The sequence below is a fragment of the Sus scrofa genome, chromosome 14 (genome assembly GCF_000003025.6).
Source record: "Sus scrofa isolate TJ Tabasco breed Duroc chromosome 14, Sscrofa11.1, whole genome shotgun sequence".
NCBI classification, from domain to species: domain Eukaryota; kingdom Metazoa; phylum Chordata; class Mammalia; order Artiodactyla; family Suidae; genus Sus; species Sus scrofa.
Window position 1 is genome coordinate 122,829,059 of NC_010456.5, and position 576,716 is coordinate 123,405,774.

Below are 576,716 nucleotides of genomic sequence, written 5' to 3' on the forward strand. Positions count from 1 at the left end.
TCCCTCCCCCTTGCTGGAATGGCACGGGGATAGGTGTCATTCACCACCAAATCCCCAGGTGACCTTCCCTTCTTAACTGTTACAAAACTCAAGTTTCCTGCCTTAGAAAGAATTACTATTAGAATAGGGGACTCAAAACATCCAAGTCCACCAGCCTAGAACCTGTCACTCACATAAGCCTCAGGTTTGGAAAGACTCAAACACGAGCAGTTTGATATCACTCCATTGAAAGGCTCCTAGGGAGTGGCCAAGGTGGTGGAGAAGAAAGACCCTGAACTCACCTCCTCTCACAGGCACACTAAAAAAATCGCAACCATCCACAGAACAACCATCAATGAAAAAAACTGGAACCTAGCAGAAAAAGATTTTCTACAACTTAAGCCATGAAGAAGGAACCATAACAAGACAGGCTGAAGAAGTGGACTTGTGTTATTATCAAACCCCATACCCCTCGAGCGACCCGTAAACTGGAGAGTAATTTTTTTTTTTGGTCTTTTCTAGGGCCGCACCCATGGCATACAGAGGTTCCCAGGCTAGGGGTCTAATCGCAGCTATAGCCACCAGCCTACGCCAGAGCCATAGCAACACAGGATCCGAGCCGCATCTGTGACTTACACCATAGCTCACAGCAACGCCGGATCCCCAACCCACTGAGCAAGGCCAGGGATGAAACCCGCAACCTCATGGTTCCTAGTCGGATTCGTTAACCACTAAACCACGATGGGAACTTCTGGAGGGTAATTACATTACAGAAGTTCTCCCACAGGAGTGAGATTTCTGAGCCCCATGTCAGGCCCCCCCAGCCCAGAGGTCCAGCACTGAGAAGACATGCCCCCAGAGCATTTGGCCTTGTAGGATAGCGGAACTTAACTGGATGAGCCCCACAGGACTGGGAGAAATAGCGACTTCAACTCTTAAAGAGTCTCACACGTACTGGGACCCAAGGAAACAGCAGTAATTTGATAGGAGCCTGGGCCAGACCTACCGGTTGGATTTGGAAAGTCTCCTGAAGAGGTGGGGGATGGCTGCGGCTCACCCTGGGGACACAGACACTAGTCACAGACATATTTGGACCAGTGTGTCAACACTCCTGACACCTGCCATGTTGGCTTAACAGTGCCAAGCCCTGGCCCCATCCAACAGCCTGTAGGTTTCAGTGCTGGATGCCTCAAGTTATACAACTTATTGGGCAAGACATAGCCCCACTTAGCAGCAGACTGGCTGCCTAAAGACTAAAGAGCCGGAAGCCACTTCCAGACATGCCCCTAGATGGAGCCTGACCCACCAGAGGGCCAAGATCCAACTCCATCCACCAGTGGGCAGGCACCAGCCCCTCCCACCAAGAAGCTAGCACAAGCCTCTAGACCAGCCTCACTCACAGGGTGCAGACACCTGAAGCAAGAAAACTACAATCCCACAACACAGGCCAGACCCTACCTTGGGACCAGCTGGGCCCTAGCCCTGCCCACTACAAGGCCAATGCAATCTTCAGGACACCCAGGACCCCATACCCAAGGGTATCAGGAACAAGCTCCCCCTATCAATAATCTGGAACCAGCGTGGGATCCCTGGGACCTGCAGCCAGACTCCAGGAACCAGCAATGTGAATCTAAAATATGACACAAATGAACTTATTTACAAAACAGTAATAGACTCATAGACATAGAAAACAAACTTACAGTTACCAAAGGAGAAAGGAGGTGAGGATAAATTAGGAATTTGAGATTAACAGATACTACTGTATATAAAATAGATAAGCAATAAGGACCTAATGTATACCTCAAGGAACTATATTCAACGTCTTGTAATAACCTTTAACAGAAAAGAATCTGAAAAATAATGTGTGTATATATATATATATGTATGTATAACTGAATCACTTTGCTATATACCTGTAACACTATAAATCAACTATACTTCAATTAAAAAAAAGACAGTCTCCTAGAATCCTGTGATCTCAACATGCCACTAATTGAGTATTTATTTGTGGCCAATATATATGTTTTAAGATTCATGATTAAAGATGGTGAATATTAAAGATGCTGATTTTTTTTTTACAAAGTAGTAGAACAATTTTTCCTAAGGAACTAAGACAATATTTTTTAGTTAGCAAAAAGAGAGATGCTTTGAGTAAAAACTATGATTTATACAGACATTGATCTTTATTTGATTTGACAAAATCTTTGTTATTAAAAGACAAGTAATAAAATCTGAGCTTATACTGAATCTGACAAATTAAGATCTACAGTATCTAGAGTATTACATAAGAAATTTCGGCTGAGAGGAAAAGAGGATAAAAGCATCACATGCAGATGCTCCTGGCAAAGGGAGAACTCTATCTGCAGGTGAGGTCCATCCTGTGCAGTGCATTACAAAATCCTGGAGAAAATGCAATCGACTTACTTGGGTGAAGTGTTTTTCCTTCTGAGGAGAGGGTGAGGTGGCAGAGAGGCGCAGGAATTCAAAGGCATGTGCAGAATGGCTTTTCCATTTCAAATGGTAATAAAAATATTTAGCTCATGGCACTAGGGCACCTTTGAGGAAAAGAACACCTTAACCAGAGTAGGCTCATTGCATAATTCTTTAGTAATATGTACAATTTTCAAGTAATGGAGCGGAATTAGAGTAATTTTGCTTTAACAGTGGCTATCTATTTTTCTTCTCGCCCTCTGGGGCTGATTCTGTTTCAGTATCGCACGGACATTTTTCCACACAGTTTCTAGGGAACCATCCTCTTACTCTTGAAACACCTGAGGTAGAAAATGAAATTGACATGAAATAGTCAGATATATACCACTGTGACATTACTGAGCCTCCTTAGTCCTATTATTCTCAATTAACAAGCTTTTAGACTTTACTGCTCACCACCCTTTACCATCTTTTATAAGCACAATTTGAGGAACTGAGATTAAAAATATGTAAGTATACACATACACACACGCCTAACAAGCTAGAATACAGGTATTTCCCAAATTCCATCATCTGGGAAAGGAGCTGATGGGTTCAGGAGAGCTCCAGCAGAGTTGGGGGGACTTCCCAGTGGGGGTGCACACACGTAATGGGTGTGGACTGTGAAGGAGTTTGTCACCTGCCACACTTCATCTGTTCCTGGGGACGATCTCCCTGTAGCCTTTGTGGATTTTCTTTTTGCTTTCTCCAAGATGTGCATTTCTTTATCAAGCTTGCCTAACCTATTACATGAGTGAATTTATAATTAACCCACTGTTTTCAAAAGGGCATCCTGGGTTCATCTTTACTTTAAAAAGGAACAATTCTTAAACTAAATAAAAAAATCAAAGACACAAAAGTTCCAATTCATTAATTTTTATAATAACTTAATAGGATGATTCTTTCAATGGGGGAGTGTACAGAAGAGCAGTTTGGCCTACAGCTCTGGAGCCAGACTGTGTGGGCTAGAGGCTGGGCTCTACCTGCCTTTAATGTGGTCTGAGGCGCACTGTTGAGCCTCTCCATGTTTCAATTCCCTCACCAATAAAATGTCAATGACAACACTGACCTCAGAGGACTGCTGGGGACTTTAATACCACAAATGAGGCATTTCTACTAGTGCCTGTCACATGGTTAAGTATGGGATCCGATATTATCTATCATTAGGATGACCCAATAAATATAAGCACTATGGAGTTCCTGTCGGGGTTCAGCGGAAACGAATCTGGCTAGTATCCATGAGGGCACAGGTTCGATCCCTGGCCTTGCTCAGTGGGTTAAGGATCTGGCATTGCTGTGGCCTATGGGGTAGGTCACAGATGCAGCTTGGTTCTGGCGTTGCTGTGGCTGTGGTGTAGGCTGGCAGCTGCAGCTCCGATTCAACTCCTAGCCTGGGAACCTCCATATGCTGCAAGTGTGGCCCTAAAAAGACAAAAAAAAAAAAAATAGTGTGTGTTATGGAGAAATAACACAAGGAGCTTCTTTCTGCTGCTTAATGCTGTGCCTTCCTATTTAGTTCCCCTAATGTATATGACGTGATTGTTTATAAAACTTATTCTCGTAAAACATACAGTTAGTGCTGGCAGTCTTGTCCTTTCAACACCCTCTTCCACTTCCATACCTTCTATAATGGAGTCATCAAGAATTTTATCTCCATACAACCAGTATCTGAAATATTGAAAAGATTAAAATTAAATAAATATATATATATTTTTAGCTAGATGCCAGTTTTGTCATTAAAGAGAAATTCAGTACTTCCTGTCACTTACCGTAACCCCCTTGTGGCTAAAACGAACTCCCCTTTCTGGAGCCTTATCCGAGGCTCTTCCGTGCAGGGGCTGGTGAAGAAGGTTTTGATCCCTTTATTCAAAGGACAGCAGGAGCCACTGTAATCTTCTATTACTTTATACCGAACCTGTCACCAGTGAGAAGAACAATTTAACCTTAACCCATACCTGAGGTTTTTCAACTCGAACGTCAACTGTTGACAGGTGATTCAAAATATCAGGCAACAAGTCTTTCTCTCCTGGTACCCCATCTGCCCAGGTCCTGTATAGAAGGTAATTAATTGAAGCTTCTAGCTCTCAGGCTTTTCTTACCCTTCATTTCAAGCACATGGCTGAGAAGGAAATTCTAGAAGCAGTGCTGTCCAATAGAACTTTCTGGAGTAATGAAAATGTTCTATATTTGTGGGATCAGTGTGGTGGCCCCTAGGCACATGTAGCTACTGAGCACTTGTAATGTGGCTGGTGCAACCAAAGAACTGAAATTTTAATTTTAGGTAATTTAAATTAAATTTAAATTGCCACCTGTGGCTAGTGGCCATTATATTCTACAGCGTCATTGTAAGGGCAGGTTTTATCTGAGGAACCACATTGAGGATAATTATCTACTGACAATATAAATTGACTAAGTTCCTTCCAAATTTCCAGCCCAAACTATTTAAATGAAAACAAAAGTAATGTACATCAAATTTCAACAAATATATTAAGAAATATTATTTAATAAAAGTCTTCTACTCAAAGACAATTTTAAAAGCTACACAGAATTCTAGCGCCTGACAAAAGAAACAAGAAATTAGTAGCATTGCAAAAGAATTACTTACACTTCTGACCCTTTTATCTGCTTTTTGTTTCAACTGCTCTATCTGTTTGGAAGATATAAAGAGAAAAAAATGAAGTCTTATCTCAATGTTGAAAAACAGCTTTCCTGATTTATTATATCATCATGACATGACAAACTCCCAATTTTTCACATTTCTAACTGCTGTTAATTTAAAGACTGCATTTTTAAAAAAAATTAGCATGGAAAGAAGGCCATGACTGTGATTAAGACCCAGAGCTGAAGTGGGGTATTCTCAGCCTTCCCTCTCTAGTGCCCTCATCTGTGTACACTGGCAGAGCATGCCCAGTGGCCCAGGGGTCAGGGAGCTGTGCTCCCCACCTTCAGGGGCCTTTGGGCTAGTCCCTAAGGTAAAGAGGATGCAGAGACTCCCCAATTCTCAGCCACGGCAAACAGACCGCAAATTCATCAACAATGAGTCTCGATTAAAAGTCATGCCCAGTGGCCCAGGGGTCAGGGAGCTGGGCTCCCCACCTTCAGGGGCCTTTGGGCTAGTCCCTAAGGTAAAGAGGATGCAGAGACTCCCCAATTCTCAGCCACGGCAAACAGACCGCAAAATTCATCAACAATGAGTCTCGATTAAAAGTCATCATTTCAACCACTTTTCTCCACTCATTCAGCAACAATTTATTAAATGGTACTACACTAGATATAATAGGGGAAATAATCTGTCTAGAATCTTGTCAAGTTAAAAATTAAAGATACTTGATATAAGATACAGTAGTAAATGATTAAGCACCAAATCCAGATGAGTCTAGAGTGGGGAGATTAGACTTTTATGGAGGAGGTAGGATTAGAGCTGGTCTGAAGTATTTTCCAAAGAGAAAAGATCATGAGACAGAAAAAATAGGGTGGGCAGAGGTAGGTGTCAGGAATGTACCAGGAATGTGCTGAATAGACGGGGCTGATTAGAAGGATGACTTCTGCTAGGATGTAGGTGAAAGATAGCTTCCAGCCAGACTTTATAAAATTAAGTTGAGGAATCAGAGCTTTGTCCCACAGGTAGGGAGAGATAGAGATTTAAATAAGAAAAAGGATATGATACAAGGAGTGATTTAGAATTATTAACTGAGATTCATTTCGCCATACCGAAAAAATTCTTACTACTTGTTTTACTAGAAAACGCCATCGGAGTTCAGAAGTTAAGGGGAAGAAGGTGAGGCAAAAAGATAAGAGTATTTGAACAAACATACTCACTGTTAAGCTGTACTGATGACAGCCTTCTCTTATTGGCCACTCCAGTCCATCTCCTTCAGGGACCCCTGACCATGTAAATACCTGTTTAAAGTTCTTCCATCTACTTCCCATATCATAAGGAAAAACAAAGACTTCATCTAGTTGATAATATTGAATTCGATCTTTAGCCTGTGGGTAACAGAGATGTAAGATGGCAGACACATCTGCCTTAAGTGGGCTTTAGTAACATACTATTGAGACATTTATTCCTCAAATCTGTATCATTCCTAAAACCCCCTCCTCCTTATTGTAACATTAAAGTACACAAAAGAAATAAACACACTTATTTACAATATAGGAACAACTTGACACATAATACCAACCTTATCTGAGATTATCCAGCAAATGTCTGATAGGGCCTATTTAGGAATAAGCCTAAGTATGACTGAATTCAAGCATTCAGAAATGTGTATTAAAAAAAGTTTTTTCCATATATTAAAAAAAATCACTAAATCCTCAATGTTCCTGCTTGTTTAGCAGAACAAAAGAATCCAGGTGTAAAGAAGGGCTACTAATAAAGAGATTTAAGAGAAAGCAAGGGTTTATCCAGGATGCAGGGATCTGCCAGGTGGGATGCACTAGAACGCCATGGTTGTATCCTGGGTAGCAATGATACTGTGAGAATGGCCAGAAAATGTGTAACAGGGGAGTCATCATTTTAAGAAAATTATTTTTTAAAAACTAGCAGGTATGCACAGGAAGTTTTCTTTCAGTTTTATATACCATTACATGTGTCTATATGCTTATTTATATAGACATTTATATGTGCATTTTATGGGTGTGTGTATATATATATATATATATAAATATTCAGGTTTCATAAATTATATTCTGGGCATTTAAATGGTTGTCTTTTATGTACGGGGATAAACTGGCTTAGAATTTATGATAGATATTTATTTTTTTGGTCTTTTTTGCTTTTTAGGGCTGTACCTGCAGCATATGGAGGTTCCCAGTCTAAGGGTCCAATCAGAGCTATAGCCGTCAGCCTACGCCACAGCCACAGCAATGCCAGATCTGAGCTGCATTTTCGACCTTCACCACAGCTCACGGCAACACTGGATCCTTAACCCACTGAGCGAGATCAAGGATCGAACCCTCATGGTTTCTAGTCGGATTCGTTTCTGCTGCACCATGACGGTAACTCCTGATAGAAATTCCTAAGAAATTTCTGAATTTCCACTCACAGCTAGGGGTATAAAGATACATTACTTATTCCTACAGTAAGTGTACAAATCCAACTGATACTTATTGTGTAAGAAAATCTAATAATTTTGATACATTTTCTATAACTTAAGACAACCATTTATGTGATTTTTTTATTCAGCAACAGAGTGCCAGTTTTAAAATAACTTCTAGTTTTACCATGGCAGTTTATAAAGAACCTTGGTCATGAACAAAAAAACACTGTTAATCCAATGTCAGTATATTATGCTAGCTAGAAATGATATCTTGAAATATTTTATTATCAGGGGACAGTATTGTAGGGAGAAGCTCCTTGCAGTTACTTATAAAGTGATACTACTGTTAATACAATTAAAAGAGTTGTCTGGCGTTGTGGCTTAGCAGTAACAAACCCGATTAGTATACATGAGGACAAGGGCTTGATCTCTAGCCTCGCTCAGTGGGTTAAGGATCTGGTGTTGCCATGAGCTGCAGTGTAGTCGTAGATGTGACTCCGATCTGGTGTTGCTGTGGCTGTGGTGTAGGCCCAGCATGTGCAGCTCCAATTCGACCCCTAGCCTGGGAACTTCCATATGACATATGCCTAGGGTGTGGCCCTAAAAAGAAAAAAAAATGCAGCAATTAAAAGACCTGTCAGGACACCATCAAACTCCCAGAAGAAACCATAGGCAAAACACTCTCTGACATCAACATCATGAATATTTTCTTAGGTCAGTCTCCCAGAGCAATAGAAATTAGAGCAAAAATAAACCCATGGGACCTTATCAAACTGAAAAGCTTTTGCACAGCAAAGGAAACCAAAAAGAAAACAAAAAGACAACTTACAGAATGGGAGAAAATAGTCTCAAATGATGCAACCGACAAGGGCTTAATCTCTAGAATATATAAGCAACTTATACAACCCAACAGCAAAAAAGCCAATCAATCAATGGAAAAATGGGCAAAAGACCTGAATAGACATTTCTCCAAAGAAGATATACAGATGGCCAGCAAACACATGAAAAAATGCTCAACATCGCTGATTATAAGAGAAATGCAAATCAAAACTACCATGAGATACCACCTCACACCAGTCAGAATGGCCATCATTAATAAGTCCACAAATAACAAGTGCTGGAGGGGCTGTGGAGAAAAGGGAACCCTCCTGCACTGTTGGTGGGAATGTCAACTGGTATAGCCACTATGGAGAACAGTTTGGAGATACCTTAGAAATCTATACATAAAACTTCCGTATGACCCAGCAATCCCACTCTTGGGCATCTATCCGGACAAAACTCTACTTAAAAGAGACACATGCACCCACATGTTCATTGCAGCACTATTCACAATAGCCAGGACATGGAAACAACCCAAATGTCCATCAACAGATGATTGGATTCGGAAGATGTGGTATATATACACAATGGAATACTACTCAGCCATAAAAAAGAATGACATAATGCCATTTGCAGCAACATGGATGGAACTAGAGAATCTCATCCTGAGTGAAGTAAGCCAGAAAGACAAAGACAAATGCCATATGATATCACTTATAACTGGAATCTAATATCCAGCACAAATGAACATCTCAGAAAAGAAAATCATGGACTTGGAGAAAAGACTTGCAGCTGCCTGATAGGAGGGGAAGGGAGTGGGAGGGATCCAGAGCTTGGGCTTATCAGACACAACTTAGAATAGATTTACAAGGAGATCCTGCTGAATAGCATTGAGAACTTTGTCTAGATACTCATGTTGCAACAGAAGAAAGGGTGGGGGAAAAAATGTAATTGTAATGTATACATGTAAAGATAACTTGATCCCCTTGCCGTACAGTGGGGGAAAAAAAAAAAAAAAAAGAACTGTCAAGCTGTAACAAGACCACATGTTAAGTCCATCCCCACCCAGACAGCAGAGGGTAATTTCTTTTCCCTTTTTGTATACAAAAGCTTCAGTCTCTGAAATGAATTAAGAGTCTCAGAGAACAGAGATCTAGAATATTAATATTAAATATTAGAATAATATTTAACAGAGAAAGTGTTAAAAATGAAAGCAGGTTACAAAGATGACCAAGGCATGGCCTCTGCCCTGAGAAGCACTCAATGAAGTTGGAGGATTCAGTCAATACCGTGTGTGAAAAGGTGACAGATATGAGCAGTAAGTGCTATGGGAAAAGGGAACAAAATGTTTAACCTAGTCTGGGGAGAGTCAAGGAAGGGTTCTTGTCCCTTAGACCTAAACTAAGTCTTAAGGGACAAGAAATAAGGCAAAAAAGAGGGGAAAAGAATGTTCTAGGCAGCGAAAACAACATTTGGAAAGATACAGAAGCACAAGATGCAAACTATTTGGTATTAGCTGATATCGAGGGTAAATAGCATGGGTGGGAAACGAAGGGAAAGGGAAGACCTGAAGGGTTTTATGACGCAAAAACTAAGGAGCTTGGACTTAACCTGTACAGCAATGGTTCTCAAAGCATGCCTTGCACACCTCTTTGAGTCCCCAAGACCTTTTCTTGGGGTTCAACAAAGTCAAACAACTTTCATAATAATAACACTAAGATGTTATGTGCCTTGTTCACTGTGTTGACATTTGCAATGGTCAGTGAAATTGCTGACACCTTAAGCAGAAATCAAGACAGGGGCACCAAACTGTATTAGTAGTTGCTATACTCTTCACTGCTACACACTTATAATTCAAAACAAAGCCCAATGAAAAGCCCGGTTTTAGGTAAACATGTCCTGGATAAAACAATATGAATTATTATCTTTAGTACATCTCAATCCTCAAGATTAGATGTCCTTATAAAATTCTGTGTGACAAAATGGGAAGTACACATAAAATGTGCTGAAGTGCTGAATCTCAAGGAAAACACTTGAGTTGTGAGCTAACAAAAGCTGTGTCACCAGCTTTTTTCATGTAACACAATTTTTACTTGAAAGAATGAGTAACGTGTCAGACAAACTAAGGTTATTCAGACTTCAGTATCCAGCGAATGTTTTCTCAAAAATGAACAAAGTAGGCTGTTACTTCGTAAAAACAACTATTTGTTGCCAGTGGAAAATTTAAGGCTTTCAAGTGAAAGTCAGAATTTTGGAAAATTTGTATCCACCACTAACAGCTTGATGACTTTCCAATAGCTAAAGATTTTCCCCATAAAATTGGTAGTAATGAATGTGGCTTTTAGATATTGTATAAGGAAATGTATCAACATTTGACAAATCCATGTTAACGCTATAAACCAGTATTTTCCAAATGACCAAGGCCTGATACCCTATACGGGTAAAAGAGCCATTCAAAGAGCAGGATAGATTGATGAATTTAAATACAAAAGAGTGCAATGTACTGGTGTAGCTTCAGATCTCACATGCTACTAACCTCTCAAGAACGAGCACTTGTCAAGTTTTATGTGGTATCAGAGAATAACCGCTCTTAACTAAAAGGCATGATAAATTATTCCACCCCTTTCTACCTACTTATCTGTTTGAGGCTGAACTTTCTTCATATACTTCAATCAAAGCAAAATATCTCAACAGACTGAATGCAAAAGTAGATGTGAGAATTCAACTGTCTTCTGTTAAGTCAGATATTAAAGAGATTTGTAAAAACATAAAACAATGCCACTCTTCCTATTTTGGAAATTTTAATTGTTTTTTTCCAAAAAATATGCTCTTTTTTATTAACAAGTAAGGAGTTTATTACTGTTATTTTTAAATGAAATAATAAATATTCAAAGAGTTTCTCAGTTAGAAAATATGGCAATTATCAATAGATATAATACACACTAACAAAAGCTCTTTAGTGTCCTAAACAACTTTTGAGAATGCAAAAGGTCCTGGGACCAAAAAAATGAGAACTCTACTGCTATTAATTAAAGCTCACAAGCTGGCTGCCAGGGAGCTGTGTTTTATTCGGCCCACGAGTCTGTCTTTAATTTGAATTGCTTGCCAATGCTTCAAAACAAAAAGGAGGTAATACAGAAATCCAGATCTCTGCTGTCAGAGTGAGGACATGGACAGAGCCCGGGGATGGGCAGGCCAAGCCAGCACTGCAGGGGGCTGGGGTAGATGAACAGTAGACTGGCAGGGGAAGGAGAGACAGCCGGGAGGGCCGATGAGGCTGCAGTGGGAAGCAGGAGCCGGATCGAGTAGGGTCCTGGAGGCTTGGAAGCGTGTGACCTTTCTCCTGTGGGCAATGGGACCCTTTTGAGTTAGAAGCAGAGGAGGAACATGGGGAGCCTTGTGTCTCAGAATTACCCTTTTGTACTATGATACTTTTTTAAACCAAAAGTATCTATTACTGTTTTCAGTTATTAAAATAAGTAATTTCAAAAAAAAAAAAAAAAAAAAAAAGAAATCCAGATCTCTGACTTGTCTTGAAAAAAAAATGAGATGATCTCACAATACTGGGTGTGGCAACAAGCAGCTTTGCCTGCCGAGCAGCTCTGGCACAGAGGCTGGCTCCACTTCCCTGGGTTATTTGCCCGGCCCCTGGCGCATCCCTGCCTCAGTGATGATGAGGACCTGAGAAGCTTCGAGGAGGGAGCGGGGTTGCCAAAGGTACTTTTCACATCAAAATCACAATGGACAGGGAGTTCCCGTCGTGGCGCAGTGGTTAACGAATCCGACTAGGAACCATGAGGTTGCGGGTTCGGTCCCTGCCCTTGCTCAGTGGGTTAACCATCCGGCGTTGCCATGAGCTGTGGTGTAGGTTGCAGACATGGCTCAGATCCTGCGTTGCTGTGCCTCTGGCGTAGGCCGGTGGCTACAGCTCCGATTCAGCCCCTAGCCTGGGAACCTCCATATGCCGCGGCAGCGGCCCAAGAAATAGCAACAACAACAACAACAACAACAAAAAGACAAAAAGACAAAAAAAAAAAAAAAAAATCACAATGGACAGTGTGAAGTATGTACTGGAGGCTGTGAGGTTTATGATAAGCTAAATTGTTATAACAATTATCTATCCGATGTCTAAAACCCATGTGATGGCAACTTGCTAGGAGAGAAGTTCCTTTCCAAAAGGCCTGCCTTCTCCTTTAGTCTAAGAGAGTATGATCAAATGGTTTAAGGTGTGGCTGAGGCCTCTTCAGCAACTCAGTGTGTGAGAGTTATATTAAACCAGGAATAAATCAAATGGTTCCTACACTCACCTTTTACATGGCAGGTGAAAGACTTAAGGAAGCCATCTTGTAGTCAAGTTTTCATTTGGGGGCATTTATTAGTTAATCTGGTCCATTAGTTAATCAGCACTTTTATCGATAGTGAGGAAACAATTATAAAATTTACCTTCTCTTCAATCCATGATTCAATAGAAGTTTTGTTTCTGAGAATTATTTTCATCTGGAAATTAAACGATACATAGTAAAATTTCATAATGTGACTGGTTCATTTAAGATAATCCTCTCTCTGCTAACCCTGTAAGATAGTTTTTATTGCTCCATTACATAAATTGAGGTATCAGGAAAACAGAGGAAGTTAACACAGCATCCATCTGCACTACTTCTTCATATAAATGATGACGTCAATCCACAAGCACATCTGAACCTACTGTTTAAATAAAAACATCTTGGTTTTTTTGTTTTGTTTTGTTTGTTTTCTAATTTTATGGCTGCACCCGTGGCATATGCAAAGTTCCTAGGCCAGGGATTGAAGCCGGGCTGTAGCTGTGACTGCCACTTGATCCACTGTGCGGGGCTGGGGATTGAACCAGTACTTCCACAGAGACCCAAGCCACTGCAGTCAGATTCTTAACCTGCTGTGCTACAGCGGGAACTCCAATTATCATGTTTACGTACTGTCTTCTGAATAAGTTTTTCAGAATATTCATAAAATATTGATACAATCCATTCAATCAGCATTAAATATACTTTGCTATTAAAATCTTGTACCACTATTCTTAATGAACCTTAAGTGTATGATTAACCTCTTTATTACAAGTAACAGTGACTCATTTGGACAACCTAGAAAATCTGCTTACCTTAAAAATCGAATATATTTAGGGAGTTCCCGTCATGGAGCAATAGAAACGAATTTGACTATGAACCATGATATCGCAGGTTCAATCCCTGGCCTTGCTCAGTGCGTTAAGGATCTGGTGTTGCTGTGAGCTGTGGTGAAGGTTGCAGACTGGCTCGGATCCCACATTGCTATGGCTGTGGCACAGGCCAGCAGCTGTAGCTCCAATTCAACCCCTAGCCTGGGAACCTCCATATGCTGTGGGTGTGGCCCTAAAAAGACAAAAAATGAAAAAAAAAGCTGAGTATATGCAGCCTTGATTCTATTTTTTATTTTCTTAGATATGAAATTTCCAATTATGCAGGTTTTTACACCAATGGATGTGAAAACTGAGACAGACTGTGAGAAGAGCTTTCCCAAGTATAAAGTGCTGTACAATTCTAAGTTAACATGTTAAAATTTAAATCAACTACCTAGAAATTCTGGCAAAGTTACTTCAAAATTACCTGACTAGTAGAAGATTAAATTAATCACATAGATGGACTAGGTAATGATAATTTCCATTTCATACTGCATACGTAAACACAGCCTTTATCTCTTTTCATTATAAGTAGTCCCAATAACTGGACAACTTCTAGCAAGAGGTAACTGAGCAACTTACCTGGATAAAAAATAACATCCCAACAGCTATGGTTGTTCCTAAAGCTAATCCCAAGGCAAACAAGGTGGCAGCAAATGCAGCTAATCCAAACGGAATAATTGGAAGAGGATCTCTCCGGGCTGCACTCATATCAATCTTGACCGTGTTCCACCCAAAGGAGAGCTATAAACAAAACACACACTTGAAGCGCTTGGTTGTTATAAACACTCAGACTCTACTGTATCATAAAAAAAAAAACTTGATCAAAAAGATCAAGGAATGACAAACCTGATACCGTGGCCAAAGCAAACAGAGCTGTTTCTGCCTAATACTGTGGTCTATTCTTCTCAGGTATTCTAAAATGCTTTTCTGTTTGTTACTGTTTCCTTGGAAAGTGTCAGAGTCAGACAGACCCACAAACATTACCAGGCATAACAGAGGATGCCAATCTAAGCTGTAACTGTGTATCCCATTTTCTCTTGCTTTTTTATATTTAATTATTCATAGCAACAAACACAGTCTAGGATTCAGTGGTTTTTTTCCCTCATGTGCTACAACCAGAGGTTTAAAAACTAACAAAACAGAGGTGGCCAAATATGACCTGTGAAATGTTTAAAAATATTTGGTCAGGTGCCAACATTTAGAAATCAGAGTTCACATAAAAAAAAAAAAATACAGATTTTCAGATTTTTTTCTTGAAAACTCAGAAGATCTGGCATCAACGGGTGGGGTTTCCAAACATCAAAAACTGGCTGTAGTCACATATGGGTTGTCCCCGGGTAAAGGATGTGTGTTCTCCACTTTGCCATGTTCCCCTAGGGCCTGTGCCCCTCATTTACTCTTCAGGCCTCTTTAGGGACCACTGAACTTTATCTCCTATTTGCCCATAAATCAACTCAAAGTGTTGCAGGATGTTTTGCCATATGTACCTGCTCCAGGAGCCATGCCCCAGGGCACTGGAATCAGAAATGAATAAAAGAATTGCAACCTGCCACAGGACTGGACTGAAACAGAAAGCACCAGCATTGTCTTTTTCTCCTCTTTCCCTTTTTCCTCTCTTCTTACCACAGCTACCAAGTTTGAAGTGCAATAAGTTATATATGTGGTACTAAAATAATTATCAACTTCAACTAGAGCATACAAGGTGAGCTTCCAGGACAAAATAATCTTTCCTCATCTTAAAAACCATTTTAATGCTTTTTAAAAAGAAATCCATAGAGGAGTAAAGCAAAGTTCTGTTCCTTACCTAAACTGGAGAAAGCCTAATTTCAAAAGGGACTTCTTAAAAAATCCTGATAACTGCTACATAATCTGGCATGAATGAGTTTATCACAAACATTTTCACTTACCCGATTATAAAGCTGTGTATACATTGTCATAACAAAAATAAAGGCAGCATGAATACAACCCAGTGGTGCTAGAAGGAGAAATAGTGTGAACGAAGCATGATTTTGGTAACCACAGCAGTTGTTGATCCAAGGACAGTGATGGTCCATCTTCATCACACATCTAACAAGAAAAATTTACATAAAACATGAGGCAGAAAATCTTGTCTACTTTTAATAACTCTGGTCTTCAAAAGATCAAGGACAGAGAAATCTAGCACGTCTGTGCATGAGACACAGAGGAATATGACACTTCACGGAACAGAATGAAAAAGCTTTATGAGTTTTTAAACAACTCTGAACAGTGTCTTCTTTTAAATTTTAAACAGCACAAGAAAGGGCAGGCTTTGTAACAGCTTCTGAGGAAAAGATGTCTGCTACAAGTGAGTTTGTTTAAAGAAGTCAGGAGGCCCACTGAGACGTTCATTATAAAGAAATGAGCGTGGTTCCTGGTTTTCCTCTGAAATGCAGTGACTGAAGTGAAATACAACAGAGACGAACAAAATCACTTATAAATCTCCACGGGGTTGGTGGGGCCCAGCAGACACTTGAAACTTCCTTCCTTCCTGTTCTTATCCTTTAGATGTGGAATCTCTGAGCTAAGTAAGCTAACTCTGGGAATATAAGATGTGGTATAAAAAGCAAAGTCTTACTGTGCTTCCTTTCCTTGAGGTAGCTAAAAGAACATTTTCTTGCCTCAAATTCAACTTTATTTGCCTCCAGTGGTCCCCATAAGCCTCAACATTCTCATCATAAATTTCTTATTTATCAGTGGATATAGATGTACCTTTAAAAAAGGTTCTACCTTAGGGAGTTCCCGTCGTGGTGCAGTGGTTAACAAATCCGACTAGGAACGATGAGGTTGCGGGTTCAATCCCTGGCCTTGCTCAGTAGGTTAGGGATCCGGTGTTGCCATGAGCTGTGGTGTAGGTCCCAGATGAGGCTTGGATCCCGAGTTGCTGTGGCTCTGGTGTACACCGGTGGCTACACCTCCGATTACACCCCAGCCTGGGAATCTCCATATGCCGCAGGAGCGGCCCTAGAAAAGGCAAAAAGACCAAAAAAAAAAAAGGTTCTACCTTAATTCACATTTTTTATAGTGATTCCATTTTCTTCCAATTAAGTGTTTTATATTAAACACTTGTGATAACAGGCACTTGGATTCATTTTTTAAATTTGTACAAGGTATAAATGTTAGTCTCCTATATAACAACAGAAAAAGCAGGTCTCCTTCACAATTTAGACTTGGAACAAACAATTCTAAGGCTAGTCAAGACGACAGATGACGAACACAGATAATCCTGATTAAAATCAGGATTATTAAAATCAGGATTATGAAGAAAAAGAAAACAACTTTTTACCCTGCTTTAGGCAGGGCAAGAGGCAAAGTAAATCTGTATTTTTTTAGAAAAACCTTTTCACTTAAAATGAATAAGAGGGAGATTTCTTTATTATCAGAATTGACACTTTAGAAGTAAAGTGAAGATTATGGACACGAGTATTTTGACAACATTGTTTATAAAGCAGCCACCTTGTGGAAAATAAACTAGGATTGATGTGATTGAGAGAGTAACAACAAAAGGCCAGTAATCAAGCTGATCAGATCCCAATAAACAGCAAAGACAGACAGTACCTGTTACACTTTCTGCAGTGATGTGACCGTGGTGCCTTGTATGCTTGGCAGACTTTACAATACTGGAGGTACATGCTATCCTGAGAATTTTCCTTGACAGCAAAATATAAACAAAATATAAACTTCTGGGTAATTAGAAAAGTGTCGCTCCTGATATCAGAAATTCATCATTTAAAAGTATTTTGGCTCAAATAAAAGGGCTGGAAATGTGAGTTAAGATCCTACCCTTTCCCTATCCCCTCCAAGAGAAAATCAAACCATAGTATTTATTCTTAAGACTTGACTTGTTATTACTGGCTGTCCATTGTTCGTGAATACTTTGTGGTGTAAACCAGCAGTTTCCAAAGATTTTTTTCTCAGTTATGAAGGACGGTAATATATTGTGTGAAAAGGGATCCTAGAGCCAAACCACACTGTTAATGAGGTTTATGATCCAAAGTGTTTCCTAGAAACTTATAACCACGTACTCATCACCACCTCTCCTTTTTTTTTTTTTTTTTTAAATGCAGAAGTATTCAATGAACCTGCTTTGGGAAACACTAATTTAGATCAATACTTTCAAATCGGTATGAAATAAATTTTTTGAGCTCTAAAGGATCAGCGAATAACACATTTAGTCTCTGCCAAGGGAAAGAGCAGGCTGTGTTTGATATTATTGGTTAGCAGGTAAGGCAAAACTAAACCAAATATATGATTATTATTAGAGTTCACTATCTTAAAGAATCTTTTTCTTACCGGTTTCCACCCCAGAGGGACGAAGCCAGGACCAACAAACATGGCATTGAAATAATTATAAAGAATCATGACAGTCCAATTTATCAACATGATGAAATTCACGCTTCCTCCAGTGGTATGTAAGGGCCAATACCACAAAACAGAGTCAATCATGGCCATGGTAGAACATATTGCTATAACACCAAGGGCTATAATGGGACCCCAGTGACAAAGTCTCTTTAATTCTTGGAGATTTTCAAACCTGATGACTGAGCAGAATGTACCCATTTTGGTGAGGAAGAACACCTTCCTGTTTTTAAAGAATTACAGATTTCTTTTTTCTGTGCACACATTTCCATGTGCCACAAGTCCACATGTGTTCCTTAATTGTCATGCCTTCATGGTGTGGGATGTTAATGCAGATTACACCATGTTCAGCGTTACAAACTCTTTGTCTTTTCTAGGAGAATGCAGTGTCTTGATTTGAAGCCCAATCTAAAGAAAACAAAATGAGAAAGTTTGGTAGGACATACTACTGGATACTGCATTTGTTAATTCCAATAATCACCTAAACAAAAGCAGCTCACAAATACATTACTATGGAATGAGGATCTCATCAAATGTCAAAAAGAACTATTTTCCTCTATCAAACTAGGCCTCAAGTTGGAATGGCATGTAAACTGGATACAAGATTCTAAAATGGTTGTTTTTATTCCTTGTTCCCAACTTGTCAGAGGACTGTGACTATGCAACGGTCAGTGACTGGTTTGAGGAGAAAAAGAATTTTAGAGCTGGGAAGGGAGAGCCTTAGAGTGGGCCTGATCCAGTTTCCTTCCTCATAGAAAAGAAAGTGGCTTGGAGAGGCTAAGTGATTATACTACGGTGACAACCAACAGGTGAACTCAATAGAAACTTAAGTTTTCAAACTCCCTTCACGGAGTTCTAAACTGCCTCTTATCCAGTCTCGAATTAATCAAGTATGATGTAGACACAGTCTACACCATTTGCCTGCGGTTGCCTCCACCCCAACACTAACCTAAGAGTCTATTTGTGACAAAGGTAAAGAAGCAGGAGAGCGAAAGCAAAGAGGAGAAGGAAGAGGCGGGGAAAGGGAAGTGTGTGTGTGAAATCCTGACCAGAGGCGTGTGTGAGAATGAACCTGAATGAAAATATTTGAGGAAAAACAGAAAGGAAGAGCCTCCGGGAGCGAGGGACTGGAAGGCAGGACGGCGAGTCCAGAAAGATCTGTAGAAGGGTATTTCGGACTGGACTGGAGTGAGTCAAGGAAAAAAGCTCTGACGGTAACAAGACTTTGAATCAACGGATGCCGCTGCCTTGTGCCTCAGTTTCCCACTCCTGTCACGGAGCAGAGCGCTTGGAAATCCTCACTCAGGGCATGAACATCCTGGTAAGCGAGGTTGGTCTCTACATTCTGGAGATTCTGGCCTCACTTGGGTGGGGCGAACACCGCCAAAATCATGGTCACGTCCCCTGTGTGACTCCCACCTCGGTCTGGTCCTCAGTGCCTGCTCCTCGGCCATCGCATTTCCGGGGCGGCCCGAGCTCACCCCAAGCAGGTTTTCTCCTGCTCGGATAACTCCGTCCTGGGCCCCCCAGCCCAGCGTAAGAAGAAAGCAAATCCTGCGTGCAGTGCGAGATCAGCCACGACGCTGCTGCTTCTCCGCCAGCGCCCTCGCCGCGGCTCTCCCGCTCAGGCCCACTGCGCAGTCTCCAGGACAGCTACTTCCGGCAGGTTCGCTGCATCAAACTTCCCTCGGGAAGCAAGTTCCTCTGACTCTAGATTGGAAAGCTGGATCCGCTTTCCAGAACGTAGATGGGCAAAAGATGCTTTCAGTGATCCCTGAGAACTGGAACATTTTCTTAGGCTTTTGAGGGCACTAATTTAAGTGCTCTTCGTTAGGAAATTTCTTAATCTTGTAGCCGGAGCGGAAAATAAAAAGCGCATCCAGCCCAACTTCCGGAGGACTAAAATAGTGACGAACAACCAGGAAGCGGCCGGGCTAGGAGCTGTCCCCGGTTCTCCGCTCCTCTCTGAAGTGGACCCTTCCTGTGTTCCCTGGACTCTGTTTTTCTGTCCCCTGTGGCCCCAGCCCCGACCTAGGCTCCGGCCCAGGCGGGCCACTCCAGAGCCGCCATGTCGTCTGACTTCGAAGGCTACGAGCAAGACTTCGCGGTACTCACTGCTGAGATCACAACAAGATTGCAAGGGTACCCCGACTCCCGCCTGGTGAGAGCCCTGTCCTGGCCGGGCGGAGGTGGACAGGAGAGCCGGGAGGCTTGGGCGTGGACAATGAAACGCCACCTGAATAAGTGTGTCTTTGAAGCGCGAGTCTGGAGTCGGGTGGTGTTAGGGCCTCCTGGAGGGACGGATTTGAGGTTGGTTGAGGGTAAGGGGAGAGATTACACTGCACCCCACAGTCTTTGTGGGGTGCAGTGTAATCTGACCCCTCTGGGCTCTAATCTGGACCCCACTGCCTTGTTACCCGGATAACCTTGGGGACTTTTCTCTGAGTTTTAATTTTGTTTGGGTTGGCTTGATTGTTAAATATGTAGATGAGAGAGTATTCAGAGAATAAATGAAAGTACAGGAACCACGGGTCTACAATGTACAGCAACGTTGCTTTGTTACAAGTAATATTATTATAGGCAGCAAAACAGGTTTAAGAGCCCTAGTGCCTGGATTCAAATCTCAGCTCTGCCACTTATAAATTGTGGTATGTAGGCAAGTTTCTTAACTTCTCTCAGCTTTCCTTCTTGGTAAAATGGGGGGAATTGTATGTCTCTCATAGGGTTGTTGTGTAGGTTAAATGACTTTACATATGTAAAGTCCTTTCTTGATGTGAGCTGCTATAATCATTAGCGTTTTTCGTACCTCCAACCCCATTTATTATTTCTCATCCTTCTTGAGGATCTGTAACCCATTGTAAAACTTGATACAGAATGATTTTTTTTTCACTTTTAAAATTCCACAACTCTCATGCAGAAGAGTTTTGGTTTGGTTTGGTTTTGTGTTTTAACACATCTTATTCGCAATGCTGACTGTCAGCTATGTGGAGGTGGGAGCTATGTTTGATTTCCTTGGCATTTACTTAGAAGGGCTCAGGAAAATGTTTAAGTGAATGAGCAGATACTTAAGTATGATATTGTGTGATTTTTGTCTGAAGGGCATTGTTTTAGGATTTACTCTTCTCTAAATACAGATTTAATTTGAGCATTTAGTTGCAGTTAACATTGTTACTTTGGGGCTCAGTTTTGTTAGGGAAATTGGACCATCTAGACTTGGCCCTGCCTTAGTTCTCTGGTGTGTAATATGTTGGAAAAGGAGTGCTCATTCATCTGTGAACTGGTGGGAAACTTCATTGTCCCACCTTGTTAGTCAATCCTTGATGCCTGCAATAATTTCTCGTGGACCTAAGTTGTCATTCCTCTTCCCTTTCCCTATTCCCCGCCCCCAAATTTATGTGTTTATAAATAATTTTCTTCCTTTATTTCTTTGTTTTTCTTCCCCCCACCTATTTTCTGTTAATAGGGATATTTGCTTGAAACCAGGATCCCTGAACTTACACCCCTCTCATCTCCTGAAGTCTCAGTTAGTTCTGGAGGAGATGGAGGATGATGTCTTAAGGAGGTTTATGAGTTCGAGTGAGGGAACAAGAGAAGAGACTCAAGGTAGCCTATACCACCGAGCTCTGCGCCTCGGAGATTTTTGTGGCGAAAGTGGCTGATGGCCTCCTCACTTGATGATACACCACCTGGCCTCTTCTCTTCAGTTCTGCTTGTCTCCACTGCCCAAGATCATCTTGATTTTTGTTGTCATTGTTCTTGGAGACTGCTTCCTTTGACTTGGATCCCAGAGCCTCAGAATATCAGGACTTGTGGTTTCCATGGGATTTTTGCTTGTTTTTAATTATAATAGTTTTAGCAGTAGACATATTTTTGTTGGTTTGTTTGGGCTAATAGTTTTTGTATTGGGATGCTGTTTTATAAAGTAACAAAGTCATTCCTGGGTGCAAAGTTGTAACAGCCTTTATATTTTAATGTAACCATTCTTAGCACAGAGAAGGAAACCTTTGGATTAAGAACCTTAAAAATAAAGGCCTTGACTCTCTTTAGCTACAGTATAATGTAAAGCTCAAAGACAGCAGCTACATGAGAGTTGAAAGAAGACTGTATAGCTGGCACTGGAAAAATGCTTACTGACTTGAATAATTAAATGCTAATACTTAAAAATGTTGTGGTTTCCCCCTTAATAATTACTTGCATTTGCTTACTTTATAATGTTTCTAATTGATAAATAGAAAAAGATTTAAAATACATCTATGTAGTTATGAACCTCAGATATATGTATTAATTGTATATATATATAATACACACACATATACTAACAGAAAATAATATAGACATCCATGGCAAAAACAGTATTATTAAAAGTAATTATAATCTCTTCTTCAGAGCATCATTGGTGGTTGACCCAGAATTTACTTGAGTTAAGAAGATAAAAATTGGGAGTTCCCATAGTGGCTCAGTGGTCAACATACCCGACCATGAGATTGCGGGTTCGATCCCTGGCCTCAATCAGCGGGTGGAGGGTCTGGCATTGCCATGAGCTGTGGTATAGGTCACAGGCATGGCTCGGATCCTGAGTGGCTGTGGCTGTGGCTGTGGCCAGCAGCTGTAGCTCTAATTGGACCCCTAGCCTGGGAACCTCCATATGCTGCAGGTGCAGCCCTAAAAAGACAAAAAGACAAAAAAAAAAAAAAAAAAAAAAAAAGAAGGTAAAAATTGAAGCAAATTTTTCAGCCAAAGCAGTTTATTCCCCAAATATTAACTTATTGAAATTGAAGTAGAGTGAGTAGGATTAAATACAATTAACTTCACTCTCTGTTTTTCATTCACAATTTATTGAAGTGTTACTTTCAAAGAAAATATAAAAGAACTGACTATTTTAAAAGCTTTAACAAAGTAATTTCATTACTCTGACATGTTTTTTTGTCTGTTTGTTTGTTTTTGCTTTTTAGGCCCACACCGAGGCATATGGAAGTTCCCAGGCTAGGAGTTGAATTGGAGCTGCAGCTACCAGCCTACAACACAGCCACAGCATGTGGGATCCAAGCCATGTCTTTGACCTATATAGTAGCTCACTGCAATGCCAGATCCCCAACCCACTGAGCAAGGCCAGGGATCGAACCGGCATCCTCATGGATTCTAGTTGAATTCATTTTCCACTGCACCACAAAGGGAATTCCCTGTGACATGTTTTAAACAATAAAAATGCTTTGCTCTTGGACTAAAATGTTTGCGTTTTAACTAATTTTAGTAACTGGATTAATGAGGTTGATCACTCCCTCTTAAGTAATATTCTTATGGCACTGTATTTGAAATTTGATTGTGATGATTATATTCAGTGGTAAAGTCAGGAAGATGGATGAGTGGAAACCATCACTATTACTAATTATGAAGTTCCTTTTCCTCTGATGATGACTCCTAAGTGGGGTGATACTTATAGGTGCAGAGATTCCACACAGGCTTCCTGAAGGATCTTGAACAAAATGTTCTTTTGCACGTAGTTGCTTACCTCACCATCTACAGAGAGATAAACAGTCTGTTGTGAAGTGTATCATTTGGTAGTTACAGTCAAAAATACCAACAGATGCATTATGGCAGATTGGTTACAATTCACACATGACATCAAATGTGTTTAGAATTCCAGATCTGCTACTTACTAGATATGCAGTTTCAGGCAAATTGCCTGGCCTCTCTAAGTCTGCCTCTCCACCTAGAAAATCTGTGCTAGGGGATACTTTACAGGTGCGGAAGTTGTACAAGTTTACAGTGTTGTAAAAAGTCAAGTGAAATAAACCACGTAAAGTGCACAGCAGCACAAAATCTTTCCCCCAAGGAAAGTGCATGAGAAATTAACTACTAGTGATGTTATTGTTACTGGTGAAGACAACAGCTTGTAGGGCTATTCAGGACTCAGCTCCTCAGACTTTGTGTTATTAGTAGAACCCTTTTTTTTTTTTCTTCATCAGACTGGAGTTACAGGTTTTTGAGAGGAAGATCGCAGAAGTAGAGCACATTTTCATCCATCATATCAAAAGTAGACACTCTAAGATAACTTATCATTCCTGATGTTAAGTTTGATCACCTGCTTAAGATAGTATTTGTCAGGTTTCTTCACTGTAAAGTTATGCTTTCCCCCTTTTCCATACTATTTGGAGGGAAAGCATATGCATAGCCCACACTTAAGGAGTAGGAAGTCTTGCTCTACCTCATTGAAGGCTTAGTGTCTGTGTAAATTATTTGGAATTCTTCTATACAGGATAGATTTGTCTGTGCTCCTCCAGTGACTTAGTCATTTATATCCATGGGCTCATGATATTATTTTGTGTTATATTCCAATACTACTCTGTTATGTTGCTCAGATTATTCTAGCTTTAACCACTGGACGTCCTTTCAGTTGGCTTTTGTATCCTTTTGGTATGTCCCCATCATTGTGGGTTGTTTTTTCCCCCCTTTTAGCACTTTCTTTCTTTCTGATAAGATACTCCAGGATCTTCTTGTATTTTTTTTTATGCCAGTCCTAGAATCATCAGCCATTTCTCCAGGGTGCCCAGTTTCCTTTTTTTGAAAAATGGTTTTAGAAACCAAAATCTGGATATTAAGTGTGGTAATTGCTACTGGGGTAATTATTGGTCCTGGACTCTACCAGCTGACAGAGTGAGGAAAATGTGTGTATGTTAACTCATGTATATACACATATTGATAAAAATTTGTATACGAAACCATCTGTAATTATAGTAAGTTAAAGTTGAGTTCATATTGATATTTCTAACTCTAGTCCTTTATCATAGGGATCATTCTAGAATGGCTTTATTTTGTTTTTTGTTTGTTGTCTTTTTAGGGCCACACCCAGAGCATATGGATGTTCCCAGGCAGGGGTCAAATTGGAGCCATAGCTGCCAGCCTACACCACAGCCACAGCAATACCAGATCCGAGCCACATCCATGACCTGTGCCACAGCTTGCGGCAATGCCATATCCTTAACCCACTGAGTGAGGCCAGGGGTCGAACCCACATCCTCGTGGATGCTAATCGGGTTCTCAACCCTATGAGCCACAATGGGAACTCCAAGAATGGTCTTGTTTTAACATTATTTCCTTCATAAAGGGAGACTTGCCATTCTAAGTGGGAAGATTTACCCTGGTACTCACTGATGCAACTTTTCTTTTTCTCAGTTTCTCTAACAAATATGTTGCTGAGCTAAGAACAATTGATTCACTTAGTAAGCACCTACCATGTACAGCTTTTAGTGCTAAATACAGAATTAGGGCAAAGATGTGTCAAGAACGGTCCTTTCCTTCAAGGATCTGGAAATGAGACTTAAGGAAAAACTACAAAAACCAATTTCTAATGACCATTGGGGATGCTAGAGCAGGACACAGAGGTCTAGGAATTCAGAGGAGATAACATCATGTCCCAGAAGATCACCTGGAAGATATTGGGCTTTAGGAGACAAAAATGGGAAAAGAGTATATTAAAAGAGTTGCCATAAGGGGTGCAGTGGTCATCTCTTGTTTTGGACAGCCCAGAATCTTCCATACTATCTTCTGATAGCAGCACCTCAACTTTCCATTGAGAAACTACCAAAACCTAGTCTTGGTGGACCTGACAGACTGCCATGCCCTGTCCAGGTCAAGAGGTGAACACCTTACCCAAGTGAGGACATTCAGTGAATTTTTGTAAGGAATTTGAATTTTGATTCCCCTTTTACAGAGAATGTCAGTGAGTTCCTGCTCCCTTGAGACCCTGAGCCACCCTGCATACTGTCCTTCCTGAGGTTGGAAACTCATTTTTTTCATTGATGCTATGAGCCACCCATATTATTCTAAAAAAAAAAAAAAAAATTCCCCTTTTTGGCTTAAGTTAGCCAGAATCAGTCCTGTAATTCTGTTATATTCTACCAACCCTAAATGGTAGCTCAAACAAAGGCTTAGAGCAGGAAAAAGAAAGAAGGGAGGGAGGGAGAAATACTTCTGGGCTCAATTGATTCAATCAGAGCCACATTTTAGGAAGATTAAATCAGGCATGGAGAAAGGGAAACCTGGGTGGTTGGTAGCGTAGACTCTTTTGTAAATTACTGCACTTATCTGTATTATTTATTCAATTTACCATCATTTTCAAGAACTCATATACCAGGCTCACTGCTAAATTTTAGGCGTAAGACATGGTTCCTGAAGTTCCCTGGTGGCTCAATGGGTTAAGGATCGGGTGTTGTCATTGCTTTGGTTCTAGTTACTGTTGTGATACAGGTTCAGTTCCTGGCCTGGGAACTTCCACATGCCGTGAGTGCAGCCAGTAAAAGAAAAGAAAGAAAGAAAGGAAAAAAAAAAAAAAAAAAAAAAAGGAAAGAAAAGGAAAAAAGCCATGAGCCTCCAAGCTGGAGGATAAATCAGACCAGTAAGAGTGAAAGATAAATCATGAGGATTAGGTAAGGACTCTAGGCAGTTTCTGTAAGAGAGAGTAGTTAACTCTTCTGTTGGGGTAGAAAAAGAGTCAAAGAGGCAGTGACTTCTAAAGAGAATTTTGACTAGCAGCTTGCCAATTAGTCACAGTGGAGATGGGCAAAAGTATTGAGATTAAAGGTCTGAAGTCCTGGAAATATATCAAGATTAGCAGTAAAGGTTTGGGACAATAAATATGTTAAAAAAATGGGATTGGATGAAATTGTGTGGGGACGTAGACATTAGTCCTAAGAGAAGAAAAGCAAGGACTGAACTTTGAAAAACACTGACAGTTAAGGATAGGCTGGGAAAGAGGATGCCCAGTAGAGGACACTGAGGCAGAAGTGAGTGTTAAGGAGAATCACAGAGTCAGGGTGTCCTGGAAGCCAGGAAAGGAGAAACTGAAAAGATGGGAGGAGTCGAGTGTCAGATGCCACAAGATTAAGTAAAAATTCGGCCAAAGAGTGTCCATGAGTTTGGGCAAAGGGAAGGCCATTAGTCTTTGTAAGTGAGAGTCATTTCAGTGGAATAGTGGGAATGGGAGTGAGATTAGAGGGAGGAAATGGGGAGATGAGGAAGGAAACGGTGACTGTGGTTAGAAGGAGAGAGATTAATAGCAAAGGGGAGGACCGGTCAAGGGAGGCTTCTTTCCTTGTTTTATTTGGTAATGAGAAAAACTGGTACATGTTTGTCTTAGAGGTCCATGGCATGGATTTTCTTAACAGCTGAGTGTCTTAAAAACAACAACAACAACAAAAACCAAGATATTCCTTCTAATTTGTAAATGCTCTTGGTCCAAGATGGGCTTGTCTTATTTCATATTTTCCTCTATTGCAAAAATACAGTGTGGTTCTATTATAAATTGTGGAAAAGTTAGATGGGTTGACATGTGCCAGAAGCAAATAAATTTGGGATCGTATACTCAATTTTTAATCTGGCTATATGTAGGCTTAAATTTTCAAAGAGAGAAAATAAAACTGAATTTTCATTCTAAATGTGCATTTTTCTTAGGAAGAACTACTTAGAGTACACACAGAACACCTTATGTGACAGCTAACCCCCCTAGTTTTTGGCAGGAGAAATCAGAGGGAAGGGGTGCAGGACCTAATTTTTGTTCTAGTAAAATAATATCTTATGATACAAGAGTCCCCACATGGTGTTAACTATCCTTCTGAAAAGTTAGTCAGCTGCCAGGTGTTGTACCCATTTAAGCTTCGTGACTTCTAGTCTTTTAGTCAGTTGGTATTCATTGGGTTCTATGTCATAGAAAGTCACCTTTAGATAGAGAAAAGTAAATGTGTTGGTTCAAGAAACCAAAGCCATGGTAAAGTCAAGTAAAACCTTGAGTTACCTGGATCAAGAAACTAATTAACTAACAAAATCTATGTAATTATCTATCTATCTATCTACTTGGGCTTTTTAAATTTTTTATTAATATTTATAATGATTTTTTATTTTTACTTAGCTTCTTTCTAAATGTAGGCTTCATTCTTAACTACTGCAAACTGGCTTGCTCCTTGTAACTAGAACAATGGATGCCAACAGCTTATAGACTCATGTTCTTATAATGCTATCAAAAAAAGGAAAAGGCTTTCCTATTACTTGAGGACTTTGATTAGCCTGCTTGGATCTTTTTTTAAATTTAATTTATTGGAGTATAATTGACTTACAACAATGTCATGTTAGTTTCAGGTGTACAGCAAAGTGAATCAGTTATATATATACACATATATCCATTCTTTTTCAGATTCTTTCCCATGTAGGTTATTACAGAATATTGAGGAGAGGTCCCTGTGCTATGCAATAGGTCCTTGTTAGTTATCTATTTTATATATAGTAGTATGTGTATGTTAATCCCAAACTCCTACTAATTTATCCCTCTCCCCATGTTTCCCCTTTGGTAACCATAAGTTTGATTTTGAAATTTGCAAGTGTATTTCTGTTTTGTAAGTAAGTTTTTATGTATCACTTTAAAATCAGATTCTACATTTAAGAGATGTCATATGATATTTGTCTAACTTCACTCAGTATGATAATCTCTAGGTCTATCCCTGTTGCTGCAAATTGCATTATTTTATCCTTGTTTATGGCTTACTAATATTCCATTGTATATATTCTTTACCTATTCCTCTGTTGATGGGCATTTAGGTTGCTTCCATGTCTTGGCTATTGTAAATAGTGCTACAGTGACCATTGGAGTGCATGTATTTTTTTGAATTATGATTTTCTGAAGATACATGCCCAGGAGTGCGATTGCTGGATCATATAGTAGTCCTATATTTAGTTTTTTAAGGAACCTCCATACTGTTCTTCATAGTAGTTGTACCAGTTTACATTCCCATTCTGCTCCCATCCTGTAGACCAATGCAGCCAGAGGGATTGAGCTGTTAGTATTAGTCCAGCTAGGAAGAGAAGCCCATCCCTTGGCAAGTCACAGTGATCAGAGAGGTGGGGTCATAGAAGGAAATAGCATCTCCTGTTGACCTCCTTGGTGCAAAGGAGAGCCTCAAAAGAGTGAGGGTTATTGCCTGAGAAGAGGAGGGTGTTAGGCAGACAAAATTATAAATGTTCAATAAATTTAGATAGCACAGAACTTGGTGTTATCTCTAAATAAATGGGCTGATTGATTTAGAATAGGGGTAGGGAAATTTTTTATGAAATTGTTGCTAAAACATATCTCTCCCAGAAAAGGGAATGCGGTTGGGTTATAACTTAATTGTGGTAGTTTGAAAAAAAAAACAAAAGCAAAAACATATAGACACTTAGCACTTCCCAAATTAAAAGCAGTTTCTCTTGCATCAGCTTATTTGAGCTAAAAAATAATCATAGGTATTTTAGGGCTGCTGTTTAACATCATAAGCATTCCCCACATCCCTATATTATTCTGTATTCAGTTTTTAATAGCCTTTTATTTATTTATTTTTTGGCCGTGCCAGCAGCATGCAGAAGTTCCCAGGCCAGGGGTCGAACCTGCACCACGTCAATGACAATGTAGGATCCTTAATTGCTAGGTCACCAGGGAACTCTCCAATAAATATTTTAGATTACCACTTTAGAGAGTATAGACTGAGTCTCACAAAAAAAAAAAAAAAAAAAAAGCTCTTTCTTATCCAGCATCCCATAAGCAGTGAGTAGATAGTGGCTTTGGGTTTAGAATCAGTAGTTCTGACATCAAATATTTCTTCCATTACACCCAACTCTTAATGAAAGCACAATTTTTTAGTGGGTTATAAAATCTTGCCCAGTTTTAGGAATTTGTTTTTGTATGCGACTTTTCAATTGTATTCATAAATCAACTATTCCCAATTTGTTAAAGTCATGACTTTGCAGATTCATCATGCCACCACCAAGTCTGCTATTGTTGATACAGACTCTTCTAAAAACAATTTTTGATTTCTCTTAAAAAATGTTATGGCAGTCTTAATAATTCAGTGCTCCATAGGATTCTGTACTTCCAAATAGCCTAGAATCAGTTCCTAACTCACCAAAGAATGATGTGGCCGTTTGCCTGATATGGCAGTTCTCTACTCTGATTAACCAGAAAGAAAAAAAAAGCTATATAATTAATATTACATTTATTTATATCCTTAGCAATTCCTCGGTATGATTGTTTGTTTCAGATGAGAAGAAGCAGATGGTTGCGAATGTGGAGAAACAGCTTGAAGAAGCAAAAGAACTGGTACGTGCAAACTTGGTCATATATCTTAAAACACAACCAGAGCTATTAAATCTGATGCCTTCCTCTAAGCCTCTTTTATACACTGTAGAAATGGGAAACATTATTGATTAGCAGTTCATGATTCAGAATTCATCACTATTTATTTTAAATGATTTTTATTTACAACCTATGGAATGGGAGAAAATAGTTTCAAATGATGCAACTGACAAGGGCTTAATCTCTAAAATACACAAACAACTTATACAACTCAAGAGCAGAAAGACCCAATAACCCAAGTGTAAAATGGGCAACAGACCTGAGTAAACATTTCTCCAAAGAAGATACACAGATGGCCAACAAGCATATGAAAAAATGCTCATCACTTTTTAAATTGAAGATAATTAGTAGCTTCTTGGAATTTTCTTCTTCTCTCTCTTTATTTTTTTTCCCTTTTGTCTTTTTAGGGCCGCACCTGTGGCATATGGAGGTTCCTAGACTAGGGGTCTAATCGGAGCTTCAGCTGCCAGCCTACATCACAGTCACAGCAACACAGGATCTGAGCCGTGTCTGTGACCTAAGCCACAGCTCATGGCAACGCTGGATCCTTAACCCACTAAGCAAGGCCAGGGATTAAACCCAAAACCTCATGGTTCCTAGTTGGATTCATTTCTGCTGCACCACGACGGGAGCTCAGGATTTTATTTTTCTTAATAAAAGTGATTCATTAAATGTCCACCTTCAATTTTACTCCTTCATAATACTTTTTGTGATAGCGATAAGTAGCTAACACTTGTTAAAGGCATACTGGTATCAGACAGTGGGTTAAGCATATTACTTGCTTTATAGTATCTGATTTTCACAAAATTAAAAACCAAGTGAGACAGGTACTATTGTCAAAAACTGTTGAAAATGGAGATTTGCCTTATTTGCTCACTCACAGGTGAGCTTGCCACAGTTTCATGGATGCTGATGGAAGATGAGAGATTCCTAGGTCAGAGACAAAAGGCTTTTATTACAGCAAAAGCAGCTGCCCAAGTTTCTGCAGGCTTGTGCCAGTTCTCAGAGCCCCAGTTCCCATGGGGCTGACACAGGTTTGCCTAGGAGAATGCCAACACTTACAGCCCATTATCTCAGAGGACAGTAATGTGGAGCCAGGCAAATATACTGCTTTCTAGCAGCCTGTAGCAAGCCTTTTCTTTGTCCCCAAGAGGCATTTATTTCCTACCCACAATGGCTCCCTGCCTGGGAAAAGAGTGGTCAGGGCTCTGCATTCTTGACATGCCCAGCAGGACAAGTAGAGGCCTGAGAGGCGCACAGAGGAGTGATACTCAATACCATCATTACCTGCATTTTGTGGATGGCGAAACTGAGGCTTAGAAAGGTTAAGTAACTTGTCAGTAAGTGGTGAAATAAGGATTTGTACTTAGGTATGCTAAGCCTAGAGCTCTAGCTCATCCAGTAATTTTTGCTACAAATAAATTTACAAGTCAAGGAGCAAAAAATATCAAAAAGTATTGTGTCCTCGTTTTTTGGTTTTATTTTTTGGCTTTTTTTTTTTTTTTTGAGCTGCACCTGCGGCACATGGAGGTTTCCAGGCTAGGGGTCTCATCACAGCAATGCCAGATCTGAGCCATGTCTGCGACCTACACCACAGCTCACAGCAATGGGAACTCCCTAGGTTTTGGCTTTAAAGCCAGGTATTGCAAGTATGATTCACTTTGTTACTGCCTTGTGGTCCTAAATGAGTGTGCTGCTTTTCTAAATACTGACAGGTACTACTACTTGGTGTTCCCTTCGAACTAACTGATATACTTAGAGCAGTTTCCCAAAGTGGTTTCTCTTGACTGGTACTGCCTATTCAGATTAGTTTGGGAAACTATAGCTTAAGCAGAATTGGAGGCCAGGTCTTTTCTGTTACTGTTTTTCTATAAATCTTTCTTAGACCCTTAAGTAGGATAAGAGGTGCACTATGAGGGGCAGCATGTCCCCAGCTTGTTTGCCTGAGTAACATTTGTTAACAGGACCTTACCCGGGGGGCTGCTGCTCCCAGGGTGGGTCTGAAGAAATAGCTGGGTGTTGCTCTTCTTATACTGCACACATTTCCTTTGTGTCTTCGCGTGCTCAGGCAGCAAGGTGCTGAGCTGCTACTCTTCCTGTCTCTGGTTCTTCTCTAGCTGTCAGAACGCTGATGCTCCCCTCACCCTGTAAGGTCTCCTTCCCACGGCACTGTCTACACAGAGGCAGCTTCGCTCCTAACTCCCCAACTTCTCGTGTTTACCTCCCTTTTGAAAGTTCTCCCCCCTGCTTCCAATAGTTTTCTCTTTCCTTTCTTTCCTTTTGATAATCAACTGTTTCTCTCATGCTTCCTGGCCTTCAAGTGAAAAGACTGGTCTTTTATACACCATAGCTGCCACTCAGGGCATCTCTTCCTTCTGGTTGGCAGGCTTACCATAAATATACCCCATCAATTTTTTGGACCTTGAATATCTTCTTATACTGCTGAGTTTTCAATTGCAGGGTTTTTGGGGTTTGTTGTTGTTGTTGTTGTTGTTGTTGTTGTTGTTTTCCCAGCAAAATCTGTGTTTTGGCTCATTGGTTGCCTTCTTTTGGGGACATTGATTTACTTTATGATGTTAGGAAGCTGGTTTCTGGATAACCAAGGTGTTACTGTACCAAGAAGTATAAAACCTAGTTATATCCTCATGGCGCTTGTAGTCACCTCCAGTTGTTACTAACGTGAGGAGTTTTGTCTTAGATGTGTGTTTCGTTTTGTTTAAAATGACGAGGCAGCTGATTTACTTAATTTTGATGACATCCTCGTTAAGGACACTGATCATTACATTAGGTACTGTCCTTTTGATGTGGACCCTGGGAGAAAAAACTTCATTATGATTTTACTTACTAGGATTAGTTATATTTCTGCTGAACAATTTGTATTAATCCCTTAGACACTGCCCGTCTTCCACTTGACGTTGGCCATGTGAATGTTGTGACAATATGGAACCAAAACATCCTAGCCTTATTTCTGGTTTCATTTAAAGTGTTTGTTGTCTGTTTCTTCTTTTTCTTCTTACCTGCTTTTGATTAGTTTTAAGTGTCCTTGTAAAATGCCTGAAACAGAAATGTAGTTAACACTCAGATTTTCACTTACATGTACTTTGCAGTTATTTGTCTGCATGATTCTACTCAACCTTATTAGAACTAAGTACTAAATGATAATTTTGGAGAAGTGCTTTAAACAATTGCCTTGCTGAATCACAAATTTATTGGGGTATCATGTTTATGTTGAGACATGTTAGTTTGGGGATCTAATCGGAGCTGTAGCCGCCAGCCTACACCAGAGCCACAGCAATGTGGGATCCGAGCCACGTCTGCAACCTACACCACAGCTCACAGCAACACCGGATCGTTAACCCACTGAGCAAGGCCAGGGATCGAACCCGCAACCTCATGGCTCCTAGTCGGATTCATTAACCACTGAGCCACAACGGGAACTCCAGAGACACATCAGTAATTTAAATGGTTACTGCTTTACATCAAGGCTAGTTAAAACTGTCACTTTTTTTCATTATAAAAATTAAAGTTTGTGAATTGAACCATAGTTTTCTGGTTTATCTGAGTTCTACTATTGTTACTCAGACCCTAACATTAGATAAATAAGTTTTATTAGTGCTAAGCATAGTGTTCATGGCAATAATTTGAGAATGCTTGAAAAAGCAAAATATAGGGCAACAGTTTTGGATGTGGGTTTATTAGACATGGCCTGAGCCAATCTGTAGTTGTTGGTTTTTATTTCTTAAACAACCTGTGATATCTTGGGTCGTACTTGCTGTATTTCTTCTTGATCATCAGTAATCATGACTACTGTTGTTAGCATTAATCTAGTGATTACCAAGTAAGAGGCACTGTTCTAAGCCCATTATGGGAATTACCCTGTTTACTCTTTACAGCTGCCCTACAAAAGACATACTATTTTTAGAAATGGGAAAAGTTAAGAAACCTGTTCATAATTGTCTGGAAACAATAAAAATCATTATAAAGTAAAATAAAATAAATTGAGTTACTAGTAAGCAGAGGAGCCTACGCTCTGAACCCAGGCATCTGACTTGAAAGCCTCGTTCTTCACCATCATACTCCTTCTGTATGGCCTCCGGGTTTTGCTCATGTGTTGCTCGTGTGTTGTTTCCAAAGTGTTATGTCATGACAGTGTTAGAAAGTGCCTCGCTGGGATTTCAGTGAGCTTGTGTAATTTAACATGCTACTGTATCCATTTAATGCCCTAGCAACATGTTTATAAAGTATAAGCCTAAGGCCAAGATCACAGATTGATTGGCATGGGATTTTACCAATCAGAAGAGACTTTCCAGGAGAACTTTCACCAGACGACTTAGGCTGGGCTGGGAGACTAATAGTAGAAATAACGATGTGGTTTATCTTCTCATAGTTCTGATGGTTCGGGGGTCAGAAGACCAGACCAGGTTGGGTTGAATGATAGGATACTCCATGGATTGTAAAATCATTATTATTGAGGACATTTGGACTGATGCCTTTGTCTTTAAAAAAAATTCTTGACCAAGTAAGCACTTTGGCACTCTATGTGTCACTTGGCAAGCCCTCAGTACCTGTTCGTTGACCTTAAAAATTGAGCACAGAAGTAGCCCTAGCGCTCATCTGACCACAGGCAGCTGGCTCCCTGGGCCTGATTCCTCAAGTTGTGAAATGCGAAAATGGAATTGGAATTCAGTCCTCTCGGTGCTGAATGTCTGGTCACATGGAGAGTAAGCATACGGTTTAAAACAAATCATGTTTTTCTCTCATCCTTCCAGTTGGAACAGATGGACCTGGAAGTCCGAGAGATTCCACCCCAAAGTCGAGGAATGTACAGCAACAGAATGAGAAGCTACAAGCAAGAAATGGGAAAACTTGAGACAGATTTTGTGAGTCAGATTCCATCCTTTGTTCTACCTACCAGTCTTTACACCAAGTTTCACCTATTTTTTTAAAATTTGCCCCCCACCCCCACCCCAAGCCTCAGTCAGTCAGCAGTAAGTGCACTGTGTTTAGGGGCTTGTGCCCAAGACAAACAACAGCTAACAATGACTTGGGATCTAAAAATGCTTATAGAGCTGCTAATAGTGGACTTGAGGGTATGTTGAATTCATGACTTACAAAAAAGATTCAAATCTCGTGGATTTTTTTTAGTCTGGACAGTCTTTATTGGTATTCAGCATTTATTAGAATTTTAAAATCCAATTTTGGGCCTTTCAGAGTTTGCAGCCTTTAAGATACAGTGTTTATGGATGGACTTCAAAGGCTTGTGAATATCCTGAAATTATATATATATATATATATATATATATATATATTTTTTTTTTTTTTTTTTTTTTTTTTTTTTTTGCCTTTTTAGGGCCACACCTGTGGCATATGGAGGTTCCCAGGCTAGGGGTTGAATCAGAGCTGTAGCCGCCAGTCTATGCCAGAGCCACAGCAACTTGGGGTCGGAGCTGTGCCTGCGGCCTACACCACAGCTCACGGCAATGCTGGATCCTTAACCCGCTGAGCGAGGCCAGGGATTGAACCTGCATCCTCATGGATGCTAGTTGGGTTCGTTAACTACTGAGCGACGATGGGAACTCCCCTATATCAGTATTTTTGGGTGTATGTTTCTATTGGTATTTTTTTTCTGGGATAAGCTCCACAGCCTTTATTTTTAGAGTCTTAAAAAGATAAAATTACACTCCTCCCTGCCAAAAGACAAAAGGAACTCAATAACTCATATAAGGGATCCCTTTGTATCAGTTGTCTCCTGAAGCCACTTAGCTTTCTCTTCCTCTATATCTGACTCTCAACTCCACCCACTTCATACAAATTTCAGAATATAAATGTAAAACTATGATGTTAACATCGTTAATAATTAGAAAGTAATAGGAGTAGGAAAGATACAGGTCATAATACTCAGCCATTAAAAGGAATGAAATAATGGCACTGTAGCAACATGGATGGACTTAGAAATTATCATGCTAAGTGACGTTAATCAGACAGTGAGACACAAACATTATATGCTATCACTTATATGTGGAATATAAAAAAATTTACAGAACAGAAACTGACTCACGGACTTTGAAAAACTTATGGTTACCCAAGGAGACAGGTTGGGGGGGTGGGATTTTAGGGTGGGATGGTTGTACCTATAAACATATTAAAATTCACTGAATTAAAAAAAAAAGGAAGAAAAGATACAGGTGAGCAATTCCGCTTCTGGATATATACCCAAGAGAATTGAAAGCCTCGATCTTGAAGAGAGATTTATATACCCATGATTGTGGCAGCATTATTTGCTCTACTAAAAGATGGAAACAACCCAAGTGTCCATCAACAGATGATCAGATAAAATGCGGTGTGTGTGTATGGTGGAATATTATATAGCCTTAAAAACGAGGGAATTCTGACACATGCTATGACATGGATGAACTTTGAGAACACTATGCTAAATGAAATAAGCCAATCACAAAAGACACATGCCATGTTTCTGTTTGTATAATGTACCTAAAGTAGTTACATTTATAGAAAGTGGGTTGGTGGTTGTCAAGGGCTGGAGGGAGCTACTGCTAAATGGGTACAGAATTTCAGTTTTTTTTTTTTTTTTGTCTTGTTTGTTGTCGTTGTTGTTGTTGTTGCTATTTCTTGGGCCGCTCCCGCGGCATATGGAGGTTCCCAGGCTACAATCGGAGCTGTAGCCACCGGCCTACGCCAGAGCCACAGCAACGCGGGATCCGAGCCGCGTCAGCAACCTACACCACAGCTCACAGCAACGCCGGATCGTTAACCCACTGAGCAAGGGCAGGGATCGAACCCGCAACCTCATGGTTCCTAGTCGGATTCGTTAACCACTGCGCTACCACGGGAACTCCAGCAATGTGAATATTTTTAACTCTATTGAACTCTACACTTAAAATTGGTTAAGATGGTCAATTATATATTATGTGTATTTTACTGCAATTAAAACCTTAAAAAAGTTTTACCTGTGAGTGACAGGAGTCAAGTGTGTTGGCATGTAAACAACTGTATTTCTGACCCGGGGGTCCAAATTCATAAAGAAATTCAAGAATTTATACAGGTCTTTTTGCCTCTGTTCCTTCCTTAGGTGTTTTACCTTTGGAAGCTACATCTCCTAAACTTCCCACCACAAGGTCAATGTACTGAATCTCCTAGAAATTCTACCCAGAGTCTGGAAATAGGGTGATTTGTTATTTTGTGTATTATTTTATTTTATTATTTTATTTTTTAGGGCCACAACTGTGGCATATGAAGTTCTCAGGCTAGGGGTCGAATAGGAGCTGCAGCGCTAGTCTTCTCCACAGCCATGCCACATCTGTGACCTATGCTGTATCTTGTATGCAACACTGGATCCTTAACCCACTGAGCAAGGCCAGGGATCGAACCCACATCCTCATGGATACTAGTCGGGTTCTTTACCTGCTAAGCCACAACAGGAACTCCTGCGTATTTATTTTATATTATAATTTTTTTTTTCCTGAGAAGCTGAGATGGGCTATCCAGTGACTCATGCATTTATCTTTTAAGTTGTGTCCTATTAATTAAAAAGGAAAATTGGAATCCATGACAGGCCTACATTCAGAAAAGAAATGTAACCATCTTGCTTCTATGCTCTATACTAGATAAAACTTTCTTTAACTGCTTTGTGAAAGGCAGTTTCTTGCAGCAAGAATATGAGACAACATGAGAAAATCTGGATTGATATAAGAATTGGACAACTCAAATGTATACTTAGACAGTTCTAATTAAAGTTAATGGATTAATTAAGCCTTCATGTTTCTCTGTCTAGATGATGGTAGGAGCCTCCTTCCGTTCTTCTCCCACCGTAAACCCCTCTCCACACCGCTCTAGAAGTATCTAACACACTGATCTGAATATGTCACCCTCTTCTGCAAAATCCTACAGAGCTCTGTGGGAACCGAATAAAATTCAGGTCAACTTCTAGGCTTTCTATTCTGTTCCATTGCTTCTTTACATGTCTAGAAATTTTATTAGTATATATTTGATGTTGTGGATCCTATATCGTTAAAAACCGAGATTTTGTCAGTTTCCTTTGGAGCAGTGCATCTCAGTCTTTTTGCCATTGGTACCCCACTAAGGAACTTTTTTAGACCTTTTTTCTTTTTCCTAATTGCTCCTCTCTCCCCCAGGAAATGCTAATACCCAAATATACCTTTCTTGTTTTTTTTTTTTTTTTTTTTTTTTTTTTTTGCTTTGTAGGACCACATCTGAGGCATATGGAAGTCCCCCAGCTAGGGGTCGAATCAGAGCTGCATCTGCTGGCCTATGCAACAGCCACAGCAACTCAGTATCCGAGCCACGTCTGCGACTTACGCCACAGCTCACGGCAAGACCGGAGCCCCAACCCACTGAGCGGGGCCAGGGATCGTACCAACATCCTCCTGGATACTACTCGGATTCATTTCCACTGTGCCACAACAGGAACTCCCCTGCAAATATGTTTTGTATCTGTACAAATTGTACTGCAGCCCTTTGGAAGGCCATGCATCTTTGCAACATATAAGATTCTTCATCCTCCCAATAACAAATTTTTGCCTCTCTGGGCTTGATTATCACCCCTGTTGACAATACATGTCTAAGAGAATGTTGAGCTTTATTGGGGCAGGCAGAAAATTTGCCAGCAGATCCTTTTAAGGTTCGTTGTTAACTTGGTTAGGACATGTCTAGAGTAGCCTGACTTTGGCGGTATGGCCTTTCCTGGATTCCATTTGAATGACTGGAATATTCAGTGAATGTTCTGCCCTCTGTTTGGTGGGAATTCTATCTGTGTGCTTCAGGTTGAATTTTAGAATCTCCATTCCATCCCTGGCTCCCCAGTATGCGTCTTCCAAGTGGCCTCTTCCCTCTGCATCTGCAAGTCACTTTCAGCCAGAGACTTAACGGGACCTCTTAATAGATTTCTGGAGCTCCTTCTCTGTGTGGCTTCCTTCTCCCCATTACCCTGCTCCATTTCATCCATCTCAGCAGCCCCCACCTCCAGTGTCTGCCTCCTAAGTTCAGGGACATGCTGTGCTCCCTTGGGGCTCCACCCCCTGTGTGGTAATCTGGACAATGCCTACAGGCTGAGAGCCACGGCTGGTATACGGCTCATTCCAAGGATTTCTATTGTCACAGGATTTCAGCCCTGCACTGCCTGTTGTCCAGTTTTTAGGAAGGATTGCTTCACACATTTTGTCCATTGTTTAAAGTTTTTTTTTTTTTTGGCGGGGGAGTTGGTTCTGTATTAATTACTGACATTACTGACATGAGAGTTCAATATAGTTTCATGTTTATTAATCCTTATTGGATCATTACATACATTTGAGAATGAAAAAATAGTAGTCTACTCTTTATAGTACTTGTCATGAAATTTAATTTGTGGCTAAATACCTATGTAAAAGATTTGAAAATTTAGGCTGTAGTTTGTAGTCATAGTTGTGGAAAGGGAAGAGATTATGTTCCTTTTATACTGTTGCTACCTCTGATGATTCTGTTCACTTTGCCTAATTCCATTCTTCTTGATTTTGGGCCTCTTGTAGTCTCATATTGTTCATTTTGGATTCTTATAGTCTCACAGTAATAGAAATATCAGGTCCAGAGAAGTTCAGATCAACTACCTTATTTTTCAGATGAGGAAATGGCGAACCGGGGAACCAAAGGTCTTACCTTAAAATCACACTGCTGCTTAGAGTCAAATAACCTAAACACATAGTCAAAGGCTTTCTCCACAATCCTTTGCTGTTCCCTGCCCCCAACTTCATGTTTCTGTAATAGCTTCTTTATATATTTGAAAACAACCTTTAAAAAATTTAGAATTCAGGGAGCTCCCTGGTGACCTAGTGAGTTAAAGAGCCAGTGTTGCCACTGGTATGGCTCAGGGGAAGCACGGTTTCAATCCCTGCCCCAGGAACACATGCTGCAGGCACCCCCCCCAAAAAAAAACCAATTAGATTTCATGTATTTAAGCCATTGTTGTAATTTCTTCCTTCAATACTGGTATGAGGTTAGCTAGGGCATGGTCATGTCTAAGAAAATAAACCACTAAAAGGAGGAAAAATGTAAGTTGAGGATTTTTTTAAGTTTAAGATTATTCTTTGCTTCTTAATAAAATAAAGTCAAGAAAACAAAAAAACTCTAAACTTTTACAAAAAAAAAATCAAAAACTAATGTTGTGTAAAATGTTTGACTAAGTCTCAGTAAGTAGAAAAAGAAAGGAACTAGTTAGTAATGTACCAGGATAAGTTTCCAAAAGTTACTTTGTGGAAGGTGGTTGGTTGAATGTCTTTTGCATCTCATGTTGTACTGTGGTGCTTGCGCCATCTTGTGGTTGGTTTGTATAATTGCCTTTTTTTTTTTTTTCCCTTAAAACAAAGCTGAACTTCCTTTAAGACTTCTACAGAGACTGTAGGATTTGGGGTGAAGATTAGATCGTAAAGAATGTTAGAAGTAGATCTGTTTAGCTACAGTATCAAATTCACTTCTATCTTAGGTCAGTGGTGCCCGAATGCTGTGCTTTTCCTGTTTGGCAGGCTATGTGATGTGATTGTTAGACCAGCTCCTAGTGCAGTGCTGTCTACATCAGAGAATGGCACTTCTATTGACAGTCTCAGCAGTGAGACTGAATGGTCCTGGAAGCCCAACTATCTGCAGACTATCAGGGTTGGTCCCTTAGGTCAGGGTTCAAAGGATATTGTGGAACAGCTTGAAGCTTTTACTGCGACTACCTACACTCTCTTTTAACAGGTGAATGGACAACTTGAGCATCTGAGTTTATGAGTGAAGCCAGTCACTGTATTCTCTCTCTCTCTCTTTTTTTTAAGTCCATGATAGACTAAATAAGTACGAATGAGAGAGACGAACCCTTCTAAATTACGACTTTTGTTGAGAGGTCAAAAACTTTTGTTTACATTTTATCTTTTCTATTCTTATGGCTTCCTGAGATATTTTACTTCTGTTCTGTGGAAGCTGTAGAAAACCACGAAAGCATGTTTGGAGATTTGGATAGTGTCAGTGGTCATGTCTTGGAATTATGGCATCAGCTTATCCTTCTTGCAGGAGCATAAGTGCATTCTAGAAAGAAAGAAGGAAGCCAGACTGGACAGAATCATCCCAGAAAATTTTTCATTTAATAAATGAACTATGAATTATATTTGGTGTTTGATTCTCTGTAAAAGTAATACCTGCTTGTTAGAGAATATTCTGGAAATAAGAGTAGAAAGAAGGAAAAAAAAATCACCATAGTCTCTTACCTCAAAAGATCCATATTTTGATTTGTTTCCTTGTAATCTTCCCTTCCCCTTTGCTTTGTGTAATTTATTGTTTTATTTTAAATACTAATGATGCTACTCAATACACATTTTCCCATACTTAAAAAAAAACCACTCACAAGATTCTAACATTGGTAGTTTCCATTTCTGTAAATTCTTAGTCATTTTAATGGGCATATAATATTTCAATCAGTGAATTAGTTCATCTTAAATTGAATCCTAATAAATTTACCTTTATTCCCTCTATAATTTATTGTGCTGAAATGAGCATATTAGAACAGGCTTATTTCATGAGGGTCATTTCTCAGAAGGCAGATTACCCCATCAAAGTGTATCAGTAATATTTTAACTCTGATTGAAATATTCTTTGGAGGAGTTCCCGTTGTGGCACAGTGGTTAACGAATCCAACTAGGAACCATGAAGTTGCAGGTTCGATCCCTGGCCTTGCTCAGTGGGTTAAGGATCTGGTGTTGCCGTGAGCTATGGTGTAGGTTGCAGACGCAGCTTGGATCTGGTGTTGCTGTGGCTCTGGTGTAGGCCGGAGGCTACAGCTCCAATTAGACCCCTAGCCTGGGAACCTCCATATGCTGCGGGAGCGGCCCTAGAAAAGGCAAAAAGACTATATATATATATATATATATATATATATATATATATTCCTTGGAGTTGCATTTTTATTGTGACTTATAAGATCATTTTTGTTGTTCTTTTGCTAATCTTCTCTGAGTTAGGATAATAAATAAGAACTAAAAATCGTAGGCAGATCAGAGGCAAATACCTTATGTACATCACTCATTTAATCCACAATTATATGTAAAAGATACTGTCACGATCTGTCATTATGGGGATTTTATAACTCTAGAATTAAATACAACTGAGATTTCTTTTTCTAAGATACACTTCCATGGAAGTTATATTAATGTTGGAAAGTCTAGTAGCTACTCATGGCTGTCCATGTCTGGTCTAAAACTGATCTCATTTTAACCTTTCAAAATTTCATAATCAGAAACTGAAGAATATTTTAGTTATCTGGATGTGACTACGACCCCTTTAAGGGAGAAAGTCATATAGTACACAGTATCCACGTGTACAGACGTAAATTTCCGTGTCTGCAGTTATCATGAATTACCTTGTCTGCAGTTACTTCCTTAAGATGGTGGTTCCTAAGGCCTCACCAGGTGAAATTGTTAGAAATCATCTTGCATTTGGCCTTCCTTGTTTGTAGGATTCTCATTCCAGGCTTTGACCTTGGTAAATCTTCTACTCACAGAGCCTCCAATAATTTCAAAGGCTGACACAGGAAATAGACCCCAAAGTCTGTTTTCAGCTGTAGGGATGCCTTCTGGGGGCTGATCTGTGCTTGCGTGTGTCACCTTGGTCTCCTAATTCCAGATGCTGTAAAAGGTTCATATTCTTGACCCTTCTCCCCACCATGTATACTTGACTGGAACAGTAGTATATATTAAATATTTTATCATTGGTCTTATGTATTGAATTTGAGGTTAGCCTTAATAGAGTTTCTTCCCTTTGGAAGCTCTGACACTTTCTTCCGAAGTGATTGTTTTTAGGATGACTACTTGGAGCTTTAGACCATTGTCTTTAGCTCCTATAGAGATTTATGACCCGCAAAAATAGCTTCCACATCCACTGTAGACACTGGCAAAGTTGAAATGTGTACTGACAGAGATATATCCCTATCCCTGTGTGTTCACACACAGTCCTGTGTGTGTACGTTTTTTTAAAAACCAGTATCAGATTCCTGATTAGATCTTGCAGTTTTATTGGAATATTTTTTCCTATCTACTTAGTAATTTGTTTGTTTGTTTGTTTGCCTTTTTACTAGGGCCGCTCCCACAGCACATGGAGGTTCCCAGGCTAGGGGTCTAATCAGAGCTGTAGCCACCAGCCTACACCAGAGCCACAGCAACGTGGGATCTAAGCTGCATCTGCAACCTACACCACAGCTCACGGCAACGCCAGATCCTTAACCCACTGAGCAAGGCCAGGGACTGAACCCACAACCTCATGGCTCCTAGTTGGATTCCTTAACCACTGCGCCACGACGGGAACTCCTCTACTTAGTAATTTTTTAAAATCCTTGTAATTAAAGTTTTAGTGCCATCTTATGGTATGACCAAATTTTTGTTGTGACTTTATGTTATTTCTAGTGGTTTGAGTTTCCTAAGCAGATGAAGTGTATATTTTCTGGGGACTGTGCTGAATCGCATTAAAACAGAAAAGAATTATAAAGCTTATTGGTTTTAACGTGGTTGTCTCTGCTTATAATCCTTCTTAAATTGCTTAACAAATTATTATCGACTTTTCTGTTGTTTGTTTTGCCTTACCACTTTGATCTTACCTAGGAAAAAAAGAGGAAAGATAAAAACAGGTAAGATTTTGAAATTTTAATTGTAAACTGGTGATAAATTTGACTTCACCATTAGTCACTAGATGGCACTGTTTATTTGCAGAGTGCCTTTTTTTTTTTTTTTTTTTTTTTTTTTTTTAAGAACTGGTAGTAACTGAAATTACTGCCTCATGAATAAAATATTTCTGATGGGATTTGCATTTCTATATTGGCTGAAGACACTGTTGAATGTTTTATTAACCAGCCCAGTGCAACTGTCAGCCTATTAAAGAGATCCAATGGTCCCTGTTTAGATAAATAAACTAAATAAATCCAATTCGTCAAATTGTGTTCCTGGCTGTTTATTTTCCATTCTTTTGATGTACAGTTTATTTTAAGTTAAAGTCACATTGGTTTAAAAATTAATGGGAAAATGTTATTTGGTGTTTGGAACATGAAGAAGCTAATTGCCATCGTCAAAAAGCCAGGCTCTGTTGTAATGTTAAATTGTTTGCTCATAAATAGTAAACTTTTTATTGGTTGCGTATAAACTGCCCCGTGCTCAGAAATAGCCTGATATTCTGCAAATACATGGTCAGAGAGACTGTTATCATGATTTGTGGGACCTCTGTTAAATTTCCCTGGGAAAAGTACTATGTAGTTTAAAAGATAAGCCTTTTACTTGGTTTGGCCCATGGGTCATGCTCCTTTTTCACATAGGGTGTACTATTCCTTGGAAAGAAAAGTAGCTAATTGATTTTTAAATAAAACGTCTTTTATCAAAGCGCTTGCCAGTCACTCTCCTAGTAAAGTTTGACAGTGATGCTGGGATGTTGCTAGGGCAACCCAAGGTCTCGAGGTCGTAGCCCCATGCAGATGCCCACACATTCACTACCCTTTTAAAACGTATGTTCTAGAGATCTTGAAACTCAAAATTGCACTATTCAATACCACTGACTAAACTAGAGATCTCATACTTAGGCCCTAGGGTTAAAGCACATTCGAATAAAGCATGTCAATTTTGTGCTTCACTACGCTGAAGTAAGTTAGCAACTGGAAATGACATGTCGTGGTTCTCACTTTGCTTCTCATTTCTTTTTTCATGAATCCTCCCTTGCTTTTTATCCCCTTCTTATTGTCTTTTATCCAGTTCCACATTTGTGAGGTTCAGAACAAAACTCAAAACAGATTAGGCACTTCTGACTTAGCTCATAGCTTTTAGGAGCATGGAACTGCTTGCGATGAAGACGGAGCCAGATCTGGTCTCTAGAGTGAGGGTTTCTAAATCGTGTAATAGTAGTTGAAGAGTTTTGCCATGTCACCTAGTTTAAGCTTTCCTGTACAAGAAGTTATAATGCCGCTAGCAAAGATTTTGCCAGATTTTTCTCTTGATTCCAAGTCCTTGGAAGTCTACCAGGACATAGACCATGCATCCAGATACTCTCTTTTGCGCTTAAGTTGTTTTGTTTGCTTTCCATCCTTTGGTTCTCCCAAATGGAAAAATCATTTTTAAGAATAAAAACCAACGTGGAGTCAAATTGCTCTTCAGGCTTTCCTTTTAAGAAGTTTATCAGATCGTGGATTAAAAGCCTTTGCTGGAAATGTCCCTGCAGTGCTTCACCGTGGTCACATTGGGGAACATCAAGAAATGCGACTTCATCCTCAGTGCATTTTATTAGTTCTTGAGGCTCCTCATGCCTTTGCAAGTTCACAAAAGCTACTGTAGGTCGAGCTCCATCACAGAAAATTCTGAGGAAATGTACACATTTTCTCCATTCAGTTCTGTTAAATATTGTTAAAACAAGTTATTATTGTCTTGGACTTGGAAATCTACTGTAAAAATAGAGATTTCTGTTATTAGTTATAAAGAACTTGACCTGTAATTGCATTCTTAAAATGGGGAGAGAGTGTCATTTTATGGTATGGAAAGTCACGCTGAATGGCATTGGTCTTGGTGTGAAATTCTCGGTTGTAGAAATGAAATGAGTTCCTTAAAAATGTATTCTGAACTTTAAAACAAGGGCATCTTTTCTTAATCTGATCTGCATTTTTTGCCTGACACCCTTTGATTTTCATAATGAAGCATTGCATCTTTGTATATTGAATGACTGACATTTTTTGTTTCATTGTTTTCTTATTTTGATTTTTTATATAAACCTACAAATAAATTTCAGCCGAAGTAAGACTAGGGTTGTCTTATTTATGGCCATAAGTAATTTTTATAGTGAAACTTAGAAAGGAAAAAACAATCTCCATGGTTAGGATTTTGCAGATTTCTTTTCAGCTTCAGTGAAATTTAAATTTTTCTTTTTCTACTTTTTTTAAAGAACACAGTTCAGTGCTAGCCATTTCAAATGCTGTCTAATCCAGGTCCTTATTTTATGGCTTTATTTACCCTTCAAAAATATACTTGTATTGTTAGACATTGGCTAGAAATGGTCCATCTCATATTTTTCTAATATTATGTGAAGTTAAATTTGGTCATGGGCCACTTTGCCAAGAGAAGAAGTGTGAAATATTGAAAAAGGCCCAAGGAATGTAGGCCCAAGACCTCAGACATGGAATATTCGTTCTGTGCTTCAATTTCTGGATCTGAAAATTTGGATCCTCATATCAAAATACGAGGGAAATATGAGGGTGTATTTATTGCACAAATAAGTATAAAGTGTATTTATACTTATTTGTGCATTTATTGTATTTATTGCACAAATAAGTATAAAGTGCAAATACTTTGAGAACTGCACCGATTTCTAGCCAGTGGCTCTACTTACTGTACACAAGTAGTAATCTTAGAATTAAAGAGTTTAGAGGTATCTCCAAGTCAGAATATTCCTTCAGTATCCTAAATCCTCTTTCTCAGTGCTTCAAGACAAACTGCAGGAGCCTACAAAAGGATTGAAATATGAAATTTTCCATCTTATTCTCAGATACGACCTTCTACTTAGGATTGCTTTTATATCTGGCACATTTTGTTTCATAAAAGACATCTTAGAAATCAATCTGTGCAAGCAAGTTTTCTCCTTGACCTTGTGGCAGCAGAGTCAGAATTAAAGGCGGAACAATTATGATACTATATTATTGTGTATCATTTTATATGTATCTTATTACTAATCAGTTATTTGTACCAAGTTTTTCATCCAGAGTTCAAAATACATGGTGAATTATTTACTTTCAATTTCCTTCCTTTCCTTCCCTAATTTCTAATAACTGAGATTTCCCAGGAACTATTAGAAGTCACTGTCTTTGCATCATTATGTTACTGGCCTAACATACCAGGATTGAGAAAGAGAGGGGGAAGATTCTGTAGTATCTGTTATAATTGTCATTAATATCAACAAAGAATTGACTTTAGCATACCTAAAGACAACAAATAGCTCTATAATTTAAAATTTCAAATATTATCATACACTGATAATCTGGTTTATAATATGCCCCAAATATACAAGGCAGTGAAATACACAGCTAGAAATAATATAGTGGAAGCTAAAATGATTTAAAATAAATTCTGATTTAAATATTAATTCTTTAATATTTAAATAATATTAAAATTAATTTCAAACTAAAGACTAAACAAGGAAGCTGAGGAAAAAAGCTTTCAAGCTGCTGTTCTTTCTATTTATTAGTTTCAGTTTTGGTGGGGTTTTTTTTTTAAGCTTTTTTTAAAAAAATTAAAGTATGGTTGATTTACACTGCTGTGCCAACTTCTCCTGTGCAGCAAAGCAACCCAGTAATTTGGTGGTTTTCAACAGTTTGTTGTCATTTTGGTATAGATTCCTATAAACACTTTACATGGATTTAGTACTCAGCATGCATCAAGTATTGAGCAAGCAAACAAAAGATGAATAAGACATAGTCTTCAAGGAGCTGGTAGTTAATAGCTGTAATACTAAGGAAAGTGAAATGATAGAGGTTTTGTTGGGACAGTATGTGAAAGGGCACAGTTTCAAGGAGGGGTAGGTACCCAGCCCAGGTATTTGTGTGGGAGTAAAGTGAGGTTGTGAGGGAAGAGTTACCCCAACTGAGACTTGAAGTGTGAGAGGCATTTGTGAGAAGCAGGGTCAACTCAGATTGAAAAAATAACAAAGTGGGTAGGGGGAGGGTAATAGCATAAAAGGGAGGAAGAGGAGGCCTAGAGTGTTTGATACCCTTCAGGTGTGAAATGTGGGACTAGAGCCTTAGCTCCCAAAGCTTGCTACAGGATAGAATCACCTGGGGGGTCTTAGCAAACTCCTGCCGCCCAGCACCCACTCCCAGACCTTGCAGTTTAGTTGGTGTGGGAAGCGACTTGGGCATCAACTTTTGAGAAGCTCAAGGAAGGGCTCAGCAAAGTCTTGCTGGTTGAGAAGCTTGGCCTTTGTTTGGTTTGTGATGAGAAGCGATTGAAAGATTACACGTGCCGGCTAATGGGCTTGCTTTATATTTCATAAAGCATTTAAAACAGTGAAGCTCTTTCGTATGAGTTGCAGTGCCATTTAACTTGCTCTCATTGTTTGTCTCTCAAATCTTCAATGTTACTTTTAAATACTTTTTTTTTTTTTTTTTTTTTTTTGGGCTGTGCCCAAAGTAGATAGAAGTTTGGGGCCAGGGATCAAGGGATCGAGCCCGAGCCACAGCAGCAACCCCGAGCTGCTGCAGTGACAATGCCCAATCCTTAACCTACTGTGCCACAAGAGAACTCCAAAATAAATTTTTTTTTTAAACTTGGCAAAATCCAGTATCTTACAGTGACAGTTACCCTCATTTCTTTTGCATCAAATGATTTGAAAAATTAATTTCCCTTTGGTTTAAAGTTAGGTATTATGATAACCATTATTTGGTGGAAACAGACACCATGACATAAATAATTTTTCTCCTTACATAGCAAAATGAATATTTTAAATTTTCTCTTGAGCCTAGAACAAAACAGAAACCTCAGCCTTTAATTTCATACTACTAAATAGACTGTGTCTTTGACCTCTCACCTTAAGCCAATGCCATAGAACATCATGTGAATTTTGTTTATAAATATGCACTTTTAACTGCTTTGGAAACATGTATTAATTCCCTTGTATGAGTGGAAATATGGTTATAAAAGATATACATGTTGTTTCTGGATTTAGTAGGAGATATATACGCATTTTTTTCTTCTCCCTGTGAAGTCTTGCAAGACTGATTGTAACTTAATTTTGTACAAGAATTGTCAAGAAATTGCTAGTAATCTCTAATCAGAGAAAAAGAAGTATGGATGTGATGGATAAATAGGATTCTGTTATGGCCAACATCTTCATTGATCTTAGCAGAATTGCTCTTTGCCTCCCCTGTGTCTGTATTTTCTCTTGGCAGTAAGCCGAGTGAATTTGGAACAGAAAGAAAGAGAGAAAATCTACTTGGTTCCAAATTATGATAGCTGTGCATTGGTGTGGGGAAAATAACTTACAACTTGATAGTAGAATTACTAGAGGATTTCTTTTGTTTAGGGGAAAATTAAAGTTCCTTTTCTGGCCAGGTTGGAGAATTTCTAATTTAATATAACCCATAGCTTATGATATCAATTTAAATCTTATGATCATCACATCAAATGGCATTTAGAGTTTTGAATTATGAAATAACTTTTAAACTATTTCTGAACTGCAGTCAAAAAGGACTCAGGAAAAAAATACTATTCTGTGTCTTGATAGCTATTTTAAAAATCTCTTTTATTTCTTAAAGGAAAATAGTTATTTTCTCAGGTTTTTTTTTTTTTTTTTTAAACAGTGAACTGGTTGAAGGGTGTTGGTTTAGGATTCTATTATATTGCTATAGACTCTGCAGTCAGATTATTTTCAGGAAAGTATATAATTTTAAGATGTTTTCATTATAGGATTCACAAATTTATGTCTTTTTAGCTAATTATTACTCCCTCGGTATTTTCTCAAGCATAACATTTCCCTGTGTCTGGAAGTATAGATCTGGGCTGAGATTTTTGTCAGTGCATTTTATAGCTGAGAGGGCTTTCTGTTTTCCTAGTCTATTCAGAGACTGTCAAAGTAGCAAAATTATGTTTTCTAATTCAGATGGAATGTGGCCATAGATGGCACTGTGGCTCATGCTGTTATTTAAATATACCATATTGTGGCATTTTCTGAGAGAAATTTCCAAGACCAAATTCATTTACAACAGTCCCTTTGTTTTAAGAGTTTTTCACTCTGAAGAGAAATGATTTTAAGCCCAGCAGAATTAGAAATACTGAGTATAAATTTTTAACATTAGTAAATAGATTATGAGCAGCTATATTTCTTGAGCCCTCAAGAATGTTTTCCAAAACGGGCTCTCTCTTAATACCATCTCTGCAAAATGTTTTCCCGAAGGTATAGCACCTAGAAGAGTGCCAGTTAAAGTACTCCCGTGATTCTCATCGTCATCTCTCAGAAGCCTTGCCACTAAATCAAGGCATTCTCTCTTCTGAGTGTCATGGCTGGGGCTAAACCACTGGCACTGGCAAGTGACAGAGAGGCAGAGACAGCAGGGGAAAGGAAAAGAGAGACAAGAATGTAGGAGTGGGGGGAAAATAAAAGTAGAAGAGGGAAGGAGAAAACGTAGGGGTGTGTACCAGAGGGGTGAGGGTGCTGCCAGCTGCTGCCTCCAGTGCCAGTTCTTAGAGACTCATGCAGCGACCTGCCTCCTCTTGCTGTATCCTGATACGTTTCACATCTCTTTGGAGTCTGGGTAGTACTGAGAAGTCTCTCAGAGTACGAACCTATGTCATTAAGTTTAAATTTGCGTAAAGAATTTTGCAGTCCTCCAATTTAAGTATTTACTGATTTATGTCTTCTTAGCTAATTATTACTCCCTCAGGTAGGTTCTAGGGACATAATCTTTCCATGAGTCTAGAAATACAGATTTGCAGGCAAAGCCATCTCAGGCAAACAGAAGACTCTATCCAGCAAGAAATATTAATTCAATTATATTTTTGTACTCTGGGTCATAAACTTAGGGATCTGATGCATTTCTGCCTTGGTCTTGATGTTTTGGTAAAGTCAGGATGCTTGCTGTTGGGGGCAGAAGGATACGATCTTTCCTTTTTTGACTTAAAAAAAATTTAAGTGTTTATTAATATAATACAGTTAATAAATGAGCAGGTTGGCTTGGGTCAGTTTGCAGCAGAAGATGATTTGCCTATGGTCACACAGCAAATTGATTCTGGCCACCATTAAATGCCAAACAAATAATTTGGACTCACAGTACCAAAGAGAAGCCAACCAGTGTTGAGTCACATATGTTCTTTCTTTTAACTGAATGCTAGTGGTAATGGGTATTTTTTCTCTGGTCTAGAATAGAGTTTCTCAGCCTCAGTATATTGAAATTTCGGACTGGGTAATTCTTTGTTGGGGGTAGAAGGAAGGTGCCCTATGCCTGGCAGGACGGGGAGCAACATCCCTAGGCTTTACCCACTAATAATATGGCCTACCTCCATGCGACCCTAGTCATAACAATAAAAAGATGTCTTCAAATATTCCAAATATCCCCACTGAGGCAAAATTATCATTGGTTGAGAACCTCTCAATCTAGAATGATCACTAATCTGGATTTTAAAATGAGAGGGAGAGAGCATGAACTATTGAGGGCCTCTCAGAGGCGAGGAATCATGTTGTCTATCATTTATTCTTTACAGCCGGTTTATAATTCAGACCTGTGTGGTTATGAAAAGCTAAGAAACTTTCCCCAGGTCTTAAAATTTGGATCCAGGACTTGAAATCAAAATCTGTCTCTGAAGCTTCCAAATCACACTGCTTTGTAACATTTATCTTTTAAGAATCACTGAAATTTCTGTTAGTTCCAGTGTGTGGAGTTTAAAGAAGCCTTGGTTCAGTAACTAACTTACATTTATTTCAAATAGGCTGTAAACCAAGAGAGGCAGTGTAGTGTGGTGGGAAGTGCACTGGGTTAAGGATCGAGAGATTCGGCTGACTTCGGGCGTCAGGTCTGATACTAACTAGCTGAGTGCCATTGAGCAAGTCATGGTGCCCCAGCTTCTTCACCTCTAAAACTCAGGGGGTAAACCCCCATATTCCCTAAGTCCATGATCTGTGTTATTTAATGATGTTGAAAGTGGAATGCTTGGCATTTTAAGATCAGCAAAAGTTTTCACATTGCCTTAAAACTATTCTGTATGCAGTTTAGGACAATTGGGATGCTTTGGAATTTGGGGCTCAATTAGTCTCGTATTGGTATGTCTTCCATTTCTATAGTCCCTAGCCCATTTTTCACCTGCTTTGTGAAGTCTTTTCTAATTATCTTTCCTGTCATGATGGATTTACTTTACTTCCCATTTGCCTTGGCACTTATGTTATTAACCTGTACCAACGTACACAGTTTCCATGTCAAGTTCCCATCGTGGCGCAGTGGTTAACGAATCCGACTAGGAACCAGGAGGTTGCGGGTTTGGTCCCTGCCCTTGCTCAGTGGGTTAACGATCCGGCGTTGCCGTGAGCTGTGGTGTAGGTTGCAGACACAGCTCAGATCCCGCGTTGCTGTGGCTCTGGCGTAGGCCGGAGACTACAGCTCCGATTGGACCCCTAGCCTGGGAACCTCCATATGCCGCAGGAGCGGCCCAAGAAATAGCAAAAAGACAAAAAAAACAAAAAAACAAAAAAACAGTTTCCATGTCAGAGCGGAAATGACTGATTTTCACTTATTTATGTTTTATTACTCCAACCAAATGATACGCTCTTCAAGAGAAAAGATTGGGTCTTCTGCTTTTAAGTCTTCTGAAGTAGTTAATAAATGCTGTACATAGTAGGTATCCCATAAGTGCTTACTGAATTAAATTTAGGAACTTGTAACTTTAATGCAAACTTCTTTCAGGTGAAACATTTATGATAATGTGATAGGCTCATAAAACATTGAAGTATTCCAACCAAATATCCAGTGTGAATTGTTCTATTTTCCTTTTTTGGCCATATCTATGGCGTTTGGAAGTTCCTGGGTCAGGGATTGAATCTGGGAAACAGCTGCAACCTATCCCTCAGCTGCAGCAATGCTAGATCCTTATTGTGCCAGGCTGGGAATCGAACCCATGCCTCAGCAGTGACCCGAGCTGCCACAGAGGAATCGTTCTTTAAGCACAATTTCTGTTTAGCTTTAGTGGAGCAAAATAATAATGTCATATATTCCAATATGCTTTTTTTCTCTGTTTTGACTCCTTTTAAATTTCTCAGACCTGGGAATTAAGATGTTTTAAGAATGAAGTTTCTGAAACGCTCCATTGGGTCCATCTTTTCAGAAATAGCCATCTGTAGGGAAATATGACATATTCATTGGCAGAGAAGAGCTGATAAATACAATTTGATGTAGTGTTTCAGCAAACATTTCAATAACTTTTTGACATTTTCCTGTAGCCCTTATTCGCCTTATCAATACTTATGGTGACATATGATTGTCAACTTTTTATATTAAGACCAAACTAATAAATTAAACATGTTATACTTATATCTGATGAAAGCTGACGTTTTGGAAGGACGTTAAAATATACTGACAGGTCCTGTTCATAAGCTTCTTTGGTATAAATATGCAGATGACATCTTTAGATAGTGTTTGTACATAGGCCAATAGGCAGAAAGTGTTGACAACGTAACAAATGCAAATGTCAACCTCACAGTTTAACCTTTCTGTGTAAAAAAAGATGTTCGTTTTAAGTTACATGTATCTTTTAACTTTATTTCAAAGTTTTTATTATTTTTTAGCCTGTTATCACCACTGTTTCATGTACACCTGAAAGCAGCCATTGCAGTAAGATTTACGCTTGAGAGGTTTTCTCTGTAGCGCTCCTACTAAACATTTGCAACTGCATAGGTGTATTTTTCTGATTCTTCATGTTATTTTCTGTGTTTGTTTCCTATTTCTTGAATCTTTTTGTAGCTTCCTTCTATTTCCCTATACAAAATATTGGGGGTTAATAAGAAAGCCTAAAGAAAACATTTCAAATTCCCCTCCCTGCCCCATAATACTTTATGTTAAATATTTCTTGTAACACCTTGCCACATTTATGTCTGTGCTAAGATCTAGCAGCTACGAGCACCGTGCAGCACTTTCTAAATTTTTTGGCTTATGGAGGCTCATGTGGGACAGCAGTAGATGGGCTGGAAAGAGCACTGAACCTATACACAGACCTTTTTTCTCCTTGACGCCATGGCCAATCCCTAGGTCACATCATTTCTCAATTTCCACATCCACATTCCTCTTTTTATAGTATATCCTTGATTTTACCACCATTTCTTACTTCAGTGCATTGTGTGTGGATCTGTTAAAACATTAATGTATCAGTTAGGGATATTAATACTTTTTTAGGGAGAACAAGGGAGATTGTGTAGGCATGTGTATCTTATAAATTCTCTTCACTGAGTTGAGAAACGCTATGATAGAGTTAAGAGATTTTTTTTTTTTTTTTTTTTTTTTGCCATACATGTGGCCTGTGGAAGTTCGTGGGCCACAGATCAAACCCATGCCACAGCAGTTACTCAAGCCATTGCAGTGACAACTCTGGATCCTTAACCCCCTGTGCCCCAAGAGAACTCCAGAGCTAAGAAATTTTTAAAAGGTGGGGAGGGGTCTACATTATTGCTCCCTTGAGGAGTATGGTAATATATTGTTTTTCTGGCTAGTGAGTCTTTAGATGGGGGCATTGGCTGGCTATGAGTATTAGCAGTAAGAGTCCTGTTGTTAGAGTTAGTAAAGGTGCTGATAGAAGATTAATGAAAAGTTAAGGCTGTTGTCATTAAAGTGGTTAAGAAGGGACAGACTAATAAACCTAATTAGTAAGCAATAGGTTGTGGTATTAATTCAAATTATATTTTTTGATAATTGTGTTAGTGGTTTGATGTAATAGTTGGAATAATAACTTTTAGCATTGGAGAAGGTTGAGATTTTGTATGTAATCAATGCCATAGATGTCTGATACTGTTAGTAACAGAGATAAGCCAAGTGCAAGGTTTATTCTTGCCAATGGATCAAATCCAAATGTCACATTCTAGCATTCATTTCTTTTTCTTTTTTCGTCTCCTTTAGGGATGTACCTGTGGCATATGGAAGTTCCCAGGCCAGGGGTTGAATTGGAGCGGCAGCTGCCAGCCTACACCACAGCCACAGCAACACCGGATCTTAGCTGCAACTGCGAGCCACACCACAGCTTACAGCAAAGCCGGATCCACTGAGCGAGGCCAGGGATCAAACCCTTGTCCTCATGGATACTAGTTGGGTTCGTTACCACTGAGCCATGACAGGAACTCCATCTAGCATTAATTTCATTTCTAATTCTTCGCAGTCCCCACACCTTATCATTTTACAAGGTTAAACTGCCTTTGTTTGCATCCGATAAGCAAGTTAATCTGCTGTTATTACCTGCAGTTGATTCGTTTATTCCCACCTAGTTGCTTTTACACACGCTCTTCTGTCTGGAATTCTTTTTTCCTGCTTATAACCTTATGACCTTGAGTATCTCATTCGGTAATCATTATGTCCAGCTGGTCTTTCTGACTTGATGCCGTCTCCTCCACTTCACATCTCTTTTGTATTTAATTTACCTAAAAAGAAGAAAATGCTTTTGTCCAAGTTGTTTAACTTAAAAGTTGGCCTTCATCTCAAAATTTAACTGAAGCCTGTACAAATATTTTGGTAGTGATTAATAGAGTTCTTTTATTTTCTGTGTATATAGACTGCTTAGAAAGACAAGATGGTAATTTACACAAAGGAATGTTCAAAGAACTGTGGGATGGTGATTTGGTTCACATTTCATCATGCTATGATAAATACACTGAAAGAATACTGTGACGCTGTCAAAACACATATTTCCAATGTCATTCTAACAAGTTTCTAATTGCTTTGTCCTCCATCTCCATACCATCATCCCAGTATCTGTACTATTAGGTCCTAAACCTTATGCTGCCTCATAGTTTTCTTTTCCATGTACAACTAGTCTTGTTGCTCCAACTATGTTATATACTATTTTAGAATAGCTGTGCCTTCTCATGCTGTGTGAGAGCATATAAATTCTAAATAAATATTTGTGAATGAATAGATGAATAGGCATATCATGTCACTATTCTAAGAAAAAACAAAAATAGTCATCCAGTTAGTGTTTAGTGAAGGGAGTCAAGTTGGACTGTTTTGAAACATACATTACAGTGCATAGCTTTCCTGAGTTTGGATAAAATGCCCGTATTCTTTGTTAAAATATAGGACTTAGCTATTCCAAATCAGCCGGAACCCGACCCAAAGACATTAGTTAACAGGAGTGTAAGCATGTCCATTGGTTCCTAAAAAAGATTAAATTTTTACTTTAAAGTAGTACACTGTTATCCTTAAATTTATCACACCTCGGAGTTCCCGTCGTGGCGCAGTGGTTAACAAATCCGACTAGGAACCATGAGGTTGCGGGTTCGGTCCCTGCCCTTGCTCAGTGGGTTAATGATCCGACGTTGCGGTGAGCTGTGGTGTAGGTTGCAGACGCAGCTCAGATCCCGCGTTGCTGTGGCTCTGGCGTAGGCCGGAGCTACAGCTCCGATTGGACCCCTAGCCTGGGAACCTCCATATGCTGAGGGAGCGGCCCAAGAAATAGCAAAAAGACCAAAAAAAAAAAAAGTTTATCACACCTCAAGCAAACTGTGTTCTACATTTAAAACAAAAAACAAAATATCACAATACACACTTTAGTTTTATTACCTAAGGAACTATATTTGTTTAAAATACCCTGCAGAGTTTTGTTTTTTTCCATCTTTCTTAAGTTGTTAGAAATTTTCTGAGTTCTTCCTTTGTTTCTGAAAATATATCACTTTCTCACTAGTAAGTGCAAAAGGACCTTTCTGTTCACAAATGGCACCGTGATTTTAAATTCATAGCACGCATTATCCAACCCCAGTTGCAGTTGCATTTATCCTTATTCATAGTCAGAAGTCAGATGGTGGTTCCTCCTCTTCCAGTGTTGAAGATACTAACTACAGATTAGCAGTAGCTAAAAATCAGAAGTGCACAATCAAATTCTTTGTGGTATTTGAAACAAAAAACAAAAAAAACCCCACAAGTCAAGAACTTCTCCTGGGAGGCTGTGGTATTGTGGACCTGAACTGGGTTCCCAGTGATTCCAGTGTGCATCTTTAAAAAAGAACCATTAGGGCCAGTGTTTCCCAGTCTTTTCACCATGAGGGAAACCCAATCAAAAACATTTATTAAGGAAGCATTGATTTCCATGTGTTTTTATTAACACAGGTAGGGAAATGATAGCATTTTAAATATACGAGCGGAAGTCAAGGTTTTTAAATCACTGTGAGAGACCTGGGTTCATATAATTTTAGCCTAAATATAAAAAAAAAAACCTGATATTTTCATTAGGCTGTGTAGTCTTGTACTGATCACCATTAATCTTTACGAAATGCTGAAAACAACTCATGAGCCCTTCAATATGGATACCTGGTAATAGAGAAAGAGGAGAAAAGGCAGAGAAGTAATGGAGAGTATGTTGATGTCTAGACAGAGAGAACCGCACATTTCAAGAATGAAGATAGCTAGCACCTCTCAGAACACAAAGAAAACGGAGAATGTTAACTTTCCATCCACAACCTCTCCAAATTGAAAAGGAAGAAGGGGCTAATGTTTACTGAGTGCTCCTTATGTACCTAAAACTGTATTAAGGACAGTTTGCCTTTTATCTGTTCAGAAGCCCTGCAAAGTGAGGTATTGAGACTATCTTAGAGATGAGGAGATACATCCTTAGTCAGATATAGATAGGGTGGCTCACCCAAGGTCATTGAGGTAGCCTATGGCTGAGCAAGAATGAGAAACTAAGATTCTTTGGTTCCATATCTTTCTTTCCAAGATACCACCCTGTCTTCTAAATGCACTTCCTGCTATGGTTCAATATTTTAAAAGCCATGTAGAACTTTGGCTCATCTCTCCAGTCTTCATTTATTGTTGGTTCAATGTTTGTGGACTATTAGATTGTCAGACACCTTATAACCAATACTCTAGGAATGTCAATGTATCTTAGTTCTCAGGAGCCCAAGAGCTAAGTATACTATGAAATAAAAGAGCTATTGACAATGCTAAGAATCATTTAAGTCTCAGAAGAGATGATATATCCTTTATTAACAAAGACTTTTTAAATAAAAGAAAAAAGATGATAATAAATTCTCAAGGTCATTGTTTAATTTTATTCTTGTATAAGGAACCTTTGTTTCTCAGCTCTGAGTTTCCTCATTTCTACAATGAAGACTAGACTAACAGTTCTTACAAATAGACCAATAAATCAGTACATGAGAATCACCTGGAGGGCTGATTGCTGGGCCTGCCCCAGAGTTTCTGATTCAGAAGACCCAGCAAGGGACCTGGGGATTTGCATGTCTGGAGTTCCATGTTGTTGCTTAAGAATCATGAGCCACTGGAGGAGGCGATCCATAAAGACCTCCAGCTCTAAAATTCGTCTAACTCAGCTCATCAATTTCCTGGACTTACTGGAGGTGGCTGTATTCTTCACTTTGAAGACGTAATGCCTTGAACCTCTGCTTTATTTCATTGTGTTTGGTGCCCTTTCTAGTCATACTGCGAGTCCCCTTCCCTTAGAAATTATTTTCTCCCCCGCCCCATTCGTTGTGCTTTGCCAAACAGAATGTTTGTTTAACTAGCGTTAGTGCAGTGCATTTCCAGAGCTGCCCTTTGGGGGAATTTAAATGAAATTTTAAAGTATCATTAAAAATGCAAACAATAAATTCTTTGATTAGCTGTAGGCATCTTTACATTGGGATGACTAAAAAAGGTTCTGGTTAATTAGAAGTAATTTGTTAGAAACCTGAATCCTCTTTTTTTTCCTCTCTCAGATTAAAACTCTTTTCCCAGCTGGATGCTTATAAGTGCAGGAAATGTGATTGTCAGATGATTAATTGCAAAAGGTAGATAATTAGAGTTCATATGATGTGTCAAAAGATGGGCAACCAAGAGGTTGACTACACTTTGAAAGAGAACAGCTGAAATCTAGATTGTGCGTTCTGGCTATCAATGGGTGATTGCCCTTTTCCTCCAGAGCTTGAAGAAAGGGTTCAGTAGAGAGAGCAGTTGCCTAAAACTTGCCTTTTTTTTTTTTTTTTAAATCCCATTTTGGGTAAATTCTTCATAATAAAACTTACTAGAAAAGAGTTCCCATTATCTGAAATCAGGCTTAAAACATTGAACTGTTCCTAATTTACTTTTTCTAATGGCAAATAAAGGGTTTGGAATTTGTAGCTGTATTTTAGTACCATATATGTTTTTAAACTCCATTAAACTATCTTAAATATTTCTTTCCTTAGTTGTATTGACTGGTTTTTATTTCCTAATTTTCAATAACCAAATCTTATCTCCTTTGAAATTAGTGTCCCTTGTTCCTGGAGGTTGAATGTTTTCACCCTAAATCACTGGATTCCAAGATGGAATGGATTTGCTTTCAAAAAAATGTACTTATGATATTTCTTTAAAAATTATCCATCAAAAAAATTTGTCTTACAACTTGTCAGTAATTAAATTAGCCATCTTGTGGAGTTCCCGTCTTGGAGCAGTGGAAACAAATCCGACTAGGAACCATGAAGTTGCTGGTTTGATCCTTGGCCTCACTGAGTGGGTTAAGGATCCAGCATTGCCGTGAGCTGTGGTGTAGGTCGCACACATGGCTTGGATCTGGCATGGCTGTGGCTCTGGAGTAGGCTGGCAGCAATAGCTCTGATTAGACCCCTATGCTGGGAACCTCCATGTACCATGGGTGTGGCCCTAAAAAGACGAAAGACAAAAAAAAAAAAAATTAGCCATCTCCATTCTGTCTCACCTGTTGGTTTATTTAAAATCACAGTGAAATTAATAGAATCTAGATTTTTCCTCCTATGTTTGTAAATGTTGACTTTCTTCATCTTCTAAAGTTTGCATTTTTATGGAAGAGTTTCTCAGCTCTCGGAAATACTGCTTTACAAATTCAGCTAATGACCCAAATCCAGCTTGTTTGTTGTGTAGGAGTTGTATTAAAATAACTCACTGTATGAGTATTGTCATTAATGATATGCTCATTTTGATAATGGGGCTGCAGATTCTTAGTCTATAGTCCTTGGGGAGATGCTGCAATTTTTTTTTTAACTAAGTATTGTTCTGGCTCCTTTCCTTGATTGGCCCAGAAATAGCAATCAGCTGGGGAGCAGGATGACATGCCTCTTAGCGATCCCTTTGATCTTTGAGATGAGTATCAACATTGTATGCTTCCTAATGGAAGTGTAATTTAATGAAATCTATTGGGTAAACATACTTCAGATGTTCAAAGGAGGTGACAAAATTTTTGCTGGCAGCCAGGACCTGGCGGCTTTCCAGCTTGCCTCTAGCTGCTATGCATATAGCATTGAGAAAGGCACTTAAAATAGGAACACAAAGTATTATTTTCATTGTGTTTCAACCCCCCTGCCTGCCCTCCCCTACCAGTTTCTTTCCCTTAGGTTTATTTTTGTGGTATTTCTGAGAGTACCCTTTGACATATAACCTTTCTAGTGTAAAGTGGGATGTGAGATTTGATCTTTTTTGGTTTTTCTTGGTTTGTTTTATGATACCAAGAGTAGTACATTGGGTGTATGGCACCAAAGTCAGTAGAAGTGGTAGGCATGAGACTAGCATAGAACATCCTAGAGGGTGAAAAGACACTCTATAAAAAGTGCATATTTCAGTAGTGGTTGATAAACATCTATTTTTTTAATTTTTTATTTTTTTGGAGGAGATGATAGCATACTTTTGTTTTAACAATCCTTGAGGAAGTGTGATGGAAATAGCCATAGGCAGCAGGAGTCAGGGGACCTGACTAATCCTCAGCTATGTCCTTTCTAGCTGTGTTGTGTAGGGCCGGTCACTTTCTCTGGGCCTCAGTTTCCTTAGCTGTAAAATGAATAGGTTGAATTAGATTGTTTCCACAGGTCATTTTCAGCTCCAAGACTTTGATTCTTTAAAAAAGCTGAATGTTAATACTGTCCAATAAAAATATATGGCAACGACACATGTAATTTTAAATTTCTGGATAACCACATTTTTTAAAAAAGCAAAAAGAGGCAAAATTAATTTTAGTAATATAGTCTATTTAACCCAGTAGATCCAAACAAAATATTATCATTTCAATATGTAATGTTTTGAAAATTATTAATGAAATAGTTCATATTCCTTTCTTCTTCATAAGTCTTCAAAAGGCACAGCTTATGTGTGTAGTAAAATGCACAGTCTGTTTCAGGTCTGACTGTTCATATTTCGAGTGTTCAGTAATCACATATGGCTGCTGGCTTCTGTATTGGACAGCAGCTCTAGATGCTACCATCCAATTCCAGACTACATTCCCAGGAGACAGTTGGGCATGCAAACAAAGGTTCTTAGGCCTCCTCTTCTTCCACCAAACCAGTGGTTCTCAACTTTGGCTGCACCACCCAAGGAGCTTCAGAAACTGCTGCCAGGATTCCCATGGTCTGAGTGTATCCAGGGACAGGGATTTTTTTTTTTTTTTTAACTTTTCAGGTGATTCCAGTGTTCAGTCAAGATTGAGAACTACCGCATAGACAGAAGCTCTTGAATGTAGCTGTGTCATATTCCACGGTTTCACCACCAGCAAGGAAGTGTCTATAACCTCCAATCTCCCCTTCTCCACCATTTTCTTGATAATATACGACCTTTAGTTCAGATCCAGAATGTCAGCACTCAGTATACCATAAATTAAGGGACTGATAGATTTTTATTCCTTTCATTAAAAATAGTTAAGCAATTCATAAGAGGAGGATGGACACTGAAGGGTTTTCAGGACAGTAACATCAAAAAAACATCTTATAAGGCCTAAGAGGAGCCTTTGACATATAAAGACTCTTAAGAGTCTTTTATAATCTTGGAGTTCCTGTCGTGGCTCAGTGGTTAACAAACCTGACTAGCATCCATGAGGACTTGGGTTCGATCCCTGGCCTCGCTCATTGGGTTAAGGCTCCAGTGTTGCCATGAGCTGTGGTGCAGGTCACAGATGTGGCTCAGATGCTGCGTTGCTGTGGTGTAAGCCAGTGGCTACAGCTCCGATTTGACCCCTAGTCTGGGAACCTCCATGTGCCACGGGTGTGGCCCTAAAAAGACAAAGAAAAAAAAAAACTCTTTATAATCTTGAAATTCTGTGCAGTATATGAGGCCACTTCCAATCAATTGATACTTTTTATATAATTTTAGATTTTTTTCTTAGAGAAAAATTTATTTCCTTATAGTCCATCTTCTTTTTTAAAAAAAAGCTTTACTGAGGTATAATTTATATACTGTAAAAATTTCCACTGTAAGTATATAATTTGGTGATTTTTAGAATATTTATGCAGTTGTGCAATCAGCACCACAATCCAATTTTTAACACTTCTGAGAGGTTCCCTCATGCCTGTCTGCAGTCAGTCCTATTCCCATGTAACCACTGATCTGATTTCTCTCTATATTGTGGTGCCTTCTCTAGAAGTTTTGTATAAATTGAATCATTTCATACGTCTAGCTTCTTTTACTTACCATAAGAATTTTGAGGTTCTTGTGCCCATTTTTTATGAGGTTGTTTTTCTTCTTATGATTGAGTTCTTTGTGTATTCTGGATGCAAGTCCTTTATCAGATATATGGTTTGCAAATATTTCCTCCCAATGTATGGCTTGTCTTTTCATTTTCTTAATGATGTCATTTGATGTACAAAGTTTCACATTCTGATAAAGTTTAATTTATTGATTTTTTAAATGGTTGTGCTTTCTGTACTGTATCTCACAAATTTCTGCCCAGCCCAAGAATACAAAGATTTTCTTCTAGAAGTTTTAGAGTTCTAACTTTTATATTTAGGTTTATGATTATTTCAAATTAATTTTTCTTTGGTATGGTATAAGGTAAAGTATTTGTTATTTGTTTTTTTTCATTTTTTTATTACTCAAATGAATTTATCACATCTGTAGTTGTATAATGATCATAACAATCTGATTTCACAGGATTTCCATCCCACAGCCCAAGCACATCCCCCCACCCTCCAAACTGTCTCCTCCGGAGACCATAAGTTTTTCAAAGTCTGTGAGTCAGCATCTGTTCTGCAAAGAAGTTCCGTCTGTCCTTTTTTCAGATGCCACATGTCAGTGAAAGCATTTGATGTTGGTGTCTCATTGTATGGCTGACTTCACTTAGCATGATAGTTTCTAGGTCCATCCATGTTGCTAAAACTGCCAATATTTTGTTCCTTTTAATGGCTCAGTAATATTCCATTGTGTATATGTACCACATCTTCTGGATCCACTCCTCTATCGATGGACATTTAGGTTGTTTCCATTTCTTGGCTATTGTAAATAGTGCTGCAATGAACATTGGAGTATGTGTGTCTTTGCGAGTCGTGGTTTTCTCTGGATAGATGCCCAGGATGGGATTGCTGGATCAAATGGTAGTTTTAGTTTTTAGTTTTCTGAGGAATCTCCATACTGCTTTCCACAGTGGTTGCACCAATTTACAATCCCACCAACAGTGTACTAGGGTTCCTTTCTCTCCACACCTCTCCAACACTTATTGTTTGTAGACTTTTAGATGATGGCCATTCTGGCTGGTATAAGGTGGTACCTCATTGTAGTTTTGATTTGCATTTCTCTAATAATGAGTGATGCTGAACATCTTTTCATGTGTTTCTCAGCCATCTGTATGTCTTCTTTGGAGAATTGTCTGTTTAGATCTTCTGCCCATTTTTGGATGGGGTTGTTTGTTTTTTTGGTATGGAGCTGCAGAAGTTATTTCAAATTAATTTTTCTTTGGTATGGTATAAGGTAAAGTATTTCAGTTATTTGTTTTTGTACATGGGTATCCAATTGTTCCAGTACCACTAGTTGAAAAGCCTTATCTTTTCCTCCATTGAATTCCCTTGGCACCTTTGTAGAAAGTCATATGACCAAAATATAACGGTTTATTTTTTGGACCATCAATTCTGTTTCAGTGATCTATATATCTCTGCTTACGCCAGTACATCAGGGTTCTCATTACTGTAGCTTTATATTAAGTTTTGAAATCACATAGTGTTAAGTTCTCCAGCTTTTTTCTTGGAAAAAAAAAATGATACTAGGTTCTTGGCATTTCCATTTAACTTTAAGAATCAATTTGTCAATTTCTATGAAGAGGTCTGCTGAGATTTTGATAGGGATTCATTGAATAGAATCAGTATAGTTCTATATGGGAGAAATTGCCATCTTAACAATGTTAAGTCTCCCAGTCCACTTGTTTGTATGTTCTTTAATTTTTCTCAACAATGTTTTAAAGTTTCAACACGTTTTCTTATACCTCTTTTGCGAAATTTATTTTAAAATATTTTATTCTTTATTTTGCTGTCATGAGTGATTTTTTTTTTCTTAGTTTCATTTTTGGTTTGTTCACTGTTAGTTAGAAATACAATTGATTTTTGTGTGTTGGTCATATATCCTGCAACTTTGCTAAACTCAATAGCTCAGATGGTTTTCTTTCTATATTCTTTTGAATTTTCTATATAAAAGATTATGTCAACTGTGAATAAAGACTGTTTTGCTTCTTTGCAATATGTGTACCTTTACTTTGTTTGTTCATATTCTTGCATTTTTGTGCTGGCTTAAACCTCCTCTATTGTGTTGACCAGAAGTAGTGAGAATGGATTTCCTTGCCTTGTTCCAGTTTTAGAGGAAACACATAAGAATTTTACCATTAAATTGATGATGGCCGAGATGTTTTGTAAATGACCTTTATCAGGTAGAGGAATTTTCCTTTTTTTTTTTTTTTTTTTTTTGTCTTTTTAGCTATTTCTTGGTCCGCTCCCGCGGCATATGGAGGTTCCCAGGCTAGGGGTCGAATTGGAGCTGTAGCCACCGGCCTACACCAGAGCCACAGCAACGTGGGATCCGAGCCTTGTCTGCAACCTACACCACAGCTCACGGCAACGCCGGATCCTTAACCCACTGAGCAAGGGCAGGGACCGAACCCGCAACCTCCTGGTTCCTAGTCGGATTCGTTAACCACTGCGCCACGACGGGAACTCCAGGAATTTTCCTTTTAATCCTAGTTTGTTTTTAGTCCGTATTATAAATGAGTGATGGATTTTGTCAAATACTATTTATTTGTCTATTGAGATGATCATGTGTTTTTTGTCTTTTATATATTACACTAAAAGATTTTTTTTTTTTTTTTTTTTTTTTTTTTTTTTTTTTGCTTTTTAGGGCCACACCTGTGGCACATGGAGGTTCCCAAGCTAGGGGTCTAATCAGAGCTACAGCTGCCGGCCTACACCACAGCCACAGCAACATCAGATCTGAGCCACGTCTTTGACCTACACCACAGCTCACGGCAACACCGGATCCTTAACCCACTGAGCAAGGCTAGGAATTGAACCCGCAACCTCATGGTTCCTAGTCAGATTCGTTTCTGTGGAGCCACGACAGGAACTCCTAAAAGATTTTTAGATGTCAGACCAGCCTTGTATTCCTAGCATAGATCCCCTTTGTGATATTTTGTAGTCTTTTATATATGTTGCCAGATTTGGTATCCTAATGTTGCGTTAAGTATCTTTTCATCTATGTTTATGAGGGATATTCGTCCATGGTTTTCTTGTTCTGTCTTTGTCTGGATTTGGCATCATGGTAGTACTGGTTTCATAGAGTAAGGTGCGAACTGTTTCCTCCTGTATTTTCTAAGTGTTTTTGTAGGTTTTTTATTTCTGCTTTAAATGTTTGATACAATTCATTAGGCAATGTAGGACTTGACTTTTCTTTGTAGGGAGATTTTTTTACTAATTTAATTTCTTGCCATAGGTTTATTCTAGTTCCATTCCTTTTTGAGTCAGCTTTATAATTTGTGTCTTTCTAACACTTTGCCCACTTCATCTAAGTTCTCTAATTTGATAGTATAAATTCGTCATAATATTTTCTTATAATCCTTTCCATTTCTGTAGAGTCTGTGACAATGTCTCTTCTTTCATTTTGGATTTTGGTAATTTTGTGTCTTCTTTTTTCTTTGTCATTCTAGCTAAAAGTTTATCAATTTTGGGGGTATTTTTAAAAAAACAACCTTTGGCTTCTTTGATTTTCTTTATTATTTTATCTGTTTTCCTTTCCATTTTTTTCTGCTCTGATGTTTATTATTTTCTTTCTCCTATTTTTCTCTTTCTACCCTCTTTAAGTAGCAGGTTAGATTGTTGATCTTAGACCTTTCTTCCTTTCTAAGGTAAATATTTAACATTCTAAATTTCCTTCCACCAGCTTCTTTTAAAAATTTGAACCCATAGTCATTTTCTGTGTTATTTTCCAGATTAATATTGCTAGGTTAAAATGCAATTTGAAAATAGACTTGGGAAGCTAATAATCAGAGCTTTTTTTCTTCCTAATACTAAGTCAAATGTTCTTAAAGCCCCAGTAACTTTTCAAGGTGTATGAAATACACAAGCTGATGGAAATATTTCTTTGTAGGTACAGTGAAGAGGCCTGAGTATTCTGCCACAGTGTTTTTACCTTACAAACATTACCTGAATATTAGTGGCCACTTGCTAATAGTCCATTTCACTGAAGGGAATAATTTAGCAAAGGCTTTTTTTTTCCCCTTTGACTTAAAATATTTTCTCCTCAACTCTTAATTTTGAAAGTTTTCAAGCATACAGAAAAGTTGAAATGAGTACAATAGCTGCCTATATATACATATATATATATCCTCTACTTAAATTCAGTAGTAACTGTTAATGCTTTCCTTGCTTTCTCTGTCTCTTTCAGAGAGGCATTCCTTAATTTGTTTAACCTGTGCACATTTCTGAAGAAGGAATTATGGATAAAATCCCAAGGAGTTCCCTTGTGACTCAGTGGGTTAAGGATCTGGCATTGTCACTGTTATGGCTCTGGTTACAGCTGCATTGTGGGTTCTGTCCCTGGCTCATGAACTTCTGCTTGCCATGGGTACAGACAAAAAAAAAAAAAAAAAAATCAAAAAACAAGGGATAAACCCCCAAGTTTCTAGCTTGACTAAAGTGTTCAGTGGATGACACTATTGATTGAGTTGGGAGAGACTAGTGTGGGACATGTCATTTTTCTGTTTCTTTGTTTAGTGGGGGAATAGTGGTCATGGAATCAATAATTTTCTCTCAGATGTTTCAAATGTAAGATACTACAAAACATCCCAGTGGGGAAATTAAATAGCCAGTTGGATATATGTAGTTTGAGTTCAGAGGAGATATTGAGTTAGATTTATTTTTAAATTAACATAGAGAGTGTACTTAAACCTTTAGAAATAAATGAAAATACTTAGGGAGAGAAGAGAGTGTGAGAAAAGGGTTCTTGACCAAGCTCACAGGAATTATAGCATTTCGAGTTCAAGTAGAGAACAGTTTGAATTGAATTAGGAAACCCAAAATCAAAAAACTTGGGCCGTAGAAGCAAAACTAGCTCATTTCTACAGAAGAGAGTATTTAAAGAAGATACTTCAACCACGTTGATTGAATACTGTTAAGAAGTTAAGTAAAATGAAGACATAAAAACGTGTTCACAAGATTGCATGACACTGATGACCATAACTATAACCTGTAATTTGAGTGGCAGGAACTAAGATTCAGCACATCCTTTTAAAACTTGGCTTGGTTGCTCCCAATCATAGTCATTGAAATATTTTTATATGAAAATCATTAAAGTAAAATTATTGCTCTGCTAAATTTAGTGTTAAATTCATTTCACCCAAGCAGATACTTATTAGCTACCAATTTTAAATCATTCATATGGTCATGATAGTACAAATTGTGTTCAATAAAATGGACAGTACAGTTTTTGGTTGTTGTGATCCTGGCTGTGCTGCTGACAAAGAACTGTTTCAGCTAAGAACCTAAATTTATGCTGAATGTTTGGACAGAACATTTAAGTGTAATTATGGCAACAAATTTTTTTCAGTAGTTATTTGTATCTCTTTTATTTTCAACCAATACAGCTGCGATTTGGACCAGTGTTTAAAACAAGTTGCTTTAAATAACAACAACAACAACAACAAACTTGTTTGTTATTCTTTCTTCAGCAGTGGAAGGAAGGGGGTAGTAAAAGAAAGGAAACGTTTGAGTAATGCAGTTGGGTTGACTATATAAAGTGATTTACTCTAGAAGTTCTGCCTAGTTTTAAGTTCTTACTATGACATTTATTATTTGTTTAAACTTGGGTGAGTTATTTACTCTCTCTGCTTCAGTTTTCATATCTGTTATGTGGGAGTAATGATATCTGCCTCATAGGATTATTTTGAAGAGTAAATTAACATATGTATACACAGAGCTCTTAGAATAATGTCTGATACCTAGTTAACTCAAAAATTATAGTAGGCTATTATTTTTTTAACATAAATTAGCTTGATTTTTAAATAACTTGTGCTCAGTTAAATTAAATTATAATTTAAATTAGGCCGAATTCCCCAAGAGAGATAATTTCTTTGACATGAGACTTTTCTCAGTTGTAAACCCACACGCCACATTTGATTACTCAGTCTACTAAATGACAGCACTTAATTATTGATTCACAGGAATATGACAGAATTGTATTTTCCAGCTTTGGAAAGTAGGTCTAGATTAGTATGTAAATAGGTTAAAGTTTATCTCTAGTGTGGAATCTCACATAAACCAGTGCCAGTTTTGTATATGGGAAAAGGTAAAAGATAATTGATTACTCTCCCCTAAAATGTATGGTTCTTAAAACAAGAAATCATACCATCATTTTCCATCTCTCATTGTTTATACTGAATGGCATGAAATAATATGAGATCACCTCCAACTAATTTCCGTTGTGATTCAGAAGAGTTGGTATTCTTTGTTATGTCCTTCCCTCACTGAGTTACACACTACCTGTAAATGCTTTCTGTCCAAGCATTCAGAGTAAACTTGAGTTCTTAGCTGAGGCAGGTCTTTGTCGGCAGCACAACCGGGTTTATACTGACCAGAGAATTGCTCTTCCTATGTTATTAGGCTATAATTTGCATTTTCCTCAGGAGGTTGGGTTAAGTTATTCTTAAAGAGCGTTCTAATTCTGAAGTGATAATATTGTGTGATTTATAAAGTGTTAAACATGTTGATATTTTATCCTACAAGGCCCTTGAATGTGGTTTATTTTGCTTGAAAGTGGATACTTTCCCTCTTACTTGATTTACCTACACATTCCAAGCACACAGTGAACTAACCTTTACTGCCAACAACAAATGAAAGCATACTTTTGTAAAATATTTTTTTATAAAAACATTATGAAATACACTGTGAGTCTTTAGGGGAGCAAAATGATAGTAATTTACAAATATATTTAAACTAGACAGAAAAGAACAAATAAAGCTTGTGGAATATATATTCATTCTGGCTGGCTATTTTTGAGTTTATTCATTTGCTGTTCAAGTTAAATAAAGATTAAGTAGACCTCAGTTTGCTTGGAGGGTTTTTTTGTTTGTTTTTTTCATATGTTTGTTTGTTCATTATTTCAATTGGCGTTTTGACCACCATTTTTTTTTCTCATGTGACTTCCATGGGTGATCTTATATATTTAGATGAACAATTTTCTTAGAAATGCTTTTGCTTCAAGTGGTAGGTGTTGCATTCCGGTAACCTGTCACTTAAATAAATGTCTTTCCTATAAGTGTCTCTACCTGAATTACTCTATTTTCACCACAGGGACTAAAATGTTATCCAATAGAATTTTGTCCAAAGAGAATGGGGCGAAAGTGGTGATACAATCAATCATTCATCTACTATATGTCAGCAAAGGTTTAAAGTAAATGAAGAAATAACCAGGCTTTATCTTGTCTCTGTAACATACAAATATTCCAACATTTAGAGAAAGGGGGTATTGCATTTTAAAAGTATACATAAGGAAGTAGTCAGGTGTTTAACTTCTTTATGTTGCATTTCTCCAATCTATATTAGATATCATACCTCTGAAACTCTTTGTAAAGTCACACATGACTCTTATTTATGAGGTCCCTGTACAGTTTTATCTTACTTGTCTTCTTTGTAGTACTCAATTCACTCCCATCTTGAACCTGGCTTCCTTGACACCGTACTCAGTCTCTTCCTGGCTCTTTGATCTGTGTCTCTTTCAATAAATTCCCTTTTTCTAGCCTCTTAATTCTTGTGTTTTCAGGTCATTGTTGTTTTAACTCGTCATCTCTATATTTTTCTCTGGTCAATTTTATGTGTGCCCACGGCTTCCACTAATGCCTATATATTGACGACGTCAAAATCCTGTCTCTAGCCCAGACTTTCACATTGCACGCTGTACCCATTTTTCAGTTGTCCCTTGCACATATCCCAGCCTATAGATATTCAAATACAGTGTCCCAAGCTGAATTCATTAAACTTATTGTCTTTTATGCAAAACCTGTTCCTCTTCTGCATTCATTTGGTTGATGCATATGTTGGTTTTGCTCATTAATATTACCAGTTAATCCACATGAGAAACCTAAAGACATTTCATGTTGTTTCTTTGCTTAACTCTACATCTAATTGTATTAAGTCTCACGAATGTCTCTAGATATCTCCAGAATATTTTCAGAATCTGTCTCTTCCATCCTTATGGGCTACATTAGTTGAGAACCATGAGCTCTCTCTCTTGGCTTTTAAGAACAAGCCTGGAATTTCTGCCTTGAGGCTAGTCCTCTTCCCATTAATTTTATACTTGGAGTCTAGAAGACAGTTCCTAAACATGTAAATCTGATTATATCAAACTTATATTATTTTGTGACTTACCAGTACCTATAGGAAGTCAAATGTCTGCCAATCAATCCAGCTAAAACCTTTTCCTGTTCAGGGTTTTGATGTATTGATACTGGTTGCCAACATTGAAACACTGAAAAATAACGTACAGACAGCCCCATTTCAAGGCTCTCCCGAAGTTCCAGGGGATCTAGGATAGTTAAATAAATAACTAAATAAATAAAAAGCTGTAGGTTCACATTCAGGATAACATATTTTGTCTGGATACCTACCATCGCTTGCCATTTCACTCTCTTATTGTTGGCCAGTCTCATGTGGGCATCTGAGTTTGCCCCTGTTGGCTTAGCTTTGAGCTCTTTTTCCACCCCTACTCCTTAAAGCCTTTGATTGACTGATTGATTCATTGATTTCCAACATTTTCCCTCTGTTTTATTGAGATATGATTGACAGATGGCCCTGTATACATTTAAGGTATACATCATAATGATTTGGCCTATATACATCATGACGTGATTATCACAAGATTGATGAACATCTGTCATCTCATATAGATACAAAGTTAAAGAAAAAAATTTTTGTTGTGACAACATTCTTAGTATTTACTCTTTCTTAACTTTCATGTATAACATGCAGCAGTGCTAATTATTCTTATGTTGTATCTTACATCCCTAGTACTTATATATCTTATAATTGGAAGTTTGTACCCTTTGACTGCCTTTATCCAGTTCCCATTCCCCTGACCTCTCACCTCTGGTAACCACAAATCTTATCTGTTTCTCTATGAGTTTGTTTTTTTGTCTGTTTTTCTGAGTATAATTGACCTACAATACTATGTTAGCTCCTGTTACACAATATAGTGATTGGTATTTCTATACATATCAAAGTGATGGCTATAATTTACAAATGTATTTAAACTGGAGGAAAGAGAATAAGTAAAGCTTGTGGAATATATTCATCCCAACAATTGGCTATATTTTAGTCTATTCATATGAGGTTCAAGTCAAATAATGATTGAGTAGACTTCTGTTTGCAATTAGCATTTTGACCACTGTTTTTTCAGGTATTTTCCAAGAGTTAGGATATATTCAAATGAACAATTTTTTTTAGAAATGATGTTGCATCGAGTGGTATATGTTCTGTTCAGGTAGGCTGAATAGACGCATTTGTATGCCCTTCTCCCTAAAACTTCTTTTTTAAAATTATTTTATTTTATTTTAGTATGAACATTTAACAGGAGATTTTATCCTCTTAAATTTTCAAGTGTACAATACAGTATTGTTACCTATAGGTGCAGTGTTTTATAGCAGACCTCTAGAGCTTATTCATCTTGATTGAATGGAACTAGATGTTAGTTGATTAGTAATGTCCCATTTCCCCCTCTCCCAGGCCCTGGCAACCACCATTCCACTGTTTGGTTCTATGAATTTGACTGTTTTAGAGAACTCATATAAGTGGGCTCATGCGTTATTTATTTTTCTGTGGCTCATTTATTTCATGTAGTATAATATCTTTGAGGTTCATCCATGTCGTCACATCTTGCAGAATTTCCTTCTTTATTAGAGCTGATTAGTATTCCATTGTATGTACCACATTTTCTTTACCCATTCATTCGTTGGTGGACATTAGGTTGTTTCTATATCTTGGCTATAGAAAATAATGCTGCAATGAACATGAGAGTGATCTCTTCAAGGTCCTGATTTCAATTTTTGTGGATAAACACCTAGAAGTGGGAATGCTGGATCATATGGTAGTTTCATTTTTAGTTTTTGAGGAACCTTCATACTGTTTTCCATAGCAGCTGCACCACTTTGCATTCCCACCAAGAGTATGCAAGGGTCCATTTTCTCCATATCCTCTTCAGCGCTTGCTGTCTTTTGCTTTTTTGATAATAGCATTCAATTGAGATGTGAAGTAATATCTCATTGTGGTCTTGACTTGCATTTCTCTGATGACTAGTGACACTGAGCATTTTTTTCATATAGCTGTTAGCCATTTGTATGTCTCCTATGGAGTAATGTTTATTGAGGTTCTTAGTACATTTTAAAATCAGGTTATAGGATTTTTTTTTTTTTTTTTGCTCTTGAGTTGTTGGAGTTCCTTATATACTTTGAAGATTACTCTCATTTCAAATGTATGGTTCGCAAATATTTTCTCCAATCTCATATGTTGCCTTTTCACTCTGTTGATTATTTTCTTTGTCATGTCCATGAAACTGTTAAGATCAATATCAGGAAGTTTTTCCACTATTTTTTTCTAGTTTTATGATTTCAAATTTTACATTTAAGTCTTTAACTCATCTCAAATTGATTTTGGTGTATAGTGTATAAGGGTCCCTTTTTTTTTTTTTTTTTTTTTTGGCTGCACCTGTGGCATGTAGAAGGTCCCAGGCCAGGGATAGATCTCATGCCACAGCAGCCACCCAAGCCATTACAGTGACAACGCTGGATCCTTAACCCCCTGTGCCACAAGAGAGCTCCCTAATTTTATTCTTTAGAATGTGGATATTTGGATTTTCTTCATCATTTGTTGAAGAGACTATCCTTTCCTCACTGTGTATATTTGATATCATTGTCAAAGATCAATTGATCAATTGGGGGCTTTCTAGTTTGTTCCATTTGTTGATATGTCTGTTTTAATGTCACTACCATACTGTTTTGATTACTATAGCTTTATATGTATTTACAAATCAAGAAGTGTGATATCTCCAATTTTGCTCTTTCTAAGGATTGATTTTGCTATTTATGGTCTTTTGTGATTCTACATGAACTATAGAATTGTCTTATTCTATGAAAAATGCCATTAGGATCTTAATGGGAATTGCATTAAATCTGTAGATCACTTTGGGTAGTATGAAGATTTCAGCAGTATTAATTCTTCCAGCCCATGTACATGGGATGTCTATCCATTTGTGTGTGTGTTTAGTTTCTTTTTTTAGTGTTTTGTAGTTTTCAGTATATAAGTATTTTATTATTTTTGGTGCTACTGTAAATGGGATTATTTTTCTAATTAACTTTTCATGTAGTTTGTCGTTAGTAGATAGAAATGCAACTGATTTCTATGTTGATTTTGTGTCCTGCAACTTTATTGAATTAATGTATTAGTCCTAGCAGGGTTTTTTTTTTTTTTTTTTTGTTTTTTTAATGGAATCTTTAGGGTTTCCATGTTATAGAACTGTTGTTATATACCATCACGTTGTCTGTAATCAGGGATAATTTTACTTCTTCTTTCCAATTTGGATGCCTCTTAGTTCTTTTTCTTGCCTAACTTCTATGGCTACGATGCCCAGTACTATGTTGAAAAGAAGTGATGAGAGTGTGCCTCCTTGCCTTATTCCTGATTCTAGAGGAAGAGCTTTCAGTTTTTCAGCTTTGAACTCTTAATCATGCCTTAAAGCCCTCTTTGTTTAGATGTGTCAAAGTACTCCAGTTTATAGTGTCATGCATCAAGTTTCAGGCCTTAGTTATTTTACATACACTATTTCCTTGTTCTAGAATGCATCTCCTCTCCTTTTTTCCCACTTGATTAACTACTCATTATTTAAGCACCAAGTCACACACCTTTTGCTTTGCAAAGCCAGTCTTGACCTGATCAAACCAGGTGAGTCTCTTCCTTTCTCCCACTGTACTAATATAAACCACCATTTTGCAGTACAGATTTACACTTAGTGTAATATTTTGTCTTCATGTCCGCTGTGAGGAGCTCACAATCCAGGAATCTGTTTTATTAATAATACAATACCTGGCATGTAGTTCTGCTCAAAATTTATTTTGTTAAATAAATGTAGAAATGAATGAATTAATCAGTGACTAACACAGAACTCCATGTCTGGAGTCATATTTAGATTTGTTTTCTTGTTTGATCTGAGCATAAGATGGTCAATGAAATTTTGTGACTTAATAAAATTTCTTCTGAAAACTAGTAGTAATACTTATTTTATGTCATAAAATATTCAGTTTTTTAACTAATTCAGATAACTCTAATCTTTCATGGTAGACTATTTAAATAACTTTAGGTCTCTGTATTCTCTTTTAAGGCAAATTCTAGGGGAGGGGAGGGCATTGGTCAAAAAACAAACAAATGAACAAAAAAACCCAAAGAAAACATGAAAGAAGTAGTAAAGGAAATGTCTCTTCTAAAATTCCTTTTTTTTTTTTTGGTCACGCCTGAGGCATATGGAAATTTCTACACCAGGGAATGAACTTGTGCCACAGAAGTGGCAAATCCAGATCTATAACCCAATGAGCCAAAATTCTTTTCTCTCCCCAATCAATATTTTGACATCCTTTGTTTTTTAAGATTACTTTGTTAATAGTCACATTTTTCAAGAACTGTGTGATTTAATTACTGATTGGAAATAAAACCTTTTTTTTCAGCTACTTCTCTTTTATTTCCAGAAATCTAAAACTTTTGTACCAAAGTTATGTGTTTTTGTGTTTTTGTTTTTTGTTTTTGTCTCTTTAGGGCCATGCCTGTGGCATATGGAAATTCCCAGGCTAAGGGTCCAATTGGAGCTGTAGCTGCCAGCCTAGCCAGAGCCACAGCAGCTCAGGATTCAAGCCACACCTGCAACCTACACCACAGTTCACAGCAACACTGGATCCTTAACCCACTGAGTGAGGCCAAGGATCGAACCCTCATCCTCATGGATGCTAGTCAGGTTCGTTAACCTCTGAGCCACGGCAGGAATTCCTGAAGTTTACTTTTAAATTGAATAGTAAGCTATTTCCTAGAATTATTTTTTTTAAATCTAGTATAATTTTTTTACTTGTTGTAGATAAATCTGAGTATTTGCAGTTATACCTGTGACCTCCTACTCAACAGTCCCTACCAAAAAAAAAAAAAAAAAAAAAAAGACAACATTAAATCAAATGGAATTGATTGGTTTTACATGTGGTATATTAGACGGATGCCTGCACATGATTTTTACATGTGATGAATTTCCTATGAACATGACTGCTGGCCCACTGTCATCAAGTCATGCATTTTAAATTATTTTTCTAAAAGTGAACCTAGATTTGTACACATCTCCCTTCATTCTCTCCTCCAACTCCTCCTTGTGAACAACAGCATGATCTTGTCTTTATTAGCGTTGCCTCTAGTTGCTGGAATCAACTGTCTGCAGCTTGCTCAGGAATGGCGGGGACCTTGACTTTTTCAAGAAAGTGTAAACTTTGTATGTAACTGTACATGCTTTTTTCTTTTAATGGTGATTTAGAATTAAACCTACTTTTTATGTTTCTTTTAACACAACTAACTTGACTTTTTTTTTCAGTGTTCTATTTCTTGGTATTTTGCAAGCAACTGATTTCCATGCTTTTCCATTTTGGTTCCTTAGGAGCAAACAAAACAAAGAGTTTCTCTAGAAGTTTGGAGTAGCCCTTTAATTTAAATTGCTTGCCTTTCTCTCATTCCTGAAAGAAAACAAACACATTTTGCCTATTGTTTTTCCTGAAAAGGTAGAGGATTCCCATTTGATAAGGTGCTTATTTTGTTATTAATGAAATTGGAAAATTAACAGTTTTGATATTAAATAAATGTTTTCTTTAAATTTCCCAAGTTTTCTTCCACTTAACAGATAGTGGCTCTGGGAGAGATTTTTAAGAGGACAACACTTGTACTAATGTTAGGCTCTTATGGGGTGTGTGATAGAAATCATCTTTTATCACTTTATTGCTTGGTTTTGAAAGTTTTATTGCTTGTCGTTATCCATGTAAAGTAATGTGTTTTTATTGTTATCCTTGGGTATTCAGTCAGCATTTCATATTTTACCCATGCATATAAGTCTAATGTAACGATCTGCAGAAATGGTGAATGGAAAAGGTTCATTGGATTCCTCATTCCTTCTTACAGAGGCCAAAGCATGAGTGTTCCCTTTGGCACACTGTTGAGCATTTTGCCTAAGACACTTGACTCAGTGAGTCAAACATGGAGATTCCTGGAGTTTCTGTTGTTGGCACAGGGGCTTAGGGATCTGGCGTTGTAAAGTGCAGGTTTGATCCCCAGTCCTGCACAGTGGATTAAGGATCCAGAGTTGCTGCATCTGTGGTATGGGTCGCAGCTGTGGCTCATGTTAGATTCCTGGGCCAGGAACTTCCATATCTCACAGGTGTGGCTGAAAAAGGAGAGAAAAAAAAAAAAATGGGGATTCCTTTTTTTCCCTTGGGAAACTGTTCCATGGTCCATAAGATCTCCCTGTTTTGAAATTTTTCTTAATCTCATGCCTAAAATTTCCCTATGATTTAAATTATCCTACAAGGTATTCATAGGCAAGTGCTAGAAAGTCCTAAAAATGTAACCCAAAGTTCCTTCTTGAATCGTTGGAACCCTATTACTCGACAGATGCTGGAGATTGTGATGCTGGTGATGGTGAACATAATTATCGTTATGTTGATTACAAAATATGCAGGGAAAGTTCTCCCTTCCACTTCTGCCGTCCATCTTAGTTCTCCATTCTACCCGCTCCCAAATCACCAACCAAAATTTGTTAATTTCTGGTGTATCTTTCCAATTTTTATTTATGTATATATAACCAAATACTTCTCCCTCCCCCCTTCAAATAACATATTGTTTGTAATTTCAGTTTATTCTCTTGAATTTTTGAGATATAATTAAATAATCTGTGAGTAGGGATGGAAAATGTTAAATAATAGTGTTAGTGGTCATTTTGTTTTTTGTTTTTTGGGTTTTTTTTTTGAAAAACGGTTACTGAGGTATACTTGACATATATATGACTATTTGGCATGTATGTGACCATACGTATGACTACACATATGATATATATATATATATATGTATATATATTCCTTTGGTCCTTATTTCTTGCCTTCTTTTGAGTAAATTGTAAAGTTTTTAATACTATGTTCTATCTCCCTTATTAAATTTTTAATTATACCTCTTTTTATTATTTCAGGGATTCTTATAAGAGAGTACAATGTGTATCTTTTAAGTTATGACAATTTGCTTTCAAACAGTATCATATTTTTTCTTGGACAGAGTAAGACCTTACATAGTAGAATTCTGTTTATCTGTCTCTCATCTTTTGTACTCTTGTCTTATGTTTTACTTCTACATATGCTATCCTCATGACATATATTTAGAAAAAGTCTTTTATAGTTATCCAGATATTTCTTATATTGGAATTTTTTTCTTCATGCAAATCACAATTTCCATTTGGTGTCATTTCTCTTCAGTCTAAAGAACTCATTTTAGCATGTCTAATTGGACAGTTCTGTTAAAGATGAATTCTTTCAAGTTTTATCTGAGTAAAATTTTTCTTTATTTCACTATTCATTTTTGAATGATAATATTCATGAGATATTGACTTTTAGTTTCACAAGTTCCCTGTCCTCTCCCCATCTTTTTGTATTTTAAATCTGTAATTTCATCAACTTCTGCAAAGTTTTCGGCTATTATTTATTCAAATATTTCTTCTGCCCCATTTCTCTCCTTTCCTTCTTTGACTCCAATTACAGTATGTTATATTGGAGTTCCCATCATGGAAACGAATCCAACTAGGAATCATGAGGTTGCGGGTTCGATCCCTGGCCTCGCTCAGTGGGTTAAGGATCTGGTGTTGCTGTGAGCTGTGGTGTAGGTCACAGACGCGGCTCGGATCCCACGTTGCTGTGGCTGTAGCTCCGATTAGACCCCTACCTGGGAACCTCCATATGCCGTGTGTGAGGGCAGCCCTAAAAACAAACAAACAAAAAGAAATGTTATGTCATTTAATATCATTTCACAGTTCTTGGATACTTTTTCTTTTTATTACTTTTTTGTATCTTTGTGTTTCAGTTTGGGTACTTTACATTGATCTTCTATGTTTACAGATCCTTTCTTTTTTTTTTTTTTTTTTTTTTTTTGTCTTTTGTCTTTTTGTCTTTTGTTGTTGTTGTTGTTGCTATTTTTTGGGCCGCTCCCACGGCATATGGAGGTTCCCAGGCTAGGGGTCGAATCGGAGCTGTAGCCACCGGCCTACGCCAGAGCCACAGCAACGCTGGATCCGAGCTGCGTCTGCAACCTACACCACAGCTCACGGCAACGCAGGATCGTTAACCCACTGAGCAAGGGCAGGGACCGAACCCGCAACCTCATGGTTCCTAGTCGGATTCATTAACCACTGCGCCACGACGGGAACTCCTACAGATCCTTTCTTTTGCTGCTTCCAGTCTACTCTTAAATTCATTTAAGATCATATTTTTAATTTTTAATTAAGTTTTGATACCATTTTTTGTGCTGTCATTTCTATTGGTTTATTTTTACAGTCTCTCTTTCTCTACTGAAATTCCCCATCTCTTCATGTGTATTGTCCATTTTTCCACTTAACATATTTATGACAGTATGCTTCAATGATGATGGGTCACTTTTTTTTAAGAAATATATACACTTTTTATTTAATTATAATTGATGTGTAGTATATGTCACAAGTGTACAATATAGTGATTCACAATTTTTAAAGGTTATAGGCCATTTATCATTATTATAAGATATTTGCTGTATTCCTGCATTGTACAAATACCCTTGTAAACTAATTTTGTACATAATAGTTTGTACCGCTTAACCCCTTACCCCTATCTTGCCCATCTTCCTTCCCTCTTTCCACTGGTAACCACCAGTTTGTTCTCCTATGAGTCTGCTTCTTTTTTGTTATATTCACTAGTTTGTTGTATTTTTTAGATTGCACATATAAGTGATATCATATAGTATTTCTTCATGTCTTATAATTTTTTATTATATGCTAGATATTTCATATAAGAGAGTAGTAGAGAGTAAAGTAATTAGAATTTTATCCTCTCCCCTCCCCCCAGAAAAACCTCCAGAAACTAAAACAGTAATAAAAACACCTCCTTTTTATTTTAGGCTTCTGTGATGGAGTGACTAGGTCAACATGACCTCTTTTAGCTGGGCTCTGTAGAGGGGTTTTTTGTTTGTTTTTTGTGGGTTTTTTGCAGCTTCAATTTTATTCACATGTTTTGAGGCTGGACTTAGGATTTTCCTTTGAGCAGGGCTTGAACTCTGAGCACTGGTGAGTTTCCAGAAATTTCTTCTCTTTTCAGCTGGGTCACTATCTTTTTGATTTTGATCCCTCTCTGTGTCTTATAGCCCCACTGCTCCCTCTTTGAGTCTCTGGGGAATGCACTTTGCTTTCCAGTCTTGCTCCTAGTTTTCTTTATTTTGGTAGGTTCTTCTCTGCTCAGCTGCATAAACTGAGCCATGGAAGAGTAGTTGCCTTACAGTGTTTGAAGATCCAACCCTCAGAGGGTTTTCTCTCAGCTCTTCTGTTTTCTCCCACTCTAACTTTTGGTGCCTGGAATTTTGGAATGCCTCAGATAGGTTTCTGTCAGCTCTCTTGCCTATTCCCCAGCCTACAATAGCCAAAATCTTGGAGTTCTTAGTATGGACTTCTCTTTGCTCTGCTGTCTTGCACCCCACCTTCAGGGAACCAGCTGTCTTAGAACTGGGGGAGGTCTAGTAAAACCCAGGGGAGTACCTCTCTCAGAATACTACCATGCCCTGAGCACTCAGTGATGACCCATAGGAAAGCTTTGGTTGGTAGACCCTATACCTCACTCTGTGTCTCAAAATCCTAACCTGTTATGCCAGCCCTGATACTGTTCTTAATATTTTGTTTCAACTATGGCCTTCTTCTTACCTGTTTGTGGAGGCTTCTACTCCACCAGAAATGAGAACAGCCATGAGTCTCTTCTCTGTTAAGAAAAGGCTCATGGTTTTCTGGAATGTACTTTACTTATGTGTCTTTGTATCATCAGCTCTCTGATAAATTTTTAAAAATTTTGATTTTTGTAGCTTCTCCAGCTTTTTTTTGTTTGTTAAGGTGAAAGCAATGGTCTCTTGTGACTTCCTACATTCCTTGGGAAAAAGAAGTCTTGTTTTGTTCTTTATGTAGCCTTGCCTCCCAGCTTCTCTAAACAAACTGTCTAGGAGTGCTTCTGCAAGCAGTCTGCTTACCTCTGTTTCCACAGCCATTGTTTCAAACAGAGCATATAGATTTTGTGCTTCAGAATGTGTCCCTCATCTTTAGGAAGTGTTTTTTAGTTGGTGCTTTTTGAACTCAGCTATGTTTGAGTCCTCTTACCATCTTTCATGTATTTTATCACCTTGTACCAAGTGACTCTACATGATCTCATCTGCTTTGGGACACCTCTCCACATATTTTGGGATCTATGAATAATAGCCGTTTTTTAGTTTTGCCAAGAATGGAGAATTCAAAGTATATTTGTTCTAGTTATTCTCCCACCCACCCCACCCCAGAGGAAAAGGAGAAGAAAAAGTAGTGACATGGAACTTGCAGGTCCCGTTTAATCACTTCAACAAAGTGGTCTTCATTTACTTTATGCAGAATGCAGACTAAGACTCTTGAAAAGCAAGACTGGCATTTGAATCATAGTTAGGTTAACTCATACTCTTAAATAATATGCTGATCATTAAGCACATTATCTTTGAAACTTCTCTTGTATTACTGTCTGAATTCTTTTCAGAATTTGGGATAACATGTATAAGTGACTTCTCTGAATAACATATATATTAAGTACTTTCTAGAGGAGGGGGGAGCAAAAGGGTAAGTGAGAACCTAAATCTTTAGAAAACATTGAGAGTTAAATCAGAGAAAATCAAGTTAAAATATAAGTAAAAATAGTCAAAAGAAAAAGAGACCAAAAATGGGAAGCAAAATTTAGTCCCAAGGGCCAGTAGAAATTGGAATGGAAGGACAGTCTAGTCTTTATCATCAGATTGGGTGATAACTGGGTGCAGAACTATAGTGGCCATAGTGGTTGTAGGTGTGTTAGGCCATCTTAAAATACAGAGATGAGCAGTGGGGGGCCCATCCAGAGTTTTATCTGCTAGAAGAATAGACTTGCTGGCATTCTAAATGATAATGATGATTATGATCAGAGCAGTTATTTTTGTTTAATTTCTAGTATGTGGTAAGCACTATACTAGTTATTTTATAAACTTTACCTTGGGTAGACCTGAGTTATATAAGGGCTCAAAATTAATCACAATTATAAGAGGATAAAGCTGAGATTTGAACCCAGGCTCATCAGCTGCTCAAATTGGAGGCCCTTCAAGTTTATCAAATTTCTTTCTTTAAAGGACAATAAAATAAATTTGAAACAGTAATAGTAACAAGCCCTAAAACTCAAATTAAAATTAGTGTATGTATAATAATGTTACATATATTCAGAGCAGAAATAAGAAAGAGCAGAAAAAACAAAAAACAAAAAAAACGTGGCCTCCTCAGCTTTACGGATCATAAGATTGGGTACTTTTTGGTTCGTGGTAGACTCTGGAAGGATCTGCTAATGTCTATCTCTGAATATTGTTGGAGTTGCCATGCCTAAAGGTAAATCAGAGAAAATTCTTGGCTAAAGGGTCAAAAAACTAAACAAATGAAGAAAGATCCTGGGATTATTTTCCCTGAGTGGAAAGTTGTGGAGTTGATAGGTGTCTTCAAGTCTGTGAAGAGCTGTTTGGCCAAGTGTGGTCAGCAGCTGTTGTAGGGCCCTACTGTGTGTAACTGTAGTACCATAGATTTCAGTTTAACTTAGGGAAATGCTTCCTGACAGTAATCAGTGATTGTTGATTAACCTTTTGCTAAGGGGAAAAAAATTAAGGGACCTCCTTCCCAAGGTCTTTTATTAGGTACATTCAGTGTGTGATGACATCAGGGAACAATGCACTCTAGAGGACCTCTCAAGGTCCCTTCTAGCCCTAAGGTTCTATCGTTATTGCATATTTATAGAGTGCCAGAATTGGCTGTGTTCTTTTCAGAGGATGGAATTACATTCAGTCCCTGTCTAGAGCTATCACAGTCAAAATTAGATGTATCAGCAATACCTTGGTGGCCAAATCAAGTCAAAGTTTAGTGGGCACATGTCTAACTATGTGTGTTCTCTTTAAGAACATTGGAGAATGACCTAAGAGCATGGTAAAGGAGCTTTAGTTAGTGTGGAACACTCCAGAGAGATTCGTATTAGGTTCCTCTGGACATTTTTGTAAAATAATAACAACAATATAAAAATCATTTATTGTTATCTGTTAAACAATCTAAATTAGAATTATTGTCCTCCAAACTTTTATTCAGAATGAAATGAAGGGGAAAAAGAACTGTACATTATTGATAAACTATTTTAAATGGTAGGTGATATTCTGTTACGAGCTGATAACTTTGGGTTTCTCTGACCAAGGATGATTCATAGTCCATTCTATAGCAAATCTACAAAAGAAAACTATGTTGCTAATTTAAAACTAGATTATACAAATCTGTATTTTTACTGGAAAAAAGTAAAGGAAAACACCATTGTGTATAATAAAAATTAGTAGTTCAGATTATCTGAATTTGAAAGGGGTAATGATTTCCTATTTTTATGTAAGATGAACTATTATCTATCTAATCATCTACTTATTAATTTCAGACATTGACTTGTAGAAAATTAGCTTATCAAGCTTATCAAGAGCACCTACCTCTTTCTCCCACTAATCTTTTTTTTTTTTTTTTTTTTTTTTTTTGTCTTTTTGCCATTTCTTGGGCCACTCCTGCAGCATATGGAGGTTCCCAGGCTAGGGGTCTAATCAGAGCTGTAGCCGCCGGCCTACACCACAGCCACAGCAACGCGGAATCCGAGCCGTGTCTGCAACCTACACCACATCTCACGGCATGCGGGATCCTTAACCCACTGAGCAAGGCGGGACGAACCCGCAACCTCATGGTTCCTAGTCGGATTCATTAACCACTGAGCCACGACAGGAACTCCCAATCTTTTCATAATTTTTAAACACTTTAAATTTTTCATTTGAAAATAATTTCAAACCTTCAGAGAAGTTTAAAGAATAGCATAAAGAACACACCCTTTGCCTGGATTTACCTATCAACATTTTGTACCATTTGCTTTCTCATTTTTGTATGCTTTCTCTATTGATTTTCTTCTCTCTACATATGTCTATTTTTTCTGAACTGATTGAAAGCTTCATATATCATGTATCTGTTCAATGTAATTTTATAACTTTCTTAAAAAGTAAAAATAATTTTTCTCAATAGTTCTGTGATTTACCAAGGCAACTTGGAGCATTATATTTTACTTTGCTTTTTTCCTGTTAGCTATTTTAACTACGATTCATGAGGTCCTTTTAATGTCTTGTTATCTGGACTACATTATTATTTTCAGATTGTCTTTTAATAAAAATCTCAAGTCTTGACACAAGTACCTGCTGCTACAATATAAAATGTTACAGCTTTGTCATGTGACATGTTACAGAATTTTTCAAATTCTCAGTACATTAGTTTAATGGAAGAAAACTCACTTTTAAAATGTAAATATTTGCATTTGAGTAATTGAACTAATTAGATTTCTGTTTAGTAAAATTACATGGGTTCAGTTGAAGTTTTTGACCTTTAAGTTTGTTTATTTTCTATGTCAGCTTGATGTGGATTCACGAGGTTCATTTGCCTGTTGGCTTGTTTCCTTCCCGGTGGTTTATGATTCCACAAGTCTGAGACTGAATTTCACTGAAGGGGTAACTCCATACGTCCAGAATGAAGATGCAACTTATAGGAAAGGGATCAGGATTCAAATCAGACAAAAATAATAGAGGAGGGAAATTAAGCTATTTTATGTACTGATGGGCAAATGGATATTATTTTTTAAGTTGTGAAAATTTTATTACTGTATTTTTATTGATATAATTTATCAACATCTTTAATGTCTGAGATCAACACCCACTTAGAATAGATCAACTCTGAATGTTTTACCAAATAGTCTGAGATATGGAAGAAATTTGGGTGTAACTGTGATGAGGTCAGTCCTTTAAAGTTTTCAGCTGTTCTTTGTGAACACTGAAGACACAAAACCAAGATCAATTTGGGCTCAGGGAAAATGATGCTTTTACTAGTCAGATTGACAGTTTTGTGGGCAAAGGCCTCACCTGCATCCCCAGAAGGACTATAGATCCAAAAATAAAGTCAAAATGCAACCAATGTCAACTTCTTCATGTAGCCATTGAATTTTGACATGGAATTTTATTAGAAGCCTCTTTCTCCCCTGATAACATGTAGTTCCTGTTAGTATTTTTCTTATATATTTATTAGTATTAAGTATATTTCATGCTTACATTATGTTAGACCACTGCCAAAAACACTAGACAGGATTAGTTCCAAGAATATGTTTCTTTCTGTAGCACCCACCCACTCAATGTGTGATCTGTGGTAATTCTTATTCATTTGAAATACAGCAATTTGTTCCTGTCAGTAGAGGATAGATTTGTTGTTTTAAATTGCGGGGTTTTGTTTTTGTTGGCATGTTCCCCAATACAAATTGAATGGCTGACAAAAATCTATTTGTATGACGGTTCAATCTAGATAAGTGCCCTCTGTTGCCTAACGGTACAATTTGGGGTCTCAGAGATAAAAGTGAACTGAATGCCAGGCTTGTAGCAGAGCCTCTTCATGCAGATAACAGAAATAATCCATATTCCTCAGGTCCTCAAATCAGACAGACAAAGGAGAAATATGCATGCACATCATGCATTTGAAAGGGTGGTCTTTTAGCTTCTACATAATGAAAAATGGGAATATCTAACTTAGGAGAACAATACAATAGCTGATATGAGATATGCCCATATTTGAAATTAAAGAGAAATGTGGTCTTGACTTATAAAGTTGGAAAGAGGTCTGATGCTTAGTATTTTCCCATAGTATATTGGCTTTTGTTGAATGGATTTACTTTGTATTTTAACATGCCTATTCTGAAATAAGTTACACCTTTAGACAATGACTCTTTTATAGCTTTGATATTCTGCTACTGATAGGGTTGAAAGGGTCTCTTTTACTCCCCAAGATGAGGAGCAGATATTTGTACCTATTGGCTTACCTCTGCTTAAAAACATGTCAGTCTTTTCATATAAGTATCTGTCAAATATAATTCATGTATTAAAAAGAATAATGAAATATGTGGTAACAACAGTTACAGGGAAAGAATTTGGACCAGTGCATATGGTAATAGACATCCTGGGAATATGACCAAGGGACCAGTTGAAAATATTCTAAAAAACAAGAGTTTAATCCATAGGGCATGGAGATTGGATTTGGAGAGTCATGGAGAGAGTAGGATAATTTTCAAGATTCTTTTCTGGGTTGACTGTGTGCATGGCAACACTATACATCAAATTAGGGAAAACAGAGGAGGAAGAGATAAGAGAGAAAGAAAATGTCCCACTTTGTCTCTGTTAAGTCTGAGATACCTTTAGATTATCTAAGGCACCAAGTAGGAATTAGATTTATACAGAAAACATGTCTTTGCCAGCCTCTAGATGGAGGTTGGAACAATGGGTGTCAATGAGATCATTCAGATGAATGAATGAGAAGAGGACTAAGAATAGAGACCAAGGGCAGACTGAGAGGGAAGTTATGATGAAGGAGACCAGGTGGACAGGAGGAGTTTCAAGGGAGGGTAGTAATATGACTGCTGAAGAGAAAGCAGGCAACAATGTCAGATGGTATTGAAAGGTCTAATGAAAAAGGACTGAAAAGTGGCCATCGGAGCCAAAGTTGGTACAATTTGTGCAACGAAATAAATGAAGTAATATTGACTTATAAGCCAGCATATAAAATGAATATCCATGAGTGCATATTGATATCAGTTTATGATTGTATAGACAGATCTCCCATGCAGAAGAATGGCAAATAATTTATGTAAATACTCCTCCCTCAAGGAGGTGGAACATAACTCCCTACTCCTTAAATGTGGGCTGTGCATAGGGCATACAGTACAGAAAGAAGGAAAAGAATAGCTTTACAGTGGAACTACCTGATAAACGCTTCCTCAGCCAGGTCATCAAGGTCAACATCAACAGTGGTAGTCACAGTGATAGTTGGTACATGCGATGTAATGATGATAATAACACTTTGCCTCTTCTACCCCAAAACATATAACCCCAGTCTAATCATAAGAAAAAAAAATCATACAAATCTCAGTTGAGGGGCATTCTATAAAACACCTGACCAGTACTCTTCAAAATTGTCAAGGTCTTCAAAGACAAGGGAAGCTTGAGAAATTGTCACAACCAAGAGGAGCCTAAGGAGACACGACACCTAAATGTAATGTGAGGTATTGTCTGCTGTCCTGGAATAGAAAAAGAATATTAGGTACCAGGGAAATCTAAAAAAGTGTGGACATCAGTTTATAATAATGTGTAATAATGAACAGTTGATTCGTTCATTGTGACAAACATACCACACTAGTGTAAGATGTTGATAATGGAGAAACTAGATGTAGGTTATATGGGAATTCTCTGTACCATCTTTACACCTTTTCTATAAATTTATAACTATTCTAAAAAAGTTTATTTTATTTATTTTATTTTTTTGGCTGCACCCATGGGATGTGGAAGCTTCTGGGCCAGGGATCAGACCTGTACCACAGTTGAGACCTGTGCTGTAGCTGTGGCCATGCTGGATCCTTAACCTGCTGCATCACAGGGGACTTCTTAAAAAAGGTTATTTAAAAATGATTGTGTCCACTAGAAAGTCATTGGTGTTCCTGAGGAGTCCTGTGGTGTGGTAGGAAAACATCCAGTTTGTTGAAAGTTGATAAATGGCTGGGACATGAATAAGTGGAACTAGTGCTTCTTTCAAGAAGCTTGGCTTGGAAAGGAAGGATAAAGCGAGGTTGGACATTTGCCAGGGAGAGTAGTAAAGGGTGAAATAACCTTTTAAAATGTATAAAGTTGGGGTGCACTGTTTGTATTCTTGAAGAGAAGAATAGGTGAAGAGTGCTACATTGAAGATACAAGAGAAAGAACATGTACTGAGTGGGCAGGATGTTATTCTAGTCAGTTGAAAATGGAGAATCTTTTAGAATCATAAACATGTTTATGAATCAGGTGTGAATATTTATATTTACTTTGCTATATTTTATAGTTTTGGGTTACCCTGGTATTGAAGTATTGAAGTAATTTTCAGAATATTTCCACGGAAAATTTAGGCTAGAAGAGTTTTGTTTTATTGCCCAAGCATCACAGTTTTATTGGCTGTATGCATAAAGCATTAAAAGGTATATTGTACACCTCTGAATTATGAGCACCGTAACCTCACTATAACACAAGCATCCTTCTTTACTAAAGAATCCGTCACAATCTGTCACAACATGGGTCCAAAAGTAAGTACTAAGAAAAAAAAACACTGTAAAAACTGTTTGCTGGAGTTCCCGTCGTGGCGCAGTGGTTAACGAACCCGACTAGGAACCATGAGGTTGCGGGTTCGATCCCTGGCCTTGCTCAGTGGGTTAACGATCGGGCGTTGCTGTGAGCTGTGGTGCAGGTTGCAGACGCGGCTCGAATCCAGCGTTGCTGTGGCTCTGGCGTAGGCTGGTAGCTATAGCTCCGATTCGACCCCTAGCCTGGGAACCTCCATATGCCGCGAGAGCAGCCCAAGAAAATGGCAAAAAAAGACAAAAAAAAAAAAAAGTTTGTTTATGAGGTGGTTGGTTCCAAGCTAGAATTGTAGAGTAACTGTAGAGGGAGTCACCAGATCCCATGAGTAAGTGGGCAGTTCTTAACACATCTTAATACCTGGTGTGGCTCCTCTCCTGCCACATGGGTAGATTATCACTGCTTTATGGTGCAGCTTTCGAAGATTAATCTTGAAATGTATCTAAGTTATACCCATAGGTGTGGTTGTGACTCACTGTCTATCAAATAAAACATTTTACCTTAAGTATTTGTCACCCTGGGACTTTCACATTTATTGTTTTCAATATTACAAATGTTGACAACAATGTATAAGTAAAGATTTATTTGTTTATTTTGGAAGAGGGTGTCAAGAAACCCATCTACAGACTAATCAAGTTTATGGCTGATGATTAGTGCATAGAACTCAGTGAGTGGCACAGACACCCTCGCTCTGGGAGTGAGTGATAGGATACCCCCAGCCTGTCTTGGTGGTGTGGTAAAGTGAAAAGAGTACTGGCATTGGGAAATGGATTCTGTTTTGTTCTGCTTGGTCTTTCCCTGGTGTTGGCCTTGGGTAGATCACCTATCTGGCTTAGAACCCCTCATCTCTAGTTTGTAGGCTGGTCTGGATGATGCCACATGTCACTGTCATTTGTATGATTACTTCAGTATAGTTGCACAGAAGAACAAATCAAGATCATTTGTTTTTGGATATCTTGACATCATGACTATGGCCAGATTTTCAATGAATGGATCGCTTTCCCTTCCTAGTGCTAGGCAGATTACATAGAGAAACCTAGATACAAATTAATTATATAAATCTACACACTTTATTTCAGTAGTTCTTTTAAAAATACAAATAAAGCAGCTATCATATAGGATTTATTTATCAGACTGTCATTTTCCAGTGGGAATGTATAGAGTATTTATATGTCATTATCAAACAAAATAATGGACATTTTGATTATTTCAAGCACAGTCTGTGGAGTTTTTTTATATTCAGAAAGACTTTAAAGAATTAGACTCTACTATATACTTACACTATTCCAGATGTTGACAGCAACATCTGGGCATTCTATCATGAGTTGATTTTCTGAATGAAGTAACTTAATTATTGATTGACAAGCTAACATGATTTAAGACACAGACACTGTGTTCAATAGCAGTGTCAAAGTTGTAAACTATAAGCATATCCAAGCAAGTGCAGCCGTGATTCTAACTCAAGTTGCGTTTAGAAACACTGATGCTTAGTTTAAATTTCAGGCATAAGTTTAGAAATGCTGGAGGAGGAAATGAAGAAGTGCAGTTACATGATTTCTGGGCTCTCTCTTTTGCAAATCATTAAATGATGTAGCAGCCATGTGGTCAGAGTTTCTAGTATAAATAAAAATCTATTCCAGCATTGTGAAATACAAAAAGTCATACCATATGGATTGCATATGGGTTTGTATGAGTCTATATGTGTATATATACAGATATAACCTCATCATATGCAAAGTCACATGTGATATTAAAGCTAAATTAAAAAAAAAAAACTAAGAGAAAATGTGCTGTGATTTCTCTTGTTATTTGCAGCCAAAACACAAATATCTGTTTCCAACATGTAAAATGTTTTGAAACTACAAGCAAAAATAATAAATGAGAATGATTATAATAGAAAGATGTTTGTATTTTATTTTATGTTTTATTATTTATTATTACTCAATGAGTTTGTATTTTAAATTAAAATATTTTTTCTGGTATTACATACTCAGGAACAATGGGTTATTTCAGTGTTCTCACAGTAACCTGCTTTTCCAACTGCTGGTAGCCTAGCAGCAGGGCATGTTGGTATTTTCTTTCTGGTAGCTTGCATATGGTCCACTGGCCATGAGTTCATGATAGATAGGAAGTGTATTTTCCCTTTATTAATGCTGCAGTATTGGTAACATGTGGTATGTGCACTTTCCAGTGAATGAGCTTGACCTTTAACTCTAAACAGTCCCTTGAGCAGGAGCAAGCCATGTTTAGTGGAATGATTACTTAGAAGAAACAGATTGGAAGTTACTTTCTCTGATAACATTAAAGAAATGAAGTAAAGTTTTTGTTTTTGTTTTTTAACCATTGAAAGTCATCCAAAAATTGTGGTGCTATAAACTAGGGAATTAGGCAAAACAATGTAGTAGTAGAATTACTGGATTAAATAGTATGGATTTTTTAAAAGCTACTTGAGGTATATATTGGCAAATCATTTTCTAGGAAGGATGCACTAATTCATACTCTCAGTCATGGTTTTACTGCATCCTTTCCAATATGATCAACTAATATTTAAGTTGCACATCCTTTGCAGGGTTATCACATCTAAGGTATTACGATAGGCTTCCATTTGTTTATAATATTTAAATCCTCACAAAAGCCCTGGGAAATAAATATTGTCTACACTTTTTTAGAGATTGAGCACACTGATATTTAGAAAAGTTAATTTGACTGGGATCCCATACTGAAATGCTATTTCATTTCTTTTCACTCAGTGTCCTGTACTTTGTCATCCCAACAACTTTCTAGGGATCAGTTACCTAACAGTTTTCTTTCCCTTTACCTGTATCATGTGGTATGGTATGTTTTAATCTTAAATCTCTTTTGGCCAAATTAATACAGCACAAGAACATAATAAACAAAATGCTATAAATTCCTTTTTATTTTTTTCTCCAAAATATGTTTCCTGTCCTGGATTGATGAGCCTTTTTAAATCCTGGGTCAGGGGTAAAGTAAGGATGAAAAGCTAAAATTGCCAGTGGTGAAGTAGAAGTGAGGTTAAAAATGGAATGCTTTGTGCCAAAGATAGATGCATTTTAGAAAATGCCATCTGGGCATTATGGAAGTATGATATTATTTAATTAGAACCAGATAAAATTAAGTAAGAAATGAATACCAGCAATTATATGACTAGCTAATAAATATAATTTCACGGTATTCTGTAGCTATCCCAAAGTGTTAATTATAACAGGAGTAGTTAAATTCTTTGGCTGTGAAAGCATAACAGTTTTTAATAGATGTATCACCTGGTAACCTTGGGCATTATTAAATATATAAAGACTGAAAGACATGGTAGAAGCAATGGAAAAGTCTGGCCAGACTGGGTAATTTGTTTTAGACCTATGGAGAAATCTATTAACCATTTCTTCTATAGACCAATTTGATTAGGAAGTAGGACAAGCTGTTCTTTCATTACTTACCAAAACCATACTGCATTTTGTATCAATTATTTGGCTGTCTGCAGCCCATAGATTAGAATAAAGGGCTTTCTTAGTGTTTGTGAATGTTGCAAATTGCTGATTAGTAATTAAAGTACTGAATGAAGAAAATCAGGCCAAAATTGAATGGAAATGAGAAAGTCTTAATTCTGTAATACAGATGTTGGAAACAGATTGTCTTGAGCAGCCCCTTCAACCCAGTTACATTCTACATAGCCATGGAGTGTTTGCTTCCCATGTAAAACTCAAGTCAAATGCCTTAGAGGTTGTTTCCTCTCCCATGCCTTGTGATGTAGCTGTATGGGTATTAATTTAGTGAAATATCCTGTCTGCCAGGTGTGGGAACTAGCTGATTTTATTGTAATACCAGATCATTACTTAATTCATATGCAACAGAGTGCAGCACATGGAAAGCATTATAAATCTATTTACAATGTGGCTGGTCTGATGATAACATTGTATTAAATTCCCAGGTGAGGCAATTTAAGCAATTGCTTTGCCATGTGCACGCCATGGAAATTAAATTCTCATATATGCTTTAGTAATAAACCAACTTCATTGTTATGCTTATGCTAGCTGTGGGTGCTAGAATCCTCATTCTGGTTACGTATATCCTGTTTCACATGTCGAATCATACAGGAGGCGGTACCACAGATCACAGGTCTTAATTAGTTTAAGCTAAGTTAATTCATTTTGTTTCTAGTTTAGCAGTGCCTGTCTAGGAAAGCATTCAGTTCAGTTGGGAGATGTTAAGGTCAAGTAGGTAAGATTGTTTCAAGCCAAATTTCCAGACAGAACTGAGCAAGTGTATCTGTTTGAATTTGGCTTTAAGAAATCAGCCAATCAGTATTGCAAACCTTCTGTTCATCAAGAAAAAACTGCTTGGAATCTGAAATTCTTGATTTCAAAACCAAGACTCACTTTAGTTATCAGTTTAAAATAACTACTGAAACTGTATGCTCCTAATGTTTTAGGGGTAATAATCAGTTGTTAAATTGTCATTTTTTTAATAGTTCTTATATGGACTGTAGATTTTCCTGTCCAACTGTGTCTAGTTCACTTAAGTATATGTGAGGAGGAATAAACTTTACACAAACACACAACTTAAAGTGAGGAATGCCTTTGTATTTAAGTGTGTGTGTGTGTGTGTGTGTGTGTGTGTGTGTGTGTGAAATATTGTCAGCTGAAGCTTTTCCACCCTTATGGTACAGACCTGAAATTGCAATAGATTACAAACTGCAGAGAGCTTCTGTCTTCTCCAGAAGCCACATATAAAGCACCAGTAGACAGTAGTAACTGACAACTAAGACTAAAAATGTTGACAATTTCTTGATTTGCCTGGTTAGCTTATGTATAGAAGTCATTAACTATTTATAAAATGCATTATGAATTGGGTTCCTTCAAACTGTAGCTGAGTGTGTGACATTTCCAGCTCAAATTCTCTTGCTTGCATTTGGCTAAAGTACAGATTTTATACAGTTGATAATAAAGTAAAAAATATTTTAGTTAATCAAGATACAGTAGATGTTTCCATTTCATTAACTTTGAATATTCCAAATTAAAGTATAACATAGTACTTAGTAAAGTAGAGTGAGGTTTTTAAACATTCCACAAAAGGTAAAATAATTTATTGGTATTTTGGAGAAAAATTCCGTAAAATAAGCAGTTTGCCATTCAAAGGAATTGGTCTTTTTTGGTATTCACTTAGTTTAGTGATGATCCTGCAGGCTAAATTAGAACTGATTAAAATTAGGTTACTTAAAATTTCAAACCATAAAAATTTAGGATAAAATACCAATGTCAGGCATTTAAATATAATTCTTAACAAAGCAAAATCTTAATTTTAAAAAATTTTCTTAAAGTGACCCCTGAGCATAAAGAGTTCAGTTTTCAAGCATAAGTTGTATCATTTCCATGAGGAATTATTCCTGATATTTGAAATTAGTTGTTTTTTCATTCTTAAGAGAAGTCAGTCCTAGCAGAGAACATTTTATAAATTCAGCCTACCATTCACTTAATTATATCCAGAAAGCCATCCAAATGACCAGTTTGTATCATCCCCAATGGTAAGGAATGACATTTATAGGAACCACCCTTCAACTGTGGATAAATCTTTCATTCTCCTCTGTTGCTGAGCATGTACACCCTTAATTGCTGGTTTTCACATGCAATGGATTCTAACCAAAACAAGATTAGATATTTAGGGATACATGCTTGTAATTTTCTTCTTCTTTTGAAGTATAGTAAATCAAAATAAGAATATAATGTAATTGAACAATCTATGCCCATTTGTTGGTATTTTGGTGAAAAAAGGGAAAAACAAAAACAATCTCCATATGATATTCTTGCATACTGTGGAATGTTTTAGTCCCCCATAGTGATGAAATGAATAATTAAAAAGGCAGCTCTGATACCACAGCCTGTTTAAAGGTTCTCGTTTCCTTTAATGCTGCAAAATACTTTTGCTTAGCTAGTTTGAAACTACAGTATGGGGATCTCCAAATGGGTGAAAGAAAGGCTTGACTTGATTGAAATATTGTGGTAAGGCCATGAAGTACTGTCCTTGTAATTTAGCATTTTTCAATACAATTCTATATGAAGTCAATAGAAATAGCTAATTAATAGTAGCTTCAGGAAATACAATAAGAGAAGCAGCCTTAACATCTGCTGTTTGTGACAGTAAGAAGTCTGGCATGTTCACAAATGAATGAGCTGGGTCACTCCTGAATAGTTAAGACATCTGATATACATGTCATTACTGACCTTGGGCTAATGCCCTACCTATTCTATTTTGTCCTTTCTGCAACATTGTTGCTTTCATTTATCTACCACAGACTTACTGCATTTGCCAAGGTATGAGATATACATGTGCAGCAGGGAAAGGGAGCTTGAGGTAGAGACTGGGGGCGGGAGGGGACGGCACCATCTCCTTTACAACATTTTGCAATTTTTATGTATTTTTTCTGAGTGTATTCAGAGGGCATTAAAGTGAGGAGGAAATTTTGTCCAGTAGAATGAGTACTAAGCTATAACTCAGGACCATAGGGTTCTAGTCTCAGTTTAACCAGATACCTTTAGAATTCCATGAGACTGATTTTTTTTTTTACATAAAATAAAGGGATGTCTAGGTTTATCTATTTTTATTTATACCTCATTCAGCCATTTTCAGCTGGATTCTGCCAGAGAATTAAACCCTAAATGCCCTTAGGCTTCTATTCTAAGTAATGAACTAAACTCTCTCTTATGTCCCATCTTTGGGAGAACTGAGAAAATAGTCACTGAAGTAGTTTTCTGTGTTTTGTGGATCAGATAAGGAACCCCAGTTGAGAAAGGCGACTTTAAAAACGATTTAACATCAGTTAGTTTTTCTTGTCAAAAGTGCTTTTAAATTCTAATATAGTATGATTTTATATTTAAGATATTATGATCTCTATGTAGCAAAGCAGTGTTACTCATTCACTGGTTTAAAAATCTAATTAAAAATCTTGTTGACTTCTGCTCAAGGATTATAGATAGTTCTTTTTAAACTATAATAATTTTTTCCTATCACATTTGAGCAGGTAAGAAATTTTAAGTCCTAAACTATAGACCCCAAGTGAGAAAAGATTACTGCTTCCCAACTGCCAGTTTTTAATTGACTGTTTTTGCTTAGTTAGTTCAGAGGTAGAAAAGGCAGCAAAGTAACCTGTAAATCTGCATTTGGTTCTGAAATAGCGATGCTGAAGTAGGATCTGAGGATGGCACTCTAGCTTCACAGCTAATTTTTAGAGTCTGTTAGCTTTTCCAAATGTGTGCACATTTAGATAATTCATGAATTGCTTGCAGACATGTTCCTCTGGCTTTACAGGTAAAGGTAGATTTCTTGTAAAACAAAATTTTGGTGTGTGAAACATCAATTCATAGCCCGCTTATCTGTATTTACTGGTGTTGTGAAAAGTTGACTCATAGCCCACTTGCCTTTATTTACTGGGGTTGGGAAATTTAATTTGTTTTACCAGACACACACACATACACACACTCCCACTATTTTTCCTTAGGCCATTATTTGTAGAGGACTTGAAGCATTTAAATTACTGTTTGGAAACAGGGTGGGCTTTTACATTCCATTTCTTTCTGGTTAGTAACATCACAATAATGAAGGGATGTGGATGTGCTCTTTTCCAGGCATTCCAGTGTATAGCTGGAGATACAATATTATCCTAGAATTAGAGATTTTAAAAGGCCTATATTGTATAGTCCATTTCCTGCCACAATATTAAAGACTCCCATATACTCTTGCTTTCATTACAGTCTGGTGAGTGTTGCAGATATACAGCTAGCTAGCTGTGTTTCCTTCAGCTTTGTGGTCTTATTTGAATGACTTTGTATGGAATAACGTCAGTTCTGATCTGTTTGTGAATAGTAAGAGAGCACTTACACAATGCTGAGTTTTCTTTCGTTACTGGCATTTGAAAAACTTCTAATTTACATTAAACTTCTCAAGTTCAAGAACTTTGCACAACTTTGGTTTGCAGATTTGAGCAAATAGGTTTCCATTAGGGGGCTCTCGAGGTTTGAGATGATCAGCCTTGATACCAATAATGCTTCGAAGCCTTTACTTTCTAAGGTTCATCTTGCTCTCTCCCTTTTTGTTTTGTTTTATAGAAAAGGTCACGGATCGCCTACAGTGACGAAGTACGGAATGAGCTCCTAGGGGATGATGGGAATTCCTCAGAGAACCAGGTAGAATGCTAATCAGGAAGGCCCGGTGGGTGGCTGGAGGGTGAAGGAGGTCACTGGCACACTGGGCTCTCAAGCTGCTCTGTAACAGTATTAGCAGCAACTCATGTGGAAGCGATACTGTTTAATGCAAAGCTGGAGTCTTAATCAACTTCAAAATGTTTCTTGGAGATCTTACATTTAACCCTTTACCTTGTGATCACTGTCTGCTATCTTTTAAAAAAATCTTTTCTTCTCTTTTCGTTATTATTTAGTACTTAAGGAATAACTTGAAACACACTGTTTGCAGACAAAGCCAAGGTCTTCACCTCAAACACATGTAAAAGGAATAAAAAAGTACATAATGCAGCTTTGATAATAATGCAGTATAATTAAATCAACACTTGCAGCAAAACAAATGAAAGTAAGCTTTCAAAATTCGACAGGGCAGCTCAGTCTCCTATTGTGTAGCTTCTTAAAAATACAATCACCAAAACACAAATTGTAGGCACCAGCGTGGAACTTGCATGCTCACATAGAGGTCCTGCCCTGTCACAAAATAATGATGATGATGATGATAATGATAGTGGTAGTAGCAGTAATAGGAAAAGTCTTTTTGCAGTTTAAGATCTGCATGGGCAAAAAATAAGATACAATTTCTTCTTAAGGGGGCCCTACACTTTGGCTGTCAGTTCTCATTGGATCACACGGTAGTGTCGTGGGTTTAATTAATGTCCTTCTTCTTTTTTTGAATGAGTACTTCAGATTGCATTAATTCATGTAGATAATATATATGACTTTAAAAAATGTTTCAAGAACCTCCGTGTAGAGATGGTTTTTAAAATGTCTCAAACAGCCCTAGTGACTGATTCTCTTTGACACTTTTAAAGAAAATAAATGATAGGGAACTTCAGAAGCGAGACCTGAACGTGTTTATTAATGTTACTTTGGCAAGTCTAGTAAAGGTCTCTACTCTGTCTAAATAAAAATGTGCATAAATCATTCATCGAGCAAACCAAAATTTTAATAAGGTAGTAAAACATAATATATTGATAGACATTATAAAAATTGCATAATAGTATTTACCATTCCAAATAGAGTATAAGTCTATATATGCTGAAAATATATTACTATCTACTAGAATATTAACATTGTAAATATGTTGTTACGTTAGGTGATTAAGGCCCCCATCTACCCATCCCTCAAAAGAGAGAAAAGTCACTGAGCTGATTACGTTTGTTTTTGGAAAAAATCTCACCTCCTCCACTATGGATGTTTATCAGCTTGAGTTCAGACATGCAAACATGTTAAGATTTGACTTGGGATTTCAGCTTTCCTGATTGAAATGTGAGACTAGCTAAGGGAAAAAAAAAAAAATAAGGAGCACATCAAACATAAAAGGGTGATGTGATAAAGGAGTTTTACTCATAATAGATTAAATAATGTGAGGATGAGAGGAAAAAAATTTTCTCCCTATTTTAAGTGAGATTTAGATTGCTCATACCTCTTGAGTGGATCAATCATGGTTTTATTTTCTATCTTTACTGCAAAAAAAGCACTATCTTTTTTTTTTTTGCAAAAAAAAAAAAAAAAAAAAGAGTGCATAGTCCCCATGTCGGTTCTTTAAAAAGCTATAGATCTTTCCCTCATTTGAAACCACTGCCTAATCTAGAGGAAATAGAAAGGAAGGAGGTGTTTCTGTCTAACTCAGACTCCTTTATTGTAATGGATGTTGTAGTACTGTGACAGGGATCTTTTTTTTTTTTTTTTTTTTTTTAAAGCATGTTCACTTCTCTTAATGGACATTTTTTGTGCCTAAAACATTTGCCTTACATACATATAAGTATGACTTTTTTTATGCCTAGAGAAAAATATTCCACAAAAATAGAGTTCATAGTTTCTGAATTTTTCAAATTATATTCCTGTCACTTTAAAGTGATTACTCAGAGATTTCCCCTGGACTTGTATAAATCAAACTTACAAATTCTGAAAGTGCTGGGAGAACCTGAAGTTTAGTTGTAAGGAGCTGTCATTTCAATAAATAGAGTATGATAAATTATAGTCATGAGACTGTGGAACTGTTAGATTATTACTTATGTGAACTTTTCAGTCTAAAATTTGAATCAGGTTTGAAAGTTCAGAGAGACTGCACTTAACTTTTTGGATATTTTGTTACCAAATGTAGCAACATTTCCATATCACAGTGAAGCCTTTAAATTTTGTTTTCAGGATCTTTATTATAATATAGAAATTAAAAATCCCTAAAACTACACACATCCTTAAATGGGAATGGTCACTTGAGAATAACTCTTTATTCTGTATCAGTATTCATTCAGACTATGGCATGAAAACAGACACCCTTTCTTTAAGGGAAGAAAAGATTTCAAGTTGGCTCTTCATTTTAATTCTTGTAGCTCAGTGGCTGAGAAGATAGCTTTTTCTGTGTAGGATCACCTGTAAGTTATGGAAGAAAATGTTTTCTTCACAGAGATGTTTATTTTCAAATTAATTGTTGAGAAATTGATTTTCAGAACTTCTTGACCATGTAATATTTATGATAAACTTTTAACATAGAGGGAAAACTTGCAGGTAAACAAAGAGACAAAACTAGCAATATTTGTTTAACTAAAATTAGGATATATCTCAATTTTTTAAAATTACAGATCACAAAAGAAAAAGGAATAAGGAATTCATAGCAAAGGTTGCAAATAGATAAAATAAACTAAGTACTACTAGCTCTTTATTTTCGATGCAGCCAATATACACACCCTCCCTTTAGTGAATTCTTTGTGGATTTAGACAAATGTGAATGCCATAGCTATTATTTCTCATTCTGCCAATTTATAATGCATTTTTTAAGGTATCTAAAAACCTGGCTGCTAATACACATAATTATAATCTGCCAATTACTGATAAAGTATATTAATTTACTCTTATATATGTAAACACTTTTGCCATGTTATAAATGTTAAAATTTCAAAAATTTTTCACATGCATTTTTAATGTCTTCATACAGTACACAATTTTATTTAATTCTAAATTAATTTCTTTATATAAATTCATTTTTATTAGATCCATTTCATACAAGCAAATATAGCTCATCCTTGACTTACAGAGAAGGAACAAAATTACCTACTTTTCACATTAGAGTATTATTGGGGCTTTCCAAGGTCTATTGTCTTAGGCACTGTCCTTCCATTCTTTTAACATATTATATTTTCCATTGCATATGACAACATTTTATTTTTTTGAGAGTTTGTTCTTGAAATGTGGCGATGCTGTATTTAGAGTGGAGACTTTAATAATTAACTTGATTTAGTTTCATGAAAACCATTGTCAGAGAAGGAAAAAGAAAAAGCCCAAACATTGAACAGAATTAAATCCCCTTCATAGTGGAGTATGACAATGGGGCAAAGGCTCCAAGCTCTACTCATGAAACCTAATAGGATCTCAGTTTCCATATGCAAAATTATATTGATCAGCGAATAAATCTGAGTAAATGCAATTTGAGAAAAATCCTACATAGAAGGTTCAAACTATGTATAAAGAGTAGGATGTTTCTAAATGTGGGGAAATTTTTGTGGTAGAGCAATATTCAGCAGATATGATTGCTTAATTTTTTAATGCGAGGTTCTCTTAAGTTCTGATTTGGGCTTGCTGTGCATAAAGTGTGTCAAACTTCAGCTACAGACCAGGGGGTGAAGTCGGTCAATTTAATTCCCCAAGATCTAAAGAAGGTCGGTATCATTTCATATAGCCCTGGCAGAGCAGATCATTACCAGGCACAAATCTGTTCGTTACGTGCTGAGGGTTTATAGCAAAATAAATAGACTGTCATCATAAGTTCAGAAAATTGTGTGTTCGACCCACGATAATGTGTAAAGGGCGTTTAATAGAGTTCAGCATTTATTCGTTATCTGTATGCGGACAGAGACGGCAGTCGCGTTATCAGCTTTAAAAAAAAATTCGGTAGTTCTGGGGGTCACGTGATGCCCCTCACACACAGAGGCGCGCGCGCATGAACCCTCACATGCTCTGCAGTGCAGTTTTGATTTTAGTCACAGCAGAAGGCTTAACCACAAGAGATTCCACTGGTTCAAACCAGCGTAAACCAGATTTTTTCAGCCCACAAAGGAACAGATTACCTCTTGTATCAAATTCTGCATTGGGGAAAAAAAAAATCTTTGTTTCAAAAAAGATGTTGATTATCATAACTCAACATGGTGGCATGGCACACTTTCATGTCGCCTGTGACGGGGCTAGTAACTCGATAAAATACGAAATCACTACTTTCAGTCTAGTCTAAGCATTGTTAATTTTCAAAAATAGACCATCTTTTGTTTATTTGAATGAAAACTCTCGGACGAACTTAAAAAAAAAAAATGAAGATTAAAAATCCTCCCATTACCTAGCTTAGCTACAAATCCGGTGTAGAGCTTGGATGCAGCCATGCAGCACAAACAAGATAGAACGTTTTTTGTTTGGAACCTATTGAAAAAACAAATGGGTAGCATTTTTAAACACTCATTGATTATGGCAGGGTGGCATGGCCCAAATGGTCTCTATTGCTGAAGAGTAGTTTTAAACTTTGGCCCTTTAAGTATCATAGTCAACTGAAGAATGGTGCCCCCAGAAAGAAAAAATAGCTATGCGATCAATTCCCAGATCAGCTCTTTCTGAGAATTAATGTTCGCCTTTTTCTCCCATGATGTTCGGATAGCAAAGAGAAAGATTCCGATATGTGATAGGCTAGGTATTTTAGATTAGAATTTTTACTTCTTCTGAGGAAGAATCATAACTTTTCACATGAAATGATGAGCTGCTTGACTCATGCACACTCAGCGGTTGCTGAATGAGTGTATTAATTAAAAGTAATGACAACTCCGTGAATATTTTTGAAAGGATGATATTAAATGTTTCTTTTTCACTAAATGTACTCTGAGACATTATGTAATAGATTCTGTGCCCACCTCTTTTTTTTTTTTATAAAAGATTCGTAGCATTTGAAATCTCATTCTTTTGTGCTTGAAATACTTTTCAAATGACAAATGAAATAACAGAATAAGCTGGAATGTGTATTGCCTTCCTTAAATTGGAGACCAAAAACAGCATGAAGCACTGAGAAATCTGGGCTATAGTAAACTTGATACTTTTAGAAAGACTTATAGTGAGCAATTCATGGCACGTTTTTCCCAGAGCAATAGTTTAATTTATTGGCCTGCATAAGTCAAGTGTTATAACAGATGTTACAGATATTTGGATGCTTAAAAATTATCAGTTGTAGACCTGAATTGCTGAGGATGCAAATTTCAGAACTAAAATGTGGTTTATAGTCTCTTACAACATAGGTTTCTGTTTCTATTCATCATAGAAACTATGGCAGATATCTCAACTATACAGTGATATTCATGGTTTAGAATACAGTACTGTCACGTGCACACACACACACACAGTGAACCAAACCTTTGGTTATATCCATTTTTAGTTTCTAAAGAGTTAAGCAACTTTTTTTACCTGCTGTATATAAGGCAAATAGAAAAATACTCTGCAGAGGAGAATCACAATTTTATCATAGAAGTTTACTAATGGGTAAAGCATGGTTTAGAGTTTGATTTTGGTGAAAACAGATTGCAGTACAAATGATGTGAGAGAGCTTATTGCTTTGAGACAGCCCAGTTTACAAGAGGAAGAAATTGAGAAGTGAAGAAACTTCAAAAATTAAAATAAAAACACCATGTGATTCCAGTATCCTCTCAAGCAAAGCAAAAACCTGGAAGTCAGCTCTGATATACACAATATTTCTAAGGATACTGAAATATTTTCTGATATCATGTCCTAAATATTATCTATACTGGCATGCTTTATTCCCAATTAAAATATTGTTAGTTCCTAAGGCAATCCTAGTACTAGAGTTGGTACAAGTATGACATTAACATAACAGTTTGTTGTTTTAAATGCTTCTTGAGACAAAAGCATGAACTATTAATCATTTTCATTTGGAGGTAAAATCTGAAATCACTTGTCAAGATTCAAAATAGAGAAACATTCTGAAAACTTGTATATACAAAACCTCTTCAGTGGTACATTCTTAGAAGAGAGGAACAGTAAACTTGTTTTCTTTCTTTATAATATAGACTTCTATGAAGTCGTTCCCCTTTATTTCATGATGGTGTCTTAGATGTACTTTAAAAGAGAATTTCACACTATTCTCTTTGTTTAATGTGACAGTGTGAGAAAGTGATCTTTATTCGTTCAAAAAACTCTGCATGTAGTCTATGTTTAGGTTCTTTTAATGTGTTTGTCTGTGATTTTTAAATGCTAAACATGTAAACAGATAAATTGTCAATGTTAATTCTGTATCCTGTCATACAACTGATCTTTCTTTCCTGCCATTTCTTTCCTTTTTATCTTTTTTTTTGTGCATTCATGTTGCAGTTGATAAAATTACGTGAAGAGGTGAGTACTTCCTGGCTTGCTTTTTTTTTTTTTTTTTCCCTCTTAATTCTGCTTTTCCCTGTAAAACTGAGTTTCTAAATCTGAAGTAAACTCTTTGGGTTCATTTTTTCAGCAAAATATAAATATAGCAAACATATTGATTATATTACTAGAAATGTTCTCTGCTATCTTTAAAAAAACAAGTATATCCTAATCATGCTTATCATGGTGATCATTGTTTGCTAGCTTTGGAAGAAAACTCACATTTTAAAGACCAAAAAAGGAAAGAAAAAAAACAAATATCATAAAATGCATAGTTTAGTTTTAATGCAGATTAAATTAAGGTTTATTTTATTTGTATTGGTTTCTCAAAGTCGATACATTGAAAAAAAAATCTGACATTCCAATTTACTTTACTGAAGACAGTTTTTAAATAAACTCTTTCCTCTCAACCAAAATTCTTAGGTTCAACATTGGATACCATGCATCTATTATCCTTTTGGAGAAACACATACATGTTATAAATGCCCTACTAGTCTGTATACACAGATACCTAGGAATAGCCAAAGCTCTCCTCATTGTTAAACACTTTCCTTTTTGTAGGAAATAGCACCCAAGTGAGTGCTCTTTTTTCTGAGTTTGCTAGACTGTTTCATAATGCAGCTCTAGACTTTTTTTATGGCCCAGCAGATATTTATGACAGTGTTTATAATTTTATCCCTGTATCAATGAGACGCCAAATGATTCTGTATATTTTTTTAACTAGACCAAACTTATCAAATATGCTTTGCTACTCTTTTCAGAGATAGTTATATTTTTTTATTTAGTGAGGTTGAGTTTTGCTACTTTTATATTAAGGCATAAAATAATGGCCCATATTGCAATTTGGAGCTTCTCTAATTGCTTATAATAAAGAGTACTGTGAATTATTTTCAAGTTTAATTTGACTTCATTGATTGAGGTTTTCCTAGATATTTTTTTGTATTGGTAATGTCATCATTCTCAAGGTGATGTGAATCCTAATTTATAGGTTTGTGGAGAGTGGTTTTCAACAACTCTTCTGATTTGAGATGCATTAGTAATGTCTTCTCAGTAAAAGTAATAATGATATATATAAAAATGAAGGGTGAGAATACACAAAATCCTCGCCCTCCAATCTTTTTGTGTTTCTCATCTTCCCTGCATGGAAGCAGATGTATATACTGAGTGAATATTATCAATCGCAGTTTCGATGTATAAGATTATTCTTGAGGGGAGTGATACATCAACATTATTTTTTCTGCAAGACAGACTATCTGCTTGTATAATTTGCATACGCTCAGGCTTAGGTGAAGAATCTGAATTTTTAAATGCTACTGCAGCTAACAATAGACTAGAAAACCACTGTGTGAAGAAACTACACGAAGCTCTTGCCCCTGAATTTAGCGATGAATATTATTAATGATCTCTTATGCCTCAGTACCATCAGTATCACTGACAGAATATTTATTTTTGTTAAACTGAATTGTGTGGCCTTAGAGATCCTAATTCTAAAAACTGAAAACATTATGTCTGCATTTCTTCTCAAATATGTTTTATCATCATTTTATGGCTTAATTCTTTTGTTGTGCCTATAGCAACAGTTTTATCAATTATGCTTCTAGAATGCATGTTTCCAAAACTGTAACCTGATTGTGCTTGGAAGAATTAGATCACTGCACTAACAGAATAATGTACTCTGAAATATATTCTTTTAACAGACTTTGATATGGATGTAGCCTTGATATTTATACAATAGGTTATGGGGGTGGCACCGCCTTAGTATATGGTTTGCTCCAAAGTGATTGTTTCTCAGCCAGGATTCTCATAGTCATCAGGGAGTGAATATACCCCAGGTTTCTTCCTTGTTTGAAGCTGATAGGCACTCATCTGCTTCAAAATAAGATGTTTTGTTGTGTTTGGAAACAAAGTATGCCCCGTCCCTTACTCGCCATGCTCTTTTGGGGGGCTCAGTTCTGGAAACAGGGCACGCTTGGAGGCAGGCTGGTGGTGCACAGGGAGCTGAACTGGTGTTGGCTACGCCGAGCTCTCCGTTTGAATCCTGCGTCTCTAGCCCTCTACGTTGCGCAGCTCCTCACACAAGTTGAGCTGTGTCTGAAGCGCTTGTACAGCTCCACTTACCTGCTTTGAAAAGGGCTGAGAAGAGGGTGAGAGAATGAGTTTGGGATGGAGTGTGGGGGCAAGTTGAAAGCATCAGCTGCTACTGTAGTGTATTTCCTTTCATTTTCAGAGACCAGGGCAATGCACAACTAAGGGAACAATGTAAATAGCACAGCTGTTACAAGAACTTGATTTTAGCTTGACTTAAGTGAAGAGGTTCCAAAATACAAAGTGAGGTCCTGCTGGAAAGCTGCTGGTAAACCGATAGTCCTCTTGTGTGCAGATTTGCTCTGATAAAATTCAACTGTCCTGAAGAAGGGTTACTTCCATTATTTAGGAATATGCATTTTTAAGATAAAAAGTTCTCTGAGAAATTTTGCCCCTCATTATAGCCATACACTGGATAAGTGGATTTGGCTCCCTTTCATGGAATCCCCCATATCATTCTACATTTAAATACTTTGTTTCCTACATTATATATTATCATATAATTAGACTGTCCATTTTCAGTGTTGGAGCTTTAATTTTTTTTAATCCACAGGAGCTAAATATTTTCTTTTCATTTATAGATTTCATCCAATATGAAAATGAGCCCCAAATCTTTGTTCTCTTATTCTGGATTAAAATTCACATTTACTCTTGATTTCACAGATCTGATATCTTTTTAGAGAATCACCAATTTGAAATCAAGTCCTTTGTTAGATAGAAAACAATATTCAGAGAAGAGAAGAGCAATCCCCACTCCCCAAGCCTGCATGTAGGGAGAATTAGGAATAAGAAAGCTATTTTTGATAAGCTGAGTAAAGTGTTTAATTTTATTTAAAAATAGTCATTAATGCCAAACATATAAAGCTCCCCTTGCTTTTCTTTTTCTCAATTACAGCCTTTCGTGATTTCCCATTTTCATGCTATACACTTTCCTTCCTTCCTCCCTTTTATTTATTTAGCTTTTTTTTTTTTTTTTGGCAGAGGGAGGGGCAGTTTTTCTCTTAATTTCTCCACTGTATAGTAGACGACTCTATTAATTATTATAGACTGTTGTTGCAGCTTTCCTGACCTTCACATCAGGTCCTATCTCTCTGTTCTAAATGCATTGTTTTAATGATTCTTCCCCCCACTCCCCCCAGCACTTCCCCCCCCAAAAAAAAATTTCAAGGAAAGCTTTGATGTGGCTTTAGCTGCTTCCAACGTCTGGCCGCATCTCAGATGTGTCACCTATGCCGGGAGGGAATAAGGAAATCACGTTTTGAATGGTAATGATAACATACTAATCACTTCCTTTCTTTGAAGATGGAAGCGAGATATTCTGTCAGCATCCCTGGCTGCTAGAGCTTGGAGGCACTGGTCTAGGTGTATTAGCTTAAGTGTGCATGTCAATACAGCTTGCATCTCCAAGATCCGTGGGGGCTCATTAGAGCAAGGTGGATCGTTTCGGTCGACAGCCACTCAGATAATATGTGTGGCACCTCCTTTTTTATTATTATTAGAAAGCATTTCTTCGATTTTAAATGACATCTGTCAACAACACAAAGTTGGAGTTGTGGTTGCATTTTTTTTCTTACTTTTTGACCAGATACCAAAACAGATTTGAGGCGGAAAGGTTCTGATACATACAAATACATGTGTGCGTGTACACACTTGCAAATATACAGATACACATATTCTTAGATTTTAAGTATCCAGACATACATGTGTCTGTGCACACACACTCATTCCCATGGCCTTGTATGTATTCTTATCCATTCACAGCCATATTAGCTTATAAATAATGTTTGTCAACCTGAATATGATCTACTGTATGATCATTATGCTTTAAGAAAAAGAAAAAGAAAATCAGCCTCAGTATAGAAAAGAAAGTTTAGAAGCTGAGGATTGGGGGGAAATTAGAGAATTTCCCCCATCAAATGTAACAGAAAAGAGTATATATAATTATTATCATTTTAGTTCACAATCTAAAACACTCTGTCGGAAATTCACTTTCAGTCTAATGCCATGTATTTGGGAATATTTGGGAATAAAGCCACAATTTTGTACATCTGTGTGCATGGGAAAACATGTGTTTCCTGTCTCTTAGTGGTTGCCCTGAGTGGTCTTAGAACTAGAATTGCTCTTTAGTATTCTGTTTTAGTAGCATATGTTGTTCCATGTGACATCTTGCCACACATCTAAAATTGAGGGGCATTCTCTTAAAAATAAAGTTCCTCTTTAAAAATTACTCCTGCAGGATTCAAAGAAACAAGTGAGTTTTTTAAGTGATCGCATTTCATAGAAAATAAATACAAAATAGGGATCACAGATCTATGCAAATATCTGTCTACTTCTGCTGAAACAGGAAAGATCCAGTTGGTTCTGGTCTTCATATATTTCTCAGTGTTTTGGAGTAAGATTCATTGCAGTCACATACAATGTGAGTCTGCCTTTTAAAACAAAAAAGTGAATAGTCTATATACCACTGATTGATTTAAAATCTGTCTATTGCAGTGGTTTGTATAATGGAAGATTTGCTAAAAATTATCTATAATGGGTTGTGACTCCCCCCCCCCGAAATGTTAGGGCATACGACGGCATTATTTTTTTTTAAGGCAAAAAAAGAACATTGTAGACGGCCGTCTGATTTTTTTCCCTTTTTCTTTTTCAGAGGGCACATCTGCTCGATAACACAGAGAGGCTGGAAAGGTCATCTCGGAGACTAGAGGCTGGATACCAAATAGCAGTGGAAACCGGTAAGAATTCTGAGAGTGAGCAAATTGTCTTGCTTATGCACAGCAGTCTTCACAACACATGACATTTCAGGGAAACTTCAAAGGAGTAGCAGAGACAGCAGCCCGAGATGTGGTTTACATATTGGGGAGACAATTGGGAGCTTATTTGCGCTTATCTTTTTTCAAGTTAAAAGGCATGACATCTACTGAAAACAGTTCCTGAGGTTTAAAAGTATACATCTGAAAAGAGATGGAATACTTTGTCTAAATTCTACATTTGTCTTAATATGTGGTTACATGTTGTCAGTTTACCCACCCGCAATGATTGCTAGCACACAGTGCCGGCTCCAGTTGTTTGCTCCTTTATGTTTATTCACATATGTAAAAATTAACATTGTAATCAGTCTAAATGATGTGAACTAAGGGCAAAGAAGTACCAATACAGAGTTTACCTCACTTCTTTGTCCTGGAGTTGGAAATGATTCCTAAGGATGCTGTATTTTTTTTTTTTTTTTTAAATCATGAACAGAGCCTGTAATCAAATATAAGGAGGAAAAAAGTCATGATAATTTTATTCGAAGTATTAGTTGATACCATCCAAACTTTCGATTTGAATTAACAACTTGTTCATAATTTCAGAAAACTCAGCCTGAATTTGACTTCTAGCTCGAGTCTACTTCAAATAGACATGTGTTTTCATTATTAATGTTTCAGGCAATGACTGTTTATTTTTAACCCAGGAAATAAGTATCCATTAACCCCTTTATACTTAGTGGTTTCTTAGTATTTAGCTATTTGCAAAGTATAGATTATATATCATCTATTTTATATGTTTCGGATAACTCTTACCCAGTATATGAACAACAAAGATATGTGGGTGACAACTTTTCCATTGATTTTTTTTTTTAATTTAGTGTTACAAAAATATTTATTTTTTAAGAGAAGGAATAAGGAAAATGATTCCAAATAATTTCTTTTATGAATGGCCAGTGGTTTCCAATGGCCTGAGTTCATGGCTGTCCTGTGTTGGCTGACTTATGTGATGACTTCTAGGAAGTCAAATAGGAAGAGCACAAATGACATTGGCATTAGAGTAATGGTGAGAAAACTGAAGACAACCAGATTTTTTTAATGGTGTGGGCAGCCCTTCTTTCTGAGGTTATTGATAGATTGGCTTTCTGCCCTGATTGGAATAAAAGTCAGCTTTCGTTTGTTTTTTTAGCCTTGGGCTCATCTTAAGAAGTGGCTGTCCTTGCAGAGAACGTTAATAATGAGAAGCGTCATGAACATGAGGTCAGAGGGCCAGACTTGGGTTCTAGCCCTTGTTTATGTGACCTTAAGCAAATCACATAACCCCTCTGAGTATGCTTCTTCTTCAGTAGAATGGAAATAATGTTGCCTGTCTCAGAATATTTCTAAGAAATGTAGGCATAAGTTAAAATACTTTGTATTCTATAAAACACTATACCAATATAAACATTATTATCAATGCTTGGCCTTTTGATGATATACAGACATATATCTTTCAAAGAAAAAAAAATTTGACTGAACTTGGTATTAAAGGAAATTTTTTTTAGTGTTACTTTAACATCCTTGGGGAATGTGTCACTATACCTATTGACAAAGTATCCTATTGATGAGCTTCTTTCCACATGGGACTGAGTTGGGTTGGGGATACTCTTGCTATGAAGGTGATCACTGGGCTTGATTTGGCTGATTGGGCTTTTCTCTTGCATAACACCATTTTTTGTAGCTTCCTCCCAAAACTGAGGAAACTCAACGAAGAAGATCACAGATACTGGAAGATCATACATTGATCAAGGTTATAAGATTAAATGGGATTTGATAGTTATTCCTTTAGGTGTGTACTAAAATGTAACATCAAACTATCAATACAGTCAACATGCACAATGCCAAGTTAAGAGTATCCTCCAAACCAACCTCAGTTCCCTTGGCCTTTTTAGTAGGCTTCAGTGGTAAACTAGCTATAAGCTTTTGTAAAATTAATATTTTTATATGTAATATAATACATACATAAAAGCTTGGAAACTTCTTACAGACTGTAAAACTAAGTCTAGAAGGAGGAATTGAGGGTGGGGTTTGCGGAGGTAAAGACACCTAGAAGGAAGTCATTGTGCTAATTTATTTCCTTGGATGAATTTGAAGGTGAGTGAAGAAATGAGAAAAAGGTCACAAAGCATTTTTGCTGCCCTTGCTTCTTACTATAATGTATGTGTGTGGTGGGGAGTAATTACAATGGGTACCATGTTGCTTCTGCATCTCTTGCTTCTCTGCTAGCCCTCAGCCAAGTCAGGTCCATTCACTCTGTGTTTTCATTGTGATGTGAATTTACCATACTAATCATTTTGTTATGGTATCAGTAGAAGAACAGCAACTTTCAGAAGGAAAAACTTTTAGCACTTATTGGTTTCTTCTTCAAGTCAGTGAAATGTAAGGAGAAGCTAGGAAAGAGCTAGGATGACTTTAGGAACAGCACAGAAGAGGGAAATAATTTGCAAATATTGGCCTAAGACCTAGTTCTAGACTGCAACAAGAGTTTTCACCAGTCCACAGCAAAAGGAGGGCAAAAACTAGAAAGAAGTGATTGTCTTGTAAGGTAAATGTTATTAATTTAAAGAACTGCATGTTTTCTAAGGTCATGTTTTTCCTGTTTGGAGGCGATAAAAGGATAGTTTTATGATGTGATGGAAATAGTAAATAGGAATTATATATTCAGTTTTTTCTTTACCTGGAAAAATAGCAAAATTGGCATATTTGGGCCCTTCAAAATGTTTTTTGAAATTTTATTTGGCCACAGAATCTAGGAATTATTGTCCGATGTACTGAATTGAAGAAAGAGACAACAATCCTGTTATTTGGCCTTACTCTTAATCAGCTGTGTGACTTTGAGAAATACTTTACCTCTCTGCATGTGTTCTTTTATTTGCCACATGGAAACCTAATGTCAGATTCTATATATCCCATAAAGTTATTATAAAGTAAAATGAGGTCATATGTATTCAAGTGCTTAGAAAGTAAATAGGGCTCTATAAAAGTCATCATTTTTATGTTATCATCAGTATAAGTGGTTATCTCTGAAAAATATTGGCAAAAGATTTCAACAAAAATCTGTAAACTTTTCTTGATGACTGTTATTGGCAAATATCATAAAAGAAAGTTTGATTATTATATATAAATATTTACATGTCGAATGAAATAGAAAGCATATTATTTTGACCACTAACACCCTCCTAGTAAATAATGAAATTTGTCTTCTGAAATTCCTGAGTCATTTTTGACATTTTAAAAGTTATTTTGTCGGGAGTTCCGTCGTGGCTCAGCAGAAACAAATCCGACTGGTATCCATGAGGACACAGGTTCAATCCCTGGCCTCGCTCGGTGGGTTAAGTACGGATCCAGCGTTACCATGAGCTGTGGTGTAGGTCGCAGACACAGCTCGGATCCAGTGTTGCTGTGGCTGTGGTGTAGGCCAGGCGGCTACAGCTACTATTCAACCCCTAGCTTGGGAACCTCCATATACCACAGGTGCAGCCCCCCCCCCAAAAAAAGCAAACAATAAAAGTTATTTTGTCAAATTGTCAGTTACTGTCTATTTAAGAATAGCTACTGGAGTTCCCACTGTGACACAGCAGGTTAAGGATCCAGCATTTTCTCTACAGCAGCTCAGCTCACTGCTTAAGTTCAGTTTCAATCCCTGGCCTGGTGCAGTGGGTTAAGGATCCGGCATTGCTGCCACTGTGGCGTAAGTTGCAGCTGCAGATCAGATTTGATCCCTGGCCTGGGAACTTCCATATGCTGAGTGCAACCAAAAAATAAAATAAAATAAATGATAGCTGTTGAACAGAGGGACTCTGGTCCAGAATGTACTTGGTCCGAGTGAAAGTACATGATTATTTCTAAGTGCCATTTACACCTTGATGTATATTGAGTTTAATACTAACCAAGTTTCTTTCATGGCTCCCTTTCTGTTTGAGAAAATGATGAGGTTACAAGTTAATTGAATAGTGCTCTTTAGAAAAGAAGAGACAGATGGAAGAATATATGATACTGAACTAAAGAGCCGATGGTAGGACATTTCAGTCTAAGACTGACATCAAGAGGGACAATTAGGAGTTCCCGTCGTGGCGCAGTGGTTAACGAATCCGACTAGGAACCATGAGGTCGCGGGTTCGATCCCTGCCCTTGCTCAGTGGGTTAACGATCCGGCGTTGCCGTGAGCTGTGGTGTAGGTTGCAGACGCGGCTCGGATCCTGCGTTGCTGTGGCTCTGGTGTAGGCTGGTGGCTACAGCTCCGATTCAACCCCTAGCCTGGGAACCTCCATATGCCGCGGGAGCGGCCCAAGAAATAGCAACAACAACAACAACAACAACAAAAGACAAAAAAAAGACAAAAGACAAAAAAAAAAAAGAGGGACAATTATCAGAGTGACCATCGAAGACCAAACATCCTGCTGGTTGTATGAGCCATTGGCATGATCCATGTAAGCATTTCTTATAAGTCCTTGCCCCCAATCTGCGAATAAAAAATGACTCTTCCTTTTTTCATCTATTACTGATAATCAGGTCTGACTGTTAGCTATGGGGATATCCATTTTGTTTGAGGTCAGAGAATTAAGATTTAAAACTGTGGGTCATCTGCCCTTTATTCTGAAATTATTATTTTTTTTTTCTCTGAAGTAAATATCCCAGAATCACAGTAGGCACAAAACTAATGGAGGCTGAATGATAAGTGAAAGAAATAGGCCAAAAGAGAAATTATACAAGGGCAGAAGTTCAGGGCTCACTCTCTTCTTTCAATATGTAAACAGATAGTTTAAGATATTCACCACTATCCCACCCTGCGCCCTAAATGCACGCCGTGCACCTGGCAGGACATCTGTGGAACCATGAGAGTAATTGTCTACAGTCAGTAGCCTCACATCTTTGAAGAGTGGTCTGCACCATTTACCAGCCTTGCTCCTGCTGTCCCTGAGTACCCAGGCCTTACGGGTCTGCACCCCTTCTCTCAGTTGTCACTTCAAACCACCAGCTCTGATGGTCCATTTGGTCAGTAGTCTCTCTGCTATACTTCTGCCAGCCTTCCTGCCATGAAAAAGAGTGCTCCATTCTTCACCCAGAGCCCTGCAGATTTCCCACAAATGGACTAGTTTAGAAATAATGCAGTGTTTATTGAACACTTCCTATGGACCATACACTATTCTCAGTATTCCATGTTTATCATCTCTTTAATCCTTACCACAACTCTATGCAGTAAATAGTGCTTTCTTATTTTATAGATAGGAAAGCAAGGCACAGAGAGATTAAGTTATTTGCTGACAATCAATCTTGGAAATGGTGTAGCCAGACTGACTCCATGCTCTTAACTGATAGACTACACTGAAATATGAATGGGTTCCAAGTACCTAGATTTTCCAAAGTGACCTGTTGTGGTCAAAATATGCCATGTTCTCACATCTGTTAAGTTCCTTTTCATATAATTTATTCAAAAGCTATTAAATATGGTGTGCCATGTGCTGAAGATATACTAGTAAATAAGACAGCCAGTGTCCCTGTTCCCAGGCAGCTTGTGTATGGGGACAGGCAGGGCAGAGAACAGGATCAGACAGACATTTTTAAAAATTAATAAATGGACAGCATCATTCCAGATGGTCGCAAAATGAAAGAGTAATAAGTGAAGGTTATCTTAGGTTAGCTAGTTAGGAAAGACCTCTCAGAGAAGTACCTTGTAAGTTGAGTCTTGAATTGCACAAAGATGCCATCAGTAAGCAGATTTGGGGCCAGTAATTCCAAGAGGAAAAAGCAAGCACAAGGAGTCTGAAATGAAAAAGTGTTTGGGATGTTCAGGCAAAAAAGAAAGAAGATGGGTGTGGCTGGAGCAAGTGAGCAATGGGCACGTGACACAGTTAGGTTAGAGCCATGTAGAGTGCAGATTCTATGGGACCCCAGGGTATGGGAACATGTCTGAATTTGACTTGTAGGGTGTGATGCCATTGGAGAGCTTTCTCAGGCAAGTGGCCTGATCTGAATCATAGAGGACAGAGATGTTCACATTTCCACATCTCTGTGGCAAAGGGAGGGGTGGGAACAAGGAGACATGTTAGGACATGTATTGTAATAATCCAAGATGTGGTCCTTTTACTTGTTGAAATGAATGGAGGAACTGGATGGTGAAGACGCAGGAGAAATTGTAAGCCTTATTCAAAGGCATTCAGGAGCAGGAAGCTTGAAATTTGTTATTAATTTCCCTAGCAATTGGCATGCAATCCCAAAGATTCCTCTTTGAGAATATCCCCAAAACAAATGGGGACATATTGGTGCTTGTTCCTGGTGGGGCTTTACACAGACAATGGCCAATCCATTAGGCTGGTGGTAATCACTCGTGATTATAAATATGAGCTTGCAACCAAGTTTATGATATCTTATCTGAAGAACAAGGATGATGATCCCTATTTCCTAGAATTTGTGAGAGGCACAAATAAAATAAAGTATTTAGGAAGATTTTGTAAATTGCCTCTCTGAAGTGTGGTGGTTGTTTTTTGTTTTTTGTTTCTTTTCTTTCTCTAGAAATCTCCACTCAGGTAGGCTCTAAGTATAAATGTACATTGTCACTTTGCTTAATTTTGTATCAGTCTGAAGAGGAAATGGGTTAGTTCCATGTTACCCAAAGTGGGACTCAGGACCAGCAGCATCAGCGTTCCCCTGGAGCTTGTGAGAAATGCAGCATCCCAGGTCCCCTCAGAACTACTGAACCAGAATCTGCATTTTAACAAGATCAGCTGTGCTACCTGTGTGCATTAGGTTGAGTTAGATGTTCGTATTTATTCTGCATCTGTATGAACCAGATAAAAGTCGTGTCATTTAATCTCATATTCATTGTATGTATGTGCAACTACATGTGTGTACAAAAATTCAGGCAGGTGGCTTGTATCATTAACTACACTCCCTGTGAAATAATAAGTGTGGTTGTGTCTGTTAATATTGGTCGTATAGAATATACAAATGGTCTTGTTTAGGAGCTGGAATAGTTATTTATCCAACCTAGTTAGGAAAATGTGAGTAGGCAATGCTTGACAGCTAGGATAGCTAGTGACTTATCCAGTAACCCCAAAGGGACTACATTATACCACTTTGTTTTCCCTGTATTTAATACCGCTTGATCCTCCTTTTAATCACAGTTTCTTGTGTATCTTGTTTTATCAGGGAAGTACAATTTTAGCTAATTTTAAGCTGCAGATACTCCCCATTTTAGGAATATATTTCCACAGGCCTATTTTACATGTGTTCAGATTATTTTTGCTTTTTATGATTACCTCAACAAAATCTTTATTCATTTGAGTAAAGTTAGAGAAACATATGGAGTACTTCTTTACACAAGCAAATCTTGGAATTACAGCATTTTCATGAGAATTAGATAATTTATATATAGCACTGTTTCTCTTTCTACTTTGCATATGTCTTTTTTAAAGAGTTCATTCAGGAAAATCGATCAATAGTGCTATCAACCTGCATTTGAAAAATCAAATAAAATGTTTCATGTTCAGAACTTTTTAAAAGCATTTAAACAAATTCATTTCAGACGTGCCCTCCTTTATACTTTAATTGTCTCAAAGTCCTGATGGAGTTTTCCTGAGTCTTTTATGGGACTATATGAGGATTATGAAGGATGATATTCCAACTTTATCATATTCTATCTTTTAGCTCTTGAGAAAATATTATTATTTTAATTAACTCATTTTAGAATTCACTTAGAAATTTTAATCAGGGTTGAAAGTATCTAATGAGACAAAGTTTTTACCAAACTGAAAGTCAGTCATTTTCTTTGTATCAGGAATTTCTTCCATGTCCACCAACTTTTCTTATTTTTCTACCTCCTCCTCTCATTATAATATTAATCTTCTTTCTTTTCTTCTTCTTCTTCCTCCCTTTCCCTCTCATCCTTCTTTTTAAGAAATATTTTGAGTGTTCATTCACTACACTAGATATAATGTAATAATTCTTTGTTTGTTTTGGCTGCCCCCACAGCACACAGAAGTTCCCTGGCCAGATATCGAACGCACGCCACGAACGCACACCACAGTGGTGACCTGAGACACAGCAGTGACAATGCTGCATCCTTAACCCACTGAGCCACCAGGGAACTTTTAGGTACAATGTAGTAATTCGATTCAAAAATATAAATCCTTGAATGTATTAATTAATCATCTGTAGCAAAGATTAATGGGTAAAACAATGCACAATAATAAAATATAATGCATAAAACTTTTTAAAGTTATAAGGTGGCTTGGAACTGAGCTAACATCTCAGCCAATGTAAGAAAGTTTTTTTTTTTTCTTCTCCTCCATTTACTGATAACTCATTTAGAAGACTCCTGAGCACATAGACCCAAAATGTGTCAACTGTATATTCTTTGCTCTTAGAGCTATTATCAGTTGGTAGAAGAATAAATTTCTGATTCCGTGATATTAGTGAGAGCAGTATAACATCAATGAAAGAAGGCATATATTGCATTTCATTTCTTTAACAAGTTCATTTCATTGAACTCTAATGAGTGTCAAGTGCCATGGGGATACAGCGCTGGAACGACAAGATATCCTAGTCTTGGTTTATATGAGTAGAGAATGTTCTGTCTATAAACACTGATTCAGATTTTTTTACCTAAGTAATTTTGTTTGGGCACAGGTTGGAATTCACAAAGGCACTACCATTTCAAACTAATACAGAAATAAAAAATTAACACCTTATGTTGTTCTATAATATAGGAACAGAGAGTGGGATTGTACAGTTGGGTTGATATTAACCACCTATTTTATCCAGCCATATGTATTTTAGAGGAAAGAAGTATTGAACTTTTTGACAGAAAGAAGTTATCGCCAGAGAAAAGTTTCTCTACTTATCATTTTGGAGTGATAGAATGCATGGTTATGCTTTCAAAACCTTAAAGCTATCTCTGCTAGAATAGACATTTTTTTAAAATACTGTCAAGAATTACTTGACCATGTCCTGTGAGATTTTTAAAGTCCACCCAGTGGTAAAGTAATCATTTTGATGTGTAGTTATCACTTTATAATTACAACCCTATTAAAGTCTTACATCTCAAAAACTGTGGTTCAGCTCTGAAAATAACAGAGGAGCTCATCATTTGGGGTGAAACTCTCAAAGAATATTTTCAAGTTGTGCTTACATTTACTTTGTGAGGTTCTCTGAGATATTGGTGAGCTCCATAGTGGTAAGAAAAGGATATCATTTAAACCTTATTTGGAGAACCTTCTCCTTAGGTGGTCCAAGGGAATTCATAGGGTTCATTTTTTTAATCCATTAAAAAGCATTATACTCATTTTTAAAGGTGTCTTACCCCATAAAGCCTATCACTTTTCCAGTTGGTTTGTAAGATACACGTGAAGCCATTCTTATTCTGTTGCATCTCTGTGAGTTGAGAAAAAGAATGACGACCAAAGCAGATCGCTAAAATGCCAATTTACTTTCATATATTACAGTGAAGGACGGTTAAGCTCATGACCTTGTTGCACTGTGCTTATATAACTTTCCTTGGGATTTTTTTTTAATCAGTTTTATTTTCCCTTTGAGTCTGACTTTTAGTGCCCAGAAGTTTTCTTTTCAGCGGTGTTTATGTATTTAACAGAATTTTCTGAGGTGGGTGCTACAGAATTTTCACAGCATGGGTTCACATTGGACTAAGACTTTGTATACGACTTATATCAAGTGGAAAACTTGACGGGCATGAGCTTTAAAAATGGTTTTTTTTGTGTGTGCTCTATATTTGAAGCTTTCGTCTGTATTTCCTGTTGGGCTACAGTGTTTTCCAACGTTGCCATAAGAGAACAAAGTCAACATTAAAAAAATAATTTTTTTATTGAAGATTATGTTTTTTCAAGTAAAGTCTTTATCAAAGAGACTGTCATGGTGGGTCATCATTCATGGATGGCACTATGCTGCCCTTTTGCATCTTGAGATATAAATTCTAAGTCGTAGTTAAATAAATATCTATTTATTTAGAGAAAAGAAGAAACCACCCTAAAGCCAGCCAAGGAAGAAAGCTTTTTGAAATAAGCATGTTGCTGGGTACTCCTAACGTTACCTCCATGTTGGTAATCTCATCACAATCAATTGCTCAAGGTTCTGATGCTCATTAAAAGGTTGATAGTTAATGTCCACATAAAATACACCTTATAAATTGAGCTAATTATGTTTATTTCTCCTTTCACTGCTATTTGCAACACATGACACTTGAATAGAGCACAATGAAACCTTAACATTTATTCAGAAAACTCTCATTGGGCCCTTAGAAATTAGAGTGAGGGTTCCTTAGATCTGAACTGGTCTAAGTTGATCTCTGAACTAGCAAGAAAAATCCTACCCTAAATGAATGTTATTAGCTAGATTGGCATTTGGGTGTCAGGTTAGGAAGATAATCAACCTACCTGAAAGGGAAAGTAGATTTTCTGTAATTTGGGAAGGAACGGACCCTTGGCCCCATTCTAGGCACTTAGAGTGTAAAGTTCCTTTAATAAGCTAGGATATCTTGGCAAAATATCTATTTGGGAAATGCATAGCTATAAGTCCCCCTAATAAATATAATCAGTGTTTTCAAAGCAGGATGAAGTAATTAAGTCTTTTTCATAGTGTCAGGGGAAGATTCGCAATAGATAAGCCTTATGGAATAAATACAGGGTGAGCAGGGGAAGTGGGTAAACCATGAGCAAAGTGGGCAAATACGTGTCTTATGGGAATTTCTAGAGTGTGTCCTAAGGCATATCTAATGCTCATCTTAGTTTATAAGTATACTTAAAGTGATAACATTATTTTAAAAACATTTTCCTTCAAACTTTTTATTATTTCAGAGTAACTTCTCCAATTAACCTATCCATTTTAATAGTCAAATGTGTAGTTATTTTACTTAATACATTGTGGAGCTTTTTAATGTTTAAAATTATAATCTTTGGTAACTTTTAACTTTATATTATGTGCCGAAAGTAATGCTAATATTAGGAATAATTATACAATTGTATAATCTGCTTTGAAATTTGCAGACTACTTTTAGTATCTCTTTTTACATCTATTACTTCATTATATTGATCAATACATTAACTTACTCAAAGTGGAGATTTTTTATTCAGATTAAGTTGACCGATGCTCTGAATACTTCTCCAAATGCCTTCAATTTTCACCAGCAAGAACAGCTAGTAAGTTTTATTTGGTTTCATATTGCTCTCTTCCTCATTAGCATGTCTGTGAATTATCTTTAATGTTCAATGCTCTACGCAAACCTGTCGATGTTTAGAACCTGTTATTTAAGCAAACAAAACTCTATCATAAGAGGGAGTGTCCACAAATTTAGAGGACACATCAGTTTTTCTCCTGGTGTTAGCATAGGACTTTTATAGTGTCATCCAAACTTTTCACGTAGGTGAGTTAAAGAGATTAACTGGATTGACTTTGTTAATATAAAAAGGAGACCTCTCTTTCCCCCCCCCTCAAAACACTTACTCTACAAGGTAAGCATGAAGATGGACCAGATATCTTATTGCCTCACTGACATTGCCTGCCAGCTGTGAATTTTCTTATTGTAATGAATCCCCTCATTTTTATTGCTATGTGCAAGGTACAGTGCTTCATTTTTCTTCCTACTTGGGTTTCCTGTAGAATGCACACCCCATATAGTTCTTTAAATTCACACTGTTGTGCGAACAAGCCAGTCTTTCTGTTCTCTCCTTTGTTAACCATAAACCTTGTGGAGCAACAGTTCTTTCGTGCCCTCTGTGAGTTGCTGGACTCTGCTCAAATTAAACACTGTAAGATTAGCAGCAGGCTGCAATGGTGAAGTGTTTCTTTCTCTTTGGCATTTTTGTGTCATGTTGCCTTGATCTTGAAAACGCTAACAAATTCGAACGAAATAATCATCTCACACCCACCCTTTGTGAATTGGGACTTCGTGTCTACCACATAAAAAGTAGGAAGAACCACATGTATAATTTTTGCTGCCCTTTGAGAATTAAAAAAAAAAAAAGCATTACGTGTAGAAAATGCATAGGAATTATTTTGTAATCAAAGTGCCAAGTCTAATCACCTATTTTTCATCTACAGTGAAGCAAAATGGAATGTTCATGGAGCTTCATAACGGGACAGACCCAGGTTCAGAACTTGGTTCTGCCTCTTAATCACTGGGGAACCTTGGACAAGTTCCCTTGCCTTTCCATGTCTTCTTTTCCTGATGTATAAAAATGTTGACAGGTCTTCAATGTGGAAGTTGTTGTGATAGTTACCTGAGGTAAACTGTATAAAACACTTGAGGCATCTTAAGTCCATCACAGGTCCTCAATAAAGGTTAGTCTCCATTATTATGAGACTTCACATAATAACCCTAGCTGCTATGACCAATTACCCTCAACAGTTCCAGTGGCTTGATGCAGTAAAGTTTGTTTCTCACTGTGGGAGCAGTCCAGTGCAAGTGTTCTTAGTGAGCCGATGGCCTTCCATGTGGTGAGTCAGAACTCCAGGTCTCTCCCACTTGGTGGTTCTGCCCTGCACCCAGCTTTAAAGTCCTCTACATTTTGCCAGCAGCCAAGGCAAAGAGGATGGAGCAGGCACGCCCATTATTACAGCTCCACAGGCAGCACGTGCCACACAGTGATGCAACCTAACATCCACCAGCAAGAACTAGTAGAATGGTGCCACCAAGTGCAAGGGGGCTAGGAAATATTGTTCCAACTGGACAACCACTTTCTCATCACAACTTTATAGTAAAGAAGAGAAAGAACAAATATGGAGTGGTAGTTTATCCTCTTCTGCCACACTGTTCTTTGCCCACTTCACTGCCTCGTGATCAGTAAATTCAAACCCTGGCTTGTAACAGTATACAGTGGGGCAAGATAGAAGAGCATATGCCCTATGGGTCAGGTCAGTGGTTATAATCTTCTAGAATTTGTGACAAATGAAACTTTCCCTCTTATTCATAGGGACACATTAAAGAGTCAATATCATTTGCTTTCCTTTCTACCAGGCATTTATCTCTATTCACTTCTCAAATTTCTGTTCCTTAGATCTATAATAAAAAGATAATGCTGCATGTGTTTTCATCTAAGTGTTGACAATAGATACAAGTCAGCAAATTTGTTTATACCATGTCTAAAGTATGTGCTTAAAGAACATTGCAAACTGTCACATCTAAGAGAAACCTAAGGAGACAGGGTGACTAAATGCAGTATGGTTATCCTGGATGGGGTCCTGAAGCAGACAGAATGCTTAAGGATATTAGACAGAAACTAAGGAAATATGAACCAAACATAAACCTCTAGTAGTATAATAATTGTCAGAATGGGTTCATTAACTGTGACAAATGTACCACAGCATTAGAAGATGTTAATTATGGGGAAAACTGGTGTTAAGAGTATTGGAGCTCTAGACTAACACAAATTTTCTGTAAATCTAAAACCATTCTAGGGAGTTCCCTGGTGGCTCCGCAAGCTAAAGATCTGGTGTTGTCACTGCTGTGGCTGGGGTTTGATCCCTGGCCCGGGAACTTCCACATGCTGCGGGTGTAGCCAATAATTAAATAAATAAAGAAAGCTGTAGTAAAAGAAGAATTTAAGTGCTTTTCAGTCACAGTCGTGTTCATTTTTATTGAATCACCATAGTATAATATTATTATTGCTACAAATTTGTCCTCTCCTTTCTGTTATATTACCACTATCAATAATTTGGCCTTTCTGGTAACTAACAGGACCTGTGTCTATTTAAAGCATCTTGCCCCAATTTTGGCACTAGTAAATGCTCTAGGCATGGTAGTTTCCTATTTCTTTCTTTCTGCTTCCTCCCTTGATGCTTCCAGTAATTCTGAAAAGAACAATATGAATTTTTATTTGGCTATAGAGAGAATCAGACTGATGAATTACTCCATTTTATGACTCTGGGAAATATTACATATATATGGGAACATGGTCCCACATCCATGTAATTCACCACGTGCCATCTTTAGGATAAGACTGCATAGACCGTTTTACTTATTAGAAGAACAGAAGTCAATATATTTTTAAAATTTTGTAGTCTAGAAAAACACAACAGCCTGCATTGTGATCATAGAAATGGTTACTATGTTTTTCCTCTTCTAAAGTCCCTTAAATGTTATTATTTAATTGTACAATTTAAAAAGTATTTTCTCGGAGTTCCCGTCGTGACACAGTGGAAACGAATCCGACTAGGAACCATGAGGTTGCGGGTTCGATACCTGGCCTTGCTAAGTGGGTTAAGGATCCGGCGTTGCCGTGAGCTGTGGTGTAGGTCACAAACGTGATTCAGATCTGGCATTGCTGTGGCTCTGGCATAGGCTGGCAGCTACAGCTCCGATTAGACCCCTGGCCTGGGTACCTCCATATGCTGCAGGTGCAGCCCTAAAGAGACAAAAGACCAAAAAAAAAAAAAAAAAAGTATTTTCTCTATATTTAGAACTACCTAAGATCTGTTCTTGAAAAACTATTTCACATCGTAGTTTCTAAAATACATACATTTACAGAGAGAGAGAGAGTCCATATGCCAATAACATGAAGAGGTCAAACACTTGTAAAAACATCATTTTAAATTATTTTTGTTTCTCCTTATTTAACTGACCAAATTGTATAAGATTTATATCTAAAGGTCACTGTCGCTGAAAATTCCATATTAACGGACTTTTAAAATCCCACATATATATTTTTTTAACTTCTTTGGTCTATTTCTTAGGATTATTCTGGCATCATAATGATGATTTCTTGATTTCTCCAAACACAGTTGTACCCATTTCAGCAATATCTACATGTGAAAGGAAGTGGAAGTTCGAATCCAGATTTGTTGACCCTTGAGATCTTATATTGACCTTAGTAGGTATTAACTTTTTAGATCAATAAGAGCTGTTATTGACCTCAAAGAAGAGTCAATACCTGCTTGTTAATTTGCAGCTCGAAAATGTTATACATTTTGTTCTTCATTATTACCCTACTTATTTCAGCCTTTTCTAGAAAAGAATGTCTTTACTGTTTCTGCCAAGAGATCATTATGTCAAAACATTTCAGTTTTGGTGTTTAAGGAAATAATTATTGGACGTGGTGGTCATTTTATTTATTTTGTTTGGTTTTTAGTGGTTCATTTTAGGTTTTTGTAAAATTTCAACTGGCTGAGATTCATGCTGTTCAGGAAAGTGAAGTATACTCAATTGTATTTTATTTAATGTAGTTTTTAACATTTGAGAAACAATTTTAAATAACCTATAGCTCATGGCAAGAGTAGTCTGACATGTATACATGAGAAGTGAAAAGAAAGTTAAATTGGAAATAAGTGGTCTAAAAAGCAATTAATTAATGATGTTTTCTGCCTTTCCATGTATAAATGAAAAAGGTCAGTACAGATGTTCAGACATGTACTTTTATGTGAATAAACATTAAGAGCTTTTAGGGTAAGGACTTGTGTGGGGGTTTGAATTTTAGAGGCCTGTGCTTCTAAAGTTTTATTAAGTGTTTAAGTTTTAAGTATTGGTAGAGAAGTGGCTTTTCACATCATCATTGTTTTGTATATTAACATGGAAATGTCAAATTTTGCATAACTGAAATGTCTCAGTATTGCCTATTGCTGAAATTCAAATGTCAGAACAATACTTCTGCACATATAGGACTCTGATATTTCAACTCTAAAAACCTCATAAATGATTCAGTATCGCTTTGGCCTGGTTGTGATATAACTTTAAAAAGAGGCAGAGTGATTTAAATCCAGTTTAGGAAGTGGTAGTCTCATTTAGTCCAGGCCTAAAGCACTAATTTCTGAACCCATTAAGGATCATTAGTCCTTTTTAAAAAACATGTAACCATTTTGGTGAAGAATTTGAGTTTTAATGAGACTTTTTTTCAATATTTTGCACCATTGCAAAAATGAAGCTATTTCATTTTTGAGCAACAGGATTGGGTTATATCTTACCCCAGTTTGTGATATTACTTCATTGCCATGGAGTCCTCGGTATATTTTTTTAAAAAGCATTTTCTTATTTTCAAGAGATGAATGTTTTCTAGGGCATAAATGATAAATAAAGGGCTAAAGCCTATAGGAATAGACTTTGTACTATTAATTTACTCTTCCAAAGTTTATGTGGCATCTGTACATTTAAAATTTTAAATTTTAGAAGTGGAATGGGCCTTAATGATAAAAACCCTGACTTCGTCATTTTATACAGAAAACTGAATCCTGATGTCTATTTCCTACATCTTGGTACCTGATTTAATTTTTATTTAAAAATCTCAAATATGGTTGACTATTATTGGTATATTAATAGTTTGAAATAAAATACCTTTACTTCCCCTATATTTTTATATTAAGTATTTCCTTCCTGGTGGAAAAAAGCTTTCCCCAGGCAGACTTTATCACTTGAAGAGGCTTATTTTCGTATGAGTTCCTAATAGCCTGTTTTACTTCCTTTTCTAGGATATAAAGTTATGATGATTAAAATATGCCAACATTTCAATATGATAAAATTGCTATGTTTAGGGTCTTACTATTCTAGAAATAAAAAAAAACACCATTAAGGGTCATAGCTTGGAGTGTGTGCCTTGGTGTGTTTCATTTTTTCCTCTGCTAGGAGATTAGTGGAAAATAAGCTCCGTAAATTAAATTTTATTGCAAAATTATCTTCCGATGTTCAGCAGTGAAGATAATATTGAGTGATAAGGCTGGAGTGGATTTTGTATAAAGCAATTACAGCATGAAGACTACAATCTGAATGAAAAATTGCTCAAGATTTCCTATAATCTGTAGAAAACTTCATTTTGGAATATGCTTAAAATCATCTCATTTTATGCAAGTGATTATAATACTTAAAGCATATTGCAGTTTGAAAGCAGCATTACTGAATGATTTTAATGACCATTATTGGTGAGAGGTACAGAGATACATAAATATATATATTTTTTCATACTTGAAAAATTGTTATCATTTCAAAGAGTCTCTCCACTACTGGAGTTCTTTCACTGAAGCTGCTTTATCCAGTTAACCCATTTCTGTACTGTATACAAAAGTTAAGATAAAAATGCCCACTGTGTATTTTACTCTCACCTTGGCACATGTAAATAGGGACTTCTAGGAAGTGCCCTGGTGACTTAGAGGGTTAAGAATCCAGAGTTGTCACTCCTGTGGCTCTAGTCACTGCTGTGGCATGGGTTTGATCACTGGCCCAGGAACTCCCATGAGTGCGGCCAAAACAAGTAAATGAATAAAAAGGGATTTCTATTCCAGGTCTTCATTGTATAGTTGTGTCGTTGGTCCTTTAATAACTTTATTTACACCTCAGTTCTTGAGTTTGGCCTTTACATACTAATTACAAACAGGTTAGCAAAGACATTGCTCTTGAAGTATGTGGAAAATCCTTTGTTTGAAAGGGCTTCCTCTAAGCCAACTTGAAAAAGACAATATGTGTGGACACATGCATCTGTACACCCCCATCCCCCAGACTCCAGCTTATATGTTTCCTGGCCATATATTCTACTTTCCCACCAATCAGTCAGGACTGATTTAGTGGGTGTCTGATATGAGCAAGTTAGTGTCACAGGGTACCAGAATGGTGGAGACAGATTTTGACTATTGAGACTCCATCTCAAGGAAGTGAACATCCAATAGTATTATATAGCAGAACTTATTAAAGGGATATGTTTGTTCCCTAATGCACAGAGAATCCAGTCATCCTTGAAAGAAAGAAAGAAAGAAAGAAAGAAAGAAAGAAAGAAAGAAAGAAAGAAAGAAAGAAAGACAGCCAGCCAGCCAGCCATGCTCTTTAATAAATAGTAAGCTAAAAGAAAAAAATAATAATTCAAAGAAGTTACTTTTTACTTAATACAGGGAGCTTGGAAGAGAGAGGTTGTGGATCCAATGTACATAAATACTTATCACAGACTTATCATGTAGCCATTACTTTAAGCAATTCATCCAGCTAAATTGACTCTAATGCCATCATGAATGAAGAACTTCAAGTTTATCAAGATGAAAATAGCCCATTAAGAACTGATCTGAACCAGTTTCAAGAAGCAGAGCCTGAGACCTGGTCCGTGAGGCTTTGGCTAGGAAAAGTTCACTCAGTGCTGGGCATATACCAGCTCCACAGGCCCCAACTTTATTAGTGTGGAGATAAGCTGATTAGGTCTTGTCAATCAAAGGTGCCCATATCTCAATTGAGAGACACACACTCTCTCAATTTTTCTTTAAGCATTGAAGCAGGCAACAAAGAGAGAGATGTGTGGTATGCATCCCTACGGTTGTCGCCATGCAGGGTGCAAGGGTCCTGTGATGATGTGATGACTGTATTAAAGAGTACATCAATTTGTTTTAAAGTGTTTTGATTTTTTATGGTGGCATTAAGAGAGAGAACATTGTGGTTGCAGCTTTACTAGAAAGCAAAGAGTTCTAGAAGAAGAAAAAAAAAAGTGTCTCTTTGAAGCCTACCAGGGCTTTGAATCTTGCTGTGCCAATGGGCGCTTAAGTGCTCCTGCAACTGGCAACCTCAGATCCACCATCAGCTTAGGAACTACCTTCCTCTCCAAATTATTCATTTAGAGGAATAGGAGAAAAATGTTTAAATTGACCTAAGTGATATGAATGTTTGTCAACCACAAGTTTTTATTTTTTTAGATGATTTAAGATTTTGGGTGAACACTTGATTATATCAATGCACCTCGATTCAGCTGTAAAGAACAGAGATGCTTCTCAGTGTTCCCCAAGCACACATTGGTAGCATTGCTCCATTTAATTGTTTTATGCACAGTAGTGAATGCCTTGTTTTACGCATCTGGAAGATAAACCTGACTAATAAATATAGTCTGTCAAAATGAAATTCGGTAGGGCTTCAGCTTGAGACCTCATCACCTAGTCAGTATTGAGAAAAAGGTAGAGCGATGGTGTAGGGGGAAAACCTGGCCTTTTGTTCTTCACATCTGAAGTTTGCTCACTGCAGGCCCCCTTCGCACTTCAAATGCAACAACAGAAAGAAGCCCTTCCTCTTCTTCCCTCACCCTACACACACCCCCCACTGCTGCAACCCTGTGCAGCCACGTTGCCACCGTGGATTATCTCTTCATCAGCTATTCTTCCCATCACTCCATCCATTTCCCACTGACCAATCAGGCAGCCCTCTTATGAAAGATCAGTGCTCATTTCAATAAAATGCGAATTCTGTACACACAGATCCACAGCCATTCTAGATGTTTCTTGTCACAGAACAGAAAGGCATTTGTGCTCTCCAGACTTGGATACCTTTATTAGACGTGCAAAAAACAAAGCTTTTCAGAGATGAAGATAGGACTAAGTAATAATGTCTGAATTGAAAAAGGTATTCTGTTTTATTCAGTGCTGATTGGACGGAGCACACACACTGATGAGTAGGTTTGCTACCATCCACGCAGGTGTGAATGTGCTCACGGCTACCTAGAAAGATGCAGTCAGCGTTTAGGACACGTGAGATAGAAGAAACTGGTCTATCACTGGTTCTCTCCTGATCCAGATAGGGGTAATTGTAATGATGACTCTATCCCAACGACTGTGTGATCTAGAAGTATCTTCCGAATTGTCAGAAAAGTTGAGGTCAGTGATACTTAGAAATAGAGGTACTTTAATATACACAGATTTTCTATTCAGGATTTTTCAAAACTGTTAAGACATTCCATTTCTGGATTTATCTGAATATCAATAAGGTCTCTGGAATACACATTGATTTTGCTTTTCCTAAGAAAAAGTTCACATGCAACTTTCCAGAAATATGTTTTTTTTTTAAATATCTCGGTACAGTCACATATTGTACATATGTATCTTTCTCCTGTGTGAGAGAATTAAACAGAATATCCTTGGCTCTTCATTGTCTCCTTGCTTAGGTTGGTAGCATAATGTTACTTTTTCAGAGAACCCTCTCCTGACCGCACCACTTAAAGATTTCCCCTCCTGTGGTACCAACCCTAATTTATAAGGGATAATCCCCAAGTTTTTTACTCGTCTTCAGGAGAATGAATGTAAGCTTCCTGAGGGGCATTTTCTTGCCTGCTTGATAGAAATGGACAGCTGCGTTCTTTCATTACAAAGAAAAGTGCTCATTTCCAAATGTTTCCCACTAACCTTTTTGCATTACAATAATGATAGCCATTTCCCAGACCACTTTGTGACATTTAAGGATTTGGCTTTGTCTCTCACTGTTTTGAAATTCTTACTGCATTCAAGTAGTTCTCTCAAAAAAAAAAACCATTGTATGTGTGTGTTTCTTTAATAATATTCTATTTTCTCAGCAAAGGTATAATTAAGAAAAGTCTACTCTACTTAAGCTAGCATGCCTTGTAGCAGTATACTCATTAATAAGTATTCACTGGTAAAGATTTTAAGCCAATAATGAGTATGGATTCACTTTTTAACTTACTGCATACTTTACTGTTGAGCTTTGTTTTCTCCACTATTTACCACATATTATTTCATAAGTTTACTTTGGCAATTGTTTTGGGGCTATGAATTAGGTTACAGTGAAAATTAGGTTACAGTTATGATAATATTGCCCTATCATGATGTTTGTCTCCCTGAAATCCTAAAACAAGGAGCATGGGAAGATACAGTTGGACTAAAGGGCATTTGCTTTGTAGCCTTGAATTGTGTAAACCTCAGTTTTCCACCTTATTATATGATGGATAAAGCAAGCCACCACTTCTCTTTTGCGACTTACCAGGATACCACAAATACTTACATTATTCAACATCAAGTTGCAAGCATCTTCAGTTTATAGCTGAAGATTCAGAAAATCACTTTTTTTAAAATTTAGAAGCTTAGCTCAAAAGGGAATAAGATATTTTAGCATGATTCTCTGATCACTGCTAACTGAAAAATGCTATATGAATAATATTAGAAATTGCACACTGAAATAGATCATGCTTACAATCAGCATTTGAAAAAAAAAATCTTTCCAAAAAAAAGGTCTTTAAAGGGCGAATTTAGGGGTCCCTCGTAAATATATGGAAGAATACTACAAACCAAAGACTGCTGGCTCTTACTTCCCTCTCAGAATTATTTTCCGCCAATAAATAAATAGTTTTCTGAGCTGTTTTTATCATCAGCATTCTACCCTCCTCCCAAATTTAAAAAGTATGGCATCCAACTCTCTTTTTGAGTACCAGAATTTACCAGTGCTACTGGACGTCCTTAGCCCAGAGATACTACTTTTTTTTTTTTTTAATCTCATAAAGGTAGACAGAATATTCTTAGTCATTTAATGAACTTTTCTTCATAAAAGAAAAATTTTTTTAAAATACACGATGTCAGATGCTTATTTTTTTGCTTCTCAAATGACCTTTCAAGTAGTTGTCATACAAAATATTCCTGAGTTCCAGCTAGTTTATCAGGAGAAAACAGACATAACTATGACCCTGGAGGTTTGAAGTATCATCATTATACTACCAGAATTCAAAAGCAAAGATGTTTTATTATTTAAAAACAATCCAAAATTTTTCATATTTTTCTTTGCAGCATTAGTATTTGTCCAAGAATCAGCCGGCCCCAATCTTCTGTCTCTTTATGTTTACCTTGCAGTTTTGTTTGGCAAATGTTTATTTCTGAAGACAAGTATGAAATGTAGTATATTTAAGATAATTCAGTAAGTACTACCTCAGTTTGATTTTCTTTTAAGATGTTATATTTTCCTACGTAACAAATACTAGGTAACTTGCAGAAATGAAAGAATTTAGAAAGCAGTTTTATCTGTGTGTGTGTGTGTTCACATATGTATAACTATATAAAATAGATTTTCTTTTATAACAACATCTAAGTGTCTCTTGATTCAGATGGTTTTATCAGAGCAATCACATGTTGTAGGAGCTCTTTTGTACCATTAATAATAACTAAAACACAATCACCTTTTTAAGGGAGAGAAAAAGAGAGAAGAGGGAAAAGGTGGAATTTGAAAGAGGTGGGGGAGAATCTGTGCCTATTCCTTCCCTGAGGCTGAACTGTTTATCGCTGTATCCTCATTCGATAAAAGTGAATTTTATAATAAAATTTTCCCTAATCGGGCACTGTCAGTGGAGGTGTCTTATCGCTAAGAGGAAAATGACACCGATCCTATCGGAAAACAGAAACGATGTCACCATGTTCCCAATCACGGCTCTTCAGCCCCCATATCTACCTTCTCCACAAACACCAAGCAGTGCTTTTTTCATAAGAACATCAAAACCCAGCAAAGTCATTAAAATTGCACCCGCGTAGAGTTGCAGGGACCAGCCGCACTAGCGCAAAATGGGATGTGGGAAAACAGACTCTCTAAATGTGCTAATTCCATTGTCACGTGTTTACGGCTTAATTTTAATCAGTTAAAAAAGCCACACATTGCAATAAATTGGCATTATCTTCTGTGACACCAGAAGACACAGTTGGTTCAAGGATTTAGAGGGTCACTGGCAACAGTATATAGTATTACAGACAAAGTATTTTTACGCTTGAACTACGGTAGCTAAGGTACAATCCCCAGTTAAGACTGCAAACAAAGACTATAACCACATTGCATTAGGTTCAACTTGCAGACCACCTTCGTCCTTGATGGAGTTTGTATGCAAAACAAAGAATTTTGAGAATTTTTAAAAGAGTAATTTATTCATCATATAAAGAAATTTTAAAGTAGCCTTTCAGTGCTGTAGCCTCATTGCATACTTGGCAGCAGACCAAATGGTCTTTCCATAGGTTCTCTCAGTAGACTTGTTTTCCAGTCCTGATGTTTCATTGACTGTGTTTACATTGACCATTCGACTTGCGAGCCTAAACAAAGATACATTAACACGCTTGAGGAAATGCAAACAGAAAATAGTGTCATTGACAATTGTTGAAGGCCAACAATGAAAGACTGTCTCTAATGGTCTTAATTTATTAACGTCAAATTAGCACCAATATATTTTTACACAATTACGTTCAGAAATTACTGAAGTAGAAACTACTAGCAAATTTAATTTTAATTTGTTCCTTGGGGTTATTCTTCAGATATACATATCTCTGTTTCAAAGCAGAATAATCCCTTGGACATGGACTGGCTATTCTGCATAAGAATATCTGGGAATAGTTTTTAGACAAAAAGATTTATTTTTCCATGGCAAGGTGTAAGATATCATTTTGGTTCTCTAATATTTTAGCAATGTTCATCATTACATTTACAATATGCTTTTAAAAACATTAGACATCATCAAGTTTATTTTAAAAGCCTAAGGTGATTAAAATATCTACAGAAATGTTGAGAATTGTCAAAGCTTCGCGGCATGTGAAATAACAGTGAGTGGAAAAATTTCAGTTTCATCCTGAAACTATTTTTTAATTGACAAATCTGACCTTGAGGGAGGAAAAAACAAAACCAAGTACAACCACAACTTTCATGGAATGAAAAGAGCTTTTGGAATTAAATCATTTAGCAGTGACTGAAAAAATAAACATTGGAGTGGCTTTTGTTTTAATTTTGTTTAACACTTTATTGATTTCTTTATACCAAAAGCAATAGAAAGAAAAGATGAAGTTATAGTGAAACAAACAAAAAATAATTTTTCAGTACATTGTGCTTGTCTTCACTGCGAGTTTAGTTTTCTATAGTCAATGTCAAATTGATCAGACCTCTGCTGTGTGATTGAAGTACATTAAAAAAAAAACCTCACATTGTGAAGTTAAAATGGTTAAGTTGTAGTGTCACTGAAACAGTTTTTCAGATTGCACTTGCTTTGCCGAAGAGGCTGTCTGAGTTATTACACTTCTTCCGTGTTTAAACAGCTTGAGTAAATTGACAGGGTCACCTTTTCTTTCTTTCTTTCTTTCTTTCTTTCTTTCTTTCTTTCTTTCTTTCTTTCTCTTTCTTTCATAATAGAGAAAAGGAATGAGTGCAAATTTTGAGTTCTTTTCTCTGCTAGGATTAGCAGCCAGCTCTGCATGAAGGGAGAAAAGTTGGGAGTATATGGAAAGAACTTTCCTCTATGATGCCTCTTGGTTTTTTTAAAGGAGACACAAAAAAATAACAGGAAAGTTAATTGTGTACAATGGAATGCTGGTTTTTGTCACTCAGACTTTTATACTCACTATGTATCTTTGTCCAAAGATTTTTTTCTTTTCTGTTTTTGATGAGACAGGCTAGTTTACATTCTTGAATATGTGTGTGTATACATATGTCTTTTCCTCATTGTACACTAATGTTAAAAAGGTTGAGGGAAATGATTGTTATGTGCTGCCTTGAATACAAACAGCTCCCCCTCTATATTTGACTGGAAATCCATAGCATGTGTTGATGGAAGATTTATGGAAGGCAGTGTATTTATCAAGTTCATACATGAGGTAGCAGAACAGGTTTTATTCAGCCTATCACCTGTACCATAAAACAAAGGGCCTCTGTTTGATTATCCTAATACAATTGTTAAATCGAAATGTTTCTGATTTCAAGTTTGTAATGCATGCACTTAGTGTCTTTTCAGAGAAAGAGGATTTTAAAAAGAGATTACAAGCTACAGGGTCATATATTAACCTGAGAGGAAACAACCATTGAAATATTAACTCAGCCACAAAACACCATGCTTCTTTAGATTTTTGCCAGTAGAGGAAATAGAGAACTTTCAAACTTATTTAGAGACTATTTTAAACCAAAAAGACTATAATGTCTCATGTTTAGTGAAAAAGACTATTTATATGTTTTACTTATATTTACTCTCAATTTAATGTAGTTTCACAGATAACTGTGAAAATCATGATGCAATGGAAACTGAATTCTTTCATGTGTACCTCTCATTTTTCAAAACCATATTATATTTTACACCTTGTTTATAACTTAAACAACTGACTAGTTCTGCACATCAGTTAATGTTGTATTATACTTTTCTACACATAGGCTGCGCCATTGAGCCGCTAGTCAAAGAAATATTTCTTGAGCTGCCTGTGGTACATGGACATGGAAATATAGAGTAAATGGAAATGAAAAGGACCAGCCATTAGCTTTTTAAATATTTGTTACTATAATTAATATGGAGAAAAAGCATATTTTGATATACTTAACATTTTGGGATCTTTTAAGGTGTTTTCTAATAATTTTAAGTTTCATGCTTTTGTAAAACACAGTTATTCTTTCAAGTTTTAATTACTTATTATTTCCTGCAGATATCAAAAAGTGTATAAAAAACATAAATCCAGAAGAAATACAATTTTTAATTTAAACATGTGAAGTGGTTTTAATATTTTTTATTGACTGAAAACGATTCAAAATTTATTGTAATTTAAAAGGTAAACACTGTTTAAAATAACTTTGAAGTATCAAATATAATTAACATAAATATGTGCCTGGAAATTTTAAATTAAAATCTAACTATTTAACCTTCATATCTACACAAGAAATCTGTGAAGTCAAAAGTGAATAGCATTTCTTCTCTAATGGACGATAAAGTGTTCAATAAATCTAAGTAAGATCAGTTTGTTATTATGAATACATAACTGCATTTTCCTATTATTTCCACTAAAACTGGGACTAGCTGAGGTATGAAAAACTGCAGTAATATCTCTATTGATTTTTACCCTTTGATTCAAGAATATATTTAAAAAATAGATTTTAAATAATATTTACAACTATGTTACACTTCAGTCTAAATGTTTCTTGGCCTTTATATGTTGGAAAATGAATTTTAAGTATAACCTAATACTTCTGTTTCATTTATGAGAAAACTAAATTTCATGTATAGGGTAAAACATTATTCTTTGGTCTTTACATTTTGTAAATTTGCAGATTCTGAAACAGATTCTGGGACTATTTCTTTACATGAATTCATTTTGTGTAAATCATTGTTTTCTTCTTTAATAATTAGAAAGACATTGAGAAAAGTGAGATATTGCTTTCTGCTAACGGAGAAGTTTGTGATTGAAAACTTAAGCAATAATATTTACGGCTAACCAATGAAAAAGTTCCCAAAACATTACTGTGGTTGGCAAATGCGGCTCTTCCTTGGGGCCCCAGCGCAGGAGGCATGGCGTGCCCCACTCATAAACACTTCCCCACGAGCCCCCCATGGCTTCCTACGAGAATCTTTGGGGTAAAGTATCTAGAAGTATGTTCATCAGCGAGTGTGGTAGTCAGGAAGTCTTCCCCCTTGTTTATACTGAGGCTTACTTACTGTCAATTTGGATACAATATCTCAGTTTATCATAAGAAAAAAAAAAACCTTACTTGGATCTAATAAAAATTTATTCTGTGTAATACAACATATATTTGTAAAACATCACTTTTATAGCTTATAATAAAATTTACTTTATAAAATGTAATTTGTTAGGAGCATGATTCTTACCAGTTTATGAATTCATCAATGAATGGCAGTTCTCTTTTTCATTACCAAGTAATATGTTTTGTTTTGGTTTTTGGCTCGCGGTACATGGAAGTTCCCAGGCCGGTGTTTGAACCCACACCATAGCAGCAAGCCCAGCCGCTGCAGTGACAACACTGGTTCCCTTAACCCTCTGCGCCACAAGGGAACTCCTACCAAGAATAATATGACATACAAATATATTATTGCTTGCATTTATATCATCTTAATTTTATTAAGAAAAATAAGTCTGTCATAATAGGATTAACAGAGTGATTTGAAATTTGTCACATCAGGCTAACATGTATTTTATTTTTTAGTATATATTATGTAATTAATTTTTTTCTGATAGCAAATAGAGGTATCATAGCAAAGGTAGTGTAATTGTGGAAAGATGATTCTTCTTTTAGCTCAAACTATGTGTTGGGAATCTGCCAAGTTGGATAAGTGATATTATTAGTCTGTTACTTGTAGAATACCTCTGTGATATAATTTGATAAAGTAAATGCTTTAGTAATGATTTGTCCAAATCCAAGAGTAACACATTTATTCCAAAGAGTATGATAGAGCATGTTTCTCTGTTAAAGACCTTAGATTACCTAGATCTTTCTGGAAAGGAAGATTCTTTTAATTGAAGAAGAGCGCTAAGAATTCGCACTTACACAGGGCGCATATCCATGTAAGCAGAACTAGATTGGCCTTTGTTTATATGTTACTACTTCTAAAATGATTAGATGGAGTTTTCACTATTTGGCATTTATGTCATGTCACTTAAAATAAGGCTATGTCGTGTACCCCAAATTCATTCTGGGCCCAAGGTGATATTTCACAGCCTGTTTCAGAGAGCAGCTAAAACTGAGGTGTCAAGAGAAATATGCTATACATGTTAAGACACTGTGGACAGAGAAAAAGAAAAGTGTGTGGTCTCAAATATAAGCACCAAATTACAAATCTTGGAAGGAATTACATACCCCAAGATGTGGTGGAGCCGCTTTTCATATTAACAGTTCTGTGTTCCTGTGCTCCAGGTAGGGAGACAAGAGAATTGTTTACTAAACAATGCCAGATGATTCCTCTTTGAGAGCTTGAAGAGTTCTGAATAAGATCTCCAGTCTTATCCTATAACAGTTACCCAACAGCTAAAAATTTCTAGTTTTTTTGTTTGTTTGTTTGTTTGTTTTTTTTTTTTTTGGACCAGGTACATTTAAGTGGTCCTAATTTACTTCTATTGTTTATTCAATTTGGGGATCCTCAAGGCTTCATGCTTTTCCTCCTGCTTTCTGTAACTCTCCTTTGACCACCCCTTCTTTGTGCTTCTCTGCCATTGGAGCAGGCACACTCAACAGGTGAGTCAAATAGGTTCATTGCATGCCTTCTAGAAACCCTAATAATGGGTTAGCTGAGAAGGAGAGCATCCAAAGTCGATTGCCTTCTGTGACCCCAGCGTACACTAACTACGCTCAGTCTTCATGATTACCTTAGGAGGCAGGTGATGTTGTTCCCATTTTATAACACGAAAACTGATGTCCAGAGAAGTTAAGTACTCAAAAGTATCCAATCCAAATGCAGGGCCGATAGAAGTTACATCCCATGTACTTTTTTATTATTGCATGCTAAAGTGTTTCTCTCAGTTGAGGAGAAAACATACAGGGTTGCCTTTTGTCCTCTCCATGGAGCTGACTCCCACAGCAGTGTTATCTCTCATGCTGCTGGCAGGTATCTGTTCCCTGGTGAAAATGAGAACTGACTAGCTAAGAGGGTATCCAGGGAAAACTTTGGAAGGTAGTGATGTGATGTTGCTACGAGCATGCTTCTGAAAGCAGGTAAAAAAACCGCATCAGGACCACCTGGGTGCTTACTAACGACATGGCTTCTTGTGCCCCCATGTTAATTGACCAGATCACAATCTCTAGAGGTGTGGCCAAGGCATCTTCACTTCGCAGAAGTAACTTCTGGTGTTTCTGAAGCGTACTAACTTCGGAGGCTCATTGCTTTCATGTATGAGGCATGTGTGGACCTGGGAAAACCTATACTTTGAAACTCCACGTGCCTGTCTGCAAAGTCTGTTTTTCTCTAGAGAATTGTCTTTTTTCTGCAGAGTGTCCATTTAGTACCACCAATTGCCTGCGTTTCGGTACTAGACACTCAAAGACATGATTAAAGGAATTTCTTCTTTAAAAGCTTACTGCACAGTATCTCATACAATTACATGGCTTATTTATTTGTTGGTCCTTTTTCAGATATAAAGTGAAATGTTTATATTTGTATCTGTGAACAACATCATAATAAGATATAAAATTATCTTTTGTGAAAAATGAAGTCAGGGCATACATCTGGGAATTCAGCAAACTCTAAACTGCCTGTGTACAAAAAATGTTTTCTTAAGTTTGGAAACTGATAGCTGCCTGAAGGTCGCATATTTAAGGTCACTTTCTCTGTTTCCTTCATTTATGCCCTGTGGCAAAGCAAGGAAAGACTTCCTATGGAAAAAAAAAATGAAAGAAAGAAAAGAAAACTCAATATTGGAGCAGTAAAGGAATAATAAAGATTGAGCCTGGAATTTGTAATTGTTTAGATATTGGAATATTCTAATTTTCCTTAGATACATTAGCATACACTATGTTTCAGATTAAAAGTTCAGTGAATGTTGACTTACATTTTAAGACATAAGCCAAAAAGAGTAATACTTTAAATGAAAGATACAAAATATTTAAAGTATTTAAAGTTCAAAGTGAAATGTTGTTTGTATAACAGCCTGAGTACGACTGTGCACGACGTTTCTCTGAAGAGGCTAAAAGCCAGCTGAATTTTCATATTCATTTTCTCACCAACTTCTGGCGTCAGTAAAGGAAGTCAGCACATTTTGTCTCATTGAAGTTTATCATCTATCTTAGAATTTTTCCATGTTCCTCCTTCCTAGTTTTTTTTGAAAGAACTGAGGTAGAAGAGTTAATAGATAAGAGGCAAATAATAACAGTTATGATAAACATTTACTGAGCAGTTATTGCATGCCAGGCACCAAGTTAAACAGTTTATTTAGATTATTTCCTTGAATTCTGAAACAGCCGTGTAGGATTAATATCCTCACTTTACAGATGAGAAAATCAACAACCAATATTTATCATGCTAGTATTTATCAAGCATCTTTTGTGTACTGGGCACTATACTATGCTATTCCCTATGTTATCATTTTTTTTTTTTTTTTAGGGCCACACCTGTGGCATATGGAAGTTCCCGGGCTAGGGGTTGAATCCGAGCTGCAGTTGCTGGCCTATGTCACAGCCACTGCAACTGAGGGTCCGAGCTACATCTGCAACCTACATACCACAGCTCACCACAATACCGGATCCTTTAATCCACGGAGCGAGGCCAGGGATCAAACCCGCATCCTCATGGATACTAGTTGGGTTCGTTACCGCTGAACCACAAGGGGATCTCCTCCCCGGGTTATCTGAATCTTCCAAGCATTTTATTTGTGGTATATGGGTATTTATTTTTATTTCACACATGAGGAAATTGTCATTGAGAAATGAAATGGCTTACTCAAAATGACATTAACTGGCAGATATTAGAGATTCTGGGCCTCTTGCTTCCCCATTCTACTTGGTGTTTGTCTTAAGCTACATGTAAAATATCTTCTCATCTTGTTTTTCTTTCCATTGTTTATACTCCAAAGAAAAGACTAGTAACATCACATATATCCAGTGATCCATCTTAAGGAAACATATTCTTTACTAGCAGATGATACTAACCTTGGAAAGATATCTTAGGATGCCTTAAAAAAAAAAAAAAAGCCTTATAATGTAGTGGTTGAGAGCGTGACTTGAATTAGACTTCAATTTAAGTCTTACTCTACCACATCACCAGCTGTATGACTTTGGGAAACTGATCTCTCTGGCTCAGTTTCATCATCAGTAAAATGAAGATAATGACAGCATTTTGTGTGTGTACCTAGTTAGCTCTCAGTGAAAAGTACTAGAGGTGGGTTCCTATATTTAAATCCTTAAAAAGGAGTGTTTCTGGAGTTCCCGTTGTGGCGCAGTGGTTAACGAATCCAACTAGGAACCATGAGGTTGCGGGTTCGATCCCTGCCTTGCTCAGTGGGTTAAGGATCTGGCGTTGCCGTGAGCTGTGGTGTAGGTCGCAGACACAGCTCGGATCCTGTGTTGCTGTGGCTCTGGCGTAGGCTGGTGGTTACAGCTCTGGTTCGACCCCTGGCCTGGGAACCTCCATATGCCGCGGGAGCAGCCCAAAGAAATAGCAAAAAGACAAAAAAGAAAAAAAAAAAAAAAAGGAGTGTTTCTGCAGTTCTTTAGTTGTTTGCTTATTTCTCAGCCCTCAGCAGAGGGGTTAAATTAAAGTAAGAAGGATAGACATATGAAATAAGAGAATTACCATTAAGAAAGAGATTCATAAAGCTGTCTTTCAACAGTCTGATAATGGCTTCCTATAATAATAATTTCAAGCCAATTTAGAAAAATGGAAATGTTCTCTATTCCTTGTTTAAGGAGACAATGAACTATATTTTAGTGCTATAGTTTAGAAGGTTCTCCTTAATTAATCAAATTAATGTTTGTTGCTTGAAGTTAAATCAGTTTTAATTATCTGGAAAGTTTTCTTTCCTAAAGCACCCCGTTTCACCACAGTACTAGATAAATGAGCTGTTTCTCAAACACTGTAGTGCTTTAAGTTTATTAGGGGTAACAGACCCCAAATGCTATGAGGTTTACACATGTAGCCACGTACATAGTGAATTGAGCTTATCGTAGCTGAACTCAAGGGAGCATGTCCCCACCTAAAAACGTTTAGTGTTTAAAAACATTGTGCTGGGCAAACCTATGTGACTGGAACCAGCTTTCAGCCCAAAGTTCATGCCCCTTGGGATGAATTGTGTTTGTGGCCCTTTGTGCTCACTAGCTGTGTGCATGTTCACCTCGTGGCTATCTGCCTTGTTACCTGAAAGAGTCTAAGTACCTTAGGAATCAAGACCAAGCCCAAGACCTCTTTATTCTCCCCTTTGCGTGCCCAGTGCCTGCATTCAGTGGTTCTGCAACTCTGGCTTATGATAGAGGTTTATTGAGGCGGGGGGAATATCTATGAATTCTACCAAACAACATCCATGAAATTTTAATTGCTACACATAAAAAGATGCTAATATTTATGTATTTGGTGAAAATGTTCAATCCCCAAGAAACAAAAATGTAATACTAGAGCACAAAGGATGTAGAGTCTGCTGTCTGTCTGTCTGCGGTCTATCTTACCTACCTGGGAAGCAGTGTAATATAAGTGGAAAGACCATGAAATCAAAGAGATACAAATTTTAATTCCAACTACATCATAGCTTTATTTTTATGGCTTTAGGAAAGTTTTTCATTCTCTACTTTCTTCTACTTCTGGAGTTCCCTGTATTTTCTAGCAAGTTCAGTAAGAAGTGCATTAAAAATGTGTGTTAGTTGAGGTATATCCAAGATCCAGTTTTAAGACTGTCCTTTAGAACAACAAGCCTGTCATATTGACTGAACAAGTGAGACTGTGATTCTTATTCCAATAAACAATAAAACTCCTTCTATTTTTTTCTTTTCCTTATTTTAAACGAAATAGAACTAATGCCAGAGTCTACTTTAGCTTTGGTTTTATACTTTAATAATGTTCCCCCAAAGCTTCAAGATATGATACAAGTGATTGTTAAAGTGTCCAATTCTTTTTCAGAGTGTAACCTTTCATTTTCAAAGTTCTCTGCAGGTTCCTAGTGAATACTGTAGTTTTAGTTCCATGTCATTTGAGTTACTTAAAATACAGTTCTCATTGTCTTCTCTAAATCATTGGTTTCTAGATATCTGAGTTTTAAAATCAAATCAGATTGAATGGATTAGGAAGATGTGGAACAGATAGATAATGGAATACTACTTAGCCATAAAAAACAATGAGGTAATGCCATTTGCAGCAACCTGGATGCAACTAGAGATTCTCATACTAAGTGAAGTGAGTCAGAAAGAGAAATATAGGAGTTCCCAGTTGTGGCGCAGTGGAAACGAATCCAACTAGTAACCATGATATTGAGGGTTCTATCCCTGGCCTTGCTCCATAGGCTAAGGATCCTGGTGTTGCCGTGAGCTATGGTGTAGATCACAAATGCAGCTTGGATCTTATGTTGCTGTGGCTGTAGTGTAGGCTGGCAGCTACAGCTACAATTGGACCCCTAGCCTGGGAATGTCCATATGCTGCGGGTGTGGCCCTAAAAAACAAAAAAAAAAAAAAAAAAGAGAGAGAGAAAGAGAGAAATACAAATACCATATGATATCACTTATATGTGGAATCTAAAATATGGCACAAATGAACCTATCAGCGAAACAGAAACAGACTCACAGACATAGACTTGTGGTTGCCAAGGGGGAGAGGTGTAGGGATTGAGATAGACTGGGAGTTTGTGGTTGGTAGATACAAACTGTTACATTTAGAATGGATAAGCAATGAGGTCCTACTGTGTAGCCCAGGGAACTATATCCAGTCTCTCCTAGGATAGACCATGATGGAAGATAAGAGAAAAAGAATGTATATGTATGTATGATTGGATTACTGTGCTGTTCAGCAGAAATTGGCATGGCACTGTAAATCAATTATAATAAAGGAGAAAAAAGTCAGGTCAGATAAATCAAGTGATGGGTACTCTTTTAGGTGCTGGGAAGAGCGTGAATCTATCTAATAGGCAAGACAGAATGAAATCAGTGAGTACAGTGTAGAGGGATGTATTGGGTCAGGGAATGCTTCAGTGTCCCTGTCTAATTATGGAAATTCCCTGATGAACAAAGGAAATTGCTAGATGAATTTGACTAGACTCTATTGATGAATTATTTGAATGGTGGTCCCTAATCTTGAACCCCAATATTTGCATTTTCTCCTTGAAATGATTTAGCTCAGTCATTTGAAGAGAGGAAATAATTGAGGCTCTGATGTGTTAAGTGACTTTTCCGTGTTTATGCAGCCAGTCAGTGGCAGAGGAAAGATCTAGATTCCAGATCACTCTTGTACTTTGCTTCACTAACATGCAATTTCCATGACCACAGGGACCTCGTATGGTTTGCTCACCACCCGTATCTCTCTTTGGTGCTAATAGTAGGCCCTAAATAAATATCTGTAGAATGAATGATTGATTTCTCTCTTGAGATCTTGCAGCCTAAAAATCTTTTTGCTTTCCCTCATCTAATGATGTCTTTCCCTTGGCACAGAAAACTGATGAAAGTTGGGTAATGTTCTTATAGCTCATTTGCAGTTTCTGGTTTACTAATAGATCTGATTTATGGATCTTTTTCATTATAGTCTTTGTAGATGTTTTCTAAATATACAAATCAAGTTATTCTTCATGTGCATTTAAATATCACTGATGTTTGTCCTCTCTTTGCAAGAGTAGATTTTTATAGCAGCCAGAGGTAACAGCCCTGTTCTTCTTCCTACAATAAACGTTTGTTTATGTCCATCATGTTTTCAAGAATGTTTGGTTCATCTTAGTTACTGATGTGTGTGCCCTCCAGGCAAACATGCTGGCTTTATTTTATAGTTCGGTTGAATTAATACCCACCTTCCATTTAAATTAGAAAAATTTAAAGTAATTACAAAACTAAATTACCTTTTACTTTATTAAATTAATTAATCTTTAATATATAACTTGAAGGACGCACTCTGTTATTCTTGTTATTATTTATGAAGACACATTGGTAAAATCATTTCATTGCCTTGTTTATTTTCTAGGCAGCACTGGAGCCATATAAGACATTCTGCCTGATAGACTTCATATTTTTACCTGTCTGTTAAATTAATACTATTCCATTATTTTAGATGAGGTCTTCTTGACACAAATTGTTTATAGTTTCCTGTTTATTGTACAGGAAAGGTTAAACCTCTAGAGTGTCTTTGATGATTTTCCTCTGTTCATTCTGTATTGTTTATTTTTTACCCATTCTCATCCTGCCTCCTCTAAAAAGGCCAGAATTACCCATAACTACTTATCAATGGGTCTTCCCTACTTATATGCTACATACATACTGTTTTAGCCTGCATCTAATTACCTGATCATTTCTGAGTGGCTAATAGGCACAATGCCCTGTGCTAACATGCAGGTGACACCCATATTGAATAGCCTCACACCTGTGCCTTTCTCAAAATATAAACTTTGCAATATGAAGAAAATAAAATATATTTCAAAGTGGAAGTTTGCAATAAATACCAAACTATCAAAAGCATTTGTCTTGAGGTGGAGTGGTGGAGTGTTGCTTATAAGGCACTACCCCTATCATCTATAATGGTAAAAATTTAATAATGAATTACTTTCATAATCAGAAGATTTAAAAATGAGACTTTTTTTGGCAACTACATCAAGAAATCCCTTGTCCTATACCTGAGGTCATTGTAAGAAATATATTTCATGGCACAATGCATATTATATACATACATAACTGACACAAATATTTCATAAAACAATACTTAACCTTTTTAACTTTGGGTATATACACTAACATTTTCTAGTTTTACTTTAAAAAAAAACAATGAAATTGCACTCTTGTTTTCTAAACTGATTTTTATAGTTCATCTACAAAGTCACAATCCACGATGTGTGTCAGGGATACAGAAATAAATATCCTTTAGTCCTAATTTACAGCTTGTGTATTCTAACAGGGAACACAAAGCACGCCTTCCAGAAACTTTACTGAGGTATACAACATGTAAATGCTATGAGGCCTAAATTTCCAACATTTATGAACCACAGCCACAATTTCCACCTCATCTATGCATCACCATACAGTTTTATTTACCTAATATTTTTCTATCATCAACTTTTAAATGACTGAAATTTTTTATTACATAGCCTTGTCCTATGTGAAACCATGAATTAGAAGCTCCAGTTTAAGTTTTTTCTAATACCTAAATGTATAAGTAATTGTATAAATGTTAAAGTGAAAAAGATTGCATGTACCAGCAGCAGACCTAACATCCTGGTTAACAGTTGAAAATGAAGCATGTAATAGGGGTTTGGGAAACTAAGTCTGGATAGACAGAGAAGCTACACCTGGGATGGGCCTTGAAGATGGGCGAGGTCACAAGGAGGCCACCCCACGTGGGTAGAGCATTGTGGAGCCAATGCACAGTGAATAACAAGTTGGCTGGGGAATGGCAAAATATAAAGTTTAACGACGGCGCTGAGCACAGGTGGGGATTTGCAGGCAGTAAGAAAGGAAAGGTAGATGAGGACTCACAGGACCAGGATTGCCAAAGAGGTGGGTCTTCATGTCATAGGAAGTTAGAAGCTATTAAAGGTATGTGAACAATGGGGTGATATAATGAAACCTATACTTAGGGAACATTATCCTAGCAATAGCGTGGGAAAGAAACTGGAAAAAAAGGACTGATTGGAATTATAATTTCATTAAAAGTGGTGTTTTTAAATTAGACCAAGATCTTATATCTTTCATTAGATCAAATAAACAGCCCTCCGGGCGGTCAGAAATTACAGGAAGGTACAAAGCAGGGGAAAAGATAGTACCAGACCGCCAGATCCAATCACTGTTTGACTTTCAGCAAATCGTTTACTCATTCTCTCCTCCTGTTTCTTCTTTCAAACTAGTCAATAGTGCCTATCCTTCCTCATAGATTTGCTGAGGAAATCAAGTGAAAAAAAGTCCGCAAATGCTAGATAAATGTTAAATAGCTTTCTAATTGTATTTGAGCTTTTTGAGCCAAAGAAGCAACCTGATAATTATTTTAGGAGATGAATTTGGCCAGTGGCATAGAAGACAGCTCAGAAGAGGAAGATGGCTAAGGAAGAGCGTTTAGGACACTGTGGTAGCAGAGCACAGAAGTGATAATTAAGGTGGAACTAGAGTTGTAAAATTAAGAACAAAGATTGGAGGACAGATGCAGGAGACATCGCTGAAGAATCAGCTGAGGCGCGGCAGTTTGGTTCTAAGGACAGGCAATTGGGGACATGGAGTGAAGAGAGGGGTGAGAAGAAACCCTGTTTGGTTCCAGGGTGTCCATTTGAGTAGAAGGTGCACCACTAACAGTGAAGAAAAATTAGAAGGAGACAGAAGTTGTGTGTGGGGGGTAAGTTTAAGGTATCAACAAGGTACCCAAGGAACTAAGCAGGCAGTTGGAATTTGGGGATTGAAGTTTAGGAATAAGGTTGTAGCTGGATATGTAAACATACGTCATCCTTGGAGTCATGATCATTTAAGCCTGTGTATTTTGAACCTTAGCTTTTGAGTGCCACTTACAAGCTTTTGCCATAGAGCCCATTTCTTACACTTTTCATATTTAAAAATCTCTTTTAAATTAACTCTCTTTTTAAAAGCACAGCCCATTCTAAATAATACCTGTGAAATGTGTGCATGTGATATGATGGATACAGTTTTTTAAATTACCCATTAAAATAAATGCACAGTTAGCATATTTCATGATTGTAAGATGCACATCTTTTCACAATTCAGCATTTCTGAAATTAGAGTGCTTTACAAGCTCTGTTGGCCAGACAGTGGTGGTGATAGACTTGTCATTGTTCACACATGAGCCAACTTGGTTGTTTTTTCTAGCAGTATGAGGAAACACTTACAGTCTGTCAGTGTTTCAGTCAACAAACCACTTAAAGATCTTTAGAGAAAAGAATATGAGTTTTAACTGTTGTCTGAAAATCTTACCTTCTGGTCCAAATAAGAAAGCACTAACATGGAGACTTGCAGAATGATTATCAGCACCGTGGAGAGAATCCTACAAAGAGTAGTTGAAGACACTTAAGGAATTTGCAATCCCTGATGTTCTTGATGACTCTGAGGATTTCAATGACTATGAGCTGAAAAGTAGTTCAGAAGAGTCAGGCACTGATTGTGAGAAAATTTTAGGAAAACCTTCACCCATTTGTTTTGCTTGTATTTCCCTTTAAGTAAGAGTGATATGCATACGTGTGTGTGTGTGTGTGTGTGTCTGTGTGTCTGTGTGTGTCTGTGTGTGTATGTGTATATATATATAAATCTGGGCGTTCCTTTTGTGGCACAGCGGAAACCAATCCGACTAGTAACCGACTAGGTTTTGGGTTTGATTCTTGGCCTCGCTCAGAGGGTTAAGATCCAGCATTGCCATGAGCTGTGGTGTAGGTTGCGGACGTGGCTTGGATCCTGCATTGCTGAGGCTGTGGTCTAGGCCGGCAGCTGTAGCTCCTTTTTGGCCCTAGCCTGGGAACCTCTATATGCCATGGGTGTGGCCCTAAAAAGCAAAAAAAGAAAAAGAAAAAAAAAATCTGTCTAAGTGAGATGTCTAAAAGATCTTTTTGAATAATTAAAAAAAATATTAAGTGATAAAGTATTTTGCCATAATTTAGTTGGCAGCTGCTTTCTAGTATATTAAAAGTGGTGCATCTTTGAGTGAACACCATCCAAGGTTAGATTATAGAAAGTATACAAATTAAAAAATGTCAGTTCATGTTCCACTCAGAGTCATCTCATAAATACTACTTTATGGAAACACATTTAAGCCAGGGGAATACATAAGATCACCAAGAGATATTTATACCGAAGAAAAGAGCCTTAGAGCGCTGAGAAAGTCTGCACTTCATGAGAGAAAGAGGAGTCAGGGGATGTCACTAAAGAGGGTTAGTGATGACTCTGGGCAGTCTGGCCTCACGGAAGCCAAAGGAGAGTTTTGTTTTGTTTTTTTTTTCCAGGGAAGAGGGGTATCCATACTTTGGAAGATAGGAAATGGTGGCTTGAGGAGGGGGGAAGTTGATCCTAGACTTCTCTTTTTAAGAGAAAGTGAGTAGCGAAATAAAAAGGTGATGCTCGATAGGATCAGAATTAATATTTTTTTCCTTAAGCTCAATAGCCCTGAACACAATTTCAGCCCTAGAGGTAGTGATGCCAACATGAAGAAAGTAACTGCCCATTTGAAGACTTGGAAGATGTGCAAAGGGGTGGAATCAACAGCCCGTGTTGAATAAGTAACCTTAGAAAAGAGAAACACTTCCTCAGAAGCAGGGGTGAGGGAAGAGGGAGGTAGAGTGGATTTTGAGTAACACTGACTTCTCGAAAGGAGAGAACTTCAGAAGGATCACCCGTGATTCCAGACAGGAAACCCTCTTACCCCCTGAAAGTGAAGGTCAGGGTCAAGGGCTTAGCAAGAGGTGAAAAAGGCTCAGAACAGTTGCTCAGCACGAGCTGAGTCGGAAATGGCTGAATTACCGTGAGCACTCGGCTGAGGTCGGGGTGGAGGAATTTGTAGTGGGCTCACTAGTGTGGTTTGCAGGTCTCCCCAGGATTGCTTGGCAGAGCAGAAGTAGGAGCCAAGAAAGCAAACAGTGGAAAGTCGATGCCTGTTGAGAACTGGCAGAGGAGGAATGACAGGAGAACAAAGAGGCCTGATTGTAGGGCAGTAGTGAGTCAAAGTTGAAATGGCTAACCGTGGGAGGTAGGCCAGATGGGGAGGCAATGGGAGGCCAAGTCAGGGTGATGGACAGGGGAAAAAGGGGACCTGGGTGATGGACATGCACAGTGTACACAGAGAACCAGGAGGGACGAGAAGAAATGTGGGAATCCAGTTGGCTGAATGGAGATTTTGAGAATCTCAAGAGATTTTAAAAATACAGACTTTGGAGTTCCTGTTGTTAGCTCAGGAGGTTAAGAACCCAACATAGTGTCCATGAGTTCAATCCCTGGACTTGTTCAGTGGCTTAAGGATCTGGCATTGCCACAAACGGCAGCATAGGTTGCAGATCCAGGTGGGATCCACATTGCCATGGCTGTGGCACAGGCTGCAGGTACAGCTCCACTTCAACTCCTAGCCTGGGAATGTATGCTGCAGGTGCAGCTGTAATAAGAATAATAAAAATAAAGACTTAGAAATAATTACGTACCAGAATCATAAATGTACATGTCTTCTTAGAGGGCAGTATAGTTTGGTGGTTGACAACAGTAGGATTGGATTTAAATCCAAGCCCCACCAGCATTTACACATTCACTGTATGACCTCTTGGACATGTGACCACTTGGATATAAATTTCCGCACACCCACTCTGTTTTGTTTCTTGGATGGTGGACTCTGTATGGACCACGCCAATGGGCTCCCTTGCCCTCTGGGTTCCAGTTAGGCTCACCCAGTGGAGAGCACTGGCAGGGCACAGAATACAGGGAGGAGAGTAAGGTTGGGGTTGGATTTTCCTGGCTCTCCTCCTGTGGGTTTGTACTGGGGTGGCTGTATCTGTCGACAAGGCCCTTTCTTTCAGAGTCCCGGTAACCACTCCCTGCTCTCCCATCTTCAAACCTAGTGCTGGTAACTTGCGCACTGTTACCTTGCCTCAGGCTAATGCGCCAGGCCTTGTGGTTTCCCACACCTTTTAAATCGTCTCTTTATTAAAGACTGCTTAAATTACCGAATTTGATTATGTGGTCTATTTTCTACTGGGACTCTGATAAAATCACCTTGGGCAAGTTACTTAGGCTTTCAGCCTCACTTTTCTAATTTGTAAGATTGAGATCATAATAGTACCTACTTCATAGGTAGTAGAAGGATTAGATGTGATAATGTAAAATCCTTACACAAGGCAGGGTGTATACCAAGCCCTTAATAAATGATGATGGTGATGTAGTCTAAACTCTGGAGATTCCATTCATCCATGTAGTGAGCCACAAAGATCTATAGATCAGCGACTGGATTTTTATTTGCTTGTTTTATGTTTTTGTTTTCATTTTTTGACCATTTTTTTAAATTACAGTTCATTTACAGTGTTGTGCCAACTTCTGCTGTACAGCAAAGTGACCCAGTCATACATATATACATTCCTTTCCTCATACTATCTTAATCATGTTCTTTCCCAAGAGATTGGCTTTCAGAGACTAAATGTTTATATTAACAAGTAGCATTTCCTGATGCAGCCTCATCAGTGGCAGCGTTGAAGGGGCCATTGGAGAAGGAGAAACTCTAGCCATCTAATAATGTCTATTCCTCCCTCCTCCCTCCTCTCAAAGGCATTTTATTTTTTTTTATTTTTTTTTTTATTTTTTTGTCTTTTTGCTATTTCTTGGGCCTCTCTCACGGCATGTGGAGGTTCCCAGGCTAGGGGTCTAATCAGAGCTGTAGCTGCCAGCCTACGCCAGAGCCACAGCAATGTGGGATCCGAGCTGCGTCTGCAACCTACACCACAGCTCACGGCAACACCAGATCATTAACCCACTGAGCAAGGGCAGGGATCAAACCCACAACCTCATGGTTCCTAGTCGGATTCGTTAACCACTGCGCCACGATGGGAACTCCCTCAAAGGCATTTTAGATTGATGGTATCACAACTTCATTTGTGGGAAGAAGTGAAATATGCAGAATACACTACAATCGGAATGTCTTTTTTTTTTTTTTTTTTTTTTGCTTTTGAGGGCCGCACCCATGGCACATGGAGATTCCCAGGCTAGGGGCTGAATCAGCGCTGTAGCTGCTGGCCCACACTACAGCCACAGCAATGCAGAATCTGAGCCGAGTATGCAGCCTGCACCACAGCTCATGGCAACACCAGATCCTTAACCCACTGAGCAAGGCCAGGGATCAAACCTGCGTCCTCATGGATGCTAATCAGATTCATTAATTACTGAACCATGATGGAAACTCTCGGAATGTCTTTAATAGACCATCTAAGTAAAAGAAATAATGTGCCTGATATGTAAGTGCAGCTTCAAGACAATTTCTCTGACGCTTCTCCTTGATACATCTTTCTAGAAGTCCCTGTTAAGTGTGGAAATTGTAGAGTCATCATTGGTCCTCTTGATTGTGGAGCCTCCTCTGGTTTTCCTGATGATTTGGCTCGTTGAAACCTTTGAATACATGGCTTGCCTTTTAGGTGGCACAAAAGTAGTGTTTTTTAAAACTTTTGATTCAAAAACGATTTCAGTGGAGGCATAGCTCTAAAACTCTTACCTTCTTTCACTTGTTAGACTTAAGGCAATGCTGACACTTGTTCTGAATTATTAATCCGTAATAGCAGTGCCATCTTCTACTTGATTAAGGCCTTATAATTTGAAAGCATTTTCAGTCACTTTTCAAAAGTGGAGACATTGTCATATTGTAACATGAATCCTCTGTGAGGCCCCAGACTTTGAAAGGCACCAGTGAGGGTGTCTTATCTGTAACAACCTCTAGGAAAATAAAGCCTCCAAACCCCCGTCAGTGACTCACTCACGGTTACCACTGACCATGATACTCAGGAAGGGAGGCATTTTTGCTGATACGTGTATTCGCATGTATTCGCTGGAGCTCTCCTGTAAACTTCCCAGATGGTTTAAGTGGTCATGTCTCACGTTCCATATGCATGCAGGCATCTTCCAACGATAAAGCAGGAAAGAGGGCACGGTCAGAGGGTGTGCAATGTCCAGGAGCAGACTTCCCATGGCTCAGCTCATGCTTCATGATCCTCTTGTGCTTTCTGGAACAGCAGAGGATGTGGGTGGCTCCCCTCATGTGGGCACCATATGTACTTTTAAACCTGGGGTAACAACTTCAGTTTGCTAACACCTTGTTATTCACTCTCTCAGCTCCCTAAATTTGCTTTTCGAAAACCTTCAAATCCGGAGGCCATTTCTGCACTGGATGTATTTATATGTCTATCTGCTTTATCAGGAATGCGGTTGCATTCAGGTCTGTTGTCCTAAGCGCCTTTGTTTGTAGCCGCATTCCACGCAGTTCAGTCTTTCAGCCCCGTGTATTTACTAACTATTCAAATGCCTTGCGGTATTCACACACAGATTATGTAAAATAAAGAAATACATTATTAAGGCGGTGGATGCTGTGAATGGATTATTACAATTTGCCTATCATGGTAATGGCACCTGTTAGAGGTGTGATACAAAAGGCAGTGACAGGCAGTGTAATTTAGTAATTGTGGCCATTGTACTGTATGGCTGGTCAGTTCACCAGGCAAGTACAAAGGAAGCAGTGTTATAGCAGAGCAGGGGTGGGTACGCTTAATAGAGAGAGCTGGTTGTGTACTGAAAGAGACTTTTGGTGGAGGGCTAACTCCCAGGGGGCAACTTCGAATGAGTTGAAAAGAATGAACAAAAGTACAAAAATGGTACAGGTTTTCCTATTTCAGCTCTTAAAGTGACAGACGAGTCATGTTGGTGCACATTGCCAGCACTTTCTCCTCTTGCCAAAGTGGCTTTTTTTTTTTTTTCCCTCCGAGATACTCCAAGTTACCTTGTCATATGGCAGTCACATATAATGTACTCTTTTCTTCTCCTACATGTGAAACATACCATGTCAAAGTTCAGATCTAACCAGCATAGGGGGCAAGTAAGCTAAAGTGTGAGAGAACCATTTGTCCGCAGCCTGCAGGAGTAGTTAAAGAGCACATAGCCACTGATTCAGAAAAGATAAAAACTTACATATCCTTTGCCTTTGTTAATTCCCCTGCTCTCCTTAGTATTCTTTTAACATCATGGGTAGTTTTGCTACTAGGCTGAAAGTTGTAGCATACTTCCAGTCAGTGTAATGCCGGCAGAACTTGGGCATCAGAATGCGTAACAGAAATTAATAGGAGGAATTTATGATGTATGTTTTTCTCCTTACCTCAAGAGCTCATGAAGTCCAGCCATTTCTCGTGGCTCTACTAGAAATCCTTGAGAGGAGAATGAGGGAAAAGCACAACAGAAAGAACCAAATATGCCAAGATGGCCTTTGTATCCTCAAATAGTGTGGCCTGGGTTCCCTTTAGGAAGGGTGTCAAATGGACCACCATGCATCACTCCCCTGTCAGGTAGCATATAGGATGTGCCTCTGGAAACAGCAGCTTGTTCCACCTGTCTCTTACGTGCCTTACTGTCCCGGTTCAAGTTGTGACTGACAACAAACTGAGCTTTTCTCAGGATGGGTATTGAATATGTATTATGGGCCAGGCAATATACTAGGCTCTTTATAAGTATTTCCTCATTTAATCTTTGCATCAGTCTGTGACTACAGATAGAATTACTATCCCCACTCAACAGATAAGGAAACAGAGGCTCAGGGAGTTTCCAAGGCCTCCTTATATGCAGTGAGTTGGGATGATGTATTCACATTTTCTCCATGTTTCTATATGTTTTTTATATGTCTAGAGAGAGATATACAAAAATAGTACATTTAGTTCTAAGTATCCATGTCATTTTTATAATGATGGTTGACAAGGTTTTGAAAATCAAATTGTGAAAATTAGTCAAAAGATTCTAGAATCTTATCATGGAATAAAGTCTCAGCATTTTGTCCCACAAATAGTTTTTAAGAGCACAGATTGCATGAACTAAGTTCTTTACTGAGAGTGGATCAATTTGTAGATTATATAATATAGCTACTGGGAGCCAGCCCAGTTTTAATAAAGGACCCCACAGAGGAAAATATATGTACAAAATGTGGATTCTCTCTCTTTCCTTGTATCAATAGTGTTGCAGGCAGTACTAGACGTGTGAGTGGGTGAGATCTGCCACTGCCCTGAATCACTCATGGAGGGCTTTGACCATCCGCTCTATGAAAGGGGCATGCCACTTAAGCGGGTGCCAGCTGAATCGATGCAGTTGTATGATATTTAAAACACAGTTTTGTACTTTTACTGCAGAGAACAGCTATTACAGCTTGTTATTTTTCTTTGTGCCAGTTTTGACATCTGAACATTTTTAACTGAAAAAGAATGTCATTTTCATGAAAGATCTTCCTGTACAATAAAGTTAGCATTTATAATCATCCTAACATATGCAGTGATTTGATAAGCTTGACTATTCTAATAGGCAGAAGTTTCCTTTTCCTGCTTCCTAGAAATCATTCCAAAGTTTGCAGAGTAGCCAAGGGAAAAGATATGGAGGTTTGTTTCTGGCATCAAGTTGTACAAAGAAACAACCAAAGTATGGATTTTTTTTTTTTTTTCCCCAGAGGTAGGGGGTTGTGTCACTCTCCCTCCTCTGCCTCCGCCTCATAATTTCAGTAACTCTGGACAGAATTAGCATATTGACATACAGCATATTAACAGTAGTCCACAGCTGTAGTTGAGCACACAAGCAGAGAAGACATCAGGTGTTTGGGACAGACATAAGCGTAATCAGAGATCAATATTCTCTAGTTTAAAGATTGCACTTAGGTCTGATAAAACCACCCGGGTTTCCTCAGTGGCTGAGGTCAAGGATGTGGCCACAAACCCATGTGCTCATCAGACTGTTGGAGTCAAGTCTTCTGTTTGTATACAGTGTATAAATGGGAATGTGGATAAACACTGCCCTCTCCAACCACATAATTACGTCGATGGCCGAAAAAACCCAGAAATGTACCAAAATATCACAGGGAAGCTATTTCTAACACGACTTTCCTCTTTATGGCTAAGTGGCAGCCACTGTTTTTTTTTTTTTTTTTCCTCCTCTAAATTATGTGTTCTTGTTTCAAGCATTTAGATGATGCAAAACAGATTTTTGTGGCAACATTCTTTTTCGCAGCCAAAAAAGCATTCAAGGAAGTGCTATACTCATCTTAAGTTGCTATTTATTCTGGACCTTTTGTGTTATCGGCAGAAACTCATTTCATCTTAAAAAGAGAAATAACCTACTTCAGGTTTGTTTTTTAGAACTGCTAATGATGCCAATAAAATATCTAACTATGATGGGAAGTGGAAGTTTTTAAATGATTAGTTAGAGGGGGCTACGAATAAATGAACATAATAGGCAAAAAATAATCACCTTTCACTTTTTGATTTTCCAGCAATGCTCTGAATAGAGCAGATTCTTTCCAATCAGAAGCTTACTGATTCCTCATCCATAAAATAAAGGATAACTTTATGATTGCCTATGACCTATAATCTCAAAAACAAGAAATAATTTTATTATCAGTCTTTTAATATCTACTTCCTTATCTCTCTGTCCCTGTTTCCATTTTTTTTTTCTTTTCTCTATCTTTGCAGCTTTTTCCTAGACCCCTCCTCCTCTCACCAATCTCCTTAGAAACAATTGTGGTTAGAAGGGTCGGAAGTCAAAACAGTTACTCTCATAGCCATGGTAAAAGAGACCAAAGTAAACAAATTCACAATTTCTCATTTCCAACATCTCCATTTCGCACATCCTATTATTATGGCACTTAGTTTTAGGGTAACCACTGGTGATTTAGTTGTCTAAAAATGGCCAGTGGTTTTTCGCAGCAAACATATTTTATTCTTTCATGAACCTTGAAATTTAAACTCAGAAATTCCACATCCATAAACTTAGCTTGTCCTAGCACCATCCATTTATGTATGTAAGTTCCCATTTTCATCTGTTTGTCTGACTTTCTTAGGCATTAGATTTAGGATCTGAGTAGGATGTCCTACGTTTCAGTGGGCCCTGATGCCTGTTTATAGGTATATGGAATACATATCCCTTTTCGTAGGTGTGAAAACCAGTCGTTGCAAGAATGCTTCAATTACATCAAGTTTGTGGGAAATTATTTTTCTGCTTCTGGTGTTTCTAAAAGCGTATTCAAGATCCCTTAGCTTTGTAAATATTCTGAGTAAATGCTCTTTTCCCAAATTCATGTATCAGGTTTAATACTTATCATGCATCTACCATTGCAGTAGTGGCTGCGGAATCTTCAGAGGCATGTAATATACGTTCTCCAGAGTTTAAAACATAGGAGAAAGAAAGTTAAACAACATCAGATGAAACGCTGAGCTGGAGACTGGCACAGAGCCTACCTGAGAGTGTGACCTAAGGGAAAGGAATTGGGAAGAATATCAAGGGAAAGGACGTATCTCTAACTTTTACACATTAATGAAGAGGAAAAAAGAGAAAGTTCATAAACTTTGATGAAGGAGAACATGTGGTATGTTAAATGGAACTCCATGAAATTTGATATCAAAAGATACCTTTGCAGAAAATGTTAAAAATTTCATACTATTGATTTATACTTCCTAGAGAACTAAATGAGAACATTATCTAGGTCTAGTCCCATAATTGGGATGGGTTAATTAGTAAATGCACAAATTAAACTATACTCAGAATTAGACTCCAAGCAGTATAACCAAAATTATATGAGTATATTCCAGGAGTTCTCTTGGGGTGCAGCAGGTTAAGGATCCGGCATTGTCATTGCAGCAGCTTGGGTCGCTGCTGTGGCATGAGTTCAGTCCCTGGCCTGGGAACTTCCATATACCACAAGCACTGCCCCCCCAAAAAAGAACCCCATGATAATTTTTTTTTAAAAAATGTATTCCAAAAAAGTAGTAGGATTTTTTGAAGGTTATTTTTCCCTCAATGATAGGGAGGAAAGTGACTTTTAGACTTCCCTTCTCCCCCTCCCTCCAGATTCCTGAGCTGTTTTCAGTGCCTCTGATGATTTCTTACATTCTTAATGCATTGTTTTAATCAGGAGAAGGGTGGTATGTGTGTGGAGGGGTGGTTAACCCTTGACTGTGCTTTGTTGGCTTTAGTAAAATAAGGTTTAAAAGCCACGTCTTTCCCATTGAAATGAAATTAAAAACCCCTGCAGTTCTGATGTCATGAAAGAAAAATGAGGTGGATTTAGACAGGAAAATTGTGTAAAGAAAACTTTATGGGGCTTTTAAAGGCGCTTGTACAGTGTCTTCTAAATTGAACTAAGCTGCGATTGTATGTTCAGTGTGTGTGTCTACACGGGGCTTATTTTTATGAAAAGAAAAAGACAAGCAACAGAAATATATTTGGAAATATGAGTGGTCTGGAGCAAATAGCAATAAATATAGTTTGTTTTTCCAGCTCCTCTAAAAAAGTTGTAATTTAGGCCATATCATTACGAAGTTTTTTTTTTTTCCTTTTTTTTAAAAAAATGACTAATTTCTAAAGCAAATCCACACTAAAAGTAGTAAATGTGATAAGATTCAGAGTGTTATTTCAGGATAGTATGTACAAAAGGAAATACTACTTGTTGACTGTTTGAAGTCATTCAGTGAAAGACCGAAAGTGTTGCGTGGTAACACGTTTGATAATTATGTCTATTCCATTTGGAGCTATATTTTCTCTCGAAAAGAATGCCAGTACCCTCTTATAAATTGAGAGCAAAAAGAAGGATGAGGCTGTGTTTCACTCCCAGTGGTTTAAAGGCAGGCTCTTTCCTGAATCTTTCTTAGAACTGCAGGTAGGAAGTAGCCGCGAATAACAATGCAGGAACCATAAGTTTTCCGAGCTCTGCCCGTCCATGTCCCACACACAGACTGTCACTGTGTTGGGCTTTAACGTGTTATAATACGTGTTCAACACGTCCTCCTAACTGACAGCATTAACTTCCATGTGCGTCATCACGGTGTCAGGAGTTCGTTTAATCACATTGCTCCTTTATTCCAGGCTTTGTCCACCTTTCTTACCTCCCCTGACGCTTTCAATCACTGGCAGAACCCAGTCCCTGTAGGGAGGGAGATATTTATTTCAGTCAAAAGCATCTGGGCCGTTTTCTATCATCACTCTCCCTATATGTTTCAACCCTTTGCTTTTTCATCGTTGGTGTTTTTTTTTTTTTTTTTTTCCTCAGAGTTCGATATTGAAAGGGCAAATGCTGAAGATCTTGGCTTCTAAGAAAACTTTTATCCGCCTTATTGTGTCTGAGAACTGGTTTGTCTTCATAAAATTAAAGCCTCTTTCCTCTTCATAATTGGGAGTAAAAAGGGGAAGAGATGAATCGTGGAGAATAACATCTGACATATCTAAAAATGATGGGAAGGACAAAGCTAGCATTTGTCGAGCACTCGCAACTGGGTAGACACTGTTCTTAGTGCTTGCCGTGTGTCCGTCGTCACAACAGCCCTCTGAAATAAGTATGATTTTTGTTCCCATGTATAGTGAGGATGCCGCAGAGAATTTGGTAGCTTGCTGAAAGCAGCACTACTAGAAAATGGTAGAACAGGGCTTTCAACCAAAACTCTGTCATCAGAATCTGAATTCTTGACTGAGAAATTATTACTACATACACAGGGACTAAGTCAAAAGAGAAACAAATTTATGTTGTGGAAGCCTGAGTTTATTTCATGAGAATTGCAATGTGCATTTCCTTACAGATGATTTATAGTTTTCTTCCTTTTTATAGATTTAATGTGTGTAGGGATTGAAGGGCCAAACCTTAATGTTAGGGTGCTATTTAAGTGTAGATTTCTAGTTTTCATGACACAATATTTTGGTACTCAGAGTATGAACTTAGTAACTGAACATAGTTTACTTTTCCCCCCAGATGGTTTTGCTCTAATCTCTATTAGGGATATTTTGAGTCTTAGCCTTGTTTTCTGATATTTAGCAAGAGGTGAAAGTTGGTAGCCACTCAGAAGTTTATACATGGATGAGTCAATATTAATAGTTCTTTTGGAGTTCCTTTTATGGCTTAGTTGTTAACAAACCCGATTAGGATCCATAAGGATTTGGGTTCGATCCCTGGCCTTGCTCTGTGGGTTAAGGATCTGGCATTGCTGTGAGCTGTGGTGTAAGTCACAGACACAGCTTGAATCCTGATTTGCTGTGCCCGGCAGCTGCAGCTCCAGTTCGATCCGGAGCCTGGGAACCTCCATATGCCCAGGTACAGCCCTAAAAAGCAAAAAAAAAAAAAGGTTATTTTATTACTCAGAGATCATAAGGGAAACATGTTTAGCGAATCAGGAAAAGTTATAAAGAAGAAAATAGAGAATTGGATATCTATACACACATACTGGGAGATAATTATTTCTGTATATGTGTGTATGAAATATATATAATTTATGTATTAATATATAATGTATTTCATTAGACCAGGAATTGAGAACAAGGACAGAAGATTTGCCCAGGGTAATAGTGTAGAGAAAGATAGCCGCAACTCTAGAAAGAATTAGCTTCAGCTAAGATATCTCTGTTCTGGGCTGTAATGGTAGAAGCTGAGCATGTAAAGCAGGCATTCGGCTTCCTATTTTGTTCTCAGAATTGGGTTACAAGAGATATTTTCTAAAACAATTTTGTATTTCTTAGTATATGAAATTTACCCTCTCAGAGCCTTAACCACCTCTTGCTCGCAAGATAAAATCCAGACATCTCAGGCTAGTGTTCAAGGCTCTCAGTTCCTTCCCCACCTCTCCCAACATCTATGCGCCAACCTTATCATACTGATTATCCTGCGGATTACTTGGCATGGTGAACAGAATGGATCCCTGGAGATGTCTGTGACCTAATCTCTGGAACCTGAGAATATTTTATGATACACGGCAAAAGGGACTTTGCATGTGTAATTAAGGTTATGGAGCTTAAGATAGGGGGGTTTCCTAAACTTGATGGGCCCAGTCTAATCACATGAGCCCTTTTAAGCAAAGCACTTTCTCTGGCTGGAGGCAGAAGAGATACAGCCAAAGGAGACATTGGAGAGTTGTTTTTTTTTATCATTTATATATATATATATGTATATACATATATATATATATATATACACACATATATATATATTCTACTGTATAGCACGGTGACCCAGTTAAACACATTCATGTATACATTATTTTTCTCACATTATGTGTTCCATCATAAGTGACTAGACAGAGTTTCCAGTGCTACACAGCAGGATCCCATTGCTAATCCATCCTGAAGGCTGCATTCTGCATCTATTTACCCCAAGCTCCCAGTCCCTCCCACTCCCTCCCCTTCCCCCTTGGCAACCACAAGTCTATTCTCCAAGTCCATGATTTTATTTTCTGTGGAAAGGTTCATAGCTGCCATATATTAGATTCCAGATATGTGATATCATATGGTATTTGTCATTCTCTTTCTGACTTACTTCACTTAGTATGAGAGTCTCTAGTTCCATTCATGTTGCTGCAAATGGCATTATTTTGTTCTTTGTTATGGCCAAGTAGTATTCCATTGTGTATATATACCACATCTTCCTAATCCAATCATCCATCGATGGACATTTGGGTTGTTTCCATGTCTTGGCTATTGTGAATAGAGCTGCAATGAACATGTGGATGCATGTGTCTTTTTCAAGGAAAGTTTTGTCCAAGTATATGCCCGAGAGTGAGATTGCTGGGTCATATGGTAGTTCTATGTATAGTTTTCTAAGGTACCTCCATACTGATCTCCATAGTGGTTGTACCAGCTTACATTCCCACCAACAGTGCAGGAGGGTTGCCTTTTCTCCACATCCCCTCCGGCATTTGTTATTTGTGGACTTATTAATGATGGCCATTCTGACTGGTGTGGGGTGGTACCTCCTAATAGTTTTGATTTGCATTTCTCTAATAATCAGGGATGTTGAGCATTGTTTCAAGTGTTTGTTGGCCATCTGTATATCTTCCTTGGAGAAATGTCTCTTCAGGTCCTTTGCCCATTTTTCAATTGGGTTGTTGGCTTTTTTGCTGTTGAGTTGTGTAAGTTGTCTGTTTATTTTCGAGATTAAGCCCTTGTCAGTTGCATCATTTGACACTATTTTGTCCCATTCTGTAAGTTGTCTTTTTGTCTTCTTTTTGGTTTCCTTTGCTGTGCAAAAGCTTGTCAGTTTGATTAGGTCCCATTGGTTTATTTTTGCTTTTATTTCTGTTGCTTTGGGAGACTGACCTGAGAAAACATTTGTAAGGTTGATGTCAGAGAATGTTTTGCCTATGTTCTCTTCCAGGAGTTTGATGGTGTCTTGTCTTATATTTAAATCGTTCAGCCATTTTGAGTTTATTTCTGTGCATGGTGTGAAGGTGTGTTCTAGTTTCATTGATCAGTGAAACCAAATCAATGGAGAGTTTTGAAGTATAAGAAGGACTCAGTGTATCTTTCCTGGTTTAAAGGTGGAGGGGACAATGTAATGAGGAATACAGAGAGTGTAAGGGGCTAGGAATGGTCCCTCGCTGACAGCCAATAGAAAAATGGGGACTTCAGTCCTACAATCATAAGGAACTGAATTTGGCCAACAACCTGAATGAGTTTCAAGGTGGAACTTCCAGAAATAGATGCAGCTCTGGCAACACCTTGATTTTGACCCTGCAGGACCCAGAGCAGAGGAAGCAGCCATACCTACCTGGACTTCTCACTTTTAGAACTGTGAGATAATAAATTTGTGTTGTTTTAGCCGTAAGCTTGAGGTACTCTGTTATAGCAGCAAATGCCTTTTCTCCACCCTTTTCTAATCAGCATCTGTTTATCTTCCAGGGCTTAACTTGAATGAAATTTCCTCCATTAAGGCTTCCATGAAAGTCCCAGTCAGAAAAACCACCGCTCCATCGGTTGATGCCATTGGGTTTCTGCCTCTGTGATGGGACTTCTTCATTAGGCTTTGTGATGCATTTAGCTGTTTGCATCCACCTCTCTACTACTAAATCATAGCACTTAGAGTCTGTCTATGCTTTGGTTTATATCCATGCATTATTTGACTTAGTACTTTGTATATAGTCAGTGCCCAGTTTCATAAGTGTTGCATTCTTTTTTTTTTTTTTTTTTTTGGTCTTTTTGCTATTTCTTTGGGCCGCTCCCGCAGCATATGGAGGTTCCCAGGCTAGGAATCAAATCGGAGTTGTAGCCACTGGCCTATGCCAGAGCCACAGCAACGCAGGATCTGAGCCACGTCTGCAACCTACACCACAGCTCACAGCAACGCCGGATCGGATCGTTAACCCACTGAGCAAGGGCAGGGACCGAACCGGCAACCTCATGGTTCCTAGTCAGATTCGTTAACCACTGCGCCACGACGGGAACTCCCAGTGTTGCATTCTTAATGTCATCCTCAGTGAACCCATAAATGATTAGACATGGTGCCCATATAACTTTATTCACTCTGCAAATTATGGGGATACCTGGGGGAGAAAAATAAATGTGGTCCTTACTTTTATGGCGTTTACAGTCCAGTGGAGGAAAAGAAGATATTAATGATATCATCTTGCTGGTAAAGCTAAAATTAAGCTGTGCTAAGTGCCATGAAGGAAAGGGACATAGTGCTGTGATACAGTGCTCTCTAACCAAGTGTTTTATCAAATGAAAGACCATTCAGCTTTAAGGAGAGACTTCACAGTGATCATTTCAAATGGATGAGAGACAGAGATAGACATCTTATCCTAGAGTGAGGATGATCTTCTTCCCCATCTTCTGCAAGGATGCCATGAGAAGTGAAATTTAGCTGCAGTCTGAAGAGTATAGGTCCAACTAGGAGTCTTCAACCCTGGCTCAACAGTACAGTCAGCTTTTTAAAAATTACTGATGCTTGGGCCGCACCCCAGACCAATTGAATCAGTATCTCCAGGGTAGGGTGTCAGTAGTAATATATTTTTAAAGCTCCTCATCTATGTCAGACTCAAGTGAAGACTGAGAACACTGCTGTAGTATTTTTGGTGCCTTTTTGGGTGTCCTGGTCAAAGGATAGACAAAGGTTGTGAAGTGAAGGCAGTGAAATGCGCTTCCTCAGAGGGAGCTCTGCAAATAGGATAGGAAAAGCCCCCTAAGAGTAGGTTGGTGGTCGGTAGTTCTATCTAAAAGCAGGATGTGCTGATTGCCTCTTTTTTTCTGTTTCATAACCTTTATTAGACTTTGTACTATAAAAATAAGGGGTTTTTTAATGTCAGATGTTTAAGAAAAATGGAAAAGCACTCAAGGAAAGAAAAATCACTCATAACCCCACCAAATACTCCAAACATTTTTTGGCAAATATTCAAGTGTCACAAGCTGGTGGGTGTGTGTATGTGTGAACACAGATGTATAGGTAGGACACGTGGTTGCCCTTTTTTCTAGTCACATCACCCCATGCGTTTGTTATCCTCTGTAAGCATTTAAGTTTGTAATCCCTGATTTTATATGTATATACATCACATATATATAAGAGCCTGCTTCTGAAAATATTAATATAGTATAAAAGACTTTTCCATATCATCAAATATTCTGCTGAGAAAAAAAAATTAATGGCTGTCTGCTACTCCATCCTATGAATAGATCACACATTTATTTAACAATATTCTTATTATTGGACATTTAAAAAATTTTTTTTTACTATTCTCACATCGCAGTAAGATACTTGCCCTTTACATAGATTTCTGGCTATTTCTTAATGATAAATTCCCAAGAGTGGAATTTCTGAGCCAAAGAATATGAATATTTTCAAGATATTTTTATATGTAATACCACATTGTCTTCCAATAAGCTGTAATAGGTTAATAATTTGCCTATCCCTTGGAGTTTCCATTGTGGCATAGTGGAAACGAATCCAACTAGTATCCATGAGGATGCAGGTTTGATCCCTGGCCTCGTTCACTGGGTGAGGGATCCGGTGTTGCCGTGAACTGTGGTATAGGTTGCCGACACCATTCAGATCCCATGTTGCTGTGGCTGTGGTGAAGGCCAGCAGCTGTAGCTCTGACTTGACCCCTGGCCTGGGAACTTTCATATGCCACAAGTGCAGCCCTAAAAAAAAAAAAGCGGGAAAAAAAAAATTGCCTATCCCTAAGCCTTCACTCATTCTGAGCAAAAGCTGGACTTGTGGTCTTTGTTGCATTTATTTATCACTATTAAGACTGATATTTTCTCTTATGCTTATTAATCACTATAATTTTATTTTTGCTTTTAAAGCTAATTATTATCTTTTGATATGTTTGCGTTTTTCTTCTTAATTTATGTAAGAGGTCTTCTAATAACGATTTTGTGTGCATCACATTTGTGATACACTTTGTTCAGTTTTGTCAGTAGGCTGTTTCTACTGTTCCTAAAGTACTTAAATTTTAAATGTGATATGGCAAATTTTTTTTTTTTTAAATTATTTTTCCCTTTGAATTTGTGTTCAGAAAAGCCTTCTCTGCTGTAAATAAGACCAAAAACAAACTCATGGTTTCCTTCTAATTTCTTTATGGTTCTATATTTTACTTACTGAGTGGTTGTCTGGTTCTCATTCTTTGAAGCTAACTTGAATTGGAAGATCAAGAATGAGACATGTGGAAGAGACTTATATTACCTGTGAGAATTGACTGAACCTCTGTGGGTCTGTTTCTTTGTCTATATACATTTAAAGTAAAATCCATGTATAGCACAAGAAATTATATTCAATATTTTACAATAACCTAAAAGGGAGAAGATTCTGAAAAAAAAAAAAAAGATGTGTATGTGTGTATAACTGAAGCACTATGCTGCATACCTGAAACTAACACCATATTGTAAATCAAGTATACTTCAATTTAAAAAAACATTTAAGAAAAAGTAAAACCAATATGTGAGGACTAAATGAGGTGACACATAAAACCCTGAGTTCAGGGCCTGGCACGTGGCACGTGGTAAATACTGAAAAACAAACAAACATAACACAATTTCCTCGTGTTGCTTTCTTCAAGGTAACCTTATCAGACTAACATTTGAAGATCCAAGGCTCCGTTGGCTTTCCATCCCATGTATTGTGACATCTCGATTTGGGGCTATCTCTCGTTTAACCCCTGTCTCTTAGGTCTCTAATTATCCAAAGTGTATGGTGTATTGCCATTCATGCAACTAGTTTATGTGTTTGTGCACCATTTATTGGAAGCCCTCTTCCTTCTCTTCTGCATCATTGTTTTCCTTCTGTATCATCTTCCAATATACCTTTCTATTCTCTTTAGCCTTTGACTGACATTTCTGTGAAGCATTTTGTGATGTGCATTTAGAACTCTATGTAAAAATAAACTGAGTTGTGTTATTTAAATATTTAGAGGCTTTTGTAGCCTTGCGGGCTATTTATAAAATGACCTTTAAAACCATTTGCAAAGAAAATAAAGAAATGGGGAGAAAGCATAACCTTTGAATGTTTCCTTCATTAGCTGTGTTCTCTCCCTTGCATGGGTTGCCTTTCTTTGATAGCTTATAATGTAGGATACATCAAAGATGCAAATAATGGAGAACAAGGGATAACAATCTTTTAAAGCTTTATTTTGTATTATTGCTGCTGCATTAGGTGTCAGATGGAAGAGATTCCTGTCCTGTAGACCCCTTGTCAATACGAGGATGTGGAGAAAGGCCTGCTACATAGTCATACGTGAATTGAGCTTATCTGATTTTCTCAGGCTTTGCTTTTGTGAAATGATTTTATTTTTGAGAGGAGAGAATCAATCTACATTATATCTGATTTAGTAATAACAAGAAGCCAGATCATGGTAAGATTCTGCCCTAGCCCTTCCTTCATTCAGTCCTCCATTCACCATTTCTTCGAAACACACCAGTTAACTCTTCAACAGTGTTTTAGGTCTGGACCTCAAGCAAGAGCCACTCTTCCAGAAACTTCCTTGAGAAACAAGGGTAAGAGAGACAGGAGGCCAGGGCCGCTTTGGGAAGCCAAGGTTGAATGCTTGAAGAGACCTGAAACAAGCAACTAGCAAGGCAGAATTTAGGAATGAGTGAGGCTGGGGTGAGGTGAAATAGGTCACAAGGAGGGCTTTGTTTGGGCTAAGAGCATATTAGGCTGGAGGAAGCAGGCAGCCAGAATGTGGGTCTCTGTGGTACTGGGTGGTTGGGGGATCAGCAGATTATATATTATATAATATTATATATCTGAGATGTTAAATATCAGGGCAAAGCTATATATGATGAATGCCAGAGAGTGGACAGCCAATAAGCATTGGAGGAGAAGGCATCTGTGGAGACTTTCAATACCAGAGACTTTGTTCTGTACTCAGAAAGAATAATGTATCCCAGCACAGGGTTTGGTACGTAGAAGGCAGCTCAACAAGTATTTTAAAGATAATTTATGCTGTGTGTGGTACATTCGTGATCTCATTATCATTTCGAAGTAGATACTGTAGGGCTCTGAGACAGGTAGCCCTGGATTTAAAACCTGCTTCATCAGATACTAGCTGTGTGACCTTGGACATGATTCTTGATTTCTCCAAACCTTAGTTTCTGATTCTATAAAAATGAAGTAATAATAGGATCTGCTTGCCCTAGTTATTAACCACAGCCATCACAAAACTTTTCTGAGATTGAAAACCAAGTGTGGTAGCTAGAATAAAGCCCTTTTCCCTCAAGATGTTCGGCAATTATGTTGTTTTGATGGCAGAAGGGACTTAGCAGATGTGGTTGTTAATGCTCTTGAGAGGGGAAACTTATCCTGGATTATCTAGGCCATCCCAGTGGAATCACTATGGTCCTTGTCAGAGGGAGGCAAGAGTGTCAGAGAAGGAGATATGACAATGGAAGCATAGGTCAGACAGAGAGATTTGAAGATACTATGCTGTTCACACTAAAGTCAGAGAAAGAGGCCACAAGCCAAAGAATGTTGGGGCCTCTAGAAGGAGGAAAAGGCAAGGAAACACATTTTCCCCTAGGAGGAACACAGCCAAAGTGACACCCCAGTTTCACTCCAGTAAGATCTATTTCAGATTTCTGGCCTCCAAAACTATGAGAATAAATTTGTGTTCTTTTATTTATTTTTTTAATTATAATGATTTGTAGTTTTTTCCCATTATAGCTAGTTTACAGTGTTCTGTCAATTTTCTACTGTACAGCAAGGTGACCCAGTCTCACATACATGTGTACATTCTTTTTTTCTCACATTATCCTGCTCCATCATAAGTGACTAGATATAGTTCCCAGTGCTATACAGCAGGATCTCATTGCTAATCCATCCTGAAGGCTGCATTCTGCATCTATTTACCCCAAGCTCCCAGTCCATCCCACTTCCTCCCCCTCCCCCTTGGCAACCACAAGTCTTTTCTCTAAGTCCATGATTTTATTTTCTGTGGAAAGGTTCATAGCTGCCATATATTAGATTCCAGATGTAAGTGATATCATTTGGTATTTGTCTTTCTCTTTCTGACTTACTTCACTTAGTATGAGAGTCTCTAGTTCCATCCATGTTGCTGCAAATGGCATTATTTTGTTCTTTGTTATAGCCAAGTAGTATTCCATTGTGTATATATACCACATCTTCCTAATCCAATCATCCATCGATGGACATTTGGGTTGTTTCCATGTCTTGGCTATTGTGAATAGTGCTGCAAAGAACATACGGGTGCATGTGTCTTTTTCAAGGAAAGTTTTGTCCAAATATATGCCCGAGAGTGAGATTGCTGGGTCATATGGTAGTTCTATGTATAGTTTTCTAAGGTACCTCCATACTGATCTCCATAGTGGTTGTACCAGCTTCCATTCCCACCAACAGTGCAGGAGGGTTCCCTTTTCTCCACACCCTCTCCAGCATTTGTTATTTGTGGACTTATTAATGATGGCCATTCTGACTGGTGTGGGGTGGTACCTCCTAATAGTTTTGATTTTCATTTCTCTAATAATCATTGATGTTGAGCATTTTTTTCATGTGCTTGTTGGAAATTTGTGTTCTTTTAAACCACTACATTTGCGGTCATTTGTTTCAGCAGCAGTAGAAAGCTCATACCCAGTCCTTCGAAAAGACTAGGTTGGCAATGAAATAGCAGAATGAATCAACACAGAGAGACTGAAGACAGAAACAGCGAGAAGGCTGTTGCAACCATCTAGCCCTCAGGTTGCCTGGGACAGTATCCTTTCTTCATCCTTTATTTCCTTCCTAATAGATTGTGTCTTTGGGGTTGACCAGTGGTAATAGGGACAGGCAGATTTTTCACTCATTTTTTTTTCTTATTATATTATCAGCCTCACTTGACAATAAGTAAAGGGAATTGTTCTTTAGGGAATTGTGGAGTTGGGAGGATGAGCACACAGTTGACCAGGACAACATCAAATACATTTTTGTTCTTCTAAGGATTCTGTATGGTACAGCTTGGGAGGGAGGACAAGAGGTAAAGAAAAAGGTGGCGAATAATGGGGAAGGAGCACTTCCAGTTATACATGGAAAAACTTGGCTGCAGTTTGGAATTTCCAGAGGAAATCACAGACGTGCTGTCTAACATACAGTGACAGAGGTGATGTCTAAATTAAACATTCATGTTCCTTCATATGACTATTTGGTAAAATATTTATGGTAGAATATACTTTATTCTTTTTTATGATTAAAGTTTACCCAAAATGTGCATGCTTATTTATGCCTTTGGGATTAGGTTTAACTGTTGATGTGAAGGCAACAGATTAAAGTAACTTTATTTTTTTAAATTTAGTATGCTTTAATAGGTTATAAGTGAGCTTTAAAGTATACCCGTTAATCTTAACCTTATAGCCGGGAAAGCATGTGTGTGTATAAATAGATGGCAGCTATATTCCCATAAATCTCACATTTATATATCCAGCTGCAGACTTGTATCTAGCTACCAACTCAACATGTGCAATTGAATGCTATTTGTCATCTCAAGCTTAATGTGTCCAGAACAGAGCTCCTACTTTCCCCACCATCCCTCCCTTCTACCAGTGTCCTCCATCTCAGTTAATGGTAATACCTTCCATTTAGTTGTTCACATCAAACCCTTGGAGCCAACCTGGATTCCTGCCTCTGTCTCATACTTCACATCCAACCTCTCAGCAAATCCTAGAGGCTCCACCTTCATTCCAAATCTGTGCACCACCAGTGTTACTACTCTGATCCAAGCCACTAGAACCTCTCCCCTGGGCTGCTTCAGTTGTCTCCTGGTTGCTCTCTCTCTCTCTACAACTGCCCCAGGACAGTCCTTTTTGATCCTTATTAGCAGCCAGAGTGATGCTTTAAAGACTTAGTTCAAGTCATCCTCTGATCAGACCACCTAGTAACTGGAATCACTTTGGGCATAAAATCCAATCTTTACTCTGCATGTTCCACGTGGCCTGCCTTTATTTGGCCACTGATCCCTCCCACCATAATTCCTACCACTCTTCTTTACCCATTCCTCTGAAATGCCTAGCACATTCTTGCCACAGCATCTCTGTTCTTGCTATTCCTTCCGCCCACAAGCCCAGCTCTCAGATATTCCCCACGGCTCATGTTTACTTTGTTCAAGTGTGGCTTCCCCAGAAATCTCTTTCTTTAGAATCTCTTTCATGCTCCTCTTACCCTGCACTTATCACTACCTGACTTTGTAGTCTATGTTTATTCGCTTGTTGTCTTTTTTTATCATCAGAAGGCAGAGTCCATGAAACCAGGTCTGTTTTGTCCTCTGCTGTCTCTAGCTCCTAAAACACTGCCTAGTTAAAGGTGAATGTTCAAAAGCTCAAGAATGAATGAATAAATTTTTATAGAGATTGGTGTTTGGATATGAATTACATAATGACAGTTATTTGTAGTGATTCATTGAGAGTATGGATACATATGTACAAGTATTCCATCTGTTGTTTGCAGGTCCTCATGCTAAAGCTTTGGAATAGGCAAATAGGAATAAAGTGCAGCCCTTTGCTTGTCCTCAAGATATTTATAGTCTGAGAAGGAAGATGAGTTTCAACAAATGTTGGGCTGACAAGTCTAACTTCTAATGACTCTGGGTACCTTAATGATATTGCAAGGGTAGTTCTATGGAGTGTCAAAGAAGAAAGCACCTATCTCTATTTGCTGGAATCAGAGAAACTTTCATGAGGGTGAAAGGGGGAGTTTAGCCTGGGTTTTGGACAGTAGTTAGTATTTGGATATGTGGAACTTAAGGAAAAGGCATTTTGGGTGAAGGAACTACTTAAACAAAGGTACAGAGACAGATAAGTCCAAGGTGCTTTTCTAAAGGAAAATATTTATTGACCAACAAGAAGCCAGAGTCAGTAATACCCCAATGACAGTAAATATTGATGTTCAATAAAAACCGGTTGGCATGTCTGCTGTACATGAATAATTTTTATCATATTCAGAATATTCTGAACTAAAATTCTGAGTCAAAAAATTATTTACTGTATATTTTATATTTAAACATTTACTTCTATAGGGAAACTTTTGCAGATGTGTCTGGTCTAATTTATTTGATACCAGCAGGTACTCTGTGCTTTGTCAACATTTTTTATTTACTGTTTGGTCAATTTTATTAACGTCGTTCCATGCCTCATCCTAGGAGGTGGGTCTGTCCTGTTTGTGTTCGTCAGCGTGACTGACCAGCATGACCCCTGACCTTTAGGCTGATGAGCAATTGGAATTCACCAGTTATTCTGTCATGAAACAAGGATGTTCTATATCAGATATCATCAGCAAGGCAAGAAAAGAGAAGTGGCCTCTGTAAGGTGTCATTATCAGTTCATGAGAATGGTCCACATTTTAGCGTTTTTAGAAGTAATTTTTCTTTAGGGCTTTTTGGGAAATTGAACAAATAAACACATTTGAAATTGGATTTAGATTTCGATAGAGCATGAATGATCACAACTAAGGCCTTTTGGTGGCCTGGAGCTATTCACATATAAATAAACACAGCGCATTCCTGTAAATTCTTAAGAAGACATATGGATGGAGCCTAAACACATTCTACTGGGTTAAAGGCCATTAAAAGTGAGAAGAGCTGAAAAATGCAGGCATCAATTCCTCACATGACAATCACTCTATAGAAGACCATTTCACAGACTGCATTTTTTTAACGTGAGCATTTCTAACATTAGCATATGAGCAATAGCATGCCAAAAGTGAAAATTAAATCATTCATTCTAACATATTCCCTCCCTAATTAAGAGTAATTATACTGGGCACTAGGTCTTATTCACCCTTTGACCTCAGTCTTGCCCAGTGCCCAGGACTTAATGTTCATTGGGTGAATGAAATTTCTCTTTGCTCTCAAATCTTTTCCCGAGGCAGGTCCACAAATGGCAAGGGGCATACCCTGAATGTTGCTGAAAATGAGCAATTGATATGCAAAAGTTTGGAAAAATTCAGTGAAAGCAACCCCAGGCTGAAAGAATAACAGCTCAAAAAATTAATGAAGATGGAGACTTAGCAAAGCTTTCTCCCAGATTGATCCTTCATCCTGAAATGTTTATCTTTAATTTTGAAACCTTTAAACTCTCAAGTAGTTTTCCTACCTTTTGTTAAATTTTGAAGTGTCTCAAATACATGCAAAATCCTAATTGATTATGTTTTTAATAGAAATATTGAAGCTAATAGATCTGTCAGACATTCTGGCAGACAAAATTAAGTCTTTATTATCAGGCAGCCTTTAGGAAGCAGCTGTACCATATGTTTATAAGGGATGCATATGCTGGGAAATTGTGGTCAAAAAGTCAAACAGTAAAACAGCAGAGTTCAAGCTAGTTCACATCAATATTTATGTTAATTTTGGAAACATTTATTTGGGTGATTTTTTTCTGATAGACAAAGCTTGAGAGAACCACCTTTATGGAAACATATCAAGGATCAATTTTTTAAAAAATCATTGGTTACCTAGAACTACTTGATAATATTGCCCATGTAGTCTGCTACACGAAGGTGCTGCTTAATTTTTTAAAAACTTATGACATGGCCGGAACATTCTTTATGTCAAGTAAATAGCTGTCAACTGAATAGTTTAAGTTACGTCAACTAAATAGTCAGAAGTGTGTATTGCTAATAGTATTTTTATTAGTTTTTCTTAATAGTTTTTTAATAGTATTTAATTTTTAATAGTTTTTAATAGTATTTTATTTTTAATCTGTTAAATAAAATGTGGAAATTCATGGGCTGTGTTCTTTTCAGGATTCTGTTAATTAATTATGATATATTTTACCTATGTTGCATTGCCTTGCTGGTTGTGTAACTCAGCCATAGCAGGGGGAAAATGACTTGTTTAAGCTGATTTGGACCTCGTGCCATTTAATTGCAAGCATAAGTGTAACAGGCTAAACCCAAATGAATGTAGACACTGATTAACTGGGAACTTGTTGACAACATAATGAGATTAAGAGACTGTTTCCTGGTCTAATACTTCATTCAGGGCTTGTGTTTCCTTATTGATTTTCTGTCTAGATGATCTGTCCATTGCTTTAAGTGGGGTGTTAGAAGTTCCCCACTATTTTTGTGTTATTGTCGATTTGTCCTTTTAAGGTTGTTAGCAGTTGCCTTATATATTGTGGTGAAGCTAGGTTGGGCGCGTAGATATTTAAAATTGTGTATCTTCTTCTTGGATTGATCCTTTGATCATTAGGTAGTGACCTTCCTTGTCCCTTAAAATATTCTTCATTTTAAAGTCTATTTTGTCTGTTATGAGTATTGCTACTCCAGCTTTCTTTTGAGTCCCGTTTGCATGGAATATTTTCTTCCATCCTCTCACTTTCAATGTGTATGTGTCCCTAGAAGTAAAGTGGGTCTCTTGAAGACAGCACATAAATGGATCTTGTTTTTGTATCCATTCAGCCAGTCTGTGTCTTTTGGTTGGGGTGTTTAGTCCATTAACATTTAAGGTAATTATTGATATGTATGTTCTTACTGCCATTTTATTAATTGCTTTGGATTTGTTTTTGTTGCTCTTCTTTCTTCCCTTCTTCTCTTGTTCTCTCCTCTTCTGGATGATGACTATCTTTAGTGTTGTGTTTGCATTGATTTTTCTTATTTGTTTGTGTATCAATTGTAGATTTTTGGTTTGCAGTTATTCTGAAGTTTTGATGTAAGAGTCTATATGTATATGAGATTGTTTTAAGTTGTTGTTTTCTTAATTGCAAGTGCATCTCCGGTGTCCTGCATTTGTACCCTCCTCTTCTCATGATTTCTGATTTGGGTGGCATAATTGTGCATGGATGACTTTGTAACTTTACTGTATATATACCTTTACTGGTGAGCCTTGTCATTTGTGGTATTTTTGTTTCCTATTGCGGCCATTTCTTTTCTGCCTAGAGAAGTTCCTTTCATATTTGTTGTAAAGCTGGTTTAGTGTTGCTGAATTCTTAGCTTTTGCTTATCTGTGAAGCTTTTGATTTCTCCTTCAAATCTGAATGAGAGCCTTGCTGGGTAAAGTCATCTTGGTTGGAGGTTTTTTCCTTTCATCACGTTAAGTATATCATGCCACTCCCTTCTGGCCTGTAGAGTTTCTGCTGAAAAATCTGCCGATAACCTTATCAGGGTTCCCTTGTATGGTATTTGTTTCTTTTCCCTAGCTGCTTTCAAGATTTTCTCTTTGTCTTTAATTTTGGTCAGTTTGATTAATATGTCTTTTAGGGTGTTCCTCCATGGGTTTATTTTTTATGGCACTTGTTGTGCTTCCTGTATTTGAGTGAGTGGTTCCTTTTCCATGTTAGAGAAGTTTTCGGCTGTTATCTCCTAGAATATTTTTTCTGTCCCCTTCTCTCTCTCTCCTCCTTCTGGCACCCCTATAATACAGATGTTGGTGCGTTTAATGTTGTCCCAGAGTTCTCTGAGACTCTCTTCATTTGTTTTCAATCTTTTTTTTCTTTTCTGTTCCACATCTGTAATTTCCACTAATGTGCCCTCCACCTTGCTTATTTGTTCTTCTGCCTCATGTATTCTGCTGTTGTCTGCTTCTAATGAATTTTTTATTTCAGTTATTGTATTTTGCATCTCTTCTTGTTTAAGTTTTATATCTTGTATCTCTTTGGTCAGTGTTTCCTGTAAAGTTATCCATCTTTCCCTCCAGTTTATTTCCAATGTCTTCAGCATCAATAGTCTAAAGTCTTTTTCCTGGAGGCTGAGAATCTCCTGATCACTTAGCTGATTTTCTGGGTTTTTTTCTTTCTCCTTCATTTGAGTTATACTTAATAGATATTTGTAGGACATTTCATCCAAAAGCAACAGAATACACATTCTTCTCAAGTGCACATGGAACATTCCCTAAGATTGATCCCATCCTGGGCTACAAATCAAACCTTGGTAACTTTAAGAAAATTGAAATCATATCAAGCATCTTTTCCAACCACAACACTATATGACTGGAAATCAACAACAAGAAAAAAACTGCAAAAAACACAAACACATGGAGACTAAACAACATGCTACTAAACAACCAATGGATCACTGAAGAAATCAGAGAGGAAATGAAAATTTAAAAATACCTAGAAGCAAATGACAACAAAGATACGACACTTCAAAACCTATGGGATGCAACAAAAGCTGTTTTAAGAGGAAAGTTTATAGCAATAAAAGCCCACCTCAGGAAACAAGAAAAAGCTCAAATAAACAAGCTAACTTTCATCTAAAGCAGCTAGAGAGAAGAGAAGACAAGACCTAAAGCTAGAAGGAAAGAAATCATAAAGATCAGAGCAGAAATCAATGAAATAGAAAAGATCAATGAAATGAAAAGCTGGTTCTTTGAAAAGATCAACAAAATTGATAAACCCTTAGCCAGACTTATCAAGAGAAAAAGAGAGAAGACTCAAATCAATAATATTAGAAATGAAAAAGGAGAAGTAACAACGGACATCACAGAAATACAAAGGATCATAAAAGACTGCTATATGCAACCATACGCCAATAAAATGGAAGAAATGGACAAATTCTTAGCAAGGTACAATCTTCTAAGACTAAACCAAGATGAAATAGAAAAGATGAACGGACCAGTCACAAGTACAGTAATTGAAACTGTGATTAAAAAACTTCCAACAGACAAAGGTCTAGGACCAGATGGCTTCACAGGCAAATTCTATCAAACATTTAGAGAAGAGCTAATACCTATCCTTCTGAAACTATTCCAAAAAATTGCAGAGGAAGAGATATTCCCAAACTCCTTCTATGAGGCCACCACCACCTTGATACCAAAACCAGACAAAGATACCACAAAAAAAGAAAACTACAGGCCAATTTCACTGATGAACATCGATGCAAAAAATCCTCAACAAAATACTAGCAAACCACATCCAACAATACATTCAAAGGATTATATATCATGATCAAGTGGGATTTATCCCAGGGATGCAAGGGTTCTTCAATATCCACAAATCAATCAGAGTGTGTGCTACACCACATTAACAAACTGAAGAATAAAAACCACATGATCCTCTCAATAGATGCAGAAAAAGCCTTTGACAAAATCCAACACCTATTTCTGATAAAAACCCTTCAGAAAGTGGGCATAGAGGGAACATATCTCAACATAATAAAGGCCATATTTGACAAACCCACAGCAAACATCATTCTCAATGTTGAAAAGCTGAAGGAATTCCCACTGAGATCAGGAAGAAGACAAGGATGTCTCTCACCACTACTCTTCAACATAGTTTTGGAAGTCCTAGCCACAGCAATCAGAGAAGTAAAAGAGATAAAAGGAAGTAAAACTATCACTATTTGCAGATGACATGATACTATACCTAGAGAATCCTAAAGACTTTACTAGAAAGCTGTTAGAGCTCATCCACGAATTTGGCAAAGTTGCAGGGTACAAAATTAATACACAGAAATCGACAGCATTTCTATATATTAACAATGAAAGATCAGAAAGAGAAATTAAGGAAGCAATCCCGTTTACCATTGCATCCAAAAGAATAGAATACCTAGAAGTAAACCTACCTAAAGAGAACAGAAGACCTGTACTCTGAAAACTATAAGACACTGATGAAAGAAATCAAAGATGACACAAATAGATGGAAAGACATGCCATGCTCTTGGATTTGAAGAGTCAATGTTATCAAAATGACTATACTACCCAAGGCAATCTACAGATTCAATGCAATCCTTATCAAAGTACCAAGGACATTTTTCACAGAACTTGAACAAAGTACTTTAAAGTTTGTTTGGAAGCACAAAAGACTCAGAATAGCCAAAGACATCCTGAAAAAAGAAAAATGGAGCTGGAGGAATCAGGCTCCTGGACTTCAGACTAGACTACAAAGCAGCAGTCATCAAAACCAAATGGTACTGGCACAAAGACAGAAATGTAGATCAGTGGGACAGGATAGAAAGCCCAGAATTAAACCCATGCACCTACAGCCAACTAGTCTATGACAAAGGAGGCAAGAACATATAATGGAGAAAAGACAGCCTATTCAATAAGTGGTGCTGGGAAAACTGGACAGCCACATGGAAAAGAATGAAATTAGAACACTCCCTAACACCATATACACAAAAATAATCTCAAAATGGATTAAAGACATAGATATAATACCAGACACTATAAAACTCTTAGAGGAAAACATAAGCCAAACACTCTCTGACATAAATGACAGCAACATCTTCTCAGATCCACCCCTTAGAGTCAAAAACAAAAATAAGCAAAGGGACCTAATTAAACTTAAAAGTTTCTGCACAGCAAAGGAAACCCTACACAAAACGAAAAGACAACCCACAGAGTGGGAGAAAATCTTTGCAAGTGAATCGACTGACAAGGGATAAATCTCCAAAAGTTATAAACACCTTCTGCAGCTCAATGCCAAAAAACAAACAACCCCACCCAAAAATGGGCAGAAGATATAAACAGACAATTCTCCGAAGAAGACATCCAGATGGCCAAAAAACACATGAAAAGATGTTCAAAATCACTCATTATTAGAGAAATGCACATCAAAACCACTATGATGTATCACCTTACACCAGCCAGAATGGCCATCATCAAAAAGTCTACAAACAATAAGTGTTGGAGAGGGTGTGGAGAAAAAGAAATCCTATTACACCGTTGGTGGGATTTTAAATTGGCGCAACCACTGTGGAAAACAATATGGAGATTCCTCAGAAAACTAAAAATAGAAGTACCATTTGATCCAGCAATCCCACTCCTGGGCATCTATCCAGAGAAAACCATGAGTCAAAAAGACACATGTACTCCTATGTTCATTGCAGCACTATTTTCAATAGCCAAGACATGGAAACCACCTAAATGTCCATCGACAGAGGAGTGGATCAAGAAGAGGTGGTACATACACACAATGGAATATTACTGAGCGATTAAAAGGAACAAAATATTGGCAGTTTTAGCAACATGGATGGACCTAGAAATTACCATGCTAAGTGAAGTCAGCCATACAATGAGACACCAACATCAAATGCTTTCACCGACATGTGGAATCTGAAAAAAGGACATAATGAACTTCTTTGCAGAACAGATACTGACTCACAGACTGAAAAACTTATGGTTTCCAAAGGAGACAATTCGGGGGGTGGGGGGATGTGGTGGTGTTGTGGGATGAAAATCCTATAAAATTGGCTTGTGGTGATCATTGTTCAACTATAAATGTAATAAGTTCATTGAGTAATAAAATTTTTTTTAAATAAAAAAAAAAAAAAGAAACTGTTTCCTAATATCTCAAAGGCTTTGAGCAGCATTTGTCCCACAGAAATCTTTTGGTCCTAAAAGTGTGGGGCCGGGCCACTCTTGCCATTGACATACAGCAGAGGTGTGGAGGGTTCTGTGTCATTATTCAATAACTTTCATCTTTCTTTTTTGATATAAATAGTCATTTTATCTTTTTTGTGTGTTTGGTCTTGTTTTTAACCATATCAACAATAACAGTACTTTCTTAATTGTCAAGATTTGTCTCACTCAGATTTTTTTCTCCCTCAGAACTCTATACGGTTTAACTTCAACTGACTTTTTCACACTTTGGATCTCAAACTATGTCCTAGGAATTTCTGAAATCCCTTTCCTTTACAGGAGACACTCTCAGATTTCTTAAACAGTCAAAAGGGGTATTACATGTTCAGACCAGCTCAGTAAATGCCAAACAAGAATAACTTCCTATCACTCATCTTAGTGCCCCCCACCCCCTCATGCCCCCACCTACAGCTGTGACTTCTGGTTACCTGTAAAGGAGAAGAACAGTTACTACTGGCATTTTGCAATGCCTGATAACAATAAAAGAACTTTCATGAGCTCATCCTCCTTAAAAAAACAACTGAGTTAAGACCTGGCTCACAGTTTCCTCGCGGCATTTCCCATGCCCAATGTTCTGTACATTTAGGATCAGGCCTGTCAGTGCCAGATCAACATGCTTTAGAAATAAACTCATTTCATTGGGCAGGGAGTTAACCAGGCATTCAAGGATAAAAATAAGCCAGTATAGAGTGGAGACCAAACTCTTTATCTGTTTATTAATTTTGTATATGGGCGCTCTAGGGCCAGGCTGCCAGGGTGTGAATCCCAGCATCGCCTCTGCACACTCACAGTGTTGGTTTAGGTAAGTTATCCTATCTCTTTATGCCTCATGTTGTCACCTATAAAATGAGGTGCTTAGCAACCTCATGGGTCACTAAGAAAATACAGCTAAAGAGCTATACATGTAAAGAGTTAAAACCCATACATGTAAAGAGTACAATACCTAACACAAAGTAGGATCTCGGGAATTTGTGATTATGTCTTGGTTTTTTGTCTCTGTCTCTCCCTCTGTCTTTCCCTGGCCTCGCTCAAAATTTTCCTCTCTTTCAATTTTTGCTTTCTTGTGCCTCTGGGAAGCATCTGAGGTGTACCAAGATGAAAGAAAAGCAGGGCAAAGAGAAAATAATAACAATTAAAGTTATTAATTGTTAAAGTAATTAAATGTATTCTGTAAGACCCTATCCATCAATTAGAAGTGTGTTCTAAGTTTGCCTCTGAACTACCTGTTGACCTAAGAGGAAAGTCTGATCAGTTGCAAGAGTCCGTGAAACCAAAAGATAAGATGTACCAATTGGTTTAGAAAATCACAGCTTTCTGTAGTGCCTAGCTTTGCATGCCATCCTTCTCATGGGCCCTCACAGCAGGATTGCTGTAGAATGTGGTAGATAGCACTATCCTTTATATCATTTCTCAAGTTCAAACACATGTGGGACTAAGGCAGTGTTCCCAGATTTATCTGATTACAAGCCCTTTCTTTACAGAGATCTTGCCTAACTAGCATTCTACCAGCTACAATATTTAAGCAAATGGAAATTGCCTGTGACTCTTTAACATGGTAAATTGGAAAGTTCAGGGAAAGAGAAAATCCAACATCCTGATTAAAAGGGCTGCATAGAGTCGATATGGACATGCATTCGAGTATCATCCTTTGGAGCTTTCAAATACTTTGGAACTCCTCTACACACAGCAGTTACTGATTATTTTCTTTCTAGATTTCAGTCTGGTTCTACCTATCGCCTCTTTCACATAGAGCTATTTGGGCATTTTCCTGTATACCAGGCTATTTCTAGAAAGTAAAAGAATGAACCTGAAAAAAATATTGTGTGAAAGTCAAAGGCTAAAGCGATTATGAAACATCCCAAATTTCTGATGCTTTATGTTTAATTTGTGATCCAATGACCTTGTCCAATTAATGGCCCCTTTCTTAGTATACAGTGGTGATCCCCAAGTACGGTTTTACCCATTTAGATAAATGAACTATTCTTCTCACTTAGAATAAGGTAATGAAATGTGTCAATGTGGACATTCTTCTCAAGTAAAGTAGGCTCCCCATAGAGAAGCTGTCAATTTTGAGTTCGTTAGTTCAGTACGTAACTGTGTACACCTATTTGTCTGGATATTACTCCTCTCTTGTGATGAACCTCTTCTGAAAATTTCTGCAGGGGAAAATAAAGTCCAAAAACAACCAAAATTCCTTTTGATGGACATTGTAACTTTTTTTTCCCCCCTGGAGCTGGTTTATTTTTGGTTGTGCTCCTGACCCCCACAAAGTCGCCCAACTGCCTTTCCAACCTGAACTTCCACCTTTCTCAGGCCCCACCCTCCCAGGTCTTTGTGTTACGCCTCACAGTCTACCACATACCCGGGATCCTGGGGGTCAGAGATGGAACAATCTGTGCAGTGTCTCCTTCCCTTCTTTCACCCCTAATGTATTTATCCAGGGGATGCCAGGCCGTAGTGTACACTAGGAACTGTATTACAAGGGAAAGAAATATGCAGGAGGGAACACAAGTAATCTAAGAGGTAGAAGAAGAGGGGAGAATTGGTTCCTTCACTCTTCCAGACAGAAGAAAAAGGACAGGACCGCTTTTTTTCCACTACAGTCTCTGCTGCTCCTGAGCCAGTAGCCAAGCGTGCTGCTTTTAACTGTGTGGATCCGCCTAGCTCCAGGGACAGTTCTGTAGACACTAGGAGCTCAGTCCTTCATCTCTCTACATCAGGAGTCTATAACTCAAATATCTGGGGCCACTGAGGTGGAGCAATGACAGGTGGGGTAAAAGCAATAGGTATTTTCATTGCAACTAAGAGTGATGCCTACTTAGTCATGTCCACCCTGTGTTTGCAGTCCCGCACAATCCTTTCCTCTACGATAATGCTTACTTAGAAGGGCCTGGCAGGTAAAGGAACGGAGTAAACTAGGTCAGGCATAGGACAAAGGGACATGGTGGAGACTAGCGTTTATTCTGTCCCTAGAGGGGCAGCTATGGTGGAGGGTGAACCTGAAGTTACTAGATGGTTCAACTTTTCAAGCAAAGCCAGAAATTCAGACATCCTCATGGAAGTTCCCAATTTTTAAGACATATGGGTCAAACAAAACTCATCTGTGGGCCACACACAATCTTCGGATCATTGTTGCTGCTCTCATCTCAGTCTTTCCTACCAACGTGAGTGTTTCCTCCTTCACCAGGTCTTCCTGCTTAGCCACCGGTGGGGCTGCAGTGATCAAAAAGCTTGGCTGTGGATGGAAAATCCACTTCCAAACTCACTCAAAGGACTGCTGTCTAGAGACCCCAGGGTTTTATCCCACCTCCTGGGCCGCTCCATAGGGGAGTGTACTCACAGTATGGCAGCTGGCTTCTCCCAGAGCAAGTGTTCCAAGAGAGAGTGAAGGTGAGAACAGCCGAGACAAAAGCCTTAATGTCTTTTATAATCTGATCTTGGAACTGACATATCATCATCCACTGATCACTTAGCCCACCTCTGATACGGTATGGGAAGGACTCTATAGGGTGTGTATGCCAGGCAGTGGGACTCACAGGGGGCCATCTTGGGGGCCGACACCCCAGCACCCTGCTATAAACTCTTTCTGTAACACAGTACTCACCCCATACCTTCCTCCTCTGAAAATTTTCACTTTAACCCCTTGGAGAATTTCTTAAAGAAGACATCCTTCCAGTAGAATTAGACAAGACTTCCATATCATTTGCAATACAGTTACATATCCATTTAACCAACTGTTTTAATTTTTACGACAAAGTACACCCAGTCCTCTAGATGTGATCATTAAAGCACCATGTGTATAAATAGAACACTTATGGGGTTCTTGAGGAAGCAGTGTAGATGATTTGCCAAGGAAAAAAAGGGCTACAGGCCACTTGGACCATAGTTGTTAAGTTTGTACGTATTAGTTCTTTTCTATATTTAGGTCATTGAAATAACCACTTAAACCACATATAGACATGCTAGCAAATATACTGAATCAATGGTATAATTATTTATTTCATGAAGGGGAAATAGGCCTTTTATATAACAGCCTTACAATAAGTGTCATTTTTATATGTGGAAAAATAAGCACCTGTCATTTTCTTGTTATTCTGAGGTCAGAGCCTACCACAGAGATTTTAATGTTTGAAAACCATTCTATTCACTGGAATCTCAGCATTTGAAGTAATGCTTTCTTAAGATGCATTTTCTTAAGATGCAACATTCTGATGCACTATATCTGACCTTTCTTGGTCAGAAAAATAAAATCTTCGATACCGCTTGTTTCTTATTCTGCTCTTTCCATATTGCTCTAAACTGATGTTAAATGTTCAAGATGCATTTTCACTCTTTTAGCATTTTATTTAGCATCTGTGTGTTTGTGTAGCTCTCATGAGACTCAGCAGCTTTGGCAGTCACATACCTTTAGTCAAATATTTGTAGTCTAACTAATAAAAATTATGTTAGAAGTAAAAATCTATAGAAATAATTCTCATTGAAAAAAATATTTGGGGGTGGGATATATGGTTACAATAAAGATTTTAAGGTATCTTATTTTAATTACATATCAGTACATTTTAAGAAGTTCCTCTTAGAGTTCCCTTGTGGCACGACAGATTAAGGATCCTTCCAGAACTGTCACTACGGTGGCTCCGGTTGCTGCTGTGGCTTGGGTTCTGTCCCTGACCTGGGAACTTCCACATGCCTCAGGAGTGGCAAAAAAAAAAAAAAAAAAAAAAAAAAAAAAAAAAAAAAAAAAAAGATTAAAAAAGTTCTTCTTAGTATGCTGCTTAATGCTACTGAAAAACTGGGTTTATTCCTTGGGGAGGGATTAAATGATGAGGTATATTTTTGCTTTTTGAAAGAGAATTCATTAAAAGAACTTTAAGAAAAGGAAGCAAGTAGTATTGAACAAGCATTTTAAATGGTTAAATGAATGAAGATGGACCCAGCTTTGGAAGATCATTAGAAAGATACAAAATGTCTTTTGGAGTGTTAAAAATAGCTTTAAAAATAATTAAATGTATGGTAATGACTGAGAAAACCAAAATAATTTGAGAGTATACACTGAGTACAAGGATCGTATCTTACTAACTTTTAAAATCCCTTGTTGATTCTAATACTTTGAGTATAGTAGTCAGACAATAAATATGGATAGAAAGGTGAATAATATGGTAGATTTTACTAATTTAATTACATGACTTGATTTCTGCATGGAAGCTATGCTCTTGTTTTAAGAAACATTCTAATTAATAAAATCATCCTTCTGAGTATTCTGTCATCAGGAAATTATTTTAAGCATTTATCTAGTATGTACCCCTCCCTGCCATCATCCATCAATGAAAAAATAAAATCACCTTGATGAATTAAATGTGGTGGTTTTGTTTGGCAGTTTCAGTGATGCCTCATGGACCATCGGTCCCAAATCTGCATGGAAGGGGGCTTGCCAGTAGGGTCCCAGGCAACCTTTTGGGCAAATCACTTCATCCAAATGGGACTGTGAATCTCACTAAAGAATGGAGAAGTTTAGCTGTATTATCATGAAATAATTATAGTTCATTCCCAGACATTAAAAAAATCTGCACCCAACTTTAAAGTTAATATTTGCCAAAAAAAAAAAAGAGTGATAAATACATAGGAAAAGAAGGAAAAAAATGACCCTTCCCACAGATACTGAATTCACAAAAATCTGTATGCTCGGGAGTACTAGTCCAAGCACTTGCTATATACATGTAGCATCAGTCTTAAATGTGGTGCATTTATTGCATCTTATTCTGGTTAAAATTATCTTCAGTTCCAGGGGAGTCAGAAAAGTGCATACTTTTCTAGTCCTTTTTTTTTTTTTTTTTTTCCTTTTCTTCTCAAGTTTTTTCAAGACCATATACTTGGGACTGATGTGTGGCAAAGCCTACAGAAAACAGCAGCCCCAGTAGAGTCCTTAAGAGATTCAGAGAGCCAATGATTAATGTAAATGCTCTGGGTAAAAGCCCCCCAAATCAGTCATCTCTTGAGCCATGTAGTCTCATTCTCCTTTCAGAGGCATCTTCCAGACCAAAACAGAAAGCAGACTGTGGCATAAAGTGAACGAATCCTTAATTTGAATTCAACCAGTCAATTTTCATCTTCTACCCAATTTTCTTAGATTACTGACTCTAATTTTACAACCTAATGTATAAAATAATTTTGATTCAAAGGAATCATTAAATTTGTGCTTACGTTTCTTTCATTTTGCTTTGACAGCTTATCAACTAGCACTAAGACAAAATGCCTATTTGAGAATTCCCCCCACCTCCTAAATTTTAGGATGCATCTAGACCATCTTGACTGTCCAATCAACAAATGAAAAGAAAGGGACTGTTAGTTGTCAGGCTGATTTGTGGTACCTTCGTAAAATTTGGCTAACTTTCACCTCCTCCTCCTCGATTTCCTTGTGCTAACTGTAAAGAAATCTAGGACTGTTTTAACCCCAGCCATTTGTGATAGAAGCTATCCCTGCATGGTGACTTTGACAACTACTCATCTTCAATAAGAAACAATCATGGAGTAGTGTTACTTGCTTTGGCTGAGTCCACTGGTCCATTTACAATGACTTATAAATAAGACCTCTTATCAGACACAGAACAGAAAAAAAAATGTTTATCTGCTGAGCTTTACTGTCTACTCTCTATTGCCATTGCTCTTCTCTGTTTCATTATCATGGAATTGAGCAAATAACTTGTGAAGGGGTTAGAAGTTCTGATTGGCTGCCCCTGCGTCTGGTGTGTAAGTTCCCTAAAAGTTCCCGGGTAATTTAGCAGCCTCTTTTGGTCATTTGTGTACATACTGCGTGTGTGCAACCTTTCCCAATACCTGTTGTAAAAGAGTAAGTAGAGATTCTGTAGAAAGCTTTTCAAGCTACTTCAAGGTAGTCAAGACGATGTCATTAGAAAGTGTTTGTTAATGTCAGTACCCTAAAGTTATATCCCTGGAATATAAAAAACCAAATTTAGAAAGCAAGGGGAAAAAATGAGTTACGCTTATTTTCAAATCTGACAAAATGGTCATCTTCGATTAAGCCTATTTGTAGAAAAAGTAAATATTAGTAAAGAGTTCTTTTTCTTTGAGTACAAACCTGTGGATTCACAAATTCCTTTAGAAAGCCTTTATCCGAGTTTGAAAACTGAGGCATGTGACTCCAAATGCCTCTACTTCCATATTCTATTATCAGAACCTGATCTGGTTAGATAGAGTTTGTTTCTAGAGAGGATAGGAAGATAAACTTGAGTTTAGTGAAGATTAATAAAAAATGAGACAGTAGAGTGTTCAGTCTAAGTTAAACTTGATCTTCATTGAGTAAATTTGGTCTTTTATACTTTTATACTTATACATTTATACCCAGAGTGATTTTTTTTCCTCCTTTCTGCTAATCATACTAAAATGGCAAGCTCTTTATTTTAAAGAAGTCTTTTTGTAATAATAATCTATAAAATGTGGAATATATATTGTGATTTTCAGGTCCCTAGAACATGTACATAAAATTTGCAATCAAGTACTTTCCTATGCTGATCATAGGGTAAATGAAACAGATCATATAGGCTTATGATTGCATATTTGGACATTTAGACAAACAACAATTTTTGTCATTTATTTTGCTTCTAAGCTGAATATTTCACAGATGTGGCTGTGAGATAGGAAACGGTCTGTTTTCTTTTTTTCTGTTTTATGTATAATGGTCATATTTAAAACTGGTAATAATTTTTTCTTAATGTTAATATTTATTCAGTGGAGTACATAAACATTACTATGTCTATTAAAGCATTATTCAGTCATTTTAGAAGATTTCCCACAGTGGAGCAATGAAAAAAAATGTTTTAATAATGGAATATTCAGTAGTCTTGTGATGGGTAAAGAAAAAAAAAGTTGGTCTTTTTAAAAAATTACAATTATATGTATATTTTTTTACAAATGCTAAAGTTTTTTTTTGAGGGTTTTTTTTTGTTTTGTTTTGTTTGCATTTGTCTTCACTCTTTGGTTCCTAGATTTTCTTTTATACTGTTGGGAGAATACACACAAAAATGTGTTTTATTTTCCCCTGACTTTTTATGTTGATAGCCTGTCTTTACACAATTATTTCTACAAAGAAATTAAAAACCACTAAGTACTTCTTATGCCGTATTTCTCACGCTTCCTACCTCTCCCATATCCACAGCGCTCATTCCCTTTCATTCTTTTTTCTCTTCTCCTTCTGCCTTTTTCTCTTTTTGTCTCCCCTGTTTTGCAGACTCTTCACTGTCTAGCTTGAAATTGATTAGAATGCATTAATTTTTAAATAAGTGTCACATATCCTTAACTGAGCACTAAGAGGTTGAGAAGTCTTCATGGCGTAGAGTCTGATCCAAAACTAAGTGAGAAGAATTTTAAAAACAAGGGCTGCCCTTCATTAGCCCTCGTGCCATCTCCTGACAGGCTCCATGCACCGCGACGCCACACCAGGCCAGGGCGAGCCCTGCTGCCGTGCACCATTTACCCTCTGTCAGCAGCTTCAGTCGGAGCTGGGCCGATACTGTACATGCGAGTCTGTCATGCGTCAGCCTCAATTAAGCTCAGATTGCTTGCTTGGGAAACGCAACAGCCTCCTGTTAACCGTCTTTTTTGGTGTTCCATTTTCTTCCATTTTTTTTCCCTTCAGCTCTCTCTAGAAGCCCATGTTTCATTTGGTAAAAGTGTGCTCATGGCTTTTGAGCTTCTTTCAAAGAGAAATGGTTTTTAGAAGCAGCAGCTTCTCTTTTGTAGGTCCCAACAAGTTGATTTAATGGAAATGTGCTCAGCTCACACCTGAGTTTATTGTTTAAAGGAGGGACTGAAACCCACATTTTGTACATGTGCCAAGCTTGGTTTCAAGTCTTATGAAGCAGTTTTTCTTTAGGCCTTTTAAGAGAACAGGAGCACTAGGCATCTAGCTTTATCGAATGTTGAAGTACTTCTCATCTTTCTCCCAACCTATTGTTTACTCACGCCCATGTTATCTTAAGGGGATGGTGGCTTTCTTTTTTAAAGAGTAGAATGAAAGCTTACTATACTTGAAGAGGGGGAAAATGTAGACAGTAGCAGTTTATATTTGGTTCATTATTTTGTGGTTTCCTGTAAGTTTATGGGGAAAAACAAGAAGACCACCCAGGGCTTCATCATGCTGGGTGGTTGGCTACCCATGCTTGTCTCTTATGAGAAATTATCTTTAGGAGGGTATTTGCAAAGAATAAAAGAAAAATCTTTGAGGAGAATTTTCTTTTGCTTTTCTGGATAAGTGTAGAGAACTCAAAAGAGTTCTGGGCGCTTAAGTGGACAGATGGACATTGAGATGGTTGGGCATGTTGGAAATCCATAGAGATTTTATGGACTTGGTCAGTTTGTAAAGTCAAGTTAACCCAAGAAGCTGTTGTCAGATGTTAGTCATAAAGCACAGTATGAAAGAAATCGCAATGTAAATCTCGCATGGTCAGTGGCAGCAGAAGGGGTCACAGTGAGTGGAAAGCAAGGTCAGTTTCTCAGACGAGGATGGAGGCAAAAATGTATGTGGCGGTATTTTTTTTTTTTTCATAGGCACATAACCAGTCTGGGCAAGTAGCTTTTAAATGGAATCGTATTGATGGATCAATCCAAGAAAGCAGATGGAGCATACAGATAATAGGATTCAGATTTCCAAAATATGAGGCAGATGGATCATTGTTGAAATTATTAACAGAAAAACTTGAAAAATCCATAATTATGCAAAGTTCATATTGGCAATAGATTAAGGATTTCCAATAAGACTAGGTGGCAGTCCATGATATTGGCTTTCTGAAGGATATATATTGGCATTAAGTGTGACGTTAAAAGTTTTTTTCTGAGCTAATCTAGATTGAGAGATTTCCATTTGGAGAACAGATGGCAGCAGACAGGCTTTGAAAATTAATATTTAGGAATATTTCTTTTGCACCCCTGATAGATATTGTCAAGGGAGTCTTCAGTTTAACTTTTCCATCCTTCTTCTTTGGATGGGTCACATGTCAGTGACTTTTTAGTTATTCATTGACTTTTTAGTTATTCACTTATGTAACTTTTTTTGTGTGTGTGTCTTTTTGCTATTTCTTGGGCCACTCCCACGGCATATGGGCAAGGGCAGGGACCGAACCCGCAACCTCATGGTTCCTAGTCGGATTCGTTAGCCACTGCACCACGACAGGAACTCCTATTTAACAAATATTTTTGAGTCCTTGTTATGTGGCAGGCACTTGTTGGGTACAGGTGAGTCAGTGGTGAACAAAATAGACATCACAGACTTCACAGCCTACTGGTGGAAAATGTCATTACAATATATAAAGTTGAAAACATATTAAATGGTTTGACAGAAATCCAGAGGGCTATTAAAGTATGTAATGGGGGATCTTGAGCCTAGTCTGGGGGTCAGAGAAATTTTCCTAAGTAAGTGACATTTGAAATGTAATCTGAAAGATAAATAAGAGTTGGCAAAGGGAGAGAGAAGGGTGGGAGGTGGGAATAGTCCACTGGGCCGAAGAAAGAGACAAATGCAAAGGCCCTACAGCAGAAAGGAGTATGGGGCACGAAGGAACTGAAAGAGGGCTTGGCTAGAGCACAGAGAATGAGGTAGAGCATTGTCATATGAGCCCAGAGACAGAGAGGAGAGTTAGGTCACATTTAGCCTCTTCATGGGTCATCTCTGGGTTTTGACCTTTATCTTAAAATCAGACATCTTCCATCTGTAAAATGGGAGAATTAAACATCAAAGTTCTCAACCTAGAAGCTTTTGAAAATGAGTGCTATTTTTAATTGTTTCAGTTACCTGTCTTCAGTTACCTAACATTAGGGATTTTTTTTTTTATTTTGCTTTTTTTTTTTTTTAAGGGCCACACCTGTAGCATATGGAAGTTCCCAGGCTAGGGGTCGAATTGGAACTGCAGCTGCTGGCCTACACTAGAGCCATAGCAATGCAGGTTCCAAGCCATGTCTGCAACCTACACCTCAGTTCGAAGCAACGCTGGATCCTTAACCCACTGAGTGAGGCCAGGGATCCCACATCCTCGTGGATTCTAGTCAGGTTCGTTACCACTGAGCCACGATGGGAATTCCCCCCACATTAGGGATTTTAAATGTCCAGCATTTGGGAAAGTCTTGCAAGACAAAGAATCATCCTGCCCAAAATACCCATAGTGCCTCCAGTAGGAAGCACTGTGCTAAGTAATCATTTGGAAGCCTTTCCATTGTAATAGTCTCTTATTCTGTAAATAAAAGTAAAATGCATACCTCTAGAAAACAGTGAAACTAATGGTAGTGATTTTATTAAATTCTCATACCATAGCATATTTGTGCTAAACACCAACAAAAAAAAAAAAAAAAAAAAAGCTGCATTAGTTAAGACAGAGGCAGTATCTCCACCTATGATAAAAGGGGACGTTAGATAAGTTAAAACATATTATTTGACACATTGAAGAATTTTCAAGAAAATAAAGGATACCTCCAAGGAGGGAAAGAGGAAAAGAGTGAGTTGAAACCAGAATAGAAATCAGTGAGCTGTAAGTGAAAAAGAATGCCTAAGACACCTGGAGACCAAATGCAACTACCAACACCACAACTGGGAACCTAGGATGGAGGAGTGCACATACACACTTGCAAATGCACATGTATGCACACATAGAGACACAGAAAGTGGGAGAGCTCATCTCGAAACTCTTCTGTTTAACCAGTACACTTGAAAGGGTCAAAATAGTCCAGGGTAAGTTATATCTGTTGGCTTCCAGCTAAAGTAAACTTTTTTTTTTTTTCTTGGAAGAAAGCATCCCTGAATTGGGTTCTCCGGATGCCTACGGATTAAACTTAACAAAATATAAACTTATAAAAAAATAAAATTACCAAACACACAAAGAAAATAAAAACATTATCGTAAATATAAGTCAAACAGTGACCAACACATTTTGACTTCCCAAAGTTTTCATGTATTGGAGTTGTCAACATAGAATACAGAATAGATGGAATTTTTAAATGATCAAGAAATATGAAACTATTAAAATGATTGAAGGGGTTCCCGTCTTGGTGCAGTGGAAATTAATCCAGTTAGGAACCATGAGGTTGTGGGTTGGATCCCTGGCCTCGCTCAATGGGTTAAGGATCCAGTGTTGCCGTGAGCTGTGGCTTAGGTTGCAGACACAGCTCTGATCTGGTGTTGCTGCGGCTCTGGCTTAGGCTGGTGGCAACAGCTCCGATTAGACCCCTAACCTGGGAACCTACATATGCCATGGGTGTGGCCCTCAAAAAAAAAGACCAAAAAAAAAAAAAAAAAAGACTGAAAAGAGCCATGTGGAACTTTTTGAAATTAAAATCTGGATGAATGAGTTGAAAGGTAGATTAAACAAAGCTAAAGAGACAACTAGTGAACTGGAAAATATATCCAAAGAAATTATGCAGAATTCAGCACAGAGAAAATGAGACATGGCACATGAGAGAGATGTTGAGACATTTAAGATCCAAAGAGAAGATCTAGAAAACATCAAAACAGAGTTCCAGAGGGAGAAATTAGAGGAGCAATATTTTAAAAGGTAATAGCTGAGAATTTTCAAATCCAGCCAAAGATATAAATCCACAAATACACAACATATGCCAAGCAAATTAAATAGGAAGGAGTTCACATTTTAGACACATTATAGTGAAACTGCAGAATGCTAGGGCCAGCAAGAAATAACATCCACCAGAGATAAAAAGGCACATCACCTATAAAACAGTGATAAACAGTATTGAAAGTAGGCCATCTCAACAAGAATCAATGCCGAATGACCGTAGAATAATGTTTTCCAAGTTTTAAGAGAAAATAACTGCCAGCCTGGGATTTTCTTCTCAGCAAAGTGGCTTTCAAAAAGAAGAGCAAAACAACATTTTTAGGCAAACAGAAACTGAGATTACCATCTATGGGTATTTACCAAAGGAATGTTTTAAAAGAAGTACTTCAGAAAGAAGGAAAATGACTCCAGAAGAAAGTCCTAAGGCTCAAGAAAGAAAAGCGAATAAAGGAATTATTAAATCTAAATGCTAATCTAAACAAGTATAAAATTTACAGTTTAAATAATAATAAACCGTGTTTAATTGGGGAGGGAAGGTCATTTAGAAAAAAACTAAAATCTTGTTATTTTCCTTCCTTATTGCAAGTTAGGAGAGGAATGATCAGAGTTAAAGTTATCTAAGTTCTTATAATTTTCAAGAAAGGAGTAAAGATACTCATTACCTTTAGACCTCATTACATACAAATGGTAAAATTTCACATATACCCATTGAAAGACTAAAGATAGAATTATGTGGATTCAAAAAATATACTAAAACCACTTGCTTTTTTGTATAACAGCAAAAAAAAAAAGAATAAAAGAAATTAAAAATAAAGGTACCATTTGCAATTACAAAAAACAAGGTATCCAAGGATAAATATAATAAAAGATGTACAAGACCTAAGTCTTCTACTTACAGCTGTGATCCTGAGCAAGGTGATTTCTCTGGACCTCAATTTCTCATCTTTAATATGGCAGTAACAGTAGTACTTACCGGATGGAATGATGAAAATCGAATGAGAAAAGTAGCGTTTAACACTGTGCCTCGTCCGCAGGGTGACTCCCAATAAGTATTAGCCGCTATCACCACCATCATCATCACCATTATTAGGCACAAGCTAAAAGCCATGGGACCATTGCTTGGTCCAACACTCAAAGAACATAGAGTCCACCAAGAATGATAATGCAACAAACAAATAGTTATGTAAATTGTAAATGTCAAAAGGTGGTATCAGCAAACCCTGAGGAAGGAGAGGTCAGTTTTGGCCTAGGGAAAAGAGGACGGGTCCTTGGGGACTTGGGGAGGATGACGATTTTTGATCTGGACCTAAAATTATTAATAGTTAGCATATGCAGTCCATGGGTAGGGCACTGGGGCTGAAGGCATGCTACATATACATTCTCGAATCTACCTTGACTGACTCTTATTAGGGCATCCAAGGTGAACAGCAAGGAGATAGGAAGTCATGTTGGGTGATGGCAGGTAGTTCAGCTTGACTGGCTGAAAGGAGGTGAAGTTGGAAAGGTAGGTTAATGGAAGAACACTGAAATTATGGAAGTGAGGTTTGTTAGCACAGCCCATTGTGATGTTGACCCAAAAATTAATTAGCTGTCAGATACCAAGTAAACATCTGGGAGAATCGCTGAGGAAAGGTAAATCCATCTCTTGGAATAGTGCCTGGCACATTAGTGAACAGGTTTGGTTTTTTTAAAAAAACAAACAAACAAACAAAAGCATCTTTTTTTAAAATGGAAAGAGTTAATTTACAGTTATGGTGTTAGCTTCAGGTATACAGCAAAGTGATTCAGTATCCTTTTTGAGATTCTCCTCCATTATAGGTTATTATAAGACCTTAAATATCGTTCCCTGTGCTAGTCAGTGGGATTTTGTTGTTTATCTTTTTTATACACAGTGGTGTGTATATGTTAATCCCAAACTCCCAATTTGTCTCTCCTCCCTGCATTCCCCACTAGCCCCTCTGGTAACCGTAAGTTTTAAACAGGTTTTTTTGATTGTTTGCTTTTAAAGAAGTAATACATGCTGTGCAATGGGTTCAGAAAATTGTCATATGGGTAATTTCTTTTCAAACTAAACTAGGTTTCGTTTTTTTGTTTTTTGTTTGCCAACTAACGCCAGTGATTGAAGGGATAAGTATATCCATAGTCTGAGCCAATTCATTACATCTGGAATAAAATTGTTCTTTTGGGAGAAGCAGTGAAAGGGGGCTTTCTGGGAGGAAATGGGTGGAAACAGGGCAGCTGTGCTAATGACCATGCCTCCTCTAACCCATGTGCCTGTACACAGTTTGGAGGGTGGGGGAGCTTCCCAGTGACAGAGAAAACCTGGGCCCCTGTGCTTGAGGGTCTCACAGTCTCATGTTAGGAGCTGGCCTGACACTCCAATAGCTCTTCTTTGGACCATTCTCCACCTCCGCCTTGGAGGCCCCCAAGCTGCAGAGCTGGCCTGGTGCTGCTTTAATGTCCTTTCTGCAGAATGTAAAGACCACGTTGGCTTCTTATTCCTAAGCCGCACCTAATTTTGACGGAGCTTTCCTCTTTAGTGTGTTGCTCTGATGCGTGTAGTCATCATTCTCCTCGTGACCAGACACAGCTGGGGGAGAACGTCTGCTAGATGAGACTGGACTTAACCTTCTTCCTCGGGTTTAAAGCCTGGGATAAAACGTGCAAGGATCATCCTTCCCTTTTTCTTGACGGTGGAAGTGGTTTAGTTGCCAGCTGGTGAGTAGTGGCATTGAGTGGGGAGAATAGGAGTTCGAAGTAAAAGAGGAGCCACCGCCTGGGGAAGGACATTGTTAAAAAGAAGTTCTGCACTGGGAGTGTGGATGTCCAGGTGTTTGGGGAAGGTCTCAACCCCCAAGTTGTAGTTCTAGTTTTGAAACCATTCAGCATCAATCTGGACGCGTTCCCAGGACTCTTAAAACCCCCCACTAAAGACAATGTAGTTCTTTCTGGCAACAACATTGAAATGCTTGCGATAGGTCAATGCACACTGTGTTTTTAGGCCTGGTAAGTAACTGCATGTAATATTAGCAGTGCAGGTTGTTCCTTTCACCTAATTATTATGGGACTTTAATAGAATTCGTATTTCGTTATTGGAATATAATCTTTTACTCTTTGAGCTCTTACTATTACTTATCAGGATCAAACCCACCGGGTACAACAGCGTGTTATTCTGCCTTTATGTGCAGTGTGCTGTACCAGGCCCTGTGGAGATGGGCAGAGGAAGGACACAGCCCTGCTCTGGAGGAGTACAGAGTTGATGGAGACCTAGATAAAAGAACAGCTCTGGGGAAGGCTTAGCTTGCTGGGCTGGCAGCTACAACAGAGGTGCAAACTTCTTGTTATTGGCTTCTGAGGAGGAAGAATGAATTCAGTTAGGGGAACCTGGGAAGATGTGTGTGGAGGGTGAGTTTTAAACTAGCCTGTCAAGGAAGAGGAGGATTCTGGTAGATGGAGGAGAGTGAGGGAATGCTTTGCAAATAGAGTTGGGGAGCCCCAGCCAAGAGATAGGAAGAATAAGAGATGCTTAGGAAAAAACTGGGTCCTGGGCATGAAGTACCTTAGAAATGAGGTTGGAGGCACTGGTGGGGCAGTGCAGTGGACTCGGCCAGGGCCTGTGGCAAGAGCCATTGACCTGATTCCATAGAGAGCATTACGGTTTCCCCCCATTTCTGACACATCAGAGATCCAATTGGTGCTGTTTTCTGGCCAAAGCTGAAATTTGTTGAAAAAGGACCTATTCTTTTCTATCCTCTCATTTTGATAGTTTCCAGTAATTGCCATCCATTCCAAAATTCACTTATAAAGTCTAAGTAGATATATACGTTTAAGGACTTAGGGCACTGTTTGCCAGGTGTGTATGTGTCCCCTGCGGAAGTTAGGTGTTCCACTAAACAAGGGCTGCGCGGTCACGGTCAAGTGCCTCTGTGCACTGCTGCGTATTACACCCTGTCTTTGAAGCATCAGATTACACATTAGCATGTTAATGGTTCTGAGAAATAAAAATCTTTTTTTAACTTTGCATACCAAAGATCCCCTTCATCTGATTAACATCTCACAAAACAAAGATTGGAGAAATATTGGATTAAGGTACATTTCAAAAATAGATTTTGTATGTTTCTCATAGTCCCCACAACATCCTTATGAAATAGATGTTTTTATCTCCATTGCTGCAATGAAAACTGAAGGTTAAGTACTTTTTCCAAGTTCACAGATGAAGAAAAGAGCCAAAATTTGAATTCACGTACTCCTAACCTGGGAACCGTCATGCCTCATGCTACCTCTTAGATTTCTCTGGGCTCTGTCTTTAAGAGTCTTTTTTAAAAGATAGGCTACTACTGCCTTGGCTATTCCAGTGATGGCCGGACATCATAAATCCTTAAGCGTCTACTGTGTAACCTTTCATGACTCACACTCTTCCACATGGAGCTGACAAGTCTGGAGTCCCTGGTAACATTGTAAGTTTTTTGCACCCTTGTCTCCATTCCTGGCTATAGGCTTCTTAAGTAGTATTGGGTGCATTTAGTAGGCCAGCATCTAGCGCAATCTGGCCTGTAGTACAGAGCAGTGGTTGTTTGCTAAATGAAGGCATAAAGAACATTCCTCAGGTGTGAGAGTCGAGAGACCTAGATGCTCATTCTGCCTCTGGTTCTCATCAGGCTATGGCATCAGCAGCTAAAAAACACATTAAGGTGGTATTTTCCATATGTTGATAGTCGTCTGGTAGAGAAATATGCAGTTAAGGAATCAAAGTGTGAGCACAGAACTGGACCAACATCATATAGTAACACAGTCAATCTGCCCCAAAGCCAGGCTGGAAACCGGTTCCTATGCCACCCAAGGAGACCTCGGAATATAGTTGGTTTTACAGGTTTCACATTAATGGGCATGAGGCACCCGTGGCTGAAACAAAGTCTGTCCTTGGTTTCGAGCTTCCTCTGCCTTCTGCTTCTACAGTTTTTAGCTTTGGCTTTGGTAGATTTTAATACAGACCAAGAGTGCTATTTTTATGTGTGAAATCTGGTATTTATGGAACAAAAAGTACCTTAAAAAAAAAAAAAAAGGAGAGGTGTAATAAAATCAGGTTGAAGAGCCAAGACTATAAACAGTTACATACATGTTAACTTTATAATGGATTAAGGGAATATCAGGCCTTGCTTTAAAAGAAAATAAGATTTGAATGATAAAATTACAAATTACTATAATTTAGATATTTACCCAAAGTCCATTTGTTCATATAATCTTTGTTCTTTTAAGTGTTCAGTGTAGCAGATCTCTTTGAAACATCTTTACCCTTTTTGTCAAAATAGCTCTAGTTTCTAATTGGAAAATACGAATTGAAAAATCTGAAATATAAGTTAGGCGGTAGATTATAGAAAGTTCAAGCTATAAATAAGAATGGTCTCTAACTCAAGTTTTCAAAATTCCAATTATGGGTATTCAAGTGCATTTATACACATTGGGTTTGTTATTTCTGGAGTTAATAAGCAATTTCACAATGTACTATATATCACTTTTAAAGACATGATAAATTGTCCCTAATGGTATTGTGTGTATAAACTAGAGCTATTTCTGCCTTGTATATAATTCTTAGGATTGGGTGGTACACCTGAAAAGGCTTGGATTTTAATGGGGCCTTTTTAGCACTTTTGCACCTCGTATGTTCAGGATTATGTTTGATTGATGACTTTAAATGTGCTGGCATGAGAGATATGTAGATCTTAATGCTCTTAAACCATTTGTTTTCCAATCTCTGTAAAAGGCTCCTCTGTTTTGGGGTAACACTTTATCCTTCTTAAGTAAACAGAAATAGGTTTCTGGGATTTTGCTTTTTAGCATTGTAAATCCAGCAGGAAAGAGACAGGCTAAAGGCTTTTAAGAGAAGTCTCAAAACACCATGTTCCCATTTTATTAGAGTAGTCTGAAAAAGTCAAAGTGTGTGTGTTGTGTGTATGTGTGTGCAGATACATTTTTCTTCTTTCTAAACAGTTCTAAAATAACTCCCTGCCTCCCTTCCTTTCTCTCTTCCTTCTCTCTCTCTCTCCCCCACCCCCGTCTCCCTCTCTCCCCCTCCCTCCTCCTCTCCACCTTTCTCCCCCCCCCCCGTTTCTTTTTCAGAACTCCCTGAATCTTTTTTTCCCCTTGGACCCCTTGATGCCGCAGCCATCATCCTCAGCCTACCAGCTGAGCTCTCTCTTTGGATCCCGTCATCTTAGCCACAGGGTCGGCTACTGAGTGGCCAAGGGGATGTTCTCCCCAGCAGGTCGTAGAACAAGAGATTGGGGCTATAAATTGAATCCTACTCCCAAAAGGCACTGAGACTTAGTACCCAGCCTGGAGGTGTTTTATAATCCATTCCTGCAGGATTCCTCCGACTGGGACAGAATCTTCAGTGCTTCCAGGAGGGGCTCAAAAAAAAGAAAAAACCTGCTCATGAAGGTTCCCATTTTCTGATTAACAGTCTAGGCAGTGTTCAGGGAAAGGGGGAAAATTGCTTCTGCTGAAAGAACAGATTGTTTTAAGATTTTAAGAACTGATTATAAACAAGTTGCTCAGGAAGGAGAGAACTGCACGGGTCAGAGGCAGCCTCTGCTGCCAAGCAGTGGCACCCATTGCAGCAGCACTTTCTGCACCAGCCTTCAGCCCCGGCGCCCAGTTGTCCATCATCTCTTGGAGAAAAGAGACCAGCATGGTACTGACAAACACATTTTCACTTCCATCTAAGATATGAACTTCGGGGCTCCAGAGTTGAAAGACTAGTGCATTTACCCGTATTTATAATATGTTGCTAATTAGCAGTCAGTGTCCTTGTGATCTTTTTCTTTGTCCTCCTCTTGAGGCATCCCATTTCTTTCATTTCCTTCCTCTCCATCATCAGCAACACTAAATGGAATATGGATTATTCTGGCAGCAGGGCAGTTTGAGCCCCCTGATTAGTCTAGAATGAAATGTAAAGGGGGAAAAAATATATTTGAAACGAGCCACTGCCTCGTTTCTCAAGATATCATTTTGAAATCTTCATGGGTGGTGATGTATTTGCTGGTGATTCATTTTACCCAGAGCCCTTTAGAATTCCTGGGAAGGCTTTGGTTTTGGTTTTGGTTTTTCGCTAAACTTATGCATTTTTATTTTTTTTGTAAAGTGATTCTTTTAGGGTGAATCCTTATAAATGAACCATGAATATGATAGCAGAAAAGGTAAAAATCCTTAACGCAATCTTAAGGTACTTAAAATAACCCAGAGCCTCCTAGCCTTTTATCGCTGGCTTGTTGCTACAGCTGTTGTTTTAAGTCTTTGAATCAGTAAATGATCCCCAAATTAACATAATTTAAGTTCCCTTAAACTTTTGAAATTGTTTATTGTAATAGGCATTTTATAATAAAATTAGAACTAAACGCCTGTGTTTGACGTGGGTGTATCATGAGTAACCTTTGTGTATACACCTGTATTTTGTGTGCGTGTGTCTAAAAGATGATTGAAAGTAAGTCAGCAGCCATTACACCTGGAAGCACACAAGTATCATGTGTAATGCATAGGAAATGCCTGTATGTGTTTGTATGAGAAAAATGGATTGGTAGAGCCAGGAAAGATCTTCTCACCATCTGGTTCAACTCCAGCATCTTATAAACGAGAAAACTGAGTCCCAGTGAAGGGATGTATACACATGACAGTCAAAAGGAGCTTGAACTAAGATTTTCCAGCTGGTGGAGAATCTGAATGGGCATTGAAGCTTCTTTCATGCGCACTTTTTTTTTTTTTTTTTTTTTTTGCTTTTTAGGGTCGCACCGGTGGCATACAGAAGTTCCCAGGCTAGGGGTCAAATCAGAGCTACAGCTGCCAGCCTATGCCACAGCCACAACAACACAGGATCCGAGCCACGTCTGTGACCTGCACCACAGCTCATGGCAATGCCAGATCCTTAACACACTTAGCGAGGCCAGGGATCGAATCTGCAACCTCATGGTTCCTGGTCACATTCTTTTCTGCTGCGCCACGACAGGAACTCCTAATGGGCACTTCTTTAATGGGCATTGGAGCTATGCCCTGGCCTTTGTTTTTAGTTACTCTGCATTTGCCACCCCCCATAAAAACAGATGAAGGCATAATGTAATAATATTATTAACTGTAATAATATTTTAAAATGCACACAAATGGAACCACAAAATCTGCACCAGAACAGTTATAGTGTTTAAGCACTTACAAATGAGTTGCAATGCAGCTAGCTGAAATATTCATCCACTAATAAGCAATTAATTAAACTTATCTAATGTTAATTACTCACAATTGCCTGGCAGATAATCTGTCCTCATTAAATATATGTTGATTCAGTCTTTCCTGTTCATCTCTGTCTTGAGCCAGTTTCTCAAATGGTAAGCTTTGAGTCAGTCACCTCGGGTGATATTTTTTTTAATGGAAATTCCTGCCACCCAGCCCCTATTCAGAATCTCTGGAGGTAGGCCTTGAGATTCAGTATTTTTAACAAAAATAGCAATTCTGTTGGGCAATTCTGTGCACACAAAAGTTTGAGAACTACTGCCTAAAGTTTAATCATAATTGATTAAAATGTCTTCAGTTGATCAGTCCAGTTGAAAACTTAGAGATACCTCAGTGTAATTGTCAGACATTTTTAAAGCAATTATGTGGGTTCCACAAACCCTAGTTCATGTATGATAATTGTTTTGGTTTTGGTTTAGTTTGTTTGTTCGTTTGTTTGTTTGTTTGCTTTTTAGGGCCACACTTGCAGCATGTGGAAGTTCCCAGGCAAGGAGTCAAATCAGAACTGCAGCTGTGACCCACACCACAGCTCACAGCTATACCAGATCCTGAACCCACTGAGTGAGGCCAGGGGTCAAACCCAAGTCCTCATGGATACTAGTGGGGTTCTTACCACTGAGCTACAACAGGGGCTCTGATATTTTTTCATTATAACACAATTCATCCTTATTGCAAATTATCCAAACAAGATAGAAGTAGATAATGTAGAAAGTTAAAAGGCCCCCCTTTTCTTCTACCCCTCCATCTCTCCCACTCCCAAACCCCAAGAATAACTGCTATGAACCGTGGGTACGTATGTTTTGAGAATTTTTTCACTAATATTTATATGTTTTATTTACATATAAGTTTATAAATGTATTATATTTATATAAGTACATATGTATCTGTCTACATATACATATTTATTTTTATTTATTCATTCGTTCAACAAATATTTGAGCATCTATTGTGTTCTCAGAACTGGTACTGAAAAAACAACCATGGCCAAATAGATGAAGTCCTCATTCTCATGAAACCCACATTCTAATAAGGAGACAGTCAATCAGTCAATAAAAATGTAATATAAAATATGCATGCTATAAAGAAAAATAAAGTAAGCTGAAGGGGTAGAGAATTCCAGGTGGTTCTACTTTAGATGCAGTGGTCTGGGCAGGCTTCTCTGCAGTGGCTTTTAGGCAGAAACCAGAATGAAGTGAGAGCATGAGGGCTGCACACCTCTTACAGAAGAGGAGGCCGAGTTCTTCCTAGATTATGTGTACGAAATCACACTTCTTTTCTTGTAATAAAATAAAATCGTACTATGCATAGTGTCATGTACCTTGGTTTTCCCATTCAGTAATGACTATGTACATATTTCCAGTGTCTGCATATATGGATTTAAATTACTCTTTTTTGGGAGTTCCCATTGTGGCTGACTAGTATCCATGAGGATGAGGGTTTGATCCCTGGCGTGGGTTAAGGAGCCGACATTGCCAGTGAGTTGTGGTATAGGTTGCAGACGTGGCTCAGATCCTGAGTTGCTGTGGCTGTGGCGAGGCCCACAGCTGCTGTTCCAATTCGACCCCTAGCCAGGGAACTTCCATATGCCACCAGTGCAGCCCTAAAAGGAAAATATGTATATAAGAAAAGAAAAAAAAAAATTACTCTTTTTTAGTGACTGCTTAGTATTCCATAATTTGTGTGTGCCATAATTTAACCATTCTCATATTGTTGTTGGACTTTTTTTTCTTTACATTTTACCCATATAAACCATACTGTGTGAAAGTCTGTGGATCATCATTTTAATATTTAGGTATTAGAGGATTAATATTATAGTTCTGTTGCAGAGTGAGATTATTTTAAGTATTTGGATCATATCAGTCAAATACAAAATGACTGTTCAAGAATAAAGGAACCAGACCTTGGGGTACAAAAGTATATAATATTCCTTTTACATGTAGAGGTAAGACTCACTTAATCATTTTTTAGTTTTAAATTGGGCCATCAAAGAATCCTAAATCATGTCTTTATCATAAAAGACCATATTTTTTACTCTTTTCCATTTTTTTTTAAAGTTATTCAACCAACTGCCCAGGCAACTGGTTCTCATTCATAGGACTGCAATCTGTTTGGGTTGGTTTATTTTTATAATGTCTCTTTTCTTACTATTGGATCGTACATTTATTCTTCAGGGCTCCTGCCTTTATGTTGTTCTTTGATCCAAAAGTATTTGCTCTAAACTGTATTTTGTCTTTTAAATGTACAATTTTCACATTAAATTTTTTTCTTAATTATAAAATAAAGGTAAAATTATATCACCCAAACTTAACCTTTGTTAATATTTGGGGGTACATCTTTTTGGTTTTTGTTTGTTTGTTGTTTGTTTGTTTTTTCAAGGTGCACTTTTTTTTATTAGATTCACTTCTTTATTTTGGATTCCTCAATTCCAACAACTCTTTTTAATGCACACCACTATCTCATAACCCACAATGAAAAGAAACCCATTAACTCCCTCTGAGCCTCGTTCTATTGCTGGTTACTCACTTTATTACAAACAACCCAGCAGATTTTCTCCACATTGTCAATTGAATAAACATGTGCCTTGCAGATTGATTGCCGAGTAAATGGTTTCTAGGGTGGCAGGTGATGCCACCACAACACTCAGATCCCCTGGATATTTGCCAGTGGCTGTCATCATGGCTTCAGATCCATCCTACATATAGGGAGCATTTGAACCTATGATTCACATTCCTCTTCAGGGACAGGGGACCAGAAAGTTCTCGGATGCCCCTCCTTCTCATTGCCAAGCCCTGAGGAAGCTTGCTCTGTATTTTCACAGAAAAAAAAAAAAAAATACATGTATTTCCTCTCACACTATTTCCCTTATCCCCTTCATCCTTCCCATTACTTGTTTCACCACCACTAAGCTCTTGGGAGAAGAGTTGGCTTTTAACTGGACGCTTAATCTGTGTTCTTCCCCACTTTGGAATTAAAAAGAAACAGAATCTTTGACAAGTGGGCACTAACTCACTTTCTCTCTAGTTAGGCTCTCTTGGGAAAAAGCTTCTTATCTTTGGTCTCCTCCATAGCCCATGATGGGCCAGTGTAACACACTCTGAGATTTTGGGAAGGAATATTTTTTTAATGCAGAAATTGTTGTTTGAATATGAGGCTCTGTAGCAGCAGTTTAGTAATTTAAATGTTTTCATTTGCACCTCAGTTTTCAAGAATGGATTAAGCATTGAATTAAGTTTGCTGAGTTCCAGATGACTAGAATTAGTACTTTCGTACTTTTTTTTAAACTGGGTAATTCATCAAATACTTTGACGGTTTAGATGCAGATAAATCTATTCATTGTCCTCTATCCTCCTGTGAACCAAGCTCCCAAGCCTGCCATATGCAATTCATAAGTCCTTCTGTGTAGTACAGTGTACACTTTATGTGACCATTGGATTTTTTTAAATGAAGATGCTTTTTTCAATGTTTTTTTGAAAACACCATCTCATACTATTAAAACTGAGAGTAGAGGTGAAAAGGACCATAGTACATTAAAGAAACATGTTAATTGTGCCTAAAGGTGTTTGTTTTTTCTTGAAATGCCCACTTAGTTCCCCATTGATCAAAAGATGAAGGTTCCAGAGAGTCTTTCTTCTGACAGACTTGATTATGTAGGGGTTCCCTTCTCGAGATTCTTGTTATTTTATAAACACATGCATATGCATAATATATTCTGCCCGATACTTCCACTTTCTGATCCACACAGTACAACAGAGCATCCCATGGAGTCAGAGAACAAAGAAAATATTCCCTCTGAATTTTTTTCTCCTAAAGCCAAATATGTCCTCAGCTTCAGAAAGAAAATCCCTAGCAAGGATCAGGGCACCTCTCTCTCTCTGAAGGAAACTTTAGGCACCCTTGCTTTGCTCCCCAGGAAAAAGGGAATGCTTAGAGATCCTGGAACTTGGGTCGATTTCCTATTACAGATTCAGGTTTTGTTCCAGACATTTTACCTATGTCATTGCAGTTAATTCCTCCAGTGACCCTGTGTTGTAGGTATTCCTGCTCCATATCAAATGAGGAAATTGAAGCTCAGAGAATCTGAATATCTTGCCATCACTGTATAGCTATCAAGTGATGGAGTCAGGATTTGAACCCCTGTTCATCTGACTCCACTGCCCTGGTATTTCTATTCTGCCAAACACAGACTCTAGCTTGTAGTCGCTGGAGAATAGAAAAACCACTCTACCCCATTCAAAGTAGCTGAATTATCTTTTTCAGCCTATAATCAATCCCTATAAAATTCTATTCACTGTAGGTTTATGGCATCCACTTCCTTACATAATAACTAGAAAATGAAAAGTAGTAAAATAAAAGTATTTGTAACTGCAATGTGAGAAAGCATGTGGAAAAGATCATACTGCTGTGCTACTTTCTAGTGTATTGGAGAACTCAAATTGATAAGAGCGTAGGACTGGAAAAAAGGTTATATTGTTTTTTCACCTCGTTATTCATTTTCAATGAGATACAATTCACATGATGTGCTTAACCATTGTAGTGTACAAATCTGTGGCATGTAGTGCCTTCACAGTGTTAGGCAACCACCACCTCTCTCTAGTTCCAAAACATTGTCATCACCCCACAAGGAAGCCCCATATCCATTAAGCAGCTGCCCCCATTCCCATGTTCCACCTAGCCCCTGCCAACCAGCAGTCTTCTTTGTGTCTCTATTTATCTCTTCTGGATATTTCATATAAATAGAATCATACAATATGTCGACCTTTCACATGTGGCTTCTTTCATTTAGTATAATGTTTTTGAGTTTCCTCTGCATTGGAGCATAGATCTCACTTAATTCCTTTTTATAGCTGAGAATACTGACTTTAAGTGAGGGATCTAGGCCGAGCTCTGCTGCGAACTCACTGAAAAGTTTACACAAGCCTCTTCCTTTCTTTGGCCTTGGTGTGCTCAGCTGTAAATGCAGAGATTACATATCCTGTGGAACATGAGTTCTGTGGAAGCTCTGCAACAAAAGGCCATCCTGCTCAAAATAAACCCGGGGAACAGTGGGTGCTGCTTCTCCCTAGTGGAGATTCCTGATGCTCTTGTCCTGAAGATTCTGGACCCTGCTCTACATTCTTTAGCCACACTTACCAACCTATGGCCAGAGATCCCTTTTTTCTTACCTACTTTTTTTTGACATCTTGTGGAACACAGTCCAGTTTCTAAGACACTGAACCCTATGAACCACTCATCGATGCTGCCCCACCATGTACCAACATGGCCAGTCAAGTCCATGTTGATCTTGTCTCTGGGTTACTGGCCTAGAGGTATTGCTCCTCCAGGGGGACTTTTTTTTTTTTTTTTTTTTTTCCCCACTGTACAGCAAGGGGGTCAGGTTATCCTTACATGTATACATTACAATTACATTTTTTCCCCCACCCTTTCTTCTGTTGCAGCATGAGTATCTAGACAAAGTTCTCAATGCTATTAAGCAGGATCTCCTTGTAAATCTATTCTAAGTTGTGTCTGATAAGCCCAAGCTCCCAATCCCTCCCACTCCCTCCCCCTCCCATCAGGCAGCCACAAGTCTCTCTCCAAGTCCATGATTTTCTTCTCTGAGGAGATGTTCATTTGTGCTGGATATTAGATTCCAGTTATAAGTGATATCGTATGGTATTTGTCTTTGTCTTTCTGGCTCATTTCACTCAGGATGAGATTCTCTAGTTCCATCCATGTTGCTGCAAATGGCATCATGTCATTCTTTTTTATGGCTGAGTAGTATTCCGTTGTGTATATATACCACCTCTTCCGAATCCAATCCTCTGTCGATGGACATTTGGGTTGTTTCCATGTCCTGGCTATTGTGAATAGTGCTGCAATGAACATGCGGGTGCATGTGTCTCTTTTAAGTAGAGCTTTGTCCGGATAGATGCCCAAGAGTGGGATTGCGGGGTCATATGGAAGTTCTATGTATAGATTTCTAAGGTATCTCCAAACTGTTCTCCATAGTGGCTGTACCAGTTGACATTCCCACCAGCAGTGCAGGAGGGTTCCCTTTTCTCCACAGCCCCTCCAGCACTTGTTATTTGTGGATTTATTAATGATGGCCATTGTGACTGGTGTGAGGTGGTATCTCATGGTAGTTTTGATTTGCATTTCTCTTATAATCAGCAATGTTGAGCATTTTTTCATGTGCTTGTGGGCCATCTGTATATCTTCTTTGGAGAAATGTCTATTCAGGTCTTTTGCCCATTTTTCCATTGATTGATTGGCTTTTTTGCTGTTGGGTTGTATAAGTTGTTTATATATTCTAGAGATTAAGCCCTTGTTAGTTGCATCATTTGAAGCTGTTTTCTCCCATTCTGTAAGTTGTCTTTTTGTTTTCTTTTGGGTTTCCTTTGCTGTGCAAAAGCTTTTCAGTTTGATGAGGTCCCATGGGTTTATTTTTGCTCTAATTTCTATTGCTTTGGGAGACTGACCTGAGAAACTATTCATGATGTTGATGTCAGAGAGTGTTTTGCCTATGTTTTCTTCTAGGAGTTTGATGGTGTCCTGTCGTATATTTAAGTCTTTCAGCCATTTTGAGTTTATTTTTGTGCATGGTGTGAGGGTGTGTTCTAGTTTCTTTGCTTTGCATGCAGCTGTCCAGGTTTCCCAGCAATGCTTGCTGAATAGACTTTCTTTTTCCCATTTTATGTTCTTGCCTCCCTTGTCAAAGATTAATTGACCATAGGTGTCAGGGTTTATTTCCGGATTCTCTATTCTGTTCCATTGGTCTGTCTGTCTGTTTTGATACCAGTACCACACTGTTTTGATGACTGTGGCTTTGTAGTATTTCTTGAAGTCTGGGAGAGTTATGCAGGGGGACTTTTGAACCTTTGTTGGGGCATTTGGTTGCCCCAGTGATACAAGTCAATGATAAGAAACTTTTTGCTGTGCACTAGACATTCTTTCTCAACACCAGCATCCTGCTGGTCACTTATGTATGGAAAAACACTGTTATCTGAACCTAGTTTTCCATATAAATGCAAAGTATTTTTTGCATGATTATAGCATCCACTAATTTTTCCAGGAATACAGTTGTGTAAAATCTGGGTATATTTTAAAAGAACCATTCACCATTGAAGGATAGGCAGAGTTACACAGCAGAAACAAATTAACCTAGAAATCCTGGTGGCTTAACACAACAAAAATTTATTTTTTGTTTATGCTAAAGTCCATCAAGCATTGGCAGGGGACTCTACTCACAGTTAATTAGGGGTCCAGACTAACTCTACCTAGGGTGTTTTCACCAGCCACCCCTCGGGCAAGGGTGGATGGGGTTTGCATGCCACCTCTTCGATACTGTGGCCCAAAAGAAAGCACATTACTCCGACTACAGCCCAGTGGCCAGAACTAGTACCCAGTCCTTCCTAACCACAAAAGTGCTAGGGAAGGAGGAGCAGATGGAGAGTCTGGAAATACAATGCCTGTGGTAATGTCTCTTGTAGTATTTAAGTCAACATTAGAACGTTCACGTATTGGTTTGCATATGTAGCTGTCACATCTTTGTTAATTTTACATGTAGGTACAAGCATATGCCTACTTAGCTGTGTCTGCTAGTTTAGCAATGCCTGCACATTTGCATATAGAAATACATCTTATTATAAGTTAGTTTCCTATACATTTTCTTTATACTACAGTTAGGGCATTATATTGATTTTTTTTAATTATATGTGTCCATAGATTTTACTAGCTCTGAATTTCATTTCAAAAGAGTAAAGGGGCATAGAAAAAATATGGGGGGGTTCTCTGATGGCTCAGTGGGTTAAGGATCTGATGTTGTCGCTTTTGTGGCTCAGGTCACTGCTGTGATGTGCGTTCGATCCCTGGCCCCAGAACTTACACATGCTGTGAGTGTAGCAAAAAATAAAATAAAATAAACAAAAAAGAAAAGTTGTAAAAAGGAGGTCTGATGGGAATGAGAGACACTTTTCTTCAGCATTATCCAGAGCATGTAGTAGGTCCTGGCGAACTGTAGGGGCTTATATTGTAACAGTAAGAGGAATATTAGCTAACATCTATTGAGCTCTCTCTGTGTACCAGGCACTGTGCCAAGCCCTATAAGTAGATTCTCTCCTGTAAGCCTCGCCAGAAGGCTCTGAGGAAACCTCTGAATTCTTCATTTTACAGATGAGAGCTGCTTTCCTCATTGAGGCCTGTTAGGGAGGTTGGGAGTTCCATGCTTTCGGTTCACTTCGTAAGACTATGAAGCAGACCCCACACTCCCTACCAAGAAAGGATAATTGCTCTTCACACACTGTAAAGAGACAGCAGGCAAAGCACCAAGGTCGAGACAGCACAACAGGGTACTCAAGTGACCCAGAAGAAAGTCAGAGACTAGAGGAGAACAATCATGAAGAAAAGGACCTTGCCCTAGAAAGTCAGGTCCCCCCATTCGGAAAGGATGGAGAGCCTCGACGTGTGTTACCGAGAGAGTTCCGCTGGCTCTTTAGCCAAACTTTAGTACATGCCTCTCCCATTTTATCCCCGCTCCTGTGCCTCCCACTTCTCCTGTTATTTCATGGGCGTAAGAGCTGCCAACCAGCAGTTTAATCAGTTAATTTATTCGAATAGCATTATCAAGATGGTTCTAGGCCAAAATAAAAATGTTAATTTCAGGGCCCACTTTGGAGTATACCGTCAGTTAAGAAAAGAAAGAAAAAAAAAAAAGCACAATTAACTCACAGTTGGAAAATAAAGGCTCTTTCAGCTTTCCTTTTATTAGCAGTACATCCAGATACCTTTTTTCCACTGATGGACTTTCTTCCCTTTACCTTGAAGTACATATGCAGAATTGGCTCCTTTAGAATGTTGGTCACACCCTTACTTTTACTACTCAGTCTTTATTTTCTTCTCAGACTTTACTCTCTAAGAAATACGTTTTGGTAGGGCTTCTGCGTTTGGAATTGACTTTGTGGAGTCATGTAACATTTTCCTTGCCCATGGCCAAGACCGCACTGGTTCAAGGCTAAGGAACGAGGCTGGTCCTACAGAGACCCTCTGGGTGACTCATCTCTTTTGAAAGCCTGCTTGTCCATTTTTTGGTTGGTGTTTCTAGCAGCAGCGCGTGCTGCCCTGAAGGCACCTCTCCTATGGTGTTGACTGCAGTGTGCTGAGCTATTTAATTCCTGCTTTGGATTGTGCCTCAAGTTTTAAGTCACTTGACAGTACAGATGGTTTCTTTCTCCAAAGTTTATCAGTAGCATACCATGCCCTCCCAATAACTCCACGCATGCACGCACACACACACACACACACACACACAAACAACTATGTACAAATTTCATGTTTTCTCCCTTTTCAAAACTAAATGTGATCTGCCTGACCTATATGGAGAATCTGCTGCTTTTTCAGATTTATGTCCCTGTGCCCAGGTAGCTTGTCAAACCATTTGTCTTAATCACTCAACTTCTCCATTAGACAACTATTTAAAAACCTTCTCTGTAATTATCTTTTTCTGACCCTCCATCTTCCACATTCTTTTCTTCATTGTAAACTTTCTTCTGACTTTTTTATATGTTCTATGTCCCAAAAGGTATTTAGCCTCCTTCCACTGTTTTGTCTGCTTTTCATTAAGTTTGCCGTCAACTCACACACTTCCCATGCCCATTGTCTCTCTCACAGTCTGACTGCTGGTTTCTCAGGGGCGGGGGCAGGGGCAGTGAACCCTCGGTTGAGTGGTCCAGATCTGCTCTCTATCTTCCTTGCCCTTTGAAACAGGCACACAGAGAAGCATCAAAGAAGCTCTTAAGGACATTTGCCAAAGTTGTTACTGCCTTGTCATTATCTTCCAACCACAAGGTTTAGAAAGCTGAGACTGGAGGTGCTTTCTTTTGTTAAGATGAGCCAGGCACTGTGCTAATCATCTGAGGGAAGAATAGATGACACAGCTCCTGCCTTCAAGCAGCGCTCCCCCCCACCCCCGGCAGAGAGGATAATTTAGGCAAAACTGGGTGCTTAGGAATTTGAGGAGAAAGAGATCTCTTTTGACAGGGACAAATGCAGAAGAATTCAGGGCAGATACAGCATTTTAGCTCATCTATGGAGAATGAGTGGGACTGTGAAAACTAGAGATTGTTAGGGACACCACATGGCTAGAAGCTTAGAGACGCCCAAGTCTAATCTGACTAGAGAAGTGCTTCTCAACTGGGGCAGGTTTTGACCCCCCAGCGGGACATGTGGCAATGTCTGGAGACGTTTTTGGTTGTGACAACAAGGGAGAAGAGCTGCTCCTGGCATCTCATCAGCAGAGACCAGGAATACTGCTGAGTATCCTATGATGCACAGACAGACCCTTCTATCCAACAAAGAGTTATCCACCCCAAATGTCAGTGTATATCTAGGTTGAAAAGCCCTGGAATAGAGCCTAGACTTTTTGCCAGAGAGAATTAGGTAAGAAGCCTGAAAGAGTATTTAGGCCAAAATTCTGAAAAGTTCTGGATGCTAGTTTAGAGCATAGTTTCGATTTTTACCTGGAAAGCAATGAGAGGGTCCCGGGCATGACCAGACTGGTGGTTTAAGAAGATCAAACAACCAAGATGTATTGGTGTCTGGAGCTAGGACAGGGAGACCAGTTAGGAAAGGGTGTGAAAAGTTATAATGTCAGCAGTGGAAGAGAAGACACAAATATGAGAGATATTTCAAAGGAAGGTTTGAACAGATCTGATGACTGGTTCAGACTGGGAAGGAAACTAAAGGAAGATTCCAAATGAATCACTCTGTGTCAAACCCCCTCGATTTGCCTGCCCTTAACTGATAGCAAGAGGCGCACAGCAAGGAGACAGGATATTGATTTTAGACCTGTTGAGTTTAAGGAACTGGTAAGATGACCAAGGTGGATATGCAGCTTGTAATAGGAAATAGGGAATCAAAGTCAGAATAGGTTAAGAGACAGATTACACATAGAAATGGGCATAATATTTAAAACTACGTAAATGAATGAGGTTCTTAAAGGAGATCATAGGGCGAATGTAAGGAGAAATACAAGGTAAGAACTCGAACCACTAACACTATGGGCTGAGATAAGGATGCAGCACCTGCAAGGGAGAAAGATCTGAAGGTACAAGAAGCTCACAGTAAGAAGGCAGCCTCCACAGATGCACTTATGGATGAATAGCTGTCAAAATCAAGGCCAAGTCTTTCACTGCTTGCTTCTAAATATGGTATAAAGCTTTGTATGGTGGTATTTTATAGACCAAGAATCTTGAGATAGCCAACTCATATATTTGATTTATTTTTCCAATACCAGGACTTCATATAGGCATACACTGTGGCAATTGATATTGCTTAATACTGTATTGTTATCACTCATTAAATTTCTTCTGCCGTTGGACAGTAGCTTGGGGTCAGAGGACAGTCCCATCTTTTCAAGTAGATTAAAACTCCGTCAAGGGCAGAGACAGTGTCTTTTGTTCTTTGGCAGATTGCTACAGGGCACAGTAAGTATAAATTAAATGCTAAAGAGCAGTTTTCCTCTCTCCAAATAAAGAGAAAACAAACAAGCATAACAAAACAAAACAGATCAACAGAAAAACAAGGTCATTCTGATTTACTGTCAGGGATAAGGTAGTTGGGGTGATGCGTAAACCCGAAGAAACATTTCAGTTTCTTAAATATCAGAAGACTGGTCTATTCTTCCAGAACCTGAGGCCTCTGTCTACTTATTACATCTCAGAATAGCTTTAACCAGGCAAATATGTTTGATGTAACTTAAATAATGACCTGAGAGCCTTGTTGAATGGTTCTAATAGAAGCATTAGGAATTGTTTATGCCTAACTTTTATTTGGTTTTGTTTTCTTTTTCTAAAAGCAAAACAATTTGGGGACTCAAGATTTTCTAGGTGCCATCTATTTTGGAATCCTATTTACTTTTATGATGTTTATTCTTCACCCACTGAAGGGTGTGAACATTATGGGTTTCACAGCATGGCTACCTAATGCTATTTTTACATTATACTTTATATATAGTGTCTGCTTTTTCAGTGCTTCTTTTAAGGTTCTCTTACTGCATGTCAGCAGGAAATCATAATTAGTAGTGCTATGTGAAAGTCTCTCTTTTTCTTTAGCATCAAACTCTTAAAGAAAGAGGAAATTTAAAATAATGTAAATTTTTAAACAAGTGCCTTGATTACTTTGCTATACATATCTATAAAGGTAGATAATATAATTGACCTAGGAGATCTAAGTGAATAAATTTAAATCTGAATGTGAGGGTTAAGGAATAAAATCATAATACTGAAAAACTGCCTTGCATACAGTTGCTTTTGGCTCTGTAAAAACGGTTTTCTCCACACACGTGCTTTTGAATTAATCAGATATGCAGGCATGTGGGCAGGGAGGACCCCTTATAGTTTCTACATATGTGAATCAAAGATGGGATTTGTTTGAATTACCCTTTTGCCTCCATTGTTAAAAATCAGAATTAAGTTCTTTGTTTAGTGAAGCATTAATAGCAATCTTTGAGATTGCCAAGAAGGGCCGGTTGCTGGAGAGAGTTCTCAGTGCATTATGCTGTTTACCTAAGGGTTATATTCAAGAAGCTCTCTGAACAGCTGGGCTGATTATTGAAAATGCCTCATAGTAACTTCCAGCCTAGGCTGATCGATATCGGTGCAAAGCTTTACATGGGAGGGAGCTATTTAAACATTGAGAGCCCCGGGGATAAAAGAGAATGAAAAAATAATGCTGGACAAATATGCTGAAATGTTCAAAGGAAGAGAGAAGTATCTTGTCTTGCTATAGGGGGACAATTCCTAAACAAACAAACCAGAAAAATTTTAAGTTTGTGTTATAATGACATCCTAAAATTTTAGTTGTTTTACCTTATAGCAACACCTTAAATATTTAGTTACTTCATCTTATAACACCCCCTAAATATTCAGTAGAAGGAGGAAAGTCTAATTAAGTATATCACAGATAATTTTAGTTTTATTATTCTTATTTTATTATTTTTTATTATTCTTATAATTTTAGTTTTATTATTCTTTATTATTATTATTTATTATGTAACCTGTTTCATAAATTCCATAAATCATTTTCAGTGATGCTAAAGGGAAATATTTAACTTGATTTTTAAGTAGATTGAGATCTCCATATTTTAAACCTTTTTCTTTCTCAGGACCACTGGAAAATCGTATCACAACTGTACTGCAACACCCAAATGTAGGCAGAAAATTCCTATTTCTCTAATATTTTCTGCTTAAGAGGTCTAGAACAGAGATATTCACATTTCCTTTTGTCTTAGTTCTAGCAAAATGAGCTGATTTGTATGTTTCTAGTTCTGTTTTTAAATAGTTTAATACAATAAATAAAAACTATGCTAGATATAGGACATCTTATCTCCTAAAAATATTTGGTGGAATTATGACACTGAGGCACAAGTACCAGCATTTAAAAGTCTGTCTCTCTCTCTACAAAAAAAGGATAACAGAGAAATACTCCAAAAAAAAAAAAGAAAGAAAGAAAAGGAGGGAGGAACCACTCAGTTTATCAAAGTGAAAACGTATGTCGAGAAATCCTACATCTTGTTACATCCGTGATTTCTTACTTTTACCCTGCATATAACCAACAGACAGGAAGTTCAGAAACACAAAGGCAATCAATATGAAAACTGTGAAAGTCTCTTAATTAATCAACTCACACAAACTCTCCTAGTCAGAGGATTTTACAAGCATTTCAATTAAGGCTTTCCCTTCTTATTACCAAATTTCATTGACAATTAAAAATGCATAATCAAAGTTGACATGATTATAAAAAGCAAAATATTATTTAAGTACCGAGCTTTTAGACTTATAGGAGACTTTGATTTTCTGATGTTTATCCTTTTGAGGAATCACATAGACAATTGCTAATTGGATAGTTATTCTATAACAGTCATGTTTTTAAAATTTCAGAATTGGCTAGTCTTTGAACATGTTTGTATTTCCCTCCCCATGTAAACATCATCATCTTAGCATACTTATACCCAGAAGCTACATGACCAACTCATTAATGAGCATTAATAATAATACACATGCAAAAAACTGCCTTATTCAGTGAAATGTTGAGTTGATATTCTGAGAGGTTTTTTGACTTAAGAGCCATAGAACAGCCTGGAAACACTCTGGAGGCCTACCAGCAATGCTGTTTATCTCTGAGTCGACATTGGAATAGAAGATACTTACTGACATTGAAAATGGATATACAGAATATGGGGATTTTTTTTTTTTTAAAAAAGGTCATTTTAGCATAACACTTTGTTTTTCTAATAAAAGAAAGGTTTATTCAAACTCCTCCTCACTGTCTCTCAGCTGTTAGGCTTAAGCCTGACAAGTTTCCAGAAACTGCACGTATTCCCAATATAGTTTTTGCTAGTTTTCTGCTTTGAAGACTAAAACATAGACCAGGAGACAAAGTATCATTTCATGATTCTGTTCCTCACTGATGAGAGTAGAAAAGTGATTTAACTCTCTTTATTCAACTTTTCTTCACCAGGAAATCAGGAATAATCACTGCCTTCCACCTGCAGCTGGCAATTTTAAACGGTAGTAATCCAAGGGCCATTTGGAGTTGAAAAAGATGAATTTTTTTTTTACCCAACGAATTAAGTTCATAGAATATGAGATTATCTCTTAAATAGTGTTTATTTTAAACTATACATTTTATCATCTTAAAATCTGTTTATTTTGCATTTATATTGTAAAAAATACTCCAGAGATGCTAAAGATGTAATTTTAAATGTCTTTTCCCTACTGTTTGAGGAATGGAACATGAGAGTTTAAAAAAAAAATAAGCAGAAACTTCGCTGTTTATCAGGAATCATAGCAGTCCGCCTTTCAGTCTGACAAATCTTATTTTGCCCAAAGCTTGCTCCTATTCCTCCCTTCCCCCGCCATTACCTCCTCTGGTGGAGAACCAGTGGACCAGCTTCTTTGGGGAGCAGGCCTTCCAAAGCCTGGAGGTGAATAAGGAAGCTCTCAGCACTCCAAGAAAGCGCGCACACACACACACACACACACACACACACACACACACACGCACACAGACGCTTCTATAGATAAATATTTAAGGGGACCACGTTGTTCTACTTTGTAAGTGATTTGTTCTCCTTTATTAGTGAACTGTGTTAAGGGTGCCATTTCCCCATAGAAAAATATCACTAAAGCATTTTAATATTGGCTCATCATTTGGCAACTATTGAATTATGCAGTCATTGTTTTATTTAAAGAGCATCAGCCTTCTCTTGTGTCTAAGAGAGTAGTAGCCCTGAGGGTAGTCTGAATACAAAATACAAGGCTCGGTCCAGAAACAGATCTTAGTGCATTTATTGTCCAGGAAGGTGTTGATGAACACTGGGGTTTAGCATCCAAATTACTCAATAGGAAGGCCCAAGTCTCAGGGTCTAGCCAACAGTGAACAGTCAGGCATATTTTCATTGGCTGTTTTTGTATAACTTCAAAAGAACAGAAAATATTGCTTTCTTGTCTTGTGACTACTGCGGGAAAAGCAATATCTTTTTTTTTTTTTTTTTTCCAAGGTAATCATTTTAAAAGGAGTGGGGGAAAAAGCAAAAGTCGAGGATTTTCTCCTGCTGGAAAAAGCAGTGTCTGAGCAGCCTGTAGAGCTGTCAGTTGGGCACTTCAGGCTCTCCCTCTGATCATGCTGTTCGAAAGCCTCCTTCCAGTCCTCCTGCAGGCTCCCGTGATCCCATATGTCCCACATTACCCCCCTACCACCCCATCCCTCACACCAAGCTGCCTGTGGATAAGAGAAAAACCAGAATCGCCGCTTTTCTTCTTTTGCCCAATGCATAAAGGTTGCGCACTCCCACCAGGACTTATATGTGGGCTCAGAAACTGGGGGACGTGGAGGAGCTCGAAGAGGCAATAGCACGTGATCAGGTGATCGGGTGATGATGTGCATGACCACGTGGGCTCAAGAAGGGGGATGATCTTAGCGAGGATTCAAGGTAGCAGTCCTTCGATGTGGACACAGTCCCAGGCCGACTCCCAGACCCTTGCAATTGGCAAGAGTCCCAACTGCCACATCAGAGCCCCACTCGCAGAAGGTCTCCCTTAAATAATCTTCTCTGTCCACTCACTGCCTTCAGTATCCTTGTCGCCTCCAAATGTTCCTTCCCCGTTTCCAAATCGTCTCTTTTCAGTGGAAGCCCTAGATTACCCAAAGTTCCAGTTGTATTTTATACACTGTCCAAAGTGCTTACTTTTATAAGTCATACTTGATACATCCCTGTATCAATCCTGTGTAAACCACACAGACTTTTCAGTCTACAAGCTAACTCCTGTGTTTGTACCCCCTTTGAACACAGATGGACAACAAAAAGACAGAAACTGTGTTAGCCTTCGTGAATGACCAGAGGCAGGGTGCCGTTGAGCAGAAATTGATAGCACAGTGTTAAGACAGACACATTCTCAAATAACCAGAATCACTCTTTGAGTACCCAGTTGACACGTATTGCATTTAAAATACAATAAATGCAGTATTCATAAACTTACATGTGCCTTGTGACTTTTATATCAGCAGGGTTTCTGTAGGTCTCTATTTATATCAAATAAACTTCAAATGTTCCAGACTGTAGCCTGCATCTGGCCTCATTTTTGAAGTGTCCCTCTAGGAACATTTCTAAAATAGTAGATCATGCCAGTTTTTTTTTTTTTTCCTAATGAGAAAAATCCATGTGTTCTGTGATTATTAATAATAATGGTTTCAAATAAATTATTGACTGGTGGCAATGGAAAGTATTTTCTAGTAGCTGAGGAACTCTTGGGAAAAGAATTTTGATTCCCACTGCAAGATGTCTAAGGTGTGCACCTCTGACCTCTCTATTTCATCACTTCCGTCATTATCAGCCATCCCAGGCAGACTTACTGAAGGGTCACCCCGGGAGAGAGGGACAAATGTGAAGGATTCGTGGTTCAAGATTAGAGTGACATTTAATAAACATTTAAAAGGAATTGATGATGCTTATATTTTTTGACATAGGAATTTTGGAGCTTTTTTGAATTTTGTATTCAACAGAATTCCAATCATTGACACACCACACACACACACACACGTGTAAACATGTGTAAACATGCTATCCACATACCCATCTCTCCGTCTCTGTATATCTATATGGATATGTAGAGATAGAGGTAGGTAAGCCAGATGACTGCATTGATGAGGCACTGTATGGAAGAGAAGTGGCCATTGTTTAAGATCCTCCCCTGCCATGAGCGTGGTCAGTAGACAAACGTGTGCACCGTTTCAGGCACTCTCCCAGACTCTGGGCATAAAGAGAAGAACAAAACACCAAGCCTTGGGATATGTGCTGCAGTTGTGGCTCAGATCATAAACCCAACCAAGTCCAGAGGAGGGAGAAACACTTGCCAGCAGAGTTGATCATGAAAGGCTTCTAGGCAGTGGTGACATGGGAACTGTATTTAAATGCGTTTTCCCTGTGTATGATTCTCAGAGCATGTTTTCCATTTCAATTATATTACATTTTGAGACATGTAAGTCCGTGATCATTTATGATTTTTTTAATGTCTTGTGATTTTGTAAGTAAATCTTTAAAAGTTTGGCTTTACTCAAAATAAGCCAAGACCATTTACTGTGATTTAAAGTATTCATAAAGCAAGGTGATTATTACTCCTGAGACCATTGTACAAAGCCCTGAAGTGTGTTAGACATAGGCCAGAAACCTCTTTCCTTTGTTCTATCTTATGAGTCTGTTAGGTTAAAAAAAAAAAAAAAAAAAAAAAGCCTATCTTTTTTTGCTATTCCTGTTCTATCTTAGACACTTGAAAAATGGAATTTTATATGCTACAATCTAAAGGGAGGATCATAGAGGATTCTCTTTCTCTATTGCATATGCTACCAAAGACTTAGGAAATCAAGAGAAAATAAGACAAAAAAGCTTTGCTTATTAGTATACACACCTCCACTTTTCCTGAAGTTGCATAACTAACTCAATTAGGAAAGTGCTATAAACATTGCGTCACTGTTGACATTGAGCATTGCATAGCAAGCAAGAAAGGCATGTATGTATTTTTTTCCATTTGCTGTTTCAATAATCTAAATCGCAGTGGCAAATGAAATACAATTGAATCTCAAGTGAATGGCCAGAAACACCGTATATTTTATAAAATATGGCAGCATAATGAATAGGAGGTAAAAAAAAAAAAAAAAGAAAGAAAGAAAGAAAAGAAAAAGAAAAAAGTCCTGGCTTTCAAGTCCTGATGGTTGTGATGTGATTGAATCATAGTGCATTCTGTTTGATGTCTCGGCTTTGCTATTCAGATACACTGCAAAATATGGTATCACCCTCTCTCCAAAGTGCACCTGGCAACCCAGCACGGAGGTAGTTTGTTTTTCCTGCACCTGCAAGAAACATATATATTCTGAGTAGAATGTAAGTAGGGGTATTTTAATTCTCCTAATTGTGATAGATTCCCTATCCAGAGAAAACGATCCATCAGGTACAAAAGAAACTGCTTGGGATTTGAAGGAATTTGACAATTTTGTTGTAGTTCCTAGCTTGGCAGGTGGTAATAATGCCTATGCCAGCACTGTCAAAATATGAAAATTAAAGTGACGATGGGTTTTAATGAAATCCATTTGACAAATATAATTAAGGTGTTTTAATATGAAGTCCTGTAATAAAGACTACCGGTGGACTCCCTGAGGTCCTGACTAATTGTGTAGATTGCTTTTAAGCTTTGAATAGTTTTATTGGATAATGAACTGTTAAGAAGTGTTAGATCTTTCTTAAGCAGAATTTGGTTTGAAAAAGAAGAGGAGAGACAGGCCTGAGGTGTGGCATTTTAAACATAATTAGAAGAGAGATTTAAGTTAACATCTTTGATCTTGCTGTCAGTTTTTGATTAGAGCTGTAAATGCTTTAATCAAGTGTAGTGTAGTCATTACATTTCTAACTGTTTTTTAAACTGTGAAATTACTGAGACATTGACATCAATTTTAACACATTCTGAAAATTTGCTGTAGAATTGAGTTTCTCCATCGAGTGTTTGCATTAGATTATCTGATTATGCTGACTTACCAACCTTAAACACAATGGCAAAATTATACCGTGGTGAGGACAAGTTTGGTTTCTGTAGTAGTTAAACACAGCAACAAAACATACAATCGCTTGATATTTATTTTGCTTTCTCGGAATTTGTTTGCAAGTCGAAAGCACTCATCACATGAAAGTATTCCATTAAAATGTGTAGATGAGGAAGTAACCTCAAACTGTTCATCAAGTGAATTTTATAGTATTAAATGTTCTTAACTTTCACTCTCAAAGAACCATTATTTGCCTAATAGCTCACTATGATCACTTGATGCCGTATTCGGGTCTTGGTTCCTAAGCCTGGTACGCATAGTCAGCCCTTGGTAAATATTTGTCAGATGAAGGAGCAGTCAGTTTACAACAGCCAAGTATGTCTTATCTGAATTATTTCCCCACAATTAAATAAGGTCTAAATAAGTGAGCTGTAAGAAACAAGTACACTTCCTTTCCCCTCTGCCTCCTGTCTTAACCCAGTTGCTCACTGTAAGGCATAAATGGGTAAATGGTTGGTATTTCTGGCTAGTTTCAGACAACATCACTAAAATGATGAGTTAGACCAGTGCTGTGTGGGATTCTCCTTGGTAGAAATCTCCTCCCTAGCATCGCCCATGATTGCAGAGGCGATAGGGCTATTTTAAGGAGCCATGTCCCAGGGCCATTCAGAGACTCTAATAATAAGGAGTCCACAGCCTTCTGCTTGTGTATTATGCGTTACATAGCGTATGAAATGAAGAGTGGAGAAGTCTGGATTCTAACCCAAGCTCTGCCTGATATGCCATTTAAGAAACTGCTTTTCTCCAGATGATCTGATCCAACTCTTGAGTGGAATAAATAACCTCTAAATCTCTGCCAAATCTGTAGAGTTCTACTGATAAGTATCTAGCTCTCTAAATCAGTGTCTTTACCAGCTTTACTTTACTCTTTTAGCCTTTCTCACTTTCAGTGTTCTCCCCTTTTACTTTTCTCTACATTCCTTTTTTCTCTGCATCTTTCCACCATGCATTTAACCATCCAGCCATCCGTCCATCCACCTAAGAAGTATTATTAAAGATCTGTTATGTCCTAGGCGTTATGTAAGAAATATATTGCTTCTTGATTACCTGGCGCCAGAGATGGGATGTGGTTAGACAAGAGAGAATACTACCATTTATCATCCAGTTTGATTCAGGTACCACTGGTTGATAGACCTTTCTAAGTAGGAGCAGTTGGACCAGGTGCCTTACAGTATTTTTACCTACAAATACTACTAGAAATAAAACCTATCTTGTAGATTGTCCCACTACCCTCATCTCACTACTTTAAGTATGTATTATTTACAGTTAGTTTCAGGCCAGTACTACATTCATTCTAAAGCAACAGTTAAAAAAAAAAAAAAAAAAAATGGAATCATTGTTTCCATAGGTCTTCACCTTTGTCTTCTAAGATTGGAAAAGAGATGTGAGTTACACAGTAGAGTATCCATTACAGTTAGGTTGTCAATAGATAATTTTTTAATTATGTCAAAAGATGTCCACATCACTGTGTGACAGGTGATTACCGGGGAAGGGGTGGGAAGGGCAGAGGACTGGGGTGAAAGTCATGGCCAGTGGACTCTTGGAGACCTGTCAAGATGATGAACAAACCAGTAAAGAGTCCCATGTTTGTACATCAGTTGCTCGAGCACATTTGGCACCTTTTTCTATTTAGTACTTGTACAGTGTTTTACACTTTGTTGTAGTGGTGGTGATTTTTACATCATTCTACCCCAGTTAAGTAGGAGCTGCTACATGTTGGGAACATGCTTTATACTTCTTTATATCATTACAGTGCTTGCCATGTAATTGACTCTCAGTCATGTTGATTGGATTGAATTCTAATCCTACCTCTGATGTAATTTGTCTCCATGGGCAAACTGTTTAACCTTTCTGGGAGAGTTGATTTTCATCAGGACTTCCAAGAAAAAAAATGGGAAGACTTGTGGTTGCCAGGAGGAGAGAGGAGGGAGTGGGATGAACTGGGAGTTTGGGTTAGTAGATGCAAACGACCACATTTAGAATGGGTGGTCAACGAGGTCCTACTGTATAGCACAGGGAACTGCGTCTGGTCTCTTGAAATAGAACCTGATGGGGGATGATACGAGAAAAAGAAAAGAATATATGACTGGGTCACTTTGCTGTACAGCAGAAATTGGCACAACATTGTAATTCAACCATAGTTTTAAAAAATACAAAAAATTGAAAAAATGGTAGAAAATCAATAGACAAATAAAAGTGACTGCAAACATTTTCTTTTACTTCTTTGGGCCTATTATAAACTACTTAACCTTCCAGCCCACCTCCCAAATGAAATAAAGATTCTCTAAAGGGACCGTGACAGTTTTCACTCTTGGAATATTTGTACAGTGCTTTGAGATCGTGATGAAAGAACTATAGAGTGGGGAGGGATTGTTGAGGTGTGATCCTTTCTGAATTCATAGATATAATCAGAGTCAGTCTGCTTATAAAATCATCAACGCACTATTTCCCACTGTACAAGGTGTTCTTTTGAAGTCTCTCGTATCAAGCTCTGACCTCATTTCTCAAGATGTATCCACATTTTCTAAATAGGAGATTTTGGCAAATATGAGACAGCCCCAACATGCAAAATGTTTTTGAATGTTACTTTCCATTTAGCTCTTAAGGACATCAATGAGGTAAAATACAGTATGCATACTATAAAGTGTTAACTGGCATTTCATTAAAGTTGTCAAGACTAAAAGTGGGTTTCCTCCCGTAAAAACATGTGTAGGTTGTGTTTCATTAATGCAGAATGTTTAGGATCTCATGTAAAAATTTTTCGTCAAAGAATTCTTGTATGATGCGTTGTCTCTGCCTTCTTCTTAGAGGGAACAATGAGATTATCTATGTAGAAATTAAACATGGATTATACATCTGGATTGATGTAGTAGCTGCTTAGGAAAAAGTAAGAAGATTTTCCTCCTCCATTGGAATCAGGGTTTAAGAGTAAAAATAAGGGAAATGAAAATCAGTGCAAATCATACTCACTCTGTCTTCCTGTCTCTCTCTTTCTCTTACTCTCACTAAGGAAAGAGAGCTAATGTGCCCGGAAAAGACCTGGTGCCAGGCTCGGTGCATCAGACTCTACAATGAGTATCACCCACTCTAAACACATTAAATCATCTTTAGGGTGAAACCAACAGTAACGTTCATGAAGACATTACAAACAGTTCAAAAAGAGATGCCTTTTCCTATGGTACTGAAGAATCAAGAATAATTTTGAATTCATTCCGCCTTATTCTATTTCATTTTTTAAAAGATGTGTTGTTTTTATTCTTTTGCTAAGAGACTTAAACATTCTCTCTACTCAGCAATCTTTTTTTTTTTTTTACCCCCCAGTATTTTGAGCCTCCAACTTTGTAATGCAGTTTTTAAAGGTGGCATTTTGCTTCCAAACGCAAGTTCAGGAATAGATAAAAATTCCTAATTAACAGTTCCTCAGCCCGGGTGAAATGTGTGGTGGGTTTGAGTTTGTCAGTGGGTAGAATATATAACTATTAAACAATTTGTTTCATCAACTCTTGAGACTTTGAGCTTTCTCGTATTTCTTGCTGTGTACAACAGATCTTTTATTGGGATTTAGATGTTTGGGTGTGTGTTTTAGTTAAGGTTTCAGTCACTTTTCCTGTACTTAGAGAGGAGAATGGGATTTGCCAGTGATAAATGGGGAAGTTGACTAGCTAACTAATAAAGATTTGTCTTAATCAAGTATGATTTGTCAGAACAGGAGCGCACTGGGGTCAGGGCGCACGCAATGAATTATACAGCATTCACAGGAGGAAAGGACCCGGCAAGAGACCTCATAAATATGCTGCCATTACCCACTGCTAATTCGTATTCAAAGAGTGCTCTGCACAGCTAGTTTCTAGGTTGCTGAGCTGTTCCTCGGCTTCCCGAGCTTTCTGTTTGTCTGGAAAAAAAAAAGTAGTTTCATGATATTTTGGCATCATCTGGGTTCTCCGGGCCTATCGGTTCCCCAAATTGAACTGATAGCATCAGTTTGAAGGGGAGCTGATGATATTACATCGCATATAATACCTATCAGGTGCTTTCCATGGGCTCTGCAAGGTGCTGAACACGGTGGGGAGGATACAGATGCACAAGACCTTCTCTTCTAGAAGGGGTTTCAGATGCCTTCTTGTATCCTTTTCAGGTCTCGTCTTTGTAAATTTGAATGTGGCTTCAAGACAAGACGTCATCTGCCTTCACATTAATCGTGTCTTCCCTGTGAAAAGTGCCCAGATTAAATACCCTCAGTATTTCCTGAAGTTTGACTTACACCAAGAACAGAGGAGATATTTTCTTGTGTTTGCACCTAGCTTGACTTTCTAACCTATGATTCATATTCTCATTTGTTTATATGACTCATTGCTGAGATAGGTTAAATTAGTCTTTTTCCTAGTCTTTATTTTGTAAACCTTTTCTTTGATTAGAAGAGGTGAGACAGTTGTTTCCTCTCATCAGAGAGGCCAGCTGATCTTTGGGTTCAGCTCTCATTGGGAAGTTGTCCTTCTTGGCTCTGGGAAGTCGATGTGGGGAACCAGCTCTGTCCTCATAGTTTCTTTCTATGCTTATGTGGCCTATTGGATGGTTTTTAGATAAGACTGTAATTATGACAAAATAGTTTGTAGTGTCTCAATGTCTAAATTGGATAGAAAGATATTGGCATCATTTTTCCTGTTGGAATAACCACTGTCATAGTTGATGATCCAAGTCTCTTTTAATGAAACTGATGTCCATATTAAAATAATAATAGTATTAATAATAATAATTTTTCAAATTGTTTGAGAGTACATTTTTAGTGTTTCAAAGAAAAAAAAATGAATGGACTTTGGATTTCCCACTTCCAAGGATGGTCTCTAAGAAAGAAAAGGTTGAAATAGAAAGTTGGGAAAGCCAACTTTATGCATTCCTGCTTTATCAAATGAAGATGGTTAGTAATTGGACCATTATTTGATATATTCCCAGAAACTTCCCTGGAACACTGGCCTCAGTCAAGAATGGAAAAAGAGCACAGTCCTCTGATTTTTGACAATTTAGAAACTGCCAAGACTCCTAACAGGAGGTTTACAGTGGAGTGTGGTAGAATGTTGAGAATTCTACAGTGGTAAGGCTTTCTTTGCTTCAGGTAGGAAAAAACAAACAAACAAAAAAACACCACCAATTCTGTGAGTCAAGGACAATGAAGGGGATTGGGAGTATAGTAGTTGAAGACAGGCTTACTTAGCACAGTGTCTGAACTTCAGTATAGACAAACTCTCAGTGAAAGCAAAACCTACCACCCCTGTGAGAAACGCCTTGCAGATACTCACAAGGCGGTGCAGATAGATGGCTGGTGAAAACAGGCCAAGGATAATTTGATTCTTAGATATGGTCTTTACATGGACAGCCAATATTGTCTCAGTGAGTGTACAGTCACTGCGTGTCTCACTAAAAACAAAATGCACAAAATCCTGGTGAGGAACTGGCAACTCTGGAATTGAGAGTGCAAGAAAGAGCTGGACAAACAGGCCAGCTGCTCCTAGGAAGTAGATCATAGGATCTGAGGCTCTTGGGCCTTAGAAAATTCATCTTGCCTTTCTTTCAGTAGAAGGAGTCACTTTTAAATTTTTTGATTTTGCGCCTTACACTCTCATCCTTGTATTTGATTTATAACATTGGAAAAGTCATAAAATGTCCAGCTTGCTTTTTTTGTTGTGTGTCTATCCAAAGTGTTGCTTCAAATTGCTTGTGATGTTGACCATTTATGGGCTGGTAAAAGCACAGTGTGTTCCAGTGGCCATAACCATTGGCTTGGGGATCAATCAGACATGGCTTTTGAATACTGTCCATCCTTGGGCAAATTACCTAACCTCTCTGAGCCTCAAATTCTTTGTCTTTAGAAAGGGTTAATAATAATCTACTTTGTATGGTGGTTGTGAAGATTAAGTACAGTATCTGTTAAGTGCTTAGCACAGTGGCTGGCATACAATGAAGCAGTCAATAAATAGTAACCCAAAATAAAAAACCTTCCCTGGAGGGAAACATTCATTGCGGTATTTTATACTCAGCCTGTAAGCAATAAACTTTTGTTGGATATGTATTGAATGAATGAAGTCATTTTTTCATCGCCAAGGGGTTAAGCCTACATGCCTTTTCCCTCAAAAAGTCCCATCTCAACTTCTTAATGCTCTTACGTGGAAGTTTGGTAAAAGACTCAATTTTAGTGGTTCCCTAATGGAGCCTATTGAGATGTAATTAAAAATTCTTCTTAGAATTATGCTAATAAGTTCAATATACAGCCTTGCTGATGAAGTCTAGTAAATTCTCTGTTATTTATTTAGAAACAATAGTGGCTTTGTTTTATTCTGTATTTTAAAAATTCCCAATGTCATCGTGCTTGCTAAGAAAAGCAAACAATAATAAACTATTTTTTAGGAGTTTGACTAAAAGAAGTCTCTACTGCGCACTGTCCTCCTAAGGTCAGACTGATATTTCATTTTGCAAAATTGAATGATTCTCTATTGTCCTTCACCTGACATTGACCAGCAGTTACCATCTGATGAGATAGATTATCAAAATCCATATTTGTTTAGCCTTTAATGTCAGAAGAACAGCATAAATATTAGGAAATCTTTAACTCCTTTGTATCTTTTAGTTTTTTAGGAAAACAGTTAAAAAACAGTTTTTTTGGCAATTTATAGGAGAGGTTTATTTGAAGAAATATTACAACATATAAAAACTATGTAAAGTCTTAAATTTCCACTCAAACAGTGCTAAATTTGATATAACGCATAATGAAAAAGCTTTAAAATCCATAATACACAAAGTACTGCACAGTTTGATCACTAAGTCAATTAGTTGGTAAGCAAACCTCACAGAACAGTTTCACTGTCAGCCAAGGGCACAAACACCGTGGCCTTTTTGGACTCAGTTTGAATCTTTTTTATCACCTATACATCTCAAGCTAAAAAATAATACTGAAGTCACATCACCTTAAAACTCTGCTAGAATATTCCACAAAGCCATCCATCCTTTTTGTTTGTTTGTTTGTTATGCTTTTCTCCACTTGCTGATTCCCTTGTCTTGAGTCTCATTAATTTCTACCTCTCAAAATGTCTGTGTTTAATATACAGGACGGGACCCTTCTTCTTTAGAGTTATTCAGGAATAAACCGTCTCCATCTTTTTGTCAGCTCCATAATATACTATAAATTTTCGCCCTTAGATTTTAGACTCCTCTATAAATTGCTCTGACTTACTTGTGTGTGTTTCTGTATGTTTCAGTAAGACTTTTTTTTTTTTTTGCAAAAACCAGCCACAGGTTATGTTGGCCGAGCTAGCTGATCCCAGAACAGTGGTTCACAAAGTGTAGTCTCAGGGAACCAGCAGTATCCAAATCATTTGGGAACTTGTTAGAAGTATAACTTCTTGAGTCCCACCCCAGACCTACTGAATTAGAAAGTAGGGTCCAGGCATCCGTGTTTAAATATCTGACTTACATTTTTTTTTAATTGATTGACCTATGCATCATCTACTTTCACAGAAAGAAGTGCTTTACAATAAAAGATCAGGTAGGTATACCAAGAATAGAAAGATTAACTCAGGACAGAAGACAGAAACCAATAAGTAAAGGGAAGACTGAGGTGGGGGTGGAGGAAAGGGGTTGATGTATAAAGAAATCCTAGAGCAATACTGTAACAATTAAGGATTAAACTCACCCAGAGCTTCCTAGGATTCAGGCCAAAGAAGAAAATATGTTGGATTACATAGCTTGCATTGTTCAATAGTACAAAATGAATTATTTCCTGAACTGTCCAAAAAAATTCTTTTTAAACAGGAAGTGGAGGAAGTGTGGTGGTGGTCTTTGACTAAGACAAACTAAGAAATGTGATGAATCCTGTTCTTGAAATCAGCTTACCTAAAACAGTGTAGAAGTATTCTTTGTTTTATAATTTCTTAAGTAAACCTTCTGGGTACCAGTGTTAAAGAGGTAAGGTTCTCTACAGTGGAAGGAATTAAAAAAAAAAAAAAAGGGATAAAGTACTATACTGGGGTCCGATAGGTAGTACTAGAGAGTGTTGAATAATGAAGGCTAGTTCTTAACAAAGAGTTTAGCGTGACGTCTATAAATTTTTAAGACCATGTGTATCTGGACCCTACTTCCTGGGATTCTAATTTAACCAGCCTAGAAAAAAATCTACACAATCCTGTTTATTAAAAATGCTGTGAATGTATCTGGTCCAGAAACAAAGACGTACAAGATCAGATGAGAACCTTGGTCAGTGGCTGTCCCTTACATTTCAGTCATCTCGCTCAGGCTTTTGAAGGAAATAGATGCCAGAAAATTCAAGAGTGAGGGCACTGGCTGAAAACTGAAAGGTGGGTGTTCTCTGTCTTCAGTTAAAAAAAAGACCCCAACATGGGAGTTCCCATCATGGTGCAGTGGAAATGAATCTGACCAGGAACCTTGGGGTTGTGGGTTCAATCCCTGGCCTCGCTCAGTGGGTTAAGGAACCTGTGTTGCTGTGGCTGTGGTGTAGGCCGGCAGCTACAGCTCCGATTAGACCCCTAGCCTGGGAACACCACATGCCGTGGGTGTGGCCCTAAAAAGACAAAAGCCAAAAACAAACAAACAAACAAACAAAAAACCCCAACATGATAGATGCAGTATAGCAAATAGGTCTTATCCCCAGTGCCAACCCCAGTCAGTTGAAGCTAATTGCCTAGAGTGTTGAGAGGAGAGGGTTACTTGCCAGGCATGTTCAAGGGCAGTGAGATTCATGGGATCTGCCAGGTGTTTGGGATTAAGAATGGCGGCAAGTATGGCATGTATTTGTTGATTTTCTTCTCAAGACTAGATATATAGATAGCAAAAGTGACGTTTTGCTGAAAAAATAAACTGGCTTATTTTATCCCTCTAAATGTGTATTTCTGAACTTTAATCATTTCTTTTTTCAATAACTTTTTTATTGAGGTATGGTTGATATACACTATTACATAAGTTTCAAGTGTGCAACATAGTGGGTCACAGTTTTTAATGGTTGTATTCCATTTATAATTATTATAAAATATTGGTTATAGTCCCTGTGTTGTGTAGTATATCTTTGTTGCTTATTTATTTGGTACGTAGTAGTATGTACCTCTTAATCCCCTACCTCTATCCTGCCCCTCCCCCTTTCCTTCTCCCCAGTGGTAATCATTAGTTTGTTCTCTGTATCTGAGTCTTTTTTTTTTTTTTGTCATATTCATTTTTTAATCATTTCTTTAATTTATAAGCCATGGAGTTCCCGTCGTGGCTCAGTGGTTAACGAATCCGACTAGGAACCATGAGGTTGCGGGTTTGATCCCTGGCCTCGCTCAGTGGGTTAGGGATCTGGCATTGCCCTGAGCTGTGGTGTAGGTCGCAGATGTGGCTTGGATCCCGCCTTGCTGTGGCTGTGGTGTAGGCTGGTGGCTACAGCTCTGATTAGACCCCTAGCCTGGGAACCTCCATATGCCGTGGGTGCGGCCCTAGAAAAAGACAAAAAAAGACCAAAAAAAAAAAATGTATAAGCCACCTTTAATGTCACTCTTCTCACTTTCTCAATCTTCCCCTCTAACTGCCAACATGATTTACTGCCTGATATTTCTCAAATGGTTCATCCTTTAGATCCAAATTTTGTGTTTCTTAATGCTCAAACTCAGCAGTATTAATATTCAGTGTTCTCTGCCTGTGTCCACTGTCCTGCATTTCTTCAGACTCAGTGACTTAGTCACTTCCTGTTTCCATTCATTCAAAATATCCATGCTCTCTCCTCCTACTTTAAACTAGATGTCTCCCTTAAGTGTGCTCAGAAGGGTCAACATATGAAGACATACTGTATAAAACATAACATTTTATTTTATAAATCAGTGAAAGCATCAGTCCTGACCTTAATTAAGGGTATCAATTAAAGGTATAAATTAGACATGTTTTTTTACATATAAGGTGTATATGAAGAGGGTAATGCCTTCCAGAGAAATTCTAATGTTTTATATGAGTCAGAAATAACTGTGTGAAGCCTCCTACCTTATACCATGAACAAAAATTAAACCAAATCGATCAAAGACCTCTGTGTAAGATGTAAAACTGTAAAACTCTTAGAAGAAAACATGGGGATAAATCTTCATGGCCTAGATTTGGCAATGGAGTTTATTTATTTATTTATTTATTTATTTATTTATTTGGGTTACAGCAACACTGGATCCCCAACCCACTGAGCCAGGCCAGGGATCAAATCTGCATCCCCACAGAGACATTGGGTCTTTAATCTGCTGAGCCACAATGGGAACTCTGGCAGTGGATTTTTTTTTTTGTTTTTTTTTGTTTTTTTTTTTTGTCTTTTTTGTTGTTGTTGTTGTTGTTGTTGTTGTTGTTGTTGTTGTTGTTGTTGTTGCTATTTCTTGGGCCGCTCCTGCGGCATATGGAGGTTCCCAGGCTAGGGGTTGAATCGGAGCTGTAGCCATCGGCCTACTCCAGAGCCACAGCAACGCGGGTTCCGAGCCGCGTCTGCAACCTACACCACAGCTCACGGCAACGCCGGATCGTTAACCCACTGAGCAAGGGCAGGGACCGAACCCACAACCTCATGGTTCCTAGTCGGATTCGTTAATGGCAGTGGATTTTTAAACACTAAAAGCAACAAAAGAAAAAACAGATATATAGGGCTTCATTAAAGTTAAAAACTTTTGTACATCAAAAGACACTATCAAGGAGTTCCCGTCACGGCGCAGTGGTTAACGAATCCGACTAGGAACCATGAGGTTGTGGGTTCGATCCCTGCCCTTGCTCAGCGGGTTACGATCCGGTGTTGCCGTAAGCTGTGGTGTAGGTCACAGATGCGGCTCAGATCTAGTGTTGCTGTGGCTCTGGCGTAGGCTGGCAGCTACAGCTCCGATTCAACCCCTAGCCTGGGAACCTCCATATGCCGCGGGAGCAGCCCAAGAAATAGCAAAAAGACAAAAAAAAAAAAAAAAAAAAAAAAAAGACACTATCAAGAGAGTGAAAAGATAAGCCATAAAATGAAATAACAGATTTACACATTACATATCTAATAAGGGTTTAGTACCCAGAATATATTAAAAAGGACTCTTACAACTCAAAACAAAGAGATGAATTTAAAAATGGGCGAAGGGCTTGAATAGACATTTCTCTAAAGAAGATATACAAATGACCAACAGGAATGTGAAGAGATGCTCAACATCATTAGCCATTAGGGAACTGCAAATCAAAACCACAGTGAGATACTACTGCATACCTACTGGCATGGCTGTCATTTTAAAAATGGAAAGTAATAAATGTAGCCAAGGAGAAACTGGAACCTTCCTGCATTGCTGGTGGGAATGTAAAATGGATAGCCACTGTGGAAAACAAGTTTTGTAGTTCCTCAAAAGGTTAAACACAAAATTACCATACAGTCCACTCCTGGGCACATACACCAAGGAACTGAAAAGAGATATTTAAGTAAATACTTAGGAGTTTCCGTCATGGCTCAATGTAAAGGAATCTGACTAGCATCCAGAAGACGCAGGTTCAATCCCTGGCCTCACTCAGTGGGTTAAACACCTGGCATTGCCATGAGCTGTGGTGTAGGTTGCAAACTCAGTTCGGCTCCTGTGTTGCTGTGGCTGAGGGGTAGGCCAGCAGCTACAGCTCTGATTTGACCCTTAGCCTGGGAACCTCCATATGCCACAGGTGCAACCCTAAAAAGACAAGAAAAAAAAAGTACTTATACATGGATGTTCATAGAAACACTGTTCACAACAACCAAGGGGTAGCAACAACAGAAATATCCATCAGTGGATGATGGATAAACAAAATGTGGTATATCCATACAATGGAACATTCAATTTTAAAAAATATTTTTAAAATTCCACAAAAAGGAACAATACCTACCACAACATGAATGAACCTTGAAAACAGTGAGCTGAGTTCTTTTGAAGCCAGTTCATTTTTCAACCAGTGTAATTTCAGTAGTTTTTAGTATTTGAACTTGAAGATCACAAGCAGTGTGGGTCTACTATTCATGTATTTATAAATGGACATGCGTCTGTTGCCACATAGCTAAATCAAAAGGAGAGAAGTGATTCTATCCTTCTGTCCACGCTTTCCTTCTAGCTTCAAATCCAACTAAGAATAGAATGAAAACTAGGAAAAAAAATATATCAGGCCAAAAATTCTAGTATTCTAGTACTCCAGCATTATCTTGTACTTGTATAGGCTGGTTGCATTTTTATGATTTTCTATGTCCCTATTGCCATTCCACAACGCTGAGTGACGTGTTCTCCTATTATTAAGTTCTGAACACGGGTCTCAAGTCAAGTGAATGTGTCTTATCACATAGGTGTATGTGTGTGTGTGTTGAAAGGGAGTGTGTGTTGGGATAAGATGGAATGTCAGCTCCTGATTGCCTCCTTTTCACAGCAACAGTGATCAATTCAAACATATTAAATTTCCCACCTCCCCTGATGTATTTGTTAGGCATGACAGATGCACTTGCCATTGTGGAGAGTGGAGGAAGGGGTCAATGAGATGGGCATTTTACCATTCTACATGAGAACTGGCCCCTTATTTTGTACGAGAGCAAAAATAGTCTGAAGGTTTGAATATGAACAGAATACCTCTAGGACTCTTTTTTCCTGTGGCATAATTTATGAGGAACAGAAAGTCGTTCTGGTCAGGACCATGAACTCACAGCATAGTTCTCCGTAGAGGTCTGTAATTCCTGTATGGGAACAATGTCCAGGACGTGGGGAGACCATCTCCTGTCCCACTCTTGCCCAAATAATTGCAAAGGCCTTTTTTGGCCACTGACATTTTAAATGTATTTTAAAGTGTTAGAGTACTTTGTCGCCTGCATTGAAATGAGTTTTGGAGGAAGCTTTTTTTTTTTCTTTTTTTTCTTTTTTTTTTTTTTTTTTGTCTTTTTAAGGATGCCCTTGCAGCCTATGAAAGTTCCCAGGCTGGAGTTGAATTGGAGCTGCAGTTGCCAGCCTATACCACAGCCATAGAAACGCAGGATCAAGCCACATCTGCGACCTACACCTAACACCGGATCCTTAACCCACTGAGCGGGTCCAGAATCGAACATGCTTCCTCATGGATACTAGTAGGGTCCGTTACCTCTGAGCCACAGCAGGAACTCCTGGAGGACAGTTTGAATTAATTAATTGCTTTTTACTGCAAAGATCACTTCGGGGGTTGGGAAACTTAGGTTGCAGCTCTGTCAGTAATTAACGATGTGACCTGGCTGATCTCTACCCCCAAACCCCTACACCCTCTTTGGCTCATCTGTGCGATTACTCTTAAGGCTCATATTTCTTCTAGAAATATAGACTCCTGTTATTATGAATGTGTAGAAGATGACCATATTTTCAAGCTCAGTGGTTCCCCTGAACAGAAATTTCCTGGGCACCTGCATATGTAAGCCGTTGCCTCTTAAAATGCTGCATAGACTGAGAGGAACAAGAAATGCCTCCTCTTTAAAGTGAATTACAATCTAATGGGGAAGAAATAACATGTAAGTAAGGAGTCACAAGCAGGCCTACAGCAGCATGCAAGAACTTAAAACAAGTCAGGAAGGGAGGTGACAACCTCCGTAAGACCTGGCTCTTCTAAAGAGGGCAGCTGTAACTCAGCTCCAGCCTGCGCTGGCCATGTAGAAATGGGAATTCAGTATTGCCCTATATTCCAAATTTCAAAAGAGGCTAGAGGTCTGGCTTTTTATATGAAATATGCTGCTTAAAAATGTTCTGTGTTGCAAACCAGTTCAGAGTTGTTTAAAATAGAAGTTCCCGTCATGGCTCAGTAGTAAAGAACCCGCCAGTATCCACGAGGACACAGGTTCCATCCCTGGCCTCACTCAGTGGGTTAAGGATCCAGCATTGCTGTGAACTGTAGTTTAGGTCGCGGAAATGGATCTGATCTGGCAATTGCTGTGGCTGTGGTGTAGGCTGGTGGCTACAGCTCTGATTTGACCCCTAGCCTGGGAACTTCCATATGCCATGAGTATGGCCCTAAAAAGACAAAGAAAGAAAGAAAGAAAAGGAATGCTTAAAAATAGTGTTTCACAAAAGCAAAACATATTTGCCAGCCACATGTGTTCTGCAGTCCATGCAATAGTGACTTCTGAATAAGCACTTAGAATGTCAAACACTTGGTGATAGAAATGTATATAGTTCACAGAGTACAGATAGTGATTAACTGTGCCCATAATGATTTCAAAAAGGCTTTCTAATTACTTTCTAGTCACTTGTCAATAGTTTACAGCCCTTTTTGTTTTTTTTTAGAATGAGTCATTCATTCAACACAGAGACTGGATGATGCTGAACCCAGCTCTCTTGTCTATTAAGTAAATACATGTTTGGTAAATTCCACAAGTGAGCCTTTGGAATGCTTTTTGACAGTTTTGCCCATTCAGGTTTTCTGCTGCTTCGTCTCTGGTTTTAACATTCTTTGTTGAATTGTGAAAAAAGGATGTCCTTCCTGCTGCTCTGGTCTTGTTTCATAGAATAGAATAGATTCATTCTCATTTCTGAATGGAGCTGTAATTAACATGGTTCCTTTTGTTTAACAACCTCAATTTACATAGTACCTGCTCATTCCAGAGCATCATTATTGGTAGCACAGCTTCATTGACTGATGTCTGAGGGCTCTGGGAATAGTGTTTGTTAATTATCTGCAGCAAACCAGGTAACTAAGGGGAGGTTCTGCTACTATGACTTTGATGAAAGTACTGCTGATGATTTTTTAATTGCTTAATGATAGATTTGATCATCCTAAAGCAAAATAGAATACATACTCACCTGCTGAAGAGGTGGTATTAAATCATAATTGCTTTAAAAAAAATAATAAACCTGGGGCTCTGTACAAATCTTTTGCTATATTTCTACAAAGAATGCATAAGTTTACCTTCAATTTATATGAATGTATAATTATATCAATGGTAATGTGATCATCCAAGTGCTTGTAAATATTTTATATTACATAGTAAATGCAAACGTCCTCAGAGACCAAGCAGACTGCTTGCTACATGAACCAGTCCAGTTGTAGACCTGGGCATTCTGAGAGTATATGACCTGCTTACAGGCATTTGAGTTATTTGTTATTTTTTTTCACGATTGTCTGGAGGCGTGGGGGAGGGTGAATACATCTGTGAGTCTGATTTGGCCCTTGTGCTCTAGTTTGCTTAAATGCTTCTAGAGAAAAAGAGGCATTTAAGTTTTTTTTAAATAATTATAAAGTATAGTTGATTTACAATGTTGTGCCAATTTCTGCTGTACAGCAAAGTGACTCAGTCGTACTTACATGTACATTCTTTTTTTAAATATTATTTTCAGTCATGGTCTATCCCAGGAGATTGGATATAGTTCCCTGTGCTATACAGTAGGACCTTATTGTCTATCCATTCTGAAGGCATTAAGTTTTTATACAGTCACTGAGTCCTAATGGCTGTGTCCACGACATGAAGAAGTTCCCGGGCCAGGGATCGAACTCATGTCACCAGGAGCCACCCAAGCCACAGTAGCAACAATGCTGGATCCTTAACCGCTAGACCACCAGGGAACTCCAAGTCCTAACATTTCTGAGCCAAAAGGGGCACTAAAGATTATCTATTCCAAGACTGTCATTTTACATTTAAGGAAACTGAAGCCCGGAGAAGGGATGTGTTTTACCTAAATCAAACCACAAATAAGTATGTATGTATTTCTTTTAAGTTGGTCTTAAAGACAAGTGGAATTTGGAGATCCTTCTAGAGATGCTATTTCTGTATTCTCTGATACAGTAACATTAGGTAATGGGGTAACTGGACGTTTGAAATGTGACTGGTGCTACCAACAAATTGAATTTTAAATTTTATTTAATTTTAGTTAATTTAAATAGCCCTATGTGGCCAGTAAATACCATATTGGACAAAGAAGCTCAAGGATTGCAGTTTTCACCCCCATCTTATCATAGTTTCCCTTAAATAAATATTATGCTACTTCACATATGATTTAAAACCTGTCACCAGTATACTTCTGTTCACTTTCTCTCCATCTTTTGTGCTATTGTTTTTTTATTTTTACAACATATGTTATTATTTTTCTTTATTTGGATCTAAATTCTGTAGATGCAGATTTCACCGTGTCATTTCCCTTCAGTTTGAAGAATTTCTTATAACCCAATTTTTCCAGATAATTCTCTCATTTTCCAATTATTCGACACTATGCTTTATTTTTAAGGGATTTTTTACTAGATATGGAATACTAGGATAACCTCCCCTCCTCATCCCCCCCCCCAGCACTTTGGGATGTCGTTCCATTGTCCTCTCGCATTGTTTCTGATGAAAATTCAGTCCTGGAGTTCCCATTGTGGCTCAGCAGGTTACCAACCCAACTAGTATCCATGAGGATGTGGGTTTGATCCCTGGCCTTTACTCATTAAGAATCCAGTGTTGCCATGAACTGTGGTATAGGTTGCAGATGCTGCTCAGATCCTGCATTGCTGTGGCTGTGGTCTAGGCCAGCAGTTGCAGCTCCAGTTTGATCCCTAGTCTGGGAACTTCTATATGCCACAGGTGCAGCCCTAAAAAAAAAAAAAAAAAAAAAAAAAAAAAAAAAATCAGTCCTTATTTATTATTGCTTTCTATCATGTAATGTATCTCCCCACTCCCACCCCTGGCTACATTAAGATTTTTTAAATTTACGTTCAGATTTCAGAAATCTGACTGATGTGACTAGGTGTGGTTTTCTTTGTATTTATCTTGCTCAGAGCTTGTTGGACTTCTTTAATCTGTGGAATGACTTTTTTAAAATAAAATTTGAAAAGCTTTAGCTGTTACTTCTTCCAATATTTGTTCTATTTTATTATTTGTCTCTGGGACTCTTTTCTGGGAATCCAGTTGCATGTATGTAAGATCACTAGTTGTTATTTCGCAGATTATTGATGTTATGGGGTTTTTCCTCAAAAAAAAAAAACTTCTTTACCTCCTTCAGATTGAATAATGTCTATTAACCTGTCTTCAAATTCAGTGATCCTTTCTTGTATAGTGAAGGATATTCCATTTTGTCTCTTCAGTGAATTGATTTCAGTTGCTTTGTTTTTCATTCTAGAATTTCATTCACTTCCTTTTTAGAGTTTCTGTTTCATTCCTGCAAAGCCCATCTCTTTACACATAAAGTTTACCTTTTCCTTTAAATTCTTTAACACAGTTATAATAGTTATTATTTACTTGCTAATTCTAAGCACTCAGTCATCTGCTAGTCTATATTCATAGACTATGTTTTTACTTCATTATTCTCTTTTTCCCCAGCTTTTTTGAGTGCCTTATAACAGTATTCTAGACACAGTGTAAGAAATAAAAACAGGAGTTCCCGTCGTGGCGCGTGGTTACGAATCCGATAGGAACATGAGGTTGCGGTTCGATCCTGCCTTGCTCAGTGGGTTACGATCCGGCGTTGCCGTGAGCTGTGGTGTAGGTGCAGACACGGTCGGATCCGCGTTGCTGTGGTCTGGCGTTGGCGGTGGCTGCAGCTCGATTCAACCCTAGCTGGAATCATATGCCGGAGCGCCCAAGAAATAGCAACAATAACAACAACAACAACAACAACAACAAAAAAGACAAAAAAAAAAAAAAAAAAAAAATAAAAACAAACAACAAAAACAAAAACAGTAGAATCGAAATATAGACCTTTTACATTTATTTTCTTCTGGAAGCATTTTGTTCTATCTTGTTTTTGATTAATGCGCAGATCAAATTCTTCCCCAAATTAAGTTGAGCTGGTTCTAAGCTCAATCTCTAATTAGATTGGATTCATCTGAGTTTAAGTACACCCCAACCTATGTCTATTCTGCCTTCTTAAAAGATCTTATCAGTATTTGATCTGGGAGTGGGTCAGTCTCTGGTTTTCTATATTGCTGGTTCACATTTGGAGTTAACTCTTGTAGTGTCTCAGAACGCAAGCAGCACAGGAATATGTGGGAATATGAGGTTTCTCTTTACTAACCAGCCCATTCTGTACTGCCTCTTCCATGGCAGATTTGGAGATTGGAGAAGAATTATCAAAACAAGCAATTTGCTTTTGTGTCTAGATTCCATTGTATCCTATAAGCCTACATTTTCATATGACATTTGACTGATTTCTCCTTATCCCTGAAAAATCTCTCAAAGTAAGGTCTGAAGTCATACCAGCACTCACCATAGGTAGGAATGTTGCCACAGCTCTTTGCTCACAAATGAGATGCTTATTTTTCTCTAGAATCCATCAGACCTTCTTTGCATAGACTAGACATCCCCCAGAAAAGAATGGTCATTATTACTTTGTCTGGGTTTTTCTTGTTTCTATGAGAGTGGTCATTTGTATCTTTCTACATCTGAATTGGAAGCAGAAGTTCTTTACCTGTCTTTAATTGTCAAATAATGAAAGATAGTAAAAAGAACTGTCTTTTCCATTTCCCCACATATCCAGGGATCAGGAATTCAGAAAAGACTCTTCATGCCTGTGTAACATCAATACGGAGGATAAACTACCCACTCAGGGCATGACGCCAGAGTTAGTTATCCCAGAAGGTGTGCTAAATGCCAAAAAAATGGCTGACCCAGCCCTCCATGAGCAACTCCCTCCTGGGAAAGCTGTGTGGGAGCTATTTTGCTCTCCCAAAATAACATGTTTTTACCTTTATTAGACTTAGTAGCCAGAATTTCTCAAGTCATGTCCAAAATTCAATACTCCAAGTTGTTAAGAAATATCACTTTGTATTTTGCATCTGTTTGATTGGTGTTCTGCGGTGTACATATGAAAACACATGCTTCAAAAAAAGCTCTTTTAAATATTTCTATTTATGTCACACTTCACAGAAGTCCCCATGTGCAAACAATAGTTGGGTAATAGTGAATGCCTTTTACCTCTTGCTAAAGTTGCTAATGAAGGGGGGGTTTTGATTTATTGTTTTTTGTTTTGCTTTTTAAGGGCCGCACCTGAGGCATGTGGAGGTTCCCAGGCTAGGGATCGAATTGGAGTTGTAGCCGCCAGCCTACGCTACAGCCACAGCAACATGGAGGATCTGAGCAGTGTCTGTAACCTACACCACAGCTCACAGCAACACCAGATCCTTAACCCACTGAGCAAGGCCAGGGATCGAACCTGTGTCCTCATGGATACTAGTCAGATTCATTTCCGCCGAGCCATGAAGTTTTTGAGTGCCAGAAAATCATCTTACCATCTCTTAGTTCTTTAAAGAAGACCTAACTGGCTATCATCCCTTTTTAGATTTTTTGTTGTAATTCATATCCTTAATAAAGTTTGTAAAAGGTAAGTTGAATATATGTGTGCAAAGGAATGATCATTATTTTCAGCTTTATAACCGTATATGCTTTATAGCATAATGGTTAAAATCTTTGAAACGTATTTTGAATTTATCAAATGGAACATTCTCTGCTGAATTCCATCTGCTCATCTCCAAAATACAAGTGCAATAATTTTTTTAAATTAAGTTTGTTCACATCAGTTTTATGATGCTTCAGGCAGCATTATTATTTTATGTATGGAGAGAAACGGTTCCGTGGGACAGTCTCCTTAAAATAAGTCTTATCTTTTGTGATGCCAAGCCAGTGCTTCAGGAAGTGTCTTGCTAGATTTGTAGTTCCCTGGTTCTTCTCCTTTCCTTTATGGGGCAGGAAAGTGTTGAATACCTATTGTATTTTCCCCTGTCCCCTGCAAAATATATTGAAATGGAAAGGAAATGTTGGCCAAAACCCATTTTGCAGTTTGTGACCCAGTAAAGGGGGCCATAGATCAAGGATGTGATGATTCATTCTGGGTAGCTGTGAAAACAAAAGCTCACTTTGTAAGTCTGAATGCCCTGCTCCCATGATGATTCCCAGGACCCCTGTGGGAAGGAGAGAAGTAGTCCAGGAAGACACTTTTCTTTCCAGGAATTCATTTATCACGCTCATACTGACATGTAGGATTCTAGCAGAGAGCATCAGTTTTCATTTTCTTTCATGCTTCCCATTGTTTCTTAATGTCAGGAACATCCTCATGGTCAACAAGTACAGTATTTATAAAATTTATGATTTCTCAAATTATTTTGATAGAGGCAGTATGGATATTCCCATTCTAAAGGTACAAGAAGAGTTTAAAAAACCAAAAGCTCTAGGCTCAGTATATCATGTCTGCTTTGGTTTATGCCTATGAGCTTGTATTCTTTCTTTATTGGTTGGTGTTTTGGGTGAGTGTTTATATCTTGAATTTTTCAAGAAAAGTAAATCTGACACTGTCATTATTTTTTTAATGAAATAATCCCTAAATGTCTCTTTTGTCCAAGAATAGTCTATTTTAAAAATAATCCCCGCTTAGTTTTTCTGTCTGGGTTTGTGTTGATTGGGGTAGGAAAACATAATGAAAAAACCACACATAACTTTTTCCTCGCATGGATTTTTTTTTTTTCATTCCATAAGTGTAAGTATTTCTAATATGTTTGGCCTAGAATTTTTTTTAGGGGGGACATTAAAATGGAAGGTAGCAGAGTAAGAAATTAAAAAAGGATTCTGTATTAGCCTGTTAAGACCAGAACACATATGTACTCTTGCCAATACCTCTTCCTTTGCCAGATGGGGTTAGTACTTTGGATGCTGACTGTTTCCCAGGAGGCAAGGAGATTGAGAGGGAGTGACTTTCAACTCCCAAAAGGGCCTGAGCTCTTTACCTCTTTTTCCGTTGATTCCTTCTGTAGGAGACTACATATCGCTTCAGAAGAGCTTGTCCCCTTGTGACCCTGATAGCCATGTGGATCTGCTACCTGCATTCCAATAGGGTCTTCTCCAGTGCTGCACGTGATGCTCTGAGCGCAAGAATAGACCAGACACATTTCATGTACTCCATTTTTCACCCTATTTTATTCTCTCACTGCTTTATTGCTTCCATGACTACTTACTGGAAACGTTATGCTGGTGACAAGTCACAATGGTAACAACCTAGTCATGTTTGCTTGAGATTTATATATACAGGAAGTTCCCATGGTGGCTCAGCAGGTTAAGAACCCAACATAGCGTCCATGGGGATGCGGGTTTGATCCCTGGCCTCACTCAGTGGGTTAAGGATCTGTCATTGCCCCAAACTGCAGCATAGGTTGCAGATGCAGCTCAGATCAGGTGTCACTGTGGCTGTGGCAGCTGCAGCTCCAGTTTGACCCCTGGCGTCGAGAACTTCCATATGCCACAGGGGCAGCCTTGAAAAGAAAAAAATTAAGAAGATTATATACATATATATTTTATATACATACACACCATCAGTCTTGATAGGAGAAAATATCATGTAATAGTATTTTCCTGAACTAATTATAGTATTCATGATTTTCATAGATATTAGCAATTTTTAAGTTACAAATGAACTTAAATTATTATGTTGACTAAAGGAATTCATTGTAATTGTAATACCTAATAGGATGGCACAACTGAATAGTGTCGTTGTTACGCAGAAAAAGTAAAAATACCACCCTGGTTGTTTCCTGCTTCTCCATTGTTGGTGTTCTCTTCCGCTGTTATAATGCCTCCATCAGGAACCACATCTCTAATCCAATTTTACCTTAAAGATAAATTGTATGGTGTTAGCATTAAAAAGCTAACATCCGTCTGAGAGGAGGTACTATCCTAGGAACATACTATCCTGGGAAGAATTTTCAGTTTGCATAGGTGTCAGAATTATAATTAATGTTATTGTATTTTAGCAATTTCTTATTATTTGGATTGTCTATCATGAAAAGAATGTACAATCCTTTTTTTTTTCTTTTTTCTTTTTTTTTTTTTTGATGGGCCATGAAGTACAAACTCTAATGTTACGTTTGTCCTTTCACTGCCGAATCATCACTATGAACACGGAAGTTCATGAGCATAAGGGCTTGATCTTGTTTACTGGCCATGTCCCCAACACAGAGTAGGGCCTCAGCGATTACCCATTGAGTGTATCGATTTTCATGTCCTATACAATTACATGTATTCGTATGGTACCTACAGTTTTTGCTTTTTAGGGCCGCACTGGAGGCCTATGGGAGTTCCCAGGCTAGGAGTCAAATCAGAGCTACAGCTGCCAGTCTACACCACAGCTCACAGCAACGCTGGATCCCTAACCCACTGATCCAGGCCAGGGATCGAACCCGCATGCTCATGGATTCTAGTTAGATTCGTTTCTACTGCTCCATGAAGGAAACTCCCAGTATCTACAGTCTTCAAAACACTTTTTGGTTAGGTTATCATAGTTGCCTATATATAACAATTTTGGGGGGAAAAAATTTTGTAAGAAAAATAGGACAGATTTTTTTCCAGTGAATAAAATTGCAATTCAAGTGGATTATGGAAGACCTAGGATACAAGGGTGTCAAGGTCATAATAGTCCTTTTTTTTTTTTAATGTTGACCATGATCATTCCATAAGTGTTTGTTATTGTGATAGGCCAGCCACGATGCTATTAAAACTGAATTATCTCATTTAACCTTTACAACAGCCCCATGATATAGAACTATTTTTAATGCCCATTTTAGAGATGAAGAAAATGGGGCACAACAAAGTTAAGTAATTTACACAAAGCCTCAAAGCTAGTAAGTGTCAGCGCTGGGATTTAGGCTTAAGCAGTGTGAGTTTACAACCTAAGCTGTCCATCTGGTCTCACAACTGTTCTGAAGTTTTTAAGATGACCCTCTAAAAAGGTTGTCCGTATGCACACATGAACCAGATAACTGCCATGGTGACTTCTTAATGACTTTTCAGTCACTTGCTCTTATTGTAATAGAAGCTCATTGAATGTTTCCATCAGTTTATAAGCCAGAGAGGATTGTTTATTATAGGTTATTGATACAAGACAAAATACAAGACAGGGTGGGGGGAAGAAATGTAGAATAAAGTAGTCAGACAAATTGCCAAGATTACAAAAGAGGCATACCTCTATTACAGAATAAGGCACCTCCTAGGTGATGGAGAATGAGTCTGAAAAAAAATCTGTTGAAAGCTGCTAGGTATTTGTCAGGTCAGGACATACCTACAGTCTTGTAAAAGGGTCTATAGCAGAAGAGAACCTGGCAGTGCCAGCCAAAGGGGCTGGTAACCACAGAGGAGAGCCTTCCCAGAACTCAGTGGTGTGCCTTTTTAATGGATGTTCTAACCTGTCTGTACCAGCATAAGTGTTTGGAAATTCTGCCTCCAGCTTGGGCTCTCAGGTACTTGTTAAGGAGTACACCTCACCCTGACTCAGATATCCAGAGCAGCCGAGAACTCAGTGAGCCCTCGCTCCACGAGAGCAGAAGTGTCAAGATAGCTCCACTACCAAGCAGATGCAGCAGTTGCGAGTATGAGGATTGCTTTTGTAGGACCAATACCTTAAAATCAAAATTGTTCAAGAGTTTCACTTATATATGTAAAATAGTGCAATAATGGAGTGGGGAAGGTAGAGTAGAACCATTAATATTCATAACCTGTAAAAACCACAGGCTAAATTCCATGATGATAAAATAATAGAAGCGCCATTGGACTTGGGCTCTCTGTCTTGGCAGCTCACATGCTGAGGTGGCCTCAGGCAACTCATATATCACCTGTAAATCATCATTGCCATATTGTTCATGTTTTATAGGTTGAATTATGAATCACATCTAATCATACCTAAGATAAATAGATAATGGGAGCTCCCTGGTGGACTCGAGGTTAAAAGATTCAGCGTTGTCACTGCTGTGGCTCGGGTTCGATCCCTGGCCCAGCAACTTCCACATGCCACAGGCGGAGCCAAAAAATACAATTTAAAAAAGTCTATTTAAAAAAATAAATAATATATCAAATACTTCTTCAAGTGCCTGCATTGAAATATGTGTCTGGTAGATAAAGTACACGTCACTCATTGTCATTTTGGTACTTCTGAAGGTGTTTTTCATTTGCTCCCGAAGTCATCTTTCCCTACTCAAATCTTCTTGTTCACAGAGCAAATTGGCCAGGAGATGTTGGAAAACCTCAGTCATGACAGAGAAAAGATACAGAGAGCACGCGAAAGGGTAAGTAGAATTGCTACAATCTTTTCACAAATTCGGTAAATAAGACAAGAAAAATAAAAGGCCTTGGACACATGCATAGACAGTAACAGTTACACTGATGTATGCATGTATGCAAATGGCTAGGGAAAGAAGAAAGGAGGCAGAGTCTGGGAGGAGGAGGGAAGGAAAGAGTGGGATAGAGAAAGAATAATCTGACTCTATGTCTCCATCCCAAATGCCCCAGAGGGATATTTTATTTAGTGCGATAGCTAAGAAGAAGCTCTCGGAGGGAGATTTTGGAGTGTGTGATGTCTTTCCAAGTGAAAGCTAAAAATATTGATGTCATCTTCCCTCAATTTATTTTGCTTCCATTTATATCTCTAGGGCTGTACACATTCATAAGTTGGAAATATTAATTAATTATGAGATATATATTAAATTTTGTCAGCCTGTGGAGACTTTTTTCTTTTTTTTTTTTTGTCTTTTTGCTATTTTTTTGGGCTGCTCCCACGGCATATGGAGGTTCCCAGGCTAGGGGTTGAATCGGAGCTGTAGCCACTGGCCTTCACCAGAGCCATAGCAATGCGGGATCCGAGCCGCGTCTGCAACCTACACCACAGCTCACGGCAACGCCGGATCCTTAACCCACTGAACAAGGCCAGGGACCGAACCCGCAACCTCATGGTTCTTAGTCGGATTCATTAACCACTGCGCCATGACAGGAACTCCTGTTTTTATATCTAGTTCAAGTATCCGGTTTAAAGCTCCTGGGATTATCTATTTCGTGTAATTTTCTGAATCAAAAAATTTTCAGAAATTGTGTGTCAAAAATGTATTTTAAGATATTTAAGCATTTTTATTAATTGGATTTTCTTTTTCTTTCTTTTTTTTTTTTTTTTTTTTTTTGGCACCCTGCAGCATATGGAGCACTGGGCCAGGGATCTGATCCAAGCCACAGCCACAAACTAAGCCACAGCAGCGGTAATGCTGGATCCTTAACTGCCAGGCTGGGGATCAAATCCATGTCCCAGCGCTTCCAAGATGCTGCTGATCCTGTTGAGCCACAGCAGGAGCTCCTGAATTGGATTTTCTATCAAAAAAGAAAATTATTGTTTGCCGAGACACTAAAAATAGTCCAATTGCATGAAGTTTCATTTCGTTCCATTTTAACGCTGCTTTTCTCCTCCTAGCTTCGGGAAACAGATGCTAACTTGGGGAAAAGCTCCAGGGTTCTGACAGGGATGTTGCGAAGGTAAGAGCCAGGTAGGGACTTATCTTCCTCTCTCTCTCTCTTCCTTTTTTTTAAAGTGTATTTTTCATCTTGCTGCAACCAGGCATTTCCCAGGCATGCAAGCTTCTGCTCTTAGTTCCTTGCGTCGAGACCCTTTTGAAATGACAGAGTGCTGATATTAACTCTTGTTTGGAAGGGGACACAGACTGAGTAACTTAGATTAGAGAGAAGGTTTGAGCTGGGGGGTTTACCTCAAGCTATGGAAAAAATTAGGGTTAGACATGAAGTATTTTTTCATAGCCTGGGGAAGGCCCCATGGCAGGAGCAGACAGGTTGTATTTTCTATTTCAGTAGCCTTCTTGCTACAGAGGGAATGCTGGCCTGTGGGATCCAGAGCACTCTTGGTATTAGCGTTGCCCTCTGTTGCGTTGTTTTCATTTCTTTTTAAAGAGACTTTGTGTTTGGGGAAACATTTCGATTTTATGTATACTTTAAAAGGACTTTTTAAATTTAAAGAACATCTGAATAATTTGAATTCACTCCTGTGCGGGCCAACAAATATTAATGTGTTTTATGTGCAACTAACCTCTGATTGATGGAAGATATTCCGGGGGATATGTGAATGTAAATGAGGAGGAAACATTCTACATTCTGTCTCTTTGGAGGAGAGGGAGACCTGTTTTACATTGTTCTGAAAACTGGAGTCATTTTTGACTTAGGTATATTAGCATGGAATTATTGCGTTCAAAATCTGCCAAATATAGAGTATTAGCTTGCATACCCTTCAGTTTGGAACTGTGGATAGAAATGTGAATGATGAATATTGAGAATCACCTCTAGAATAGCTTAGTTGGAAGTTTAAAGAAAAGAATCCTCTTTATCATTGATACTGCTTAAAAATTAGTAAAGGCATCTCCGATGTATACATATTTAATAATTTGCCAAAGGCACATTTGCTGCATTAGAGATCGATTGTATAAGAACCAATCAAAGGTATGGTTGCTAAGTCTCCTATGGGCCAATGTGGCTGGTGTGACTTCTGTTAGGCTGATCGGTAGCAAGTCTGAGTTCCCGGGACACTTCTGGCCCATGTCAATGTCCACTCCTTTTCCTCCACCCGTGGTCCCAATTCAAAACCATAAACCACCAAATTCTCTGACTAAGGGTAATATATAAATGGCCTAGAAAAAACTCAAAATCCATAGAGAAGTGGCAATTGAAAGGAATGCTTCAGTGCCTATAAACAATAAACAAGAAAAAAGGGGGGAAATTCTCTGCTGCTTCCCTGGGAGGGCCCCTGCGATGTGAGCTGTAACGAATATTCTGCATATGTCTCTGTTTTGTCAAATCTCATTAAAGAGACCTCCTGCTTTATGTCAGTTGAGCTGTCCAGAAATCATTCATCATTTTTAGTGTAAAAAAAAAATCATGCGGTTATTTAAATAATATCATATTAATGTTAAAGTTCAGCTGTCATTTAATGGTATGGCTTAATCAGATGTAGCATTTAGGAAAAATAGTTTACCCAGGCTCTACGTGGCTTTCAGGTTGGCAGGTTCAAATAAGGATTTATGGGTTTGTAAACCAATGTATTTCTGTCCACGTTTCTGCTTGATGTACCTCACCCTTTTGTGCAGGACACTGCAGGCAGTTATTTCACCAAATAAAGCATCTCCTCATATTATGTTTGAATAAATTTGCAAGTCATTAGAGAGGTGAAGCACAAACAACTTCGATAACCTTTGACTGGGCTTTCTCTAGAAAAATCTACTAACAGGGTTGTTTCATAAGCCTACAGAAGAAAATTACCCTGCTGAAATCTACTTGGGGTTCTCTTTGCAGGCAAACTCAGTCCATCACTGACTCATCTCCTTTTGAACTCTGCCTAGAGTATGAACAGAAATAAAAATCCCCAGATGGACATCGCCTAGCTATGTCTGAGCCAAGGAAACTCTTAAGTTCACCTGTACACATGGGTGACTGAGTTTTTCACTAAGCACACCTAGGATCTTGGTCTTAGCCAAGCCATCCGGGTACTTTTAATCAGTGCTATAAGCTAACTGAATCTTCAGGAACCAAATGCAGATGGTGGTTTTGGTTTAGTTTCTAATTACTATCCCACATGATATACAATTTATTTTGGACTTGGGAAAAGGCAGAAATATTTTACCAACTTCTTCACTTCATTATTTTTTATTATTCCCTGGAAAACCAGTCTCTGGAGAAGTGGGACCAGAGTTTATATTTCTAACAAGAAGTCTTGTACTTGCTGCTCTGATTTTGCTTCCTCTGTTGCATCCCTCCCATGGGCAGGGCATTCACTTCCAGCACTGGTGAGGTTGCCTTTCAGAAAGAGAAGCCACATTCTCTTCCCAAACCTACACAGTTACATTGTGTGTCAACAGGTGCTTCTGATTTAAGAAAAGTTATAATATTGAACAGTGTGTTCATCTGTATAAATATATAAAAGAAGTGAATGTCCTCTGCCCAGGAGAGGTATTTACCTGCATATAACATAAACTTAATTTTCCAATGATAAATTCTTTATGACTGAGAAGAAGAGTTCCATTTTCTACACTATACTAAACCAAGGAATTCTTTTATTTAAAAGAAAGGCCACTGACTTTTTTTTTTTTAACTTAGGTTGTTTTTAAATTTGTAAAATGAACAGAAGTAGCATATCATGGCCCCTCACTTGAGTCATTTTGTTTGTAATGATAAGTCTGTTGTGAAGACAGGTGAAACCAGTACTCTGTCAGTGCCAAAGTCTGTACATAAATCTACCTGGTTTTCCATAAGAATGACCAGAAGTAGATACAGAAATAAAAATGAGTAAGTGGCAGCCACCACCATTTATGCTTTTTAATCTTTTATTAACTTCAAATGAGGTTAAAAAGATGTATTTCCTTCCTTCTTTCCTTCCTTTCTTCTTTCCTTTTTTTTTTTCTCATTATTCACTTCCTCAGTGAATGCTTCATGTTTGTATGCAAGGACTTGCGGCTCCTCAAATGAAACCAGTTTGATCCTTGCCTTTAGAGTAGTCAGACTAGTAGAGACTATTGCTTATAAAGTGCTGCACAAATTCATAAAATTCTCTAATTCTCAAGGAAGCCGTGGAAGCTTCTGCAACCCCAATTAATCCTTACTGGTCATTGAAAGGGGTGCCAGAAAAAAAATAACCAAGAGAAAATACGATTTAAATAGCCAATAAGTTTGAAAAAATAGAGAAATAGAAGATGACATATAGAATCATAAGTTTTGAAAGGAACTAAAGTATCCAGGAAATGCTGAGGTAGATCTAATGAGATAGCCGCTGATTCGGCCTGAATAAATAATATTCTTTGTGTAACTATACTATATCACCAAAAGAAAGAAAACAAAGGAGAAAATGGTCCACTTGAAATTATGCTAGTAAAACTTGACATCAGAATGCATATACAGCTGATTTCCTGGAGAGTAATTTTTCATCTGTCTTGACATAAGATGAAGAGCTACCTGGGGACAAACTGTTCATTTCCTGACTCTTTAGACAGAGTTTTAAATAAAGTGGTATTCAGATAATAATAAAAATGGTCATGAAACAAGTGACCATTCATGTGGTGACAGGGACCAAAAAAATGGATTCTTCATTGACTTCCACAAAATTAGACTATTATCATTTGTTGTCTTAAAGCGCTTCAAGCAGCACTGTGAGGCTTAAATGTTGCTGTCCATATATTTGCATGTATGTGCATGTTTGCGTGTGTATACATTTGAGTGGGAGGTCTTACTAGGTCAAACAGTACAGGCAGTCAGTGAAAATGAAAATAGAATTTTTCAAGGTTTTCAGTCAGAAAACAAAGGACATTGTGATTGTATTTCTTTTTGCTTCTGAAGAGTGGATAATGGTAATGATATGTTTATTTTTAAAAGTACCTAAAGATTTCCTTTGAAATATAACAGTTATAATTTGAGATCTCCATTGACATAAATTTGGAGGGCATGTTATAAATTTATGTTGGCTCGTTGACTGCACGTATATGTTGGCAAAAGACTTATGAAAAAAATGGCATATGTAATATTTTTAAATATACCTTTTTCTGTATGATTGTCTTAATGTCAAATAATCTTCTCTCTCCTCTACACCACCCATATTTACTACTAGTATTTACACATGTTTACACATGTGCACACACATGCACCCACACACAGTATCCTTGAAAAAGTGAATTCTGTTTACCCTTCCATTATACATGTAGTAAGTTTCTTAAGTATGTAGCAGTTGAGATGTGTTTTGTAACTAATTTATAATATAAACAAAGCAGGAGTCCCATAGTGGCTCAGCAGAAGCAAATCCTGACTAGTATCCATGAGGATGCAGGTTTGATCGCTGATCTTGCTCAGTGGGTTAAGGATCTGGAGTTGCCATGAGCTGTGATGTATGTCAGATCTGACATTGCTGTGGCTGTGGCATAGGCCAGCGGCTACAGCTCTGATTCGACCCCTAGCCTGGGAACTTCTATATGCCCTGGTGCGGCCCTAAAAAGACACACACACAGCAGATGGGATTAAATGCAGTTGACATGGCTACCACTATTTATACATTATTATTTTTAATTGCAATATAATTGACTTAGTGCCAAGTGTACGACATAGTGATTCAATATTTTTTTGTGTGATTCAGTATTTTTATACATTACAAAATGATCACCACAAATATAGTTACCATCCATCACCACACAAAATTATCATAATATTATTGACTATATTCTCCATTACATCCACATGACTTATTTATTTTATAACTGGAATCCCCGAATCCCTTTATTATTCAATACCTGTATTTTTATTAGAGCTACTCCTGAGTCCATCTGGGGAATAATTGCTACCTATCATAGTTATCACATTTTACATTTTAAACATGGTTTTGTTGCTTTGGTAGAATGACAGGTTAAAAACATCTGGAAAACTTTACTGTCAGAGTGATTCCTAAGGGTAAATGTATCTGAAATACCAATGCAATTTCTATGAGCAACAGAAATATGTTTTCTACTAAACAGAGTTATTCTTAAGGAACTATGCTATGACTACATGTTTTTTAATCTCATTTAAAAATTCATACCCCCCCTCCATTTTGCCCAGGAAACATTTCGTTATATTTTAATTGTTCTTACTATAATGTCTGAAAATTCAGCAGTAGAGAGTTTTCAAGACTTGTGAGAAAAATGTCCTTGAGAATTTACTCTCCATTTTTGTACACTGAAAACTGCCTTACATTTATATTTTCACTTTTCTCTATTTTTTTTTTTTTTTTGGCTTTTCTCTCTTTATGCCATTTCTCTTTCCTGGCCTGTTTTTACTAGCAATGAACATGGGCCCTGATCTGAAATTAGTATAGCAAAATCTTAACCTCTAAGATAGTCTTCAGCTTTTAATCAAGTGCTTATTCTTTCAGAACAAAATGAGTTTGCTGCAAATTCTTTACACTTAACAGTTAAGATCTGAGCTTAGAATAATGCTACAAAGAGAAAAAAAAATTTTTTAAATCTTGTTCCTTTTTGTGTGAGTAAATTTATTAGCATACCTTGACTCATTGTTTTCTTCCTATGACCCCTTCAAGGCTGCCATGGGTGATGTTTTTACCAAACTAAAGAAAAGCTTTGGATTTCTTTACATATGTTTCTCTTTAATAACATTCTTGTAGCTCTAAACATGGAATTGAGGTCCTGTGTTAGACATTTGAATATAGCACCTAAAGTTATCTATTAATAATAACTCTACCAGCTGCCTAAAGTGTGTGCCCATACTTTGCACACTTCAGATTTGATCCTTAAGAACCTGTGAAGGAAGCATCATATTCCCATTTTACAGGTGAGAGTTAGCTGTACTTAGTGAAGTAAACTATCCATAATCACATACATAGAGATGCACAGGATTAGACCATGCACTTAGCTCACTCCTTTGAATGCACTACCAAAACGGTTCTCAGAGCCCATTTTTCACTAGTCAGCAGTGAAATGAGAAGAGTTTAAATCAACTGGTAAGTTTTCATTGTGCACTCTGTGACTGTTATCTGCTGTCTGTATCATGATTCCATTTCTTCCATAAAATAAAGTTGTGGTAGTGAACCATTTCCTTAGAATAGTCAATTGTTATAGCAAATGGAAAAGGAAATCCTTGGAAGTACTAAAAATTGGCAGTCCTTGTTCTAGACACTTGCTATACATTACCTTGTTACATCTTCATGACAGTTCTGTAAGGCAGGTATCATTAAGAAATAAGAAACTGTCATTAAGTATCATCCAGCTCTGCAGAAGCAGTCTGCTTCTGAAGCCTGTTTTTCCTACTCTGCTGGCCTGTTACCCTGCATCTATGGAGACTTAGTAGCCTCACAGAGAGTCAAACCACTATTCTGGATGGGCAAATGATTGTTCTTGAAAACGATAAACAAACCCTACTAGATCCCGTTATTTAGGGTGGGCTGAAGGCACTGGGTCTGCTCTATGTAGACACAGGAGTCCCAAGTGAGGACATTTTTAAGGAGTCCTTTAGAATGGCTTGATTATTGAGCAATCTGTGACGTTAACCAGAACCAACAACAACATGTGAGGGTGTGGGTGTGAGTCTAGAATCTTCCTTCCCTCCAGTGTTGGACAGGTATCATCATTAGGAAATTTTATTTTTATGTATAATTTTGTATCACCTGGAGCATTATGCTCAATGGATAAGACAATCCCAGTTTTATTTAATTATTCACAATAAAATTCCTGTGTATTTATGAAGAGGCCAATGGTTAGTGAATAAGAGGTAGGCTCTGAAGTCACACTGGCTCTACCACTTTCTAGCTATTAACTTTGGGCAAGAATCTCACTCTGTAGGAGTTCCCATTGTGACACAACAGAAACGAATCCGACTAGTATCCATGAGGATGCGGGTTTGATCCCTGGCCTTGCTTAGTGGGTCAGGGATCCGGTGTTGCCCTGAGCTGTGATATAGATCGCAGACATGGCTTGGATCCTGAATTGCTGTGGCTGTGGTGTTGGCTGGCAGCTGTAGCTCTGATTTGGACCCCCTAGTCTGGGAACTTCCATACGTCACGATTGTGGCCCTAAAAAAAAAAAAAATCTCACTCTCTATACCTCCGTTCCCTGTCCTTAAAATGGGGATGATGATAGCCCCCACCTTGTAAATTCTTATGAGGGTTAAATGAGTCAATACACAGAAAGTATGCACAGCAGTGCCTGGCACATAAAAAAGTTTCAATAAATGTTGAAATCATTGTTGCTGAGAGCAAAGACTAAAAGTGTTAATCACTTCTTGACGTTGATGGGTTTTAAATGGATGTTTTAAAATTTTCTTTTCTTCACTCCCAGATTTCCCCAGTCACTTTTATAAGATGGAAAATTGATAATAAAAATAAAATCTTTTCCTTATGTCCCTGTACCAGTGTCTCCACTCTCCCTCTCTGCTCTGTGACCCCCCACTCAGCAACGCATTTTGAACTGCCACAGAGTTCTCAGAGCAGAGAGATATCTCAAGCCCAGTCCTTTCCAAATGCAAGTCCTTCCTTCAATGGACAGTTTAGGGAGAGGAGAGCCTCCTAGCTGATCTCTGCTTCTTCGTCCCTTCTTATGCCCTTCTAAATATCATTGACCAATTTATCTTCCAAAGTACAAAACTAATACTGTTTCTTTCCTGCTTAGAAACTTCCCAAGGTTCCCCATCGCCTAAATGTCCTCCTTAGTCTAATCCCCAGGGTCTTCCAGTGAACGTTCTAGCCTAGTTTGCTGTTACTGCCTCTGGATAGACCCTGTGTCCCTACTAAAATTAACTACTTCCCCTCCCCAAAGCCTGCCTTACCTCGTCACTATCTCTCTACCTTTGCTTTTTCTCATACTTCTACCTGGAATATGCTCCTTTTCTCATCTTTATAAGTCAGGAGTCTTCTGGATGCAAGTGACAGAAACCCAGATCAAACTGACTATCAACAAAAGAAGGAAATAATTGTCACATGTAACTAAATAGTTCAAGGGCAGAAGCAACTTCAAACACAGTGGAATCTAAGGCTTCAGACAACATCATCAGCACTGGCTGTTGCTCTCTCCATCTCTCATCTCTGCTCTCTTGTGTGTGGCTCCGTCCTTCATCAGGATTGCTCCTTGTGGAGACAAAGCTATTGCCAGCCCTCCCAGTGACACCTATTGCATCTAGCTGTGTTTCTTGCCCATTATTTCCAACAAAAGTCCTGGAATGGAGCCTTACTGGTTCTGGGTGGCTCTGGTTATGTAAAATCCCATTGATCTATGATCTGTTATTTTATTTTATTTTATTTTATTTTATTTTATTTTATTTTTATTTTTATTTTATTATTGTGATCTGTTATTTTAGACCAGAAACCCTGTGCAGGGGATAGACACACAGACGAGACTAAGTCTCCTCAGAAGAACCTAGGGCTTTTATTAGAAAGGGGAATAGATACTGGGTGGGCAAAAACAACAGATGTTATCTTCAGAATGTTCCAGGGGAACCTTTATCTATACTCTGGATCTCAGGTGAAACACCACTCTCATCAACAAGCCTTCATCAGTCTCCCAGCCAGAAACGCTCCGTCTTTGCTGTTCTCCTTCAGGGTACTTTGTACTCCTCAGAAGGCACTAATGTCCTCTGCTTTCCATTGTGTATATTGTCGTCAGTCATTAACGGCCGCATCTTAATTTTCTTCTAGACCTTTTTTTATCCCCACCCTCATCCTCCAAGGGATTTTGTATGGTTCCCCACAATATCGTGCAACCAGCTGAAATAAATAGGGAAGGATAGCCAAGGAAAAGAGAAAGAAAACAAAGCCAGGAATCCCCTTACTACCCCCAAAGCATGGACTTCAACAAATGCCCATACAGATATCCAGACAGCTGGAAAATGTCCTACCTGAAAGCAAAGCAGGAAACACAATCAGAGGGTCCACAGTATTGGATAAAATGAAAATAGCCTTTAGTTGAGGTCAAGCATAGCCTTTCACGCTGCTGAGACAGGGCCTTGATGGGATGGTTCCTGTAAGGGGGGCGGCAATTCTCACGGCAGATCCCTGCCCTGAGGAAAATGAGGAGTTTCTGATGATTTAGTTGTCTGCAGGGTCCTCCGGTCTGGATTGTAAGCCCCTGGTGGTCAGGAACCTCATCACATTTAGCTCGGGGCCATGCTCCAGGGCATAGATCCCGTCAACCAATGGTCTTTGGAAGAATGGCCAAGAATAGTTTCAAAGTTGCTGTCTAGGTTCTTGGATGTAATTTAGTTGAAACCCTGCAGGTTTTTTTATCTGTTGCACTTTGGCTACAATGTAAACATGTTCTTTTCAAAGATAAAATAAGCAACTTCACAATAACAGAATATTTTTGTCCATTATTTAATCACAATGGAAAGGCATCTTCTATTTTCCTTGGTTGTGAGCCACAATTTAACCTAATTCTCAAATTACCTTTCTTTTATGATTTTTTCCTTTTTTTCCCCCAGGAAGCATGCCATTCTTGAATGCAATGTAGAATATGAAAGGTGCATGTCACCTTTACCATCAATGCTTTCTTTGAATGCAGCCTTGAGCTGTTAACTGGAAGCACGGAGACCTAGCCTTTCCTTATAAACTAGTAATGGAGCCCTTGGACCCCCTTGTAAATGGCTATTTATTAGCATATACCATCACCGAACAACATTTTACAATTCCAGACCCCCACACCATTACACCACTGTCTGCTCCATTGTAAGCTGAGGGAGGCCTTTGGCCATCTGTTTCATTAAATGCCAGAGGCAGGGAACAAGATCTGAACTTTATAAAGCAAGTGTCCAGGCTTCCCACTTCCCAGATCTCCCCCCTCCTAATTTGCTGCCGCCACTGCCACCACCACCAGCACCACTGCCGCCGCTGCCGCCATCACCATATTTTTTTTGTTTGAACGCTCACATTGTAAATTAGCGTATTCACACATCCATTTTAAAAGACTCACTGTCTTATAAGATGGGACAAAGCAAGCTCAGTCACAGCTCATGCACAGTGCAGGTGGTCGAGCTAGCTGCTCCCCCAGATCAAAAGTCAAACAACTGTGAATCTTCTTTTGAAAGTGCAGTTAGGGAGACAAGGCAAGGCTTATCTGCACAAACAAGAACGAGTTATAGATATACATCACAAATGCAGGAGGACAAAAAGGGGTTTCATAATCTTGCAGGGTAAGAAAACCTTCTAATGCTGATGACTCTGGGGGCATCTCTGAAATATGTAGCTTGTTTTTTTTTTTCTTTCTTTTTTTGGGGGGTAAAATTAGCCTTTTATTGTGTGGCAATTGGTAATTATTATTTATGCTTTGGTGCTGTTCCTAAAGTAGCTAAGAATTTTTTTAAGCCACCTTGGGGGCAGGAAATAGCTCCTTTTCATGGCTGCATTTTATTTTTCGGCAGCATTTAAGGACAGACTCCTATTTATACCACACAAGCAGTTTTGTCTGTTGTAAACAAAGTAAGTGGCTGGGACTTGTGCTTTCCCAGAAATGTTTTCCAGGGAAGCCATAATAAGAAACAACTGTGTACATCTTGAGTTTTTGTCATCTGGGTTTTAAGAAAGAATTCTTTACATTCGTGTGGGGAGGGGGTAGAAAACATTGTGGAGAAAGATATTCAATACCCAGAAGTGTAATGAAAAATATTTCTTAAACTGTAAAAGTTGGCCACCTTGCTAGTATTAATTGAGGTTGTTTCCCTCTTTTATTTTAAATTTTCTCTACCATTGTTTTTTTGTTGTTGTTTTTTGTTTGTTTTTTTTGTTTTGGGTTTTTTTTTTTTTTTTTTTGGACAAGATAGTAGCTGAAGTGGCAGGAGGCATATTCTTTTTTTAACCTCAATATCTTATTTAAAAATTATTAGCTTCTTTTGTAAAATTGTATGAAGAATTTTGAAGCTGAAGTATGGATATCAATGGGGAAAATGCAACAGGTAAATCACATGAAAAAATTTAAAAAGGGATTGAAGAGACTTGAAATTATGAAAGAACAGCACATTTTCTTGTACAGTTATAGTTTCCGTAGGAAAAAAACCACTCTACTTTCCATCTTCTGATGTCTTAATGAGCTTATGATGAAAAAAAAAAACAAAAACAAAAAAAACTTACCGCTTTTTAATTCCCAAATCTGTTAAAGGTGTTTGAGTCAGGTCCCCAAGTGCTTCCTAAAACCACACTCTGTCTCAGGGCATAAGGCAGTGGTGCCTGCCCTGAGGTGGGTTTCACAGAGTCTCTGAGCTAATGGGTTTCCTGAAAAATTTTGTGTATGTTTGTATATGCAGCATTCTGGGAGTTCTCCATAAATTTTTCTAAAGAGTCCACAACCAACTCCAAAAAAGTTGAGAAATGAAACATTGTTACAGACCTATATGCAATGTCTTCGCTAAATCTCACTTAATTACTTTGATATTCTGGCTTATTTGAAATGTATTGGCCCACAAGAAACATTTATTTTGAATTTCTCACAAGTTTTAACAAGAAACTTTTCAGGGATGCTTTCTTTGGGAAATCAGATCATTTCTCAAAATTAAGTCCTTAAAGACAGTCATAATGGTTAACATCTATTTAGGGCCTTATAGTTTGTAAGGTGCAGTCACATACATTATTTCATTTAGCATAACCTTCATGAGAAGGGTGCGACCTGGTATAGTCATTATTATCCTTAGGTTGTAGATCATTGAGACCTACAGAGGTTGAGTCTGGCTCAAGGTCATTTCACCAAGATGAAGCAAAGTTAGATCAACAATACCCAGGTATTACTCTCAGAAACCAGGTTCTTAGCAGTCTTTTAGCAGTTAACAGCTACAGCAGCAGTATCTTCTTCAACAGCAAATGTTGAATGTTTACTGTGCCAAAGGGAATGTGTTAGTCATCAGAGACTGAACAAACTCAGACCTCTACTCCTAGGTACCTTAATATTTTTAGGAAACAGCAATGCAGAGTAACCTGTGCTGTTGGTCAGTGAGAGAGAAAGGTAATAGGTGAGGACAAGAAGAAATCCCCAGGGCCCACGGTCAAGTAGGACTTTATAGAGGAGATGGCAGGTATCTGGGCCTAAAATCTACTGCCTAATTTTTAACACACACGTGGGTTACACTGCTTCCCTTTTTATGGCAGCCTTAAGGTAATAACTTCCAGCAGCAGAATTTGAATGCAGGGGGTGGAGGGCAGCGTGGGAGGAATGGTGTCAGAAAGATCTACTTGGCCACAACCATGTTGAGCGTATATAGGAAGTTACAACGTGTAGCTGCATCTGCCTGTGAAATAAATATGATCCAAAGCCTTTCTGAGAATTTTTTTTTAAATTGCAATGGAGTGAAAGATTTTCTTCAAATGAGAAAGTCTTGAAGTCACCTCCATAGTTCTAATTATAAACAATTATGAAAAATTTTTTCTCATATTTTATTTATCCCAATTTTAAAATGATATTGAGAAATTTCACACCCTTGACTAAAATTACATATTTATAAAATGGATGGACTTTGAAATTACACTGCCTCTACCTGCTACATATGATTCATGAAAAGATCCAAAGAATGCTGGTAGAGTACATGGATTATTTTATTGTGGTAAATTAATTAGTTGATAAATGTACTACTTTAAAACACGGAATTTTTTCATATATTCCAATTGTCTTTTTCATCAAATGGATTTATAGAAATTTAGTATTAGTAGCAAACTTGCCCAGCCATAAAGAAAAGCATTCATTTTCTGTTCTGTATATGTGATCTGAAGCCATAGCCTTTAGGTCTTTTAATCTGTCTGTTCAAGGCCAAGCTATTTATACAGATAATTTTTAAAGCTTCTGTATAAAGAAAACAAGAACATTTTATTTATTCACTGGGGTTTTTATGTGCCTTGAAATTGCATAGATAAAGTATTTTCTGGCTCATGGATCTGGAGGAGATAAAAGGTCTCTTATTTTATAAGGCTTTATGTAAGCTTTTCAAATGTACAGTTTTCTTGTGGCTAGAATTTTTAAAATAGAACATTATTTCACTATTATAATTGGAGTTTGATGTGGGCATCTTTTTTCTTCCCTGAATTGCATGTTAAATTGTGTTTAAGATCATTTTTATTGATCTTAAACATAATTATTATTTTTTACCTCCTGGTTTTCATAGTTCTCTTGTTGGAGAAATTAATTTATTACCAATCCTCATTTTCAGTATTGGGTAACTATTTAATATGACTAGGAATGGAAAACTCAGAAATCAGATTTAAGAAGCAAACTGAAAGGTACAACTTCCTTATGCAACATATTGGTATGAGGATGAAAATTTATTTACCTCTCCCTCCTTAAGAATATTGCTGAGCCTGAAAAAAAAGAGGGGGGAGAAGAAGGATTTTTGAACTTTGGGGCAACTAGATTCAGACGGGTTTCTGGGAGCACTTTAGCTGCTGTTAGCTCTGCCACGTCAGGGCCAAGAAACAGCTTTCCCTGGCTGGAGCATTCCCAAACTCTCACGGCCATCAGACAGGTGGGGAATAAATATTGTAGAATGATGGGACATTTGAAGAGCAAGCTCCTGATCCCCAGGACTCAATTTGGACAGGCTTCAATTGGAGCAAACAGGTGTTCCTGGGAGGAACTGTCCTCGGGTGGCCGGGGGGGTGCCATTCTTTCACACACATAAAAAGTTCCCTTTCCCTCTGCCCGCAGGAAAATTAGAATTAACTACAGCTTTTTCTTTTGAAATGGAAAAAGAGAAATAAAAATATGGCACCAAGTTTTGGCTCCAACTGGACTGCCATGGAGCATGTAATCTATGATGAATGATGAAAATTCTGGAAGCAAAGCATCATGCAGTTTTCAACATTGAAGATGCTGTAAAAACTGAATGAATGCAAACTATCTTTTTACCTAGAGCTGTGCCTACAAGACGGAATAAGCTTTCCTTCTGTTATTCATTTGTTCATTCACCAAATATTTCACGAGCACTTGTGATTTTCTAAACACTAAGCTAAGTGGTGACATAGAGTGTAAGACAGAAAAAGACCTTGCCTTCCAAGGACTTGGCATTAATTGCTAAAAATAATAATTAGTTGGAATATGAAAGTGAACCTGAGTAGTCCTTGGGTAACTGTAGAATGAAAGTAGTTGCTGTCCTCAGAAAGATTTCTTTTCCTGCAATGCCCCCACATTGAGATATGACTAACATTTTGCGGGGGGCGGGGGGGATTCTTTTTAAATCACACGTTTGCTGAGAAACGTAAAATAGAATTATTAAAGATGATTTTTTAAAGATTGTCTTTAATCTTTCTTCCTTGAAACAAGCTACTCCATTGATACAGGTATTTCCTTCTAGGCTTTCAGTCATGATTCATATTTAATGTTATATTGCTTTCTCATTTAATATTGTATCTTTTTTTTTTGTCTTTTTAGGGCCGCACCTGTGACATATGGAAGTTCCCAGGCTAGAGGTCGAATCAGAGCTGCAGTTGCCAGCCTGCGCCACAGCCACAGCAACACTGGATCCTTAACTCACTGAGTGACGCCAGAGGTCGAACCCTCATCCTCATGGTTACTAATTGGGTTCGTTACTGCTGAGCCACAACGGGAACCCCGATACTGTATTTTAAGTGTATCTCTAAGCTTCTACATCCTCTTCATAATTATGTTATTACTAATTTTAGCATTTTTTCTAATAAAAGTTTTTTGAAACTGCTTATTTTGCCAAAAAAAAAAAAAAAGTATCAAGAAACAGGAAGGAAGTAATCCATAATCACATGGTTAAAGGTAGCAACTATTAAAGTTTTGGCATATTTTATTTCAGTATTTTTCTCTGTATTTTATTTATGTAGTTGAGATTACACCAAACATACGCAATTGTGTGTATTTGCATTGATGGTATTGAAAACTCTCCATGCCTTTAAAAACTTCATAAGTTATTTCTGGTGGTTGTATGATATTCTCTCATAGGAATATCTCCTTCATGTTAAACATTTAGGTTTCCTCTGGCTTCTTACTCTACAATGATGCTGTGTGTCTCCAGTCATAGCGTATATTGGTTTCTTCATGTGTCACCTTTGAAAAGAATAGTCATCTCATTTATGACTTGCCTGTTCTTGAGTCCTTAATTTTCTATTCTTGCAGTCAGCTGGGATATATTTTCAGATGCCTTTTTCAAGATGAGTATGTGATGAAGATATATTCTGATCCTCACATATATGGGAACTGCTACCAATTGCGTATGTGTGACACAAACACGTGTCTGTCTGCATGCACATATTGAACTGAGCATAATATTTTTAGAGCCTACTCTTGGGAATATTTAGATGTCAAGCTCTTGTCTTCTGGCAGTTCATGTTTCAGACCAGCAGAAGGGTGGACCAGTTTATCGTATTCTATAATGACATGGGTTTTTGGGCTTGCTTGATTTGGTTTTAGAAATCTTTAGAATTGAACCGTCTCCCCAGGATGTGTCTACATACAAGTTACTTTCACTCATTTTGTGTCGCTCACAAGAACTTTAAATTCTTCAGTTCAGGTCTCCCCTCTACCCCTCACTATTCTTTTAATAATGTCTTAGGTTATTGCTTCTATTCCACATTTTCTGGATTCAGGAACAGCTACGATTCTCACCCTAGACCTTTCTTTTTTATCTTCCATGTTTGTCATTTTTATTATTTTTTTCCTCTTTTTTTCTTCTCATTTTAAGTTATCTCCAACATCATCAATCCTACTTTTTTCAGCATCATTTCTACTCTTTCCTGTGAATTATGTAAATGTTCATTCTGCTGTTGCGATAAAGTTTCTATGAAATCTCTCCTTTATCTCCCCCATTGCATTTCATCTTTTACCCTTTTATCTTTTCAAAATATCACAGGTTTTATTTTACAATTTTCTGCCCTTCGTTTTATAAAGGCTACTATACTCTCTTACCATTTTTATTGAAGATGCCAAACAACTTTAAAAACATGTATAGATTTTTTTATCACATAATTTTCAGAATTGCATTCTTCCTCTGACTCTTTAGGATGTCATTTCCTTTCCCTTGTTCTGTAGGATCTTTTTCCCATCTTTTTCCTATTATTGTGTATGTTCACTTGGTTTGGTTGCTTCTGAAAACCTCCTCTTGGAGCTGCAAATGGATGGCAACTTGATATGATCAGCTCTGTCTAAAGATTGTTTTTCTGTCTCCAGACTGTCTTCCTTAGAGTGAAAAGGGATTTCTTCCTTCCCCCACTCCTTGACTCTGGCGTGAAAAATACCCGACCTTTGGGTGTACAACTGTCATCTCCTTCACATCCTGACCCTCCAGCCCTGCCCACAAACACACTTTCCACCTCTGCACACAAACACACTCTATGTATGAAGATCACACCTCCCGGGATTCACCATATTTTACCTGTTGGTACCCAATATTGATTTATTGTTTTCCTGGGAACTCTGGTCTCTTACTGGCTATAGAAAAGAAATAAGATGAAAAGTGTGAAGAAGGAGGAATAAATACAACAGTCCACATGCCTCCTGAATGGCAGCTTCCACTCATAAGAGAGACCACTGCTTGGTTTCTTGTGGTTACAGAACTCACATATTTTTATGTAGTCGCAGACTTTGTGGGAGGTGAACCACTTACATGTTTTAGCTTGATTCATGTTTTGTAGCAGTAGAAAATCCTTCCAGGCTCTGGTCAGTTGTGGCATCAGTTTTGGTGTTGTAAATTACCATCATTTTTTAAGGTTTCTTTCCAATTTCATGGGCCCTTTGATAGATGCAGCATTGAAAGCCATCAACCAGGCCCCATTTTAAACCAGAAGCTGTGGGTGATCTTTAAAATTGCCCTAGATAAGGGATCCATACAAACCATTTCATTAGCTCAACCCTTGGGCCTGTATGCCTGGGTGGTCTTGTTTTAACTGTTACTATTTAATTATTGATGACTTACTGACACATGGCATGGAAGCCTTAGGGAAAATGAAATCCCATGTGCCAGTTTCTTTAGATGAATCTTCTTTGAGGTTTAAGTGTCCCTCTAAGTAATATGGTGAGGCTGGATTTAGGGAGTCATTCCAGATCCTGCCTGGCAAAGTCACCCATGGCATCCACATTCACTGACGGAGTTACTGATAAATGATGGTCTGCCTGTGCTTCATATCATGACGGCCTCATACATGCCCATCTCATAACGTAGACCAGGCATCCTGCAGCATTTCCATACTCCCCCTTTCCTTTCACTGTCCCTCCTGGGGAAAGTTTAGTCTCCGACAATAAAAATGACTTACTACAGAAGCTGATTTCCCCTTAATGCTCCTGTCCTGGGAAGCATTTACTAGGAAGATGGTAATTCACTCCACAAACACGTGCAAGGAGCTTTGCTGGGGATGGAGGAATGGAGGGTGCTCTTGCCATCAGAAAACTCACGTCCTAGCCAGAGAAAGATGAGGAGTGAGGAAGAAGCGCCACCTCAAGAGGGAGGGTGACCAGGAACCTCGCCTCACAGTTTTAAGCTGAGATTCTCACCAGCTTGGAGGAATCCGGGTACGTTTCGCGCCATTTGTAATGGCCCTTGAGGGGGCGGTGAGATTTACCCAGGCAAAGTTAGAAGGGGTTCCAGACTAAGAAAGCAGCATGAGCAAAATGAGAAGTAGCATCTTGCAAGCCAGGCGTGGCAGATAATTCAGATCAGCACTTTGCTGTCAGCGCTGTGATTTTTGCCTTTCGTCTTCTGAGGCCCCCGTCTTGACAATAGAGTGGGTCGCCTCACAGCCTGTTGGCAGTTGTGAACAACTGTCATCTCCCTCCCATCATTACCCCCCCACCACCACTGGAGAGAGAACAGCTCGACTGAGTGATGATGGCCTGATCTATCCACTATCTATCCAGTACATCTAGGATCCACTTTTTCTCATCCTGATTATTCTTTTATTGAGCACCTACTATGTACTCTGGGCAAAATGAACCTTATTAAGGGACCAAGTTTTTTCGTCGTTTTCATATAGCCCATTGAGCTATTTCTTTTTGCAAGTTCTTATTTCCTCTTGAACATCACTGGTTTCACAGTGTTTTTCTAAGGATTCTCAAGGATATTATGAGTACAGGTGGCTGTGTGTGAAGACAGAATAGACCTCTACGAAAAGGTGGGATTTTGGAGCACCATGCCATCAAAAATACCATCCTGGGAGTTCCCATTGTGGCACAGCGGACTCGAATCCGACTAGGAACCATGAGGTTGCAGGTTCGATCCCTGGTCTCGCTCAGTGGGTTAAGGATCCGACGTTGCTGTGAGCTGTGGTGTAGGTCACATATGTGGCTCAGATCTGGTAAGGCCTAGGCTGGCAGCTGTAGCTCCAATTAGACCCCTAGCCTGGGAACCTCCATATGCCGAGAGTGTGGCTCTAAAAACACAAAAAGCCAAAATAAATAAATAAATAAATAAAATACAAACCATTCTGAGCCAGTGCCCCAAATGTTTCTTTTAGAGCATATCCTCTTAATCATTAGTCCTTGCTATCTCTTCAGATGCTTTGTGACCCACTGTGACCTGTCATCTCAGCTCTGCTATATGTGACATAACCTGAGACTAGATTGTTCTGGGGGTGGAGGGGAACTAGATCCTGGATGGGCTGGAATCACACTTCACAACATTGACTGAAACTGGCCTGGGCCTACTACCACCTTTTTTTTAAAGCAACAATTTTGCTTTAATAGGACTTGAAGTTTTTAACCCAGTTTTGCTTTGGGGGAAAAATGTATTAACCAGGTGCCTTGTCAAGACATCACTTTCTCAAAAATTTTTGAATGAAAGTTCTCTCAGCACTGGGGTTCTTTCTAGGTGCACACCTGCCTCGTTAATCAAGTTCTCGGGCTCTTATTATTTCCATTCGCAAGTGGAAACGCTTAGCAGACAGCCTGAGGAGTGGTTGTCCTCATCAGGGTGACTAAAGGGTTGATGAAATACTCGCAGGTATCTGGCAGTGTGCTGCAAAATCCCACAGCCTTTCAAATCTAGAACGAGGAGGAAGTGTGAGCGGTCAACACAGACGGTAACTGAGGGGTGGGTGACAGGTCCGCACGACGTCCTGGCTGACGATCCAATCCAGTCATTTCTGATGTGTATTTATTATGCAAATAGTGTTGTCAGAGCAAAAGAAAACATTTTTTAAAAGAAATCACTCATAACACCCCTACAATGATCTTTTCCTCATTTTTTTTTAATCTTCATTTAAATGTTGGCATTTTTCTTTGTGTGGCTTTAATACAGTTTTAAGCTCTGCTTTTTCCTTTGTAAGTTAACATGATAGCTTGAGCTATACATAGTGGATTTCATATTGTAAGTAGGCCTTTTTTTGTTTTTGTTTGTTTATTTGTTTGTTTGGTTTTGGCTGTGACCACAACACATGGAAGATCCGGGGCCAGGGAGCCAACCTGTACCACAGGAGTGTCAGTGCTGGATCCTTAACCCACTGAGATACCGGGGAACTTCAGTCCTTACTTTTTTTTTTTTTTAATTAATTTATTTTTTATTTATTTTTTGTTGTTGTTGTTGTTGTTGCTATTTCTTGGGCCGCTCCCACGGCATATGGAGGTTTCCAGGCTAGGGGTTGAATCAGAGCTGTAGCCACCGGCCTACGCCAGAGCCACAGCAACGCAGGATCCGAGCTGCATCTGCAACCTACACCACAGCTCACGGCAATGCCGGATCGTTAACCCACTGAGCAAGGGCAGGGACTGAACCCGCAACCTCATGGTTCCTAGTCGGATTCGTTAACCACTGCGCCACGACGGGAACTCCAGTCCTTACTTCTTTAATCAATTTATTAAGGCATTTAGAGAGGTTCAGGGAAGCCCACCAGTGTGTGGTTGGCATTCATTCGTTTTTCAGAAAGTTGAAGGGCTGATTCTAATATGTCTCAGGTCCTCTGCCTAATAGTTAAGAGCACTGAGTTCTGGAAATTGGGTGCTGAGATAGGTGTCCATTGTTGTGTACTATCCACACAGCTTATCCACCACTTTAAGGTGTTTCATGGTAATGTTGATGACAGGGCATGTGTAAACAAAGCAGGCAGGTCACCCTGTGGTGGAGATAGATGTGGTGGGTTCCAGAAATAGCCCCGTTTTCCCCAAGAATTCCCTAACGGACCAGAAGGCAATAACGGAGCTTGGGTTAAGACTTCACACTTCGTGTTTGTCAAATGTCTGTACTTGATCATTTAATCAGCATCAGTCATGGCACCTGCTTGGTGGTCTGTTAACCAGGGGAAAATGCAGAGGCCTCGAATACAGGAGGCTGGGAGGAGGGCTGACCTGAAGGGCAGTTTTGAAGCTGCCTCCCGAGAATGAGTCATGAGCTGGGTGCCCTGGGAGGAGGTGCGGAACAGCCAGGGGGCAGCATGGGAGCATTTTGCACCTGATGAAGGCGAAGAGAGATGGAAGAAGGGGGATGAATGCAAACCTCCCCATTTTTCCCGAGCCCGGGATGATGGATGACTTGTCATCTTTTGTATTTCCTCAGAGCCAGCTAAAACGGAATCTCTCTGCTGAGACCAGAGGTTGAAAACTGGAAGCCTGTGGCCCATAAGCGGCCTGCAAGACTTTTTGTTTTTCTCTGGTCTGCAGTTTGGGTTTATTTTTTAAATTTAGATATTACTTACATACAGTAAAATTCGCACATTTAAATGTAGATTTTGATGAATTTGGGTCACAGATTGAAGTTATGGAACCACCACAACACATCAGGGCAGAAACCAGTTGTCTCTCTGAAAAGTTCCCTCTGGTCCCTTTGCACTCAGTTCCCTTCCCCCATCCCTGTCCCAGGCAGACACTCATCTGCTTTCTGCTATTCCTTTTGCCTCTTCTAGAATTTCATGTAAATGGGATTCATCACACATCATCTTTTGTGTATGACTTCTTTCACTTAACGTAGAGATTTTGAAATTCATCCACGTTGTTGCCTGTGTTAGTGTTTTATTCCTTTTAATCGCTGAGTAATATTCCATAGTAGAGATATGCTACAATTTATCCATTCTCCTGTTTGTGAATGTGTAAGTTGCTTCCAGTGTGTAGCTATTATAAATGATGGTGTTATGAACATTTGTGCACACATCTTTTTGCAAATATGGATTTGCATTTATTTTGGGTAAATATCTTGGGATGGGATTGCAGGCTCATATGTTTAACTTTATAAGGACCTGCCAAGCCAGTTCCAAAGTGGCTGAACCATTTTGCTCCCCATAGCAATGGCGGAGCATTCCTGTTGCTCTGCACAGTTATTTACTCTTAAAACACTCAAAACAGCTGTCAGTAATGAAAACTCAAAATCCTTTAGAGGGGCATGTGGTCTCCAGCTCAGTCCACTTCTTACTTGGCCCATTTTGATGACTTACTTTATCCACTGCTCACCTGTGGGTTCGTGACCCCTGCCTTAGAAATTCTTCTGAGCCATGTCCTGTCCCAGGGTATGTGACAGGGCACCGTATCTAAGACCAGATCTGTAGAAGAAGGCAAATCTGGGCTGGAATCTCAGTCTTGCCATTTATAAACTGTCCCTTTGAACAAGTTACTTAGCTTCCTCTCAGCATGAGTTTCTTCATCTGTAGAGTGTTGTGGATACCTTAGTCAATGGTTCGTGGTAAAAATGAAAGAATACAGAGCATATCAAAGCACCGAGCCCAGAGCCAGGCCCACAGAAAATGTGTAAAAGATGGTACTTATCAGTGTCATGTTATAGTCAGAGCGATTCTCAGCTGTCCATGTGTGTATCAGAGGCACCTGAGAAAAAATTGAAAAAGCACAGACACCTGGGCCCCTACTGCAGGTCTCCTATGGAATCACAGTCTCCTAGGCTGGACCTGAGCTTGTGCATTGTTTAAAAGTTCTGCTTTCTCGGAGTTCCTGTTGTCGCTCAGCAGGTTAAGAACCCAACACAATGTCTGTGACTATGTGGGTTCCATCCCTGGCCTCGTTCAGTGGCCTAAGGATCCAGCGTTGCTGCAAGCTGAGGTGTAGTCGCAGATGCAGCTCAGATCCTGTGTTGCTGTGGCTGTGGTATAAGCCGGCAGCCACAGCACTGATTTGACCCCTAGCCTGGGAACTTCCGTATGCCGCAAGTGCAGACCTAAAAAGGAAAAAGAAAAGAAAAAGAAACAAAAAAGAAAAGAAAAAAGCTCTGCTTAATCAGGATGAGTCTCCCCGGTCAGCAATCATCAGTTGCCTGGGAAGATGATAACAAGAAGCCCTACATTCTAACCTTAGTTCTGCCACCAACTACCTATGTGATCTTGGGCAAATCTTTGAGGGAATTAGTTTGTCTGAGATCTGACTAACAAATTCAGCCTTTCCCAATGACCGGTTCCTCCCTGGTACACTGTGGCTACAGTTGAAGACAGATAAGTTGGAGGTGGTGGAGGTCTGTACCTGCTCCCAAGCAAATATGTCAAAACAGAGGCAAACGTCAGACTGAACTCCGCTACCTAGAAATGCGTGTTAATGAGCAGACACAGAAACAGCCCTCCGCTGCCCTGTGGGCCCAGGAGGCTCCTGTCCTCTGTCTGTTGGGAGAATGCATCGGCAGCAGCTTGCAGGAAGGATCCCCTGGAGGTCGATGTGAGACTGTTCCAGCAACAGGAGTTGGCTAACCTTGTAGTCAAAGTCAGGTGACAGCTCCTCCTGTAGGTGGACACGGGCTGCGTCAGATCCTGAGTCAAGGGCTCCATTCCAGGGGAGATAGGTCATTGGGGTCCCTCAGAACTGATACCCTTCTTCCCGTGCAGGCTGGGAGTGCCGATAACCGTGTTTCTAGCCAGTCCACCTGGCTTCAATACCATTTCTAAGGTCCTCATTAATAATTATTAGTTATGCTAATTAACAAGAATTAATAAGATAAAGATGGCCACCACACTTGTCACTGCCTCTGGAAGATGGCTTTTCATTAGTCTTTTAGATGTGGACTGAACACTAGGCCACTTCAGTTGTAAACCGTCTGCCCTAGGGTGTGGATTAAAACCAATGCACACGTATATGTCACCTTATATAGAGAGAAGTATTTTAAAGTTAATGACATACGATGTAGCAGATGACTCTCTATGTCCCACCCAGAGCTAAGAATCAACTGTTCTACATGGGAAGCGTCCTAATAAGTGGACTGCTTTCCAGCACAGCTTGTCGTCTTTAAGCCTCATCTTTCTGGAAACCCCTCCGAATCCCCCAGGCCACGTCCGTGCCCTTCCTCTCCCTGTGCCCTCCTAGACCATACCTCTCTCATGGCAACTTATTTCATAGTATACACGAAAGATTCCAAATTTGTAAAATGGCATCCTTTTCGATTTTCCCACCTTGATCTGTGTTATTTCCCAAACTTGTGTGATTAGAGTACCACATCACAATTTTTTTGGTGGGGGGGGGGCTCTCTGCTCAGTACCTCCACTGCTGTTTTTCTGTAAATGGGCGCACTTTTATTTTAAATATATTCTTTAGCTTTAGCCCACAGAGTATTTATTAGCCATGGGATCACGGTTCAAATGTGTTAATTTTGCATTTTTTCACATACTAAAGTAAATGCAGAACTAGTTATCTTAACGAAATGTTGAGTGTTAACTAACATTTCAAATTAAAAGTAACCATCTCTGTGCTGCCGGAAACCAGCTCTGTCTGCACATGGCACCCTGGGCACCCTTGCGATGCTGTACTTACGGGGTTCCTGCCCGTCTCCCCCACTAGACCATGAGTCCCTAGAGGAGAGGACTGGCTTTCATCTCTGTATCACCATGTCAGTCAGCCTGGCATAATATGTATTCAATAAATGTTTGATGAATGAATGTCTCTCTCACTATCACATGTGAAATACCATTAGCAAATAGAAATATTTGCTGTTTCTCTACTTGATTCCCAACCTCTGATAACTTAAGCACCCAAACATGGTGTCAAAACATAACGGAGCACCGAAACAGGTAGACGCAATGCATTGCCTGTTTTTCTATCTCTTAAACTTTTTTAAAATGACAGATTATTTTCATTTAATTCCCCTAATGTAAAAGGTGGAGCAGGAGGGCGGGGGTGAGGGGTGGGGTGAAATGATGTTAAATGGACCTGACACAAGGCTCAAGGAAAATATAAAGCACTTGAAGAGGGAGTTTCCAAGTAGAAAACGGTGATTGAAAAAAGCAGGGGTCAAATTATCATCTCGGTTTCCCAGAGGAGGTACAAAAGATGAATTCAAAGGCCAGGTTACTCTTTCCTGAGTGCAGCCCTTGGAGACATAGGAGGTCCTTAGAGCCTGTGGGCTCTGTGCACCTGCAGGGTGCCCCTGGGGCCATGTGGGCACTTCAGTCTCTGCCCTGCCGAGGAACAAGGCGTCCCTGATTCCAAACTTGAAATGCTTTATCCATTTTATTTTTTATTTTTTTTATAATAAACCAATGTATTTTTAGTTTTTATTTATTTTTAAATTTTTTATTCAAGTTGATTCACAATGTTCTGTCAGTTTCTGCTGTACAGCAAAGGGACCCAGCCATATACATATATGTGTGTGTGTGTGTGTGTGTGTGTGTGTGGTGTGTGTGTATGTATATATGTATGTATACACACACACACACACACACACACACACACACACGCACATTCTTTTTCTCACATTATCCTCCATTGTGTTCCATCACAAGTGACTGTAGTTCCCTGTGCTCTACAGCAGGACCTCATTGCTTATCCACTCCAAGTCCAATAGTTTGCATCTACTAATCCCAAACTCCCCGTCCATCCCACTCCCTTCCTCTCCCCCTTGGCAACCACACAGTCTGTTCTCCAAGTCCATGAGTTTGTTTCTTTTTTGTAGACAGGTTCATTTTAATGGAATCTATCCCCACCCACCCCAGCTCCCACCCCACCAGTTCTGTGTCATATTTGCTGGATTTGTTCTTTCTCACCCCAAAGCCTTCACGGTCCTTGAGGATAGGGACTGAAACTTGCTACTTTAGACCCCCTGTGCCTTGCTAGTTCCTCAGACACAGTGGACACCCAGGAGTATTTAAATGAATAAATGAATGAACAAACGAACAAACAAATAATCACAAAGAATAGGTGAGCTATGACACGTTGGTTTATATAAACCCTGCCTACTTAACCCCCTGCATTTTAGTAGAGATCTGAAAGGGAACATATCTAAGAGAAAACTTTTCTAATGTCAGGAAGCCTGTCTATAGACATCAGGGTTAGTCTCATTATTTTGAGTAAGTTATTATTTCTATCCCCCTTTAAACTAAGTTTGATGATTCGGTGTTTAAAAGAGAATCAGTCTTCCTCAATCTGAGTTGGTCTCAGAAAGCAAATGTTCCAAAGTAAATTAGCTGACTAAAAGTTATAAATTAGTCTTTCACTGATTTAGGGTACATAAGAAATGGAACACATGACATGCTTTTGGGATTTGTCTCTCCATTGGTTTCCAGAAATGCAAAGTTGGAACTTAGAGAAATATGTATCTTAATATAGCACCTACCTTGAACTTCTCTGCATGGTATTTACTGATATAATTTCACATTGAAGCATTAGCATTTACAGAAAGCTTTTTTTTTTTTTTCCTTTGGTATTTTTTAAGGCCACACCCATGGCATCTGGAAGTTCCCAGGCTAGGGGTCAAATCAGAGCTGCAGCCGCTAGCCTGCACCACAGCCACAGCAACGCAGGATCTGAGCCGTGTCCATGACCTACACCACAGCTTATGGCAACACCAGATCCTTAACCCAGTGAGCAAGACGAGGGATCAAATCTGCATCCTCATGGATGCTAGTCAGATTCATTTCCGTTGAGCCACAACAGGAACTCCCCCATAAAGCTTTTTGAAAGTTAGAAGTTTCTCATTTGGGGGTTGATTAATTCCTTAAGCATTAGTTAGGTACATATTGAGTAGAAGAAAGGGGACATGAGTATTTATATTAAAAATATCTAATTTTCTTAAGCCTTTAAAAATATTTTTTTTAAATGTTTAACATGAAAAAGATGAACGATCTTGTTGGTTTATTTGCATTAGTTTTGCTTATTTCCCATAATTGCTAAGATTGTTTTGTTCATCAAAAGGGAAGTGGTGGAGTTCCCGTCGTGGCGCAGTGGTTAACGAATCCGACTAGGAACCATGAGGTTGTGGGTTCGATCCCTGCCCTATGCTCAGTGGGTTAACGATCCGGCGTTGCCGTGAGCTGTGGTGTAGGTTGCAGACACGGCTCGGATCCTGTGTTGCTGTGGCTCTGGCGTAGGCCGGTGGCTACAGCTCCGATTCAACCCCTAGCCTGGGAACCTCCATATGCCGCGGGAGCGGCCCAAGAAATAGCAACAACAACAACAAAAAAGACAAAAAGACAAAAAAAAAAAAAAAAAAAAAAAAAAAGGGAAGTGGTACCAACCTCAAGAGCAATTGCCCGGGTCTAGATTTGGGACCATGTGAGCGCTCCCTAACTTACTTTAAACACGCTTCCAAATATGGCACCAGTGCATTATGGAGAGTTCCTTCCCACACTGTTGAGAGTCCTTGGCAGGCTTATTCCAGGAAAGGCACAGAGCTCAAGGCGGAGGGAAAGAATGTTGAGGATGCATTGTGTGCCCACTGGGCAAGCGTGTCCCCACCCACAGCCCTGCAGTGAAACACCCATGTTGTGAAATTAGGAAGACTTACTCCTCTGGGAGCCCTTTCACTCCACACATGACCCGTCCACTAAGGTTCATGACGGTCACTCAAATAGAAAGCAGAAGGGGCTAAAATTATGTTTCTGACCATTTTTGCTGCCTTCTGAAGTGTTTGATTAAAAGTACAAACGGTTGAGTCTTTAAAAAAATGATACAAATGAACTTATTTACAAAACAGAAATAGATGCACAGACATAGTTACCAAAGGGGTGATGGGGAGAGATAAATTAGGAGTTTGGGATGAACATATACACACTATCTATAAAATAGGTAAAGACCTGGTATAGCCCAGGAAACTCTACTCAGTATCTTGTAATAACCTATAATGGAAAAGAATCTGAAAAAGAATATATGGGTGCACGGATGTATAACTGAGCCACTTTGCTGTACACTTGAAACTAACACAACGTCGTAAATGAACTATACTTCAATTTTTTTTAAATAAAAGTACACACTGTTATCCAAGATTCATTAAATACCATATCACTCTACCTAACACTGTACAAAGTGCTCCATGGAGGAATCTGTATGGAAAGAGCCTCCAGTGTGTTGTGTTTATTGAGTATTTCATGTCTAGAGAAGAGTATAAATTGAGGGAAATGATCACGTGTATTCAAATGGGCACCTCTCGGGAAATTCAGAAGCATTTTCTCAAGATCAGTTATCTCCATCAAGACTGTTGATCTTATTCTACTTTCTATAAAGTGGGGTGTGTTTACATCCTGATTTGACTGAACCCTGGGGAACTTGGGTTAACTGGACCTAACAATCACAGCTGGTTCTGAAGACCCGAAAGCACAGCCCTCCCTAGTCTTTTCCTCCAACCCATGAGAATTAGAGATGTTTCAAAACTTTTGTAGCACAGGTATTTTTTCCTGAGCTTGATGTACCTGCTCCTGGAAACTAACCTCGGTGCAATAGCTTCAGATAGCAGAGTGTATTCAGTACGGACAGAAAATAAATGGTTTGCATTCTGTGTGTGTTTCGCATTATTGAAAGTGAGATGCCTTAATAATGAAGAAACATGATTCCTGAAACAAATTGGCCCATCAGTATATTTGTTTTGGTCAAAAGTAAAACCGTTAACCATAAACTAAAAAAAAAAAAAAAAAAATTTCTACACAACCTTCCTCAGTGATTTCTTTGTCAGATTCTATTTTCTTAGTTTTCTTAATTTGGGCTGAGTCTCCAAGAAGGAAAAATAATCAGCATCGCTTTGTCAGCACGCACTCTGGAATTTGTTTAAGCGAAGAGTCAGGTCATAGCACCCAGGGACCGTGCTTTTTTCTGCTGAGGAATTGTATTTTCTTGAGTATGTACTGAACCACATGAACAAATCATTAAGTGACACAAGTGAACAGGAAGAGAGAAGTATTCAAAAATTCTTTGACCTCTGCTACAGGGTGGCTGACAGAAGACGCTAGCTTTAATTGTTTGTTTCTCCCTGGCCAGTTTTTGTTTCAGTAAAACATTCCGTGATCTTGAGACAAAAGGTGATTGGGAAGGCAATATTTTGATTTTAATGGCTATATCTATTTTTCTTTATTCGGAATGATCAAAAATATTTTCATCAGTATAATCAAATAGCATTTGCACACAAATCATTCTATAGTTAAGCCAAAAGAGCCATATTAATTAGTATTGGATAGAAAACGGAATTTAAACACAAACCTACAGATCCTTTGCTTGTCTTTTGTTCTTATTTTTAAAAAGAATATTTGATTATATAGCCACTCCCAACAGAGAAATGAGGCTTAAACATTTTTCACTTTGTTTCATAACAAGAAAATAAAATAGCTACCTGAATTTTTTTTCCTGCATAAGTATACATATATTTGTTGAAAACTCTTCTTCTTCCCCCCTAGAAAGGCATCCATAGCACACTCTGATTTTCGTCTACTTTCATTCTCTTTAAAATAATATCCAGGGTTGCATATTCACATTTTAACCTGAGAGGATTCATTTGCTTTGGAAGGGAAGCTTCCAGCAGCATGGTAGATATATAAGCTAATGTATTTAGACAGTAACATCAGAGAGACCTTAAAGCTGCTCTCTAGCACTGTCAGTAAGAACCATCAGAATCCCCATTCCTTTAGAACAGTGTTATTGATTTTGAAAAATTGAAGAAATTGAAAAATTGAAAGAAAAAAAAAAACCAGAATTCTAGCTGTGGCATGGTGCCCTAGATGGGATCTAGTCACCCCAAGTCAGTGGACTGTGTGGTTTGTCCAACCTAGAGATTAGTGTAATATGCCGCTGAATCTTCCGACATTGTATCATTGTGTACATCTCGCCACACCGCTTGTGGTTTATCCTAGTCTGACTGTTGCCTTCCTGCACGTGGAGTATTACCCCAGTTTTTGCTTACACTAGCAGAACACCACTCTCTATTTATTGAAAACTGCAGATGTAAATTCTTCGTGATGAAACCAAGATGGAAAAAAAAAGAATTTCAGTTTTTTTTTTTAAGTTTAATAATTTACTGTGTTCAGTTAGGACAACACAGCACTATTGCTTAGCAACACTGGATTAGGCAGAAAATAATTTAAGCTCTCAAATGAGAAACATTTGTAATCGAATATGCTCTAACACTTGCTTTACCACATGGCTTAGCACCCTTTTGCTCACACATGGTTAAACACATGTTTGAACTGATGTTTTAACACCCGTCTCACACATCTTTACGCTCTTTGTTCACATATGCTTCAACACATGCTTTGACACTCTTTGTGCTCTCACTGTTGAGCACAGGCAGAGTATTGTCTTGAGTCTCATTTTCCAAAGTTTCATTGGTTCATAGCGTTCAGCCAACGCCTGGTGCCTGCTAAAGTCTCTGCTCTTTGTACAAGATGACATCTGCTCTGCTGCGCCTTCACCAGCATCTGTCTGGAAAAGAGAATCCTCATGAAGCGGACCAGCGCCATGGCCCTTTGTGTCTGCTCTACCCCAAAGTGGTGGCCTTTTCAAGTATTTCAGCCCAAGGGTGTGGCACGTCACAGAGTATTATTTTTCACCCTGGCCAATCTACTTGCATTTTCCCAAACGGCCACCCTCTAAAATCTTACTCGTGACCAGATGTAAAATTGAGGTGACTTTTTTTCCCATTACATCTTACTTGGCAATTTCAGCAGAGCTCAAAATATATGTACCAGAATGGGGTGTCTGTGTTGCAGAATTCTGAATATAAATGGGAAAGGCGTTGGTCTCCCCTCACGAGCATGAGTCTGTTTGCTTGGACCCTCTCTCTTCTTTTTGTCTGTGGTGTCTGCCATCATCTTAGGCAAGGCGACTGCCTCCTCTTTTCTCTGACTGCCTAGACCTGCCATGGGCAGGTTCACAGAAAGTTGGGTCTTCCTCCTAAGATTATAGGATGTGATATGTGACAGTGGTTTCGAGTGTAGGCTTCTGAGCCAGACTGCTTGAATCTGAGTCAGCTTGGGTTTCCCCATCTGAAAAATGTGCATCATGACAGTACCTACTTTATTGAGTTGTTATAAGGATTAAATGACACAGCATTTACAAATCACTCAGTGACTTGGTGTCTGGCACATAGTAAGTGCTCCAAGAAATACTATTTAATCACTCTTAATTCAAGTAGAATAAAATAGTGACAGTAACCTAAATCTAAACAGAACTCTGCAGTATATGAAATATATTTTCTTCATACCTTTTCACATCCCTATCAGAACATTGAGAGGGTTGTAAACACATCCCCATTTCACAGAGAGGCAAAAAATCAGATATCTTAAGAACTCTGGCAGAAATTGCATAGCCAGCAGGCAGTGGGGTTGGGTGTTGACTGCTGGTCCCCTGACATCTAAAGTCAGTGTTTTCCCTACCATGTTACAAGACTAAGTTCTGTTAGATGTACAAGGAAGTGCCAGAAATAGCTCTTCCCATCAGAGGCCTTACAGAGGAGGAAAGATACTGACAAATGAAAAATAACTTCCATTTATTGAGAAATAGTTATGAGCCAGCCTATACTAGACTCTTTATTATAAGTTGTCTCTCTTATCTTTACAGCAACCCATTTGACAACTGAGAAAACTGAGGCCTCAAAAGCATAATTGACGTACTCAGAATCAAAGAACTAGTAAATAACAGAACTAGAACTTGAGCACAAGCCTGATTCCAAATAAAACCCATACTTTTAACCAATACTCATATCGGCTTTCAACCAACGACCATAAATGCATTCATAGATCAGCTATAGCTGTTGTATAAGACAATCTTGGATGAAGTATATTCTTCCCCTAGTCATTCCTGGTTATGTTGCTGTGTGATTGTTATAATGTTTTAACACTATGAAATGGACAAACATAAGAAATAAAGTTATGGTTGTTGTGTGAAAGCATTTGTAATTTCAACCCAGTTAGTCTCTCCCCCTACCTTGATGCAATTCAGAGCTATAAAATGTGCTGCCAGGCTAAATATTTATGGAAATGTTCTTTTACAGGTAACCCGTGCTCACAATAATCTGAATATAAAAATCATTTAAATTCTGCAGCCTTCAGGTCCCAAAGAGTGTTAATGGAGGATAAATTAAATTATTTGAAAATAAACTCTCCTTCATTGACTGGATCCTAAAAGGTCAATATTTAGGAAATTGTATGAACAATGACACCTTTGAGTTTGGTGAGTTGGCAAGGCAGTTTTCATAATTGTATGTTAATAACTCAAGCTATCTTCTTAGCTGGTTTGAAAGATAACTTAAAGGTGACTGGAATCCTTGAACTGACTTTCCATGTGAAATTGGTTTGGACTCAGATGCAGAGACTAACAATCAGACCATTTAAACACAGAACAAGATCAGCCAGGAATAGCAACGCTTGGACGCCTGACCCATAGATGTAAGCAAGAATTAGTGATCACGTCCAATGGCTGGAAGATCCCAGAGGAAAATTTGGGAGGCTCTTCATTCCCATTTGCCCTGTACACAGAATTCTTAGTACAAATACCTGGCAACATCAAAATACAGGTGCAGATTTGGCGTATAGAAAGCCTCAATTTGGTTTCTTTGTATTTTAGCTGAATTTCACTTGGTTGATGTTCAAGATCAAATACTTGCATTTTAATGTAGCATTTGCCAAATTTCCAAACCTCTAAGCACAAAATCCTCAGCCCTCATTTCTTTGCTTGCCTAGAAATCTAGGTAGCACTGAGCCAAAAGTAGAAATTATGAAGTGAGATTATACTTGATTAGGAACAAAAAAAAGTCCTGTGTCCAGAAATGCAGATGTGCACAGCAGTCCTAGGGGAATGTTGGTATTTGATCTCCAAGTCTTAAAGGTTCATGTTCCCAAGGTTAAGAGATGCAGAGAGCCAACTTTTATTTGTAACTAATGCTGATATTACCCTGGAGATTCTTGAAGTATTACATTACAAATCACTCAGCTTTGGAAATCCTACAGCTCATGAGTTACAAATATCACTGCATGAGAGAAAGGGGCAGTAAGTGAAGGACCTCATTCATAAACTTAATTTATACTGTTGCAGCATGGTCATGAATTTATACTGTTGCGGCATGATCATGAATATACTGTATGAGAGTTTTCTTCTCAGTGAGAAAAGGAAGAGGGAGCACATGAAGTCCATGGGTCAAGACCCCAACTAAAAGAACCAGGAAGTAAAGGCCTCCATGTCTAAGGGAATTTGGATGGGGGTAGGGGAGCAACTTGGGCGGCAATATCCTCCTCCTTTTTCCAATATCTAACTTCGTGACCTGGAGCAAGTTGCTTATTTATCAAGTACGGCTTCCATTTTAATGACAGTTAAAGCCTAGGTATTTCCAAAATATCTTTCAACAGGCACGGCACCAATGGCATCTATGAAAATGATACACATAACAGATAGTTCACCTCAAGGGGGGAACTTTAGTGGAACCAAATTCGGTATTAAAATCAAGAATAGTTAAAGGCATTGATATGTCACCCAGCTTCTTGTTTGTTTTTTTTTTAACCTTGATAAACCGCATTCCTATAATATGTCCTTGGTACCCTCTGGTAGTAACTAATTGGACTTCCTTTTTGGCTAGACCTTTCTTATTTTAAACAAAAGAAAGACCTGGTTTTTTGTATTTTCAGTGACTTTAAGCCCAACAAGTAAAGAAGGATTAAATCTATATCTTTGTTGCAGGGGTAAACTATTAGAAGCAAAATTACGCCTTTTACACTTTCCCCCAATAATATCTACTACTAGATGTGTTTGTTTTCCTTGTGAGGTTAATCTGCCCTTGCTATGAAATGTTTTTCTTTAAGAATTAAATCCATTAAACCATCACACTTTGGGAAGTGTTTTTAGAGTGATCCACATGCTTGACCTTCAGAATTTGGAATATAAGGCATAGTATGTCTAGTTAATGTACAACATGTAAATAAATGTATGATATGTTTTCAGTGGGCAGTGTATAAGTAAGATATCAGAAAATGAAACACCCTGTGTATATCACCTATATCACACTAGTAAATTCAAATTCAGGTTGCACCATTTGAACAGCTGCTACTCCCCTCATCCTCACTAATGATATTTTTAAGATCTTAGATTTTGATAGATGCACTGAGGAGTGTAGAAATAATCATCATTTAGGTAGCTAAGAAATAGCTTGCCCAAACTGATATAATGAAAGTTATTCACGATGTTCTGTCAAAATCCTTTCCAATTAGTGTTGAGGTCTTGAAGGGCCAGACTTAGCTTTTTATTAATTTGTTTGGTTTATTAATGTCTTTCTTTGATATATGCATAGTGTGACTATCTAATAATATCTCATGATATTGCATAATTATGGTGCTTTTAATTTGTTATACCCAAGTCTATTCTCCAGTCTTATTTAAAATTCAGAATTACTTCATAGTTTCCTAACTAATAACTCATTAGGAAGCCATGCCATGTACTTAAGGTTACCTCTAAGGCAATCCATACTTAACAATAAACTAGAAAAGTTCCTGACTACTTGACTGTCATTGACCAGTTTAAATATTTAAAGTTATCATCTGACCCTTTGTCTAAGCGCTTTTAGAAAATGAAATAAAGTTTGTGTATAAAACAGGGGAAAGAGAGTCCTTTCACAGAGCCTTTCCTAAATGACAAAAACTGTCAGTAATCAAATGCTTAGATTTTATATATATATATAATATACACACACACACACATATATATATATATATATGACAGCATGCTGACCATGTATTATTTTTAAAGATAAAGGGTCCATTTTCTTCTTTTTCTCTGTTCTTGTTTTTTTCTGACAAGATACAGATATTTAAGCATATTCTGCAGTGATCAAGTTCAGATTCATTGTCAGTCACTGTAATAAATTTACATTCCTGTCTACATTTCTGTTATGTCTTAAAAGACAGCTTTTGACTTATTTCTCTTCCCCACCAAATGATAGGAAATTGAGACTGCTTGGTTTTTTTCTTTTTTTTTTTTTCAAGCCTTGCTTTCTTTACTGAGATAGCTGAACATAGTTAAAAATTATAATTGTTCAACTCCTTGCTTATTGAGGTGTTTCTTCCTATATTATGTAGACCTTGTCTCACAATCTAGTAAGTAGTTGAATGATGTTAAAATTAACCCAGCATAATGGTATGGTATAGCGATGTGGTTTAACTAGTGTTTATTCAGTATCTATATGATACAAATAGTGCTAATAGGTTCAGTAGGAATACTGATATGGGGTGATGTGGAAGATACTTCATATGAAGCAATGAGACAATTAGGGTCAATTTTTAGATGTTGTATTGGTCAGAATTCTTAGATTCAGGGGGATAGAATCATCAGAAAGAGGTTTATTTGCGTAGCAGATGGAGTCCTTGGGAAAGCTCTTTTGGATGCTGCAGAAGAACAGAAGAAACTATCCTAGCACTGCTCACTGCTGCAGTCTTACACTACATGGCACTCCTGATACAGGAACCAGACTCCATAGTCTCTACCAGAGCTGTCCCAGAAGGACCAAATGCAACCCCCTCCCCTACACACGCACGCACGCACGCACGCGCGCACGCACGCGCACACACATTTACCAGAAGTGCCTATTTTCTCCATGCAAGTATCTCATGTTGCTCACATCCCCTTGCCAAGTCTCACACAAACATCTGCCTTGCAGCACCTGGGTCCTATCTGGAACCTGGTTATAAGAGAATCTTGAAAATGTAGTCCTTAGGTGTCTGCAGTCAAAGAAAACTGCTAAAAGTGGTCTGAATATGTGGAATGAGCCAATGCGCAGCATCCCTTGTGAAGTAGTGATTCTCAAATTGTCTTCCAGGGAACCCTAAAATTTTGCTTACATGTCTAAAGTTTGCCAAGGAGGAAGAAGAGACCAAACTGGAATGGCTCCACATTAATCTGGTCATCTGTGGGGCATGTTTGTAATCCTTTGGAAAAAGTTTTCTCAAAAAAAAAAAGAAGAAGAAGAAGACAAGGAGGGGTGGATTGGAGTTCCCATTGTGGCTCCGCAAGTTAAGAATGCTAGTACTCTCTGTAAGGATGTGGATTCCATCCCTGGCCTTGCTCAGTGGGTTAAGGATCTGGCATTGCTGTGAGCTACAGCATAAGTCGCAGATACAACTTGGATGTGGATCCAGTGTTGCCATGGCCTACAGCTCAGTTCCAATTCAACCCCTAGACTAAGAACTTCCATATGCCACAAGTGAGGCCATAAAAAGGAAAAAAATATATATGTTTTTTAAGATTTTATTTTGTTCAGGTTTCTAAAACCACTGCAAACCCACAAATACAGTCTGCCTCAGAGATGTTGCAGGTTCAATTCCACACCACTGCAATAAAGTGAGTCACATGAATTTTTTAGTTTCCAAGTGCGTATAAAAATTGTATTTACGCTTTACTGTTATCTCTTAAGTGGGCGATAGCATTATGTCTAAAAATACGTACATACCTTCATTAAAAAATACTTTATTGCTAAGACATGCTAACCATCATCTGAGCCTTCAGCAAGTCGTAGTAGCAACCTCAAAGGTCACTGATCCCAGATTACCATAACCAATATAATAATAATAATAAAGTTTGAAATACCAGGAGAATTACTAAAATGGGACTCATAGACACAGTGGAGCAATACTATTGGAAAAGCGGCTCCAATGGACTTGTTGCCACAGATCTTCAAATCGTTATTGAACACACACCCACACACAGTATCTGTGAAACACACACAAAAATGAGGTATACCTGTATGCCTCCATCTTCCCTTCTAGTGCTTTTCTTGTTAGGCAGAGGGTCACAAACAGAGCACGGCGTTTCTTTCCATAACACGCTTTTCAATAGAACCTCCTCAGTTTCTTAGCCAGTGTTTGGAAATAACTACAGTTTATACTCTTTCCTCGCGTGTCTCCTTAGGGAAAGTGCTGCTCACAGGCCCATCCGCATTACGGTTTTTCATGTGAAGTCACCACCTCCTGAGAACAGCTCAGAACACCTCAGCAGTGCAGGGCTACCCAGTCGTTGTAGCCGGAGGGATGAAGAGACTGGACTCATTTAATTACTCTTCAGATACTTTGTTTCATTTGACTTCAAAAACAAAATTAGCCGTCACAGAAGACAGTGGTTCCATGGGTTAAATTAATCAATGTGTGCTAATTAAATAACAGTTGTGGCCATGCCATTCATGCCTGTTTCAGTTGGTGGAGAGCTCTTATGAAGCCTTTGCAGACTTTGGTCTCTGTACTTTCAATCTTTCATCATTCCAGCCGAATTAAAGGGAGACAGTCTCTTGATTAAGGAGGAGAGAGGCAGAGCTCCTCCTTGCCCATGTATTGGTCCTCCTAGAGGCATCTTGGTTGGAAGCGTTTCTCCTGCAGTCCCTCCAGGACCTCTTCCACCACTATGTATGGTCCTTCCCACTCAGAACCGTAACTGCTTATTACCTTACCACTCAAATGTCCAAAGAAACCTGGGCTTTTGCTACCAGTTCACTACTCCGCTCTTTCATGTGTTTTTAGGATAACCTCATTGCACCCCTCCCTGTCATGCAGCATACAAACACAAACCCAGTCTGCCACCCCAGAAACAGACTGGCAGCTCAGCGTTTCTTTAAAGCAATAGCAGCTTTCGTCCTGCACACAAGGCACTGTTTGCCATGTTGTTCCCACTTGCTTAAAATAGGCTTCAGAATAGTTTGGTTTTGTTCTGTTTCCCATAGTTTTCTTATTAAAAAACGGCGAGCTGAGTTCCCTCTTGGCTCAGCAGGTTAAGGATTTGGCATTGTCACTGCAAATGCTTGCATCGCTGCTGTGGCACTGGTTGGATTCCTGGTCCAGGAACCTCCATGTGCCTCAGCATGGGCAAAAATAAATAAATAAATAAAAGGAAATTAATTTCATATTAATTGTTGAATATCTTGAAACGTCCCAAAAACAGAGCACAGAATAAAACCCCCTGTAAGCCTCATCTTCCATCGAACAGTTAACACTTTTGTGTGTGCTCTCACTGCCTTTTTCTATGCCTAATTTACCTGGAAGCAATTGAGTATTTTGTTGGCATTTTAAGTTTTAGAAACCTATGATTTACTTTCACTACAAATAATTTTTTTTTGCCATTTCTTGGGCCACTCCCATGGCATATGGAGGTTCCCAGGCCAGGAGTCGAATTGGAGCTGTAGCCACCAGCCTACACCAGAGTCACAGCAACACGGGATCCGAGCTGTGTCTGCAACTTATGCCATAGCTCACAGCAATGCCGGATCCCCAACCCACTGAGCAAGGCCAGGGATCGAACCCACAACCCCATGATTCCTAGTCAGATTTGTTAACCACTGAGCCACGACAGGAACTCCCCACAAATAAAATATTTTAAGTTATTGTCCTAATTTGGCAGATGATGTGTTGTTACATAAAGAATATAGAATCTGCCAGAATTATTTATTTGGGTTTGACTTATACATCGTAAAAATCTGTTGGGTTCACATTGTTGCCTTTTTAATTTTTTTTCTACCGTCAGCTCTAAAACATCAGACCAAAATTAGCAGCTGTAATCCTTGTTGCACTTTATCCAATATATGGTCAACTTGTTTTCAATTCTGTTCCCAGTGAGTTTATTTAGGTAAAAGATTGTTCACATACTTCACCCCAAAGAAAGTTTTTCTTTATTGCCATTACGACAGTTCTTTCCTGATAACATTCAAGAGATTAAACCTGGGAGTTCCCGCTCTGGCGCAGTGGGTTAAGAATCCTACTGCAGTGGCTCGAGTCACTGTGGAGGCACGGGTTCGGTCCCTAGCCCAGCACATTGGGTTAAAAGATCCAGTGTTGAAGCAGCTGCAGTGTAAGTCAAAGCTGCAGCTCAGATTCAATCCCTGGCCCAGGAACGTCCATGTGTCGTGGGTGCAGCCATTTAAAAAAAGGAAAAGAAGAGGTTAAACTTGAAGGATCATTGTTTCTCTCTCGTATGAACAGACCCATCCTTCCACTGTGTTAGTTGAGTTCATAAAATGTGGGATTTCACATGCAGAGTAGAATAATTCTGTAGTGTGTGTATAAGGTATGAATATTACTATGGGTTCATTGAATAGAAAAGAATCCAGAAACATTTGTATCTTTAAAAAGACTGGGCCTCCACCGTGCCCTGATGTGCAGCACCTATAGTTTATACTTGGGCGTATTTAGATAAGTGGAGTAACAGATCTAGGTAAATAAGTTACATTGATTACAAGAGTTAATGTGAGCTTAGAATATTTGTGTTAATACTTTTTTTTTTTCAAGTAAGACCCTGTGTATTCTTTGCATAGACAACTGTTTTCCTAAAAGTGGTAAAATGCAAACACTCATCTCTAATGTTTTATGCCTTGCCAGCTACATCTTCAACAGGATTCTTTGTTTTACTTATTGCTCTTATCAGAGATAAAATCTAAAGAATGTATTCTGCATACTTATTGAAGCACTACACAGTACTTTTGCCAGAAAAGAGTCACTGAATATTCCAAGTAACAATTAAAGAACATTTTGCATGGTGTGGCATATTTAAAATATTTCCACCGTTTAGTGCTCTAGTTTTGATGGCCAAATACACCAGTAAGTGCTACTCATCATATTTATACAAAATCATGTACATGTATTTATTCTGTAGCCTTTCCCACTTAGCAGTTTACTGTGAACATTTCTCCTTGACATTAAATATTTTCCTAAAAGGATGTCTTCTACGAAGTTTCTCTTATAGGAATGCAAAGAGCAATCCGTAGTTTTGGGGTGAAAATCCAGAGCTGGCAAGTTTGTGCTGCCCCCATGGTTGCTCCCGTGCTTTCTAAGCCATGAGCTTGCTGGTCTTCAAATTTGTGTCATAAATTGTCTTTGGGAGTAGCCTTGGCCTTGGGGCTGGGGATGGGAGGAGCTGCCATCATGTTCCTCATCAGACTACTTTCTCCCCAGCCTGTTTTCTCCTTTAACTAAATTGCCTTCCTCCTTTTAAATTCCTGATTATTCTTTGCCTTCATTTGCTTTTAGTCAATAGTAACTGCTTTCCTTTGGAGGGGCCTCCTCTTCTCAGCTTCTGGTTGCTGACAAACACCTAAGAAAAGGGACAAAAAAAGTTGGAGCCCTGGAGTTCCCATCGTGGCTCAGTGGTTAACGAATCCAACCAGGAACCATGAGGTTGCGGGTTCGATCCCTGGCCTTGCTCAGTGGGTTAGGGATCCGGCGTTGCCCTGAGCTGTGGTGTAGGTTGCAGACGCAGCTCAGATCCCCACGTTGCTGTGGCTGTGGCATAGGCCAGTGGCCACAGCTCCAATTCAACCCCTAGCCTGGAAACCTCCATATGCCACGGGAGCGGCCCAAGAAATGGCAAAAAGACAAAAAAAAAAAAAAAAAAAAAAAAAAAAGTTGGAGCCCTATATTTCTATAGGTAAAGAGTTTAAGGATGAAGGCTTCTTTACCTTAGTTCCCAGTGCTGCTAACAGAGTCTGTCTTCAGACAGAACTGTCCCTCAGTGCCTTGGCCAGGCCTCTGTCAGCCCCCTGCCTCCTTCCCCACCAGCCTGCCCTCTTCATCTGCATTCCAGCCAGACTGAACTCCTTCCTGCTCCCTAGACATGCCTCAAGCTCTTCCCTGGCTCCTGTCGTCCTCCTTGCCTGGACATTTACCTTCCCATCTCCCCCGTCCAAATCCCACCCACCTTTCAGCATCTTGTCTCCGTGCTACATCCTCAAAAAAAAGCGGATCACATTTTCTGGATCCCTTCAACAAGAGGCTCCGTGTTGCTTTGATTGTACAGCCCCTATGGATGGATCTAGTGTGCCTGTATTTTATTTCTGTCAGTACCTGTCTCATTCACCCCACTACAAGGTAGCTCCTTGAGAGCAAGAGTAAATCTCTCATAGTTGACTCTCAAAATCACTGGACACATTTGCCTGCACATAGAAGGTGCTTGGTAACCATCAGCCCATGAAATTTTTTGAACCTCCCATTTGAAACTATCAACTGTCCCCCAGTTAATGTCTTTACATTTTATTTATTTAGTGATATTGCAGAGTAAGTTTAGAAAGCACAGATGGTTTCTATAAAAGCACGGAATGACCTGTCTTGATTATGTCTTTAAGCAGTGCCCAAAGAGGGGCCTGTTCCAGGATGAGATTTACTCTGAGCGCGTGCTGTTGCCTGTTGATTTTTTCCAGGCCAGTAACATAACTTACCTTAGAGAGTCTTCAGCCTTAGCTCTGATTTCCAGAATCTCCCTCAACTTTGCTGGTCAGTCCACATTGTTGTTTTTTTGTGTGTATGAGCGTGGAGACCTTGGCTTTTGGAATAATATTACATTGCACATCAAATTCTGCCTCAAAAGAACTTTTTCTCCCACAGTTTTCTGCATTTCTGAACAGGTTACCAAATGTCACGATGCAGTAGGGCCAATTATTAGATTTTCATTTAATGGGCAGTTTTAATGTTCTCAAGAATCTGAATAGTAATAGCATTTTAAATTACTGCATTCCATTTAAAGACTCAAAACCAGTTCTCTCTTTGAGCATACCTAGTTATATTTTTGGGTATCATTTAAATTCAGGCTCCCAATCCGTAGGAAAATCAATGAGTTAATGAATAGCCCCATTTTTAAAACTTTTCAAATATTTATCCTAATTATAAGGCATATCTAGTGACATTAATTTGATAAAATCCCAAATCATCAGATTGTGCAGAATAGCCCTTACCAAGGGCTATTTTACAGCATTTTCAGTTTTTCAGTTCAGCCAGTGTACTGTTTTTTAGGACCACATCATGGCTTTACTTACTGTGAGAAAAACTATCTACTCTTAAGATTTAGGGTCATTATCCATGTAGGTCAAACTTTGTGCCTTTTTTTTTTTTTTTCCTCGTAATATTTGCTTACCGTGTTTTATTTAACCTATTATGTGAAAAGCATTCCTGCTGTAATTAATACTCATCCCTGATGTTTCTAGAGCAAATTCTTCTTGGTAAATCACTCCTAAATGCACTGTCCCCAGACCTGGTGAACCTTGGCTCCCTGGCCTTATAGTAAGTAAGCGACAAAGCCAAGTCCAAGACCAGTGACCTTCCACGCACAAGTGCTGTGTGTTCATGTAAACCACTTCATATCCTGTGGGGAGCAAGACAGGGAATAACCCAGCAAAGCGATGGCTGTTTGAGTCATTTGTGTTCTACCGGTGTCGTTCACAGCTCATAGGCTGTCCTCTGGGACCACAACAGAAAATGGATTCTCCAAACAGATCGAGGCTATAGTTTGAAAGGAAACCACAAAGTAGGCAGTCATCTCAGTTCTTCCTACTATCTGGCTGCCTCTATGTGGTTTTCTCCTTTAATCCTCAAGCCTCTTTATCCAGATCAACTCTCTGTCCATTCTGCCACTGAAGCCACCCAACACTTACTCTCAGGGAGGTAGAAATCAGGCAGTGCTGGGTCAGTCCTCACAGCTGCCCGGTAAGCTAAGTCCAGAGTGGATAACTCATAGCCCTCACTCCTCCGTCAACACGGGAATGCGTCACTAAATTCCAAACCTAGAGCTCCTGGATCTCAGGCTGCTCCTCTGTTTGTGACCTATGCTCTGCTCCACCTCCTTCATTCTTCTCGCACCACCCCCTTGACCAGCCAGAAAGTTGTGAGTGTCATGTTATCCAGCTGGCCAGTCAGTAACTTAAATTTATTCTTGCATATCTTCTCTTATTGGACCCATACAGAAGTAATATGTATTTTTCGTAAAAGCTCGTGACTACACGGTTGCAAAAATCAAAGTCTCCCTGGAAGTGCTCGTCTTCTCGATGATTTCTCTGCTAGGCCCACAGCAGGACTCATTAACCATGGACTGAATGATTTAATCCACCTAAGTGGTGTAAGTCCAAAGGTGTAATCCAGAGGGGAAAAAGGAAAAACAATAAATAGGGGGAGCTGTGGAACTGAGCAGAGAGGCACTTCCCTTCCTAAAGAAGCTGTGCTTAGTGCACCACTTGGCCTATTAAAGAAAATCTGGCACCAGGACAGACCTGCCCCGCCCTGATTTTCCACTTGAATTTCAGCCCTCCTTCCCCTAAACATGAACTGATTTGCTTCTGCTGCAAATGGAGACTGGTGTCGGTTCAAGGGATTTGGGTTGCATAACACCTCATTGTGTTCTATGCAGATTTAATGCATACAGACCATCAGGACGTGCTCTCCTGTTGCTGGTTTTAAATTTGGGGTGACAGATGTTGAACACCTTTAAAATTCAATAGAGCAAAAAGGTGCATCTAAGATAAGGAAGCCTCTACAACCTGGCCCAGATGGCAAGGGACACATTCTGTTGAACCCCTGTCTGCTGTTCCTGATGTGAGACCTGTGTCACAGCTCTAAGAAGCCTTTTTCCATGTTTCCATGTCTACTGAGACTTGCCTGGAATGGGCCCCACTGCCCATCCCTCCCTGAAACTCTACATTTGGAGGCTGGGCTCATGGGCCATGTGGGTGACCTGTCTCCGCCAGCACCCATCTCTCTCTGACCACTGTGCTGCGATCACCAGCCCAATAGAGTACTTGTACTCACAGAGCTCTCAGTTATTACTCAGGCCTCTTAGGAATCTAGAAGCCCAGGCTTTCCCTGTTTCAGAGCTGAAGGACCTTGCGTGTCTGAATCGTCATTATTGTCATGACTGCTGTTGTCATCTCAATTGCCATTTATTTTAAAAGCACGTAAATGTTAAGTGCTGTATAATCATGATCTCATTTCATTTCATTTAACCCTCAGAGCAAACCTCTAAGGGAGGCATTATTATTTTCTTTTACAGATGAGGAAGCTGAGGCTTAGCAAAGTTCCTTAACTTGCTCAAAGTAACACGACTGTGAAGTCTCAGCCAGGATGGCAGCCAGTTACATCCATCAGCCTTAAGAGCTCAGCACTCCTTGTCTGAAACCTGACACCAGCTGGGTTGTCATTCCTGCAGTCAGCCTCCAAGGAACATAAATAACTATATGTGGTCCAAGCAGGTCTGTTTACAAATCAGACTCTGCTTCTATTAATATGTTTCATTTAGAGTATCAATGATGTTTTCAACCGATAAACTAAGAGTCAGATATTTATAAGAACATATCTAAGAGGCATGTTTACCAGTTCCTTTCACCTTTAATGGGGGAAAAAATGCTGCAGTGGTCCTGAACGACTCATGTACCTTTGCCAAGGTTGGCATATGAAATAATTTCCCAGGAGGTGACTATCCTAAGACCATGGGCAAAATGGCACAGGAGGTCTTTGGTGCTCTCCATGTCTTTTTTTGTTTGTTCGCTTTTTTAGGGCCGCACTCTCAGCATATGGAAAGTTCCCAGGCTAGAGGTCCAGTCAGAGCTATAGCTGCCGACCTACACCACAGCTCACAGCAACACCGGATCCTTAACCTACTGAGCAAGGCAGGGATCGAACCCACATCCTCATGGTTCCTAGTTGGATTCGTTATCTCTGAGCCACGACAGGAACTCCTCCATGTCTTTTGACGCCTAGCTATTTCCTTCCATTCTTCCTCCTCCTTCCCGCAGCAGTTTTGGTCACCTCTGGGGGTCTAATTCTCCTCACTGTAACCCCACCCAGGCCAGTCTGTCCCAGAAATGTAATCCCCAGTGGGACCACCTAGATGAGAGGTAATTTCCAGGGAAAGCAGTCTGAGGAAGGTAAATCACACGAAAACTTAATCTTGGGACATAACTGAGTTTTATAAGAACAGAAATGGAAACGGGTAGTATCATGAGCTCTGGACTTTCACCTCTGCTTAGAACAGTCCCCTGGTTTCCATGCTGTTGGGTCTCTGCCCAGATCCCCCCTTGTCACTCTGTGCCTCCCCCCTGCTTCATTTTTCTTCATAGCGCACATCACTCTCTAGATCTATATTATATACTTATTGGTTTATTATCATCTACATATGTAGTAAGCTCTATCAGAGCAGGAACTTGCTTTGCTTGCTGATATAAACACAGCATCTGGGAGAGGGCTTGGCACATAGTAGGTGCTGAATAAATATTTACCAAATAAAAGGATCGGCCACTTGTCATGCCTCATCTGAGCAGGGCAGCTTTTACTTTAACCAGTTTTCATCCAAAAGAACAAATTTAAGGAGCCATCAGGCCCATGATTTTACTGTTATTATTACTTGAGAGGAGGTGAATTTTTTTTTTCTTTAAAAGACCAATTTCAACATGCCATACAGAAAATAGTTAAGTAAATACTAGCTCAGGTCGTGCTCAGGTGCAATAAAGTCAGGAAAATGGTATCTGAGTGTCTAGCCAAGACTATGAGATCAGAAAACACTGATCTAACAAAATCCATCAGTGTATTAGCAGATATCCTTCATGCAAGTAAAAAATTGTAATGATCTACACAATTTATCTTGAAATAATTATGAGCCAACTTTTTCAGTCTCACGTGATATGCACTGCATTCATGGTTCCCTTAGAATTATCTTTGGCTTTGGGAATTATAAGTAATGTGCAAAAAATTAAATCCAAAACATGTCCACATTTGAGTCAAAATATTTCCTCTTTTAAGGTGTACCCATGATTTTGAAGTTAGGGTTAAACCACAGGCTTAGGTTTTCTTATAATTATTTTTTAAAAATATTCGGGTTCAATGATACCTGGTAATTTGGCATGTAATCACGGGGTAGGCTCAAGAATATGTAAGAACAAATTGTACCATACTATTAAGTTCTCCCTAATCTTACAAAAATGAAAAACCACAAATTACTGAATTCTAATATCTTCTGACTCTCCCAGCAAAAAGAAGGAAGATAATACTAATGACTAATTGGAACACTAAAAGGCCGGAGAGGGAGGCTGAGAGAGAATCCCCCGTAACCAACTTAGCCTACCTATCCTTATGATTATTTCTAAATCACAGTTTCCTGGTTGGGGATGGGGGGTGTGTTTTTGTGGTGCTAGGTTTGAGGGATCCTGTTTGTTAAAACCTTACTAGCAAATGAGGTTATAAGATTGAGACTAGTTTCAACTGGAAGATTCTTAGGGAGGGGGATAGGGCAGGTGATTGGACAGGGGTAAAATAAATAATGGCGTCGACACCCTCTTGTTCGTGGGAATGTTGGTTTCCATAAGGTAAGAAAAAAAAAAAAAAACCCATGCTTTCCATGTCGACCTCTAGACCTGTAGTCAGTGAGCCTGTGTACTTCCCTTTCCCTGCCAGTTATTTGTTCCTGGCTGGAAGACATTTTCTGATATTTATTTGATGACACACACCTGCTGGGGAGATGAAACACTCTTGCTCCTGAGGATGACCTGTTTCAAGGGCACCGTGAGCTTCTGAGGACTTCGGCGGGTTGTCCTTAAATCATTTGAGTGTATCTTGATATCACCTGTTGAACGTATCTAAGATGAGTGTGTTCGCATTCATCGGCGGCAGCGTCGCTAACCCCGGGGAAGAGATTTCAGAGTCCGCAATGACTTTGTAAGTCTGCTGAGCCAGGGAAGACACACTGCTTTGCCAAACCTACCCCAAGCATATGAAGCACTGCTCTTGGCACTTGGGAGGGGAATTGGCCCAGGAACCTGCCTCCATGCAGGGGACTGTCTGGAAAGGGCACCCAACAGGAATCCACAGACGTGCGGTCCAAAGTAAAGAGACCGACACCCCAGGTGGAAGGTAGGGAGAATGAGGGCCCAGGGGACAGAAAGGGCCATGAAAGAAATGCTGATAAGTATTTTCCTAGGAGTTTACAGGACACAGGATGAGATTTCCAGTTGAGACCAAGGAAGGGCATGGGATGTTTGAAATGCATGGAGGCACTGTCACCAAATTCAGCCTTTGAAGCCAACTTGTCTTTATACGTTCATCTCCACAGACATTTATTGAGCACCAGCTATTGTGACAAGGCAGGCAGGCCTTAGGCAGTAAAGATAAAAATATAAATAATTTATATCTATCTCTCAATAGACACAGTCTAGTGAGAAAACATACCTAAACGGGAATTTTCTTATAAACTAAAACAGAACAATAGCTGTACACAAGGAGTTCTTAGCCCTGTTGGACTTCTTGGAGTCTGGGATGCCCAGCCTGAGGTTTGCAAAGTGCAGGTTAACCAGAGAAGAAAAAACAGGGACCTGGAGGTGTTAAAATGATACGTTGCACCCAGAAATAACAATACGTTTCACTTTCCTGGAAAGTGAAAATGGCAAGGTGGGAATCAGTGAGTGCCTTAGAGGGGCTGTGGGTTCCCTGCCCACCTCATGAGCCCCTTGCACCACTGCCCAAGTCAGTGGACCCCCCTTGCTACATAAATGCAGCTTCAGAGCAAAGTCCCCCGTGTCCCTTGCTTCCCCAAGCTCCCCTGTATGGAAAATCCAGAGATTCTACAAGAGGGGCCACTGACCCGCTGCTAAGGAAAGAGGAGCTCTGAATCGTGAGTTGAGGTTTTACTTGATGATTGAGAAGGACTCTTTCTCCATTACTTTTTTTTCTTTTTGTAAATTTTATGAAGTCTGACTCACAAAGTTGTGTTAGTTTGTGATTTACTTTTCAGACAGCAAAATAACCAGTTATCCATATACATATATATCCATTCCTTTTCAGATTCTCATACCATATAGGTGATTACACAGTACTGAATAGATTTTCCTGTGCTGTGCAGTAGGTCCTGTTACCTATCTATTTTAGATATAGTAGTGTGTATATGTCAATCCCAACCCCCTAATTTACCCCTCCCCTCCCCCAGCATTTCCCCTTTGATAACCATAAGTTTGGTTTTGAAAGCCTTGAGTCTATTTCTGTTTTGTAAGTTCTTCTGTATCATTTTTTAAAATTCAGTTCCACATATTAGTGATCTCATGTATTTGTCCTTCTCCGACTTACTTCACTTAGTGTGATGATCTCTAGGATTATCCACGTTGCCGCAAATGGCATTGTTTCATTCTTTTTTCTGCTTGTCTAGAGGTCGTGGTGAAAGCCTTGGCTCCAAATGACATATACCTTTGTTATTATTTATGAGTGTCCTTTCAGATCTCCTTTCCTCCTCCTCTAGCTATCTATTGCTATATAACAAACCATCCCCAACCAGTGGCTTAGAGCAACCATCATCACCTCTCAGGCTTTCCGTGGGTTAGGAATTGAGGAGCGGTTTGGGTGTCCAGGCTCATGGTCTCTCGTCTTCAGATGGACCTGGACCTGGAGCTGAAACAGTCAGGGAGCGCTAGGATACAGGCGTAGCTAGAGGCTGACTGAGACTTTCTCCTGTGATCTCTTTATTCATCTCAAAATTTTTCCATGTAATCTCTCTGCACGAGCTGGTCTGGGCTTCCTTACGGTGTGGCAGCCTCATGCTTGCTGGCCCAAACCCCCGAGATGAGGAACACTGGCAGAAGCTGCATGGCGTTTTTCAACCCAGCCTAGGAAGTCACACAGTGTCACCTCTGCTGCATTTTATTCCTCGAAACAGTCAAGGAGCCCACCAGGTTTCAGGGGCAAGGGACATAGACTCCACCTCTTGATGCAGAGGTGGCAAGGCTGAGGAAAATCAGTGGGAGTGAAATGTCATGGCCAATTTTGGAAAATACAATGTGCCACACATCCTCCAAGAACATTTTCCTCTGCTCACGCAGTCCTTTAAATTACCTAAATATTAATTTGCTCATGCTGTTGCCCAAAAGCTTTCTTGTTCCCTTTCCACGCCAGAATCCAAGGCTTCAGTGCACACCCACTAACCGAAACACTTCCGTTACCTGAGGAAGAGTCAGTCACTCTAGTGTTCCCCTGTTGCCCCACCTTCAAGGGAGCCGTACTTCCATCAGGTACTGTTTCATGAGGTGTTTTTTTTTTAATTGATGTATAGTTGATTTACAATGTTGTTGATTTCTGCTGTGCAGCAAAGTGATTCAGTTACACATATTTTTTTTTTCCATTATGGTTTATCACAGGATATTGAATATACTTCCCTGTGCTATAAGTAGGATCTTGTTGTTTATCCATCCTATATATAATCGTTTGCATCTGCTAACCCCAAATTCCCAGTCCATGCCTCCCCCCACCCCCCCTTGACAACCACAAGTCTATTCTCTATGTATGTGAGTCTGTTTCTGTTTCATAGATAAGGTCATTTGTGTCATATTTTAGATTCCACATACAAGTGATATCATATGGTATTTGCCTTTGTCTAACTTACTTAGTATGATCATCTCTAGGTCCATCCTCATTGCTGTAAATGGCATTATTTCATCTTTTCTAATCACATACTGTTAAATCCATATATTGCTCATATCTTTCCCAGAGAGGCCCCTTTTTAAGCTAACCACAGCAAACTGGAGATTCGGGAATGAATGCCTTCAAATCTCTCCTTTTATTTGCCGTTCACTAAGTAGACTGATGGTGCTCTTATAGCAAGGTTGGTCCGTAGCATTTTGTGGAGTACTGGATGTTTCAGAGAGTAAAAAAAGGAAAAAGTTTTTTTTAAGAAGGCCCAGACTTTGGGCTTAAGGAACTTTAAAAACGGAAGCATTAGCATGTTCTTGGTAGGAAATCTTTTGATCTAAAGTTAAACTATTGATGTAAATTTTACATTTTTAAATAAGTACTATTGCAAGTGCGCTATCTTAATGAGGTCTTTTAGTTTTTACACATATATAGTGAACAGAAGTTGAGTTCTTCAGATATTTTCTGTTAAAAATATATGATACATAAGCACTGGATAGGAGGGGCTTTTTTCGCCCTTGGGTAACCTAGAAAAGAATATGGCTCTATTTTAAAATCCCTTCCAGTTCAAGAGTTATCCAAGCAAATAGTGTTGACTAAGGTGTTGAATGCACCAGTAAGAATAATGCTAGCCTTTCATAAAGCTAAGTAATCAGGAATAATGCTGAAAATAAGAAGACAGTCATTTATTTACTCTATTTGGCATTGTTAGTACTAATAATGCATTTCAACACAGTGGAATTGCTAGATAATGCTTTTGTGACTTTTATGAAGGTTATTGTTATTTAAATGAACAGTCGACTGCACTGTAATGAAGAAATACATGCTTTTCCCAACTCAGTTATCAACCAGGATTCTAGGAAAATGAGAATTTGTGTCTGCCTTCATTCACAGAGCAAACTGGAGGTCACTGTTTTCAATACGAACCTTTTCTTAGCTTTTCAACAGTGAATAATTAGGAGCTGCTGCTTCTGAAATTACCTGTATTCGCTGTAGAGAAGGAAAGACTTTTATCTTCTACGATGAAATACATTTTCTCATTCAAATTTCATCATTCTTTTTTTAAATGGCATTTTACACCGCCAAGTCAATCCTAGGTAGCATAAAATAAAAGAAATACATTTTGTGTGCTGCAATAGCCTTGTTTATTCAATTTACTTCCTTAAATTTCAGCTCCGCCTTGAAAAATGATCCGAATGCAAAAATAGGTTTAAAGCAATTATCCGCATAGAATACTCCTCTAAAAACACATGTGTTCTGTGCACTTTGATTTAAATTGAATTGATCCTTGATCCTTATAATTTAATAATTATGTCCATTGAGTTTTTAAACAGCTTTATTGAGATGCAATTTACATATTAAACAATTCACCCATTTAAAGTATACAATTCAGTGGCTTTTAGTATATTCAGCAAGTTGTGCAACCATCACCACAATCAATTTTAGAACATTTTCATCACCCTTAAAAGAAATCTGGTACCTATTAGCAGTCACTCCCCATTTCCCACTAGACCCTGACAACCAGTAATCAACTTTCTGTCTCTATGGATTTGCCTCTTCTGGACATTTCATTAAAATGAAATCACAATATGTGGTCTTTTGTTTCTGGGTTCTTTCACTTAGCATAAGGTTTTCAGGTTTCATCTGTATTATAGCATGTATCAGTACTTCATATCTTTTTGTTGCCTACTAATATTCCATTGTATGGATATGCAGATTTTATTTATCCATTAATTAATTGGTGGGTAATTTAGGTTGTTGCTACTTTTTGGCTGTTAACGACTCATATTGCTATAAACATTCACACACAAGGTTTTGTGTGGACATATGTTTTCATTTCTCCTGGCTGTATACTTATGGGTAGAATTGCTAGGTCATACAGTAACTCTATGTTTAACTTTTGAAGAAATGCCAAAGTGTTTTCTAAAGTGACTGCACCGTTTTATATTCCCACCAGCAATGGAGGGGGGTGCAGTTTCTTCACATCCTCACCAACACTTGTTATTGCCGTCTTTTTGATTATAGGTATCCCAGCGGGTGTGAAGAACTGTCTCATCGTGGTTTTGATTTACATTTCCCAAGTAGCTAAGATGTTGAACTTCTTTTTCTGTGCCTATTGGACATTTTTATTTCTTCTTTGGAGAAATGTCTATTTCTGTTGAATTTTTTAAAAATGCTGTTACCTCACCTTAGGAATGTGGCAAGCAGAACTACGTCAGAAACAAACACATCTTCCTAAACAGAGCAATTTTTGAAACAAATCGACTAATTAAAGGCATTGTTTTTACAATGGTAGTATTTAAGGATTATAGATGAATTGAATTGCTCTCAGGAATCAGTTTATTTCTGAAACTTTTTTCATTTTGATTAGCAACATAGCAGATATTGGCAGTCCCAGAGTCCTACCTAGAAAATGGCTTAAAGATAAGTTTGTCCAATTAACTCATTTTACAGATTAGGAAACCGAGAGCCTAAGAGGTGAAATATGTGAGTCACACAAAGCTGAATGTCTCCATATACTTTAGAGAGAAAGCAATGCACTTTTCAAACGGGTTCTCACTGATGTAAAAAAACAATAATGGTGAAACTCTCTGAAATTAGAATCCCCAACATTTATTGTCAAGTTTTTAACACATACTGTTTCATTTTATCCTCAGGTAGTACATGTAAGATTGATGTAATCATTCTGTCCTACTGTGTGTAATGAAGCAGGTTAGCTAATTTGTTGAATGGCACCTACACAGTAAATGGCAGATTCTAACCCAGACCTTCTAACTAAGTTCATAGTTTTGTTTCCTCTGGTCTTCACTAAATGATAGCATCAGCACATTGTTATGTTACTTATGCCATCTTGCAAGCCTTTTATTTCTAGTCACTAAATTACTGACACCAGCAACCAATAGGTGGCATCGTGGAGCACTCACCATCATTAATATAGGTATAGCAACACCAGTACACCTAACTTTGGAAATAGAATGTAAGTTTCAAAGGACAGAAGAATTATTCGAGTATAAAAATAGAGTACCTTAAAGGATCTGCTAACAAGATAACTTATCTCTAGAGTCCTTTTCTGTTACGAGCGCTTGATTTACACTCTTGATTTGATGTTGACAATTATGCAGGACAAATTTTTCATTGTCTTTGTCTTTATGGATTTGTCATAATCATGATGACACCAGGGCCTGAAGAGCTTTAGCTGCTACAGTCGCAAAGTCTCAGACAGAGCTTCATCTCAGATCCAAGTCTCTTGGCCCCTGAGTTAGCCCTCTGTTCCCTCCAGTGTACCATGCTCCGCCTTAATGATGCGCTGAAGGACACTCATTTGAAAGAAGAGGAGACTTTATGCCATTATTCCAGACAACAACAGGGCTGTGAACAAGTAGAAGTTATAGGGAGGCAATTTTGAGGGCATATAAAGAAGACTTGATCTGCCCAACAATGAATTGTGTTGTCTTGTGAAGAAGTGAGGTCTCTTGTCATTGAACTATTCAAGCTAGAACTGCATGACCATCTGGGAGGATGTTCTGAGGGATTTCTGCAGTGTGTGTGTGTGTGTGTGTGTGTGTGTGTGTGTGTGTGTTATTGTTGTCAAGAAAAATGGGAAGGCACTTAAGGTCCCTTCCAATGATGAGATTGTGGGTCTTTGTTCTTAGTTAAGAGAATAAGCTGATTTAAGAAGTCCCCTGCATCCTTTTTGAAGAGACTTTGAGAAACTCTTATCCTACACAGTTAAAGGTACAGGGTTTTCTGTTTAAAAGAGAGTAACCAAATTTATCAGCTTGAATTATTAGTTTCCAGATGGTTAGAACAGCCATTCCCATCTGCGCTAATAGACCCTGAGCACAACAAAGGTTCATAAGTTTAAATTCATATAAGTGGCTGTAGCAGCAGTGCTTCTGGAATAGGAGCTAAGCCCCTCTCAAGAAACCAGTCCGCTCTATACAAGGCTGCAAAGAGGACCCGACCTTACTTGAAAACTATAGACCCTTTTTAGCCACTTTAGCAGCAGCATACTCCTCCAGATTCCAAACTTTCCAGTGCAGTGAAACGTTTTGCCTCAAATTTTTTACAAGAAGTTGAGTCTTAAGCCAGGAAACCTCCGGCAGTTCCTTCCAGCTCTTTATTTTGCATGAAGAAAGGGGGCCATAGCTCTGCCAGCCAGGGCCCTGGACCGAAGGGTGACGCTGGGTTTCTGTTGGGAGAACTGGGAAAGGCATGTTCTGTGTCTGGCAGGCTGACCTCCCGAATCCTCAGGGTCATCTCAGTTTCCACCCGCCCACCCTGCTGAATCATGGGGCCTGCGGTTCAGAAAGCGCAGTTGGTATTCAATAGGAAGCAATGGTTCCATCAACCAACATCCGTGGCTAATTGGGCAAAAAAAGTAAATACAATTTGAGTGCATGGGACAGCCTCAGAGAAAAATTAAAGTGCACAATTAGGCATAATTTCTCTTTAGTTTTCAGTTGAAGAAATTCTTTGAGGTGGCTCTAGGCATGGAAGGTACAGTAGCAAGGGTCCATGACTCTCTGGGGTTTAGGACAAGTGTGGACATTTCATGGATATTACAGGTTCTTTAGCTCATAGTTTCCGTTAAGACGGCCTCCAACTGCAATTGTGGAAATTGGTGGAATATTCCTAGGAGGAGCTCAAAGGATTGTAAAGCTGAATAACATCTTTGTCTCAAGAACTTATGTGAGAAAATGTTTTTTTTTCCCCTTTTCTCCTATAAGCATTTTGTGGCTCACCATTGCAGACACTGCATATCTTTGTAACCCACAAAGTCCCCATGTTAATAGTTGTTTGCTAGTTGTGGTCATTTAATTGAAAAAAGCTGGCACAGAGATATTACGGGTCCCAATAGGTCATTTTTGTATCAAGTATGGTGTTATTACCTTTGACTAAACCTCTTCCAAATCCAAATTTATTACAGTTCTTTAAATGCATTAATAACATATAAGAGGATAGACAGAAAGCTGGAGAAAAGATGTGTGTGGCCTTAAACATGCCAGTCGTCAAGAGTTCTGAGGGCTACTTGCCATGGCATGTCGCCAGTGGTGCATTTACAATTCCAGATGGCACAGCTCCTTTGGTGCTTGTTTCAGATTTGCTCTGGGACTGAGGCTCAAGAGGATGCTAGACCAATGCAGGAGTCCTCTTCCTTGCCGCTCTCAAAGTAGTTCCTAGAAGCCTCCATCTGCCCTCACCAATCAGACAGCTGCCCCAGCCTCTCTTGGGGATTGTGGACTCAGCACAATTGTTCCCTCCCCATGAGTTCCCAGGCATCTAGTTACCCCATACTACAGAGGCCAGTAAGGCTGAACTCCCTCATGTGACCTGTATGTGACTGGTCTCCTCAGACCCCAGGGCTTGGGCAAGTGTGGACGTGAATTCAGAGACACAGTAAATGAGGGTTGTGTGTTTCATCAGCTTGCCTGCCTTGACTTCTTTATTTTCTGTGAGAGTCTCTCTATTTAAAAAAAAATACATAACAAAACCAGGAGTTCCCATTGTGACTCAGTGGTAATGAACCCAACTAGTATCCATGAGGACTCAGGTTTGATCCCTGGCCTTGCTCAGTGGGTTTTAAAGGATCCTGCATTGCTGTGACTGTGGTGTACACTGGCAGCTGCAGCTCTGATTCAACCCCTAGCCTGGGAATCCATATGCTGCAGGTGCAGCCCTAAAAAGCAAAAACAGAACAAAACCCAACACAAAAACCTTTATTACCAAAATTCATACACACACACACAGAAAAAGATAGCGTAGTGAACCCCTTTGTCCCAAATCCAATTTTAACAGTTACCAGCATTTACCCATTTTGTTTTCTCCCCCTTCCCTTTTTCTTTTCTGTTTTCCTAGAGTATTTCAAAGCATATTCCAGATATCTGATTTAAACTATACACGTTAATATGTAGCTCTGGTACACACGGCATAAGTTTTCAAAAACCTAACAATACCTTTTTGTACCTAACAAATGTCATAATGATTGCGTGCCCTGTCCAGATTCAGTTTTCCCTAATTGTTTTACAAATGTCCACAAACACCTGGACAGTTTAAATCAGGATCCAAAGAAGATGCACCTGTTTCATTTGGCTGACCCAACCTTAAGCCTCTTTTAATCAGTTACAGATATTCCTCCTGTTTTTTATTATATTTATTTGTTGAAGGAAGCAGATCACTGTCCTGAAAAAAATGTCCACATTATGTATTTGACCTATTGCATCTTCATTGTGCTGTTTGACATGTTCCTCTCTCCTCCATACTTCCTGTAAATCAGTGGTTCCCTCCAAAGATATAATGAGATTCAGGTTCAGTTGTATCACATCAGGAGGCATCACAACTTTTATTGATGTCAGGGTTGATGGGTGATTCAGATATGATCAGCCTGTTTCATCCATTATGCAGTTTTCCCTCTACCTTTTAACTTAATAGTTACAGTAACTTAATAATCACTATCTACATCCATTAGCAGTTACAGACTGGAGATTCTCAAGTCAACCATTCTTTCTGCATTTATTAGCTATTCTGTATCACAGAACTTAACATTATCTACTGTTTGGTTACTCCGAAATACAGTTCTTACAAGAAAAGCAGCATAAAAGCGCCTTTCCATTGATTCATCAATTTTTAGAATATTGAATTGCCCCAGCAAACTTCCAAAAGTGACCAATGAGGCTTATTTGTTGTCGAATATTATTATAAACACTTAAGGTTTTACATATTTCATAGGCATAAGCCCACTGTAGTCAAAATATCCCATCTTTCATCAATGGAAGTCCCTTCTAGTTGCCTCTGGCCATCTTTTAATGTAATTCCCCTAGTCTTTCCTGGCAGGATAAGTCACTCCAGGCTCCTGGCCTAAATTTGGCATTAGCTCTTTCTACAAGGAATTCTGGTTCCTTTCTTTTTATGTAAAGACCACAGTCTGGGCACTAGGAGCAGATTACATCTTAAAATGGTTGTGTTCATGTTGGAATAACACCCCCAACTTCCTGGACATCTCTTTGTTCCTGCTTTTCATGGGCATTTGGTTCCACCTGGACACTCCTCCCTGGGTACCCACCAGTGCTCACCTCCCCTCCATCCAGACCCTGCTTCCTCTTCTGGTCCATCCATCCTTCTCTTCTAATTCGGATGCCCTCACTCATCTTTGAGCTTCTAAGACACCAGCATGGAGAATACTTCCCTACTGCTAAAGAATGGTGCTACATTCGTTTTTTTCACAGACTGTTTTTTACTTATGTATTTATTCTTCTTAAAGAGAGTTAACCTCCTGTTGCTATCCAAGCCTTTGGGGCAAATCTAGACTCTTAACCCAGGACAACAGTGCTTTGAAACACCATGGAAATTGTCAGCCCAGTCACCCTATCTGGGGACGCATCTTAAAACTGTCCCCTCAGGTGTGTGTGTTTTCCTGGGAATCATGGGTGGTTGCATGTTGAAATTTTTAACTAGAGTTTCTGGGTAATGAAAAAGTGTTAGAAGTTAGTTTATCTCTTTTTTTAGGCCATATACCCATTTGAACATGAGATGAAAACTAGGAAACTTCTCTCTAGAAAAATGCACATGCACACAAAATTTTATAGACAATTCCATGGTCTCCAAGGACTTCAGACTATCTTGGAGTTGAATTTGTTTTCACAGACCAGGCCCTGATTTGCGCTGGCTTCTTGGAGGCAGCAAGATTTGGAGCTGGGACAGCAGTCTGGACAGAATAGTACAAAGCTGGAATCAGAGGACTGGCTTTCACTTACTTCACTGAACTTTGTTCATTCCTTGGTCTAGAACTACTCCTGGTGCCAGTCTGTGAACTGCTTGCTGTTATCCTATGATATCATCTGTGTAGACATTGAGAGTAGGCATTTCAAAACATACATAGCAGAGCTCCCTGGTGGCTCAGTGGATTAAGGATCCGGTGTTGTCACTGCTGTGGCTTTGATTACTGCTGTGGCTGTGGTTTGATCCATAGCACAGGAACTTCTGCATGCTGCAGGTGTGGCCAAAAACAAACACAAAAACAAACATATATAGCAATTTGCCCTTGCCACATCTAAGCACATGGCCAGGGGCATGGTCTCACTGAACAAGGTGTAAACCACTGCAGGTGCTGTTGAGTGCACCTGGTAAGCTACATGTGGCTTGTCATGTGACTAGGACTCCATATTAGTCCTCGGCAACTTGGAAATGAAACACCAAAGCAAACATTGGTTCTTCATCTAAGATAGTCTGAGGAACAGCAGCAGTGAAACCCGAAATGCCTTTGCACAGCCTGCTGTTGTGTTGTTTTCGCCTGTCTTCCTCCGTCATCTGCCTCTATCAAGCTGACCTAGAAGAGGGCACACAGTAGGGGCTTAGTAAATCTTTGCTGAAAGAAGACAGAGCAGAGCAAAACTACTCTCCAAAGAGAGAAGCCACATTCTTTCCCTAATGATACCCTGCAGAAAAAGAATTTGGATGATCCCTCAGGAGTTGAGGTTGCCTGTATGAGGAAAATATGATAGAAAATAAATTATAAGCAGTCATTCTTCACTGAAGGTCTCCTAGAACATGGAGTAAGTAGAGTGACATCAAGTAGCAGGTCCTCACTGTGGATGTTGTGAATTTTCGGATGGTTTGTATTTCAGTGTACAGACGCTATGAATGAACAAGCCATGGTAACAAGAAAATGGTGATCCATTTTCAGGGCAGAAAAGCTGCCCTGCAGTAGAGCGGTCTCAAGTATAATAAAACTAACAGTGGGAAGAAATTTATTTAATCTTTAGAATAAGATTTTATAAATGAAAGGAAAAAAAAGATACAGTTTTTCCCTTCCTATCATCTCTTTCTACCTTCCCTGAGGATCTGGCATTAGTAAAATCCACTCTTTGAAGGAATCCAAAATCTTGTCTTTCAAAAGTGAGCTCATGGAAAGTCACCTTGAGCTCTCACGACTCCTGGAAGCCTGAGAACTGACAAACCTAAATAGAACCCTGCCCTCCCCACCCCACCTTCCCTCCCCCCGCCCCACAACATCCCCTGGCCCCAGTAGAGCCCACTCCACATTCCCAGCATACCTTGGTCCGCTCTGCAGCCACCCTGACACGGCACCGCACATCTGTGGCACAAACGAACTGCTGAGGGGACCGTGTGGGCTCCTGGTCACCCGCTGTCTCACTTACCAGAGAAAGGGATGTTACCTCAGAACAACTTCTCAGATTCTGTGGAGCCAGTTCCTGCCTAAGACAACCTACCTTCCTACCTTCCTTCCTCCCTCCCTTCCTTCCTTCCATCTTTTTCTGAGTAGAATCAGAAATAGTATCCACTAATAGCAGGAGAAGAAAAAAATAGAGAATGCCTCATAGCCGATGAAATCAGCAGTAGATGATGTATGGGTCTGTGTGGCAGAAAGTGACCGGTTTATGTTTATCAACAATTGTTAAGTAAACTGGAAAGTTCTGGAAATAATTTTACTTGTTAACATCCCTTCAGAGTCATACAGGCTGCTTGCTCTATCTCCTGAAAAGAAAGATGGAGGAAAAAAAAAAAAAAATTACTCTCCCAACCATGCACAGAGCACTAAGGGGATAAGGAGCTTGTCCATAGAATGTGGGCCCAGAAAATACACAATCCCTCAAGTATGATATGACCTTTGTCTCCGCAAATAAAAAGACTGATAACCCCAGGTGTCACCACCCCATTTTTTAAACACATACATCACAAAGGGCTCTGCTGAGTGACTATTTTCAAGTACCAACGAATTTCTTGACATGGAGGAAAAGAAGCAGCATCACACCCTGCACACGTGAAGGGGGGCGAACTGGGGCTGTGTGGGGTTTTGGTCACCCCTGTGGTTCTCCAAGACTGTCTACCAGTAAACATTCCCTGCACCAATGCCCTGACTTGTGTGTGGGAGTTTTATGGCTACTGATAGTGGCATGATTATGGTAACCATTTGTAGAGCACTTCTGTGTACCAGGCATGGGCTAAGCCCTTTGTATTAGTGGATTTTTAAAAACCTCCGCAAGAGCCCTAAGCGATAAGTGTTTTTATTATTCCGTTTTGTAAGTAAGGAAACGACATACTCAGATCATGTCTCTCATAAGGAGCCAAGCTGAGAACCAGGTCTGTCTAACTTCTCAGTCTCAACAATCACACTGGCCTTTAAGGGTGAGTTTGCATATTTGCTTATTTTTGCTTTTGTCCTAAAAGTTGAAAAGAAAGGCTCCTTTGCACCTTGGCTAGAAAGATCCCAAACCACTTTTATCCTCAGACTCACATAAGCCACCAGAGGGAATGGAAACGGACCACTGCACTATCACTGAAAGGTAATAATTAATGGAAAAGGTGTCATTTAAAGAGGTCAGTGACTTGAAGTGTATGTTTCTTTTGGATTAACTTTTCTAACCTCTTTAAATAACGCGTTGGTATCAGCACAGACCGAAAAGAATGCAAACAGACCTGAACGGTTTACACCTCTGGGAAAAAAAATATGAAAATAAAGCTGTTCTTGTAGGCTTAAAGGACTCTTACACTCTTTTTCTGTGATAATTGTGATAATTACCACTTTTTGTGGGCCTTTTTTTTTTTTTTAAATGCCAAGCAAGTGCTTGTCTTTAATCCCCAAAGATGGGGATTGTCTCAGTTTTTATAATTGAAGAAACAAAGACTCCATGAGGTGACGTTCTAGCTCTGTATAGAAACTTAGGAAGACTTTTCCTCCATGAAACTGAGCATATTCCAAATACACAACAGAAGTAGCAAAAAAGAAAAAGAAAAAAAAGAAATTGCACAGATTGATAACCACTTCCAAGGAATCTATACAAAACACCCTCTCACTAGTCACAAACACTGGAGAAACAAACAATACCTCCTGTGGTATGGGTCATTGTCATAGGTGGTCATGTCATAGACACAGCAATTAAGACAGTCAGGTCCACGCTTGATTTGAAAATTGGCTAATCGGGACTGGACACCCTGAGTGTAACCTGTAAAATACTCTCCACAAAGACTTGGAAAGGCTACTTGTACCTCCCCAGGCTGCAATCGTCCTGCCAAGGGCCAGTGCCCAGCTGTGGACCCTCTTTGTGGGTAGCAAACCTGATCCTCCCCAGGAAGTTCAGTGGCCAAGGGCTGGACATATTGACCTCAAATCCAGGAGCCCAGCATCAGGACCTCTCTCCCCAGCAGCATCACCTGGGATGAGTTAAGTTCTCTGGACCTGAATCTCACTGACTTAGTTCTCAGCAACACAGCATGAAAGTCATGCTAGACATTTGTACAGATGGGGCTGAGCTCCTTAAAAGACCACATGAACTATCTGGGTTATTTTGAAGCAGGAAATGTGTCTGTTAAGGGAGAGAGAGTACAGCCACTGGTAAGCCATAGATTTCTTCCATTCTATGACCTTCCTTTCTCTGCACCCTTAAAGACTTGGCTAGAACTTAGGTTATTTATTTCTACTTGTGAGACTACTTCGCTTGGAGTTCATTGATGATTCATGCCCTCACACACACCTTTGGAAAGCAGAGTGGGCCCTGCCAGTTGATAGTCAACTTGTGGCTTAAACCTGCTGGTCCAAAGAGTCCCTCTAAGAGGTACCTTTAAATTCGTTTAGAGCGAGGGCTGGGGTGGAGGCAGCATGCCTGGGTGTCACTTCCACCAGTCCACCAAGGGTCATATGGAGCCTCTGTGACAGTTGACCTGTTGATCACAACTCGTACCTTTAGGATCTTCTTAAACATCTCTCCCCCTCTCCTCCCTCTCTTTTTCCTTGTTTCTTCATCTCCTCACCTTTTTTATTCTCTCTTTAATCTCTCTTTCCCTTTGCACTTTCCTTCTCAGCCCTCAGTTGGTTTTACTCAACTGCTGTATGCATAAATCCAGTAAGTAACCATGAAAAGACCAGTGCCAACTGCAAAGTGGCAGTACAGCCTCAGCTTGGAAAACACTGGGGAAAATAAATATAAGTCCTCACAGACTTAAGAAGAGATGCTAGAAAGATGGGATTTCATGTGAGATGTAGTTTACAATGAGAATTCTGCTATAGAGAAAGAATTTTCCCCTGATATGGTCTGAATAATGTATACCAAAGGCCAAGAAATTATATATAATTAGTCTGGGCAATGTATAATTTCCATTTGATTATATATATTAAAGTGATTAAGCAACTTCAATTTTTCACTAGTAAATATCTGCCTTCTTTGTTCAATTCTGGGTCTGTAATGACTGTATCAAGTGAAGGACTCCTTCAGAACGGACAGGAGCAAAAGTCTGAATGCTTTAACCAAGCTCAGTTGACTGATACCTGTGAATCTGGGAGAGAACATGAAGCTAGCTATGTGAGACGAAGAAACTGAAGGGAGATTGATAACCAGTCTAAAACCATCATGTAATTTTGCATGGCTTCCAGTAAGAAAATTGAGTAAAGTAGTGTGGCTGGAAAGCCATATAGTTAAAGAAAATTTACTCAATAAAGTATATGACATGGCAGTATGTTTAATATTGCTTAGAATAAAATTTTTGACATTTCAGGTTTTAATTAATGACTCGTATTTACTTTTTGTACAGTCCTTCTATATGTTTATTAGCACATATTTATATAAGAGGTTTTTCCTCTTCCAATTAGAGGATAGATTTCATCCTTTATCTTTGCAGGTAGCTGATCCAAGACATTTTTATGTAAATGGATTAATTAATTGGTAGCCTTCATTTGAAACTTAAAAAGAAAGTAATCCTTTTTGAGAGGCATTAACTGTTTTTTAAAGCCATAAACAATTCTTTACTTAAGCACCTTGTCACACAATTAGAAATTGTTTGACAGCGGTAATCATAATAAAATGCATTCCCCCTTTACCACATCACCCTTTTTTCAACGTGATTAAAAGAACTCATTCATTAAAAGGCTGTGCAGCAACTTCATGTATAAAAATCACATTTTTGAGAAACTCAATGGTACATATTGACGAAACTTTTGAACAAATGCCATCGCAAGCTCAGTTTCCTATATAGCCTTTGTGAGTAGGCATCTAGCTACAAAAATGTACTGAATTCAAGGCAAGGCAGCTACACCTGGCTTTCTTTGAGAGCCCTTAAGCCCCTCTGCCTTCCAGCCCTATGATTTATGCAAATCAGAAAGCTCTGGCGGTCTCCACTTCCTGGCCGGGCCAGCATAATCCACTTCCTTTGGGTTCATGTGACCATGCAAATTTGAGCACTCCTGAATAGTCCCAGAGGGGCTGTGCCTCTCATTATTCCTGCCCCATTCTCTGCGCAGTGCAAGCATTCAGACTATGAATGGACAAGGGTTTAATTACTCACCACATCTGTCAGATCAGATTCGACTTGAGAATGAAGAGAATCCCAGACAAGCCCAGTCGTTTCTTTGCAATGTTCTTCACGGCCGAGGTCATCCAGCTCTGTCTTCTAGGGAATATTTTCCACTCCTTGTTTCATGACCCTTCTGGAAAATAACAACTCCAGCTTTTGGAGATCCATTACCGAGCCTTTCACATTGTGTGTGGCCTTTACAAATGTTAATTAATCTTCCTGATGATGCACTGAGCCTCAGGGAGCCCTTTATTCCCCCAGGGCTACTGATGACCAATATGAATGCCAGAAAGTTTTCCTTACTGTTTCCTGACCTACATGCTCCCCCTTCTCTGTGCTTTGCTTCCTCCCCCTCCTCCAAGCATGTCTCCCACATGACAGATTGACTGCTCACATTACCAGGTCAGCCAGAGTTTGACTTGGTAGAGGCAGAGGGTCCCCAAGTAGAGGATATACCTATGAGGAATAAGGTTCTTGCAAATTAAACATTCCCAAGGCCTGCAGCCCAAGGAAAATGGTGCATAAAGACAGGTAGGAAGGAGGGTTCCTTCAGAACCAAGGTTGATTACCCTCCATGCATGGGCACCAGCAGGCCCGCCCTCTCTGTGATAGTATTCTTTGGGTTTAAGAGGCCATTCTGGGCACGTACGACTATGGACTGCCATAGTGTTTGGCAGGGATGGGGTGGGGGGGTGGTTTTATTTTCTTTGTTTTTCCTTTTTATCTTTTATTGAATTGGGCTAGAATTCACGTACCACAAAATTAACCATGTTTACGAGGCTTATTCAGTGATAACTCAGTACATTCACAATGCTATGTAACCATCCCCTCTTTCTAGTTCCAAACATTTTCATCCCTCAAAAAGAAACCCCTGTGGCCACAAAGTAGCCACTCCTCATGCCCCGCTAGCCTCCGTCTCTGTAGATTTACTGGCTCTGGGTCTTTCTTAGATGTAGAATCACATACTATGTGACCTTTTACGACTGGCTTCCTTCTTTTAGCACAGTTTGGAGGTTTGCCATTAGTGCTTTACTATGCCATTTCGGGGGGCGGGGAGGGGGAGTGTTTGGCATTCTTACTCCATCAAAATTATTCTTCACAAGTTCTGTCTTGGATAATGACGTTGCCAACCTAAGGAAGTCTGAGAATCACCTTGGCCCCCCACCTCCTCTCTCACTCCTGCTGCAGTCTTTACAAGTGTTCTTTCGCCTGTGTTGCCTGCACATCTGAAATACCTCAAATAGGTTCTCATTTATGCTCTTACTGCTCCTGCCCCTTTTCAGATACCCGTCATTCCCCAGCTGGTCTTTCTCAAGAAAGGGTCTCTGACCACCGTGCCCACTCACTCTCTCCCACGCCTTTCTGCAGTCCGTTTCCTGTCCCTAAAACGCCTTCCTCTCCCCTCCACTCCTCCTTCTCACTCTATTGCATTTTACTTTCTCACCTTCCCTGGTCTGCCAGTCAAAATGAATGCCTCCTTTCTTTCTAATCCCATGGCTTTTTACTTATAATACTTGTCACAGCCGAATACTTGTCTTTAATAAGGGTTCTTTGTCAAGCTCTGTCCTTTCCCCCTAAACTTAGATCTTCTGGAGGGCAGAAAGCGTCTTTTACTCACGTGGTCGAATCTCTAGCATCAACCACTGTATAGATCCTCAGGAAATATTTTGTCAAATAATTTGATTTTTTTTTTCCTCCCAAAAAAGTATGGGCTTGTAAGGAACCCTAAGTTATGGAGAGAACCAGCCTGATGCAAAGTAACAAGGACTAGCATTTAAAATAGTAACTATTTTGGAGTTCCCACTGTGGCTCAGCAGGTTGAACCCAACTAGTATTCATGAGGATGCCGTTCGATCCCTGGCCTCACCCAGTGGGTTAAGGATCTGGTGTTGTCGTGAGCTGTGGTGTAGGTTGCAGACGTCGCCGTAGATTATAGATGTGGCTCAGATCCTGCATTGCTGTGACTGTGGCGTAGGCCAGCAGCTGCAGCTCCTATTCGACCTCTAGCCTGGGAACTTCTTTATGCTGCAGGTGTGGCCCTAAAGATCAAAAAGTAAAATAAAATAAAAATAAAAAATAAAACAGTAGCTATTTTGCTCTTCTGTTGAATTCAGAGTTACAGTGATTTATCAGTTTCATTTAGCAGAAAATGCAACTTTGCCTTTTTTTCCTTCTCAGATTATGTTCTTCATTATAAATCTCAAGAGTTTTATATGCAGTTGCCAAAAATCTTCTTTTTGACAAATTGCACAGGAGGCATTTTGGGATTGTGTGATAGAGTGGATTGAATTTAAGCCAAGTTTTGTACCCTGATAGCTCTCAAAACAAAAATACAGATGTAGGGCTACTCAAAAATTTATCTACTTATTTTATCCCAACCCTCCAAATTCATTGTCATTAAGAACAATCAATTGGATTCTTTTTAAATTAAATGCCAAATAAACGATGCAAATAAAACAATTTTGTTTGCTGAGAAGTAATTGAAAATCTGCAACTAATTACAAATTGGCAAGCTCTGAACTTGCAAATAGCTAAAACCCTCTGCTGATGCATTGTTTACAGCTGGGTTCAAAACTGGTTTCCTTACACCAGCCTTCCACAAGTTATTAATCAATACTTTGCCAAGTTCTATACCTCACCTTCAAAAAATGGTAATAAACTTTTAATTTTCAATATGGGCTTCATAAATAAGGCTTTTAAAAACTAGAGGAGGAGGTGTAATTGGTTAGAACACACAAAGCCTGTTCTTGAGTTAACATGAGTTGGCTTTGGGTTTAAATACCCTCTTCTTCCCTGGCTGCTCAGGAATCCTGCAATTCGGTTGAAATTAATATTCCATCAGTCTGGTCACTGAGTCCTGTATAGCACTCCAGTGATGTATTACAAGACCTTTGTACTTGAAATTCTGGAGAAAAGCAACATATTCATGGACCGCAGGAGAGAGGGATCAACTCATTTGATTTACCATTGCTACAAGCAGGTAAAGTCGATTTACAAATGACTGTATTCCGAGTGGTGGTTTAAAATAAATACATATTTTTTCATATATACACACGTGCTTTCTGATGCTTCCATGCCTCTCAGACTCCATCCCCTGCTGTTCTTTCTCTCCCAGCTGACCCACCTCCACTCTTGTGCAGGCTTTGTCTTTGCTCTTCTGTTCTTGGAATGTTCTTCCTCCAGGTCCTCACTTGGCCAGCTCCTTCTTTTCCTTCAGGTTCCATTTAATGTCCATCTGCACAAAGGCTTCTCTGTCCTCTTCACAACATCTTGTACTTTTTCTCTTTCTTCATTCATTTACTTACTTGATTATTGTGAGATGCCTCCATTGGGTTGTCAATTATATAAGGACAGGCACCTTGTTTATGTTGTTTGTGACTCTAACTGTGGTCTCTGGAGTAGTGCCTCACACATAGTAAGTTCTCAATAAGTATTGGATGGATGGATGGATGGATGGGCGGGTGTTAGGTGAATGGTTAAAAGGTGGGAGGTAGATGGATGTTTGGCTAGATTAAAGCGACGAATAAAGGAACAGTGATGTTGGTTGGGACAAGCAGCAGAGTTAGGACAGAAATTGAGTGCTGGGAAGGGCATGATTCTAAAAGCATCTTCTTTGATAAGAAACCATCGCCTCTTCTAAATTCCAAAATTAGAGACGTCTTCCCAAATTGGGTACATTCAGAAGATATGGTGAGAAACACTACATAATGAATTCTCTTCGACTTTGACAAGGGCTGTTCTATTAAAAAAATCATTAGACCTATCTCTGTGGCCCCAAAGTCTTGACCCAGGATCAATGGGTGGAGATTACTGGAATATATATTGTAGCTTAAAATAAGAGCACTTTCTCACTGAGAGAGCTGCCCTGGGTGGAAGGTGGGTAGTGAGATGATGTGTATAAACAGTGCCTGACTACTTAGCAAGGATGCTTATCACCGGGGATATCATCAGATGTGCTGTGGTCCTAGCTGACTCATCTGGGTTCTTACTACCCTGAAGCTCTGTGATTCTGTCATGATCAAAGGAGATGTCTGCTCCATAGTTGACAATTATTTTTTAAAGGAGAAATTCCAATGAGATTTGGATTATTCATTTTGTCCCATAAGGAGATAACTAAAAAATGAACTGAAAGGAAATGTCCCTCACAGAATAATGAGGCTGAATTCTCAAAGTTTTCCCCTCATCTTCTGTTCCCTGGGATGCCTGGGACAGGGGCCTGCGGTATTTTAGGTACATTGTGAGCGAGGAGCCTGCATTCCCAGGGGGTGGCAAGGACGGCACGTAAGGTCTCCATCCAGCTCTGTGATCTTAAGGCAAAGCCTCTATGTGTGAAGCGCAGTGGTGCCTCCAAAATAGAACACGAGCACTCCATCCATGTGAAGATGACTGTCAAGGTCACTGAGACCCACAGCGATCTGGCAAATTAAAGCTGTCTGTGGCTGCCTTTCCTTTCAGGACATACTTCTGGAGATCAAAAAAAAAAAATTTTTTTTTCTTTATAAATTGATGATTTTCTGTTGCTGAGTCACTTTTCTTGCAGCTCTTTTTGCTTTTCCTATTTACTGTTGGCCTGATACCAACAGGAGCCATAGCACTGATGTGTTCCAGCAGATGTGAGGGAGGCAGTTCTCCTGCCCAAGGGGGCAGATATAGGCCTGGGCATGAGACCCTCCTGCGAGTCCACAAACGTCCAGAGGAATGTTCTGTCTGGTTAATGAACTTCGGGTTATTCACTGCACCACAGTCCGGTTGTTTCCCTTGCCAATTGCCGGGGTGATGGAATACGGAGAATGGAGTGGAGAATGGAAGCGAGTTTAGCTTCCTCACCTGGATCCTAGCCAGGCTGATTCATTGTCTTATGGGGGAGGCTTCCGTCAGGCCACATGCAAAGCAGAGTGGTCCCTGGCAAAATGGCCAGGATGTTCCCTCTGTCTGCACCTCCTTCATCCAGGGAGAGCTGACTCACCTTGCAAGGCCCAGCTTAAATCTTACCTTCTCTTTGGAGCTCTCCCAAACTCTCAGGCAGAATCACCATTCTTCCCTATGGGGCTCCTCACTGCCCCTTTATCAGTTCACAGGATAAATTATTTGTGCAGACTTGGCTCCTCCTAGGCCGAGGCCAAGACTGAAGAGGAAGCTGTGAGATCCTTGAGGGCAGGCGTTGTTTCCTTCTTTATATCTACAGGATTCACCACGCTTCCCAGCACACAGTAGGTCCTCCAAGAAGGCCTGATATATTGGGGGGAAATGACTAGGTACCTGAGGTATTAAAGGACTTAATATTTTGTGGGTAGAGAAGAATCAAGACACACAAAATTCAATGTGCAGCTCATCTTTTGTCCCCAGTACAAGCTAGTTAAACAGTGACAGTTTCTTCCTCTCATGAACCACCTGGATCTTAATGGTTATTTTCTTACCAGGTTGTTGAGTTTACAAGATGACAGAACTGTGTTTACCTTGGACTTGGGGCTGTCCTCTAGCAGCTTTCAGCAGAGCCGCAAGAGCAAGTTATGGCATTGTGGGCAAAAAGCCAGTGGGGAAAGCCTTGGGGGGAAAGCCCTCGAGGATAAGAAATGCTTTGTCATCTGGCCCCTGAGGCTTATGGACTTAAGCAGTGACCTAGCTGATGATCCCAGAGCGAGGCCTCAACATGTTCCAAGGCCTGAACTGCTCTGAACGGGCTCTGGATTCCCAGTGATGCACGAAGCCTCTCAGGGTCAGGGGCCACCAAACTGCCAGTCAGGCAGAGCAGGTGGAATGTCGCACAGCTGCGCCTCTGGCTGCATTTCCCAACACCTCCCTACCCCACAATGATCAGTCGTTGGCATGCTGTTTCTGCCACCTTGTCATCTCAATGGCTTGTCTGGGGTCTCGATGGCTGTGCGTGTGGAGAGCCTGTCCCAGCCCTCTTTTCTCAGGACAAGCTAGACTGCACTTCCTCTGGCCTTATCAAACCCCTTGTTTCCAAAATTGTTACTTAGCCACTTGGGAAGCTGAAGTCGATTCCTCCTCCCCCGCCCCACCCCCCTGCCGCCCCGCAGCATCCTCCCAGCTGAAAGTAATGAGAAAAACACTTGACCATGGCGTGATGTCCATCCTTCTCATTCTCCCCAGTCTACCATGATTTAGAGGGTTAAGCCTGTAGAATTTTGTCAGCTGCGTTTTGAACTGTTGGTGGTAGTTTGACCATTTCTGCTTCAAGCCCAGCTTAAAGGAACATATGGCCCCAGATTCTTCAGTGCTGCAGATATGGGCCTTTCCCATGTTAAGAGACTTAACAGATGAAATATGGTTTTCTGTACCTCTTTTCATTGACTGTCAAAATAACAAGTAATGTCTTGTCTTTCAACAGAGACGCTCTTTTTGCTCAGCTATTCAATGAAGAATGTGCCGTTGTCTTTGCTGTAGATTTTTATTTTATTTGTAAATTGTGCGTGCTGCATGCCACGGAATACTGAAAAGCCATACACCCCGGCTTGTTAGCTGACACACAGTATGTGTGATTACAAATTGTTTGAATAACAGTGGACTATTGAACTGCCATCCAGATGTGAGTGGCGTTAACTGTGGGAATGTCCACAAAGAAGGATTCTCTTTTGGGTTGCTGGGTCCAAGCCCCCAGAAAGGGGAAACATAAGCGTGGAAGCTACTCAAATAGAACAATAGCTATAAGTGGCTCCTCAGAAGCAAAATTAATCATTTTTTAAAAAATTATACATTGCAACTAAGATCAAATTTGTTGTCCCTAAGTAAATCAGGCAAAGAAAATGCCAAACAGCAATGAAAGAAGTTTGGGCTTTGAATGGCCTTTACAAGTGGTTTAGTCATTTTATATTTTTTAATGTCTAGAATTCAGAACGTTGTAGATTCAAGATAAGACCCTGATCATCCCAAGTTTCTGAGCTGGCTCCTCGGGTGCTTTGTGTTTCCGTCACTCCCTTCCCTCTTGCCTGCTGCACAGGAGGGCACGTGGTTGGTGCAGTGGTTGGTGTTCATAGTTCTAGCTAGGAGAAAGCAACACAGAAATCCCCTGTAAACATTTTCTTTCAAATATTGGAACCACATTGAGATACCACTTCACACCCAGCAGGATGGCTAAAATAAAAAGATGGACAATAACAAGTGTCGACAAGGACATGGAAACATCACAACCCTCATACACTGCTTATGACAAAGCAAAATGGTGTGGGCCACTTTGTCAGGCAGTTGGGCGTTGCCAGTCCTGGGCATACATGTCCAAGAGGATCGACAATGTACGTTCACATTAAAACCTGCACGTGAATGTTCAGAGCAGCATTATGCATGGGAGACAAAAAAGTAAAAACAACCCACTGTCCATTGTGATGAATGGATAAGTAAAATCCAGTATATTCTTTGGCCATAAAAAGGAATAAAGTACCAATACAACCTGGATGAACCTTAGAAACATGCTATGTGAAAGAAGCCAGGCACAAAAGACTGTATTATATGAATCCATGTGTATGAAATGTCCAGACAGGCAAATCTGTAGAGACAGAAAGTGGATTAGTGGTTGCCTAGGGCTGGAGGGGTTGAAGGGAAATGGAGAGTGACGGCTAATGGGTATGGGGTTTCTTGTTGGAGTGATGAAAATTGTCTAAAACTAATTGTGATGATGCTTGTACAACTTGGTGAATATACTAGAAACTGTTGAATTTTATAATTTCAGTGGGTAAATTGCATGGTATATGAGTAATGCCTCAATAAAAGTGTCAAAAATGAAGGCAAAATAAAGACATTTTCAGGTAAAAATTTTGTAAGGTATTTCAAGGTGATTTTTTTTTAAGAGAATCATGCCTCAAATTAGGATGTCTTCAAAAACCACCTATCTGGATTTTTTTTTTTTTTTAGCATGAAGAGAAGGGGAAATAGTTTTAAATTTAGTAGCTGATATTCTTTTTTTCCCTCTGGAATGAAAGATCTGTTACTTGTTCAACAGCGTCAATGCTTTCTATCTCCACTTGAAATCTACAAGCAGTAAGTTGGTACCCAGCCATCAAATACCTAGATTTACCTTTGTGTGATAAAACTCCCTTTAGCAATGCATATTGGAATGTAAAGTTTTGAACCTATTTTGAATTCTGTCGCAAGCAATTTAAAAAAAAAAATTTTTTTTCCATCATGAAATGTCAACCAAGTCTTAGGAAACAAAGAAACGAATAGGAAATCCTCTCTAGATTTTGTTCGCACTCCAGCTCTCTATAGTTTAATCTAAAGAAAAATGTGGAATTTCCTGCAGAGTGATTAATAGGCCCGTGTGGTGACATACAGGAACTCTGAGCTTGACCTGGCAGGTAAAGGCTAACTGGTATGTTAAGTTGATTACACAATTTCCTCTAAATAAGTTGACAAGTGGTTTGCACAGTTGCCTTGACTTTTGCCCTTATAAATGCACACTTATAAATGACTTGCTTTTTCAGCTAAAGCAATCCTTATTTTAGATGTGACACGTGTTAAGTAAACAGCCTGATAGGCAACCCCAGCCTCCTAACCTTCATAGCCAGGTCAGATTAGCAGAGTTGCCAGGGAACATGGGTTGGGGGAGCCTGAACTTGGCTTTGAGATATGGCTGTGTTTGTAGGGCATGAGAAACCCTCCTTCCAGTTTTCCTCCTCCCAGTATGGTGAAGTAGACTGGTGGGTTCCAGAGGAGGATTCCACAAATGGCTTGAAATATTCCAGGAGGAGAGGCTGCTGAATGGCTTGCAGTAAATGACAATGGGTTTATCTCTAGTGTTTTATACAGATCTCCTTTCAGGATGTCAGGTCTGTCAGAAAACACAGCCTCTGGGACTTCTTCAAAAAATATCCTGGAGAAAGGGTTTCCGGTCAGCATTTCTATTCTATGATCATATTCCCAGGAAGAAAATATAGTCCTTTTATAGTTGAGAGAATATAGTTTATTGAGATATTTTTATTTACAGATATACTGCTTCTTTCTCTTTAAGGGGAAAGTTACAAAAAGCCATTGTAAAAGAACAGGAAATGTTGCCTTCAGATGATAAATCAAAATGCTGCTTAGGAAAATAACTGGTTATTTGTAGATTTATAAGTCAGGCGCCTTTATTGAACTTAATATATCCTGATTTGATAAGCGAAAAGAGGTTTGCTAACATTGTTGATTTAGCTGGAACCTATTTGTGTGTGGTGTGTGTGTGTGTGTGTGTGTGTGTCTTCCTGAATGAGTTAAACATTTGGAAAATGAATTGATTTTTATTTGTATATACAAAGATAATACCATTTATGCACTCCAGGTCCAGAATATGACAAGCCTTGAGCTCATCTGGAAAATAGAACATTATTAGGACTCAGAGGTTAAATTTACAATCCCACCATCAGTCCATGAACGTTCCTCTGAAACAGTGTGCAGACCCATTATAAATCATCTTCATTTACTTTAACTCTTACATAAGATGAAACTTGCCAGTCTGAAAATGTCTCCTACTTGCCACAGATGACTCTCTGCGAAATCCTTTTATTTCATTATTTCGTTCAGTCATCCATAGGTATTTGTAAACAGGATTGCCATCCACCTTCTGGCTGGCTGTGTGCTTGGGCAAAGGACTGGGGCTAATCTGTCCTGCCATGGGGTTCTCCTTGAAACCTGTCAATACTCAGTAACCATTAACCATTAGCAACAACATCCTGGTTGCATGTTTCTGAGCCAGGTCACTTCCTTCCCAGCTGGCCATCGCCCTGTCAGGCGTACTCCTGAGTCGGGGGGCCTGGGGAAGGGATTTTTCACACTCAATCCTCTCTGTTTGTAGCAAGTTAGGATCCTCTGAGGTTTGGCTTTCATCTCAGCATGGCAGTCCCAAGACGCATGAATTTCCCACCACGATGGACCAGTCTGGAAGTTTCTGCTGCCTCTCAAATTTATCTCAACAGAGTAGCCGATAAAAATAGAGTTAATACTCTGTTATATATGTTTTAATAAAAAATTTCAGAAATTAAAAAAGTACTGAAGGAGTTCCCATCGTGGCACAGTGGTTAACGAATCCAACTAGGAACCATGAGGTTGTGGGTTCGGTTCCTGGCCTTGCTCAGTGGGTTAAGGATCCGGCATTGCCGTGAGCTGTGGTGTAGGTCGCAGATGTGGCTCGGATCCTGTGTTGCTGTGGCTCTGGTGTAGGCCGGTGGCTACAGCTCCGATTAGACCCCTAGCCTGGGAACCTCCATACGCCGCAGGAGCGGCTCAGGAAATGGCAAAAAAAAAAAAAAAGTAGTGGAATTAAAAAGTAGGTCCTAACATAATGAATATGCTTCTTCCCACCACAAGCTTAAGAATTAAGATTTTACAAATACAAATGAATCCCCCATTCCACCTCTGGAGAAGTTTATAAGACCAAGTGTGCGGCACCTTGAAGAAATCCAGATGAAATGTTGGGAGCTGCCCCGAGAGGAAAGAGAGATGGCACACTTATGGCAGGAAAATGCACTTTTGTTGGGAATTTTTTATATTCCAGATACTTAAAGCATAAGAAATTGCCAATTCTCAATTATTTCCAAATTTCAAAGGTGACACTTTTATGTGATTAGCCTCATAGCAGAGAGACAAATACCCAATGCAAATTATAAGAAGAAACCAAGGTCCAGCTCTCATCTTCTCTTGTCTATCTAAATCATTAGCCTGGACTCAGAATTGGCTTCACTGCCTTAATTCTTGACCCTTTCCAATCCAACCTCCACTTTCACCATGACTGTGTATGTGTGTGTTCTTTTTTATAAGAAACTTTATGTGCAGTCATAATTTAATTATGTACAAGAAGTATGATTTCCAAAAACCCAAGTCCAAATACAGAAGTGTAGCTTTTAATGTCCTTAAGATTCTACTGTCCACAAATATGGTTCTTTAATGTATTTCTTACCCACATTTCTATGTATCAGTCTAATATACCCCATTGACCTCAGCCTTAAATTTTAAAGCTAATTTGGAGTTCCCGTTGTGGCTCAGTGATAACCAACATGACTAGTATCCACCAGGATGTGGGTTCCATCCATCACCTCGCTCAGTGGGTTAAGCATCCAGCGTTGCCCTGAGCTATGGTGTGGGTTGCAGATGCGGCTCAGATCCCATGTTGCTGTGGCATAGGCCAGCAGCTACAGCTCTGATTTGACCCCTAGCCTGGGAACCTCCATATGCTGCAGGAGTGGCCCTAAAAAGACAAAAAAAAAAAAAAAAAAAATTACAGCTTCTTCAATTTAAATGGTTAAGTCTAGTAAAGCTGCTTCATAGTTCAGTGTTAGTAATGTCATGTAAGTTTTTAAGATTGTTGTCAAATGGGAACATCCCTCACTTTTTTTCCAGATATGGAGCTATAAGATGTTGATTTTTTTCCCACAGACTCAGCTTCTGGCTCCGCACATTTCTTTCTCTACCTTCCACATACCTCCAGTGCTGGCTGCCCTAAGCCATGTTCATATCACATATGACCTCTGGCCCTGCCCCTTCATGTCCCAACACAAGAGGAGTTGGCCATCTCTAGCCCAGAACAGCTAGCAATAACTTACCCAAACATGGCAATTGGTAGAACATGTAAACATACCCCCCTACCTTCAGAGTAAATTATCCCTAACTCAGCTTTTCCTTAGCTACATCCCCAAAATACCCATGGCCACTCCAGTGCTACCCAACACGAGAGAGAGTAGGAGGCAGGAGTCCCAATGGATGGCAGTTAATTTGTCTTATATTATAAATTGTATAAGATATCTGACCAAGGGAACATATTTCTACAGCGTCTCCTAGGGCCTTAGAAGAAGCCCAAACATGTGAAAGACTGACCCTGAAGGCTGAGCGGGAGCTGAGAAGATGCATTCAATTCTGGAAACTTGATCGAGGTCACTCCAATAACAAGTGACAGAGCTAGGATTTGAAACCGGTCTATAGAGACCAAACTCTTAGCTATGAAATTATGTTAGCTCACGTCTTATTTCACAAAACCTCTCCCTTCCCTGGCCCAGCTTAGCGCCCAGCATTTCGCCATTGGTCAGCATTTGCTACACGCACACGCAGACGCACGCACGCACACACAAAGGGCATCCAAATCTCAAAACAGATTTGCTGTATTCCTGGGGCACCCTTGAGCCAACTTCTCTCAAGACTCTGGAATTCCAGTTCCCTGGTGGCACAGTGGGTTAAGGGTCCAGCGTTGTCACTGCACTGGCTCAGGTTGCTGCTGTGGTGCAGGTTCAGTCCCTTGCCCGGGAACTTATACATGTCATAGGTGCAGCCAAGAGCGAAAACAAAACAAAATAAAAAGACTCTGGAATTCAACCTCTATTTGAAACAAGCTCTATCATGACATAGGATTTCCAATAGCTCTGTGTCAGACAAATCCACTGCCTCTTCTCCACCCATGTTCTAAAATTCATGCTGTTCCTTGACTAGCTAGGAATATCTCTCAGGGTGCTCCAAGGGGTGATAAATATAGTGCCGTCCTTGTACGTTTATTCTGGTGTGCCTAAGAGGCACGTTTCGGAAGTGGTGGGACAGTCGTCATTGCGGGGGGGGGGGGGGGAGACAGCCAGCAGGGCCCTGCTGTCCATGCCCTGGCACCTGCAGAAGAAAGGCTTTCTCTGATAAACTCTCCGATGTCTGTGACCCACGGTTGTGCACATGGGCGGAACTCTCTCTCACCGAACAAGTGTGTTTGCCAAATCAGGGGGTGAAGTATCTTGCAAGTCCACTTGTTCCAGAAGAAAGACAGGATAAGGGAAGTGGCAGAAGCAGTGATAGGAAAGGAGTTTTTCACACGAACAAGTGTGAGCTGATAAGCCTGACCTGTAAGGCAAATGTTGAGGGTCCTAAGTAGGCCTCTCAGGCCAAAATTAGCTGAGCAAATTTGATTTGGCTTTCCATTTTTATAATGGAAAAAAATTCCAAGGAAGAAAGAAAACTCAGCCTCTGTTCCCAGCACGAATGTCAGATTTGACTGCTTATCTCCTGGATTTTCCTACTAAATAAGTCAATGGAATCACTTTCTAATATGCCTGAACTGTAAGGTGATGTGATAAAAATGTAGTAGTAATTATATTTCAGTCCTTACTGTGCTCTGATCCCTGGGCTGAGTGCATTTACGTTGTTTATTTCCTTGGATCCTTGTAAGAACCCTGTGAGGTCAGGAGTTCCCGTCGTGGCACAGCGGAAACGAATCTGACTAGGAACCATGAGGTTGTGGGTTTGATCCCTGGCCTCACTCAGTGGGTTAAGGATCCAACATTGCCGTGAGCTGTGGTGTAGGTCACAGATGCAGCTCGAATCCTGCATTGCTGTGGCTGTGGCGGAGGCCGGCAGCTGTAGCTCCAATTAGACGCCTAGCCTGGGAACCTCCATATGCCATGGGTGCAGCCCTAAAGAGCAAAAACAAACAAACAAACACACAAACAAAACAAAAAACAAAAAACAAAAAAGAACCCCATGAGGTTGTCTCAGTGGACAGGTGAAGAAAATGAGAGATTCAGATATTTACTCAGCTCAGCCCCACAGCCAGCAGATGGTGGAGGCCAGATTTGAACCAGGGCAGCCAGATATGGGAGCCCGCACACTTTATCTGCTGTTAAGCACAGAGAGGTCCATCGGCATCTTGTTTCCATCTCCCTGCTCAGGGATCATTCTCTCTCTAGACAGTTCCCATAATAGGGGGAGAACTTTGAGAAACTCTGAATATTACTCTAGAATACGTATAAAGCAAGCAAGGATTATTTTTATAATCTACCACAAGTACCTTTATTAGCTTTACTTTTTTTTCTCTTAGGGTGCCTAGAATAAAACTTAAGAATATTGGTGAAGGGGTAAAATAAATATTTATTGACCTCCGAAAGGCTTGATGTTTGGTTTGCTTAGTTCTTCTCCACCCCTGTTTGGAGGCCAGAGCTGTGTAAAAAGCAACCCTCAGCAAGGGTTAAGGAGAACGTGGCTGCTTTCTTCTGGCAAATTCAGGTTCCTGTGACGTTTCTAAGGTCACAGCGCTGCTGCTTGGGGGCTGCCACAGGGCTCCCTGTGTGTTACCCATTTGTACCTAAAAACCCCACCAGGAAATTTGCGAAACGTTCTCAGGGAGGCAGCCATGTTCACCTGGTCCAGGTGTAGGCACAGTAGGTTCTGGGGGAGCATCAGCCCGGGCCTTGTAGTCGCATTGGAGAGGAAGTTCTAGGTCAAGGCCAAGATGATGAGAAGGCACCTCAGGGGCTTCCCGTCGTGGCGCAGTGGTTAACGAATCCGACTAGGAACCATGAGGTTGCGGTTTGGTCCCTGACCTTGCCCAGAGGGTTAAGGATACAGCGTTGCCTTAACCTGTGGTGTAGGTCGCTGACACGGCTCGGATCCCAAGTTGCTGAGGCTCTGGTGTAGGCCAGTAGCTACAGCTCCGATTTGACCCCTAGCCTGGGAACCTCCATATGCCACGGGAGTGGCCCTAGAAAAGGCAAAATAAATAAATAAATAATAAATAAATAAATAAATAAAATTTAGAAGGAAAAAAAAAAAAAAGGAGGCACCTCAGGAGAATATGTGCTCCAACCCTCATTTCACAGAAGGCGAAACCAAGATCCAGGGAGAGGATGGAACCTGATGCTTGTCATGGTGGAACCAGCCCTGGGCTTCCTGCTTAAGACATTCCTTCTCCCATGGGCTGCTGATGTGCCCACCACAGGGCAGCTTCACCCAAGCAGACAGGAACCTTCCACGGCACACGCTAAACACTTCATGTCTGTTTAGTCATCCAGTGATGTGATTTGAGGTTCCCCTTCAGAACTGTGCTGAGGAGACCGACTGCCAAGAGAGGCTCTGCCTTCTTTTCCTCACGTGGTTAGATTCTCAGTCTATAACAATGAAAGAGCTATTTAAATAAACTCTTTATTTTATTCCTACAGTTGGTGACTCAGCTACAGTAATATGTGTTATCATATGACCTGGGTCAATCAAGTTTTCTCCAGACTTATATTCCTCAGCAGAGATGCAGGGATACTGCATGAGTTTTTTTTTTTTTTAATTTTTTAGTATAGTTGATTTACAGTGTTCTATTTCTGCTGTACAGCAAAGTGACCCAGTTATACATATATATACATTCTTTTTTCCCATTTTCCTCCATCGTGTTCTATCACAAGTGATCAGATATAGTTCCCTGTGCTCTATAGCAGAATCTCATTGTTTATCCACTCCAAATGCAATAGTTTGTATCTACTAACCCCAACCTACAAGTCCCTCCCACTTCCTCCCCCTCCTTCTTGGCAACCACAGATCTGTTCTCCATGTCCATGAGTTCTTTTTCTGTAGATAGGTTCATTTGTGCTGTATATCAGATTCCAGATATGTGATATCATATAGTATTTGTCTTTCTCCTCCTGACTTATTTCATTTAGCGTAAGAGTCTCTAGTTCCATCCATGGTGCTGCAAATGGCATTATTTTGTTCTTTTTTATGGCTGAGTAGTATTCCATTGTGTATACGTACCACGTCGTCTTAATCCATTCATTTGTCAATGGATACTTAGGTTGTTTCCATGTCTTGGCTATTGTGAATAGCGACAATAAGTTCTTGACTGCCTGTTCCAAAGGCAAGAGGTGCCCTGGGTGACGAGACACACACAAGTATTTCACACATACAAGTATTTCACACAAATGACAACTGTCACTCTCTTTCTCTCTGAGGTACTTTGTTTAACCAAATATACTTAGAAAGAGTTGGGGAAAATCAAAGTATAGTTCACATTGATCCACCTTTGCCAATTGTCTATTTTTTTTAAGAAAATGATTTCATCTTCTATGAAATCATCTTCAAATACATTCTTCTCAAAACTTTGAAGCAGGAGCTCCTGTTGTGGCTCAGCAGGTTAAGAACCCAACCAGGCTCCACAAGGATGCGGGTTCCCTGGCCTCATTCAGTGGGTTAAGGATCTGATGTTGCCACAAGCTGTGGCATAGGTTGCAGATGCAGCTCTGATCTCGCATTGCTATGGCTGTAGTGTAGGCCAGCAGCTGCAGCTCCTATTCAGCCCCTAGCCTGGGAACTTCCAGTATGCCACAGGTGCAGCCCTACAAAGACAAAACAAACAAACAAACAAAAAACCCTTGAAGCAATAGACTGAGTTCATTCAAGTTATGTAGACATCCCCTGTACAGCCCAGTTAGCAAAACCAGTCTTCACTGTCCAACAAAACCACCCAGGTGGACTCATTTTCTGATAGAACAAGTTTGACTTCATTTTTTCCATTTAAGCAGATGTGTTAGTACGTGTCCCCAGGACAACCGTGTCACTCTGAATTCTAGCTCTGAAGTAAGTGGGAAGCTTTTCAGGAGGTCGATGGGTACTATAGAGCAGAGAGCTTCAAGCCTTCCTGTGAATTTGCCACAAAGGGGTAGTGAGGGCTGCCACCATCTGCATATCTTTCTGACACTCTTTGTCCACCCAAGACTGTCAGGAAAGCTTCATTCTTTGAAAATAAGTTAGGAGGTGGAAGAGGTGAATCATTACACTTCTAGTGAACAAAAACCGTCAAAAGTTGCACCACTGCACCGTCCAATAGGTATGAATGCAGACCAGCTTCACACCGGCCACTCACCATGCTTCACCCTTAACAGGAATATGTGTAAAGCAGGGACAAACTCAAAGCTCCCCTTTGGATCTGTGTCCTTGATTAAGGAGTAGCTGCTTACAGCAGTAGTTCCTGTTGTCTCTTGTCTCTTTGCTTGGCACCAGGGAGCCAACACAAGGACAAAGCAACTTAGTGAAGTGGGAAAAGGCAACTGAGGACAGGCAGTGGTGAGAAAACACTAGCAGCTTACTTGGATCACAGGTTTGGTCTCAGAAGATTGGTTTCAACAAATAATACCTATGGAAGACAGGGATCTGGAAATGGATTCCCTTGAACTTAGCTATACTACAGTTTAGAGACTTTAAGAGAAGTCCTTATGGGTTCTGACAGAAGGCCATGTACCAGGATGTTCACTGCAACATTGGAAGAGCAGAAATTTAGAAGCAACCGAAATATTCATCAGTGGAGGGCGGGGCAGTCAATACAACAGAATACTATACAGCAGTTAATATAAACATGCACACACGTAGGCATCGTGGAACAATTATATTGAGTCAAACAGTAGTTTTCAAAGTACTGCTTATAGAGTATTATGTTAAAAAAAATAATACCCCTGTTTATAGATACATAAATGTGTAGGAAAAGAATAAAAACATGGGCAGAAACATGAACTGCTAGGGAAAGATTATCAACTGTATTTTGTAACATGTTATCTTTTCAGAAGAGCAGTTCCGCCTTCCATTATTATATTTCCAGAGGAAACTGATTTTTAAAGGAGACCGGTTTTTAAATATGTATTCTGTGCATCGGTCCAATGGGAGAAGTGGCTTTCGAATTTCGACTTAGGCTTTTTCAGGAGAACAAAGGAAGTGAGCTGACCTTTCTCCTAGGACACTCAGGCAGCCCAAAGACAGGTTTAAGGGAATTTCCATCTTGGAAGGGGCCGAGTCTTGTTAGACTGCTTATCCCAAAGTCATCCCTGATTTTTGTTTTTAATGAAATTTGACAAATAAAGTATGTGCATGAAGGCTCCTGTAGAATGGCCTTAATTTGTGCTTAGGAATGCATAATTTTATCAGGGTCTCTGTAATTAGATATTGTGCAATAGAATAAAAGGCAAATACTGCTCGTTCCATGGCAACAACGGCCTTTAGTACCTCACTATCTTTGAGATAAGCAAGGTTTCCATAGACACACGTAGCACATAGTATATTTTAAATAGACGTCCAAGAAGAAAATGAAAGTTTCCCAGTTGGTTTTCCCCTGCTTTTAAGGGCTCATGTTTGAACATGTGTTTTGTTTTCTTCTTTTCCTATTGTCTCGTAGATATGAGTCGTTTTCCCCCTCCTTTATCTGCCTGAACTATAAACGTGGTTACTGAAGGTTTTGTCATCCTATAGAATAATATCAGTGCTTACTGGTTGGTTAGGAGTCTGCTTCTGGCATAGAGTTTTTAAAAGAAAGAACAATCTCATCCTCCTGTGAGCAATCGCCCTTGTTCTTCCCTTCTTCCCCATGTTAAAAAACAAATTTAAAAAGCCAGTGCTTGGAGTTCCCGTCTCGGCTCAGTGGTTAACGAATCCAACTAGGAACTATGAGGTTGCGGGTTTGATCCCTGGCCTTGCTCAGTGGGTTAAGGATCTGGTATTGCCGTGAGCTGTGGTGTAGGTTGCAGACGCGCAGCTCGGATCCCGAGTTGCCGTGGCTCTGGTGTAGGCCAGTGGCGACAGCTCCGATTCGACCCCTAGCCTGGGAACCTCCATATGCTGTGGGAGTGGCCCTAGAAAAGACAAAAAAAAAAAAAAAAAAAGCCTATGCTTAAACTGTTGTTTGTTGTAAGGTGCTTATCTTTTGAGGGGAGAGAAAAGAATTAAGATCGTGGTCACTTTCCTTGTAAGGATTAACGAAAGGTTTGCTGTGATGTGGTTTGTGTTTTAGCAGAAAGAACACTGATGGGCCAAGGCATGGACTAGATAGAGAGCAAGCTTCTAGAAGCCAGGGAGTAACCTCTGTGACCCCACCATCTAGTATTGCGGGCATACAGTAGGTGCTCAATAGTTAACCCCCTGATGGTTAGCCAATTCTACAGAGGAAGACAGCAGTCTTCAGTAACTACTAAGGAAAGAGCCCGCCTGGTGTACCTTTGCTTCTAGACCGGAAGTCAGATGCCTGAGTGAGCAGGCGGGTCACAGGAATGTGCTGGGTGAGGCTGGCCAAAAGTTACACAACAGGAATGGAGGGCCCAGTCTGAACCAGGGTGTGCATGGCCTATCTTCAAGCATATAAACCAAGCCTTTTCAAACACCACCTAAGCCAAACAAAACAGTCTCATTTGCATTTCTGTCTAGGCTTTGAGGAAGGCTAATTCCACTACTGTGTTTCCAGTGAGAGATGGCCGAGTCCCAAACAGGTTAAGGACCGTTCCTACCAAGTGCCGGTGTTCAGCAGGGGACTATGCAGGGGTCACCTCTTTATCATGTAGAAAGATTTGGGGCCAGACCAGCTCTGTGCAGGGCCAGTCCTAGAAGCACCAGGCTCTCTTTTTCGCAGAAGCTTTGGTAGCTGGTTGAAATCCCCCTGTAATATTCACCAAGGGCAGCCGAGGAGGGGAGAAGAACACCCAGTAAAATATCCTGCACCTTAAGAGGAGGGGTCGGTGGAAGACGAGAGAAGCAAGCCCATGGATGTGTGGTCTGTTGACATGCATGTGACCTTCAAGCCATCGTTTTAAACACCAGCTGGCCATCCCCTGCCTTCTGTCCATCCTGCTGCCTCCCTGGCATGATATCCTAGAGGCCGATTAACTGAACCACCCCAAAAAGGCCTGCTTGGTTGTATATAAATATTTCTAGTACAGACCCTCTTGGCCACAAGATTTTTACTTTTAGAACTTGTAGCCAAAGTCCCACCTATTGGAACACATGGCCTCAAGTATTCGTGGATGTTCCATCCAAGATACGCCTAGACTGAATGCTGGGAACCATTTCTTTTCTCTTATTCATTTCATTAACCGCGTTTAACAGTGTAATTGGAATCGTTAGGGCAGAGCCTTTTGAAATTTTATTAACATTAAGCAGTTTCATATGTGGCAGTGACGTGTGCACCTTGAGGGAATGTTAAAGACATTTTAAGAGGTGACTATTCCTACGTAGTGAGGAAGCAGAGGAACACATTAATACCCCTGTGAATCCTATCAGTGCCTTCGTAGAACCATGGAGATCATACCATTCCTTGGATTTAGAGAGCTTTTTCTTCCAAATGACTCAAGGAGCAGGTAGAGGTGTTGCCTTAACTTCGTATGATCCTGAGAGATAGGGGAGGAACAGTGGGAAAACAAAGTCTTCAGACCCTGCTAGGTGTCATGGGGTTGCATTTAAGACATCATTTAAAGTATCGTTCCTTGCTTCTAAAATCTGTAGTCTCGTTAGAGGCAATTATGGCCACCTTTGTAAATAGGATTAATAAAAGAACCCAAATTGTCTCTCTCTCCATTAAATCAAAGAACTGGAATAAGAGTCTGGGAGCGCCATCCTGGAGGTTATGCATTTTAGAATGGTGCAGAAAACAAGCCACGGGAAAGGGTAAATTTAATGTCTCGTACCTGCAAAGATAAGGAGTTGCTCTCTACCCTCCTTGGTTAGATCATCACTTCAACGTATTTAACTGCTTGGAAGCAGCAGGCCAGGCTTCCTCTGCTCAACGAGGAGTTCTCCTGATGGTAGGGTAGGGGTCGGACAGCATTCTCTAATGGCTACAACTTACCTGGTCTTAGCCAGTCAGGTGGCAGGTACCTCTCCTCAACTACAACTGAAGCATTCTCTCCACTCAAATTCAGAGAGAAGGTAGACTTCACGGCTCAGGTTCAGAAGAAGCCAAGTTAGCGTGTAGACCTGATTCGGCCCAGCTCTCCTAAAGAACTGAACTGGACACAGGCGTAGAGAAACCATAATGTGCAGTTATGAGGAGCTTGCGTTGTTAATTATCAATGCCTCCCCCACTAAGCAGTGGTGAAACCCGTGGTCAGGAGCTGCCCCCCCAAGCTGAGCCCAGACTGGCTCCAACCAGAGCCTCCTCCTTTGCAGTCACACTGACTCCATTCCATCCTCTGGCCCTCCCCTGGGTCCCTTCCTGGATCATGCTATGCGAATTACACTGCCAGCTACCCTAAGACACTGTTAATATCCTAATTACAGAGGAGCCTCCATCTCTCGAGCCACAGTTCCTGAAGGAATAACTCTTGCAGTGTCATCCACTGCCTTTCTGTTGCTCTAGCACTTTCTGACCTTTGGGCTTATTTGAGAAATCTTGGAAAATGCTGAAGGTATCATTCTTTGGGAAAATTCCCACCACAAATGTATTTTCTCCCCTGCTATGGCAACCAGAATTTCTAAGGCCTGCTTGCTTTAGGTAGGTGAAGAATAACTTTCAGACCAAAGGTCTCCTTCACTCGGAAAACCATGGATTGTTTTCTGCATCAGACTATCTAACTCTAGTAGCAGGTTGTTGGAAAGAAAGAACTGTGCCTATTTATCTCCTTAAATTCCACATGGCGAGGGTTATGCTGGTTTGACATCTCTCCTTTTGGTACAGTGTAGGCTTATTCAAGGACCTTCATTTCACTTATATGGACTTCTCCCCACCTAACTGTTTTTTGGTGGGTTTTTTGGTTTTTTTTTTGGTATGATAGAATTTGTGGACTCTAAAACCGTAATTTCAAATCCATAAGTAAGACACGTGACCTGAGAACAAGTTTTTTTTTTTTTTCTTGATTTGTACATGTATTTTACCGAAAGTTTCTTAAAACAAAATTTAGGAGTTCCCTGGTGGCTGAGTGGGTTGAGGATCCAGCATTGTCACTGCAGTGGCTTGGTTCGCTGCTGTGGCTCGAATTCAGTCCCTGGCCCTAGAGCTTTTGTATGCTGTGGACACAGTCAAAAAAAAAAAAAATATATATATATATATATAATTACATAAAATAGACACTGCCCTAAGAAGATGGCGCGGTATGAATATATACAGAGTGAAATGTGCTATCAGCTGTTAGATTTACAACTTATTTTTGCAAAAAGAATTCCTTCACCAAGTTTATTTACATGAGAGAAACAACCAAGGAGCTTCGTGCTTTTAAATATGATGATGATACAACCCTTAATCCCATAACCAGAAAGAACGTCCATTTCCAAGCCACTTTTCTCCACTTTGGAAGGGGATGAGTTGGATTTTTTTTTTTTTTTCGGAGTTACTATTCTCAGAATGGTAGACAGTGTGCAAATCCTAGAAAGAATTTATTCTGCTTAATATTAGAGCATGTTCCCTCCAGATTAACTGTATGCTCTTTAAACCAAACCTCTAATTACCGTTATCTAATAGTTTTATAGCATGCCATACGCTATTTACGAGGACGTTTTTCTATCATTTTTTCATTGTGCCTTCAGAAATAGAATCCCATGATGAAAATTGAGTTCTTTTTCCTTGGCATGGGAAAAGAGACTGCGCAAGGGCAAAAGTGGACTTTTTCCCCCAGATCTGTGCTCTGCCTACCCAGGGTTGAAGTAGCCATTCTCTGTGAATGTGTTACAGGAAAAGAATTTGATATTTCTTTCTCTTTTTTTTTTTTAATGGATGGGAAAGCCTATGTCCATGACCTCAAGGGGATTGCAAAAGAGGAAGAAAACCTTCCCAAGGGGGGAAAAAACCCTCAGAGAATTTCCATCCATCCTTTCCAGGGTCAAATCTAGGTCTGTAACAAGAACTCTACACAGCACAGGTGGGATGCTGGGAGCCACAGAAGGCTGGAGGACATAGTTTCTTGAGACATGATGTAGCTCTGTGGTTATCTTAATGTTCAAGCTGGACCACCAGAGAAAATCGGGTGGGCATCTTGTTTGGGCCACTGCAAGAAACTTTGGTGGGAGGGGAACGGAGCCAAACGCAGGGACATAGATATTCCTTAGGAGGAGACAACCAGGGAGCGGGGGGGGGGGGGGGGGAGACTGTTCACTCCTCAGGATGTTATGAAATCTCATATGTAAAACACAGTCATATTTTTATTATTACTTCATTTTAGACTCCAGGAAGTTAGCCCAAGCCAGCTGCCCTGCGCATAAAAATCCCCCTCCTCGGCCTTTGGACTCAGACCCCCTTTCACCATGACTGGATGGAGCCTGGCCTCTTGTCCCTAAGTCACCTCCGTGTAATTCAGGAATATGCCTGTGCAGTGCTCCCAAGAAGTTCCCTTTTCACGGCCTGCTGTATACCTACAAGAGTAAAAGTTCACTGTAGAAATTTTGGAAAAATTCTGAAAAGCAGAGATTTAAAATACCTCCACACAGACTTAAAATTGTGTCCCCATCACCTGTGTATTGTGCTGCTAACACACAAGTGATATAAAGCTGTTGCTATTTTTTAAGCATGTAAACAAATCCCGAAGATACCAGGAGCAGAGGTGTGCCAGACCCGTCCTTGAGGGCCAAGGTCATATCTTCTCCGTCGCGGTGCCCCGGTAGCTGGCCCAGCTGCCAGGGTGCAGGAGACACACTGTGTATGCGGATGCTGAGCTTTCCGAGGGAGACTCTAGAATGGGTCCAGGAATAACATGCTAGTACATGTTTTCAATAGCAGCTATAAACTATATTTCTCAATTACGACCTTTTCTGGAGTTGTCTAGAAATGTTAAGAGTGTGTTCATAAATGATTTGGGGCCTGGGAGTTGAAGAGAATGTATGATGTTTCCAGGACTCCACTCAGAAGAAAAGTTACTTCGTTTAAAATTCTGTGGCACGTCTTTGGCACCCAGAGCAGGACGATCCCTGCTGGGACAGTGGACCTCCAAGGGGTGAGCTGAGCCCCAGGCTGCCTGCCAGGGGGTGGGGTCTGCCAAGGCTGGAGCCTCACCCCTGCCTGCAGGATCTGCTTCGAGGTGGGCGCAGATGGAAGACGGGCAGTGAAGGGGCCAGGCTGCTTGGTACCCGGGTCCTGTAACCCACCAGGGCCTGTACATGGACCATATGTCCCTGCAGGAACAGCGCCCTTAAACAGATTACAGAACTGCCATTCGTTAATCCCAAAACAGTTTTCTGTCATTTAATTAGAAAATTCATCTTATTTTGCCTCCAGGCCTTGTAGCCTTATTGCATTTGCACATATTTCAAAATGTTTCAAGTACTGACCAGATAACATTAATGAATATATTAAGTAGGCAAACGCTTTTAAACAAAAAATAATAAACATACTTGTGTGTGTGTATATATAAAAAAGAAATGTTAATTCCGTCTGGAGCCAAACAGGTAATTTTCCCTTCAGCGTTTTTTTCCGTCGGCTAAGACAGGTTGGCCTAGGAGTGCAGTCAGCCTGTCTGCAGACTCTGGCTCGACTTGCATTCCAGGGTCAGAGTTTCTTCAGAAACAGACAGCGAGATGATCTGATTGGCTCAGGTCCAGAGCATGGGCACAAGGGCTCCTTTGATGAAAGGGTCCTTGGTAAGTCCTGTACCAAAAGCAGCCTGCCACCCTCCTTTCAAAGATATCCATTTAGAGTAATTCCCAGAAAGAGAGGGGGGGGAACCAGTGAGGAAAAGAGAGAGGGAAGGGAAAGAGAGAGGAATTACTTTACGAATAATTATGCTCCCTGGCATAGAGAAAGGGGAAAAGTTATTACAAGTAAACTGCTGGATGTTGAAGTAGCTGGTTGGCAACTCTGCAAGAACATAAGGAATGTGCAATTAAGCTCATTAAGACATCATCATTATGCTTATCAATCTTTTTCCAAAAGGGGCGGAGTGGAGCCGTGTGTTAAGGCATGACTGCTTTTGCAGATAAAGATCCCGGACTACCTAGTTGCTTCTCTCAGCAAATCAAATCAGCTCTTCCATTCCACGCGGCCCTTCCGGTCACACACACACACTGCAGTGGTGCGTGCACTCCCGGAGAAGCATCTGGAGGCTGGCTCCTCTCAGCCGCCTGCTTCCTTGTGATAGGATCCCCATCAGACAAGCAAGTCTTGATCAAGCACCTACTGGATGCCCAACACGGGTGTTCAGGGAAATTCAGGAGGAGTCTTCGTGATGTGAGCCCTCCCCCATGCTCTAGGCACCAGTAGCTTAGCTGGGGACGTGAGACCTAAGTCATCCCTTATGCACAAAAGATACACTGAGAGGCAGCCAGGGTGGGCACTCTGCTGGGTGCTACGGGGAGCCGGATGACCAAGGAGGTCACGGCCCCACCCTCATCATCCAGTAGAGAGTCTGTCATCAGGTACAACCTCAGTGACTCAGAATTGCTTCGGGACCAGTGCTGGGAGGGGAAGGTCAATGTGCAGTGGGCGCATAGGAGTAACTACTCCAGACACAACTTGCTCGTCGTCCACATTACATTTGAAGTGCCTCGAGAGCTCTTTTGTCTCTCTTTCGCTGTCACTTTTTCTCTTTGCTGCGGTTATTTTTTAATGGCGTTTCTAATCTAAAAATGGTTTCTGATGAAAATCAGTCACATGCAGAAACATATTTTTTTAAAGTTTCAAGTTGTCCATAATCTGAACACCCCAAGAGACCCGCTCTGACGTTGAGATATATTCTCTTGCAATCTGTTGTTTTTACTTTCATTTTTTACAAAAATTGTATTTTTGTAAAAATCAGATAGAATGATTTTTCCACTTGACACAGTGGGAGCATGTATCATACCACTAAATATGCTTCAAATCATTGTTTATATATCTGTACAATTTAATCTTTTATAGCTGGACGTTTTGTTTGTTTACAGTTTTTCACCATTATAAGTACTATTGCCTGGAGCATCTTTGCATGTAAGAATTGTCACTTATTTCATATCCCCACAGGTATTTGCAAGTAGCATGTATGCAATAACCACCTGTAAAATAAAGGAAAGCAGCATGAGACAAGGCATAGCCGTGGGACCCACAGTGGAGCTGAATAAATCTGGAGACTAGGCATTCATTGGGGATGAGACGGTCATTCACAAACAGAGAAGGTTGGACTTGAACTGGGGGTGGTCCAACTTTTAAAGTATTGTAATATCGTGGATTGTCTTCAACCCCCCAAGTTCTCCTTTCTTCTGAGCATCTGTAAGGAGCACCCCCTTTTCTCTACTAGCTTAGTTGTGGCAGACCCTGTCACCCATGTCTACACCACACCCCGAGTTCAGTAATCCACACACAATTCTCTGCTTCATAATCACCTGGGGTGCAGGTTATGAAGACAGATTCCTGGACTCCATCTCAGACCTGCTACATCAAAACCTGTGGCGTGGGGCCCAGGAATCTGCATGTTTGGAAACACACACCAAGGTAATTCCAGTGCCAGGGCCCATGGCCCTGTGAGGCAGGAGGAAGTGCTGGCTGCAGCTGTGACTCAACACACCGTGGCCAAGAGCACGGCTCCTTGCCTGGCCATTCACCATGGGGTTTGGCCAAGTCACTTTGCTTCCTGAACCTGTTTCCTCATCTGTAAAAGGAAGATAATCATAGGCGATCCCTCCACGAGTGGTCGTGAGGGTTAAGTGAGGTGCTTAAGATCCCAACGCAGGGCCAGTTTCCCATGAACACTTTCGGTCATCGTTATTCTTCATAGGTATCGTTTCTCTTTAAAACCTGAGCTGCAGGTACGCCTCCTGGCTTAGCCTTTAGCTCTGGCTGGAGCTGAGCTCACCAGAGACCTTGTTTGTAAGAGTGGCCTCAGAAACCAGTGACCCTCCTGTGCAGGCTCCCGCCATGCCTTCCGCTGGTGCCTACTCAACCTCCCTCGGCTTCCTGGGTAAGCAGGGGCGCGATGCCATCTGATTGGTAGAACTGCATCCTTGGTTGGGAGCCAAGTTAAGCTAAGGTGGGAGGCAAAGATAAGCCTAAGGAAATGCTGATGTGAAGAGGTGTGACTGGAGAAACACCAGGACCCTTCAGGACCGGAGGGAGCCAGCTTGAACTTTAATTCCTGGTTTGATCAAGGTAGTGTAAAAATGGACCCCAAAGGTCTTTAGATGGAAAACTCGGTTTTAGGTTTCACATATTAGCTGTAGTTAAAGCCAAATGTTCATTCCACTCGAATTGTGTGGGTGGATCACTTTCCTCCCACTGTTGAAGTATCGTGTTTTTAGCTGCTAATAAACTTAATAAAATCCATTTCTTATTTCCCCTAGTGTATCAAGTTTGTTCACATGCACTGCTGAACCAACGCTTAGTGACACTGTGTTAGAAAGTATTTTTGTTGGAAACAGACAACGGACACAGTTCAACTGCAAAACACTTCTCAAAAAGGCTTCTTTTCTCCAGTCTCAAGCCTGCAAAGAGTCGTTTGAATTCAGGGAATCCTCCCAGTCAACCATAACACCTACACAAAGTATGAAAGAATTTCGTCTTATTGGTTCAAGAAGCAGATTCAAAGGAACTGCATGCCTTTCCACACCCACGGACGCTCCCACCTGCCCCTTGTCCCTGTCCCACCCCCACCCCTACCCTCCCATTACCGCTGAGGGCCCCATGTTTCCGCACTGTTCCTACACTCCAAGGCTGCCCAGAGGGGAAGTCAGGGTGCATTTCCAGAGTCTAGCCAACCCCAGCTATTCTCAAAGTGCTTGGTGACTTAATATCGGTGCTATAATCAAACAAAACAAAACAAAAGCATTGCTGAGAAGTGGTTGCGGAGAGCAGAGTGGGGAATACTGGTGTCTTCTAAGCCTGGGTTGAAAGAACTAAAAAAAAGGGGGGGATCGTGAAGCTATAGACCAGGAAAATATGCCCAAGTCCACGTGAAGACAGAGAATCGAAGGCAGTAGAAATAGACATTTGGCCGTTTCAATCATTCTCTTCTAAAGTTGCAAACCGTGGTGTCGAGACCACCATGATGTTTGTGGTAGGCTGATTATTCCTGGGTGTGTGTTGGGACAGGGACCCAGATGAGATTTTACTTCAAGAAATCCAAGAAGCTGGAAACGATCCAGATGCCGTGCCGATCCATTACATCGATTACACTCCCATCTGATTCAAGTGTGCAGAAATAGGACAGAATGCCCTTCCTTGTCAGTCCTGCTCTACCTAAGTGGCAGGTGAACCCATTTTACATGTGCGCGTCAATTTTTCTTTCTTCCTCCTAAGGTCAAAAAAAGTATAGACAACCTTGTTCTCAGGCTCATACATTCGGTGACTGTAAGTCTTGAGGCATCTGCTGCTTTTTGTGAGGTCTTTGTTCTTCTGTAAGGTGAAAACTAGAAAATTACAACGCCAGGCCCATGTTTGCTGACATGGTCACCTCTAGATTGTGTGGGGCTTATCTGCTGGTGTCATCATCACGTGCGTCTTAAATAGAACTGTCTCAAAAACCCAGATCTACCTGTAAGATTTGTTTTCACTTCGGTCTCACAGCTTTAGGATTACCCCTCAAGACTATATCATCAGGCTTTTGTACAAACAAGGAGCTTACACAAAACTCCCATTATAATGGTGGCTTGGGTAGGGGGAAGCTTTTCTTTGGTTGATTGAGTGATGATTGTATAGGGGACAAATAAAGGCTTTCTGTCCTTAAACATAACAGTTATGTCTTACTCTCACTAATAATGCCACATATTCTTTGGAAAAATATTTACACAGCCCCGACATTATTCTTAATGTCAGTGTAATGTGTTACCTCTAGGTCGAAATCCAGTTTTAATCCCATAAGCTAGAAAAATAAGTTCGATTCTGCACAATCGCGTTTTGAAACTGTTGATTCTGTGGCTGTGGTATTACTGTTGATGGTTGGTCGGTCTCTCCCTCCTCCCTCCCCCTTCCTCTCCTTTTTCTCTCCTCCCCCTCCCCACATCATCCCCACCTCCTCTTCCTTCTTTTTCTTTTCTCTACGTGCATATATGAATTAAACTGATTAGCTGTATATACCCCTCTACATATGAGTATCTGTACACTTGCAACAGTGTCGTTCATGCTGCAAGAAATTATCTTAACTTTGTTCCTTGGGAATCTGCTCTGTGGTCTCAATAAACTCTTTTACAATGAGCTGATTTACTGCAGACCTGGACAGGATTATGCTTTCTCCTGCCTTCCTCCCCAAAGAAGTTCAGTGGCTTTTCTTTGACAGTTGCTACACTAGGTACATTATAGTTTTACTTACCAGATTTTAAAGTCTCTTATAAACATAATGGATTGGGAAGTTTGGGTGCTGGGTAGGTTCTGCGATTTCAGCTGAGGGGGCAGCCAAACCCTGGTAGCATGGATGCTGCAGGGCGCATTTCCAATGGCTTTAGGGGCTGCAGACATGTTCTCTGCCATGGCACTCACAGGGCATGCTAGGGCCAGGCGTGCTCCAGCCAGTGTTCCAGATGCAACCCTCCAGCTGCAAGGTGTACAGGCCGGAAATAGAACAAAAAAGTGAAATCAGATGTGAAGTTAGACAAAACAAGCCTGAAGTTTTTTGTTGGTTTGTTTTTTTTTGTTTTTTTTTTTTTTAATCTGAAATGGAAAACAGCAATCCAGAAACAGGAAGACCAAGAGGGATTCCTATGGATGTTCCCTTTGTGGCTCAGCGGTAATAAACCCTACTAGGATCCATGAGGATGCGGGTTTGATCCCTGGCCTCACTCAGTGGGTTAAGGATCCGGCGTTTCCGTGAGCTGTGGTGTAGGTTGCAGATGCAGCTTGGATCTGGTGTGGCCATGGCTGTGATGTAGGCCTGCAGCTGCAACTCTGACTTGACCCCTGGTCTGGGAACTTCCATATACTGTGGGTTCGGCCCTAAAAAGACAAAAAAGAAAAAGAAAAAAAAAAAAGGATTCCTACTAATTAGAGTAAGAACCATCGTGAAGACTTTAAAAAATAAATTGGTAAATTTGCAGTGACATTGGCCCTGTATCAGACACTGAGTGCCATTTGTCTTGTCTTAATCCATCTTTAAACATTGTTAGTTCTGCGAGTATATTTGGATAGGAGATTTGAATCGGGATATTATAACTTCAACAGGACTCATTTTAATCAGCTCATTCGGCCTTTTGAAAGCACTTCAGGTCATTGTAATTATGCAAAGGGTATGCAGTCATTAGCTCTCAATATGCCACTCTCTCATTAATATCTACCTGGGATAGAGCTGATGAATAGGAGGCTATCATTGCCTGAAAGTGAACACTTTCACTTGAAATTGTGGCTTCTTTTCACTCCCAGCTGCTCCCAGAATTGGTGTGTGTGCAAGCGCCTGGGCAGCAGTGCCCTTTAGCTTTCAGAACCATGTCTCACGTGTAAGGGATGGAGACATTGAACTATCACTGATCCAGCTTCTCACAGCCAAAAGATCTGGGGGAAGGCTAGTTAAAAAATAAAATTAAGAGGCACAGCTGGGGGACATTTTGCATAACCTGCCACCCTCAGGCACCTCACACTCATACCCAGGTGGCACCTGCCACTTGGCACCAGACTCAGACACCCATTAGCGGTGGCACTTTGGTTAGCAGAGTGAACAACTGACCACGTGACCTCTCAGTAGACTTTAAAAATGTACCACTGGCCTTTGTTACCAGTCTCACGTCTGAACATAATTTTACACGCCCCACCTGCACGAGGGTGATGAGGGTGAACTGAGTTCTTGCTTCTCTTCCTGCCTGTTTGTATTAAGAACATGTTGCCCTGCCTTGTAGCTTCAAGAAGTGAATTTAATGGTGGCAGGTAGGACATGGCTTCACTGAGCTATGGAACTTTAGAGCCCTGTGTTTGGGAGTTTTGTGCCTTATATTAATGTAAGTTGTCTTTGTTTAGAACCTGTTTTATGCTTCAACCTCATCTTAACTGAGCTCTCAGACATTGTTTTATTATGGCATGCTGCAAGGTCTTTGAGTTTCTGCCTTCGACCTCCAGCCTCACTCTTTGCCTCCCTACTGCCACATGACACCAAGAAGAGGTAATGAACCGGGTGCCCATCAGACACCTGTGCAGTGGCCTTTACCACCCTCCCAAGGGCTTATTCATTTGATCCATGCCCTGGCACCCTGTCTGGGAAACAGCATGCCAAGAATGTGTATGGTTTCAGGGCAAGAAAAAGGGAAAGAGGGAAGGAAAAGTTTTTAAAAGCTGCCAGTGACAGTGTCTCCAGCATCCCTCGGAGTTATTTAGACGTTCCCAGTAGACCGATGCTCAACCTGCAGCACTGGGGATTGACATGGCGCCTTCAGGAGTTCTTAGGGATTTTTTCCTCTTCTGTGCCAGAAATTCTTGGATGCAGTTGGCATGCGTGCTCTCAGTCACCAGCTACTTAATCCCAATCAGTGCCTGTAGGACTTGATGAGTCGGTCATTGTAACCAGCTGCAGGCGATTCTTGATTGTCTATGGAACTGGAGAGGACTTGCAGCGTGGTTAATCCGAAACAGTGAATAATGCGAAAGAATCATATTGAGAATTATCTTTAGTTCGTTTTGTTTTTATAAAACTGCTTTAACTTCCTAGCTATAAATTGCTTCAGCTAAACTTGGTGTTTAAAATGTTATATTCTGAGTTTTCATATGGAGTAATGTATTAGAAAAAAATTAGAAAAGTGTAGGAGACCGTGAAGAAAATAAAGATTACTTATAATTACACCATTAATAACCTTTTACCAAATATATGTCTTGGCATTTTTCTCTTGCTAAATACACCTGAAGAGGAGTTCCCGTCGTGGCTCAGTGGTTAGCAAATCCGACTGGGAACCATGAGGTTGCGGGTTTGATCCCTGACCTGGCTCAGTGGGTTAAGGATCCGGCGTTGCCATGAGCTGTGGTGTAGGTTGCAGACATGGCTCGGATCCCGCATGGTGTAGGCCGGCAGCTACAACCCCAATTCAACCCCTAGCCTGGGAACTCCCATATGCTGCAGGTGCAGCCCTAAAAAGACAAAAAAAAAAAAAAAAAAAAAAAAAAGCACACATGTTCTAATGTATTTTTGGAGTTCATGACTAATGGTGCATTGCCAGGTTATTTTCACCGTTCAAAATGGTGCCATACTGCAGGCCGGAAAAGTTGTACAAATGCATGTTCCTACAGTAGCAGTTACCCCAAGTCTTTGCTGGGTGTTTTAATTTCCCTTCATCTTCACTAAACTGATAAGTGAGGGGGAAATGGCATCACATTGTTTTACCAGTTTCTTTACTAGTTGAGGTTGAATGTATTAAAATATTTGCCACTTCTATTTCTTCTTTTGTAAATTACATGTTTATATCTTTAACCCATTTGTTCCATTATAATATTTGTCCTTTCAAATGTTGCATTTTCTGGAATTCCCGTCGTGGCTCAGCGGTTAAGAAATCTGACTAGCATCCATGAGGATGCAGGTTTGATCCCTGGCCTCGTTCAGTGGGTTAAGGGTATGGCGTTGCCGTGAGCTGTGGTGTAGGTCACAGATGCGGCTCGGATCCTGCGTTGCTGTAGCTGTGGTGTAGGCCAGCAGCTACAGCTCGGATTCGTCGCCTCGCCTGGGAAACTCCATATGCTGTGGATGCAGTCCTTAAAAAAAAAAGGCAAAATACAATAAAATAAAGTTACATTTTCTAAAATGTATTGAAAAATATTAATTGAACACCTGTTATGTGCTAGGTACTGCTTGGTGCTGAGGGAACAATGATGAGAAGAAATACGTGGTTCCCGTCCTCAGGATAGTGGGGGAAACAGACATTAGTGAAATAACCACACGTACATGAGAGTGTAATTGTCATGAAGGCCACGAGAGAGAGCATCGCAGTGCAGTAAGACTGTCTTAGCAAGTGATTGATTCTCAACCGTTAGCAGGCAGCAGAATCATCTGGAGGGCTTGTCAAAACAGATTGCTGGGCTCTAACCCCAGAGTGGTTGAGTCAGTAGGTCTGAGGTAAGTCTGAGAATTTGCATTTCTAACAAGTTCCCAAGTGATGTTGATGATACAGGTCCAGAGACCACTGATGGAGAAAATCTGGTCTGGAGATTTCACTCAGCAGAGAGGTTTCCTGAAGAAGTGATTCTTGAGATGTGAAGACATTACTAGAAGCTCCTGAAGTAGAAAGAGCTTATGCAAGGGCCCTGTGGTTGGGGGGCGGGGGGTGGTGGAGGGAGTATGCAGGGAGCAAAAGCTGGTTAGACCAGTGTGTCTGGAGAGGCAAGAGGAAGAAGAGAGAGGTATGAGATCAGGCAGAATTGGCAGCCAAGGCATATAGATATTGCATATAGATGCAATAGGACACGTAAAGGAAAGTTGAGGAATTTTGACAAGGTTAAGCATAAAAGAAACCTTAGGCAATAAAAGTGTTCCATGAAAACAAAAACTGAAGTTAAAAATGGACTCTAAGCAATGCACCAAGTGTGTAAACTATATACAAATAATGAAAGCTGATATTTTCAAAGAGAAACATTATTAAGAGTTACTTGAAATTTCTGTTTACAAATCTTACTGAATTCCATTACAAGCTGGTTTATAAACTTAGGTTCAAATGTAGTTAGAAAGAGACTGTTTCTGTAAGCAGTAGGTCTTTACCTGAGGAGGAAAATGTGCCTTCAAATTAACAGTCAATGCAAAAATCAGGACCCAGATTCCCATCTTAAAAAGAAAGTGTTAGCATCCTTCGAAGAGGAGAGAAAGGGACTTGCTTCAGATTAACAAAAACTGCTCAAAGGAGCCTATAGTCCATAGAACTAAAACCCTTGCTTGATTCCTACCATAAGGAAGAGGGGAATTGGGTAGCTTTTAGTAAGAATGCTAGAAAATATGTCCTATGGGCTTCATCAGTCTTTTCCTTAGGCAGCTAGAGGAAATTTAAGATAGCAAAGGATTCTAAGTGGTTAAAAGTGTTTTAAAGGAAGCTGTGAGGCTTGATTAGTGGCATGTAAGTTGGATGAAATGGAAACCATCAAAGATTTCTTTCTTTGAGCCATAATGAGACAATGGTAACAAGACAAGATCCACACTAGTTGTGGTTTAGGGAGAAAGGTGTAGCAATATCACATTCAGATGTTCGTTCTTTAAATCTTGCTCCATGTATATTACATAACCTTCAAAGTAGAGTTTAAAAGTTATGCATTTCTTAGCCATTTGAGTATTTATTCTTCAAAAGGGAAAGGCTTTCCATCAGCCTCCCTGTCTGTGCTTTAAACCTGACTTTTCAAACAATGTTGTGATAATAATAATAATAGTAATAGCAGCTGCTGTTTACTGAGTGCTTACTCTATGCCAGGTACTTCATGAAGCTCTTTATATGTGTCCTCTCATTTTCATTCTCAGCACAACTTTCGGGTTAAATACTTTTAGCATATTCTGTTACAGGTGGTAACACTGAGGCCCAAAGCCATGCAGTTAGTAAGCTGGAATCCGGGGACTTGAATCCAGATGGTCTGGGCAGAGTCCGTGCTCTTCACCGTTTGACTCTCCTGCCTCCCCAAGGTCTTTACCTGAGGACAGCAAACCCTAACTGCAGATTGAGTGCCTTAAAAAAAATAACAAGTGCCTATTCAGAGCTGAGTGTAAAGTAAAATCCATCAAATTCAAAGCACAATAGGGAAACCATTCTCATGTGTCGTCCTAGTCCTGAAATCAAGGAGGCACAAACTATTACAGTGTGGGGGTCCCATCGTGGCGCAGTGGAAACGAATCCGACTAGTATCCATGAGGATGCAGGTTCGATCCCCGGCCTTGCTCAGTGGGTCAGGGATCCAGCGTTGCCGTGAGCTGTGGTATAGGTCACCGACATGGCTCGGATCCCATGTTGCTGTGGCTGTGCTGTAGGCTATGAGCTGTAGCTCCAATTCACCCCTAGCCTGGGAACTTCCATATGCCACAGGTGTGGCCCTTAAAAAAAAAAAAAAAAAATAAAATACAAGTCAAAAAAATAAACCATTACAGTGTGTGTCATAAGCTGAAACAATGAGCACCAGCCCCCGCTCTCATGTTAAATATGCCTGTTTAAGGGTATTCAACTCAGGGGGCCTGCTTACCTTTCTTCCTCCTTCTTGCCTTCCTGTATTCTCTGAATTCTTCCAATATTCTTAGTTACAATGAAAAAAATATTTTTAAAAAAAATTTTTGAAGATCAAGAGGACATTTAACCAACTTATTTAAAACCCTACTCCATTCAGGACTTGGTGAGCTAGTGTGAAGCCCAGAACATTCTGAGTATTCAGTCCCTTCCCAGGACGAGTCTTGACATCAGGCGCCTTGGAGGACCGGTAACATAAGGGTGTCTGGGTGACTTGTGGTTCTCTTTTTACTAAATCCAGCAAAGCAATGAGTGCATATGGCAGCTACAGAATATCTGGGAGAATGAGGATGCAGTATTCTGTGGGGTCTTACTCTCCCCTAGAAGCTCATGCTTTGTGCCATGAGCACATGAGACACTTAGATGATGAAACTGTGACCCCAAAATACTTCCCCCCCTTGCATCTGGACGCCTTTCCTGGGACTTCTGTGCCCCAGTCTCCTCCTCCTACACCCCAAACTCCTATGACAGGAGATCTCCAGGACAAGCTAGGCCCCCCTCACCCCCTCTCTGTCCCTACCCCACAGCCTACTTTGACCTGCAGTGGTTTGCAGCTCCCTGCAGATATTTGAAAAGAGAATGAAGTGATTTGCATAATTAAAACAAATTGCTTGACGAGTGTGAGAATCCATTGTTATGCTATAAGGGAATGATTTCCACGCTTTGCAAGGCACAAGGCTGGGGGGAAGCCGCTCTCCCACCCTGGAAATGTAATTACAGTTCCACAAAGCTCTTTCTGGAGAGACTTAGGGCGATTAGAGCAGAGCATGGCAGTTGTCTCTGGGAGAAGCATAGGACCAAAATAGAAGACTCTTAACTTTGCAAGTCTGCCTTCTCAACTTTAAGCATCTGATGCAATTCCTGGAGCATCTGCTGAAGCCAGAGGGAACATTCGGTAATCCCCCACTGACCATCTAACAGCTTACAGCCAGAGATTTTTTTTTTTTTTTTTTTTTTTTTTTTTGCATATTTCCACCCTCTACCTCTATCTCTTCTGGTTCTCCGGTGCCACAAAGAAAACATCTTTCAAGTCACATTAGGATTTCAGATTAAAGGAGAAAGCAGAGGAACATGAAAACTAGACAACTAGATGCAACGTGTGATCCTTGATGAATCCCAGAACAGGGTGGGGAGTTGAATCTGTAAAGGACATTATTAGGACGGGTGGCAGAATTGGAATACAGGCTGTGGATTTGATGTTAGTATTATATCATGGTTAAACTTCCTGATTCTGGAAAATGTGTTATGGTAATAATGTAAAGGGGCCTGATAGCTGCAATTGACTCTCAGGTGGTTCCCAGTGAAATATGCATTTATGCAGAAACGAGAACGGCGAAGCTTATGGATCAAAAGAGTAAGTCCGTAAATCTAGGTAAAGGATACAGGGGTTCATTATTATTATTTTTGCAATTTTCCTGTTAAGTTTGGGATTATTCCAAAATAAGAATTTTTTTTTTTTTTTAATCACATTAGGAAGTAATTCTGGCCTTGTAGGACTGACAGTTCCTTTTTAAAAGAAAAACTGGAAGAGAGAAGTAATGCGTGTGGTTCACATAAGCAGGGAGAGTTGAAGTTTGCGATTAATTATATCCATAAATTGGACGACAATCCAGATCGCCACCGAAGCTCTGCTGATGTTAGGGCTTGGAACACAGGCCTTGCCTGTGCGCCTCGCAGGGTGTGGCCACCTCGGGCACCCCATTAAAAGATTATCACAGCCGGAAAGGGAGCCGCTTCATGTGCATGGGAGGACCTGCCCTGGTGTCAAGGGGGCTTGGTCATTTCATTTGCAAGGTCTGTTTGTCTCCTCTTCTCATAAGGAAGAAAATTCGTTGCCCTGGAGTCCAAGTTCATTTGGAATGTTAGACAAAAGCACGGAATTTCCCTGTCTTCAGGTTTTAGCAAGCTAACTTGCTAACAACAGCCTCCTGGATTATACCCGGATGTACCCACTCCCCCAGCCATGAGTTCCCATCCTGGGAAAGGTAGAGCAGTGGTGAGGGACCAGAGCCCTCCAGGTGTCTTCCGTAGGTTCTGTTCTAGGCATGGTGTCAAGGGGCAGGGCCAAAGCAGTATTCACAAGGGTTTTTCTTGCCTAGCTCTGCATAGGATTTGGAAAGGTACATGGTGAGGTCCAGGTGGTTCATTTTTCCTTTAACTTCCTCTTAGAACAGGATAAAGCCTAGAGCATAGCCCTGGAGAGTAAAAAAGGAACCTGGGAAAGGGGCCCGTTCAGAGATGCCCATGGGGAATGAGAAGGTACCACAGCTGAGTGAAATGAGCCAGGCAGGAAGTGATGGTGCAAACTGAGAGTGAGGGCCCTATCGAAAAGGCTTCTCAGAACCCATTCCACTGCTGCTTTGGGGGAGTCAGCTGAGGTCAGCCCTTCCAACTTTTCCAGAATGTCTGAATTCTAGATGACAAATCTCCCTGATCGTAAATATTGGCAAGTTTTTTTTTTAAATTAATATCCAGCATATCTGGCAGGTGGGACCTGGCTACGGTCTGCCAGTTGGCAACCTCTACTCTGGTCCAATCCACTCATATTACCTGCTGGACAATTATATTGCACAAATGGTCACTGGACTCCTCTCTGCTGGCACCCAGAGAGGACACGTGACGGGCTTACAATCACACCGCAAGTTAGTGGCACAGGTGTGTCAGACTGTTCAAGTTGTGTGGTGAGTGTTCTGGTTTGACATGAAAACAAAAATGTGGCTAAAAGATGCAGCCTCGTGAACAGGAGTAATTCCAATTTTTGAAAAATAAAATTAATTCAGTTGTTAAATCTCTTTAACCTCCTACTTCTGTCACATCTTTCTAGAAATAACTCCTTACAACTCACTGGGTATGTTTCTTTCTAACCACAAATAAACTGGGTTTCAGAAACAAATAGGTGCAGAGATGGGTTCAAGGTGTCAGCTACCACTGCTGTGGGGAAAAAAAGTACCCTCTACCCCCCATTTTTAAATGATTTGTTGGAGAAATAAACAGGATGGATAGGACTTCTCTTGGCAGAAGGTTCTGGCTCTCCCAGGGAGCACTTTGGAATGGAGAATGGAGAGGCCTTTGAAATTCCCCCAGGCCCCAAGGGAAGGGGAGGCCTCCGTGCACACACTAGCCTGCTTTCCAGGGCAGGATCACATGACCACATGTAACTCAGACTCACATGTGCGCAGGCTTAGGAACGTCCCTTCAGTGTCTTCATGTTTAGATGAGAATGGTACCTGGAGTTCCCATCACAGCTCAGCAGTAATGAGCCCGACTAGTATCCATGAGGATGCAGGTTCGATCCCTGGCCTCGCTCAGTGGGTTAAGGATCCAGTGTTGCCACGACCCGTGGTGTGGGTCGCAGATGTGGCTCGGATCCTGAGTTGCTGTGGTTGTGGAGTAGGCCTGGCAGCTGCAGCTCCGATTCAGCCCCTATCCTGGGAACTTTCATATGCCGAAGGTGCGGCCCTAAAAAGAAAAAAAGAATGGTACCTATCTCGGAGAGTGGTTGTAGGAATTGATTGATTGAAATAGTCTGTCCAACCCCCCCCCTTTTTTTTTTGGTCTTTTGTCTTTTTAGGGCTGCACCTGTGGCATATGGAGGTTCCCAGGCTAGGGGTCAAATCAGAGCTACAGCTGCCAGCCTACACCACAGACAAAGAAACACAGGATCCAAGCCATGTCTGCAACCTACACCACAGCTCACGGTAATGCCGGATCCTTAACCCACTGAGAGAGGCCAAGGATCGAACTCATGTCCTCATGGATATTAGCTGGGTTCGTTAACCACTGAACCATGATGGGAACCCCTGTCCAACACTTAACACAGAGCCTGACACTTGACATTCCCATCCCCACTGCTCCCTCTGTGACAAAGGGAGAAAGCCGCAAGTGAAATAGACAGCATCCCTGACAGCAGGGGCAAATCCTCAGAGCTGGGAAAGGAGCATGGGCAAGAGCTCCCCCACCACACAGCAAAGCAGCTGCACCACCAGAGCCATTCCCAAAGCATTCAAGGTTTGGGGAGCCTGCTGTGGGGCAGTGGGGTCAGTGGCACCTCTGCAGTGCCAGGAGACAGGTTCCATCTCCGACCTGGCACAGTGGGTTAAAGAATCTGGCGTTGCTGCAGCTGCAGTGTCGTGTGCAACTGTGGCTTAGGGTGGCGGTGGCTACAGTGTAGGGTGCAACCTGGCTCGGGAACTCCATATGCCAAGGGGTGGCCAAAAGAGAAAAAAAAAAAAAAAAGCAGTCATGACTTGGGTTGTTTCAGGGAGTTTTGATAAAGTTTTTTATAGATATAATTCACACACCCTTCAGTTCACCTATTGAAAGTACATGACTTAATGGTTTTTAGAATCTTCACACGTGTGCAAACACCATCACAGTTGATGTTCGAGTATCTTCATTGCCTCAAAAAGAAACCCCATAACTTTTAGCCAGTCTTCCCATCCCCTCAGCCCTAAGCAACCCACTACCACTTTCTCTATAGGTTTACCCACTCTGGGCATTTCATACAAAGGCATTCATATAATATGTGATCTTTTGCAACTGGCTTCTTTCTCTTAGCATAATGTTTTCAAGGTTTATCCATGTTGTAGGACCATATGTATGTACCATATGTATTTCCTCTTTATGGCTGATTAGCATACCACCTTTTATTTATCCATGCATCAGCTGATGGGCATTTGGGTTCTTTCTACATTTTAGCTGTTGTCAATAATGCTGCTGTGAACATTCATGTACAAGTTTTTACATGGACATACATTTTCATTTTTCTTACGTATAAACCTAGGAGTAGAATTACTGAGTCAGATGGTAATTCTGTGTTTAACTTAACAGTCAGACTGTTCTCCAGAGCAGCTGAACACTTTACGTTCCCACCAGCAGTGTGCAAGTGTTTGGATTTCTCCACATCCTCATCAGCACTTATTGTTATCTGACTTTTTGATTCTAGCCATACTCATGAGTTGAAGTGGTATCTCGTTGGGGATTTGATTTGCATTTCCCTGATGACTAATGATGTTGAGCATCTTTTCTGTGCTTATTAGCTTTATCTTCTTTGGAGAAATGTCTACTCAGAGCCTTTTAAATTGGGTTATGTGCCCTTTTATTATAGAGTTGTAAGAGTTCTTTATAAGGTCTGGAAACAGGTTCCTTATCAAATGTAATCTGCAAATCATTTGTTTCCATTTTGTGAGTTGTCTTTTCACTTTCTTGATGGTGTCTTTGAAACACAAAAGTTTTTCATTTTGATGAAGTACAATCTATCTATTTTCTTTGTGGCTTGTGCTTTTGGTGTTATATTCAAGAATCTGTTGCTAAATCCAAGGTCAGAAAGATTTACTCCTGTTTTCTTCTAAGAATTTTATAGTTTTGGCTCTTGCATTTAGGTCTTTGCTCCATTTTGAGTTAATGTTTATATATGGTATGAGGAAAGGATCTAACTGGTTTTTGCATGTGAATATCCACTCACACAGCCATGTTTAATGGGAGGAAAAGAACGGTGGAGTGATGTGGTCATCCACTAGGACACGCCTCAGCCCGGTCTACCTTAGAACCACTTAGTCAGTAGGAGCAGGATGGGAAAAGTCAACTTTCGCAGCGGGAGAGCCGCTTCAGTTCTCAAAAGCCCTAGTCTGCCAGCCATAGAGTGTAACACTAAAGCTCATAAAGTGTGCCCATGAAGTGAATGAACTAATGACCAATGGGGCAGTGGTTCTTTAATCACCATAACTTGTCTCTAACCTCCCTGCCATTTCTGGGCCTCTTGGGCAGAAGTGGGATATAATAGAAACAGAATTGACCAAAAGACCAGGAGCTGATTCTTGGCCATCCTTGTGACCTTAGATGATTCATTAACCTCTCTCTGAGCCTTAGTTTTCTCATCTTTAAAATGTGCTAATGATGACAGAAATTGAGGAAACATTGTAAATCAACTATACTTTAATTTAAAAAGGAAATATGGGAGTTCCCATTGTGGCACAGCAGAAACAAATCCATTTAGTACCCATGAGGATTCAGGTTCAATCTCTGGCCTCGCTCAGTAGGTTAAGGATCCAGTGTTGACCTGAGCTGTGGTCAAAGACACAGCTCAGATCCTACATTGCTCTGGCTGTGGGGTAGACCACCAGCTGTAGCTGCAATTCAACCCCTAGCCTGGGAACTTCCATGTGCGACAGGCACAGCCCTAAAAAAGCAAAAAAGAAAAGATAAGAAAAGAAAGAAAGAAAGAGAGGAAGGAAGGAAGAAAGGAAGGAAAAAAACAAAGGAAAGAAAGAAAGAGAGGGAGGGAGGGAGGAAGGAAGGAAAAACGAAGGAAAGAAAGAAGGAAGGAAAGAAAGGAAGGAAGGGAGGAAGGAAGGAAAAACAAAGGAAAGAAAGAAGGAAGGAAGGAAAGGAAGGAAGGAAAAAACGAAGGAAAGAAAGAAAGAAAGAGAGGAAGGAAGGAAGGAAAAAACAAAGGAAAGAAAGAGAGAGGGAGGGAGGGAGGAAGGAAGGAAAAATGAAGGAAAGAAAGAAGGAAGGAAGGAAGGGAGGAAGGAAGGAAGGAAAAATGAAGGAAAGAAAGAAGGAAGGAAGGAAAGAAAAGAAAGAAAGAAAGGAAGGAAGAAAGAAAGAAAGAAACGAAGGAAGGAAAAACTAGAGTCCCCCCAAAAAAATAAATAAAATAAAATGGGCTAATGATACCAAGTTCCTGGTACTATTAAATGAGTTTAGGAAAGTATCCCCGGGTGTGGGAAAGCACATAGTACCCAGTGTCCAGAAGCCACACAAAGCATGTGTGTTCTCATCATACCTCTAACCCCTCTTCCACCATTGATCTAACTGTGCTAAGCTAGCTATGTGTCTGCTGCTTCATGTCACAGAGGCTAGAACACTAGAATCTGATATGGTAGCCAATTCCAGAGGCACAGACCCACCCATAAACTATCCTATACTACCCCGTTCCTATTCCAAGACATTAACTCCAGGAAACCTTAGAAAAGAATGATGCTTAGACACACCTCGACTCAGCTGAGGGTGTGTGTAGAAGGTACTCAGACCTCAGCCCACCTCGGCATTGCAAGTGGTACCCCTGGTGCCTGGCTAGAGACAGGTGATTGAGAAGGAAACTGTAGCCATAGGACTGAGTGACTGCCCATTCAGCAGAACCTAAAGTTTGGAAAAGAAGGATCTTTGAAGTGTGAATTCAGATCTTTTCCCCTGGGCCTGGAGTTTCTTCTAGTGGTGTCCTACCTTGGGGCTAAGGCACAGTATCATGGCCGGTATCTGCCATCGACCTGGCATGGGCAGCAAAGAGCTAGTGTATGTGAAGACACTGGAGCAGTAAGAAGAGCTGTGCAAACATGACAAGGCATGAGTAGCTGTTGGCTTAAATCATAGGATGTCAGAGCTGAGAGGAAGGACCCCTAGAAATCTTCTATCCTTGGAGTTCCCTGGTAGCCTAGCAGTTAAGGATCCCACATTGTTACTGCTATGGCTCCAGTCTCTGCTGTGGTGCAGGTTTGATCCCTGGCCCCAGAATCTGCATGCATAGCAGCAGAGCCAGATACCTAATGCCCCTGCCATTGAGTTCTGAGGCCATGGAACCTGGAATTCAAACATTTTGATGTGAAGGGTCTTGGAGAAAGTGTCGCAAAAAAGAGGCTGAGTGTTCAAGTCTGGAGTTGAGGGCACCAGAGAAGCAGCTCAGGAGCTATTTGACTGGGGAGGCAGGAGTGGAAATAGGCTTGGAGGCAGAGGCACAGAGGCTGGAAGAAGTTCCTCTGCTCGTGTTTTGTCAAAGTCCTTGCCATGGGTAATTTCTGTTTTAGCCAAAACTTCAGATGCCAGAAAAAGATGGTAGACATCTGTGACCCAGACCCTCCTCGGCCGCTGGCTATCCGAGGCTTCCCCAGACCACCACTCCCCCTGCCTCCCAACCTTGGTCTGCTCCGGCCAATGAGATAGGAGTAAAATCAGTGAACTCCAGAGGCCCGTGGTTCTGACTGGTCTCCACGTTTAAAGCCAAGTCATGCTTGGGGTGGTGGATTAATGAACAACGTTATGGGAGCATTTTTAGAAATAAGTTTGGGGTGATGATTTTAAGTTCTACCATTTTTTTTAATGCACTTATTCAAGTGATACATTTGACCTGATTAATAGAAAGTGCACTGGCCTAATGTACAGTATTAGGAGATAATTGCAATGGATGAAAGTCTCTTGAGTCAATTAACTCTTATTACCTGGAAACCATTTATAAGAGGCAATAAATTATTGGGACAACACAATTAGCAGCCCACAATAAAACAGGTTTCACGTGTGTGCCCGTAGGCACCCTCCCCCCGCCTCCTGAGGGCCTGTCAAGTTAAAGGGTCCGTGTTTGGGGGGATTGCTGTGCCCTTTTGTGTTCACAGGAGTGTGTTAACAGGCAGGAGGGCTGACATATCCCAGGCTAGACCGAAGCAATGAAATGAGCTTTCCACGCCTGGGAACAATGATGTCTGTGTCACAGCCAGTCAATGGCTGTTTCAGTGCCTTGTACCTAATAGACTCTCATCAAACGTTGGCCAATCTGCTGAGTGATATTTGAGGTTGGATCTTGGGATTCTGTTCAAAGACCGTTTCTAACACCCCCACCCTTGAATTTAAAAACTGAAATTGCTTAACATTTAGAAAGAGGGTTTTTTCCTGGTTTTTTTTCCATCAATCTATAGGTTAGCCTGGGCACAGTTGGGACCCCAAAAAAGTTTTCTACGAGGATTCTAGAAGGTTCAGCCGCAGTAACAAATAAGCTAAAAGCGCCTGTGGTTTCTTGCATTTGCGCTCAGTCTGTGGAAGAAGATTGTCTTGTCCCCAAGCCGGCCCGAGCTTAGTTCAATGTGTCTTAAAATAGTTGGATCCAGGGTCCCTTTCCACTGAATCTTCACACCATTTGCTTCTTAAGAGAATTATTCTAGAATTCTTTTGCAATGCTCTGAAATAACCAGACATCGACTTTGACCAACATTTTAGTGTTTCTGTCACCTGAAGCATTTTTCCCTCCACCATTGCGTTACAAGCAGGATTCAAATTCCTAACAGCAGTGGGGTGGGGGGGAACCAAACAAACCCAACAGTGCAATGTTAATGATCAACGTTTTATTTTTACTGTGTTGACTGTTTCAACCACAAGCTTAAAGAATTATCAAGGCCAACTGCATTAGTCCAAATAAGCTGGAAATAATAGACTGACCCGAACTAGTGCTAAGAAGGCAAATTTATAAGTCGAGTAATTGAAAACGTAATAAAGAAGGAAACCAGTTACCACAGAATGCGGGTCTCTCTCCTGTGTGTGCCTCCGAATTTGCGGGTTTTTTTTTTTTTTTAATATCATCCGCTAACTTTATGACCGTCTATCTATGCCTTCTTCGACGATGATAAATGTGCAATCTGATCTTTTAGAAGAATAAACAGTTCCTTGTTAATTAATTTATACAGCTGTCAGTGCAGCTTTCTCTCTCTTTGCACTCTGTTTCCCTGCCATAGATTTTCTTGCCGTTCCTGGCAAACCTCCAGTGAGAGCCTGGGATTTATTAGGCTGACTTGGTGCAAAGTCTATTGATTGTGGCCCCGAGGGTAATAACTAAATAGAGCCAGAGCAACAAGTCAATAAGAGCATTGTTGCTGCAGCCGGCATTCACTCACTCGAGGAGTGAGATTGTTTTACAGCAGCCGAGGGTAATCACGGGCAGATCAGCGTGTTCAGCACGCGCCGCATGTACCGCGTTCGGGCTGAGCACTGTTTGAAAGCTTTCAGCGGGATCGCTGGAGAATCGGGGTGGGGTACTGGGATTATGAACCCTGTGAACTCCTTCATTACAGCTTAAAGGTTTCAACTTTAGTTTTTAACATCTGCTGCAACCTCGGGGAGCCGAGCGGCAGGGCTGGGGCGAGGGAGTGCAAAGCCAGGCCCTGGGCCTTAGCGCTCAGCGCTCTGTTCTGGGTTGGGTCCCAGAAACAAGATGGTTAGGAGCCAAAGAGATGCTCTCACAGCTGCTGTCTGTCTTCCATCCACCCATCCAGCCGCCCATCTGTGTGGCCATCCCCAGCTTCTCAGACCCCAGAATATGTTCACCATCAGCCATCCAAACGGGAGCCATAGTTACCCCAGGCGAAGTCAAATCATTGTCATTTTCTCGCTTCCAGAGTTGCACTGACTTAATTTTCAAAACCATTTTCTTGGACTTCCCTCTGTGGCACAGTGGGATCAGCGGTGTCTCATGCAGGGCCAGGAGGCAGGGTCCATTCCCAGCCCCGCACAGTGCATTAAAGGATCCGGCATTGCCACAGCTGTGGCATAGGTTGCAACTGTGACATGGATCGGATCCCTGGCTCAGGAACTCCATAAAAAGATAAAAAATTGTTTTTTCTTAAGGCTTGCTTCAAAGGAGAGACCAACCGTGTCTTTCAAAGTCCTTTTTTCCTCACTGGTAGAAATTCAAAACTTGGACTTCCACGTATCTGATGATTGGTTTTTTAATTACGGGAAATAAAAACAAAGTCCACATGGCTGCCTGTCTCTCTTTTGCCTTTTGAAGCATCTCACCATGTCTCATGGTAGAAACCTGTTTCTGGGCACAGAGGACTAGAAAGTCACAAGCCAGCCTCCTGGGTGTAGCTGGCACACACCGGTCTTCCATCCTCCTGGAAGCATCCTGTCTCGTGGTGTTGGAGTCACTGAGGTGGGGTGGATTTCTCAGGCTCACCAGGGAAGTTCCATGACTCTGGCCCACAATCCAGGTCCTGAAATGATCACTGACAAATAAGTGCCTGCTCTTGCTGTGGGAGGGGCGGGGCAGCCCTTCATTACACAGAAGTCTGTCCTTTGAGTCTTTGACATAGAGTAGTGTGGAGAAAAAGCACTCTTTGGGGCTATAAGTTAAAAAACAAGACTTCACCAAAAGGATTTTATTCTAAACATGAAATCTGCTCGGTAAGACAACTTCCCCAGCAGTCCTTGGTGATTATCAAGTTTCAGTTCCGTGCCTCGTAGTCATCAATCAGAGACAAAACTCATCTGCTGGAAGGGGAACCCTTCTGGCCCCAAGATCGTGAGGGAGCTCTGATTTCCCCCCAGTCCCCACGGGTCTCAGTTTTCCGGCCATCGTGGCATTTGTCTTCTGGCCCCTCCCAAGGAAGTGCTGAAATTAAATTAGGTTGTGCCTATATTGGCATTTAACTTACAGAAAGAAAGAGGCAAATAGAAACTGTTGATGATAGCAGGTCCCTGTATAGCCTTGTAACTCACATTACTAGGAAAGTGACCTTTTAGATCTAGATAAACACCACCTCGTTTTTAACTAATACCATGGCCATCATTTCCGAGCTGTTGAACTGAGAACGGTGGAATGGTTCTAGAAAGGAAGGCATCCCTAAGAAGTTGTTTAGTGTCTGCTGCTGAAGCCAAGGACCATTCTTACCCTCATCCGTCCCAAGAAGGATGGCGGCTGATGTGGACTAGACCCAAATATGCCAACATGAGCCAGGTACCCACAAATAACCCCAAACCCTCATGTGACCCAATCTAGACCAAAGGCCAATCTTCCATAGAATCTTCTGTGGAATAATATTCTTCAGAATAATGAAACAAATTTCATTATTCTGTACAGGACTCAGAGGGGTTTTGGGTTTTTTTGTTTGTTTGTTTTGTTTTGTTTTTTGTCAACTCCTATTTTACTGAAGGAATCCTTAGCAAATCTATGGCCCAAATAAAACCACTGGTGGGGGGTTTTAAAATTACTTGCAATATAACTCACATTAATGAAAAGTTTGGAAGCAGGAGCAATTGCATCAGGTAGCGGCCTTTCTAGAAAAAAAAAAAAATCTTTTTTGAGAGTTTAGACAGTACTACATACAACGTCTGAGCAAAGGGGAACCACTGTTTCCTCCACTGGGAGCCATAAGGGACTTGCTCATCAGCCATTTTTCTTTGTCTGAATGAAGAAATTCCCATCCAATCTGCTTAGGTTCAGTCCTGTGATACAAGCAGTTTCTGACATATCAAGATGATTTAAGAGTGGATAAGCTTTGGCACAGGAAAGAATTATGCAAGAGAAGTTCAGAGGCTGAGGGGGAAAAAATAATGATAATCTAAATTGATTTGTCGAATACATTCAAATTCTCAAAAGAAGATGTTTTGTTTGGGCGGCTGTGGGAACCTCACCTTTGCCTTATCACTGCTTGAAGAAGGGAAAGAGAGAAAACACCAAAGAGCACACACGTTGCAGCTCTTTTGAATGATGTGACCAGTGTCTCATCTCAAGGGTTTCAGGAGTGGAGGCCAGATATTTTCAGAACTATGCCCTCTCCTCTGTGTCACAGGTAGTCAGAATCATCTCGGGTGGAATACAGCAGGGGACAAACAGCTGAAACGAATAGATCTGTGTATTTGCTTGATGCTAAGAAGTCACAGGGAGTCGTGGGTGAGCTCGTAAAACAGTGGCTGCCTGATTGACCTTTTTAAGGGAGACTGGATTTTTACATAGAGACAACAAGACATTTCAGTCATGAAATGACCAGTGGTTTTTTCTTGACTGTCACCGATAAAACAAGTCTATTGTGAACACATTTCACAAGGCGCAGGTTGTTCCAAGTATGTATACGAGGCCAATAGTAGAGGACTGGCCTATGAGCTATAGTATAAGCTGGACTTGTTTTTAGGCATTTCAGATAACCTAGACCTGATGGTAGAGAAACCCCTGAGTCTGTGAACATGTGCTCACCCACTTTTCGGGGAAAAAAAAAAAATGACCATCTAGGAAAATATTTTCCTCGGACAACCAAATCTCCCTCAGCAATTACAGCCAGCATTCACTTTGAATGCTTTATGCTTTTGTGTTTCCTGCATTTTATGGTTTGGAATTATCTGAAAATGGGAATCTGAAGGCTTACTTACCTAAACAGGTGAAATTGGAAACAGAAAAATATATATTAATTAAAATATATAATTATATTTTATAATATAATTACGTGTGTGTGTATATATGTGTGTGTGTGTGTGTGTGTGTGTATACACATTTTGGTTTTTTTACAGCCACACCTGTAGCATATGGAAGTTCCCTGGCTGGGGTCAAATTGGAGCTGTAGCTACAGCCCACAGCACAGCTTGCAGCAATGCCAGGTCCTCAACCCACTGAGTGACAATGGGAACTCTGATATTTTCAATGTTACTGTTACATAGAAGCCCTCAGGCTCTTAACAGCCACATTCCTTGTGTCCAATGTGCTGTGTTGCTAAGAGCTTCCCTATTCGTCAAGTTCCTTATGGACTGTGTTTCTCTTACAAGCGATTTGTTACTTTTTTTGGCTCTGAATTGCTAATGTTAATTGTTTAATTCTAAACGTACTTGTATGCCTGGCATTTCAATAATTGAGGATTTGGGTAACACCATGAACTTGGTGAAAAAGGAATTTAGCCATTTTCACCTGTAATTTGCTGAAATGCATGCGTTTCTTTCGGAACGAATCTTCAAACCTTTGAAAACAACACGGGAAAGGCACTTTTCTCCTGTATTTCCAGCTGAGGTTTTCTGTTGCAGCCAGCATTTACCAGGTGTTGTCCGTGTCCAGGTAGTAGATGAAGAGCCCCATGTGTGGTCTCCTTTAATTTTCATGTTAACCATATAAAGTGTATATTGGTGTTCCCATTTTATATATTAAGAAACTAAGTATCAGTAAAGTTAGTTACTTTCTCAAAGCCTTTTGGCTGATAGCAAACAAGATCCTTGGCTGGTCCACAAGCCAGCACACCTCACCTCTGCCTCTGCTTCAGCTCACGACCTTCCTATCACCCTCCTCTCTGAGTGCAGTGCTTCTCTCAGTCCCATTGGGGTACCATCCAAATAAAGGACCTTTGCACACACTGCTCCCCCTGCCTGGAATGGTTTCCCGCTCTCACCCTCCCCCTAGCTTGTTAGCCCAGTGCATCCTTTGGACCCCAACTGGACATCATCACCTCCTTAAGGAAGCCCCCTCCACACCCCTAGATAAGCTTGGTCCTGTGGCAGCCATGGGGCAGAGCAGCCATCAAGCCCAAGACTCCAGGCATTGGTAGGTACCCAGCTCAGCAACAGAACTGAGCCAGCCTCTTCCCAGGCAGCCCTGAGCCATTGACTGAGTAGAGCCAGGCTTTCCAGGGCCAAGCCACTTCTGCCCAATGCACTATCCAGAAACAGAGCCATCTTTGCCCCAGAGCCCCTCATCTGGTTGGCCGAGATTTGGTCACATCTGCAATGTGGTCTGAGGTTCTACCTGCCCGTTCCTGCTTCTTCTCCCCTTTGCTTTCATGGCTGTCAGATCCATAAGGCAGTCTAAAGCTTTTCCCTGCCATGAGTTCCTGCCTCCTCCCCCCTTTATATTTCACAGCTGTTACCCTCCACTAAACTACTTTCACTCCTAACTCCATTTTAACATCTGCTATCCTAAAAGTCCCAACTGACACAAGTCCTCTACCTTATTTTTTTTTTTTTTTTGGCCACGCCCACAGCCTGCAGAAGTTCATAGCACCAGGGATGGAACTCTGGCCACAGCAGTGACAACACGGGATCCCTAACCCACAGAGCCATGAGGCTTCTCAAGACTCCTCCTTTCATACCTGCTTCTTTCCTAGCACGTCACAGTGTCATGGTACTTACAGTTTAAAACTTTACAAAAGCCATGAGCATGTGGTTGTTCGGGTCTCTAAGCCCCATCAGGACAGGCACCTGTCTGATTGCTCGTCTCTGCATCCCCACACCTAGACTTCTTGGCTTTTACCCCAGAGTAGAAAGACTTGTCCTCTGGACTGGAGCCAAATTGCTTCCCACCACCCTGCTCTGGCCTTGCTCAGCCCTGTGTCTCTGGGGCCACTTCACCAATGGTAGGCAGTTGAGTGCCGAGACTGTCATAGCAGCACTGAGAGTGGACCACTGAGACCTGCGCTGACTTGGAGAGCACACTAGAAAAGGGTGTTGCCATGAGGCCTGGATCAGCCCAGCCCCTGTGTGAAGGCCCCTTCAGCATCTTTTTTCTTGCGTGGAAGTGTATGCACACCCTTACTCCTTGAGGAGATGATAGGATGTTAGCGTTTGCAAGGCCTTCTGAGTGCAAACATCTGGATCCCATTTCCCCCGGTGCAGTGTATTAGTGGAGGCCTGTTAAAGAGCAGCTTGTCATTGACAAGACTCTCATCAGAAGGTGTCATTGCCATCAGCTGGAATTACAGCAGGGCTGATAGAGCTGGTGCCCTAGCCAGATGCCAGTCGGGTAATTAGGTGTAGACGCCCTAAATTCCCTCTGGACTTCTCATCGGACACGACGTCTTCATCTCTGCCCTGAACCGACCACTAGGCCTTGTTCTCTCAGAGCCTTTCAGCTGCTGCCATAGTTCATTCCAAAAATGGATGCATTCCTGAAGGACCACTTGTCAGCCGTGTTGGGGCGGAGGTGGATTCCTGCTTGGGAGAGGGGCTGGCCCACTTAGATGGCCCCTAAGATCCCTTCCCCTTCCATTTCTGATTCTGTGGCTCAGTGATTGTCACCTTCACAATGTAGTGTGCACGGAACAGCTAAGAGCCTTGTAAATGAACCTACTGCCGGATCGAAAGGGTAGAATTTAGCACGAAAGATGTTGAAGTACACCCACCAAACAAATCTGGATATCCATGGGACCCAGAAACAGTCACGGTTGTATTTTCTCTCTCGAGTAGAGTTTGAAGTTGTAATTAAGTGAAGACAAAAACATATATACGCTGAATGAAAGGCGTGTAATCTTTGGGATAATTCTGATGTAATTAACACAGCCGAGCTGCATTAAGGCCAATATGCAATGAGTGGAATTTTCCAACATTGATTAAGCTGGACTCGAGGAGAACTGAGTCTTTGTCTGCCAAATGAAAACAACTTTGGGATATTTAAATTCAGGTTGGAAATTGGTTTGAGTAAGGGATATTTAAACCACAGCTGTTCAAGGGCTGAAAGCATATGAGCGTATGTGCGTTCACGCACACACACACACACACCCTCTGCCTCCTTTAAAAACAAGTTAGCCAAAGGTGTACATTCCTTCTAAGTTCTCATGATCAACAGATGTAAATGTTCACGGTGTTCGGATGAATTATGGACCCTAATGAGATTTCAATACTGAGCAAACAATAAAAATTTATGCATTGCATAGTTGCCGTGGCCTTTGGCTCCATGGCTAGTGTTCCACCCTTTCAACAGCTTCAGTAATATAATATCCAGCTGGCTTTGGAGGTAAGGAAAATTTGAGGGGTGAACTGAAATTGTGAGAAATTATTTGATGGATTACTTTGTCAGAGTAATGCACGACCTTGGCATAATTACCATGGCCACCTTAACCCTTGAGGCAGGTGGTGACATAGGCACACGGGGCCTAGGTGCCAAGCCCGTCTCCGCCCATGAGCCTCGCTCTCCTGGTCCCCAGTGTCCGTGGGGTCCAGGCGCTCACGAACAAATGCCGAGCAAGCACATTCCTGTCCTCTGCAGCAGGCAGTCGGGCCAGCGGAGGAGCTGTGCATTTCCGAGAACTGTTGTCTGTGTCAGGGTGGGAAGAACCAAACAAAAGGCAGACCGACCTTGAAATAAAATGGGGCGAAGGTGGGGAAAGATGATGGATATCTTTTAAAGCAATGCTGAGTTTAAACATAATGGCAGGCGCAGGCACCTTCATTTCCCTCTCTTATCAATGCAGACCTTGAACTTAATGGTTGTTGGCTGCCTTGTCCTTTATAATGCTCAAGTCTTAACATGTGATTGAGAGCAGATTCTCCATGTGTGCATGTCCATCTGTAGCAAATCTGCCAGCCTGTTTCTTATACTAGTTTTACTTTGGAACCATAAAGTCAGTCCCATTTTGTGAATGAGAATCAACCTATTATGCACTAAAATAGCTACACCCAGCACCCACTCTTGGGGAAGAGAAGTTGGCCTATAGGATAGGGCAGCTCACATTTCAGCGTTCTGAGGCACTTGTCAGTGTGGCCTTAACAGTGAGAAACCGCGCCCACCCATTTCTGGGTTTTATTATGATAGCAGAAATATATTTGCCGCATATTGACAAATTCATTTGTAGTAAACAGAGTCCGTCTTAATTCTAAGTTCTAATGTTTTCAGGCTAAATCGGGGGATAAGTCAATGTTTCAGTTTGGCACAGCCAACCACATAGTCCCCAGAAATAGCCTTTGACACTTTTTAAAGCAAGTCAGCGGTGTACTTAGGCTGTTCACAAAAGGCTTCATTCTTGTCTACAAATGGCAAACCTCCCCTTCATCCCAAGCGTGCCCAGCTCAAGTGAGGTTGGAGAAAAATAGACACTTCCCCTGCGTTAAGGCACTTCTCCAACTCTTACTCTCATCAAAAAGAAAGATTTCGAGGTATAGGTGGAAAGCATGCCTAAGTAAGGTTATCTTGATTTTCATTTAACACACCCACCCCCCCTGAGTTTTTTAAAGGTCCGTATTTCTGCATAGTTGAAAACATAGATTCCACCCTGGAGAGATCTCTGGGCTGTTCATGTTACACTGTGAAGCCATGTGTTTTCACGTCGGGGCAAAACTCAAAATGTAGACAGATCCCTTGGCCCCTGTTGGCTTTGGATTTTAGTCTTTTCATTGTTCTCCACTGTAAACTTATACAGAAAAACACCCCTGCACCCCTGAATATAAGCATGGCCAGTAATGTTTTCCCGCAGATGCCAACGATGGAGCCAAACAAGGTCCAAGGGCAGTGAAAAAGGGGAAGGAAGAGGGGCAAAAGGCCATGAGTGCTGTGGCTTGGGATGCGGGGCTCACCAGCTGCCCCGGGTCCCCTCCCAGAGGCAGCCACTTCCTTAACAGGCCTTGTCAGCACAGTGACCATGAAGGCCATGCAAAGAAGCCCCTCCCCAATATAGGCAGCCCTGGAGCTGCTAAGACCCTGCTCAGCCAAACAAGGGGATAGTCACAAAAATCATAATTATATCCCAGCCCTTTGATGTTGGCTGTATGCTCATCACTTCATCCAGTTTCTCTCATTTAATCCTTATTAAACCCTATATGTTAGGTATTGTTATTATCCTGAGGCCCAGATTGGGAAGGACTTTGTCCAAGGTCACACAGCTAAAGAGTGGCAGAGAGCCAGGATCCAACCCAAGCAGTCCAGCCCCGAGGCTCCCACTGTGATTACCCTCGTCCTATGTCATCTTTCATTGATTCTTTGGAGGTTGCCTGCTTGTTAGCATACCATAACCTGATCCAAATTTTTCTGCCTTGTCACCTACTCTTCCACTTATCAATCTTTTAGCAATGGGTATAAGATGTTATTATAAGTTTCTCACTTCAGATAAATCACTGTTCTCATACTATTTTGCTCATCAGTAAAAAGTACCAAAGCAGTTCTTACCACTGTGCACCAGTATAATTTCGATGGCTGGAATAAATGAACAGACAGACTGGTGTGTCCTCTTGAGCTCATGGCCCTACTGCATTTGGAGGATTCCTCTGGTCCAGACAGCCTCATGACTTAAAGCTTTCCATAACTGCTCTCCTGCGAACCCATCCTGCACACCTAAGTGTTCTTGAAAGTCCTCAGCGGCTTTCACTTAGGCTTTGTAAATATCTTCCAGAGTCCCCATTGATGCATTCTGTGGATTAAATGCCCCAAATTCCTCCTTCGGCTTCCCCCTAGAACAGTGGTTCTCAACCTTCTAGGTCTCAAGACCCTTTTACACTCATAAAAATTATTGAGAGCCCTGAGTTCTTGTTTGTGTGGGTTGCATCTATCAATATTTTTCATATTAGAAATGGAAACTAGGAGTTCCTGCTGTGGCACAATGGGATCAGCAGCATCTTGATAGGTTCGGTCCCCAGCTTGGCACTGTGGGCTAAGGATTCTGTAGCTGTGGCTTAGGTCACAACTACAGCTCGGATCTGATCCCTGGTCTGGGGACTCCATACGCTACAGGGCAGCCAAAAAGAAAAGAAAGAAGGAAGGAAGGAAAGAAAGGAAGGAAGGAGGGAGGGAGAAAAGGAAGGAAGGAAGGAATTGAAACTGAGAAAAATTTAAATATATACAAACCCATTTGTAGGTAGTAGTAATAAACTGATTACATATGAACAAACATTCTATGAAAAGTAACTATGTTTTCTACAACAAATGAGTGGGATGGGGACATTGATATATATTATTGCAAATCTCTTTAATGTCTGGCTTAATAGAAGGCAGCCGGAATCCCATGTCTTGTGACGTCACCCATCTAGTAGCCTCTAGAAAACTCTACTGTACACTCATGAGAGGAAAAGTGGGAAAGACAGATAACATCTTAGTATTTTTATGAAAATAGATTTGACTTCATGGATCCCCTTAAAGGATCCTTGCACCACATTTTGAGAACCAGGCCCTAAAATGCAGATGATACTTGCAAAACCACACTGATCAGAATTAAGGAAGAATAAGTCTCTATGCAAAAGGAAGGTGGTGCCCTGGGCTGCAAATCAGCCTACCTTTCAGCAGTGTCCCCTGTGCTTTTCCGGGCTCCCAGGCAGTTAGTTCTCTGCTCCTTTCCTCCAGATGTATAGGCCAGGCCAGGCCCCTCATACTCATTAGATGTCAGAATTCTGAGTCTTGTTTTCCACTAGACAATGAGCTTCTTGAGGACATGAACCGGGTCTGTTTACTCTCATTCTCTAGTATTAAGCACATGCCTGACACATGGCAGGTGAATTTTGCAGAACTGAATAATGTTCCATGATAAAGATACTTGCAGACAGTCCAGGCATATGAATATGTTGATTTTTTTTTATGAAAACCCAGGTATTTCTCTTCCTCTACATCATTCATCTGTTCATCAAATATTTATTGATACCTAAAATATGCCAAGTGCTAGAATAGGTAGTGGATACAACAAAAACCAGGGCAGACTTGAGCCTTGCTCTTATACGATTCCATTTCACAGAGGAGATGATCAAGAAAAGAATAATACAGGTTGAAAGAGATAAAGAGGCTGCCATTGGAGTTCCATTGTGGCACAGCAGGTGAATGATCTGGCATTGTCACTGCTGTGGCACAGGTTTAATCCCTGGCCCAGGAACTTCCATGTGCCCTGCCCCCCTCAAAAGAAGAGGCTGCCTTATCAAAAGGGGAGGTGAGGCAAGAAGTTGTATTTCTTCAATCTGGAAGGTTGACTTTGACTTCACTACTTCACCATGCCAGCTGCCTTAGAACCCAAACAGCCATTTGCTGGTCTATAGAGTTTTTTGTTTAACAGCTGCATTGAGATATCATTTATATACCATACAAGTTACCCATTGGAAGCATACAGTTCAGTGATTTATAATAAATTCATAATTCTGCAACCATCATGATTTTTTTTTTATTTTTTTATTTTTTTTTTACTTTTTAGGGCTGCACCCATGGCACATGGAGGTTCCCAGGCTAGGGGTCCAATCAGAGCTACAGGTGCCGGACACAGACACAGACACAGCAACATCAGATCTGAGCCATGTCTGCAACCTACTTCATAGCTCATGGCAACGCCAGATCCCTAACCCACTGAGAAAGGCCAGGGATTGAACCCTCAACGTTATGGTTCCTAATCGGATTCGTTTCCGCTGCACCACGACAGGAACTCCCATCATGATCTATTTTAAAAGCATTTCTATTATCCTAGGTGTTGCCTCATGCCTGTTTGTGTTGAGTCAATCCTTGCTTCTAATCCCAGCCTCAGGCAAGCACTGCCCTGATTTCTAGAAATTTCATGTAAGTAGAATCATATACAGTACATGGTCTTTTATGTCTAGCTTCTTTTGCTTAGCATACTGTTTTTGAGGTTTATCCATAGGATAGCATGTATCCATAGGTTGTTACTTTTTATTGCCAAGTAGTATTCCATTGTAAGGCTGTATCACATTTTATTTATCGGTTCACTAACTGATGGACACTTAGAATATTTCCAGTTTGGGGCTGTTATGAATATGCTGCTGTGAACATTTGCCTATAAGTTTTGTATAGGCATGTTTTCATTTTTCTTAAGTAGGCATATAGGGGTAGAATTGTGGAGTCATGTGATATGTATATGTTTAACTTTTTTTTTTTTATTTTAACGGCCAAAGTGTTTTCCAAAGTCAATGTACCCACTTTACATTCCCATCAGCACGTTTGGGGACTCCGTGTCCTTGGTATTGTTAGTCTTTTTGATTAGGGACATTTGGTAGGTAAGTTGTGCTGTCTCATTTTAATTTGCATTTGCCTAATGACTAATGAGGGTGATCATTTTTTTCATGCACCTATTAGCCATTTGTAGTCTTTGGTGAAATGTCTATTCAGCTCTTCTTTAATTTTATAATTTTTTAATTGGGTTATTTGTCTTTTTAGTGTTGAATTGGAGGCTTTTATTTATTTATTTATTTATTTATTTATTGTCTTTAGAGGACCGCACCTGCAGCATATGGAGGTTCCCAGGGTAGGGGTCTAATTGGACCTACAGCTGCCAACCTACACCACAGCCACAGCAACACCAGATCCAAGCCATGTCTGCGACCTACACCACAGCTCACGGCAACGCGGGATCCTTAACCCACTGAGCGAGGCCAGGGATCGAACCCACAACCTCATGGTTCCTAGTAAGATTCATTTCTGCTGCGCCATGACAGGAACTCCTGGGTTTTTATTTTTATGCTTCTAGATATTCATCTTTAATTGTATATATAATTTACAAATAGTTTCCTCCAGGCTGTGGCTTGTTTTGTTCTTTTGTTTGTTTTGTTTTTCCTTAATGGTGAATTTTGAAAAGTAAAAGCTTTTAACTTTGGTAAAGTCAGTTTATGAATTTGTTTTTTTTATTTTATGGATTGTGCTTTTATTGCCTTACTTACCTAAGAAATCTTTGCCTATCCCAAGGTCACAAAGAGATTCTTCTAGAAGCTTTATAGTTTTAGCTCTTGCACTTAGGTCTGTGTTCCATTTTGAATTTTTTGCATGTAGTATGAGATAATGGTCTGAGTTTATTTTTTTCTTTTTTCTTTTTTTTTTTAATCTTACATCATCTTAATTTATTTTTTGGCCACCCCACAGCATATAGAGTTCCTGGGCCACAGTTCTGACTTACACTATAGCTGCAGCAGCACCAGATCCTTTAATCCACTGTGCCATGCCAGGGACTGAACCTGTGTCCAGTGCTCCAGAGTGTTGTCAGTCCTCTTGCACTACATCAGGAACTCCTGTTTTCCTTTTAAATATGGGTATTTAATTCTCCTAGCACCATTTATTTACCTTGGATCTTTTGTCAAAAGTGAATTGATTGTAAGTGTAAATGTTTATTTTTGGAATTTCTATTTCGTCCCATTGATCTATAAATCTGCTCTTATACAAATACTACACTATCCTGATTACTGTAGCTTTATAGTAAGTTCGAAACCAGGTGATATAAGTCCTACAGTTCTTTTTCAAAAAATATTTGGCCACTCTAGTTTTTTCCATTTACATATATATAAGGATTGATTTTTCAGTTTCCACCAAAAAAAAAGTTTTCTCATATTTTGATATGGATTACTTTGAATTGTCACCTTAACAATATTGATTTTTCCAGCTCATGAACATGGATGTATTCTCCATTTATTTAGCTCTTTAATTTTCAGCAATATTTGGTAAATTTCAGTATATAGGTCTTATACTTATTTGGTTAAAGTTATTCCCAAGTTTTATATCCTTTTTGATGTTATTTGAATTAAATTGTTTTCATAATTTTATTTACATACAGTTCATTGCTAATATGTAGAAATACAATTGATGTTTGTATATTGATCTTGTATCTTGCAACCTTGCTAAATTTATTAAGTCCAGTAGCTTTTTTTAGATCCCCTTAGGATTTTCTACATACAGAATCATTTCATCTGTAATGAAGATAATTTTACTTCCTCCTTTGTAATCAAGATGCTTTTTGTTTCTTTCTTATGCGTGATGGCATTGGCTAGAACCTTCAGTGCAAGGTTGAATAGGAGTAGTAAGAGCAAACCTTCCTGCCTCACTCCCCTTTATCAGGTTGAAAAAGTTCCCTTTTATTTCAGGTTTTTCGAGAATTCCCATTATGAATAATTAATGGATTTTACCAAATTTTTTTTTGTATCTAAGATGATCCATGTGTTTTTTGTCCTTTATGCTATTAACACAGTGTATTACATAATTGATATTCATATGTTAAACCAACCTTGCATTACTGGGATAAATCCTATTTGGTCATGGTATTTAATCCTTTTAATGTATTGCTGGGTTCATTTTTGTAATATTTGTGAAGGATTTGATGTCTTAAGTTCATGTTGGATATTTCTTGTGATGTCTTTGTTTAGCTTTTGTATCAGGATAATGCCGACCTAATAGATGAGTTGGGAAGTATTGCCTCATCCTTTATTTTTCTGCAGGAGTTTGTGTAGGATAATTTTTTTTCTTTTTTAAGTATGTAATAGAATTCATTAGTTAAGCCATAGAGTGCCAGGCTTTTCTTTTCACGAAGATTTTAAATTACTAACCCAATTTATTTATTTAATCATATATCTATTCAGATTTTCTCTGTCTTCTTGAGTCAGTTTTTATAATGTACATATTTCTGGGAATTTCACCTAAATTGTCTAATTTTTGGCATAAAATTGTTCAGACTATTCCTTATACTCCTTTTAATTTTTATTAAGTCAGTAGTGATGTTCCTCTTTCATTCTTGCTGTTGGTAATCATGTTTTCTTCCCTTTTTTGGTCGTTCTAGCTAAAAGTTTACCAGCTTTCTTGATCTTTTCAGAGTCAGCTTGTGGTTTCATTTATTTTCCCTGTTGTTTTCTGTTTCCTTTCTCATTGATTTCTCTTCTATTCCTTACTGCTTTTCTTCCTGCTTCTGTTGGACTTAATTTGCTCTTTTTCTAATTTCTTTTTTTTTTTTTTAAGTTTTATTGGAGTGTAGTTGATATACAATGTTGTGTTAATTTCGGGTGTACAGCAAAGTGAATTAGTTATACATATGCATATATCCATTCTTTTTCAGATTCTTTTTCCATATAGATTATTATAGCATATTGAGTAGATTTCCCTGGGCTATACAGTAGGTTCTTGTTAGTTTTTTTCCTAACTTCTCAATGTGGTAGCTTAAATTATTAATTTGAAACCTTTTTTTTGCCAAGTGAGGCAAACACATCTCCCACTAAGTTCTGATTTGCAGCACCCCGCAAATACTGATAGTTACTGTTTTGTTTTCATTCATTTCAAAACACTTTGTAATTCTTATTGCAATTTCTTGTTTAACTCATAGATTCATTAGAAATTTGTTACTTAAGTTTCTAATACTTGGGACTTCCCAAATTACTTTCTTCTGTTGTTGGTTTCTAATTTAGTCCTGTTGTGATTGGAGAACATACTTTGTGTGATTTAAATTCTCTTTAAGGTGTTTAATGGCTTATATATGGTCTATGCTGGGTCATAGTGCACGTGATTTTTTTTTTCTTTATGGCTGTACCCACCACATATGGAAGTTCCCAGGCCGGGGATCAAACCCACACCTCACAGTGACCCCAACTGCTGTAGTCAGATTCTTAACCCACAGCACCATGGCAGGAACTCCTGATTTTATTTTTTTAATTTTTTCTGTTATAGTTGATTTACAGTGTTCTGTCAATTTCTGCTGTAAAGTAAAGTGACCCAGTCATACATTTATATATACATTCTTTTTCTCACATTATCCTCCATCACATTCCATCACAAGTGACTAGATATAGGGGAACTCCTAATTTTAAAAAGAATGTGTATTCTGTTGTCATTAAGTGAGTTGTTCTATAAACATTAATTAGGTCAAGTTGGCTGATAGTGTTGATGTCTTCTACATGTTTACCGATTTTCTCTCTAGTTATTCTACCAGTTTTTTGAGAGTAGAGTATTGAAATCTCCAAGTATAATTTTCGAACTTTGTATTTATCCTTTCTTCAGTCAGCTTCTGCTTCATGTATTTCAGGACTTGGTTGTTAGATATTTGTATGTTTATAATTGCCATACCTTCTTGATGCATTGACCCTATTATATTTATGAAATGTCCCTCTTGGTTTCTAGGAATATTTCTTGTCCCAAAGTCCATTTGTCTGATAGGAATATAGACATTCTGGCTCTCTTATGTTTACTATTTGCATGGTATATATAGTTCCTTATAACTTTCAACCTATATGTGCTTATGAATCTAAAGTGTGTCTCTTTAGACAGCATATGTGTCTTGTAGACAGCATAAAATTGAATCTTTTTTTATTCAGTCTGACAGTCTGCTGTTGATTGAAATATTTAGTCCATTAACATTTGTATGATTTTTTATCTTGTTGCATTTATGTCTGCCATTTAGCTATTTGTTTTCTATATGCCTTGTATTTTTTTTTTTTTTTTTGTTCCTCTGGTTCTTCTTTTCTGCTTTCTTTTTTTTTTTTTAATAGATTTTTGTGTGTGTGTACCATTTTAATTCACCTGCTGATTTCTTAACTACATTTTTTATGGTTATTTTCTCCATCTTTGCTCTGGGAATTGCAATATATATCCTGACTTTTCACAATTTACTTCAGCTTACTACTGACTTAGTTCTAATAAAGCATAGCAAGTTTATTCCATTAAAGCCATTTTTCATTTTTCTCCTCTCTCATTGTACCATGATTGTCATTTCTACCAAACAATACTGAGTGTTGTAATTATTAATTATTGCTTATGCAATTTTTAGTTCTTTAAAAACATTAAGGGAAGAAAAGAGAAAATATATAGCTATACAGTCTTCTATATGTACTCTCATATTTACCATTCCCAACATTCTTCATTTCTTTCTGTGGATATGAGTTACTATCAGGTATCATTTCCTTTTGGCCTGAAGGACTTCATTTAGTATTTCTTATAAAGTAACAAAAAATTCTATCATTCTTTGTCTATAAATGCCTTTATGTCACCCTCATTTGTGAAGAATGCAATTGCTAGATAAAGAATTCCGGTAGACAGGTTACTCCCGCACCCACCTTGAATATGTTATCGAACTGCCATCTCCCTCCCTGGTTTCTGATGAGAAGTCAGCGATCAATCATATTGTTGTTTGTTTGGACATAATGAGTTATTTTTGTCTTGCTGCCTTCAAGATCTCCTCTTTCAGCCATTATTTCATCAAATATATTTTTCTGCCACCTTCTCTCCCCCTTCTCCTTCTGGGATTCCCATTGCATATGTGTTGGTATGCTTGTTGTCACACAGGGCTCTGAGGTTCTGCTCACGTTTTTTCAATTTTTAAAAATCTTTCTCATCTTCAGATTGGATGATTTCTATTGACAAATATTCAAGTTCACTGATTTCCTGTGCATTTAATTTATTGTATTTTTCAACTCTTCAAGTTCTTATGGTTCCTTTCTCCCTATTGAGAGTCCCTATTTGTTGAAGCATTATTATCATCATTTCTTTTAATTCTTTAAACATAGTTTCCTTTCATTTTTTAGTATGCTTACAATAGCTGCTTTGAAGTCCTTAGCTGCTAAATACAACATCAGAGTCACTTGGAATCAGTTTGTATCAACTCCTTTTTTTCCTCTGAATATAGGTCAGCTTTTTTCATTTTTCTGCGTGTGTGTGTGTGTGTGTGAGTGTGTGTGTGTGTGTGAGTGTGTGATGTCATAATTTTTTGTTGAAAAAGAAACATGATATATTGTAGCACCTCGGGGTTCTGATAGTTTTAAGTGTCTTGCTTGAACAGTCTGCAGGATCTATCTCCCTGCAGTCCGCTCACTTCTTGCTTTTTTTTTTTTTTTTTAATTCTTATTTTTATTTTATGAGCCTGGCTTCCTAGGATTTGCTCCTTTGTACTCATAGCTTAGCGACCAGCCAATGATTAAGCAGAGGTTGTGCTCAGAAATCTTGAACCCATAAGGCTTCCATCCTCTGCCAAGGGATCTGTATGTGGGTTGAGGAGAACATTCAAAGTTCAGCCAGTTCACAAGCCTGTCTTGGCTTTGACTTTTCACTGGGATCTCTCAGGTCTGTCCAGCACATACGCATACTTTTCCAATCAACGAAAGATGTGCAGGATGTTATAAGGCACATCAATGGCCCTCTCTTTTCTGCAGGATTTCTCCATCATGTTTTTGGTTGTTCTGTCACTCACTCCAACCAGGACTAACAGAATTGGGCTGTTTACCCCATTCATTATCCTACAGTTTCCTTTTTTTTTTTTTTTTTTTTTTTTTTTGCCTTTTGTCTTTTGTCCTTTTAGGGCCGCATCCACGGCATATGTAGGTTCCCAGGATAGGGGTCTAATCGGAGCTGTTGCGGCTGGCCTATGCCAGAGCCACAGCAACACCAGATCTGAGCCACCTCTGCCACCTACACCACAGCTCATGGCAATGCCAGATTCTTAACCCACTGAAAGGTCAGTGATTGAACCCGCAACCTCTTGGTTCCTAGTCGGTTTCATTTCCACTGCGCCACGACGGGAACTCCATTTTCCTACAGTTTCCTTTTGTTGACAGTGCCACTGAGCATGAGTTTTGCCTTCTGTTCCATATCAAGTCAGCCTTCTCTGGAAACCCTGGTAAAACCATCATTCTAGCCAACTAGGCTAGGGGGTGAAGTGGGGATTTTCTTACCCAAAGTTCTGCCAGCTTTCTATGAAAAAAAAAAAAAAAAACCACTTCTCAATTTGTTTTTTTGCTTTCAGTCATTATCCAGAGCCCTGAAAGCCTAGATTTAACAATTGTTCCATTTTAAACTCATTTTGAGGGGAGTGAATTTGTTGACCTCTTCACTCAAACATGAAAGTCCCCTGGTAGAAGAATTTTGCTCATCTGTATAAAGAATGAAGGATGTGGTTGTAATGAAAGGCCTTATCCTTGACTCCTTATTGATGCTGGCCCCTTACTTCCCAGTGCTCTCTCCCCGCAAAGAGCTTCCAGTGCCTGTGGTTCCCAAGAGGGGTAACGACCAGCTCCAAGGGCTTTCACTCCATTCATTCCCCATTGGCAATATGACTGTCAAAGTCCCATCTGCATCTGCTTCCATCAGTTTCGAATCCGAGGCAGCTCTTTGCCCATTAACTGACCCTAAGGCAACAGGTGGGACCTGTTTGGGGCAGAAATGTTGAAGAAAAATGGTCTAGTCATCAGCTTGTTTCACTTTCATTTATCTCTGTCATCAGGGAATATAATATAGATAGTATCAGGCCCAACAAAAGGTACATTCTGATATGATTTTCAGGTTTTTGTCTAGACAGAGAAGACTAAGCACCTGGATATCAGAAATGCCTACTACGAGAAATAAGAAAGATGGGCTCAGTGGAAAGCCAGAGGGGGTAACACTGCTTGTTCGCTTTCTCTCCCTATATTCTTTTCCTTTTTTTTTTTTTTTTTTTTGGTAAAGAAAAGAGTTCAACCCCACCACCCACTCATCAGGTGATTGGAGACTGTAGTTGTAAAAATGTGCTGCAGGCAGAAGTTCTGAAAAATCCCAGAAAGTGTTGAAAACATCTCTAAACAAGGTATTTTTCTCCTGCACCTTTCTTGCTAAAGGTCCCAATTGCTGCCAAGAAAACTAGTGAGAATGTTAGCTGCCAAATAAAAAATTTATGAAAGTGTTTGGCAAAGGACTATCTCGCTGCTTGTTTTATACATTTCCACAAGGCACTTGAAGGCAGCTTCTTTCTCCTCCCCCCCCCCATTTTGGGTACGTCTGCCCTACTGATCACTGTTCTGGGTCTGTTCTCTAATAAAAGAGCAAGCTCCTCTAAAGTCGGATTAAACAATATAACTTTTTCCCCCTTCAGTAACCTCTGAAAATGGGAGGGAAATATTTTCAAATACGATGTGTTGCATAAAAGGGGGAAAAGAGATGCTGGGTTTGCTTGTTTAGAATGGGTACATTCGTTAAAAAAAAAGAAGAAGAATCTTTCAATGAATGACTGTAGACTCTTTGTGGCAGAAGGAATCCTAGAAATCCCTTAGCCCTTGGACACCACCACATGGACCACTTTGCAGACAAGGAAGTGGGGCCGAGAAGGAGACAGTGTCCTGGCTAAGGTCGCACAGCCAAGCCCACCTGGGAGGAGAGGCTGGCTCCCTCCTTACTTAGTGCCACACTCTACCACCCACCTCACAACACAGCCACGTCAGTTTTGTTTGTTGGGGGACCCCCCCCCATATGCACTTATAGTGTGTTTTATGAGCATTAGAATTCTAGGCTCTCCTGCTTTATGAAAATTAAAACATTTCCTTCCCCAAAACTCTTTTTTAAAAAAGCTAACGCCTTGAAAGTGAGTCAAGATAGGGCAATACTACTACTGAAATGGCACTGCCTGCCCATATCAATTAAACCTCCAGGCTGTGTCATTAAATGTTGACACGCACCTTTAAAAGGGGGGGGGGAGGTGTTTAGAAAAAAAGTTTGAACCGAGTTTGGATGTTGATAGTGATAATTACATAGGCTCATGGACACCCTGAAATATTTTGCCTGCCTGTCTGAGAAAGTCAAATTATCTGTCTCAGTCTTTTCAAAACAGTTATCAGATTGTGCTTTCAGTTGTTAATTAGTGCTGTTTCGCACACATTTCATCATTCTTACTTATTCAGAAGGCGGCCTGCACCCCTGTTCCTTGCCTGCCTTCTGTCTGCAGAGGCATCTGCGTGGCTGTCACACAGCCGGCGACGTTGAAGCCCAGGGCCGAGGCTGCGGCTGCCTTTTGCTGTGTTAAGGAAGGGAGTGTTATTTGATATAAAGTGCTGCGGACAGACCAGGGGGAAGTGGATGATTTCAGACAGCGTTAGGAGGTAACCGGAGGAAGATGAGCTCTCCATGAGGCAGATATCATAAGCAAATTAGAAAACCTCCCCAATTAGTACAAGAAACCCAGATTTGTGCTCTTTGTGATCTTCTGCTGAAAGGCAAAGTGTCGGTGTTATGGGCTCAAGTCTTGATTTAAGTTGAAATGTTGGCATTTCCTATCCGCGCATGTTAGTATCTGAGCCTGTGTACTGGGCTAATAAATGAAGTAAATCCCTCTTCCCCGCGGCTGCCAAGTATTCCCCATTCTGACGTTCTATACATACATTGGGTAATGTTTTATTTGGCCCTGGAATAATCTCTAGGGCATATTATAATATTTCAGTACTGGGAATATTCGACATGACTCCAATGGCCCACACTTAATCTCTCTTTTGTTTGTTTGTCTGACGGAACATGTATCATGCTGAAGTCATAAAAATGGAGTGTGCAAAATGCCAGATGCTACAAATGCAATTAGATCCTTAAAAATAGCTTCCTTGGTGGCACGGCTTGAAATGTGAATGGGGCCCTGTTTTTTTAAACAGGGTGACACTTTTCTCCTAAGCTACTGGTCGTGTGCTTTGACAGGAAGCACAGGTCCCCTTCGGAGGCCACCATGCAAACGCTCAGGCCATTCTAGAAGTCAGACCAGGCGCTGTTATTGTTCCAACATCACGGCAGTTCCAGGCGCATTTCTGTCTTATTCTCTCCCAGGGCGTTGTGCAGTCTGGCATCTTGACCTCTGATGTTTTACAGTCAAGTTGGACGTGGCAAAAGCCCTCAACAGACCAAGCCTGTTGTAAAGAAAACAGGGTAGCTTCACCCCTCGTTTGAAGATTTGAAATGCATTCCACATAAACTTTCATTTCACCAGGATTCAAACAACCACAAAACTCAGAATTTATTTTGCAATCTTATCCAAGGAAGGAAGGAACATTTTTATATATGTGTGTGGAGGCTGATAAATAGTGCATATTTTTCTGATTATAAACATAACGCATATTCATTACAAAAACATTTTGGAAAATGAAGTGAGGCATAGCAGATTTTTAAAAAATCACCATGATCTCAACACCTACACACAATCATTAACTCTCATTTCAGTGCATGCCTTCCCAATTTTTGTTCAAGTTTATACATCCTTTTTCCTTTTTTGCAAAATTAGGGTCATAATATGCATAGTGTTTTCAATCATTGCTTTTTCCCTAATATATTATAAGCAAGAAAACTGGTGGTCTTAACAGGTAGGATAAGACAAGACCCTCTCACAGCTTCCAAGCGATCAAAAATAAATTGATTTAATGGAAGTTTTAGTATGAATTCTATTTTAGTATATTTTTTCTTTGAAAATTATTAGTATCCGAGTGGCACTTATGGCAACTCTCAACTCACCAATGTAAAATGAAATATCATCCTATCATGAGATTTCATTGAGGGGGACTTTGCATTTTCTGTTTTTATATGCATGGTCTAATTTGAACAACACAAAAACCTTTAAGGTAGGAAAAAAAAAAAAAAAAAGAACAGATGTTGTTATCCCTGATTTGATTCCTAAGTGCAAAGTGAGCTGGAATGTAAGATGCACATGCACTGTGAGGCCAGCTATTCTTCGCACCATGCACTGCACATGGTCTTTGAAATCGGACCCGATTTTAAATACCAACCTTGCAACTGACAAGCTGCTGTGCGATCTTGGACAAATTAACCTCTCTAAGCCTCAGTTTTCTCCTCTGGAAGATGGTAACCCTGATATTTGTGTCCCAGATTTGTTATAAGAATTCAATAAAAGAGTTTGTGTGATGTACTTAGGATAGTACATGGCACCAAAAAAGGTAAATAAATCTCACCATTGTTCTTCTTTTTGCTCACACATTCCCTCTTTCTTATAACATTGGGAATTAATTATTGTGCTTCTTTTTCCGATTTGCTCAATTCTTAGTTTAGCATTATTTTAAATAATAATTACATACATAATAAGATACAATTGAAGAAAATGTAGAAATGCTTAAAGATAGAAAGCAAAAAAACACTCACCCACCAAATACAAACACTACTACCATTCAGCTGCATTTCCTTTGTCTTTTTTTTTTTTTCTGTCCAAAGGCTTGCCATTTGTTTTCAGACATGTCAACTAGTGTCTTAAACTAAAGAAGTAGTTGAGGAGTTCCATCGTGGCTCGGCAGTTAACGAACCCAACTAGTCCTTGGGGATGCTGGTTCAATCCCTGGCCTTGCTCAGTGGGTTAAGGATCCAGTGTTGCCATGAGCTGTAGTGTAGGCTGAAGATGCGGCTTGGATCTGACATTGCTGTGGCTGTGGTGTAGGCCAGCAGCTGTAGCTCCAGTTGGACACCAGCCTGGGAACCTCCATGTGCCGCAGGTGCAGCCCTAAAAAGCAAAAAAAAAAAAAAAAAAGTAGTTGGTAGCAGAGGCATAGAGGTGTGTGTTTTACAGAACGTGGTCTGCATGCCACCACACCCTGCTCTTGCTTCCAGATGTGAAAAGGGGTGTCCCTGGGGAATCTTACTTCCGTTGGCAGGAAGCTAAAATGGGAAGTCAGGTAGCCGGTCATGGCCAGGACGCAAAGAGGAAGCCCCCAGAGCCTGAGTTATCGGAATGTACCTCGAGTCCCTCACCCACAGATCCTATAGCCTTGGAGCACATTGTGTACAACCCAGCCCACTCATTCACCAAACCAGCTTCTCTGTCAGAGAAAGAGGGGGGACTTCAGCAGAGGCCACCATCTGTCAAGCCCAAACTCAGCCTTGTTGTCACCCAGAGCATGGGCAACTCAGAATTACCACCTTGAGTGTCTTCAACCACTGGGAAGAAAAGCCTTTCCTAGACCCTTCAAAGGTGTTTTGGGAGTTCCCGTCGTGGCTCAACAGTTAGCGAACCCGACTAGTATCCATGAGGATGTGGGTTCGATCCCTGGCCTCTCTCAAGTGGGTTAAGAATCCGGCATTGCTGTGAACTGTGGTAGAGGTCTCAGATGTGGCTCAGATCCCTCATTGCTGTGGCCCTGGTGTAGGCGGGTAGCTACAGACCCCTAGCCTGGGAACCTACGTAGGTCGTGGGTGTGACCCTAAACGATGAGGGGAAAAAAAAAGTGTTCTGTTCTAAGCCGAAAGGAAAATTCCTACAGCCAAGCATCTCCTGTCAGCTAATTTGATAGTTTTCTATCAAGTCAACCATTAGTGAATACATTGATTCTTCTTCTTTTTTCTTCCTTTTTTGTGGTTCTGCCTTGGCTATTCCCAAGATTTCTCTGAACCAGTTGGGCAAAATTGATTTTTATTAGTTCCACAGGCCTTGTGGAAAATTATCTCATGAACTGGTTTTTATAGGAAGACTCAAAGCACAGCACAGGGTAAAAAATAAGCCTATAGCAGTCAAAACTGTTGTCTGAAATGTCTGCAGACTGGAAGGCTGAATTTATTGCACAAAACAAGTACTAGCAAGGCGGAGGTGAGCAGTCCTGCTCATTATCACTGGAAAGGAGAACCAAAAAGCCGAGTAAAAAATTAAATTTTAATAATGCCAGTGATATTTTCTAAATCTTTCCTGACAGAAAAATTCTCATTATTTTTATCTGTCTCCGAGTAGGTTCTTTTAGTGCCATCTCAGAAATGGTCTCAGCTATGATTGTTTTCTAGGTTTTAAAGCCTCTGAAAAACCAAATATATACAGAGAGAAATATGCTTTAGATTGTTCAAGGAAAGGCCATGACCGTAGCAACATTTCGGCTCGCGTATATGCAGCCAACATTTGCTGGGAACGCCTTCTGCTTCCACAAAAGAGGTCCATGTTGTTAAGACAATTGAAAGTAAATCCCCAAACAAAGGGGACCCAGGATCCAGTGCACTTGGCTGCAAAGGAACCCAGGGGCCCCAGGTCTCAAGTTAGGGTTCATTCTGGAAATCATCCCACGCTGATCATGAAAAGAGATTCAAGGAAAAGTGGGAAACAGCATATTGTTTCAGTAAACGTGCAAACTTGCTTCCAAGTATCACAAAGTACGAATCGTTTGGGGGATAAGAAGGAAAATAAAGCCAGAATCATTAAAGTAGCCAGCCCACAAAAAACGTGAATTCTTTTTGTTTTCTTCGGTCTTCAGCACCCGTGTGTAAACCCGTCTTGGTCCCATAAGGATTTATAGCAATTTACTTAAATATATACAATAAGTTTTTCTATATAGTAAATGAAGTCTCGTGGGAGGTTAGTACACAAACCGTGGAGTAGCCCATAAGTTTGCAGGAGGTGGGCCAGAAATTTATCTGCAGGCACCTGGCAGGCAACTCGAAGAGGAAGATGGTTACAGTGACATGAGTCACTGAGATGAAAACGCAGTTCCTTACCCTACTCCAACCTGAGGGAACACCTTCCACTGGGACCTCAATACAGGGACATACGCTGTGCAGGGCAGTAAACGTGTTCAGGAGCGCTCTTACAGGAAACACGAGTTTCACACGCTGTCTCCTGCTGTCCTTCTCCATAAGCAGGTGGCGTGGCGCCGAGCACAGCTGAGCGCGCATGCGCGAATCTGAGCCGCGCGGGTGGAGCTGGGACTGGGCTGTGCTGCTCCCGGGAAAACTCTTGTATCTCCAGGAGAGCTGGACCCCACGTGTTAGGCCCCTCGGTCCATACTGTTGCCCTCCACTGGGCTTCTGACACGTGGTCAGCAGGAGAGTGTGAGTCCGTACCCAACTCTGTTAGGAACCTGCAGTGGCACCATCTTACGTTGGCAATTAGGGACCTTCACGCCGTCTGGTAGCCAATTAGGGGACTGGGTTTCACCATCTGCCTGTGAAAGTGAAGGCCAGGGAGAGTGAGCGCTTTTTGCCTCCGTTTCCGTAAAGATCCCTCCTGATTTATGGTTGGCTTTTCTATTTATTGCAACCAAGTAACAGACTGAGAAAGCGTTCAAAGGCCGCTCTACTCTTAGAAATTTTTTTTTTTTTTTTATCATGTCCCCAGCCACGGTCATCAGCGAACATCCTCGGGTGTGATTAGGTCACATATATTTACTGCCATTTTAAAGATGGGGAAACAGGCACATTTACTTGTTTTTCACGGGATCACTCAACAAATTGGACGTGGAGCCCATTCTGCAAACCTCTTTGCCACTCACCCTCCGAAAGAGACCACTCAGTTTCCATCTCAGGCCTTCCGGCTGATGAGACATCATTGCATATAAAACGTACACCCTCCTCCTTGAGAATCACCAACCAAGTTCACTCTCCAGCCCTGACCCGTGCCTTGCGCTTTTTATCGCCTTCTGCAAGAAGTCCGAAAGGCACACCCAAGCTGGTATGTGGCTTTTGCTGGCCTCTCTCTGGCCCTTGACCTGGTGGTTAGGAATCAGTCATGGGCTAAGTTGGATGCACTCAGTGTAGGCCCTGATTATTGACGCTCATGCCGAGGCTGAACTTCAGACTTCCTCGGGGTCAGGAGGGCTGGCCTTTTCTTGCCTCCGAGGGAATACTGGGTAATGCAGGGCAGGGAGGCCCTTCCCACCCACCCCCTGCCTTTGGATCCATTCCGTAATAACTAGTCGGGGGTCACAAACTGAAGATCTGAAGATCAGGATGGTGCTGACCCACAGACAGATGTGTTTTGTTTGGCCACGCACTGTTTTGGAAAACTTTCTCTTAGTCGCCAATACTTAAAACTTCAGAGATTTCATAGCAAGAACACAATTTCTGACTTCTCTGGGCAAAAAAAAAAAAAAAAAAAAGATCTGCCCACTTTGCGTCCCAGGAGCAGTCAAGAACAGTGCCCCAATTTAGAAAGAGAGCAGGCACCCCTTGTTCTCTGATGCCTGCAGCCCTCAGCCTGGAGACTCCCCCTCCCCCCCCCACCCACGATTTCCTTCCTTGGTTAGAGAATAGAACTGCGCATGTTCCCAGGCCAGCAGGTGACATGGCTTCACCTGCGCAAACCTTGAGATCCTGCTATCTGATCATCACCCTACCCCACCCTCCTGGCGCCCAAAGAACTGTGAGTCAGCCATTGTGCTTATCGCTAATAAGCCTTCAGAGGAGGCCTTCTTAACCTGGGGCTCACCTGCTCAGAAATGATTCATGCTACTTTGGGGTATGTAAAATCAGTTTAAAGTGAAAGATTGTGAAGGAGATATTCTGCATTGGGGCAGACAGAGCACACAATCTGCCGGGTGTCTCCTGCAGAGCAGCCCGGCATTCAGGTCAGCGGAAAGCCCCCCTCAGACTGGAGCCCTGTGCCCAGAGCCCAGGGCAAAGGTCGCCTGATAGCTGGAAGCGGGGGGGCCTGTTAGGGGCCACAAGTGGACACCGAGCTGCTAGGAAGGCAGAGAAAGAAAGGGAGGAGTACCCTGACTTCCCCACCACCACCACCACCTGCCAGTGCCTCCCATTGGCTGAGCGCGGTGGGCAGCCAGCCAACGTGGCGCAGTCAGCCTCTTTATGACACAGGCCAAAACAATGGAGGGACAGGAAAAGGATCTGAGGACCTGCAGCCCCAGGACTGGCACAATGGGAATATGAGTTCAGACACATCCCATTCAGCCACGGAATCAAATCTGGACGAGAGAGAGAAGTTCTCATGTTAAGATCTAGGAAACATAACCACAGCCCTCAAGAGTTGACGGAGATGCAGGTGGCTGATAAACCTTTGCCAAAATGTTTTATTCCCCCGACATCAGGAAAGAAAAAAGGTGTAAATCCATGACTATTAGGAGATAAGTATCTAATGTCAGATCTTGCAGGAAATAATGTTACAGCCCATTACAAAAGCCAAGGCAGCCACGTCTCCACCAGTGTGACCTAACGGGTCCTGATCCAGGAGAGGCATCTTGGCTGTCAAGGGGCGTCCCCAGGGAAACTAACAGAGCTGGCAAGCGCAGCCTCTGCCTTCCTGGGTAACTGAGTAGCTGCTGAAGGTGGGGCTTCCAGGAGAGCCGCTGGGCTGGACCCCACCGGCCAAGCTAATTGGGACCTGAGCTGGCATGTGCCCCGCAGGAACCTGCAGGGGACACTGCAGGCCTTTCAGGCCAAGAAACCTGGTGGTGGCGGTGGGGGGGGGTCTACTGGAGGGGAGGGAGCACCCCAGAAAGGATTCATCTCGGGACTCATTGTGGGGTGATCAGTGAGCGATAGTAGGAGTGGAGTCATGAACTAATGACTATCCTAGTTCTTTACTGAGCAGTTTCTACTGCCAGGCATTGGTCTAAGCTCTTCATGTTCCATTTATTCATGGAATTCCTTGACCCAGCCCCTGCTATTATTAGCCCCATTTTTCTGATGAGGAAACTGAAGCACTGGTTCTTAGGAACTTTCAGGTTCCTTGTATGGGTACTTTCATCTTTCTTTTTAAACAGAGGACTGACAGGGGATTGTTCTCTTTTTTATTTTGCCAAGTAAGAGGGAGTGGTTTCCAAAAGGACTGTACATTTCCACGTCCACCTCAGGACGTTGGGAACAGACAGTGGCTCCTACTGTCACCGTCACTCCACAGAATAAAGAATATTTTCACACTAAGAGTCAAAAGGACATAATCTCTGAGGAGCACTGAAGTAACTTTGCTCAAGTGGCCGGTAGATCCTGGATTCGAACCTAGACACTTTGGCTCCAAAAATGAAGGTGGCTGATCACCTTGTACCCAGATGTAGCTCATGGCTTCTCCAGGGGGCAAAAGGGGGGGGGGGCTCTCAGCCAGGGAGGGGTAAGGGGGGTGGCTGGTTGAGGAGGGCAGTGAGGTTGCTTCACAATACAGGGGCAGGACCCAGTGGGAGTGGGGAGCCTCCCTCAGGACACCCAGCAGGAGGTGTGGGGGAGGAGGGGTGAGAAGCCTCTAGAACTGGGAGTCGGGAGGCAGGTCATCTTCCTGACATCAAGGATGGGCCGTCTTGCACTGAGAACTTTACTGGGGCCACATCTGGAGTGGGGCTCACCTCCCTAGGGGGCCTGAGCCACCAGATCTGGGTCCTAATAAATCAGGATCCCTGGGGAGATTAAATGACATCACACATGCAGGAAGCAGCCAAGGTTCGAAAAAGACACCTGCGTTAATACCAGAAGGTCTATCACTGCCCACACACTGCGTGGAGAGTAGTTGGAAGAGATGCCCGTGTTACATTTCATGGATGGCTCAGCTCATGAACAGAGAGACCTTTAGTCCAAGATCATACAGGGAGTCTAGTTGATTGTCCCTGATTTTCTTTCCTGTCTGGCACCCTTTTCTATCAGATGCATTAAATCTTCAGCAGACGTGGTATCTTCCTACAGTATATCCTTTCACCTGCCTGATAGGTGACTTTAACGTCATAAAAAAATTGTGTACTGCAATGTCACTGGGCAGGACGGTCACTAGTGAGCCACCCCCAGAGGATGCTTGCTCTTTCCTCTGCTCTGTCCCTGAATCTGGCAAGGGATCGGGTGATCATGAATTTACCTAAAAGACGGGGCGGGGGGGGGGCTGAAAAGACACAGCCCGTGTGCCCGTGACTGAAGAAAGCTGATGAATTATGCTACTGAATAGAAACGAATATTATCTTCGTAATTTACTGTCCATTTACGCCGGGCACTAAGTAAAGAGTTGACGTTGGTTAATTAGTGCTCTGTGCTCTCAGCAAAAATTAACTTGCATGCCCAATTACTGTGTCTGCGGCGAAGAGGGTAAGGATGAAGATGTCAAAGACTTGCCTTCCAACAACTGAGGCGAGTCTGACAGAGAACATACGACACGCCAGGTGCATAAATAATCACTTTATTATGTGTGTGTCCTGCAGTGGGGGAAGACAATACTGGAGAGGTGGGTTGGGGCTTCAGGGGACTCCTAGAAAAATGGGCATGATGCAGTCTCTATCCTGTAGGATTGTGGCGAGGGGTCAACAAAGTATAGAAAATGCCAGAACAGGAGTTCCTGTTGTGACACAGCAGAAACCAACGCGACTCATATCCATGAGGATGCAGGTTTGATCCCTGGCCTTGGTCAGTGGGTCAGGGATCCAGCGTTGCCCTGAGCTGTGGTATAGGTCCCGGACGTGGCTCAGATCCTGCTTTGCTGTGGCTGTGGTGTAGGCCGGTAACTGTAGCTCCCATTCAACCCCTATGCTGCAGGCGTGGCCCTAAAAAAAAAGAAAAAAAGAAAAGAAAAGAAAATGCCAGAACAGCCCCTGGCCCAGAGTCCACACCCTGTAAATCCGAGCTGCAGCTGTGGTCACTGTCACTGATGTTGCTGTTGGCATCACCATGGCAACCACACTGCCAAGGCCTGAGGAGGGATCACCAGAGGGTAGAGCTCAGTGGGATTTTCCAGCTCCTGGGTTCATGAACTTTTGCATTTCTTGGATTTGGGACTTTTTTCAACAGAGGACTGAAGGAGGATTGTCCACTTTTGATTTTGCCAAGTAAGAGAGAGTAGTTTCCAAGGAGAGAGTGCATTTCCAAGGTCCAAATAAGGACTTTGGGGAAAAAACTTGCCATCTACTGTTACCATCACTCTATAAAATAAAGGACATTTGAACACTAAAACAATAAAAAGGACACAATCTCAGAGAAAAGGGCAGTCCTTGAAACTGAGTGATCTGGTTTTCCAAATAAGAAGGCTTCTATGTCGCTCTTCCTTTCTCAACTTTGGCATCGGCCTAGAACTTGGGAACCCCAGGTGTCTACCCTCCCATGGCCCACTTCATTGTGTATAGAAGTGGGACTAGGTTGGGCCCAGTGAGAGGTGGAGACTGATGGGTTTTGAGCTGAGTTCCTTGATTTGGTTGGACAGTCCCTTTAGCAGAAGCCATGTTTGGAATTGCCATCATGTGTAGTCACCGTAATGGCCCTGACCGCTCTGGTGAGAGTGAGTACCACAGTGAAACAGGAACAGACCTGTACGTCTGAAGACCTGATTGACTTTGGGCCCGTCCCTTCACCTCTCAAGGCCTCAGCATCCTCAACCCTAAAACAGATTCCAGACCAGGTGTGGAGACTTTTTCCAACTCTGGCAGTCTGCAGATCTACCAGAGATTAAGTGCACCTTGCATATCTAGAGCATCCTTATTTCATTTTCTTTCCAAGCCATTTCGATGGACACACGCGCTGATCTTATCTCAAAGCCCCTTGGCCAGCAAAGCTCATCAAACCCCCTGGCATCCTCGAGTCCATATTTAAGAATGGCAGCAGCCACACTGCCCAGGCTGAAATGGGATGTGCATATCTGGCAACACAAAGGACAATGTCACTCCACACAGCTGATCAGACCCTGGCTGACTTATCAATGGGCTCTGACAGGTGCTTGCTGGCTGCCTTCCTGGACTGTGAAGGCCTCCTCAAGCCAGCCGATGGGATGCCCTTCCTTGGCTTTTAATGTTTTTGTGGCCACCTCAGAAGGAAGGCTGGCCCTGTGGGGGAAAAGGTGTCATGTGAGGCCCCAGGAGATACCAGCTTGTGGGATGGAAAAGCCTGGTGGGCTTGGGGAAGCAGCAGCTTCCTGGACTCCTGTTTCTACCTCCCCACCAACCACTGGAAGTTTCCCTCCCACCTCTGACCACTCTCCTCCTGCCTCTCACCTTTCCTGAAACTGCATCTCCTTTCACAAAATTATTTGCCTACTGCATGCATATAAAGGCTTTACCTTTTCAAAGTGTTTTAGGATCTTTAATGAGCTAATCCTCTTCTCCCTAGAGGGTGGCAGGGGCAGGGACAGGGGTAAACTGGCTGATTTTGCTCAGGAAGGACCTGAAACCCCAGTGTCTCGGAGTGACTTGCTCCAGGTGACCTCAGGTAAATCCAGGATGGTGGGCACATAACAAATTGTCCCTGGCACTGGCATCACCCTAATTGTGGCCTTTGTTGTCAGGCTTCCGTAAGTGGATGGCTCATGGTAACACTGTGAGCTCTCATGGCCAGGGACTCAGGCTTTCCCTTTTTTCTTCTGAGGGTCTTGGCCAGACTGGCCGTGCCCATCTGCACCCGAGGAGGGCTTGCCCAGGATAGCTTTTAGCTTTGAGGCCAGAAATGGGCAAACCCGACAGAACAGGCCAGATCTAGCCCCTGCCTGTTTTTTTATGGCCGCAAGATCCGAATGGTTTGGGCATTTTGAAATGGTTGGGGGAAAAAAAATCAAAAGAAGAAGATTTTTGATGTGAGGAAATGATATGAAATTCAAATGCCAGTGTTTGTCAGGAAAGGTTTATTAGAGCACAGCCATGCTCACTCATCCACACGTGGTCAGGGCCGCTTTGGCACTAGCCGGACAGAGCTGAGTAGTTGTAACAGAGGCTGTGTGGCCCAGAAAGCCTCAAAGATTTACTGTGATGGGTTGTACGGAGTGTTCTCCTTCCCCGACTCCCCAAATCCATGTTCACCCTAGTGCCTCAGCTTGTAGCCTTGTTTGGAAATAAGGTCGTGGCAGATACAGTTAGTTAAGATGAGACATCCTGAAGCGGGGTGGTCCCCTAATCCAATATTGCCAGTGTCCTTTTATTAAAAAAGGAAATTTAGGAGTTTCTGTCATGGCTCAGTGGTTAATGAACCCAACTAGTATCTACAAGGACACAGGTTTGATCCCTGGCCTTGCTCAGTGGGTTAAGGATCTGGCATTGCCGTGAGCTGTGGTGTGGGTCGCAGAGGCGGCTTGGATCCTGCGTTGTTTCGGCTATGGTGTAGGCTGGCAGCTGTAGCTCCAATTTGACCCCTAGCCTGGGAACCTCCATATGCTGTGGGTGTGGCCCTAAAAAGACAAAAAGACCCCAAAAAAAGGGGGAAAAAATGAAATTTGGATGCAGATACATGCACAGGAAAAAAAATGTCATGTGGAGATGAAAGCAAAAGTTGTGGTGACACCTCTCCAAGGAAGCTTGAGTGCTGCCAGCAAACCAGCTGAAGCTTGCAAGAGGCATGGAATGGAATCTGCCTCCCAGCGCTTGGGGCACCCATCTGCCAATACCTTGATCTTGGACATCCAGCTTCCAGGACTGTGACATAATACATTTCTGTTTTTTAAGCCACACAGTCAGTGGTACTTGTTACTGCAGCTCTCACAAACTAATACGTTATGATCTGACCCTTTGCAGAAAAGGTTTGCTGACTCCTGTTAAATTAAGTAGCTATTTGGAGACCAGTACTGTGGTCCTCAGTCAGGACCTGGCCTCAGTGTCCTTGGCCTCTGACACTGGCTGCTGTCTCCTCCGTTCTATGCTGCAGAGCATGCTCGTTGATCCACCTCCTAAAAGGTTTCCCTCCTGTGCAGCCTTTCCCCTCAGGACTCGTAAATAACCAACCCCTCCTAAACTCAGGTCGGTAAATATAACTATGCATGGCGGGCAGTGGCTCAGTTGGCCCAGAGGTAACATCTGGCTTTCTTCCTGTTTTTAATGTCTTATCCCAGAGGAAGGGGTCTCAAGGGATGCGCCCCTCAGGTCCCTCAGCTCACAGGGCTTTGGGCCACTGTCCGCTCTGCTCCGTGAACAGACATCTCATCCTCAGATGAAAGAACTGACAGCTCCTGAAGATTGTGAGCCCCTCGGCTGCAGGCAGAGCTTCTGGGGAACCTGGCTGGACGGTCCTGTCCTCAGAGGAGGATGAGGGGGCGGAAACGTGGAGAACAGACATGAAGGCCAACAAGAAGGGCAAGTCCGCATCCTGGCTGGATCTGAGAACTCCCTGTATTGGTATCTTGGGGCGGCCGTAAGAGCACCCCTGGCTGGGTGGCTTAAAACAGACATGTGTTCCCTCACAGTTCTGGAGGCTTGCAGTCTGAAATCAAGGAGTTGGCAGGGCCACTCTGGGAGAGTATCTTTCCCCGCCTCTTTCAGCCTCAGGTGGCCCCAGGCATCCCTTGGCTTGTGGCAGCATCTCTCCAGTCTCTTCTGTCAACGTCACAGGATCTTCTTCCTCGAGTCCATATCCTCTCTCTTCTTGAGGACACCAGTCATTGAATCTATGCCCCACCCAGGGTGATTTTATCCGGAGATCCTCAGCAGGTTACCTCTGCACAGACCGTGTTTCCATGTGAGGTCATGTTCCAAGGTGGGCTTGAATTTGGGGTGGGGGGAGGGGTGGCTGTTCAATTCAGGACCATCAATATGGTTGAAAGTGAGAAAAGTCTCAACCAGACTTGCTGAAATCAAAAGAGAATCCTTTGGCTCCCGTCACTGGGAAGTTTAAACATGACTCCGCAGGCACACAGCAGGGGTTCAGGTCATGCCTTCAGGAACCTGTCTTTTTTTTTTCATCTCTGGGCTCTCTGTTCCTCTGTGTTGGCGTCCTTGGGACAGGTCCCCCTCCCGCGTGGTGGTGAGGATGCTCCCCTCCCCACTACTCTAGGCTTCCGTTGTCTCTACAGTCAATCCCAGTAAGGAGAGTAGCTTTTTCTTGATTTTCCGGGAAGACTCCTCTGGAGACTCCATCCGGCTTGGGTGACACGCCAGTTCCTGAACACGGGGTTGTGCAAGGGCCAGAGAGCTCTCATTAGCTGGGTCTGCCTAGGTCATGTGTCCCTCTGTGGAATCAGGGGGTGAGGGCAGCTCCTCCTGAATTCCTGGGGTGAAGCTGAGGATTCCTCCCAAAGACACAGGACATAGAAGACCCCAAAGGGGCATTATCAGAGGCACGACAACCACACAGCTCTAGTTGAGAGGCAACCATGTACCCAGCTTTGAAAAGAATGCTTCGAATTCAAGTTAGTGTTAGAGGCTAATGACAAGGAACCACTTCTCTGACTCCTATTTTCATTTCTTTCTGGTGAATACTAGTTGAATTGGAGGTAGAACTCGGCGAGCCTTTTCCTTGGTCCTTCTGTTTGGAAAGTTCCCAGAGAGACATGATACAGGCTCTATTGTACAGTTTGTCTCCCCCTCACCCCCCCAACCCCATGCCCCAACTTTCTCTAGTTGCTAAATGCCCTACCAAGTGTTAACGTCCTGTCAGACCCCAAAGGTGGGCATCGCTATTCAGGCCTGGTGAGCCAAGGAGAAAAGCGTGGGTGGGGCAGGACCCTGCAGCTCGGGGTGTCATGCACTCTCCGGCTGATGAATGCAGCCTCTTAAAGGGTTTTGGACACTGTGGCATGCTTGATGGTAGGCTGGCTAACAACTCCTAAAGCTGTGCTTGTCTATAAGCAGCCCTTAGAAACCGGGAAGACAACTACCGCATCTTCAGGGGCCCACAGGTAGGCAGAGTCCCTCACTCATACATTTGGCAAGCTTTCTTTTTTTTTTTTTTTTTTTTTTGAGAATGTCTGTGCCAAGCTCTGTTTTAAGACACTGGGGAATATAAAAGGCAAAGGAGATTCAGACCATGAAAGGGCCACTTTTTATTGGGGAAACCCGCCCAGAAACAGAACACTGTTAACACTGCGTGGTAGGCATAGTGGTAGGAACAGGGCACAGGGAAATACAAGAATAAGTGAGGGCGTGGTCAGGAACCTCTTCTTGGAAGAGGTGGGGAAAAGATGCCGTAGATCAAGGACTTAGTTTTGCTTGGGTTGTTTGTTTGTTTGGGTACAATTATTTATTATTTTTAATGATTTTTTTCCATTATAGTTGGTTTACAGTGTTCTGTTATTTTCTACTGTACATCCAAGTGACCCAGTTACACCTACATATATACATTCTCTTTCTCACATTACCCTCCATCAGGGACTTGGTTTTAGAATCTGGGTGAATCAATGTAAAAATGCTTTTTGGTCTCAAGCAACAGAAGAGCTCACCCCAACTGACCTCAGAAATCAAGTTCATCTGTTTTCTCATATAACTCACAGTCCCAAAGAAGGATATTTAACAGAGAGGTTCACCTGTCTTCCGGACAGGGGTCCATTTCTCTGCCTTTTGTCAACTCTGCTTTCCTCCGTGAGTGAGCTTCTCTCTTAGGCTGGCTTCTCTCATGGAAACACAATGGCTGCAGCAGATCCAGGCCTAACATCCACACACCACGAAGGCCAGGTGTCCCCATATTCCAAGCAAAGCTTCGGACATTTGCTGTATTGGACTGGCTTCATTCACAAGCCTGCTCCTGGTGCAGTCACTGAGGCCGGGGCCATGGAACACGCTGACCCTCTTCGCCTAGGTTGCAGCTCTACACCCGGGGCTCTGTTTGGAACAGAGAAATGATTGTGGCCGACACATAGTTACTCTTCCCAGGAAGCAGAATTCCTAGCTGAGCTCGCTGAACCGTTCATCAACACAAATGCGTTGGTGACAGCTGAGCTCCTGAGTCTTCAGGAAGAATCTGATGACCCCGTATGGAGAAGAGAGGATCCCAGCTTTTGAAAACCAGGAGGCAAAAACCTATTCTTCAAGGAAAGACGTGGTATCAGCCTTCATTGTACCTTGGCTTCTGGAATATATTAAACCAGAGCCTCACCTGACTTGGCCAGACACCCCATCTTATTGGAGAAGGGGGGCAGTAGTGCATCACTCAGGATAGCTGATGTTATCCTGCAGTACCAAGACCCCCAGATCTCACTGGCTTAATACAAGTTCACTGTGAGTCCAGGTGAGCCTCCAGGGCAGTGGTCCTCCATGTGGTGACTCAAGGATCCAGGTGGAAGAAGTTTCCACCACCCTGTAACCGCCCTCCAGGAGCGCACAGCCTCCTGGATCAGAATAGCCAGGGAAGAGCCAGCTGGAGGGTCAAACCCTGGAAGTTAAATGCCTCCCCCTGAAAGTACCACCTACCTCTCTCTCTCTCCCTCTTTTTTTATTTTTTTATTTTATTTTATTTTATTTTGTCTTGTTAGGTCCATGCCCAGGAAGCACATGGAAGTTCCCAGGCTAGGGGTTGATTCGGAGCCTCAGCCACAGCAGTGTGGGATCCAAGCCACATCTGTGACCTACACCACAGCTCACAGCAACTCTGGATCCTTAACCCACCGAGCAAGGCCAGGGATCAAACCCGCATCCTCATAGATACTAGTCGGGTTCGTTACCACTGAGCCACGACAGGAACTCCCCTGCCTAGCTCTTTTGCCCACATATCATTGACCAAAAGAAGTCACATGGCCATGCCTAACAGCAAGGGACAGGTGAGTGTCAGTGCCCAGAAATAGAGAAGGGCACGCTGGTGAATGTGGAAACGCCTGCTCCAGTGGAATTCCCAGGTTCCTCAAGCGAGAGCAGAGAGCTGTGCCAGGTGCCTCGCCTGCCTGTTTCCTTTTAACCAGTCTTCTATGATTCCGGCTGCCACACGCAGGAGCTTGTTTCCAGAGGGGGAGGAGACTGGCAATGGAAAGATTAGCCGCTCCCTGGGTTCCACACAGGGATCAGTATTTTCAATAGTACTTTGTGAGTTCAGCCTCAAAGTAAATGGTTAATTCATCTTGTATCAACAGCACTGTGATTCATAATGTAAACTTGGAGGATCCTTGATGTTTCGGGCCCACATTCCTTTTAATTTGGCTCTGCATTCTTTTAAAGCCGCAGCATGCTCACTTAATAGAATGCAGCATGCAAATGCACAAGTTTTTGCCTGGAGGCAATTTAGCCTGGCTGTTTCAATGGATGTCTTCTTTCAAGTGTATATTCTTTCTTAAATTATTTACTGGGTAAACACACTTTGCATTTTCAAAAGGGAGATTAAGACTGGTTGCCACAGACCCAGTTGAACTTAAAGCCTCACTGCTGCTTCCCCCACCCCACCCCCCAACCTGTCCAAAGTTAGAAGGGAGTTACTTTGGGCTTCCCCCAAAGTTCCTTCTGTCTCCCTAGCTGGGAACCCCGCTTCCTGGCTTGGGGTTCTGGTTCTCTCCGGACTCTGTGTTCCTTCCTGCTTTGCCCACAGCAGTACCTGCCAGCAGCCCCGGGCTGTGACTGCGTTCCAGGCCTCCTCACAGATGGGGCCCACTCCTGCCAGCCTTTGTTTCCCCCAACCAGGCTGGCTCGGTCTTATCCACTCGAGGGCCCCCAACAGCTCACTTTTTCTGGTCCTTAGGGGTGCTGTATCTGCCTTTGAGGGCCAAAGCTGGGTTGGTGTTCTGGCCAAAGTCAAGTTCACTTCCAAGTCTGTCAGCTCCAACCCTCTTTTTTTTCCCCTCTACACCCTTCAGCCCAAATACCTGCCAGCTCTTGGTTTGAAAGCAAATGCTCTCTACTGCCTACCTCTTCCACCACCAACACACACCGGGGCTTCCATGAAGGCCATTCCTTCTCGTAGCTTCGGGGAGAAGACCTGGCAGTGCTCTGAGAAGGCGCAGTGCTGTGATGTTCCGTCTTTAGGGGCTGACAGTAGTCTTTCACTTCAGCGTTTTCCATGCAGGCGGAGATTTTCCTGCAAATTAAATTTGTACTGGTTTCTTCTCCGTTTTCCCTTGAATGGAATGATTACAACAGGGGCTGGGATCCTTCATTGTCACCCCTGGGACAGTTCTCCCGGGGGCCCACTTGCCAGGAACCGCTTTGTGTGCGGGGGCAGGCTCTGTGGACCACCAGGCTCTTTCTGCACGTCTGTCTACACCCCAGTGGTGTCCTGCTTGGGATCAGGTGTGTGTGTGCTGACTGAGTTCAAGATGCAAGCTCTTAGGGAAGATCACGGGTAAACCCACTCCTGTTTGCCTTGAGATGAGGGAAGCCCAATTAGGAGGGCCAGAGAAGAGCCAAGGATTTAGAGATTCCCGTGTATTCATTTTTCTAACCAGGCCTCAGATTAAACAAGTAACACCCACGGTTAATCCTTTATAAATTAGCATCATGGATGCCCTGGGGCCCTCAACCCACAAATAAAATGGTTGTCAACCAAGAGACATACCACCGTAGATTACTTAAGGCAGAATTTTAAAGAGTTTTCATGCTTTTAATCTGTTTCACTGCTGAGTTTCAATTTTGCTGATTTCCTTTGCAAGGCTGATGCGGGTGACTGTGGTAAATAGAGATTTTGACAGTGACGTGGGCAAACGGGATGGGTAGGGACTGTTCTGAAGACTTCTGCCCCTTCAAGAGAAGAGGGGAAAAAATTGATTTGGGTTATAAATCAAGCCACCGAATTGCGCCGATCAGCGTTCATAATTAGCGGCACTTTAACAAGCCATGACGTCCCGTTTTTATTTATTTATTTGGAGGACAGAATCTTCCTGGCTCCTGAGTAAATACGGCCTGTTAGTCTGAATTAGCTGTCATCGCAGAAGAATTAATGTCAGGGCACAGCCTTTCTAGTGGGGAAGGGAAGAAATAAACGAGACAGATCTTAGCTGAGCCTTCTGTGATAAATGAGGACCGAGCGGGTCATTCATCTCCTTCGAGGACAGTGGACACAGGCACTAAAGCAGTTTTGCGGAAGACGTGTCAGCAAATGTGATCATTTTGTAACCTGTCACAGGGGAGGGAGCTGGTCCTTCCAGGGGGCCACGAGGGAGTGGGCTTGTCTGATGTGACCGCCTCCATCCACCATCCATTTAGGATTGGGGAAGAAGCGGGGTAGGCGAGAAAGAATCCGACCGAAACCACAAGGGTGTTGTCCTCCTTCCAAGAAAGAAAGTCATCCAGAAGCTAGAAAAGGCTGCCAACGCCCTGTAAAGATATCTCCTCCAAGATAAGAAATGGGAGGGTGGGGTCTCTGTTAAATCGGGGCCCGACTAGTCCCACCCAGCTCCTCCTAGGCAAGTCCCCCGCGGTGTTCTGTGACTTGACGAGGCAGAACTCTTTCTGCTTGATCTCGGGAGGGTGGGCAGATGGGCAGATGGGGTTTGCTGTGGAGTCTCAGTCCGGCCGCTGGACTGCCAAGCCTCCTGCGTCTATTTCTGTGTGGTTGGTTCTATGGGAGCGAGCGCGTGTGACCTGCCTTCCCCAGGAAGCCTCAACGAGGCATTGTGATGTGTGCCCTCTTTTCTCAGAATGAGGTAACAGATTATGAAACGACTTCATCAGAAGCCCTCGGCAGGCATCTCAGAGCGCGTGCCTCTCCTCTGGGTTTCCTTCCACGTTCCCAGTTCCCCCTCTGCAGGCAGCAGAGCCAGAGCTGAGGGGGTGGGAATCCCTGGAGGCGAGGGCCCACCACCCAAAGCGCACGCGGCACCCGGGCACTTTGTGTTACTTCTCAGGCACTTTGTGTTACTTCTCATTTCCGTCTTCTCTTTGCCATGGAGCACATGTAACGTCTCCTCCCGGTGTGACGGCGCGTGAGCCCCAGTGATAGACAACGCTTCCGAAGCCTGCGCTGCAAACTTGACACTTGCTTCTTAATCCTGTCCTTTTCTTCCTCAGTTTCTCTGTTACTTTTCCCCGGGTCTTTCTGTACAGCTAGGTACCTTACTGACATATCTTTCCTTGAAGTCTTTCACTTGAACAGGAAACCCTGCAAAAAAAAAAAAAAAAAAAAAAAAAAGAGTCTTGTCTCACGTGTTAAATTAAAAGGAGAAGCTCACATGGGACCCTTGATCACTGAAAGATTACTATCTGGTACCTGGAGCCCAGAAAACCATCTGATTTGCTATTAGCTGCTCCGTAAGCATTTCTCTGGTGCTGTGTGACGATTGCTGTAGAGCCATTCGTTTGCTTGTGGATCATTTGGAGAACCAGAAATCTGCATGGTCTCAAGTGCGAGCATGTGCGCACACACACACACACACACACACACACACACACACACACACACACTGGGCTCCCCACCCCCACCCGGCAACCCTCGGTCTGATCAGCGGATGTGGTCTCGCATGACCTCCGTAGAATGTCCCCGGTTGACCAGTGTGACTCGTTTCTCCTCCTCTGCTCTCTCCTAGAATCATCCAGAACCGCATCCTGGTCGTCATCCTTGCCATCATCCTGGTCATCACCATCCTGACGGCCATCACTTTTTCTGTCAGAAGACACTGATGTATCTGCTCCTCCCTGATCAACAGCAACAACTGCCCGTTCTGAGTAATTAAGACAAAATGGTCACATGAATCATTCTGTGGCGCTGACAGGCCCCGGGTCACCCTCCCCCCTCACTCACCACTGTTCAGCCAAAGCGCAAAGAGTGTAAAAATATTTTCTATTCCTGTTTGCATGTGGGTTGGTTTCCTTTTCTAGGTTTGTCTTCACCCAGATTTGTTTTTTTATAGGGGAAGGTGAATGTTTATTTGCCTTTTTGGTAATTTCGTCTTCAGACCAGAATAGCCTTGGTGACATTCTTGCTTGCCCTGTGGACACGTCAGGGGTCATGGTTTGGGAGATGAGCCAGTCACGGGGGCTCCTGATGGGCTCTGCTGTTTGTCACACACCTCTTGTCACCGAACAGCCCTTCTCTGATGTCTGAGGATTAAAAAAAAAAAATGCAGAGACAAGCAGGGGCCAGAGCCAGTGACCAGCTCAGCAAACCTGCCCTGTTCCTCCCCAGGCAGAATGAGTTTAGTCAACCTGCCAGAGTGCGTTCCTTGTAAAGGTGGGTATTTAATAGCAGTTGTGCAGGAAATTGACTTCGCACTTTCCCTGTTTTTCTAAGCATTCTTTTTCTACCCAAGAATATCTCTTGCTGAGCCTGCTCAGTATCCACTTTTCACAACTTTGATTACTGACTACGAGAAAGATTTCCTTGCCTTCCAAAAATCTCATCCTCCCCAGAATGTGCTGGCAGAGGGAAGCTCTGCACCATATTTAATGATGACCCCGTCTCCCCTGACCTGTGTAAGCATCTCTGTATCCTTTCGGTCTTAGTATTTGCACTGCCGAAAGCAGCCCTCATACATGCAAAAGGTCTGACAGGGTTCTCTCCACATCCATTCCAATATGTAAAGAGAACATGAATATTTCAGGAAGAGCAAGAACATGACTCCGTCGGTGAGAAATTCCAAATGTGATTATCAATATGATGGAGTCCCGGAGGCTGATCCACTAGAAATAAGCTTAATGGAAAATGTTCACTAACCTCCTTTAAAAGAATAAGGGATTGCAGCGCATCACAAAAGGACGGCTTGGGTTTTTCCCTGACAAATGTGAGCACAGCCTTCCTGAATTCCCAGTGTATTCAAACCTCTAACACGCGTTGTGATTTTCTTGGGTTTCCTTCTGTCCGAGGTCACCGGGAATTGCGTTCAAGTTGAGTTCATTTATGGTCAGCCTTCAAGTCGCCCAAGCTGAGGTCATTCTCCCCCTAGTCATAAAGGGAAATGTGTTTTTCTTTAAGGCGTCATGAGCACTTACAGGGCCCTATCTGTCTTTTGAATATAATTGGAAGCTTTGAATCCTTGAAAAGCGAACGTGTTCCCTTCAGAAAAAATGCTAACCACCTGTGTCCACGGACGGAGATCACCTGGATGCAGCGGGTCCCCCCCGCCCCCCAGCCAGCTCAGAAGAGAACCATTATGGGTTAGGGAGGAAATGCAGAATGGCAAAATCCACCCGAGAAATTGTACTTAGCGAAACAGGCTAGGGCCTGCATGTGCTCAGATAAATCATTTAGTATCGTGTAAATAAAGCTGCAGCCTTTACCTCGCAGGGATGGTGTGGGATTTTGGCAGAGCGAAGGAGACCAGCAAAGGAGCAGGAAGGTGGTACTAATTGTCCTATCAGCTTCCGGGATCTATCTCAGCAAGCATCTTTTATTCCGATAACGCGACGCCCGTTTGTGCTGAGCACATCAAAGACATGATTAAAAAGCAAGGAAACAAGTAATCTCCTTCTCATTCTGAAACTCTAATTGCGGGGAAGTGGTCTTCCAACCCCACCGGTGGCCTTCTTCCAAACCGTTGGTCTTAGCAAAAGTGTATAATCGGTCACCCAGCTGCACCTCACACCTCCAGGTTCTTCCCAAGGCCCCCTGGCAAACCAGGTGGATCTGATCCTCTCAGCTTGCTGGTTCCTACATAATTTCACGAGCACCTAGAGTTCACGTGCAAGTAGAGGGAGTCCAGGAGTACACATGGCCCCCCTCTCAATGGCTTCTTCTTTGGGGCTCTAGCTCTTTATGAGCTCTTGCCTAAGATTTTGCCCCACTTCACCCTTGAGAGTGGAAAGAATGCAAAGAGCCAACCCTTGGCCTGACAGCCCCATCAAATCCACCTCGAGAGTGACCCCCTAGACCAGGAGAGCCAGCACTTTATAGGAAGCTGGTGCAAAAGCCCCCTGAGTTCCCACTTGTCCGTCTCAGATGCTGCAGGACAGATTCAGAGGAGCCTCGAGGGAGGAGAATTGTTCGCCCCCCAATTGTTCGCCCTGCCCTGGGGAAGGAGGAAAGCCCCCCATTTCAAAGCTGATCGCAGAACCGCGAAAGGTTCTAGGAACTTAATACATGGCCTTTGATTGATGACTCTCTCTCAAGTCAGGAGGCTTTGTGAAAAATGGTGTTCGATGGGAGGGTTGGGGGTGGAAGACAAGACGCAGAGGAGGAAGAGGAAGGAAGAAGCCCTAGCCATATAAAATTCATGCAGACTAAACAGTTTCCCTGACAGAATAAATAAAGAGGGTGCTGCCCTGCTCCGGAATCAAAAGCAATTTAATTAAAGTCTCTTAAGTTGTAAAGAGTTTTAAATGTTCCACGTTGAAGACCGAATGCCTGCAAATGCAGCGGGCTTGACGTCAGCTGCCAGGCCTGGGCCGGGAGGCCATTTGCTATTCTGTTTAAGGCAGACTGGATTGTCTTATTTTGGAACCAGCTTGGTGGGGGGTTTGCTTTGCTACTGCTTCTGAGCCCTGAGCTTCAAAGGCTGAAATTAATGGTGAACAAAATTGTGCGGCTCTGGCCGTCCCATGCGGGGCAAGCCCATTGAGGCTTATCATTAAGTAAAGAAATAAAGAGGGGGAAAAAAGCCTGCCTGTTCCAAAAACCTCATCAGATAATGACCTCAGTGATTGGATTTTCATTACCAAACAGCATCCAGAGATTATCTACTCCATAGAAGAAGGGAGGAGGGAGGAAAAAAAAAAAAAAGAAAGAAAGAAAGGAAGGAAAGCAACTGTCTTTCTCTTCTTCTCTCTCTCTCTTTTTTTTTTTTTTTTTTTTTTTTTTGCACATCTTTTCTTTAAAACTGTCAGATCATTTCAGTATTTCAAATCCGAGGAAAACAGCCTGCCTGCTGCTGTATTTGAAGTTGTAATGGTGTCAAAAAGTCACGACTGACTGACAGCCGTCAGTCCCAGAGGGGCTCATTAAATCATAAAAACTTGACAAGGAAATAATTGCGCATCGCCAGCAACTTGGCGCCTGTTTAGACGTTTTTATTTTCTTTCATTATTAGTCCCCACCATTACGTTCATTAACAAATTGCATTAAACAACTGTTAAGGGCTAATGATTTGTTTATCGCTGTTTTATATTATTATTATTTAAACATTAGCTATGTCATGTGGTACCCTAGCAGCCTCTTGCCATCATCCGACTGAATATTTTTCCACTCCGAGCTCTGGGTACTGTTGGAATATGAAATAGATTATTCATTACTCTCCTCTTTGCCACTGATTTGGTTTCATGTAGCGTCTTCCACAGAGAAAGATGAAAACTTGTCAAAAATAGGTTATATCTTATTCGAAGGGGCAACAATAGCAGCAGGTACAGGCACACTTTAATATTTAATTAAGGTGGATGTTAACCCCTTTAAATGACTTTAGCTGTAAGTTCTATTCAAATGCAGAAGAGAAAAATAATTGTTCTTAATTTGCAACCTGTTCAGCAGGCATTCTTCATGGAGTGAGCTGGAAATTTGGAGCAGAATTTTTAAATAATGAAATTTCCCATCATAAATATTTATAGCCGTTTGTCGACGTAGTTGAGAATTAACTACCAGCAATGATTTCCTCATCTCTTTGGTTGGAACTGCTAGCCTAGTAGGGCACCCGGTGCTCCGGAGGAGGCTTTCCTGGGAGAGATGTGCATCCAGAGTCGGGGACTGTCGGGCAGTTGCAGCCAGGGCTGGTTTCCGAGGAACCACTGTCAGCCCCTGTCTCTGGTCCACTTGCCGCTCCCTTTAGCTGAGTGTGTGGTTGGAGGACTGTGGTCTGGAGTGAAAACAAGTAGGGACATCTCAAAGGAACACTTGTGTGTCCGGGCTGGCTAGTGCTGGAGGATGTGATGGGGGGACGTCTGGGCTGTCCCTGTGTAGTCAATGAGCTCACTGCAGACAGTGCTGCCCTAATAGACAACAGAAGCAATGCTTTTCTAGGATTGGGCTTCCACCTATTTTCCTTTCTGTGACTTGCCATTGGTGAAATGATTGACTTTTCCATGGGCCACGAGCTTAAGGAAAACAGTTCCATCATCATCGTCAGCATCATCCTAAGTCTAAAGTCAGTGGCATCTTCCATTGACTGGCAGCTGTGTCTGCTCACACCCCGTTTGATTCAATGAGTTCACACAACCATGGAGCCACTCTCAGAGGCCTGGTTCACTGGCAAAGCTGGGGTGTTCTGGTCAATATCAGCGAATGGGGAGTACTATCCTTCCAGCCTCTCTCTACTCCCACCCACCCATCCCCAGAGACACGAGACTCCGTGGGCAGCTACTCTGTGGATGTAGAGAGGAATGGTGGTGCCTGTTCCTTGCCCAACGCAGAATCCCTCAGCATCACCAGCACAAGGACAGATGGCCCTACAGGAGCCGTGGCACTGAAGGGGCCAGGCCAGCAGGTGTGAGCCAGGTAAGGCCTGGCCTCAAGCTTCATCCCATCACTGTAGGCTTAGAAATGGCAGATCAGGGTCTAGAGGTCTCAAGCCTCTATTTCAATCCACTTCAAATTAGCCACATCACAACTTGCCACCTTTGGAGTGGATTCCACACCTCAGCAAAAGGCTTGCTCAGAGCCATTTTTCCGCAGAGGAGGCAGGAAGGCTCTGTGGTGAGCCATCCCCAGTCCAACACGCAGAGACACTGTCAAGGGTACTGCCTGAGACAAGTCACCAGCTCTCAAGCTTGACCTCACCCTATGCTGTAACTCACTGACTTTACACAAAACCCCAGGAAACACTATTGTTTATATGACTTCACGGGGCTTGCAGCCCACTGGACTCGAACCATTAGTATCTGGCAGAGGCCACCTATGTTATGTGAATATGAATAGTCTGGTGGCTCTCAGATAAGACGTCATCCTTTTGTAAATGGGACAGAGGACTGTATACACTGACATCTCAGAAAAGTTCTTAAATCCACAGGCACTGCACCCAAGAAGGGGGATGTTGAAAAGTAACCAAGGACAGCCAGGTTCAGGCAGAATAGTGTATATGGCTGGAGTCAAGGCTGGATACAGAGTCCTGAAAGGGTGATGGAGCCAGGGCCAGTATCTTCTCCTATTGTGCAGGAGGGAAGACACAGGGAGTACCAAGAGAGGCTGCGCGTGTCTGTTAAGACTCTAGGTCGGCAACAAGGTGAATGTTTCAGAGCCAGCTTGCCAGAGGCGAGTAGGGCAAAAACAAGATGGTAGGACAAACCAAGATGGTGGGATAACCAAGATGATGGAGCAGCCAAGATGATGGAGCAACCCAGATGATGGAGCAGCCAAGATGGTGGGGCTACCAAGATGGTGGGGCACACCAAGATGTTGGAGCAACAAGATGGTGAGGTACCCAGGATGGTGGGGCAGCAAGATGGTGGGACAGGAACAGGAAGGTAAGAGGTTGGGAGTGATGAGGAAGTAAGGAACAGACAATGTGAAGGTTAAGGATGGATTCTGCAGCACCACGAGATAGGAGATGATGAGAGGGGCTCATCCTAGGGAACAGGGAGTGGGGCAGGCAAATAGGCCCCAACTCGTGCCACCCTGGGCCCACCATTGCCCTCCTTGAGGAGCAGCCAAAGGAGGGGAAAGGCAGGACGCATATCACTGGGACCCGGGCCCAAATCCCACATGACCCCTGCTGCCATGCCTCCCGGGGCTCCCAGCATGCTGTGGGGAAAACACTTCCTCATCCTGAATCACCTCGTTACTCTGCTGCATAAATAACGAAGGCATCACAGAGAGAGGGGGAAATGCCAAGAAGCAGAGCTCTGGCCTGTGCTTCTGTGAACTCATGCACCGCCACCCCCACCTTCATCCAAACAAGGCCCTTTGGCGTGAATAATAGCTCAGCGGCCCCGAAGCCCATATTGATCGGCTGCACATGCAGCTCTGCTGAGAGCTGCCTAGACTTTTCCTGGGGGCAGGACGGGCACCGCTCAGTGCAGCCCACCCCCTCCTCCCCCGGCCTCCCCCAGGTGTGCACAGGAGGGGACAGGACCAGAAGGAGTCGAGGCTCTCCTCCAGCTCAGCGCTGCTTTGCTGCCCGAACTTTTTTATTTTCAACTTATGTTGCCAGGAAAAGTACCTGAGTTGGAGAGAAATGTTTTTTGCATGACGAGGCCCCACAGAGTTGAGAACGAATACATCCTCGGGCTTCAGCTTCTCTCTAGAAGGTTCTGCGAAAGACCCAGGCCACAGAGGCGCCCCCAGCTGACACCTACAGGGACCTGCTGTAAGCCCATCACTGAGCTTGGCTCTGGGGCCCACTGTGCTGCATTTTCCTCTTAATTTTCTCTGTCTTACATCATCAGAAGGGAGAGGAGCTGAGGATGTGGCTAGAATCCATCACCTCCTTGGCTAAATTCAATGGAGACGGGTAGGCCTGAGGCTGGTAAAGGCAAGGGACCGAAGACTGCCAGCCCCACTCCCAGAGGCTCCAGCCACACAGTCCCCTTCTCTTGTTTGTTTCTCTTCTGGACACAGGAAGTGGTCAAGACCTTGGCCCTCTAAAAAGTTGTAAGATCGGCCAGGGCCCTGTTTGGTGACCCCCCTGAGGGCTGGGAGACACCTGAAATCCACCTTTAAAGGATTGCTCCTTTGGCTTCTGACCTTGATCCTGGGAAAATGCAGATACACGTTTCGCTAGGCAGCTTCATCAGCCACTGATCCTCTGGGTAAATGTCTGACCGTTTCCTGAGGGAGATTCAGGTTTGGGGGAGAGGCACCCCACCGCTGGAGGAAGCACTTAGCAGTCTTTGGATGAGGAAGCAAAGGAAAGGGAGCCTTGGTTCCATGAGACCAACTGTCTGGAGGTTTCTCCTGGCATCTGCTGCTCTTCTGGTTAGTGGGTGAGTTACCCAGGACCCAGCCTTGCCCCAGAAGCCCACATACACCTGGCCAGGGCCTGAGGCTGCTCAGGTTCTGAGCACATCTGGGCTCTGCCAAGGAGAGGTTACCAGGTGAGGGCCCTCTGGCACCGCCCACAACAGCGCCCTTGCTAAGAAGGAGGGCAGAGCAGGAAGGCCAGGGTGGCATTAGCACTGTTAACCTCAGGGTCCAGCAGATCGCATCCTTCCGTGAGCTGCTCCAGCCTCCTGTCTGGGTTCTGCTGAGAGTGACAGGAGGCCAAGGCCACTGCGATGCAGCATTTGACATTTGGGGAAGCACCTAAATGGATCACTTCTGCCCTGAGCAGACCCTCCCCACACCCCACTCAGGGGTCTTGGCCCAGTGGGGCTTGGTGACCCTCAGTGCCTCTCTCTCCATCATCTCCATCTCCTCTTCATCCGAGCACCTCTCCTCCCAAGAGATCAGAGCAAGGAGAGTTAGAGGGCTTCAGGGAGTTCATTACTGTCCCCCACAAGACTTCAAAGGGCTTCAGGGATTTCATTACTGTCCCCAACAAGACTTCAAAATGGTCACGTCTTTCCTGGTCTGAAGCATGAGAGGTATAATCACATTTCCTCACCTAGTCAATAAATATTTATTGAGCATCTACTATGTTCCAGACCGCGAAGATACATGGCCAAGGAGGTAGATAAGGAATAGGTAAAATAATCCCACAGCCCTGTGGCTGGAGGTCCAAAGGCTGTTTTCATGCCCAGTGTCCAAACTTGCTCTCTGATCTCAGGCAAGCGGTTCTCAGGAATTCATGTTACGATGCCCCAGCCTCTGCGGCCCCTGAGATGAAAGCCCACCTCCACGAATTGCTTGGCCAAGTCCTCTCCAAACAGCAGTGCTGTGCCTTCATTCCTCCTTGCAATTTCCATGACTTCACTGGTGCACATGGAGCAGGGAAAAAAAATCCTCCACGTCAGTCCTAATCTAAATGGTCCCCATTCCTGTCCCCTGTATCTTCCGGACCGGTCCTTCCCAAGAGGCCAGGGCTGAGGGGGCACCCGTCCCCCTGCAGGCAGGTGTCAGTTGCAATCCTACTCCATGGGGCTGACACTTCCCTGCAAGTGGACAGGTGCCCCCTCAGCCCTGGCCTCTTGGGCAGGACCAGCCCAGGAGAGGCAGGGGACAGGAATGGGGACCATTTAGACTAGGACTTGGAGGATTTTTTTTTCCTGCTTATTAAATGATAAAGGTTTGACTTGGCAGGCAATCGGAAACCCAAAATATCATAAAAGGGAAAAAAGTTTCCGAGTGGCTAAGAGGTGCACCACGGGAGTGTGGCTGGGCTGAGCAAATGGAACAGGAGACGTTTTTTCAAAGGCTTCTCTCGCCTTCTTCTCCCCTCTCTGTCCCCATGCGGAAAGGGGAAAATAGCAGCAGAATCCAGATTGGGGCATGTGAGCCAGTGGTCACCCTCCCCCAACTGGCGCCCCGAGACCCTGGAGACACTTTGATGTCTGGGCACGTGGCACTCAGGACTGGGAGGCACCAGGGCATCCCAGCTTCTGGACGGGCCTCTCTGAGCTCCTTTTTGAGGGGAGATGAAACACACAGAGCCAGAGAGCAGGGTTTTGAAATGAAGAAACGTAGGTCAGCGTCCCTGGAGCTCCGCACTGGCCACTGGGGCACGAGTTTGGATGTCAGAAGCCACGCCTGTGGATGTGCTTGGATAATGGGGCCCAGAGAGGGAAGGAGGCTTCCTCCAGGTCACCCAGCAAGTCGGTGGCAGGCCAGAGATGGACACCAGTCTTCAGCCTTCAGCCAGGCTTCTCTCTTGCTGCACAAGGAGGAATGTCTTCAACTGGTACCACATTCTGGAAGCCACAGCCAGGCCACGGGGACACCGGTTTCCTTGGCAGAGTTGACCTTTGCACCACAGGGGCTGATGTTTCTCAGTTACCTTTTTTAAACCAACATGTACAGATGGAGTTCCCATCGTGGCTCAGTGGTTAATGAATCCGACTAGGAATCAGGAGGTCGCGGGTTCGATCCCTAGCCTTGCTCAGTGGGTTAAGGATCCAGCGTTGCCATAGCTGTGGTGTAGCTTGCAGACGCGGCTTGGATTCCGCGTTGCTGTGGCTGTGGTGTAGGCCGGCAGCAAAAGCTCCGATTTGACCCCTAGGCTGGGAACCTCCATATGCCTCAGGTGCGGCCCTAAAAAGACCACAAAAAAAAAAAAAAAGAAAGAAAAAAGAAAAAACCAACATGTACAGAAAAACTCAGTTCCATCCCTGTTGACCGTGATTCCTTCCCGCACCCCCACCCGCACCCCTGCCCTGAATGACAGATCTTTGTCCTTTTGAGGAATTGGCAGAGGGCACCCTGGGTCTCTCCTCAACTAAGCTATAGACGTCACCTGGGAAAAGCATTTCTGACCCCAAGTCCCTGCAGTCTCTTCTCACCTTCCACCATCCCTAGCCACCTGCCTGCACCAAGAAAATCTCCCGAGACGCAAGTAATGATTAGAGGCCCTGGAGTTCCCGTCGTGGCTCAGTGGTTAACGAACCTGGCTAGCATCCATGAGGACGTGGGTTCGATCCCTGGCCTCGCTCCATGAGTTAAGGATCTGGCATTGCCGTGAGCTGTGGTGTAGGTCGCAGACGCGGCTGAGATCCTGCATTGCTGTGGCTGTGCCATAGGCCAGCAACTATAGCTCCGATTCAGCCCCTAGCCTGGGAACCTCCATATGCCGCTGGTGTGGCCCTAAAAGACCAAAAAAAAAAAAAAAAAAAGAGAGAGAGAGATATTAGAGGCCTGGAAATGCCTTGGCTGCTGGTGCTGGGGGGATGCTGCTCAAGTTCTGAGGGGCCCTGAAAAGGCTCCTGGTCCTCCAGCAGTGGCGGCAGTGCATTCACACCCGGGAACAGCCTGGCAACCAGACCACACGCGGCGCTGGTCTTTTCATGAAGTCTGGCATCTCCCCTGCAGTGTTGGGCCTCAGGTACCCGCAGCTCTGGGCCCTGCTGTGCCTTTTGCAAGTCATACCCTGTTCCTTGCTTCAGTTCCTCCTCCAGCAAATGGGAAAGTTGGGCTGGAAAGTCTCAGGAAGGTAGGTCTCTGCTGACTCTAATCATCCATGGCAGCAAAAAGGGAATGTTCCCGACCAAGCGAGGGCAGACGGCCCAGGGGTAAGATGGAAGCCTTGGCATGTGGAACATTCTAGAAGACCAGGAGAGTTGGTCTGCTGAGCTTCTGGGTGGTCTTTCTGCAGGGCTGGTGTCACGCGCCCCCCACCCCACCCCCGCACTGAGCAGGCCCCCGTGCTTGGGATTTAATCCACTGTAGATAATAGTTTTATCTTTGCGATTGTGTTTTGTAAATGAAGTCCAATGGGATGATGGAGAACGGGGGGCCTGGAGTCTTGGCTCATGTGCAGTCTTGCCTCCCACCACCTCCCTGTTCCTGGGGGCTGGTTCTCAGCTGCTCCTGCCTCTGTCCCCTGGCCTCCGTTCCGCGCAGCCTTCCCTTCTCCCCCTTCACTCAGCAGCTGCTGCTCACCTGCCCCCAGCGTAGGCACGGGCATAGGGAGGGCGGGGGCAGGCAAGCATACCCCACAGTATCTCGGGCTGGGGCGTGGTGGCTGCAGCCCCGCCCTAGGCTGGCGGCATGAAGGCACACTCATGGGTACTCAGCAGGGACAAGCCTCTGCCCCCCCCCCCCCAACGCCAGCCATCACTCCAGGCAGGTACTTAGTGTCTCTAGAGCCTCCTGGCGGAAAGGCCACAGCACCCCTGGGGGTTGCCCCTCTGCTGAGGGTTGGGGCAGGGGGCCAGTGGAAGGAGATGCAGGGCTCAGCTTCCTGCGGACACAGAATGTCCCTCCAACCATCGGGGAGAGAGGGACCCTGACCCCCAGGCTGGAGGGGAAGTGCTGGCCCCAGGTTCAAGGCAGGGCCCAGGCCCGTGAGGCTCACTCTGTGCCTGGGGGGACCTTCTTCTCCTTCTTGCCACCTTCCGGAGTCCGGTTTGTCTCTCCTGATAAGACGGAGACACCCTCTTGAGAGCCACAAAATACGTGTGCAATACATGTCTTAAGTATTCTAATATTCGCATTTAAAACTGGCACTGGGAGTTCCCGTCGTGGCGCAGTGGTTAACGAATCCGACTAGGAACCACGAGGTTGCGGGTTCAGTCCCTGCCCTTGCTCAGTGGGTTAACGATCCAGCGTTGCTGTGAGATGTGGTGCAGGTTGCAGATGCGGCTCGGATCACAAGTTGCTGTGGCTCTGGTATAGGCTGGTGGCTACGGCTCCGATTCAACCCCTAGCCTGGGAATCTCCATATGCCGCGGGAGCGGCCCAAGAAATAGCAAAAAGACAAAAAAAATAAATAAATAAAACTATCACTGTACAGTATAAAAGTGACCAGTACAATTTGTAATAGCAACTTAATATTTTGACTTAACGTAGAAGGTCATTAGGAGCTCCTCTCATGGCTCAATGGAAACAAATCTGACTAGGGTCCATGAGGACGCAGGTTGATCCCGGACCTCACTCAGTGGGTTAAGGATCCGGCGATGCTGTGAGCTGTGATGTAGGTCACAGACACAGCTCAGATCCCGAGTTGCTGCGGCTGTGGTGTAGGCCAGCAGCTACAGCTCCGATTCAATCCCTAGGCTGGGAACCTCCACATGCTGCACCCAAAAAAAAAAAAAAAAGAAAAGAAAAGAAAGAAAGAAGGAGATGAAGGACATTAACTAGTTTCTTTCTTTTTTTTTTTTTTTAACTTTTTTTGGCTGCCTGAGGCGTATGGAGTTCCCAGGCCAGGGACCAGATCCAAGCCACGGCTGGTTGTGACCTACATCAATGCTGCAGCAACACTGGATCCTTAACCACTGTGCCCAGCTGAGGATCAAACCTGTGTACCAGCGCTTCAGAGAGGCTGCTGATCCGGTTGCGCCACAGCAGAACTCCAAAACTAGACATTTTTAAACGCTATGAGAAGTGGTGAGAGAGGGAGACCAGAGGATAAAGGAAAAGGCTTTTATTTCTTGCTTTTTGAACAACGAGCTCTGCGTTTTCATTTTGCTCTGGATCTCACAGATCACGGAGACCTTCCTGCTGCCGGGATGAGTCGCTTTCCCTCTCAGGCACCCATTTTCCTATCAGGAAACCAGACCGTTAGCATGATTCTCCTGGCCCTTGCTCATGGGCACAGTATGAACCTGCACTTGGATGAAATCCACGGAAGAGATTTAGAAACTAGTGGGAGGCAACTCCCCGCCCTGGAGCCACAGCCCATCATGTGGGGTTCACCATGGTTGAAGGGTCCCCCAGACCTTCTCCCCAGTGTTATGTTCTAGAACTGAAGCCCCACCCCAGCCCCCATGCATACGGAATAGAGGTGCGAGTGCCCAGAGAAACCAACTTTGGAATCAAGGAGTTGTGACGTGGAGAGAGGACGGCCAGCCCAACAGCTGAGCCTAAAAGTATGCAAAGACCACGTCCTGATCTGTCTACTCATCCATCCTATTTTCCCCCCGAGAACCAGGATTTCAGAGCCTAGTCTGAATTTCAGCATCTGTACCAAAGAGGCGGAGTGCTCACTGGGTTTGGGTTGAGGGATCAACCAGCTTCTTGAGAATAGTAACAATCTTCTTTTTTTTTTTTTTTTTTGCTTTTTAGGGCTGCACCTGTCACATTTGGAGGTTCCCAGGCTCGGGGTCGAATCGGAGCTACAGCTGCTGGCCTACGCCACAGCCACAGCAACTTGGGACCCAGGCTGTGTCTGCCACCTACACCACAGCTCACGGCAACACTGGATCCTTAACCCACTGAGCCAGGCCAGGGATCAAACCTGCGTCCTCATAGGTGATAGTCAAATTTGATTCCTCTGAGCCACGACAGGAACTCCGAGAGTGGTAACAATCTTGATTCCAGTTCTGCTGCCAAGGGAAAGAGCACACCGTTTCAGAACTGTTTCCAGAGCTACCATCATGGAGGATTCAGGTGCAGCATTCAATCTGCCTTGCCTGACACTGGAGAACTCAACTATCCAAGGATTGAATGGGTCCAAAGTAGCAGGCTGTCATAGTCTATAAAGGTGCTGTCATTATAAGATAACACGTATAGGAGTTCCCGCCATGGCACAGTAGGTGAAGAATCCAACTGCAGTCCGCTGCAGAGACATAGGTTCAATCTCCAGCCGGTCTGAGTGGGTTAAGGGAACTGGCATTGCCTCGGCTGCAGCATGGACTGCAGCTGCGGCTCAGATTCAATCCCTGACCCAGGAATTTCCATATGCCGTGGGTACAGCCATAAAATGGAAACAAACAAACAAAAAAAAAAACCAATAACATGTATGGAGTGAATGGATGAGTCCATTTCGATTAAGTTGCCTCAAATTTAAAAGATTAAATTGCATTCTCAACAATGCCACTTCAGGAGAGCGGGAAAATTAGCTGACCCCCTCCCCTTTGTCTTCCTTTGCAGCTTTTCCTCATAGTGGGTGATCTATCATTTTAAAGTTTGGGGTTTTTAAAGTTTGTCTTATTTCACTTATTATGACATTTTGAGTGATGTCTTTCTGGCTCCAGCTCCACTTCCTCCAGATAATTCATTAGGCCTGCGAGCCGCTCCAGAGTGGGATTAGAACTCGTGTAGTACATAGTCCCTTTAAACTGAGATCTGCTAATTAATCGCTCTTCTCTGTGTAACGGAGCGATAGTGCTCCTTCCCCGAGGAATTGCAATTTCATGGTTCCTAATGATGCTGCGATTACATTATCTGGATCACTTAGACGGTGGGTGTCAGAGCGATGCTCGAAGCCTGTCTCGGGGATGGGGAGAAATCGCTCCTGAAACCAAGGGGATGAGGAAAAGGAGTTCAGATGTCTGTTGCTAATTTTTATTAAAGCGCTGCCGTTTCTTACATCTCATTCAGCCATTAGTTTCAAGTACCAACTTCCCCCAGCTCCACATGCCTCTGTCTCCAGACTCTCACTTTTTTTCCCTAATAGTCACAGGTTATTTTTTGTAAAAAAAAAAATAATAATAATAATTTGCCATATTCCATATAATAATTTATTTCCAGCATTTATTTCATTAGATTTCTTGGAAATGTGATTCCAAAGATCATTAGAACAAGTATTACATTTTGCTTGTTGTTTCCTGAACCGACTTGTATTATTTGATGAGTTAAATAAAATGCCTAATTCTGGAGTCTCCTGTTCCCGTCCTTTGCATGTGGATTATTCTTCTTACTTCCCTCTTTAATTGAAGGAGAGTTACACATTTTCAGTTCTGTGCTTGTTACAATGTCTGTGCTGTGCATATAGACCCTGTCATTTTTTTTAAATGATGAAACTTGGATGGCGTTCAAGTTTGCTTTTGAATACAGGTTTTCTTTTTCTTCTTCTTTAATTGCCTCAAGAGATGGCTTCAGAGAGATGGCATCACAGGCCAGGACGTGAGCTCTGGTTCCCTCCTCGGTGAGTTGGGATGATCTACTGAGCCTCAGTTTCCAGGACTGTAAAGTATCAGCCACCTCAAGGACCAAGAGGAAGATTCAACTTGGTAACCCGTGGAAAGCAGCACCAGGCATGCGATAAACCATCCTGGTTAAATGAGCTAATCTGTGACATCATAGTAAAGAGACAGGATTGGGGCTGGTAGACTTTTGGGTGTTTTGTTTTCTTTCTCTCTTTCCTCCTTCCTTCCTTTTTTCCTTCTTTTTTTTTTGGTCTTTTTAGGGCCACACCCGAGGCATATGGAAGTTCCCAGGCTAGGGGTCAAATGGCCACAGCCACAACAATGACAGATCCAAGCCGCATCTGCAAACTACACCACAGCTTACGGTAATGCCAGATCCTTAACCCACTCAGCGAGGCCAGGGATAGAACCCTCATCCTCACGGATACTAGTCGTGTTCTTTACTACTGAGCCGCAATGGGAACTCCTGTTTTGTTTTCTTTAAAGAGTCCTCATGATTATGGCCTTAAAATACTTTAGGAATGCCTTCGACTCGTAAAAAAGAAAGATATTTATTTTTTCATTCATTAAAAAATATTCATTTAAAAAAAGGTTTTACATATCTTTTTCTTTTTCTTTTTTATGGCCACACCAGTGGCATGTGGAAGTTCCCAGGCTAGGGTTCGAATCAGAACTGCAGCTGCCGGCCTATACTACAGCCACAGCAACACTGGCTCAGAGCTACATTTATAATCTACACTGCAGCTTGAGATGATGCTGGACTTTAACCCACTGAGCGAGCCCAGGGATCGAACCCACATCGTCACAGATACTATGTTGGGTTCTTAATCCACTGAGCCACAGTGGAAACTCCTTTTATAATATTTCTTAACACTAACTGTCAGACACAGCACCAACTGCAAAAGAAAGCCTTTGCCTTGCCCAGAGCTCACAGGCTGGTGAGGGAGAGCCAGCAGTTAGCTGGCAATTACCTGCCAGAGGAATTCAATCACAGAGAGACCCTGTAAGGCCGTCTTGGTTGGGCTGATAAGAGCCTATTCAACGCCAAGGGTGTAGCAGTCCCGAAGGAAATGTGAAGATACTTTTGAAACCCTAAAAAATTAAATTGTTGACTTTGAATGAATGAACAAAAAAAAATGGTTGATTTTGAATGAATGAACGAATGAAACGTCTATCCTTCTGGGAGAACGGCTCAGCCAGAATTGCACCCCCAAGGAAATCTCCCATTAAGTGATCATTTGTTCCATCCGAGGGCAGAGACACTGTGAATTTTGCGGGTGCAAAGACGCACGATCCGCCCTCCTGTGGGACCAGACGTAGGGCCACGAAGGGGCGCTGAGCCGCCAGCCACACCTGCTCCCAGCGCAGCAGGCACGGCTCAGTGTTCATGCCTGGACCTCCTGCCTCGGACGAGGCTCCACTCCTCCGTCTCCTGAGGAAGCTGATCAGCTTCACAAGACTCGCCTCGTCTGGATGCACAGCACAATGAATTCGTGCCCACGGAGCCTCCAGCGCTGATATTTCAAAACCTACAGTACACTAAACGTGAAACTTTTGTTCAAATTTCAAGGATTTTGATAGCCCAAGTGAATAGACACTGCCTATTGATTTTTCCCTTACAATGACTCTTGGATAACCTATTTTCTCATTTATTTTTAAAGACCGCTCATGAGATTTCATAGCAATTCTGCCCAACCTCCTAATATCAAAATCCCTCCTTGACCCTGAAAATTGTAATTCTGCTATAGATCACAGCTGCTGAATATTACCTTTTACTAAGCTGGTTAAATAAAATATGTCCAAATCACTAGATCCCACAAGCCGTGGCCTGCAAGTGTAATGATCCAGGGGCTGAGGCTTCTGCCCGCCGCCCGCCCGCCAGCCCCGCACTCCGCCAGCCCAGCTGACACCAAAGTGTGGGAATCCAGCATATCGGCTCGGGTTTGGAATTTAAGGAGGAGGAGAGGGAAAGGATAGCTCGGCTAGTCTTCAATGATTTTCTTGTAAAACTTTTACAAGGGAGACTTGGGCTGTTTGATGTGTTCTAGACAATCAAATGCCCTCGGAGCCGGCAGCGGAGAGGCTGGGGTTTCTCCCGAGTGGAGGAGGGGGCGTATTTGATGTAGAGCAAGTTCAAAACCCCCAAAGCCTTCCGCACTGGTAGGTCAGATTACACTCACGAGGTGGGGAAATACAACATGAGAAACATGAAAAGGACCACCGGCCTGGGAAGTCTTGCTGGGCCACCGGCTGGCTGGCCGGCCGGGGCTCTTGCTTCAGTTAGCATTCAGAGCAAGGGGGCTTGCACCCACCTGAGCGCCCAGGCCTCTGTGCCTTCAGGCTCCCACCTGCGCTGCATCTGCTTTAGCCCCAGGGCCCAGGGATCTCTTGGCCCCCACGCAGCCCAGAGCCTCCTCGTGTCCGACTTTTTGTCTTTCTCCAAAGAATGAAGGACAGCGTGACCCAAGTGGGTTCCGGGGCGTCTTGAATATTTCAAAGCCAACGCTTAGATCAAAAGCCTTAACCTCTGGCTCTTAGATTGTCCTCTTGCCTTACCTGGGTGGCCGCCCACATCCAATATGGTAATAGCTCAAGGAGATCTCACTCATTACAGGAGAATGGAGTCTGAAATGACTCTGACTCAGCAGAAACGTGGCCTCACCCAGCAGTGGCTGTTGGAGCCCATTTGAAATGCAGGAGACAAGTGGCCCTTCCGTAGGCCTGTGGAGCTCTGCAGCTGCCCTCGCCTCTGGCCCAGGCCCTCCTACAACTGCTGGACCCGCTGCCTCCCCCGCAGGGCGGGCAGCCCACCGTTGGCAGGTGATGGGTCCCACAGAACGGATGTGGGGAATGTGCTGATATCAGCAGTGGGTGAGGCAGCATGACCAGGAAATGGTCCACAAAAGAGAAATTCATAAATAGCAGCACGTTCCCTCCCCCCCCCACCCTCCGCTTCTCCAACCCTCCATCAGGATCTGTCAGCGGGTCAAGAGCGCTAAGATGGGTTACTGTCCCTTAAATACACCCTATGCAAGGTTCGACAAGCGTATGGCAGGATCACCTCTGTTCCCCCACATGCCCAGCGACAGGGCTGGCTCTCAGAATCCTCTCAGCCCCACACTCCCTGCAGCCCTACTCCTTGGTGAGAGTGGATCTGAGGAAGCCCATCTGGTCCCCTCCAGCCTGCTCTGCTCCCAGCCCCGCATCACCTGCTTGCCGTGTCCTCTACTCCCCTGGCTGCCTGCTTCTATTCCTTCACAGGCCACTCAAGTCTCTATCCGCACCCCCCCCCACCCAGGAGTTTTGCCGCCCACCACACTCCCTGCCTTGCCAGCCACTAAGGCCTCCAGTAGCCGAGTGAATCAGGCTGTGAGTGTGGAGACCTCTCAAAGTGCTGACCCAGCTTTGACCTAGGCTAAATGAATGACATCGGATAAATCGCTTTCCTTCTTTATGACGCTTCCTCCCCATCTACAGATTATTAATCAAGACCCTAAGGGAGTTCCCGTCGTGGCGCAGTGGTTAACGAATCCGACTAGGAACCATGAGGTTGCGGGTTTGGTCCCTGCCCTTGCTCAGTGGGTTAAAGATCCGGCATTGCCATGAGCTGTGGTGTAGGTTACAGACACGGCTCAGATGCCACGTTGCTGTGGCCTGGCATAGGCTGGTGGCTGCAGCTCTGATTCAACCCCTAGCCTGGGAACCTCCATATGCCGTGGGAGCAGCCCAAGAAATAGCAAAAAAGACAAAAAAAAAAAAAAAAGACCCTATGGTTTTAAGGTGGATGGCAACCTCCTTCATTTCGTGATGCAAATGCCTCTGCCACTGCCCCGCTCTTTGAACCATTTCAATAGGGCCCTTCATCCTTACTTCCCCATGTGGGCTCCTGGAGGACAGGGATCGTGTCTGGGGCTGCCCTGTATTTCTCTTAGGACATCAAGGTGCTGGAAGCAAAGTACTCGGTACCTGGGGGCACGTTCAGGTCCTGTGAGGCTGATCATTTCCCAAAGAAGGAGAGTCCCTAGGAAAATGCAGTGACACCAAGTCTTACTCCAAAGTAACTGACTCCATCTTCTATGCCTCCAAGACGCTTTGGAGCCACTGTTGGGAGGTCCTGAGCGGATGAGAGTTAAGGAAGAGGAGATGGCTCTGCACGTGGCCGAGGCTCGGGCACGGGAACCAGGTTGCCGCCCAACCCTAGCTGTTGGCGGTGAAGCAAGGGAATCAATCTCTCTACACCCTCGCTCCCTTCCCTGCCCGTCGGGCGTGGCAGGATGACCTCCGGTCGGGGTGGGGAGGTGAGGTTGAATGAGAAAACCACGTGGCGCACTTGGCTCTGAACCTGGATGGTAAGTAGGTGCTCGGGGAAGGGAAGCGGTGACAGCGAAGCGGTGACAGCGGTTCTAAGCTGGCCCTACCCCCAGGCTGCTGGGCTTTTTCTGAGACTCTTACCCACAGGGGCTTGATATCTCAGTTCAAGGGTGCTGGCTGTCCCCTTTGGGCAGCCACCGGACTAGGACAGCAGAGGGGAATGAGCAGTCCTGGTCCTAAAGCAGGAACTCAGAACATCAAGAGCAGTCACAGGAGGAGGCCAGACAACAGGGTCCAAACCCTGACAGTCAAACAAGATACATCCCAAAATGGATGGACGTAGAGACACCACCTCGCACCCTGACCGACTTGTGCTTGGCCTCATGCAAGGAACCCGCCCTGCAGCAAGGGCGATGCTTGGTGAAGCACAGCCTCCTGCCCCGTGGGTGGTGTCACCTCCTCTGAGGATTCGGGGCAATAAATTTTAGCTCTTGTTACCACCTCTCCATTCTCTTCCATCGCTCCCTCTTGATCTCCCCCTCCCTGCTGACAACAAGATATGGTTGGCATTTGGTTGGGGATTTAAAACCAGGAGGGCCTCGCCCTCCCTTCAGGCTGGAAGCTTGCTCCCTGGCTCTTGGAGGCCTCTCGAAGCTGGGCGCCTGATGCGTGCCAGGAGGCTGGCTCCCAAAACCGGAAGGGGCCCGCATTGTTGGACCAGAATAGCAAACGTGCAACATGAGTCTCTTCGGGGGCCCTCAGCAGGCTGGCAGCTTCCGGTGTGTACTGGGCACCCGCCAGCCCATGCACACAGACTGCAGTGGCCCTCGCTCCCATCAGAAAGAGCCCTGCTCTGCACACAACTGTTCTGTCCCTTAGCTGGCTTAGTTCACCCGGCTGAAAATGGACATGCGCTGTCCTTAGCAAAAAAAAAAAAAAAGAAAAAAAAGAAAGAAAGAAAATTGCCTAAGTCAAATAAAATGGACTTCCTGAATGAATTAAATGGTCCCATCTCCAACGTTGCCACTTCTGGATCTTCCAGGACAAAAAGGACCCCCAAATCCAAAAGGATCCCTTTCCCCTGGATGGCAGCCACACCCTCTCCCACTCCAGAAGCCCGAAGGCAGAGTTCTAGGATGTCACGTCATTCCCTGGGTGAGGCCCAATAGATTAGTTGTCAGCTTCCAACGTGTTTTCATCTCTGGAAGGAACAATGCGCAGAAAAGCAGTTCGAAAAGAAGCCTGATAGAAGCGGCCCTTGGGTCAGAGTAGGTGGCCTGTCTGGGGGGCCTTTGCAGAGACACGATGGGGGGTTTAAGGCAGCCCCATCCCCTGAAGTTCCCACTCCGTGAAGCTACTGGGCAAGCCCCTCGGAAGGCCCACGTGCTCCAAAGTAGTAGCAAGTGTCCCATTACTGTAAAGGGCCTTTTATTTTTAAACTAATGCTATATTTGGAAAGCAGTAATCCTGGGGAAATGATACTGGGACTAATGGGGAACATATTACCTTTCATGTGTTTTTTTCATGTTTAAGGTTTCTTTGTTATTATCTGAGTAGCAAGGCTCTGCATACACTCTTGGGCCAAAAATCAAAATAAGCCTTAAAGCAATAATATTTTAATAAGCATCAAATGTCTTCCATGAGATAAAAGTATTATGCAGTGTTTTGATATTGGGCTTTCGTTAAAACCTCATTTAAAAAAAAAAAGAAAATTTTCTCAGATGTATTGGGGTGGGAGGGCTGCGATGTATTTTGAAATTCAGGTGGAGGAAAAGTTTCAGTTCAGGTCAATTATGCTAATTAAATGCCACAAACGATTGAAACTGCCAGCAAATGGACAGTATTGTTTGTTGCTTTCCCTGTTTCCCATTGATCCGAAACAGCAGTTAATGACACTTGATCCTCCCAAAACTGAAGCTCTAGTCTGAATACACATCAATGCCTGAGTGCCAATCACAGCCCTTGGGCGGCAGGACTAAGCTTTTCGTCCAGCCGAATCCACCCTCCCCTCCCACCCCCCCCCCCCCCCCCGACTCCCCCAGACACTCTCTCCTTGGGTGAGGTTTCTAACAGCCAAGGCTGCTGGCTGCCTCCCTGAAACTCAGATTAGCTTGGTCAGTGAGTGGTTGGTTCTGTTCCCAGGCCCAACTGGGAAGTGCTGAGGGGCCCACGTTATGAAATGAAACTGAGTCTTTGATTTCTTCACCCACGGCCCCGGGGACCAAGCCAGAACCATGGGCTCTTTAGAAGTGAAAGGAGGCGCCTCAGAGATCCTCCGCTGGGTTTCATAAAATGAGGAAACCAAGGCTCAGAGAGGGGAAGTGACCTGCCCAAGGGCACACAGCTAAGGGCAGAGCCGAGAATAGAACAGGGTCCTGACTCCCAGTCTCGTGCCTCACGTGCTCACCTCCCCAATATCATAAAACAGAACTTCAGCTTTCCTCCCCTCCTCCCTCACAGAAAGTTCCCCCCAGCTTTGTGTTGTAGTTTCATGACCCGCCTTGGTTGGGTGACATCAGCACAAGAGTTCAAGTTTGGAATCAGGCCACTCAAGCATGACTTGAGTCCATCTCTTCCATAACTGACTGAACAACCGGAGCCAACTTGCCAATGCAAGATGGAAGGCACTTTGCTTCGGATGGATGGGGCATCAGAGGGGGTCAGTGGTTTCAAGCTGATCCGGGAACACCACCGTCCTGGCTTTATCCCCGAGTGAGAGTAGGAAACCATACTCTAAGCTGTGGCCATTGGCCATTGCTACCTCCAGCTGAATAAATGGTCTCAGAAAAAGTTTGCTGCGGGAGAGGACCTCGATGGAGATCAAGAACCAGTGGGGAGGCGTTCCCATTGTGGCTCAGCAGCTAGCGAGCCTGACTAGTATCCATGAGGATGCAGGTTTGATCCCTGGCCTTGCTTAGTGGGTTCAGGATCCAGTGTTGCCATGAGCTATGGCATAGGTCACAGACGAAGCTCAGATCTGGTGTTGCTGTGGCTGTAGTGTAGGCCGGCAGCTGCAGCTCTGATTCAGGCCCTAGCCTGGGAACTTCTATATGTGGCAGGTACAGCCCTAAAAAGCAAAAACAAAACAAAACAAAACAACAACAATAAAAAACTATTGTGGAGAGGGGAGAGGGTTGAAGGTTTCAGACAGGGGCAGTTGTCACAAAGACACCCCTTCATTTCCCATCTCACTGTGAGGTGGGTCCTGAAGGCCACGACCCCAAAGCCTCCCTGATTTCCAGGTGCCATCAAGGAGGACCCTACTAGCCCTTCTAACTCAGAGCCACCCACCAGCCATCATGGAGAGAGCACAGCCTGGGCCTCGGAAACCCTGGGTTCTGTTCCTGGCTCCACTCCAACTACATGCTCCTGAGCAAGTCATTCCTCCCTCGCACCAGGTCTCAGTTTGCTGATCTGAAAAGTGGGAGGGCTTGGCCTAGAAGGCTGTAAGGAGACCGGCTCCCCAGGAGCCATTGCTGGTCTTGGGGACACAGGACACACAACTCTGTCACAGCCACATCCCTAGAGGCATGTAGACGATTCCCAGCCAGGGATCTTCCTGAAGTCATATTTGGGGGCTTTGCAGAGGTTTGGGTTTTGTCTTTGAAGCAGCAGGGTCGGATCAGCTTGGTTTGCCTCAGGGTCATCATGAAATGAAGCCATCTGGTTTTTCCCATTGTGGCTCAAGGGGTTAAGAACCAGATATTGTGTCCGTGAGGGTGTGGGTTCGATCCTTGGCCTGCTCAGCAGGTTAAGGATGTGGTGTTGTCACAAGCTGCAGTGCAGGTCGCAGATGCTGCTTGGATCTAGTGTTGCCATGGCTATGGTGTAGACCGGCAGCTACAGCTCCTATTAGATATCTAGCCTGGGAACTTCCATATGCCATGGATGTAGCCTAAAAAAAAAAAAAAAAAAAAGAAAAGAAAAAGGAAAAGAAAAGAAAGAAATGAAGCCCCTTGAAGGTGGCAGTGGGGGAGGCCAGGAAGAGGGCCAGGGATGGGGGTGTGGGCGTGCTGGGCCCCAGTCCAGGCCTGGGCCAAGTATTGCCGGCTGAGCTGGTGCAGCATTAAGGAACTGACTGAGTCCATGCTCATGGTCTTGCAGTGCTAAGGTCCAGGCAGGGTTAAGCAACTTGGCCGTGGGCACCGGTGGCTTCCCCTCCCCCGCCCAGGACACTTCAGGTGTGCTCATGGGCCTGCTCTGGGGGAGGATAGACCCAAGACGGCTGGGCACCAAGCCTCCAGGGCCAGAACCCTTCATGGTCCTGCTCATTCTGCTCCCAAGGGAGGCCCCCATAGGGGAGCCCATGTCCATGGAGGCCCCAGGACAGGCCTCGGGGTCCTCCTGAAGCCAGAGCCCACCCCCACCCCACCTGACAGCTGCCGGGGGTCCCAGGGAGCTGAGCCTCCCACACAGACAGGCTGAACAAACACCAGCTTGTGGGACCTACAGGGAAGCAAACCTGAGTTACTGAAAAATAAAGAGTGCTTGTAAACTATAGCATGTCGGGCCATGTGTGTTGTGGAGATTAGGGCCCGGGGTGACCTCGCAACATGATTTTCTTTCCTCAACTAATTTGTACTTAGTGGGTCCTCCACTTTGCTGAAACCACATAGAGACCCCTACCTCATAATAACATAAGAAGGGGGATGGGCCAGAGGGGGAGAAACTCGGCAACCCTCCGTTCCCCCCACCAGGTGACAGCAGGCTGAAGTGAGCTTCAAGGGCAGGAATGGGGATGCAGGGGGGCCAGAGGGCCAGAGAGGGCAGAGGAGCACTTCCTGGTAGATGCTGCGGGCATCCAGCAGGAGTACATTGCTCTAAAAATCACCACATCCGGGATTTCCCATGGTGGCTCAGCAGGTTAAGAACCCGACTTAGTACCTGTGAGGATGTAGGTTCAATTCCTGCCCTTGCTCAGTGGGTTAAAGATCCTGCATTGCTGTGAGCTGCAGCGTATGTAGCAGATGCTGCTCAGATTTCACGTTGCTGTGGCTGTGGCATAGCCAGCAGCTGCAGCTCTGATTCGACCCTAGCCCAAAAACTCCCATATGCTGCAGGTGCAGCCATAAATAGATAAATAAGTAAATGCATAAATAAAATTTAAAAATAAAAACTGGGAGTTCCCATCGTGGCACAGCAGAAAAAAAATCCAACTAGGAACCATGAGGTTGCGGGTTTGATCCCTGACCTCGCTCAGTGAGTTAAGGATCTGGCATTGCCGTGAGCGGTGCTGTAGGTTGCAGACACAGCTCGGATCTGGCTTTGCTATGGCTGTGGTATAGGCCGGCAGCTGTAGCTCTGATCAGATTCCCTAGCCTGGGAACTTCCCTGTGCCACGGGTGTGGCCCTGAAAAGCAAAAAATAAAAATAAAAACCATCAGCTCTGGGTTAAGCCCCGACGTGGCCCCTGGATAGCTAGGGGCTTCAGATGACCTCTGTCACCTCCCTGAGCCTCACTCCACAGACTGTGACGCAGGGATGATGGTAACACCTACTCGGAGGACTGTCACCAGTATTTGGCAGGATGCAGTGAATCACCCAGCTCGTCTATTAGGCATATGACACTCAGTGACTATGGGCACTGCTGTTGGGAGCATCCCATTTTCTCCTTTTAGCTGAGTCACTGCCCAGCTCACCCCAAAGAGAGAGGCCACAGGTAGCTGGTAGGTCAGAGCCTGAGGCTGGGTATCACGCATTCCCTCAATCATGGGCCAGGGAGGAGCTGGCATGCCGTCTCAGGAACATAAAGAGCAGCCATGAAGGAAGGAGTTATGGACCCACCCACTCATTCATTCATTCATGTTGTACTGACTGAGCACCTGCTGTGGGCCAGACCCTGGGAACTGGTCAGAGCAGGGCTCGCCCCCGCCGAGCTCTCATCCTGCAGGGGAGCAGCCTGTCCACAAACAACTGGAAACATGTATCCTTGGGATGTGAGATGTGCCTCAGAGAGAAGGAAGGGCTGATGGAGGCCTGAGCTGTGGGGCAGCTGCTCTGGAGGTGGTGACGGCAGAACATGCCCTGAAGGAGGCTGAGAACCAGGCGAGGAGTTCGGGCAGGTGAAAGGCAAGAGGAAAGGCCCTGAGGCAAGAGGGAGCAGGGTCCCAGGAGGCCAGGGGAGGAGGTGCCCTGGGGCCCGAACAGAGCCTGGAGAGCCCAGGGGGAGCAGGTGAGGTCCCAGACGTGTGCAGGGCTGAATCTACAGGCTTGTGAGTCTCAGACGAGGCTGGATTTTTTTTTTTTTTTTTTTTTTTTTTTTTTTGATTAGAGAATAGCTGATTTACAGCATTGCGGCATTTCTGTTGTACAGCAGAGTGACCAGGAATACATATATATACATTCTTTTTCTCCTACTATCTTCCATCATGTTCATCCCAAGAGATTGGACATAGTTCCCTGGGCTGTACAGTAGGACCCATTGTTTATCCATTCTGAATGCAATAGTTTGCATCTACCAACCCCAAATTCCCCATCCCCCCACTCCCTCCTCTTGGATTTTTTTTTTTTTTTTTGTCTTTTAGGGCCTCACTCGTGGCATATGGAAGTTCCCAGGCTAGGGGTCTAATCGGAGCTGCAGCCACTGGCCTATGCCACAACCACAGCCACAGCAATGCAGGATCCAAGCTGCGTTTGCAACCTATACTACAGCTCATGGCAATGCCGAATCCCTAACCCACTGATGGAGGCCAGGGATTGAACCTGCATCCTCATGGATAGTAGTCAGATTCGTTTCCACTGAGCCATGACAGGAACTCCCTCTTGGATCTAAGAGGGAGAACCCGTGGCCCTGGTTGGGGTGGGGGAGTTGAAGCCAGGGAATGAGGCCATCTGATTTGTCTTTAAGGATTCCTGGCTGGTAGGTGGGTGGATTAAGGAGGGACAAACGTGGAGTCAGGGATCAGGCAGGCCCGGCTTCCTTACCTGTCCTGGCTGAGAGAGTTTGCACATGTTACTTGGCTTCCTGGGGCCTCGGTTTCCTCATCCATGAGATGGGTGGCTGTGAGGATTAAGTGTCGAGAGACGGAACAAACAAATGGACAACAGCCAGACCAGACATGAAAATAGAGTCTTGACTTAAAACCCACAGCAACCCCTTATCTATCCTAACCAACCCGTGGAGCTGGCCTGCCTCTAATTCAGCCTTGCAGAAGGCAACCTGCTATGTCCAGTGACAATCCAGGAAGCTAAACAAAAACTTCGGTAATAATGAGCCCCGAATGGTCAAGACTCAATTAGTAACAGAGAGCTTCCCTAATTGTTGTCTCTGCTTCCAACTTAGGACCAATCAGAAAAAGCCAAACACGCACCTGCAACCAACCACATAGGATGCTCCCCCTTCTCGTTAGCCGCCTCCAGCCTCCCCAGGCCAACAGGACCTGCGTCTAACCAGGAGGCCCATGAAGCTTCCTTTTTTTCACTCTAAAGCTTGCCCACCCTTCTGGCTGCGTGGAATCTCTGCCAAAACTCAAATCTCAGTGGCCGCCTCCCTTGCTGTAGCAAGCTCTGAATAAATAGTCTTTGCTTTTCTCATTTGGTTGGTTCATTTATTTCCACGGTGCCAGCGTACATTAAGCACCTGGGGCCTCCCTAGCAGGTGACAGGTACTAAGTGAGGTTCTGTCCCCCACTCTCTACCTACCAAGAGACCCCAGGGCAGCCGCCTCGCTGTCTGCCCACCCACGAGTGTCGGAACCCTGAGGGGACAGGCAGGCCAGGTGCCCTAAGAATTAGCAGGTTCTCAGAACATCTGCCTTGGGAGGAAAGTGAGCATGAGATGATTTTGTATTTTCTGGGGTGCGATGGGGGTGGGGGTGGGGCAGGGGGTGGAGGGGAGCTATATTTGGGAGAAAGAGCCTAGGACCGGGTTTTGTCTGGGTTCAAATCCCAGTCCCACACTGGCTGTGTGGCTCAGGCCACAGCTGTCTTCTTTGTTAAGTGGAGAAGATTAAATGAGCTAATTCGGGTTAGATGTTTAGCGTGACGCCTGGCACCCAGGAAATGTGTGTAAACAGAAACTGGCAGCCAGTAGGGGTGGTGACAACAGAGATGTGTGGCCGCCAAACTCAGCCACCAAAGACCCAGAAAACTGTTCGGGGGGTTGCGTGTCGCCCATCCTCCTCAAGGCACCAGTTCCTCCGTGGGCAGCCTCCACCCAGGACTTTCTCAGGGGACAGTGAAGACAGACTGGGACCCGCCGCTGTGAGGCTCTCCCCCTCCTGGGCCCTTACCTCAAGGAAGAAGCAAGGGTGGCTTCCCCAAGAGCTGCAGTCCACCTTACGCTGTGGGCTGCACAGACGTTAGTGGGGATCCCACGTAAGAGAGCCCGGCTGGGGTGTCCCGGGAAACAACCAACGGCTGTTCATTCACACTGCGGAGGAAGCCATGGAAAGACGTGGTCTTTATATTTTAACAGGAAGCCAGGCCCCAAGCCCAGAGAGAAACCCTATTCATGTGGGCTTTCAGGCATTTGGGTTAAAGGAAGCAGTGCCAGATTGAGAAAGGAGGGGCCTCCGAAGGCACCAACCCCCCCGCCCCAAGATGGCACCTGCAATGGTCACTGGTCACGTGGCTGCCCAGCATCAGAGCCTGCCAGAGAACCCCTCTTGCTGCCAGGGTTCAGGGAAAAATGGGCATCTGGCTTCTCCAGATGCCCCCAGCAGACGATGAATCTGGAGCTGGCATCTCAAAATAGGTGATGCCTTCATTCCGAGAGCGGCCATGGCAGCCACGTCCACTCGCAGAGGCAGAAAGGGTTGCAGCATCCAGGGGCCAGGCCACCAAGGGCGCTCACCCACCAGGGTTTGGCAGCATCCCAGGTGTGGGTGGGGGGCATCCTCTGTCCGGGGCATAGCTTCCAAACACAGTTCTCCTGCCTTCCTGCTAATTCTGTCGCTTTCCAAAAACTCCCCTCCCTCCTGTATCAATGACGTGCTAGTCGGAATCTGATCTGATGCAGCCCACAACCCCTAGGCCAGTGGAGGCAAAAGGATGATTACCATTAACGCAGTTCATTTTAATTCCCTGCCATGTTTTCCAACAATTAGATACAGATACAAGGATTTCTCTAAGATGAGTTTCCCGTTAATGGGCAGAAATGTGATAAGGTTTCCATGGTAGGGTTAGGATTAGGGCAATGTGGTTTTCATACTCTTGTGCCGTCCTGCGACCTGCTCTCACTGCCTTCCCTCCCCTGAGCAAAGCAGAGACTCACGTCCTATTGCACCACTCACCTGGCCTCCCTTCACAGCCAGGCGTTTACTCCCTCACATCAACGTAGCCAGCCTGTCACAGGATACAGTTCTGCTTGGCTGTGCCTCCCTTGCAAGTTCGTAGGACTCCTTTTGAGACCCTGGGGGCCAAGGAAGGAAACGGGTCCAGGTCAGCAGGCCTGGCTTCCAGCCCCAGCTCTGGGATGAACTGGCTATAACTCTCCTCTCGGGGCCTCAGTTTTTCCCATCAGTAGAACGAAATGAACTCATTTGTTTCTGTACAAAGGTCCTTCCGGCTCCAGATCCGATGATGCTCTTATTCTGATTCTGTGGAACATGCCATGCCCTTGTTTCGTCTCTGCATTCTGTGCAAGGGGGCTACAGAAAGAGCAGAGAAAACAGGAAGGCTAAACTCAGTAAGAATCAGCCCTTCGTGTTCAGCAAGGTGAGGCAGGTTCGCCTTGCTGCCAAGTTTTTGCTCCCTGCCCTCAGGGATCAACATTATTGTAGCTGTTAGCAGGGCTGGACAGGAAAACAGAAGCCACACCAGGTATTCCAAATAGGAAGGGTTCTAATTCAGGGAACTGGAGGCTTGCACGAATTCCGGGAGGACTGAGACAGAGGGGTCAGGCCAGCAGCTGCCAGTAGCAGGTGATCCAGAGGAGCTCACCTGGACATTTCAAAGGACCCAGAAATCTCAGCAGTCGTTGCCACCACCAACCCTGGCAGTCTGCATCACCGGAGCATGCAATTCTCAAGAGTCTGAGTTTTCCCAGGCGTCTAGCTGCAGCCACTGCCAGAGAATGGCAGACATTCTCCCACTCCATCACCTCCCAGTTTTGCAGGAGTGCCTCTCCTGGGAGCGCTCTAACTTGGAGCAGTTCAAAGAAGAGGATTCTGGGAAATGTAGTTCCAAGCATCCCCTCTGAAGTGCAGGCTGTCAAAGCACGAGGCCATGACGCCAGGGAACAAGAGACAATGAGCGTGTTTTCACAGCCACAAACCAGGAAGAGCAAAGAGATTTCATTCTAAAGGTCAGCTCTTGATTAACTGGTGATGGTTGCCTGGATGCTGTGTTAAAAATAACTTTGAGGTCGTACATAGGCAGCCAAGGAAAAGGTGCTACAATTGATTAGCAATGCCTGTCATGGGCATGGAAGAGAGTAAGGGATTGTATACAACCAATTTGCTCTAAACTAATGATTGGAAGGCTTCCTAAGGTGACTGACCTTTTACCCTGGGTCAAATGGATAAGTTGTAATCACCCACATGTGGACTGCTTAAAATAAATTGAAAGCTTGAGAATCTCTGGTCAAGTCATACCTGGACCCATACCCATAAGCCTTGAACTCAAGAGGGATATTGGAATTGCAGCAGAGCTGGGAAGGAGCAGGGAAGGAACATGGGGAGCCTGTGGGGTCCCCAGCCTTTTGGAATCAAGCTCTGCATAATCCACACCGTCACAGGCCACAAGGTCATCTCATGGTCAGTTCTCTTACCACCACCTTCACTAACCTTGCCCCTGCCTCATTTCATTTCCAAGTTTCTATGTCTGTCTCTGCTAAGACTTTATCACATGATCTTGGAGAAACTTTCCAATTCTTCTCTTGAAGAATTACCTCAACAGAAGTAATTACTTCCTCTCTCTATATCTCGGTTCCCTCATGGGCACATTCGGGAGCTGGCTTAGATCTGTAGTTTGCGATGGTGTATGGAGGAGCCTGGGGTTCAGGAGGAAGAGGGAGGTTGGAGAAATGCCAAGGCATGAGGCTCTGGGAGGCATCACTTTTACCTGTTTTAGATATGATGCTTTTGCCCAAGATGTTACTTGGGAGAAAAGGAGGGTAGGGGTCTATTGCTTAAAAGAAACAAAGTAAAGGCTCGAGACCCTCTGGACAAGTCATACCTGGAGTCACTTCCAGTTGTCACACTCCCTGATGCTGCTTGGTGTGTTCACCTCTGCACATTTCAACTCCTTCTCTCTCCACCTCCTTCCCTCTTCTCTTACTCCATCCTCCCTCTTCCAAAGATGTGAATTGCAAAGCCTCTATCTTATCTTCCAAACTCGGGTTGACCTGACAAGTCAAACGTGAAGCCTGGTTCTCATCATTATGAGATACTGTGACGCCACATGAAGGAAAAGGGGAAAATAAAATCAGTATGTCATTTCCCCCATTTTCCAAAAATCTGGTGTAATTCCTTTTATAATTAAAAAACACACTGAACCATAGAAAACTTAGAACTTGACATCCTGGAGTCAAGAGGTCCTCTCGCTTCCCCCGCCCTACTGAGTGGTGCAAAATTGTGAAACAGGGAAACATGCTGCGTTGAGTTGTCATTGCTGTTTTTAATGACACCACAATGGCCTTATGGTTTTTATCATTGTGTTTTTTTAAGGCAGGAGGAACCATTCAAATAGGTTTTTCTGCTCAAAATGTACTTTGTAGTTCCATCTTGGGGAATAAGAACACTTTTGTTCCTCTTCCTGCTGCAGTTTCACTTAGTTCCCATTAATACCAGCTCTAGAAGAGTCTGAGTCAGCCATAAAATATGTCCATTCAGGAAAATATTTTCGTTATTCCCTGCTGGAGGGAGAGGGCAGATTCGAGCAGAGCTCTGGCAGCGATGTGTTGGTGGAATGGTGTGGAGCGCCACCCATTCCGCCCTGCTCCGTGGGGCCCTCCTGGGCCACGGGACTTGGCTTGAGGAGGAGGTGGCTGGAATCCCACCCACCCCGCCAGTGGCCCCTGCCAGGTGAAAGTCCAGGCACTACTGAGGTCAAGACCAGCCAAAAATGGAACCCTTGGCAAAAGCCCTTCGGTCCTGGCTCTGCACATAATGGGCCCAGCACGGCTGGGATGGAGCATGTGCTAACCTTGCCTGTGATTGGCTGGCACCTGAGAGGTGGTGCCTTCTCCCATTGGCTAGTCCTAAGTAGCAGGAGAGGGCAGGGCTTGCGCCAGCAAAAGCCGGCTGCCTCACCTGTTCTCTGGGTCCCCAGTTAGCCTGCCTGAGCCAAGAGCCTGCCTGAACATCACCAATGCCTGGCTCTGGAGAATGGCTTTCAGAATTAAAATGTGCTTCAGCACCTCACCCCATGGAAGGCACGATGACCCACATACAGGAGGAGGGGGTGACCTCATCTTTCTGAGACACTCTTTGGTAGCAGAGCTCTCTTGTTTCTAGGACACTGAGGGCCTGGGGGCGGGAACGAAGGAGATGCCTCAGCACCAGCTGGAGTGAGGTTAGAGCCGCTTCCTTTAGGACCTGCAGGTTCACCCAGGGTGGTGCTGCTCCCCAGAGGGTGGGAGTGGGGATCCTGGTGTCCCCTGTGGATAAGAGAAAGCACACTGTGTAGAGCCTGGCAGGAGAGTTTACCCCTCCCCACAAGCAAGTCATCTTCCATCCTGTTTTCCATTTCCTATGGGGCTCTTTGCCCAGGCACTGAGGCCTGAATCCTGTCGTCAGAGGTTTCTTGTTCAGCTGGGTTCTTCTTGAAACGCCACTGGCCTGAAGGGTTGTAGTAAGTCACATCTTGCAGAAATGGATAACTCGTTGGCCTGGGGAAGGGGGAAGTGCTCACATAAGCACAAGCGGGAGGGATGGAAGGCAGACACATGCACACAGCCTTGATTCTAGAGCAACAGGGTCCAAAAGAACTTTCCATGATGATGTCCAGCAGAACTAATTTGTGCTGTGTGGTACTGTGTGGCATTTGAAGTTGAAATGTGGCTCGTGTGACTGAGGCACCAAATTTTTAATTTAAATTTCAATAGCCGTGTTGGCTACTGGCTACCATGTTGAACAGTGCCCTTCTAGAAAATCTCATTTGGAAGAGCCGGCGTATCTTACAGGGCTCTCTGAAAGGAATAGTTTGCAAAAGCCTATGCCTTATCATTTTGTATTTGAAAAACAAATCCCTGGTTTTGCATAATACTAACCTTCAGGAAAGTTAGTTTTGTGTTTAACAGAAGGTAGCAAAACTTTGCAATAGACTCCTACCCTTTCATATGACAGGCTAAGGCCCAGAGAGAGGCAGTGACTATTCCAGGTCTCATGGTGACTGGTTTCTCTGGGATGGCCTGCTCTTAGCCCAGCAGATCAGAAAGAGAAGGTCTTTTAGATGACAGAGTCCTGAATATCATGCTGTTTCCTCAGTGGAAGATGGAAATGTATGGGTGGCAGTGGTACTGGTTCTGAGTCCCCACCCAGTTTTATTCCTGCATCCAAGAGCCCCGCCTCCAGTCTTTACAGATCCCAGGTGGCTCATGATCTTCCCCAGTTGCCTTCTTGGCTTTTTCCAGCAAGGGCAGCCACCCCACTTTGATGCTACTAGGATACTAGGATAGACAAAATAATGGCCTCCAATATATCTATATCAAAATGGCTGAAATCTGTGAATGAATATATATATTTTAGGGCCACACCCCCTGCCTATGGAAATTCCCAGGCTAGGGGTCGAATAGGAGCTGCAGCTGCTGGCCTACACCACAGCCACAGCAACATGGCATCTGAGTTGCATCTGCAACCTACACCACAGCTTACATCAATGCCGGATCCTTAACCCATTGAGCAGAGCCAGGGATCGAACCTGCAACCTGGTGGATCCTAGTCGGGTTCATTACTGCTGCACCAGGATGGGAATTTCTATATTACCTTTTATGATAAGAGACTCTGCAGGTTTGAGTTAGTTAAAGATCTTAGGATGGGGAGATTCCCTTGGATTATCTGGGCGGACCCGGTGTAATCACAAGGGTCCTTCTAAGAGGGAGGCAGGAGGATCAGGGTTAGTGATAGGAGCTGTGATGATGGAAGCAAGAGGTTGGGGTGATGCAAGGAAGGGGCTGCAGGACAAGAAATGCTAGCAGCCACTAGCAGCTGAAAAAAGCAAGGACATTGATCCTCCTCTGAAGCCTCTAGAAGGAACACAGCTCCTCCAATGCCTTCATTCAGATATCTGACCTCCAGAACTGTAAGAGAATAAGTCTATGTTGCATAAAGCATGAAGTTTGTAGTGATTTCTCACAGCAGCAATACGGAAGTAAGACAGCTACCAGTGCGAGCGGTGGTTGCCGCTGCCACCAGGATTGAGAGAAATGGATGAGAGCCACGTATTTCCCTCAGATCTGCTTTGCTTCTTCTGTTTTACTGTCTCTGCAGCTGAGGGGTCTCTCCTCCCTGGGGGTAGGTTACTGCCTGTTGTCTGGACCCCCTTCATTTGCTGGGGCAGCCTCTCTCTCCCTTGGAGCTCCAGAGAGCTAAGCATCACCTTCGAGTCCCCAGTGCCTTTCTCCCGAGACCTCGGGTGCTCACATGGGCCAGCTTCCCCAGGCTTTATCTTCACTCCCTTAACCCCTAACTTTCTCATTCTCTTCTTTTTCTTTTCTTTTTTTTTTTTTTAAGGGCCACACCCTCGCCATATGGAAGTGCCCAGGCTAGGGGTTGAATCGGAGCTGCAGCCCCGCCTATGTCACAGCTCATGGCAATGCTGGATCCTGAATCCACTGAGTGAGCCAGGGATCAAATCCGCAACCTCATGGATACTAGTCGGAATAGTTACCCCTGAGTCATGATGAGAACTCCTCTCATTCTCTTCTTAATGGTCTCTTCCTTCTGCCCCTTCAAAAATGCAAGAAGCAGAGTCAGAAACCCAAGCAAGAATGGCAATCAAATTCCTGTGTCCAATCAGGAAGCAGAAGTAAGAAGGGTCTCCCTCTGGTACCTCAGATGACAAGAGGCACTGGATCACACCACCTACTTCTGTCCTTAGAGAACAAGCAGACCCCACAGAGGCTGCATTCCGCAGGCAGCTCCTACTTGCTGTCAAGAGGACCAGGTCTCAGGTCCTCTCTCAATGTTCTCAGAAAACAGTCTTGCCTAATTCCCTTGAGAAGCTTGCTCACCAAGCTTAACACCCACCACTCACCAGGCCAGGGCCCCACAACTCCAAATGACGTAACTTAGACGTTCTCCCTTACAAACCTCAGGCTCTTCTGTGTACTCATTATTCATTCCTCCATTGAATGTTTCCCTAGAATTTCCTGGGCGCCACACACTGTGGCTGAAGAGACATGTCTTCCAGCTGATGCACAGGAAGCCATGAGTAAAGAAACCACCTTGGACATTCTAGCAGATACCAGGTAGAGCAGAAGAACCACCCAGCTGAGCCCAGGCAAACTGCTGAATCATAAGAAAAAATAAGCTGTGGTTGGTTTAGGCAACTCAGTTTTAGAGTAGTTTTTTTACCTAGCAATAGATCATTGAAATATTCCCAAACCCAGCCCCCACACAAGAATGGTGGACCTGCCTTTCTTTCAGTGGGCTGTTTCTGACTTCTTGGCTCAGCTCTCCTGATCCTTCAGCTGTTAGCTGCCAGTAGTGCTGTAGCAGGCAATGAATGGCACTGGGAGCACCTGCCCCACCAGTCCTTTGTGTGACCAGGTGCAATTAATTAATTAGCCCTTTATGAGGCCCAGACAAGGGTGACTTTGGTGAGGAGCCTTTGGAGCTGGAGCCATTAAGGGTTGGGCAAGGATGACTCTGGGGCAATACCAGACACAGCGTTCCACCTCATGCTGTCAGATGCTCTGATGACACAGTTGCCATGACAACAGGGTCACTCATCCCCAACTCTACAAGCCAAAGGATCTTTTCATACCCTTTCTACTCCAAGGAGCAGAAGACTCAGCATTGCAAAGGGTAGGTAAGGCGGGGGGCAGGGGGGGTGAGCCCAAAGAACTGATACTTCCATTTTCTCAGATTTCTCCCACATGAAGGTGGCCCCCGCTTGAAGGCAGAGGCCAAACTCATTTGTTTTGGATGAACGAGGGGAAGGAAGTTAGAATTTTCACCAGCCACTCGCACAACTACAGATGGGCACCACAAGCCATCTTGGGACATGACTTACGACTCAAGGGTGAATCTCTTGAGGAACATATGTCAGTCAAGCAGGCGGCACTGCCTTGTGGGGGAGAAGAACAGACACTCTGTGGCCCCCAAAGGCTGCTTCTTCCCACACCACATTTGCTGGGGGGGAAGTAGGCAATTTTGCACAAGAATCAAAGAACTTCCTGAGAAGAAAAAAAACCTAGACCCTAACCTCTTCCCTTTTGAAAGATCCCTCTGATATAGTTGGAGAGCCCCGGAGAAACTAGAAGGAAAGGAAAAGACACCCAGGCTCTGGAAAAGTCAATGTGAAAGAAGAGGGAGTTTGGGCGAATAACCATGATCATATGGGGCTTGTCATGAGAAGTAATTGAGAAACAGAAGAGATGTGAGCATGTTTAATATCACCAGTTGGAGGAGTAAGTCATGGCCATTACGGGAAATCATACATTTACTGTGGATAAGGTCACCCAGGCTATTACCTTATTTAATAAACAATTCAGTTATTCAATTCAGTAAACATTTATTAAGGCTTGATGATCACAGCTAGGCAGGGAAATCAGGGATGCAAAAAAGCCATTATGATGCCACATAAAAGTACAGAGGCAGAAATACATATAGAGCCAGAGACTGCTCTAGGGAGGAAAGGAACGATGGTTTCTAGGGGTGTTCAGGAAGGCTCCCAGGAGGAGGTGACCAAAGAGATGGGTTTTGAAGAGCAAACTAGAGCTCTCTAGTCAGGGCCAAAGGTGGAGGCCTCATCTTTACAGGTTGACAGTCCATGGTTTGTGGGCAGGTCTACCTTGCTTAAAGATTGAAGAATAAGGCTAGCTTTCCACAACCCATGTCCAACAGAGAGACACGTTGATCTGATGGCGTGTGGAGGTGAGTTCCTGGCCTCATCATCCACTTTGGACCCTGGCATGAAACAGCCCTAGAAGTCACAAGTGTTAGTGGAATCAACCGGTCATGAAGGTTGTCGTTTTCACCAAGTCTTTGTACACAGCTAGAAGAAACCAAGGGAGAACAAATTTAAAAGAGCATGGTAAGACTCCAAGTGGGGGCAGGGCAGGCTCAGGGCCCCTCCACCCCCTGGAGAAGTTTCTACGTTGTCTTCACACATGGGCATGCATCCAGGCGTGTGGCTCTTCCCCTCTGAGCCCTGAGGCAGGGCCTTCAGCTCTGAGACTCCATTTGTGGAGTGGGTCTCTCTAGGAAGCTGGGGCCCATGGTAACCCCTTTCCTCACTCAACAGAGTGAAATGAATTGAACCTCCAGCACCTTGATCACACTGGTCTTGAATGGTGACTCTGGTCTCCTGGTCTCCGGCTAGTCTCACCTTGGAAAGCCCACCTTGGACTCTGGAGGGCTCTCTCTGGGTGTGCATTAGAGGGGGCAGCCCTGAAGGAGGTCTTACCCCTTTGAAAAGAGCAGATGTCATTCTTGTCACTTTAAATTAACTTTAGCTGAGAAGGACTGACAGAAACACGATGCTGGGTGAACTATATTTGACTGCTACTCTGTCAAATATTGCATGGGGTTGTGATCCACAAATTTCCCCATCTGCTGCTGCTGTCTGAGTAGCTGAATGCACAATGGCGTAATTACCATATTTTGTTCAGATTTCCCTCCGTCGGATCAGAGCCGGTGCATGTGAAATGTGCCCATGGAAAAAGGAAAGCCTGGTGGGGTGGGTGCAAGGGCGAGGGTGTCCCTCAGTTCCTCCCTGGGGAGACGCTCAGGAGGGAGGAGGCTGCCTGAAGGTGTCCCGGCCCCCCGCCCAGGAAGGTGCACATTCTGGAAACAAAGGAGGAAGGTGGAGGATCAGGAGGAAGGAGCCGGATTAAGATCACACAAACCTGCAGCTCTTAGAAACTGGCTTAATCCATTTTATAAAGAGTTGGGAGGGTTTTTCTCTCCGTGAATATAATACCTTGCACATCTGATCAGCTTTTTTTCCCAGAACATTTCAAAGCTCTCTGCAAATACAGCAGAGTCTCCTTAGATTAGAGCCTGGCCTATTATTACCTAGCTTTGGAGACACCCCAGGTCAGCGGGTCACCTGGGGCCCTCCGAAATAAGACAATTCGCTGCAACAAAAAGCCTGGTGTGATGTGGTTTGTCTAACTAGTGGTTTTCAAACTGCATGAGTCATGGGACCCTTTAAAAAAAAAAAAAAAAAAACAGCCTGAAGTTCAATTCTTAATTCAAAACAAAATGGATCGATTCTGGTTAAAACAAAGCTATGATGTGAAGGGGAGCAGAAATGGGTCCACTTGTCACCCCCACCCAGAGACTGAAGACTATTCTGGAGGTCCGTTGTGTCCCCATCCCCCAAGAAGAGGGAATTTTCTGTGAAGTTGGTGGCAGTTAAGTTTCTTCTATATATCTTCCACATCCTGGTACCTAATTTTACTTCTATCATTTTGCATTGTTTTTATAGCAAGGGACCCCAAGTGGTATGTTTCATGTAGAAGCAGCTACAAAATTTGCATGACCAAGTACAAAATAAAAACTTGAAAATCAACTAAACTTCAATTTTTTTTAAATGAGTGGGAAAAAAATAAAAAATAAATAAGCTACAAAGATATATCGTACAGCACAAGGAATATAGTCATATTTTATAAGTGTAAAGGAAGTATAATCTTTAACAACACTGAATGCTGTTCTACACCTGAAACTAACATACTACTGTAAATCAACTATACTTTAATTTAAAAGAGAGAGAGAGAGAGAGAGAAAAGAAAAGAAAAACCTTGGGCCCTTTGTCCGTTTGTTCAAAATGATTGAGAATTTCAAGATGGCGGCAGTAAAGCGCTAAACCAAGCATAGGGCCCTTCTAAGCATGAGGTCTTCTGTGACTGCACAGGTGGGATATCCATGTATGCCAGTAGTTTCAAATGAACCTCCCCTTTTCCTGAGCATTTCCTTACACTCTAGCGAGTCGGCTGGTCAACCTTGCAGCCCCCCAAGGGTCCCAGCCTCCTGACACAGGGCCGTGCCTCCTCACGCCCTCCCTTTCCTGTAGAAGAATGGCCTGAAGACGAATGACTGCATTTGCAAACAGAAACTATAGCAGAACAAAGAATCCATTGCGTATTCAAGGACTGGGCCTGGAGTGGCCCTTGGGGAAAGTCACGGGTCAATCCTAAAACCCCCAGAGGGTTAGACAGAATGATTTTGGGGTGCTCCTTGAGGGCCTGGGCCTTGTACACTCCTTTTCTAGGTTCCTCATGACACTAGACCGCAGTGAGACTGAGAACAAGTGTACTGAATAAACACAGCCTGTGTTCCTACTGGACAAAGTCATGCTTCTCTGACTTGGCCATGTTCATAACAAACCTTTGTGTATTTTTTCCCCTGCCCAGAAAATCCTTCATTTTCCTTCTTTAATCCAGGCTTTATCCACATGCCCAACCCCTGCTCAATTGTTCCCTTCAGGTGGCCCTGCCCTGGAGATGAAATAGGTCACCCTGGTTGGGGAGTAAGGAGAGCTACCTCCTGTATTGCGTTGAGGCTGGAAAACTGGTTAGTGAGATACCAGGCAGAGTCCATCCAGGAAATAGAAACCACCTAAGTAGCGAAACATAAGGGCTTGAAGGAGGGATGGCTTTTGTCAGAGATGGAAGCGCTGAGAAGGCAAGCAGAGGCCACTGAGTCAACCTAGTGATAGTGGTGTAGGAAGCCACCTGTACCTTTGGCGGGAGGGACAGTGAGAGGGGGCGGGGTTACCAGAGCAAGCCAGGGCTTCCAGGCGAAGCTGCTTCCACAAGGGTCTGTCCAGAAGAGCTGGAACTAGGGAGGAAGTAAGATGCCACCAGAGACTCTGTCCCCAGCAGAATGGGATGGGAAGAAACCTTATGTGGCCTTTCCCTGCATCATTCCCTCTGCCTCCAATCCCTCCCAATGACCTAATCCAGCAGGAAGCCTGAGAGATGCAGCCGCAGGGACCAGCCACCTTCTGGGGTGGAGCAGGGTATAGGTCAGATCTGAGGGCCAACAAGGCCAGGACTGCCTGCAGGGTATTGTGGAAATGATGCCCCAGTAAAAGCAGGGAGAGGCAGCTGCACTCAATCACATTTGGTAAACTTTCCAGCCCTGAGAGGGGCTCTTGCTAGGAACACTCTTTCTTTTCATAACGATTCCAATGATAATGGCCTTAGAAATAATGTTTTCCAGGCTCCAGGAACCATGAGAGAAAAGTCTTTCCCTTGCGTATGTAATGTCCCACCAGGTTAATTTCTTTTTATAACTTAGGAGAAATGTTGTGTTTTCTGACTTGCAGATTCACTTCCTTTTATGAGACAATGAAAATTATATAACCAACCCATCGTGTTTCACTTTTTGCCTTAGCTGCCAGGAAGCTCTGGACTAAATTCAAACTTCCAAAATACAGGTTTTTAATTATATACTATCTCTCTTCATTTCTTTAACTCCACAATTTCTAATTTAACCCTGTGTTGATTAAATGGTCTGTAGGACCCTCAAATGCTTTTAGGTCGCAGATAATGTATACCTTGGCTTCTTTTTCATTTAAGTTGATTCCAACTGTTCCTACCTCTTGAATTCATCCTCCCATTTTGTCCCTGTCTGTTCCCCTTCCCCCGAAAAACTTCCTAGTGATTTGTCATTTTCCCACGTTAAGAAAGCCGCAGGTCCTTCCCACTTCTCCATGGCACTTCTTACTCTTAAATTATCACTGTATCTCTTTCACTTCCCCTTCCACTGCCCTCTTCAGAGATTTCCTCTCAAGCAGGACATGACCCCTTCCCAAGCAGTGCCAGCATCACGGGGCTCGCTAAAGAGGAAGCTGAAAGCCTGGACAGAGAAGTGAGGGCTGCCCGAGGTGGAGGGCAGCAGGCATGCCGTCCTGAATGGCAGCCCTGATGGGCTTTGGGCCACTGGCCTGGTTGGAATCTGACTCTGCCACTCTCCCGCCATGAGCAATGGGCATGGGTTGTGCCCACCAGCTTCCCAGCATGGTGTCCCTTCCCATGCTTTTGGAAATGTCCCTCCAGCTCTTCTCCAAGGATCACCTTCCCCCACCGCCTCTGGTCTGGATGGGACGGACTTTCAAAATGCCACATCCTCCCTGCCCAAGGTAGAGTCAAGTGACCCGGCCAAACCCGTGATACTCTCTCTTCCACATGGGTACTCTTGAGTGGGGTGATGAGGTGGGACTCATTCATCTTGCCCGCAACCCCCAGCTAGCTCAGCTCTTAACTCCCACTACCTCATTCAACCCCAAAGCAGCCTGCGTGCTTGGCCTTACAGGGCCTGCCTCTTCAGATTTTCCTTGGATTTTTAAAAATGATTTTCTGGAGTTCCCTCTGTGGCAGAATGGGATCGGCAGGGTCTTGGGAACACTAGGACGAAGTTCCATCCTGGGCCTGGCACAGTGGGTTAAGGATCCGGTGTTGCCGCAGCGGTGGTTCAGGTTGCAACTATGGCTCGGATCTGATCCCTGAGCCAGAACTCCATATGCCACGGGGACCAAGACACACATCGCCTTTCATGGGTGTTTCCCAAATATTTCATCCCTCCTTCCCTGCTTGCTCAACATTTCTCCCAAGAACATGGGTTCTTCTGCAAGACCTCTCGAGTTTGCAAGACAACCCTTAGGATCTCACTAAAGGGTGAGCAGTGGTTGACTCATTTCAATGGAGGGAGGAAGAATTTCTAGAAACCTCATCCTGAAGAACCAAGGCATCAGATTCTCCAGCTGTGACCCTTCGTCAAAACCCTGGCCCAGCTCTTACACAGCAGAGCAACTGTACTCCGTGAATGCCTCTCTCCACAAAACTGCAACCGAGTCTGTTTCAGACGCACATGCACAAGCAGACTTGGCTTTAAGAAGCCTCCTGTTTCCATCCTCAGCCCTGGTCAGTGTGAATCCACTGGAGCTGGATGCGGCTGCCCATGCCCGGCTCCCTCCCTGGGACCCTGTGGTCCCCTGAGCTGGTCTCCAGGGAATACTGTTTTTACCCAGAAGAGGGCTAAATAGAGGTATTTTGAAGCCCACAGTGGGCTCATGTGGAACCTCCACTGGCTATTCCAATGGGCTGGCCACAAAGTCATCTTAAAATACTAACAACTAGCTGTGTCACTGCTGTTTATTGCTTCACATCAGTGGAAACTACCTTCATTAGCTTTACTTTACAAATGCAGCGTCAGGGAGTTCCCGTCGTGGCGCAGTGGTTAACGAATCCGACTGGGAACCATGAGGTTGCGGGTTCGGTCCCTGCCCTTGCTCAGTGGGTTAACGATCCGGCGTTGCCGTGAGCTGTGGTGTAGGTTGCAGACGCGGCTCGGATCCCGCGTTGCTGTGGCTCTGGCGTAGGCCGTGGCTACAGCTCCGATTCGACCCCTAGCTTGGGAATCTCCATATGCCGCGGGAGCGGCCCAAGAAATAGCAACAACAACAACAACAACAAAAGACAAAAAAGACAAAAAAAAAAAAAAAAAAAAAAAAAACAAATGCAGCGTCAGGCTTGAGCAAGTCAGAAACTTGATCCAGGTCACAGGGCTATTCCAGGATGGAGGGATTCTCAAGAATCTCACCTGGGTCTACCTGACTGCAAAGCCTGTGCTCATCACTGCTGCGCTGGTCTGCATTGCTCATCCTTCTGGGGAGAGGCCCACCGGGATCCCCATTCACGGTCACCAGGTGGGCAGCAGCCACCTGGAGCCCGTGGAAAGCGAATGGAGCTGCCTGCAGCTGCACGGCAGCCAAATGGCTTTGGAAAGTCATGGTTCCTCTGGGAGTCTCGATTCCCTCCTTTGTAAGGTGAGGGACACTGCACCTGCTCCGCTTCAGTGGGATGACGTCACCCACATCACTCTGCGCAGGAGCACCTCAATGCTTGGAGAAGACAAGTGTGCGGAGTGGGAGATGCCAGCAGAAAAGGCAGAGTGATGAGGAAGCAATGGGAAGACACGACTCTTGAGGGGGGAGGTCTGCCCGCCAGATCCTGATGCAGCGTTTCCTCCCACCTCCTGCCCCTCAACGCTGGCATGCCCAGCGATGGTACCAGCTGGAGCTGCAGCTGCCAGCCTGCGCTACAGCTATAGCAATGCCCGATCCAAGCCTTGTCTGCAACCTACACCACAACTCATGGCAACGCCAGATCCTTTAATCCACCGAGCGAGGCCAGGGATTGAACCCACATCCTCATGGATATTAGTCAGGTTCATTACCACTGAGCCACAATGGGAAATCCCAAGTTCTGCTGGTTCTTTAAGTCAGACGGGGCTTCTTACATCTGCTGGAAAGGCATTGGAGAAGCTTGAGATGGGATGGGAAACCCAGGCTCTGAACTTCCTCTGTGTTGCTGCCCACAGACCCAGTGACCACTGATTGTCTCAGTCCAGTTCTGGCAAAGCTGAGTGGCTTCCCCTCACCCACCCCACCTCCATCTCCTCATTACAGAACAAAGGAAGCTGGCTCTTTCCATCCAGTCCAGAGAGGGTTCCTAATTGGCTTTCCATTAAAGGGAAAATAGACTACTGTTTCCACCTCATTATTTATGAGCCTTTCTGGAAGTGCGTTTCCATGCACCCTGGATTACTCACGCCCATTTCGCTTGGCCATATTTTATGATCTGTTTTATTTATTCAGGGCCTCTATTGGGTACGCACATCTGAAACCAATTAAAAACCAAGAAATAGGAAAAACCAAATAAACACCTGGAGATGTCCAAACCCCGTCTTTCTGAAGCCTGTGACTGGGGGCTGGCAGATAGTCTGGGTCACAGGAAATGGGGCGCTGTGTCCTAGAGACATCAGGTGACACGGCCCCACAAAATGGCAGCTCCTTGATTCAAAGACATGTGGACAGAGCTTGCGCTGAGGTGGCCAGGTTCCTTGGTTCTGAGATCTCTCTGTGCAGACAAGGGCATTGCTCATGCACACCGTTGCACACGTTTGGAGCAACAATGCAGAGAACCATCTCTATGCATTTGGGGATGATTTGCCTTTTTTTTTTTTTTTTTTGTCTTTTTAGGGCTGCACCTGCATCATATGGAGGTTCCCAGGCTAGGAGTCAAATCAGAGCTGCAGCTGCCAGCCTACTCCACAGCCACAGCAATGCGAGATCCAAGCCACATCTGCAACCTCCACCACAGCTCATGGCAATGCCAAATCCTTAACCCACTGATCGAAGCCAGGGATTGAACCCGTGTCCTCATGGATACCAGTTGGGTTCGTTACCACTGATCCGCAACAGGAACTCCTGATTTGCCTTTTATTTTTATTTATTTATTTATTTATTTATTTATTTTTTTTGTCTTTTTGCTATTTCTTTGGGCCGCTCCCGCGGCATATGGAGGTTCCCAGGCTAGGGGTCTAATCAGAGCTGTAGCCACTGGCCTATGCCAGAGCCACAGCAACGCGGGTCCGAGCCGCGTCTGCAACCTACACCACAGCTCACGGCAAAGCCGGATCATTAACCCACTGAGCAAGGGCAGGGATCAAACCCGCAACCTCATGGTTCCCAGTCGGATTCGTTAACCACTGCACCACGACGGGAACTCCCTGATTTGCCTTTTAAACACTGTCTCCAGCTCCAGTCTAGAAGGAGTCTTAGGGCTAAACGTGCTCCCTTTCAGTCTCAGGAAAACCACTGCCAAGCTCGGTGTTTCCAGAGATGGCCAGTCTCCTCCAGTCTCCTCCAGGTGGGATGGGGTCTCACAGAGAAGAAGACAGGTTCTCCTCTTCTTCAGGGGAGCATGAATCCATTTCACACGTCTCTATGGGATGTTCTTTGGAGACTGGGCCCATGGACAAGCCACCTTGCACCTCGATTGTCCACCTAAGAGGCAGAGAACCCCCTCTTTCCTTCTGCCTCTGCTTCCCCTCTCCCAATTTCAATCCCTGCCATGACCAGAAGCATCTCTCTGCCCCACTTACAGCCTCCATCCTGAAGATTCTGTACATTGGTGGTGGTCTCTGTCCTGAGGCCAACTGCCCCCTCCCTCCTTTCAGCTGAGCTGACTGTGTGGACAGTGGGGAGGGGGCAGGGGCAAGGGGTCGGGAAGATAGCATCAATGCCAGAGCACCATGGAACTCTGTAGAACTTCAGTTGGGATTAAAAGAAACGATGCACATCTTATCTCTGATGATGTTTCCTCTCCAGGATATTTGTGTTTCTTGTAACCTGATTTCACTCACACACACACACACACACACACACACACACACACACACTGTAGCATAGCACTGGCCCCCTGAATTTTTAGGAATAATGCTGCCTAGAGACTTATCCGTCCCCATCTTTACCTTCCCATAGTAATTTACATAAATTCTTCCTTTCTTCATGTGTTTGTTCATTAATTCAACAAAGGTGTCAGGTATGTCTCTGTAGCAGGCACTGGCCCCAAATCTGATATATGCTAAGTAAAGCCTCCCCCCCACCACCCCCAGCTGACATTTCAGCCCGTGCCTTCTCCTGGAATAATGCAGTTGAGAGGTTTACTCCCCACGTCGAGTATAGGAACCTTAGAAGCCTTTGGCTCTTGAGATGGGAGGGGAACCAGGAAACTGACATGATTCTACTTGTCCACAAACCACGGCTTCCAAATTTGAGGTCTGCTCTTCTGTCTCTTGGTCACATTCTGGTGAACATGATGACTTCTTGCTGTTGCTAGATGACTAGCCTGACCCTTCTGAATATGAGAAGCAAAGTTACCCAATCTCCCTTTCTCCGCCTTCTTGAGCAGCACGTCGGGACTATGGATGGTGAGGATTTAGGGACCAAATACGCCAGAGCAGGTGGGACTGAGGAGACGGGCGACACCACTACAGACTGGCTCCTACCCTGAAAGCTTCAGACTGGTGATGTCAGGGTAAGCTGAGCAAAGTGGAATTGCTCTGCACAACAGTGAGAGAAAAGTTTGCAATTTCTTTGTTTTGGTCTTTTTTTCTTTTTAGGGCCGCACTCGCGGCGTATGGAGGTTCCCAGGCTAGGGGTCTAATTGGAGCTACAGCTGCCAGTCTACGCCACAGTCACAGCAACGTGAGATCCGAGCTGCATCTGTGACCTACACCACAGCTCACAGCAACACCGGATCCTTAACCACTGAGCAAGACCAGGGATTGAACCTCAACCTCATGGTTTCCAGTTGGATTTTTTTCCACTATTCCATGATGGGAACGCCAAAATTTGCAATTTCTTTACCACGGAGGCTGGGACCATACTGGCTGCCTAGGGAAAGCTAGAAACCCCTTCTTAGATTAATATTTGTAATGCATAACACAAAATGGGGTGAAAAGGAAGTCAAATACACTGAAGTGTGGTTATCAAAATATTTTTTTTCTTTTTTTTTTTATTTTTTTCCACTGTACAGCATGGGGACCGAGTTACACATGCATGTATACATATTTTTTCCTCCTATTGTTGTGTTGCAAAGTATCTAGACATAGTTCTCAATGTCTCACAGTAAGATCTCATTGTAAATCCATTCCAAGAGCAATAGTTTGCATCCGTTAACACCAAGCTCCCAATCCCTCCCACTCCCTCCATCTCCCCTGGGCAGCCACAAATCTATTCTCCAAGTCTATGATTTTCTTTTCTATGGAAACATTCATGTATACTGTATATTAGATTCCAGTTATGTGATATCATATGGTATTTGTCTTTCTCTTTCTGACTTACTTCACTCAGGATGAGAGTCTCTAGTTCCATCCATGTTGCTAAAAATGGCATTATGTCATTCTTTTTTATGGCTGAGTAGTATTCCATTGTGTATATATACACATCTTCTGAATCCAATCATCTGTCGATGGACATTTGGGCTGTTTCCATATCTTGGCTATTGTGAATATATTGCTGCAATGAACTACGGGTGCATGTGTTTTTTTAAGGAAAGTTTTGTCCAAATATATGTCCAAGAGTGAGATTGCTGGGTCATATGGTAGTTCTATGTATAGTTTTCTAAGGTACCTCCTTACTGTTCTCCATAGTGGCTGTACCAGCTTCCATTCCCTCCAACAGTGCAGGAGGGTTCCCTTTTCTCCACACCCCCTCCAGCTCTTATTTGTGGATTTATTCATGATGGCCATTCTGACTGGTGTGAGGTGGTATCTCATGGTAGTTTTGATTTGCATTTCTCTAATAATCAGGGATGTTGAACATTTTTTCATGTGCTTGTTGGCCATCTGTATATCTTCCTTGGAGAACAGTCTATTCAGGTCTTTTGTCTATTTTTCCATTGGGTGGTTGGCTTTTTTGCTGTTGAGTTGTATAAGTTACTTGTATATTCTAGAGATTAAACCCTTGTCCGTTGCATCATTTGAAACTATTTTCTCCCATTCTGTAAGTTGTCTTTTTGTTTTCTTTTTGGTTTCCTTTGCTGTGCAAAAGCTTGTCAGTTTGATTAGGTCCCATTTGTTTATTTTTGCTCTTATTTCTGTTGCCTTGGGAGAATGACCTGAGAAAATATTCATGAGGTTGATGTCAGAGAATGTTTTGCCTATGTTCTCTTCCAGGAGTTTGATGGTGTCTTGTCTTATATTTAAGTCTTTCAGCCATTTTGAGTTTATTTTTGTCCATGGTGTGAGGGTGTGTTCTAGTTTCATTAATTGCATGCAGCTGTCCAGTTTTCCCCGCAACTCTTGCTGAAGAGGTTTTCTTTTCCCCATTTTATGCTCTTGCCTCCTTTGTCAAAGATTAATTGACCATAGGTGTCAGGGTCAAAATATTTTTTTAATTGTGGTAGAGTAATTTGTGGGCTGCTCTATAGATACATTTAAGCAACAGGGTCGTGCATGTAAGGCAGAGGCAATGTCAACTTGAATTTTATTTTTGTAAAGACATAGGCACATGAGGTCTATTGTTTCTTGGCTTGCTCCTGGCCAGTGGGACATGTCTGTCCTGGAAAGGAGAATGCACATGTCCATTTGACACTCAATGAATTTTGTTTTTCAGCTTGGTGGTTCCAAGGGTTGAAAATCCTGAATCACCAAGATAAAGTATCACAAGAGTATTTGAAAAGTCCGTGGCTGGCTTTACAAGGAACATACAAAGACTTTAAAGTTTATGGAGTTGAATTCCAGCTGGAGAAACACACAGCTTCGCCCCTTGGTGACTGAATGACCAAGTCCAGAATTACTTGAGAGTTGACAAGTTATGTCGCATAAGTATCTGCATAGAAAACACTGTGATATTCTGCAGTTTAGGAGCAAATAACTGGGATCATGTCAAAGGAGAGCATGAATGATGTTTCAGAATCTACAGTTACTATAATGCAATATAAAAAGGTCCGGACTGGAGTTCCCATTGTGGTGCAGTGGTTAACGAATCCAACTAGGAACCATGGGGTTATAGGTTCGATCCCTGGCCTTGCTCAGTGGGTTAAGGATCCAGCATTGCTGTGAGCTGTGGTGTAGGTCGCAGATGTGGCTCGGATCCCGAGTTGCTGTGGCTCTGGCGTAGGCCGGTGGCTACAGCTCCAATTAGACCCCTAGCCTGGGAACCTCCATATGTCGCGGGAGCGGCCCTAGGAAAGGCAAAAAGACCAAAAAAAAAAAAAAAAAAGAGCCCGGATTTTTCAAATTACAAACTCCCAGGTGCCATCATACCAATATGGTTTGTCTCCTCCACTCACAAGAGAAGAAACTACGGACATTCAGTTGGAGGCTATCAAAAAGATGCCATTTCCTCCCACACAAGGTCACAGAGCCACAGAATGCCTTGGCAATCCATGGGTGCCCGAGCAAGGCCCACTCTCCTAGAGGAAGGAAATGAAAGTCAGCCAGACAGCACAGAACTGGAAAGGCCCAAACACAGCATGGCACAGGGTACACGGGAAGGCCTTTAAGGAACAAAAACGTCCTTGTCCTAATGTTTCAGCTGCTGAGGTGCAGACCCCTCTGCTGCTGACAAAATCCTCAGCCAAGTCTCCCTGACTTTATACATGTCTAGAATGGTCTGTAGTAGAAATCGAAGAAGGGGCTGGATTTCATATTTAGGTCAATCCAAGGGGATTGTAAATCCATCTATCAGTGAAACAGATTCAGCTGACTTAGGAACCTAGGGTAGAGAGGCAAGGCTCGCCTGGAAATGTGCAGACCCTCGGGGCTTTGGCCCTACTCTTCCTTCATTGGTCCAGGGGTACAGGACCAGCGTGATTGCATGTAAATTTCAAAGTCCAAGGCCCCTGCAGACATGGGGTGGCATGGAGGAAGACTTTATAGGAGGAGGTCAGCAGCTCAGAACTCTGATATCTGGGAAGCTGGAGGTGGGTTGAATTCGGGCCAGGCCAGTAACCCCCAGGGCTTCTCCACTGCTTTTTTCAGGCACATAACCCTTCCCTGTGGCTCAAGCATCCAGAAGCATCTTGATTTGTTTTGTGATACTCCCTTCGCCATTGCTAAGCTTTTGGCCCTCTCATTTTTTTAATAGTTTGTCTTTTTAGGGCCGCACCCACAGCACATAGACGTTCCCAGTCTAGGGGTCTAATTGGAGCTGTAGCTGTCGGCCTACACCACAGCCACAGCAACGCCAGATCCAAGCCATGTCTGCGAGCTACACCACAGCTCACAGCAACACCAGATCCTTAACCCACTGAGCGAGGCCAGGGATCAAACCCGCAACCTCATGGTTCCTAGTCAGATTCATTTCCGCTGCGCCATGATGGGAACTCCAGTTTTTGGCCCTTTCAGAATCTGAGTGAGATACTGGCTCCTGGCATTTGCCAACCCAGGCAGTGGTTGCTAAAGAAGCTAATGAGAAGCCTGCAGATGAATCCCCTTTGCCCTGCCCTGCTTCCAGCAAGCCTGCTGCTCCCCCACACTGTCTTCCCCACGCTGTTTTGTAAGTTTTCCTCCTAATCTCAAGCTCATTCCTCTTTCCCATTCTTCTGAATGTTAAAGTCGCGACCTTTGCGGTTTATGGGCCACCAGAGACTGAACTAAATGTGTTAGCTCTGAGTCCAAACAAGTAATAGCCGGCCAATTAAATTAATAATCCATATTGTTACAATGTTTAACCACGGCTGTTTCCTCAGCGGTCTGTTTAAATCACAGCCAAGGCCTGACCTATTAAAATGAATAACTGGAATTATGAGGAACTCCATTTAATAAACACAGCGAGGAACGCAGCACAATTGGGCATGAAATATTTATTACCACTTGAAGCCGAGAGCTGTTTGGGACTTTAAGATGGGATTAATGAATGCGTTTTAATTTCTAATTCACAAGGTGGGAGGTGGGGCTGGAACCGGAACTGAAGGCCCTTTGGAAGGTTTTTGGAAAAAAATCAGCTCACGTTATGCTATCATATTGTGCAAGGCTGTTTGTTTAAGTGAGGGCCTCCACCAACCCACTGTAAGAGCAGGAAGGTGGGCATCTGACCCACTCTCTTCTTAAGAGACCTAGTACTTGCTCAATAAATAATTCCTGAATGGATGGGTGGGTGAATGGATGGGCTGATGGGTGGGTGGACAGATGGATGAATGGATGGATGGATGGATGGATGAACTGATGGGTGGGTAGAAGGATAGATGGATGGGTGGGTGGGTGCCGTGATGACAGACGAAACATTTGGACATCTTAGAATCTACACTTCGGTGATATAGGAAAGATAAAACCCTCAGCACAATGTGTGACACTTTCTAATCCCTCAGTAATGGTAACTATCATTATGGTCAGGAGAGCAAAATCTGGTTAATTTACTAGAAAATCAGTGCTCCCATTCGACAACCCTTCAGGAGCCCCAGAGCTGACCTAAGACCCAGCTTCCACCCTGACTGCCCCATTTTCTTTATATATGTTGGAGAGCCTCTTTTAGATGATGTATGGTTGTTGCACTTTTTTGGATTTTCTCCAGAAAGAGAGGCTCCTTTCCCTGTTTTCCCAGATCTCAGTGTCTTATCCTTGTCTTCGTCCTGACACAGATGTGATTCCATTTCACAGGGTCTGTTCCCTTTTCCCAGATGTCAGCGCTCAAGTTTTGATCATGGGTTTAGAGAGTGTGATGGCTATAATGATAACTCTTAGCAAGACAGGTAAGTGGGGAGGTTATCGGGATCTGTGAACAAAGTAGCCGGACCTTCTCCATAGGAGAGTCCCAAATGGGAAAAGTTCCTGCCAGAACTTGCTTTTCGGAGAAAGCAGAGAGCAGGCAGAAAGCTGTATGCTGATGGGGCATGTGTGACTTTGGAAGGCTGGAATCTAAAGGAACGACACAGGAAGGCTGAGATTTTGGTGTCCCCTTGAGAACCAGGGAGCATCTCCTGGAGCCCTCAAGTCCAGTCTCCATGGCCCAAGGCTAATGTATTAATAAAGGCAAGACTGGTAAATGGTAGTCGCCTCTTAAATAGGGAGGATCTTGAAACTGAAAATAGAAAAAGAGGAATGAGCTTGGTAACAAAGGGTAGATCTCTCTCATTTGGGGGATGATGCTGCATATCTTTTCCTTCAACGAGAAAATGATGGTTCGAACCTTATGAAAGATTGGTGGGATCACCCCACTTCCCTACTGCATTCCAAACCCAAGAATGGTCCCAAGTAGGAGAGTCCGAGGTGGCCAACATAGTCTCGTGGATGTGACATGGGAAGCTTGCCTGACCCCAAATGACCTTCAAGAGATTGAGGTTTCAAAGGGCTTTGTCTGCCTGCACTCTGATCTCACATTGTCAGTGTTGCTGTCTGTTACTTTGGTCTCTTTAATCCTTAAGGATGCTTGCAGGGTGATGCATAGCATGGCTGTGTCAGGATCCTGTCTTCCTATATGTGGGAGGGAGCGTCTGTCAAACTAGGTAGAGTTGCTCTGTATCACCCATCCCTCTCTTACCAGACTGTGAGTGAGCTCCTGCAGAGTAAGATGGCAACGTATTCATCTCTGTATCCCCCACCATGGCTTTCAGTAGCTAATATCTTCCCAGTTCTCAGCAGAAGCTTGCGGGTAATAACAGCCACAATTTAGGGGACCCCTATAATATCCAAGACCCGTGCTAAGTTCTTTGCTGGCGCCTTCCCATGTGACATTTCCGGCCACAGAATGAGTCACTGTTGTGATGCCCTCAAGGAGGACATTGAGACATGAAGGAACTGGGCGCTTGTCCAGATCACCAGGATAACAAGCAGCAGCACTGGAAGTTGCACCTTGTCTGTGCAATTCCGGAGCCATCACTTTCATTGCCATGCTGGTCTATCTCCAAGGGTTGAATGCACATGCCACTTCACCCAGCCTCAGAAACAGAGAGAGTAAGACTGCATGTGAGAGTAAGATTGCAAGGCTGGAGTTCCCGTTGTGGCTCAGTGGTTAAAGAATCGACCAGGAACCATGAGGTTGCAGGTTCGATCCCTGGCCTTGCTCACTGGGTTAAGAATCTGGTGTTGCCGTGAGCTGTGGTATAGGTTGCAGACATGGCTTGGATCCCGTGTTGCTGTGGCTCTGGTGCAGGCTGGCGGATATAGCTGCGATTAGACCCCTAGCCTGGGAACCTCCATATGCCGCAAGCGCGGCCCTGGAAAAAGACAAAAAGACCAAAAAATAAAATAAAATAAAATAAAGATTTAAGGCGAGGTTGAGTGAGGGGAGGTGGGGAAATTCTTTCTGCATACTCTGGCCTCTCTCCGTGTGGTTTTCTCTAGACCCGAAGATGCCCCGGGTTGTTTCATGTCTCCTACCCACAGTCTCGCTGCGTTTCCCGGTCCTCTGGGCTTGCTGAGCACGTAGCTACCAGCAGCGGATGCCCTCCCTCAAACCTCTTAATGCATCCATGAGGGCTGGTAGGGAGGCCTGGAGTAGACGGCAAAAGATGAGGGTTCCTGGCCTGACTCTGCCGTGTGAACTTGGGTTACCCTCTAGACCCAGTTTACCCGGCAGTGCTCTGGGAAGGCTGGATTAACTGGCCTTCCTCTGCCTTCACCCTCTGTAATTCCTCAGATGGGTCATCATTGGGTTAAATATCCTCTTCTAGCCAATCCAGAGTATTCAAGACAGTACCTGAGGCTTGTGAGAGGACCTACCCTCTCCAGGATTCCAGAAGCCCGGGTCGGGTCTGACTGCTTCAGTGAGACACACCAACGGTGGAGCATAAACACGGCGTGAACGGCCCTTTTGGAGGTCAGGGCTCTCGGGTATTTTTTGAGGTCCTCCTGAACAAGGGCCACCCCTCCACTGTGTGCTTTACACCCTTGACCTTAATTTCGTCTATAATTTGGGGAGGGTAAGACCTGCACGACTTACTTCCAGGAGTACAGGAAGGATTCAGTAAGATCGCAGATGCTTTGAGAGGTTGGAACGTACAAAACGAATGGGAATGATCTGATTATTATTAATTGCATTCCCTCTTGGGGAAGTTGAGACACCTCACTTTTATTGGGCGGATGGGCAAGGTAGCCCAGCGGTACTGAGCGTATTTACATAAGCTGTCCCAGGGAAGGATGAACGAGGGGGTGAGGTTAATATATACACCAATAAGGACCTGCTGTATGGCTCAGAGAACTAAACTCAATATCTTTTTTTTTTTTTTTTTTTTTTTTGCTTTTTAGGGCCACACATGTGGTATGCGGAAGTTCCCAGGCTAGGGGTCAAATGGGAGCCTGCACCTGCCGGCCTACACCACAGTCACAGTAACACCAGATCTGGCATCTTCAACCTACACCACAACCCTGGATTCTTAACACACCAATCAAGGCCAAGGATCAAACCCGCGTCCTCATGGATACTAGTTGGGTTCATTACTCCCGAGCTGCAATGGGAACTGCTATACTCACTATCTTGTAGTAACCTACAATGGAAAAAAACCTGAAAAAAGAATATGCATGTATATATATAGGATATACATAACCGAATATATATATATAAAACAACTTTGCTATACACTTAAAACTAACGCAACATTGTAAATCAACTATACATTAAAAAAATAATAAATAATAAAAGTTAAAAAAAAAAGCTGTCCCAGAACTCAGTCTGGCCCTGACCAAGGGTGGTACCGCGCCTTAATCAGACCTCATGGGAAAAAGCAGCCCCGGAGTCATTGTTAGCTCTGTATGTAATTATAGAAAGACCCAGTATTCACAGGCCTTCTTTGAAAGTTCTACTTGCACAGTAAGTTAAGCCTTTATCTGCATAATAAATTGTTGAGGTTATCATCAGCCAGGGCTTGTACAATGTGGTATTGTCTGGAAGGGAGCCACATTGATACTTGTAATTTCAATATATGGTTTTATTTAACTGCTTCAGTGGGATTGTTAACACAACACCAACATTTCAAAATCAGTCTTAAAAAGAAAAGAGTAAATATGTATGCAGTTTGTAACTTCTTCAGGCAGGTGTGATAAATGTGATTTTGATCAGCCAGTAGCACTAAATGAAGAGAATCTCTGCAGGTTAAAAATCAAACTTACATATGCACATAAATGTCTATCAAAAATCTATATAAATTTCTTGGGCATTCCCTTGAGGCTCCGCTGGTTAAAGATCTGGCATCGTTGCTGCTGTGGCGTGGGTTTGATCCCTGGCCCAGCAACTTCTGCATGACAAGGGCACATCCAAAAAAAAAAAAAATTCTACGTGAATTTCTTGCCCCAGACCTGGCATCAATCTTTGTCCAAAGAGCCCTAGTTTTAGTGAGAAATGTTATTTGAAGAGCACAGTCTGGGTAAATGGAGCTCTCTTTGTTGCTGTCATTGTTTCTAGGTGTTTAAGTGGAAAGTGCTGGAAAATATTCTTTTAAAAACTACTTCATGAGTTTATAATGAATATCCGTTTCTAATCTAGAATTACTGTATTTTAATTTATTCCATTTTATATACGTGATTCTTTGACGGTAAAAACTTTGGGTCCTAAGAACACTACCATAATGACCTAGCTGCTATCTACAAAATCGTTTCAAAATAACAATATCAATACTAACAATACGATCTTTTGTTTGCTTTGCTTTTTAGGGCCACACCTGCAACATACAGAAGTTCCCAGGCTAGGGGTCCAATCAGAGCTACAGCTGCCAGCCTCTGCCACAGCCACAGCAACACAAGGGCTGTGGCAGTGACCTGCACACAACTCACAGCAATGCCAGATCCTTACCCCACTGAGTGAGGCCAGGGAGGGAACCTGCATCCTTATGGGTACTAGTCAGGTTTGTTACCACTGAGCCACAACGGGAACTCCAAACAATAAAATCTTAAATGTGCAAATTGAGAGTGGAACACTGGTCCGTATCAGAGAGCAAAACTTGGAATTCCAGCTATGGTGAAAGGAATCCTTGGCATCTCTGCAGCACCAGGATGCAGGTTCGATCCTGGGCCCAGTAGGTGCAGTGGATTAAAGATGCATCATTGCCACAGCTGCAGGTGTGGCTTGGATCTGATCGTTGGCCTGGGACTCCACATGCCACAGGGCAGCCAAAAAAGGAAGAAACAAGAGAGAGAGAGAAAGAAAGCAAAACTACCAAAGATTTCTATAATTTTGTCAAATGGATATAAGACCAGTCTGGACAAAATTGGGGAAATTGTGTATAAAAGTGATAATAATGTATTGAGTCAAAACACATCATATATGTTCAAATCCATGAGTTCATAATGATTCTTAACAAAATAAAAAACCTCTAACACATAATTCTGGGGAAAGGCTAGGGCACTAATTCACTTTCCCCAAATTGGCACATAAGAACGAATCTAGTATTTACCTGTCTTTCTAGCAGGAACCATATTTCAGAATAACTAAATAATTGATATAGGAGAGTTCTTTTTTATTTTAGCAGAAGATGTTCAGCTAATCAATGTAAAAGAATGACAGAATTAAAATATCACCTTTTACAATCTCTAATGAACTAATGGATCCAGGCAAAGGCCAGCAATGGCTGCTAAGATCGTTCGGTGAAAAGTGAATGGGGAATTTCACAGCGCGTAGATGGGGCTGACAACATCTGAGCCCACTGATCAATCTTATAACAAATAATGTTAAAAGCCCCGCATGTCAAACAGTGCAAACTGCAACAGGCCTATTTGTGAAAGATTCTGTCCCCCCAAATCAAACCTGAATCGGATCTTGCTTTTAGCTCTAATAACCCATTTACGGAAAGTGCGGGCGAGAGAAGAAAGTGCTATAGCAACACTGTGGTCATGTCGCCAGCAAAATCCAGAAATGGGAAACTCTACAAGACACTGACACAGGTTTTGCAGCAAATAAAGTTCAAGAAAAAAGAAGAGGGAGGAGGAATCTGTCGATTAAAAAAGGCAAGATCAGACACAGAAGGTCATATATTATATGATTCCTTTTATATAGCACATCAAGAATAGGCAAATCTATAGAGACAGAAAGATTGCCAGGGCCTGGGGAAGGGAGGAATGGGGAGTAATTGTTTAAAGGGTTTAGTGTATTCTTTTGGGGTGTTGAAAAAGTTTTGAAACCAGAGGGGAGTGGCACTTATACAGCACGGGAATGCACTAAATGCTGCTGAGTCATACACTTTAAAATGGTTAATTGTATGTTATGTGAATTTCACTTCAATTAAAAAAGAGATATATGGAGTTCCTGTTGTGACTCAGCAATGAACCCAACTAGTAACCATGAGCATGCAGGTTTGATCCCTGGCCTCACTCAGTGGGTTAAGGATCCAGCGGTACCGAGAGCTGTGATGTAGGTTGTAGACACAGCTTGGATCTGGCATTGCTGTGGCTGTGGTGTAGGCTGGTAGCTGTAGCTCCGATTAGACCCCTAGCTTGGGAAACTCCATATGCCATGAATGCAGTCCTAAAAAGACAAAAAGACAAAAGCAAACAAACAAACAGGAGTTCCCATCATGGCTCAGCGGAAAAAAATCTGACTAGCATCCATGAGGATGCAGGATCCATTCCTGGCCTTGCTCTGTGGGTTAAGGATCTGGCGTTACCATGAGCTGTAGTGTAAGTCGAAGACACAGCCTCAGATCTGGTATTGCTGTGGCTGTGGTGTGGGCTGGCGGCTACAGCTCAGATTCAACCCCTAGCCTGGGAACCTCCATATGCCACAGGTGCAACCGTAAAAAAAAATTTAAAAAAATCTTTTAAAAAAGTGTTATCTGAACCTTGGGTATTTGTTGGTATTTTAAACAACTATTGTTACTTTTAAGTTTAATAATAATATTATATTTATGTCATAACAAAATAAATACTCCCTTTATATTTAAAACATATACAAAGGAGTTCCCACTGTGGCACAGGCAGTTAAGGATCTGGTGTTGTCTCTGTAGCAGCTCAAGTCGAAACTGCAGCCCAGATTCAATCCTTGGCCCAAGAACTTCCATATGCTTGAGTGTACCCAAATAAACAAATAAATAAACAAATGAAGATACATATATGTATATACATACAGAAAATTTGTAATTGCCATAATGTCTGGGATTTGTTTTAAAATCATTTGATTTGAAGAGGGAGAAAGTGGAAGATATAAGGAAACAAGATTGGCCGTGTGTTGATAACTGCTAAAGTTGGGTGGTGGCTATGTAGGGATTATTTCTGCTTCTGCATTTTTTTAAATTTCAGGAGTTTCCTGGTGGCTAGCGGTTAAGGACTCGCACTGTCACTGCTGTACCTCGGGTTTGATCCCTGGCCCAAGAACTTCTGTGTGCTGCAGGCATAAGCAAAAGAAATTGCTGTAATAGAGTTAGAAAATAAATCTAAAAAGGTAGCCAATTGGAGTTCCCGTCGTGGCTCAGTGGTTTACAAATCCAACAAGGAACCATGAGGTTTGGGGTTCTACCGCTGGCCTTTCTCAGTGAGTTAAGGATCCGGCATTGCTGTGGTGTAGTTTGCATATGTGGCTCAGAGCCCACGTTGCTGTGGCTTTGGCGTAGGCCGGCAGCTACAGCTCCAATTAGACCCCTAGCCTGGGAACCTCCATGTGCTGTGGGAGCAGCCCTAGAAAAGGCAAAAAGACCAAAAAAATAAAAATTAAAAATAAAAAAATAAAAAGGTAGCCAACCATCATTTTAAAAATAGCTCACCTACCTAGTGATCAAAGAAACGTAAATTAAAATAAGTTGCAATTTTCAACCTATCAGATCAGCAAAGATTATAAGAAGGATACTGCTCAGGACTGGCGAGGCTGAGGGTAACAGGCACTCATGTGAATTTCTGCTTTACTTGGTGTGTCCTTGATATCACCTTCCTGGAAAGTATCTTGGCAAATAAAAAACCTTTAAAATCGTGCGTGTCTTTTGCCCCAAGAATTCTACTTCTAGTAATTTACCCAAAGGAAATGGTCAAACAAGAGTACAAGATAGCTGGTCAAAAATGTTTATTACAGTAAAATTGTAATAGCTGTAAAATGAAAATAGCCTAAATATGCAATGATAAGAAGGGGTTTTAAGGCTAAGATATATCCACATAATGGCTACAGAGAGAGCTATGAAGAACTGTGATGCAGATATGTGCTTATTAGCATGGAAAAATGTGTCAGAAGTCTATTAAGAAAAAAGAAAGAAGTGAAAAAAAGGAAAAAAGTTCAAACGCTATATATAATATGACAATTTTTTGTTTTGTAAAGTGTGTTTGCCGGTTTGATCCCTGGCCTTGCTCAGTGGGTTAAGGATCCGGCATTGCTGGGGGCTGTGGTGTAGGTCTCAGACACAGCTTGGGTCTGGCGTTGCTATGGCTGTGGTGTAGGCCAGCAGCTGCAGCTCCAATTCGACCCCTACCCTGGGAACCTCCATGTGCCGTGGTGCGGCCCTAAAAAGCAAATAAAATAAAATAAAATAAAATAAAATAAAATAAAATAAAATAAAATAAAATAAAATAATAAAGTGTGGAAGGAAAAGCTGTTACCAATGATTGAAGGTGAAAAGATGGGTTGTTTTTATTGCTTTCCTCTTGCTTCATTTTTTTTCATTTTCCAAAGTGAATTTTGAGTAGTTTTGGAATTCTAAATAATTGATTCCTATGTGGTTAAAATAGTTTTTGCCTAATGAAGTGACACATCTGGAATTTACTCCAAAGTCATCTGGGATTGGACTCTAGATGAAGCAACTTTGTTGACAACCCCTGAAGCTGGGTAACTAGTAAGTAGAGGTTCTTTCCACTTTGTTCTCTACTTCTGAATGTGTTTGTACTTTTTCATTCTAAAGAGTTTCCTTGATTTATTGATTGATTTGTGGCCACGCTCACAGCAGGCAAAAGATCCCAGGTCAGAGATCAAACCTCAGCCACAGCAGTGACAATGCCAGATCTTTAACCACTAGGCCATCAGGGAACTCCTAAAGGCTTTTACTATTTTTTTTCACCTTTTTTATTTGAAATGACATCTTGTCATCTTTGGTCTCTGCCCCTCCCACAATACATCTCCAGAGGGTATTGGCCAAGATCACACCCAGTAACATTAACAACCGTCTGAATTCCCGTTGTGGCTCAACTGTAACAAACCCGACTGGCATCCATGAGGATGTAGGTTCGATCCTTGGCCCAGCTCAGTGGGTTAAGGATCCGGCATTGCCACAAGTTGCAGTGTAGGAAAAAGACATGGCTGGGATCTGTCGCTGCCGTGGCTGTGGTGTAGGCCAGCAACTACAGTTCTGATTCAACCCCTAGCCTGGGAACTTCCATATGCAGCAAGTACAGCCCTAAAAAAGAGAGAGAGAGAGAGAGATTAACAACTATCTGATATTTCCACTACTGAAATGGCTCGTCTGCCCTGCAATCAGAAAGACGTTGGGTTAGAAATGATCCTCCCCTGAAGATTCACTTCCCTGCCTACACAAGATTAGCTGCCTGGGGCCAGGGGTGCAGACTTCAGCCAGAAGCTAATTGGCCCATGCAAGGAATATACTCCCAGCCTTTCCCTCCATAGCTCCGGCAGCAGTCAGATTTCCGAGTCCCCCTATCTGCCTGGGCCTCCCATTGCTCCTTCGTGCCTGGGCCGTCTCTTTCTCAGAGTGAGGACGTACAAAGTGGATACAAGATTTCACATTCCCAGCCCCACAATTGGGTTCTTCCTATTTGGCTATTGCCTGGTACTTTCTCATCCAGGCATATTGGCTTTTAAAAAAGTGCCTAGAATGCAGAAATCGCTATGCATATTCATTAAGTCATTATGAAGAATACTACTTTAAAAATGAATAGTCTTCTGGCTCTTGGCCCTGGAAATTGAATTCTTCTCCCACACTTTGAGTCACTTGGAGATTATTAATAGCAGTGGTCAGCAATTTCACTCCAAATCTGGTTCACTCTCTCTTTTTATATGACCTGCAAGCCAAGAATGGTTTTCACATTTTTAAATAATTTTTTTAAAAAGCAAAAGAAATTAATATTTTTGACATGTAAAATTAAGTGAAATTCAAATTTCAGAGTCCATAAATACAGTTTTATTGGAACATAAGCTACATTTATTCTCTTACATATAGCTGATTTCACTCTAACATGACAGAGTTGAGTAGCTGGAATAAAGACCATGTGGCCCAAGCAGCCTGAAACACTTACTATCTGGCCTTTTAGGGGAAAAGTTCACTCCTCTGTGCTCTGCAGGCTTGAGATTCTCTCAGCTACTCTTGGATTCCCTCTTGTCTAATAGAGCTGGACTGCAATGCCATACCTTGCCAGTAGGTGAGGCTGTCTTCCACACATCAGCCTGAAACCATCCAGATTTGAAACTGGGGTTTGGAAAATGTATTCACCCATTCAACAAAGATTTAATGAATGACATCTTTGTGCCACACACAGGTGAGAGCAAGTCCTGATATAAGAACTTTCAGGAACATAAGAATATAAGAACATTCTAGGCACAGAGAACAGCAATACAAAAGTCCTGGTATGTACTGTGACCATCATATTTGAGGAATATCAAAGGCCATGAGTGGTGGTGGTGGAAGTAAGGGAGGCCAGGATAAAGCACGAATCATATGGAGTCTTGTGGGCTATATTGATGACAGATTTTATTCAGAGTGAGAGAGGAGCTAATGGTGGTTAGAGCAGAGAAATAACATAGTCTGGTTTCTAATTTCTTACTGAATCCGTCAGAAATATTTTGCCACTTTGTATAAATGAGGCATACCTTTCCTTTTGTTCTGACGCCTTAAGTTTAAAGAGGAGTGAAAATGTGTGAGGACAAGTATAAAGAGTTAAGTAAAAAGAAAACCCACATCAGTCAGTGTTTCAGTTATTCACTGCTGTGTAACAAATCAACCCAAAGCTTAGTGGTTGAAAAGAACAGTGATTTATTCTTTCCCATGATTCTTTGGGTTGTGCAGGATCCACCGGGCTGTTCTTCTGGGGTTTTTTTTAGCATCAGTTGAGGTCACTCGTTCAGCTGAACTGGGCAGGAAGGTCTAAGGCTTCCATCACCTGTCTGGAACTTCATTGTTCCTTCATTCGGCCTCACTTCACAGCCAGCTCGGCATGGTGGTCTCAGGGTGTCAAGGCTTTCCAGAACTTCATTTGTGGAAGCTGGTTTCAAGAGAGAAAGCAGAAGCTGCTACACTCTTAAAGGCTAGACCCAGAATTGGCACAGTGTCACTTCTGCCCCATTTTATTGGTCAAAGCAAGTCAAAAAGCCAACTCAGATTCAAGGACAGAAGAGATTCTACTCAATGATGGTCATAAGATGTGTTCAGCCATGTGTTTGAACTTGGAGCGGGGACATTCATGGTGATCATCTTGGCAGACTAGGAGAGTGGATGAGAAACACTGACTTTTGCCCTCATAGACCCACAAAACCCTTGGGGTCCCCTCCTCTCCTTTGGCCATTGTCTGGGGATGATGGTAATGTTTGATGGATAGACCTTTATTGAACTTTATATTCTTGACTTGTGAGATTCCCTAAATCTAGAAAATCACTGTGGGAAGCAGCTCGAGCCCTGAGTCCATAAACCCTGGGTGCCTTCTCCTTCCTGGCTCTGCAGGGCCAGCTGTTCCGCTGAACCCCCTACCATTCCTGGGCACTGTCACACCCCAACAGGCAGCTGAGCTCATCTTAGAAAATGGAGCGGGCAGTGTGACATCCTGCAGAATTTAGGGAATGTGATGCAGCTCTTTACCCAGAAGAAGCCAAAGATGCTCAGACTGGCCAAATGTGCAACCAGCCTTGAAGCTGCCCCATCATCCCCAAGAGAAAAGATGTGGAGGGCTGGCTGCTTAAATTACCTCTGGGCTTTAAAAACAAAAACTTGGGAGGGAAATAACTGTAGATTTACAAAGACTTACAAAGACTGTACAGAGGGTTCTTGCACACCCTTCACTCAGCCTTCTCCAATATCAGCCCCTTACATAAGCACGCTACATTGATCCAAACTCAGAAATTAACCTTAGTACAAAACTATTACCTAGACTTCAGACTTATTCAGAATTCCCCAGTTTTTGCACTAATGTCCTTTTTATATTCCAGGATCCCATCCAGGACCCCCTCATTAAATTTTTTTTTCTGTCTTTTTAGAGCTGCACCTGCAGCATATGGAAGTTCCTGGTCTAGGAGTTGAATTGGAACTGCAACTGCTGGCCTACATCACAGTCACAGCAATTCGGGATCCAAGCCACATCTTCTACCTACACTGCCGCCAGATCTTAAACCCACTAACCAAAGCCAGGGATGGAACTTGCATCCTCATGGACACTGTGTCAGGTTCTTAACCTGCTGAGCCACTACGAGAACTCCAGCCCATATTAATGTAGTTGCCATGTCCCCTTAGTCTCCTCCTTCTCTATGACAGTTTCTCAGTCTTTCCTTAGTTTTCATGACCTTGACGTGAAAGACATCTAAAGGGTAGTGCTCAGGTATTTTCGTAGAAGGTCCCTCAATTTGGGGTTGACTTAAGTCTCCTCATCATTAAACAGAGGCTATAAAGCGTGGGAAGAATCTTACAGGGATAATGTGCCTTTCTCGTTGCATTGTATCAGAGACACAGGACATTAGCCTATCTTACTGCTATTAACTCTGACAATAGCTTTAGCGAAGGTGGTATTTGTGAGGTTTCTCCGCTGTGAAGTTACCACTTTTCCCTTTCCATTCTCTCTTCCTTGGCATGGAGCCCACATGCCAGGGCAGGGGAATAGAGCTTCTGGGTTGGGGTTGGGGTGGGGAATCTCTGAGCTTTGAAAAATACACAGCACGCTAGGGCAGGGTTGCCAGAAGCAGGGAGGGCCCCAGGCCTGCCCATTGACTTGCTGGCGACCTTGGATGAGTCACGCAGTCTCTCGGAGCTGGGATTTCCCTCCCTCTTATGAAATCTAAGATGGCATCTCTGCCCCACAGCTGTCTCCCAGGAGCCCCCGAGGTCTTGGCTGGGAACACAGCAAGCTGCTGGAGTGTAGATGTGCTGGGGGTGAAGGGTCCTTGTTGGTAACAGCTGAGGTCTTGTTCCTGGTCAGTAAACATTTCCCAATCCTGATGTCCATTATCCCCACAACAGGAGTGTCCCTACCAGTGATGAGGCCATCCCTATTTTTATAAAATGGTCTCATGCTAGTAACATGCTAACAAGGGTTCGGCATAGGAGGAAAGACTGCAGGGAATTTTTTTTTTTTTTTTTTTTTTTTTGCCTTTTTGCCTTTTCTAGGGCCACTCCTGCAGCATATGGAGGTTCCCAGGCTAGGGGTCGAATCGGAGCTGTAGCCACCAGCCTACACCAGAGCCACAGCAATGTGGGATCCGAGCCACATCTGCAACCTACACCACAGCTCACGGCAACGCCAGATCCTTAACCCACTGAGCAAGGCCAGGGATGAACCTGCACCTCATGGTTCCTAGTCAGATTCGTTAACCACTGAGCCATGACGGGAACTCCAAGGGAAATATTTTTGGGAAAGTGAATAATTCTCCTGAATTAACCTTTTTGTGTGTCATTTTTCGATTGTCAGATTTGCTTAAACCAAGGGGCTCCAGGAATTAGTTTCAAAGTACAAAGCAGTCTTCATGCAAATGCTTTTGCGCAGACAGAATGTTTTTTTGTTTTGTTTTGCTTTTTAGGGCTGCACCTGTGGCATATGGAAGTTCCCAGGCTAGGGGTCAAAACAGAGCTATAGCTAATGCCTACACCACAGCCACAGCAATTGGGGATCCAAGGCATGTCTGCAGCCTACACCACAGCTCACGGCAACTCCAGATCCTTAACCCACTGAGCGAGGCCAGGGATGGAACCCACATCCTCATGGATCTTAGTTGGGTTCGTTAACCACTGAGCCATGGCAGGAACTCCCCAGAATATTTTCTACTTCGATGGTAAGGAAGGGCCCTGGAATTATTATTGAGAGTGATTATTATACATCCTGGGACGTTGAGTCTTTCTGGTGAGGAATCCTGGCTAAACTGTATCTCTGACACTGGACACTAAGGAGAACCCAACCCCAAGAGGATTGTGGTTCAGTGATTTTAGCAAAGCTGTGGCTGGTGAGCTGTTTTCCTGGGAACAAGTGAATATGCTGAGACAAGATGTCTTTCTCCACTTCTTTAGAAATCACGCAACCCTGGGAGTTTCCATTGAGGCTCAGGGGGCTACAAACATAACTAGTATCCATGAGGATGAGGGTTCCATCCCTGGCCTCGCTCAGTGGGTTAAGGATCTGGTGTTGCTGTGAGCTGTGTTATATAGGCTGATAGCTGCAACTCCAATTCAACCCCTAACCTGGGAACTTCCATGTGCCACAGGTGCTGCCCTAAAAGGGAAAAAAAAAAATTACACAGCCCTGTCATGTCCACACAACTAAAGGGCAGCATCCATATGGGCTTTGATGTGGATGGTGCACCCCAGAGCTCAACAACATGGCAGCCCTCTCTCCCACCCCACAGAGGGCACAGATGAACTCGCACCCCCAGGGGCCAGCCTCTCTGATGAGCCTAGAGCAGGGCTGGCCTAAAGCAGGAACGCCTTTTGGCTAAGACTTTAGTATTATCTCCAGGTTTAACTCCATACACAGTCACTGAGGTTCTGTGACAAGATGAAAGAAGATGCTTATCCTGCCTCTTTCCTTCATGGCCATGGTTGGACCACACCGCCCAGGCAATAAGCTACAATGTACATTGTAAGCCCTCTGGTTGCCCTGAGAATGGCTCAGCTGCCTAGATCCCATTTGGGGAAGAGTGTTCGACTGTTTCTTTGTTAAATGTGAAGAGATAAGACAAACAAGAATTTTTAGCATGCTTTTTGCATGTCTTCCTTTTATCTCCAAAGAGTCTCAAAACCGGAAGTGATCCAGTTTATCTCTCATCCCTGGAAAGACCACCCTTGTGTTTCCCATCTCCTTGCTCCCCTCTCCATTCCTAAACCCCTGCCATGCCTTGCTCCCTTCCCCAATCCAGAAGGCTCTCACTCTTTCTTCTCTGTTTATCTAATTCTGTGCTTTTCTTTAAGATTCTGTTCAGCCATGTGGTCTTTTGGAAGCCCTTCCTAATAGCCTTGGCCCCAAATACTCTAGGACTGTCTCTTTGAAGAGCAGGACATGTGACCTTCTTATCCTGACACATTGCTTTTACTATATGCTTTTTCTTTTTTGGCTGCGCCCATGGGAATTTACTGGGCCAGGGATTAAACCCATGCCACAGCAGTGACAACACCAGATCCTTAACTGCTAGGCTGCCATGAACTCCCCTATCATGCCATTTCTTGGTTTTTTGTTTGTTTCAGTTTGGGTTTTGTTTTGAGTGGGGGTTTTTTGGTTTTTATTTATTTTTCAATTGAAGTGTAGCTGATTTACAATATTGTGTTAGTTTCAGGTATACAGCAAAAGGATTCCAGTAGGTAGGTAGGTAGGTAGGTAGGTAGGTAGGTAGATAGATAGATAGATAGATAGATAGATGATAGATAGATAGGGATATAGATATATCTTTTTCAGATTCTTTTCCATTGTAGGTTATTACAAGATTGAATACAGTTTCCTGTGCTATACAGTAGGCTGTTTATTTTACATATAGTGGTATATATCTCCTAATCCCAAACTCCTAATTTATCCCTCACACCCACTTCCCCCCCTCCATAAGTTTGTCTTCTATGTCTGTAAAACTACTTGTTTTGCAAATGAGTTCATTTGTATCTTTTTTTAGATTCCACATACTAGTGATCATATGGTATTTGTCATTCTTTTTTGACTTAGTTCACTTAGTATGATAATATCTAGGTCCATCCAGCTTGCTACAAATGGCACAATTTCATTCTTTTTAATGGCTGAGTAGTATTCCATCATCTTCTTCTTTCTCCATTCATCTATCAATGGACACCCTTTCTTGTTAAATGGATTATGATGATGGCCATGCATTTTTTCTCCCAGTTCTGTATCAACTCCTCCTTTTCTGGTAAAGGATCTGATTTTTCCCTTGGGGGACCACCTCTCTCTGTCCTCTCCTATACCTCCTAGCACCCTAGTCCAGAAAAGCATTATGTGACCCAGGCCAATCAGCATATTCCATCCCCTGCTCAGATGTTTGATTCTGGAGCTGTCAGGGCCATCATATGGAAATAGTCCACTAGGAGTGGAGTCCAGAGGAAAGCAGAGCAAAGAAAGAGTGACAGAGTCGAAGACAGAGCAGAAACGGGGACAATGGCAATGCTGAGCCCCGATTCAGCTGTACATGAAGTCAGAATCAGTCTTTGGACCTTTCTAGTATTTAAGCCTATATATTCCTCATTTGTTTTAGCCAGTTTGGTTTCTGCTATTTGCAGTAATAAAGTTTTTTGGTTTCATTTTTGTTTTTTGTCTTTTTAGGGCCACACCCACGGCATATGGAAGTTCCCAGGCTAGGGGTCCAATTGGAGCTTCGGATGCCAACCTATGCCATACCCACAGCCACTCAGGATCTGAGCTGCATCTACCACCGACACCACAGCTCACAGCAATGCCAGATCCTTAATCCACTGAATGAGGCCAGGGATCGAACCCTCATCCTCATGGATACTAGCTGGGTTCATTACCGCTGAGCCACAGCAAGAACTCCCCAGGGATCGTGTCTTATGTACCTTAACATTCCACTTATGACAAGTGCAGTGCTTTGCATATATATTTAGTAAGTGCTTCATGAATAGGTATTGTTGATACAGGGAGAAATATGCTAAATGAGCCAGTTCAAAGGGGGGAAATTTTTATTTGATGAAAACCAAACAAATCACAGTGGTTTTTCAGTTTTCATTTGGTGATACGGTGGTCAGGAGGCAGCCTACACTTTATTTCCCCACCCTCTACTCCTTCTCCTCTGAAGTATGGCTTTTTTTTTTTTTTTTTTTTTTTTTTTTCAGGGCCACACCTGCAGCATAAGGAAATTCCCAGGCTAGGGGTCAAATCAGAGCTACAGCTTCCGGCCTACACCATAGCCACAGCAATGCAGGATCCAAGCCATGTCTGTGACCTACACCACAGCTCGCAGCAACACAGGATCCTTAACCCACTGAGCATGGCCAGGAATCGAACCCACAACCTCATGGTTACTAGTCGGACTCGTTTCCACTGTACCACAACGGGAAACTCCTGAATTATGGCTTCTTAATTAGGACTGTGGCCTCTGAGATCAGGTGGCCTGGCTTCAAACCCACATTTTTCTGCTTTTAAGTTCAGTGTCTTTAAGAAAAGTACTCAGTCTTTCTAATTGCCAGTTTCTTCACTGTAAAAGGGGAAAACATTTCCTACCTTTCGTCATGATGATTCAATGAGCTATGCTTCATATATGGAAAGGGCTGACCTAATGTTATTATTAGAACTCTTAGGAGTTCCCATCGTGGCTCAGTGGTTAACGAACCCGACTAGGAACCATGAGGACTCGGGTTCGATACCTGGCCTTGCTCAGTGGGTTAGGGATCCAGCGTTACCATGAGCTGTGTGTAGGTTGCAAGCGTGGCTCGGATCCCGTGTTGCTGTGGCTGTGGTGTAGGCTGGCAGCTACAGCTCTGATTGGACCCCTACTTGGGAACCTCCACATGCCATGGGCATGGCCCTAAAAAGACAAAAATACAAAAAAAAAAAAAAAGAACTCTTAAACTGCCGACATCTCCTCCCATCTCCCTTCAACCCTCCCCTAGATGGGACTTGGGGGCTGGGCTGGGCTGTGAAAAAAGGGGCAGGAACAGTATGAACATTGGGAGACCTGGCCAGAAGAAAAGGCGGTTACATCCCATGTAATAGATAAAGACCTCGGATTCCCATAATAGCAGCCAACCTCTACCAGGAATAGGGACGCCACACCCTCGATCTTTACAGATCGTTTGTTCTCCTTTATGGCCAGGGCAGTGGCAGAAGAAAACATGAGCTCTGGACCAAGATTGATAGTTCAAATTCCAGCCCTGGTCCTTCTCAAAACTGACCCCTTCAAGCCTCAGTTTCCTCCTCTAGGACATGGGGGTTATATTACCAACTTCAGTGAGGAAGTCACTTGGAATAGGGGGTACTCAGGTCATTATTTAACACATGTTTAGAGCCGAGTCGATGCTGCAGACCTTCTGACACCTGACAGGGTGGACTAGAACACCCATGCACTCATGGACTTTAGACTTTAGATGAGGAAGAGAGTTATCAGTCAATGAATTCTAATAAAACATGATGAGTAATTTGATAGAGGAAGTACAAGGAGTGGAAGAACTTATAATGAGAGGTTCAACATAGGTTGGGCATCTAGGAGATGAGTAGAAGATGAGGAGGGGATTGGGCTGATAAGGAATAGAGACCAAAATAGAGGAAAACAAAGAGAATCATGGAATATGGGGCATAACAACCATCTCTCCAAAATCCATTTTGGACCGCAACCTTGTGCTTTGGATGGGGTCTCCTTCATCCCAGCTCCTGGGATAATTTCAGCCCCTTGTCACAGTAATTGTGTGAAATAGCCAAGGCTGAAGCCAACTAGCACATGGCATTCCCCTGGCCACAGCAATTGGTTAAAGACGGTCCAATCAGAGCAAAGATATGATTCTTTCTCCTCTCTGGAGATAACATAAATAGCTTTACTTATTGTTGGAAAACAACTTAGCGACCATGAGAGAAACCAAAGCCAATCCATAATAGAGGGCAGAGCTAAGAGGACCGCAGAGCCAAAGCCCTGATCAAACTATTCCTGAAGATTACTTACCTCTGGTCTTTGAATGATATATGAGCCCCCCAAAAATCCCATTTGCTGTTTAAGCCAGCTTGAGCTGAGCTTTCTCTTGTTTTCAGTGGAGTTATTCTAACCAATACTCAAGAAAAGAGTAGTATGAAAAGTCAGAAATAAATATGATATCAATACATCAAACAAAACAAGAACAAAACATGTTCATTAGCATTATCAACACAGGGATCATTTTGACCCAGATGAGGTCAGTTTCAGGGGTGGAGGAAGGGTGGCAGAAAGAACCCTGTGCAGGCTTCTGCTGGACATCAGAGTGAGCAGGAGGACCCCTGAAGCAGTGAACCCTTGATGTGCTTTGAGGGACAAGCCATCCTACTGTCTGTCACCACAAAGAGATCGATTTTCTAAGATTTTAGATTTCTGTCCTGTTGTCCCCATATTCATCAAAACATCCCCCCTCACAATTTTAAACTTCTTGGGTTCTATGCTGTCCCATAGGATTTAGAGTAAACTGTATGGGAAGCTTCGATCACAGAAACTTAGAGTAAACTGTGGATTAAGTTTTGGCCTCTTTCCCTCTAATATAGTTTACTGTGTCTTAACTTTTTTGGGGTGGGAGTCACACAACTCTTGGAAAATTAGATTTAAAACTATGGGCCATCTCCGTAGGAGAGAACAGACCCCCAATTCTGCATACATTTCTAGGGCTTTGTGATTCCTGTGAAACTGGCCTTGCGGCATTTACAAGCACCAGTGAATCAATATCTCCTTAACTGGGGTCATGTTCTAATGAAGAAAGGATTCCAACCCATCCAACTAGTTCCCACTTCCTGCCAAGAGATCGTGAAACCTCAGCTTTCCTTTCTAGCCTTCAGGAAGTGATCAGAGAAGGGTGCATAGCTTTCTCACCCTGTTGAAACACTCACACCAGCCTTGCTTCTCCCTGGCTCCCCACCCAACCTCTCCTTCTCCAAGCACCAATCTCCAGCCATAGCCTTGGTTAAAGGTTTGTGTTTAGGAAGCGTAGATGGTTATCATTCTCACCCACTCATGTCTTTATTCTGAGGATTCCCTATGCATAATAAGCCCTAGTTCATAGCCATTTGTCCACGTACCCCTTGGAAAACACACTCAGGGGTCAGGTGGTGATGAAGACACCTGAGTCCTAGATATGACCCGTCACTCACACACTCCTACCTTGGCCTCAATATTTTTCATCGTGATGACCTGTCAGCATAAAAACATTCGCTTGTCAGAGTTCACTCTGTGGCTCAGCAGGTTAAGAATCCAACTAGTATTCTTGAGGATGAGGGATTGATCCTTGCTTTGCTCAATGGGTTAACAGATCCGGTGTTGCCGTGTAGGTGGAAGACTCAATCTGGCATTGCTATATGGCTGTGGTTTAGGCCAGCAGCTGCTGCTCCAATTTGATCCCTAGCCGGAGAACTTCCATGTGCTGCAAGTGAAGCCCTAAAAAAAAAAAAAAAAAATTTAGTTGTCCTCCAGTGCTGATCTCAGCCCAGCTCAGGAACTCACTGGCAAGGGCTGAAAGGATGACACATCAGAGGGCAGTTCTTGCCATCAAGCCTGGAGCAGACTCATCTGCCCTAAAGGTGTGCACTTCCCACCTGAGCCAAAGAAAGGGCTTTAAAATGTTTTGTGTTGACCTCTGTTAGCACTTATAATTATGCCCTGATTGTTTGCACGCCTGCTAGCCCTCCTCACTCGCTCCTTGAGGGCGCAGCCATGAATAATTCACTCTTGTGCCTGCAGAGTTGGGGCAGATGATCACGTTAATAAGATCAAGGATGGGCTGAGCCCTCCCTGCTCTGAGGATGGAATTCTGCACTCTCTGTGCTTAGCCCCCTCACAAAACTACACTGCACCCTCTGTTACTAACTCCACTTACATTTTCTTGAACTTTTCCTCTTGAAATAAATTCAGACTTACAGAAAAGTTGCAAAATCAGCATAAAGAATCCCTGTAGGAGTTCCCGTCATAGCACAGTGGGAACGAATCCGACTAGGAACCATGAGGTTACAGGTTCAATTCCTGGCCTTGCTCAGTGGGTTAAGGGTCCTGCGTTGCCATGAGCTGTGGTGTAGGTCGCAGACACGGCTTGGATCTGGCATTTCTGTGGCTCTGGTGTAGGCTGGCAGCAGCAGCTCCGATTGGACCCCTAACCTGGGAACCTCCATATGCCATGGATGTGACCCTGAAAAGACAAAAAAAAAAAAAAAAAAAAAAAAGAGAATCCCTGTATATTCTGCACCCAATTCCCCTCAGGTTACCATCTTGCATAACCATGATAAAATTGTCAAAACCAGGAAATTAACACTGATACAAGACTTAACAAATCCAAGGACCTTATTCGAATTTCACCAATTATACCACTACTGGATTTTCTCTGGTACCGAATACGGGACCTCTCGTTGGGTTTGGGATGTTGTGTCTCTGGTTTCCTTTCATCTGAGAGAGACCCTTGTTCTTTGTCTTTTATGGCCTTAACACTTTTTGAAGAGGTTTGGCCACTTAGTTATTTGTAGAATATCCCTCCATTTGGATTTGATCTGATATTGCCTCAAGATTAGAATCAGATTACGCATTTGGAGCGGGATGACCAAAGCTACACCCCTTTCAGTGCATTTTAAAAGGCGGTATATGGCATCAATATATCTCAAAGTTCCCATTGTGGCGCAGCAGAAAGTAATCTGACTTGTAACCATGAGGTTGCATGTTCGGACCCTGGCCTTGATCAGTGGGTTAAGGATCCAGAGTTGCTGTGGCTGTGGTGTAGGCCAGCAACTGAAGCTCTGATTTGACCCCTAGCCTGGGAACTTCCAAGTGCCTTGGGTTCAGCCCTAAAAAGCAAAAACAAAACAAAACAAAAACAAACAAACAGGAGTTCCCGTCGTGGCTCAGTGGTTAAGGAATCTGACTAGGAACCATGAGGTTGCGGGTTCGATCTCTAGCCTTGCTCAGTGGGTTAAGGATCCGGCGTTGCCGTGAGCTGTGGTGTAGGTTGCAGATGCAGCTCGGATCCCGCGTTGCTGTGGCTCTGGCGTAGGCCGGAGGCTACAGCTCCGATTGGACCCCTAGTCTGGGAACCTCCATATGCCGCGGGAGCGGCCCAAGAAATAGCAAAAAGACAAAAAAAAAAAAAAAAAAAAAAAAAAAACCAAACAAACAAATCATCTCATTACTAGGAATGCCCACTTTGCTCACTTGGTTTCTCTACACTAAATCTTCATAATTAATAAATATCCTATAGGGAAATACTTTGAAATGCTATAAATATCATGTTTTTCATCATATTTCGCCCACTAATTTTAGTATCTCTGGATGATCCTTGCTTGAAAACAATTACTACTATGGTGTTTGCCAAATACCGACTCTCTATTTTCATATTTCCTTCTACACTGAAAATGTGAATTCTGCCATCAAAGGTTTTTCCTTTTCTCCTTTTCATTTACTTACTCATTTGCACCAGGATGGACTCATAGAATTCTAACCTCATGTTTCAGGTGAGAAAACCAAGACTGATAGCTATTAGCTAGGATGTCCAGAGCCACAAAACTAGGATAAAGGAGAACCAGGATTTAGTCTTGGGCTACCTGAGTCCTTAATTGATACCTTGTCTTCCTGATAAGGTAAATCTTGTAACATAGCGTTATTACCTTTTTGCCCTGGTTACCAAGAAGTTCAAATGTACAACCACCTTTAGTAATATTGCCAGTATTTATGACACGCAGACTTAGCCTCTGACACCCTCTTATTCCTCTTATTAGTATATGCTATTTCTCTCTCACTCCCACATCTAGGTGTGGTTTTGTTTTGTTTGTCTTTTTTTAAGGGCTGCACTGGTGGCATACGGAGTTTCCCAGGCTGGGGGTAGAATCGGAGCTGTAGCCGCCAGCCTACACTATAGCCACGGCAATGCCAGATCCAGGCCCCAGCTCACAGCAATGCTGGATCCTTAACCCACTGAGCGAGGCCAGGGATGGAACCTGCATCCTCATGGATGTTAGTCAGACTCATGTCCACTGAGCCACGATGGGAACACCTAGATTTTATTTTGATAACCATTTTTAGGTAGTGATTGTTCACTTTGGTAAATCATCTGACATCTCTCTTTGGGAGAAAATTAGTAATAAATAAACATATCTCCAAGACTAGGACATGATAGGATTTTTACTAAATATTTGTTCTGGCCACACCTGTGGCATATGGAAGTTCTGGACCAGGGATAGAACTCACACCACATCAGTGACCCAAGCTGCTTCAGTGACAGTGCCAGATCCTTAACCCACTGTGCCACAAGGGAACTCCCTACAGTAAATGATTTGAGTGCTGAAAGATTGTTTCCTGGATAATAGTGTCCATGGAGTGGTCCTTGAGTTTTGACCAAGTGGACAAATTTGCAATATATGCAAAATACCCACCTTTTCTCTGTGCCTGTCAGTAAATGTCCAGATAGGGCTATTCAAGGGCGTAATTATGACAGTCAGATACCAGTGCGGAATGCCCAAAGTTGAAATATGAAGGAGTCAGTTCTAATAACACCCCATGCATCTTTAAATGGAACTCCGAATGGCTTATTCTAGGGCAACGCTTGAAGATGAAATTGGCCAAGGGGGCAAGCAGTGTGCTCTCTGAGACTGCAAGTATTCAAGTAGTGGCTTCCAGAAGACAAAATATAGTGGTGATCTCCACTGGCCGGTGTCACTGGGAAGATAGGAATTGTATTCCTCTATGCTTTGCTCTCCAGGATCCATTTTCCGTCCTTGCGGAAAGTGTTCTAATGTTCTTTGGAAATGCATCACTTCCACTCTCAGCTGTGTGCTTAGGGTAAGCAGAGTTCACCCCCAGCTGTGGGCAGCCAGCGAGCCTTGCCCCCGCTGGCCATAAGGACTGGTTCAGGTATGAAAGTAACACACTCAGAGCAGGAGACCTGACAGCCAGTCCTGGGGCCTTCGAAGAGAGAGAAGCGCATCTCCTCTGTGGAATTTTGTGGATGAGACGCTCTCTGTTCCTCCAGAGGTGGAGTGGGAGGCTGTGAGGTCAGGAAACGCAGCAGCCATCGTGCCATCTTGCAATGGAGTTTGCCCCCAAAGGGCACTGCCCTGGAGAAACGGAGCTGGGAAGTGGAAATACGACCTGAACTGTGTCTCCAGCACCATCAGAAGCCAGGTTACTTCCCAACTGTCACGAGAGCCAGTGAACTGTCCCATTTTACAATTAAAACAGTTTGGGTAGAGTTTTCTATCATTTGCAAAAGAAAGAATTGTCATTGATAAATCAGATGGACTCAGAGTCTTGAGTTAGCTTCCGAATCATTGGGGGCGTCCATTAAACACACAGATGCCTGGGGGATTCCGAGTGCTCAATAAACACCCCCAGTGATTCTCCTGTGCCCCCAAGCCTGGGAATCCTGCGCATGCACACTAGGACTGGCTACTAGGAAGTCCTTGGTGTGTTCTCTGCCAGGTGAGAGATGCCCGGGGGGCGGGGGAGCCCTGGTCCCAGCGCTTGGCTTCCCTGCTTTCTATTTATACACGAAATTGCTTTCATTCTCCTAGTTAGTGGCAGACCTGCCTGTTTGATGTTAATGAGTTTATGAACCCAACGAAAACATAAAAGGCCAGGCTCTTCCAAAGAGAGAAAATAGAAAATAAACGTGCCACCCAAAATGGGATGGGCTGGAAATCCGCCTTGAATCTCACTAGCCCCTTTCTCTGTCTACCTAACGGGGCCTCTTTCATCCAACGGAAGAAATCAAGATAAAATGCCATCCTGGTGAATAGCCTGCAGAACCAAACCAATCCGATTTGTCTGGACAAAGACAATGAAAAATTTGGCTGATGGACGCGGGCACAGCTCCTCCTTCAACTCCTCCCACCCATTAGGCTTCTGGCAGACAAGACACACGAACTTCTCACACATACTCCTCTTCAAATAGCCCCTTGCATCCTGGTGTAAAAATCTGAGCTGTCGCCTAATAACCCACTTTAGGCCATAGATGTTCTCATCTGATATTATTAAATAGAAAGTGGCCGCTTTCTAATCGAGAGAGAGGCAGGGGCATTTGTAACAGCTAGAATCAAAGGCCTGGGCTCTTCTGTTCCTAATTATCAATAGTGTTTTATAATCTTATTAATATTGATACCCAGTATACTGAAGATCTGTTAAGGCGTAATGTATGTGGAAGATAATTAACAAGATCCAAGTCAGATCAATCGCCTATTTGACAGCCAACGGTGTGTGGCTTATAAATTATACATACTCTAGGTATTGCTCAAAATGTTTAAAGTTTCAATCCAACCCTTCCGATCCAGCGCTGGGGGAAGGCATGAACCTAAAGGTACCGTCCCCAGCCTATTGGAGGCTCCCTGCACATGCAGGACTCACTCTTACTTAAAAATCAAAGGGTTCCATTAACCGCCAAGCTCCACACACAGCGTAAAAACACCCTTTCTCCTTGTACAGTGCAGGAAAACAAAAGGTGAAATCTTGTAAGAAAAGAGATGATTAATAAAAGGAAGGCAATTCGCTTTTGATTTTTAGAAAAAGGTAACCGTGGGATGTTTCAAATGGCAGTGCTAATCTCCTGCCGTCTAGTCTGGAACAGGGTGAGACATTTGGTTACAGTAAATGCAATGAATAATCTCAACTAATGTGTATGCCTGAGTAGGTTTAAGAGCTTAAAATTTCCTGGTCAAGTAGAGTCCCTTGAGTGTGTGCACGTGTGTGTGCGTGCACACGCGCGCGAGCAGGTGTGTATTGTGAGGACAGCGGACATATTTTTTTTCTCTCGACATCCCTTTAGGGACAGGCTTTCCCCCACACTATAATAATTCCGTTCAGTCCACAAGGTTCAGATGCGGCTGACTTTACCCTTGCCCCAGGGACAGGCACATGACCCAAAGTGGCCAATCAGAATACTTCTTATGCTTTATTTTTTTGGAACCTTTGGAAAAAGCACAATTTCCTGCTGGGATTTTACGCAGGAAAGGTACAAGCCTCCTACAGCTTGTGGTCACTTTGCCATAAGGTAGAAAGAGCTGGTGTGGGAAGAAGTGGTCCAGAGGGCAGTGCAATCAAGGCAGGAAGAGAACTGGGTGTTGCTGACATCCCTTGAACCCCTGCATCCAGCTGCACCTGAAGTTCACACTTGGGCTCCCAATTATCTGAGCCCATCATGAATTCTCCTTTCTGCTTATGGCAACATGGATGGGATTTCTATCACTTAGCTGAAGAAATTCTAACTAATAGGAGAGATGAAGGCAAGATTTTTTTGGCCCTTCTTTTTCTCCTCCCCACAATGCACATGGGAAAGCTAGGCAAGTCATCCAGGTTCAGGAGCCAGAAATAAGAATGAACCACCAGGGGTTCCCGTCGTGGCTCAGGGGTTAACAAACCTGACTAGGATCCCTGAGACTCCAGGTTTGGTCCCTAGCCTCACTCAGTGGACTGAGGATCTGGTGTTTTTCGTGAGCTGTGGTGAGGTTGCAGATGAGGCTCGGATCTGGCATTGCCATGGCCCTGGCACAGGCCGGCAGCAATAGCTCCAATTGAACCCATAGCCTAGGAACCTCCATATGCTGCAGGTGCGGCCTCCCCCCCAAAAAAATGCAAAAAATAGAAATAAAAAAAAGAATGAACCACAAAATATAAGAGTGCAGGAAGTTCTCCTGTGGTGCAGCGAGTTAAGGATCTGGCATTGTCACTGCAGTGGCTCAGGTCGCTGCTGTGCTTCGGGTTCAATTCCTGGCCCAGGGAACTTCCACATGCAGTGGGGTGCAGCCAAAACATTTAAAAAATAAAGAGTCACAGCAAGCTTATTAAAACAATGGGGCTACAATGAGGAGACTTTGATCTGGTGCTGAACCCTGCAGAACGGCCTACTGTCCATTGCATTTACTGCAGATCTTGTAACCCCCATCAGAAGGAAGTCAGGGTCCAAGAAAGCCCCTCCCCCACAGCATTCTGGCCTGGGCTGGGGGAAGTCACAACTCCAAAGGGATAGCTCCAGGAGCCTAAAACTCTCCTTGGGATTTGAAAGGTCATTGGGAGGACACTGGGTGATGTCGAGGTCTTCCACTCAAGTGGTATTGGATTCATAGAAGACAATGATGATGAAACAGCGAAGCCTCATCTTATTTGCTGACCAGGTTCTAAGACCAGTATTAAGGTCAGAGTTACAGAGTAGGTCTGCTGCTAACCTCTGTTGGGCCTTGGCACAAGTTAGAAAGTAGACAAATTAGGAAAAGGTGCTGCCTCTAGACAGAAGAATCTGTAGAGTAAGGCTTGGAACGAGAAACTCAAGCAGGATTTTAGCCCTCAGTTGCCCTATTTGCTGACTGCTTGTGCAGTGCACAAACTGAACAACAGTGCATGGAACCCCCAAACAGAGATGGCCCAGTCAGCCTCTAACCAAAGGACTCTGATCCACTGGCTGCCTTTCCTACCCTCTGTCAAACAGCCCAGGGCGTGGGCCTCTGAATGCTCAGGGTTAGGGGGCACCTCTCTGGTAGTCCACACACTCTTGTTTACCCAGCTGGGTTTAATCCTTACTGTGTCCACCATGTTTGTACCCAAATCTGTTTATGCCACTACACTGCAATCACTCAACAGTTACAAATATGGTAACCAATGAAATAAGTAAGTAAAGAAAGCATTGAGATTTCTGAGAAAACAAATGAATGTTTGGGAAAGATAAAGGTAAATTGCTAAAAAAAAAAAAAAAAGGATTATTTAAAATTAAGGAATCTTTGAGGGTGATGGAAATGCATGGTTTTCTATAGCTGTATAGAACTGTAGGCAACTGTTAAAACTCATTAAAAACTCATTGAATATATACGGTAACTAGATGCAGTTTATTATATGTAAATAATCCCTGCATAAAGTTGATAAGAAAAATAAGTGCAGTTGAAACAAAAGATTGGGCAAAGTAAAAACTAAAAATCCTCAGAGTTCCTGTCCTGGCTCAGTGGAAACAACTCTAACATCCACGAGGATGCAGGTTCGATCCCTGGTCTCACTCAGTGGGTTAAGGATCCGGCATTGCTGTGAGCTGTGTGTAGGTCACAGACTCGGCTCCAATCTGGCATGTCTGCGCTGTGGTGTAGGCCAGCAGCTATAGCTCCGATTCTACCCCCAGCCTGGGAAACTCCGTATGCTATGGTGCGGCCCTAAAAAAAAAAAAAGACAAAAAATAAAAAATCCTCAGAGTCTTGCATTCTGGTTGATCCATAAGTGCCCTTCAGATCTCTTCATGTCACTTCAAGAAAACCACAACTGGAAATTGTCAGGGACGTACAGCTGGCTTAGCCAAGAAAGAGAAACTGAGAAAGAACAGGACCCGAACTCCAAGAAAAGCCTTGGTTCCACCTCAAAAGAATGGCAAAGAAAATGTACCTTTATGGAGTTCCCGTCGTGGCACAGTGGTCAACGAATCTGACTAGGAACCATGAGGTTGCAGGTTCGATCCCTGGCCTTTCTCAGTAGGTTAAGGGTCCAGCATTGCCGTGAGCTGTGGCGTAGGTTGCTGTGGCTCTGGCATAGGCCAGCGGCTACAGCTCCGATTGGACCCCTAATCTGGGAACCTCCATGTGCCACAGGAGTGGCCCTAGAAAAGGCAAAAAGACAAAAAAAAAGAAAAAGAAAATATACATTTATCACATTAAATTTAAAAAAAATTTTTTTGGCTATGCCAACAGCATATGGAAATTCCCAAGCCAGGAACTGAACCCAAGCCAGCAGTGACAACACCTGCTTAGTCCTTAACCTGCTGAGCCACCAGGGAACTCCAAAATTTTTTAAAGTGTCTAGCGTATAAACATTCCCCATTTTAGCTGACTTTTTCAGTGATTAACTGCCAACTTCTGCCCCTACTGCCCCCCCACACACACACAGAGCAAGGCTTCCACAGGGATCTTCATCACCCTGAAAATCCCTAAAATCATCCTGAAAGGGTGTGGTGCCATGTTGCAATAAATCCAGTACAATCTATTTTCCTCCCTTTCTTCCAGAGGGAATAGGCTGCCATTTCTTCGGTTGAACTTTCACATAGGGGTGCGTTGCCCAAATCCAGTCTCCCATCCTCCCTGTGGTGAGATGCTGGCACTCTGGGCAGCCTCTGACCAAGGCAGCCCAGGCTCACCCAGGGAAAGGCAATCACCTACACCATGTGTGTTGCTGAGTCCTTATCACTTAAATATTTATATAATTGGAATCCACCCCTTATCCACTTAATACAGCAGCTCATTCTTTGTTGTTTCCAACATGCAGCTCAGGAGTTGGAGTGAGCTGCATGGTGGAATGATGGGCCCTCCCACTTAGAATCACTGAGCATTAACAACGGAGTGTTGGTCAATGGGATTATGGTTCCCAATTCTTCCCTCCCTCCCTCATCCCTTTTATAGAATTAAAAAGCTTCCCAGGGAGTACCCCACTTCTCTGCCCCTGAATATTGGGCTGAGCCATTGATTTGGCCAATGCAGACATGACATGATTAGCACAGAAATGTGCTCGTGTATTTGGCTCGCCATCTTTTGTTTCTGCCATATGCCATGAAAAGAACACACCCTACGAAGTCACTGGTCCAAGGAGGATAAGGGACACATGGGCAAATCTAGACTGAACTCATTGCCTGAAGCCAAACCCAGTCAACCCACAGCCTAAAGAGGAGCTTCCCTTGGCCAACTCATAGAACCCTGAGCTAGAAATACATGTGTTGTTGTAAGTCGCTAAGAGTTTAAAGCCACTTGTGGAGTTCCCGTCATGGCACAGTGGAAATGAATCCAACCAGGAACATGAGGTTGCGGGTTCGATCCCTGGCCTTGCTCAGTGGGTTAGGGAGCCAGCGTGGCCGAGAGCTGTGGTGTAGTTCGCAGACATGGCTCGGATCTAGCATTGCTGTGACTGTGGTGTAGGCTGGCAGCTGTAGCTCTGACTTGACCCCTCGCCTGAGAACCTCCATATGCCGTGGGTACGGCCCTAAAAAGCAAAATAAATAAATAAATAAAGCCACCTGTTATTTGGCACTGCTGAGTAAAACCCTCACTGATACAGCTTTTGGTTTTACAGAAGACATCATTTCCTAATGCTGTGATGTCAGTTTTTGGTCTCAGCTCTCTTTCATCTGTAAAGTGGAAATACAATACCTGTCTTACCCGGCTCTCAAGGATGTCATAAGATATGAGGATACCTGTGAAAAAGTGTGTCCAGTAATCAGAACAATTCTCTGGAGACCCTAAACTGTGGATGGTTCCCCATCACCCACAGAATTAAGCAGCATTACACATCATGGAGCAAGTTCCTATGTCTGTTCGTAACTGCCATGACCACTTCATTCCTCCATACCCACGCACCACGTTGCTGCCGCTTGAATAAACTGCCTCTGCCTTTCTTCCCTCCGTGCCTTTTCTCATTCTGGTCCCTTCTCTTGGGATGCCTTTTCTTGCCATTGCATCTTTTAGAAAACTTCATTTCGAAAATCAAATAGCATGTCCTCCAAATGGGTTAGCCAATCCCTTTAGCTAAAATCAAATCATATTTCCTTGTGGACACTTTTTACTTGTGTTTCCAGCCCTGGGCTCGAGTCTATTATCCACGTTGAAGGAGAATAAGCTTTCTGAGCACTGGGTCACTTTTTGTTTATTTTCGTCTCTCATGGAGTCCAGCCTGTAAAATTCTGTAGCTATGCTTAATGTTTATTGATAATGAAAGGAGGTCCCTTACCCCAGCTCCAGGAAGCAAAGTTACCCTCACAGACTGGTGGTATGTTTTTCTAGCATATTTCACCGTCGATAAAGAATGGTCCTGATGGAGTTCCCGTTGTGGCGCAGTGGAAACGAACCTGACTAGTATCCATGAGGATGTGGGTTCGATCCCTGGCCTCGCTCAGTGGGTTAAGGATATGGCTTTGGTATAGGTTGTAGATGCGGCTTGGATCCCTAGTTGCTGTGGCTGTGGTATAGGCTGGCAACTACAGCTCCGATTCAACACCTAGCCCAGGAACTTTCATATGCTGCAGGTGCATCCCTAAGAAGAAAAAAAAAAAAACCTGGGGCGAGGATTTTAACTCAAACCTGGCTATCTCCAAGTCCTGTGATTTTTGTCTTTTTTTGTCTAGTATATCAGTGCCCCAAGAAAATATCATTTCATGGTCTATTTCATCCATTCCTCCATTCCTTCATCCATCCATCCATCCGGCCCATATCTGTTGGGTGCCTTCTAAGGACCAGGCACTCTGCTGGTCTCTGTGGATGAGGACCGGGACTAGGCCATCCAAAAAGGGCATCTAAGGCATTAAATTTATTTATTTATTTTTTTATTGTCTTTTTAGGGCCATACCTGCAGCATATGGAAGTTCCCAAGCTAGGGGTTGAATCGGAGCTGTAGCCACTGGGCTACACCACAGCCACAGCAACGCCAGATCCAAGCTGTGTCTGCAACCTACACCACAACTCATGGTAACACCAGATCCTTAACCCCCTGAGTGAGGCCAGGGATCGAAACTGCTTCCTCATGGATGCTGGTCATGGTCTTTTCCACTGAGCCACGACGGGAACTCCGAAGGCACTAAATTTAAAGAAGCACTTACTCTCAGGTGCTCATCCTGCATTCCTGGACCCTGACATTTTAATTTGATTTCCTCCTTCAGTTTCATGCCTTAGGGACCTGGCTTCCCTCACCCTCATCCCAGGACTGACAGAGGAATGAGCAAAGCCAGATATGAACTCTGTCTTCAGAGAGCTTACAGCTTAGAGGAGACAGACCAGCTACCAACATCACGGTTGCTATTGCAAATCACCCCAATCATAGTCACACTGTAAAACCACGCCGTTTTATTATGCTCAGGGTCCATGGTCAAGGATTCGGGCAGGCCCGGAGGAGATGCTGTTTTGTCTCAGTTCTGCAATGTGTAGACATGGACCTGGAAGATTTTTCACTTGAGGACCGACCAGAACAGGCAGTGTCTGGAAGCATCCAGAGCCTGGGCCCTCGCAGCCCTGGCATCTCTCTGCGCTGAGCTGAAGATTAGGACACGCTGGGACCGTGTGGACCGGAGCATGGCAGTGGCCTCCCCATAAGGCCTGGGCCTCTGGCCAAAGCGGTCACTATTCTGCCCAGATCCAGAGGAAGGGACGGAGCCCAGCCTCTCAATGGAAGGAGTATTTTTAAAGCCATCCAAAACAATGACACAAATGAATGACTAGTTAGTTCTTCTACAGAGGAAGCGAGCTTTATTCTATGAAAATGTGTCACAGAATACACATTCTTATGGGGGCACTGAATTGGTAACAGCAAACATACCTCATTTTTTCCTTCATTCATTCAACGCTCCAAGAAGGCCTGAGCACCTTCAAGGCACCAGGCCCGCAGCTGGTCACAGGGAGGAAGAGTCCCCTGGGAAGGGAGCACAGGTGGGCCCCGACTTTGTGTGGCTTTTAACCAGCCCTGGGGTGGAGGGTAATTCGAATGCATGTGTCTCATGGCATCCTGATCCCCCCATGCATGCTTGCCCTGGGAAAACAGCTGAGGGTGACCTTGGAGAATGTGTCATTTGTGCTCTTACCAGAAGCAGCACCATTCTTATTATAACTGATGATGCCTTGATGTCCTTAACAGTCCCTGGCGTTTGCAAAGCGTTAGGGGTTCCAAAGCTCTTTCGCGCTCTTTACTTCACCTCAGATCTAGGGGGCAGGAGGGCTTGCTCCCATTTTACAGGTGAGAAAACTGAGCTCAGTAAGGTTAAATGTAAAGCGTGCCCCAAATCAGACAGCTAACGATGGCAGCTCTGCATGGTACATGCCTGAAAGATCCATTTTCTCCCGAATCTGTGTCTTTTCCCTGCCATCCTTCCATCTTCCATTGTCTTCATTTTTTTTTCTTTTTTTTTAGGGCCATACTTGTAGGTTCCCAGGCTAGGGTTGAATCGGAGCTGCGGTTGCCGGGCTACACCACAATCACAGCAACGCAGGATCAAAGCCGTATCTTCAACCTACGCCACAGCTTGCGGCAACACTGAGTGAGACCAGGGACCGAACCCGCATCTTCATGGATATTAGTCAGGTTCTTAACCCACTGAGCCACAACAGGTACTCCTTATTTGTCTTTAGAAATAAATGAAGGAAGTTATTGCTCGTCTGCTTGCCAGGCATCCTGTAAAGCACTCCGCCTGTACTAGCTCGTGTCCACCTTCCAACACGCCAGGGCAGAGATAAATGCTTGTTTCCACCCTGCAGGTGGGGGAAGCCAAGCTCAGGAAGGTAGAGTGACTTTCTCAAGGTCACCCCTCAAGTAAGGATGCTGTGTAGAGGAAACCTCAGCTCCCATTCTCTGCCTTGAAGCCAGCGTGGGCCCCTCTGGGCTGGGAACGGCTGCACCTCCTCCACCCTCACCTCCTGTGGCGGGAGCTTCTGTTCCAGAGTGCTGGACTGAGTGGATGCTCGGTGACCTAGCCGAAGGTGCTCTGCCCTCTCCTGTGACTGGGTGATATTCACTGTCATTGCCAGCTTGAGGGACGGCAATGGCAGTGGATATCATTGATGTTATCAATTACACATGGCACTGGGCTGAGCCCCGCACCCTGGGGAATTGAAGCGAGATGACACCTGCGATGGGGCAGCCTCAGTGGCAGCACAGGGTTACTCACCTCTCACTTAACTCTTTCCCTGCTGCCTCAGCCCTGGTGATGAGCGTTTGGGCCCAGAATTCCGTTTTGTGCCTCTCTGCCAGGGTTTGTGTTGAGCAAGCAACAGCTGGATTTCTGCTCCATTGGCCCTGCCAGCCAGCAAGCATGGCACTTCCATTCATTTCAGGCCTCATTAGTGCCCGCAGCTTGGATTTACACACATGTAAATCAGGTCATTCGCACCTCACGGTGTGGCCGGAAGGTGTGGCCAAAAGGGACATTCAGGGAGGCATTTAAGGGGGCTGGGGGTAGGGAACAAACTTTGAGCCCAACTTTAATGTTTAACCTCTCTGACAATGGGATGGCAAGTCTTCCCCACCAACAGCCCAGGCCGTTTTCTTGGGTGAAAGAGTCGATAAATACAAGGAGATAACAGATGGGGCTGAGTGGGAGGAAACGGATTGCTAAATTATACATCAGATGCAGGGGTAGCCAGCCTGGACCAATAGGAAGCAAGTGCTCCAGAGAAAGGCTTTCAGGAGCCCTCAGTTTTCTCCCTGACCACACTTCACCCTTCCTTTGTCTGGGAGGAGAAGGCCGGGAATCCTCTTAATACAATGTTAAATCAGAGCGAGGGGGGGAAATTGAAGGGAAGATAATTCCAGGAAGGGGGGAGGCGGAGGGAGGCAGAGAGAGAGCGCGCAATCCATTTCTGGTAAATTATTAACAACCAAAAAAGTCTCTATCTCAAAAAAAAAAAAAAAAAAATGTGCCCAGCAGAACTTTCAAGTTCTCTAATTTGGAAAGTGAAACGTTCAACTGGGGTGCCGATGCCAAGACCGGATTCTGGCCGAGTCATGCTGGCCACGTGTGAGTTGTCACCCCAGCCTTGGCCGTCTCCTCCCTGGAAAGACAGTGGTGGCTGGTAAGGGCAGGTGGAGTCGCAGACAGGATGGCACCCAGCATCCTGGGTGCTGAGGGTCCCGAGACAGGACTTTGCAAACCCCGAGTGTGTTCTCAGGCCGGTCTCAGGTCAAGACATCCAGAAGCATCTATTTTGAAGTCAGCCCGGCATTCTATTCCTGCTTGTTCATGCCCTGTGGTGTAATCTAGCACAAGTTATCTAACCTCTCTGAGCCAGTTTGCTTAACTGTAGGATGGAGTCAACAAACTGCTTTTGTAGAGTGAATACCAGGACTGGACATAGGTTATGTGAGGGTGGGCAAACTGTGGCCTGGGGGCCAAATCTAGCTGCCACCTGCTTTTTTTCTTTCTTTTTTTTTTTTGTCTTTTGAACTTTTAGGGCTGCACCTGAGGCATATGGAGGCTCCTAGGCTAGGGGTCTAATCAGAGCTGTTGCTGCCAGCCTACGCTACAACCACAGCAATGCCAGATCCTAGCCGCGTCTGCGACCTACACCACAGCTCACGGCAACACCAGATCCCTTAACCCACTGAGCGAGGCCAGGGATCGAACCCGCAACCTCATGGTTCCTAGTCAGATTCATTTCTGCTGCGCCACGACAGGAACTCCCACCACCCACTTTTTGTAAATAAAGCTTTATTGGGAAACAACCCTGTCCATTGAATTACTTATTATCCATGGCTGCTTTTGTGCTCCACCAGCAGAACTGAGAAGTTGTAGCAGAGATGATATAGCCTCCAAAGCCTAAGATATTTCCTCTCTAGCTTTTTGCAGAAAATGTTGCCAACCTCTGGGAAAGGTAAAGACCACACCTGGGGCTTCATAAAAGTTCAAGCTGTGGCACAGGTCATAGTGAATTTCACTAATATCACCCCCGTCCATGCAGGGCTTCATTCTTCATTTTCAGAAGGTCTGGGCTCGCTTTCCACTCACAGCCCCTGCCATCCATCCACTCACCATCTAGAAATTACACCAGGGATGGGGGTGGGGGGGCCTTCCTGATGCTGCTGAGCACAGAGCAGGCACTTATGACAGCACCTCTCACCAGGAGGGCCTCTGGAGGCCACCAAGTCACGTGACAGATGGCCACCCTGGAGCCCAGGAAGAGGAAATGCCAGTAGCAGACAGAGCAGCCCTGGAAGCAGACCTGTGGATACAGAGCAGCCCTGGAAGCAGACCTGTGGGCACAGGACCTCCATCCTGAGTGCCCTTGGGTAGCTGTCTGCCTGGAGATGGGATACAGTGAAGAAAGGACCCTCTTCTTCTGGACACTTGCTGCTGAGCTGCTGGGCTGTGGAAGGACAGCACAGACCTTTCCCCCCAAAACAAGCAGGACAAGTTCAGGGCCAGCACCAAATACTTCGCCCCCACCTTCTCGAACCCAGCACCCAAGCTACAGACTCAGCTAATCCTTCTGAAGTCAATTAAAGCCAAGCATCGAATGTGGCCAACGGAGAGAACCACTGTCGGTAAACGTAGCTTGGTTGCTAAGACCTCCTTTCCTTTGCAGACTCCTCCCCTCTCACCACGGGCACCTCGGTTCATTCTCCCAGCACCTCTGCCGGCCCATAGCATCTCTGTTTTATGCTCAAGGTAACTGAGGCTGGTGCGGTTGAGATGAAATCTCTGCTCTCCGGGACCAGGCAGCAAGACTCAAGCGGAAGCCCTCAAAGGCCTGTCGGCTGCCTTTCTTCCTTTCAGCTTGCTTCACATGACGTAGCTGCACTAGCCTGGAGCGCATGAATCATTCTCTTGGAGCAGCAACAGGAACTTGAAAAGTAGCCTCTCCTGCCCTGCCCACAAATACCTCCGGCTGGCTCCCCAGGCCCGCGTGGCCTCCTGCAGGCCCTTCCCTACAGGCCCTGCCTGGAAGAACTGCAGAGCACAGCTGAGAGCCCAGAAAGAGCTTCCTGCCAGCAGCCCTGCAAGTGGTGTTTACACACCACTTTCCAGTTCACAAGGTCCATGCACCTGCTCAATTATACCAGCCACCGGTGCCAAGTCCATGAACCTACACACGGGCCTTGGCACCGTAAATCCAGCCCCTACCATGTTTTAAGCATCATGTTCAGGGCTTTACATGCACAAGTACAGAAGTTCGCAAAGCCCCCAGACCCTTTCAGGAGTGTCTGTGAAGTCAAAACTCTTTTACAATATGTTCATAAAATTACTAAGGCATTATTTGCTTTTTTCACTCTCATTCTCTCTTAAGCATACAACAGAATTTTCCAGAAGCTACGTGATGTGTGACGGTGCCATCACTCTTCTAGAATTTTCTAAAGGGAGGCCAGAGGAGTGCTCAATAATTTTTAAAAGTGTAAAGGTGTGCAGAGATTACAAATTTTGAGACCTGCTGTACTATTATCATCCTTTTTTTAACCCTCACAACAACCCTATGAGGTAAGTACTATCATCTCTAAGTTTACAAATGAGAAAATTGACTCAAAGAGGCAAAGTGACTCACTCCAGTTCACATAGGTAGAAAGCAGCTGGGCTGGGATTGCAAGCTGGGTCTCTGTAGGGCTCAGGACAAGGTTATAAGGTTCATGGAAAAGGACCTCTCTTCAGCTCTCCTTTTTTTTGTTCTCCTTTTCTTTCTTTCTTTCTTTCTTTCTTTCTTTCTTTCTTTTTTTTTTTTACAGCCACACCTTCGGCATATGGAAGTTCCCAGGCTAGGGGCTGAATCAGAGCTGCAGCTGGGGCCTATGCCACAGCCACAGCAACACTAGATCTGAGCCACATCTGTGACCTATACAACAGCTTAGGGCAAGGCCAGATCCTTAACCCAATGAATGAGACCAGGGATTGAACCCACATCCTCTCGGATACTGGTCGGGTTCTTAACCCGCTGAGCCACAGTGGGAGCTCCATCTCCAGCTCTCTTAAACAGACCACTTTGGAGGTAGTGACCATGACCTGGGGGCACCCAAAGTGGGTTACTTAACTGGTTCCTTCTCTTCTCAGAATTCAGGAAATGCCAGACTCTTTGGGCCTATTTGCTGCTCATACATACAAGGTAAGGGCAGTGATCCCTGGGGTGACTCCTGAGGTCCTTTCCAGAAGGACTCCTCAAGACCCAGAGCTCAAAGTGCTACCCTGTGAGGACAGGTGAGGGCAGGTGACAGGATGGGCCATCCAGGATGGGGCAAGGAGTTCAGGGGACCCGTCACCTCTGTCTTTGGTCTTCCTTCCAATTTCAATTTTCCCTTTTTAAAATTTGGATACAGAGTCTAGTCAGACTTCATCCAGTGGCTTTGCCAACAAGCAATTACTTTAAAAAACAATTGTTACAAAACCAAACCTCTGCTCCACTGTAAGGCTGGCCCAGGCCTCCTTTCCCTCCATCCTCTCTCTGTCCCAGCGGCCTAGGCCAGGGCTGGGCTTTGTTCCTGGTGTGAATGAGCCAGGATGGCACCTGCAGCTCCTAAACAAACAGCACGGCTTGAAATGGGGACCAGTGCCATCATTGGCTAAGGAGCCCTGACTTTTGTTGGGTTTTGTGTGTGTGTTTTCACTGTGTTTTGTTTTGGATATTTCGTTATTCTGCATGCTTCAAAAGAGGCTTGGGTGGCCCCGGGAAGGCCTGTATTCCACACTCATTCCCCTCCCATGGGCTTTTGTGGACTTGCTTCTTATGCCGGTCTTATTGTTCTTAACCAGAGATTTAGGCTGTAAAATAAAGAGATGGAATTTTTCAAAGGCCACCAATGAAGGTGCTCGGCACAGCTACATGATACCTGCAAACCTACAGTCTCAGTAGTTCTTGGGGCCCGCAGCCTCTTCCTGAGCCAATGGTTCAGCCCCATCGCCTCATCAAATCATCTTGGGATCAGCACCCCGCCCCACCCCACCCCACCTGCTCAGGTGGTTCACCTCCAAGGTCTGTGTGTTCAGTCTCCTTAAATGGTCTTAGGTGTTTGGGCCTTGTGGAACAGGCCCGAGTTTGAATCCCAGTTTGCATCCCTGAAATCTCAGCTTGACCTTGAGCAAGCATGTCCCACCATTGCTCTGGCTCATCGTCCACGCCACCTGCTGAGAATCTCCCCTGCACGTCCCTCTCTCACGGGCAACTGGAGGGCTCTCCATGGTGCCAAGGGAGGTTGCCCGGCTCTGGAGCAGGGCAACTAGAGTGCTCTGGATTTAACCCCTCCAGAGAAGGCGACTCCCCCACCCAAAGATGGAGGTGGCTGGTGGGTAAGCATCTCAGCTTCCTGTACCTTGGGAGGATGGAATGAGACTGGGCACATGATCACACAGGGGGTCCATGGCAATGCCTGTACCACGTCTCACTTCCCCAACTCCCTCGCCAGCGCCTCCTGGGATCACCTCCCAAATCAACTAGCTGCTCCCAAGGGCTTGTCTTAGGATCTGCTTTTGGGGGTGAGACCCAAATGGCTACAGCAGATTACTTAAGCCTTGTGAGCCCCACTTTCCTCAGTGCTGAATGGGGTGGCAACAGCCCCCTCCCAGAGTTGTTGATAAGCAGTGATGGCAAAATCCCTAAGGGTGTGGCTGTCTCCCTGCAAATCTGCTATACGCTCTATAGAACCCAGGTGGGTACTTTATGAAGTCCCTCATTTTTGGGGTTTATTTTTTTTTTTTTTTTTTTTGGCTGTCCCACAGCATGTGGAGTTTCTGGGCCAAGGATCAAATCCAAGCTGGTGATCCCGTGTTGTCACCTCGCCACAGCTGTGACAACACTGGATCCTTAACCCACTGTGTCAGGCCGGGGATCAAACCTGCATCCAGAGAGGCCACAGCAGGAACTCCTGAGGTCTCATTATTTCCTTATCACTGTGGGTTAATATCCAGTGCACATGATCTAGGGGTTGGAGAGTTTGTGCTACACACGTGTAACGATGTCCCAGTGCTCTCGTTTGGACCCCTGTGACACATGAAGAAGGGCTACTGCAGAAAGGGAGGGAAATAGAGGTCTCGGGGTGAGAAGCCAAATTCACTATTCATCTGTCAGAAAGATTTCCGATCCTTTCAGAAACAGCATGCAAGAGCAGAGAGAGGTTTGAATCCTAGCCCCATCTCTTCGTGGCTGTGAACGTTTGAACCAGCTGCTTGATCTTGCTGAGCCTCAGTTTTCTGTCCTATGGAATCGAAGTGAGAATTAGAAATAGCATCTGGAAACCCTTAGAACAGAGGCAATTCTACCGTGGATGCAGAAATGAAGGATATGGTCTCTGCTTTCAAAGATCTCAGAATTTCATGGGAAGATAAGCTGGAGCAGTGGCAGAGCAATCAGGTTCTTAACCTACTGTGCCACAGCAGGAACTCCTAAATCTACTTTTTTCTCCCCTCCCTTCCTTCTATCCTTCCTTTATTTTTCCCTCCTTTCTTCCCCCCCCCCCTTCTTCCTCTCTTGCTTCTATCTTCTCTCTCCATCCTTTTCTCTTTTTTGGCTTTTTTTTTTTTTGGCTTTTTAGGGCCACACCCGCAGCATATGGAGGTTCCCAGGCTAGGGGTCGAGTCAGAACTATAGCCGCCAGCCTACACCACAGCCACAGCAACATCAGATCCAAGCTGTGTCTGCTACCTATACCAGAGCTCACGGCAATGCCAGATCCTTAACCCACTAAGCGAGGCCAGAGATCGAACCCACAACCTCATGGTCCCTAGTTGGATTCGTTTCCTCTGAGCCACGACAGGAACTCCACTCTCCATCCTTTTCTCATCTTCTCATGCACATCCTTTCCTTCCTGCTTCTCTAAATCTGCTTTTCCATCTTTCCTGCCTGAATCACAGGCCTCCACCCAGGAATGCAACCACCTCTGGGGAACCACAGACCCAGGAGGTCCTAAGCCTTGTGGATTTCATTCATCAAACCTTCAGTGGGCTTCCCCCACCCCCAGGGTATTTGAATTGGATGGACGGAGGAGCATTACAACCTCTGAGTTCATCAAATATCTTTTAGTTCCATGATATATAAGATATTCTGCAAACACTGATCTGCAGAGGCCACCTCACCCTGGCTTGTAAGAGCCAATTGTTCAATTGTCAGGAATTTTGCAAGTGGTTGATATCACATGGGTAGCTTGAAATTGGTTGTGGTGAGAGTATTTACACTTCAGAAATTGGCAAATACTGCAAATCAGGGCTTTTCTTTCTCCCAGAGAGCCGGGGGTTAAACATTTACCAGCACACCATTGTGTAAAATGTAGGTAACATGAGAGGGATGGATTTTTCTAGAAACAGGCCCTGCCTCCAAGGTGCTACATAGCGGGCTTGATGATGATTTATAGTCTGGAGATAAGCTTCAAGTGCTAGGTCTCTCTCCTCCTCTGGCCTCAGTTTCCCATCTGTTTCATGGAGCTGGCAGTAATATCTCCCTTTCTCACATTGTGAAGTGACTCACCAGACATGATACACACAAAAGTAACCCCCTCGCCTTCTATTGGGGCTGTTCTGATCATCATAGAAATTTCTGGGGAGGGTTGTCTTGAATCTCTGCAAGAGGTAATTTACCCCCTCGCAGGACCTGCCTGATAAACAACTGGAAACCAAGACAACTGTGACCAAGCTATATCTTCCCTGGTTGGACTAGAAGCATCTTGACAGCATGGCCATGTCTGCTGTTTCTTTGCATCCCTCAGAGTACAGCTAAATGAATGAGGAAGGAGCAGGACGTGGGAAAACCTCTGGTCAGTACACCCATGAAAGCTCTGCTCATGGTTGGGGGCAGTGAAAATTTTGTCTTGTCTGATCCGCTGTGCGAGGCTTTGGGATTTTTCCAGTTCTTTGATTGATTCCAAGGAATGTCCTTGATGGATGAGAAAGAATGACTAGGGTGAGCCCATGCCTTTGCTTGGGGTCTTCAAAGAAAGGCTGATCCAAAGAGCGAAGCAAAAGGACCCATTTTACAGACTGCAGATTTACCCTTGGGCCGCTGGCTGAATGTCATCTTTCAGGTCACCCCACCCCTTCCAGAGCCCCAGTACCACCGAGTCCTTCATCAACCCTTCCTTCCCCTCCATCCTTTTGCAGTTTCTCCTTCCATGAAAGTCCTGGGCTGTGGCACTGGCATTTGTAACCACACACTCGGCAGTTTAATTATAGGAAAGTATTTATGTCTTTTTCTCTAATGATTTAATAGTCTGTCTTCCCCACCAAATTGTAAAGCCCTCCAGGGCATGGAGGATTGTCAACTGAATCTGTTTCTCTGAGCTTCTTGGTGCCCTGGGAGCACTCAGTCCATCCTACGAGCTACCGCTGAGTACAGGCTGCCCAGGAGGAGACCACGCTTTGCTCTTTGCTGCAGCCTCTCCGGGATGCTCAGAAGGCAGCCAACCCGAAGTTGCTGGCTGGTTCCTATGATGACCCAGTGAGGCGAGAGGTAGAAGCTGGTGTTTTTTTACAGCCAAGAAAACTGAGGCCAAGGGAGGTTAACACATTGCCCCCAAGTACTAAGTAAGCAGCAAAGCCAGAGTTCAAACTTTGGTCTGTCTGAAAATCCTGTGCTCTTAAACCACCACAATACATAGCAAAACCGAAGTTAAGCTGTGCATTTGCTTGGTAAGTAGTCCTATGGTGTTATTCAAACTTAGTGAACTAAGAAACTGAGTTAGGAGCTGCTGAAGAGGACCTGCTGGCACAGTGGCTGGCAGTTGGCACCAACCAGGAAGGTCTGGGGAGTGAGCATGAACTTGGGTAAAGAGCTGCAGGGCCAGAAGAGGGACCCAGAGGGGGTCTAGCGTCTCAGCCTCACATGCTCAGGTAAGCTCTGGCATCACTGCTTCGGCTCTGCTGGCTCTTCATCCTCTCCACTTGCTTGGCCCCAAGGCCAGGGTGATTTGGTGACATGCCCTGTTTTGGATCCTTCTTCCTTTCTTCCTTCCCTCTTATTCATCTTCATGGAGCGCCCAGGGCGGTTTTAAGCTTTTGTTTTTTCTCTCTCTCCTGCACAGCGTGGCTGTGGCAGGACGTCCCTGGGATGCGCAGTCAGAAAGCACCCAGTGCACTCCAAGGCCTGCAGAAGTGCTGTCCTGGGCCAGGTGGCCACCAAGGACTCCTCAAGTGGCAGCAGCACTGGTCTCTGAAGGGTTCAGGGGGGCTGGTGGGCTTGGCCCAGTCCCTTGGGGCAGCTCCAGAGGCCCTGGGGACAGACAGGACACCATGGTCAGAGCCCAGGCGAAGGCCAGAGGGCTCTGCATTAAAGTCCCATCATTTCGCCCCACAGCCTGCCTGCTGTCTGCTTCTCCTTGGCCTTCAGACACAGCCCTTCAAGGTCCATGGCCAGTCCCGGTGTCTTAGAGCATCTAACCCAGTCCCCCTTCCATCTCCCCCTCCTCTGCCAGTCACGTCTAGCTATCCCAGGCCTGGCCCTGTGCTAAGCGCTTCCTGCAGATAAAATCTAGGACATCCAGTTAAATTCAAATTTCAGATAAATAACAAGTAATTTTTTTCAGTACAAGTTATGTCCCAAATATTGCTTGGGACACACTTCACTTTAAAAAACAAAACAGGGGAGTTCCCATTGTGGCTCAGCAGGTTAAGAACCCAACATAGTATCCATGAGGAAGGCAGGTTTGATCCCTGGCCTCATGCAGTTGGCTAAGAATCTGGCACTGCCACAAGCTGCAGGGAGGTATTGCTGGAGCTGAGGTACAGGCCTGTAGCTGCAGCTCTGATTCGATTCCTAGCCAGGGAAATTCCATATGCTGTAGCTACGGCCATAAAAAGCAAAAAAAAAAAAAAAAAAGAAAAGAAAGAAAAAGAAATAAAAACCTAAACAGAAAAACACTGTTTATCTGAAATTCAAATTTAACTGGTATACTGATATTTTTTTTTTTTGCCTAAATCCAGCAGTCTTAGACCTTATTTCATTAATCCTCACAACTCTAGCCCATAGTTGCTATGGATATCAGTACTTACTATTAATACGACAGAAGGGGAAGCTCAGTACAGAGCTTGCAAACAGCAGAGTCAGGATTCAAATCCATGGTTGGTGTGGGATGCAGGGATCTGTGTCCAAAGGCCAAGCTCCACCCACTATGCTGGATGAAGCAATACGTCCTGATTAAGCTGAAGTCACTGACGTCAGTCTGAAGTAACTGAACTGCTCTCTGCCTCAGTTTCCCCATCTGTAAGTAGTGATCATTGCAGTGTCTGCGTCAGAGAGGTGAGAATTGAATGAGTTCATACACTAAGTCAGGACTTAGATACATGCCAGGCCTAGGAGCCATAGATGCTAATCAAACATGCCTCTGTAGGGAGTTCCCATCATGGCTCAGCAGCAACGAACCTGACTAGTATCCACAAGGACGCAGGTTCGATCCCTGGCCTCACTCAGTGGGCTAAGGGTCTGGCATTGCTGTGAGCTATGGTATAGGTTGCAGATTTGGCTTGGATCGGTGTTACTGTGGTTGTGGTGTAGGCTGGCAGCTATAGCTCCAACTCACCCCCTAGCCTGGGAACTTCCATATGCTGAGGTGCAGCCCTAAAAAGACAACAACAATAAAAAAGCCTTTTTAGGAGTTCCCTGATGGCCTAGCAGGTTAAGTACCCAGCATTGTCACGGCTGTAGTTCAGGTCTCTGCCATGGCGCTGGTTTGATCCCTGGCCTGGGAATTTCCACATGCTGTGAGAGTGGCCAAAAAAAGAAAAAAGAAAGAAAAGAAGTGCCTGTTTAAACCAAGATAATGACAATTCACCCACTGGTCCTTTCGCGGGATCCTCACAGCATCCCAGGGGGGCAGACTGGGCAGGCACTGCCCTCAGACTCCTTACACCTGAGGCACAGAGAAGTTGGGTTAGGTCCCCAGAGGTTGGGATAAGAGCTGGGATCAGAGCCCCAGTGTACTGTTTCCTGGTCCAGTACTCACCTCCCTGTAAAACCATGAGCCAATATCTTTGAGGGACCAGAGGAGAAGGTACCAAAACAATTAAAAACCATTATAGGGAGTTCTTTTGTGGCACTTCAGGTTAAGGATCTGGCATTGTCACTGCAGTGGCTTGGGTTACTGCTATGGCTCAGGTTCATTTCCCTGGCCTAGGAATGTCCCCCTGCCGTACACTCGGCCAAAAAACAAAAAACAAACAAACAAAAAAACATTATAGGAGTCCCCTGCCCTCAGTGAGGAGAAACAGATTTTGATGGGCTGTGTGTGTGTGTGTGTGTGTGTGTGTGTGTGTGTGTACAGAGCTAAAATTCAAAATATAAAGCAACTTATTGGGCTCCAACACAACCAATCAGAATGTACCCTGGCCCAGGGCTGGAGCAGGGTTCTAAAGACCCCCTTCCTATAAGCTAGGCATTAACTCTGTAATGACTAGATATTTGGGAGGCCAAGGCGAGTGCGGTCCCAGGTGAAGGGCATGGGTGGCAGCAGACCTCCAGGGAGCTTGGGGTAGTAGCTCTTTGCCAACAAAAACAGACATATTTTAATATTTTAACAGTCAGCACAGCCATATCCCTATGTGTTGGCGAAACTCAGACCCATTTATCAGGGTATTCACCTAACAGTCTGTCTCCACCCACTAAAAACAGAAAGGCTGAGGGGTGGTATGATTCACTTAGCTGAATCCCTGTAAACTGTGGAACAGTATAGAAATCGTAATGGCTGCAATTAAACAGTCAGATATGCAGGTGCCAATTCCTGCCTATCACAAGACGTCCTTGCCATCAAAGTCTCATAAAACAGTGTTAGCTTATATTATTGTGATTTCAACAAATCTAGAATAACTGTGCTATGTTACCTCAAACAGGAAGACTAATTAGGAAAGCCATAGAAAGAGCCCCAGACTGGACCCTGGGGCTCAGATGCTTGTCCAGTTTTGTCCCTGACTGTGAAAGATTTGGCAACCCAGTCTTTTATTTGGGATTTGTAGAATGAAAGAACTGTTGTTGTTGTTGTTTTAATTATACATGTCTCCTTTGGCTGCAAATGAAAACAACCAACTCAAACAGGCTTAAACCAAAACCTGGATTTAACAGCTCACATAACAGAAAAGTTTACCAATTACGTTGGCTTCAGGTATAGCTGGATCCAGGGGCTCAAACAAAGCTCCTATGACTTTGTTTTTTTCCTTACACTTTCATACTCAGGCATACTCACTCTATGTGGTGACTCTAAGAACTCCAGCCTGACATTATCTTTACAGCCAACAATTCTACTAGAAATAGACCTTCTCTACCTCAATAGTTTTAAAAAATTATTATTGAACTCATGTGGTCATGTGTGCATCCTAAATGAATCATTAAAATCGGAGGGTCAAAATAATATGTCCCTTGGACAGGTGTGGGTTATATGTCCAGCTCTTGAGGTCAAGGGGTAGGTGGGCCCTGTCCCAAGGTCTGAAAGTATTGATTTCCCAAAGAAAAGTCAGGGTGCTATAAGCCAAAGAAGGGAGCAGGGATTCTGGGAAGGAGGAGTAGCAAGTGTCCACTACAGATGGCTTTCAGGTGTCTTTCAGTTGTAAAAGTCTATGATTTTAGGAAATAAAATTTTCTGCTTTCTGTCCTTTGGTAACTTAAAAAGAAGAGTACCTGGAAGAGAAGTGTTCTCTTTGGCTCCCTTCTGCTTCTTAATCCACCCATTTTAGCATTGTCACATGTCCCCTTGGGAAAAGAACAAAATAGAGAGTTGACTTTGTAAAAAGTCAAAAGCCACTCTTCGGTGGGATTTATGGAAGACATTCTGGCTCATTCTCCGCAAAGAATGGGTCTCCGTGAAAGCAGCTCCCATACCGATCCTGATCAACAGGAGGGGTGCACACTGTCAGCACCCACTGCCACCCGAGAAGCCACATTTTCACTCGGAAAACAACCTTCTGCTCGTCTCCTTCCCCACAGCGTTTACCCCGAAGAGTCCTCTGGTCCTTACATCAAGCTCCAGGCTGATTGGCATGCTGTAATGGTGATATGCATCACCTGGCACTAACCAGCTCCGAACACCAAACGGTGAACTTGTTTGAAAAGTGTGCTGTTTTCAGAGCAACGGAACAAGGGAAAATGTTAATAAAGGGCAGTCCACTGAACAGAGGTTAAATGCTTTCATACGTCTCAACTAACCCAGAAACTTCCTTGAATTCTCATTTAAAAAAAAAAAGTTATCTGTAATCTGATGTTTGACCGCATGAAATGTTGCAATTTGAGAAATTAAGAAAAGGACTCATTGAAAAGTGGCACCTGGTTCAGGTCACTGAGCTGCTCTTCAGTATTGGGTGTGCCTGGCTCCCTGCAGGGGAGAGCTCAGCAGAGGGACAGGGAACTAACTGTGTAGGGTTTGGGACTTGCTGTGGCCTCCCAGAGACCTGTTCCTCTCTGGGCTCCAATCCGCCAAGCTCATTCTGGGCCTTTCCTCCACATCTCTGCACAGCTACACTGTTACCTTCCGCCCTCTGTTACCAACTTGGGGACATGCTGCTTTTTCCATCCTGGTTTCTTTGTTTCCTTTCTGTCCCTGACTCATTTTCTCTTTCTCTCCTCTATTTCTACTCTTTTCTTCTATATTGTTTTCTTTTCTTCTTCAGTGGCAGTACAGATATTTCTAATAAACTATAGGAACAATTTTTAAAATAATGTAATGTTCAAATGGTGCAAAACCATGGACTCGTACACTTGGAATGAGTGAATTATTTGGCATAGAAGCTCTATCTCCATGAGGTTGTTTTAAAAAAGGAAAAAAAGGAGTTCCCATTGTGGTTCAGCAGAAATGAACCCAACAAGTATCCATGAGGACGCAAGTTTGAGCCCTAGCCTCATTCAGTGGGTTAAGGATCCGGCATTGCTGTGAGCTGTGGTGTAGGTCACAGATGCAGCTCAGATCTGGTGTTGCTGTGGCTGTGGCATAGACTGGTAGCTGTAGCTCCAATTCAACCTCTAGCCTGGGAACCTCCATATGCCACGAGAGCAGCCCAAGAAATGACCAAAAAAAAAAAAAAAAGTAAATAAAAAAATAAAATTTTGAAAAGAAAAGGTAGTTACTACAATCTGGTGGGTTAGCGGTTGAAGCTGCATTTACATAGCACTGTTTCGGTCTTTTAGTTTTTTGGCGTTTTTGGCCACACCAGTGTCATGAGGAAGGTTCTCGGGCCAGGGATCGCGCCTGTGCCACAGCAGTAACCAGAACTACAGCAGTGACAACCCTGGATCCTTAACACACTAAGCCACCAGGGAAACTCCTACACAGCAGTGTTCATAACCCAAATGGAGATTGAATTGTACACAAACTCACTTTGGAACCACAACCCTTCCTCCTCCCTTCCAAAGGCTAAAATGGCAGGTAAGTTTGAGGTTACGGCCAAAATTGGGGAATCTGTGTGCAGAGCACATTTACATGGGTGGCAAACTTTCCACCACCACATAAAGTCCCATCGTCCAGGCATTTGGAATCTCAGTGGTTAAATGCAAGTAACGAGGGCTTCCCTTCATTGCAGCAGGCAGATAGTTAGACAGGAGCAGAGAAGGGGTGCACTGGGCCAAATGGCAGGAAACCACACATCATGCAAACAGTGGGGTCCATGCATGGATAAAGAAAAGCCAGAACCTCCAGACTGATGGGAAACCACGCCTTGGGGGTGATAAGTGCCCTGGGGGCAGACAAAGAAAGGTGGAAAAGAGCATGAATCGCCAATGTCTGGATGTCACCTGTTGCTCATTATGCCCTCATTATAATAAAATTATAGTAAAATTAGCTATGCAGATAAGAAGTACCCATCATACACCCATGCCATGACACTTGCGATAAAACTAAATAAAGACAAAAGGCCCTCCTCCCTTTGGGAAGGTGAAGCTTGGATGAAAATTAAAGACTATGACCCCCAAGCCCCACCTTCCCAGTGAATATCCTGCTCATAAAAATTAGATGCTCTGTATAACCGGTGTGCCAAGCAGGGCAGCTAGCTGATTTTCCATCTCTCATTTCTGAATTCTTTCTGCAACAAGACAAGAACCCAACCTTTGGGAACACCTTTCCCCGAACCACCTGGTTAAAAGGTATGTGACTCATGTTTGTCCAGGAAAACTTGCTTTTATCTCTCTTTTCCTCATTGACATCACTTCCTCCTTCTCTCCATTTCTCAGAGGTAGCTCTGGGGTTTGGCAACCGGAACATAGCAATTTACAGGGAAGTTGTACAGCGTCTCTTGTTTGGCCAGACTCAGCGCGAAATCTCGGGGGGCTCCCCTCTGCTACCCCAGCCCTCCACACACCACCTGCCCCAACTCACACACTCTCAGCTCCATAGGAAATTCACCACTTTATGGCCTCACGTAAAAGTGCCATTCTGAATCAACACAAAAGCCATCAAATGCTCTTGAGCTCTTGGTCTTAAATATCAGTCATGCTTCATCGAAGGCCTACGGGACCTTCCTTGCCTGATATCATCATATAAAAAGTGAGGGCCTTAGGGGCATCTTAATGAGGTGATAATGAGGAAAAAACGTTCTGGTTTGAGTGGGCCTGGTATTCACTCTAACTTTCAAAGTAGGTTTACTCTTATATCCGACTCCTAGCTGTACAGTATTGAGAAAGAAGAAGTAGGAGAAAAATGAAGATGATACCGTGGGGGGGGGGTGCTTGTGTGTGCTCGCCTGCATGTGCAGTGTTTTGAATTTGGTTTCTTAGTCTCCCTTTCTGCTCTCGAAGGCCTGCCCATAATATAGGAGGCTTTTCCTTTCTATGTGGATTAGCCAAGTCCTAAAGCAAGGAGCTTCCTTCTCCAACATCCAGAGCTCTTTATGTTCCCTTCTCGCCATGGATGCTGCCTTCCTTGCTGTATTACACTGTTGTTGTTTTTGCTTTGCTTTCTGAGGCGCCCTTTGTTACTTTTGAAGACCTGCCATTATTTCAAAACGTTTTCTCTTTATGCGATCCATTATGGAGCAATAGGGCACGGCGCTTCCTACTTTGCCATACAGATGAGCTTTATGCTCCCTTCCTCCTTTCTTTTCAGACACTTGGAATAGCCAAGTAGTTGAGAAAATTCTTTGAAATGAGAAGCGACAAACTCTGTCCTTGACGGAGCAATTTAACCTCTTTGAGGAAAAAAAAAAAAGACTGTCTAGAAACGTAGATGGCATTGTGGTTGCTGTTGAATAAGAACAGGATTGGAGTGAAATCATTCATTCATTTGTAACCTAAATGTTTCCAGGGGAGCATGAGAGGTCTTATTTATATTTAGGCCCTGAGTCTTCTATTTGCTCTGGTTCTTCACCTCTTTACTAACAGGATTCCAGAGACTTTTTAAAAAGTGAGTTTCCTTTTCAAAAGAAGTCCAAGGGTTTCTTAGTCATGCCCATGAATCAGTCCTCATTTTTGCTCCTTTGCTGCCATTGCCAATTAAGTCAGTCCACAATCAATCATCCATCCATCTATCCATCCATCCATCTGTCCATTCATTCAACAAACATTAATTGAGCACTTAGTATGAGCTAGGTGTTCAGCTAGGTGACGACCTAGAGATATAGTGATAAGTGTGGATATCTGCCCTCTTGAAAGCATACAGTCTTGTGAGGCACATAGACACAGAAACAGACACTTACAGCACAGTGTCAGGTCCAGGGCAGAGCTGTTGGGAGCACACAAAAAAAGGGATGCTGGCCAGATGGACTCAGAGAAAGTAGCCCTAAGGAAATGCTATCTAAGCTGAGACCTAAATGATGAGAAGAATGAAGAAGGGGAATGAGACAATTTTCAGAAACAAAATAAAACAAAACAAAATAGTTGTCCTCACTACTCTACTGGGCAAAGCAGTACATCTTGCTGAATCCTGAGCTTTTTAAATAATGATGGATTTTCTCATACAAAGAACATGGATTTGGAGACCCCATCCAAATCTAAGCAGTGTCTTAGGACAATTTGTTTAAACTATTCTTGGCCCCATTTGTAATATGCACAAGATAATAATTCCTAGCCTACAGTATTATGGGGATGATTAAATGTGCCATAGCAGAACACCTAGCCCATGAGAGTTCTCTACAAATGGTAGATTTTATTGCTATGAGAAACTCAAAAACATATCAAGGTTCTCAAAGGCAGAGGTGGGGGTAGGATGAAACTTCCTGGGAAAGTTAAAAAAAAAAAAAAGTAAGGACAAATAAACAAACACACCCAAGCTTCATCCCAGGAGACTCTGAGTCACTAGGTCTGGGGTGGGGCTCTAGCATCTGGATTTTTCTACAAGCTCTATAGGTGATGCTGATATTAGCCACGGTTGTGAATCGCTGCCTGTTTTCATGCATGTAGCTGCCACGCTAAGTACATGAAAACCACAACTGAGAACCTAAGTAACCATGATTTAAAGTAACTATCAAACAGAGTTGAAACAGCACACGGATGTTCCATAAGCACCCTCCCTGGGTAACTGAGAAGGGACTTATGAACCAGTGAAAGTGGAGCTGCAAAATTTCTCAGGCTCTTAGAAATGATGTCTGTAAAACTGTCTGGCTTGAGTCAGAGTGGAATTTAGCTGTCATATTTCTCTTGACTGACCACCATAACCCTTTGGTAATTGATCTAGTAAATTAGTAACTCATATCATTCAGCAGCTTAAGCTTTCTAGAGTTCACAATTGCTTGCAGAAAATAGCCATCTGGCAGTAGCATTTTTAGCATAGCTAGTAAAGAAGAATTCAGACAGGCATTTGCTCATGAAAAGTCTCAGTATTTCAATCCCCAGTCTGAAATTTCAATTGTTCAGGGTGAAAATCTTTTTTTTTTTTTCCCCTTTTTTTTACGGCCATACCCACAACATATGGAAGTTTCCGGGCCAGGGATTGAATCTGAGCTATAGCTGTGACCTTCCCTGCAGCTGTGGCAACACCAAATCCTTTAACCCGCTGCACCAGGCCGGGGATCGATCCCTTGCCTCTGCAGCAACCTGAGGCCCTGTAATTGGATTCTTAACCCACTGTGCCACAGCAGGAACTCCAGGATGAGATTCTTAAGGGTATATTTGTAAATGTTCTCTGCTGGCTGTTTGCCTCCCATTCACTCTGTCCGTGAAAGTCAGTACAATGCAATATGGCTAATGTTCAGATTTGCCGAGAGCTTGGGGACCATCACTATCTACAAGTTGCTGGAAAATTCTCAGGTATTGATCAAGCTTTGGTCTCTAGAGGTGGTCTTATTGCACTGGAGATAGACTAAGAGGAGAGTACATATTCTTGACTTGGCCTGAATCAATCCAGAAAATAATAAGCCTAATATCCAGCTCTCTCTATGATACAGGCATCTGCCTGGGAACCATCCTGGGGAGATTAGGAAACATGCAGATTCCTGGGCACCATCCCAGTCTTACTGAATCTGAATTTCTGAGGATAAGGGTCAAAACTTGCTAATGATGTTTAAAGTCACAACCACCTTATGAGAAGTGAAAACCTCTTTCTCTCTCTCTCTCTCTCTTTTTTTTCTTTCTTTTTTTTTTTTTTTTTTTTTTGGCTGAGCCCATGTCACGCAGTAATTCCCGGGCCAGGGCTCGAACCCTCGCCACAGCAGTGCCCTCATCAGATCCTTAACATGCTATGCCACTAGGGGAACCCCCCCAAAAGCTCTTTTTATTACACCCTTATTTAGCCACAAATGCAGAAGTACACTTCTGCATTTATATTCAGAAAAAACAAAAAAACTGCATGTTAAGAGCATATGAGACCTGGAATTACCCATTTCTGCCCCTATTCCTTTGCTAATTCCCATGGTGACATCCCATTTGCTTTTTGGACTTCACTTTCCTTTTCCATAAATGATACTGGTAAGTATCATAATTAAAGAGGGAGTTACAATTCTCATCCTCCTCACCTTAAAGACCAAATGAGAAAATGGACACAACAATTCTTTGAAAACTCAAAGTACAAAGTTCTATCATTATCTTACACATGAAGGATCTCTAGTTCCAAGATGCCCAGCTAATGATTTTCCTGGCCAAATGCTAATCAGCCTTCTTAATTGGGCTGTTTTTATTTTTATTCAAAAGCAGGAGGATACTTCCCTACACCACGAGCCATCTTGCCCTAAGCATAAATAAGATGGTTCAGATGTTGCAAAAAACATACAGGGATCGCTGAAGACCTTAACATATCCATCCAGAATTGTGTAATTCATATCTAGAACAACTCGGGGGAAGGGGGATGCTCCAGTGAATATATTCCCCAAAGCCTATTATGATATCCATATCCAGGAAGCTGCTTAAGCCAGAGCTTTCTCAATCCAAAGCCATATCTACTCTCTTTGACAGCTTGCCTGTTGAATTTTGTTTTTTTGTTTTTTTCTGTCTCTGGCAAATATCTGACTGTAGAACAAGCCAGCCTGATGCATTTTGTGACAGATCTTTCCTTCCTAATATTCGAATCTCTCAGGCCCCAGACATGAGTCCTCTACAAGAGGAGGAAACACTGTCTAAAATTTAATTGATATATTAAGAGCGCTCTCTTATCTGCCTTCAATTACCCATCTGAGGTTTCAGTCTAAGAAAGGAGGCTGGCTCCCTCTCAAGCTGCGTTCCTTGACGTGTTCTCGAGTTTGCCAGGGATTGATGGAGATGGAGTCACGCCTGAAATAGTCCCGTGTACGGCTGTTCGTATTTAGTCCCCTGCGATGGTCTCCAGTTCCCTTTCTCTGGCATCTCCCTCCAGGTGCCTGTCCAATGTTTTGCTTTGGATAGGTCTGTTTTCCAGGCCCAGGAGAAGTAACCCCAGATGGCAGAACTCTTCAAAGCCCCTAACCAGCCCTGGAAGGAAAGGAGGGAAGGCTGGTGGAAAAGGAAGAGAAAGGGAAGAGGGAAGCGGTTCCTTAGTCTAGACTCTTTGGAGGATGACATGATTGCCTAGACTAAAAAGAGGCCTCACGTTCCTTCCGCTCATCCCCTCGGTCACCCATTGCATTCATTTGGTAAAGGTGGCAGTGGGGGTGGGGGTGGGGAGGTTGCTCTGGGCTCTCCATGAGGTGAAGGTCGCTACACACCGCCACAGCCTGGGTTCGCAGCCACAGTATTTGCAAGCTGGGGAAGTTTTCCTTTGGCTTTGCTGGGGAGACAAAGGACTAGAAGACAAGCCTGCTAAAGCAACAGGGGAAGAAACTCCAGTTCCACTGGCACCTGGTCCCCATGCCTTTGAGGACAGGGGAGGCCCTCAGAGCCCCTAACCATGGGCTTAGAAAGGAAAAACGTGGGGTCGTTTGATCCAGCTCAGAGCTGTATTCTACCAGGAATGAGAAGGTGGCTTCCAGGGAGTTAACCCTTTTGTTCACAGGTTTGGGAGGCAAGACCTTCAAGGCACGGAGAGAACACATTATACAAACTTGAGAGCAATGCTGATGATGACACTGGTGATGAAAAAAAAGTTCCCATTTCCGGAGCCCTTACCATGCGGCAGGCACCGTGCTAAGTGCTTTCTATATATGACGTCATGGCATCCTCACAGCAGCAGTCTGAGGTAGATATAATTACTATCTGCCTTTTATAGATAAGGAAATTGAGGGTCAGAAAAGCTAAGAATTTTGTTCAAAGTCAGATAACTCATAGGTAATAGATGACTCAAAGTCAGATGACTCATAGCTGGGTCAGTGTCTGTTTATCCTCTTTCTCAATTCCTTGGTCCACAGGGACTATAAAATGAAATGTGCTACCTTCAGAGTCCCCATTTTGGCTCAGCAGGTTAAGAACACAGCATCATGTCCGTGAGGATGCAGGTTCGATCCCTGGTCTTGCTCAGTAGGTTAAGGATCTGGCGTTGCCACAAGCTGCGCTATAGGTCGCAGATGCAGCTCAAATCTAGAGTTTCTGTGGCTGTGGTGTAGGCCAGCAGCTGCAGCTCTGATTCAACCCCTAGCCTGGAAACTCCCATATGTCATGGGAGCAGTCCTAAAAAGAAAAAAACTAGATTAAAAATGTTTTAAAATGTGTTCCTGGAGTTCCCGTCTTGGCGCAGTGGTTAACGAATCCGACTAGGAACCATGAGGTTGTGCGTTTGGTCCCTGTCCTTGCTCAGTGGGTTAAGGATCTGGCGTTGCCGTGAGCTGTGGTGTAGGTTGCAGACACGGCTCGGATCCTGCGTTGCTGTGGCTCTGGCATAGGCTGGTGGCTACAGCTCCGTTTGGACCCCTAGCCTGGGAACTTCCATATGCCGCAGGAGCGGCCCAAGAAATAGCAAAAAGACAAAAAAAAAAAAAAAAAAAAAAGTGTTCCTTTGTACTTAAAGCATCCCCTGTGGCTCCTACTCCATGTTCTTCTGTGTCAGATTATCTGGGAGTTTTCTGCATGGTGTAAATGGTACCTCTGGTCAGATTAGACGTTTTCCCCTTGGAGATTCTTTGGTTTCAGTTAATCATTGGGCAAGGCAGAAACAAAGGAAATATGACCTTGAGGATTCTCTGGCCAGCATCCCAAGGACTAGCTAATTTCACCCTTAAAGACCCCAAAACCCAAGATCCCAGTAGGGTGAGCTCAGACAGTGAGTGACAGAGACAAAAGAACAGACAGGACAAAGGAGACACCAAGTTAATCCATAAGAACCAGGGAGAAAGCAGGGGTTTTTCTGAGTACCTGCAAAACATCTTTTCAGATTCTTCAGTGGTGACTGAGTTTTTCTTTCATAGCAAAGTCCGGTGAACCAGGCTGGGAACAGAGGTGCAAAATGCCTCCATAGGTCAAGAAAAACCCTACAGAAACCCAAAACTAAACCCATGACAACTGATGAGTTTGTAGGGAGTTGTGGAACATGACTCTAGAATAAATGCCTTACTTTCTTTGAAAAGACATAGTGTCCACCTGCGTTGGATAAGATTTCAGTGTTCCAGCCTATTTGATATGGAGGGCTGTGTTTGCACCCTAAGCATCTGGAACTGAGCACACACCCACTAAATGTGTGTGGTTAAATGAAGAACACTGCACCTACTTCTGGCAGGGACCAAGCTCGGGAGGTAGCAGAGCAGCCCAGGAGCGCATAGGAGTGGCAGTGGGCAGGCGGCAATGGCCAGGTCACCGATGAGGCAGGCAGGGAAGGACTAAGTGGATGGTCTCAATTGGAAAGTCCAACAGCGTACAAAGAAGCGGCAGGCAGGGACCAGAAGTCTAGAGGATGATCCAGATCGTGAGCTGGAGGTGAAAACAGAGAGAAAGCCAGGGATGGTGCTCAACTATCAAGAAAGTAGAAAGAGTCTAAGCTTTGGAGGTAGACAATCAGTGATTGATTGTCTCCTACTTACTGGCTTGAGCTTCTGATTAATGATTCCTATTTACAGCGTAGCCAACCTAGGTTGCTTATTGCTGTGTAACAAATTTAGTGGTTTAAAACAACAGGCAGGAGTTCCCGTCATCGTGGCGCAGCAGAAACGAATCCGACTAGGAACCATGAGGTTGCAGGTTCGATCCCCGGCCTTGCTCAGTGGGTCAGGGATCCGGCATTGCCATGACTGTGGTGTAGGTCACAGACTCGGCTCGGATCTGGTGTTGCTGTGGCTCTGGTATTGGCTGGCAGCAACAGCTCCGATTAGACCCCTGGCCTGGGAACCTCCATATGCCGCAGGTTCGGCCCTAAAAAGACAAAAACCAAAACAAACAAAAAAAAACCCAGGCATTAAAAAAAAAAAGCCATGTTATTATATCTTGCAATTCTAGGCAGGGCTTGGCCAGACAATTCCGTTCCATGTGGCATCAGTGGAGTTCACTTGGTGGTATCCAGTCGGCTGGTAGGATGTTGTGTAGGGTTTCAATGTCTGGAGCCTTAGCAAGGACGACTGGCAGCCTCCGGTCATTGGGACTGTCAACAGAGCATCTATTCCGGGTCTTCCAGCATAGAGGTCTAAGGACAGCTGAGCTTCTTACATAGCTCCAGTGAACAAGGAGAAAGCTGCACAGCTTTTTGTGGCTGAGCTTGTCACTGTACTCTATTGGCTAAAGTACTCACACCTCCACCCAGACCCTAAAGAAGCACGCATAGATCCCACTACTTTTTTGGTAATAATTCTTTTTATTTAAGAGAAAAGTGAAATGTTTTATCATTTATGAATGTATTTTCATAAATTATTGTTAAGCTTGGTGATTGTGAAACTTTATGGATTAGATATAAGCAAAAAGACGACATAAGCACAACTCCATCTCTTGATGGGAAAAGCATTAAAGAATTTGCAGCCATGTTTTAAAATTGATACAGTACCTCATGGCAAAGATGAAATGGAAAGCGGAGTTCCCACTGTGGTGCAACAGAATCGATGGTTTCTGCAGCAGCAGGGGCATGAGTTTGATTCCTGGCTGGGAGCACTGAGTTAAGGATCCCTGGCCCAGGAACTCCATATGCCACAGGGTGGCCCAGAAGGCAAAAAAAAAAAAAAAAAAAAAAGATAAAATAGAAAGCCTTTAGCACAATGTCTAGCACACAGCAGGTGCTTATAATGTTAGTGTCTCTTCCTCATCTTTTACTCATAGGAAGAAGAAAAATCTAAGAATATGAGCTGGGATTTCACAAAAAGAAGACCTATATCAATTAGACTGTTTTAGTCACAAACAATAGAAAATGTACATAAAGTGCCTTAATAAGATAATCTTATATGACAAACTGGACTGGAATTAGAATGATTCTTCAAGGAAGCAGATTAGCTCCTTCTTTTCATTTTATTATCCTCAGCTCGTTAGCATAGAGTCCCAAGATGGCTGCTACAGTTCGAGAGTCTTCAGAAAATGAGAATGTCCACTAAGCATCCATGTGACTCCAAGGGTTACCTCTTTACTCTTCTTCTTGAGCAAGGAAAACTTTCTAAGAGACTCTCCAGCAGACTTCCTTTCATATGTCATTGGTTTGAGTTGGCAAGAAGGATGAGCCCACCATGACTGGATTGGATCAATCCCACATCAGAGCCTTGGAGTTGGGGAGGAATCCAACCTTCCTGGAAGCTTGTGATCACCTGAGCAAGGGGAACAAAATCAGGATGCTCTAAGCCAGAAAGAGAGGAGAGAATGGCATTGAGTGGATGGCCAAGGGTGCCTTTCACAGTCCACCAAATGGTTTATTCGCCACATCCTTTGCTCTGTACCTGGCCTTACCTCACTGGTCACAGCTCACTTCTTGACCATGTTCTTGGTGGCATTGGAGGTCATTATCTTGGAGATCAGGTGATGGGGAACAGAGAATGGAAGGAAGAGGATGCAAAGATAAGAGCAGAATCTAGGAGTTCCCACTGTGGCTCAGTCGTTACCAACCCAACTAGTATCCATGAGGACGTGGGTTCAATCCCTGATCTCCATCAGTGGGTTAAGAATCCAGTGTTGTTTTTGCCATGAGCTGTGGTATAGGTCATAGACGTGGCTTGGATCTGGCATTGCTATGGCTGTGGTGTAGGCAAGTAGCTGCAACTCCAATTTGACCCCTAGCCTGGGAACTTCCATATGCATCTAAATCCATTGGGTCATTGAGGCATTGGGTCAACACCAAGCCACTAGAATGGAGGGGCTTGAAAAGGCAAAAGGATGAGATTTTAGTGTGATTTTTACTTTCAGCCATTTTTATTCTGGATTAGGTTAGGACCAGAATTAGTATGTTGAGCCCAGAAGTGTGAGAAATTATCTCCATTTCCATAAAAGAGAAATATTGAAGAACAGGAAAGCTGATTTTTCTGGTACCATTTTCTCCTTGGACAGGGACCCTGAATCAATGGACAGCAGCTATTGGACATCTCTCGGGAGCCTCTGAACTTAAGGGGTAGGAATCATGTCCACTGGTCCCTTTACCTGCTTCCCCATAGCTCCTAGACTAAGGACCAAAATCCCTATAAAGCTTCATACCCCTTGTGTGGTCTAACCAGTGCCCCTGAGTGTGGTTGTGCAGCTGTGCCCTGGATGAGCACACTCAGCTGAGAGGTGAGTGAGGGCTGAAACCCAACCCTCGCTTCAGTTGCAAGCCAGGAGCCCCCAGGTTGTGGTTGCCTTGAGGGGGCACTTTTTCTGGAGTCATTGGGCTGGACTGGATCTAGCCTCTGCCCCGTTTTCCATTCTCAGTTCATAGTGTAGCACCCCAAAGTGTCTTGTGCTCTTTTCTTCTCATAGTACCCCATCCCCAACCATTAAGTATTGGGGTGGTTATATGTACAGAACTAACCACCCCAATACTTAATGGTTTAAAATGATGATGAAAAATAAAATAAAATAATATGATGACAATAGGAGTTCCTGTTGTGGCTCAGTGGATTAAGAACCCAACTAGTGTCCATGACAATGCAGGTTTGATCCTTGGTTTCACTCAGGCTCAGTGGGTTAAGGATCTGGCATTGCTGCAAGCTGTGGCATAGGTGGCTGAGGTGCTTGGATTTGGTGTTGCTGTGGCTGTGGTGTAGGCCTGCAGCTTTAGCTCCGATTTGACCCCTAGCCAGGGAACTTCCATATGCCTTGAGTGTGGGTCTGAGAAAAAAAACCATTGAGTTCCTGCCATGGCTCAGTGGTTAATGAATCTGACTAGGAACTATGAGGTTGTGGGTTCGATCCCTGGCCCCGTTCAGTGGGTTAAGAATCCGGCATTGCCGTGAGCTGTGGTGTGGGTCCCAGACGCGGCTCAGATCCTGTGTTGCTGTGGCTCTGGTGTAGGCAGGCAATGAAGCTCCAATTAGACCCCTAGCCTGAGAACCTCCATATGCTGCAGGTTCAGCCCTAGAAAAGACAAAAAGACCAAAATAAATAATAAATTAATTAAATTAAAAACAAAGAAACAAACAAAACAAAACAAACAAACAAAAGTGATGACAGTATTTATCTTGCTCACAATTTGGGATCCACTTGGCATCAGTGGCTGCAGCTCAAAGGCCAGGGCTGGAATCACCCAAAGATTAGTTCACTCCTGTGTCTGGAGGGTGATGCCCTTTGCCAGCTAGAACTTCTCACTAGGCTGCGTGACTGCCTAACAGTATGGAGGCTGCATTCCAAGGGGACCAGGTGGAAGATTTTTAGATTCAGTCTTGGAAGTCATATGGCATTACCTCTGCTGTAGTCACAGATCCATCGAGGTTTCAAAAGGAGGACACAAAGACCCCACCTCTCGATGGATGAGTAATCAGGTTCACATTGAAAGGAGAGCTGCGTGGTGTCCCATAGTAGTGCAGTCATCATTGGAAAAGACCACCTGCCACGCACACCTGATCTCCCTCGGGCCACAGGACCTTTGCACACTCTGTTTCCTCTACCTGCAACATTCCTTACCTTCTTCCCCTGATTAAGGCCTATTCATCCCTCCTATTTCAGCTGAGTCATCGTTTCTTCAGGGAAGCCTTCCTGAGCTCCCTGATGGGGTCAGTTCCCCTTAGTTTATGATTTCTGATTCTTGTCACAGTTGTGATTTACATATGCATACAATATGCTGTCACAGTTATATTTTACGTATGTGTGTATAAATACATGCATGTGATTACATATCTGCACACATAGATACATATATGTATAGACAGACAGACATACACACACCCACCCCCCAATGTCTGTCCCTCATTTAGATGGCAAGTCTCACACAAAGGGGAATTGCAGAGTGCATTATTTGGTTTTGCCCATCACTCTGTCTTCAGTGCCAGGTATAAGGACTACATACAGTACATGCTCATATATTTATTGAATGAAAAAAAAGGGCATGAAGGCCAAGGCTGGATTTTCGAGTCCTTTGTGCTGGGCTGTGATTTCTGTTGGCTGTATTGCCCCGGGGGCATTAGCCCAGGCAAGAGGAGAGATTCAGAAAAAGATGCTTTTGAGCTCCATGCTTAGCTCAACTTTGGGGGCCAAGTCCATGTTAATCTCTACAGAATGAGTCCCCCCTGCCTGGCTCCCGCAGACCTGCTTGCAAATGCTGATGAGTTTGTCTCCTTGGTCTCCACGGAGCAGCCAGGCAGTTCCAGTCTTCCAAAGGGAATTATGGGAGAATCGGAATACAGGGCAAAATACAGGACTAAGGAATGACTTCCAGGTGGGAGCCAGCCCTGCCTCCAGCTCCTTTGTCAGTTATAGGTAGGAGAGCTTCCAACCTGTTCTCACTTTGCACCAGGATTAACCAAACCTGCTCTGCCAGGATGCACATGGGTTCTCCACCAGGCAAAGATGTTCAGGTTCAGGAAGCTTAAGCCCTAATTATGGAGGAGGGAGACATGGGACAGTCTGAGGTGGAGATGGGAAGGGATTCCAGGAATGACATGGAGAAAGAAAAAAAAAAAAAAAAACAGCTTAATCACCAGTTTTGTTGTGACCTTAAAACTCTATGACACATGTGTCCACAGCATGAGGAAGACTGACAGATGTCTCTGCAAGAGCAATAGAGACACAACCCACATGTGGAGAGACGTGTCGAAGAGTAGAAACAAGATTCCTCTACACCTGCTCTAGGGAGAAACCTGGGAGCTCAGGCTCACCACTCATCCCTTCTTGTACCCCAGTTTCTGGAACCCTAAAATCATACAGGTCTTGTCCCATCCATCCCAGGCAAAATCTGTGCACCTGGAAGAAGAGAAGTCCAAAAATATGAACTAATACCTAAGGCACTGAGTGGTACCTTATCCCTTTGTGTGATTATCCTCTCTGGGCATTAGGGGAAAGGTATGGACACCTTCTTAGAGCCCAGTGCCCAGGCCAGGGATCAAAACCACACCACACACTAACAATGCTGGATCCTTAACCCCTAGGCCACCAGGAGAACTCCAGGGTCCATATTTTTAAAAATTGATTAAATAAAAGATATCCAATTAAGAGTACCTGCTGTGGCACAACAGGATCAGAGGAGTCTCTGCAGTAAGTACCAGGATGCAGATTTGATCCCCTGCCTAGCACAGTGGGTTAAAGGATCTGATGTTGCTGCAGCTTCGGCTTGGATCTGATCCCTGGCCCGGGAACTCCATATAGCATGGGGCAGCTTAAAAAAGAAAAGAAAAGGAAGGGAAGGGAAGGGAAGGGAAGGGAAAGGAAAGGAAAGGAAAGGAAAGGAAAGGAAAGGAAAGGAAAGGAAAGGAAAGGAAAAGATATCAGATTGATTGCAGATTGTAATAGGGGTAAGATTTACCCTCCTGCCTGAAACAATGAAAAAGCCAGACAACGTATATGAAGCAATAGTTCCAAAACACTGGCTATCTGGGAGTTCCCGTCGTGGCGCAGTGGTTAACGAATCTGACTAGGAACCATGAGGTTGCAGCTTTGATCCCTGGCCTTGCTCAGTGGGTTAAGGATCCGGTGTTGCTGTGAGCTGTGGTATAGGTTGCAGACGCAGCTCGGATCCGTGTTGCTGTGGCTCTGGTGTAGGCCAGAGGCTAAAGCTCCAATTGGAGCCCTAGCCTGGGAACCTCTATATGCCATGGAAGCGGCCCTAGAAAAGGAAAAAAAAAAAAAAAAAAATTGGCTATCTGGCAGCAAAAGACAACAATCCTTGAGAAATGGGAGACAAACTAGGTGAGCACGCCAATCTTGCCCTTCTTACTACCTGGAAAGTTTCCAAACCACGTGGAAACTCTGAGTCAAGGAGAAGAAGCTGTTAGAAGGGGAGACCAAACTGGCTGGGATTTGCGAAGCAGAACACCAAAGAGGAGAAAGCTGCACAAAGGGAGAATTCTAGAAACCTACAGCAGTCTCCCTTGAGCCTTCAGCTGAGTGCTGATCAGCATGTGCGTGAGGAACCTGCATAAGGCCAGGACAGATTAGAGGGAACAATTCTAAGAGTTCAACAGGATCAGGAATAGTTCCTCTTCTCATTGACCAGCTTAGAAAAACCTCATAATCCACATGGCATCCGGTAGGGTACTCAGACTGGTTTATCTCAATAGATGTGAACATTTAGCTCCAAACTAAACACTGCTCTGCTCTCACTCAACAAAGCTTAAAAACAAGATGGAAAAAAATCAAACCGATTTCAACTAATTAAACCATGTCCCGGAGCAAAGCTCAAATGTATTTGGAATATTTATAAGAATGGAAAAGGGAGTTCCACTGTGGCTTAGTGCATTAAGGACACAACGTTGTCTCTGTGAGGATGCAGATTTGATCCCTGGCCTTTCTCAGTGGATTAAGGATCCAGCGTTGCTGCCAGCTGCCACAAAGTTCACAGATGGGGCTTGGATCCTGTGTTGCCGTGGCTATGGTGTAAGCCTGCAGCTCCAATTCAACCCCTAGTCCAGGAACTCTCATGTGCCACAAGTGTGGCTGCAAAAAGAAAAAAAAAAAAAAAGGATTCAAAAATATCCAGCATCCAAAAAAGTGAAATTCACAGCGTCTTGCATGTGATAAAAGGTTATCAGACATGCAAAGAAGTAGGAAATTATAATTTGTAATAAGTATGAAGATCAGTTAATCAAATCTGATTCAGAAAGCTACCAAGATAACATTAGTAGACAGGGACATTAAAACAAGAAGATGTTATATTGAAGAAGATATAGAAAAGGTTGAGCATATCAAGTAAGGATATCAAAGACAGATATTTTTTGGAGTTCCCTGATGGCCTAGCAGGTTAAGGATCCAGCCTTGTCACTGCTGTGGCTCGGGTCACTGCTATAGCACAAGTTTGATCCCTGGCTCAGGAACTTCTGCATGCTACGGGTGTGACCAAAAAATACATTAAAAATAAAAAAATAAAGTGAGGCCAACAATGCAAATGTTTTAAAAAGATAGCTATTTTTAAGACCCCATTAGAAATTCTAGAGTTGAAAACTATAATATCTGAGATGAAAAGTACAGTGGATGGGATTAATAGTAGATTACACACTGCAGAACAATTAGTGGACTCACAAACATACTAATAAAAACTATCCAAAATAAAACACAAGGAGAAAAATATCTTTAAAAATAAGCAAATCAACTACAATAGAAAAAAAATAACTTCTTAAAAACAAACAAACAAAAATTCCCACACAGTGGCAAAAAAAAAAAAGGTAAAGCATCATTGAGCTATGGGACAACTTCAAGCAGCCAAAAAAATACGTACTTGGGATCCTCAAAGGATAAAATATTTGAAGAAATAATGATCCAAAACTTTGCAAATCTGATTTTAAATATACAAACCCAAAGATCCAAGAAGCTCAACAAATCCCAAGCACAGGAGACATGAACAAAATTATGCTACCAAAGCATATGCTAATAAAATTGACTGAAACTAGTGATAAAAAGGAAAATCTTAAGATAGCCAGACATAAAAAACACATTGCACACATAGACTCAAAGATAAGGATGACAGTAGAATTCTTGTTGAAAATGATACAAGACAGAAGATAGTGGAGCAAAATATTTAAAGTACTGAAAGCAAAAAAAACAAAAACAAACCAAAAACAACAACGCGAAACAAAATAAACCCCCCAAACTGGCAACTTAGAATTCTACACTCAGCAAAAATATCTTCGAGAAATAAAAGTTAAACAAAGACTTTTTTAGACAAACAAAAGTTGGAAGAATTCATCACCAGCATACAAAAAGAAATGTTAAAGGAAGCCCTTCAGGAAAAAGGAAATTTTATTTCTTGGAAATCCAGGAGTTCCCATGGTGGCTCAGTGGTTAACCTCAGTGGTTCCAACTAGGAACCATGAGGTTGCAGGTTGATCCCTGGCCTCACTCAGTGGGTTAAGGATCCAATGTTGCCATGAGCTGTGGTGTAGATCACAGATACAGCTTGGATCCTGTGTTGCTGTGGCTGTGGTGTAGGCTAGTAGCTACAGCTCCGATTAGACCCCTAGCCTGGGAACCTACATATGCTGCAGGGGCAGCCCTAGAAAAGACAAAAAAAAAGAAAAGAAAAAAGAAATCCAGAGCTACACAAAGGAATAAAGAGTGATAGTTGACATAGAGTCAAATTCAGCCTCTAGCCTGGGAACTGCCATATGCCACAGGTGCAGCCCTAAAAATAAATAAATGCATAGGATTACTATCACTTGAAGGTTAATTGAAGTATGTTAAAGATATATACTGTAAATACTAAAGTAAGCATCAAAATAATATAACATAGTTATAGCTAATAAGCCAATACAGGTGATAAAATGGAATAATAAATAGGCTACATTAATCCAAAACAAAATGAAAAAAAGTAAAAAGAAAAAGAAAGGACAGGTACAACAAATAAAAACAAAGAGCAAGATGGTAAATTTAAAAACAATCAAAGCAATAATTACATTAAACGTAAATAATCTAAACATGTCAATGAAAGGCAGAGATTGTCAGACTGAGTAAAAAGCAAGACATCTATATGATACCTACAAGATATGGCTTTAAGTGTAAAGACACAAACAAGTTAAAAGCAAGAAAGACTGAAAAAGATATACGATGCTAAGATGAATCAAAAGATAGCAGACATCTAGTCACTTATGATGGAGCATGATAATGTGAGAAAAAAAGAATATATGTATGTGTGTGTGACTGTGTCACCTTGTTGTACAGTAGAAAATTGACAGAACACTATAAACCAGCTATAATGGAGAAAAAATTAAAATCAATTAAAAAATAAATAAAATCTGAGAATCACTCAGATCCAAAAAATAAAAATAAATTATATAACTTGAAAAAAAAAAAAGATAGCGGAGAGTGGAGAAAAGAGAAAAAGAAAAAGATAGCTGGAGTAGCTAAATTAGCATCAATGTATATAGGAGCAAAGAATATGACCAGAATTAAAGAGGATCAATTTATAACCATTTTTCTATATATTGGCAATATATAGATAAGAAACACCTAGGGCTAAATCTAACAAAAGATGTGAAAGATCTGTGTAGTAAAAACTATAAAATTTGTTAAAATAAACATCTAACTTTTCATTCTTTAGGTATGAACTGCACATATTGACTTCTCTCCAAAATGTACCGTATGGAAAGATAGAAAAAAGAGAATATCTTGACAGTGGAGAAATCTGACAAATGTCATTCCAGCCAGAACATAAAGGCCAACATCAACAGTCATAAATCATGCTGATATATGCATGTTTGACATGATGTGATGAAAATGGCACTTTACCTCTGTGATTTTTCCTCCCCCAATCCCATATCCCCAGTCTTATGAGAAAAACGTCAAAATTCTAAATGAAGCATCCTCCAAAATACTTGCCCAATCCTTCACAAAATTGTCAAGGTCATCAAGAACATGGAACACTGGAGAAATTGTCATGGTTAAGAATTATTATATTATCTGTAATAATAAGGGCCAGACCCTGGAAACAAGTACTATGCTTCCTCAGGAGGATAAATGGGCTATGCACCCTCCACCCCCTTGACTTCCTCTCCAATCAGATCTCAAGCCTTGAGCCCTTCCTATGTCAGAGAAGAAGCGTTTTCTTACAAGGCCATCTCCAGCTGCTTCCAGGGAAAGCAAGCCTGAGTCCACAGGACAGGCACTTTATCTTGTGGAAATTATGTAGTGCAGAGTTAAATAGAACTTGGAGTTGCTAAGGGCCCCTGGGCTCAGGTATGGAGATTATAGCAGTCTGATATGTTTCCAGCACCTTCTGTGAGCTGTGATCACAGAACTCCTTTGTCCCTGAAAGGGTTAGATCTTTCCTGTTGATGCCCCAGTAGGAGCTGCTGGCTTTGGCACTTAGAACATGGTTAACTAAGCCTTCTCTCACTAACACTGACCTCGGTGCCCATATTCAAGTTTTGGTGGGTTTTTTCTTTGTTGTTTTGTTTGTTTGTTTGTTTCCTTTTTCTTTTTCTTCTTTTCTTTTTTCTTTTTCGGGCCATCCCTGGGGCATATGGAAGTTCCCAGGCTAGGGATCGAACTGGAGGGCAGCTGCTGGCCTACACCACAGCCATAGCAATGCAGGATCCAAGCCACATCTGTGACCTATGCTGCAGCTTGTGGCAATGCCCCATCCTCAACCCACTGAGCAAGGCCAGGGATCTAACCCACATCCCCATAGACACTATGTTGGGTTCTGGACCCGCTGAGCCACAACGGGAGCTCCTTAAATCCCTGCATTTGGAGTGCAACAGGGGTTGGACTGCTTCTCTAACCCATGCGTGGTTAATCTGTCCTGGAGGCCTGCCTCCCACCCCTCTGGGGTCTTCATGTAGGCTGCTTTGTTTGTTCCAAGAACACCCTTTGGCCTTGCACCCTCGGCTGCTCTCCTTACAGCGTCTGGTAAAGGTTCCTTTCTGCCTCTAGCCTGGTTGTCACAGAAGCTTGCCTGTCTGCCCCACCTCCAAGTCAAAGGTAAATACCGCTGTTGTCAGATTCTTGGAACATCTTCATGTTTAAAGAGTTCTCTGAAAAATCTCTGTGAGCTTTTCTTCTGAAGCCACATTTGCATTTCGATTTCGTGGCGTGGACACCCTCCTCCCCCCACACACTTGGGATCCCCTTTTATTTAGATAAGGGTTGTTTGCTACCCAAAGCTGGTTCCTTTGGCTAAGGGAATCCTAGGTAGGAAGGCATCATCTGTGTACTTCAGATTCTTCCCTGGAGGGGTGGGGAAGTGGCTGCTGCAAAAAACTGGAGGGAGAATATATCAGAAAAATTAAGAAGTTCCCTTCTCCCACAATGTCTAGACCCCATCTCTTGCAGAAGTTGTGATGAGTCTGGGTGGGACAACAGCCATCAATTTGGAGGTCAGTATTGGAAGCTGCGACTCCCTAGGGAAGGAGGGCATGTTCTAATTTGAGGAGCCCAGAGGCAAGGAGAACCAGATAATGAGCCTTAATCCCCAAAGAGGGTCCTGGGCCCACTGGGAGATTAACATGATGTGATACATCCCTCCAAAGAGGGCTTGCTGGGGCCAACAGGAGGGACCGGGGAGTAGGAAAGCATTCTGGATGGTTACTGGGAATAAAGTAGAAGAGTCTACAAAAACCCAAGTACAAGGGAGTTCCCGTCGTGGCTCAGTGGTTAACAAATCCAACTAGGAACCATGAGATTGCAGGTTCATTGGCCTTGCTCAGTGGGTTAAGGATCCAGCGTTGCGTGAGCTGTGGTGTAGGTCGCAGATGCAGCTCAGATCCCACATTGCTGTGGCTCTGGTGCAGGCTGGCGGCTACAGCTCCAATTAGACCCCTAGCCTGGGAACCTCCATATGCCGCAGGAGCAGCCCAAGAAATGGCAAAAAGACAAAAAGACAAAAAAAAAAAAAAAAAAAAAAAAAAAAAAAAAAAAAAAAACAAGGTACAAGGGTAAGTGGGCTGGGCTTATTTTAAGGTCTATGTTCTAGACCAGCACTAAGTCTCCAAAGGACAGACACTGGAATTGAGGTTGAGGTTGCCATTCCTTTACTGACCATACCAACTTCTCCTGCCTAAGGAATTGATAGCTGGGTGTTAGCTACATAATTAATTGATGACTGATGGATTCCAGCAAAGCAAATAGTTCTGATACAATCCAGTACCATAAAAGTCCTTCACAGCTTATTACTTGTTCTGTCATCAACATTTCCGCTGCCCCAGGCATTTTTGAGCAACTCCAAGTGTCTGGACAATGCCTCTACTGACTTGGCTGGCATGTAGACTCTTACTTGGCACAGAGACCTGCAACATGCAAATGATCCAGATTTCAGTCTCTTCTTTGAACCTTCAACCAGAGCTGTCCCCAAAGAGTAGCACTCATGAGCATGCTCATCAGCTCCTTGCCCACTCTGAAGGATAGGCATCCAACCCCAGCCATAGAAGCAAATCTAGGTTGACTTTGCCCCTAAAGGGAACTTGAGGAGGCATCACAGGTGAGGCAGGAGCCATATGTGAATCTAGACAGACCACACACAGCAACATTCTACATTGGGAACTCTGAGAAGATGACTGCTGTGCTGAGTTAAAGTTCTAAATTTTGGGGAACCAGCACAAGGCTTCAGCATGTCCGAAAATGCTTAGTAATTATTGGGATGAATGGAATGATCTAATGATGATATTAGCAAACATGAACATAGATTCTATGGGATTATGAAGTGTGCAAATACTTTTAAAATTAATAGAAATGTGCATACCATAGACAAAGAAAAAAGTCTGGAGGCTCTAGATATGAAAAATAAAATGAAAATTCTTCTAGAAGGCAACATAGAGGATACACAATAAAAAAAAAGCAATAATCAAAAAGATTACAAACTTCTGTTCATTAAAATGTACCACTATGAGGGGAGTTCCTGGTCATGATGTAGCGGAAACGAATCCGACTAGTAACCATGAGGTTGCAGGTTTGATCACTGGTTCCCTGAATGGGTTAACGATCTGGCATTGCTGTGAGCTGTGGTGTAGGTTGCAGACACAGCTTGGATCCCACGTTGCTATGGCTGTGGTGTAGGCCAGCAGCTAAAACTCTGATTCGACCCTTAGCCTGGGACCCTAACGCAGCCCAGATCCTGCATTGCTGCGCCTATGGTGTAGACCAGCAAATGTAGCTCTGATTTGACCCCTAGCCTGGGAACCTCCATGTGCCATGAGTGCGGCCCTAAAAAGCAGGAAAAAAAAAAAAAAAAAGGACCACTATAAGTTCCCATCGTGGCTCAGCAGAAATAAATCTGACTAGTACCATGAGGACAAAGGTTTGATCCCTGGCCTTGTGTTCAGTGGGTTAAGGATCCGGCTTTGCCATGAGCTATGGTGTAGGTTGAAGACGTGGCTCGGATCCCGCATTGCTGTGGCTATGGCGTAGGCCTGCAGCTACAGCTCTGATTCCACCCTACCCTGGGAACCTCCAGATGCCTTGGGTGCCACCTTAAAAACAAACAAACAAGCAAACAAAAAACAATGAGCATGTGAAAAGATGCTTCACAGCCTTAGTCACCAAAGAAATGCAAATTTCCCTATGTGGTGCCATAAAAGTGTGAAAACAGACAATAGCAGGTAAATAAACTGGAATTCTCTGTACATTCTGGAATCAATTGGTTGAACAATTTTGGGAAAATGTGGTGCTATATTAAAGCTGAACCTATGCGTACCTTGATGTCATAGGGCTTTTACTCCTAGGTATATACCCAATAGGGATGGATTCAGATATTAACAAAAAGGCAATATAAGAAAATTACTTATAGTAGCCCTCTTCTTCTTAGCTAAAAACAACTCCAAGTTTTATCTATAGCAGAGTGGATAAATAAATTCATACGCATTGTATATGTATAAACATATTCATGGTATCTTATAAATTTATATTCCATAGATACAGTGGAATACCATACAGTATTGAAAAGGAACTCCTGCTACATTGCTGAATCTCTCGGGCATAATGTTAAGCAAAGACGCCAGAACCAGAAGAATACAAAATGATGCGATTCCATTTTTGTGATGTTCAGGAATAAGAAAAACTATTCTAGTGGTTAACGAATCTGATTAGGAACCATGAGGTTACAGGCTCGATCCCTGGCCTTTCTCAGTGGGTTAAGGGTCCAGCATTGCCATGAGCTGTGGTGTAGGTTGCAGATGCGGCTTGGATCCCGCGTTGCTGTGGCTCTGGCATAGGCTGGCAGCCACGGCTCTGATTATACCCCTAGCCTGGGAACCTCCATATGCCACGGGAGTGGCCCAAGAAATGGCAAAAAGACAAAAAAAAAAAAAAAAAAAGAAAAAGAAAAAGAAAAACTATTCTAGCATCATAAAATTCAGAACAATGGTCACTTTGGGGGCTACAATTGCTTAGATAAAATACAGGCCAACTAATTAAATTTGAATTTCCCATCAGCAAAAAATTTTTTATTGTACATATTCCTAAGCAATATTCTTATTTGCTAAAACCAGTGATCCTACTTTGGGCAGGATATTGACTTGGAGGGTACATAAAGGTTGCTTCTGTCATTTTGGTAATTATCTTGATCTAAATAGTGGTTTCATGGGTATACTCATTTCTAAAAACTGATCAAAGTGAATGTTTAAGATTTTTGCACTTTACTATATGAGTGTTATACTTTAACCAAAAGTTTTAAAGAGTTTAATAGAAAGGCAGAGCTATGTGTGAACAGTGAGAAGTTCTGGGTTCCACTCTGAGCCTTTATTGATTTGAGTGAGTTTGGTCCAGTTTTTCCCAGTCAGTTGTTTCATCTGTAAAATGGAAATACTTCCACTAACACCATTTTATGCAAAAGGAAACAGAAGTATAGGGAGGTGAAATACTGTGTTGGAGGCAATCCAGCTGGTGAGTGGCACTGACAGGTTCAAGGCCATCATTCTAGGAGTTCCCTTGTGGCTCAGCAGGTTAAGGATCCAGTGCTGTCACTGCTGTGGCGCAAGTTCAATCCCTGGCTGGGGAACTTTGCATGTCAGGGGCACTGCCAAAAAAAAAAAAAAAAAAAAAAAAACCATCATTCTAGAACCCACATGGTTTATCTCTGTACCCTAGTTCTTGCCTCAGAAAGTGCTACTAACATTGTAAAAGACTCAAAACATAAGACTTTATTTATGATTATTTAGGACATGAAATTTAAATAGGAAGTCTAAAGAGTATTTGCAAAAATTTAAGTGTGAGTGCATTTTCCTGGTGAGAGACTAAACCTAGCTTTGAATTGGCAAACAGGTCTCTGACATCCTCCCCTAAGAAGTGGAAGAGCTAGGAGAGCCCCTGCTCTAGAGGGACCAGTGGTGGCCTTGACTAGACCAAGCCACTGAAGTCCTCTGACCTGGAATTTCTCTCTTCCCTTTTGACCTAGCTGCTTCTTTTCTTTTTTCTTTAGCCCCAGGCAAACCAATCGTCCAGGGAGCCACCCTCTCAGTCACCTCCCATTTGAAAGCAGGGGCCAAGGGTGGGAGGGTGGCCGGCCTCCCTCACCAGGGAGCTTGCTCTTGCTTAATTAGTGTTTGCAAAAGGCTGAGTATTATTAAATTACTAGACAATTGAGAAGCCTGGAGGGCTTTCGAAATCTGTCCTGCCACTTTCCCTAACTGGGTGGGAGGGACTTGCCCGGAGAGACAGGGAGAGGAGGGTGATTGGGGCCACTCTCGTGGTGGGACTGACCCCCTCCCATGGACAGCAGGACAAAGAGACCCCAAGGGTCATTGCGCTACCGCCTGGCTTGTCTTTGGTGCTTGAAACCACCATTCCAGATGTGTTAGTTTTGAGTTTGGCCACCTTGCTTTTTTATAATGCAGCTGCTCTTGGGAGGAGTAACTGGGAGGGATGGAATAAGAGTGGTAAGAGCTAAGAGGTACTGAGGCCTTCCATGGTGCCAGGACTGTGCTAAATCCTGGCATTCCATCTCCATCTGGAGAGGGGAGGCAAGAAGGGAAATCTGCCCAAGTGAAAGCTTCCGTGGTGCTGCAGAAACAAACCTGACTGGGAACCATGGGGTTGCGGGTTCAATCCCTGGCCTCGCTCAGTGGGTTAAGGATCCAGCATTGCTGTGGCTGTGGTGTAGGCTGACAGCAATAGCTCCAACTGGCCCCCTAGCCTGGGAACCTCCATAGGCTGCAAGTGGGGCTCTAAAAAGACAAAAAAAAAAAAAAAAAAAAAAAAAGAAAGCTTCTGTTATCAAGGCAATTTTACAGGTGATTTCACTGACTCCTCACCACTTTGATGTAGATACTCTGCCCCCATTTCACAGATGAACAGAGAAAGTCAGAATGATTTATATGCATTTATGGTCCCAGGTGACATATTCATCCAGGACAGAGGCCAGATTTGAACCCTTCTGGGGAGACCAAGATGCCCTCTTCTGCGGGGCATAGTTCTCCCTGCGGGCAGGTGGCGGAGCCTGAGCAAATTCCCCAGGCACTCTGCTACAGCTCCTGATTGGGGGGTGAAGTGAGAACAGCAGTCTCTCCTTACCGGTTAGAGAGTGGACTTGCTAAAATGAGTGAGTTTATCACACTCCTTTCAGAGAGGGGGTTCGATGGAGAGCAGTGGTTCTCCAGTGGGGGTGATTTTGCTCCTCCCCCACCCACAAAAAGGGGACAGATATACAATCATTTCTGCAGACATTTTTTCCCGTCACCACTGGGGGTAGGATGGGTTGCACTGTCAGCTAGAGGAGAGAGCCCCTGGATGCTGCTCAATGGCCAACAACACACAGGACAGCCCTGCACAGCAAAGAATAATTCAGTCCAAAATGTCGATAGCCCTGATGTGAAGAACCCCTGGCACTATTTTTTTTGGGTGGGGGGCGGCGTGAGGAAGGAGAAAAATGGAGGGGACAGCCCTGGGCATCCCAGAAGAAGTGTAAGTGGGGGAAGGAATGGATGGATCTTGAAGACAAATCTACTGCAATGTAGCTGAAGGGGAGCTGAGAGGTTTGCTTTAAAGGAAACTAATTATGGAGTTCTCATTGTGGCACAGTGGAAACGAATCCGACTAGGAACCATGAGGTTTCGGGTTTGATCCCTGGCCTTACTCAATGGGTTAAGGTTCCAGCGTTGCTGTGAGCTGTGGGGTAGGTCGCAGATGCGGCTTGGATCTGGCATTGCTGTGGCTGTGGTGTAGGCCGGTGGCTACAGCTCTGATTAGATCCCTAGCCTGGGAACCTCCAAATGCCATGGGTGTGGCCCTCAAAAAGGTAAGGAAAGAAGGAAGGAAGGAAGGAAGGAAAGAAGGAAAGAAGGAAAGGAAAAAAACTAATTATATTTTTGCCAATATTTTTATACCCCTAGAATATCACAGAAGATTGGTGAGTTTGATTCTGTTGTCAGATTGACCCAGGAACCAGCAGCAAAAGAAGATCTGGACTTGGGGTCAGGAAATGCCAATCTTGGTTTTGCCGGCCATGTGATGCTGGGCCGATTTGGATATCTTGAAGCCTCAGTTTCCTTACCTGTAAAATGGGGGTAATTATATTTGCCCCCTCTACCTGCCAAGGTATTGTGAGCAGCAGAGAGAACAATATTTGAGAAAGTGCTTTGTGGACAATCCCCTTAAAGGACCGAAGATGCTGCCCTGTGAAACCTGCATGCAGACCACTGGGCCCATTTGGGGTGGGTGGGGCTCATTATTTATTTTTATTTATTTATTTATTTATTTATTTATAGAAATCCTTTTATTTTATTTTGTCCTTTTGCCTTTTCTAGGGCCGCTCCCACGGCATATGGAGGTTCCCAGGCTAGGGGTCTAATCGGAGCTGTAGCCGCCAACCTACACCACAGCTCACAGCAACGCCGGATCTTTAACCCACTGAGCAAGGCCAGGGATGGAACCCGCAACCTCATGGTTCCTAATTGGATTCGTTAACCACTGCGCCATGACAGGAACTCCATCATTATTTACTTTTAAATGAAAAGAGTGAAACGGAATCCTTTATCATCCATGTGCTCTGAAATCCAAGTATGAGAGTAAATTTGACCAGCAGAGCTTTAAAATGATATATCAAGAGTACCCGTTGTGCCTCAGCGGAAACGAATCTGACTAGTATCTATGAGGATGCAGGTTCAATCCCTGGCCTCACTTCAGTGGGTTAAGGATTCAGTGTTGCAGACTTGGCTCAGATCCTGTGTCGCTGTGGCTATAGCATAGGCTGGCAGGTGTAGCTTCGATTAAACCCCTAGCCTGGGAATTTCCATATGCCATGAGCATGGCCCTAAAAAGCAAAAAAAAAAAAAAAAAGTGAGAGAGAGGAGAGCATTATCTCCTTCGGATTATGCAAATAACCCACGTCCAGATGTTAAAATCCAACAAACCCAAACAAAACCAGATAGTATACAAAAGTATAAAAATAAGGAGTTCCCGATGTGGTGCAATGAAATCTTCAGTGTCTTGGGAGCGCTGGGTGAAAGGTTTGACCTCTGGCTGGCACAGTGGGTTAACGATCCTATGTTGCCGCAGCTTCAGCTTAGAATGTGACTGTGGCTCAGCTCTGATCCCTGGCTGGGAACTCCATATGCTGTAGGCCAGTCAAAAACGAAAAAAACAAAAATGTAAGTAAAGGAGTTCCCTTGTGGTAGGAGGTTAAGGTTCCTGAATGTGGGTGTGGCCAAAAATAAAAGGTAAGTAAAAATTACCCCAAATTCTATCATCTAAGAAAAAAGTGCTATTGACATTTTGTCGTACATTCTTTCAAATAATTTTAAGGAAAAATTATTATTATAATTATTTTTAAAAAGAACCTGTAGCCTGCAATACCATGAACAGCCAAAAAGTCACCCTAGAAAGATACTTTTTATAACATTATAAATCACCTGTACTTTAATTAAAAATGAAGCTTAGAGAGTTCATATTGTGGCTCAGCGGTAACGAACACGACTAGTATACATGAGGACTCAGGTTCAATCCCTGACCTCGCTCAGTGGGTTAAGGATCCCGCCTTGTGGTGAGTTGTGGTGTAGGTCACAGACCTAGCTCAGATTCGTGTTGCTGTTGTGGCTGTGGTGTAGGCCAGCAGTTGCAGCTCTGATTCACCCCTAGCCTGGGAACTTCCATATGCTGAGGGTGCGGCCCTAAAAAGACAAAAAAAAAAAAAAAAAAGAAGAAGCTTTAAAAAAGGGTACGTGAAATTCCTTCATAGAAGTAAAGACAAGACAGCAATATCAGGCCCTTCCCTAGATATGCCCCATCTGGTTTCCAGATAGGCATCACTCTGCTGTTGGGAGTGGAGGTGGGCGGCTGCACCTGGCAGGGTTAGGAGGGTCTCCCAGACACCATCCCTCAGAAGGCCTCCAGCCCTGATGAACACTTGGTACCACGGAGAAGGGAGAGTGGGTGGGGCCTCTGCTGGTTCTTCCCCGCCCAGGACTGGGGTTACTCCCGGAGCAGAGCCTCTGCTGGGTGGAAGCGAGGGATGTGCTGCCTGTTCTGTGAATAGACCGTCAGGAACCTGGGCCAGGCCTAGAAAGCGTGGGAGAATGGGCGTCTGGTTGCGCGACACAGAACATCGTGGTGTTGCTGGGAGGGGCACTCGTGCTTCTTTGGATTCGGGGGTCTTTATAAATCTCTCCCTCTCGGCATCCTGGAACCTTTAAGAAATAACGATTTATGCCTTCCCTCTTGCTCTAGGTATTTACAGTGCGCCCTCGGGCTATCGAGAGACAGAGTTTGCTCGAGATGCCTCCACCGGAAGCCTCGCTCCTTGTTCCTGAACCCTGTGCTGCAGGCTGTTGTCTGTACGCGATTCAGCCTCACTCCGGACCCTGGAACTCATCATTCACCCTTCTTCCCTTTCCCTGTCCAGATGAGTGTTTCATTCGGAAATATAATCCATGAATATCATTGGAATTTATGGAAGTAATTAGGATTCTAATTGGGGAGAGCTGATTCTAATCCATTCTCAAGTGATTTGATCAATAGAGGACGGACTGGGGCTTAAAGCTGCTTTGGATTCCTGGGGGTGACCAAGCCTGAAATCTTCACACTCTGGACCTGAGAGTCTCCTTGGATCCTTCACCTCCTCCATCCCATGATGCTTTTGGCCAGAAGCAGGTGTGTCAGCCCACACCTAGGTAAATTACAAGGGGAACAATGGCATTGTCTGCCGAAATTTCACCTGCTCTGTCCCTTGAACAGATGTAAACCACTTTATGAGATTGCTCAATGCTGGCAGACATGGTCTCTGCCTCAAGTTAAAGTGCCCATGTTTTTGTGGAAGGTGCTTTGGTATTTATGATACTTCTGAACAGAACAATGGGTTTGAGCCAACAAGGATATTTTGTGAAAACGGATGGGGTCACTGAAGCTTTTTTTTTTTTTTTTTTATAAGGAAAAGGAAAGAAAACCTCAGGCATTTTAATATGTTAAATACACACCCAATTATTAATTCTAAAGACTTCTACAAATCAACCTAGATGAAACTTTTTTCACCTTTTTCCTGCCTTTTTCCCCCTTCTCAGAAACATTTAGACCTACCCTATGGCAATGACTACCAGGAAGCCTCTGCCCTGTATACCAGGGTAGCACAAATAATTCAGCATAAAGCAGCAGCGCGGTTCCTGTAGCCTGGCATTAGGATAAATATATCTTAAGAAAGTTCTTATGCAGACTTGGCTTCAGGCAATAAAACGTCATAGACGTATAACTGTAGCAAGCGAAATTTCTAGGGAGCAAATTAGGCTGAAAACATCTTCTGGAGATGGCTAGAAAGGAAACGTACACCACCCCAAAATAAGGCAAGTTATGCAGTAAATGTTTCATTTATTGGCCGTCTTCCATTACTATTAGGGTTAAAAGACATCTTGTCAATAAGAAAGGTATATTTATGGAGGACTGATGTCTTTGGAAAGCCTGCTCCTGTCACAAATGCCTAGAGCGGTAGTGATCAGCTTATGAAGGCAGGTGATGAAACCCTGTAGAAATGCATACATCTCCCTATTAACCCTCGGATCATCAGGCATTATTGTCACTTTATTACCTGGACCTGTCATTAGCTGAAGCAAGGTGATCAAGCCAGCCGCTTCAGAAAAATGCCAGAACAGAACCGTGCTCCTCAGGGTTTCAAGAAGAGGATGTGTGCCTTTCCGCGTCCCTGATTCATTGGGGAAAAAAATCAAAGGTTGCCCGTGACGTGGGCCCTTTCTACCTACCCCTCCCTCCTGCTAAAATGGAAAACACTCAGGTGCCCAGTTTTTAGTGTTCTGTGGCTTAGGGACTCGTTTTCCTCAAGATCCAAATAAGGAACCATCATCCACACAGAACAAAAAGCAAACAGAAAATCTCACAGTGGACTCAGGACTTTGGCTTCTAAACATTTCCCCATTTTATAGCTTCCTTATGTTTTCAGATTCTTTTTTTGGCTTCCTTCAGTCAGCACACTCCCTGCATAGATAAGTCCAACAGAGTGGGTAACAGATCATCCATCTTGGAGCCGGGATTTTAAAGAAAAAATCACACAGAACACACACACACACCACACACACACACACGCACACACACACACACAGACAACACTGTTGGGGGTGATTTGGTAGAATCTTGCCAAGTGATTGGAGGAGCTGAATATGGCCGTCCACATGTATTCTCTATTTCTGGTGAATCTAAGCAGGCAATCCTGGTTCTTCCTAAAGTGTAAAGCCCAACTTCCAATGTAGTTTGTCCCTTTTGCTGGTGTGCTGGTGAGCCTCTTAGCGTAATGGAGGTGTGGGCTTGAAACTATGGAATCACGACTCTCTGAATGTTAGAAGGGACCTAAGAAAACATCCAGTCCAACCACCTCACCTGTCAGGTGAGACAGGACAAAAGGGTCACAGGTAACAAGGCCAATGGCTGGCCTGTTTCTGCCATATCCCATCAAGCACAGCCCTGTATTTCAGAGGGCACCTACCACTCTGCCATAACCCCACCTGAAAGGGAACTGATGCCTGAAAAGTGATTTCTATAAACTGAAACTTCCTTTTCACGCTCCCTATAGGGATGAACAAAGAAGCGCCCATGGGAGAGGTAACCCATTGACTTACTTTTTTGAGGCTAAAATGTAGATTATTAATATCAACACAGAGCCACAGAACTTCATGGAGGGGTTGCCGAAGGAGGGGAAAAATGAGAACAGAAGGGCAGTGGATGAGGAGGAGGAGAAAGAAAGGGGGGCTGAGGGACAGTCTTCTGACAGTTGAGGACCTCGACTGGCCCAAGGTCACAGCTTCTCCTTCCACTCCTATTTCCCCCCCGCTCCCAGGAGGCAACACTCCTTGGTTCAGGGCTAAAGCCAGAATTGCTCTGATGTTTAGAAGCCCTGCCGTTTGGGCAGAACTCTTGGTCCTATAAACTAGGAACCAGTCATCAGTATCTAGAGAAGTAACCTCAACACCTGGGCACAAGCCAACTGTTGTTGAAATTTCACACCAAATCTACAAATTACATGTCCATGTTGTGGGCCACCTGACTTTTTTTTTTTTGGTTAAATATTATATTACCTTGCTTTTTGCCAATTTCAACTTCACAGCCTCCCCCACTTCTCCCCCCATCCTGGAAGAAATTAAAAACAAAAAATGAGCTCCTTAAGCTGTCAATTCAGTGTATTTATGAGCGCTTATTATCCAGGTAAGTCCTATAGAACACATAGAAGACCTCTTACCCAACCTAATTCAGAGCAGCATTAGATAAAAATAAAAAATACCACTGCACAGGATAACTGAGTTACTATAAACGTGTTTCAATTTAAGTAAATAAGCCTTTAAAACAGGCCTTAGGAGGAAAGCCTACACTGTACACAGACTCAGGCACACTAAGTACACAGGTGACAATTAGCAAGTGTGAAAAGCTATGGTCATTCGATAAATGCGTAAATCTAAAGGCAACCAAGTGAAAAGACCTAAAAAAAAAGGAAACTGTTAAATCCATTTGTACATGGATTTAACAGTGAAGCATTTCTTTCTTCATGTTTTTACTTGGTGTCTTGAAATAATCCCCTTTCTGTCTCCACTCACCCTCTTAGAAACTATGCCCGCCTTATTTATTTATGAAGTCTGAAGGTTAGTCCTACCTGCTGAGACTAATTAGCCTTATGCTTTGTATCCTACACAATCCTGTCTGATTAAATGTACACATTTGTTTTACTTCTTTTCAGGCTCCTTCTCATTCTACTTCTGATTTCCTGATTAATATTAAAGTTGGGAGTTACAGTGATTCTCCTTCGCAGTCCTCCCTCGCCCCCCCACCATATTTTTATTTTGCCTGCATCTTACTCTTTAGTGTGCAAATGTGGTTTTGAATTTTTTCCAGTGCAGGGGAATTCATTGGCCTTGTCAATCTTGGTATCATTATTTTTGGTAGTCTTCTTTCTGAGACCTTAGTCTATACAACAGTTTTGCTGAAAACCCAAACTCTCTAAATATTGTATGGTAAATTTGCTTTCTTTTGGAAAGCTGAAGTACAGATGGCCAGCTGAAAAGCGGGTGAGATTTTTTTTTTTATAGGGTTGGGTGAAATAATTTAGTACATCATGGACCCTAGACCAACACTGTTCCTCACAGACAATTTGCTGATTTCTTTTGATTTCTTTTTTTCTGGTTCTTTTTGTCTCTTTCATATGGTAGATTCCTGTCCACTTCTCATTGGATATTTGCAAGAAAATCAGTGTTCTTGCTCCATTTTCCAGGAATACTGCGTTTTGGGACCCAGGCCTTTTCCCCTTTAACATAATTTTCTTTCCCATTTGTAGTGAATCAATCTACTTCCCCAAGAGAGCCTAAAAATCAACAAATACCTGCCTCAAACCTCAGGTTTTCCATCTCCTCCCTGAGGCCTTCAAGCATCAGCTGGGTTAGCAATTTCCTGCCAGAGCCATCTACATCTTGATTATTTGGTCAGTCTTTCGGGAATTTCATTTCAGACCCCCTTCCAGAAAGACTCCAGCACCACTGATCCCAGAGGTTGGTGAACTTTCAGTTTTATTTTCCCTGGTGATGTTAACGCCCAAACTTTTCACTTCCAAAGCCAGAAAGGACTTTGAATCCTAACTCATTTCCTACCACCTCCAACTCAGTTAAAACAAACAAACAAACAAAAAGCCACAACACTACATTGAAATGAATCATGCATTTTTCCTTAAGGATATTTTTAATGCCCCTGACAAACACCACAGTGTTGGAATTTTTTTTTTTTTTTTGGATAAAAAGTCATTTTGGCATATTTAGTCTAGTGAGACAAGATTTAATGAAATGATTCACTATTAATAAACAAAAAGGGGAGGGAAGACCTCGTGGGTTAATAGTTTCTTTCACTGCAGATGACCAGGAACTTTGCCCAGCCCTCCACTTCCCCAGGCTCTCTGAAAGTGGAGGGTTGATCTCTCTTTTTCGACCACTTCTGTTACATCCCGCCCGAGGGTGGCTGATTTCACTGCTGGCTAAACCACCAAGCACCCCACCCTCCCACCCATTCCCCACAACACTCTCCTCCTTTTCCCCTTCCTTAAGACTTATTTCTAATGTTTCCAAAGTGCACTTTTTCTGGGCCTCTCCCCATCCCCGCCCCCCAAGTGGGCTTTCCTTCCGCCTTTCCCGGCTCGGATTCCTGACTCGGTCGCCACCCTCTTCCCCTCCTCTCCTACCCCGCATTGTCTTTCTGAAGCCGGCCCCCTCCCGGAGCGAGTCCCCGTTCCCTCGCCCAGACTCCCGGGCTCGCACACTCTCAGCGCAGGCCTCTCCCCCTGCACACTCCTCCCTCTGTCTCTCTGCCCCTCTCCTCCCCCGCCCCTCTCCTCCTCCTCCTCTCCCTCCTCCCTCTCCCGGCGCCCGAAAGGATCATTGTTAGCCGCCCCCGCCCCGCCCACTCCGGCTGTTTATTTATGCAGACGTCACCCGGCCGGCCCCGCCCCTCGGCATCTCATTAAGCGAGTGTGTTCCTCTCGCCCTGTCAATAATCTCCGCTCCCAGACTACTCCGTTCCTCCGGATTTCGATCCCCCTTTTTCTATCTGTCAATCAGCGCCGCCTTTGAACTGAAAAGCTCTCAGTCTAACTTCAACTCACTCAAATCCGAGCGGCACGAGCTCCTCCTGTATCTTCGGCTTCCCCCCCCTTTGCTCTTTATATCTGACTTCTTGTTGTTGTTGGTGGTGTTTTTTTTTTTACCCCCCTTTTTTTATTTATTATTTTTTTGCACATTGATCGGATCCTTGGGAACGAGAGAAAAAAGAAACCCAAACTCACGCGTGCAGAAGATCTCCCCCCCCTTCCCCTCCCCTCCTCCCTCTTTCCCCTCCCCAGGAGAAAAAGACCCCAAAGCAGAAAAAAAGTTCACCTTGGACTCGTCTTTTTCTTGCAATATTTTTTTTGGGGGGGTAAAACTTTTTGGGTTTTTTTTTTTTTTTTGGCTTTTCTTCCTCCTTCATTTTTCTTCCAAAATTGCTGCTGGTGGGTGAAAAAAATGCCGCAGCTGAACGGCGGTGGAGGAGATGACCTAGGCGCCAACGACGAACTGATTTCCTTCAAAGACGAGGGCGAGCAGGAGGAGAAGAGCTCCGAAAACTCCTCGGCAGAGAGGGATTTAGCTGATGTCAAATCGTCTCTAGTCAATGAATCAGAAACGAATCAAAACAGCTCCTCCGATTCCGAGGTAGGAAAAGCCCCTCGGGCTGGTGGGGTTCTGAATCTATTTCCTGGGCTTGGCAAAGGTTGCTTACAGGGGAGAAATCGGGGCTGGGGGCGGCGGTAGGGCGCCGCGGGGCCGGGCGGGCGGCGTGTGCGTGTGGTGCCACCATTGCAAAAAGTTGTAACCCTGTTTTTCTCTCCCCCCAAACCCCCACCCCACTGATTCTTTTTCTCCCCCTTCTCCCCCCTCTGCGTGCCGTTTGCCCCTCGCCCTCCCCACCTCCACCCCTCCGGGAAGGCGGAAAGACGGCCTCCGCCTCGCTCCGAAAGTTTCCGAGATAAATCCCGGGAAAGTTTGGAAGAAGGTGAGTACGTCCCGCGCGCCCCGCAGCCGCCGGGAGCTGCCCCCCGGGCCCGCCGCCCCGCGTGCCCCGGCCGGGCCGGGGCGCCCGGCCACTTGGGGCACTTTCTAAAAAGTTTCTCCTCGCTCTCTCCCGGTCCGCGCGGCCGCCGCCGTCCCCTCGCCGTCCCGCCATGTTAGCGGCCAAGAGGCAAGATGGAGGGCTCTTTAAGGGGCCACCGTATCCCGGCTACCCCTTCATCATGATCCCCGACCTGACGAGCCCCTACCTCCCCAACGGATCGCTCTCGCCCACCGCCCGAACCGTAAGTGCCTCCGCGCCCGGCCCCCGCCCGCTGCCTGCCCGCCCTCGCCGCCCGCCTGGCCCCGCATGCGGCCCCTGCCCTGCCCCCTCCCTCCCCCTCCCCTCCCTCCCCCTCCCCGCCTCCTCCCCTCCCCGCCTCCCCTCCCCCGCTCGTGGCCCTGGCAGCCCGAAACTCTCCAAACTTTTCTGCCTTTTGTGGACTGGATTTGTTTGCACTTCGCCATGTTCTTGCTTTCAGTTTGTTGCTTCGTGGTGTTGGGGAGACTTTTCTTTCCAAGCAGGGCTTTATTGGGGGGGAGGTAAATCAGAAGAACTTTTTTTTGAGCTCTGATTCCCCCGCCCCCTTTGGTGGTGGTGTTTGTTTCTTCACCCTGGGAAGATGACTGTGTGGCTCTTTCTTTTCTCCCTCTCTCTCCCTTCCTTCCCTCTTCTGTGGCGTCTTGGGCTTTCCCCGGTTAACCCCTTGGCTGCCGCTGCTGGGGACCGAGTGGCTGGGCTGCGCTGAGTGAGGGTGGCTTGTCCTCCAGGCATTGGACTGTTGAACTAGCGGGCGCGCGGAGCCCGGGGCCCTGGAGAAGCGCCTCGGCTTTCTCTTTCGGCTGGTTATTTGTTTAGCTTTCTGGTGGCGTTGGCTGGCTCTCAGCCCTCCTCCCCTTTTCCCCTGGAAGGTCTCGCTTCCCAGACTGGTCCCACTACAGAGTTGAGGGCTCTGGGCTTCCTTTTCTGGGGCAACCCCGCAGGGCCGCGAGCGCCCTGGGCGTCGTGGCGGGCTCGGCTGCCCGGCGCGCTGGCTGCGGGCTCTCCCGGGCCGCGCGAGGTGGAGAGGCCCCTGTGGCCGCGGTTCTTGGTTTGTTGGCAGCCGGGATGGCCTCTTCCGAGCGGACTTGATGTATTTCGGTGTCTTGGGGTTTATAGCGGGGTCTGCGCTCGCCAGCTTCCGAGAAGGCCCTCAGGGGGCCCTGGGGGGCCAGAGACCAGGGTGTGCGGGGCCCAAGGGTGTACAGAGGGTGAGGGAGGCCGAGGGCGCCAGTCGCTCAAGGGAGTGGGCTGCTGATCGAGGGCCACCCAACTTTGGGGGCCCCAGGGCGGCGCAGGGAGCCAGGCTCCGGGGGGTGCTTCCCGCAGCTTGCGTCCCTCGCGCACCCCTGACATTTGTTAATAAGGCTCACCCCCTCCCCCGACCGGCCTCTGCCCCCTGCCCTCGCCCTGAACCCCCTCCCTCCTATCCCATTCGCCTCTAGAAAGCCTGGCTTATGAATCTCTAGACACAATCTCTAAACGTTTGTGCCCCGGCTTCTCGGATTTGTCATTTTTGTACGTTCTCTGGGTTGGTCTCCTTCCCTCTTCTATTTACACACATTTCTTTTTTCTTTTCTTTTTTTTTTTTTTTTTCTTTTTCGGTAACTCGAGATAGCAGTTTGAAATAGTGCACTCACTGTTCAGCAGCTGTGGATTCGGTGCTTAATGGCCGAGAGTTGGCCGGACGGGAGTCGATCAGATAGATCTACAAGTGTTTTTAAGCATTAAAATATTAACTATCAGGTTTGACTTGTTTTTTTGGGGCCCTGGCAAAAATGGCAAGGGCATGCTAGACCGGTCATTTTTTTATGGCTAGGAAAGAGAAATAATTATCCCCCCACCCCGCCCCTGCGCCCAGGCTTCTGCATGCTTGGGAAGCTGGGAGAGCGTTTCAGCCCGACCTCTTGCAGAGCCAGCTCTTGTCAGGCTGCAGGGGCTGGGCCATGGGGTTGCAGCTCTAGAGGAAGAAACCCTTTCTGGTTTCCTTGTATTTTTTCTTGGGAGCTTGTGGGCATCTTGAACCCGGAGTGTTGGGCTCAGAATGGGAGAGTGTGTAATAACCAACCCGACCAAGCGACATTCCAAAGTAACCCTGAGAATTTCTTACTCTCTTCCCCTCCCCCTGCAGTGGAAGCCTCTCTGGTATTATTTTAAAATCCACTTAGCCATCTGAAAGGCCATCTGAATATTGAGCTTTGATGGCGGGCCGGCTGGCCTTCTTGACTCTTTGCAAACTCCCTCTCTGTGACGGCTGGCAGCCTTGCCCTACCGTCTCCTGAAACTCCTACAGTTGTGCTGTGCCGCAAATTAGGACACAGGGAAATTGTTAAAGGCAAAGAAATGATTTCCCGGTGCGAAAGGAAGGCTCCCAAAGCCCCATCCCCTTTGCGGACATTGTAGGACTACTAGTTATTTAATTGTGGACCTAGCGGGTGGCCTGGTGCTGTGATGTCAGGTTGAGTGTGAGAAGACATTTCTGAACTCAGGAGGCAGTTGGAGTATTTGTGTGTCAAACACCAACAGACATCTTTGTGTGCATGGGCCCTTCCTCCCTCTGTTACCTGGGTTAGCTTCTGTGTTCCAGAATTAAAGTTATTTATTTAAGCTGTAAGCAGAGCAATGGAAATGAGGCTGAGAGGCTGTTGTGTGTCATTCCTGACGTCTTCGATCAGAGGGCCGGCTTGCAATTCCAGATTTGATACAGCTGCCGAAGGAGTCTATAGGCAAGATAGCGGTCTTTTCATGCTCATCTGAAATTCTTAGTGCTTCATAGTGTGTTTTTGAGGGCAAGGTGTAAAGACAAATTGGCCGGATGCTTTATTCTTTTCCCGACCCTCCTTGTTGTTGGTGGGTTTTTTGTTTTTGGTTTTTTTTTGGCTACATTTTCTGTTACTTATGAGTGTACCTGTAAGCATTTGCATCCTTTAAAAAAGCAAACTCTTTGGATTCCTGAGTTCTGCTTTTCTATTTAAGGACGTAAAGAATTAAGGAGTATCATTAAATGGGCTTATGATGAATAATACATTATCTCAAGAATAATGCTTTAATTGCTGGAGACGCCATAAAGCTTGATAGTAATAATTTTATTTTAAAACGACAAAGATTTCTGCATAACATTAATTTAGCCTTTGATACAGTAATAGGAATGGCTTTTAAAAAGAGATTCGAATACAAAAAAGCATTGAATCCAGAGGTCTGGTTAAGTAGATGGGAGGTGATAGAACTGCAGATATTAGGGTTGGGGTAACATTTGTGTATTAAAGATAAGAATACTGTTACCATATAAAAGTTGATAGGAAAAAGTAGTTTTACATTTCTTTTTCCCTCCTGTCAAATGAGAATGTGGAAGATGGTGGCCGAAATTCCAGTTAGGCTTGAAATTCTTTTTAAGGACTTGATTCTTAGAGCCTTCACATCTTCTTTGAGGCAAAAGGATTTGCTTTTCTGCTGAAGCTGTTTGCTACAAGGTTGAACAAATAAATAAGCAGCATCTTGAATTCATTTTTGAACTTGGAATCCAGCATTTAAAGGAAACCAAGAGGGGCCTATTCATTGGGGTTTTATTTAGCCCGGCACAACTTCTCTTTCTGCCTGGTGAAAAATGGATGTTTTCTCTTCGCTCAAACAACATAATCCTTTCTTAATACAAAAGATTTAGACCTCGGAGTGTGAAGGGTTAATAGTGGTCCTTCCCCGTAGTCCTCCCACCCCCCACCTTCACCCCTGATTGTTTTGACAACACTTTTCAAAGTGTGACATTCCTAGCCCCTACATAACAATGTAATATTACTGTAATTACACAGGTCATTACATTTTAAATAGAGAACAATAAAATGCTTATCGCCCTGAAAAAGAACAGGTGTTCTTGCCCTTCTTTGGTATTTATGCTAATTGTTTTTCATCTCCTTCAGAAATATTTATGGCGAACATGTTTAGATTTCAATCTCAATGCAACAGTATTAATTCTGTGCTAATCTTTATAGGTTGGGTTTTCATGTCTGCAGTTTGGATTATGGGCTCGCCATTCACCCAATAAGTCATATTTTAATGATTATAAATTTAATATGCCAGCGCTTTGCAGTTTGTTGAAATGAAAGCTTTCTGAAACCCCAGAAACATACCATGAGGCAGCTGGGAGCCTAAAGTGTTTATCTGGAAGAAGTGTTTTTGCAAACTTTTGACTGCTAAAGGGAAGTGGCTTTCACTGATGCCCCCTATCTGATTGAGAAAAGATTTGGAGGAAAACAATCTCCGTTCTTGCTGGGCGTTTTCCACCTTGATTTTAATTTTACTGATATGGATTTCATTTAGAGTCCCTGCTGGAAGCTGGTCAGCTTTCTGTTTCTTAGCAAGCTGTGAAAAAGTTACAGGAAGGTTTCCGGGGGCTGGCAGATCAAGAATGCTGTTCTGTTAGCAGCGCAGGATAACTGCAGTTCTGCACGCCATTAAAAAAATATTTGCTTTAGAAAACCAGCATTTTAATAGTTGCACCAGAGGCTGTGCTTTTAAAGATTACAGTAGACGTCTTTCCAGGTTTTGAATGCCTCCTCACAGCCCATGAGGTGCCTGTGTGCATGCAAAAAGTGCCTAGATTTCTTGGTGGAGAAATGTTGGGGCAGCTTCTTTTACACATGCACAGGGGGTAAACTAGAAGGTATCTAAGAGGATTTTATATTTTGTCAGATGTTTCACAACAGGCCCCCCCCCATCACATTAAAAATGCACTGTAGAGAAAAGACAGCTGCAAATTTTTGTGTGGACGCGTGTTTCTGGACCATGACTAAAACTCCATGGACGTTTTCCCCAGCTGTCTGGAAGTTCTGTGGAAGTTGGTTTAATGGCAGTTAAGTATGAGACAACCTGGATTTAGCAAAGGCTCTCTCCTACACAGGAAGTAGATGACATTATTTTGGGGGAAGGGAAGAGACTTCAGGCGAGGAGTGATTTTAAACTTTTTTTTTTTTTTTTGGTAAAGCATGGCGTTGCCAAATAAATAAGCACTTACCAAGGAAGTAGGTGTAAGCTTTTTAGTCTTGGTAGGTGCAATTAGATAATATCTTTAACCACATTTATAACTCTTTTGGGGTGACACATTTCCGAAGTTTTGAGAAGGAGGGGGGAATCAAATCCTTGAGGCTTTTATTTTTGAAGGGGGTGTGTGATGTGGGCGCCTGAGTTTCTTCTGGGAGTGGATATTGGCACCCGTGTAAGTAAATCTTCAACTGTGACTTATAATTGAGCACATTTGTGAAGGAAATGGTTAATTTTACAACCAAAGGCAAACTTGCACCTCGACAGGTCTGCTGAAAGAAATGTGCCCCAGTTCTTTTGCTGGCAAGCGCCACCGGGTCATAAATCCACAGGCTTTATTTACAGCCCATAACACTTATGAATGTTAAGATATTTGACGCCACGTTGGCCTTATAATATTCGAGGTCCGCAGACACTGGCAGTAGCTCAAATTTCTCTCACTAATTATAAGCAATGAGATGGGGGGGGCGGTGGGGACAGCCCTTCGCAAATGCTAGACTCTCTCCTCCTGACCCCCACCCCTCCGATCTGAGCTTACGGGGACAGACACCCCCTCCTCCTTTGGCAGCTGACTTGTACTTTTCCTCCAGGCTATTGTTATACACGTTTATAAAGAGCACTTTCAGGAATGGAAATTCAGTGGGGGGCTCTACACAAATGCTTTTTTTTTTTCAAAAGCAAAGTTGCTCTAGGTGTTTGCATCTTTTCTCCTTCTGGTTTCTCCCTTTTTCTTTTCTTGCCATTTTTTTTTTGTTTTTTTTTTTTTGAGACCATGTTGCTGCCTATATTGTGCATATTTCCCAGAATACTTAAAGAAACCTGATAGGGGAGACTGCTCTTTCATTTCCATGATGTTGTGCTGAGCTGGAAGGGAGAATATACACATTGCATAGTGCGCTAGTTAATATGAAGGTTTAAAAAAAAAAATGACACAGCGTGAGGAGAGCTGATTACAAGAATTAATAGACAAAAAAAAAAAAAAAAGCCATGGGAATGGGCAGGTCCCTCATTTGGGGAAAGTGTAGTGATGTCTGGGGGAGGAAGCACAGAAAAGTGGCAGGGGAGGCAGAGTAAATGCTTGGCTAAGAAAGATTAGAAAAGTAGAAAAAGATGGAACCCAGATTTGGGCTTGAGGAAATGGCTTGATTGAAATTAGGGATTAGAAGTTTCTTCTGAGAGGTGGAAATACCGTGGGGGGAGGGCACTATTAGCAGCTCTGTTGCTTTGCTCAGTCAAGACTGGTTCCAGTCCACTTTTCACCCAAAGTGCTCCATCGGGCAGCAGATATATTTCATAGAATTACTGTGTGAGGATGGGGGGGGTGGTCTGTGGTTGAGACCCCAATCTGAGAGAGAAGGCTAATTATCCTGCGATTTTAGTTTATTCTCAAAAAAATGGGCTGTTCTGGGATGTGTTACCAACTGACCACATGGTAAACGGGGAGTGGGATGCTGAGGTGTTGGCGGGGGCGTCGGCTGTGGCGTTGGGGGGGGCTGTCATTTCTGGCTGGATCCTTCCCTCCTTCCAACCCAAACTTAAAGACCGAGGCTGAAAGGTTTTATTTTCTAATCAATGGAATGCAGAAACTTACTAGCCCTCAGGGACAGATATGAATCCCTTAACAGCTCATTACAAAGATGGGGCTGTGGGATCTTTGAACGGGTTATCAGCCCTGGTGTTCCTCGGTTTTCCCAAGATAGGTTTTTTCCTTCCTTAGGCACATCTGATTTCGGGCTGGTAATGCAATCTGTTATGTTTTATTCTCTCTCTCTCTCTCTTTTTTTTTTTTTTGCTTACGGAGTACCCCCAAACAGCTCCGTCTACAGGGGAAGAATGGCCATTAGCAGGATCAGCTCTGAAGGAGTTAAAATTGCTCGCTAAAGTTTGGCATCATGAAAATAAATTTGAGGCCTGGTAGGCATTAGGAAGGCCAGCACATTTACAGAGCTTAATTAGTACGAACTGTAATTGTTCATGGTCTGCCAGAAGAAGTACTGTTCAGGAAAAGTGGAGTCCTTCTCTTGCAGTCTTTAGTTTGAAACCGATAAATCACTTGCATATTTGTGTAGTGATTCAAATGGAGCTAAGACCTCTCCCATCCCAACATGTGGTAAATTGTAAAGTCAATGAATTGCAGATGTAGGCTACAGTGAGATCTCTAAGAAAATGCAGAATGAATGGGAAAGAGTGATGCTATAAATATTTACTGAGAAGATAACTAGGTTCTTGCGTGCTGGGCCAATTATGATGTACTAAATATATTAGCAAAAATGCTTAAAAAAATCGAGAGGATTTGTGTGGGTCTTTGGGTGGGTTGGTTTGTTTGGGAAAGTGAAATAAAAGGCACTATGTTATTGTCGTGTCAGTTTTATTAAGCCTGAATCACAATGGCATACCCCAGGAAGGACGCATTAATGCAAATTAATTCGTTAGGAGTTGCAGCGCTGTGACTGCTAAGTGGAGTAATGATGGGGCATCATTTTAAGAGTGTGAGTGTAGCAACTTTTAATGAAAAATGCTGTGTTAGGAGCATGTCTCAGCACTTTACGTCCACGTGTTCTTATATGCTGGAAATGTGTTTTGTACAAGAGCAGGAAACTTAATTCACTTTGTGCTCCCCTCTCCCAGTTTAAGAGCTGTAGCTATGTTTTGATGTTTAAAGAAAATCATCTAATTTCTCTCAGAACACCAGTCCAGAAATGCCCTTCACCATAACCAAGTTCAACTTTTTCTTCTTTATTTTTTTCTGTGGTTGCAAGATACTGCAGCACAAAGTGGAAAAGCAATGAATGCAGTAACCCCCCACAGACCTATAGATATAACTTTCTTGAAGCGATTTAACTGCCCCCCCTCCTTTTTTTTCTTCTTAGAGGATTTTGGTCTCAGGCAGTGTTGCAAGTCAATACTTCTTTCCCCAAAAGTGAGTGGGTGGATGTGTATGAAAGCTGTAAAAGTTAATGATCGTTCTCTGACTCATGGCTGATGGTTTCAGGTTGAGGAAAAGAAAAGAAAAATTAATGAGGGTAAATAGACATTTGATGGAACACTGAGACAGTAGGAGAGATTGTTCCTGTGTCTAAAAGCGTGCGTTTTGTTGCAGCAGAATTTCTGAAGGAGAATGCCAGGAAGTGAAAAGGGGTTGCTTTTGTTAGGTTGCTTTTTTTTTTTTTTTTTTTTTTAGGAGGGTACAGATGTTCCCTGTCTAGATCTTTGCAGGAATGTTTAAGCCCCCATACCTACCAGTGAGTGCTGGTTTTGCCTCCCCCCTGGAAGTTAGAAGCCCCCTTGGCACTTTCTAAAGCGGCAGGCAGGGTCCCAAAGGCCAAGGCAGAACTTTATTTCCCACTGAATGTAAGAGGCTCCCAGCAGAGGGCTGGGGGTGCTGTTTCTGTTCTGACAAATGACTGGTGACCTAAGAAAATGTCTTTCATAGACTTAAACCCCTATTCTGTCTTTTATGCTAATGACATGGAAATTTAAGTGCTGGTAGCATGGTAGTAGCTACAGGGCAGAGAGAAAGGTGGACTAAGAAGCCCCCCACGTTGAAACTTTTTAGGAAATGAATCTGGGTTTCCTTCCTTCCTTCCTTCCTAATAAAAGAGAAAGCTGGGTGATTCATATAACTGGAAATAAAGCAAAGTCTCCCTCTCTTCTCAATTTAGTGAAATGAATAGGAATACAAAAATTAATCTCCATCCTATTGGAAGTTCACTTAGTGCTGGAAAACCGAAGGTAGGGTTTCAGTTTTGTAAATCGCCTTCGAGGATGAGATCTCTGCGGTTCAAAAAGCCGTTTCCCTTTCCTCCTGTCTCTGGGCGTCTCTGAGGTCTTGTATCTGCAACATCAAATTTAGGGCCAGTCGTAGTGATGAGAAACGGAACCAGAGGAAGAGACAGGATGATAAGGGAGGTGGTACTGAATTGCTAGAAAAGTTCGGCAACCTTCTGCAGGGCACAGGCACATCTCCAGGGCACTTCTGGCCGAGAGAGGGCTGGGTCATCTCGTGGTGTCAGAATGGGTGGCTGGGCTTGGCAAGTGCTCGGGAAGAGAATGTTTTGTTGAGAGTTTCACGGGAAGGCGGGACATGAGAGGAACCCGGGAGTTCTCATGTGAGGCCGCTTCAGGACACCCCCCCAGGGAGGGAGGCACCATGACAAAGGTGTGTTGCGTGCGCAGCCGCAGTTGTTGGATGTGGAAGTGACAGTGCAGTGCTGCAGGGGCAGTTCCAAGAGCCCCGGCGTGGTGGAACCTGGTTCTTGAAACCCAGATAAGACTTAGATCGCTGTTTTAAGATCTCACCACCTCCCCTCTTCTTCCAGAAAAATCCCCAAAGGGCCAACCCTCTCTTTAAGGAGATATAAATAAATTATTGTTCCAGTTTGGAATGCCAAGTTTTTCCTGGGTCCTTGTATTTTATCTTTGTCTGAAAAAGCTAGACTCTAATGAACAAGGCATCTTTGTATTTTACAGGGCACGAAAAAGCCGTTTAAAGAGTGTGTTTTAGAAAAGTGTTTGGGAAAAGAGGGGGTGGAAACCCAAAGGAAAATCGAGAAATTGTAAGTCTTGGTCGCTGTAGCTGGGGGGAAATGGAGCTCAAAATCTCTCCAACACACAGTGGGTACGGGCTGGAAGGAAAGATCTGATTGGAGCTTGTGCCTTGTGTATTTGTGAGCGGGTGCGAGGTATTCTGTGTGCCTGGACACCGGAGGAGGAAAGTTGCATTGCTTGGGCATGTTGGGATGGTATGTGTGTGAAGGTGAAATTAACTTTGTCTTACCAGGTTCTTAAGGACCTTGCAGCTGCATTTTTACTGTCTTAATTGCAGCATTCTCTCTGGGGTGGTGATGAACGCAAGGACTAAGCATGGACCTGGACAAATGAAAATGGAACTTGGGTTAGCCACAGTTTCAATAATTTATTCAGAAGGCCGTGATTATATGAAATTTTGTTTCCACCACCTATACTTAGTTATCAGGTGTCCATTCCGTTTTAATTGATGATGGGAGATTTTCTGTGGTTACCCTGAGTGCAGATTGCCTTAGGGCTCTGCAGGGCTTGTGGGAAGAAAAGCTTGGACAAGTTTCCATCAAGCTCTGAATCAGGCAGTTGGAAAAGTGCAGAGTAAAACCGGCTGGAAAGGGGGACGAGATTTTAGTGTCGCCTTGTCTCCTGAGCAGGAGAGCCTCCTTCTCTGACAAGAGCTGCTGTCCGCCAAGAATTCCAAACTCGCAGCGGAACCTGTCCCTTGCACAAAAGTTGTTTTAACACGGTGCAGAATTGTCACAGTAATTAGTGCGATCTCCGCTTACTGAGTGGCAGTTTTCACAAAAAGGACAGGGGGGGCCAAAGGGGCAAATTCATCTGTCTTTTTCAGTGACTCACTCTGGATGAACTGCTTCTGCGTGTGTGTGTGTGGGGGGCGTGTGCGGGGGCCGGGGGGGGGGCGAGCTTATCTTCTGTTGCTCAGCCTTTATCTTTTGTTGTTTTAGGGAGTGTGATTCATTCCTCTGCTTTGACAGGTAAAGGAATATGTTTTTTTTGGCCCACCTTTATTGTGTCCCCCCTTTAACTGGGAAGGCTATTATGTTTGGAAGCCATCGGACTCCTAATAGATAGACAGTGTTTTTTTGTTTGTTCATTTGGAACAGATATAATGATCTCAGAACCCACTGGATCCGCAGTGGAGGACAATACAGCCTTATCCCCTGAGCAGCATGGATTTAGGCTATTGTAAAAATTTCATTACTACTGTGTGGTGTTTAGTTTGATTTGGTTCATAAGTTCTTCTTATGTGAATTTCTTTTCTTTTTTTTCCAAAAAGTGAAAACCAGTAAAAACAGTGATTTTTCTTCCGGGGAGCAAGATATAAAATGATGGGGTCCGAAACGCAACTTGCAGGCTAGGTTATGCTTTGCTATATGGGAGAGTTCTGGTCATAGTTAAGAGTGCGGTGGTAGTAACTGCAGTAGTTTGCTCTCATGGTACAGATCTGTGTTTGGCAATGCAACTGATGTGCCTCTTGCTGCGAGGGGGATGGGCAGTGATTTCATAGGTTCGTGTATGGCCAATTAAAATGCATTTTCAGATATTGCTGAGATCCTTGAGTGATTGTCGTATTGTTTCTAGAATAAATCAGCAGATGGTGTTTGTTTTCCCAATTGGAGCCCAAGATTAACAAGTATTATTTGGGAAAAGAATTTGGAGAGTCATCTTGGGATTCCTTTTTAATTGGGGCTCCCCACTTCTTTGTTGGGGGACCTTTAGGCTTCAGAGGGAAAGGTCCAGGAGAGACTTAGGCCTTCTGCTGTGGAGGGTCTGGGTGAGCTAGGGAGGCACTTTCACCCAAGGGCCCCGGAAGAGGTGGTCCCTAGAGAACTCCATGGCTCTTTGGCACTGGTTGGCTCCCTCTTTGGGGAAGTGTGGATTCCTAGAGTGCGAGCAGGTTGTCCCGAACTGTCCTGGGACTGAGAGCTTAGTCGTTGCGAAAGAATGTATAAGGCATTGGGTGGCCCCTGAATTCTGCCTGCCACATTTGTTTTCCCCCAAATAGAATTGTGTTTTGAGAGTGCGAGCCCAGTTACTAGAACTCTGGGGGGCTTGTACCTTTGCAGTCCTGTGGCTTCTTACATCCTTTCTCTCCCGGTCCTTTCTCTCTCACCTATGTGTCGCAATTCTGATGATTTTTGCAGCACACAGTTAATTTTCCTGCAGCATCCTGCTCAGCACACTGGCTTTTTCCTTTATGTCTTAATGGGAGTCCGTCTTTCCTTTTCATGTCATTGATCCTCACTCCTGGCCCTCCCTTCCCCTTTTGCTTATTGAATAGGTGCTTTAAAAAAAAAAGAGAAAAACTTTAGATTATGATGATGAGCATCTTATTTATAGCAACAAATAAAAACACACAGGTCTTGATTGAATGCCAAGGCTGCCGTTCAATCTCGGAAGGTTTGTCTGCTATTCATAAACTGCTTAAGATGTTTTCTTGTAGTTTGTGACATAAGCAGAACGCTTTGATTTGGTTTCTTTCTACAGCTCCATTTTCAGTCCGGGAGCACACATTACTCTGCGTACAAAACGATTGAACACCAGATTGCAATTCAGGTAGGACACGCAAGAGATCCTGACGCTTGATTTGTCACTATGTAGGTCTCTTGTGTCTTTTATTCTCTGTCCCTTCCTCCAACCCAGATGATGGCAATGAGGACGACGGTGGTGATGATAATGGTGGTGATGATGAAGGTGGTGGTGGTGGTGGCGGTGGCGGTGGTGGTGGTGGTTGGTTTATGGGGGGCGGGGCGGGTGGGAAGGAAAGAAGAAACAAGAGCAGAAGAAATGCTGCTGAAATGATTTAAAGATCCAGAAAGAAGGAGACGCCTGTGCTTTTTAAGAGCGTCTTGATCAGGCGAGTTGGGCCCACAGACCCAAGCTTGGCTACTGTGTTTTGCTTGGGGAGGGGTCTTAAACTGGACTCCAGTGAGGCAGCGGAATGTGAGCGGGAAGAATGAAGGGGGCTGGAAGGGGAGAGGAGGCTGGGTGACAGCCAGAGAGTTGTTTCCGGTGCCTCAAAATCATGTTAAGTGGTGCTAAGAATATCACTTTTGACCTGATTGTTCTGAAATGTTGATTTCTCTTGGACCTGTTGATACATGACACTAGAAGTGCTGGGAGGGAAAGGCGACGGATCCCAGCTTCTGATGAGTGTCCTGTTTCCTGCTCACGTAGTACTTCCATTCTTTTAAATCCAAAGGCTAAACAAATCGCAGACTAATATAGACTCAGCTGAACTCATGCCAACAGAATGCAGGCGTGGAGGGAGAGCAGACTAATAGGATTTTCGTCTGTCTGCCTGGCCTTGCCAGGATGGATGGACCTCACGGTGTAACTAATGGTGCTGAAACTTCTTGGGTCTTCTGCTTCTGGGTTAACCCTTCGGAGGAAGGTCTTTGAAACCCCGTTGTTGGGCCTTTAAAGTCTGGCTCTCGGGTCTTCTCTCCTTGGAAGTGGGTGTCCCCTGGGTGTATCGTTCACCGTATCCCACTGCTCCCTTGCTTATGGTCACCCCTTGCAGATCCACTTGTGTATGTGCCTGTGGTCTAGTGGAGCTTCGACCACATCGCCTCTTTGTAGCTCTGCTGTTTCAAATCTGCCTCTGCCCGGAGCTGCCCTTCCAATAGCCCTCGGCCCCAGGTACATTGTGAAGTATGTTACCGGTGAAAAATACCGTCCCACAGACGTAGTTATTCGGTGGATCCCTAATATTTGGTACTTGTTTCAAGGTGATGGTGACCTATTTTAAACACATTTTGATTGTTTTTGCTCCTAGGCTGTTGACCTATGAGTGTCTTTTGGGGAAAGTGTGGCTCTTAATATTATGCCTTCTCTAACCCCAGGTGTTTCCCAGGCTGGTGTTCTTGCTGGCTGCTGTGCCTGCTGGCACTCTTGCTGGGGGCCCTTGTTTCCTTCTGGTTAACAGCACAGTGCATTTTGCTCCCAGAAAAGGGTGTAGGCTCAGGGCTTGCTTGGAGAGCAAGCCCAGCCCCTACCTCTTGACGAATGGATGGATGACCCATGTTCTGAGGCCCACTGCATCTGGCGGAGGGCTGGAAAATCCTGTTGCCCGGGCTGTGGGAATGGGTGAGGGTGAATTAGGACCGCGATCCCTATCTTGGTGTGGAAAGGCTGGCTGGGGCCATGTCACCGGGAGACCAGCCGAGGCCAGCCCAGCTGTCGTGTCTTTACACCCGTTGCTGAAGTGTCCCTTGTTAGGCCAAGCAGTTTATCTTTCTCCAAACCACCTGGCACGGGTGCGGGCCATGGGAAGCTCTTTCTCGGGAGGAAGGTGGAGTACGTTACGGGGCTCATTGTTGGGAGGGCTGAAACCATTTCTGTTCCTCCATGAATGAACAGGTAGTATTGTTCTCCCTGGCTTCTGTTGGCTGAGGCCTGCTGCCGCGTGGGCAAACAGAGAGACATTCATCAGAGACCCTGCACCACCATGCTTTTCGTATCCACTCTCCCCCATTCTCTCCTAGACCAGGACAAGGCCAAGCCAAATGGCAGCTAGCTGTAATTTTTGTTGGATCATCAAAGGATACATGGCAAAAAACAGAACAAAACAAAACAAAAAACCCAAAAGAAGCAAAGAGGGGGAAAAAAAAGGAACCCTCAGATGCAATAAAATTGTTCCCAAGGCACATGGCAGCTCAGGAGCCAGTGGGGGTCAGAGGAGAGGGTGGTTCTGCTTTGGTGCAGAGAGGAGCAGCCCCTCTCGCTCTGCCCCGGTCTTCAGTTTCAGGCTTCAACGTGATTGTTGGCACAATGTTCTTCCCTGGAAATTTAAAACGGTTTAACCTTGAGAAATACTGTATTTCAATCTGAGCTGAGCTGGTTGCTCTCCTAAGCTATATCCTAAAATAACCTCGAGTAGTATGACACCGAGCGTCACAAGATGCATCCTCCTTTCCCATCCCGCCCCCCTCCTGTCATCTCAGGACGTGGCCAAGTTCGCCGTTGATATGAATGGCCTCCGAGTGATTCCATAGACGTGTCCTGATCTTGGAAAAGCCTTGGACACAGCACCAGTTGATATGTTGGGGGGCCTTCTTCACTTTGGACAATCTCCTGACTCCTGACAGTTTTGACCACAACTGTGGCCACACGAAGGCCATATTCTACCTAGATGTTAACACAAATAGAATTGGGATGAACATTAAAAGGCCTTTTTTATTTTTTATTTTTTTAAAATACATTTTATTGGAGTATAGTTGACTTAAAAGTTGTGTTAACATCAGGTGTACAGCCAAGTAAATCAGTTGTGCATACACATATATCTGTTCCTTTTCAGATTCTTTTCCCATATAGGCCATTGCGCAGTATTGAATAAAGTATCCTGTGAAATGCAGTAAGGCCTTGTTATCTATCTATAAAAAGGCTTTTTTTTTTTTTTTTTTTTTGTAGAAGACATAGTTATTTAACTCTATGGACTTGTAAAGAGTTTTGTTGAGATACAAGTACGACACCATGCAGACACCTTTAGTGTGTTTTTGTTTGTTTTTTGGTTTTTTTTTTTGGCTGCCCCGAGGCATATGGAAGTTCCTGGGCCAGGTATCAGATCCGAGCCACAGTTGCGACCTGTGCCATAGCTGCGGCAATGCCGGATCCTTTAAACCCGCATTGCCAGGCTGGGTCGAACCTGCGTCCCAGCACTCCAGAGATGCTGCTGATCCCATTGTGCCACAGTGGGAACTTCTGAACTCTTGTGAACATCCATGAAATTATCACCCAAATCACTGTAGAGAGTGGGGTTGAAGCGCTTTTTCTGTAAAGGGCCAGAGAGCATATATTTTAGGTTCTGTAGGCTGTACAATCTCTGTGGTAACCTCTCAGCTCGGCCGTTGTGTGTGAAAACAACCAAAAATAATACCCAGGAGTTCCCGTCGTGGCTCAGTGGTTAGCAAATCCGACTGGGAACCCTGAGGTTGCGGGTTTGATTCCTGGTGTTGCTCAGTGGGCTAAGGATCCAGCGTTGCCGTGAGCTGTGGTGCAGGTTGTAGACGCAGCTCAGATCCCGTGTTGCTGTGGCGTAGGCTAGTGGCTACAGCTGTGATTTGACCCCTAGCCTGGGAACCTCCATATGCCCCAGCAGCAGCCCAAGAAGTGGCAAAAAGACAAAAAAATAAAAAATAATAAAATAAAATGAAAAACTTTTTTTTAAAAAATAATAATACCCAGCAGTAGAAGTACAGGTGTAGCTAGGTCCCAATAAAACTTTATTTAGAACGACAGATAGTGGCAGGATTGGGCCCATAGTCTGTAGTTTGCTGGGCCTTGAAAAAGAATATGAGCCACTCCAGGAGCCTTGTTTATTTAAGGCTTCCCACCACTGCCAATAAAAAAATCCTCACCATGGATTAGTTTTGCCTGTTTTTTGGCTTCTTAAAAATGGGATTGTGGAGTTCCCGTTGTGGCGCAGTGGTTAACGAATCCGACTAGGAACCATGAGGTTGCGGGTTCGTCCCTGGTCTTGCTCAGTGGGTTAAGGATCCTGTGTTGCCGTGAGCTGTGGTGTAGGTCGCAGACGCGGCTTGGATCCCGTGTTGCTATGGCTCTGGCATGGGCCCATGGCTACAGCTCTCATTTGACCCCTAGCCTGGGAACCTTCATGTGCCGCGGGAGTGGCCCTAGAAAAGGCAAAAAGACAAAAGACAAAAAAAAAAAAAAAAAAAAAAATGGGATTGTGTAAAATAAACTGTCTCACATCTGGCCCCGCTTGGCATTAGGTGTGTGAGCTTTGACCCTGTTATTGCCTGGTGCGTGGCTGGCTATTTTTTATTGCTCCGTACTATTCCACAATGCACGGGCCTTTTTGTGTTTTGGGATATTTGAATTGCTTCCAGTTTTCTTCTCGTGAATATGAAGTCCTAGTTCCAGTTTCACCTGCATCTTTTGGCGGAATATGTGTGGTGGCTTCTGTTGTCCATCGCCAGGCGTGGACGGGGAGACTAATATATGCGTTTAGCTTGCATTGCTCTTTTGAGAGAGACTTGGACACTGGGTTTCAAGTGTTGTTGTTTGAATTGTTGTTAGATGCATGGACCCCTTAGGAGGGAGCAGTAACACGATGTAGGTGGGATCAGAGGCCACTTTGCCCAAACTCCAGGGCAGGCCCCTTCTCGCAGTGCTTTGTTTTCTGGCGCCAGCTCCTGGGAACTCCTCCCGCTGTCTCCATCAAGCCGGGAAGAGGCCGTGCAGGCTGAGTGCAGAGGTGGGCCCATGGCAGACGCCTGCCAGGGATGTCCTGCAGGTGACTGTGGGTAAACGTTTCGGCACCACTGCCTCCGTGAAGAGAGCTCTTCTCACACTCCTCCCCTCATCATCATTCCAGCCCCAAGAGCAGTGTTGTAATCAAGGTCAAGACCCACAGAAGATGTTTCCCTTGGTTTTCAGAAGGGCTACTCCAGAACCAATTAAGGCTTTGTTTTAAGAGTATTTTGGCCAAAGGTTGATGTTTTAACACCAAGTCAGATGTGATTTAGGAAAAAAAAACTCCATACGCAGCAAAAACAAACTGCGTAGACCTTTCTTGGTTGTTTTTCTTTTTAGATGTGAAGTGGTTTGTGTGCGTGTGTGTGCTTGTGTGCACAAAGACAACTAGGAGAGGATCCAGAAGAAATGGACCATTTTATTTGTTGACACAGCTGAGCGCTGGAGATTTTGTAGTGGGTGTTGCTTTCCCTCTTATCCACAGGCTTGCAAGTTCCCACCTCACTTCTGCCTCCTGCTTGGTCTTAGAGCTCGTCTGCCCTGATTCAGTAGGGCCTGAGGACCTGCTTCCAGGGCCTTGGCGCTTGTGGAGCCAGCGAAAGAAGGATAGAGGCTGGAGAGCATCCTGCCGGTATTGACCCTTTTATTCTTTTATTTTTTTTGCCTTTCTGTCTTTTTAGGGCTGCACCCGCAGCATATGGAGGTTCCCAGGCTAGTGTTCTAATCGGAACTGTTGCCGCCGCCGCCGGCCGACACCACAGCCACATCAACGCCAGATCCGAGCCGTGTCTGCGACCTACACCACAGTTCATGGCAATGCCAGATCCTTAACCCACTGAGCGAGGCCAGGGATTTGAACCCACAACCTCATGGTTCCTAGTCAGATTCATTTCCGCTGCACCACAACAGGAACTCCAGCCCTTTATTCTTGAACGTGAACTTGACATCGAGTCTTCACATTCTGTGGCTTAGAGACCATCTCTCTGCTCCAGTTGATCCTTGGTGTTCCTGATAGAAAGGGCCAGGGAATTGTACCAGCGGGTGTGGTCAGAAAGTGGGGGCTTTTCCCCCACTTGACGTGTCTGATGGTGGTCTCTTGTGTTCTAGACCCCTCTTCCTCCACAAGTTCCCTGGCCTTTCAGTTTTCATGAGGCTTTGCTGTCTCAGTTGAGGAACAGATCTGGGCTAAGAGGGAGAATTCCCAGAAATGCCTTTAGTTCTTGGTATAGCTGCTTCCTCTCTTTTCCTTTAGTCCTATCACCAGACCTGGCTGTGAGATTTCACGTCCACTTTCTGTAAAGAAAGCAGCGTATCTGTGTGTGGCCAGGAGTGACAGACATGGAGATCATTCTCTAGAATAGTTTGCCAAAGCCTCTGGATGCCAGTTAACTCCTTCAGAGGGTTCATTCACTTGCTGTCCTGGTGAACTTCAGCTTAATTGTCCGATTCAAGACCATACCCCAGAATGTCCGTTCATTCATTCAAAGATATTTCCTATGTGGAGTTCCCTGGTGGCTCAGTGGGTTCAGGATCCAGTGCTGTCACTGCTGTGGTGAGGGTTTGATTCCTGGTCTGGGAACTTCAGCATGCCATGAGTGTGGCCCAAAAAAGAGGGGAATATTTATTGTGCATCTACTGGGTGCCAGGCCCCTGGGCAGAACACATCAGGGAGTTTAAATTCTAGTGATGTTTTAGATACTGGTTTATAAGCATCCCACTCCCCTTGGTCTGAATGAGTAGGTTTTGGCTATAACCTGGGAGTTCGCTGCTGCTGCTGCTTTTTTTTTTTTTTTTTTTCCGGTTACACCTGTGGCCTGCAGAAGTCCTCTGGCCAGGGATCAAACCCATGCCACAGCAGTGATAACACTGAATCCTTAACCCGGTGAGCTACCAGGGAATTCCCCAGGAGTTTGCATTTTTAATCAGGGTTCTGATTTCTGACCCCAGAGGCTTCTGACATCAGTCAATTGATCACTTATCGTCTGCTCAGTCATTTTCACTAGCTGAGTAAAAATTGAAGGCTGGCCAGGTACTTGATGCGGATAACTTTTTCTCATTGTGAGTGAGAAACTAGACTGCCCTTAGGTCCTGATGAGCTGTGGACGCCTTTCCGTCTCCCCGCTTACGTGAAGAGAGCCAGGTAACTTTTGCAAGGCTCAGGAAGAGGCATTTCTTTGTTTTTGATAGAGTAGCTCGGGCAATAATGTGCTTGGTCTTTGGAGTCAGAGGCAGTAACAACAGCTGATAATAATAGCAGCTTCTGCTTATTGAATTCTCCCGATGCGTTGGGTCTGGTGTTAAGTGCTGTGTGTGAATTATTGATCGATTCTTCATAACAACACAGAAGGAAACCCGAATGGTGTAGCTGCTCTGCCCACCATCATCCCCATTTTGTAAGTGAGGAAGTGGAGACTCAGATATCCAAGCTGTTTTTGCCTGATCAAGGCATTAGGATTCAGACTGGAGAGAGCCTGAACCACACAGCCTCGGCCTCGACCTCAGGCTCAGCAGGGTCTGGGGGACGCAGTGGCGACCAACCAGCTCTCTGGGCTGTGTACCAAGGAACTGCCTGGGGAGCTGCTCAGAAATGGAGAATTCTGGGCTTAATCCCCTGGAGTGCTTCCTTCATTAGGACTGGGTCTGTGTATCACAGCTGTGAGCAAGCATCACCAGGAGGGTTTGTCGAGATGCAGATCATGGCTCCACCAGCGTTTCAGGTTCTGTAGGTCAGGGTAGGTCCTGACATTTGCAGCTTTAACCAGTTTTCAGGCAGTATTTGAGAACTGATGGGCAAGGGTTTTGTTGCCCAGCTCTGGCGGCACATTATGATCCCCAGGGTGGGGGCAGGGGGGGAGCACTAAAGATGATGCCATGGCCTCAGGACTGTAGGAGTCTGTACCCTGTCCCACTCTTTGGAGGATTCTGAAGCCCATCATTTCATGAGAACAGCTGTTGTAACCTCTTTTGTTTGTGTGGGGGCTCATGTTAGCTTGACTCCCTGTCCCTGGGGGAGAAAAGCTTGGTTGCATTCAGAGTCCTTTAAGGGACGTCTGTGCCATGGTGGGAGTCCGTCTCTCTTTGGAGAACATTCCTCCAGCAGATAACCAGTGATGATCACTGTACCCGTGGGAGAAGGCGGGAGTCTGCTGTCACGGGCAAGGGGCTATGGGACCCTGAAGCTGAGGCGGGGTCTGGCAGCCTCCGTACTGCTGGCACTTCCCTGTCATGTGAAAGTGCAGGTGCAGGATTCCTCGTTCCAGGGTGGGGCCTGAGAGTCTGCATTTCTAACATGGCCCCCAGAGTGTGATGCTCTCCAGACCACTCTTGGAGTGGGAGCGAAGGTGGAGCCCATTTTGAAAGGCGAGGAAGCTGGGGAGCCGAGAGGTGGGTGGATTGCCTTGTCTGAGGTCTCCCAACACGGAGGAGACAAGAAGCCAGGGGTCCAAGGCAGCTTCATGTCCATCTTCCAAGGAGAAGTTAGGGTCTTGTCTGAGCCAGTAGCAGTTGCATTACATTGGCCAGATTAAAGACACAATCCAGTTTTACAGGATTGCCTTACCGGTTTTTACTCTCTCTCTGTTCTAACTGTATCATTGTGTTTGTATGAGTTGAGAGACTTGGGTCTGTTCATCCTCCACCATATTAAGGCACCTGGGGCTCAGCCTGCATGGTCTTGTAAGAGGGCTGGTGAGGATGCAGAGGGAATGTCTGGTTGTCTTGGAGGAGAACAACCGGCAAGAATGGAAAACCACTGTTCTACCTGCCAGAGGTGTCCCCCCTTCTGGGCCACAGCCCGTAGGTGTAGAGGTCTGGTCTGTGGCAGTCAGCTGGTGGTATTTTCTTCGTAACTCCATTTTCTAAGTTGCACTTTATGATAGTATTTACTTTTTATAAAGTCCCTAGGAATCATGGGGCCATTCGGCTGTGCACAGACGTTTCTAAGTGGGTTATGGCTGACATTTGCAGGCTTATCAAGCTGAGCACTTAATTTGTTTCTGGAGTTTGGTTTGGTTGCATGGTATCAAATCCTGGTCAGACAGATAAGTGGGTGCAATTTTTTTTTTTCAGTGGTTTACCTTGAATTTTCCACGTATCCTTCAGTTCGGCAGAAGTGGCACTAGACCATTTTCCTGAGGGTTCCACCAAAACCCCTGGATGGCTGGTGGCTTGTTTACTATTTTAATGAGTAATATCTTGAGATTGAAAAAATAAGTAAGCTTGAAAGTAGGTACAGATACTGTATATTTCTTTATCTCTAGCATGTTGTGGAAAGCAACATTAGAGTCAAATTATGTGTGGACTCTTTGAAGCATCTTCACAAAACCCCATTTTTTTTAAGGGTACCAGCTGGGAAAAAGCACTTGGTTACCCCAGCCTCTACACCAGTTGAGGCCTGGACTGAAGTGTGCCTGTCTTTGCAGGCAGGATGAGCTCAGGTGGCTTAGTGCAGCTTCCTCCATCTGAGCACCTGGGACATTTGGGGCTGGATGACTCCTTGTCACACAGGGGACTGTCCTGTGCATGGCAGGACATATCTGTTTGGCACCAGCGTGGCCTCTGCCCTCTCCATGCTGCTAGCACCCAACAAAAATGTGACAACCACAAATGTCTTTAGATCTTGTCACATGTCCCGTGGGGGTTCCAAATTGCCCCGGTTGAGAACCACGGGCTTGGTTTGACAAAATGTGCACCCTGCCATTGGGCTGTAATAGCATTGCCTTTGCATTTTATTTATTTGTTTACCTTGCTTTTTAGGGCCACATCCATGGCACATGGAGGTTCCCAGGCTAGGGGTCGAATTGGAGCTGTAGCTGCCGGCCTACACCACAGCTCATGGCAGTGGCAGATCCTTAACCCACTGAGTGAGGCCAGGGATCGAACCTGCGTCCTCATGGATACCAGTCAGGTTGGTTACCACTGAGCCTTGATGGGAACGCCTGCCTTTGCATTTTAAAGGGACAGGTTCAAGAGGGGGTGGGTGGTTCAGCTCATGCTTTTGGAGTCAGATAACCTGGGTTCAGGTCCAGGTACTGCCAAGCCTCTGTTACCTGATCTGTAAAATGGGGATGATGCTAGTACCTGTTTTAGAAGGTTGTTGGGAGGTTAAACGAGAGCAGGTCTGTAATGAAGTGGGTATAGGGGGTAGCAGATAAATACAAGCAGCTGTTTTTAACCACTGAGGACTGTGTGAAGTACTCGTAGATGTCAAATATGCCTCATTCCGACGTGCATTGTATATTTTTTATTTCCTGTCAAGAGCATCACACATGATAAATTTGATAACATGGACTATCTTTGCTGGGTAACAAAGATTTATGACTCCTGTTGGTTGCTGTTTGCGTTTCTCTTATGTCACTTGAAAATCCTGCCTAGCCCTTGTAACATTTGACTGGAATATAAGCTCTTCTGAGGTTGGGTTTCGCTCATCTTTGTATCCTTAGAGCACTGTACAGGAATGCCTGGGACCTAGTAGATGTACAGCAAGGGGTGTGGACCTGTTTAAATAACACACACTGTGGGCAGAAACGGAACAGAGTACAGAAGTTTGCATTTTTCTCCTAACAGCTTCCTTCATAACACCAATAAATATGTTCTTTGGTACTCACCCAAATAATTTGAGACAGACCTTCAATCCCTATGTAGACTGAATGGGTTCTTTCCTGGGAATCTCATATTTTGGTTTCAGCTCTCCTTCGGTGCATGAACTCGCACCCCGTCTTAATGACTGTGGCATCGTTCAAACAGTGCATGACCATGGTTGGACTGGTTTATTTCTGTGATTGTCTTCTAATTTTCAAGATGCTTGGAAGTTAGTTGGTTTTTAAAAGCAATATCAGTTTGTTTTTTTTTTTTTTTTAATTAAAAAATTTTTTTTTTTTGCTATTTCTTGGGCCGCTCCTGCGGCATATGGAGGTTCCCAGGCTAGGGGTTGAATCGGAGCTGTAGCCACGGCCTACGCCAGAGCCACAGCAACGCGGGATCCGAGCCGCGTCTGCAACCTACACCACAGCTCACGGCAACGCCGGATCGTTAACCCACTGAGCAAGGCCAGGGACCGAACCTGTAGCCTCATGGTTCCTAGTCGGATTCGTTAACCACTGCGCCACGACGGGAACTCCTATTTGTTTTTTTTTAAATGACAAGTAATGTTACCTATTGGATTGTAACATTTTCTCAGACATTGACACCTGCTAATCTCTGCAGGGGACTTCCAAAAAAACCCAAAAATAAAACAGGCGTTTTCCTATTTGTGGGTGGCTGAGCCCACCCAAGCAAATTGTTCTTTTCTCTTTCCACACTTTGCGCCTCCCTGAATTTTGAGGTGGAGATGAGGTGCTAGAATAAAGAACTTTGATTGAAAATCAGAAATTGTCCAAGGCTTGAAAATGGATGTGTGTGTGTGGGGTGGGGGGAGCCCTTGTGGGGGTGGGGGTGGGGGATTCTTTTCACCAGGGCTTTGGTGCAGATGCCCCGGAGGGAAGATAGTCTTGTGTCAATAGTTTTTAAGCTGATTCAGTGAGCATTGTTGATGATTGAAATTGAAGAATTGTGAAGACAATTCATCTTGAGGAACAGAGAGCGTGGAGTGTGAGCCGGGCTGCTGGGAACAGACATTGACATACGGGCCGTCATCAAACTAATTGTTGTTTGAATTACCTGTTATGATCCGATGACAAATCTGCCTTGCTCCTGCCACTGGAGCAGAAAATGTAGCTTGAATTGGCGTGATGTTAGCAAGTGTAAACTGTACTTCAACAAGATGGATAAACCCAATTATGGGGCAGACCTGTAGAGAGAAAATCCATTTAAATCTCGTAATGTTAAGCAGAGCTGTGTTTAATTCATTTGGACCAATTTGGGAATGATGTATGGGTGTTGGTGAACATTCGTCAACGCGGGGACCCCTTGGAGGGAAGGGATGGTCGGATGCTGCCTGCCACTTGGGGGGCAGCCAGGGTGTCGTCTCAGCAGCCTGCACTAATGGCGGGGAAAGGCAGAAATGACAAAACGATGTACTAACTGCCGCTGGGAGAGCAGCGCCGTGTAAATGAACCAATAACAAAAACATATGAAGCAGAAATGAGAGGTGGTGTTTTTCCTAACCGCTGCTGACAAGCTGAAATGTAAAGGAAACTTGAGGTTCCTTGTCTGTATTTCCAGCCCTTCAGTATCTGCATGGGTTTTTTTTTAAGCCTTGTCGTAAGACCTAGAGAACGCGCTTCATATTTGCTTCATGATGATTTGGGGCGGGGGAGGGGACAGCTACATTTACATTGATAGTCTCGTGGCATTTGATTCTCGACGGGAAAGCAGTTCCGAGGGTATTGTAATTGTGAAATACACAGCTGTTTCATGTTTGGAAGAGCATTTAGAAGGTCTTGTCTATTTAAATTTTTCTATTTTTTTTAATAGCTCCTCAGTGGTGACCCAGCTTTGTATGTAGTAGGTGCTCAGTGAGGTGAATGGAAACGTTGAGCCTGAGAGAAATAACTTCCAGACCTAAATCCTGGTGTTTCCACAACTCACACACTCTTTGGGATCTATAAGGATCTTGTATCCTAGATTGACCCAGTAGTTTGCATTCCTGGGAATTTTCTGGTTTTATCTAAAAATGTATGATTTTATTCCCCTCCCTCCCTGGCTTCTGTAGTGTTGTTTTGGCCCAGGATGTTCATAGAAGACGCTCTGGCTTCCTTTTGTTGGGGCAGGAGCTGGCGAAGCCTCCCATTGGGTTATTATTGTTGGGTTTCTCTCTTTGGGTTTGGGGGTTTTCTCCTTTCCTTTTCTTTCTTTTCTTTTGTGGAGTGGACTGGACTGGGACACTCGGCTTGTTGAAAGGAGCATTTGAAAGGCTGGAGTGTCTAAGCAGCTTGGCGGTGGAGGGCCAAGAAATTCATGGCTGTGCACTCTTGCCCGCAGCCCGTAAATCTAACCTTGGGAGTGCTGGTGTAAGTGAAGGGTAGAGCCCTGAGAGGCTCTTTCCCCTGTCATTGGGGTGCAGTCCATTGTATGGGGTCGTGGTGTACATTTCGTGTCCATTCCAGGCAGATCTTTTCTTCCAGGGGCAGCTTTGTTAGGATTTGACTTTCGGGCTGTCTCCCAACTTTCAGTTCAGTCGAAGAACCAATCAGGGGATGATAATAAAAAATTAACTCTGCGCAGTCGAAAGTGGTTTAACAGGAGAATCTAGGTAAAACCTTTCGAGCGAATTTAAACTACCATCGCCACCAAAACCTTCCAGCACATCGAGGTCCTCAAATTGACCCGCCTGTTGGTGGACCTCCCCGTCATTCCAGAACAAGTACCGCAGTTGAATGCATGTAGAAGGAACCCTGAGATGAAGATCTTTGCACTGAAAGAAGGAGCATCCTTTTGCAGACCATCAGGTTTTATAGGAGTTCTGTCTGGTTTGGCTGGGTAGCGGTTGTCAGAATTATACTCCAGAGCGTGGGGTATAGACAGTATGACTTAGGCAGGCATCGAAGAAGGGGTGTTTTGGAAAACAGACTCTTGAGGAAAAGAAAGCCATACACTCTGTGGGTAGGATAGTCTGTTCTTGTTGGGGGTAATAAGCCTTTTCAGGGTTCTGGTGGGGGCGCTTTCTTAATTGTGGCTTTCTGGTGTTAGAGCTGAAATCCTTCAGTCACGTGTGCAGAGAGGAATTTTTGTCCGTTTGATTAGATCCTCAATCAGATACATGGTAGAAGATCTAATTATAAATCAATGGATATAAATATATGATAGAAGATCTAGGAATACTTAAAAGATGATGCAGAAATGAACGGGTGAAATAATGTCAACTCTTTAGGTTAAAGTAAATTATTTTCTGTAGAATTAAAAAAATAAGCTTCCTTATGGTATCAAGTTCTAGCCCAGGGCTTAATTGATATATGGGATCTAGAAGACAATTTACGAGATGTTTTAGGAGTCACAAAGTTCTGAATTTGATTCTTATCCTTAAAATCAAAAGCACACGTCCCTTTTTTCTCCTCTTCCTGGTCTTTAGTCACTTAGTTTTTATTTTGGAATCCAGCAGCATTTATTTCTTAATCATTGCTGAGGAAGCCAAGACTTTTCCTGTTAATTAAAAAAAAAAACCCCCCGAACAACTTCACTGACCCAATGTAGGGAGACATTTTTTCATGAAAGGGAAATTAAAGGTTCAAAAATGCCCCGAAGCGAAAAGGGACGTGTTTACCAAACCGTCCCCGTGCTTTGTGCACCCAATTTTGTTTTGTGTTGTTCTAAAAAACTTGCCACTTGTCACGTTTTCACAGTGGCGAGTGAAGGCCGATGACACCTATCTTCTTCCAGCAGACCTGATGTGTGAAGCCATTTGTGTGTGAAGAATTGGCACCCAGGGCCTGAATTCTTGAGGCAAAGGCCTTGGTCATGTGGTCAACCTTCTTTCCTTGGCAGGAACCCCATCCTCAATCCCCCTGCCCTCCCCCGCCCCCCGCCAAAAAAGAGCAACAATAAAAAAGCTGTGATTTGCTTGGGTGGCTTTTCAGTTAGGTGACATCTGCTGGTTTATCTTCATCAGAAAATAAATGCTAATGTACTTATCCTTGCCCCCCAAGCATGCTCCTCCTGCCATGATTTTGTCATTTTAGGAGGGGGTAGAAAAAGCACCAAGGTCATTGCTGTTGCTGTAGATGGGCCAGGTGCCCCTGCCTCCCTGTTTTTTTTAATAGTAGTAAGTTGAGAGTTGCTTGGTGTTTTTCCTGCCTCGCCCTTGTTGGAATTTTTGGCCACAGCACCCCTCTCCAGGCCCCCGGTTTTGCATAGCAGTTGAAGGGGCCCGACAGTGACTTGCACGTGACAAGAACGGATGAGCTGACATGTAGAAAGTACACACACAAAACCACATGCCCCATGCAAAGCAGATATGGTTTTGATTTCGGCCTTCGTGGTTCTGTTATCGTTGCCTTTTCCGTGAGAGTGGATTTTTATCTCTCAGCCGACGTCGGGTTCTGTTCATGGTTTGTGGTTTCCAGTTGCCATTGCAGCTTGTGCATTGGGCTGCCTGGGAACCAGGGGGACCAGGGCTCCTGGCCTGAGGGCCTCTGAGGAGAGGGAGCCCCGGGACGGCGTTCCCGAGGCGTGCTGAGATTGAAGATCTGGCTGGAGCCCGGCTCCCTGGCAAGTGGCTGCAGGCCCATTGTCCCCGTCCTGGATCCTCTGCTGTCACACGCTCCCCACCTGGGCTTCTTCTCTCTTTCTGTGTTAGTTATGTAAGGCCTCTAGGACTATTTTGGAAACATCTAGACCAACTTGTGATTGATCTTCCTGTTCTTTCTATTTCCCCTGATTCCCTTTCTCTCCTCTCATCTCCTTTGGCAGGAAATATTTTTTCCCTCATTAACGAGTTTCCAGGTCAAAATTTCCCATGAAGTATGAACTTTTCTTTATCCCAGTATTTGATTTCCACTGCTTTTCTCCCTCCCTTCCTTTCTCTCTCTCTCTTTTTTTTTGGGGTTTTCTTTTTACATAAAGCTGACAACTTTAAATGGCAGAGTGGCCTCCTGCCTCTGTTTTCTCATCTGTAGAAAAATGGGTTTACTAAGAGGACTTGCCTACTGTGTGGGTTTCTGTGAGATTCTGTGAGCAGCTTGATGCGGGTCCCTGAGAAAGTTTAATGGTGGTTTAACGGTGGTGTCACTGTTACCAATAGGGTGTCCCCGGAAACCCCTGGGCCCCAGGCAAACCCGGACTTTGGTCACCCCGACAACACCGTTGTCACACTCTTGCCAAGTGGACAAGTTGGTGACGTGCCGTGTTGCGTACCTCTGTGTGCTTTCTCTTTTCCTCCCTGCCAGAAAACTCCAGTTCTGAGGTCTTTCTCCTGCAGGACAGTGAGCCGCATCAGGAGGCCAGGATACTTTTTGAAGAGGGTGATGGTGGAAGAGTCTGGGTTGTGACATAATTTATCCCCCTGGGGAGGGCAGACAAAAAACCGATCGGGAGACTGGACGTGGAATTATTCAGCCTCTGATGGGCATGAAATTGGTGACAGCAAGACAGGAGTTTGTGGCCTTTTAGGTGTAGGGTCTGCGCTCTTCTGTGGTTGAATTTCCATTGCTTCGAACTTCATTTAAAAAAGGTAGATTTTAAAAGGCGTCCTTTTGGGTTCTTGAAAGACAGAGGGCTGGCTCCTGGCTTGCGAACCTAATAACATTTATTTCTTTCTTTATGAGGGAGTTTCCTGGGGCCGCTGTGGTCAGGCTCTTGTTTGTCCGACTTTGTAATAAGCGTGTAACAGCCCCCTGCTCCTCCACTTTGCCTCAAAGACCAGTGGCCCTAGAGAGTTACAGGGGACAAGAGACCTTCAGCACCTGTGACTGGAAGCTCGCCCACGGGGGGACGGGGGGCCCTGGGGGCCAGCACCCACGGGAGGAAGGGCGCCTGTCTCTGTAATTGAGTCCAGGCCCACAACACAGGTTCCCTCGTTGGAACTTTTCCTGGGCAAGAAATCAGTTAGTGGACAGCAGACTCAGGCCTGTTCACACCTCAGGTAGGGTGACGGCGGTGCAGTCGGGAGCTTGTCCAGAATGATTTATGCTCAGTGGAGGTTAAGAAATGACATCGATGCTCCCAATCGACTTGACAGCAGCCATTGTTTCTTTAACACTGGGTTCCAACAGGTCCAATTGCAACCGCCCTCATCTGCAGAAGGCCGAATTCACACACAAGTGCTTGGAGATGCGGCCTGTTCTTATGGCTAGCCTTGGTCAGCTTTTCAGAGGCCAAAGCGAGAAGAGAAGGTGAAATAAGAGAAAATCAGAAAACCATCAATAGACTTTTAAAGATATTTTTAATCCTCCTCCCCGCTTTTTGGCTTTGGGAGTTACCAAGCAATAGATGAGTGTAATTACACCCTCTCACCTCCCTGGGGGGAGAAAAAAAAAAGAAAAAAGGACTTGTGTTTAGCAGGCCTTGTTCATCAGAAAAGTCTGATATTTTTGTTGGTGTTGGCCAGACCTTGTGGCTGGTCAGTGGCCTTAGGCTGCTGAAGGTGCTTCCATTTTCCTGTCTCCTTCCGCTGATAGTTTGTCTCAGGAGCCTGGCTGATGGCATAGCTTTTATCAAGAGCAGAGATAATTGGTCAGTCCCTCCAAGTGATGATTTAGTCCATAACCTCTCAGGAATGTCTTCATTTACTTCATCTAACAGTTTGACCTCTTCCTCCCTCCCATCCCCAAATTACCAGCAATCACAGAACGCTTTCCCCAGGCACCCCTGGGGGAGATGAGGCATTTTTTTTTTCTCCTGGGGAGGACTTTTGTCTTTGAGGAATGGCAGCGGGGAAGGCTTAATTAAGGGAGGGGATGAAGCTTCCTAATTAGAGGTAGGGGTCCAGGAACTCGGATCAAGGCTGAGCCTGCCACCGAAAGATCTGGTTGTGGAGACCTTTATTTCCCGAGCCTCGGTTTGCTCCTCTGTGAAATGCCTCCACAGGATGGAGAAGCTGGGAAAGCGCCGTTGTGTCTGAAGTCTGGCATCTTGGCTGTAAAGAGGAGGCATTCTAAGATGCTGAGTGTGAGCGCTGGCGCCGAAGGTAGACACACCTGGGGGCTCAGGTCGCCCGGGTGTCCTGCACATGGGGCCTTGGCCAGTTCTGGAACCGCCCTGCGTCTCACTTGTAGCTATAAAATGGGGATAAAAGCCATCTCAGAGGGTTAAATGGGATAACGTACATGTAGTCCCCCACCCACGGCATATGGAAGTTCCCAGGCGAGGGGTCACATTGGAGCCGTAGGGAGTTCCTGTCATGGCTCAGTGGTTAACGAATCTGACTAGGAACCAGGAGGTTGCAGGTTCGATCCCTGGCCTTTTTCAGTGGGTTAAGGATCCGGCGTTGGCTGTGAGCTGTGGTGTAGGTTGCAGACAAGGCTCGGATCCCGCGTTGCTGTGGCTCTGGCGTAGGCCGGCGGCTACAGCTCTGATGAGACCCCTGGCTTGGGAACCTCCATATGCCGCAGAAGCGGGCCTAGAAATGGCAAAATGACCAAAAAAAAAAAAAAAAAAAAAAAAATTGGAGCCGTAGTCACTGACCTACATCACAGCCATAGCAAATGTGGGATCGGAACCGCATCTGACACCTACACCACAGCTGATGGCAACACTGGATCCCTGACTCACTGAGCGAGGCCAGGGATTGAACCCGCATCCTCATGGGTACTGGTTGGATTCGTTTACGCTGCGCCACAACGGGAACTCCTATCAGGTTCTAACTGTCGCTGGGGTACGTGGTCCACTTTTTTACCAATGACGTCAAGTGGACAGGCATCATGATTGATTTTCATACCATTTTTTCTGGTTAAATTTCTTCTGCTCTCAGAGATGAACTGCATGCTCCTTGTCAGATGGATATCAACATAGGACTTGGAAATGAACTTCGGATCCTTCCATAGCGGGAGACAGATGTATTTGCTACCCAGGCTTTGACTCACATTTTAGTTATTCCCCTCCCCCAACACATACATAAGCACGTACATTGATTTCTTTCTTTTTTCTTGTATTACTACAAGGATCCGTTTCTTCTGGCTTAATTCCAGAAACAACATGCCTGTCTTTTTTCATCGTTGAGGAAAAACAGTCTGAAGGCACCATAATTCCTTAAATTGGATTTCAATTCTTGATCCCCTTATGTTCGGTAAACAGAGTGTTCTATGAAACATCATTGTTTGGGAGCAAGAGGCTGGCAGCCCTGCTTTCTTTTTCAGAAGGGAAGGCCCTGTGTGGAGCCTCCTGGGGGTAGGCTGCGGGTGGGGTCCCATCAAGGTGAATGCCCACCTTCATTTGGGATGGAGGCATGGATGCCTTTCCAGAAAATGCTGCTGAAAGTTGGGAGGGCCGCCTGTTCATGAGCAGAGTTTAGCTTGGGAAGAAGCCTGCAGTTTGTGTGTGTGTGTGTGTGTGTGTGTGTGTGTGTGTGTGTGTGTGTGTGTGTGTGTGTGCGCGCTTGTTAACTCTATTAGTGCCATGGGCAGCCGCCACTTGAAAGCCTTGGTATTCCTATATTCAAATCAAAAGCACCAGGAGCAAAGATAAAGGGGACAGTGTGATCTTCAAAGATGAGGGGATAAAAAAGTAGTGGGGAATATTTTCTGGGTAATTCCCCACCCGCCCCACCTTTTCTTAAAGAAATATTAAGGGTGTCGGTGGTTTGCTCTCACTTGGTGCTGAGGCTCTGGTCAAGCCGTAGCAGTTTCTGGAGCAGAAGATGGATGACTAGCAGAAAGCAAAACAAAAATGTCTCAGGCTGGTTCTGAGCCTGTTGCGGAGTGAGTCAGTCCGTGTTTCTCAGAATCGTCTTCCTCCCTTGCCTTCCTTCCTTTCTTTGAGTTAGTTCTCGCTGGGAGAGTGCAGGCTTGGCACCCACTTACCCAAGAACTGATTAGTTCCTAAAAGAAGCAGTACGTTGATTGCTTGGAGAGATGATGTAAGCTTTGCTCTGGGGTACATCAGCTTGGATTTCTCATGCTTTATCTTATAAAGCCTAAATTAACAGCTGGTTTGGTTTGAGTTCTCCGGGATCTGACTAAGGGATTAGAGTCCATTCTCAAGTGAGTCAATCTAGTTTAATTTATTTCAGGTCTATCAAAAAAGATCAATCAAAGCTCTTTTGAAAGTAAAGCTATAATCGGCCTGCACACTTAGAAGTCACTATTGCACTTGTGTTTCTCTCTGGAGGAAAAGTGCTCAGGCTGTGGCTCGGAGGATGCATTAGGGCATTTTCCTTGTCTCTCCCTTTCTTGCGGCCCTGGGAAGATTCTGAGAAGGCGTCATGTTCAAGAATCCTGCTCAGGTGGGTGCTGCCCTGACCTCCTGCACCCTTTTCTTTGGTAATGTTGGATCCATGGTTTGAAATTTCTAGTTCAGCATGATGGAATACCTGACCCTTGACTCCAAAGTCAGACAGACCCACCTTTGACTTTGTGGTTCTGGATGCCCTTGAGCAGGTGCTTCCCCTAAACCTCAGTTTCCCTGTCTGTAAAATAGGCATAACAAAAATCTCCCTCAGAGGATCGTTGTTATAACAACATGAAATAACACTATATCTTTTGATTTTTGTTGTTGTTGTTGTTGTTGTTAAAAAAACCAAAAAACAAAAAACCAACACTGTAGGGGTGTACCAAGAAGCTGAAGCCCTTCCCCCCACCCCCCAGACATTCAGCAGAAACAGATTGATTTAGGGTTGGCACTGTGTCTTTGCTCTGGGAATGCCTTGCCCTTGCCCTGTAGGAGTGTACAGTCCATTGGGAAAAGAAAGTACTTAGCAGAGCAGGGTATCTGGATGCTGCTCACCTTGGTCCAGAGAATGCGTCTGGTCTTCCATTTGACCGAACGAAAACAGTGTGGGCCACCATCTGTCTTCCACTACTGGTTCCTGTCCCTCGTCTTTCTATTTCTCTTAACTTCCTCCTGGCCCCCCAGGTTTGAACATTTGCGTTATCACTGGTACCTATGTGAGTCTAGCCTCATTTTTTTCTAGCTATGAAATGGGGCGGGGATTAGTCCTCCCAGTATGTGTCAAGGGAGGGGAACATTTTGGAGGTATTCTTGTGGTTCTGTTGTGTGTGGGAACTGAGGCTTTGTGTACTCAGCAGTCATCACTCCAGAAAGAATCTTAATAGTAGTAGCAAAAGGAAAAAAGAATAGATGCTGCTTGTGGAACTTTTGCTATGTGCCAGTTTCTAGAACATTCTGTATTTTGAAGCTGAATGCTCACAGCAATTTTGTACATCATCTTCATGTCACAGATGAGAAAACTGAAGAAAGTTAGGAGACCGTCCCCAAAATACAGCTAGTAAGTGGCTGCACTGGGGTTTGAGTCGGGGCCTTGGCTAATGCTAGGCCTGCCACATCGTATGGGTGCTACTTTGCCATGGAAACGGGAGGCTGCTGTCGGGAATATCATATTATTGGGCTCCTCTTTGGAAACTAACGTGGACCTTGGAGGCGAGTTTGAATCCTTTTGCAAGTGAATAATTGGATGGGGTTACCTGTGTCTCCTAAAACGAAAGCCTCCTTTTCCTGGGAGAGGGCTGAAATTTCTTCGTCTGACGCGCATGCGTGGCCAAGGCCTTGCTTGTGGACTGTAGGTATCTTACCAGGCTCATGCACCTGATTCTGGTGAGGATTCTGCAACTTTTGTGGGTCTCCTGTGCAACGCCTCTTTCCTATCTCTGCATCTGGGGTTAACTATTAAAAAAAAAAAAAAAAAACAGCCAAAGCACTTTGGAAAGTCACATGCTGGGATTCTACTATGTCCTAGAAACTGTCTTAATTCATTTCCCCCTTTGCTTTTGCTTGAGTAGAAAGAAAAAAAAAAAAGATAGTCAATGCTAATAATTGTGGCATGTAATGTAATTGGAAGTGTTTCATTGACATGCTCGTGAGAGTTTCCGGCTCATCCTCGGCTTGGATGTAGCACTAGACTTGCCTTGAGTGTCTTGCAGGAGCCTTTGAAGCAGGTGGACCATATTATAAATAGGCGCGTTGCTATGGTGAGGATGGCAGTCCTTGCTTGCAGTGGGTAACCTTTTCTACCTTCTTGGACACTGTTTTAAAACAGCAGCCTGATAGCATTTCATCTCATCTGGACCGAGGTGGGGGTAGAGGAATCAGTGAGAACGAGGTCTGAACATTTTTTTTTGAGATGATGTTTTAGGGGTTTTGGCTCACCTGGCGCTGTGGGATATTTTGGAGATCCGGCTTTCTCGTGATTTATTTAGAAATATGTTTTCTAATGGATGGGATGGGGGGATGGTGGTGGGCAGAAGCCCTGGCTTTCTCCTCTTTCCCCTCCTTCCTTCCCTGAGCATTTCTGCGAATTTGTTGGCTTTGATGCCCAGCAGCTCATACAGTGAAATGAAAGTTCAGAGGTTGGCATGATACAGGAATTATTCCTAGTAGTGCGTTCCATTACTGTTAATAATATAAAGACAACTGCCTACCTCTCAAGACTCTGGCACGTGGCTCGCAGATAGTTATTTTTCCTCGATGCTGGACCCAGAGCAATGGGGACTGAAGCGTTTTGTTGGTGGTTGTCCTGCAAATCCCCAGGGTAACTCAGATTTATTTTTTCCCTGTTGCTCCAAGGGTAACTTTTAATTACGCTCATTAAATATCAGAGCAGTTCGGATTGGTAAAATTCATTTCCCTCCCACTTTTCTCCTGCCATGTATCCAAATCCCTTAAATTTGGGGGCAGGTGCACAATCTCATGATCAAAAATGATATTAGAAATTAACTTGTCAAGGAGTTCCCATCGTGGCGCAGTGGTTAACGAATCCAACTAGGAACCATGAAGTTGCGGGTTCGATCCCTGGCCTTACTCAGTGGGTTAAGGATCTGGCATTGCCGTGAGCTGTGGTGTAGGTTGCAGACACGGCTCGGGTTCCATGTTGCTGTGGCTCTAGCATAGGCAGGTGGCGGCTATAGCTCTGATTCAACCCCTAGCCTGGGAACCTCCATGTGCTGTGGGAAGCGGCCCTAGAGAAGGCAAAAAGACAAAAAAAAAAAAAAAAAAAAAAAGAAATTAACTTGTCAGGGGCTTAGAGTTCTTTCACGTTTCCAAATCTGTTTCTCACCTTTAAAATGGGAATTATGTTTCCTTACTCAGTGGGCAGTTTAAAGCACCAAAAAGGACAAAGTTTGTTGAAAGCCCTCTGGGGGAAGAAAGCCTTGTTAGGCAGGCTTTTAAGTTTTTTATTTTTAATTTTTTGGGGGGCTGCACCCGTGGCATACAGAAGTTCCCAGGCCAGGGACTAAGCCCATGCCACAACAATAACTAGAGCCGCAGCAGTGACAATGCTGGATTCTTAATGTGACAAGCTACCAGGGAGCTCCTGGGAATGCTTTTAAATGTGAGACCATTCAGTGTCTTTTGGTCGCAGTCTGAATGCTGTATTTTTATAGCTCAAGAGCTGCCTCCCTGCTCTGTAACCCCCTGTCAAGGTGAGCACTGTGGCGGTCCTTAGGAGCCCTCAGGTTCTGGATCCCTCCTTGCCAGGTGGAGGGCTCATGCCAAATTGGGGGCCCCAGAGCTGTATGTAGCCCCTTGGCTCTTTCAGTACCTTGGGGGCCTCAGTTTCCCTCTCTGAGAAGTGGGGATGCTGCGGAGATCTTATGAGTGGGGTACAAATGCTCCATGTAGTGTGAGGTTCAGAGAGCAGGGAGCCCCTCCCCCAGCCTAGAAGAGCCCGCAGGCGTCTCCCACTGGCAGGAAGGCTGCAGTAGTGGGCAGGGATGGTGATCTCTCTTTGAGGTGACCCAGCCAGGGCTGCATCACATGCGGAGCAGAGATGGCATGGGCTACCATCTCCCAGGGGACGGCAGTGAGGGTCTTTGGAAGGAGAACCCTGCCCGCTGTGATCACTGGCCTCTTTGCCCCCCTAGCGAGCCTGCCTCCGGTTCCCCGGGGAGCCCTCACCTCCGACCAGAAGGAGGACAGAGGTGGTTGCTGGGGACCACAGGGGGATGGAATGCCACGGAGGCGAGCATTGTGCCCAGAGCTGGGCAGCGTGTAGACCTCAGGATGGGCTGGCCAATGTATTTATTTAGAAGTATTTCTAGAGGGTAACCTCACTGGCTGAAAAGCGTGTCCGAACAAGAGCCCCGTTGTTCTTTCAGCGCTCTTGCGCTGGCAGGATGCAGACTCGGAGGCCTGGCGGGTCGGGCCTTGGATTCAGAGCCCCGAGGCCCGGGGAAGGGGCGGGACCCCGACGCCCTCCCGGACGTCCCCACGCCAAGCCCGGGAGAGCGCTGCCCAGCCATCCCCTCGGGTGCTGGGATTGGGCAACCTGGCGAGCAGAAAATGCACGTCTGTGCCATGGATTCCATTCCACACGGCACCCTCGCTTCCTTGCCCCAGCCCGGGGAGGGAAACATGCCCTCGGGGAGGCACCCAGCCCCAACAAAGAGACCTTTGTGGGAGCTGGAGGTGAGAATGCGTGGGCGCTGGGATTCCTGGGTTCGAGTTCCAGCTCACTGCCAATCGCTTGGGCACTGGGCTAACATTTCTGGAATCAAAAGACGTGCAGCCTGCCCAGCTCGGCCTCCTGAGCTCCAGGCTGCTGGGCGCTCAGCTTGCCTCGTCTCAGCCAAGGGCTGCGAGCTCCTGGGAGGAGAGGGGCGGTCGTTGCCCCAGGAATGGGAGGTGGGAACTCCTGGGAGGAGAGGGAGTCCTGGCCCGGGGATGGAAGGTGCTGGGGCAGCTCCAGGAGGGCTTTGGGCTCTGTTCCCTCAGGGCGCCCCTGAAGAGCCATCTGAGTTGTTCCTCTAGAGATTCTGGAATGAAGTATTACGTCGTTAGGCTCCAGGCCTTTCTGATCTGGGAACTCTTACCTCAGTGACATTTGAGATTTCTCGTGTATCCTCTCGCTACCCCTTTTACTGATCGGAATCTTCCAGGGCAGGACCTGGGAATGTGTCTTTATTAATTTCATGTTTCTAAAGATGCTTTTTGCCACAGACTGTCTCCTGCTTCCCTCCTCATCCTGCGGCGGGCCTGGTACCTAGATTGTGAGGTTCCTGGGGGATCCCCCGGCCTGGCAGGGGCCTGTGAGTCCTCCCAGTGACCACTTAGCTCTTAGTGTTGTCACGTGGGTGCCACCCACCCAGAGAGACCAGCAAAATCCCACCTCCTGTTTCTCAAGCTTCTTGTGAGAAAAACCCCAGATTCATGTTTGTGGAAGCGGTAGCTCACCCGAGATCTTTACAGGCCGTGCAGTTCTCTTATTTAAAGTGTACAACTTAGTGATTTTTTTTTTTTTGGTATATTCAGTGTAACCATATACACTCTCTTGTTCCAGAACATTTCCCATCATTTCTTCAAAAAGAAACCCCATACCCAGCAGCAGTCAGTCCCCATCTCCCCCTCCCCCACCCCCACCCCAGTGATCACTATGGATTTGCCCATTCCTGACATTTTATATAAATGGAATGGTAAAGTGTATAGGTTTTCTTTTCATACCTGGCTTCTTGTGCTTAGCATAATGTTTTCAGGGTTCCTTTATGTTTTAACGTGTATCTATTCCTTGCTCCTTTTTGGGGCCAAGTAATATTCCATTGTATGGATACACACACACACACCCACACACCCACCCACCACATTTTCTGTATCCATTCATAGGTTTTTGTGTGGATATATGTTTTCATTCCTCCTGGGGGGGTATACCTGAGTGGAATTTCTGGATCATACCATAACTCTTATGTTTAGCTTTTTGAGGAACCGCCCAACTTCTAAAACCTTGGGTTCTGTGCTGTGCCAGTTGCGTGGGGCAAGGTGGCAACATGTGACTTGTGGTTGGCAGGGACAGTATAAAATTTCTTATTAAAAAAAGGTGATCACGTTAAGCCCCCCTCCCCATCCCGCATTGTGAGAACATAACCACATGCGCCCCCATCCATTACGTTCTTGTGACCCAAGCGCTCCTGACCCTGACTGCATAATACGGTCACCTGGGAGCGTCTGGAAAATGAAAGCTTCATCTCCAGATCGGGTGAATCAGAGGCTCTAGCCACTGGGGTGTCGACCTGATTTTCACACGTTGGCGTTGCCTCTGTCTCTCCCTCTCCCCGTGGGTGAGGAGCAAAGGCAGAGGTGGGGCTGGGCGTGCAGACTAGAAAGAATCTAGGGACGGTCCCCGTGCTTTCTTCTGAGGAGTCCTGGGCGGCCCCGTGGGTGTTAACGGGAACCTGGGACTTGGCAGGTAAATGGGAGGAACTTGGGGGAGGCGGTTGGGGCTGGCATGGGGGGCAGGGAGGGGGAAGCCTCTCTTAACCTCTGCACAGTGTGGCTGTGATTTTTTTCGAGCCGCAGCACATGATTACCCACAGAGATAGTTGCTGACAGATTCCTTGGTTCCCTGACAGTGGCTGGAGTTGGAGTGTGGTTTCATGGTGGTCTTCCTACTTTAGCCCTGGGTGTGGAGTCACCAGCCCTCTCTCCTGATGAGCTGTCCTTCCCGGCAGGGGGTGGGACTGACTAGGGCTGGAGAGACCCTGGCCTGGGCTGGATTTCACGCAGTGTGGATGTGGCCTGGGGCGTGTCACCACATGCCAGGGAGCTCAGAGGGAGGGACTGACCCGGGGGCACTTTCCCCTGGGCTGTGCTGTGTCCTAAGCCCACTGCTGACTGGTGTTTTGGTGCAACTGGCTTCAACGCACTCCCTCCAGACTCCCCTCTCTGAAACCCCCTCCGCAGGGGTCGCCTCCCTCCATCTGGCCCTTGGTTTCCTGGCACCCTGGCGTCTTCCTTTACCTGTCTCTTCCCTTCCTCACCTGGACGTTCGCTCCATGGGGATGGGGAGTGTCTATACGCTGCTTTCTCCTCGTGGTCTGGAGGCTCCAGAAATATTGTGAGAAAATGAATCATTAAATCTTTCCCTCAAGTATCCAGTGTAGCTTCGAGCCTCTGGGAGCTGAGATTCTTCTTGTAAAAATTATTATTTAATAACTTATATGCAAGAAGAAATAATAATGGTTAATGCTTATTGAAAACTTTGTGTCCAGCACTGGACTAAGGACTTTGTTATTATCTCATTTCTTCCTCATAGCAGTCCTGTGAGGTGGGTGTTCGAGAACAGAGACTGCCGTTTTATAGCTGACGAAGCCGGCCAGTAGGAGGTGCAGCCTAGGTTAGGACCCTGGCTGACTCCAGGGCCCTTTGTGCTCTGTGGCCTCCAGGGAGGGAGTGAACAAATAAAGGAATCCTGTGCATTGGGGGTGGGGGGGGGGAGAGACACTTGGAGAGGGGGATGGTGACCCTCTTGGATGTGGCAACTGAAATGATTTGGGCCCCCTGTCAAAGGTAATTTGTTAGGGAATCAAGAAAAGATGGCTGGTGTCAGTGTTACCCATGGAGATGCTGAATTGGTTTGTTGCCTCCAAGCCAGAAAGGAACAGCAGAGTGGTCCATGTGCCTAAGATGCTGATGCAGGCAGCTCAGTGGAGAGAGCCAAGCACAGGGGACACCCTGGGATCCAGAAGGTTATTCTCGTTGACCACCACCCACCACCGGGATTGCCTGAGCAGTGAGTGATGGCCACAGAAACCGGTTAGCCCAAGGCTTGGGGAGGCCCTCGTGGGGCTGGAATGCTCACCAGTGATCTTGATCTAGGAAGGCCAGAGGCCACCTCTGTCCACGTCTCTCTCTGAGCTGCTGGCTTCCGCGGGGCACCCAGCACAGGTGAAGCCAGCAGGCTGATGTGCTGGGTGTGACGGGCCAAGCCAGGACCTTCCAGCGGAAAGGGACCAGAGAGACTGTTTCATTCACCTCCTCGTTCTCACAGCCGAGCACTGAGAGGGAGGTGAAGGTCGTAGCTCCTTAGTGGCTGAGCTACTGTTAGACCCAGGGATCTAGAAGGGAAAATATCTGCAGACAAGTGAGATGCTGGGGAGACCTTGTGTTCCTCAAGGTGTTCGAGTTTAGTTTGGGGAGAGGTAAAATACACGAGGTGAGGTTCATGCCCTGCCAGTTGTGGGTGGTGGTGAGGGTGGCGGTGAGGAGCTGAGCTGAATTCCAGGTGGCTCCAAGGAGTTTGGCAAAACTCCTGCTCAGATGTCCTTTCTGTCAAAATATAATGAAACAGTGGGTTTCTGATGGAAGCTTTAAGCATGTTTGCTGTGGGCTTTGTAGTTATTAAATGGTCAGTTGGGTAATTTCCTCCCTACCCCTCACTCTTGATGTGGCTCAGCCTCGACAGTTAGACGTCTTTGAAAATCATCTATGGCTGGTAGAGTCTGTCTCAACTTGGAGCAGACCCCAGTCTAACGGGGTTGGTTTAGTTAGACAGACCACAGGGCCATCAGTATTTGAAAAAGCAGATGGAGCAATTGTGTTTCGCTTGATTTGGGTCACAATGTTTTGTTTTGAAACTCCAGCTGACTGTGAAGGAAGGATCAGAGAGGTGTTTTGTTCATCTGAAGGGCAATGAGATGAAAGCTGAAAGGCACCAGGCCTGGGGGGTCCACTGTGAGATAGTTGGGGAGATGATGGTTCTTGCCTCTGTCGATAGTCACTTTTCCACCCCCAGAGGCTGAAAAGGAGCAGGAGGCCTGTGGGCCGAGCTGGGAGGAGAGTTGTAGAGCTTCTGCCTTCCAGGAAAGGGTTGACTCCCCCCCACTCCCCCAAGAAGAGGCAAGCGAGGACCAGCCCATGGAAGGATTGCACCCTTCAGAGTGTCTCCTGGCCTCCTCTGCTCTGTCCTGTCTCTAGGGATTGCCTTCTAAAACCCAAGGTCAAGCTGCACAAGATTCCTTCCATGTTGGTTTCTTTTCCCCTGAAGCTGGGGTGTCGCACTGAGACCCAGTCCCTTACCTCGTGAATGCCTCTGGCGGTAGGCTGTCCTCTTTGGCTGAGCAGTTTTTATCAGTGACCGAGTATATGCGCTGATCACATCTGGCCTGCTTCCCCACAGACATTTATCCTGGTTTCTGGTGTATTGCAGCCCCATGGAGGAGATGGTTAATCAAACGCCTTGACAGTTAAAAGAAAAAGGAGGAGGGAATGGATATCTTGATGATATTCCTGCTTTTTTCTAGAAGATGCTGAGAGTGGGGAGGGGCATGCAGGGCAGGGGATGGGGGGAGGCCTTGGTTGTGGGAATAGCCCCAGCCCAGGACACCAGAGCCCAAGTTCTGTTCAGGTTTAGTCACTTTCTGGTTGTGCCAACCCTCCTTCTGGACCTCTTTCTTTTTTTGTAAATTGAGTTGGACTAAAACCGACATTCCTGGGTTTTTCACATACAACCCCCCCCCTTTTTTTTTAGGCATGAGTTTTCTTGGAGGGTAGCACGTGTGAAAGGAAGAGGGGGAGGAAGCTGGAATGAGTAGAGGAGGTGTCAGAGGGCAAGTAGGATAAAGTCTCCGCCAGCCCAGGGGGTGAGATGAGCCTTTTTTTTTTTTTTTTTTTCTTTTTTGAGCCATTTTTTAAATGGTGAAAATGACACAGACCCTCCTTGCATCAGACCTTGAAACAGCTCTCATTTCCCGCGTGGTTACCAGGCTAAGCGCTGGATGGACATTTTGCGACTTCATGGCAGCGTGAGGCACCGTCCTTTTCCAGCTGAGCACACCCTGGCACAGGGAAGGCAGGTGACTTGTTCAGAGTCACACGGTGAGGGAGGGGTTAGAAGCCTGAGGACTTGGCTGCTCCACCGCCTCTCATCAATATACATGTTTGCTCTGTGTTTGCTGCCTGGGAACCAACCATATGCTGTGACCAGAAGCTCTTAGAATTTGGTAACGCTGTTGCATGGCCTTGTCTATTTATTAGTCATCACAACATCTCCATGGAATGAGGAGCCCCTGTTTGCACTGTGAGAGGTGGTCTTTGCACGCCTTTCCATCAGTCTGGCTTGGAGGTGGGCTTGGGGGTGAAGCGATGCTGGGTCTCCCAGGCTCTCCCTGTGGGCATGGGGCTTTTCCAGTTAATGGGATTCTTGGCTACAGGCAAACCCTGTCTGTTCAGGCCTTTGTAACAGACTCATTGAAATGGTCCTTGGTCGTTGTCCATGTCCCCTGTGGCTGAGTGGGCAGCCTGTCCATGATGTGGCAGCCCTGTCCCTCACCTGGGGGAGGCGGGGAGGCACCTGGCAGCACAGTGTTGGGCCTGAAGGAGCCTCTGTGGGGTCGGGTGAGGAGCCTTTGCTCTTACATAATAATAGCGCCCGGTCTGAGCTTGGTGCCGGCCTCCAGGCTTTCTGCGCTCTGCAGATACCATCTTAGTGGGTTTTCTGGGAGGAGGGAAGGAAGCTGCCTGAGTTGCGGTTCTCTGTGAGGGCTTTAAATACAGGTAAATGGCCTTGTTCATTGATTCTTCTCATGGTCTGGATGAAGAATTGGATACCCTGAAATTTCAGTTAATTGTCACATAAGTAAGGCCTGTGGTAGAACACACTCCTGGCCTGAGGTTTTCCCTCTGATGAGTAGGACTTGTCACTCCTTATTGGGTGTTGGCCGTAGATGTCAGGATCCTTATTGGGTGTTGGTCGTAGATGTCAGGATCCTTATTGGGTGTTGGCCGTAGATGTCAGGATCCTTATTGGGTGTTGGCCGTAGATGTCAGGATCCTTATTGGGTGTTGGCCGTAGATGTCAGGATCCTTATTGGGTGTTGGCCGTAGATGTCAGGATCCTTATTGGGTGTTGGCCGTAGATGTCAGGATCCTTTTTGGGTGTTGGCCGTAGATGTCAGGATCTTTTTTGGGTGTTGGTATAGATGTCAGGAACTGTGGGCATCCTTGGAAATTCCAAACAACTTGTAGTTTTGGCCACTCTTCCTCTCAATACCTTTGTCTAGGAGTTCCCGTCGTGGTGCAGCGGAAACGAATCCGACGAGGAACCATGAGGTTGCAGTCGATCCCTGGCCTTACTCAGTGAGTTAAGGATCTGGGATTGCCGTGAGCTGTGGTGTAGGTTGCAGATGCGGCTCAGATCTGGCTTTGCTGTGGCTGTAGTGTAGGCCGGTGGCTACAGCTCCGATGAGACCCTTAGCCTGGGAACCTTCATATGCCGCGGGTGCGGCTCTAAAAAAAAAGACAAAAGACAAAAACCAAACAAACAAACAAACAAAAACAACAACAAAACCTTAGTCTATACTGTATTCAACCGAGAAGGCTGTATGGACTGATTGAGCAGAGCTGGACTGCTATGACATGGGTTCGATCCCTGGCCTGGGAACTTTTACATGCTGTGAGCACAGCAAAGAAGGAAGATAAGAAAGAAAGAAAAATTCTGACAGCTAAAGAGAATCTGGGCAGCTCTTTGTAGGCCTGGATAATGTCACCTGGGAACTGTGGGGTTGGGTGATGCTTGAGCAGGGCTGGTCACTGGATTGGTGGCGGTGATGGAAGGAAAGGAGCATTGCAGTACTAGGGCTTGTCTCATTTGCTCCCCAGAGTGACCGAGCTCTGGAGGGGAAAGCGAGACCTGGCTGGACTGGGGCTCGAGACCCCTGGCGAAGAGATTTATGCAGTTGGTGTGACTGGAAGGGAATTGGCCGTGGTCTGGCCAGTCTCCTCTTTTCCAAGGTGAGCCGTGTTTCGGCCCAGAGAGGCAGCATGACCTACCCGAGATCCTGCACTTAACCAGTGGCCCAGATTTGACGCATCACCCAGAGCCAGACACCAGAGCTGTTTAATCTGCCAAATGGTGTTAGGATGATGTCTTTCCTGGACAGCGTAAGCAACGGTGTTTGCTTAGCATGGCCTCTGGCAGGGCTCTTGTTGTTCTACCATTGGCAAAGCATCTCTGAGCCCCGGAGGGGAGGGCAGGAAATTGTCCCTCGGGTAGCCGGCCCTGGGTGCCCGAGCACACCGCATGGTCCATTGGCTCTGCCTAAGCAATCGGGTCCATGGCTGCGGATTTCCTGCACTGCCTTTGGTTGGACAGGCACCCTGACTTTTCCATTGTGGGGTATTTGGTGAGGTTGGGTCATATTTCTCCTCCTCCCCTGTCCATCCTCCACCCTCTGCTCCTAGCCCCTCCCCGAGTCAGCCAGCCACAGCCTCCTCACCTCAACTCTATGCAAACTGGGTTTTGACAAACATGATTTACGGGGTATTTGGGGAAGGCTCTGCAGGGCAGGCCCCGAGTCAGGAATGTTTCCTGCAGCCTGTGTGTTCAGTGGGTGGGCGGGCCTTCATCGCCTTGCCCTGGCTTGGGGTCGGGCCTGCTCAGAGGGCCGGAGAGCCATGGAAGGTTGGCGAACTCCAGGCTCTCCCAGGTCTTCGGATGCTCCTAGAAAAGCAGGGCCTGAAACTTTTATCACCATGACTGCAGGTGAAAGACTTTCCTTTGGCTATGCTGGTCCAACAAAGACTATTTTATTTATGTGTTTCCAAGCCCTTAAAAATTCTTTTAGGGCACATCAGTGGGGAGTTAATAGAAACTTTGAAATAAGAAAAATGCCTGCAGGGTAAGCAGAACCCCAGCCAGCCAGCTCCGAGTTGTGTGCTCTTAGCTGGTAAGTAGGTTCTCGGAGAGGCGGCTGGCTGGATGGGTTAGTGAGCTGTGGGCTGTTTTCTTCAGCGCCTTGGTTTTCAATGTTTCAGTGTTTTTTTTTTTTTTTTTTCCCTCTTCCTTCTCCTGGTGCTGAGGGAGGACTGCTCTGAACTTTGGGCACGTTAGCCGCCAGAGGGTCCCCTACTATTTCTGGTTCATGCCACGAAGAAAGCCTGGAGCAGGATGATTGTGCCCCCGCCCCAAGAACCAAATCACCCTTGAAGATACTTGTTAGCATGAAGGGATGTTGTCCTCTGAGTGTTGAGTTTAAAGTTCAGCAGAAGAGGTGTGACTCTAAGCCAGGCATTACTAAGATAGTTTGTTTTCCCCCAGAGTAATTTCCTCAAGAATTAAAGGCCCTTGGACAAATTGTTTCCATTGTCAGCATAGATGGGAGGTGCTTTGGGGTCCAAGCCCAGCTGCTCAGGGGTTTGGATGCTTGGGGCGAGTCGCGCTCTCTCGGGGCCTCCCCCACGTCTCCATCTGTAAAATGGTGCCATAATCCCTGGCACCGTGGCCGATGGTGGGAATTAAATGGGCTGACAGCGACCAGCCCTCGGTTCCTATTCTTAGGAAGAGAAAGCTGCGACTTAGGCAGCCCGTGGTGCTCGCTTCGGCAGCACATACTCTAAAATTGGAACGAATCAGAGAAGATTAGCATGGCCCCTGCGCAAGGATGACACGCAAATTCATGAAGCGTTCCATATTTTTAAACAACTCATACAACTCAACTGCACAAAAACCAACAGCCCATTGGAAAAATGGGCAAAAGACCTGAATAGACATTTTTCCAAAGAAGACATACAGATGGCCAACAAGCACATGAAAAAATGCTCAACATCCCTGATTATTAGAGAAATGCAAATCAAAACTACCACGAGATACCACCTCACACCAGTCAGAATGGCCATCATTAATAAGTCCACAAATAACAAGTGCTGGAGGGGGTGTGGAGAAAAGGGAACCCTCCTGCACTGTTGGTGGGAGTGGAAGCTGGTACCACCACTATGGAGAACAGTAAGGAGGTACCTTAGAAATCTATACATAGAACTACCATATGACCCTGCAATCCCACTCTTGGGCACATGTCCAGACAAAACTTCCCTTGAAAAAGAACATACATCTGCATGTTCTTTGCAGCTCTATTCACAAGAGCCAAGACATGGAAACAACCCAAATGTCCATCGACAGATGATTGGATTAGGAAGATGGGGTATATATACATAATGGAATACTACTCAGCCGTAATAAAGAACGACATAATGCCATTTGCAGCAACATGGATGGAACTAGAGACTCTCATTCTGAGTGAAGTAAGTCAGAAAGAGAAAGACAAATACCATATGCTATCACTCATATCTGGTATCTAATATACAGCACAAATGAACCTTTCCACAGAAAAGAAAATCATGGACTTGGAGAATAGACTTGTGGTTGCCCGGGGGTGGTGGGGGTGAGGGGGAGGGAGTGGGATGGATTGGGAGCTTGGGGTTAACGGATGCAAACTATTGCTTTTGGAATGGATTAACAATGAGATCCTGCTGTATAGCATTGAGAACTATGTCTAGGTACTTACAATAGAGCACGACAATGGGAGAAAAAATTACATATACTTGTCTGTGTAACTGAGTTCCCAGTGCTGTACAGTGGGGAAAAAAATTGTGTTGGGGGAAATAACAATTAAAAAAAAAAAAAAAGAAAGCTGCAGATTCTATTCAGCGTTGTACGAGGCCTGGGACTGTATCAAGGTGGCCGACTTCAGACCTTGATGCTTTGGGCTCAGTTTTCTGGTCCTTGAGTCCTTGCTGTGTCCTGGGTGGGGGACCAGCTGCCTGGGGGCCCGGCTTCTCTGTTGTTCCTTGGGGCTGCCAGCTCCAGCTTGTCCAAATGGAAGTGATCTTGCACCTCAGGGGGCATTTGGCAATGCCTGGAGGTACTTAGGATTGCCATTCCTTGGGGGTTGCTACTGGCATGGAGTGGGCAGAGGTCCGGGATACTGCTGAGCATCCTCCAGTGCGCAGGAGAGACCCTTAAAGAATTATCCAGGAGTTCCCGTCGTGGCGCAGTGGTTAACGAATCCGACTAGGAACCATGAGGTTGCGGGTTCAGTCCCTGCCCTTGCTCAGTGGGTTAACGATCCGGCGTTGCTGTGAGCTGTGGTGTAGGTTGCAAACGCGGCTCGGATCCCGCGTTGCTGTGGCTCTGGCGTAGGCTGGTGGCTACAGCTCCGATTCGACCCCTAGCCCGGGAACCTCCATATGTTGCAGGAGCGGCCCAAAGAAATGGCAAAAAGACCAAAAAAAAAAAAAAAAAGAAAGAAAAAAGAATTATCCAGCCCAAGCAGTCGGTGGGGCCGAGGGTAAGAATCCCTGGGCGGTGTCCGGTGTGGGTGAGCCTCTATGTGTGTTTCCTGGTCTCCATTTGGGTGAGGAAACCCCGCAGGCTGCCCTGGTGATCACTGTGGGGGTGCTCCCCTGAGCCCCGGCCCTGGTGTTGGTTGTGGGACCGTGAAGATGGAAGCAGGCCCATGAAGAGCCCTTAGATGCCACCGGAGAGAGAGGAGCTTCATTTGATTTATTTAGCGGTTCTCTTAAATCAGCTTCATTTCTATTTTGAGACTTTCTCTTCAGAAATTACAGGAAGACACAAAGAAAAAGAAAAATCACATTATCCCTCCAGTTTTTCTTGGAAGAGGGCCTAGTGAAGGAGTCAGAGTTCCCCACCTCTTCACATGTAACTCCTTGGAACGCTTTGCTATGTCTGTAAATTTTGCTTATCTCTAAATTGCATTTCAGGGTCTCTGTGGGTATGTTTGTGCATATATGTGTGTGGGTGTGCGTGTATTCTTAACATATGAGAATATATATATCAGATACACATGGATATATTTTTATTCATACATGTATGTGAAATAAGCATAGAAAGAAACGAATTTTTGGAATCTTAGCCATCAGAGACTTATGTAATGACCAGAGGCAGCCCTGATTATGTATATGGGCAAAGCTTTTGTGGACAAAGTCTCCTTTGTGTACCATACAAAACAAGCTTTTCTTCAACATTGGACATGCAAGTTGGCCTCCTCCAGCGAGGGCCTCTCTCTATCCCTCCTACCTTTGAGCAAACATTATTTATTGTGGCCGATGTGTGATTAGGTCTTGATTTGGGGCTTCCTTTTGATGCTTTTCCTTTGTGGGATCTCCCCATGTGCCCCCTGGAGACCCTTTGGCTGCCAGAACCTTTGTTTGCCAACCACCCAGGTGGTGCCAGTAGCATCTGCTTTGTGGCGCGCTGTCCCCAGAGTCCCAGCATGGCCTCGGGATGGTCTCCGTGATTGGACCTGGATGCCTCCTGGAGTCACTTTTGGGCTCAGAAAGAAACGGCTCTGCTCTCTTCCCCCGTCTCCTCCCCTCCCTGACCCCCTTAAGCTGTCTGAACCGTTTGTAGCTTTGTTTCTAGCAACTTCGGCAACGTTTTATGGACGAGCAGGGGAGAGGAAAGGGAACTCATGTAAGATAACCTACTTCGCCCCAGCCACGGAGCCCAGTCATTGTCCCTTTTCCAACGTTCTGGTACCACTCGATGGGATTCTCACTAAATAAACGGGAGGAACCTGACGGCGGCTTCTGCTGGGGAACTCGCCTGAGGTTCCACAGACAGCAGGGTTCAGGGGCAGGGTTTGACTCAGATCCGAGACCCCCATGAGTGGGTGGGTGGTCGACCTCCAGGGCTTTTCGATGGCTCTGGGCTCAGTGGGCCTCTGCAGCTGGAGGCTTCAAGCCTAGCCACGGGCAGCGAGGACTGGGAGCTGGAGGATGGACCCATTCAGAGGCACTTAGGATACCCTTGGGCCTGGAAGAAATAGGTGAAGCCTGGAATTGGTAACCCCCTTCACAGATGGAAGAAGCAGGCGGAGAAAGGGGAAGTTGATTGCTCAAGATCAATCAGGTAGTTTGCACTTGATGAATGAGAAGAGATTTCCCAGTTGCTTGAGGAGAGGGAGGACCTTTGATCTTTAGGCGGAGAGCCAGGGAGTGGGGCAGGCTCTGGGGTGGGGCGCTGTTCAGGCAGGAAGTACAGCGTGGGTCACTGTAGTAGGAAAGTCATGGAAGGGCAGAGAGGGCAGGATTCACGGCCAAGGAGAAATGGGGTCTCCATAGATGCCGGATGGGACGCGTCAGTATTTCAGGGGAGCTGTGAGGGAGCTGCAAGTGAGTTCTTCCTCTGGAGAATGGGCAGCTCAGTGGACAGTAGTACTTTCAAGGCTTTTGGTCATTAGGTTGAGACGCTAATAGGGTCCAGCTCTATCACAAAGAGATAGCGGCTGGCCACATGAAATAAGAGTGCTTTCAGAGTTCCCCGGTGGCTCAGCAGGTTAAGGACCCAGCATTGTCACTGCTGTGGTGTGGGTTGCTGCTGTGGCGAGGGTTTGATTCCCGGCCTGGGAATTTCCACATGATGCCATGTGGCAAAACAGAACATCACAAAACAAAACAAAAAACCCCAAAACTTTTCAGAAATCCTCGTCTTTTACAGGAAGACTTCCCTGTCTGAAATTGAGATGGCATTTTTCTTCTCCCGGTTGTGACTCACCATATGTTTTCAGCAAGTTAACATTAAATTTCCCACATGGAGTGGAAGTGTCTTGTGGGGTGTGGGTCTTTACACAGCTCTACTCTTTAAAAACCCTTTCTATGAATCAGAATGCCTTCCTACCTCTGCCACCGTACTTGTGAGGGTTTGGGGGCGGTGGGAGTGGGAGTAGGAGTGAGGGCTCTATTTTATGATGCTCAGGCCCTAGACACATTGCCTGGCCCCTGGCAGGTGTTGAGCCAACGAGGAATGAATGAGTGAACGAGCCAGTGAAGCTCTTGGTGCTCAGGGTGGTCTTACGGATGGGCTGACATGCTATTAATAGGATCCTTTGACGGGTGTGTGGTGAACGCATGAGCGGCGAGCCCTTCCGCCGTCCAGGTAGCAGATAGTTACGTGCTGGTCAGGGAGCTGTGCTGGCAGGAAGCTTGGTTCTCGGGGGGCATGGCTCTGAGGTCTGTGCCTGGCGTTAGTTGGCAGGGTCACTGCAGGGGAGGTGCCCCGCTCGCTGGGCTTTAAGTTGAGCCTGAGCAGCTGAATTCTAAGTCCTTAGCTGCAGTCTGAGGTTCATCGTAGCTGTGATCTGCTGGACTCCACCCTGGCTTTGGAAATGCTCTCACTGCCTGCTGACCCTGCAGTGGAGAGCCGTGATCCCTAAGGCACCGGGAACTGCTTGGCCCCAGGCTGCTTCTATGCTTATCGCTCCCTCCCTGCCGCCCCTGCCTCCCTGTCTTGCTCCAGGGTTTGAGATGGAACAACCACTCCTTGCCCTGGGGTGAGGATTACTCCCTGCAGGATGGGGGCGGTCGGGGGAGCCGGAGGACCTTATCCCCCAGTGGCTGTCCTTGCCGTCATCCTGGAATTCTTGCCTGGAATCCCAGGGAATGAAAGAGGGAAAACCACTGTCGGTTTGGGCAGGGATCTCAGTTGCTGGGTCTGGTGGCTCCCCTGTCTGGGCCACGGTGTCACTGTCTAAATGTGGAATGTAGCTGTTATATGTGCTGGGAAATAAAAACCAAGACTGGTCTAGCGGAACCACAGAGGTAGGAAAGGGAGGGGAAAAGCACAGCGTTCCAGAGCGGTGCGGAGGGGGAAGGAGAGCCACTCTGTTGGTATCCGAGAGAAAGAACTTGTTAGAGACTTGAAGAGAGGGAAGATAAATTTGGCCTTAAGGGCCTCCGATTCCTTTCAGAGATTTTCTTGCAAAAAAATAAAATGGAACTCAGGAGATGTAGCAAATTGGGAAAGAGCACATTCTGGGCGTAATGAAAGGTCGTCCCGCAAGAATTTGCTTCTCTATTTTATCCTTTAGCCAAATTTTTCTTTCTTAAAGGGGAAAGAGGGGGCAGAGATAGGCTTATTTATTTTCTTGGTGGAAACCTCGGTTTTTGCATTTCAAGCCAATCTTCTTCTCCTGGCTCAGGACAAGCAAAGCCCTGTGGAGTGGTTCACAGTGGTGCTCTAGAGGCAGAGCCCACCTAGACCCTCCCACGAGGGAAGGCAGGTGCTATCGGTGTAACTCCCCCTGCCCCGCCCCGCCCCTTTGACTTCTGGAGGATAACTTGAAGTATCCAGCAGTGTGATTTTTACATGCTTACTCCTATGTAGCCACAACCTAGATCAAGATAAAGGACCTTTTCCAGCCTCCCGGAGACCCTCTTGCGCCCCTTCCGAGAGAGAAGCATTCTGTCCCTTCCCAGAGAGAAGCACATCCGATTTCTATGACCAGAGCTTTCCTCTTTTAGAATTTCATGTACATAGAATCCTCACTGTTTTAATCTTAACGTCATAGCCCTCTTCCCTATCAAAATCCAGTCTATTGGAATCTTTGGCTGTTTCTTCATAAAGAATACTTTTTTGTCTTACCTTGTGTCACAGAATTACAGGTGGAAAAGCCTAGGGCACAGCTTTGCCTGGGACCCTCAGGTCCCCGCACTGCTAGAAGCCTTGGGGGCTGGCCTCTGCCCATCCTTCGGGCTTTTTCAGTTGCTCCACCTTCTCGCTCCTTTCCACGCCAAGCCAGCCCCCCAGCACACTGTCCCCACAGCTTCTTGCTCTTATCCTCCCCATCCTCCACTCGCCACAGCCTCGGGGGGACTCCTAGGGCAGCTGCTGTCCTTGAAAGGACAGTCCCTTCCCTGCCACACGGGCATCCCTGTAATTGTCATTGCCTGGTGTGGTTATTTGATTAACATGTGCTTTCGCCTCAGATGGAGAGCAGGGTGGTGTCTGGTGCAGAGCGGACGCCCGGCTCAAGTTGGTTGGGTGATTAGACGGGCTCATGGAGCAGCTTTTGGCTCTTTTGTGGGTGTGTGTGTGTGTGTGTGTGTGTGTGTGTGTGTGTGTGTGTAGGGGGGGCGGGGGATGGGGTGGGGGGGTACGAGGCCGCCAAAGTGGTTTTCTTCTTGGGGGTTCTGTGTGTTTCCAGGTAGGAGATGTTTCAAGCACACGGATTGTCATTGTCCCCAAAGTCTGTGTCACGAGTGACCTCATTTCTTGTCCAGCCTTATTCCTGCACCCTGGCCCGCCCTGGGCCTCTCTGGAGCAGGCTCCCTCTCCTGCTCGCTCTCTTGGCCAGGATTTTAACATATATCACAGGCTGGTAGGCTAAGAGCTTGGGACTTCCCCTCACCACACTCAAAGCCTTTGATCTTTTGCTTTGGAGGTAACATCAAAAGGAAGGCTGAGGAAGACAGCCAGGCTGTGAAGTTCAACGTTCAAGTTAATAGCTTGACTGAAGGTTGTGCTGCGTCCTGGCAGCATCACCGAGGCTGCAGTAAACATGGCGATTCTGCCACATTTTCCTGGAAATGGAGCTGCTGTTGTCAAAGGGCTGCATCTGCTTTTGGAATGAATTGGGGCATCAGGGAGGGTCTTTCCTTCACCCCCTTTCCTTGGAAGTGTGAAAGCCTGGGGAGACCATGTATGTTGGGGATGTGTGGCGGGGGGAGAGGGAGCCCAGAGGAAGGATCAGAGAGGGGTGACCCCATGGATCGTCCCCTGGAAGTTTCTCTTTCCCTGCTTCCAGGGTTTGCTGTCTGCCCGCCTTTCCGCGTGGCATCTCTGTACCACTTACTGTTCCTGGGTTAGCCGAGGGTTTCCGAATTCTGATGGAATTCAAAGAAGGCCGCAGGCAGGCAGCTTGGCTGGGGCCTGGGAAGTCTGCGCGGCCCAGGCAAGCACTGCTGCAGTGAGAGAGCAGCCGGCCCCAGCGCCGGGAAGGGAATTACAGAAAAAGCCAAAGCGAAATCACCCCTTCAGTCTCTTCTGTTCGGTTTCTCTGCTGAGCTTTGCGGGCACTTGTTTTGAAGCTGGTTTTATGGAACATTTTCTGGAATGCTTCTTTTTCAGGTTTTCATCCGAAGCTGAGTTGGAGTCGTTTTCTAACACATTCTGGCCTCAGCACCATTTGGCACGTGATTCACATGGGGGATGACCTTGTTCCTTAAATTAAGCAGGTCATCTTCCCCAAACTTGCCTGTGTTCCTTTTTGTTGTGGGTCCAGAGCTTCCTGGGAGCACGTGCTCCTGCTCCTGTCCAGCGTTGGGAACTACCCCCTCTGTCCTCACCCTCAGTCTTCCTCGAAGTTACCTGTCTCTCCCCTCACCTGTCCCTCCCCAAAGGGCACTCCAGCACCCCTTTCCTGGGGATCTTGCAACCCCAATGAGGTCAGCGTGGTGCAGCCAGAATTCCCAATGGATTTCTTTGGTGTGGTTTCTTAGGTTCTCTCATCCCTCTACCCACTTGGTGATTTTTGGCATAACTGTATACCACCTGCACTGTTATTTATTGGATGCATTCAAACGTTTGATTCACTTATTTAAGCTCAGTTGTGCTGGAAGCCTTAACATCTGTGAAACTGGTGTGCTAGTTATTGTTTTCTAATACATATGAATATGATCCTCTAACTATTCAGTTTAATACGTTGTACCACCTGAGGAGTTCCCGTCGTGGCTCAGTGGTTAACGAATCTGACTAGGAACCATGAGGTTGCAGGTTCGATCCCTGGCCTTGCTCAGTGGGTTAGGTATCTGACATTGCCGTGAGCTGTGGCATAGGTTGCAGACGCGGCTCGGATCCCGCGGCTGTGGCTCTGGTGTGCGGTGGCTATAGCTCCGATTTGATCCCTAGCCTGGGAATCTCCATATGCCACGGGAGTGGCCCAAGAAATGGCAAAAAGACAAAAAGACAAAAAGACAAAAATAAAAAAAATCTTGTAGCACCTGAAATGATGCTTGGTCGCCCTACAGTTTGGGAAACGCTGCTTTAAGAGCGCTCCCTCCCCCTTCCCTCTGTGGTATCTTGCAAGTTTGGGCATCAGTTGACACCTAGCTCTCTCATCTTTCTCTTCCTGCTCCTAAGGCCAGCTGACTCCTGCTCGGCTCATGCTTGTATTCAAAATCCTGTGCACAGCATGGTCCTAGGCTTCCAGAAGTCAGTTTTATATGGGCTAGAATTCATTTCTGATCAGATGGGTCCCTCCTCCATCATTTTTGCTTCTCGTGCTATGTCTCAAGTCTGTAGATGGGTTCTCTGAGTCCCCACAATTTTTCATGTTGTCCCCATTTTTTTGAGGTGGATGCTGAAGCTGGCTAGGGCAACCCGCCATAGCTCTGGGTCGAGTTACCTTCTGAAAGGTCTCAGCAAATCCCTGCCACCTCTTGATCAGAGTTGTTGGCACGGGTACCCTGTGGTTCTAGGTTTTCAGCCCTTGAGACTCTCAGCTGCATTCATTATAAATGTCCCCTTGGTGCCTTGTGGAAAATGCATCTCCTGCCAGTGATGGGCGTGGGCTTCTGGAATTTCCTCAGAAAATACAAGATGCCAGCCTCTGGGGAGGGGTCTCCAGAGCTTCAGGGACACATCCTGGGGTGTCGAGGAAATACTGCTCTGGGAGGATGCTACCGCTTGCCCTAATCCCTTGGACTGGGTGCCCAGCCGGGCTTCCCTGGCTGAGATAGGTATATTTTTTTGGCCCAGCTTAAAGCTGTAAAGAGCCATTGTCAAATTTGTTTAACTTCTCAATTCATGTTCTTTAGCAGATGGGGAATTGAAGCTAGCATTTCTGGACAGAGCCTTTCATACATTTAAGAAAACCTGTCGAGTCTCCTGGGGGGAGAGGCGAAGGAGAGATGAAAAGGCTTTCCCCAGACCTGCTTGGTAGCATGGTCTGTTCTTTTAGGTAATTAAGGGAGACCATAAAAGATGAGCACATGTGTCCATTTACCTTTCACTTGGGGGGCTTATATCCTTGCTTGGTCTCCTTTGACTTTGTACCTATGAGTCACCTGTAGGCCCCTGCGGGCTCCGTTTTCATTGTTCCTGTCTCAGCTGCTGCAACACACCACTGGGGACTGAAGAATGGGGCTTTTTGGGGTCTTTGGGAACTTTGAGTTTACCTCCAGAACCTGGAGAAACTTGCTTCTGTGTTTGCTGGGCAGGGCCTCCTAGTGAGAGTGGCTGGGGTGGGGCAGCCAGGTGAAGGGGTCACAGGAGCAGGTGCAGAGGGTGCGTGTCTGTGTCATTCTTTGTGATGGAAGCTCCTGCCCTTAGATGTCTCTTATCCGTCACATATTAGGACAGTGGCTCCCCACATGTGCTGCACATTTGAATCAACTGATGATCTTTTATAAAAATGTGAAAGCCTTGGTCCCACTGTGTGGGAGGAGCCAGGCATCAGTAATTATACAGATCCCTGAGTGGTTCCAAAGCTTAGGCACCGCTGTATTAGGAGGACAAGACTTGAGTCAGTTGCATTCTGTGTTGCTTCTGCTCGTCATTCACTAGGTGCTCTTCTAAGGATTTACATACATCATCTCTGTGACTCCTCATGCACTTGAGGAGGTAGTAGTGTGGCCCCCATTTTACAGGCACGCCAGCTGGAGTTCAGAGAAGTTTGAGCACCTGCCCAAGGTCACTGAGTTAGTCTTTGGTGGGAGGAGGCATTGAGTTCAGGTATCTCTGCCTCCAGAGTCCACGTCATTGCCCTGGTTAAGGGCAAGAGGGGAGGGGTGGGGAATTGTTCTCATAGGCTGGAAAATATTTGGTACCTGCATGCTCAAGCCTTGACATGACTAGTAATTTTCTTACATAGAGATCAGAAGATTCCAGGTGGAGGAAACCGCATGAGCAAAGGCACGGAGTCACGGAGTCCTCTGCAAGGCAGGGCAGCTGGGATACTGTGTGAGAGGGCAGTTAAGAGATTGAGTGGTGGTGGTGGATGGTTCTGGAGATAGAGAGGTTGGTTGGGCTTCTACCGCGAAGGACCTTGATTGCCACCTGCTCAAAAGACCTCAGATTCTCCTGGGCTCTGGTAAAAAATGCAGACTCTAGGGTGGGCCCTGAAAGTCTGCATTTCTCCCAACTCCGTGCGGCTATTACACTTTGAGTTTGAGGCTTTTGGGCAGTGGTTCCCAGACTTTGCTGCACGGGAGCAGCACCCTGGGAGACTTTTAAAATCCTAATGTCCAGGTCTCGCTCTACTCCAATTAGGTCAGAATGTCGGAGGGATGGGAGCCAGACATTGGTATGTTTAAAGGATATTCAGGTCTCTCTGGAGTGCCCGATCCAGAAGCTGCTCTAGAGGGTGGGGGAGGTGGTCCTTGCTGACTTTGAATCAGGGGACTTGACCGCTCCATTCACAGAATGGAGAGGACAGATTGAAGCAGAGTTGAGAACGATTGCAGTTGATGTCTCTGTTAATGAAACCTGCAGTATTTGCTGAGGCTGTGCAGTGGGCCAGGTACTGTTCTGGGGGCTGGGGGTACAGCAGTGTGCTGCCGTGATGATCTGAAGTAGTGGGAAGGCAGGGTTCTGAGAGCAGAGAAGCATTTTATGAAGGAGGATGCCCAGGACTTTGGAGTTCCAGGAAATTTGGTTGGGACCCCAAACTAAAATTACTTTTTCTTTCTGTGATGCAAAGGTTTCTTGGACATTGAGTAATGAGTAGCAAAGGATGGATGACCTTGCTGCGCCCAGGTCCTCTAGAAGCCTTGTCATATATGTACAAGTACCTGCCTGGCTCATCTTTTCTGCAGCTTCCTTAAGGGTCTTATCTAAGGAATATTTGCTTTCCTTCTTTTGGGGTCACTTTCAGTGTTTGAAGGCACCAAAACAGTGTTCTCAAAAATAATGTTAATTTGAAATTCACATTTTTCATCAGTTTTGACTGGTGAGAACCAGCAAGTGCTGACTAAGGCTCTCTTTATATATATTCCACTGTCTCTGTAACCCAAGAGTGTGTGGCTGGAACTTGAGTCGGATGCAAAAACTGGTAAAGTTAGCAGGTGAGGACAGGGGTGCAGGCACTTAGGGAGTAGCCTCTGGAAGAGCCTGGCCTCTGAGTAGCGGGGGTGGTTGGACGGGGAATGTGTTAGTTTCTGCATTAGCGTCTGGCTGCAACGCCAGCGGTCGCAGTCCCCATCTGTGCCATGTCTGCATTCCCCTCCCAAATCTTCTTGGTCCAGGAACTATAAATAGGGGGCTTCAGGACTGTGGTGGGGCTGGCGGAAGGGCCATCTGCTTGTAGTTACCTATTTGAATATCGTTCCTACTGGAACCAGATTAAGACTGTCTGGTTGTTTAGTGGGGATTCATTGTAAGGCCTGACGATGCTTCCAGAATGGAAGTACACGCTTGGCACTTGAGCTTGGTGTGTTGACTATGGCAGTGCTTGAGTTCAGGAATCCCCGTGCTAAGCCTGGCTCCTGAAATGAGTAGATTTCATGCCAGGGTCAGTGTCTCTCGTTTGGCCTTGGGCCTTTTCGCTTCATGCCGGGTTATTAATACTGCCTCTTTTCTTCTTACAAGTGCCCTGGTTTGGCCCATGCACTGCACGGTCACCCCTAGTTATTATCTAGGACCAGTTGTGGCTGGTAACTTTAGCATTGCTTGAGGAAGCCACGGCTTAGAGCCATGGATAAGGCTGTGGGGCAGCTTCTGCCTGTCACCTTGTTGCCCCCTCCCCTCTGCCCTCTTTGTGGGTGGGAGGGTGTCGTCCTGGGGAGAGTTGGGAATTTTTGGATGTTAGAAACCCTGAAATGTTTTGGGACCAGGCTGTGTCAGTTCCTTTCCTCTGCCGTCTCTGCAGGATTCTGGAGGAATAATGAGTTAATGTTTGCAGAGCACTTTGAAATCCTCAGATGAAAGGCACCAGAGAAGCAGAAAGTATTATTATTTATTATTAGTCTGAAGCAGCATGGGCAGCGCCTGTTGCCTGTGCTGTTTGCTTCTGCTCGACAAAACTGAAGGCAGTGTGCGCAGTCGCCATCAGTGATGCCCAAGACTGTGGACGGGTGATGCGAGGGCAGTGTGGGCACACACAGTGGTCCCGGGACAGGCACCTCCTAACCCCGGCACGAGGGCTGCCTTCCTGTGGGGTCTGGGGTGATGCGGGGCTTTCCCATCCATCCTCTTGGCCCGCGCTCCATGCATCACATTTTTAATGTAAATTTCATTTGATTTAATGATATTAATGCTAAAGGAATCTGTTTGCTGGGGACCCTAAGGTACTTGTGTGAAGAGTAGGGATTGAGAAGGACCTTTTGCTGTGGTAGAGTGTTACACATTGCTTCATGCTGGCCTCAAATGCATATGTATCAACATTGCATTTCAAAAATTTGGCATGCCAAGGCAGGCAGGTACCCCGCAGCTCTGCATAGAGCAGGGCTCCCCAAAGCGAGCTCTCCGGCCCTGTACCCTTCACCCCAGCTTTCTCAGGCCACAAGTGAATTCATCAGCTGCCTTGGTGTGGGGGAGATGGGACTGAGGGGGAGGAAAAGAAAACCACTGGGCCAGTCCTTTTTGAAAGGAGAGATTTGGTTTACCTTCTACTTATCAGCAGAATGACTGGTCCCCCCCCCCACACCCCCAATAAAAACCTAAGCTAGTCATTAATAAATGCCCCTTCCGCCACCCAGGTCCTGACATCTTCCGATAGGAACACTGATGTGAGCCCCGGGCAGCCTCTGCTGCCTGGTGTTCTGTAAACTTGATGATGTCTCTTTGCCCCGAGGCTCAGAAACCCGGAGGACTGACCACTTCTTGAGGCTTATCTCCGGTTTGCAAAGAGCCCCCGGCTAGCAGAGCTGAGGATTCCTGTACCAGCCACTCCCCACCCTCCGCCCCCAGCATATTCCCTTCCACTCTCAGTCTCCTGTGGACACAGACAGCTAGTCATACTCAAGTCCTAGTTTGCAGTGAAGCCAAAAATTGATACATGTTTTCTCTGCCCGAACACTTTCTGAACCTTGGATTGAGTTTGTAAGACTTTCCTAAACCGTCAGGGATTCGAGCCCCACGGAGTGGTCATATTTGGGGCAGGGCTGGAGAGCTTTCTGGATGATTTCCTCCACGGCCAGGCATGGTTTTTCGATTGTAGGACCCCATGTGGCGGGGGGCCGTGGACGTTATCCCATCTTAACCTCCAAGGAAACTGAGAAATTGCCCCGAGATGGAGTGCGAACTAAGCATCCTTCTTCCTGGCTCCTCCTTGGGTGTGCCTTTCAGCTGCCCACCCTGTTTCCTTTGCCAGTTGTCCCGTAGCAGCTGAGATACCCTTAAATGAAAATTCTCCCTTGTTTCTTTTGGTCAGAGCCTTGTTGAGAAGGAGGAGGGACGGGGGGCTCTCTTGGATGTGAGTCTTCGCGTTTCAACCAAAGGGAAAGCCTGCCACGCAGGCTCTGGTCACTGGGAACTTTCTCCCTTCCACCCAGGGCCCTCCTCCTTGCAGGGTGTGCACCTTGCAGAGTCTTCTAAGAAAGTCTCTGGTTAGGGGGAAATTCAGGCTTTCCTTTCCCGGTCACCTTATTTCTCAGAAAAAGAACAGGAATCAAATTTTTATTCAGTCGTCCTACCCCTCGCTGGGTCTATTAATTGGTTCTCATTTACTTTTCACAGCAGCTTTGCAAACAGGGTATGTTTTATGTTCATTTTACAAATGAGAGAACTGAGGTCCAGAGAGGTTCTGGATAGACCTTTAGTCTTTAAAAACGCATTTCTTTGCAAACCAGATTTTTAGCAAACTTTAGAGGCCTAAAGAGGTGGCATTGAGGCCATCAGCACTTAATTATGAAGCTGGCCCAGTGCTGGGTGATGGAGAAACTGCTGGTCTCTAAGAGACACTGAGTAATTTAATTCACCCCCCCCCACCCCAAATCCATCTCTCATCACTGTGAGGAAACAACTACATTTTATCATTAGTGGTGGTGAAGATTATGTGACCGGTGGCAAGTGTTTGACTAGTGCCTGGCACGTAGCAGGTGCTCAGTAAAGATTAGTCTCCCTTAAGATGTGGGAGGAGATTAAATTCCCTCTCTGGGGTATGTTGCCTTGCTCTCTGCTGCATTCTTTCTGTCCGTGAGGCTTTGAGAACACTGGGATGGGCAGTAAAGCATCTTTTGGGGTCCTCGGCATGCTGGTATTGAGAATGAGTGGAAGGTAGCCGGCCACAGACCCAGCCACCCCCTGCAGGCTTTATCCTGAGTCCTTCGTGAGACTTGCTGGCATGGACAGCCGGGTGTCTGTTCCTTTCAGTGTACACTTCCTGAACACCTAGCATGCCCAGCTGCCATGCTGGGAGCAGGAGAGAGAGGGGAGCAGCACGTGACCTTGGGAGGCAGCCATGAGAACCAGGAAGTGCAGGGAAGTTATTATGCGTGATGATGGAAATCTGAGCTGCGTCCAGATGTGACCCAGGAGCGAGAGTGGGTTTCTGGGGCTAGTGGGACAGTGCACATGAAGCCCGGAATGGGGTTCCCCCTGTGACCGGAGCACCTTTGAAGACGTCCCCGTGAGGATCCGGGAGAAACTGTGTCTTTGGTTTATAAGACAGGCTCCCTGGGTTTAGGGGCCCGTGAGTCCTTTTGGGGAAGTGGGGCAGTGGCTTGACCCCAGCAAACGTAACTGACCCACCGAGTTACCAGCCAACTTAAATGTCACCAAATGTGGCGGCCCCTTTCACCTTTTATGTCCTACCTAAGTTATGGCTCTCAGCTAGTTTACTGGAAAATATATTTTCTCAAAAATTTTTTTTTTCTTGAGGAGCCAAATGATGTGTTAGAAAATGTAAAGGAACAAGAAGGAATTGTCCATAATCCCACCATCTAGAGAAAAGCATTGCTAAACGGTGGTTGATTTTTCTTTTTCAAAGCAGTAAATAGATGAGTGTTCTGAATATATTGATTCCCCCCCCCCCTTCGGGTGTGCATGTGGTCACGTGGGCAGCCAAGCTTTTTTTCAGGTGAATTTCATCCAGGCTTGACACCTGCCCCTTCTCAAAAAGTAAACCCCTATCTTATTTGTCTGGTGGTTTCACTGTGGATGGCACTAAGGGAGGCAAGCTGACGTTATGTTAAAGACTTGACAAGCCAGCACCCATCTGTTGGTTTCTTTGCTCTAACCTCTGAGCTGGTGATGGGCTGAAATGTCACCTTTGCCCTTCTTTAAAAGCAGGAGAAATGGGGGGTGAGTGGCTGGATGCCTCTGAAAATACTGGGAAGTGCTGTTGGCCGTAGGGTAAGCTTTTTAGAAGTTGGTACATGCAGTGTGTTGTTTTAACTAATGAATCTTCTGGGCCTGAAGATAATGAGGTCAGAGGGCAGCGAGGCCACCTTAGCACTCACTTGAGGGTCCACAACACCCAGAACGTGCCTGGCCTACTTTGCGGGTGGTGGGGGAAGATGGGGCTGGAATGCTTTTTTGATTGATAGCAGGGATTGGAAGATAGATGGAGTGGCCTCCTGGCTGATGGGGAGCCAACTGAGAAGAAGGTAGTGGGCGCCTCAGAGAAGCAAACAGAACAGCTTCCCCCTACCTTTACCGCCTCACTGGGTGCGGGTCCATCTGCATCCAGTGCTTTGTGCTCCTTTTTCCTGAGTGGAAATGCAAGCATTCTGTGCAGCCCAGCTCCCCTCTTAACCTCCCCTCCCAACCCCCTGCCCTCATCCTCCTCTCCCCACTCCCCTTCCCCTCCCCACCCCTTGCCCCGGCTTGGCTTTACCTGATGCGAGTGTGCTTTGCTCAGACTCTGCAAATAGCAAGTTCCCAGTGACAGTGTGGCAACTGGATGCAGAGGCCGGTGCAGTCCTGTAATAATATAGCTTGTGTTTTTAGAATATTTGATGTTATATTTTACAGTCTAAGTGCTTTTCAGATACCTTTCTATTGTCTTTATTTTATAGATATATTAAATAACCAGGGCTTGTTTGGGGAGCCAGGAGAGGGTTGTGGGGTTAGAGGGAAGGGAACGGGTCTTGACTGACTCCTGAAGCTGCCGAGCAGCCAGCAACCTCAGTAATGGTTTAGGGGAAACTTTGCATCCACCTGAAGAGGGAGGGGGATGAGGGGAAATTATTTGACAATACCTGGGGATCAAGGGAGCCAGAATCTCTGTCCACTGTCACCCAGCAAGTTGGGTGAGAGCTGGGACCTTAGGCCCCGTGATCTTTCTCTTCTGTCTTCCACACCTAACGTCATGCCTGGTTCCGGCATCAATAC

General features: G+C 42.4%; 3 protein-coding genes across 54 annotated transcripts in view; 2 read left to right on the top strand and 1 right to left on the bottom strand.

Moving 5' to 3' along the window:
- ZDHHC6 (zinc finger DHHC-type containing 6) lies at nucleotides 2,139-19,541 on the bottom strand. Of its 3 annotated transcripts, none has more exons than XM_001928330.5 (11): nucleotides 19,297-19,541; nucleotides 17,812-18,285; nucleotides 17,077-17,168; nucleotides 15,408-15,567; nucleotides 14,080-14,241; nucleotides 12,750-12,803; nucleotides 6,268-6,435; nucleotides 5,054-5,095; nucleotides 4,218-4,363; nucleotides 4,070-4,116; nucleotides 2,139-2,750 (listed from the first exon to the last, which is right to left on the bottom strand). In XM_001928330.5, the coding sequence occupies exons 2-11, from the start codon at nucleotides 18,076-18,078 to the stop codon at nucleotides 2,647-2,649; spliced, it is 1,242 nt and encodes a 413-aa protein (XP_001928365.1). In that variant the 5' UTR covers nucleotides 18,079-18,285; nucleotides 19,297-19,541; the 3' UTR covers nucleotides 2,139-2,646. The 3 variants fall into 3 exon arrangements, with proteins under 3 accessions (XP_001928365.1, XP_005657514.1, XP_020928945.1); XM_005657457.3 differs by having other exon boundaries at nucleotides 4,020-4,116; nucleotides 19,297-19,516; XM_021073286.1 differs by lacking the exon at nucleotides 19,297-19,541 and having other exon boundaries at nucleotides 15,408-15,475; nucleotides 17,812-17,858.
- VTI1A (vesicle transport through interaction with t-SNAREs 1A) lies at nucleotides 19,669-388,510 on the top strand. Its single transcript, XM_013983738.2, is given in 10 exon segments — nucleotides 19,669-20,003; nucleotides 20,006-20,038; nucleotides 29,937-29,995; nucleotides 34,801-34,911; nucleotides 95,665-95,742; nucleotides 102,154-102,174; nucleotides 106,931-107,015; nucleotides 238,227-238,297; nucleotides 239,467-239,528; nucleotides 385,023-388,510. Coding segments are annotated over 10 exon segments (672 nt in total). The 5' UTR covers nucleotides 19,669-19,945; the 3' UTR covers nucleotides 385,117-388,510.
- The window catches only part of TCF7L2 (transcription factor 7 like 2), a 203,638-nt gene continuing 141,558 nt past the window's right edge, over nucleotides 514,637-576,716 (top strand). For 6 of the 50 annotated variants that reach the window (XM_013990492.2, XM_005657462.3, XM_005657468.3 and 3 more), the window contains exons 1-4: nucleotides 514,638-515,382; nucleotides 515,656-515,722; nucleotides 515,899-516,023; nucleotides 527,885-527,953. In XM_013990492.2, the coding sequence (XP_013845946.1) occupies nucleotides 515,194-515,382; nucleotides 515,656-515,722; nucleotides 515,899-516,023; nucleotides 527,885-527,953 (450 nt within the window). In that variant the 5' untranslated portion in view covers nucleotides 514,638-515,193. Of the gene's footprint in view, nucleotides 515,383-515,655; nucleotides 515,723-515,898; nucleotides 516,024-527,884; nucleotides 527,954-576,716 lie in introns of all 50 variants that reach the window. The other 44 variants (XM_005657471.3, XM_021073304.1, XM_021073295.1 and 41 more) reach the window with 12 other exon arrangements.

Excerpts from the sequence above, each read along its gene's own strand:
- ZDHHC6 (XM_001928330.5), bottom strand. The coding sequence starts at position 18,078 with ATGGGTACATTCTGCTCAGTCATCAGGTTTGAAAATCTCCAAGAATTA. Across the intron at positions 12,804-14,079 it reads GGATGTTATTTTTTATCCAG|ATGAAAATAATTCTCAGAAA; the intron begins GTAAGTTGCTCA and ends TTTAATTTCCAG. Across the intron at positions 2,751-4,069 it reads TGATGACTCCATTATAGAAG|GTGTTTCAAGAGTAAGAGGA; the intron begins GTATGGAAGTGG and ends TTTCTACCTCAG.